Source organism: Chroicocephalus ridibundus, chromosome 7 (genome assembly GCF_963924245.1).
Source record: "Chroicocephalus ridibundus chromosome 7, bChrRid1.1, whole genome shotgun sequence".
NCBI classification, from domain to species: domain Eukaryota; kingdom Metazoa; phylum Chordata; class Aves; order Charadriiformes; family Laridae; genus Chroicocephalus; species Chroicocephalus ridibundus.
Window position 1 is genome coordinate 53,458,767 of NC_086290.1, and position 562,410 is coordinate 54,021,176.

General features: G+C 47.6%; 27 protein-coding genes across 59 annotated transcripts; 9 read left to right on the forward strand and 18 right to left on the reverse strand.

Annotated features, from left to right (window-relative positions):
* Positions 1–1,267: 1,267 nt before the first annotated feature.
* Positions 1,268–41,376, reverse strand: DOC2B (double C2 domain beta). The gene is made up of 11 exons (XM_063341527.1): positions 40,878–41,376; positions 39,366–39,465; positions 35,345–35,887; positions 23,984–24,063; positions 17,511–17,585; positions 14,695–14,804; positions 6,023–6,149; positions 5,690–5,847; positions 3,448–3,529; positions 3,112–3,208; positions 1,268–2,439 (listed from the first exon to the last, which is right to left on the reverse strand). The coding sequence occupies exons 3-11, from the start codon at positions 35,673–35,675 to the stop codon at positions 2,303–2,305; spliced, it is 1,197 nt and encodes a 398-aa protein (XP_063197597.1). The 5' UTR covers positions 35,676–35,887; positions 39,366–39,465; positions 40,878–41,376; the 3' UTR covers positions 1,268–2,302.
* A 9,868-nt stretch (positions 41,377–51,244) lies between these two features.
* Positions 51,245–96,014, reverse strand: RPH3AL (rabphilin 3A like (without C2 domains)). 5 transcript variants are annotated; one of them, XM_063341529.1, is made up of 11 exons: positions 95,956–96,014; positions 95,553–95,704; positions 90,606–90,764; positions 85,896–86,007; positions 84,376–84,519; positions 82,250–82,379; positions 78,121–78,207; positions 68,651–68,825; positions 61,743–61,856; positions 61,091–61,294; positions 51,245–54,564 (listed from the first exon to the last, which is right to left on the reverse strand). In XM_063341529.1, exons 4-11 carry the CDS (start codon positions 85,970–85,972, stop codon positions 54,530–54,532), a joined length of 966 nt encoding a protein of 321 aa, XP_063197599.1. In that variant the 5' UTR covers positions 85,973–86,007; positions 90,606–90,764; positions 95,553–95,704; positions 95,956–96,014; the 3' UTR covers positions 51,245–54,529. The 5 variants fall into 5 exon arrangements, with proteins under 5 accessions (XP_063197599.1, XP_063197601.1, XP_063197598.1 ...); XM_063341531.1 differs by lacking the exons at positions 95,553–95,704; positions 95,956–96,014 and adding an exon at positions 93,861–94,029 and having other exon boundaries at positions 61,091–61,267; XM_063341528.1 differs by lacking the exons at positions 95,553–95,704; positions 95,956–96,014 and adding an exon at positions 93,861–94,029.
* A 3,338-nt stretch (positions 96,015–99,352) lies between these two features.
* LIAT1 (ligand of ATE1) lies at positions 99,353–101,860 on the forward strand. The gene is made up of 3 exons (XM_063341374.1): positions 99,353–99,395; positions 100,073–100,252; positions 101,397–101,860. Exons 1-3 carry the CDS (start codon positions 99,353–99,355, stop codon positions 101,837–101,839), a joined length of 666 nt encoding a protein of 221 aa, XP_063197444.1. The 3' UTR covers positions 101,840–101,860.
* Positions 101,861–103,619: 1,759 nt separating this feature from the next.
* Positions 103,620–109,844, reverse strand: RFLNB (refilin B). Its single transcript, XM_063341259.1, has 3 exons — positions 109,567–109,844; positions 107,801–107,910; positions 103,620–106,495 (listed from the first exon to the last, which is right to left on the reverse strand). The coding sequence occupies exons 1-3, from the start codon at positions 109,774–109,776 to the stop codon at positions 106,165–106,167; spliced, it is 651 nt and encodes a 216-aa protein (XP_063197329.1). The 5' UTR covers positions 109,777–109,844; the 3' UTR covers positions 103,620–106,164.
* On the forward strand, positions 109,615–276,625 carry LOC134518437 (multidrug and toxin extrusion protein 2-like). 3 transcript variants are annotated; one of them, XM_063341246.1, is made up of 18 exons: positions 109,615–109,622; positions 266,462–266,577; positions 268,491–268,592; positions 269,140–269,208; positions 269,584–269,732; positions 269,891–269,933; positions 270,660–270,704; positions 271,108–271,205; positions 271,454–271,551; positions 271,882–271,995; positions 272,250–272,317; positions 272,601–272,709; positions 272,796–272,871; positions 273,212–273,281; positions 273,926–274,058; positions 274,469–274,563; positions 274,772–274,853; positions 275,262–276,625. In XM_063341246.1, the coding sequence occupies exons 2-18, from the start codon at positions 266,467–266,469 to the stop codon at positions 275,495–275,497; spliced, it is 1,698 nt and encodes a 565-aa protein (XP_063197316.1). In that variant the 5' UTR covers positions 109,615–109,622; positions 266,462–266,466; the 3' UTR covers positions 275,498–276,625. The 3 variants fall into 3 exon arrangements, with proteins under 3 accessions (XP_063197316.1, XP_063197317.1, XP_063197314.1); XM_063341247.1 differs by lacking the exon at positions 109,615–109,622 and adding an exon at positions 187,774–187,777; XM_063341244.1 differs by lacking the exon at positions 109,615–109,622 and having other exon boundaries at positions 266,426–266,577.
* Positions 113,754–187,516, reverse strand: VPS53 (VPS53 subunit of GARP complex). The gene is made up of 22 exons (XM_063340603.1): positions 187,385–187,516; positions 184,524–184,604; positions 183,364–183,413; positions 182,506–182,572; positions 166,600–166,686; positions 166,204–166,319; positions 164,937–165,056; positions 159,220–159,298; positions 157,854–157,997; positions 156,554–156,696; positions 155,288–155,429; positions 153,613–153,714; positions 150,052–150,146; positions 144,437–144,679; positions 142,814–142,961; positions 141,810–141,892; positions 138,192–138,270; positions 132,821–132,969; positions 124,205–124,274; positions 120,192–120,329; positions 117,167–117,271; positions 113,754–116,778 (listed from the first exon to the last, which is right to left on the reverse strand). The coding sequence occupies exons 1-22, from the start codon at positions 187,466–187,468 to the stop codon at positions 116,608–116,610; spliced, it is 2,496 nt and encodes an 831-aa protein (XP_063196673.1). The 5' UTR covers positions 187,469–187,516; the 3' UTR covers positions 113,754–116,607.
* Positions 187,578–193,390, forward strand: TLCD3A (TLC domain containing 3A). Its single transcript, XM_063341258.1, has 5 exons — positions 187,578–187,926; positions 188,519–188,602; positions 190,666–190,879; positions 191,064–191,159; positions 191,644–193,390. The coding sequence occupies exons 1-5, from the start codon at positions 187,805–187,807 to the stop codon at positions 191,911–191,913; spliced, it is 786 nt and encodes a 261-aa protein (XP_063197328.1). The 5' UTR covers positions 187,578–187,804; the 3' UTR covers positions 191,914–193,390.
* GEMIN4 (gem nuclear organelle associated protein 4) lies at positions 193,822–197,291 on the reverse strand. Its single transcript, XM_063342223.1, has 2 exons — positions 197,223–197,291; positions 193,822–197,131 (listed from the first exon to the last, which is right to left on the reverse strand). Exons 1-2 carry the CDS (start codon positions 197,230–197,232, stop codon positions 193,929–193,931), a joined length of 3,213 nt encoding a protein of 1,070 aa, XP_063198293.1. The 5' UTR covers positions 197,233–197,291; the 3' UTR covers positions 193,822–193,928.
* On the reverse strand, positions 197,893–202,923 carry GLOD4 (glyoxalase domain containing 4). Its single transcript, XM_063341822.1, has 9 exons — positions 202,774–202,923; positions 202,461–202,510; positions 201,594–201,714; positions 200,643–200,787; positions 200,309–200,445; positions 199,886–199,972; positions 199,534–199,647; positions 199,360–199,446; positions 197,893–198,758 (listed from the first exon to the last, which is right to left on the reverse strand). Exons 1-9 carry the CDS (start codon positions 202,861–202,863, stop codon positions 198,693–198,695), a joined length of 897 nt encoding a protein of 298 aa, XP_063197892.1. The 5' UTR covers positions 202,864–202,923; the 3' UTR covers positions 197,893–198,692.
* MRM3 (mitochondrial rRNA methyltransferase 3) lies at positions 202,902–205,165 on the forward strand. The gene is made up of 4 exons (XM_063341821.1): positions 202,902–203,199; positions 203,493–203,737; positions 204,149–204,316; positions 204,520–205,165. Exons 1-4 carry the CDS (start codon positions 202,943–202,945, stop codon positions 205,080–205,082), a joined length of 1,233 nt encoding a protein of 410 aa, XP_063197891.1. The 5' UTR covers positions 202,902–202,942; the 3' UTR covers positions 205,083–205,165.
* NXN (nucleoredoxin) lies at positions 206,787–260,123 on the reverse strand. Its single transcript, XM_063341958.1, has 8 exons — positions 259,775–260,123; positions 222,192–222,309; positions 220,755–220,888; positions 220,308–220,408; positions 219,641–219,747; positions 213,268–213,447; positions 210,459–210,583; positions 206,787–207,979 (listed from the first exon to the last, which is right to left on the reverse strand). Exons 1-8 carry the CDS (start codon positions 260,090–260,092, stop codon positions 207,797–207,799), a joined length of 1,266 nt encoding a protein of 421 aa, XP_063198028.1. The 5' UTR covers positions 260,093–260,123; the 3' UTR covers positions 206,787–207,796.
* Positions 276,626–276,939: 314 nt separating the features above from the next.
* Positions 276,940–284,239, forward strand: LOC134518436 (multidrug and toxin extrusion protein 1-like). Of its 2 annotated transcripts, none has more exons than XM_063341242.1 (18): positions 276,940–277,334; positions 277,610–277,789; positions 277,881–277,982; positions 278,163–278,231; positions 278,518–278,666; positions 278,756–278,798; positions 278,928–278,972; positions 279,346–279,443; positions 279,642–279,793; positions 280,701–280,814; positions 280,937–281,004; positions 281,252–281,360; positions 281,542–281,617; positions 281,696–281,765; positions 282,100–282,232; positions 282,605–282,699; positions 283,181–283,328; positions 283,706–284,239. In XM_063341242.1, exons 1-18 carry the CDS (start codon positions 277,068–277,070, stop codon positions 283,915–283,917), a joined length of 2,130 nt encoding a protein of 709 aa, XP_063197312.1. In that variant the 5' UTR covers positions 276,940–277,067; the 3' UTR covers positions 283,918–284,239. The 2 variants fall into 2 exon arrangements, with proteins under 2 accessions (XP_063197312.1, XP_063197313.1); XM_063341243.1 differs by having other exon boundaries at positions 279,642–279,739; positions 283,706–284,237.
* Positions 284,240–284,462: 223 nt separating this feature from the next.
* LOC134518439 (aldehyde dehydrogenase family 3 member A2-like) lies at positions 284,463–290,285 on the reverse strand. Of its 3 annotated transcripts, none has more exons than XR_010071965.1 (11): positions 289,783–290,285; positions 288,898–289,068; positions 288,445–288,676; positions 288,259–288,344; positions 287,962–288,170; positions 287,723–287,840; positions 287,446–287,587; positions 287,104–287,270; positions 286,392–286,491; positions 284,936–285,648; positions 284,463–284,696 (listed from the first exon to the last, which is right to left on the reverse strand). XR_010071965.1 is itself a non-coding variant. In XM_063341257.1 (11 exons), exons 2-11 carry the CDS (start codon positions 289,057–289,059, stop codon positions 285,114–285,116), a joined length of 1,380 nt encoding a protein of 459 aa, XP_063197327.1. In that variant the 5' UTR covers positions 289,060–289,068; positions 289,783–290,285; the 3' UTR covers positions 284,463–285,113. The 3 variants fall into 3 exon arrangements, 2 of the variants coding, with proteins under 2 accessions (XP_063197327.1, XP_063197326.1); XM_063341257.1 differs by having other exon boundaries at positions 284,463–285,143; positions 285,515–285,648; XM_063341256.1 differs by having other exon boundaries at positions 284,463–285,648.
* A 224-nt stretch (positions 290,286–290,509) lies between these two features.
* On the reverse strand, positions 290,510–300,321 carry LOC134518438 (aldehyde dehydrogenase family 3 member A2-like). 7 transcript variants are annotated; one of them, XM_063341251.1, is made up of 12 exons: positions 300,116–300,321; positions 297,891–298,061; positions 297,246–297,477; positions 297,060–297,145; positions 295,977–296,185; positions 295,738–295,855; positions 295,461–295,602; positions 295,119–295,285; positions 294,512–294,611; positions 293,640–293,875; positions 292,503–292,626; positions 290,510–292,187 (listed from the first exon to the last, which is right to left on the reverse strand). In XM_063341251.1, the coding sequence occupies exons 2-11, from the start codon at positions 298,050–298,052 to the stop codon at positions 292,546–292,548; spliced, it is 1,533 nt and encodes a 510-aa protein (XP_063197321.1). In that variant the 5' UTR covers positions 298,053–298,061; positions 300,116–300,321; the 3' UTR covers positions 290,510–292,187; positions 292,503–292,545. The 7 variants fall into 7 exon arrangements, with proteins under 7 accessions (XP_063197321.1, XP_063197323.1, XP_063197322.1 ...); XM_063341253.1 differs by lacking the exon at positions 300,116–300,321 and adding an exon at positions 299,599–299,620; XM_063341252.1 differs by lacking the exon at positions 300,116–300,321 and adding an exon at positions 298,525–298,556.
* Positions 300,322–303,364: 3,043 nt separating this feature from the next.
* Positions 303,365–345,912, reverse strand: ULK2 (unc-51 like autophagy activating kinase 2). 2 transcript variants are annotated; one of them, XM_063340558.1, is made up of 28 exons: positions 345,181–345,908; positions 343,843–343,935; positions 342,536–342,577; positions 331,685–331,717; positions 331,270–331,306; positions 329,598–329,771; positions 328,385–328,458; positions 327,249–327,350; positions 326,838–326,896; positions 326,461–326,543; positions 322,960–323,010; positions 322,505–322,593; positions 321,665–321,836; positions 320,665–320,725; positions 320,324–320,416; positions 317,042–317,179; positions 315,815–315,960; positions 315,498–315,578; positions 312,340–312,626; positions 312,024–312,217; positions 311,396–311,505; positions 310,425–310,577; positions 309,457–309,665; positions 307,976–308,154; positions 306,924–307,042; positions 306,369–306,526; positions 305,420–305,555; positions 303,365–305,214 (listed from the first exon to the last, which is right to left on the reverse strand). In XM_063340558.1, exons 1-28 carry the CDS (start codon positions 345,271–345,273, stop codon positions 305,147–305,149), a joined length of 3,234 nt encoding a protein of 1,077 aa, XP_063196628.1. In that variant the 5' UTR covers positions 345,274–345,908; the 3' UTR covers positions 303,365–305,146. The 2 variants fall into 2 exon arrangements, with proteins under 2 accessions (XP_063196628.1, XP_063196629.1); XM_063340559.1 differs by lacking the exons at positions 303,365–305,214; positions 305,420–305,555; positions 309,457–309,665 and having other exon boundaries at positions 306,390–306,526; positions 345,181–345,912.
* A 6,546-nt stretch (positions 345,913–352,458) lies between these two features.
* On the reverse strand, positions 352,459–360,247 carry NLE1 (notchless homolog 1). 2 transcript variants are annotated; one of them, XM_063341883.1, is made up of 13 exons: positions 360,210–360,247; positions 359,779–359,922; positions 359,480–359,697; positions 359,316–359,395; positions 358,942–359,018; positions 357,474–357,571; positions 355,862–356,054; positions 355,255–355,390; positions 354,820–354,866; positions 354,450–354,652; positions 353,356–353,515; positions 353,195–353,265; positions 352,459–352,717 (listed from the first exon to the last, which is right to left on the reverse strand). In XM_063341883.1, exons 1-13 carry the CDS (start codon positions 360,216–360,218, stop codon positions 352,705–352,707), a joined length of 1,449 nt encoding a protein of 482 aa, XP_063197953.1. In that variant the 5' UTR covers positions 360,219–360,247; the 3' UTR covers positions 352,459–352,704. The 2 variants fall into 2 exon arrangements, with proteins under 2 accessions (XP_063197953.1, XP_063197954.1); XM_063341884.1 differs by lacking the exons at positions 359,316–359,395; positions 359,480–359,697; positions 359,779–359,922; positions 360,210–360,247 and having other exon boundaries at positions 355,862–355,894; positions 355,980–356,054; positions 358,942–359,012.
* A 1,127-nt stretch (positions 360,248–361,374) lies between these two features.
* Positions 361,375–381,726, reverse strand: AKAP10 (A-kinase anchoring protein 10). Of its 3 annotated transcripts, none has more exons than XM_063340857.1 (15): positions 381,499–381,726; positions 377,529–377,576; positions 375,036–375,218; positions 374,177–374,731; positions 372,637–372,735; positions 372,100–372,184; positions 371,611–371,734; positions 370,619–370,755; positions 369,367–369,511; positions 368,437–368,610; positions 366,149–366,258; positions 365,179–365,261; positions 364,592–364,644; positions 363,863–363,958; positions 361,376–362,802 (listed from the first exon to the last, which is right to left on the reverse strand). In XM_063340857.1, exons 1-15 carry the CDS (start codon positions 381,518–381,520, stop codon positions 362,797–362,799), a joined length of 1,920 nt encoding a protein of 639 aa, XP_063196927.1. In that variant the 5' UTR covers positions 381,521–381,726; the 3' UTR covers positions 361,376–362,796. The 3 variants fall into 3 exon arrangements, with proteins under 3 accessions (XP_063196926.1, XP_063196927.1, XP_063196925.1); XM_063340855.1 differs by having other exon boundaries at positions 381,343–381,726; XM_063340856.1 differs by lacking the exon at positions 377,529–377,576 and having other exon boundaries at positions 361,375–362,802; positions 381,343–381,726.
* Positions 381,727–387,570: 5,844 nt separating this feature from the next.
* LHFPL7 (LHFPL tetraspan subfamily member 7) lies at positions 387,571–454,927 on the forward strand. The gene is made up of 3 exons (XM_063341774.1): positions 387,571–387,893; positions 399,173–399,311; positions 450,796–454,927. Exons 1-3 carry the CDS (start codon positions 387,606–387,608, stop codon positions 451,020–451,022), a joined length of 654 nt encoding a protein of 217 aa, XP_063197844.1. The 5' UTR covers positions 387,571–387,605; the 3' UTR covers positions 451,023–454,927.
* A 66-nt stretch (positions 454,928–454,993) lies between these two features.
* Positions 454,994–459,873, reverse strand: SPATA22 (spermatogenesis associated 22). Its single transcript, XM_063341773.1, has 8 exons — positions 459,811–459,873; positions 459,283–459,411; positions 458,610–458,664; positions 458,378–458,473; positions 456,983–457,337; positions 456,525–456,654; positions 455,590–455,687; positions 454,994–455,256 (listed from the first exon to the last, which is right to left on the reverse strand). The coding sequence occupies exons 1-8, from the start codon at positions 459,851–459,853 to the stop codon at positions 455,065–455,067; spliced, it is 1,098 nt and encodes a 365-aa protein (XP_063197843.1). The 5' UTR covers positions 459,854–459,873; the 3' UTR covers positions 454,994–455,064.
* A 2,016-nt stretch (positions 459,874–461,889) lies between these two features.
* ASPA (aspartoacylase) lies at positions 461,890–471,990 on the forward strand. Of its 3 annotated transcripts, none has more exons than XM_063340439.1 (7): positions 461,890–461,907; positions 463,876–464,138; positions 466,577–466,772; positions 467,978–468,071; positions 468,835–468,942; positions 469,784–469,893; positions 470,440–471,990. In XM_063340439.1, exons 2-7 carry the CDS (start codon positions 463,900–463,902, stop codon positions 470,650–470,652), a joined length of 960 nt encoding a protein of 319 aa, XP_063196509.1. In that variant the 5' UTR covers positions 461,890–461,907; positions 463,876–463,899; the 3' UTR covers positions 470,653–471,990. The 3 variants fall into 3 exon arrangements, with proteins under 3 accessions (XP_063196509.1, XP_063196507.1, XP_063196508.1); XM_063340437.1 differs by lacking the exon at positions 461,890–461,907 and adding an exon at positions 462,056–462,183; XM_063340438.1 differs by lacking the exon at positions 461,890–461,907 and adding an exon at positions 462,056–462,183 and having other exon boundaries at positions 466,580–466,772.
* Positions 471,991–473,461: 1,471 nt separating this feature from the next.
* TRPV3 (transient receptor potential cation channel subfamily V member 3) lies at positions 473,462–495,713 on the reverse strand. The gene is made up of 19 exons (XM_063340426.1): positions 495,651–495,713; positions 494,645–494,753; positions 490,363–490,517; positions 486,933–487,037; positions 485,191–485,277; positions 484,025–484,182; positions 483,207–483,383; positions 482,859–482,999; positions 482,126–482,406; positions 481,232–481,408; positions 480,308–480,466; positions 479,740–479,841; positions 479,096–479,169; positions 477,971–478,136; positions 477,381–477,447; positions 476,735–477,006; positions 475,788–475,900; positions 475,102–475,172; positions 473,462–474,193 (listed from the first exon to the last, which is right to left on the reverse strand). The coding sequence occupies exons 3-19, from the start codon at positions 490,479–490,481 to the stop codon at positions 474,099–474,101; spliced, it is 2,364 nt and encodes a 787-aa protein (XP_063196496.1). The 5' UTR covers positions 490,482–490,517; positions 494,645–494,753; positions 495,651–495,713; the 3' UTR covers positions 473,462–474,098.
* An 11,339-nt stretch (positions 495,714–507,052) lies between these two features.
* Positions 507,053–520,526, reverse strand: TRPV1 (transient receptor potential cation channel subfamily V member 1). Of its 3 annotated transcripts, none has more exons than XM_063340425.1 (18): positions 519,738–520,526; positions 518,627–518,821; positions 517,902–517,932; positions 516,241–516,556; positions 515,534–515,700; positions 515,072–515,224; positions 514,535–514,675; positions 513,751–514,049; positions 512,946–513,122; positions 512,568–512,732; positions 512,192–512,287; positions 511,506–511,576; positions 510,657–510,822; positions 509,865–509,931; positions 509,127–509,443; positions 508,416–508,543; positions 508,044–508,159; positions 507,053–507,480 (listed from the first exon to the last, which is right to left on the reverse strand). In XM_063340425.1, the coding sequence occupies exons 4-18, from the start codon at positions 516,540–516,542 to the stop codon at positions 507,314–507,316; spliced, it is 2,532 nt and encodes an 843-aa protein (XP_063196495.1). In that variant the 5' UTR covers positions 516,543–516,556; positions 517,902–517,932; positions 518,627–518,821; positions 519,738–520,526; the 3' UTR covers positions 507,053–507,313. The 3 variants fall into 3 exon arrangements, 2 of the variants coding, with proteins under 2 accessions (XP_063196495.1, XP_063196494.1); XM_063340424.1 differs by having other exon boundaries at positions 514,529–514,675; XR_010071880.1 differs by lacking the exon at positions 507,053–507,480 and having other exon boundaries at positions 508,141–508,159; positions 508,416–509,443; positions 514,529–514,675.
* An 824-nt stretch (positions 520,527–521,350) lies between these two features.
* Positions 521,351–530,771, reverse strand: SHPK (sedoheptulokinase). The gene is made up of 7 exons (XM_063340427.1): positions 530,226–530,771; positions 528,826–528,967; positions 525,819–526,002; positions 524,973–525,125; positions 523,684–523,859; positions 523,369–523,569; positions 521,351–522,483 (listed from the first exon to the last, which is right to left on the reverse strand). The coding sequence occupies exons 1-7, from the start codon at positions 530,385–530,387 to the stop codon at positions 522,089–522,091; spliced, it is 1,413 nt and encodes a 470-aa protein (XP_063196497.1). The 5' UTR covers positions 530,388–530,771; the 3' UTR covers positions 521,351–522,088.
* Positions 530,729–538,730, forward strand: CTNS (cystinosin, lysosomal cystine transporter). 4 transcript variants are annotated; one of them, XM_063340436.1, is made up of 11 exons: positions 530,729–530,979; positions 531,418–531,491; positions 532,585–532,663; positions 533,199–533,283; positions 533,376–533,479; positions 534,462–534,593; positions 535,341–535,440; positions 535,529–535,648; positions 536,692–536,862; positions 537,069–537,186; positions 537,564–538,730. In XM_063340436.1, the coding sequence occupies exons 2-11, from the start codon at positions 531,428–531,430 to the stop codon at positions 537,692–537,694; spliced, it is 1,104 nt and encodes a 367-aa protein (XP_063196506.1). In that variant the 5' UTR covers positions 530,729–530,979; positions 531,418–531,427; the 3' UTR covers positions 537,695–538,730. The 4 variants fall into 4 exon arrangements, with proteins under 4 accessions (XP_063196506.1, XP_063196505.1, XP_063196504.1 ...); XM_063340435.1 differs by having other exon boundaries at positions 530,813–530,951; XM_063340434.1 differs by having other exon boundaries at positions 530,814–530,946.
* A 116-nt stretch (positions 538,731–538,846) lies between these two features.
* Positions 538,847–542,471, reverse strand: TAX1BP3 (Tax1 binding protein 3). Its single transcript, XM_063340441.1, has 4 exons — positions 542,356–542,471; positions 541,087–541,206; positions 540,674–540,751; positions 538,847–540,445 (listed from the first exon to the last, which is right to left on the reverse strand). The coding sequence occupies exons 1-4, from the start codon at positions 542,392–542,394 to the stop codon at positions 540,308–540,310; spliced, it is 375 nt and encodes a 124-aa protein (XP_063196511.1). The 5' UTR covers positions 542,395–542,471; the 3' UTR covers positions 538,847–540,307.
* Positions 542,472–542,498: 27 nt separating this feature from the next.
* EMC6 (ER membrane protein complex subunit 6) lies at positions 542,499–543,550 on the forward strand. Of its 4 annotated transcripts, none has more exons than XM_063340442.1 (3): positions 542,499–542,589; positions 542,686–542,752; positions 542,979–543,550. In XM_063340442.1, the coding sequence occupies exon 3, from the start codon at positions 543,021–543,023 to the stop codon at positions 543,351–543,353; it is 333 nt and encodes a 110-aa protein (XP_063196512.1). In that variant the 5' UTR covers positions 542,499–542,589; positions 542,686–542,752; positions 542,979–543,020; the 3' UTR covers positions 543,354–543,550. The 4 variants fall into 4 exon arrangements, with proteins under 4 accessions (XP_063196512.1, XP_063196515.1, XP_063196513.1 ...); XM_063340443.1 differs by having other exon boundaries at positions 542,508–542,568; XM_063340445.1 differs by lacking the exon at positions 542,686–542,752 and having other exon boundaries at positions 542,507–542,568.
* A 551-nt stretch (positions 543,551–544,101) lies between these two features.
* Positions 544,102–561,852, reverse strand: P2RX5 (purinergic receptor P2X 5). 4 transcript variants are annotated; one of them, XM_063340432.1, is made up of 12 exons: positions 561,696–561,852; positions 554,649–554,799; positions 552,624–552,743; positions 551,545–551,620; positions 551,122–551,218; positions 550,656–550,736; positions 549,707–549,845; positions 548,727–548,863; positions 548,357–548,450; positions 547,778–547,843; positions 547,385–547,467; positions 544,102–546,978 (listed from the first exon to the last, which is right to left on the reverse strand). In XM_063340432.1, the coding sequence occupies exons 1-12, from the start codon at positions 561,740–561,742 to the stop codon at positions 546,903–546,905; spliced, it is 1,167 nt and encodes a 388-aa protein (XP_063196502.1). In that variant the 5' UTR covers positions 561,743–561,852; the 3' UTR covers positions 544,102–546,902. The 4 variants fall into 4 exon arrangements, with proteins under 4 accessions (XP_063196502.1, XP_063196501.1, XP_063196498.1 ...); XM_063340431.1 differs by lacking the exon at positions 561,696–561,852 and adding an exon at positions 558,459–558,789; XM_063340428.1 differs by lacking the exon at positions 561,696–561,852 and adding an exon at positions 556,875–557,346.
* Positions 561,853–562,410: the final 558 nt, after the last annotated feature.

Sequence of the window (562,410 nt, forward strand, 5' to 3'; positions counted from 1 at the left end):
AACCTCCGACAACACCCGTCCAATCAATCCAGAACTAGATTGAAAACTAGACTGGAGCAGCCGCGGGGGCGGCGGCACCTCAGCTCCCTCCCACCCAGGGGGGTGTCTTTGCCCCTTTGCCCCCGAGAGGGCCATCACAGCGGCCGAAAGGGCAAAAATCCGTGTCGCAAACACCTTTCTGCTACTGATGAGCACCTCAAGTGACGTGAAGTTAATGGAAACTTCAGAGATTTTTATTATTTTTTTTTTGAACCCCCTCTTGACTAATCTCCTTCTCGCCCTCCAGCGCTCACGGCCCGTGCACCCTCTCAGCACGCTGGGGCGGTGGAGCCGGGTCCCCGGTGAGAGCGGGGTACGCCCAGGCCATGCTGTTACAAGGGGTTTTTTTGGTGGGTTTTTTGGTTTTTGTTTTTGTTTTCAGCAGCAAGAGACGGGTGAGGGGAGCCCAGGGCCACGCAGCACCCAACGCTCTGGTTTGAAACCACCTCGCGCTCCCCGAGCCCTCGCCGGGCCCCAGCTCTTCATCTGACATCTCTGGGTGCTCCACCGAGACGTGCTGCGATGCGCCCAGCTCCTGGGCCCACGGGCCCAACCTGGGGAGACTCAAAAGCTGCACCACCAGCATCCACTTCTTTCTTTTTTCTTTTTTTTCTTTTTTCCCCCTCTTTTTATTTCAGGTTCTCGTTATAAATATTAACAAATCTGACAAAAAGTACACAGATAGGTAATACCGAAATACAAAAAAATCTTTCAGGATGCAGGTAAGGACAGGTTCTGCAGCCTTCACATGGTAGCAAAACATCGGTATCAAACATTTCACGAGGCCTGGCATGACGACCACCACTCTGCATGCAGCTGGGACGGGCAGACGGACCGTCCGCTTAGAAAAGACGGGGGGATACAAAGTGAAGGGACCCACGCACGCACACACACACACGCGCACACACCGCGTCCTACTCCACCTCCGGCATAAACCAGCTCCGCGGCAAGCCGGGCTGAAAGAAATGACGGAGCGAAAAAGAACTTTGCAAGAAAAAAAAAGGGGGAGGCACAGCCGACCCAGCGCGCGCAGACCCAAACCAGGTTTTAAGGGGCTGGACCAGTATCAGAGAGAGAGGATTACTGGGGACATCCCACTTGACGCGCTGCTGGCATTCCAATAAAAATCCACGTGTAGCCGTAGAACGCATTACAAATATTAAGTTATTGAAAAAAGCCCCCATGAACGTTGGTTTGTTGGTTTAGGGTGGGTTTTTTTCCCTCTTCCCCCCCCCCCCCGCCCCCATATCAAACGAGGTGTTAACACGATTGCAGTGTAAAGCACCTTGGTTGGGTTTTAGGGTAACGGCATGAATTGGAAAAGAAGGAATAAAGGAAAAGTGATAGAAAAATTTAACGGGAATGCCGGAAAAATAGCCTGGGCTGGGTGGTTCCGGGTGGGAAGGCATGGTTTCATTAGGAGAGCGGCTGCTGCGAGGGCAGCGTGAGGTTTCGCTGCCAGTCCCGGGAAGCAGGAATAGCCGGTGGCTTCGCTTCGCTTTTTGATTTTGCCCCCTCGATTCCGCAAAGGTGAAGCCACCCGCTCCTGGGGACAGGGAGAGGGAAGCCGTGGTCCGCACATCGCTTTCAGCTTGCTGGCCAACTTCACGCAGGTTATCGGAGAAGGACGAGCACAACATTTCTGGAAGAAAAGCAAAGAGTCTTCCTAGGTTACCGGGGGACACAATCATTCCAATGGAGGAGCTTTAAATGCATAAAAGACTGTTTAGGCCCAAACCACAGAGACTGACAAACCACCAGAAATATGGCACAATCGCCTCGAGAAAATAGTCCCAGGTTTTAGTGACGCCTTTTGCTCATATTAGATACACGGACGGAGACGACTGATGCATTCATTTTTGCCACTGAATTGCAAGGCAGGGAGAAGGTAATTCAGTATAGCAAAGAGTTAGGAGAGGAGTCGGAACCGCAGTGCATGCAGGCGTGTGGTGCCCGTGTGCGTGCGTGCGCACACGCGTGTGTGTGTGTCTGTGCATGCCCGTGAGTGTGTGTGAGAGTGTGTCAGGGTGCAAAGAGGCATTTTGGACAAGCCTTTAGGGGACGGGACCTGCTGAGCAGAGCAAACCGCCGCTGCCGTCTTCCCTGGGCAGGGTTTCCCTGCAGCCAGGCCGTGGCGCGGGGTGTCCCGCTCTCCCGACTGCCCCGGTACCACGATCCCCCGGATCCAAAGCCGTAAACGAGAGAAGTCCAAAGGCGGTGGGCGGCAGAGCTGTGCCCGCCCGGGGAGCGGCTCCCGTGGCGCTCAATCGCTGAGGACGGCCCCCGGCAGCTCGTTCGTTAGCGTGTGCCAGCGCTCGATTTTCTTGTCCTTGTTTTTCAAGCAGTCGAACCAGTGCTTCAGCCGCTCGCCTTTGGCATTGATTCCTAACACGACTCCACCTTGAGAGAGAGACAGCGAGAGGGAGAGGTGGAGGTGAGCATCAGCCCTGCGAGGGACGCCGAGGGATGCCAGGGGACAGGGGACAGAGTCAGGTCATGCAGCTGCTCTCACGGCATCCGATGCCACAACCTGGCGTGACACAGGGGCAATCACAGCCCGGCTTCCCCGGCCCCTCACGGCTGCGGTCTGGGACCTGCCCCGGGCAGCTCGCTCGTGTGCCAAGGGCCGGATGCTCACTGCAGTTGCAGCGGCTGTCACAGATACCGGGCACTCGTTAGTAATCAATCAGTGACCAGTAACAAAATCACAAGAAGCCTAGAGAGCCAACAGAGATAAATGAAACCTCCCCGTTAAACCTGTTTTTTATTCAGAAGAAAAGATCTGAAAGCCGAAGGGGAGAGGGAGACGGGTCTTCTCCCTGCTTGGGTGCTCCTTGCGTGGGGGATGTCTTGAATGGAGGAGCAGCGGGGCGGCTGCGGGAGAGGAGCCTCAGGGGCAGGAGAGGGATAAAAGCAGAACAGAAACCCAGCAAGGAGGAATGTGGGGATGGAGAACAAACCCGGAGGCTGCAGAAGTGCAGAAGAGCAGCAGAGGAAAAAAAGAAGAGGCACAGAAGGTGAAGATAAAAAAAAAAAAGAGACCAAGGAGACCTTCCGGAGTGCCCCACTCACCTATGAAATCGTTTGATTTCCCAATATCGTAGTCCCACACTGTGACTTCCAAGGTCTTTTTCGCCAGGTCGCCATGCTTTATCTCGTAGCAAAACTCCTGTTGGGGAACAGAGACGAGAGTCAGGACAAACCTGTGCTGGGTTCAGTGCAGGACCCCTGGGCCAGGGCTGGGGCTGTCCATCCTCCTCCCCGGGCAATTGCCCTTTGCCACCCACAGGGAACTTAACCTCAGTCCCTCACCTAATGACTAAGGTTGGGAGGGTTGGTTTTTTTGCCTTTTAAGTCCAAGGACTGAGTAAAGCCCCCAGGAGAGAACCACAATCGGTGAAAACCCACCTCATGGAACTCGGGGTTCAGCGTCTTCTTCTTCACTGCCGTCTTATGCTTTGATTTCTTGTCCTCATCTGGTTTCAAGTAACTGCAATGAAACCGATGCAGCACGGTCACACGGAGCAAGGAAGGCAGGTCAGGCTGCCCAGCTCCCCTCCTGCAGCCTGGGCATGGGTGGGGGCACCCACGGGACCAGCTCCTGAGCAGAGGCAGGGCGAGATGGGTGGCTGAGCCCCCTACTCCCCTCCCCTGCCAAAACGCCAGAGGTGGCTGGAAGGCAGCAGCGTTTCCCCACCTTAGCACAGGAGGAGTCGCTGGCTGTCATCAGGGAGCAGGATTATCCCATCTCCAGTCCCTAGGGGACACTGGCACCGCACACATGCTCCCAGCTCCCGAAATCAAACGCTCTCAGCCCAGAACCAGTCCAGAGTTGGGACCGTGCGAGCGGTCCGCTCACCCAGAGCCTCGCAGGACGCAGCACGCACACGCGGGTGTGTAACGGGGAGCAGGAGCAAGCGCAGCGGCTGCAGCTTTGTGCACCACTGTTTCCTCCAGATATTTTGCAGTGTGGCTGCAGGGCCAGAGAGCAACCGAGATGAATCTGGGCCAGGCCAAAGTCAGTCCGCTGTCATTTCGTGTTGGTGCTGCTCCTTTAAATATCGGTTCTGCTTCCTCGTTACACTTTCCAGAGCTTGCTCATAATTAAAAAATTAGGCCTTGTACCGAGAAGCATCACTTGTCTATCTGCTCTGATTCGAGCCCTGCAGATACAATCTACTGCAGATAGCACCGGGGGCACCTACAAACTGACTGCGTACAACAACACGAATTATGTTACTTCAGGGACTAAGCCTCTGATGAGCATTTAAAAAAACAAGAGAGGATTTTTATGCAAACACCTCCACTCCTGAAGAACGATTAAATAGGAAGGCGAAACTGTGCTGCCAGTAAACGCCATCACTGTCCCCCCCCGGCAGGATTTATCCTGGTGGCTCTGCCTTAACAAGTACCATCCCTGCAAGTGCCAAAGTTTGGGTCAGCACACTGGGGACAGGGAGGCGGGATGGGCACAGGGGGGGCTGCTGCCCCTTCCTGACCACGTCCCCTGCTTTGCAGAGAGCGAGTTTGAAAAATGCCATCCACCCAAAAATGGGCTGTGGCGATGCAGGGCCCTGCGCCAGCCCGGCTCTGCGTCAGCAAACCACCGCTTTCCTCAGCGTCCTTTAATAGCCCCCGGATGACACCAGCTTCCCTGAATCACTTGGGTGAGGCCAAGTCGAGCAGCCCATTACAGTCATTTTAACGGCTTTTCATTATTTTTTTTTAATACTGCTGCTATTTTTCAAAAGGAAGGCACTCCCAGTCATTTACGTTGGAAAGGGTCAGCGGGACCTGTAAATGTGCCCTCGGCTCTGTTAACCAGGCCCCGGAGCCACGGGCTGAGATTAAAGTGCTGTCTGACCTAATTACACTCACATTGTAATTAGAGCTTTTCTAAAGCGCGGGGTGGTGGCCCCACTGATGGGCTGGGAACCTCCTCTCCCTGGGGGACCGGGGAAGAGGGCGATTAATTGCCCATCCCTGGGTGAGGGGGATGCCTGCGCCCCAATGGCACAGTCCAGGGCGCCAGACCTGTCCCAGCAGCCAGCCCCATCCCGGCAGAGATGGGGCAGGCTCCCAGAGTGAAAAGGCTGAGGCTGTCACTGGGAAAGAAAGCAAAGGCGCCCACAGAGGCTGAGCAGGGACCAGGAGCATCGGGCACAGGCACTGTCCTGCTTGGGAATGCCCATTATCCCCTGCCCCACCACCCGCCGGGCTGGGGCCATGCCATCAGCAAAACCCAGCCGTGCCTGTCTGCTTTGGGTCACCAATTCTGTCCCCAGGGCCGTATCCCTGCCACAGACCCTCTCCCAGGCAAGGGCAGTGCCAGCAGGCAGCACCAAGCCTGCCAGCGGGGCACCACGGCCACCCAGCTGCTGCGGTACCGATGGGGACAATGTGCTGCCCCGGAGCAGAGTGGGCACGGCCACACGCCATGGGACAGATCCCACACCCATGTTACTTTAAAGGGCTGTGAAATAATTGCCGGGGAATAATGCGCTCCAGGTGAATGCAAGCTGCTGCCCTCATTTGCATCGCCTAATGAGATCAATTAATTCCCACTGCAGGGACAGGCAAGAAGGGACAGCACGGCTTCACGGAGGGCTGGCAGCGGCAGCGTCTCGCCCGGCCATGGAGCAGCACTCACGTTTTGACGTAGGGGTCGGAGTAGCCGTTGGCGTCCATGGCGGCCAGGTGGGCGCAGCGGATGATGCCCACAAGCAGCCCCTGCTTCTGCGAGCTGTACTTGAGGGAGATGAGGATCCGGCCGCGCTCCTCCAGCGACTTGTCCTCTGTTTTATCTATCTGGGGGAGGGAAAGCACGCAGTCCAGGGGCTGCTCCAGGACACAGCCGTGGCGGACACCCGCCTCCTCATCCCCAATCACGTTTGAGGAGTCAAAGTACCCCACGTGCCACAGGGAGAAACTGCTGTATCTGCAGGCCCAGGGTGGGAGACGCCGCTCTGAACCCCCCACTCACCGGCAGCTGCTTCTCCAGGCAGATGTTGAAGTTTTTGGTCTGGTTGGGCTTCAGTTTCTTCAGCGGGATCCGCGTCTCCCCAATGAACTCGTTGTGGCGGAACTTGTCCTCATCACAGACCGAGATCCTGCAATGAGCACGGGGTGAGTGAGGCCATCGGGGAGAGGGGAGGCGATGGCAGGAGAGAAAGGGCTGCCCCATCGCACTGCAGGTGTCCCCAGCGAGGGGATGACTTTGAGGCCACCGGTCCCCAGGCCAGAGACCAGGCACCTCCTTTGCAGGCAGCCGGAGGCCATCAATCTGCTGCTACAGCCCAGCAAGGACAGTTCATGATGCCTAAATCTGACACCCGGTATCTTGGTCTGCTTTACCTCTGCAGCCGAGACTGGAGGCTGCTGGGATGGAGGATGGTCCAGGTCTGGGGAAGCAGAGGGATGCAGGAAGAGGAGGCTGTGCTACACCACGTCTCCCAGCTCCATCACACAGCTGCCCACATGGAGCTACCTGCATGCCCTGGCTGGCCCCCACAGCCACCACGGCCATCCCTCCTGCTCAGACCCCCTCCTGCCCGGGGCTCCTGCACCCCTCGGGACGGCTGTCACCCTGCTGGGGACTGGGCTCCCTCCAGGGAGATGCTCATGAACCCTGAACATCACAACCCTGTGGCGCCACAGTCGCCGTGTCTAAACACATGCCCCAGCCCAGGAAAGGTTGGAAAAGCAACCTGGGGCCTCAAGCACCCTGACGGTGCTTCCATTAAAACATCAAAGTTGTCGGTGACTAAAGCAAAGCTATTCTGAGCTGCCGCCAGCCCAGCTGCATCCTGCCCGGCCGAGGCGGCCCTTCCTAAACCTGCTCTCGGACAGCATGGCCGGGAGAAGTGTGCCGCCCCGCAGGGCTCCCTGCCTCCCCATCCAAGGAGCTTGGGCACTTTTCCGAGTGTGGCAGCTCTCAGGGTGTCCCCTGGTGCTGCGGACATGGTTACCCAGTCTGGGACACGGAGGAGGTCCTCCACCTCCTCTCCCACCACGCAGATGAGACCAGGAGGGATTTGCAGACACAGCCTGCAAAAAGCATCACACCTCGGCCAAGCGAAGCTCGCCCAGCCCCCTGGGGGTCCTGTGCAGAGTCCGGTCCTGGGACGCACCCCGTGACGACAGCCTGCGTCCGAGGGCAGTGACGGGGATGCTGAGCGAAGGCTGTTTTCCGTGCGAAAGCTATAAATGCCTTTCCCTGAGCTGGCAGCTAATGAGTCATTTCTCTGCTGCTTCCCAGCCCGCTCTGGGCGTCAGGAGAGACGACAGAAGAGCAAAGTTAGCGCTTGCAGGGAACCTCCGCTCGCAGCTCCCGAAATCCCAGAGAGGGGCCCATGAGGGTGGTGGCTGCCTCGAGAGGGACCAGCTGTCCCCCAACAGCGCTGCCTGGCGCTAGAGACAGGGAAAGCCGGACTGTCCCCCTCCAAAAGGAGCATCCTGCATCCCGCACCCCAACCAGAGCCACGCAGGGACCGGTTGGGCTCCTCATCCATAAAGGAAAGGTGTTTCCCTTACATTCCCTTCTCTCCTTTCTACCCTTTTTTAAAATTTTCCTACAGTGTCATCTTGTTCTTTTGCTGACTGATTTTTTCTCTCTTTCGCCCACTCCTGTTAGTGCCCATTTCTCACAGGTGACACCTCTGCCTCCAGAACCCCGCTCCGCCTTGCCTGGTTTTGACAAACAGGACCTCTTCAGGAGGGGGTAAAAGTAGTTAAATAGTGCCCTGTGAACCTGCACCAGAGTAACTAATTGCACACCACACCTCTGGCCTGGACGGTTTATCCGTGGATGGTTTATCAGTTGACAGTTTATCTGTGGATAGTTTATCCATGGATGGTTTGACGACCCTCATGCTCACAAGTGAACAACAAGGCAGTGAGGGAGCCACGGGGACGGCTCAGTGGCACAGCGCAGGGACCGCCAGGGCCGGGGAGCAGCTGAGGAAGGGAGTTTGGAAAAAAATCATACAAGCTGGAAGACGGGGAACGCTGCTCTCCAGAAAACCATAGCTGGATGCGGCGTTACTATAGATACCCATGGAAAAAAACACCCCACCACAACAGTAAAATCCTCAAAGAGAATCTCAAATGCAAGCAAAATATTTCCTATTTCCTTTCCTCCTCTCGCCTCTCTTTTAAAGAACAAAACCAAAAAAGGAGCAGCAGCAGCAGCTCCAGACAAGAAGCGGCACTTGCCAGGCGTGCACAACCCCACACCCAGCTGGCCAAAGCTCTGGGGAGGGAAAGCGAGCGCAGAGCGGGGAAAGCTGGGCTGAGGAGGAGCGGAGCGGGGCCCTCAGGAGGAGCTGACAGCCAGGGGTCTATTTTTACACCTGGCAATTGCAGAGCGGTGCCGTCTCCTGCACGCGCGGGGGAAGGCAGGGTTTAGTGACGGTTTTACCTCTTAAGAACACGAGTAACAAGATCTTCCCCTGACAACATCTAGATGTGCCCCAGAAGCTCAACAACATACTGGATGCAACGTCCCACTTGCTGTGAAGCCCCAGAGCCATCTGGGACAGACGGAAGCCCCGGAAGGAAACGGCTGGAAAACTTCCATGGTGGCGGTGGGGCTGCCCGGGATGCCCCAGCGTGGCACTGCCACCGGGTCCACAAGCCCCAGCCTGCCGCAGTATGCATGTCCCCTTTGTCCCATGGGACCGACAGTGCCCCGGGCAGACCCGCAGGTGCTGCGTGATGGAGGCAGCACAGCCTGGCACAGTGCTGGAGCCATGGCCATCCTTGTCCCCGACGACGTCCCAGGCTAATTAAAATGTTTATACAGAACCCGGTGCCCTGGGAGGCAGTTTTTGGCACATCTGCGAGACCTGGGAACTGCTGCTGTCTCTGAGCAGCACGATGGAGCTGGGGACACCTCCACGTCTCTCCCAGCCCCACTTTCCCTCTGGCACCTCTGACCGCCTCTCAAGTGGGTCCCCACATTTTGTGCCCATCTGTGTGTGATGACCAGAGGTGGTTCAGGCGCAGAGTTTGTGTCAGCCCTCCCAGTCCCTTGGACTCAGCCCCCGACTCCCAGTCCCTCTGGCTGGCTGTGGTTCATCTTCACTGGGATGGTATTTTTAACTCGGGCAGGCTGGCAGTGCACCAGCCCCATAAGTGAAGGCAGCGAGCGTGAGTCAGATGAGCAGGCAGCTCCGGCCCCAGCCCTCCCCTTGGAAACAGGCGTAATGCAATTACACCAGCTCGAATTTTATTATGAGAAATCGATGTGATGGAATTTTTATGCCTTGGGTTAGAATATCAGCTCCATGACAAACAGCAAGAGCCGCCTCTGGCGGCCACGTTCACCTGCCACCCCGAGCCCTTTACTCCAGCAACATCCCTCCCTCGTCTCTCTTTATTAAACCCAATCGCTCGAGCTCAGCTTTTGATTTGACAACTTCCACTGAGGGGTCCTGATCTTTAAGTTAAGGGCTGTGAAAACCACCTTGGAAGAAAACGAAGCAGCAAGTGAACAATCACTGCTCATTAAACTTATTCTCCCTCCTACTCAGCCCGGGCTCCTGGGTTACAGTCCTGACTCACCGCACAGCTCAAGCAACCCCGCTCCGCTGACTCACGACTTCTGCTCGCACACACGTTCCTCTGGCCTCTTCCCCATCATGGAAAGGAGAGAACGGGGGTCAACGAGGACCCTTTTCCACAACGCGCATGCACGTAATAGGCAGCGGAGCTTGAAGACGCATCTCCTGTATCTAAGATCCCTCATGGTCCCTAAAGCAACTTGGGAGGCTCTCGATGGAGGAGCAGACACGCAGGTGATGCCTGCTCGGCTTAAGGACACGCAATGCCTGGCAAGGAGAGAAAACAGAAAAAGGCGGCGTCTGCGACTGTCCAGCTCTCCTAAAACCAAAAGGAGGATTCAGTGCTCAGCTCCATCTCCAAATGCCTCAAAGTCTGAGCATGGAAAACACAGTAAAAGTTAGATGAAATTATGAGTGTGCCTGCAGGGCCAGAGCAACCTCATTCGACGCTTCTGGAGTAAACCAATTTGGGACCCCAAATCTCTAAGTGCCTGCAGTACGCCTATTAGACCTGATCAAATACTATTTTCTGAATAATATATTTAATGAGTCATGATGTTTGTCAAACACATGATTAAACAAAGAATTCCTGGCATTCGTGGGCTAGCTGAGTATCATATGAATAATGCATCACTTCGCCAATATATCTGGATATGAATAATTGTATTCAATATCTGGCTGGCTCTGATATTTATTATGAATACAATCTATTTATTGCATATTACATGTATTATTTAAATGTAGGCGATTGTATTCTGCTTATTCCAATTTCCCCTGCAGCATTTCTCTGCCTCCCCCCATCATGTCCTCTGGCTTCCCACCGCCGGAGACGGCGGCCGAGCTGCTGTGGCACAGCCACGCTCAGCCTGCAGATGGGGAGCAGCGGTGCCTGCGGACGGGGACTGGGAGCAGGGACTGCAGGGTGGGATTTACCCCTGGTGCTGGCAGGGAACCTGTCCCCAAGCCCAGCAGCTTTCGGGTGGCTCTGAATCTGCCTTCTCTCAGGATGGTGGGTGGTTTCATCGCTATTAAGCCTTGGGCTAGACTCAAGGATATTTAATTCAATGAATGGATGAGACCTTTCAAGATCCTCCCACCTGCTGCGTTTCATGAAATCTGAAGTATCTGGTGTTTTTTGAGGGGGTTGATTCATTAACAAAATCCTTCTTGCCAGCGCAATTAGCTGGGCTGCCTTCACCTCTCCTTCTCCCTTGGGGCTGGCCCTGCTTGGGGATGTGAAAACACCAACGGCTCCTAGGGCTCGGGTCCATGACAGCAAAGTCACTCGACCAGCTTGGACAAGGCCACATGGGGATGAGGAGCCGCCTGTCGGGGCACAGTGTGGGGCTGGGGAGCTTGGACAAGAGGGGGTCCATTACTCCGCCCTCCAGGAAGCAGAGGATGCCCCTAGTCCAGACCCTGCAACGACACAAATGCCACTTGTCTCCCCAGGAGGGCTGCAGGCACCAGTAGAGCGCTCTGTGCCAACACCAACCCACCATGCTGGACACGTCCCACCTGGAGCCCAGGTGGGCAGGGAAGATTTTTGTGTGCTTTTCCAGCTTTTCCGCTGCATCACACGCTCTCCAGGCAGCAGGGAGGCGAAGGCTGGCAGCAGCTTTGATCTCTGCCGTTATTTTTACATTAAAGAGACTTTGCAATCGTGTTCCCTGTCCCTCCGTGGATCTCAGCACCAAGGAGGCACCCGGGGAACGATCACCTCCCAGACCGAGGGGAGCATCACTCATGCTCTTTCAACTGCCAACAGCTGCCTTGCAAGAGCCTCGCCTGATTAGCGCAAGGAAAGCCGCGTCCCCGTGGCTTTGATGTCGCTTTTTCCTGGCGGAGAAGGAGGTATTTTGCAGAGATGATGGGCGAGCAAAGTGAAGCACTGAAGCCAGGACAGTACATGGCACAGGAGATGCTTCCTGTGAGAAGTGGCACTGGGAGGGTGAAGGGCCATTGCCACTGGAGTTACGGAGAGGCTCATAGAGGAGAAACAGCTCAACCCACACCAAAATAAAAAATCCTCGTTGAGCCCCCACAGCCAGAGACCCCAGCCCATCCATCCCTTCTCATATAAACCAAAGATCCCTCCCCAGCTGGTCAGTGAGGACACAATTCAATGGGTATCTAAATGGAGAGGTGCAACACTTCCCAGCCTTGCATCCTTCTATTTGATTAAATAGTGTTTGAAAAGAAGAAAATCTAAGCACGGAATTAAAATAAAAGATGGATTTTTCTACCTTATGGTTGCTTTGCAAGACCGTCTCATCTTATCATCTCATCTAAACCTGCCTCAGGATAAATAAAGTCTCCTTTGCCAATATCTTTATCTGCGAAGACGGAGAAGAGAAAAAAGGGGGCCTGGGAATTTCTCTTAAGGAAAATGAAGAGCACTTGAATTTTAGGCTCTGACTCCTCCATGCAAGATAAGAAATGGAGCGAAAGTGCTCAGAAGCTTTGTTTTAGCAGAGAAATTCCCTGGGCCATAGGCAAGAGTTTGAGTTCCCACCTGAAATTCTGCCAAAGCCCTTGAGCAGAGCAGCTGAGCAGCACCCGAGGGCAGGCCAGGCCCTGCCGCTGCCGTGACCATTTCCAGGCTGAAGCTTGTCATGAGAAATAGCACCCCAAGCAGGAAAAGGTTTGTCCTGCCCGCCAGCACCCAGGGACGGGTGCTGATGAGGTGCCCAAACCTCGCGCCTCATTAGTGGCGGTGGGGCTGGGGGCTCCGGCACTGCCATGCTGTGCTAAAGCCCGCAGGACAGAGCCTGCTCCATCTGGATGCAGTGCCAGCCCCCAGCACTATGCTTGGAGGTGAGGTGGGGATTTGTGTCTCCCCCACGGCGCTCCCAGACATCGGCCACCCTCATGGCAATGTCACTGTGGGGCTCACCATCTCCCTGGGGACAGGCTCCAGCAAACCCCATCAGCTAGCTGCAAGCGCCGAGTCAGAATTGTGCTTGGATATTCCTCTCCGTACGGAGATCCTTAATTATCACCTAATTCACTGGGGCTGGCTGCTGGCAAAGAGACCTCAGCTGCGAAGTGCAGTGCTCCTGCAGAGCGCTGGAGAGCCTGGCGTGCCCCAGCCTGGGAACCCCCCTGCAAAGAGGCAGCTCCGATGGGCACGAAGGTGTGAGATGGATGGCTCTGATGGCACGAGGAGATGCCAAACCCCAGGGATGCTGCCCCTGCATGAGCAGAGGAGGCTTTGCAAGGAGTTTCAGCCCCTGCAGAGACCCGGCTGGGAACTCACACAGGGTAACCTCTCCGTAGGTGAGCCGGAGGCTTCCCTTGCCTCCCTGGAAAGGCGCCCTTTGAAGCTACTTTGCATAATTGGCCATTAACCGACCTTGCCAGCAATCTCCTGAGCTCCCCGTGGAGCTCCCAAGACAGAAATGCTGTCTCCGTTCAGCTGCATCCCCTCACAGAGCGAGGGGTCCCTGTGCATCACCCCAGGTACGGGGTCTGTGCAGGGTGTTTAGTTTTGGAGGGGGCACGAGGAGCCCCATGTGCTGAGCCCTGCGGGAGCCCGTGGCCACACGCGGCTCCCCGCGAAGCACCTGCAGCCCCCCGGGCTGGTGGGCAGGAGCGGCGACATGCCAATGAGGGATTTCTGCAGGGAGAAGAGTAAATCCAGCCCAGCCCACGTACACGTTTCTGCATGTCCCCCCTGCCATCGAGCATCCCTGCTGCCTCCTGGAGTGGGGGAGCGCAGCCCTTCCCTGGGGAGAGGCAGCTACCAGGGCCCCAAAAATGTCGGGGTCAAGCCCTTCTGCTCCCTGGTGCATTTCAGCAAACAACTCAGCTGAACGTCACTCTACAAACTGATTTCCATGCTTGAAGAGGCTGAAAACTTCAAAGCCTGGAGTGAAAAAATAAAAAAAAAATACCCAGCAATAATAATAATAATAAACCAGAGGCTTTCTAGCCCGACAAGCCTGCAGCAATTTCAGCATGACTAATATTTTCCATGTGAAATAATAATCCACGGTGCTAAATTTCTCATCTCTATGCACATTGCAGACAACAGGTGGGCTCTGCCCAAATTCACCTCTGAGCAGGACCTTTTATAAGGCAGCTTTGCTCTCTCGTCATGGAGAAAGTAATAAACTCCCAGGGTACCCGCAAATAAGGAAGGTCAGATTCCAGCCACGGAGCTCACAAAGCCCCGAGTCCTCGGAGTAGGATGCAAAAACCCTCCTTTGTTTGACAGCAGATGTTACAGCAAATCCTCCCGCGCATCAGTCCCAGATCAGAGCAGTGATGGAGTGGCCGAGGCTGCCCAGCACCCTGCCCGGGAAGGATCTGTCTGTGGGCTCTGGGTTAGCCCCTGCCCTCACCCAGGCGGGATGATGACGAAGACATGAAAACCTTTGTATTTGCAGGGGTCTGACCCCACACAGCAGCACTTCCAAACCTGCGCAGCCCCACAATGCTGCCCCTGCCCACCTCCAGCCCCACACAGCATCTCCCAGCCCCTGGGAGATGCTGCCAGGAGATGCTGAATACACAGAGACTGAACCAAACCAAACCAAGAGAATAGAATAAATACATACAAACGCTCTTCATTTAGTTTAACAATAATTCACAGATGCCTCCAGCTTTCTTCCAAAAATCTCAGCCTTGAAAGGCACCCAGGGCTTTCCTGGTGAGATTTTCTCAGCAAGACATGACCGCAAAGCCTTAACAGATGCCCATGAGAGCTGGACATGAAGAAGTTAAACCCAAATAACAGCATCTCTGCAGGCAGGAGCCCAGCGAGTGAGTTATGAAGTTAATGACAAAGCAGGACCACGCTCCTCACTGGCTATTCCAGCCCAGGCTCCCTGTAAATCAAGCATCAGTCACCGCGGGGGTGATGGATGTGTGCAGGGCACACACGCACATTATAGGTTTTGGTGGGTAATAACTCTGCTCTGAGCCGCCACCAGGACCGTCCTGTGGGGCTGGGTCCCTGTGAGCCCCCTGGGGAAACATCACTGGGATGGGGAGAGATGCCTGGGGTGGCCCTGAAGGGATGGGAAGGGACGCGCGTCCCCCACCCCGATGGCGGGCTCAGCACCCTGTTCCTCTCCTGGGGTCCTACCGGAGGGTCTTGCGGATCATGTCCTCGTCGGTGATGCCGTAGTAGGTGAGTGTCTCATTCCAGGTGGGGTTCAGCGTGTTGCGCAGCGTTTTGGTTCTCAGCTTATTCGCCTGAAAAAGCAAAGGAGGCGGCGGTCAGTGGGACCCAGCCCCAGGCGATCGTTTAGGCACCGATGGGCAGAGAGGGGAGAGAAAAGGAAGCCCAGTTTGGAGATGAAGGGGCAATGGATGCTGTCGCCCTTCTGCCCCAGCACCGTAACCCGGCCGGTCCTCGATGGGGTCGCCCAAATCCACCCTGGCCACAGTGATAACCAGAGGGGCAGAGACACGGCGACTCACTGGCTCATTTGCAAAGCAATCCAACCCTGCATCCCGCATCCTGGAAACAGCCAGCAAAATGGGAACCTTGGCAGAGCGCAGCGAGAGGACGGGGGTTTCATTTATGCAGCAGGAGAGCGAGAGAGAAAGAGAGGGAAAAAATGTCTTTTCAGGTTCATTAAAAGATACCAATTTGCTGTTCTGGCGCTTTATTTGCATTCCCGCTCCCAGCACAGCTCCCGTTCCTGCCTGACTCAAAATAACTTCCTTGATACGCATTTTGTTAGCACTGGCAACTCTTTCCAGAGCCACAGCTCTGCAGAGCAGGACAGGGACAGCAGGGCTGTCATTGCCGCTTCTGTCCCCTGCATGGATGGGGCATCCTGGCACACACCCACCCCCCGGGTCAGGGGACATTAACCTTCTCACCCGTTTCGGTTGGGGACAGGAGAGCAGAAGCAAAGGGCTGCAGGCTTCAGAGGGGGCTTCTCCATCAACCCCCCAGCCCAGGATAGCCTGACAGAGCAGCAATTTTCCCTCTAATTAGGTGTAAAGTCAGAAAGTTTAACCCCTGCCACAGCCACCACTAGGTGTAAGGAACTCTCAGGAAATCAATACATCAAAGTTGTCTCATGCGTCTTTATGGGAAGCTGCTACCTTCCCCATCTTTGGTTCACCAGCCCTGAGCTAGAGGCGAGCGGGATGTGAAGCATGGGATGAAGAAAAGAGCTTATGCTTGCAGATAAGAGAGGGTCACCTTGTGGGCACGTCCTTTCCCCACTAAACAACCCCAAACACGCAACCTCTTCCAGATCGACTAGACATGGCCACTGGCCGGAGGAGCTGCTGGTGCAGCGGAGCCATCAAGGGACCACGGCGCAGCATCTCACTCCCAACGCTTTCTGCAAAGCAGCTGCTTGCTCTGGGTGTGATCGCTTGGAGATAGAGAAAGCCTCTGTATTTTGTGCTGTGTTATCATTTAGCTTCCCAAAGCCATTTCTGCCTCTGAAATGAACCCGGGCCCCGTGCAGTGCTGCAGAGGCTGGGCAAGGAGCTGCGAAATGCTGAGCGCCAGGTTAGCAGGAGGATACCCCTGGAGCAAGGCGTGATGCTCCAGGAGCTGACCGGGATGCAGGGGCAGGGACTCAATTAAGCATCAGCATCTAAAGCCCTGCAACACCAATCGTTTTCCATGTCACTCAGGCAGGAGTTTGTTTGCAGCGCAGGAAAAGGCGCCAGGTGGGCTGTGCAGGGGCAGCCAGCGCTGCGGCTCCCAGGCACCGGCCTCGCCGAGTTGATCCCTTCTCCCATTTGGAACGACTTAGCAGTGAGTAACCAGCTCACGTGGAGATCTCTGCATGAGGCAAATGAATCCCAGCCTGCCTCCCATGGCTCTGACACAGGTGTCTGAGAGCCAAGACTGGGGCAGAAACACCCGAGGGACTTGGGGATCGTCCTGCTGTTGGAACAATCGTGCAGAAACACCCAGCCCAGGACACATCCGCGATCCCCCTACCTCTGCTCACCCCTCCCAGAGCAGATTCGTGCAGTGCCATTTGGAAACAAGGCACGGAGACAGAGCAACCGCAGAGGCAGAGGGACGCGGGGACAAGGAGAGGGTCCCCCGCGGTGGCTCCTGCCTTGTGCAGTCTGCAGCTCCTGCGCTACCCTCGGCTCAGAGCTTCCCTCCCGCCTCTCTAGTCTCCATCACCTCCAGCAGAAATGCTAATCAATGCATTTGCAAAACATGGAAATGACAGATAATATCGCTGATGAAAGCGCTCCTGGCTCTCCTATTTCCAGCAGAACTTGAAATGTGGTTAAAAACTCCCTCTACCGCCCTGAACATTATGAATTAATTCAACTGAACCGTAACAAGTAAATATACCTCCCCCAAAAAGGTCTTCCCTTTAGTGTAAAATAAGAGTGCAATTAATATTCATAACACATACATTTAGCATTTAAATTCAACATCCCCATCAGTTACAGTAAGCTCTCACTACACATCAATATCTTTAATTACTCTTCTCTCCAGCAAGCGCTGAACCTAAGTAGATGGAAGTATTTCCCTTACGATTTATACTCTGCTTTGTTATGATCCGAGGGGTTTTAAATGCAAAAGAAAAAGGGGAAAAAAAAAAAAAAAAAAAAAAGCTGATTTGTTTATAGCTCCAAATCGTTTCACCCGGTGGTTCCCAGGGGTTTCTGGAGTGCAGTGTTCGCACCCCCTGCTCCCAGTCAGGGCTGGCACCTGGCTCCCAGGCAGTGGTTTATCGGAAAGGCACTTGCTACCGTTGCAAGGATGTTTTTAGCCCCAATACCTACCTCCTGCTGCCACTCCGTCCTGCTCACCTGAGTGAAAGCCGGGCAGGAGACTCAAGGTCTGGCTGGAGCAACCAGCAGCCCCTGGTGAAGAGCTGTTCCCGGGGAACCTCCCGGGCCTGGTTTCAAAGGGAAAGGTGCAGCCCCAGGAAGGGAAGAAGCAAAAAGGTGTCTCACCTTACTGGCTCCGGGAAGCAAGTGCAATTTGACATATGGATCAGCCAAACCATTATGGTCCATCGGCTTCAGGCCCTGGAGAGGAAACAGCAAAAAGCAGGAGTTAGGACGACGAGACGCTGGGAAGCAGGGTGGCTTCACTGAGCCCATCTACTGATGCCCGTTTCCCTGGGATGTTGTCGGTCCATGGATTAATTGCACAGTTTCCCCAGGACTGGGGAAGGAGGAGAGTATGGTCGGTGCAGGATCCGGGATGTGCAGCAAAAGCTGAGCGCGCTCAGTGTTCAAACGCCGTCTGCAGCTTGTGCCGAAGAGGAGCTGCGGGACGGCTTCTCAGCCGCACTTGGCATCGGCCGCAAAGCACCTCTCTGCTCTTCCAGCAGCTGACTCTGACACCCTGATCACAATTAATTTGGGGGTTAAGTAAATCAGCGCAGTGATTTTCAAGGTTTAAAATTACAGGGTTTTGTCATTTAATAATTGCTTATGAGCAAACATACACCTCTGCTGTTGTGGTGTTACTTTTAAGCGCTCCCAGAGGGTGTGATAGCACCAACCTACTCTTGGTTCTTAAGGCACAGCTGAAGGAAGAACAGCTTTCAGGCCAGCGGGAGGCTGTCGCCAGCCGACTCCCATCATGTTTGCAGGGAAATTGGGGGGTACTGGACCACGAACGCAAGGAAACACTTGCTGCAGCCATTCCTGATGGATTTTCTACGAGACCCACACAGCTCTTAAAGGATGATATGGATCATGTTTGTTATAGCGATGCTCTGGAGTTGATCCTGCTTCAGGCAGAGGGAGGAGACAAACCTGCTCTTCTTCTAAACAACCAGCGGGCTGAAAGTTATCCAAGGGTGATGCACAAACCCAGCCCAAAGCCATAACTGCACAGACTGCATGGAAACAAACTCCACGGGGTAGGCAAGCAGCACAGGAGCACGAAAAATAGAGCCTAATTTTTACCAGTCCTAAGTGGAAATGATAATGGCTACAGCACGAAAGTCCTTGGATGATTTCCAGCCTGGCTGAGGGATCCCTGCAGGAGTTATTTCTAGGCTGTCTGAAGGCAATCCTCCGCCTGGATCCGAGGAGGGTTTCTCTGCAGAGGTACCCATCAAACCCCAGCTCCAACCCAGGCATGGAAACCAGACTGGGTGATGCTAAAGACTCATCATGCCCTTTGTGTGACGAGCAGAGTATCCAGTGCCCGGGATTAATGAGCGTGTGCAGCTGCCAGGGATCCACCTGGCAGGAAAGCACTCCTACGGGCTGCTGGTGGAAAGGCTGCGTGCAATGAAAAAATGTAACGATCGAGGCCTGGATTTGGGCAAATCAAATAGGCAAATGCTGGGGTAAATCGCTTCCATACTTTACGTGTATGAAATAACGCACCCAGCACCAAGGCAGCCCCTCGGGATGCCCCCGTCCCACCCCTCCCTGATTTGCACCACTCGGTCAAGGGTCTGAGCTGCTCCTGACCTTGGTGAGGGCTCTGCTTTGGAGACGAGCGTGCGGCCCTGGGGCAAAGGAGACCAAATGGTGCCCGGCAAAGAGGATTTTTCTTCTAAATCAGAGCCAATAGGATAAAAATATCAGCAGTGAATGCAGGCTAAACGGCTCTGCTTTAACTGCAGTGCCTCGCGGGTGATGTCCCTGGCCCAACAGAAGAGGAAGGCAGCAGATAGGGAGGATGGGAGGAAGGTGGTGGTATTGGCTGCGGCTCTGTAGGCAAAAAGGACAGCAAGGGGCTGGGTTGGTCCCCAGGCTCCAGAGGGGACCCGGCCAGGCACACAAACTGCTCTCAGCTCAGCAAAGCGAAGGCTCCCCACAGCCTCCATGGCAGAGGTGACCCACCTGCCTGATGCTGCGCGGCAAATGAGATCAGAAGCAAGCAAGCAAATTCCCATGAAAATGGATGGAGAAAGACAGGCAGCTCTGTAATTCACCCATCAATTCAGTTCGATTAAATTACCTTCTGAGGAGGCTATTAAAAGCTTTTTTAATAGATGTGCTATGGAAGATGGAGTGACAGGAGCCTGGAAAATGGCTCCTAATGTCATGTCTACCTCCCTCCCATGTCACTCGATATGAGTTTGGCTGAAGGCTGAATTTAACATGAGAGCAGCCCCAATGACTCTGCCCCACAAAGGTGCTCCCGCGGGAGCTCACTCCTCCCAGGGATCCGCAGGGTGACCGGTGCTTCCCCTACACAGAGGGACCTCCAGCCTAAAGCTGAGCCAAGACACAGAGGACGATGGCAGGGTCTCCCATTGGTTTCACCCAGTGCAGCCCTGGCTCCAACCAGTCCTCCTGCCGGGACCAATTTACGGTGCTGTGCATCACAGCATGGGCGATGGAGCTGAGACTGAGTTTCATCTTTTCCCTTCCTCTACCCGACACCAACATCCCTGCTGCAATCCTACGGAGACTGGCAGCACCGCTGCATCCCAGCCACTGCCAGCTGCTCTCCGTGCCAGTGACATTTAGCTAATCAATAGGATTTAATTACGAGTCGGGCTAATCGGGCTGCCGATTAACGCCACGCTAGAGGCATACAGAAATCACAGGAGACAGATTCGTTCCATCATTCGCCCGACGATGAGCTGCCTGCCCGGTGAGGAGGCTCCCTGCTTTCCAAAAACCAGCCTGGACACCTCTTCCCAGGCCAAGGCACCCCCTTCCAAAATGAGGCAAACTCTGTGCTTCCACCCTGCCGGCCCAGAGGAGACACACAGCTTCAAGATGGGAATTTCCCTGCAGTGATAAATGTTTTATGAGTAAATCCATAAGTAATGCTGAGTGCAGACCTGCAGCACTCAGCTTCAGTTGGAAGCAGGGGGAGCATCCAAATGCTCAGCGGGGTGTAAACTCCTGGGTGTTTTCTAGCTGCAGCTGCAGCCAGCGGTGCAGGGAGAGCAGCCCCGGTATGCTCGCATGGGCAACGTCTGCCCTGCGTGGCCCGCCTGGGGCCAGGGAGCTGTTGCCTGCACCGCTGCCTGCACCACCACCTGAGGCCCTCTCCCTCCCGAAAGCAGAAGAGAGAGCTACAGCACAGCTCCACAGCACCTGCACTGCCTGCACGCCTATAGATCCCTCTATGGCAGATTATTATCTTGCTCCATGCAGCAGCTTGGGCTCTGTAGGACTGAGCAGAAAATGAGACCCTCACCCAAGCCATGACACGGCATCCCAGGACACAGACCCTGGCACCTGCACGTTAATCGTATCCTTTTCTATGACATTTTATAGGAGAGGGTGATGCCCAGCACAGCCCGGCTGTCTCCCACACACGAGAGTACAGATCAACATAGCCCCGGGAGAGCGCCCGGTGCTCGTGCATGGCAGCAGGCAGCAAGGGGAAAGCCCTCCTGCCAGCCTGCCATGCTCCCGCAGTCCAGAAACGGGCTCCCACACCTCCCTGATTTATTTTCCCATCGATCTGAGCCGAGCTGCAACGTGCCTGAATTCAGCCGCGCCTGAAGCGTGAAAGGCAGGGTACGGGCAGGGCTGCTGCCAAGACTGAAAGCCATTAACACGACGCGGCCGCTGGCAGCCTGCCCACTCCTGCCTGCACAGGGCACTGAGCTTTCTGCCGGCCAGGGAGAGGTGGCAGGAACGCTGGGCACACCACCACAGCCCGGCTCCAGACGGGGAGCGATAGGGTTTCTTGGTCCTTACCTCCCTGGTGCCAGCGTAACAGGAGTGACAACCCGCTGCCAGCACTCGGCGTCTGTCCCACTGGCTGAGACCGTACCCCAGTTGCATCAGCTAAAAGCAATGCGAGAGTGTAGGACTGTCCTAACAGGCTAAGGCTGGAGATGGATGCTCCCTGAGCGTGCTGTGGTCTTCCCTTGCCCTGCAGAATCAGGGCATGCTTCACAATCCAGATGTGGACCAAAAGCAGTCCCGCACTCCTCCAGGAGGAACCAGGACTCTCACTTCCCTGGCCAGAGCCTGCAGAGATGCCAGGCGCTTGCTGCCTTCCAAAATCAGCTTCCAGGTATCCATCTGTTGGCATGAAATGCCTGATGGCAGGGCAGATCTGTGGGGAATCTATTAGGGAAATTGAGGCACCAAGTACCTCGCTCCTGGTGTAACCACACAGCCTGGGGATAGCCCTGCGGCTACCAGCTTCCACACCCGTACCTCCCACAACAAGGCAAGACTCCTTTCATTCCCTATTCCACTTCCATCCAAACTTTGGATATAGGCTGTCACGAGAGTTTGGAAACACCCAGCACCTCACAGATCCTGCTGTGAATGTACACCGAGAAACACCTCAGATGTCCCCAGGCAGCCGGCACCAGGGCAAACTCGCGGAGCGGTTATCCCAACGTCCTGCACAATACAGCAGCTGATAGCTGCAGAGCAGAAAATTGGTGGCGGAGCACGACTGATTGGATTTACGCTTCTACCGGTGCCTCCAAGAGCCCACTAACCCCCTTCCCATTCCCCAGGAGCCGATAATGGGACTCATGAGGGACATCACCATGAAATTGCTGGAGGTTAAAATAAACAGAGAGAAGGAAAAAGACCATAAGTGAGAGAGAGGGTTGTCTGGGAGGGCTGTCAAAGGGAGAAAGAAAAACACTTATCGCAGGGCTGAAATAGTCCAGGTTTTAACAGCTGCTGGCAGTGACTGAGGCTCCAGGAGCTGCTGGGGGTGGGACATGACCCACGGGCACCTTCCTTGGGGGCCTGAGACATTGCCCCCAAGGCACTGCCAAAGCAGCCCCAGCTCAGGTCCAAGGGCAATACACGTCCCAGCACTGCGCTGTGGCTCATGTGTGTGGCCCCGGCGGTCCCTGGCCACCATGTCACATCCTCTACAGCACTACTTCTATCGTCTACACAGCCAACGCCGGCTCCCACCAATGGCAGCCGGGGTCCTGGCCCTTACCTTTTTGTAGTCAAGTTTTGGCAGCTTTCCCCAGGCGAGAGATGAAATGAGAGCGAGCAGATGGCAATGTAAATAAAAGAGAAAAATGGGAGAATGAGAGAAGAATGGAAATGAACAGGACTCGAACGCTTGAATGTCACAGCGGCGAAGGGGGGTCCTGCTCACCCCGCAAGCAAGGGCGATGCCGGCACCGCATGGTGGCACCAGTCCCATGGGATGGGATCAGCAACAGGATCGTTCCTGTACAGCCGGGTGAACACAGTGGGGACCAGGACTCCCCTTCGTCAGCCCTGCCTTTGCTCTCGCTGCTGTTAGATCTATCACTTGCCACTTGCGGGTCTCCTTCCTCCCTGTCTTCCACCCACTGCAAACCCAATTAGAAATCTCCTCCTTGGCACTGCTCCCGAGCGCACCAAGGGAAGCCTGACCCAGAGGCTGCCGGTGAATTCACTGGCAACAGGCAGGGGGGTGCCAGGGAAGGAAGCAAAACCCACCGGCTGCCTCATCCCTGCCCAGGGAGCCACGGAAGCTGCACTTGTCCCCTGGCCAGGAGCAGCTCCAGGTCTGCTGGGGCAAATGCCTCCATGCTCACCCCCAAAGCCAAGCTTTCATGCCCGAGGTCCTATTCCAGATAGGGAGAACCCTGGGGTGGGGATGTGCATGCTCAGCACCCAGCTCAGCACCCGGTACCCAGCACAGCGGGCTCCAGGGTGGAGGCTACAAATAAGCCAGTTGCAGCTGGAGGGGAGAGGAGCATCCTCTGAAGGCAAATGGCATGGGCTGATCCTCTGGGGGGCTCAAATCACAGCCTGTTCTCCTGCAGTTTCTCCCATCTTCTGTAAAAGCTCTACCCCTTCCCAAGATCTACAGGGACTTAGGTCTTCTTCCACTAACCCACCACTGTCAGGGCCATGCTGTGTTGACCTGGAGTCCTCGCTGCTCTGGACCTCATGCCGGGTGAAGCAGAGAGGAGCTGAGTAGTGCCCAGAAGCACTTTCCACAGGCCGAGAGGCAGAATCAGGACCTCAGTTATCTGTTTCTGCTCCAAAATGTGCAAAAAACCCCTAATTGCTTCCATCATGCAGACAGCAAAGGCGCTGAGGCAGAGCACTTTGTGGCAATGATTAGCAGCGTTTAAAAGAGCCATTTATAAACTGACAGCCGGTCACAGCGTCAAGTAAATAACAACATTGGGTTGGGTGCTCTTCTAAAAAGCATCAATAGCTGCAACCATCTCGTCATGGGGATGAGCAGCCATCTCTGTCCTGCTGGAAAAGCTGGAAAGGCAGGGATGGAGAGGAAGGAGAGGGCAGAAGCGGCGGGTGTTGGGATGGAAGTGGAACTGTCAAAGGGATGGCTGCGGTTGGGGGACAGCAGAGCCCCCAGTGCAGCCCCGAGATGGAGGTTCACCCGTCTGTCTCCACACACTGCCCTCACTCTGCACTGGCTTGGCACAGCCACGGCGCCCGGGTGGCCTCGTGGTTTTGGCAGGGCTCTGGTGGCCCCATAATGCAGGACAAAGGTGGCCAGCTCCAGGCATGTTTGGTCCTCACCTGGCGCTGACACATACCTTGGCTTTATTGATCGTGCAGTGGAGTGCGTTGTTTTCTTGATCGTAGAGCAAGCTGAAATCCAGCGTCCCCAGCGTGGCTGCAAAAGAGAAAAGATGTTATTAACCTGTGAGGCCCAGCAAACACTGCCTGTTTTCCCTCTAAGCGCAAGAAAAGTGGATGAAGATGCTACAGAAATGGCTGCAGACATTATAAAACATACAGCATCCTCCTGTGAGCCTTGTTATGAAACATGGCTTCATGCTGGGAGACTGGTGGCCATCCCCCACGTTTGGCCGGCGGGGCTGGCACAGTCCTGGGAGAAGAGCGAGAGGGATGAATGGCTGCGGCTCTCCCAGGCACGGCGGCTAGAGCACAGGATTTGCTTTTGTGGGCTATCTCACGGGTTGCTCCCATGTATCACCAGCCCCACTGCAGCCAGCCTCCCATCCCCCAGGAGCTGAAGGCTCTTCTCCGGGAAGATCCGGGCGCAGCTGGGATACAGCCGAGACCCACTGCTGGCACATCTCCCCCCCTCCAGCGCCACTGGCATTCCCAGAATGCGTATTTGTATACTGACACCTTCAAACAAATGAGCCACCAATGGGATCCCTTCCCATCTCAAATTTGGCTGCAAACTGTAAATTAAACCCAGTGAGAATTGAAATACTTTTATGGTTAAAATGAAAAACAACAACAGCTTTTAATCAGTGCAGTGTTCCCTTACGGCATCCACAACCCAGGAATGGCAGCAATGGGGCAGCTCCTGGGATGGGACCACAGGGAAAGGGCACGAGACGAGAACAAACCAAAAGAGCCTCAGCAGCAGAAGTACATTTGATTTGAGAAATTCTTTCCCTTTGGACAATCTGAGCAAGTCGTGTTAATCCAAAGCAGAAGAAAAGACTTAAAAAGACATGCTTTCCAAAAACATGATTTAACCTTCTCCCGATTTGCACACCAAAGCCCAGAGGCAGAGCAGCATCTCCCCTAGCACAGCTTCACCTGCCACCAGCCTTGAACTTCCAGACCCCAAAACCCCACACTTTTCTGTGCCCACCATCCCAAAAGGGGTCTGCCCGAGCGCTGCCCTGCCGCCGCGCAGCATCCCACCGCTGTTTCCAAGGTAACTGCACCTTCCCACCGCGCACGCAGGTTCAGAGCAGGGGGAAAAAAAAAAAACTCCCACATAAAAACCAGAACAATTTTGCTTAATATCAAAAGCAGGGTTTGCTGGCTGGGAGGTAAGTTAGACGAACTTTAGGGCAGGAAATAAGGTGCTTTTTTCCACTGTAAACAGCCTCTGCAGCAAGGCGCCCCGGGAGGCGGTGGATATTCAGGGGACTGAAACCTTCCTGCTGCAATTTCACAGCGATCTTCCAGCCCAAACGCAAGTGAGCTACAGGTTTTCCTGCTAGCAAATAAAAAATCATTGCTTCAGAGCAAATACCTCGCCTTCAAAGCACAGAAAATATTCAGAGAGATTTCTGCCAGAATAATGTAACCTCCACCACCACCCCCTTGTTCTGGAGTAATTTCATGGCACATTAGCTATCGGTTTAGGTAAGTCATAAATCAGTGGGGTTTACCTGCCAGGGAAGATGGAAGTGATACAAGGTGAGGCCAAACCTCTACCACCCTGTGCGTCATCTCTGGGTTTGGCCCAAAAGGGCATTTCCCAAGCAATTACCAGCCAAACTCGCTCCACATCACACAAGGAAGAGGAAAGGACGGCTGCGTCCCAGCGCACCGGTGGCCAGCTGTCCCCTGCCCACGCTCGGCAAGGGGGAGCTCATGGCCACACACGGCAGTGTCAGAGCACCAGCCTGGGCTACCAGCACAGCTCGCCGCACCAGGGCGAGGGGGGGTGTAGCAGGAGGCTCCACGGCACACGGGTGAAAGCCAAGTTAGCAAAACTCAGCAAATCTGCATTTTTCGCTCGAGAGCGGAAGATGAAGCCTCCGGTTTCGGAGCCTCATCATTTCCACCTGCCCTTTAATCAGCCGCTTCCTGCCAGCCCCACCGCTCGGCCCTCCCAAGTTCAAGCTGTTATTTTATTTTTATCACAGAAGGGGGCCTGCGGCTTAGCCTGCTGGATTTGGCAATTTATAAAACAAATTAAAAGCTTGGCGTGAAAACAGACTTCGGCCAGGAAATACTGACAAAGCCTCCTGTCCCCTCAGCGCCACAACCTGCCGAGGGGCGAGGGCAGCGGGGAGTCCTGCTCCGGCAAGACAGGCAAAACCCGAAAGCATTGTCACACAGCAGCAGATGCTTGTTTTGCAGCTGGGGACTAAGGTCCTGCTCCCCAGCACTAGCGGTTCATGAGCAAACCTTGAGCAGTTCCCATTCATCTTGGAGCTGCAAGCAGGCAGGAGGGCATGGACAAGGATGCGCGGCTCCCCCCCAGCCCTGCCAGGCTCTGTCCCCAGCTCTGCTCCAGCCCTGGAGGGGCTTTCCTCTATGCAGGGATTTTTTTCACTGATGGTGAGATTCCCAAGGAAGGGTCTGCCTTCAGCAGAGGGATGCGGAAACATCAGCAGAACACGTTGTGCTAATTGCTTAAAAATGCGGCCGTATGGAGATGACAAAAGGGATCAGGCTAACTTGGGGTTTGGCAGCGAAGGTGCCACTACGGAGCTGAGGGCGAGCGCTGCCGCCAGAGCCAGGAGGAGCCAGCAGGGCGGCAGATGCTGGGGACACATCTCCCGCAGGAACAGAGCACCTGAGTGACCAGCATGGTCACGGCCCCGCTGGCTCTGTTACCTCCTGGGCGATGGATCCAGCAGAGCGACGAAGGAAGGCAGAGACAAGGCTCAAGCTGCCTGGATCCCTGGCTGGCTGCTCCCAGGCAGACTGGCCCCAGGGTTGCTTGGGGGCCTGAGGAGATGGCAGGAGACCTCCAGCTGAAGCCAAGGGTGGGAGCCACCCTGCAACCCACAACAGCTCCATGTGCGCCCCCACGGGACCACAGCCCAGCTGGAGAGCCAGCCCTGGGCTCCTGGAGCGAGGAGCATGCCGAGTGAGCGGCCAGGCAAGCCAACACCAAAACACCAACACCGGTCTCACTACTCTCGCCCCTCCTGCAAAACCGCCGGCAGCACACCCAGCCCTGGCTGTGGGAGACCCGCCATCTCCAGCCAGCAGGATCGGGCCCAAAGCCTCCGGGCTGCAGCAGCCACCCAGGGATGCACCTGGCTCCAAACAGGACTCTCCACGAAGTGGCCGAATCGCCCTTCTTTGATTGCTTTCCTCCTCTCACCCACCCTCACAGCTGAGATGCAACTCAATTGTGCTCTTAATTAGGGGAGCGACTGCCTAAAAAAGAAAAGGGCAGCAATTAGACTCGAAGCACTGTTAGTAGATGTATTTAACTCGACTGGGCTATTCTAAACGCTGCCCTCTAATCACACAGGCTGCAAATAAAAAATATAAATAAATGTCTTTGTCAGGCATTACAAAGGCAGCTTTGCGCTCTCCAGACAGCAGGCAGGATGTATCATTATTATTACAATTATTCTGCTCCAATGATAAAATAACCATTAGGAGAGCTGAACTCATTAGCAGGTTCTGACCCTCTTTCCTCTCCATGAATTGGGAGAGATTGATGGGAAGGTGCCAGCCAGGGTCTGGCGTTTAACACAGGCTCTAAAAGGGAAAATAAATCTGACTTGCACAAGAATGCGGCCTCTTCTCCCACTGACCTTTGGGGGTTTTGATTAATTCAGTGGGCCACAAAATTATTAGAGGCCAGCATAACCGGCAGATGCATCTCCAGGCTTAGCCGTGGGATACGGCGAGCGCGCCTGGAGCCCGCGGGCAGCGCGGCGTCCTGGCACAGCGCCGCTACCGCCCTTGTTGGTGGAGTCGGCAGAAATTGTTTATTGCTGACATTTCCCACCAGCGCCCAGGGTGACGGGGCGGCTGAAGTTGCTTCTATTTATACCTGCGGGATGAAAGGCAAAACGCAGTGATAAATCTATGCTCTGCTCCCTTATCCAGCCCCTGTCCTTGCAGGCTACGTGCCCTTGCCTGGCCCACGCAGGGTGGCAGATCCACCCCTTCGGTGGCCTGGGACACCCCAGGGAGAAGAGTTTCTCAGCCCACGAAATGCTCAAGACATGGAAGAGGCACCAACACTTGCAGCACAGACCCACGAGTTTCGGCACAGCCTGCAGAGGAGAGAACCGCTGACTGAGTGGGCTGCTTACCTTCCAAAGTCAGGGAAGCTTTTCGCATCGCGACTGCCCTTAGAAAGCACAGCAAGGCTCTACGCTGGGAGAAATTGAGGTGTGCACAAAAAACCCCACTACAGAACTAATTAAAAAGAAGTCCAAAAGCCTTAAGTCCCTCTGCTTATCAGCATTGCTGCTCCCAAGATAATCTGCTCATGGATTTTGTGCCAGGGAGATCAGAGCAGAGCAGTAAAAAGACTGCTGGGGATTGTCTGGATTAGCTCTCCCTTACAGAAAGCACAGGTTCAGTAACCTTCAGACTGGGTATTTTTTAATGCACTATAAAAGATAGGTCCCTATTCTTCCATTGCTTTAATTTTCCTCTGCAATGGAGATAATTTTAAAGGTCCTGAAAGGCAGCAAGTAATTCTGTGCACTTACAGCCCCATGTAAAATGTCGGTAAATGACTCCTCAGGAGGAACAGAAATTATTTCTTGCCATTTCCAAGCAAGGCTGCTGAAGATCGCTTTGGCAGGTTGCTGCCTGCGCTCCTGCCTCCCTGGGTGCGGCAGTGCCTTGTCCAGGTCCAGTGGCACACGGTGGAGCAGCTCAAGGACCAGAACACAGGGGAGAGCCCTGGAAAGGCCCCAGGGTTAACCCTGCAAAACAGCACCATCAGTCCCTGCAGCTTCCCACAGCCAGGGCTGAGCTTGCCCAGCACCCACCGCGCTCACGGTCCGCGCGCAGACCTGCTTGGGCTGCTGCTGGCGACTCGTGTGCCTCCGCGGGGAGAGGGTGCATGGCCTGTCAGGGATGGATCCAACAAGGTGCTGAGACCCTGACAGCTGCAAGTCCCCAGGTCTGATGGTAACACTGACCTCTGGCACGAACCTACAGCCACAGGCATCGCAGCAGGTTTCAGCATCAGCCGGGGAAGGCAATGAAGGCAAGTGGGACACTTTGGAAGGTCAGCATCACCATGAGCTACTCCATGACAAAGGTGTCCTGTAGAAGGTTTTGGGACACATCCCAGGGGCAGCACACCACGCTGGGACACAGACATTCCCACTAGCACCTGGGCCACGTGGTGCCAGTTGGCAGGATCACGGGACTCTGGTTCATTGCTGCAGGCAGGGAAGGACGTTCCCAGTCCTACGCAAAAACCCAGCAGGGACCGGAGCCAGCACACAGGCAGGAGATCTTCCTTCCTCGGGAACTCCACAGATGTGGTTGAGTTCAACAAGACTAGGAGTAAGGAACAAGCACAACTTTTCTTTCTTGCAACTGGTCCCTGCTTCATCATGGTTTTTTTTCACCTAAAATCTACAGCAATTAATATTTCTTCATTTTGGAGACACAGCGCCAGCCCCTGGCAAGCTCCGGAGCAGGGAGCTGCTTCTTCACGAGGCTGGCTGATGGATGCTCATCAGCTCTTCTGTCTTCTCCAGGAGGAGTGTTCAGAGGAACACTTATCTGCTCAGAACAGTTCAGAGATGCAATTATGTTTTACAGCACTAAATGGTCCCTGATGTCAGCAGCAATTAGACTTTCAGCAATTTCAATTTAGAGATGGCCTTCAAATATCTCCCTCTCTCTCCCTTTAATGAAATACAGTATTGCAATTAACAACCCCCCAAAATTGCCTTCAGTGTTAAATACAAAGAGGAAAGATCTGGGAACCCCTTGGGTTTGAGCGCGTTGGAGCGAGGGGTGTCGGTGAAGGGATGAGGATGGCAGAGCCGCCGCGGGGCAGGGAGGCTGCCTCCTCCAGCTGGGCATCATCTCTCCTCCTGCACGCTGGGACCAGGGGAAGGTGAAGGGCTGGGCAGGCTGCTGGGGAGAGAGGGAGCCAGGCAGACGGAAGGTTGCTCGTTAACCAGCAGCCGCGCGGTTCCTTCATTAACAGAGATGCTGGAGGCCACAGCCCATATGCTCCCTCCATCGCTGCTGGCGGAGGGATGCCTGGGCAGACCCTGCTCACCATCATGGACTGGCCTCACCAGGTGCCCCACATTTGTCTCCAGGATTTCAGGGTGTCCCTGGGAACGAGCATCTCCAGGGGCTGAGGGCTCCTCGACTCTGAGGAGGGCCAGAAGCACCCGATGCGTGGCCTCCACCCGGACCACTGACAGGGCGGCCAGCAGAAGAGGGCGAGAGCTCCCTGCAAGCCAGCACCTTTCCGATACCCAGGTATCCTGCAGGACAGGAGCTAATCCAAAGTCACCTTGGTTAACACCTCGTGTCTCCTTTGGGAGGGCTGCAAGCTCCCCAGTGCCCTTAAACCTTGGGTCCGACACTGCCCGGTACCTATACACATTTCTTTGGCGTAGGCAGCTTGGGTTGTGGTGTGGTTGGCAAAACCATGCTCCGGGCTCTGCCGACATCAGCTGTGGTTTGTTTAGTTTCCTGAGTGAAAAATACTTCTTTTGGCCTTATCTGGATTGAAAAGACGATTCAAAGGTTATAAATAGCAGTGGCAGCATATGCTAAGGAGCTGCGTTTCAGAAGTAAATATCCTCATCATTTCAATGCACATTTCCCCTTGCCGTCTCTCCCGCCTCCTCCTGTCTGGCCAAAAGCATTGCCAGGTGACTTGCAAACCCTGCACCCCTTAAGACCTTCATTCTTCTTTACGCCTTTAAGCAGCCAGTAATTAATATCTGCATGACGGCTTTGCCTGCCTAATTATCTTCTTTGCTCAAAATAAGAGTCTTCCTAAATAACTTCTGTGGCGTTGCTTGCAGCAGGCGTCACGAGCAGCCGTTCACCAGGACAGGCCTCTCAGCTGTAGTTTGAAGAAGTTGTTTTTATGCTGCTGCAGCTTGGGAGCTCATGAGCCTGCTCCTCCCATGAATAAAGCTGGGAATACTATGAAACTGGGTGGGTTTGTACATACATAAACAGCCCTGGAGCACTGGCAGGAACAGTATGGGGCAGCTCTTCCAGGAACGCCAGCTCCCACTGCAACCCTCTGCTTTCGGGCTGCCTCCCCACGCGAAAACCCAGAGCCAAACCCGTACAGAGGAGGGAGGAAATTCCAGCGCCAGCCGCTGCCTCGCTCCAAAGCCAAACAGCAGCTCAGGGGAACGGAGCATTTCTTCAAGGGCTAGAAACTTGCTTGCACATTACAGAAGAGGATGACCGCTCCCTCCAGTGCTGTCCCCTGGCGAGAGCAGCCACAGCAGCGCTCCTTCAGAGGGACCATGTTTTTCTACCTCTGTGATGCTTGTGCAGAGATTTCAGAGACCTCAGAGACCTTTAAAAATCTGTCAGGTACAAATTCACGCTGGTGCTGTGGAGGGGAAAGCGCAGCCACTCGAGGGGCATCGATATGCTTAGAATCAGGGGAGATGGAAGGCAAGACCTAGCTCCTCGCAGGTGGCACATTGCCACCTAGCTGGCATTTGCTTATTTTTCTTGCAAACCAAGCTCCCTTGGCAGCGTGCCGCAGGACTGGGTGGGAAGCATCCCTGGTGGCTGGGGACCCCTGGGGCCTGGGCACTGCTGCTGTCACCGGGCACCAGCCAGGGGAACCAAAGATGAGGTGAGAACCGGGCGTCTGGAGGCAGTAGGGGTGAATATCCTCCTTCTCAGCCCCAAATCACAGCAGATGCTAGCGCTGGTCCAACACCACCAAACCACCCTTCTGCAGGGTTTGCACCAAACACGCATTTCCCCACCTCTCTCACCTCATTCCCCCTCCTCAGCAGCTCCATTGGAGACAAACCCACTGCGGGAAGAGTTCCACTCTGTACGGCCTAGGCTCCTGTCCCAGAGTGTCCCTGCAGGGTGAGGACAGAGGAGGCATAGGGCAGTGACGAGTCTCCCTCCTAAGGGCCTCCCAAAAGCCCTAGGATGGCAAAGGGTGCTGACCACGACCCTGTAAATTCTCACAGCAGCGCTGCGGGTGGGTCTGATGGGAAAGGCTGGCTCTGTGCGATTCCCAGTGCTCCCAGGGTCAGCCCTGACATCTCCTCCATTATCTGCTCTGTCAGCTCCCCGGCCCTGCCTGCTCCCTGCTACTCGCTGCATTCAACAGGCTGCTTACAGCTGCCCTGCAGGGACCACGCTTGTTTTCCTTGGCGCCTCCACAGCTCCCCTGAGCACTGCGCTCCCTGGCTCCGCAGGGCTGCAGTGCGGTACCCTGAACCACTGGCCTCAGCCCCGTGTGCCCCAGACACATCAACTCAAGCCTCTGCATCAGCCTCGCAGGGACCGGTGCCATCTGCCTGTGGCAGTGGGTCCCCTCCCACCCTACTGCAGCTCAGCCGGGTCCCTGCCCATCTCTGGAGGGATCACACCTGCCTCTTGCAGCCCTGGGATTCTTGGTTTTCCGAAGCACCAAATACATCCATGCGCCCGCGCGCGCACACACACACACATCCCCCTGCTCCCTGTGGATGCCAAACCGCTGGATCAGGCCACCCTGCTTGGATGGGAGCAGACGCTGATGCTTTTCCCAGGGCTGCCCTGCTCTGGGGCTGCCCACATCCCAGGGAGAAGCCGTCTGGAGGAGAGGAGCTCCTGCCAGCTCCACAGGCACCTCCCAGGATTGCTGGTGGGGTCAGGAACACCACTCAGCAAAGGATTAAGAATTACGGTGCAGGGAGCCAGCCCAGGCGAGCTGCAGCAGGGTAGCTCCGGTCCAGCCCCTGCCCCATGACACCCTGCCGTGCTGTGGTGGCTGAGGAACGTGGCCCCATCACTCATCAGCCTGGTGCCACTGGAAACCCAAAAACACCAGGCTGGAGAAGTAGCCCTGGGCAGGAACGAGTGTAGGGGAAACCCAGCCAAATGCTGCATTTCCCCAGGCAGGGGCAGCTCTGCTCCTCTCACCCGGCCAGCCAGCACCATCACTTCAGTGTTGGAGGAGGGAAACCCACAGGCAGGTGGGACAAATGGGAAGGAGCCGTCCTCTCCTCCTCCTCCCGACAAATCCTGCCATTGCAAAAATCCCTCTCCCTGCACCTCTCCAGGGACTGTGCTGGGAGCATCTTTGGGGAGCAAGGCAAAACGTGCTTCTGCCCAGCAAGTCCTTGATTTGTAGGTTCTGCACCCAGATTCCACCACCACTGTCCTGAGAGACCTTAGTGAACTCCCTGAACCCCCTGTGTCACCAGAGGGAAGTGACACCACCTAACCCCCGATGCTGCGCTGCCATACAGACTAAGGTTCCCCAGGGGAAATTTAGTGCAGGTGACTAATGCAGCAGCCCTGAATCACCCACCAGGGACGTGGGGGAGCTGAAAGACACTCCCCAGCGTAGCCAATGGCTCAAGTCAGGCTGCACAAATCCTCTCCCAGCTCCTTGCCTGGGAAATGGGGCCAGCAAGCCCTCATGTGGCTTTGCGACCTGGCTGCTAAACATGGAGGAGTGACAGTCTCATCCTGCACATTTATGCCAACCACTGCCCTGAGAGCGGCTGGGGCCATCCCGTCCTGTCCCCAGAGGTGTGACAGCAGCAGTCCCACCTCCCTGCTCTGCTCCTGACACTGCTGTGCCTTTGCCAGCAGAGAACCCACCACATCTGGCAAAACAGCCTCAGCAGTTTGCCTGACACCTGTTACTCTGCAAGGAACACTCTTCCTAACACCAGCCGGGGAGAGACAAACACCCGCTGGCCCCCGGCACCAAGCTGAGCCGCTTCCAGCATCACTGCCGGGGCTAAATGGAGAAGGCAGAGCCCCGGGCAATTTCCCCACGAGTCACCTGGTGAAAGCACCGTGCCCCACAGCCCCAAGCACTTCAGCTCCCACACACACCTCTGCCCCTGAAGCCCAGTTGCTCCCATTTCTATTGTTGGGATGAGCAAAGATGATCTAATAATTAGAGCAGCAAATAACCCAAATCCAGTTAAAGTCACTGTTAACTGCCCAGCTGGGACAAACACAGCTTAGCGGAGATGTTCTCCCCGGGAGCGCAGCAGCTCTCATTTCCTCCAAAGAGTGTGACCCCAACACCGGGACGGGAAGGGAGGGAGCACCAATTTGGGGGTTGCATGCAGAGCCCCAGCCTCTCCCTGCGCTGTAGCTGGTGGTCAGCAGGCGGAGGGGGGCACAGGGTTGGCCGTGCTTCTTTGCAGCAAGCACAGCCCTTCAGGGAGCTCTCCCTGGGGTCACACTCCAGAGTCTGGCATAGCTGGCAGCATCCCAGGCCAGCCCAGCGCCCCGCAGCGAGGGAGCGATGCTGAGGCAGGGCTGTGACATTTTGCACAGGGAAAGCCACCGCCTGCCCGGCGCTGGGCCGTAAACAGCTCAGCGTTGTGGGAGCTCAGCCTCCCCCTTCCCCCAGGATGAGCACGCAGCACCACTCCGCAGCACTGACTCCCTTCCTTGGCATCTACCGCCTTCAAACTTTGTGCTCAGCCCCTCGCAGGATCTGGCCCCTAAAGGCTGGGCTGAATCGAGACCTTGGGTTTTAACCGACCTCAAGGAAAGCAACCTTATCCCAGCCACTGTGGCTGGTAGAGCCAGACAGCAGCTGCTTTGCAGCCTGCAAGCTCCACTGAGCTGGGTGGGAAGGACGTTTTGGGTGAGGAGGGGTTAAACCTCACTGCAAACACCTGCATCTACCAGATCAGCCTTCTGTTCAGAAGCCCCCCACTCCTGGTCTCAGCCTCATACCTCGTAAGGGGCTTTGTCTGCAGCTGGAGGGTGAGGAATGACAAGCCAGAGTTTGCCAAGGGAGAAGGCAGAGATTTCCCGGGCGGATGTCATTCTGAACAAATCTCCCCGATGTGGAGCTGGGCGATGCTGGAGCGTATCGCCAGCTAATCAGCAGGGTGGCTGGAGCAGGCTGCACCACCGAGACGGATTAACCGAAGGGTCTGAGCCCAGCTGGCAGCCTTCGGAGGCAAGGAGCCGAGCAGGGAGGAGGTAGAGAAGTGTATTAACTGCAATGGCAAAGCACAGCAACTGGTGGCTCTTGGGAGACTTCCCTAGTTTGGGTTCAGCAGCCAGCCTGGCTGCAGCAGGGACACTCCCAGGGCCTCCCTCCACCCAGGGGCAGCGCCGGAGCGGTGCTGTGACAGCCTCCCCGGCTAGAGCCGAGGGCTTGTCACTGCTGCAATGTAATCCCAGGGATGGACAGCATGTCCGGCAGCCGGGAAGGGCACACAGCTTGAGCAGCAAGATGGGGGACCAGTCCCAAGACCCACCCTTGCCCTCAGCACCCGTCAAACTCCCACAGAAACTTAGGAACTCACTGCAGTCGTCGGACTCGTAGCCCTCAGGGTCCACCACCTCCTCAGGTGCTTGGCACTTGGCTGGCTGCTCAGTGGGTGTCGTGCCATACGCCCCGAAAAGCTGGTCCACGTCCTCATCCTCTTCACGGGGGGCCTCGGCAGGGCTGACGGAGGGCTGGCTGACGGCAGAGCGCAGGGTGCTGCTGCGGCCGACGGCGGCGGGGAGCCCACGGGGGAAGCGGGGGAAGTAGTCGGAGATCTGCTTGATGGGTTTGATGGGGCCAGGGCAGACGTCAATAGCCATGTGCTCCTGGATACTTATGGTCATTTTCTCTCCTTTTCGGAGTGTCATGCATGCGGCTGTCGGTGCCAAGCCCCCCCGGAGAAGCCTGGACCGTGCGTGAGGGAGCCGTGAAGTTTCTGCCGGGGGAAGCTGAGACAGGCGAGGTGGGAGGCTCCGGCGGGCACCTTATGTGGTTCTCGCGCCCTGAGCCTCAGACGCCGCACGCATGCTGCTGCCGCCAGCTCTGGCTCTCGCACAGCCCCTGATCCTGCCAGCGCTGCCTGTGAATAAGTGAGCGAGACGGAGAGACGGATAAGAGGCAGGGGGTGGGCTCTCGGGTGATGTCACCAGCTAGCAACAAAGCAGTACCCAGCAGCGGAGGAATGAGGGCTGTGGCCGCCCTGGCCACACGGCCACCAGCGTGGGCAGCCAGCCCCCCACCCCTTCCCCAGCAAAGCCCTGCCATGCCCGGGGGGAGCAAAGCAGAAGTTGGGTCAAAGCCCACCTCCCCGCACCCGTTCACCCCATCTCCCTGCCAAAGCGGGCTGAGTCCCCGCCAGACCCCTCCGGAGGGGGGAAGGTCACTGCACGGGGTCAGGAGCCACTGTCCTGTTGTGTCGCATCCTCTGAGAGCTGCAGAGAGGGAAGCAGGGCTGCCCCAGCCCCCGGGCACAGCGGCAGCCCCCATGCCCTCCCGGCTCGCTGCGGGGCCGTGCCAGGGATGTGCTCTGCTGCATACTGAGCAGGGGCACAGGTGGCACGCTGCCTGATCCCAGCTCCAGCCACACCACTGCTTGCAGGGGCAGCCCAGATTGGGTGCCCTGCTGCCGTAGCTGGCCCCAGCCCGCAGCAATGCCCCCTCCGGAGCTCAGCACCAGCCGGGCAGGCTGGGCGAGCTGCCCGCAGCCTCTGGCACGGGGAAGGCACCAGGGACTGAAGCAACACATGGCACTTGCTCGCAGCCCGGCCAGCACAGCCTCTCCCAGCCGGCTTGTGGCTGCTGGCACAGAGCATCACAGAGGAGCGAGCAATGGGCTGGGGCAGGGCCCACAGCCAGCATGGCCATGCTCAGCACTCCGCCAGCAACCTTTCTGGGCAGGGACGGGGCCCTGTCACCAGCTGGGAAGGGGACAGGCTCCCTGCAGCCTGACACGGGGTCCCTGGTAAGTTTTGAGCTGTGGTTCGCTCATGGACTTGGTCCCAAACTGGTGTTTTTACCTAATCCCCTCCTGTGTTAACATCAATAACTCTGTGGTGTCACAAGCTACTGGAAGTGGACTTTTGAGGAAGGAGTGTCAGAAGACAAGTACTGTGAGAACATGATACAAAATGCTGCAGAGAAACACCCTGCCCAGGAAAACGTGTCTGAAATATTTTGTAAGGGCAACTACCCCAGGGCAGACTTTCTGCTGGCTCAGGTATGGTGGGTCCGGCATGAAGCTGGGACACACTGTGTGCACTGGTCACCCACCACCATGTCAAGCCCATCACTGCCAGTACCACCAGGTAACCTGACAACACACAGATCCCGTGCACAGATCCTGCAGGCTGGCACGCAGATGTCTATTAAAAATAAAGCTCTATTCTTTGGAGAATTTTCCCCAAACCCAGCAATATGACACACAACCTTTTTGTCTAACAAAGAATTCAGTTTTCATTCAGATTTTGGTAAATGTTAATGAACGACCCTGACTCATAACAGACTGACACTAGGCAAACTACCCTAATTTACTCCTTGCCGGGAAGCAAACATTTCTCTCCTGAAGCATCCAAACTTGTCATCGCTCTGTACCTAGATGTGATGCACACGGATGCTCTAATGACCTGGGAGAAGAAGAGACCGCGCAGCCGCTCCTTCCTCCCTCTGTTGTTTTTTCGCTTCGAAGTGGCTCCCGCCTATCGCGCAGGGGTGATCCGTGCTGCTCTGCCAGGAGACAAACTGCTCTCTCCCAGCAAAGTCCAACAGCAGATCCAGCCTAAGACACTTTAACCCCCTTCCCACATGCAAGGACTCCTAGCATTTTAATTCAGATGGAGATGCCACCTGCTTCGCATTCGTGTGGTTGAAGCTGAAAACTTCGCGGGTGGCAAGACAAGGGTGGGAATGTCATGGGAGGCATAAAGAGCTGCCTCCGGCTTTGGAGCAGCCTGGATGTGCTCATCCACACAGGCTCCATCTTTGGGTGCAGCATCCAGGATGCAGTGTGGACTCAGACAGAACGAAGCAAAAATTGGGCCTGATGCCCAGAAAATAGCAGCAATTCCCTCTAAGAAAGGGCAAATAAATAAATAAATAAAATTAAGTTACGTATGAGAGCCTAATGTCATTATTGCCATTACAAAAGCATGATTATTTCAAACGTTTCCTCAAAAAGCATAAGAGCCAAATAGACAAGGATTATTTCACAGGTCAGAAAATCAAGGCTCTGGGAATTAAGGTGAGCCCCCTGAGCTTTGCATCCTCCCCAAAAGCTGCCCCACATCGCTGACATCCCACAGCCGGGATCAAGGCCCAGCAGGACCGACGGGAGATGCCAACAGGAGATGCTCAGCTTACCCAGGGATGCAGAGTGCAACTGATGACACAAGCAAGGGTGCACCGGGGGACCAGATTAATGGAACAGCAGAAACAGAGCTGAAGCAGGCACACCTCCCTGCTGTCAGGGCAGGACTGGCCCCCAAGGGAGGAGACCCTGTCCCTAAACCTTACAGAATGAAAGAAACAAAAACAAGACTTACTGCTAATAGCCCAGATGGGACTTTCTAGTCTCTGACCGATCCCAAGCCTGCTGAAAGCAGCTGGAGCCTTTCCTTAGCTTTTAATGAGTCCCAAAGCAGCTTGGTTCTGAAAAATCACACTTTTCCTACCATCTTACACTGCCTGAATGTTTCCTCCTAGGCTGCACAGCCCAATATTTACCGAGGATTCCCGAACGTGGCTGGGGCTGGTTGCACAACCAGGCACCAAGTACTGGCATACATGACACACAACACGAAAGGTAAAAGGGACAAAAATAGAGAGTTGGGCTGGGAGACAAAAGCAGGGCTTGGAGATACAAAGCCAGTTTCCAGGTAAAGCTTTTAATTCCCACCGTCTGTCTAATGCCCTGGAATGTGACTTGATTTGATCCCTCGCTCTGCCGGGGTGATTCAGAGCTACTGCAGTGCCCACGCACGTGGCCTTCATTTCCCTGAAAGGGGGAACGCTGGCTTCCTCGCCAGCCCGGCAAGAGGGGTGACAGTTTAAACATCACATGGCTGCTTTCAGCAGCGGGACCAACAGCTCTGCCTGGCAGGTAGCAGAGCCGCTCTGTAGGGGGATACTCCATCCCTGGAGGAACGGAGGACATACTCTAAGAGAAGGTGAAGATGGCCGTCACAAAGTCAACATCAAAGCAGGAATGGGATGATGGAGAAGAGCACATTGCCCCTGTCAACAGCTGTGTTTCCTCTCCCTGGTGCATGCAAGTTGTGACAACATCCTGAGCTCAGCACACGTGACACTGCACTTCAGCAGCTTGTTCTGAGGTGCAACAGAGTGGTTCAGCTGCTCATATCAGATGAGGGCGTGGGCTAGTGTGCCAAAAGCATCCCATAATGAGAGCGGTGATGTAGAATGCAAGAGCCATCACACCAACTCGTCCGGGCTCAGAAAAGGATCCTGTCCCGGGACAGCTTAGACTTTAAATGTTGTCCTGAAGAAGGGGCGTGAGCAGAGACTTAAGCACATCCCCAACAAAGCCCATGCCACTAACTCACCCCATGCCCTGAGCAGAGCCTTGCAGAAGCCCAGCTGCCTTATGTGACCGGGGAGCCATCCTGCCAGTGCCGCGCAAACAGGCGAACAGAAGGAGCATTCCTACAGCAAACAAAAGAGTAGCAAGTAGATTAAACATGCATCCAAACATACAGGCTGTACTCAGGACACACTTCAACCAAATTTATTTCAAATGCTAAGCATCAAATTGTGGTGTCAGTTACTCCAGGTTTAAATCAAGAAGAACCAGGGCTGATTCCAGTTTAATCAATTCCTGTCCATATGAAAAGTACAGCAGCAGGATTGCACACCCCCATCTCTTACCAGAGATTCAATGACTGACCCACTGGTTCTTTATTTAATACTTTGTCATCTCAAACCCAAATGATTTCACAGAAACCCTCTGCTCTGCTGGGGCTGCTGGAGAAGACATGAGCCTGAAGAGTGCATGAAGGGCCGAAGCCAAATTAAAGCCTGTTTGGAGGAATCACCTCTACATCTCATGTACCCTTGAACTCAGGGGGACCCACTGCAGTTTGGGAGCAGGGAGGTTTGACGGTCACCCAGGGAGGTGACACAAGGCAGCACTAGCCTGCACAGCCCTAGCTTTCTTTTTGCTTTTTCCCAGCCGTTGTTAAGCCTGTGTTAAGCCACAGCAAGCGCCCACAGCCTCAGGCATGAGAGGGTGCCAGAAGGTAACGCCAGCTCAACCTGGCTGCAGGGGCAGGAACAGGGGAAGCCCACGCTGCCAGCCCAGCTCCCCCAACGCTGCTGGAAGAGACCCTTCCATCCCTTTGGGGTGACTCGGGACCTACATTGCCTTCAGTCCACCCTGATGGTAGGTATGAAACATATTTCTTTCTTTGTCAAATGAGCTTAGCTCCAGCATGGCTGTGCGCATGGGAAGGGGGTTAATTGAAAAGCAACATGTGCCTTGCTCCTTGGCTCACACAAGGCACTGTCTTCTGGCTGATGCACGGCTACCGGCAATGAGGCTGCTTCCCCTCAAAGACCTCAGCCCTCGATTGCTGGGTAGGCTTGGCTAAGCCCCTCGAGTGCCTTGCGGACCCTACCTGGTTAAACACCCTTTGCATTTGCTAAATAAAGCAATAATAATAATGATAACTAGGAAACTTGGCTAAATAATCCTAAGAGGCTTACTCCAGGCTGTGCCGATTAAGGCTCCCCAGCAATGCTGATATCCCAGAGCACCCTGGTCCCCACTGCTCCTCTGTGCGAATAATATCTGAGGTTATCTGTGCTCAAACAGGCCTTGCTAACAACCATCATTTGACCAGATTTAACCACCAATTACTAGCTGTGAACAAAATCACTGTGGTAAAATACAGCCCACACTCTATTACAAAGCAGACACAAACAAACCCTTTCAGAAAGCCAGGCAAAGGGCAAATGCCAGCAAGAGAGAGCCCTCTCCCCTCAAAATATTGCTTAAGGTTCCCAGACACCTTATGAAACACCCAACCTATGGCAAGGGGGGATGGCATCTTTCTTACCAGCACTTTGGTACCCACAGATGGACCTGCAAGGGAGCTTCCAAGAGGACGGGAGGAGGTAGGGAGGCATCTGCTCTGTGCATCTTCAGCACCATTCAGGATGGACCCAGAATAGCTAAACTTTCGGTAGCGGCTGATGTTTAATGTGTAGCATATGTTGCCATTTCGATGTGAATCCCAAAATAGTTGGTGTTTTGTTTTGTAATTTTAATGCATTGGGTTTTGAAGTCCTGTGAAATGTCTACCCTCCTGTTCGGGGAGGGAACATGCTGTGCGCGTGCACCCTGACATACCATTTCCAACACATGATGCACCTGCAAATCAACCAGAGTGGATAACCAGTTGCTGTAAATATTAGCTATAGGGAGCACATATTAAATACACACGAATTCACCAGCGGTGGATCTGTGTGCAGTGAGAAGGGGACGCTGCAGGAAAAGCCGACTGAATGGTGCACAAGGAGAAGGTGTGCTGTCCCTGAGCTTTAATGGCCCGCACGTGTCTCAACATGGAAGCTAAAGCCACGGGGCTGGGGAGCAGCTGGGCAGCCCTGCAGCGGTGCAAACATGGTCCTGCCCAAATCCAGGGTGAGAGCAAAGGCACCCCCAACCCACGCACCCATCTAACCTGTGCAGGCAATCCTGCATCCCCAGGAGCTGCTTTTGGGAGTCTTCCAATGGCAGAAGGGGAAGCACCGTGAATTCCCTGCATTGGCAGGCGGCAGCACCCAGCTCGCTCTGCTGGGTTAGAAACTTGGGATGACCTGGGTTCAGCCCTCAGAAGAAATGCAAGCCACGTTCTCCACTTTGGTACCGCCACTGCACCGCCCTGTCTTGCAGTCAGCATCTACCAGAGAAAGCAAAAACTGCAGGTGAGAGGGGCCAGGGCAGCCCTGGGCAAAGCAGGACCCCAAGCGCCGGCTGCCCTGAAACGTCCTCCTGCACAAACCCTTCCCCTAAATGCCTTTGCCCTGCTTCACCCTTGCTGACATCCCACGTCAGGGCACAGTGCTGTCCCGGGACAGTCCTCAGGGATGTTTTCTTAGGAATGAGCCTTTTTTGACTTTTTCTTCTTACTTCCCTCATGGTCCTTGGGTTCGCCCTAACTCCAGAACCTCAGCAGGGGTTTGCCATCACAATGCCAGGCAAAGCCACCTTTTTGTTATGCGCCTGTGAGCCAAATGCAGACCCAATCCCTTGCATTGAAGAGAGCGGAGAGTTCTGTGTAGCATCAACTCTTATTAGGCTAATTTTATCTGCTCTGAGTGTCTTTCCGAGCTGGAGTCAATGTCCTCTGAGATTATCCAGCTGACTTGTCTTAGTAGTTTTACCCTGCTTTTACCTCTTCCCTTCCTGAGTGCCTCCCAGCTGCAGGAGGATGACAACATCACTTCTCAAGACTTTCCAGGCAGCCTGGAGCAAAGCCTGATGTTTATTCTGCAGCAGCACCTCACCCTTACAGTGGCTGGGACATGCAGTGAGTGTTGGCCTGGGGAGCTGCACCTGGGCTGGGCACTACTGCCTCCGGCACACCCAGCCCTTCAGGCTCCACAAATGTCCAGCAGCAGAGTTAACATCAGCATTTAGGGCCTGGCCCCGTTGCCATGGAAATTGATAGACTTTCTGCTCACATTTTGGTGGGAGGAGGCATTTCAGGAGTCACCACTAGCTTCCAGAGTTAACACACACAAAGCCAAGCGAGGGCGGAAAGCAGCCAAGCTTCAGGGAGGACTGGTCCCACCCCACGCTCCGAGAACTTGGAGCTGGATGCAAGCAAAGGGAAAAGGCCACCGATAACCGGCAGCATCAAGACACTCCACAGCGAGCTCTGGGGATTCATGAAATAACATCTTGGTTTTGCAGAATTAAAGAGCAATTTGGCTGCATTAAGGGAGCATTATAGCTGCTCCTCTCCCACATACACATCAGGCTAACGACATCCTGTCAAAAGCAATCTAACCAAAGCCCCCGTTCGGTGCTGATACTTAGCGCAGTAAATGTACCTGTCACAGCCCTGCAATGGCTGGTGGAGCTCTGTCCTGGCTGCTGCTCCTCCCAGCTGCTGCCGGCTTGGCTGGGAGTTGTCCTACCTATCCCTGGATCATGAGGTTCAACCAGTCTCAGTGAGCTGCGAGGGAATTGGCCGCCGCGGCTGCCAGGGAATTTTCCTGGCCCCATCCACAAATCCCAATATCATACCAACATTGCAACAAGCAACACTAATGAAAAAGCAAAATAAAAGGCCCTGGAGTCACGCAAGAAGGACAAATCTGTATCTACTCTGGCGTCAGGCTGCTGGAGGGAGCAAACAGCCCCAGATTCCCTGACCCGGGCAGGGCTGCTCGTGTTTGCACCACAAAGACAAACCTGCTCTTTTTGGGACTGCAAAAAACCCCGTGGATGTACGCGCAGGAGGTACCTGAGAGAGCAATCCTGCCGGCTGGGGAGGCAGCGGGGTGACGTGCTGAGCTCTTCCCTGGGGCAGGCAGCTCTGAGCTCTTCGTGGCTGCCAGCCGGCACGAAGCTGCAGGAGCAGCCGGCGACGAGGAAGCCCCGCAGTGCCCCGGCAAGCGGCTACACCGGCACCTGCGGGTTAGCAGCGAAGAAATTGAGGCCACAGCCGAGAGAAGCAGACTCCTGCCCAGAGAGCAGCTTTACTGATGGCATTGAGGAAGGCCAGCCAGCCTGCAGGATCCCTCTCCTCTCCGATCTACAGGCTATTTAGCTGTCTGACCTTATGTCACCCAACCCAAGGCGACACAGGACAAATTTCCATTCCACCGTGGGGAAGCCCAAACATTTTCCAGCTCTGTAGTGAACCAGGGAAAACAAAACTGCAAGGCAAGGGATAACCACCAGCCAAAAAGAGGGGAGATGGAGGGAGAGGCGGACAGCTTACAGGGTCATGGTTCAAAATACAAACATTAAAATTATAACCATCTAAGGGGGGGCACCTCCCAGGTCATTAAGCAGCCAGAGGAGTCACTAGATGGCCCTGCTAGTCCTGTTCATCTGATCACAGCGATGGATATTAAGAAATGCTAGTTTAGCTACTCTCCAGGCTTCTGGGGACTGTGAAATGTGCTCCGAGTCTCCTTCTGGGAGGAAGAGCCTCCCGAGGAGAACGTGGCAGGCGGGTGGTACCATGGCCAGGCACGTGGCAGGGACTCCCCAGGACACCCGGCACCTCTGGGCCTCACCAGACAGACAAACAGTCCTTCCTGGTCCCACCAAGACCTGGGTGTCCCTTTCTCTCCCTGTGACCGGCTCCACTTGCCAGAGACACTGCAAGTCTCTGCCTCAGCGTAATCGTGTTGACAGTGACGGGTGTAAGAGCCAGGGAACCATATTAATGAACATCGTGTTGCTGGATAATCATGACATTAGCATTATTGGATTAGAACATTTGCATAATTTGGGCACGAGCCGCTACCTGCACCAAGACATATGTTTACATGAATTTACATGCATTTGCATCCCAATGAAGCTCGTCCAACTGCATCCTCAGCAGGTTTCTGGGTGACCAGTCACGGCCATTGGCAGCTCAACCCCAGGGACCATCCCTTGCTGTCAGGCATAATCCCAGGCCACTCAGATGCCAACAAAACAGCAACATTTTTCCTCCTCAGGGTCTTACTCGCACAGGTTACACCTCAGCTGGGATAGGCATGCCCCTTGCAGGGGTCAGGAGAAACGCTCCCAGCCTCAGCATCAGGGTCACCCAGGCTAAAACGGTCCCCGTCCCCATAAACTCTTGCTGTCTCTCAAGAGCCCAGGTCCTGGGTCCCAGAATAACAGGCAGTTAAGTCCATCCTACTCACAGCTGTGAAAAGAGCTCAATAAAACACTCCCAGCAGGCTGCAAAGCTTGGAATTTAAGAGGCCAATAAAGGGAACCCAAAATGAACTCTTTACTCTGTCTTTTTTTTTTTTTTTAAATCACATGATCTTTGATTCAATTACTTGATTTTACAGGAAGGGGGAGAGAGATTCAATTACTTGATTTCTGATTTCTTAACATAGAAATATGGACTTTGTAACCGTGGCCCACAGAAAGGCAAAAAACCCTTCAAAGCCGCATTGCAACAATTTGGTGGCAACATCAGATTTATACGGCTGTAAGAAATAAGCAGCTTCCCCTCCTGGCCTGCTCGGCACAACCTGCTCCAGCATTAAAGTAGTGCAGTAATATCTGAGCATAGAGTCCTGCAGCCCACCCACAAAATTACAGGGCGCGAGGTGTTGAGCGGGCAGCGGAGCAGCTGCCTGACTAAACACCCGTAAGTGCTTTTCTAATGTAGAGCTGCACAGGGAGTTACCGAGTCCCTTCATAGGCCCAGAAATTACACGTCGGGAGGGACCAGGAGGTGCACGCTCACTCCCCCAGCATCTCCAGCCCCAGAAATTGCTGCTGTGCTCCTTCTAAACGCTGACATGAAAACAGACAAAAGGATTGGCCCAACGGTGTCCAAACCATTTCCATCAGGACTTGGAGTAACTACAAGCCTTGCCACCACTGAAAGCTTTGCAAATTACGGTGACTTATCTCCAAGTGCTGGCCTGTAAGACGCAGAGCTAAACCCTGAAGTGCCCCTGGGATTAAACATGCCTGAACCAATCAACAGCAACGAGTGCAAATCCTGCAAGAAGCTCAGTAGGAAGTTTGCTGGGATGCGGTGAGCTGGAGCTGCCCCCTCCCCTTAGCTGGTGCAGGTGACAATGCTGCCATGTAAATAAAAGCACTGCTCAGACAAGATCATCTGGTATTTTGGGGGTCTGTTCACCCAGAACGACCCACATCTGCTTGGTTTCTAGCCACTTTTGCAGCTGAAGAAACTGGAAAGAAAAGAAGCAGGATTAAACCACTGCTCACCTGGGGGAATGCCCCATCCCTGGAGGTGTTCAAGGCCAGGTTGGATGCGACTTTGAGTACCCTGGTCTGGTGGGAGGTGTCCCTGCCCAGGGCAGGGGGTTGGAACTAGATGATCTTTAATGTCCCTTCCAACCCAAACCATTCTGATTCTATGAATCTGACCCCAGGGGACCCCACTCTCAGCCTCACTGTGCCCAGACGAGCCCCCGTCCTGCTCTGCAGCCAGATCAGCCCTGCGCTTCAAGCCGGGCTGCACAACATCTCCCCAGCAAAGCAGTGACCAGCCCCATCACTGCAGCATGCAGGAAGATAAGGAAGGTGGCCTGTCCCTGCCCTGCACAGCTCCTACCCGCCACCCGCCTCGCAGAGCTTCAAAGCCACGCATTTAGCATATCTCTGCTTTAACCACCCAAACTATTAAATGGGGACATTTTAAGACTTTTAAAAACCACGTCAAGACCCTTGGCTGAAGGCAGATGAGAAGCTCCCAGTAGCTTTGGTAAACTTTTATCCTTTAAGTAGTGTGCACTGTATTTCACTCCAAAGAGGTACCTTGGTTCCCTTATCTGGAACCTTTTGGACTCGCAAAGCATGTGAGAAATAGAAACAAAACCTGGCAGAGGGGTCAGAGGGACTCCACATCAATGGGAGGGAGAGAAACAGAATTTCTGGCTGAAAAAATCCTCCTTGGAGAAAGAACACGTTTGCACACGATTATGTCATTAGGCGCCGGTGCCAACTGCTAATGCCTAATGACTCCGTGTCACAAGCAATGAAGGCTGGAGCCCAACATCATGGCAACAGGAGGAGGGAACGTGCTGGCGCGCTGCTGCCAGGGTATGGGCTCAGGCAGGGGCTGAGCACTTACATTATTTATGACCACGTAGATGGGACGCTGAATCAAGGCTGCTCGAGTGTTTGATCAGTCCTGGGCTGTCACTGTGGCTCACAGCTGGAGACACCAGATAACAGGAGAAAATTAAACCCCTTTTCCTCCCCCCGCCCCACCTCTGTAGTGGGCCCCTCTCAGAAAAGAGAAAGGAGGGAGAAAAGAAAGCCCAATAAATTAGGTCTACTGGTGTACAACCTCTAGCCCAGCACCTCCTCCTGCCATTGCAGGGGATGTCAGGCAGAGCCTGGGGGATGCAGAGACGAAGGTTCAGGGATGCAGCCCCTGGCACAGGAAGGGAAAGAACCCAGGGAGCAAGGCAGCTGCGATTTCCAACCAGGGAGGAGCAAGCACAGCTCAGCTCAGCTCCAACTTTTGCCCTGATATTCCCAGCCAAGCCCTGTGCAGAGCCGAAGCAAGGCAGCACCGCGAGAGCAGAGCCAACGCTGGAAGCAGGCAGCTGTGCTCTCATGGCTGCTGCCCAGGCGGAGGAGCAGGACCAGCCCCATGCACAGCTCTGGCTGTCCTTGCATGGTGGTTTGCAGACCCTGACCAAGGTGGGGCTGAGCTTCCTTGGGCACCCCTGTCCTGCTGCAGGGTGGCTGTGCTTCCATGGGCTGCCCCCCCATCGAACAAAACCCCTTTCTCTGCCTTCTCCACAGGCTGGCGTCTCACCCACTTACCAAATACATCAGTGTGGGACACAGCCCATGCTGCAAAAATCTGATTCCTGTACGCCTCCCTCTCCACAGAGGCAATGAAACGGGCTGCATCTGATTTCTTCCCTCCCTTTCCAGTCCTTTCACGCTCCTTTCCCTATCTTCGAGGAACAGATGCACCCATTCATAACCATGCAAAAGAAAGTGCGTATTTGCCTTTCCGACTGCAGTGCAGCTGGTAAAGCACAGGAGGGAAAATTATGTTTTGTATGAATACACAAATTATCTGCACTGATCTTATTACACTTGAATAGCAAACCGACAGAAAAAGAAAACATGAAAGAGAAAGGCATTGTTTGGGCTGCACCGATGTAGCATCATTATTGTTTATCCTCTCCAACCACTCCATCATCCTAATCCCACCGTCTCCCACAGTGACAGGTCAGCAACAGTGATCTGCTAAATGGCATGAAACACAGGCTGCCAGAATGAATACAGGCAGGATGCAAACCCAGCGAGGCAATGCCTGGGAGACGGCAGCACCTCTGGATGTCTCGCCTGCAATTCCCAGGCATGTCCAGGCCAAGCATCCAATAACTCACAAGCATTATCAGTGTTAAAAAGATTCATGTTACAGAGGTACCAATTAGCATCAGAGCGCTGGAATACACAGGGGCGATATATAAACAAAGGCTCAGTAACTCCCTAACCCAAATCCTCGCAGAGATATTCTTACTCATCACACGAATAAATCTCCAAAGCCCATAGCAGAGCTGTGCAAGAGGGTACACAAACCAGAAGGCTCCTCCATGCCCTGAGGACCCTCCTTTACATAGGACCAATACGTATGGCTCTGTGGAAGCTCAGCACCTCATGCTGGGGGTCCTGGCTCACCGAGGCAGCGCTGGAAGCAGTGCAGGGAAGCGTTCTGCAGCTCACTGCAACCCGACGTGAGGCAGCCCTCGCGTTCAGCCCCTTGGAGAGGGACTGGGTTTGTGTCCTGGCCATGTGGCCCAGTCCTCTGTGGGGAACGGAGCTTGTCCTCCCTCCCCAGTCTTCCTCCAACACTGCAGGGAGGAGAGCCCTTCTTTTAAAATTGCCATGTGGTGAGTGACCTCTGCGCTCTGGGAGGACAGGAACCAAAAAACATGATTAAATACATGAACTGCACCACACAATACTTTGTTTAAATAGCTTTGCAATCCCTTAGGCCTTAAATCAAAGACATCCATAACCACACAGGGCTCAGGCAGGATGGTGCGGGCAGCTCCTCCCCAGTGCAGTAGCATCTGATTAGCCTAGGTGACAGCAGCTAATTCCTCATGCTACAGACAACACAACAACTCTGACAAGTACAGGAAAACAATCACAAGGTGGAAATTCAAACAGAACACGAGTCACCTGCTATCAAAACAAGGAAAATTTGGCAAGTTTCCTACTTAGCACTTACTACATCAAGGCTGCTCAATGACGCTAATTAAACAGGTACCTCCCAGACATAGCCAGAAAGATTTATATCCCTAATTTGTGTTTCTCAGTTTATTTTTCTGTCCTCCAAGGCACCATTTTAATGGCCATGGTGTGATTGCTTGGAGGAGTTCAATTTTGCATGAGTGTCATTTGAAGATGAAGGTCTGTCCCATCAGCGGCTTGATGATTGCTCACCCAGGGCCCAGATCCTGCTCCCTGCTCTCCCGCAGCGGGGCTCAGCTGTTCACCGAGATTTTCTTGGTCTCTTGAACTTGGCTTCACCAGCACAAAAATAAATAACACTGGGCTCAGCCGCTCTCAGTGATCCAGCTCCTGTGTCCCCATCCAGGGGCTGGGTAGGTATCAGTCTGGGGACTCTTTGGGGGGGTGAATGAACCTCAGAAATACCCAGCGCAGAACCAGTGCTGAGCTGGGGGACACTGTGCAGAGCTGTCACTACAAAGCAGCACAGCCTCAGAAAGCAAGGACCAGTCTTGGAGATGTGACCTCTCCACCCAGCTCCCAAATCTAGCCCTAAAAACTGAGCCCCAGGGCAGCTCCCACACTTGTGGGGTTGCTCCGATGGGATGTGATGGCATAGGACAGCCGGAGCGGAGGTGTACAATTGCAAAAAAATAAAAGCATCCACAGTGCTGCGATAATTAGTCAGAGCTACCTCTGAAAGCAGAAGTCAGTCATGCTCAGGAGGGGGAAGGTGTCTCTTGCCAGCACCCCTTGCCCAGATGGCCCTGATAAGGTCCTGATTAGCAGTAAATCTCCAGCCCCAGATAATAACTGCTTGCAGTGATTAGGCTGTTAGGAGACTTGATGAGAAAGGGAGGCAGTGACGCCTGTTTGCTGCATGTGGTCAACTACAGAGTAACAGGCAAGCACCTGGGAGAAAATGGCATATAGCTTGGGGCTGAGAGAGAGCTCAGAGCATAACAGTTGCTGTTAAACTGATACAGTCCACAACAAAAATACTTTAAAACCACAATCCATCCTTCCTGGCAAAATATGAATGCATCATGCAGAGCCACTCATTCCAGAGAGGGAAAACAAGAGCAATAATCCCTCCAAAATTTTACAAACACCTTCCAGTGCCAGACAGAAATCAGTGGAAGAAAAAAGAAACAAAACGTATGCCTTCAAACAAACCCACAGAACCTCTGCGAAGCATGCAGGTGAATGTGTACAGTCCTCCGCCTCAAGGGGATTTGAATTTGTCCCTCAAAGGTACAGTTCCCAGGCACCGATCAGAGCAGCACCCTTGGGTGCTGCACAGGCGTCTTCACGGACTGCTCGGCAGTGGGGCACAGACCAGCAGCAGTGTGCTACACTAGCTATGGGGCTGGCCTGGCTCCTTTCATGTCTTGCAATGAAGATAATGAGAGGAAACACTTCTGCAGGGAGAGAAGCGCAGGGCAAGGGTGCACGAGGATGTGCGTGGCTGCCTGCGCGTGCTGCCACACGTCACTGGCAGGCAGCACACATCGCATTCCCGTCTCTGCACTGCCATGGAGCTACACAGTAAGATCCTCATCTCTTGCCTCTCAAGCGTTGCTGGCATTTCTAGCGCTACCTGAATATACTGCTAATAAGAGGCAATGGTCAGGAAGGAATCTGAATGAGCAGCTCAAGATAAAAGTTTTCCATGAAATGCTTACCCGTCAACTGTCATCTTTGCACCTGCTGAAAGTCTCATTATTTGATTGCGGCATCAGCCCTTCAAAAAAACTTCCCTCAACTCTCCTTCAAATCACACCCACCTGAGGAAACAAGGCGTTATGATCAGAAGAGCAGTCTCCATTGCAGAGAGGAACAAAGCAATGGGAGCGGTGGCAGGAAGAAATGGGAGAGGTGGGCTGGCGAGACATCGCTACCACCAGCCCTCTCCCATGGAAGGAAACATCTTCTGGGGTGGATGGGGAGGAGCAGAGAAGAGCAACTGCTGCTAACTTTTATTTTAAAAATGAACTTCAGCCATCTGCAGAAATTATCTGCCATTTTGCATCACTGCCCAAGCACTCCAGCTGATAGTCCAGGGCATTCCCTGTCTGATTCAGTAATGGCCAGAAACACATTGTCTAAACACCAGCTAGTAGTCCATTTGCTTCAGCAGCGTTGAACTACTATGCATGGTTCCCACAGGGAAAGCATCCGCTTTCCCCTCGAACTATAACTGTAAAAAGCAAACACGGAAACTTGGCAATTCATGGCCAGTGTTTCTGATTCAGAGATCCCGCAGTTGACTTTCCCATATATTGGTTGTTGTCATAGCAAGCGCAGGGGGGAAGGAACAACGTAAGAGGTGGTTAGTCCTTGACACGCTCCATCCTTGGACTAATGGCAGCTCCCCAGCAAAACAATCCCAACAGCAATTATCAAGGCACTTTTAAAATGGGAAAAGCAAAAACAGATTAAAAAGCCATTTGAAACCTTGAAGCTGAATGCCGAGTGGAAGGGAACGCAGAGCAGCCAGGGCTGCACATGCTCGGCGAACAATGCGGAGATGCTTCTCTGTAGGCAAAGCGGAACGGACCCTGATTGTTAAACCGGAGCAAGTGACAAGCCTTGGGAGGCCATGGGGACACACTTGACAGAATGACAAGCAGTGCTGCTTTATGCTTAGTGGTTACAACATGGAAAACCTTCCACATAGGGGCTGAGGAGCAGACCCATGCCTCCTGCCATTGCCAGCGTGAGGCACCAAAGAGGGGCAAGACAAAAGATGAGTTTCAAGTGCAGAATTCAATTATGCTCCAGCCATGTGAATCAGCATTCCACTGGCTGGATTATTTTCTTTCCTCGCTGAACCCAGACCAAGGATTTGGAGAGTATCTGCAACCTGGGAATGGAAAAAAACTTTTTACTGTTTCAAGAACGGCAAGCATTTGTTACTGAGCCAAAGTTTTATTGTTTCCAGTAGTAAAACACTACATAAAAGTTGTAAGGGATGGAGATGAGAACAACAAAATAATAAAAGACAGACAAACGACCAGAGCAGACTGAGCACTATTCACTGAGCCCTTCTTGCCCACCTTAAGCCAACGGAAAAGGCAGTCAACTGGTACAGGCTTCAGCTAATATTCCAACCAAAGCTACAAAACACAACCAAGAGAGATGCAACAAAGAGAAACGTGGTCTTTAACAGAAAATATGCGCACAGAGTTGTGGATTTTCCTCTATCACATTCATATGTGGGAGTTCACATTCTCCTGGGCTAGATCCTTCCCTCGACCCAAGAGGAGTCTCTCCATAGACAACTGAAGGGTTCTAGTTCAAACTCAGGTGGAATTACTCCATGGAGGTAAAATATAGAGGTAAGAAAGAATGGTTTCCAGTCTCACTGGTACAAGAGCAGTCCCAGATCTCTGAGAGTGTTTTATAAAACCTAGTCTCTGTTAAAAATCAAAACCATGCCTCAAAGCAGCACAGTAAACCAGCAAGGACTACCAGGTTCCTGTGCAGAGGTGGCAACCCAGTGTGGTAAATGGCCCTAAGAAGCGAGGGCTGGGGTGAAAACACAACTGACCTGCCTGCACTGCCCAGGAATGAAGCACAGGAAACACAAGAAGAGTTAGAAACGACACACTCAATTTTAAAAACTCTTTCCGGCTCAGTGTAGAGGTTTTGATGAGAAAGTAACAGGTTTAAAGAAAATGGAGCCAATTTTTAAGTGTCTTTTTCCTTCTCCTCCTTCTATAGAATGAATTTAGGCTGGCAGGCCAAGCTGAGGCACTGCGGTAATGAGAGCGCGACCCAGACGGCCTCAGTAGGACTGTCAAAAGCTCCAAGGCAAACCAGGACTTTTTTTGGTGGCAAAATGCTTCTGAAATTGAAGACCCTACAGTCCCTCAGAAGAAACATCATGACTTCAGCTCTGAAATCATACCAGCATTTTGGCAAAAGCTGACTTTTGGATTTACTTTTTCATAAACAGCTAGTAATTTTGGCATTACCCCTTTCAGAGATGCAGGTGGTTGAGTCTCAGTGGCCAGGTTTAAACAACACAGACCACAACATAAAGCATCCCTCAGTGGAGAACAACCTCATCCCTCGTTCTCTTCAACACCGATGTTGTGAAGCCCACATTCAGTGGTTTCTCTTTACGCCATCTCAAAGGGCCCGCATCATGAAAAGGTTTTATTTTTCTTTTTAAAAGGGCAGAAACAGATCACGGAGGAAGAGCTGGAAGGATTTTCCCAGCAACATGCCACAGTGCATTGGCTGGAACAGCAGTAAGGGAACAGTCCTCTGTTGGACCATGTTCATTTAGAAAGAAAGTCAAGGATTGATTTCCGATCTCCTGTTAGAGTGTTCCAGCACCCAATCTCATTTATCTTCATACTGCAGCCATTTGTAAAAACATATACTACATGCGCACAAAGCACTCAGCAGCAAAGGAGAACAGAACGAAAGAGTAATAACCAAGGGAAAAGGCTGACATTAACAGGCACAAATTGCCTTTAAATCCATTATTTCAGAGGGAGCTTTTTGGAATACTTTGTTTCTTCAGCAAAAGACGGGTCAGATCCAAAGCATTTACTAAAAATCCACGGACTCTTACTTGCCTAGTGTGGGTTTTGTTCAGGCCTTCAAAGACCTAATTGCTCTAGTGATCTCAGGTAATTTGATTTTTCTCATCTGTCAGGCCTTGGAGGGAAATTGTCCATCCCAGAGAATAAGCAGGAGTGGGGCACTCAGCTTTCTACTGCCTGACTCATGATGACACCATCACAGTCAGCCAGATGCTCGAGACTTGGAGGAAAAAGGTAAAACAAAGGCCTCTGTTCATGCAAGAGCTGACAAGGTGTGCATGTGGGAGAAGAATCTGCAGAGCTTAACAAGATAAAGTAGTATGAAAGCTTTTATCCAGTTTGGGTACACAAAGGCAGTCAGCTGGGCCGGGGGGTGGTGGGCACTCTCCCACCAGGAGCTGCAGCACACACACACACCCCATGACCCCACTGCCAAAGCATCACCCTCACCACAAGACACACACGCCAGCGCACGGCCAGGAGGACTGAAAAATTCATAGCAAACTACTTCGAGTGTTTCTTAACTAACTAAAGCGTCTCCCAGAGCAGACAGCCCTATCATCGAGAGAGACCTCAGTGGAAGTGAACGGGAGCACAACTTCACCAGCTGATTCAGGATGCCCCGCACCAAACATCATTGTTCAAACCAGAACAATGATGACAAGAAACACAAAGGGTGACAACCTGGGCCCACAGGAGTCAAGTGCAAATGGGAGCCCCAGTCTCACCCTTGGGGTTCACAGAGGGAAATCCACCCCTGGGCTGCAGTAGAAGGGCTGCAGTCTCCTCACACCCCATTTCAGGGACACAGGGGTGAACTTCCCTTTCTCCTGAAGGCTGCAAAGTCAGGAGCTGAATGCTGGGTTCAGCAGGCCAGGAACAGTGGAGGCAGCACACATTTCTTCAGCTCCAGTGAGCACTTTTTGTGCACCGTCCAACAAACACAGGTCTGGACCCGCACAGCACAGCTCCCTTCTCCGAGCAACAGCCTAAAGTGTGTGTCCATCAGCAGAAGGGGAAACCAGACCAAACCATAAACCAGGTCAGTGAGGCAGGGAGGAGAGGCAGGTGCTTTCCCAGGTGCCATTGTGTTGCTAATGCCTGTGCAAGAGCTGGCATCTAAAGTCACCAGTGGCAGCAGTTGTTGTCTGGAGTGAGGTCTACAGGTATGGACAAGGGATGAGTGATGGATCCAGGCAAAGCAGCTCCATCTTCACCTCTGTCAGCATCGCGTTTTGGTGTGGACGCACCGTTTGCCTTCAAAATATATAAAGACAAAAGTTTTGTTTAGAAAAGAATGAAGGGGAGAGACTTAACAAAGTTATTTTACAGTGCTTTTACATGCTCAGTGCCATTTTAAGAGGTTACTAAAAATAATAATGAAGAGAACGTCTGTGCATCATTACTCCACACTCTGTCAGCAGTCAGGGCCCATTAAACTTTATTAAAGGAAGAAAAGACAGGGGAAAGAAACAGAGAAAGAAGGAGTTGTACTGCTAGAACTGGTCCTCTGGTAGATGCGTCCCTTAAAGGGCCAAGTCAGACAAAAAGCCCAGCTTCAGCTCACAGAGGTTTCCAAACCAGGTGACAGCATCCACATGCCACAGAGCAGGTCCTCCACGTGACCCTCCTGCCTTCCATGTGCCGGGGCTGTGGACAGGAGCCATGGCAGAACATAGCCCTTGCCCATGGCTGGGGACGGGCGCAGGACAACAATGCTCTGCTGCAGAAGGCACTCTGGCTCACGTCGACTAAACGAACCTGAACTAATCACTTCAGCAGCCCCTGGCAGAACTCAAGGTCTGCTGGGACACGCTGGTTCCAGCGCACAGGGTGAAACACGGGGCTTGCAATGTGGAGAGCTCTAAGGCAGTGGCGGGTCAATACTAACTTCTTTCCCCCTTCTCTGAACTAAAAGAGGCATAAATTATGTTGACTCCTGGAGAAAGGACAGGGGATATTTCCAGTCATTGCCGTTCAAGACACAAGGGGTCCTGCAAATTCCTCCTACCAGCTACTGACCAACATCCCAGTTGAAAGATAGCCTCCCAAGCCGTAAAACCTCTCAATATGTTTACAAAGACTCCAAAATCCAGACTTTTAACTTCTAAATTACTGACTTCCCTTGCTCTTTCCTTTATGCTTTGTTTTGAAAGATTACATCAACTATTGCCCTCAGTGCTTTGCGCAAAATGCTGAATAGAAAGTTGGAAGCGCGAGGAGTAAACGTATTGCAAAGGGCAAAGAATAAGTCTAAGGACGTGGGGGCAGGAGGCCAGACAGGCTGTTTGATCAAAGACCAAAGCGCAGACCTCTGCAATGTGAAAGAAGGCACAAAAATAGGAGTTCCATCTTCAGCAGCAGACTTGTTTCCAGATATATTGAGTGAAAGGGGGAAGAGAATGAGTCTTTGTCATTCCTCTATTTTCATGGAAAAATTCTTCAATTTAAAACTCCATAAAGAATTACAGAAATAGTGAAAGTAATTTATTCTTTAGGTACTCGAGCCTTTATTCCCTTAACTTCAAGGCAGACTCAAAAGAGCTGAAAATGTTTTGGTTCTATCACTTGAGGATGAAAACACTTTAATTCCTTAAAACATGGAAGGGGCATATGCTTCTTCTGAGGTTCACACTTACAAATGCATTGTATATAGAATGCAAATCTTGAATCATTTCCTAATGGTGTCACTACCCGAAGACATGTTTTATTTATAAATATGGCAGGACCATTCAGTGCTCTGCAGTACCAATACGAGCAGGCAGAGACGGCTCAAAGCTTCTCAGCCATGAAGGCACAATCCAGTTTTTTCTCTTTGCGGAAGACAGACAACTCGTCCTCCTCAGAAGCAGGAAAACTCAATCCCGTGGCAGTGGCAGCAAGCTTTGAACAAAGCAGGGCAAGCAGCCAGTGCAGGGGGCAGAGGCTCAGAGGAGAGAGGCTGGGTGCGGGTGAGGGTCTCTCCTCCACATCTGAGCCCCCTTTCCTTCCTATGCTGTGCCCGCAGTGCAGGCAGGGGCTGAAGGCAGAGGTAGGAAGAGCAGCGGATGCAAGCACAGCTCCCTCATGTGGTTGCCCACTTATTTTGCCCCACTGCAACAGCAGCCCTGGAAGACTACACCGATTTGGCTGTAGCTCACACAGGGACAAGGGAAAGAACAGTCAGAAAACATTTAAGCAACTTTCTCACCAAGCGCAGGAAAACAAAAGGCACCTCCCCAAAGACTGCCATGAAGAAAGTCATTAAAGAAATTACTATCCCATTTGGAGCCTAATTACTGTTAGGACAATTTTTTTTCCTACATGGAACGGAGTAGTTAGACCCACTGAAGCAAAATGTTACCTCCTCATTGTCCCTGCGGGAGCAAAAGAGACATCTGAGAAACAGAAGGGAAGAAAAAAAAAAAAAGAAGATGTTAATGCTTTAACTTCAAAGATGGCCTGAGAATTTCCTGCCACGAAAATAATGCAGAATGGCTCTGCCTGTCTCATGTATTAACAGCTTGCATATTTATGAGCAAAAGTTGATGTCTACCCCAGCCAGGGAGGCACTGAGCCACGGAGAGCGCGACACCACCTCATTTCTAAATCCAGTCAATTCCTGAAAGACAGGGCATAAATCTCCCCAAATTAGGAGAGCTGGAAGCAGCATTTCCTGCCCATCTCTCTCAGCTCCAGGCCCTTTTCTCAGCTCTGCTCAACCTCTCCCAGCATGACAGCTACAAAGCAAGCAGCCAAAAGGGAGGTAATCCAGAACCTACAGCTTCAGCACCCTGGGAGAAGGGCTCAGGTCGGACCTGCTGACCTCTGGAGGTCCTTCCAGCCGGTCTCACCCTACGATTGCAAGCCACAACATTTCTTATACCCCATCAGGCACTGCCATCATCGCCTCAGCTCCGAGACTCGGCAACACCACTTTTTAACGTGGCTCTGTTTAACTGCCAGCTGCTGTACTGCTCTTTAAGTATTAATGATCTAAACAACACATTGGCAACCAAACAGAGATGGGGAGACTGTGATTTGCACTCAGACGTATGCCACTCATTCATTAGCTTATCTTGTGGCTGTTTCCTCAAACCTCCTCTTTTAAGCACAAATTAGAGTCTTCTCCAGCCCCACAGCCCACGCCAAGCTCACTCACCGTTCCCTACCAGCCAGCTGTCTGGATGACCCACAGAATATCAAACAAGACTGACCTGTTCCTCAGACAAGGTCCTCAGAAGACATGGAGGACTCCAATAACTTGAGCCCATCAAAGTAGGACTTGCTACTGATCTGAGGGGAAACGCCTCTTCCTCTTAATGTACCCCCTGCAGCAGCCAGGTCCAAGCTCAAAGATGTTATCTCTGTTAAAAGCTCTCCATGGGCTAATGAAAACCACTGTAAAATATTGATGATTTCTTTGTTTAATTCTGTTTAATATTCCCTTTCTTTAATAAAAATGTTGTAATTAACAATAGTGAGGATTTTGCTCTTTTTTAACTGAGGCACCTCTTAATATATCAGCTGCACAGCCAGAACAAGGTGAGTCACCTCCCTGCCTGGGGGCAAGTAAAGGGAAAAAGAAAAACTGGGCTTCTTTCCTGTATGAAAATTTCATTCTCTTTAGGATAAAACATTCTCCAGGAAAACCAGCGTATGACCTTCCTCTTAACAGCTATCACGTCAGAGTGTGCACCTCCAGTAGCTGGAGCTTCAGAAGAAGAAGAAACACCAGACCCTCAGAAAATGATGCTTTTGAAAGGGTTTGAAAGCAGGTGGTATAAAAAAAGTAAAATTGGCAGCCTCTCAACTCACCACTCTCTTCCAGAACTTTGGCTCATGGGCTGAGGTTGCCTAAATCCCAACACAGCTCTGACAATGAGTCATTTTATGACAAACCCCAGGCTTCATTATCTGCCTCACCAAACCCCAGCCGGAGCCACACACTGCAAACCTGCAAACTCTTCTTAATAGCTCCTTGTTTTCCCTTGGCCGCACGACCATGCTGTTGTCCTGGCTTTCAGGCTTAAAGAGCTACGGACTATGAGAGCAGCTGCATTTGCAGTACCACTCCCTAACTCCCTGTTCTGGCCACGGCCTGCAATTTAAGAATGCTAAAGTGTTCTGCAAAGTTGCACTTGAGACCAGAATTAGAGCAGAGGTGAGAAAAAGAAGCGAAAAGAAAGTCACCGGTAGAACAACACCTGAGGTGCTAATATGAAGCAAAAATTGCTCCCAACACAGTGGTGTAAAGTTGCAGAGCCTTTCAGAAAAGCTACAGCAAAATCTCCCTTTAATTCCGCAGCTGAGAATCAGCAGTTTAAATGAGAAAGGATCTCTGCCCCTTGCTCTGCTTTTGGGTCAGAGCAGAGCACAGGGACTGTCCCACAGGCAGGGAGACGCAGTGAAGAGTTTTCCTAGTTTTGACATACAGCACCCATCACCTCCACCACTCTTTAGAGAGATGAACAGCAAGAGCAGCCTCTGCTTTTTGGCAAACAGTGGCATCCAGAGGGACCCATCGTGAAAAGCCCCTCACAGACAGACAAAGCTCTGATCTAAAGATGGGGCAGAGGCACTGTCACTGCCCCGAGGCTGCCCGCATTTGCACACCCCAGACCTCCAGCGTCCCAGAGCACGTAAACTCCTGGAGCAAGACCACATCCCAAACACATCAGAGGGAAAACAAACTCACTTTCCCTCTCTCCTCCCAAGCCTGAAGTGCTGAAAGTGACCCACACTGTGGGACAGAGCATACAGCTGTGGCAAACACCACACAGGCCCATCATGTGCCTCCCACAACATGCTCGGGTTCCAGCTTCACCTCCTTGCAGAGACCTTTGGTAGTCTCAAACGCTGCCACACCAGCCCTCACCTTGCAGAAAGGAGCGTGAGGTCTAATGCTGGCACAGGACAGGCTTGGAGACAGGCCACCTCCTCTGTAGCCTGTCCTGCCACCTCCTGCGGTCGCAGAGCCATAGCTGTAGTGCCACCTAACCCCCTGTGAGCCCACAGCAGCTCCCTGGCCCAGAAGGATGCTCACCTGGTGGCTGGTTCCCTGACGTGACGCATCATGGAGAACACTGCTTGCTACCACCCTTCACCAGCTCCCAAGCCTGTGCCTGCCGACTAAAACAACTAACAGCTTCATTCCCCCGCCAGAGCACACATAAGCAGAAATACTCGCTGCCGTCTCACTGCCTCCCTCCCCGAGCTGTGGGGGCCACGGAACCCTCCTACCAAGGCACTCGCTGCTGCAAGCACCACGTCTGAACAAAGCAGCCCCTTCTGCGGGAAGACTGGGAAATAAATGACCCCAGACATAATAAAGATCTCCACAGATATTCTCTAGTCAGCCAACCTGGCTTAACCTTTTCCTTAGCAGAATCCTCTCTACGTCTGAGGGACTATTTTAACTGGGCTCATGAGATTGCTATAGTTTTCATTTTTTAAATATATGTCCATGCTGCCTGTCATTTTTAACTCTCCCTCGCCTAGCAAGGAGAGATCCCACTGGAAAGCGTTGACCCTTTGTGCCAAGATTTGCATATGAGGTTTTTGGGAGGAAAAAGGCATTTTCTGCCTGTGAGATATTGTTTGCACTGTCATAGCCTTGCAGCAGTTAGTTCGAACAGCTGGCAGGAAAGCTCCACTCCAAAGTGCTAAGCACTGTACAAACACACTGTCCAGGTGTGCATCCATCCAGACTTCAGCACGGCCTTGTAGCACCAGCAGGAAAAGCACCCAAGGGGTCACTATCCACCGCCACCCGCTTCAAATCCCGCAGAACAACCTGCTGCTCCGCTCTGCAAGCTGCAGAGCCAACACACAACAGGAATCAGCTGTCTCTAATGCCACAGCCAACAGGGGCTTAAAATAAACCCAGTCTGGGGCAGCACTATAATCAGAGAGAGGACAGACAGAGCAGAAGTATCACTCATCTGATTCGCTTTGTGAAAACTAAAATTAAAGAAAACTGCAAATCTCTGAAACTTGGGGAGGGAGGGAAGAGCAGAGAAACAATTTTATGCTGGCTATTTCTAGCGGGAAGCGTGGGGAGAGGGACTATGACTCTATGTTGCACTAAAGGATAAACCTGCTCGCTCTAATCCAATTTACGCCTCAGCATGCACAGCACAAAACAGGCTCAGGAACAAAAGGAGTGGCAGTTCACAGGGCGGCAGGAACGCTCTGGAGGGTGCGGTGCTAAACGATAACTTAAGGGGTTATTGAATAGATTAGTGGGAACCGCAGAGAGAACACATTTGCATCTCTTTCAGCTGCTCCACATCAGATGCAATAGCAGCCTCTGCTCACAGTCACTTAATTGTTCCAAGGTTGTTGAGAGGGAAAAAGTGTCTTTTTTTTGTACTGCAGAATTCTGGGAAGAGCCATGCTTGGCTTTAAGAGCCATCTAACATTAGGAAAATTTTTATTCAGTCTCATAAACCTGCTGGACTTTGCTTTGCTTCAGTAAAAGCTCAGTCTGTTCTGCTGCCTCTGCAGGGCAGGTAGGAGCTCCAGGCCTTTGCAGGGGGACAGACCAGGCTACGGCTGCTCATGGAGGTGGGTGTAGGCAGCTCCCACCCCAGACGATTACTCATGTTGCAGAATAGATTCTGCACATGGGGAAGAGGGAAGGAGTGAGTTGTAATGCTGTGACAGCATCTGCCATGAGAAAAGCAGCAGGGAAAGGTGATTCCGGGTCACAGCTTTGCCAGGTGTGCCTCTCAGAAAGCTGTGCATCAAGGGAAGTCAGCCCTAAAAGCATGGATCTGCCCAGGGAGGAGGTTCAGCTTACCATGGACTCTGCTGCCAACATCACTGTCGCGCCCATCCGCTGGCTGGTCGCTCTGGCAGCTCTCCGTGGCGCTGAGGGCAGCCCCCTGCTCGCTGCCCAGGCTGCTGTGGCTCCCTGAGAGGGCAGGAGAGTGGGTTCTCCCCAGCGCCATGGCCTGGCTGGGTTCCCCAATGGGTGCTGCAGGGACACAACAGAGTGATGCTGCTGTGGGAGGAAGAAGTGGATGCAGATGCTGGCCTAGGCCCTGAGAGAGCAACAGCCACCCCGCTCCCAGCCAGGAACCCTCAGGAGCACGGTCAAAACCCAGTTCCCATGCTCAGCTCCTAAAACGGTACCAGCAATTCCCATGTTATAAAGTCAGGAGTGAGGAGCTGGCTGGAGACGTGCTGCCGGGCAGCCAGAAGCAGCTCCCAACTGCAAGGGCAGACCCTAAAAGGCTGCAAGCCAGCAGAGCAACCCACCACCAATATGACCACTGATACTATTCCAGTGAGAAAGGACCAGATCCTCACCTGGCACAGCTAAAGCCAGTGGGCTGCACCTGCATACGGCAGGCAAGCAGCTGAGCCAAAACCCACAGTACCCACAGAGCCAAACATTCAAGCACTTTACACTTCTCTCCCTCCAGCCACAAGGAATAGCAACTCCTCACCCAGTCCTGCGCGGTGCTTTCTGCCTTGTGAGCCTTTTGACCCCGCAGGTAAAGGTTTGTCATCCAGGCTAGAGGAACTGAACTCCGAGTCGCTCTCACTGTCGCTAGAAACCACTGCAGAAAAGATCGGGGGGAGGAGAGGAGAGAGACAGTTATTCACAATGTTCATAACACTTACCAAAGAGGGTGCCAGATGGATCCAAATAAAACATGAACAAATGCTGACTCGCTGATCACGTTCTCCCTCTCCAAAAGGAGCCCTACCTGCAGTTCCCCCACAGCTGTTCACTCTTCCTCTCAAACATGATGTGCTTTTACTTTTTACAAATGATTTATAACTCTGCTGCACATACTCCAGCGGTGCCAGCACCTGAAGCAGATGCACACACCACCAGTGCTTCTCCTAAACTTCACTGAGACCTCACTGCAGGACCATGCATCGCCCCTGCACCGTGCTTTGCTGCCCAGAGCTTCCTGCTGCAAAGCCAAGAGACCTGCGGTGTGGCTGGTCTGGGAGCTGGGCTGTGCTCCCACTGACCCCTGTGCCAGCACACCAGCAAGCCGCCTCCTCATGCCATTTGCCGTCTACCCATGTGGGGCTGACACGCTAAGGGCTGGGCTGCTCAGTTGCAGGGTCCCCTCTCCACCATAAAGCATCCACATTTGAGTAATGTGGGGAGAAGGGCCGGCCTCCTCCAAGCCACATTTCAAGTGCAGCAGGGCCTCTGTGGAGGCTCTAGGATCTATGAGGAAAACACCAGATAAGTACTGAGTACATCAAATATAAAACTCTGCAGTGATTACACCAAGAACCAGCCTTATTAGCTCATTGTCCATTCAGCAGACACTCATCCCTATCAGCTCACTGCCCAGAACTAAATTACTCCTATGCCCCCGAGGCTTAAAAGGCAAGAGTGGCTACTCTTCCGCAAGGAGACTGTTCCCTCATTTCAAGGCCACTTTTTTTTTCTTCTTCCTACCCCCCGAATTCTGGACCTAATCCTGCTGCTTTTCACCCTTCGTAGCTTCCACAAGAGCTGAATGAGCCTCATTTTGCCAGACACAACTTCCCACATTAGCAGGTTGTTTCCACTTTACCATGCAATTATGCAAGCACCTCTCTTGCTTATACCAGTGTAAAAGACAACTCGACTGCCAGCTGCTCTTGGTAAAATGAGAAAGGTGTTTTTCCAGCTCCTGGATTTTTGTATTGGCCTGATCTTAGAACAGAAATGATGGGGCTGAGGAGGAAGATAACGGAAAAACAGCTGTCTTTTTTTTGAGGGACTGCACCTACAGCATTTTTCTGCCTGACCAAGGCAGATACCAGCTCTCCTGGCAGATCTGAAGCCATTTCAAACAGTGGGTCACAATTCCTGGTAGAAAGTACAATATTGACTCATGCGGGATATAGAGTAGGCAACACTGCAACCTACAGCCTCTACCGTAGAAAAGGATGCCCCAACTATTTCTTTGTATTCATCAATATGTATTTATAAGCCCACATTCACATGAGAACCGAGTTCCCCGTTCAGCTACTGAACAAACCACCTTGCCCCCTGAGCTGTGTTACTTGTAGTGCCCAACCTCATGGTGTTGCTGGGTGCAGGAGGAACGTGGGTGCTGTCATACAAGGCAATGAACACGGGGTAGCAAAGGGAGCTGTCAGTTCATCTCTGTATCAGCCCCAAAATTCACTACATGCACTTCTCATAGCTACAAACCTTTTAACACTTCCCAGGGCAGGAGGACGGGCATCCCTCCCCTTGCACAGGCAAGTACAAGCTGTCAAACGTTTCTGCCAAGGACCTCGGCAGACGTTCCTGTATTCAGGCAGCGATCTGTACTACACAAAATATTTTATTAAAAAAAAAAATTAATACCTAAAATAGCGCTTTTCTGGAGTTAACATCTCTGAGGATATTAAAGCTGGCTGCCAGTGTTATTGCAAAGCGTTATTGAAGTTGCCCTGGCGGGCAGCTCCCCACACACACCACACTGCTGAGAAGTGTTGCGCAGGGGTTAGGCTGCCCAGACCCCTCCTCGCTGCCCACACAGCCTTTCCCTGGGCTCCCACTCCTCCTGCATCCGCAGCTTTCCCCTCCCAGCACCATCAAATTGGAACCTCTCCCCTGCAGGGAAATGGGCTGTGGGGCTGAGGTGGGAAGAACGCGAAGCCCCGTTACAAGCAGGGGTCTGCACTTCTGGCTAAGAGCTCTCAAAGCAAAGGTTTGGCTTTGGGCTTTGCTGTCTTAAATACAGCTTCACTACTTCCCCAAAGTGCCCTGGGAGAGGTGGGGATACATATAAATACTGTTAATAACAACCCATACATACCAGGCTCTTTGCTACAAAATCCAAATCGCAGCTCTGAAAATCATTCTGACCATCCCATTGCCCAATTCCCTCAGCAAATGCACTCCTGTCCCACTTGGTCATCATCCTTTTTTGGCCTCCTGGATTCATAAATTCCATCGCTTTAGAACAGCTCCTTCCTTCATGAATCCTTTAAAAATGCTGGAAGTCAGGAATCAGTGGAGGTGACTTTAGCTGCCTTCCCTTCTGCCATTCAGCAGTTCAGAGAGGACCAGCACAAGAGGAGGCAAATATTAATGACACGAAGGCACTCACACTGCAGGAGCAGCCCTGTCTGCTCTCATTTCCTCTGCTGCCAATAAGAGTGTATTTTACCCACTGCACCAATGTATCCCTTTAAGGTAATTTTTCTCCCAAAGCTCCCAGACCTTCTGCTGGCACTTTCCAGAGCCCAGAAGTCATAAATCTGGTGTTCCAGCAGTTGCTGATATATCAATAAGAGCCGTTGGACAGCTGTACTTTCAGAGAACGTAACAGATTTATCCCTCTCCATCTCCAGCTGACTGAAAAAAAGCTCATAAGAAAAATTATGCCAAAATAAAACTTGCAAGAAAAGCAGCATTCCCACAAGGAATGGGTCACTTATCGAGGGCCTGAACCCCTGCCGCTGCTGACAGAGCCCACGATCCCTCCAACACATGGTTCAACCTCCAAGCCAGAGGTACTGGAGCCTTGTGCCACAGAGAGCCACAGGGAACGGTAGAGAGCTGCCAGGCTGCACTTAACCCCAGCAGCAGAGGATGTGAGGAGGCAGTACCGAGGCCAAAGGAGCACTTGGCTGGGATTGAGGTCTAATACTAAATGCATTTGGCACAGGCACACCCACAATGGGAAGAACCAGCCATGCTCCCTCCCACTGCCCATCGCAGGGCAGAGCTCAGTCCCTGCACACACAAAGCTTGGCACTTCTTGCGGCTGCCAAAAATACAGAAAAAGCACGTGGGGACGCATGGGCACCCTGCAGCAACAGCTCTGGACAGCTGCACATGCTCAGATGTGCAGCCAAGATGCACTGGATGAGCAGGCTGAGTACGAGCCCTCAAGCACGCCGCTCCCCTGCAGCACCCGTATCATCAGCCTTTGCAAACACAGCCTCTGGGGAGTAGGGACACCGATAACTTCTGGACACTGCAGGTGGGAGGGTCGGAGATAAAGAGTTTTATTACAACCCAAGTGTCTCACTGACTGCAGCCAGATCACACCCAGGGTTGCCTGCAGTTGCAGGGACATCTCCAAGCAGGAGGAGGGGACTGGATCCAACTGCTCTCACTTTCAGAAGTAGTACACGCGCAGCTTCAGCAGTGCACAAACTTGTGGAGAAGCTGGACGACCCCCTTGGTGGCCTGCAAAGTGCTTGACATGCCCCAGCGTCTCCTCTCTGCTCCGTCACTGAGGGATTTGGCCTCAAGCACACAGACACCGGACAAACCCGCTGCATGCCCCTGCCCAGCTCGCTGCTCCTGTGCCTCTGACAGCACCGAGCCCAGCACGTCGCATTGCTTGGCAACAGGACTAGAACACATTGCAACAGGAGAAACCACCGGAGACTAAGCAGAGCAGCAGGCAACCCTCATGCCAAACAGTGCAACAGCTCAGGGATCTCACTTCTTTTTTCCACCCAGATGCTTTGCATTTTTTTCAGCAGAACTCAGAGTTCGGAAGAAGGAAAGCCCTGCTGCTTATTGCTCCCCACCCCCTGATGGCCTCGTCCCACCTGACCCAGTGCAGAAACCCACCCACATTCCACCACATGGAGCAGAGCTGCTCCCCAGCACAAGAAATATTACTGCTATTCTCCCCATGACAATACATTTGTGCCTTAACTAATAGCAGGGTTCCCATGGCAACTGCTTGTTTATTACAGAAAAACTAAAGGCAACGGCAAATCCCAGTGTCAGTCAGCGCAAGAGAAATAATGCGTGTGTAAAAATAAAACTTCTTCCTGGTGGGTTTGGCTTTTCTTCCAAGAGGCACGTTCCTGCAGTCCTTCGGTCCCGCTGCCTTCCCACCCTCCTGCAGCAGCAGCGGCCACCACCCAGGGCCTGGCACTGATCCCTTCCTTTTGAGGGGGGAAAAAGGGACACGAGGTTTGTCCCATCCCTGCTGAAAGGCAGCTCCTGGCATGGAGGATGTCAAAAGGACAACCAGGGCTCTTCTCTCCCAGGCTCTCCAGTGGCTGTACTGGGACATTGCTCTGCCTGTGCTGGTCCCACCTCACTTGAATCCCCTAATAGCTGAGAGACAGCTCCTTCAGCACCTCAGGAGGCAAGTGGTGGGGTTAGACACGGCTGGCCAAGATAACAGAATCCCCACCAAGAGCAGCCTATCAGAGTCACACACGTTAAGTGCCAGAGCTCGTTCCTGAGAACATCCTGCCAAACAAGCAACAGGACTTTCTCTACTCAGTGCTGAAAGGACATGTTCAGATGAGGGTGTACGAGATGTGAGCTGACAAATGCTATCAGCCAGGCAGCGGTAAGGCAGGCTGCCCTGTCAGCCACAGCCTCGTAAAGCTCAGTCCAGGTCCAGTCACATATTCATGCTGGCTATATCACAGCTACATCATCTCCACAGGGGAAGGCGGCTGCCCTGCACATTGCAGAGGTTTCGGATGACAAAACAGCAGAAGTCCCAGTACTGGCAGGTGAAAAAGAGTTAAACACAGGGGCAAGATGTACAAGCTCCCAGCTCCAGAGATGAATTACAGCCCGCAGTGCCCATTGAAAGCTGTCCAGAGGACAGGCAGCCTAACAGAAAAGGGCAACAAGGAAAGAAAGCACCAGAAAATAAAACCATAAATTAATTCTATCCAACCCATAAAATAGCAGCCAGCCAAAAATCAGAGCAGAGGGAGAAAGGCAGCTCACCACCCACATCAAAGCTTACCAAAGGCCACTTTGCTGTCCTCCACCTGCTCCTTTGCTGCTCCTGATGGTATTTAGGGGGAGGCTTTCTCCCAAAACAAAATTCAATTAAAAAGCTGAACTAAAAAGCTGGCCAGGTCTGGGCCTGCTACATTTGACTCGTAATGCTTTCTGTATCATGTGAACAGAAAATACCTCATAAATCAGTTCATTTGCTAAGACAACTCCTTCCAAGCATCTCCTAGAGGGAAGCACAACCCATCTACTGTTGATCTAATTTGTCTTTAATTACAAAAGTTACAGTAGGGCTGGGAGTACTTTCCTAGCTGGGGCCTGAAGAGAAGGTTTCTAAACCCGACTCTCCTGAGTCCTCTTTATTAAAAGGTTATTTCCCCCTACACTACTGATAAGATTTATCTTGATGTGGAAGAGTGTATGCTGCTGGTACGCTGAAGAGGTCTCCTCCAATTGAGGGGATCTAATAGCAAAAGACAGAAGGGGAGAGAGGCCAGACAGTTCTGCTAATCCACACCAGAAAAAAAATAACAGAAATCAAAGCAGACTGGCAACAGCTTTAATTCTGTAGCATCCATCCACTGCTGTGCTAATGACCCTGAGCGCTCAGCTCCTCAATGCCGGGCTGCTGTTTCCCCCCAGCTGGCTCTAGGCACAGCTCTGGAGTGGGCATACGAACAACAACAGGGTAGGCAGATGGAAGAGGGGGGGAAAAAAGCCCTACAAGGCAGCACTGTGAATGGGATCTGACATGGCAGCAATCCAAGATGCCACATGTGATACAAAGGTCTACTTCAATCAAGGTCTACCTCAAAGACCAGGGATGTGAGTGTTGAAGCTAATAAATCTTGAGGCTTGTCAGTGCTCTGGCCCCAGCCCTGCAGAGGGCTGAGTTAATCAACAGCTTCTCTGAGACACATTTAAAGAGCAACTCAGCCTTGAGCTTTCCATACTCCTCCCCAAGGCCTGGGAAAGAAGCTTCACCCTCTTCCAGTCTCACCTGCAGAGGGGAGGCAGGCACAAAAGGACAGAGCATCAGCTTGCTCCTGCCCACTGACTGTAGAAGAGTATCTCTGCTCAATTGCTCCAGGAAGATCCCAGGGAGATGCTGGCAGTGTAATTTCTAACCCTGCTCAAAGCAACTTGAGGTATCTGCCCAATGGTGCTCTGTAGAGCAGCAGAAGCAAGAAGCAAGCAGCCCCAAGGAGGGAGGGAATGAGACCAGCCTTTTGTCAGCCTTGGCTGCACAGCTATGTCCATCAGTGGCACCATGCTATGTAGTTCAGCAGGAGGAGTTCTTTGAGCTGTGACCGCAGCCAGGTGTCTGCTTCACAGCTTGCCCTTCTCTTGGCAGTCCTAACAAGATAGTGGAGGCTGCAGGGAATGGAGGAAAGTAAGGGTGTACTGAAGGACAGGGAGTCCAGGAGGACTAGGGCTAGTCTAGGCCACCAATGTGAACATAAATAACAGTGAAACATGAAAAACATACCATAGCATAAAAAATCCAACACTTCCCACATGGGAAACACACATCTTCTGGGCTATCCCTTACCTCTAACAGAGAGCCTTCCCTATAAGGTGAATCCTACTAGAAACAGTAGAAGCCAGGTCCTTCTCCCCACCTGCTTCCTGCGTATGGAGCAGACAACCAACCTTTTCCCCTGGCCCAGGTGAAGGATCGGCTGGTCCCAATGCTCTCTGCCTCCGGCATGGCTGGCTCGCTTAGCCAAGGTTGCGAGTGCAGCTCACTGGATTTGCTGCTGCTCTTCAAAGGTGTGATGTACTTGGGCAGCCCTTTGTAGAACCACGCACCAGACCTCTTCCAAACCTGTTCGAGACAGAGACACAACACCTTAAGCCAAGGGTTTCTACAGCAAGAGAGCACAGCCAGCACCAAACAAGCTCCCCACCAAGCTCGGCCCAGCCACTCCCTCTGAGCTACCTGACCCCACTCAAAGATGGGGAGAGTCAAGCCTTTCAGCTCACTGAGCCCAACGGTTTGCCCGTGCTCTGCAACTACCACAGCACCCTAAATTCCTCCCCACACACTGTCATCTCAGCTTCACCTCGGTCCTTCTTCCACCACTAAAAAAATCACAAATTTGAATGTGCAACAGGCACAGATTGAAGAGGGAGCAGAGTGACTGTGCAAACCACGAAGCTTCTTACATTCTCTGGGTGAAGACTAGATGTTTCTCTGACGCTGTGCTTCAGTCAAACACATGTTCCCAGGCTTACTACAAGGATATCGGGATATGAAGTTCCCTAGCCTGCACTAAGCAGCAGGCAGATCAGATTCTGCATCTGTTGCCTTCCCATTGGGAATGCCCACAAAGCAAAGCTTCCTGGAGAGAGCAGGCACGTGCCATGGGTGGCAATAGCCCCAAGCACATGCTTTGCTGAAGAGTAAAACAAGTCTTGCACTGGCTGGAGGGGCAGCAAGGCTTGACAAGGCTCTCCTGTTGCACCAGGTCCCTCACCTGGGGACTTCTGAGAGAGCCAAAGACCAGCAGCAGCTGAGGGATGTGGGTGGCAATGCCAGGACAGCAGAAATGCAGTCTCCTGCGGTACCGAATGGCACAATCTCAGTGTTCATTTCACAGAGCAATTCAGGCTAAGCCAGATCATTTAACAAGTGTGCTTGAAAACCCCGGAAAGAGAACACCACTCAAATAACCTGAACCTGCAGCAGGAAACGGACTGGGAGCGCTAAACTGTAATATCTCCTGTAAGAACGCCCTCTACTCTCCAATTTAGTTTTAATGCAGCTTATGATGAAGGAGGTCTATTAAGTATATTTAATATAAAGCCCGCTGTGAGCCAGAGGAAGGCAAAAGGATGGCAGCTCAGACAAGGAGAAACAGCCTCTAAAAGACTAATTCTTTTGTGCCTTCCAGCAGTCTAATAATGAGCTAATGAGACAGCCATGGCAAAAATAATTTAATATAGTAAAAATACCATTTTCTATTTCATGCAAGGGGGTAGAAACCTTGTAATTCTACTCAGAGTGAAGGAGATCATCAGCGTTTCTACTCCAAGTTCCCAAAGCATTTGATTAGTATCATCGTGATGGAAATGGGTGCAAATGCAGATATCCCTAATTACAGCAATAAATTTGCAATTTGCATTTAGGGCTTAATCAAAGCTGAGGGCAGTGACAACACCTGGCACTCACGAGAAGTTCTTCTCATGCAGGCACAAAACGCAGGACACCGCCGTCACCATTTCACTGATGGGAGGGGATTGCTCAGCAGGTTGCCTGGTTCCTAGTCCAGAGCCATCAACACAGAGAGCTAAAATCTCTGTGTCTGAGGTCTTGAAAGCCAAGTGAAGGCAATCAGAATTCTGAGGGCAACTTGGGAGTACGCTTTTTAAAAGAAGAACACCCAGCAGAAGGAAGCAGAGTATTGCTGTGACCCAGCACACGTTGGTTACTGTAAGAGTGCAAGAGAGATGCTTGTATGCACCACAGCAGGATCTAGAAACCAGGAAGTGAGAGCACCCTGCAATTACAGCAACATTTTCCTGCTGGGTAACAGCCCAGCGGGATGCTGAGTCTGCCATCCAAGCGAAAAGCTGGGAAGCCAGTTCCCCAAAGAAGAGAAGCCTGCAAGTTCTTCTTCTACAGAGGGGGCCTTGGCAGGCAGGACACTTCACCGGCTCCTTCACCAGCATGTGAACAGCCAAGACAGTGACCCAGCCAGTCAAGGCACAAGCTGACACAGCTCCTTCTGTCCTCTCTGCTAGCACATAGGGACTGCACAGCATTTGGTACAGCTTGTACAACAGCACTCGTCAGTTCAGCACAGAGACTCTGCTCTGCTATCCCTGCAAAACTAAGAATCAGGAAATGCAACATGTTTTTTAAATCTGGGACAGGCGTCTCTACATGGAGCTTAGCCCACTGCAACTCAGGAAAACATACAGGATGCAGGAGCTGCTTGCTGGGCAAGCCCTGGTCACCCTTGTCTCAGGAAGGCAGGAGGCCTCGGGCACAGCTGCACGTGCAGGACACAGCGGGCAGAACAGGGACTGCTGCAGCCATGGGGTTTGCACCCCGATGAGCACCATGCCTTGAGGAGGGCAGATTGTCCATCCCCTGCTGCACATCAGGTAGCTGGGGCAGATATAGCCTCCCTGCACAAACTGCTGGGGAGGAAGCAAGCCTTTCTTACAGTCATTCTCTGAACAGACCTTGCAACATCTGTAATTTAATTTGAAGCACTGAAGAGACCTATTATCTTCAGGCGAACTACAATTTAGGCGCACCATAAAACCAATCATACACAGCAAGGATTGCTGTAAGAAAAGGCTGGTCACCCCCAGGTTTCTCACTACCCCACAGCAAGTCCAGTTATAGAAAGAGTTAATGCTATAACACACCCAGCTCTGATGCAGTAATACTAGTATAAAATTGATTCAATGCATATATATATGCACTTTAAATTGGTGCTTCTAATAGAGTTTGGTCTCATTACAGCAGTATTGAAATTGTTTTGAGATCAGACCTAAAATAGCTGCAGCAAGATGCTCTCCCCTGTATTAATTCAGTACCTCTGCTCCCCCCAGGTTAGCAGCGTGCCCCATCTGAAACGATCACAGCTCACGTTCTGTCCTGCACATGGGCACACAGGTTAGTTTTAGCGTCCATGCATCAAAACAAATCCACATTGCCGACTGCTATTGATGGTAGTATCATTGATCACAAGAGTGGTCTGACATCAGAGTTCTTGTTCGATTTTAAATTAATAAATCTGTAACAGTGATTTGAGAATAAAACTCCTGTTTATTAGCAGGAGTTTGCTCCTTCCAAGGAGAACAGAGTTTTGCTCCCACAAGTCCTGTTGGCACATAAGGCGAAATCCTGCCGCCATGGCAGCCTGAAACTGGGTGGAGCTGGAATTTCATCAGCAAGAGGGACAGCCAGCCACTGCCAGTCTCTTGCAGCAACCCAATTTTAAGTAACATGGATCATCTCTTGCTCTGAGTGCTTGACAGAGGGGTGTAAAGATCTTTATCTGCATTATCCCAGATGAGGATGGGGTAGCACAGCGTGTGGCTCAGGACAGAGCAGTCACACCACCTGTCCCACTGCACTCAAACTGGACCAGCCAAACCAAAATCCATGCTAAATATTGACTTTCTTCAGGCTCCTGTCCTTCTGCCTCCCCTGAGACCTAAACTACCCTAAAGCAATGTGGGGGAGGGCACGGGGGAGATGACCTACTTTAGTAACAGACTCCTTTTTTTATTACTTCAAACCAATTTAATGGCCATGGCCTTGACAAGTCCAGACAGCTCAATACCTTTTATAAGCCTGATAATATTCCTATTAAACTTGCATCAAGCCATCATTACAGCTACAGGATAAGGCAGTCAGAAGCAGATGCATATTTTTATTTAGCACATTCAAACGCAGCCTGTAAATGGGACCTAAAGGAGTATCACTAGGCCCTGGTGAAAGGCACGTTACTGCTTAAACTTCTCCCTCCTCTTTCTCCTTCTCTGAATATGCAAGAGCTAAAACAAGCTCCTAAACAGAGAAAACATTAGGCCTTGATGATGAGTGGATGGGATCACAGCTGAAGTAATCATAAAAAACAATTGCAGCCCCCCTAGAGTTCGCTTCACCAAGCCACAAGCCCCCCATACAGAGACGCTTAGAAAGGATCTTTGCTGCAAAGCCAGATCTTGCTCTACCACCTACCGCTTGCCATGCAGTAGCTGTTCTCATTCTGCAGCCCCCTTCCTTCACAGCAGCCCGGGCTGGGCTGTGCGAAAGGAAAACAGCTACCTTTAGCTTCCCATGCTGACACCGGCGTTATTGGCTCAATCCCCCAGCAGTCAAAAGGCGGGGGAACAGGTTCTCGTGGGCTACAATGCTTAATGAAGAGAAAGGCACCTGCAAATGCAACCGCCCTGGGAGGACTTCGTTGCCATTGCCCTCACGCAGCACATGCCCACACGCTCACTTTGTCCCAGCTCTCCACCACGGCTCTGGCACGCTGCAAACCACTGGCAAGGAGAAAGAGCAAGCGCTCTTCAGCTTCGTTATTTGCATTCATCTGCTTTTCCATAACACAGAGATTTCCAATTACATTATTTACAGCAATCTGTTGTCAACTCCCACATTCAGCACTTGAGGATGAAGAAAATTAAAAGGCAGTGAAATTGCTATTCGGAGCTTTGTTTCCGGAATAGCAAAATCTACTGCACCTCTGACCCCAACGTTTCTCAAGCTGCAATGGCTGCCAGCCTTCAACGATTTATCATTCCCCTCTCAATCAGGCCTCTTTTTTCCCCGTAGCTCTATTCTAGAGGACACTATTTTGAGTCTAACCACTTGCTACCACCCCCCAAAATAATATGGCCGGCTATTGATGAGTTCTTTGAATTGCAAACAGGTGCACATCACTTCAATTCAATCCAGAGTCACCCAAAATAAACACTCCCCTCCATCAGTATGGTATTTTGCCAAGAAATCATCATGCTAGGCAGGAATAACCCTGGGCTATGTTGGTTTATAATGCTCAAAATGGTATGAATGTGTATATGAAAAGGGAAGCCCTAGGGGCAAAAGGGGAGGAGACAACTCCGTTCCTCCAGCGCAGTAATCTTCTTCCTCTGCATGGTTTATTGTGATAAACCAAGAAATGCAGCCAGCCATGAAAATGCCGTTTACCGAGGGAGAAGAAATTAAAGGGAAAGTGAAGCAGAGAGGGCAAATTAAAACTTTAACAGGTCCCTGATAGCTTTTTTTAAACCCCATCGAATATGAGAGTGTCAGCTATCTCCCCCCACCCTACTTGAACTGTTTTCATTATCGCTACAATTTTGGATGTGTCAATTCAAATGTAAATGTGCACGAACGTTTCCAAGAGGATTTTAATTACGATGATAGCATCGCTAATTATGGATATTAAAAAAATATATATAAAGTGGTAGTTCAGGAAGGTGCTTTGCAGAACCTGGTGGTATCAGTCAAAACAAGGCTGTGCAGGGAGTTAAATGGCTGGGCAGGGATTTGACAAAACCCAGCAGGTCCCATTTCCCCTTCAGGCCAGAGGTGACAGGCAGACTTCAGCCACGCGCGACTAATCCAACATGGGCATTGCTGCCCAAGCTGTTATTAAGCTCACGTGCTCTGCCAGAGGCCTAGCAGCAGAGAATCATTCCAAGTGGTGCACATGCCCACTGCAGCTCCTCCCAGGCAGTTTTGCTTCTCTGATGGCCGCTGCAATAAGCCTGTTTTGCTGGAGGACTTGCCCCCTTCCTGCCCAGTGCTCTCATTCCCGTGGGTGCATCACTGCTAAGGTAGCTCACTGCAAACCTGTGGTCAATGTTTGCTGCAATGAGGGATCAGCGTCAGGACTTCATACGCACAGAGAAACAGGACTGTCCCAAGGAGGATCAGCCTCCACACTCAGTCTCCAGAAAGGCAATGCAAGATGCAAAGCCAAGAAAGGCAATGCAGCACATGGAAGAGGGAAGAAGGAAGGGAGATTCTTGGCTTTAAAAGTGAATGTGAGCTTGACTGAATTTGCTTGCAGGAACAATAAAACATGATCCACACCTGCTTTAATTCCACCACCCTCAGAAGACATTGGAAAAGAAAACATCCACAGAATCCTGAAAGAACAAAAAGGGGTTTTCAGTAGATGCTTGTATACAAACAGCTAGGACAAGTGGTATTTCCAACAGGACAGTTCTGGCATAAAGCAGATGAGGTCTACCTTATTTTAGAAAGAAGAGATGCTCTTATGACCCGGGGGTGTCTGCTGGTCCTTGGGGATGTTCTCTTTGCCAGTAGGAACATCCAGGCTCTGTCAGATCCCAGCCATATTAGAACACAGCACTTTCCTCCCAGAACCTCTCTGGCAGCTTGGAGACCCTCACCCTGCATGTACACATCATGCTCAGCAGCTCGAGTGCTGCCGAACACGCTGTTTTGCTTCTGGATGATTGGGACGCAAGCAGCAGGCAGAATCCATTAATCACCTCCACTCTCCAGAAATAAGACAGTGTCAGAGCAACTTGTTCCTCATTGCTATGCAGCACAGCCTTCCCAGAGGAGGTTTTCAAGGAAACAGAAAGCAGCAAAGAACACTTCTGAATGGCTGAGGCTGGGATTCCCAAAGGGATCTATGGGCATCAAACACTCAACTCCAACTGAAAGACTGATGTAAACAATAGATTGTTACTTTGGTCTTCATTTTGACCCAGGCATACCAATGATTTAATCATACCTGAAGCCAGTGCAGACTATGTCCACACAGCAAAAGGGGGAAGACGACTACCACATGTCACTAAACTTACACTAGCTTAGATAAAGCCTATAGGGATAAATAATATCAAGGAAGATGGAGGGATGAAAGCTCTAGCATGTATGAGCAATGCTGCACACTTCAGCCGTTACCTGGTACATGTGAACATCCAACTCCACCATCCTGGCTTCACGGCCTGGTGAGCCACAAGACTCAGTGCGTGGTAGAGGCTAAAGGGGACAATTATAGTCCTAGACTTTTCTTCCAGCCAGATGACACCTATTAACTCCAGCCAACATAATTTAGTCCATCCAGGTTTCCGAATGACCTCCCTTTCTCACTTCAGTGCCTGACAGTCTCTCACTAACAGAGCTGAGAGCTTCATAAATATCATGCCCAAATAGCTCGAGCGGTGGTTCAGAAAATTACAGACGGCGATCAAAGCGCTGATGTGGAGGGAATCACCTAGCTTGGAAACACCACATCTCATCATACGCGCTGGGGGGACGGACTCTGGACCAGCATCAAACACTCACCCACTAAAGCTGGCCAAGTTTAGGGACCTGAGCATGGCTTGACAAACTGGGAGGTGTTGCCAGAGCTCCATGGCCTGGGACAAGCCTACTTTAAGCATGTGCTTCATTGGCATGGGCTAAAGAACCACCTTGCTCATTCACGCTGTGCACTGAGAAGGGAGGAGAAAGGTGGTAGGGTGATACTGGCTTGTTATTGCATCACACAACTCGAAGTGCTTTGGTGGGTTCCTGAAGCTCCCTGCCTGGATCCCAGTAAATAAAATGGGGCCGATACCTACTCACTATGCAGATGAGAGAGAAATGAGAATATCTGATCCCAAAGAGCAGACATCCATCTGCACTCATTGATAGCAAATATAACCTTCAGCAAAGAGCATGGCCAAATGGGTTTGGTCCAGAGCAGATGGCAATACAAGACAGATCCAGATCAGAGAAACAGATGGCAATAAGGAACTGGTTATGAACACAAACCCTTATAAGAAAACTGGTAATTTAGTGCATGCCCTGTCATATCATGACACCCGAACCAGCTTCAGGAACTGCACTAGTACCAGCCATCACCCTGAGGCCTAACAGCCTCATCTCTTCCTCACACAGACTCTTAGGGAGAACCTGATCAAAGCCACTTTCCAGACATTTATTCTGATATTGCCTTAACTTCCTTGCCCTGGTTGACATGCCTCAAGGCTTCTGCTAAATTTTCAATGCTTCCTTGTCTTCCCCCAACACAAAAGCAGAGCATATGGGAAGAAAGAGGGGATGTATGACTTGATGCACACTGTGACCATTCCAACCTTCTCCTGGTCAGGGCACCAGCTTCACTGCAAACAAGAAAGGAGACAGACATAAACTGACCTTAAAGAGAATAAAAAAAAATAAAGATGAAGCTTAGGGCTGGGAGGTAAGAAGATGAGGCTATTTTTTAGTTAGTCTAAGAGGGAAAGTTCCATCCATTTTCATTAGGGAAGCACTTTGGCCATATCTCAGGTTTCACAGAGAGAGCAAGCTCTGAAGGTTACCGTACCCCCTTGCACTGGCCACGCATAACACTTACTGGACAGGTTAATATTATTCTCTGTCCAGTGACCACAGCTCCTCATTATTTTTATAAGAAATAAAAAAAAAAAGACCAATTATACAGTGTGGGATGAGAAAAAAATACAGAAAGAACAGATTAAAAGAAAGTCAATTTTAGTCCCATAGCCATCTCCCTGCAGAACACAGAAAATATCTTGACCTGCCTCACTCTCCATTTTGGGACCTCTGTCTGTAATTCAAAACATCTGGATGGTTCAGTATCTTAAATTATTAGCAATATTGAAGGACCTAGAATGCTCTCTGCCAGCCCTACCCACACCCACACTGTTGCTTAAAAGTTAAAGGCCAGCAGCATCCATGTACCCCTCATCTTACCTGAACATGAACTTTGCAAGTCCTCCCACACAGACAATCCCCTCCTATGTAAAACCTAAGCAATGCTAAGTTTCCACAACTAGTATAAAAAAATTTCAGTATCTCAAACACCTGCACAAATGCTCTCACAACACTTCAAAAATTGATTTAGCAGAGCACCCAGGTTTCACAGTTGGTTCCAGTGGTCAGAAATAGCTGCACTGGATTGATTTTCAAGGACCGCAAGCAAAAGCCCAAAATAAATTGATGGGAACAAATGAAAATCCTTCTGTAATCACAGAATAAATTCACTGACTTCACTTCACTGTAGAGCAGCAAGCCCTGATGTTGCTGGATGCTGGCTGGCAGACAAGAATTGAGGCAGGCCATTACTTTTTTGCAGTGTAAAGTCAAGGATGAAGGATATAAAAATTTAGAGACCTACATTAGAAATCTCACACACTGGCAAGTTATGGGATTCTGCAGGCAGGGAGGAAAACAGACTTAAAAGCTGCAATCCTAGTTATTTTTAGAGGGACAAATACTGCAGCTATGCTCTAGATCTCTCCAGCTGTATCAAAGAACCAGCGTTAGGCAAGTTTATTTGCCACAGATCTAGGAGACAGAGTGCAGCAGCAAAAGGTAACAGTCTCTTCATGACCATAGCTAGAAAAATTCCACAAAGACATACAGGCTGCAGGTGCTGGTGTGTTTGTGTGGTTTTTTTCCCTCCACCTCCTCATAAACCAAAGTTGTCACCACTGTGTGTATTCACTGAGCCTGCCTGGCCTCCAGCCAAGCCTCCCAAACTCCATCCCAAGCTCCCCTCCCAGTGCCCAGGCACAGGGAAGAGCCCATGTACACTCAAGCACAGACTCAGGGCAGGTAGGTGCACACTGCTGAGCCCCAACTCCCATCAGTTGTATTTTACCTCTCTCTGTTCACTGCAGATCTTGCACAACCAAAGAGGACGTTTCTGGGCTCCAAAGGTTTCTATTCCACACTTGGTGCAAACTTTCTGAAGCAAGGAGAAAAAAGAAAAAAAAAAATAGGTGACGTTAGCAGCTCCTCACAGTCATACAGCCCTTGTGAGAGAGAAGGTTGAGAAGCATCTACCCAACAGTTCTGTTTTGCTTTCCTTAAAAACCAAAACATGGCACAATTTTCTTGTTTATCCTGGGGAACCACTGATCACAGGAAGCTGTTTCAGGCCTATATGGACATGAGACAAAGGCAAATCTACAGCACAGTTCTTGACTCCAGGGCGATAAGAGAACTGGACAGGACAAATCAAACCCCAGGACCTACAGGCATATTTTCAGAGCAGTTTTTTGATTCCTCTAAATCCTAAAACCTAATCACTGTTGCATGAAAAACAGCTGTAACCAAGTACAAAACAAAGGCGAGTTTGTGCAAGACTGGCAATTCTCTCCTCCCTTCCCTCACACACGTACTCTTAAACCCCACGGCTTCCCCTCCATTTCAGCACGCACTCAGCAGCTATTGATTTGTGGCTGCTTAGGAAGCGGGCATGACCATGCCTACATGCACACTTCCTGAGCAGAATGCCTGACAGCGCTGCACGGCCTCTATTGCTGCACAAGGGAACTTTCATGTCTCTGCTGGCATTACAAGCCATTTACAACCTGAATCACCTAATATTATATAATGAAGCTGATGTGTATCAGGCTTGGCTTACAGCTTGAATGAGAAATTGGATGAATTCTTTGATCCTCACAAAGCAAAAGCCACTCACAAGAGGGCCCTGGAGAGCAAAACCTTGCTTAGAGAGACATATGAATTTAATCTCCCCAGCTAAGGTTTTACACATCCCCCTAACCAGGCTGCTCCTCCTCTGAGCCAGGAGGTCTGCGCCCAGGGACAAAAGGCTCAGTGGCTTACTTAGCCCTCAGAGCCCACGCCTGGAGAAGGAGAGTGGCAGATCGATGGTACCTGACGCAATGGCTTCACTGCATGAATAAATGCACCCAACTATTTTGCTCAGCGTAGTCCAGAGGCAGGTCTGTCCCTGACTCACGCTGCACAGAAAGCAGGAGGCCGCACCAGCGGGTCCACAGAGATTGGTGCTCTTCTCCATCTCTCTGTTCCTGTCCTCACCCATATCCTCCCAGAAAAAATAAGGAGCAACCCATTCAGTCTAGTGCATCAACGCTCAACATGGTGCTACCCAAGCCAAGGAGGATTGCAGATGCAATTAGCAGACACCACCAGAACTACCCAAAATTCTCCCTCCCTCAACACAAAATCTGAGGGAGCAATTCAGTCTTAAATACCCTCAAAGATCCCAATCCCCATATGTATAGCACATTCAAACGCTCCCTCTAGTGGAAGTTTCCAAGCAATTTTATTCCTAGCTATAAATTTTGAAAGTTCCAATATAAAACAGGGCTTTCCTCCTCCCGTTCTCTGCAGACTAGCTGGAAAATTGAGCATCGCTCACAACCCCACAGAAGAAGACATAAAAATCAAGGACATTGAATGCAGCCCCATTCCTCATTAAATACAAGATAAAGCACCTTCTTCTCCTGCTTATACTTCACCTGTTATACATGATACTGATACCCTCTGCCTGGTAAATGACACATCATGCTTTGTCTAGCTACTGCTATTGTTAACACATCTGGATTTGCATACATCTTTGTCTTGACATAATGCATTTATTTCTAAGATAATAAAAATTAATATTAAACACATTTTTCATAAAACAGAAAGCGGCACTTAGAAAATCTATCACGCTACAAGAAATATGGAACCTCTATTCAAGCAGAAGGGCCTTGCTGAAGTTCTTCGCTACGTTTCAGATGCATCATTACAACAATTCCTGTTATTGAATTAAACGGGCTGCAATGAGATGGTAACAGAGCAATGGTAGCAAGAAAAATATGAACTTTAAAAATCCATAATTCCCTGACAAGTCATTGCTTATTGCATACAGCACTGCACAAGTGATGGATATCCCTGAACTAGAGGGAACAAGCTTAAAGTAACAGTCCACTCTGTGTGCTCCGCTGAAGGGCTGACTGTTCCCTGAGTTCACTCCACAACATTAAAAAGCAGAAAGCGGAGAAGCCCAGGGCACCCAGTCAGCATTGCCCTGAGCTTGCACACAGCTGAAAAGTGCAGCCAAGCTGAAAGCAGCTGCAAAATGCACACTGGAAAAGTAGGGTCTCACTTTAAATCAACCTGGATGTGGATGCTCCTGAACTGTCCAACAGGCTCCAGTCAAAAAGGGAATAACCATAAAAAAAAAACTAAACAGCCCCTCCCTAGGGTTTTCTGGGCACAGCCCTCCCAGAGCCTCACTAGCTGGGGGGTTACTACCTGCAGCTACAAACGAACAGGGCATGCAAGTGTCTGAATCAGCTTTTGCCTCCTCATTAGTGTACGGGGCTCACAGGAAGGAGGTTAGAGAGCACTGTGGCAATGTGACCTAGCTGGCTTTGGACAAGGCGAGAGCACAATCACCAGGGGAAGAAGGCAAGAATACAGCACATCCTGTTATTCTGCATGCTAGAAATGCAGGAAACAGCCAGCCGTCTCCTGTCTGCAATCCAACCCTTTATTCTCCACAGACACGTGTGTGCAGAGCCCATGCTCTTCTCCAAGAGAGCTGCCCTGTAGCTCCCATTCAAACCATTTAGAGCAATACCTTACTTCTGCTTCCTTCAACACTCCTTACTAAAAAAAAAAACACTTTCTCGCTGGCTTAGGACCCAGAGATTCAAAGGTTTGCGTTTACTTTCCCAGTCACTGCCTTACAAGCGATCTTCTGCATAACCCGTGCCCCAGTCAAGCTACTTCTGCAAATTGGATCCAGTGGAGAAACTCACTTGACAGCAAAGGCAACACAGCTCACAGCAGCTCCCTGCCCAGTGAGTACGTACGGAGAGATGCTGGGACCTCAGTTCTGACTGCAGGAGCCACCTACCTCCTTTCTCTTTCTTCCAAGAGCTCTAAGCCCAGCAGTGCCGCAGCCAGCTGTGGACCAGTGCAGGCCCAGCCTGGCAGCCCGCTTTGCATGAGAACTGCATCTCACAAACTCCAGCAGTGCCAGCATGAAAGGCTCTCCCTCGTGGCCTTCACGGCTGCTTAACCACAGAGGTGCCAACATGCACCACTCCATGGTAAAGGAGCAGGTTTCACTCAGTGCTGTTCCGTGGGCTCCACTGGACATCTCAGTGGCAGGGTGGGTGACCTTAGCAAGTGTCTCCTTGGCTCTGGTACCCACCAGGCACAGAGTCAGCACAGGTTGCTCCCTTCCACCCTACCACCAGGAAGTCAGAAACACTCCTGCACCCAGCAGGTACCCTCACCTCTCCCCAGGCAACACGCTGAGGCAATGTCACTTACGGAGGTGTCTCCCCAGGGAAAGACGGGCTTCTAGTGCAGGAAAAACAGCCTCCCAGCAGAGGGAGGATAAGGTGGTTGCCTTGGAGATCATCATCTCCACAGCAATACAGATTAACCCCTTGGCTGCAGAGTCTAGACAAGCAACAGTCATCCCCCAGGGCACTGGCAGAACAGCAGTCTCCCTGAAAACTGATGCTGCCTTTCGAACAGCACCCGTGCAGTCCCACCAACAACGTACACAAATGCACGGGCTAATTTATGCATCAGTGTTGGAAACCTTACACTGGTTTGGAACTTGAAGATGGACCTGAGTCCTCTGAGGAGAGGTGTTACTGGAAGGTCTAAGGGCATACCTTGCAGGAAATAACAGCGAAGCAGAGAGTCTATTATAAAAGAGTTGCCTCTGATGTCCGTACATTTCTGCCCCTTCTCCCACTCTGCAAACCCAGAGTGGGAGACGCAGAGGGGGCTGATGCACCCCATCTCAACACTAAGGGCAGTTTAGGATCCTGAAAAATAAGACAACCAGGGTGCAAGAGAAAACCTGATGGTCTGACAGCACCTAACTAGACAAATGGGGGTAAGGTAAGTTAACTCCGCAGAGCTATCTAGCTTCCAAGAGGACTGGTGGCCTTTCCTAGACAGATCTGCTACCAGGACCAGGCAGGAAACTGTGTGACCAAACCCACCTTTTTGCAATCTTGACAGAAGACCGACGTGCTACCCAGCAGCCCAAGCAGTTCACCGCAGAGCAGACACTGTGAAAGGCCATTCCCCATTGTGTTCTTTCTCATGTTCTCCAGCCGCTCCACCAGGCGCCTGCAGGGGAAGAGGTAGAGCAGAGGTTACAGCACTCACTTTGGTAATTGAATACCATGGTACTGAGGCATGCGGAAAACCTACAGACACGTGCTCCAGATTCAGCCTACCTTTGCTTCTTCTGTGCAGTTTCGGGGCCCTGTGGGACCATATGTACTTTCACTTCAGTCTGCACTCAGTGTTTCCTATCATCTGGCTCTTGGTCTTCAGGGGATACAAACCCCTCTAAGTTCATCTACCAAGGCTCACCAAGCCCAGAATAATCAAAACTATGAATACGACCGAGAAGCCTTACTCGGCTAGTGGGCACAGGGCAGACAGCTCACAAGAAGGGCTTGATCCTACAGCCTTCAGAAGCTCAGTGTCACTGGGGCACATAGCCTCAGCGCAATGATTCCCTGCCTGTAGAGCAGGAAAGCCTTTAGTGCTCAGATCAGGGCAAGTCAGAAAGCACTAGGAAAGGGCAGGGGAGTTAGACCTGGCAAACCCTGCTCCGTTTTTACATATACTCCCTGAAAGCAGCACTGCAGGCACATGATTTGCCCCCATTAGAAGCAGGAAGGCCAGACTGAAGCCATCAGACCAGAATGAGCCCGGCTGCCGTACAGGAATGCCAGTAACTGCTCCTTGCTTCATTCCACAGCCCGCTTGGAAGACAGGAAGCACATATGCATGCACAATGTCCGTAGCAGCAGGACTACGAAAGGGAAGGAAGGCGGGATACGCAATTAGGATGCAGGATGTGGAGAGCATGCAGAGCAAGGCTGCTGCCATGAGATCACTGCTTGGCAATTCTCAGGCATCCATTTGTAGATGGGGATGATAACAGCCAGGCCATTTATCAGAAGAGGCGACCAGCCGCAGCCATGCGCGTGCATGCTGCTCAGGGAGGAAACACGATCCTGCTATCCATGCAACCTCATTCTCATTAGTGCTAATGTCACATCAACCAAGTCCCAAACTGAAAGGAAGGCAAAGTCTGTTTGAAAGAGGTACTGCCTCTGGTGATGAGGTCAGACAGCACGGCCAGGCTGAGCCATCATTACTGGATTTATGATCCTTGACTTCAGCACTCCCAGGAGTTAACAAAGGCATTTCAGAGAACACTTCAGCATGGGAACAGCAAAGCTCTTGCTTTCTGCAGCAACCACACAGGAACAGTCGGCCCCTCAGAGTCGCTGGCCGCTTCTGGGGCTGCTGGGGTCTCCTATATATCATGCAAACATCACTGTTAGTTCTCATTAGCACTCACTAATGTGAACCGCACAGTGACAGAACAAAGCACAGGGGCAGGAGACTGGGCCTGCTGGACACGGGCTGGGAGTCACTGGGGCTTCCTGTCTCACAAACACGAAACGCTGCTGGGAAATGCAGCAGGACTGACGAACTTCCCAGCTTTAAAGGCAGTCAGTGTAGGCTAGGACAACCACAGACCTCCATCAGGACTGAAAGCAAGTGGAAATCTGCAGCAGCGAAACGATGCCCATAAATTAAATAATTCAAGCCAGCAAACCCCTTCCAGAGGGCTCAGCCAACTAGAACATAAACTCATTCACTGCTCCAGGCAAAATCCCAGGGGGCTGCCGCAGACAAGGGAAAACCTAACTTTGATGCCAGCAGCAGTTTCTGAGCCTGCTGCCCACTAGCAGTGGGTGCAGCTGCGCAACTCGGCATCTTCGCCACCCTCTTCCAGAGCCACCGGGGCAGCTGCCTTAGCACAGGCTGCATTTCCCAGGGACTGTGTCAGTGGCTGCAACCACAGCATGCCCCAGGGCTCAAAGAAGGCACAAGAAAGGCTTGAGAGACAGAGAGAAGGAAAACATCTCATCTTTCCCAATGTTCATCACCTCCAGACAAGCAACATGGGAGGGTAAAATAACTGACCTAAGGGATGCTCTGACTGATGGAGGCTGAGCTCAGGCAGCCGGGAGAGCCACTCCTCTGTCTGCACTGACCTTTCCTTCTGAGGGAAGGGGACAAATGAACGTGACTGTACCCGATGCGCTGCTGCTCGATGATGTCCAATTTCTCCGCCTTGCGGATGACTTCCAGAATGACCTCAAGTTCCTGCGGGCTCAGAGCCTGCATCTTCCTCTGCTTCTCAGTCTGGAACGTGTGCACCGACCAGCCCGTCTGGAGCCTGTGGGAGGGGGTGGAGGGCAGAATTAAATTGTGAAAGTAAAGCACAAAACCCCTGCCCTACCCCGCAGGCCAAACCTGCCAGGCACACAGAGCCTGCGTCAGCCTTCCACCAGAGAAGTCCATTACCTGGCTAACACCCAAAGCAGGAGTCTCTTCTCGCTGACCAGATCACCATGTCACTCCTCCAGCAGCACCGAGTGCTGCGCTGTCTCTCCCTGTCCTCTCATTTCCCTTTCTGCTCCAGTTTGTATTTTACCACTCCGTGTCCTCACTCCTATTTGGCTCTGCCCACAAAGAAAACTAGTGCACCGAGGCCTGGTTATCTTGGGGGTACCCTTGCAGAAATGGATGTCAATGCCAGGCACCAAAAATGCCAACAGCAGACTGACAAACAAAGGAATTACCTGCAACCTCCTGACTCCAGATCACACGTTTCTAAGGTCCTCAGTTCAAACACACTAATCACCAGGCACGCTTGGAAATATAAATTTGACAACTTCCTCCCTTTATCTAACGTAGGCCTGCACGAGAACTTTAGCAAGCCACTTGCCTCTGTGCCTCACATACAGCAGCTGACATTTCTCCTTAGCTCACTTGGGGACAGGCGGGAGCTTTCACAGCTCAATTAATTACCATTCAGTAGGGGTTTAGAGGTCACTGGATAAAGTCACGGCTGCTAGCAGAATACAGGGCACTATCAGACACAGCTGTCTTAATGATGCTTTCAGGTGAAGGTTGGAGAAGTGGCAGTGGTGTGCACCGTTCACACTCAGGCAGTCCCCTCAGACACAGGGTGACCTCCTATTTTCTAACGCTTTGCAGCAGGCTGACCCCAGAGGTTCAGACAAAAGCAGAGGTGGCAGTGGCAGGGTACCAGCCACCAGAGAAGGAAAGCATCCAAGAAACAAATGCAAGCCTAGTGCTTGACTCACCTCCACCCCTTTTGTCTTCAGGTTATGCAGAAATTTAACTTCAGGGGAAAATGAGATCAAATGACAAGTTCCTAAAACAAGAGTGCTGGCAGCTGGGGGCTGCTATCAATTATATTTAGCGTGCTGCAGAGATAAGAGCTTGCCTCCAAACCCTTCCTTTCACCCAGGGGAAGGATGGTGCGATGGACTCCCAATCACATACCAGCCATGCTGCAAACTGCCCTGCTCCGAGCATCAGCCAAGCACCGAGCCCCATCTTAGCAGGCTCCTGTCCCACCCAAGCAGCACTCGTCCAGGGTACAAAAGGGTCTGGTGACAGGCAAACTCCTGCCTCCCAGACAGGCTGTGGATAAGGCCGGTGGGCCAGGGCTCCACAGAGATCCCAGGAAACCATTCAAGCCACAGTTGAGGCTGGAGAGAGGAGGGGGTGGCAAGGACTCACTTGGCACGCAGTGCCAGCTGCCGGTCGTTGGGGCACACCCACTGGCCCGTCCCGCTGCCAAAAATCGTGTCAGCCATGGCACCAGGCTGGGGAGGAGAGGCAAGGATCACACCTGTAAGAAGCAAACACCAGCACTGAGCACAGCTGCCACCCCACCCACAAGAAAGCACAGGGCAGCGCTTGGCACAGCCTTATTAATCATCCCAAAGGGCCACTCTTCTGGCAAGCAAAACAAAGGTGATCTGCTGGCATCACACACAGTGGAAGTAGGTAGACTCTCACCCACAGACAGTGACAAAAAACATACCATCATCCTCGTAAAATATAAGCCAATAAATACCTTCAAACACCTTGAAGACAAGGCTGAAACAAGGAAGTTTGGATTTTATGGTACTCTGATAAAAGCCAGACTCTTTGTCAGTTCTGATCTTTCATTTCAAACTAGAGAAAAGTGTTGTTTGTAAGCATAATCTCTGCCCCATCACCTCTAGAGTCCCAACGCTGCAGTACTGACAGAGAAAGCCACTCTAAAGGACACAAAGAGCTACAGTTGCTTTTTTTTTAACCTCTTAATGGGGTAACAAACAAAAACCCACGCAACAATCAGCATGAATAGTGGCAAGTCATTTCGTTCATTAAAACTGCCTCCATAATAGCCTGATATTTATAACTACAGCCTACAATAGAAGCTTGTTTGCATTCTCTGATGTTTAAGACAGCACCTCTTGCAGCAGATCTGCTGCAGCTCCTGTAACCATCATGGTCACACCAGGGATGCCTTGTGTTCAATGACAATTTCACCATGAACTGATAGGTAAAGACAGCAAGAGCCAAATTCCACACACTCACGGGAGAAACATATTCCCAAAAGAGACTTTGCAGTTAAGCAGTTCTGAGTCCTACCAGCAGCTCAGATGAATGGAAAGCACCAAGAGACAGACACAGACAAAAAATTTCAGTGGCGGCAAAACTAGTCTTGCTGTAATGAGCTTTTCTCCAGATGGATTTGCTCTCCAGCAGAGCAAGTATCTCATGAGCCCTAATGCACAAGTTTCCAGGCATTAATACTTACCTTTCCCAGAACAGACACTTGCCAGCTTTGAAAATACCATACCTGCCAGGCAGAGATAACGTGTTTAATGCTGGTTGGCAAACACAAATCAGATACAACGGTAGGCAAGGTATAGCACCTGCCAACCGTGCAGTAGTTCCCAAGAAAACACATGTTCCACTCTCAATCCACAGCACACTTACCCCAGCAGTGCCCGTGGTTCAGCGTGCTGCACCTACGCTTGCTGTCTACTGCTGACACACAGAGCTTTCTGCTCCTGTGCCAGGCATGGAGGCATCACAGGCAGCACGGCCTTGGCCCTCTTACACAGGCAGGCATGCAGCTTATGCAAATCAATCTCTTTCCCTACACTGAGCTCACATGTGGCACACACACCACACTCACCCCCCGGCACGGAAACAGTAACCCGTGTTAGGGAACTGACAGCTATCTCCTGCCAAAGCCCACATCAGCCTTGAGAGACAGAACGGTTACAAGCAATGAACCGTTCCCTCCTCTGACCATCCAGTTTATGGAGAGAGTCTGAGAACTCATCACTTACAACAGGCAGGAGAAAAGAGGAGGAATTCCACACAAAGCACAGATTGCTTACCCCCTGGTGCAGGGGCATAGATGTATAAAAAAGGTGGAGGCTCCAATTCAGCATAATGCTCAGCAGCACAGTCCGACTGTACAGCAAAGTGAGGACCGGAGGAGATGGGAGGCTGCAAGAAAGCCCTGCAGAGAAGGAGGGCTGAGACAGGCAGGACAGTCAGAAGTGTCGCGCTCAATTTTTTAAACCTTTACTACATTAGTTAAGGTGATCACTTTTGAAAGGAATCACCCCTAGAAGAAATACGTGAACCCTGGCATCTTCAATTTACCAACTACTTTCCCTGCTCTGCTCAGTGCTACACAAGCTGTGGGTTTGCATTTCTATTTTGCCCCAGAACACCTCCTGCTCTTTTCGTTGTCTTCACGATCTCAAGTGAGGAAAGAACACAGTCCCCACACACGTCCCACAGCAGCTCACACACAGGGGAGCAATCAAGCATTAACAGCAAAAGAATACAGAGGCTCCCGCCTCCAGGCCAGGGTTAGAAGCGGAGAGAAGATACAATTTCACACAGAATGGCTGACCTGGGATTTTCCAGAGATTTTTCCAAGCCTGTGATGTGCTGCTACAGGATACACACATGTAGCCCCCCACACAGATGCATATATTAAATTACTCTTCAATTATACCACATATTTTTCCCTCCCACTCACACACACCTGAAGAATAGCACAGCCCACGCACTCGATGTCCACTGGCAAGGCTGAATGCACACAACCACATTGACGTGACCAGTGCCTGGCAGCTGTAGGATGTTTAGCATAAAAGCCAGAGCTGGAGATGAGCCCCATACCATGGTCAGGGCAGAGGAGTTTGCTTTGCCAGCAGCTGTGCTTCAGAGTGGAAAGCAGTGCTGAATACATCTGCCCCTCCTCTGCAGAGCTTTATCTGCTCTAACAGAGCTGAAGGCAAGTCAGAATAGAGCACATCAGCTAAGCATTTTTCTCAGGAGAGACCTAAACACATTCTCCAGCCTCATACCACAGTGCGCTTTTCTCAGCATGACTGAACAAAAACAAGCAATGTCATGCTCTTTTGCCTCTTGTTACTCAGCATACGCTTTCTGTTCTCCACCATTCCCTGAGCAGCATCTGCAAAGAGAGACGGAAAACAAAACACAGCCTAGAGATCCATCATATCCCAAAACAGTCTTCAGATAGATTATTCCCTAAAATATTTACAGGAGCATTTTCTTTTGGCAGCATTGGGTATCTGCTGCTCCTTCTGATGTAAACTGGCATTGCAGGTGGCTTTGCACCTTTGCCTCTGAAAAGAGCCTGGTGTGGTTTGACACAACCACCTCGGAGAAGGAAACATGAATGACATGGGACTGCAGGCCACAGTCTGCTAGGGCAGAAACAGGAGCGCTAGCAGGACTGGAGGGAAAGGAATACCTTGCATGGCCACAGGAACAATGCCTGAGAAATGGCACCAGTATCTGCAAAGGATGAAACATTCTCCCTCTTATCGCTGTACAGGACAAGAAGTACGGTAGAATCAGCCTAATCAGAAACACTAAGATAGCAAAACCACGCCAGCCAGGGGAGTAATTTCTATGGGCTGTGGTGAAACACCCGTCTCTTGCAGTCAGCCTCTACTGCATTCTCTCTCAAAAATACTCCAGTTCGCACCTACCTCACTGAGCCAACCCCTTCCCGTTCTCCGCTCCTCTCAACAAGCTAACAAAGGGCAGAGGCAGACAGTCTCTTGCAGTGAGAGAGCAAGAGAAATTCACAGCTCTTGGCCCTGCTGCAAGTACACTGCATACAGAATAAAGAGAAAGCACAAGTACTTAGTGTTACAGAAGGAAAACTTACCACTCCAAGATTCTGCTTTTTACTTGAATTAAGAATTAAAAGGGAGCTCTTATCGATACTCTACGACCTGCTTTAAAAACCCTCCACCTGTTTGTTCCTTTCCTATGATGGAGGAAGTCATGTGAAACAAAACCTCATTAAATCTGAGTCCACCTGGCTGCCCTTGGCACAGAAGCTAAGGGGCGCGCTGCAAGGAAGGAGCGTGGCTCTGCAGCAAGCCAACCCTTTGCATGGGGCCAGGAGCATTTTGGAGGATGCATAACTGAACACATCTCTGCCTCCAGCTCTGTTGTGGCACTGCTTCTGCTGTCTCTACAATAAGACTTGGACTCTGCAGCCAGAGAACAAGGCACCTGAAAACATGACTTCAGTTTATGAGGGAGACATCTTCCAGTGGGCTCTGAGACAAGGGAACAGCAGCACGGTCACGCTGCTGACTTGGCCCCACATCCCTGCAGAGTGACCACAAGACAGCAAAGTGAGCAGGACAGTCCCCACTTGGCCTGGAGGATGAAGGTGGGCTGCAGCTGGCTGGGCTGCAGCATGTTCCCCAGGCACAGGCTGGGTAGAGGTGAGCACCCTTCCCTGCCACCCCACCAAGCCACACAGCTGCAGATCCTGCGGCAGGCACACCTTTCCCAAAGCAGCAGCTGAACAGCAGTGGGAGGCATTTCTAGGTGTACTCCTGGATCCATGTTCCAACAACCAGCACATTCGGTACCAACTACAACTGGTGGCCGGGATGGCAGAAGGTTGCCATGTCAGCGTGTCCCAGAGCTAGCCCTGGCTGACAACTGTACACAGCCACAGCCCTTTAACACGACACGCTTCAAAGAATTTCAGGCTCTTCTGTCAAAGAAGGTCAGTTTTCTCAGCAAAATAACACGAACATCACGTATCTGTACCTTAATAACAGAGCACAGTCATGGCAGGTCATACCAAAGGTCCAATGAGCACAGTAGCTGCTATCTGACCAGCCCCAAGAGCAGATGCTTAAAGAGTAAAAAAACAGAGCACAACACGGCAATACTTTTCCAGAATACCCTCCCAGCCTCCAGAGATCATGCACTCCCTGAGCCTGACTGTAGCTCTGTATTAAACACCCTTAACATTTTTCTGTCCCAAATTTAACAGCTTGCTTTTTCAGCTCATGTACTCTTTCAGCATCATCTCTCTACATCATATCCCTTCCCCACTCCTCCACCTCAAAGACATTTTGACTTTACCTTGACTATGTCAAAGTTAAAACTGAAGGGTCTTGTTGACATTGAGGTAGTCACTGCAGCAGAAAACACCTCCTCATGGCAGCGAAAGCACAGCCTGCACGCGCCCTCCTGCAGCTGGGCTGATTACAGGTGCCCATGAAGCATGAATTCCTCGGAGCCCTGCAAATACAAAAATGTCCTATACAGGCCCGTAAGGAGCTCTCCAGTCAGCTTTCATTTGCCTGGTTATTTCAGTCAAGCAGCTCGTGTCTATATTAATTTGTTTTTATAGGAAATTAATTAGGCAATTTTTTTTTTAAATACTTCATTTAAAAAATAAAAATTAAACAGTTGGCCAGAGACGAGTTCCCAATTCCCAAGCCGAGCTGTGCCGGTGTAATTAACTCGCCTGCTTTGAGGGCGTCACCTCCCCCAGGACTCCCAGCTTGCACCAGGTACCGTGCTGGCCTGTTTTTCCTTTTAGCTGTTGCTCCCTCAAAGAGGCAGTGTAATTACTCTCTGCTCAGCACACCAGACCCCATTATCCCTGGGAAACCTTAGCAACTAAGTGAGTGTTTGCTCTTGTTGCTATGACAGAGGATAAATGACTAGCGGAGACAGATAAGGTTAACCCAGCCTCTGCCTCCCTCCCACCACAGGCCAGTCTCTTTTCCTCCCAGGTACTAGTCCTGCAGCAGGGAGACAAGTGTGAGCAGGCAGGGAAAGACCATTTAGTCCAGACACAAGTCTTCCCCTCATGTTTTAAAGATCCTACTGCCACAGTTGCACTTCAAAGCACACAACTGTTTTAAGGTGACAGAATAACCCTTGGGGCGGTGGAAGCATGGCAGAAGACACACACTTGACTTTGAAGATATGGCCAAGTCTCAAAGCATGGGAAGGGGAATAACTGCCAGTACAAGTGCTGGCCTGAATCAGGGCTTTATAAAAGTTTTTCTCACACACAAACCACTTTGAACCGCCCCTTCACACCTACATCTAGCAGTTTCTCAGCCCCTCCAGTGGTAAAGGAGCCTGCTGTAAGCATTACATTCTATAGGGCTAAGCAGGCAGGAAGCACAAGCACAGTGGAGCCAAGTGATCCTCATCACCTTCCTGCTCCTTGCTCTCAGGAAGGGAGAGGGCTGTGCTGGCGCACAGGGGCACGGCTGAGAAATGGCCTTTTGCAATTTCTTACTGCGACAAATCCCCACAACAGCGCAAACCCTTAGCAGCAGATGGAGAGTCAAGCGACACAAGGAATCCAATATGATCAGACTTGACTTGCATCGCTGCAGCTTGGGCCAACAGGGACAAGGAAAACACAACATCCAAATAAACACCATAAAGCCTTGGCAAGCTTTGGGACAACAACTTAAGAACCCAATCAGACGGACTTTCTCCAGTCTGTCTCACCATGAAAACTCAATCTAAGCAGTAGCAGTCCCAGCAAAATAGGGAAATCCTCATTCAGAGACATGTATTTGGATTTGGTTGGCCCAGCTCAAAGTAAATACAACCCGGACACAGCAAGTAAGAGGTGTCATTATCACATAAAGGCAAGTCGGAAAAGGAGCAAGTGAGGGTGACATTTGGGGGGAAAACAAAGAAGGTTCCCAGGCACCAGAGCTGCTTCCCAATCCTAGCAGCAGTAGCAAGAAGCCTAACTGCGATTAAGATGGAGCTTGTTAAAGAGCTTATAAAATACAATGCCCTGGCGGTCCATGCCAGCCCTACAAGTGGGAAGATAAAATCAGCTCTACAGGAAAACCAACATACGGTACCAACAATCCTATATTAATGAGAGACGGTTATTAGCGTGGCCACTTGATACATGGTAAGCTGTAATAACCAGTTTTTGCCCAAGCAAAGCAGTCTTCCAGCTCCCCAGCACCCTACGATGCTGGCAAGGAAAGCCAGCACTGTTCCACCTGCCAAGGTGTATCTTTATTTATCAGACTTTGGCCCTATTTCCTTCTGATCCCCAGCCAGGCAGGTGCGTTGTGCAAAGTGAATAATTCATGAAGACAGCAGGCTCTTTTCTGACTCACATTCTGGGGCAGGTTGATCTGGCATAGGCCTAGGAGAAGCAAATTAGCATCTAAATGGCCAATTAGAGAGACTCATTTTACTATTCTGATATGCTAAAAAGCTCAGGAGGCCTTCTGTGGCTGGAGGTTGGCAGGGTGGAATCAGCACCTCCCAGCCCTCCAGAGAATCATCAAGTTTCTTAGAAAGAATTGGACTTAGCAGGGAAGTACTGAGCACAGGCCAGGGTTTGTCAAGGAATCCCTTGCAGAAGAACCTCATGCCAGCCTATTCCGTAGGTAACCTCAAGTGAACCAGGAAAAGCACGGTTCACAGCCAGTGCAGGAATTCTGCTGAGCAGCCTGACTCCAGGCCTTGCTAAAAATTAGCTAGCCAGCACAGCTCTGAGCCATAGGCCTGCCATCACATCTAGAAGATGAAATACCCTTTCTCAGCATCCTTAAGCTACAGCATTGGTTTTAGGCATTCTAGGAAGCCTCTGAACAACACACAAGCACGGCTAGCAGTAACTCCAAGCCCTTTATCACTCTGAACGTTGTTGGTACGTGCAAAAAGAAAGCCAGGGACTTTAACCAGTTCCTGGGGAGTACCTGACCCAAGCTGCAGCAGACTAAAAAACCTGGGGGTGGGCACAGCATGTCATTCTTACTTGCATATACAATAGCACCCATCACCCCGTGTCAGAGTGCCCAAAAGAACCACAACAACCTCTGTAAGATGCACATGGCAGCTCCCACCACACAATATGCACAAGCCCAACAGCTCTAAGAAGCACACCTGGGCTGATAATTTTTTTGATGGAGCACATCACTTTCAACCTCCCACTTCTCACTTGTTTCCCCCCACACCTCTGTCACCTGCACTCAGTTACCTTCAGGAGGCTGAATTCCACCTAAATTCATCCACCTGCAGTTCACCTCGCTGTGTTTCTGGCCTGCTTTCAGCAGCATTTTAGATAAGACTCTTCCACCAGTGCAGCTCCGGCTCTGAGTGCCCCAGGCCCCCCCAAAAGCTGTTCCCCTGTCCCAGCTCTCCAGGGGAAGGGGCCGCACCCCATGGGCCCGGGACTCAGCCGTTTCCCTGCAGGTGCACGGGCAGCCAGCACGTACCAACACCTAAAGCCCTGCTTGAGACTCCGCACGAAGCGCCCGTGCGCCCTCCCGGCAGAGCGCTGCGGGCTGACGACGGCCCGCTCCCCCCGGCGCGGCGTCCCCCCCGCGCACCCACCTGTCCTCCGGCCCGGCCCCGCTCTCGCACCCGGCACAACTCTCGGCCGCCTCCGCCACGGGCCACGCTGGGACGAGCCGCCTCCCGCCCCGGGACAACGCGGAAACGGAGCGCACCTGCGCCGCCACCGCCGCCTCCTCCAGCCCCGGCGGCGCCGCCCGCGCCCCGCTCCGCGCCCTCCGCCCCACCGGCGCCCCCCGCGGGGCCGGGCACCCCCTGGCGGCGCCGCGCCGCACCCGCCCCGCCGGCCGCCACCAAGGCGCGTCCCGGAGCGCAGGGGCGCGGCCGCCCGGTAGGGCCGGGACCGGCCGGCCGCGCCTGGGAACCCCACGGCAGAATAAAAACACAGTGAAAAAAATCCAAAACTAGAAACCAGGAAAGCCGGTAGCGAAAAAAAAAAACCCACCACCACACAAAAAAAACCAAACCAAAACAAAAAAACCGCAAAACTTCAAAACAAAAAGACCCCAAAATAAACCAAACCAAAACACAAACCCACCCAAACAAAATAAACCCCCTAAAAACAAAAAAAAAAACCAAGAAAACCCAACCAAACCAAAACACAAACCAATGCTAAAACACAAACCGACCAAACACCTCTTCAAAAAAAAAAAACAAAGCCCAAAGCAACAAAAACCCCCAAACTCAAAACCCTGAAGCAAAAAAAACAACCTCAAGAAACAACAACAAAAATATCACAGCATAAACCAACCCCACCACAAAAAAGAATTTTGCAGGGAAAAAATAAAGTTGAGAACAAGAGCACCCCATGGCAAAGCAAGGTGACCTGCTGGGCCTGGGACAACCGCGGGGAGCTCGAAACTTTGAAAAATTAGGGGCCCAAACCTGCAGAGCAATCCCAATAACAGACACCAGCTCCAGAAGGTTGCCTGGGATCAGCAGAAAATATTTGGTATTGCTTTTTTTACAGTAAAGCTATTCTTGCCATGGGACTGCTGTGGACAGTCCTGTAAATGGTCTCCCCACGTCAGTAGAAGCTTAGTCTGCAGGAAGCATTCCAAAGCAGGTACCACTTGAACCCAACATGGACCCAACGTGTCTTGCTCTGCATTTTGCAGAGCCGGACAAATGCTAATTACTGTCCCATGCAGCAGAAGGAGGGTGGGGAGGGGGAGCAAAGCACTTTCTGAAGCGAGAGCCTGGGATCGTACCGCAAGTCAAGAGTAAAATCACAGGAAAACAATAATTCTTTTGCACTAAGAAATTAGGGCTCATTACTGTCTAAACGTCCAGTGGATGCAGTGAGTAAATTTGCCATGTGACAGGAAGGGAGGGAGAGAAACAGAAAGAAGGAAAAGAGCAAGTAAGAGAAAATAAACTCTCGGTCTGTGCTTTTACTGCCTCTTCAGAGCCTGCGCTTGAGAAACCGTGCGGCCCTGCAAGCCCCATCATTTCCATACATCCACAAGACCTCACAGGATAAGCTTAGGGACCCTAAGCCACCTTTTACCTAAATCGAGTTAAGTCTGAGTATATATTTTGCTTTTTGGTTTAGGCAAGCGTTGAAAAATACATCAGAGGAAGCAGTGTTTGCATTAATACAGAGCCTGTATTTCTGTGGAAGAAAGCACTTGAAGATGACATTTCGCACCAGGGTAGCCCTCCACACAGTCAATAATATAAATAAATTAAACACGCGGTTTAGCCAACTTCAGGAAAAAGATAAATTACCTTATTTAACCAGCTGTGCTGGCAGGAGCAATAGGCACAGTAAACGACACGTATCTCAGAGCCTGTATCCACTCTGCTGTTGATTTGCTTGTTGGGTTCCCCACAGAACTACAGACGCTTTGGAATCCGACTGCAAGGCAAGGCCTTGGTAGCTGGAAGTCACAGAGAATAAATATGACATAACATTAAAAATTTAAAAAGGCTAAATATGAGTTTTATCTTGATAGCATGAAGTCAATTTTTAATACACTCGTTTCTCAGAAAGCAGGCACTTCCAATTCCACCCAAAGAACCCTTCAAAATCTCTCTTTTATCGATGATGGGTTTCACTGAATTATTCACCAGATCACAGCTGCCAGAGATTTTAAATATACACATGACAAGGACTGTAACGGATAGCAACCTTCTCCTGCAGGCCCATCAGCGATGCTGACAGTTGCTCCGCAGATGCCCCGAGCTGATCCAGTCTCTTCCAGCTCAGCACATAATTGCACGCCGGGGAGCAGCCTTTCCGTGTCACCCTCGGACAGGCAGGTTTCTCAAGAAATGGAAAATAAAGGCCACCATTTTCGGAGAGATGTTAAACTCGTGGGCAGGAAGGTATCCTCCAGAAGAACTACAGCTGCTTAAAAGCAGCCCTATCGTACAGCAAAACAATCCTCATTGTAATAATCCTGGAGTGCTACAGGAAATGATTCCCAGTTTGGACGCTGGACCGGTAAAGGAGGGGTCTGGGCTCCAGTGCTCAGCCGCGTCCTGCCAGGCAATCAGAGCCGAGGCGTTGCACTGCTGGTCGGCTTTCCACACTTTGGCTGTCGTTTCTGGTTAGATCACAGGTTCCTGCAGGTAAGGATTCTCATCATCTGGCCATTCAGCATTTGACACAAGAATTCGAGGTGGGAAATTTGTGTTTTAATACACAAATAATAATAAGAGTATTAATTATGAGCAATTTTAATCACATAGAATAACCAAAGTTCAAACTGGCTGGCTGCCTATCTCAGAAAGACCATTTCCCAGGGACACAGGCTGACGACTGGCAAGGAGCTGCCACAGCCAGAGATGTTTGGCGCTCCCTTCCCATTGCCCTGACCACTCCAGCTCGGTCCAGCCGCTTTACAATTCACAGCAAGAAAGCCAGGATTTTTCTCCAAGCTGTTACTCTGATTGCAATCCTCTGCTATTTGCTCCTCAGTAATTCCATTTGTGTTTGTCCCTGTAATTATTATTCCTCAATGAAAAGGTCAATGATTCAGTTCCTAATCTGAACAAAAAAAATCTTGCCTACAGAGAACACCTAATCAAGAATATATAAGACCAAGGAAACATTTAAAGAATACTAATGCTTCAAGCAAATTAAGCTGCTTTTTTCACCTGTTTTAAAGACAAACTCCCCATTCTGATCCCCCACTCTTTTTGCTCACACGAACAAGTCTCAGGTCTAATTCTGTTTTCCTTGCTCCAGGTAAGCCTGCAGCATCAACTATAACATTTCACAAGAAGACTTCCTTAGTACCCCAGTGCAGTAGGTCTATACGCAGTTTTCAGTGTATCTATGGAACCAGGAAATGATGCACATTTTGGACTAAGCTGGTTCCACAGGGAAATCCAGAGAAATTTCTCAGTGTAGTTGCATTTAAAGTCAAAAGTGCACCAAGAACCTCCCCCCAGCCAAATACAAGCCATTTGAGTTAGAACCCAGCAGCCGTGGGTTATATATTTAAGGTCTGGGCATTTCTTTGATGTCCTAATAAAAATACACATATACGCTACAACTGTGAAGATCCACTTTCTGACACCAGCTTAGGCTGGACTTTGAATTTAAGGCTTGCAAGTTTCCTCCCTCGTATCACCAGATTTATATAATTGCTTATAGAAGTACTCATTTTTCCAATCAGGATACAAAGCACATTCACAAATCTCCTCTCAGATGCACCTGCCTGTTGCATTACCGGATTTTAATACTGAATGTGTGGTCATCATAACACCCCTGTCTCACCAAAACAAACAAGTACAGCGGTACCTTTACTTCATTTTAGACTCAAGCTAAAATTAAAGAGGACAGTAGGAATATTCAAGCAAATTGAAAGACAAATCTAACAGCCCTTACACATATAGATTAGATCTACTGCTTGAACGCAATTACCCTTCCTGGCAAAGGTTTACAAATTGGACTTCTATTTTCTGAAATCATGATATGTTTATTTTAAAAATATATATGCCTCTAAGACACAGTAAAACCTTCGGAGGATTGTGGAAAGTTTGCTCTTAGTATTTTTACTGTGAAGTGCGCGTAGAACACCCACTAAGCCTGGCTGCACTGGGCACAGCAGATTTTGAGACTTTCAGTACAAAAAGGAAAGGGGAACAAAGAGAAAAGTGACAGAAAGCAGTAAGAGGGCAAGGGATTTGCCTGGGGACGATGTAGAAAATTACCCACTGCTGGGGAGCACCCCAGCACCCAGCATCCTCCTGGCCAACTGCAGCAGCAGAAGGGGCAGGTTAACCAGGCGAATGTTGGTCCTACCCAACCTGGTACTCCAGGAAGGAGCTGTCAGAAGATGATTTTATTTGTATATAGCTCAAGCCAGCCACTATCACTGGGCTCTAATTTTGGCTAGCAAGTCAGGTTTTATCATAATAAAATTAACTACAACCACCACTAGCTACAAGTAATCCCCTTCCTTCAGCTGTTCTCCCAAAATATTATACTCACTTTCCAGTCTGGATGAATTATTTACATCCCATCACTGCTGTGCCTGTTTTCCTTGCCTTTTTGCCCTGTGTCACCATCCCTTTCATCCACACGCAGGCTTTGGAGACCTGCTGGCTGCTGTACAGCATTAGTAATAACCATCACTGCGAAACCCCTGCTGTTGACACTTTGAAATCAGACCATTAGCGGCAGTCGGAGAAGTGCTGCCTGCAGCCCCAGGATCCGTCGTGGGAGCAGCCTCCCGGGAGCCTGATTTCATCACAACCTGTCTGAATGCAACCATGAGCGTCTGCCAAATTTCACATCTAAATAGATCAGAAAGAGAGGAGGAAAGAGGCAGGCAGGGAGGGGGAGAAAGCAACGAAACCGGGATTAAACCTCCACTTTATTTGCAGGGAGAGAAGGACAAATAAGCAGAGCCTTGCTTCAGCGACTGTTGCTAGAGTTCCCACAAACGCTTTGTGTCCAGGCTCACCTCCAAATGAGATCTACTCGTCTCCCTCATGTGTGGGGCTGTTACAACGCTCACCACGACGACGCAGCAGCAAGGGCAGGAGATCTGAGCATTGCCCTGGCCCAAAAACACTCAGGAGAGCTATTGCTACCTCAGAAGCTGTTTTCATGTGTACCTTCGCTGATCTGATGTGGGAGAGGGTGGAGGGAAGGGAAGGGAGAAGGGAGTTTCCTTCAACACCTTCATTTACAGAGCTGAGGTACGGAGAAGGGGTGAGAAGGACCCCGATAGCTGGTCTCCCTGCGATGGGTTCGGGTTTGATTTTCCCCTCTGCAGCAGCACTGTGCTGCAAACCCCACAGCCCTGCAATACCTCACCTGCTGCCAGGGCTGTCCTGCCTCGGACAAGCCAATACTTTGTGGTGTGGCCATATTACCTTGGGCAAGCCCCAGTACTTACACGTGGAGAGGGAGGAAACCTGTGCTGGACGGGGCTGTTCACACAGAGCAATGGCCCTGGGCCCCTGGCCAAGCAGGCAGGCTCAGGCTTGTCCCTGCGCCGTGGCTGCCCTGGAGACCTCGCTGATGGGCGGTCGCTGAGGGGAAAAGGAAGGGGAAAGGCAGTGGTGTGATGGAAGGGAAGGTGCTGAGGGGAAGGGAGGTGAAGGGGGAAGGTGAGGTGGAAGAGAAGGTGCTGAGGGGAAATGGGGGGCGGAGGGGGAAGAACTGGGGGGAGGAGAGACTAAGGGCGAGACCTGAGGCGAGATGGAGGGGGAAAGCCCTGAAGGGAAGAGATATGAAGGGCAAAACCTGAGGGGAGATGGAACGGGAAGGAGCTGAGGGGAGTGGGGATGGAGGGGGAAGGCGCTAAGGGGTAGAGCCGAGGGGAAATGGAGGGGGAAGGCGCTGAGGGGAGCGGAGGTGGAGGGGGAAGGTGCTGAGGGGTAGAGCCAAGGGGAGATGGAGGGGGAAGACACTGAGGGGAAGAGCCAAGGGGAGATGGAGGGGGAAGGCGCTGAGGGGAGCAGAGATGGAGGGGGAAGGCGCTGAGGGGAAGAGCCGAGGGGAGATGGAGAGGGAAGGCACTGAGGGGAAAAGCCGAGGGGAGATGGAGGGAGAAGGTGCTGAGGGGAAGAGCCGAGGGGAGATGGAGGGAGAAGGTGCTGAGGGGAGCTGGAAGTGCAAAACCTTGAGGAGAGCTGGAAGGGGAAGGTGTTGAGGGGAAATGAGGTGCTGAGGAAAGGAGAGATGGAGGGGGAAAGCATTGAGGGGAGTGAAGATGGAGAGGGGTCACAGACAAGGAGGGAGGCTGGGCCAGGGCTTCTCCTCACCTTCCCTTGCTCCCTGACAGGGTCGAAGGTGGCTGTGGGGGGCCATGCCAGGCCCCGCAGGCAGGAGAGCGGCACGGGCAGGCGGCGAGGGGCGAGGAGCTGCCTGCGCCCCCCTCCACCACAGGCCCCTGGCACGAAGATACCAGTGAGAAAGAAGCAGCAGCTGCCACACCAGAGTGCCACCACCACTGTGCGGGCAGGTGAGCTGGGCTGACCACCACAGCGGGTGTGGGCAAAGGCCACCATCCCCCATGAAGCCACCATGCTCCCCACAGCTGTCCCTAAGACACCCCATGCAGGGCCCGGGGGAAGGAAAGGGACATGGCTGGTAGGTGACCAGGGCTCAACATCACACGTTTGTGCAATTGACGCTGCACAGACGCGAAGGGATGCCCAGGTGGAGCCTGTGTACCAGCAGGAAGGCAGCTCGGATTCACCTGTCAATGTCAGCCAGAGGACGCGGTGCTCGGCTCTCCCTCCATCCTGCCATGGAGAGGAAAAAAAACAACCTTCTCTAGGAAATCATCCATGGCACTTTAGAACCTTTCACTGAACCTGTAGCCTGTTTATATATATCGTTTCATATATAGCTACAAATCTATCCAAAAAAAGAAAACGATTGAGTACATGTAACTACACAGCACAAGCAGTAGGAGGCATAAGACATCTGTCAAGAAGTAGGACATTTCATAAACTGCCTAAGATTTGGGATGTTGTAAATATTTAGTGGTTTTCTTTTGGTGAGCTACACTATAGTAGTTTAAATATTCGCCGTTCCATGGGAATGAGTCACGGCACTGATCTAACTTCCCATCAGTGGGGTTGAGCTGCTGTTACAGCTACGGAAAGGGGAGGTTAATTTCAAAAAAATCTTCCATGTAAAGGAATAGCTGTTCACTTCCAGTATCTTAGTACAAAAGGTGCCTGAATGTTTCCAGAAATTGTACTATTAAAAAAAAAAAGTAATCACATTGATTGCTGTATTAATGGATAACAGCTAAAAAAAAAAAAATCCCCAACAACTAAGAATCAATTTCCTGCCTAAATTGAGTTATGCAAGCACAGTGAACTTAATGCCAGTGTAGAAGTGCTATTAATGCATTAACAGCCTCAATAAATACATTTTACAGGTGTGAGAATTGTTATGTTAGCCAGTCAGATATATATTTCCCACTTACAAATAAGATTTTTAGGCCATTAATATTTTCTTCTAGATTTGTTTTCTTATTAATGAGCGCATAAGGCACAACAAATGCTTGTCTCATCATCCTCTTTGCGAAATAAACAAGAAAGCTCCAGAGGCAACGTATGCATTTTTGCTAACAGCATTTATAATTTTAACAGATAAACACCACCACAAAACCAGAGAGCAGCAGGGCCGCTCCCCTCCATCACTTGAAATCCCAAGTCCTGGGAGGAACCCTGACTCAGCCCAATACAAAACAGAAGGGAATCAGAAGGATACAGAAATAAACAAGGTTGTGGTATCAACTTCCATAATTTTGGAATCTAGTCAAACAGATCGAGGTCTTTCTGCTCTGCTTAACGAAAGCCTTCGATGGGATGGGATTCTTGAAGATCCTGCAGCAGAGGAAGAAAGGCTGCGTATCTATAAGATGAACAGAAGGAAACGTTACGAATTGTATATCCAGCAACATTTGCCTGCTGAGCCATGCCCAACTGTCAGGCATTCCCCATTACTCCATCACAGGGCGCCATGCACCAGCAGCGATCACACAGTACGTAAAGGAGATTGCTGCAGTTGTTTTCCGGAGGAGCAAGCGTGAACCAGTCCCAAATGCTGAATGAGCGAGCACAGTCTCTGAGCTGCAACCAGTGGTGACACCCAAAATCTCTCCACAAGTTCTGTAGCTTAGTACGTGTTACTCACTGTCATATCTGTGTGGAGAACAGGACATTTTTATTTTAAAAACAAACCAACATGCTAGTTAAAATGTGGATGCAACTCAGACTGCTTCAGCAATTAAAAGCGCTCCTTTCCATACTGACTGTTTGTCCTGGAATATCCCTAGTTATTGCTATTAGTTTATTTCAAAGTAATACTCACTGAATTACACCTGAGCTTTTCAGGTGTTCACATTGTGAATTGCTGGTCCTGAAACAAGCAAGAGCAACCCTTGCGGCAGATGGGGAAACTGAATGTGGGCAGATGAATGACTGGATGCCTTCTTTGGAGGCTAAAATGATTTGCAGGCACACAAACTTACCTCGTACTTGGAACTGAGTGAGCTACAAAATCGGGATTGGAATCCAGCCCTCATCTCCTGGCTTGTGATCTTATTGTTAGGTAGGGTATTTTATTTTGTTATAAATATTCGTTATGTCAGACCCTCAGATTTGCCATTCTGGAGAAGCACAGCATATCTACAAGCAATAAGGAGCACATCTATAACAACGGGGATATCCTTGTCATGGTATGTACTAACTAGAAGCCCATTTGGCCAATATGAATTAAAAATCACGTCAAGCAGTACTTGTACTGCTTGTACTCCCCCACTTCACCTTCTCATAGTAAAGGAACATCTTTCACACAGAGTGTTACTACAATATTAAAGGAAAACAGCCCAGGCCACACTGAAGAAGTATTTGGAAGTTAGACGGCACATCTGAAAGTTAAGTTTTTCCTGAAGCCCTCCTGAAAGATACTGTTCTGATTTTTAAAGCTTTTTCTTCGTGGCTTTTCAAATGGATTGTCTTTTATACAACAATTGATGCTTATATATGGCTTTTCTCCTGTTTTAAGGAGAAAACTCTAAACACTGCATGATATTCAAACACTTGCGCAAACTTTTGCAGGAGCAGCGGCATGCTTTAGAATAGCTTCAGAGCTCCCTAGATTCCAATAATGTCATTACATGCAAATCTAGAGCTTTTGCAAGCAGATAACCAGATGAACAATAAAAAGTAAGCAAAAAATCCCATTACGAATTAATTAACTGATGTTCAATTGCATCCATTACTACTCTGCCAGAGATACTAACAAAATCAGCACGCCTGCAAATTCGGAAAGGTTTGAAGAACAGATTAAGCATCTAGAAAAACACTATAGTATTTCTCTCAAAACAATAGTTTTTATAAAGTTTAATGCATAGCACGTTCTAGTCTTATTTTATGCCGTATTTACTAAAGCAGCATTTGAGCATCTACATTTTTAACAAAAATTTAAAAGAAAATCCTGTCTGGTTAAATACTTGTGATATTTGAAAAGCGTTAAGTGCTTCACTTGCAGGATATCCTGAAATCCATACCAGAAACCTTCTGTAAAAGTAAAACTATACCACATGAAAGACTAAAATACATACAGGAGAGGATTTTCAGCTGTCTTCAAGGCACTTTGTTGAGTGTCTTACAAAACTGATAAACCCACAAGATTTGGTGTTTGTTTTTTTTTTTAAATACACAGTATTATATAGAGAACGCCTTCCTAGAATATGTAAACAACAGCAACACATGGTATAACAGAAAGAAGAGGGGAGCTAGGATTGGCAGGATATATTATGAATTTATTACTAAGTAAATACCATAATAAACACTGAAAAGCTTTGAGTGAAAAATAAAGAGTCTTTCCTATATGATGGTTTTCTGATCCTTTATTACCAATAAAGTAAAATACAAACTGAAAATTAGAAGGGGGATGGGAAACGTCACAGACATCAGAACACTTGCACAGAGCTAATCAGAGCTTTGCAAATGTTGGAACATAAATAATTTAAAAGGTATCTCTACCAATTAAAATATTTTTAAGAGGTACATAATTAAGTTTGTTTGCTTTATAAAAATCAAGTGCTTTATCCTAAAACCATAGTGTAAGGGTCGTTTCATTTCTAAGCAGGGACAATTAATGATTACAACTTAAAATAATCTTCTTTTAGATCTCCTGCAAATGAATTCATTGGAAGAGCATTGTCGGAGCAATCCAGGGTCCGTGTTCTTCCAGCGTCCTGTGTCCAACAGTGGCCAGCACCAGATGTTTCAGGAGCAAGGTACATAAAACTGTGAAGCGAGCAATGACACAATGGCTTTCCCAAGGAAGAGTTCTGTCCATTTGAAACCCCACACACTTAGGGGCCGAGTTGCATCTTCTGTCACACAAGTATATCTTGGGGCAACGTTTAGGGGAGAATCGCAACATGTTTTTAAGACACATCTCCTGAATACTGTAGTCTGAAACCAGCATGTTTAATGAAAAGACCGCACCGCTCTTAACTCTGGAGCAAAGCCTACCTGACTGGCATCCCCTGTCACCCTGGGACTGTTTTAGGATCTGACTTTCCGAGGCAACTACCAAAGATTAAGGATGTTCTGTTTTGAGCTAATAAATACGTAAAAAAACAAAACAACAAAAAACCCCAACCACACAAACTCAGGCCTTCCTTCCCGCTGCATTTTTAGTCTCCCAAATCATTTCAGTTCACACTAGAGTACACTCTCACACCGTTCCTCACACTTGCACAAACACGCCTAAGTACAGCTCAAGAACTGGCTCCCAGTTTCTAACTCACCACTGACAAAATTCACCCTTGGGGCTATGTGAAGTCCTCTTTAAAAGCGGGTTCGGGGCTGATGTTGCACCAGGAGGTGATCCACACCTCAGAGGAGTTTTGGAATACATGGAAAAGCCGTGTCCAGCTAAGTCAAGTTTACCAAGCGTTTCTGAGTTGCTACACCACACTAGCCACCAACGTAAGCCACGGTCCTAAAAGCAGATGCTCCCCACACTACACTGCTCTCTGTCAATATTAAAAAAACCAAACCATTTGGGTAAAGCAAGAAACCTCTCCATCTTATTTTCATCAAAGCGCCTGATAAACTAATGCATGTACCATCCAGATGGACTTCCATAGTATCCGAAGTTATTCCCTTTGGTCCACAAACTCATCATGCACTTGGGACGGGAGGGGTTATTCATCAGCCTACAGACAGGCCAATGCTACCCCATCGCAGTGACATCCTGAATACCAAAGTCCAGAGACCTTTGCAATGAGAAGCTCAATGGGGAAGCGGAGCTACAGCTGTGGATTTTGCCATGCAATAGAAATTTGCCCATCCTTTGCTACCATCCACCTCTTCACACACACCCCCCCAGCAGCATCTCACACCCGAACTCAGCATTTCCTTCTCCATTCTAGGTCCCTGCATACGTGGCTCATTTTCTGAAACTTTCCTAGTTACAACTCCCTTAGTGCAGACAGTACATCGGTAAAAACTAGGCACTGGTGTTTTTCCACCACCACACTGTCAAGACCTGACTTTCCAACAATACATGGATAATTTTGGCCTGATACTCTCCATACAAGTCCTACTACATGCACAGAAATGCTAGTGTGTGTTACACAGACTATAGCGCTGCAGAAGTCATTATAAGTACAGAAGATGCATCGCGCCGTTCATCTAGAAAACTTGAATTACCTGAGCCTTTCTCTACTGCTTGGAGCTGCAAAAACAGTTAATCTCCTGCTCTACTCAGAATTCCTCTTCTTTCCAACTTACACCTTCAAACTAGACATGAATGCCATAGGACAACATTTTTGTGTTCTGCTAAATGCAGAATTCCAATTTTTTCCTCTCTTAGCTTTTTCCAGCAATTTCCAGGAGATGGTTCTTCTAGAGAAAACAGTCTTGAGGTCTAAACTGAAACGAACGACAGCTCTGGCTATCTGTAACCAAAAGGCCTGGTAGATTCTCTGCAAGAGAGAAAACTGCCCTTATTTTTGCACATCACCCCAAAGCATCAAATGGATTTCCACCTGCCAGGTGCTATTCTGCATTCTTTCTTACCTGCCAATTTTTTCTCTGGGAAAATACTTCCCTTATTTTCATCTGATTACTGCACTGCAGGGAAGGGGAAGGAACTCATGAATTTAAAAGGCAAAGAAACAAGTTCCTTACTGTTACGTTCCCACAGAAAACTGCATTCAGGCCATTCTGATGCTTAAAGCAGGAATTAAGAGCTGAGAAAGAGGTGGCGACAGGTAAGGTTCCCTTAACCTGACCCGAAAGTTAGGGTCTGTACCCACTTTAGCTAGTGGAGAGTTAGCACAGTACGTTAGATGGGACTGGGATGGATCAGAGCAAGAGAGACAGCCGTCAGTCAGCAACCATCCAGGACACAGTCATTCCCAAGGTACTCCGACGTTTCCAGCTCTATGCTGGAGAGGAACCGCCGCACGGTTTTACGACAGTTGTAATCCAGCGTGGTGGTGTACACAGTCTTGGCGTGCTTCGGGTAGACGATGGTGGTGCTGGTGAAACGCTGGGGCTTGTTGCGGGGCTCTAAGTGGACCTCTGATTTGTAATTGCGCCACGTGCAGTTTGGGACACAGATGACCGTCTGACTGCAAGAGGAAACGCTTAAACCCACTGGCATATAGATGTCGTCGATGAAGTGCTTCTCCGAGTCATATTTAACTGAGGACGTGTACCTGAAATACAGGAGAGACACGCGTGAGCTCTGCTCTGGAATAGCAGGCTGCATTTTCTGCAAAGCAGAGCCGTCGGGTACCGGGGTGGCTCCTCAGCCCTGCACCTGCCACCTCAACACAGCAACTGCCACATCACACAAACACTGTCTGCTGGCGTCTTACCCACTCATTTATGGGAAGAGGAAAATCCTTACATTAGCAGCACACCCGGCACTGCCACGGTTTTGTCCAGCTGCCAGCACTACCAAACATCTTCTCAATCTTCCAGTCCATTGTTTTAAGCCTGTCCTCCGTGAACGTAAGAACCTCCTTCAAACACCAGTGCCTAAACCCAGGGGCCTAGATCTACATTTAGGCTTTGCACATAAGCATCCTAATTCCTCAGAGTGCCAAGTCCATGGAAGCACGCGTTACTTTCTCAGTTCTCCTCTGCCAAGAGTCACACGGGAGTCCTCTGCTATCGCTCCCAGCACGGGGCACTCCCTGAAGGCAAACTTCTGAAGAGTCAACTGGCAGGAAAACACTACAATTTGCACATCAAACGCTGCTGGCAAGAAAATCCTCCGTGTCTGGTTTGCGAAAGTTTTCATCTCCTTCACATTGCAACAACTCCGTGTTATCTTTTCCGTGGTTCTAACGGCCTTCAATTCCAGCCACAGCGCAGGCTCCTTCCCCATACCAGGCCATCAACTCTTTCTACCCTCCCCTGCGTTAGGCTTCCGTTTGATTTTATCGGTCTACTTCTGCTTGCACAGTAATCAGCTGGGAGCCTTCGTTTCCCATTACTGCAAATCCTGATGTTCAGAGCAGTAATTCACAGGCTGCGAAGTGATGCAGCCCATTAAAAGAAAATAATTATGTACTCTCTGAATACTAACTTTTCTTTTAGTTCACACAACCAGCCACAGCTGATAAGATAGAAAGTGCTTCTTATAAAACCATGAAGTTACGAGAGCAAAATTTCTTTCCCCTAATAAAAGTCCTAGAAAGATGGTGGCTTTGAAGATCTTCCCTCACGATTACCTTCTGGTTAATCAGCTGGAAGTCAACATTTTGCAGCACTGCAATGCAGTAAAAGCAGGAGAGTAAAATACAGGAAAGTCTTCCTGGAAAAAAACCATATGGGATTAAAAGAGGCTGAACACTCCTTCAAGCCTGTACTAATGTCCAGGTCCAGGAATGTACAGCTGCGTGGAACAATAGCTCTGCAAATAAATTAACTTGACTCACAGGCACTGATAAGGCCTAACTACTCCTTTACATGCTAACTCTTTCAAAACTAGATGACTGTAACACAATATTTACCTTATTTCCTTCGGTGGTAAAGGGTCGAACTCAACTCCTTCACCAAAGGATAAAGGACACAATCTTGGAGGGCAGCTGGAGAGAACAGGGCTGGGGGAGAACACAGAATTCTGAAAAAAATGCAAAAATAATCCTTTTTATGTTACAATTCAGTATATTCTCAAGAAAACACGTTTATTTAGCCCTTGGTACAGAGCTGTCGAGATTCACATTTACGTGCAAGAGGATCTGTTAGTCCAAGACATGCCTATGGGTGCAACCTGCAGGTCTGACTTGACGCTGGTCTACAGCATCCAAGATGAGGCGAGATGTACTTTTTGAAGACAAAGTCCTAACTCCGGGAGCTTACTTCAGAGGAGCCACTGTGGGAAACGAGATAAATTACAGCCCCTGGGTGCAGCGCAGCTTTCTGCAGCGTGAACTAGAGTCCCTTTGCTGTTTGAGCTCACATCCAATTATGGCTAACGCTGTGTGAGTGTATGGGAGTGTTCTCCTTGCTGGAGTCATCAGAAATGCCTGCGGGCAGATCACAGCAGGAAATTATTGCAGGGCATCTCACCATGAGCAACCTCCTTGTTCCACAGCTACGCAGTGGCTACTATTTGAAGGCTTTAAATCCAGCCTGGCTAATTCATGAGCGACCTATTGGGAAGGATTATCTCACTCCCACTGAGCGGCGATCCACAGAGTATCCCCGTGCTCCTCTCCTGCATGGGCAGCGCCATGAGCCGACACCAGCCCGGCAACATCCCACAGCCAGAAGGAAACCAAAGTGGCCCAGAAGGGAAGAAACCCACTTGTGTTTGTGAAGCCACCTCTGCACATGTGCTTCACAACCCAGGGGCGAGGGGGCTGGGAGCATCTCTCCTGTTCAACACATGGTTCTCCTATGGTCTTTTCCAATTTCACGGCATCCCTATAGAAAAGGGATCTTTCCTCCAGATCTGCAGTTTCCAAAGTATTTGTGCCAACAGCTCAGCGCCAACATTCAAAAATCATTTTGTGAAAAACTAGCGTATCTCTACCTGATACTACTGAAACCATAGTTTAATATACAAACTTCCTACTCTTGGTCACTCTCCGGAATAACAACAGTTCATTTTCCACGTGGATTTTCAAAGACACGCTGCAATGCCATCCCAACCCCTACCTGGGGCAGGAGAGACAGGGGCTTCCCTTGCCTCAGCAAGAGCTGATCCCAAAGCCGAAGGCTATTTAAAAGCACCGCCGGCTCCCCTGACCCAACATGGCCCTGGCTGCAGACATCCCGGTTCCCCAGTGGGCTCCCTCCCGGTGTGGGCACGTTAGGGGATACGACAGCAGCAGCAGAGCTCGGTGGAAGGCAGGGAAACGGGAGTCAGCCGTTTCCAGCCTGTCCCCACGCCGGCTGCCCCGGTGCCAGCCCCCCCAATAACCCCAGCGCCACCGGGCCGGTTTTCCACCCTCCCTTCCTCAAAGGATGCTGCGGGGCCTGGAGGGCGGCCGGGGCGGAAAGCCTAAGGAGAAGCAGCCCCCCGGCCGTCCCCGGGCGAAACATCACGGCAGGGTCCGAAGGGCAGCGGCTTCTCCGCTCCGGGGCGCGGGGCCCAGCCCCCGCCGCAGCGGGACCGAGCCCGGGAGCAGCGGCAGAGCGGCGGCGGGTGCCCGGGGCTGCCGCTCCCGCGCCCCTCCCCAGCCCCGGGCGGAGGGTCCCGCCGGTCCCGCCGCGCTGCGGGGCAGCGACGCCGCAGGAGGGGGTGGCAGGGGCGGCCGGTGCCGGTACTCACCGCGGCGGCGGGCGCGGACGGGTCGGACTCCGGCAGCCCGTTGGCGGCGGCGGCGGCGCGGTCGGGGCTGCCGGAGGCGAGGAGCCAGGGCGGGGGGGCGGGCCCGGGGCTGGGGGGCAGCCCGGAGTCGGGGCTGTCGAGCCCCGCGTCGCCCCGCTTCCTCATGTCCGGGAGGTCGGGCACCTCCCGCAGGCTGAGCCGACCCACCATGGCGGAGCCGCCCTGCCCCGGACCCGCCGCCGCTCCGCGCCCTGCGCCGCCTGCGACCGGGCGGCGGCGGGAGGGGCGGGGCCGCAGGGGCGAGGCCATGGCAGGGGGCGGGGGCTGCTCCGCGACGCTCGCGGGGCCCCATCCCGTATCCCACCGGTGCTCCCGTCGTCCCGGTGCAGCCCGGCCTCTCGGTGTCGCATCCCCGTAGCCCTGGGCCGAGTCCCTGCCCGGCCGCTGCGCCCTCGCTCCGTCCCCAGCCAAACCAGGACCCAACAGGTTGCCCCAAACGTGGCCCTAGTCCAACCTACAGGCTGCGCACCATCCTAATGCGCTCCCTGCTCCCATGCCAGGCATGGGAATGTTTTGGGGTTGGATGTTTTTCATAGAATCATAAAATGGTTTGGGTTGGAAGCGACCTTAAAGATCATCTAGATCCAACCCCCTGCCCTGGGCAGGAACACCTCCCACCAGACCAGGTTGCTCCAAGTCCATCCAGCCTGGCCTTGGACACCTCCAGGGATGGGGCACCCACAGCTTCTCTTTTGCTGAGGCCAGGCCTGACCCCGCTGTCTGACCAGGCACTGCTGGTGGGCGAGGGACGGTTTAGGGCTGGGACAGGCTGCGGTGGTTCATGCCATCACAGGTACAGGGCAGCTGTGACCAGAGCAGGGCAGCATGGTGCTCGCTGGACCACTGGGGCAGGACTGGGACAAGAGCGGGGACCTAATTCCACTGGGAAACTGGGGAGGACAGAGGGGGATGCTGTTCCTTTCGTGTTTCAGCCACCCTCTCCCATTGCTCAGTCTCAGCAGCTGCTGCCCCGCTTTCTCTGAGGGCAGCTCACAGCCAAAACAGGGGCCTCATTTAGGCTGCAAAGCAGGAGCTCCTACACACAGGTTTCACTCACCCCCGGGAACCTAACGGCACCCTTCAAAACTCACGGTTTTCCCCCCAGGCTGCTCTTTCTCAACTCCCTCCCCCAAGGATTTGGACTCAGGCAGCAGCGCTGCCACCCTTAATTGCATCTTTTCAAGCAAAGCTGCCAAAGCCGAAACAAGAAATCAGAGGGAAAAGGTCTTTCTAGCACTATAGGAGACCGAGGGAACGTTTTTTGGAAAATCCTAATGAAATAATTGCGCCGTGTCATCAGATTCAGTGGGGGAATACTCTTGTGGAGGGAAAGCAACTGCCTGCAGCCGGCCAAAGTCAACACTCCCCTGTGCAGTAACAAGCAGTCTGGCCTGACGGGCCCAGCACAAGTGAACCCAAACCCCTGAAAAGAATTCCTTCCCTGCCCCAAAATTAAAAGCAGAGCAGAGCTTTCAGCCGTAGGCGTCTGTGGTTTGCAGCTATGCGGTGCTGGGAACTCCGGAGACTTCCTCAAGGAATTTACATTCCTTTGAAGAAATACTATGAGGCTGTTTGTCTTTGCTGAAAAATGCAGATGGAAAGAAAAAGAACATTAAAAATTTTGATTGAAATCTTTGGGGTCTGAGGAAATGTGCTGGACAGGTGTTTTCTTCCTTTTGATTTAAATGCATCCCAAAAAAAAGAGATTCTGGTCTCTGCAAGCAATGGGAAAGCTGATCGCTCCTTGCTCCAAAATCTCCCATAAAAGCCCTTTATGAAATTAGACGCCTCAGAAGGCGCTGGAGCAGTTTCCAGATGAACGTGATCATTATTTCAGAGCTGCCGTGCAGCTCCTGGGCTAAAAACCATGCTGCCAACAATCGAGTTAGTGCAATTTAGAAGGTGGGGACCTGTGGCACCTCCCAGCAGCCACCTCCGAGGGCTGCGGGTGTCCCCACGGCCGCTCCCGTGGGGATCGGGATCTGAGTGCGAGGGATCTCAGTGCCTGGGGATCCCTGCAGAGCTGCAGCCGCCTGTGCCTGGATTGGGCTGCACGGGCTTCTGGAAATCTTGCTGCTCTTTCTGTACTAGCAAAAAATCTCCCACACTGACCTGGCTTGACACAAATGGCAATATTTTTGTGCCCTTCCAGGTTCTTGTTTCTGGGCTTGGCAGGTGAAATGGAAGTGTCTGAGCAGCCGAGGGGGCTCCGCAGCCTGCCCTGCCCTGCACCGGGCTCAGACCCCAGGATCTCCCGCAGTGCCAACATCCAGAGCTGCAAAGGACAAAAGGGAAGTGTTTAACCAGAATTTTAACGACTTGATAATGAAAATACTATTGATACCCGCTGTAGACAGGGGATCTTTTAGGCATGTGTCCTGCTTTTAAGGCATGTGTCCTCTTGGAAAGCCTGTTTCTTTTTAAGCCTCTCAATCTGTGCAATCCCTGATGGCACTGGAAATCTTTGCTCCTGCCTGTACATCACAGCCTGTTTGTCCATGTTATTTACTTTTTAACTGCCCGTGCACAGCCGAGACAGAGCAGATACGAGTATCTTATCAAGGTCCTCCTTCCATAAAGGACTTTCCACTGGGGCTGGGTGTGCTCGGCTTAATCAGCAACCGAACAATAGTCACATTGACGCGGTGCGGGGGGCTGTCGCTGTGCACAGGGGGAAGCAAATCAGAAGGATCCCGTGTTATTTGATAACAATGGAAAATTATTTCCAAATGGTGGGAAATGCCAGGCTGCTCCGCACGGTGCAGACGACAAGCCCGCTGGGCACCGGGGTTGCGCTCACAGTGACACTTCCAAGAGGTGGGATTGACGGGACCCCTGAGAGTGGTTTGAGCAGCTCGGCTGCAGGGATGAATGCCAACGGCACACCGCTGAAGTTGCTGATCGACTTTTACAGCCCTGCTGCTGTGGCCCTCACAAACTGCCGACCCACAAGCCAAGGTTTTCCCAGGGCTTCAGGAAGCTCCATGTGCTGCAAGCAGCAAAGGCTGATTTTCTTCTCCCTGTGGGACACAGACCCTGATGGCAGCCCCGTGGGCTCCCTGTGTCCTGCTGGGAACGGGAGGGCACCACCACAACCCAGAGGTCTGAGCCAGGGAAACTGCAGTACTTTGGTCCTGGTGACCCCATGTCCAAGCGAGGCGAGGGCCCAGGGAGCCACCCCCTGTCCCACTCGCAGCAGGGACCCCCAGCACCCCAAGCAGTGCTGGCTCCAGATCCCCACCACCCCAGACGTCCCCTCAACAGCAAGGCTGACAACATACTCGAGCCCATGTGCTCCCATCCGGACTCCAGCTCAGGACCAGTGGAGCTGCTCTGGCTGAGAGAAGGGAATTAGCACAGGCTTTAACCTAGAAATTTTGGGTGACGGCAGCACTAGCTGGCGTAACTGGCCCCAGCAGAGCAGGCGTGCAGAGGAACGCCTTTTCTGCCAAAGCTTTTTCTGACACAGCCCAAAGACAAATGTTTCAGCTCAATTTTCCTAAGTGCAGCAGAGCTGCGGCTTGATGCTGCCCAACAGCATCCGCGTCTGCCACCCGCCCAGCTGCGGCCAAGAAAAGGCTTGTGGAGACTTGGACGTCGTCACTCGGATGCTCGAAGTCACAGCTGTAAATCTGGTGCAAGAAATAAACACCCGCGTTGCCCGTCACAGGCTGCTCCTGCCCAAGGGTGGAGGGGGCAGGACCGGCAAAGCAGTAGGAGAAAAGCAAATGAGTCATTAATTCTCTCCAAGCAAAAGAAACTCCCCCAACGTCACGCACCATGCAGAAAAAAAAGGCGCTACCTCTTAATTTCAAAGGAAAAATTAGTATCTCTCAGAAATCTCTCCAGCAGTTAAAGGCATCAGAAATGATCCAATTATTTAGGGCCACAAGGTCAGCTCTGCCGAACTGCCTGCACGGCGCGGGGAGCTGCTGCGAATGCAGATGCTGCTGGTGGAGAGCTGCTTGCCGGAGCAGCAGAAGGTGGAGAAGCCAGAAAAGAGGGAAACTGCAGGAGAGAGCAACGGAGAGGGACAGCAGAAAGCCCCGGGTCCAGCGCGTTTTGGGTGAGGTCCATCCCACCCCAGGGGTTTGCTGCGTGGCAGCTGCACAGAAAACACCCACAGATGAACATCAGTAACCATTTAATTCATTTTAGTGTCATACCCCGACATACAGCCAGAATTACACCTCAGCCAGAAAACGTAAAAAGTGGCATTTTATACAGAAAAAAAATTATCCTTTATTCCCCAGAGATGTAAACCCCAAACAGCTAATGTACACATACAGACATGCCAAATCTGATAAATACCCAAGAGTCAAGGGGAAAATACCCTTACGCCGAAAGTAGAAAAATGTGGACTTGCTCTCTAAAAGTGGAACTCCAAACACCCAGACCCATAGCATTCTTCATAGATTGAAACTAAAATTGATTTTTCCTTTTATTTCCTCTTATCTCCAGAATGAAATGGGGGAAGCCTTCGGGGAAAGACACGTGATGATAACTTGAACATCGCCTTCAGCTATTCATAATTTAGTTAGAGAGTCATCCATAGAGAGAGCAAAGAAAAATTAATCTAAAATAAATTATCCATCCCCCCCATGGGAATAATGAATCTCTGCAAACCCGTGTTCCCTCCTCCCTGGCTATTGCATTCGATAACGTGTGAACATCCCGCACATGCACCTTCAGATAATCTGTCTTTGGGCAACGGCAGTTTACAATCCTGATGTGCTTTCAACCACCGTTCCTTCTTTCGTCACCTGATGTGAAATCAGCAGAGGAAATAAACGAAGCAGCAGCGGACTCAGGAAGATTTGTAAAACTGGAGTGACGAGAAACTGCTGTCCCTCCCCACAAGTGTTGTCACTGCTGCTCTTCGATGGAGATCACCACTGTGGCTCTCTGCAGCTGAGCGTCCACTCGCCAGGGCCCAAGCCTGGGGACCCCTGAAAATACATCCTGAAGAGTTGGTGTTAGCGTACCTGTTAGCGCACACCTTGCTTCAGTGGCAGGTCCGCCTGAGCAGCGTTAGAAAACCTGACCAGTGAGGATTAATTCTGCAGATTTATTCTTTCTGCTCAAATCTTGTGATCAACTCCTGCCTGTTCAAGCGCAGGCTCGCCTGCCAGCTGTGCAAAGGAAAGACGGGATTTTACCAACCAGGCACAAAATTTGCCCTCCCACAGCCATGGGGATGAGGAGAGGGAAGGGGAAGCAGCCTGCACCCAAGAGGGGTCAGTGCTGAAGCACGAACAGGCAGACACAGCATAAGCCCAGTTTCTGCCTCACTCGGAGATTTCTCATTTCATCTCTTCCCTCCCTGGTCCCAGTGAAGCTCTGAGTTCGGGTGGACAGAGCTCATTTTCCCAGAGCATGTCTAATTTCCTCCCTCCCAGGTGTGCAGCAGTGAGTACTACAACCCCTGGTGAGCACAGCCCCTAATCAATATACTCCTAAGGCCCAAACTGACCTGGTGGGGAGCATGACCCTCCCAAGAAGGCATCTGACAGCATGATTGCTCCTCACCTGCCCAACTGGTACAGGACTTCTTTTTCCTGCACGTGCAAGTGAAGCTTGAGTGAAAATAAAGCAGGCACAACTGGTTGATCTGCCCCTAAACCCATATGGGATTCGATCGTTCATTCTTGGGCACATGCCTTCTAAGTCCCCCAAAAAGGGTACAGAGGAGTTTGGGAAGAAACCCAGCGTTGCCACCAACGAGGCGATTCTCCCTGCATTGAGGCTCCTTGGGGAAGCTCACATGGGCATGGCGCTGACGTCTACCAACCCCAACCCTGCTCCATGCTGGCTTTGTGGCTAGGTGTCAGCAGGAACCGGCCCCCAGGGAAGGGGGGCCTGGGTTATCCGTAATATTTCACCTCTGGTTCTCCTCCTCTGCACTGGTGCAAGCTGAAGCTCAGAGGAGAAGGAGGGGAAGGCCCTCAAAGTTTGAGGCTGGTGTTAGCGTCCCGTCCTGGGAAGAGGCCCAGGCTCCCTGTTAAAGCCAACATTTCCAGCATCTCTCCTTGCAGGGCAGCGAAGGTGCCAAAGGGGCACACCCCTGCTCGGGACGTGCCGTCTGGCGCGAGAACGAGGGGCTGGTGCTGTTCGACACTTGCTCCATGAACGGCCCTTTGTGGAAAGAGGGCGAGATGCGGTACGGGAACTCCCATCGGGGACAGCGGGCGAGTCCAGCACACGCAAGAGAAATAACAAGCAGCTGGAGATGGGCTCCGCAGATGCCTAGGGTTTGGCCTTTAAGCTGTAACAGCGACAGAGGCTGCCGGCTTGTTGGCAGGAGGTTTGCCAAGGTGCAGAAGGCATTAATTCAGCCCTTTCTTCCTGTTCTGAAAAGGAGTTGCCTTGCTGTTTTACTGGTGGTTTACACAAGCCTGTCTTGGGAGCAGGGCATTTGCTTTGGGATTCTCTCCTGGGCATCTCATTAAATCAGTGGAACTGCAGACGCCTGGATCCCAGCTGTTAAAGGGCTGGGGTTTTTTGGTGGTGGTGAGGGTTTTGGGCTGGTCGTCCTCCCCCAATAAATAATGAAACAGAGGAACAGCTCTGCAACAGGGAGCGAGCAGTAACACTGAACTGTCAGGCAAAATTCTCAGCGCTGCAGCAGGAGCTCAGCCAGGCTGAAGGCTGGGGCACCAAGTGAATCACAGCCAGATATTCTCTGAGTTCACCTAAACCGTTTTTGTAGCTGCTGATTTCCAGATACCTCTGTTTTCTCCACCACGGGGACCCAGTAATGTCCTGGATTCACTCCTGCTGAGCTGTCTAAAGGCAAACACCCTGGTCAGATCCTCCCTCGGTCTGAATGGAGTGCTGCGGTCTATGATGGTTAAGAGATCACAGGGCATGGGAGTGATGGGACACGGATTTTTCAGCAGCATACTGTAAATCGTAAGTCTGACGAGCTTTGCTCCCCGTCACTGCAGCTAGTCCTGAGCAACAGAGTTTCCTTCTGTTCACTTAGAGTCTTTTTTTGATGAGTTTCTCCAGTTTCCGTATCCGAGAGGACTCCTGCTCGGGCGTAGGAGCACTCAGTGAGAGGGAGCCGGCGTTCTCCACTCCGGAGGGGGGAGCCGGGAGGCGCTGGCGGAAGAGGTCCAGCATGCTGCTTTGCTCGCTCCTCTTCAGGCCCTGTGGGAGCAAAAGACCAGTGAAGCAAGCTGGTTAGACTTCATTGATCTGGGAGCGGGTGTGCATGAGACTAGCTGCAGGAGAGCTCATTTCAAACCCCAGCCTTTTGTTCAGCCACCAAGAGCTGTAGGCAGACCTCTGGATGATCCAGAGACAACGAAGCTCAGCCCCAGGAGCCAGGGCAGCTGTGAGCATACTGAGCGAACTGAAAAGCTATTCTTCAATAGCAACTCTGCATGCTTTCAGAGTACAGAGGGTTGCCTTACAGTGCTTTTCCCACTCCCAAACTGAGTCTGGGAGAAACTGTATGTTTCTACTGAAAATAGTCACCAACAATCTCTAAGCAGTGCTAGCGGATGAGCAGAAACCCTGTGGGACAGGCTCTAACCTTCATGTCTAGTATCTTCTGGAAAGTGTCTGTACTGCAGTCAGCAAGGAGCTTGATGTAATTGTCGACAAACACAACCGGGGGCTCGTGTGGAGCCATAACCACCTGCCGAGACAAGAAAAAAAGAGATCAGACAAATTCTATGAGTTAAAGCCAGTGCTCAGTCAACTCAGGCACACAAGCGACAGCAGGCCTGGCTTCTCCTGAAATAAAATGCTTAAGGAACAAGAAATGTGGCTGTACATGCTGCTAGTAACTGAGAGGTAAAATGAGTGAAGAGAGGTAAAGGAAGGAGCAGGGAGAAGGATGGGGTCTCTTCCTGCAGAGCAGGTGCTTGGATCTAAGGGGCTGTGTATCCCATTTCAAAGAGCAGCAGGGCTTTGTCTGTACACCTGTGGGCTTGCAGGCACTGGCGTACTGGCAAAGACAATGATTTTATCTTGTTGTACGCCTCCGTCCCTGGGACAGCGTGGGTGAGAGCGATCTGCTGTGCACTCCCCTCCTGCTTCTGACATGTAACCTGGTGGGTGAGCGGTGCCACACACAACCGCTCTGTCCTTTGGGTGCAGATCCTCTTGTATGCAACTCTAGAGAGGCGGGGATGCAGCATGTGAAAACCCTGCTGACATCTGCCCTGGAGCTCACACCCTCTTCGGCCCAGCAATGGTCAAGTCAGGAAAAAAATTAAAATAGCCTTGAAGCTGGAAAGATGATTACTCATTGTTATATTTTCCTTACATAAGCAGCGAGCTCCACAGAGAACACATTTTGATAATGCTGGGCAGCCAAAACCATCTTTCTGGGGAAGTGTGTGTGTGAATGTGTGCGCACACGCAGGGCAGAAACAGTGCAGGACCAGACTCTTCCCTGTCTCTGAAAACATTTCCATATGTTTCCATTGACCCAGCTCACCCCACACTGTATTCCGTCACTGAGACATTTCTTTCTTCCCCTGCACTTCAGACCAATGAAACATCATAGCCATGTATACACTTATAAATCCTTAATTTACAGCCCTTGTAAAAATCTTCTGCCAAGATGAAAAGCTGGAACTTCAGACAGTGTAGCCAGAGGAGAAAGGAAACAGCTCTGCGGGACGTGCGCACCCTGATGCCCTCCTCCCCGCTTGCATCTGTGCTTTGTAGGGCTTAGCTGAATGAATTTGTTCGTGCCATCTACGGGCTCAATGATGCTCCTACTGAATTAGCTACACTGGTATAAGCCCGGGCACACTTCTGTACGGCGGTACTGTTGCATGCAACAGAGGCATCGCTTCTGAGCCACCTTGGTACTAGGTAGGAGAGCCCTGAAAACACCAAGGAGGCGTTGCTTCTGATGGGGTGAAACAGTTCTCAGAGAAAAGATTCTTAATGTACAATTTGGAAAAAGCAGAGAGTCTGAGCACTGATAAAAAGAGGCAACCCACAAGGCAAACGGGATGTCCAGAAATGACCAGTCAGCACTGGGCTCCTGCAAGGAAAGCTTCTTACAGAGATGCTGGTGGTCCAGCGGGAGCAGGCACTTCCAAGAGCCTTTTTTTTCTCTCCCAAACCCAGGAGATGGGTGCTGACACCAGCCCCAAATGCTGTGTGTGGGTTACTTAGGCTTGGGGTGATCTATTCAGTCACTACAATTAACAAACCTGCCCCAGCCAACGATTCGGCCCCATCGCCCGGCGATTACACGGGGCATTATTTTGTAAAACACCTCTGCGGAGCGCTAAATGCCATGAGCGTATCGCTGTTTAATTACTAGTTACACGGACACAGAGCGCTCACTTGGGGCTGGCAGAAGTGCTTCACGCAGCAGCGGGGCAACCACGGGACTCTGAAAAAGCCGTCACGCTGCTACTGCACAGCCTGCGGACCAGCAGCACCCCGCGGCCTGCACTGCCTGCCCGAGGCACTGCCTATACTGCTTTCATCTCAATCCCGATAAAGCCAATGTGATGTCAAGGGCAGACAAATTAACTCCATTACTTTTCTGATTCACATATAAACTCCAAGGAAAGATCTGTTTTTGTACGCAACAGGCACCAACCTTCCCTGCTCCTCTGTCAGCAGTACCAGACTGTTCTTCTTCAGGTCATTTCTAAGAAAATTTAGACTTGCTTTAAGGTATCTACTGACATCTCAGTCACCTCACAATAAAAGCATGGAATCGCAGAACTAATTTCTGAATTCAGAATGCAAACTCAGCTGTGACATTACCTTGGGCACAGGAGCAAAGCCACGCTGGGCAGCTCGGGCTCCGCACACCCTCCTTGCCTTGGCTGCACTTACAGGAGGCTGTGGCTGGCAGCTGCCTGTCCTGCCCGACCCCGGGTCCCTCTGACTCACTCACAGGAACATCTCCACGGCATTGCTGGTGAGCAGGGGACAATCCCATCGCCCAGGAAGGCACAACCACACAGCTCCCTTGGCTTCTCCTGGGATCAAACCAGCAAGGCAATGGGGGAGAAGGGGAGGTTTCTTTGCTTGTTACTTTTTATGAAGACAACACACTGCTTTTGGGTCATTTTCCAGGCACCAGGTCTGGAAAATGAAAAAGGACTCTGGTGAATACAGTAACCCAGACATGTTTGCACTGGCTGTTACACTAGACAGTAAACAGGTGACTCAAGCACAGCTTGGCTCCCCTGCGTGATGGAGTCTGCACAAAGGCCCGGAGTAACCTGAACTGGAGGGTTTGCCCTGCGGCAGACACTGACGGATGCTAGCTCTGATTTTCACAAGCTCCTGAGGGAATCTGGTGTCCCAGCTCTCCTAGTAAGCAGAACTTGAGCCCTCAGTTCCCTTGAAAAATGAGGATAAACACTCAAATGCGATGCTAAAAGAAAGTGGGGGCAAAACCAAGGCGACTAAGCCAGTTCTGTAGAACAGCTGGCAGCGCACCCGGACAAGCTCGCATACGTTCATGTGCGATTGCAGATTGCTGCGTTCAAAGGAAGGGCCCCCTGGAATTTGTTCGCTCCGATTCCCAGTCCAGCAGTCTGGCTGGCAGGTTATCAAAAGTCTTGAGTTACCTTCAGGATCATTTCAGCCCGAGTCATGCCTTTCACCACTATCTTTGTGTAGCTGGCAGGAGCCTTCCTCACCACTTGGGACCCAATGGAGGGCAGATCCAGGAGAACCATCTTCAGAGAGTGAGTGTCCAGCAGCAGCTGCAATAGAGTTAATCGCACCCTGTTATTCAGGTCCCTTTTACCAAGCTCCATTAGCTGCTATAATCCAACATCCTTAAAAAGTTTAACACTTCCCACATTGGAACAAGACCTAGTAATTGGACTGCAGGAACAGGAGGGACTGACCCACATAACGACACTTGAAGGAGACACAATCACCCGGGGCTATGTATCGTCACCGTTCGTTGATTTTAAGAGAGCACTGCTCTGCTGACTTGAAATGACTTATGGCAGCTCAACATCTGGCACGTAAGGCGTGGGTTTCCAGTCCTCTTCCTCTCGACAGTATAAAGTGAAACAATCTCGACTACCTGTAGCTGTAGCATTATTTAGACACTGAGGTCAAATGAATTAACACCATGCTTCCTCCGGCGCCCAACCACCCATCGTGCGGTTTTCTGCGTTTACTCAACCACTTGTTGATTTAGTTATTTTTTCTTTGAAAAGAAAACTGCAACACAATCCAGCTAGATTGAGAACTGCTCGATACCCTGTGCTCAGTGGCACACAAACTCACAGTCTGTACTTTGGTTTTTACTGGGCCGGTGGCTAAATAAGCAGCAAGGAGCAGTCACGAAATTCAGCCCAGACAAGCACTGTCTGATGACAAAATGCTGTGGGTTAGGGTTTCTTCGAGCAAAATTACCCCAAATACCACACTCTTCTGATTGCACAGTATGTTTAAAGAGGTGAGGCAAGACTGGTGAAGAACAGAAATCTGAAATCAAACTAGATGAAGAAAAGCACAATTTATTTAGGCAGCAGAGAGCGTGAAAACCCACCGGGCTATCGGCACAGCTGCTGCATTTCCTGCAAAAGGGCTCTTTGGAGCTGGTGGAACCTCGTTCTTCTGAACACACAACGTTACGGGCACTGCAGAACCCGCCAACAGTCACCGCGAACAATATGAATGTTTATGGTATGGCTTTCAGCACACGTGGGAACTCCGTTCAAATACAAAGGACTGAGCCGAGGAGGGGCGGAGGGTCACACCAGCTCAAATCTGGCCCCTGTTATCTGCAGCAGCGTATCATCGCACTGTGCTGCCTGTTTCATGGTTTGCACGAGATGAACCGATGCCATCAATCTCACCCTGGGAAGCCAGGAAACCACAGCACAAACGAGCAGCTCTGTGCACCCCGGAGCTGCTGGAGCCTGGTGTCGGCTCAGGCTGTCGTAGCTGGATTCCTGTGTGTCTACGAGGGATCCCATGGATGGAAGATTTTTCCATGGTTGGGGAATTTGTGTCTTTCCCACGTAAACTCTCCCATGTCTCACAGGAGTTTTGTGCACTCTGCAGCCTTTCCCACAGACGCAGCACTCGCAGGATCTCTCCCCTCACCCTCTTTCCCCCCGTTTTCCATTCCAGGCCCCTGGCATTGCTAACTCACTGCCAAAGCTTGCCGAGACGGAGAACTGTTAATACAGAGACACAAACACAGAAAGTGAAACCCCACAGGTGCTGTTCCACACGCTGAACAACTCCGTAAATAACACCCTAGTGTCCAGGTTTCAAAGATGATTATTACCAAACAGCAGGAAAAGCTGTGTTTAGGACCGGGAAGACCAAGAAAGCATATTCCACCACATTTGCACCAGGGGAGAGAAAACCGTGCAGAAAGATGGCAGTGGGTGACCGGGGGGGGTGTTCAAAAGGTGCAAAGGCAATTGAGGACCGACACGGTGCAGAGACAGAGGAGACCAGCTTCCGAAGACCTCTGTACATCTAACCCCAGGAAGGTATGTGCCGTTATAATGAGATATACTCACTGTGAATCAGGCTAATAAAAACCTCCCAGTCTGCTTTAAAGAACCAAATTAGGCCTGTTATTCCAATACGGTAATATAAAAACCTTTTAACATTAGACGCAAGCCCACTGCTGGCAACCGGTTCATCGCTTTAGATGCTTACTTAAAAAAAAAAAAAAAAAGTCTTCATTTAATCACTCTCAGGTTATTGCTCATTGCACAAGACAAGCAGGAACCGTGCTTCACTCATTTGCTTCCCATTAAGAAAAAGGAAGGTTTTGATGTAAAGCTCCTGTTTCATTTTGCAGACACACGCTGCTCAGAACCCATCTTTGATGCCTAAAACCCAAGCAGCTTTTAAGGCACTGATTTGAAGTTCCCAGCAATCCCATTAAGGATGATTCTGCTGGTGTTTTTTGTTTTTTTTTTTTCCCAAACAGCCCACAGGGGAGCAGCTGTATGTGCAGGGGACAGCTGAAAGCCTGCCTCATCCACACCTCATCCTCGCAGAGCAGCGGGGTCCCAGCCCACGGGCAGGGGTGGGAGATGGAGGGTCCCAGCCCTGCAGCTGCACCCACCGTCTCAAGGTGGTAAATGCCCTGCGCTGCCCACCCACGCGCAGCTCGGGGACAGGGGCTCCTGGCAAGGAGCTTTTCAACAGAAACGCGTACCTAATTCAGGGGGCAATAATTCAACACCCTTCCTTCCTTGACATTGTGTCTCGCCATCCTGGGGTAGCTACAGTTCTCCGACCGCACCACAGGGACGCAGGTTCCTGGGTGAAAGCTGGGGAGTCCTGAGCCCCAGATGTCAGACTGTCACTTCCCTGGTCTCAGTTATGGAGTGGCAGAGGTGGAGACGGCTCCTCCCCGCCACGCACGCAGCAGTGTGTTGATGTGTGTTTGCAACGCCTGAGGAAGCGAGGCCCAGAAGGCATTTATGCAGGAAAGAAACTGTCCTGTCTTCAGGCACTGCAGCATCTCTCACACCAAGCCCAGGGCCCCCGTTTAGCAATCTGGGGGACAGAACACGCCTCCACAGCCCCATCCTCCCGGCACGGCTCTGAGGAGAGGAAGACAGCAGCCATCCATAACTAGCAGGCAAACCAGAGGAGATAAAAAAATCTACTTACACTCAGTGGAACTCAGCCAGGACACAGGCTCCAGCAAAACTGCCATCAGGCTGCCGAGGAGCCCCTGGGCTCCCACAGCTTCACTTCCTCGCAGAGGAAAGAGCCAGCACCTGGGAGCAGCACACACAGTTCCCGGGAGGATCCGGCGTTGCTCTGCGTGAGAGCTGGCACGCTGCCACCGCGGGCACGTGGCACTGAGCACCGCTGTCACTGGGCCCGCCTGGGGAGTGCATAGGAACCAACCTGCTCTTGGCACACACGCCGTCACGTGAGAGCAAGCACTGTGGGTGTTTTATGTTCGAAGCTTACCAAAAAAAGGCTTGGTGTTTAAACTACCTGAGCTGAGAAACTGCGTGGACACCTGGGGCTTTGAGTTGGGTTTTAGTTTTTTGGGTTTTGTTTTTTAGAAAGTTTTTGTGTTGTCAACTACAGATTGACCATGTCCCAGCTCTTCCGAGCACAGAAGCAATAGGCTTGAGTTTAACCCTGGGAGAAGGCACGGTAGCAGCAGAAGGAGATTGAGTGACGTCCTATTTTGCAAAAGCATGGGACAGAACAACAAGTCCTTCCCAGGAGGACACAGGAGCTTCTTGCATTACGTTCTGCCACGAGCAACTTACTTTCCTTTGTGTGAGCACAGTGAAGACAATCTCATCATGACACCTTAGAGAAGTGCGTAAGAGGTTTGTCGTCCCCGTGCTACTGTTGCTTTGACTGGCAAAGCGAGAGCTCCCCTGCTTGGGAAGATGCCTGGGACCCCTCTCCCAGCACAGGTTCAACTGCGGCAGGATCACTATAAACCTCCTTCCACTCTGCCCTGTACCAGAGTGTATTCCTGTTTTCCCGGCTGCACCAGAGCTCAGGACACATTCACTCCCGATAAACTCTCTGCCCTGTTTTAACAAAACCTGCCTTGACTTCTTGAACATCAAAGTGATGAAATATTACAGCCGATGCAATTACTTTTCCTTACCTGTTCTGCGCCCACCATGCTAATAGGTTTGCACTTGAAGAGATGGTTAATGAACTTGGGAATGAAGGAGCTGCAGAAAAGAAACAGAAAATGACACAATTACATGCGAGTATTTGGAGTCAAACGGTCTTCTGTGGTAACAAAGCATGCAAAACCAAACCAGGACGGCTTTCCAAAAAGACACTGTAAGTGCCTGGTTCTCAAGCTGACTCCAGCCACATGAAGTATACTACATAACAAACTAACCAACCCTAGGTACAATTCGTTAATCCACACCGATCTCTAAATTAATTGAGAAGTTGCCCACATACTCTGTGTAAATAAATTGCTATAAGCTATATATGAAGTATTACAGTACAAGGTCAAGAACAAGCAAACAAACTATTGTACATCATAAAACCAGCAACATGCCAGGATTAGTATAGCTGTTCACGGAGTGGAAGTATCTTGATCGTATACAGAACCTACATTTTACTCCATACTAGTAATTCCATAACATGCATATTACACACTGAACTTGAGGTCCAGCCAAGGCTGGAGGTCTGCTGGGCCCTGGACATTCACACAGAAAGGCACTCTTCCAGAAAGCTTCTGGCCAACACAATCAAGACAAGAAAAAGTTTCGTGAAAAGGAAAACACCATTACACCGTTTTACTAACGTGGACTTCAGACTCAGAAAAATGACTAAGGTACATTTACTCAACCGGGGAGAATCTGGAAAGGGTGGAAGCCCAATATTCATCACCTTAGACAACGTACTCCAGAGCATCCGCTTTGCTTTTAGCTTTTTGCTTCTTGATTTTAGACTTTGCGGTAGTTTCATTCTTCAGCAGAGAAGCAGATGCTCCCTTCTCGCAGAAGCGCTGGCTGAGCACCTGCAAGACAAGCTCCTGCCCCACTGACCCTACCGAGCTGCAGCACCAGGACAACCCAGGAGCTGGACGCGAGGAGAGGGGCCAGCGTGAGCTACTCAGACGCCGTCTGTCAGGACCACCCCACTCGTACTCTTGTCTTTCTTTTGCTGCCTCTTTTTTAATGTGCTCTGCTTCTTTCACACGGCCGCCTTTGGCTGAACGCCTACAGAGCTCACGTTTCCAGGACCTTGTCCATGACCTGGTGGCAGGTCTTAGATTTTAATGGCTCTGTCCTAAATTCATATAAGTCAGTCTGTTTTCTGTCCTTTCGAATGAGGTGCCGTTTATGGTGATGATCTAAATTCAGTATGGTTTCCCCCTTGCATCTGTCAAGCTATTTGTTTCCTTCCCACGGAGCAAGGAGCATGGACAGCATCTTGTTTGTCCTGCCACCTGTTTTCCAAGCCAGGACATTTATTTTTCGCCCGTTCTCATGGAAGAATGACAAAAGCGTAACTCACGCACAGAGCGTGCCAAGCTGCTGAGCAAATTGAAAGCAATGGTTCAAGGAAGAGTCCCTTCCAAGCGAAGGCTCCTTCCCTTCCCCTTCCCTCAGACACAGCCACGACCTCTCTCACTGAATCATCTTTCCCTGGAGAGGCGTCAAGGAGAACAATTTCAAACTGCTATTGAGAATCAGCTACCGGGCTGCCCCAAACAGCTTTGAGTTTGGCCACCAGAGAAACAACCTTGGCAACAAAATATAAATAAGAGGGAAACAAGCCCTGTCTCCTTCTTGCACGAAAGCATTACAGCGGAGATGTAACTTAACTGTTTTAGAAGTCCACTTCTCAGGTGTGTAACTAATTCCCAGAGGGCAATTGGAGAGTGCCAAGCACAGCTGGAGCTTAGGTGAGCCTATAAAATGATCAATCAGTGGCAGCTCTGGATGCAGCCGCTTGCTACAAGCGGAAGAGTGCAAGAGATTAATTGTACCTTTGATCTTGCACGTAGGTCCAACTCTCCCTCCCGCTGTAAGGTCAGGCACGGAGCTAACGCTCACGCTGCGTGTGAGAAACAGGGCGAGCCTTTCTTTCTGCAGGGTGGCAGACCGGCAGCCAAAGGACCCCCTCCCCTCTTTTTTTTTTTTTTAATCTTCTTTTCTATATAACCACATGGTCTCCCATAGACAGCATTCTGCCTTGCATGCAACAATTCCCAGGCCCCTTAGGATGGCCACCCACAATCAATGCAGAAGGGTAAAGCGACCTTCCATCCCCACATGCCTGTTATTTCACGCTGCCTTATTGGAAACAGCTTCTCAACTCCAGCAGGACAGACAAGACAAACCATAAGGTCCAAGGGCTGCTCTGGTATTTTTTTCTTTCTTTTCTTTCTTTCTTTCTTTTATTTTTTTATTTGGACTAACAGAGACCATCAAGAGCAGTTGCTCGGAACTGAAAAATTCACTTGAGTCCCTTGCCTAGGCTGGACTCAACGCTTGGCTCCCTGAGCATACAGCAGGCAATCCTGATGTGAACAGTACGTGCGTGTGCAACGGTAATGCTCGGCACGAGGTTTTGTACTCTGAATGCCTTTACTCCCTGCACATCCACAGAGCTAGACTGGATGCCAGAATTCATTTACAGTTTCGGCTATAAAACTGAATCCAGCAAACCCTCCATAGAAGCAGACAAACCCCCAGTGTAACAATAAAGCAGTGCAAGGCAGATTGGGAACCTAAAGCACAGAAACCACAGCATCTGAGAGGCTCCCATCCAACGGGAGCGGCTCTGCCAAAGCCTGTGTTTTCCCAGTCCCCTGCACTGACGATGCACCAAAGACAATGCCTTGCGAAGGAAGGCAGAGAGAGATGCAACCCCAGCCTGTCTGTCCGATGGGAGATGAGCTACTACAGGACATCATTCAAAGCATCCTGGTGTCACTGAGTCACTACTGGGAGCTGAGAAGGGTTTTGCTCTACGCCACCCTCCGAGGCGGTGACCAGCCCTTGGCAGGCTTGCCCAGGCTTAGCTCAGCCTGCTGCTTCGAAACCTCCAGCAGCCTCCTCATCCCGATCTTCTTCCGCCTAACTCCTCTCACTAAAAGCACAACGCAAAGGCCACAGCAGCTGGGAGGACGCCTGCTGCAGTTACCCACCACGCTCGGCTGTTCGTGATGGACGAGGCGCTTTCCTGGCAAGGAGGAGAGCTGTTTGTTTTTCCCGTCTCTCGGTTCTAATCTCTTCCTCATTGAGGTCAGGTCACAGACTTCCCAAACACATCCCAGCCTAGCAGCCACGGCTTCACCACTGCGGTTTTTGATTTCAAAGGATAAGGACGGAGGCGCAGTGAGAACAGAGCCCCTCACCCTGCCTGCCAGTGCCTCCTGGAAAGCCGTCTGCTTCTCACTATTTCACGAGAGTGAGGGTTGCATGTTGGTCAAAACAAAGCAGAAATGACAAATTAGGGTAGAGGACTGATGCAATTTCTGATGGCCATTTTTCTTCTTCCAGACTTGGCACAGATCCCCCAGTTTTAAATTTAGTGACTTTAGATGCCTTCTCCCCTGTGGTCCTGTAACTCAACACTAGCGCTTTATACAATCCATTAGAGCTGAGAAGTGGCTGGCAGTTCACAAAGATACAGGCATTAACATACGGGAAGCACAACGCCTGTCAAAAGGACTTTCAGTGTGTGGAGCACACAAAAGGCCAGGTATTTATATTGGGCAGGCCAGCATATTCCATAAGAATTCACAGAATCATAGAACTGTCAGGGTTGGAAGGGACCTTAAAGATCATCTAGTTCCAATCCCCCTGCCCATGGGCAGGGACACCTCCCACCAGATCAGGTTGCTCAGAGCCCCGTCCAGCCTGGCCCTAAAGACTTCCAGGGATGGGGCTTCCGCCACCTCTCTGGGCAACCTGGGCCAGGGTCTCACCACCCTCATGGTGAAGAACTTCTTCCCAACGTCCAGTCTGAATCAACCCATCTCTAGTTTTAATCCGTTCCCTCTAGTCCTACCTTTACCTGACATCCTAAAAAGTCCCTCCCCAGCTTTCTTGTAGGCCCCCTTACGATACTGGCAGGCCACAATAAGGTCTCCTCAGAGCCTTCTTTTCTCCAGACTGAACAACCCCAACTCTCTCAGTCTGTCCTCATAGGAGAGGTGCTCCAGCCCTCTGATCTTCCTCGTGGCCCTTCTCTGGACACGTTCCAGCAAGTCCACATCTCTCTTGTAGGAGGGGCTCCAGAACTGGACGCAGTACTACAGGTGGGGTCTCACAAGAGTGGAGTAGAGGGGGAGAATCACCTCCCTCGACGTGCTGGCCACCCTTCTCCTGATGCAGCCCAGGATACGATTGGCTTTCTGGGCTGCAAGTGCACACTGACGGCTCATGTTGAGCCTCTCGTCCACCACCATCCCCAAGTCCTTTTCTTCAGGGCTGCTCTCAAGCCAGTCGCTGCCCAGCCTGTATCGGTGCTTGGGATTGCCTCGACCCAGATGGAGGACCTTGCACTTGGTCTTGTTGAACTTCATGAGGTGGGCATGGGCCCACCTCTCCAGCCTGTCAAGGTCCCTCTGGATGGCATCCCTTCCCTCCAGCATGTCAGCTGCCCTACACAGCTTGGGGTCATCGGCAAACTTGCTGAGGGTGCACTCTATGCCACTGTCCATGTCACTGACGAAGATGTTAAACAAGACCGGTCCCAGTACTGATCCTTGAGGGACTCCACTTGTCATTGGCCTCCACTTGGACATGGACCCATTGACAGCCACTCTTTGGGTGCAGCCATCAAGCCAGTTCTTTATCCACTGAATTGTCCATCCATCAAACCCTTATTTTATCAGCTTGGAGACCAGGATGTCACGTGGGACAGTGTCAAAGGCTTTGCTCAGGTCCAGGTAAGTGACATCAGTTGCTCTCCCCTTGTCTATTGATGTTCTGACCTTCTCATAGAAGGCCACCAGGTTTGTCAGGCACGATTTGCCCTTGGGTGAAGCCATGTTGATTGTACCCAATCACCTCTTTGTTATTCTTCTGCCTCAGCAGTGCCTCCAGGAGGATCTGCTCCATAATCTTACCAGGCACGGAGGTGAGACTGACTGGCCTATAGTTCCCTGGTTTATCCTTCTTTCCCTTTTTGAAAATGGGGATTATGTTTCCCCTTTTCCCATCAGCGGAGACTTCACCAGACTGCCATGACTTTTGGAATATAATAGAGAGCGGTTTAGCAACCTCATCTGCCAGTTCCTTCAGTACCCATGGGTGTACCCCATCGCGTCCCATGGACTTGTGCACTTTCAGGTTCATCAGATGGTCACAAACCTGATCTTCACTTACGATGGGCAGTTCTTTCCAAGCCCTGCCATTGTCTTCTGTGACTCCGGGAGTGTGGCTGGAGCCCTTGCCAGTGAAGACTGAGGAAAAGAAGTCGTTGAGAACCTTGGCCTTCTCCATATCACTTGTCACCAGTTCTCCCGTTTCCTTTCTGAGGAGGCCCACGCCTTCCCTAGTCGTCTTCTTACCATTTACATACCTATAGAAATTTTTACTGTTTCCCTTGATCTCCCTGGCTAGATTTAATTCTAACTGAGATAAATAATTCTAGAATTTCTAACTAGAATTAATAATTTCTATTCTATTTCAGAATAATTTCTAAAATAATTTCTAACTAGAAATAATTCTAACTTAGCTTTTCTAACCAGGTCTCTTGCTGCTCAGACAGCTTCCTTACATGCCCCCCATTCTAGCTGTCCTTTCTTCCACTCCTTGTAAAGATTCTTTTTGTGTGACAGTGTGTCCAGGAGCTCCTTGTTGATCCAGGCAGGTCTCCTAGCATTCTTCCCTGCCTTCCTCTTTGTTGGTATACTTTACTCCTGGACGTGGAGAAGGTGATCCTTGAATACTGACCAGCTGTCCTGGGCCCCCCTTCCCTCTAGGGCTTTGTCCTGTGGCACTTTGGCCAGCAGATCCCTGAAGCGATCAAAGTCTGCATGCCCAAAGTCCAGGGTCGTAAGCTTGGAATACATCTTCCTAGTTGCCCTGACATCTTAAATTCTATTGCTTCGTGGTCACTGCGGCCAAGGTTATCCCTGAGCCTCATGTTGGTCACCAGCCCTTCCCTGTTGGTGAGAACAAGGTCCAGCATAGCACCTTTTCTTGTTGGTTCCTCTACCATTTGGAGGAGGAAGTTGTCATCAATGCATTCCAGGAACATCCTGGATTGCTGGTGCCTTGATACATTGTCCCTCCAGCAGATGTCAGGGTGGCTGAAATCCCCCACGAGGACCAGGGCCTGTGAACACGAAGACACTTCTATCTGCCTATGGAGGGCCTCATCTGCTTGCCTCTGCTGGTCAGGTGGCCTGTAGCAGACCCCTGCTGTAACATCACCTTCCCCTGTCTTCCCTTTAATCTTAACGCATACGCTCTCAACCAGCTCATCGTCCTTCCCCATATAGAGCTCCATCGATTCTAGCTGGACACTGATGTAGAGGGCAACACCTCCTCCCCTCCTACCCTGCCTGTCCTTCCTAAAGAGCTTGTATCCATCTATCCCTACATTCCAGTCGTGGGAATCATCCCACCAAGTTTCAGTAATAGTCACTATGTCATGGCGTTCCAGCAGCACAGTGGCCCTTGACTCATCCTGTTTATTGCCCAAGCTGTGTGTGTTCGCGTAGAGGCACTTCAGCTGGGCTGGCCGTGTCACCCTCTTGCGCGAATCCCCCTTGATTCCCTTGCGGTGTCCCGGTGCATTGTCGTCCCCGGCTTGCCTCAGGGCAACAAGTTGAGAGCCCTTACTAGGACTCCATCCCTCTGCCCCGATGTCCTGCCCCACTGTTTGTCACAGGCAAGCACAGAATTATTGACCCCTTCCCCCTTCAAATCTAGTTTAAAGCCCTACCAATGAGCCCTGCCAACTCCTTCCCCAGAATCCTTTTCCCCCTCTGGGACAAGTGCATTCAGAGCAATTCAGTGCTCCAAAAATATAAATGTTTGTATGCATTAAAATGTCATGAGCATTTTAAGCAGATCAGAGCACCGTTACCACTGGGCTAATTCTCCTTAAAACCAAGCTGTACAGAAGGACTCTAAATACGATCTGGCAAAAACAGTCTTCAGGAACCAAATTTTCACTTCTACACTTGATCCGTGGCGCAATGAATTCAGGACCGTGCCTTAATGTTAATGTGCTGGAGACCAGAGCTGTAGTTGTATTAAAAAGCTGTATTAAACCTGCAGTTTTGCGGGTCTCTGTGCTCTTCTGTGGAACAAGCTGCGATGAAGGCGCTCAGCCTAGATGGGAACTTTTCTCAAATGGGAGAGCTGGGTATTTTATCCGGAGTTTACTTGGTATGTGCTTAGCAATAAAGTTAAAAGGGAGGCAACTAAGCTGAGGTATTAAGAGTATGCTGTGAACAGCTGAGTAAATGGAGTTTTTTATTTATCACCGTGTTAGCGATATAAAATTCAAGCGTAACCACATAGAAGGCTTAAGTGCAATAAATTTTCACTGAGACAGCATTTCAAACAGTGATTATGGGCAACGTCATAACATGATTTATCAGTAACTGCTCCTTAATGCAAACTAATGAGTACCCTGAGATAGAAAGGGGGAACGAAACTCTGAGGCCAGCCTCCCTGCTGCGAAAGCTAACGGTTCTCAGGAGAGCCTGCTGCATCCTTCCCTGCTGAAGCTCCACTCTCAAACCCACACAGTAACTGCCAGGCCATACGGTTTATTTCAGGATGATTAGCTTATTACAGATGAATGAAACGTTAAGGTATTTCAGAGTGACACATGATACTGCTCCCAACTCTACCAGCACAGTCACATGCAACACCAAAAGCAGCAGCTACGATTGGCAGAGTCCTCCCGAGGGTTTTTCTTGGGCCGCTGGCATGCAAAGCTCAGCTGGCCACAGGCAACCAGGGAAGAGTTCAAAGTATCTTCCCAAAGAACTGAATTTTTGTTTCAGGCACATGGCTTCAAAGTTTGGATCTCCAAGAGACACTGGAGAGCTGCACCCTCAACCCTGAACCCAGAGGCAAGGGGCATTTCTGTCTCATCTTCCCATTCTTTCACGCTGCTCAACTTTAAGTGACTCGCCAGGAAGACGCTCGTAATATCCCCCAAAATCTGAACATATATTTCCCCTCCTTACTGAACTATTGCACAGAAAAGCGCCTTTTAGACTGTGAAGGTAGAATATACTCATCCCACATGCCCTCCTTAGAGTACTATAGCTACTATGAAAGTTATTTTGAGGCAAACGATGCACCAAATTTCTCAGTATCTGGAAGCATTGCAGCCTCTTATCGCTGGAAGGAAAAGTAGTTTCCCATAGCAAGAATCACGTCTACATTCAAAACCTTTTAAAGATGCCCAACCCTAAATGTTCTGTACTTGGCAGAGAGTAGACAGTGATCATCACAATATTTTACGGGATGGTTTAGGCACGTAAGGAGGAACCAATCAATACAAATATCTGAGAAAAGAGATATTCCTGCCTCAGCAGGACACTTGGGACAAGAAATGTAAGTATTACTTAACCTTGCCAGCAGCTGCTGGCGTTTGCTGCCCTACCCCACCTCCCTCTGTGGTCTCCCTGGATGGAGAGGGTCTTCACCCAGACTTCACCCACACGGCCACTGATGCCGCGCGCTGGAAAGCAAATAGATTGTCACGTACGAAGAGACTAGCGAGAACCAGAGACCCCGATAAACTCTGTGCCATGTTGGTAACTTACTTTGCAAATTTAATACAGAACTGAGTGAAATACTTTCTCGTGGAGGCCAGGTTGTCGCGGATGATGGGGACGTTCTGTTTAATGTGGAGAATGACTGAGGTGACATAAGGACTCTGGTCACCAACGTGTTCCACGTTCTGCCACTGCATCTGCAGAAAGGGGAAAAAACAACCAAAGAGACTGCTTAATTCATTAAGTTTCAAGCAACAGGTAAGGAAAACTGTACAAACTTCCTGCAAAAGATCTCTAAGGAATCATCAAGAGACTGCCTCTGCAATTCACCACCAAGGTCAAGTTCTTCGTCACTGTACTGACTGAGCAAAAACTCTTCCACAACAAGATACAAAGAAAACCCAGAATGGCCCTTTTTGCACCAAAGAGATTGCGACCAGTAACCCACACAAACAGGGACCGCCAGGATTATAAGGGCTTTTGAAGCACGCCAGACTGCCTTAATATTTAACAGTTTCCAGTTTGCCGGGATGAAGTGCCCATATAAATCCTTATTATAGGCATTTGAGAAAATATCTGCAAGCTTGCAAAGTCTAGATTCCTGTACGGCAGCCAAGACTTTAATACTGGTGAGACTGATGACAGATAGATGGAAGAGGCAGAAATAGTCTTAAAGTCCAAAGCACTCTGCACCAGCGTAGCGCACACTGAAAACACTTCTAGCGTACAAAGCCAGGATGCCAACTCCAGCTCATCCCAAATACACATTAAAAAAAACACAAAACACGAAGAGTTACTCAACCTCCCATTTTGTTTTCATTTACCGTCAGCAGAAATGCAACAGAATAGCCCCTGTGAGCCAGATGTGCGACTGCCTTGACTGCCTCTGAGCCTTATTTGCAGCACGCAGGGAGTACACACTACAATTCATGTGGAAAAAAAAAAAAAAAAAAAAAAAGAAGAGGTAATTGGGTAAGGCCTGGCCAAGTGTCCGTGTATATAAAAAAGCCTCAATGAGGAACACGAGCATCCAGAAACGTGCTTTTAGCTCTGCTACTGTTCAGAGACTACGCGCCCTGCCACGCGCTCCAGCTAACTGTTTGGAGATGCGGTTCCTCACGCTGGAGACGGAACAGGAGGAAAACGGGTATGAAATCAGGACAGGAAACTGGGCACATGCGGAAGATGGGCTTTTTCTTTTGAGGGGGTGTTCGTCCTCAAACTTGTTTTCTCAAGTTCTGGATTTTGCATGTAAAGTTTTTTATTCCCGGTTTTAATTTAATTACGGCTGCTTTGTCCCCTGCAACCCAGGCGATTCAATTCCATCCAAACACCATGCAGCCTAAGTGACTGAATGGGCAAGAGAAGCCAAATTCTATCCAAAACCACAGTGTCTGAGAGAGTCTACACGTGTCCTACCAAAGCTGTCCTCATCGAAGCCAACCAAACAAAACCCCAACCCACTCATCTCGCACCACCCAGGCGGCTAGGAGGGAAATCTGTCTCATCACCTGCTCTACAGGTTTTCATTCCATCTTACTTCCATTTGGAAGATTGCTTAAGAGACAACTGCTTCTCTGCTCCTCATGGTACTCGTCATATCTGAAGAAAATCCTTGATATGCCGGTCTCCCTGACGGACTCGCGCCTTCCCAGCGCTGGCCCTTCTTGACAGCCAGCGATCCTCAACCAACAGACCATCCCCACACAGCGGGAACAGCCAGAAAGTGGGAAGGGACCGCTGAGTTGAATTATTACAACCACAATAAAACAGTGGCTTTTTCATTTTGCTGGTCTTCATTCCAACAGCAATACTTTACAACCAAACTTTTAAAGCACGAACAGTAAAAATAGCCCTTTGTGTGTGTATGTGGGCGTGTTTCACCCGAAAAAAAAAACCCAGTAGCTGCAATGAAAGACATAGTACACATACTGAAAAGTCATCAAAAGAAACATGAGCCCAACTCTTCTGGTAAAGCTTTGTTCCTGTCATTTTAAATTTATTCCTCTTTTTCCCTCGTCCTATGTTTTTCTTGGGATATCCACATAGTTTACATATACAAGCTGAAAATGAGCCCAAAGAACAGGAGTGGCGAGGCCTCGCGCTCGCCGGCCAAAGGGAGAAGCCCAGCGCACGGGGCGCCCCGGCAGCAGCCGAAATGCACCTGCACGCCGTGAGGACACAGGGCGACGGGCCCAAACTGGAACACGGGAAACTCTGGCTTAACATGAGGAAAAACTTCTTTTCTTTGGGGGTGCCAGAGCCCTGGCACAGGCTGCCCAGAGAGGTGGTGGAGTCTCCGTCTCTGGAGATACCCAACACCCGCCTGGACGCGTTCCTGTCCAACCTACTCTAGGTGAGCCTGATCTGGCAGGGGGCTGGACTAGATGATCTCCAGAGGTCCCTTCCAACCCCTAACCACTGCGTGATTCTGTGATGCAGCCACCTGCGAGGGCAGGACCTGGGACTGAAGACCTGGCGCTACTTTCAAAACTGGTTTTCACAACAAAAACACTGGACCGTCATGACTTGAGGGCGCTTTCTTAAAAAGGGAAGGAGAAGAGAGAAACCCTGAGTCAAACAGGGGTGGTTTGGCACATAACAAGAGCTGCACTACCTTCTGGGCATCGCGGGGGCTCAAGAGAGCTCTTGGGTCTGCCTGGCTGTGGGTCCCCCTGTCCCCACATGTCCCTGTGTCCCCAGAGAGCCGGGACTGGGGTGGCAGAGCCCAACCGGGAGCCGCCAGGTCCTCCCTCCATGTCCGGCACTGACATGGGTCTCCAGCAAAAGGAGTTGCTTCATGATTTAAAGGAGGATGCATCAGTCCCCAAGTCTCCCCGGGCTCAGTAGCATCCCGCTGCCAGTTTATCGTTACAGGCTCCAGACTGGGCACGGGGAGCATCTGTCAGCGCCAGACCAGCACCTTCTCCCTTGACCTCGCGTGGCGCCTGCAGGAAGAGGCGGGAGGGAAAGGAAAGCTGGTGGGTGCCGCAGGCAGCAGACGTTTCTGCCTTTGAAACTGCCCCCGCCGCCTTCTGACACGGGTTTCGGTTTGCGCTGCTGCGTGCTGCACCTTGTGTGACGGCTAAAACGCACTCATGCTGACTTTTAATTAGCAGCTGGCAGCTCTGATTGCTCCACTCTTGGGGCTTTCCTTGTATGTATTGGAGAGATTATTAGAGCTCCGTGTTTAAGCGCTTGCTGTTGTCCACTCAGTTGTATGGAAGTAGGAAATTGCAGCTGTGCCAAAAGGTTTTAGCAAAATATAAAAAAAACCAGCAAGCGATCGACATGAGTCACTAAAATGTCCCCCGGCCCCACTTACCAGCACAGTTTTACATATAAATCGATGCTTAATTCAGCAAGTAAATCAAACCCTATCCAGAGCAATCCGTAAACTTAATTGGGGCAAAAATATCCCATGTAGGTTAGCAGCTCCCTCATCCCAACAATTAAAAATAAAGCACTCCAGGCCTGCTACAGATCACTGCAACACATTCGCAGTACTTTGTTATCCAGAATATAACAACACGGGGTTTAGGGCAAATTCCTCCCCCATCCCACATCCCAGCTCCCCGTCCTACAGCCGTGTTTAATCATCCTACACCTGCTGTAAAGTTTGAGTAAAGATCATCACCTACCAATTTGGTAATATAGGGCCTTCTCATCATTTACCATTTCTTCCAGAACACACAAAGTAAAGAATCAGGGAAACTGAGCACGATTCCCAGCTGAAAGCAATATTCATGATGGAGTTTTCTGCGTTAAATCTCTCAAAGTGGCCTGCAGCCAAAGTGGATTTAGGGTTTAAGTATTTCTTAATTTACCTCTATAGTTACTGAATATTTTTGCAAGGGGAAAAAAAAAAAAAAGTCAGACTCCAACACAGGATCGGGAATGTCGAATCTTGAAGGACACCAGAGTGAAGTAAATGCAGAGAAGCTAAACAAAGGAAGAGCCCTAATGGAGTAGGGGTCTTGAGTCAGACATGCCTTCCCAGTACAGGAAAACTGGAATGGATCAGGCACGCAGTCTCTACTCCTTTAATAAAGACTGAAATTTCTCATGTCCAGATACTAACTCTGCATTTAAATAACTATATGCACTTCTTATTCAGCTGTCAGAGTAATAACCCAGCCCTGAAGGAAAGGGAGGAGGAGGGTGATGGAAAAAAAAAAAAAAAATCTCTTTCACCAAACCCAGGTCTAGTAAAAATCACATAAAAGCGACTCTGCCTGATGCAAATAGGGGAATGTGTGCACAAGTGACAAGTATTTATTTAGCTAATTTCATAACACTTAACTTGTTTATATATCATCAGTCCCATCACATGTGCTGCATTTTACCAGTGTTCCAAAGACAAAAATAAATGGCCTACCAGCTGCTGCTTTCTCAAGGTTGTGGTTTACTTGGGTATAAACAGCCAGAGCTAAGTGATTCAAACACTACTACGCTACGTACGTTCGGCGGATCTAAGGAACATGGCACACACACAACACCTGAAGTCCCAAGCCCTCCTAATGGTGTTATTTTACTGGGGAGGAAAAAAAATAAAAAAAAAAATCCTCTTTTCATTTGGAACATGTACAAGCTCTATTACCAGCTGCCTTCCACTTCAAATATTAGCTGGGGGTGGCGGGGCTAGTTACAGCTGGAATACATCATAAAGCAGAAAGCTATTAAAATTCATGGCAGCGAGACAGTGTGTTGATCCTACAAAAATGGAGCTCTATGTTTAATATTGCTAATTAAAAAAAAAATAGTTCAATCCACTTTTGTTGTCTTCACCTCTGTCTAAAGCAGTCTGGGTTTTCACAATACTTTGGCAAGAAAACACAGCTCTGCATTTCAAACGTATAAAAGCCAGCCGCGTAACTGCAACAGAATCCTGAAGCACTAATCACATGGGCCTCTCTAGGAATGGCTCCATATGTCCTTGAGAGGATCACAGAAGCAACAGGGCTCAATCTCAGTTCCATATTACCCTTCGAGCACCTCCATTTAACGGCCACAAACGAGCAGGCTAGTAAAACTTGTCGAAGATCACAAGGAGGACAGCAAATGAGCAGGCGTATTCGAAATTTCATGCTAACAAAAGTTTTCCCAATTTTAAAGGCTCTCACTGGCATTAGGAGGGGAAAGAGAAAGCCTTAGATACTTACAGAAAGTCTTTTATTATCCCCGTGTTTTAATGTGCTGCAAAAGAATGAAAGCTCTAATCTGAACAATAGAAGTTTTTGGAGTTAAGGATATATTCATAACTACAGCAATCGCTGCTCTAAGAAACAAGAAGAAATCAATACATGGCTAAGTCTCAAGGCAGCGTAAAAGGATATGTCAATAGTCAAACCAAGCAATTAAAGCAAACAAGAACTCCACAAGGCCACCTCTTTCCGAAACAGGTCCATCCCCTCCCTACCTTGCTCATAGCGGTCAGAGCAGGGTCACAGGCTGCGTCCAGGTCCTGCACTAACAGCTGGATGCTGTTGGAGATCACACTGCAAAAAACCAAAAAATAAATCAAGCCTGAGTTTTAGAACAGCACTCAGCAACACAGTGCCAGAACTGGCTTATTTGACTGTGAAAGGAGGAAAATCATCTACGAGCTGACAGTAGGATTATGCTGCGAATACACACGGGTAAAAACTTGTACTGAAAAGAAGCCGGGAAGTTCTACATGCTGTTCATCGGGGAGCTGCACAATGGGCTTTAGCGTAGAGAGGACATTTTTATAGTTGACCTTTTTGTTCTGACACATAGAAGGGGCTGGAGATCAAAGGTGTCAGATGGGGAACCCCCCCGCCCACGCATCAGGAAGAGCAGAAACCCCCGAGTACCGAGCCCAGACTGGGATTCGGCTTCAAATTTAATCCAGTCTGCGTAAACCCAACATTTTATCTCTCCACTTATTCATGGTCAATACTCCGCTACTCACAGAAACTTGAAAAGACGGTTTTAAAAAAACACATCTGTATGAGTTCTGAATGTGTCTCCCACTTGAGAAGATCAAGGCAGATGTCTTATTTACACTATGTCTAGGATTGCCGCCATCCATTGTTTGAGTTTCTCACAGACATATACCAGACTGAAGCACTCATTAGTCAAACACATTTCCCTCCCTCCCTTTTTTTTTTTTTTCTTCTAAACAGCACAATATTGCTTAGAGACATATTTGATGCCACCATATTCTGATGGGCATAAAGGTGCAACTGATCCTAAAACAACAGCTGACAAACAGTGTCTGCGACAACTCGGACCACCCTCAGGGGCACAGGACCCAGTGCTTGTATTACAGACAATAGTAGGTGACTGTTTCACTACCTAAGTACAGTTTTTAAAAACAGCGTAAACTTTAAATCTGCCACAGATGCCTGCGTACAACTTTGGGATTATACATGTAAGAACTGGATTTTCCTTTTGCTCTTTCTCATGATGGGAATTGCAGATCTGTAAGAAATCTGACCAGCGCTTCCTCAAACCATCTTTTCTTCCCCTTGTTTTCTTTGTGAAGTTCTGGGTACTACTCTGGAGTTTGCCGTTCAAAATATTTTTAAGCATCCACCTCCCCATCGAGATACGGTATCACCCACTCGTAATTCTGCTGCTGGGATCTGGGTGCTGTTCTTCACCGCAGCCCACAGAGGTTGTCCCTTCCCTTTCCTAAAGAGCCTAAAGGCTCTACCACAAAGACTGGAACAGGATGCCAAGGAAAAGACTGCTCCTTCAGAGCAATTAATTTGTTTGTAAAGGCAACCTCATCCAAAATCAGTTGGAAAAATCAGCATGGGAGATGAAGTGACTACTGGCTTCAAGTTACATGATCTGAAACTTGCATTGGGATAAAAAAAGCCTGTGACCGTTTCTGCTGGTGCCTCTGCTGGGCACTATGGGATTCACTCCCTTGGGGGATTCCACCAGCTCAAGCAACGCCAAGGGAACCGGACTGAAATAACTGTCTCTTGGGCACAGCTGACTCCTGCAGGGCACCTGCCGGCAGCAACTCGCAGGGAAGAGTTGTGGTTTAGCACCGAAACGAAACGCAGCTCTCTCGGTGGAAGGAGAGCGACTGCATCACTGGTCCCCACACGCCAGGAGTCTGGAGCTGGGCCACCGGGTACAGGCTCTCGCCTGAAAACCACAAGACTGCAAATAGGGAGAGAAACCTACTTGTCTACGTTTCAAAACAAACACACCTGCTGTAGAGGGGTAACGGTGCAGCGAGAAGCGTGTTGCAAACACAAAGCACCATGGCACACCAAGAGGGTTTGGATGCTGGTTCTGCCAGAAGCCACTGCAAACCTCCGCCCCGGGCGGCACGTAACAGTACTCGAGTGGCAGTTACCGAAGCCCCACAGAAGCTGACAGACAGGGAAGCCAAGGCCATAAATGAGCAGTGTGGCTCTACGAGAGCCCGGGAAGCTCCGCGCTTCAGGCCTTCAAAGGGATCTCTGACCGCTGCCCACAGTCTCACAACACATCAATAGGGCAGGGGGGTGGGAAATCTTGGATTTCTGGATTTCCACCATAATTTTCCTTCTGTTGAGCTTCAAGAAGAGCTCATTACCTTTCCCATATTTCCTAAAGAAAACGCTTAGCCACCCCAGGGGTAAAACCCCCCGAGTCAATCGCTTTATACACAATTTGGGGCGGTTCTGCGCCATCCTTTCTGCGAAGGAAGAACCACTTTCCAAGGTGTGTAAGCAGCAATGTTTTATCACTTTCCTTATGACCGTGCCTAACAAGACATCAAATCCCAGAAAAAACAACTTGTTTGATGTTGAACGAGCAAACGCCAGGGAGAGGTCTATAGCTATGACTTACACTGACAGAAGACTGGACAAAGAGCTACGCTGGAACAGATTGAAAGTCAATTAAAAAGCGTTTGTTACGAGATAGATCAGGTCTGTCAGTTTAACTTCAAAGCTGTTCAAAACAGCAAATGTGAACTATACGTTTAAACAGTTTCCACAACACGTATTGTCTGCCTACGACCAGCCACCTCATGAGGCAGCGACTCGAGGTAGCTGGCTCCTGCCGGGCAGGTCCCGAGAACACGCAAAACTCACCCTCGACTCGTCCGTGTTCAGAAAATCCCCCCACATGGCATATTTTTTCTACTCCCCAGCTACCCTGTTTGCTTTGGCTTAGCGGACACAGCAACCCTAGCTCTCGGTCAGGGATTCACTCTTCAAAAGATCTGAGAAATATCGAAAGGGAAGGGAGTCTCTGCAGCCTGGAGCGGAGCCCGGGACCACGTGAAATACCTGGATGGAGATTCAGTGGGATCCTGCCCACTGGAGCAAGGGAGGAGGAATCACAGGAAGGAAGTCTTCTGAAAAAATCTCACTGCTATCTGGGCTGCCTCTTAGTTTTAGGGAGAAGGAGAGCTGGTGATAGGGATTATTTTCCCAGCTTTGCCAAGGTTTTCTTTTGCCTGATGTGAAGCAAAACAATTATTTTTTTGCCTCGATTTCCTTCTCTCAAAAAATATCCAATCTGTTTGTCGGTGGTGGAGAGGAAAGGATGTTAGAGGGGAGTATTTTTAGCATCGTTACGTGAAAAGTTATTTTAATGAACGATAATCTTCTCTCAATTATAAGATTGGATCAGTCTTTTATGTCATCTGAAATGGGGTTTGATCATACTGACAAGGCTGCTGATTAACAGTGGGAAGTTAAAGCAGGAAGGAATGTACTGAAATAGCTTCCTTTCTTGAAATGTAACAGCCACCTCGCAGAGCTGCCAAGATGCAAATGATGTTTCAAATGGAAACTCACTATTTCCTTTCCCCTTTCCAGTGCTCTTGCTCCTTTGGCTGGGATGACGGGGAAGAACTACATCTGAAGTCTGTGCTATTGCTGCTCTTGGGCTAGCCAAAGGATGACCATTCCTTCACCAGGGAAATGCCTATGCCCGGGCTGCGTATCTGGGTGGGTCCTACGGCACTGGGATGTTGGGCTCGTATTACTCCAGCACCATCTGGCTGACAAACTAGGATGTTTGATATGTTCTGGGAGGATGCATCTGCTGAACATACATGCTGAAAGTGTCCATCTCTCCCGTCAGGTTGATTCTCTCCACTAGACTTGCATCCACTTTTTCTTTGAGTTTCTCTTCCAACTGTTAGGAAAGAAAAGAAGCAACAGAAAGATCAGATTTCTTACTGGAAATGACCATTCTTGAAAACTTATGTCCTGGAAAAGTCAACTTCTTAAAACCTAATCTGTGCCCAGACTATATCCAAAACTCAGCCAGCAAGCGATGGAAATCTCTCCTTGTTGGACACCCTAGAGATATTGCCAGGATGGCCTATGGTGGCACTGTGTCCTCAAAGAAGTAACCTCCAAGGTCATATATGCAATTCTAGCTAATGGACCAGCTTAACACCATGGCACCTGTCCTGCGAATAAAGATGTTTTTCAACACCCTGTCTGTGCCCAAACTGCAGAGTTCCAGTGGTGGAGAGGCCTTCTTATGGCCAAACATCACAGCTCATCTACTAACCTAAGGCATTTTGAAAGCACCTGAATGTAAGGAGCACTGTGGCTGCAAAGCGTATCAGCATAAATACCTTCTCTCCTCACTCCACCTTGCCCCAGTATTTCATGCAAGCATTTTCCCAAACCTATTCTGAATTACGGTTTTTCTTGTTTTTATAAAAAGGAGATCATGAACCATGAGAAGAGTTTGGTTTTTTTTTTTTAAATTTGGTTCGCAATCCAAAATAAATTATGTAACCAGTATAAAAGGATAGCATCCAAAAGTGATGCTGCAAAGCAGGATCACAAGCAAACGACTTTTCTCAGACAGAAACGGCAAAATCCATACCTTCCTTTCTTCGAAATACAGATTTCATAACGTAGAGCTCAATAATCAACGGGCTGCCACGTGGAGCAGATGCTACTAGGGATATTTTAGTACTTCTGACTCTTCCCGTCTCCGCAGCAGCCTACCCCTGCGGAGGGAGCAGCGCAGCCTCTCCTGACAGAAGAGGGGCTGCTGCCGGGGGCCAGCTCCGAGGTGCCGTAGAGCGAAGCTCACCTGCTGGGTGGTGGCCAAGCAGTACTCCGCAGTGCTAAGGATGCTGCAAATGAGGCAGAGTTCTTCTAAAGTAAACTTCGCCACCTCAGAGCCTTCCTTTTCTTTCAGCAAACTGGTGATGGTGAGCCCCCCACTGCTGCTAGTTGTCCTGGAAATAAAAAATAAAGACAAAAGTTGTAAGGCTTTCAAGCGTACAGACACACACGTTGCAAAATTACTACTAGATTTCAACGCCATAAAAAGCCCTTGTGACCACAAAGTCCAAGGCCCTGTGCATCACAGGGCAGTGTCATTCTACATGGAACCCACAACTGCTATTTTAGTTAAGGAGTATCTTTTAGAAAGACAAACGGAACTTGATATGAAGTCTTCAGGCAAAGGACAATTCACTCATTCGCAACATGGCAGATGAAGATGCAAGTGGCACGCAGCTTTCCCCAGCTAACTCCACCTTCCCTGCCAGCCACTCAAAATCTAATTAAAGATTACAGAAAAATCTCGGTAAATATCAGGCAGCTTGTCATATTTATCTTCTCAGTACTAAACAGATGTCAACATGCATTTGAAACTTTGGTAACCTGCTTTAAAAACTGATGATATCAACACAGTAAATTATAGAAGATGTGGCTCTTTTCCACCATCTTCCAGTGATTAATGGCTGTGTATCAACAAAGAAAGACTCCGAACAGTTTAAAGTCAGGAAATTCCCTACCTCTCAACTCTTTATAATCCAAATCCATTAAAAAAATAGGACAGTGATATTTATCTTGGACGGCAAAAATGGAGCACACAAAAAAAATGTGTATAAAGAATGCAACTGAGGTCTGATGGAGAATGCACATTAAATTTATCTTTCCACTTGTCTGGATGTAATCCTCTCCCCTTCCATCTGTAAAAGATTTTACTGGTTTCAGAAATTCATTCTGCTGCTCCCGGGTTTACAAGGGAAACAAACTGAAGATGGCAGATAGCACACAAAATTATCTGGAGTTAAGGCTGGTGATACCTCAAGGAGCTCCTTCAGCCTGGACACTTACCCGTACCACTGCAAACCCGGTAACCATTTCCTTTATTTTCACTGGATTTGCACCTACATATTTTATTCATACATATATAAAACGTCACAGAGCTGAGGCAGTTACAGGTAAGCGCTGTAGCATCACACAGATAAACCGCCTCCATTATAAATTATTGTCTGTATAATGTTGAGCTAAGACAGCTGAGAATCACGGTATGACTTTGTTACGGAAGCGGCAGGGTAAGTGCAATTCGGAAAGCCAGACCTCTCTGAAGAGGCTTGGGCTGGCATTTCAAAAGGAACTTCAAGAAACTGTAAATCTGACTGCTCATCAAAGCCAGATACGAAGCTCTCCTCTAGGGGCCCTTAAAACAGAAACAATGGCGTGACTGTCCATTTTGTCTCTTGCTGTTTCTTAGTGCAACACACCGAATTTTTGAGAAAGTCATGAAGTAAATGTAGTCACGTTGCTGTTATGTGGCTTCTTTGACAGTGAAACATAAGTGTTCATGAGTATGTATTTATTAATTATCTTTACAGAGCATCTGCTCCTCACTGGAACGTCTCACCAGACGGTGCTGCGGCATTTGGGAAGCGAAACTCACTTGGGCAGGTTTCCAGACAGAATTTTCCAGGCGTATTCCCGGAGGTACTTCTGGAATATGGTGGTCAGGGCTATCATGGGCTCGCCGGTGCTGAGCTGGGAGCACTGCACCATGCACTTCTTGTAGTACACAAAGAGGTCGGCACAGCTGGGCAGGACGGCTCCTCCTTCATCCACGTTGGGCTTGGGGGGACCTTGAGCTTTGAAGTCGGCCACAAACCTGTCAATCAGTTCGCCGAGATTTCTGATGCAGGGGAACAATAGGAAGATATTTTAGTACGTTGGGGGAGGAAACGGAGGGAAGAGAGAGAATAACGCTTAAAACCAGATGCCCCATCTTGTGACACCAGCAAACACATTCAGATCTCAGCAGTCGGGCATTCCGGCCCTTTCCTACCTCCGCCCTCGCAGCACAAAGCTCATACAATAACGAGGACCGGGCCGATGAGTAACGACCTTTTGTACTCAAGAGTTTTAGTGGCAGCTTCAATCTGTTCTCCAGTCACATATAAAAGCTCGTGAGTCTGCCAGGACTGGGTTCAGCACACTTGATGCAAGTGCATAAAGCTTATGCTCAAGTTTCATTCCTGGCACCAGCAAAAGTAACAGTCGGGCTTCCCGTATCAGCGGCCTCCAGAGCAGACCTTGGGGAACACAGCTTTTAAAGGGATGTGCTCAAAATGGCGTGCCATTTGCCATTTCTCGGTCCCATTTGGATACCACCTGGTTTTGCACAACTTCACACATCCTTTAAAGAAGTTTTATTTAGCACGAGCGCAAAGTGCACTTCCTACTTCAACTCTTTTTAAAAGCACAAAAAGCCCTCCTATTGTCTCCAGTGATTCATTATAACCTGGTCCTTACTCAAATATTTTGGTTTTTATGCAACAACAAACTTCACCCCACCGTTTCATCACGACAAAAAGGCTTTTTAGCATGGCAGAGGGCCAGAACCATCAATACAGGACCACAAAAGTCTTCTGATCTTGGGGAGTTCCTCTGGTCCAACTCCTCCAGAGAAAGCACATCCGTGGCAGGAACCCAGAGCAGCTCTCCGGACAGCGGAGCTCAGCGAAGGGCAGTAACCTTTGCCAGATGAACTCAATTACCGCAATCAACCTCCTTCCCCAGACACACAAATGCACGCACCCCTCCGCAAGGAAGTTTGGCTTTTGAGGAATATATAGACGTTTGGGATCACAGAATGTCATTCCGCTGACCGAAAGGAGTTGGGGAGTTCCTGTATTTTATATTCCTGTTTCCACTATGGTCTTGGCTCCACGTCACCCAGCTCTCCCCCTCCCACAGCACAGCCTTCACCCCTCACTGCGCGGGCTGTACCGGCTGTACCGTGCCTTCACAGAATGGTGGGGGTTGGAAGGGACCTCTGGAGATCACCCGGTCCAGCCCCCTGCCACAGCAGGGTCACCCAGAGCAGGCGGCACAGGAACGCGACCAGGAGGGTTTGGAATGTCTCCAGAGACGGAGACTCCACCACCTCTCTGGGCAGCCTGTGCCAGGGCTCTGCCACCCTCAATGTAAAGAAGTTCCTCCTCACGTTGAGATGGAACTTCCTGTGGTCAAGTTTGTGCCTGTTTGTGCCACGATCCAGGGTACTTAAGTAGAAAGCCAAATCCTCAGAAGGAGAATGGGAAAAGGAAGAACCTGAAACGTAACTCCCGCAAGAAACTGAGCTATAGTTTAAAAAAAAAAAAAAAAAGGCATTACTTTATAGTTAATATGTTATCATCGTTTTTCAGCAACACGCTTACTTGACAGAATTGCAATGCTGTCCATAGAAATGAAAACTCTTCTTTAAAAGCCTGCCCAAGAGTTTCAACTTAAAATGTTCTCCTAATCTTCGGCCAGCCCCCAGGGCACCCAGCACACCACGGGAGTCATGCAAAGAGACTGCGTTAGGGTCTCCCGGATGGGTACGGCCTCCTCGCTGCCAGCACCACGGCTGCGGCTCTTTAGCATGTTCTCACCTACCTCTGCCAATCAAAGGGGAAAAAACCCGCCAACGATGAAAACGTTTCCCCAGTTTCTGTCCTTTCTTTCTTTTAGTCTTGTGAAAGAGAAAGACCCCTCCGATGCCAGTTTACCAAAGAATTCAAAACGCTGCACAAGCAGAGAAGGTGACCTCGCTCTTCCCTGATGAACTTACAGATTGCTGCAGCAAATCGGACGAGCTCCTACCGTGGATGATCCGCTGGGCCACCACGCTAATCTACAGAATGTGCTTGCAATAGCAGGGTTTTAAATCACGAAGCCAGGCTCTTTGGCTTAAGCCAGGCTCAGAGGCTATTGCAAAGACAAGTAGCCCCTTTTATCATGCTTATTGCTTGCTGCTTTGAGTACTTTACACAGCTCTGATTCCACATACACGCACAGTTCCTCGGCTTTGTTACAAGAACTGTAAAAACATCAGGCTGCTCAACTGATGTGATAAATCTCTACACTGGCACGAGCAATCGAACGCTGAACCAAAGCATTGATTGCATTCGACCACAGCGAAGCAAAATATACCTTCCCCCCCCCAGCCTCGTCGCTGTAGGGGAGCCAAACAGATGGCTGCTGCAGGAGGGCTCACACGTGCTACCAGCTGCAGCATTCCTTCAGGTTCTCAAGTAAAGCGGACGTGGTTTGCTCCTTGTCAAAAGCCCCACTAAATTAAACAGCTGCATTTCCACCTCTGCATCTGCGCTTTGCTCCATCTGGGCAACAAAGTGGAGCTTTCTTAGCGTCCACCAGCCACTTTGGGTTTTTTTTCCTTGTTCTCTCAGTCTCAAGACGCAGTGAGGAATGTCAATGGCTTTTGTTTCTTTATGCTTACTCCACATGTTCTCCTCTTATCCGAGGCAAAGTGAAATGTAGCTCCATTTTCCTGATCCCCCAGGGTCTTGTCAACTGGGGCGCAGGAGCAAACGCAGCTGTCCAGAAGAGCTGGGAGAGCAGCGCTAGAGCTTCATCCTTGTTCTGATCCAACCTGGACAAACCGCCCGTCCAAGGCAGGCTCTGAGGACTGCTCTTATTTCAGCATACAAGCAAAACATGGAGATATTGCGCACAAAGGGAACTACTATATTATTAACGCACACCTCGGTTGATGTCCATCAAGCTTTCACATTAGTCTCAGTTGGCCCCAGTACAACACGAAGGCTAACAACCCCTGTGCGGTACGACGGGAGCACAAAGAATTTGGCAGAAAAAAACTACTGGGAGATGAAACATGAAGAACGCAGGAGAGCTACAGAAAATGAACATTTGCTGTACGTAGACTCTGCAAAAAGACTCAAAGCAAATTCTCTGGTAGCACAGATGTGGTATTTCCTTAACAGTAGCATATTTATTAGGAGCAAGAACTCTCCAAATCTAACCAAGAGAAAACATGAAATCTTACAAAGAGAATTTTACTTTGGTTCTTAAATCCTTTCATTCCCATATTCCTCTTCCTTTTTTCTTTCACTCAACCTATTCAGTGATTTTTCAGCATCTCTGGCAATGACGAGAGGAAGCAGGCAGCTGCCCAGCAGCACGAGAGAAGAACGCGGTGCTCAGTACGTCAGTCTGCTCAGCGATGTCAACAGCTGGTGTCTGTTGGGCACCGGGGAAGGGCAATGGCACTGAGACACCTGGACCATGTGTAGGACAGTTTCCGTGGACTGGGGGTTTTGGAAGCCCCTTTGCTCATGAGGCTGCAAACACACACCACAAAGTGCCAGTGCCAGTTTTCTGAACAACCTGAACACAAATGTGCATTTTAGCACACTTAACCACGGCCCTGCAGACTCTCAACACTGCAGTGCTGACAGAGCTCTTCCTTTACTCCCTCCGAGCGGCTTCGCTCACACATGTGCACTCCTGTTGCTCCGACAGACCACAAAGACGAGCAGAAGACACGTGTCCCGAAGGGGCAGAAATGAAATCTGCTTCGCTGTTAAGAAATCTGGTATTTACACTGCAGCTAAGGTGGACAGCAGCATCTTTAAAGTCTTTCTTTCCGATGTCTCCTCTTAAACTGCTATAGATCTTGGCACTGTGTTTCTTTAAATGGGTATGGAAACAATTTTTCAGGAGAAAAGGTCCAGGCTGCTTTCTGCCATAGACTTAAGGCAATGACGAAGAACTGTCACACTACTCTTACTATTCAGAGCCCAAACACACAATTAATTATCTAAGCAACTCCTCATTTTCAGACATCAGCAACAGATTCCTCCCAAGTTCAATCAAAGGGGGAAGAAGAGAGAAAAATCATAGAGGAAAGCAATTTTTGGCAGACAGGGGCAGCATGGGGAATACTGTGGCAGTTTTTCTTTGAACTCCTCGCAGCCTGTGGCTATAAAGCTAATATAAAACATCTCAGGATTGTAAAGGAAAAGGGGAAAAAAAAAAACAACTGAAAGGGCTAAGAGCGCAGTGGGGTAGAATTACCAAAACGGGGATTAAAATGGCCCCCAGTGAGAAGGGAAGAAATATTCAAACAAGTTAGTGCTCAGTTTGCCGAGGGCAAGGGGGGGGGCGGAAATATCTGTTTCCCTTTGTTATACTGCAGAGCGGAACCTGAACCCAGCATGACAAACCACTGTGCGAGGTTTTGTTATGTCTTTTTGAGCATAAAAGGTTGATGGGACATCAAGATGGACATGAGAAGCCTTTTTCAAGATGGCTATTTTGGAGTTTGGACAAAATCGGGCCACCGCGACCCTCGAGTTACGGACTCTCTCATGCGTAAGTCCTTGGAAGACAGAAGGGCACAGAGAGAGGAGTTCCACGAGGCAGGTGCCCCTTCTTCTTTCCAGCCACTAACCTGCTCTAAAAGACTGTACCGAACCTTTTCCAACTATCTCCTCTCCCAGTTGGCACTGCAGTTGTTACAGAGATGTTATTTAAACCCTGGTGTGAATCAAGGTGCACAAGGAAAGCATGGCGAGAGCTCGAAAAACTTCTCAGAGCTCTAAGCTGAAAGCTCCTTTCATTGAAGTTATTTTGCTGCAAGTCAGAGGAAGACAAAGAAGGGTTCCAGGGATTAAAGCCCCTAACAAAGTCCCAACCTGTGAGCGATGATAACGCTATCTTACAGCCAGCTCATCTACAGCAGCTTTCATCTAAGGATCTCAAATAACTTATTTCTATAAAGCAAATCTTGAAATTCCTCTGCCATGAAGCCACATGAGTATTTTACAGAAAAAGCAAACCTACTATTTGTGGAAGACACGAGATGAAAGAAAGGCCTATGTCTGCAGTGGGATTGCAGAGGCAACAGAAGCAATTTCCGAGACTCTAAGCCTCTTCCACAGAAAGGCAGCGGGCATCGTTCCTGCAAGCCTTTGCAATTACAGATGAAACCAACACCCACAGCCCTCCGAACGCTCATTTTTGCCCAAGCAAAGGCCCTACTCATTCTAACTTTGCCCTCAAAGGCACTCATTCTCACTTTCTAACAGAGGCTACTCATACTAACTTTCTCGAACCACAAATACTGCTCCTTATAAAATCAGAAAGCAGACTTTCAAGAAATTAGTTTTCTGCAGCTTGAGTGCAGAACCGAGAACAACCCAACTGAAATACACATTCAAAAGCAAACAAACCCAAACGAGCGTGCCGGTTACTCACTTGTCCTGGGACTCGATATACACGTAAAGGTGAGGCTCAAAGCACTTGGAAACAATGCCATGAAAAGGATTGTCAGGGACCTTCGGCTTCTTTGGCTGCAAGAAAACATTTAGAGTGTTGGTTTCAAACCTGCCCTGTAAGACCTAGAAGAAACAGTAATGCAACAGCAGAGAAGGATCTAAGTCTTTAGAAATATTACAGCACACAAATTTACTGTCAAATAATCAAAGGCATGAAATCAACAGTATGTAAAGCCTCAGTGTGTGCAAGTCTTCCCTTGCTATTACACAGCTGTTGGTATTCCAAGGAATTATCTGTTCACTGTGAAATATTCTTACCCTTAAAGAGAAGACTGCTGCATGCTAACGGATTTCAGCAGAAGAATCTTAATGCAGTTTGTAAATAAAACCTTGCTGCACCCTTCGAACAGTAACAAGACTCCACTAGTCACCTCAGAAATGAAATGCAGCGGTTATTTGGAAGCAACGCTGAAAAATCCCTACGTTTTAGAACATTAAGGTTCGTAACTCAGAGTTACAGACTTCATCTGGATGAATTTTATTTAGATATACAGAATGTAATTACTGGAGGAGCTGGAATTATGCAGGCACCGTTACAGGGCTGCTTTCACTGTGAAACATGTTTCTGGGGATGCAAAGGCTTCTATTTTAAAATCACATTTAGAGCATTAAGCACATACGCCATTTGGGAGTCATCTGCTTTACTCTCGGTTTAGTTTAGTACTCACTCCACACAGGGGCCAAGCACATCCCACTGAACCCGCTGGGACCGCTCATATGCTTAAATTTGCGCATGTTTAAGTACCAGGCTGGGCAGGGTGCATTTTTTGCCCCACAGCCAGATTTTTTTTTTTTTTTTTTTTTTTTTTTTTAACTAGTAGACAACTTTTCTTCTAGCTTCCCGGCAAGCTGACAATTTTTCACTGCCTGCAAAGAGTGCAGGAATGGAATTCTTGCCTCTCTCCGCAAAAAGCCAGGATCAGCTCCCAGCCAATGAAGATAGGAATTTTTCCAGCTGAAATATTTTTTTTTTTTTAGCATAAGAAAAGCAAAACAAGAGAGCCTAAAGGACATATTCACCTAGATGACAGAGGAGGTGGCACTAAGTCATTTGCAGAAATAGCAGAGAACGACAAGGCAAGCATTTCTCAGGAATAATTAAGACTCAAAGACACAATGAATACTAACATATGGCTGCAAACCTCAAGCGAGCGAACGGCTTTATGGAGACCAGACCACCTTTAGGAGACTGGCTTCATTAACCTTCTCACTAAGAGCACGGCTGGAGAATGTAAGTTTTTACAGCTTTGGGAGAGCGCCACTACACAGAATTCTCCATCCCAGCCCCTTTGCCAGTGTCTGCCCGTTCCTGCCGGATGCACACGCTCATCGGAGCCGGGAGGGAAACAATAGGTGGCAATTACAGAAACCTTCCAGTCGCCAAGTCTCCAGGACGGCAGCGCCAACACAAGGTTGCAGATTCCTGATGTTTACGATTTACCAGGCTGGAAGAGCCAAATCCTAACGCAGGGCTGGTTTTCTGTGTGTGCGCGTTTGTCCCTGCGTCACGCTGCTCCCAGCAAGTCTGGTGGAGAGAATCCTAAATCTTTTAACAGTAGCAGTGAAGCTGTATTTCTGAGCGTGCAATCCTGTCCAAAAGCTGCAGATGTTTAAGCTATTTCCTCCTTGAGTTTGATGGAAATAATAAAAGGTTACTGTTGTCACAGTAAGGAGGTCTGCAGCTGGCCCAGTTTCCTTTCATTACTATCCAAAGTAAACAGATTAAATCGAACTGCTAGATCACTAAAAGAGGTTCTTTTTTAACATGGATTTCCCCCCCCCGCCCCCAAACTCTTGGGCTCCCTCTTACACTCCCAAGTGTCTTGAATTCTCAGGACTAGCATTTTGGAAGAGCTCTACCACTCAAAACTCTTCATCTTCAACTCTTCCTGTCCCTTCTCTTCTTCAGCTAGTGACAGCAGAAGATGAGACCTCTGACATGAACTCCCCAAGCACTAACCACCAGCTGCTGGAGCTTTGAAATTGAAATATTGGAGGCTACAGGGCTCCCATTTGGCAGACAGGTGCCTGCAGGGCAGCTGCCCTTGCAGAAGAGTCCAGCACCACATTGTGAGCATTAACACAGGGCGTACCCAGAAAGAGAGGGCAACCTCGCCGCAAACGGGGATAGCGCAACGGATGGCTTCGTACCAGCCTCCCCACCCAGAGGGAGCAGAGCTCTTCCTTTCTCAGAAGCCCCTGAACTGCTTCTGGCCAGGGCAGTGCATTCTACTGGTCACTAAAATCAGCCCTAAACAACCTAAAAAAGCTTTGCAATTTATCTCTTCACTTGCCTTCTATCGCTACTGACTTCTCCAAGGATGTCCTCTCAGCCCAGCACTGCACATCAGAGCCAATCTGCCCCCAGCCCTTACAGACAGTGGAAAGCAAGCTCTTCACAAACGAGACACCACCCAGGTGCCTCCCCAAGCTCCCAATCTCTGTCTCACAGATCACTGAGAAAGGCTGGCCAATACCAACTGTCCAAGTTGTTTTGTAAAGGAAAGAGCAACACTTTGGTTAATCATCCTATTTCAGGACTTCTGCTGTGGGTGGAAGGCAGAAGGCTGTCCTGCTCGTGTGAAAGTCTGGAGGGGACGCAGTGCACCAAACCGTGCTGGCAGAGAGCTACCGCCCCACAAACTCCCTGGGGCACGGATCTGAGTAGGTCCTAGGGTGATCCATCGGGATACCACCTGGAAATGTCCCGTTTGCAGGGCTGTAAACTCACCGAACAAAGAGAGGGTAGTACCTTCCCCAAGCAACTTACAATTGAACACTTAGAAAACTCTGGTGAGGGAAAAAAAACAGGGCTCACAGGCTTTGATACTGGTGCCAATTAAAACAATTGCATTTACTATTCACTCCTCTAATGTTTGCAGAGGGCTTTGGAAACCCAGTGCTTTTACAAGTGGCTAGGTGTTGCCTGCTTTGCAGAGGTAATGGATGAAAGGCACTACAGAGATAAAAATCCCGCAAGTAATATATTTGGAGTGAAAAAATCTAAAACGGACACTTGAAAGTTCAATGAGTTGACCGGTGACTCCAGACGTAGTTTGCTTGGCTGACAAGGCAAAACACGAATTGCCGCTGTTTGTAGTGGGAGCTTCTTCTGGGATCTGAAAACCCAGATCTGGGTTCTTCTGGGATCTGAGACCCATCTTGCTATGACGGGAATCCTGGAGTTACATTTGAGCTGCTGCTGTATGGGCCAGAACAGAATCCAACTCACTCTCACGTGGCACGATGGTCTCCGCACTATTAACTGAAATAAAGATTGCTTTGGTTTCAGTGAAGTCAGCCGGAGCAAACCATGGTCGAACTGGGAGCCTGTGCGCTGCACAGAGGATCAAAACTGCGCTAAATTAATTGCTGTGAAAACAAACCTTTCAAATCAATGTGATGGGAAAAGCTTAGGCACCACTAGAGATTTTGACAGAGAGGCGGCCTCACTGGCAAGTGGAGAACTTCAAAGACTTACTTTGTCCGTATCACTTTTCTCGATCACAATCTCATCTGTCTCTGTCCCAGTTTCATCCTCCAGAAATGGGTTGGTGGAGGGAGGTGGCACTTCTGGCTTCTTCTGTTAAAAAAAGAGGAAGCTCCTTTGAGACCAGTCTGTTTTGTCCCCTCTGGCACACAGCTGCATCCATGTTGTGCTTTACTAAGCCCTTCAAAGCACTGTACAGCAGTTTTGTCTTCCCCGAGCAGAGAGGTGACTGCCGAGTGCCAGCCGGTGCCTCTCCATCACGGTTAGAGCCCAATCCCTCCCGCTGCAAGGCTAGAGGCTGGTTCCCTCTCCATCGCTCCACCAGCAGGCTTCATCTTCAGCACCCTCTTACAGCCCGCTCTTCCTGCGCCCACGCTCACCTGCTCTGCCTGAATCGTCCCCGAATCGCACCAAATTTCCACCCTCTCAAACCGCACACTCCAAAGCACGTGGTCTCCTCCGGCAGGACCCACGACAGCAAGTCCCAAAACTCTGTCGCCGCAGTAAATCCTGCCTGCCTGCTCCCACCAGACCGTCCCCATTGTGCACTCACCAGATAGCACTTTTATAACTATGGCCTTCATTTTGTGTATAAAACAGGTCAGATGATGACAGCCAGCGTGTCATGGCCTCTAGGCAGCTCAGAAAGGGGGACAGAGAGGATTTTCTTTTATTTCAAGCCACACCCTCCCCTTCTGTTTCTGTTATATCAGCTTCTGTGCCTATCGTCTCCAAACGGATAACAACCCAGCGAAGCCAATGTAATTAAGGCTGCAAATTTTGTATGAAATTTGTCAGAAAAATAAAGCCATATTCTTGAGAGATCTAAATTCAGCCAGGAGGAAAGCCTTACAGGACTTCCCTTTTTAATTAGCGGCACCTACTGATCCACAGCAAATTGTAAGCGGGTCCAGCAGGCGTGCCTGGTAGGCTGAATTATCACATCCAAGTAGGCTTCAAGACACCAGCTGGACAGAGACGCCAACCTCAAACCAGTGGCTCCTGAGCCACACGTGGACTTTGTGCTCCCAGGGCGTTTGGCTGGCAGAGCTCTTGGCTGAGATTTCAGGCAGAAAAAAAAGCAGAGAGATGACCCCAGAGATATTCACCGAGCTGTTTCTCTTGGCTCTGCCCGTGCAATCTACCGAATGAGACACTGGAAAGTAGAAGCTACCAACGTCCCTGCAAGTAAATCTAACCCAACCGACAATGAGGGACTGAAAGTTGGTACCATGCGGTGAACGTGTGGTGACGAGAAATGAAGAGAAGAAGGGACTTTTAGTCGTAATGTGTCATCGACACGCAGAGAACAAACATTATAATGCAGTCACTACACCATAATTACTTTGTGGTTCTCCACAGCAATGTGGCTCCAGTTGCAAACAGCATAGGGGCCAGGAGAACCAAAAAAGTACACAATTAGCCTACTTTCCTCCTTCTGAGCCCTGTGCCATCCTCTCTACCACACTCTGCAAGACCAAGGATCACCTTCCCAATTACAAGCCACTAAGCGCAGTCACACTAAACACTCTACCCTGCCAGCGCAACAGGAGGCTGCAGGTGACACTTTTTGCAGTCTCCCATCACCATAGCTATGTGTGAGGGGGAGCTTTTTTCTCCCAAAGAAGCTGCGGACTACAGGGTTGCTCTTTAGAAATCCCCTTACCACTGTCCCATCAGCTAGAGTGCAACCTGAGAAGCGTTTGGCCAGGAGTCCTTCAAAGTTGGTTGTCCTCTGAATTGCGAACAAAAGCAATTTCACCTCAATCTCCTTTGCTCTTGTGCGCATTATCTTCGCAAGCTCTGTCCTGAAAGAGAGAGGGTGAAAACAGAAAGAAACAAATGTGGCTTTCTATAAAGAAAAATATCTGAGACCTAAGATTGTAATTCTGTCTATTCCCTAGAGACACCTTCATCACAAAACTCAAGCTAATTCCTAAGATGCCCTCTAACATAAAACCGCTTTACGGATCACATTTCGAACATACCCACAGTTGTTTAGAGCTCTGTGGGTAACAGGACCCCATCTCCCAACACCCCAGCGCACCACTGCAGCCAGGAAAGCCCACAGTATCAAACCTTGGGAAGCGCAGTGTTCTCTGCCGGGGGTCCCAGAACAAAGGCAATGGTGCTACTGGGGCTCCAGCTGGCACTTGCCTCTGGTGCCACAACTCTGACTGGCAAAGAGCACGGTCGGAGGCAGTCACACCACAGTCAGCTCACACTACGTCACCTGGCCTCTAAATATCACTGATCTATACCTCTGTTACGTGGAAAATTGATTTCCACATCATGTCGCTCTCTCAACAGTACATGCAGTTTTAGAGACACTTCTCAGGGTTTTCACTCTTCACTTGCTTTTAATGATGGGCAATTCTACACAGACATTTGAAAACTGCCTTTAAAGTCCTACGGATATATGATCAATTGGGCAAAAGACAAGCCAGCCTTTTGTTTTAGGGAAGGTGACTCTGCTGGGAGGGACTGGGCTGAGGGACCTGGGACTGACAGGCTGAGAGAGTTGGGGTTGTTCAGCCTGGAGGAGAGAAGGCTCCAGGGAGACCTTACAGCAGCCTTCCAGTGCCTGAAGGGGGCCTACAGGAAGGATGGGGAGGGACTCTGGATCAGGGAGTGTAATGACAGGACAAGGGGTAACGGTTTCAAACTGAAGGAGGGTAGATTTAGATTGGATATGAGGAAGGAATTCTTTACTGTAAGGGTGGTGAGGCACTGGAACAGGTTGCCCAGGGAGGTCATGGCTGCCCCATCCCTGGAGATGTTCAAGGCCAGGCTGGATGGGGCTTTGAGCAACCTGGTCTTGTGGGAGGTGTCCCTGCCCAGGGCAGGGAGGTTGGAACTAGATGATCTTTAAGGTCCCTTCCAACGTGAACCATTCTATGATTCTATGACCGTGATCTCCCCAGACACTCACCTCGTGACATGGCAGAACTCCACCGCGATGCGCTCCGTCATGCACCACTCCTGGGGAAACATGCGCCCGTACTTCTCCTCGTAGTCCACCAGCTGCCGCTTTATCCAGGCGTAGCGCCTGTCAATCTTATCCAGCCAGGCCACCTGAAGAAGATGGAGAACATCATTTTTAACAGCAGCAGCTGCTAATATTCAGCCCGACTGCTTAACTGCGCCGCTGTAGTTTCGCAGAGCAGCTTGGGCTATCGATCAAAGCTAACTTGACCGCTATTAATAATACTGTGAATGCTAACAGTCATTCTTCAAAGCGCTTAAACACATGCCAGACTGAAAACCCTATCTTGTGCCAATTAAGAGAGCAAGTTCTGTTGAAAACGAGGATAACAGTACTCCTATAACATGTAGGTGCTACTGAAAACTCAATCCAATAATAATTCATTTGATCCCACCCTCTTTGTTTCACAGGCAGAGAAATTAAAGTCAACAGTGGGATAAGAACACAGGAATTCCTGGATTCTCACGTTCAGCTGGTTTTCACACTCTGGGGTCTGCGGACCCACAAACTTCTACAAGAATTCTTACAACTTGAGCAGGATGGGTCTTTTCCCCCCCCAGTATTAGTGCTTTCTGGTCAAAAAGTAGAAAGATTGATCCCAAAAATTTAGATGGAAAAATGTTATTTAAAATAAAGCCTCTTAGCCTTTTTCTCCTCTTTGTCACAACCCGCCAAAATTTCAAAATTGTTAAAATACATTTTGATCCAAAGCTGGTGTTGGTTGGTTGGGTTTTTTTTTCAAATCCAAGATGATTAGAGTAATTTTTTAAAAAGCTGTTAGCATCAGGATAGAAAGTTTAAAAATTAGCCACGAAGATTAGTCCAATTCCTGGAAATCCTCCCCCTCCCTTTTTGGGCATTTTGGGGGTTTTTTTTGTTTGTTTGTTTGGGACAAAGTGTTGTTGTTTTTTAAAGTTTTGGGGTTTGCAATTTTCAGAGTCTAACTTCTCAACTCTTAATGGGGCAGAAAGTATATCTAAATTGAATTTATTTCTTTACTATAGGAAGGGAAAACATTTCCAGAGCTGATCTACAAAACTGAGGCCTAAGATGGGAGGAATTCATCCTGGCAGAGACGACGTTGCCTCCAAACCCATCAGCCAGCCCATATCACGCCCGCAAGTTGTCGCTTCCGAGCCCTCGTGTGAAAAACACTTCACCAACCAAACCTGTGGAAACATGAACTTTGTGAACGCCATCAGAGCAAAATGCAAAATCCAAATGTAGCTTCCTAAGCTTCCCTTACATCTTGGTTTTCCTGGAAAAGGACCAGATACTCCGAGAGGTGTTGTTTAATGAATTTCTTGATGATTTCCTGTTTGATCCTGGGATCCAGGACATTGGCGACTAGACATGCATCACGTAGGACATTGCTGGGCCCACCAGGCCTCTATCAAAATAAACAGGAACAAATGATTTAAGGTTAAATAGCTGAATGGGTGATTGTAAATTGCACTGCCTCCAGGTTATCTTGTTTTTATCCTTTCCCATTATTACTCTCCTTCTGATGCTTCTGTTGCTACTCTTTATTATCGCTTAGGCATCTTACTTCTGTTGGATGAAAACGGAGCTCTTTCCATTTCACTGGCCGTAAAGTTGTTCTGTAGCTCAACAGCCAGGAATGTCCCTACCGCAGAAGAGAGGCCAGCTCCATCTACACAAAGAAGAGTTGTCCCATCACTTCTGCAAAGCCTTGCATCGGTCTAGATGGTTCTGAGGAACAGCTAAGAGAAGTGGCTGACAAGTGGGACGAGCAAAACTGCAAGGCCAAATTAATGGGGGAATTAATGAGCCCTTTTCTGCAAAATGGAAGGCCAAATTAACAGGGGGGAAAAAAGCAGTCTAGAGATGATCACCTTGCAACGCTTAAAGTAGCATCTGCTAGTCTGTATTGGCCAAAATATACTGCTTTGAAGCTGTCACGTGGACAGAGATTTGCCCTTCATCAAGGATCTGTTCCAAATAATTTTCTCATTTCTGTACTTGCTAGTTTTATGAAGAAACCATCAGAGCTGGTGTCCTGGAAGACGGAATTAGTGTTTTCTTTGAAATAAATTCAAATTGACACCTACCCGCCTGCTCTCCCCCCCTGCCCCGCCATTGTTTGCAAACATTTGGATGCTTAATTTTGGGGAAGCACATTTGGTGCCTTAGCCCTAGCCCAGATTTGTATCTGTGCTGTCTGAGTAAACCAGAGACAAAGTTGGTGGCAGCATGTGTCAACAGACAGCCTGTGCTTGGCCTTCCCGAAACGCAACAGGAACCTTTTGTGTCCAGCAAATAACCAGTGACCTGGGTGAGATGGCGAGGGAACCCCACTCTGCCCTACAGGGCCAGGCATGAATTGCTTGGGCAACTCCTCGACTGGCTCGCAGACCTCGCTGCATTAGATGTGCGCAGCGTGGCAGAGGAAGGGTGGCATTTCTCTCCCACATTCACTCGATGGAAACAGTGAGAAATACACCTGGCACCCTACAGCTTTCTAAAATTACTCCTGAAACAGAGAGAGATCAAATCTAGATGTAAAATGAGATTAAAACCAATGACAATTACGTTGAATCGTTTCCAGCAACACTTCTGAATGGGAGGAGGAGGGGAAGCGAGAACTTTACCTTTGTACCTTGAGAAGGAAAGGCTTCCTCGAAGTCGGCCAGGATCTGCTGTCCCAGCTCATTCTGCGCCGCCTTCACCCTGAGGAGGACAGAGGAAACGTGGGCTTTGGTGGTGGTACAACAACTTTTTTGTTTCGCTGTCTGCAAACATTACTGCCAAGTGGACTGAAACGCTAACAGCTACACAAAGGTTTTTAAGGGACAAAAAAAGCATGCCAAAGAAAACCATCCACATTAAGAAAGCCTGTACGTCAAAACTGGGAGAGCATTTGCTTCCTGAATGACATCGGGATGACAACTCCAGCTCTACAGCATCGACCCCCGAGCTGTAGCAGGACACGTCCTAGATGCTCTTGCCCTGCTGCGATTTAGTATTTTAATAAGGGCCAGTTAATCAGCTGAGAAATCAGCAGGGCTCCTTTAACGCCAATGTGATCAATTTATCTTTACATTCACGTATGTTGATCACATTTCAACAAACGTATGTTTCTAACACATAAAAAGCTTCACAATGTCTCAGTCTTCATCGTGAACCTCTCACAGTTCCAGGTGCGCTGACCTACTTTTAAATGCGTCCATGTGAATGCTGTTGGCTGCGGTTTTATCCTATAAATCCTCCATGGCTTAAGAAGCATAAAAGAGCAAAGGTATGAAATGAGTGAAAGAGTTCTGAACAAACCACAATCTCACTCTTTATTTAGCTGAGGGGATAAAGCTTCCAATTTCCAGAAATAAAAGTCAATACGGCTTAATTGATACTTCTAGGGAAATGGAAATGCCTACACATACCAGAAGGAGCCAAAACAAACAGTCAGGCACTTCTGTCCCTCTGCAGCCCTTGAATTCTTCCATCACTTTTTATTATACTGGAAACGCTTTAAGGTCTGAGCTGATCATTCAAAGCAGTGGATTTTTCCACTGAGATTGATCTGTTAGAAAGAGTGGCTACATTAACTTTTGTGAAGATGTTTGTTCAGGCCGTGGGGGAGAAGACTTTGGATTTTTTTTGTTGTTGTTTAAGCCTCCTCAACCTTATCCAGGAATGATCCGCTGCTTTCATCTTCCCGTTTGAGGTCCATTAGTAGCGGAACACTACAAGATGACCTGGACGCGCTGGAGAACAGGCTGGATTCTTTCATGGTGCCAAATGCAGAGAATTCTAGTCCTTTAAAAGTGATGGCTGAAATACAACTTTATATCTGTGATTTAACTGTATGTAACCTGCCTTATCCAGGATTTATTTATGGGGATTTTGCTGGAAAAGCTTCCTGCCTGTCGTGTCAAACAGAATTCTCACTTAAGCTCTCTGCTTCACAGGAACGTTTAGAAACTCCTCTATTCGTCCAGGTATAGATCCCCAGCCAACACCTTCACAGCCGTGAAACAAAAAGGATTCAACTAATATGTTGAAATAGGAGGAGTGGGAAATTTAAGCATTAAGGAGGAGCCCAGCCCAGCAGCCACAACTCCAGGTATAATCCTGCTAAAATTGCACAAGGAAGCACTAGTAATTCCTGTGAGAAAGCATCACAGAACCAAACCCTTTGATCCTTAAGAAAAATGAGGGGAAAAAAAAAAAGCAGAAAAAGGACAGTAAACATGGATTGAAAAATTTTATCTTTTAAATACTTGAGAAACAAGAAGGGTTTAGTACTAGGGGTCACAGAAATGAATGAGTTTGTGCAAACAACTGGAAATATTAGCTGTGGTACTTCTCTGCTTATGATGGGCTACAGGGACCCTACCGTGCGACAGCGGCGGCGGTACAAGCTCAGTGGAGGCACCGAGAAGAGCAGCAGCCAGATTCCTAAAGACTCAACAAATTTAAAAGAGGCACTGTCAAGCTGTTAAAAGCCCTGTCCGCCGGCTTTGTTGTTTTAGGCTCTGATTCAGAAAAGTACTTAAGGATAGCCTTAACGGGGATTCTCGTATCCTTAAAGTAAGAAACTTGCAGGAATGCCTTGCTGAACTGGGCTATTAAAAACGTATTTTAAAAAAAAAAAACAACCATCCTGCTTAAAAATCTCTCAAAAACAAACACGGAAAATGAGTTTCAGCCTTTTTTTTTTTTTTTCTCTTTATATTTTGTAAGGCAGGGATAGGGCAGAGACATCCAAGTAGCCAAAGGTTTAGGTATGTGTGAGCAATGACGGGAAGCCTCACTGCCCTCCCAGTAACTATCGCTCTTTATGTAACCACACACACACACAATCATGTTTTTCCATGAGCGTGCACCCCGAAACATGAAAACCTTTATCCCTTCTCTTTACAGAGCGATTGCTTTAGGCAGAGAACACAGGAAGGCACTTGCGTTAGCCACTAGAGATTATTGTTCCCCACGGAAAGCGTGAGCCTTTCAATAATTCAGAATAATACTAATGCGATGGAAACTGCAGCGGTAGAAGCCTCGGCCCCACAGCTGGCTTCACCTGCATTCACCGCTGAAGGACCGTTTCTGCACGTGTATAAGAGCTGATAACAGATTTAGGATCTCTTCTCAGGTCCGTTTGATAAGGAAATCTTTCCCTGACGAGATTCCCCCCAGCCCCAGCTCACTGCAGCAGGGAATTGCCTTTTCCTGGGGCCGCTCGTGTCTGCCAAAACCTTTGGTTATGAGAGTATTAGTGATTTTTGTTTCTCTAACTTTTGTTTTATTATTAGTGGCTTTTGTTCCCTGTTTCCCCCGCCTTTAAAAAGATAAAAACAAGAAAACCCACTGTTATGTTTCAAATGACATTAAATTACTAGAAACCGCAATTCCTTTAGCCAAAGCTACCAGAAATCTTAAACTACGCCTGGCAGCTTGCTGAGATCAAAAGGGGCTGAGCTAGCCTGTTTTTCTATGGCAAACTTGTAATCATCTTTCTCCTAAATACTTTCCAGGCTTTTTTCCACTATCTGCTAGGCTTTCTCGACCACTTTCATGGGTGGGTTTGTGACCACTAATTGTCCGCTCCCTCCACAGAGAGAAAACAGAAGAGGATTGAGAGATAACAAAATACTGCTATTTACTACAACAAACAACTTCCAACGCACCATATAAGAAGTTGTTTTAGGAACACGATTAGGAAAATATTTACATCTGGATGTGAGTTGTGACATTTTTATATCAACACTCAACAGGATCGGCACAAGAAGCCAGTTAATTGAGAGTTCAGCCAGGTTTCCAATGAATGCTTACAGTGGGATTTTGTTTGGCTGTTTTCAAAGGGACAGAACAGGTGGAAAACAACATTAAAACCACATCAAGTTTGCACAGCATCTAGAAGCAGGAACCTAAATTGAACACCCCATGACAAAGAGCACATCCCACACCACCAAGCAGGCACTTTCCCTTCCCATGGTTTCCCATTCATATTTGGCTTCACGCCATTCACACTAAGAAAGAGAGGCTCTCTATTAAAGAAAGGAACAGAATCATCTCGTTTAGCAGTGTATATAATAGACTTATTGTATAGAACAGACTTCGGTTACTGTCACAGGTCTGCGCCAGCATTTACTAAAGCATTTCTTGCCTTCGCAAACATCCAAGAGGCTTCGCTTGTACCATTAAACGAAATTCATGAGATATCAAACCCCAGCGATTTCACAGCCTAAAAATAGCACTGCGAGAAGCCAGGCAAACTTCCTTTGATGTTTCATGAATCACGAAGGTATTTCCAAGCGAAGAGAAAGAAAAGTCAACTCTAAATTGGACCCTAATTCATACACATGTAGTCAAACGCCAAAGCAGCTATTACCGTGCCGGAGACCTCCCTGCAGTAATTTGCTGCCTGGATGTCAAAGCAGCAAAGAGATGGCAGCGGCACCCTGGATGCAACTCTCCTTTCGCCCCACAAGCAGCCGCTTCTATCGCTACCAGATGGTGCAACTCTCCCTGTGTAAACACTGGAAGGAAAACCCTGCCGAGGCAATTCTAAAAATAGGATGACCAGACTTTCTTGAGCTTTTCAGATCCTTATCTTGAAGGGAGAATAAAACAAAAGTAGTTTTCCTCCGTGTTCTTGCCAGTCTCTCTGGCGTGACCCGAAACCACTGTGCCTTTTAGCAGCAGCATGGATTTTTTTCTATAATTATCAGCAACGACAAAAGTATTAAATAATCATCCATCAGAAAGGGAAAACCAGCCAGAATTCTGGACCGAGGCTTAAATTATCTTTGGCCTTAAAATGGGCAATGACAGCAGGTTTCTGCCCAAGGGCACTACCACTCTGGAAGAATATGAAGCAAGCTAACTTTCTGAGCACGAGGTTGGAATAGACAATTGCCTACATTCAGAAAAGCACTGACATATGTTTATATTTCCTTGACATTCACGTTCATTTAAGCAAATGCTTATGGTCAAATGCTTTGTTAAAACAAGGCCACATCTCTCTCTCTCTCTCGATTTAGGGTGGATTTTAATTTTGCTCCATCTCATGGATTCCATCTGGATTTTCTGGAAGAGGTATCTATACCATAAAGGAAGTTCAACAGATTTACATGAAAATATTACAAACAAATCGCTCAAACACTGTTTCCATCACTAAACAGCACAAGCAGCCAGCTGCTGTCTTAGCAGAGGGATTCACCAAAAAAATTAATTGGTGTGCCTGGAAGGCTCCTTCCAGTGCCTCTGTAACGAGTAAAGTCATCTCAGGCAACAAGGGGATGGTGCTGATAGATTTGCAATTTTCACACTGAAAAGAAATGCTGTCAGGTACGGTTGTATCGTTAAGAAGGTTCATCCCTAACGATAATAGGCTGCTTTCACCTCTGAGCTGCGCTCAGCACTACTACACACAAACACCATGTGTGTGATGCAAGAGAAATAAAGCCTGCTGGAAAGCTGAAAAAGTAGGTTTTGGCCAGGGACAGCAATGGCCCCTGGAACGGGCAGGGCCGTGCTCCCTTGACACCCGGCTGTCACGTCCCAAACAAAGCCAAGACCCTACGAGATCTGGTGGCTCGGTCACCACCAAGCCTTCACCTCCTGCTGCTGGGAATGGTGGGCCCTTGCTGCTGGAGCTGCACCAAAACTCATGAAATCTAAATGCGTAACTCCACATTAGAAAATCAAGACTATACAAACTCAGCATAAATGTTCAGAGCGGTCAGGTGTTCTGCGTGCGATTTTAGGAAGATCTGCTCTAAGCCTCAAATCTCAGCAGAACTGGTCAATGGGAGCAGGTTTTGGCAGAAGAAACTCAAAGTGCTCAAAATAACTGAGTTTGGGAAATGCACAAAAAGAAATCCTACCTAAACCCTTGGGCAACTACGCAGTTTGACAGCAGTATGGCACGTGACTGGGCCCCAAGCACCACTATGTTAATACATGTATTTCTGCTTCCTGCCAGGCTGCTGACCTGTATCACCGAGGTTAAGAAAGCAGGAGAAAGCATCACCTCAGGGTTCACCACAAACACTCGCACACGAAGATCACATAAACCAATTTGCATTTCCATAGATTACTTCAGGTAAGTTAAATGAAATGCCAGTTAATGAGAAGGACACATAATTCATGAATTACATCTGTACTGATTAACTATTATTTAACAGAATAGGCTGTTCAAGATTTGAGCAAACTGTGTCCAATTTTAACCTGTTTGTTTTGGCTGGAAAGAAGCTCAAAGGACCATGTCCAGCCTTTACATCCTTGAGAAACTGATTCTGCCTAATGCATTTTCTAACCTTGCTTCCCAGCAGGCATGCAAGTGCTCAGGGTCCGATCATTTTACCTTTCAGAAAGCTGTCGAATCTGAGGAATCCCCATGTATTTGTTGAAGTGCTCTAACACATTCACAACACCTTGGAGAAGGTTGGCAACTTCCCCGTATTGTCTCCTCCTAGTCATGGCCCTGCAGAGGAAATTAAAGATTTACAAGGACAGGTTCAATGAAAATCCTGGGTGGTAATTCCACAGGTTACCTCATCCCCACTGGGTCATGCCGGTCCCCATTGACATTTATTTTTCTAAAGTACACAACTCTTCATTAACATTCCAATGCAGCATTAAAATTTCACTTAACTGATGCTAAAATAAACCATTCTGGCACACATCTAACAATGCTTCAAAAAATATAAATGTCAAAAGCAACACTTGGCAAAGAACATGTAAACTACTGAATGCATCCGCTTCCCAGTATGGGTCCGGAGGCAGTAAATGTTATTTCACTGTAATGACCTGAGTTAAGCCATTCGTCATCACACACAAAGTGTGAGTTAAAGCTTCACAGGGAGGAGAATCATTATGCTGAAAAGCTATTAGCCTTGACTTTTCTGTTAATAACTTTCACAGGGAACTGACAGAAAAAAAAAAAATCAAATTTATTTATCTTTATTTCATCTTGTATTTCATCCTGGAGACAGCAGCCTAAGTAGAATTTAATTCTGAACGTTTAACAACCCAGTGTTCGTGCAGAATTTGCTACAACCCAAGAACAGGCTGTGCCTGGGTCTTGCAATTTCACAGATGCAATATGTAAAAAAACCTGGATTTCCCTAGTCTGCGTGTTCCTCAAGCACATCAAAAAACCCACAAAGGATTATTAGAAACATCTAACCCCACTTCATACACAGCACAAGCTTCTTTGAACTCATTCTCAGAACTAGAGCAGGCCTTTCCGAAAAAGAGATCTCACTCCAGTTTACGACACGGAACTGATAAAAATCCCCCCAAATCCCTGAAGGGCACGTGCCTAACGAGGATATCTAACTGCACAGACTGTCTTACTCTTCAATGAAGCCAGACTCATTCCTTATCACCCAGGATCAACACAGCAATTCAAATAATCGATGTTGCAAACCCTTAAATACAGCAACACAGGTTGCAGGTCGCTCAGAGCAGCGCAGAAAGGATCTGCCAGCAAAAATCAAGACGGCGACCTATTAAGCAAACTTCCCTCCAGAAAAACAAGCAGCTGTTACAGATGGATTCAGAGCACCGCACCGAACCTGAGCACTCGGCAGTGGTGTCAAAGCACCGCTACAAATTCCCACACTTACTCCAGCGAATCCACGCCCCCCGCCAGCATGTGCAGGTGATTGAGGGTGGTGATGGAGGTGGTCAGATGACGCTTGGCATGATCTAGCTGCTTGATATCCCGTGTGATTTCTTTAACCTAGCGAATATAAAAACAAGAGTCCCATTAAATATCAAGCCACAGCAACAAAATTTCAAGGAGATAAGAAGGGCTTTCTCCTCCCTTCAGGACTACAAGCACGTTAGCTTTACAGCCACCTCAACGCAAGGACAAGGGTACACGTTCAACACACGGCTGACAGCAAACTACCAACCAGTCAGCAGGACGAAAGACAAAAATGTCCTCTTCTTAACGAGAACTGGAAGCAAAAGCCAGTGTCCCCCCCCCTTTCAAAGGCTAGAAACAAACTGCCGCTCACCATTTGTTCAGATTTTTCAGCCTTGTCTTTAATATCCTTAATTTTACCAAAGAGCTGTTGAATGGCTTTCTGGGCTTCTTCCAGGGCCTGGAAAAGAAACAAGGTCAGAGTGGAAATAAAACCTGCATTCAGTTTTCACCTTCTAAGAAATACCCAGCTGTTGCCTCCAGCCCCTGGGCTGGGGCAGTGGAGGGGAGCTGCTTTCTTATAAAGAAAATATCGCCAGGACATCAAAAGTCAATGTACCACCTTAGGATTTTTAACCTGAGCGGACCAGGGTTTCAGTATCCATTTTACAATGATCATAGAATCATAGAATCGCTGAGGTTGGAAGGGACCTTTAAGATCATCAAGTCCAACCTTTAACCTACCCTGACAAAAGCCACTTCTAAACCATGTCCCTGAGTGCCCCATCTACCCCTTTTTTTAAACACCTCCAGGGATGGTGAATCCACCACGTCCCTGGGCAGCCTATTCCAATGTTTAATAACCCTTTCAGTGAAAAAATGTTCCCTAATATCCAATCTAAACCTCCCCTGACATAACTTGAACCCGTTTCCTCTCGTCCTATCACTTGTCACCAGGGAGAAGAGGACAGCCCATGATGCTCTGGGAAAATCTGATTGAGATATTCTATGAAAGCACCTCTGTAATATGAACTACGAATAGGTTTAAGGTTCCTGCAATAAACTTCGACGTACTAAAAGCGGAAGAATATGTAGAACTTCTGATCAATACATATTTAGAGCAGGAACATGAAACCTCCACAAAACTTCTATGCTCATCATTAATTCCAAATAAAAAAAATACACAATGTTATATATGGGACACTGAGTGCTTGCCTAAACCCCTCACTGAATTTGGAAGATATCATCCTGTTGGAAAACACGATGTGTATTTTGCTGATTCCTTTGGGGTGGGCAGCTCAGCTTTCCCCCCACCTGCAGGAGGAGGGATGCTCTCTCCAGGCGCAGAGGAGAGGGCGCAGGTTTAGCAGGTAAAGAGGGTCCAGTGTGGGAAATGAACCTCACCTGGATTGTTGTGTTATCTTACTGCAAGCTTCTTGGGGCATCTGGTGCCCTTTATACTACCACGGTGCACCCTGACCTCACACAACCAGCGTCAGCTACACGTGGATTCAATGAGCGAAGCCACATGTCCAAAATCACATGTCCAAAATCTGACTTCTGAAGTAATTCAACATGTTTTGCCGTCCCGGTCTGATAACATTTCCAGCTCCAGCTCCGCTTTGTTTCCCGCTGCTGAGCGGGCTTCTATCCCTCTGTTTTTATATCCAGTCCCATGACCAAGGTTACAGCGCAAGCTACAAGCTCCTTCAGCAAATAAATTTAACACATCTTCATTTGGAAATGGACGAGCAAACTATCTGCCAGGAGCTTTTGGTGGAACATAGCTGCATTATAATAAAAGTATAAAAGTTGGAAACGTTTTATAATTCATTTTCCAGAGGGGGGGGGAAAAAAGTCTCCTCTGAAATATCTTCTGAATCATGTGAAAGTTAACACTTTATCTATTAGTGTCACACAGCTAACGTACAGCGTGTTCAATCCGGGAAACGAAGACACAAACGTGCTGCAGGGACGACTAGATCAGAACGGAACACCACCACCTACCTCTGCACCGGGTCCAGCCTAGCCACCTTCCACAACAAAGTTTTCTTGCCTCTTCCATTTAAAGGCACGTGGATTCGGTGCAAGCCAAAGAACTAAAGAATGCTCCTTTCAACATATTTAGCTCTAGTCTCTGTACTCAGACCCAGACCACGGCTGCAGCACGCTGCTCAAGTGGGCTATTAAGCAGCAACTGTCCTGCATATTCTGAGATTTGGATAGGTCTGTGAAAAAAAAAAAATCAACCTGAAATTCCTCACAGATGCCAACTGGTACGTTTCCCTTTGCTTCAGCATTAACGTTAAACGCGAATTTCTCTGCACAATCCTAGGGAAGTCCAAGCTGATGAATTTTCCAGAAGAGATGAGGATTTAGCCAGCCAACAAAAAGATTCTCCGAAAAGAGATGTTATCCTCCTTTGTATCCAAAGCCAAGGCAATCTCACAAAACTTACTCAATCTGGTGATCATCTCAAACCAATTTAGGACGCAGGACCACTGGAAGGCGAAGTACGGACGATCGGCCGTAAGGAGGTGGGATGTCCCACACACCACACAACACAACACAGCAATGGGGACACGCAGCAGGACCACCCCAAATTCCCAACTAGCCCTTACGCTTTTTAGACACATCTCTGAGCCCATTCCCCTCTCCCAGGGCTAATTTTTCAGATGCAGGCTCAGACAAGAGCCACGGCAGCTCTGCTTGGCGTGAGTGCCGAGGGGAACGCTGAGACCTCCAGCCATCCACCGCAATCCCTTCCCCTGGGGGTGGCATCTCTAACCTGCTCTCCAAGAAGGGAGCACTGCAGTTCCTATTTTAAGCACCAAAACACAGCTCAAAGCCATTTGTTCTTGGTAGCCTTCAGCAACCAAGTTCAGAGCGAACAATATCGCGAGTGAGAATTTCCATCTCAGGTCTTACAGGTTTTACATTAAAATCCCTACCCACAAAGGGAAAACTGTCTTATCTGTTTTCCTCGTGAGATAGAATACCAGCTACTTGAACACAGGGACCTTTTCCAAAGTTACTGCCCATAATTTATCTTCAAATAACGGCCCAACCAAGGATTTCTAGCTGCCCCCATACCAGCAGTTTCTCTTTTCCTCACTGTTAAAAGACCACACTCAATTTCTCTAACAGGTCACGGTGCTATTTAATCGTATTGTGACAAAACCCAGCAGAGACTGTTTACAGGAAACTGGTTTACACCTGAAGACCGTGGTCCTGCTGCTCATTGCTCTGCCCTCGGTGGAAACCGGCACACACAGCAGCGGGTAAATTCTCCCCCTAAAAACTGCCCCTGGAACACCGACCAAAGTGAAATGGCATTTTTTTCTTGTACACTTAAAACTGACGAAAATAAGGCGAACCGGTGTCATCACCCGGTCCTGACACTTCCAGCTTTTACCTCCTTACAGGCTCTGGAAAAACACAAAGGAGACAACATGTGCTTTGCCCCTGTCTGATGAATTGAAGAACTGTGGTCTCCCGCTGCTGTGAAAAATAACATGGCTGGGACGTGGGGGAGAGACCGAGCAGCAGCTGCCATTCTGCTCACGTTCTGTACCGCGGCTCTCAGAGAAGGGGATACATTTCCTTAACTGTTAAAAAAAAAAAAAAAACCAAACAAAACCACACAGAGAACTCAAAAGCAACCTTAACAGACTCGGGTAAATCAGAAGGGATCACAAACACTCGTTTCATTTCTTAAAACTTGCTTACAAATATTTGCTTAGCCGTTAAAACATAAACCTTTAGCTACTCTCCTAAAAAAGAGCTGCATATTCCTTATTTGAGTCGGAACACACTAATTCATCAACATACTTTTTTGTATAATTTACATTTTGAGACGAAAACATTTCTTCAAACATACACGAGATTTGCTGAAAGTAACACAGCGTGAAAATCTATTTCTTTAAGTCGGGGGCACTGTCAGGTAGGTCTGATGGGAAGTTCAGAACCGAATTAGAAGTGTTACTTCTTGCACAAAGCCTAAAATTAAACTCTCTTATAGTTCTTTTTAAAGATACCAATGAAACCTTTTTGGCTGAAAGTAAAATACTGTGCGCAGAGGAAGGAAATAAAGAAAATTAACCAAATATGGAGAAAAACCTTCATCTTCCCAGTCACCGTAAAGCCACCGTAAAGCAAAGAGCAAAACTAAGGAAACACAAACTTCAATTTTAAGCAAACACCTCATTTTTGATAAATGGTGTCCATTATTAAGGGATAACAAACCAATATCTAGGGTATGAAAGAAGCTCCTGGCAGACAGTTTGCGTGTACGTTTCCAAACGAAAATGTGTTGTTTATTTGCTGAAGGAGCTGATTGTTCAAGGCGTAATATAGAAGTTTATTAATATATCTAATGATTATTCTTTTACCTGCAAAAGAGGAGAGGGGAAACCACTGCCACATTAAAGGCTACATACAGCGTATACTGGAGAGAATGCACTGCCCTTCACACTCTGCTCCCATTAAGACCGCGAGCCATTAATTTTAAAAGCATTTTCTTACTGCTTTTGTTGTTGTTTTATTAACAGATGGCTTATTTTGGACAGAAATTCTAAACCCAAAACAGTATCAAGAGAATAGGAATTGTTCCTATTCCAGCATAACTGGTTTACATGATGAGCGACATCAGTAAATCCCCTCTCTGCGGCTCGACACAGGGCTCACCTGGCATTACTAATTTATTGGTTTCCTTGCCAGTGCAACTGGGAAACATGTAAATGTCCGCACCCCCAAACGGGGCACAAAAGTCAAGTTATTGTGTTTCCTTTCCTACAAGAGCAGTTCATTTCAGGGGCGGAGGATCACGAATAAATAAAGAGGCCGGATACATAATCTGTTGCGGTTATAGGAAACAAGGATGTTGAAATTAAGGTTGCGACGTACTGGAAAAACACCATATGACTCCAATCAACAACTGAGCCTGCAAGCTACAATTAACCCATCAGCATTATTTATTAAACTTTATGCAACCTCTGAGGTCCCCGAATGCCGGGCACCAGCTGAGAAATATGGCGTGGAGAGGGCTCCGCTGCCTGAGACAGGCAGAGCCATCGGTCAGCAGCGTCTGAACCGCGGCCGCCGCTACGGAGAGGCTTTTTCCGTAGTGTTTGTCCCCGGGGTACCCCAGCTGCTCTGACAACAATAAATTTAGCAGAGAGGGCAGGACCAGCAACGAGAGTGAGAGACTAAACGGAGCGCTCGATACAAGGCGGGATTTGGCCGCCTATCACTTTCCTCCTTCTCCGGTGTAGTGTGTCCGATCCTCTGCCCCGGCACGGGGTCAGGAGCACATCCCGGCTGCAGGAGGGGAGCGGGTGATGGTAGGGTGCGATGGCAGGGTGCCTTTCCGGGGCACTGCCCAGCTCCACGCGCAGCACCGGGGGAGGTACAGCCCCGGCGCCCGCAGAAGCCGGGACCCAAAACAGAGTTCTTGGCAGGGAACACACCAAGGGATCTTCCAGTTTAAGCCGCTGATGTATTTTTAGCCATCCCTGTTTCTCAGCCAGCCTGTGTTTATGCCGTGGAAGCTCCCTTGCTCATGTGTTAACAGCAGAGACGAAATGTAGGAGACGGAGAAGCCACACGCGGGAGTTGGAAGACCCAACTCTGTAGCGCATGGCCAGACCCCAGGTAAGCTGGGCAGACACTGAGCTACACGGGTTTTCATCAAACTCTCCAAAGCCGGAGGGAAAAACGTAGCACATGAATCAGCTACAGCTCTTCAACCTTCTTCACCTTGAGACGCAACAGGAAAAGGGTCCAAGCGCACCAGTATAAAACAATAGGGAGCTGAGTTAAACCGTGAATCGCTGAGAAAAAAACTGCCTAAAAAATAGCTTTACTTGGCATTATCCCAAGCAACTTCTAAGGTCAGCCTGCACATCATCACTTGTGTCACCTTGTTACGCGAGATCTTCCAAGCAGCGAAAGGAGGAAAGAAAACAACTCAAGTGAGAGGCGGGACAAGACCACATCTAATTCATTACATTTTGAAGTGATGCATCCTTTAATAGGTTATGTTCCAGCGATTGATGGTACCAGATTGACATAACGCACACGAAAACAGCACTAGTAACAATACTCAAACCAAAAAAACACCCCCAATTCAGTGAATTAGAGCCCGTCTCTCTGCATCCCCCCAGTCCAGGTACGGAGCTGCCACACCGCCCCGGCCGGCGGCGGAGCCTCATCAGTGGGTGTGCTGATTTCTAAACACCTCTTTATTCCTCCCATCAGGAATCTTGTGCAAGCAAATAGTGAAATACGGGGAAATATACAACCAGAGGAGCTGAGAGGTGCCCGTGTGTCACTCCAAAATGTCATTGAACTGGGAGAAAAAAAAGCAAATTTTCAGAGGAAGCCTGAGCTCGGGGACTAAGTGAATTAACACTGCTCTATCCCCGGTAACGGTTAAAATACCTCGATAGTTTCCATATGCTCACCGGTGTTGCACTAGAAACGTGTGAGTTTTATTTGATTCTAGCCAATATATATTTCAATTGGCTGTTACTACTCACATCAAAAAGCTGCCCTCTACTAAGTATTTTATAGACACTTGACACATCTGCCAAATTCACAGCATCCAAATGTATTTTTAATGTTACAAATTGGGCTGTGGTCAGGATGCTGAGAATTTAATGCTCCTGGATCACTCCCCGCTCTTGAATACGGAGCGTTAACGCTTCCTTCATTTGCTGCCATACTTACAACCCAGATCAATGAAAATCTAGACCAGGACTAAAAATAAGTTCCCATCCCCAACTCTCCAAGGAGTCGCAGCTGCAGAGATTTCAAAGAAATCCTTCCACGCGGTGACCAGCCTAACAATTTCTGCCGCTAAAACCTGATACAAATGAGTCCCTCCAGATTGAGAAAGGGTAGAAATACACTTTGAGAAAATTCTTAAGTTTTACAGCAAGGGATAAATCACTGCAGCTGAAGCCGCGGGCTCGTCTGTCAGAGCTGGGCGACATCGCGCCGCAGCCATGCCAGCTCCTTTCGACAAACCTGAAGGGCTCATCACACTTGGTTTTGATTTTAGGAGATTTCTGCCCTAGGAGTTCATCAAATACTACAGAACTACTACAATTGTCACTAAAGAATAGAGTTTTCTCTCATCAGCTCCAGTCCTAACCACTAAGGCCGCACAGGACACTTTAAATCAACAAAGCAAAGATTCTACAGACCTTAGAGCCCCTTCCAGTCCCTAAAGGGGCTCCAGGAGAGATGGGGAGGGACTCTGGATCAGGGAGGGGAGCCATAGGATGAGGGGTAACAGTTTTAAACTGAAAGAGGGGAGATTTAGATTAGATATTAGGAAGAAATTCTTTACTCTGAGGGTGGTGGTCCAAAGAAGCTGTGGCTGCCCCATCCCTGGAGGTGTTCAAGGCCAGGCTGGATGGGGCTTGGAGCAACCTGGTCTGGTGGGAGGTGTCCCTGCCCAGGGCAGGGGGGGGTGGAATGAGATGATCTTCAAGGTCCCTTCCTACCCAAACCATTCTATGATTCTGTGATATCCAACACTGCATCAAGCTCAAATCGCTGCTATTGCCCCTTCACTTAACTCCCCAAATCATGCTTAGAAATCAAACCCCACATTACAAATAGCTGCACAAACACTGACAGACGCAGAGAGTGAAGTGAGAGGCGATTTCCCTGGTTGAAACCTTGCAGTTTAACTCTTGAACAGCACTCCTGTGCTAGTCCAACACCCTTCTGAGCTGTCATTTTTCCCCGCATCGCCCAGCCCTGCACACCGGTGCCTGCACCATGGGGAAAGCTGGAGATGTGCCATAGGCGCCAGGTTTAGTGGTCTGGCTCCGGTGAGTAAGTTTTACAGTCATGCATGTAATTTGTACCAGAGCGGTGTGGCCATTTAAACATTAATTGTGTGAGTTGCACAACCCTCTAGCAAAGCCTTGAGCTTCACCATGCTTGGACCTCACGGCGGGGGGGGGGGGGGGGTTGCTACAGCTTCGTCGCGTTGGCAGGCAAATGGCCACAGCCTTCCCCCACACCCTGCCCTGCTCACCAGTTGAACATTGTTATCACACGGGAAAAACACCCCCGTGCAGACACTTATTATCTCCCTTATCACTCTTCTTTATTTCAGAACAGTAAAGCTGTGAGGCTCTGCCCTTCGCACCATTTGTGTTTACACCCTGACGGCAGCTGCTGCCTGCACCTCCCAGCGCCCAGGGCACACCTCGGCTCCCAGGGCTCTCCTCCAGCGCCAGCGCCCGACAACCCCTGCCCTTGGCTGATGGAGCCACTGACCCACACCTGCTCCAGCACCCAGCCGCCTGGGTTAGTTTCCTTGGGAGTGCTGCGTGCTAAATTTGCCTAGAAAATCTGTAAATGACTGCAGGATTCCGGTCAATTTGTCTACTGACGAGTTTGCATACTGCAGGCAGCGTTTTGGTCATATTTACATTATCAGAGCCACACTTGACTTCCGTGGGGGTCAAGTTTAGCAACCACTCGAGTTGTATCAGATTTTGCAAGACGAATTCACGTTCAGGTTGAGACCTTAGAGGAAAAGCATAGCTGGGGGGAATGGACAACCATACCACGAACCCTAAAAGTAGGGTTTTCCAAGTGAAAATGCTGACAGTTCACCTGCCATAAGCACGGAAATAGCACAGCTGGAATAAACATTACCACACACCAAAAATGTGAGACAACAAAAAAAGAGAGAGGGGGAAAAAAAAAAAAAAAAAAGAGATCCACAGTAAGAAAAAAATCTCCTGCCTGTTGTCAGGATTTCTGTTTTCAGGCTGGGCTTCTTGCTTTGCTGGCATCAAAACCAAACAGCACTGGCTGTGGAACAGCCAGGTCTTACTTCGCAGCTTGCGCTGCCTTCAATGCCACCGGCAAGCAAACGTGCCTCTTGCCAGCACAAAACACCGGCCGCTTCCCAGCCCCAGGCTGCAGGACAGCAAGAGGAGCATCCTCCGCCTCTGCATCCAGAAGCACAAGGCAAGGTCAAGCTCGGACTTCGCTCCTGCCTTGAACCAGGCTTTGCAGCAGATGGCAAAAGTTACGCCTGACCTCTTCATCCAGTTGCAGATGCCAGTTTTCATGGCCAGTAGCCAGAAGGATAATAAACAGCACTATTTCTTCTTGGCGTGCCGTTCACCTGAAACCCTTCTCAATAAACATGTTCTAGGCTAGAAAAAACTCGCTGCGTCTATTAGATGGGAAGGACATTGTCCAACTGCCATAACTCACTAGGGAAATGACTCTAAATGAAACCCACTTGTGATTTATTTTGGCAGCTCAACTTCTGTTTATTATTCATTGGTTACAAAAGAATATTATGGGACTTTAATCACACGACTGGAGTCTTACAGAAACTGTGGCATGACCTTTTTTTTTTTTAAAATATATAAAATTACACAGCTTAAGACACAATATTTAACCCTCATCCATTCACCATCTTAAAACGTACTGAAGCCTAACACTAGTCTGTCCATATTTCAGAATAATGACCCATTCATCAAAACAACAGGAGATAAAGCTCAGCCATGCAGGAGCAAATGAATATAACTGAAAATCCCTACAACATCAGGGATGGTGACACAAAAAAAGCCCCCAAATATTTTACAGATTTAGGCTTAATTTGCTATTAAGAGCTTATGGTGGTTTGCTCTTAAGGCTCAGCAAAGGCAGTCGAGGCTGTCCTGGCAGCAGAGGCACATCAACACCAACCACGTGAGCCAAACCTGAGCACTGCGGCCAGGGAAGCCATGTGCAATTTGATGTCTGGAGGCAAACATATATTTAAATAAATTAAAAAAATGAAATAAGAGTGCCTACAGTAGGAGATCTGAAAGCACTGACTACGTTAGTTTAGCGTGAAACACAACCTGCGGTCAAAAAAGCCATCTCCATACAAATGGGTTGAGGCAAGAAGAGTGGCTGAAGCAACAGTGCGGCTTATTAAGCATGTTTACGCAAAGAGTGCATAAAATCACCTCCCTGCCTGCCAGGCGGACACTGCAAGCTAGCACTCGCAGAGCAGAGGAGGGGACAAGCCACTGACTCCAGTGACACCAGCTGCCCGCAGCTCGGGTCAGCTAAACGGGCACTCGATAGCCGGGATGACCCCATCAGCAGGGGAGTGCAGTACTCCCCCCTGCTCTCTGCCACGTGCAGCACCTGCATCACTCTCTTCTTCTGCTCACCATCCATCTTCATCTCTTTCTTCCTCCCTATATTGATTCTGCAAAGTGTTTCCTGATCTCCATTTAAAGAGGAAAAAAAAAAAGTCGTTCACATAGTTCCATCTATGACCTTGTCAAACCCAATAACCTGTGGGCATTTCTCTATGCCAGACACATCCTTCTCCTTTTCTCCTTCCACAGGCTTAAACACTGCCAGACGCTGCAGCACCCGCGCAGGGCAGGGCAGGGCAGGCAGCCTGAGCCTCCCCGCAGCTGACAGCCGAGACCTTTATTTCCACATGCAACCAGAACGGACTGCACCGGTCACCAAAGGATGGGACGGCTAATTGAACTGTCTGCTGCCGTGCTGGGTTCAGGCTGGGCAGCACGAATATATTGGTATTCTTTAACCACAGCAGCTGCCATCTCTTTTCTTGCACTGCTGTAGTTATGGAAAAATAAATAAATAAAAAAAAAATTTACTGTTCTCACAGAGCAAAGAAACAGGAGCCAAGCAAAGCAACCCAAGTTATCAACCAGTATCTTTAGCAATGAGAAACATGCGAGGCTTTTCCCAGCCCAGAAAACATCCCTTTTGTCTTCTCGTTAACACTTAACTTTGTTCTAGCACTAATTGAGCCAGATCCTAATACAGGAAATACTAAATGACACATCGATCTTTTCTTTAAAATACAGTCTTTACTCATTCAATCGCAGTCATTTACTTTATGGATGTGTGTGCACAGGACAGGAAGGGAAAGATGGACCAGAGATAACAGGAAGGAATATTTTTTTTTAGATTCAAGCTATTAAGCCACTAAATCTTGGTATTCCTCTTAATTTTTGATTCCTTTGGAAACAGATTTTGTACAAAGCTGCCTCACCTTTACTGACTCGGGCTCCCAGGTCCAGGTTGCACAGATGCTGTCAAGGGTTAAACTCGATTGCAAACGCAGAGGCTGCTTTATTACAAGGACAAAAGCCTGATAGGTGAAACAGCTTCAGCCAAACAACCACTAAAGGCATGTCAGCAACTGTCAAAAAAATTACAGCCAGTTCATGCAGGAGGTTTAGCAATAAACACAACCAAAGAGTGACAAATAAAAGCGAACGGAGTGTGTTAAACGCTCAGTGGAAAAAAAATCTATGGGAACTTTTTATACTACACCCTAGGGCAGAGAGGAAATTATGCCACAACTGGACGGCAGCTCTTAGCAAGGTCAGCCCAGACTCCAGTTCAGCAGCAGCTCTGAGAAAAACCCTACAGAGGAAAAAATCGGATAGCACTGGCTCCCCAGAAGCTGCCGGCACAGCTTGAACTGCCTATTGTTACAGCCGAACCACAGCAGCTCCTGCATTCCCAGCCTCTCCCAAGGCATCCGAAATAGCCCAAGTCTGGGACTCCCAAGGAAAATTTTGTTACGCCCTGCACAGGAATGTTCCACCCACGACTGTTGTTTCCTTCCATAAAAGGATCATTAGTGAGATAATTTCTGAAGTTCATGGTATTGTCTACAGATTTTACTGAAATATCGCACCAGGAAAGGGAAGCCAAATGAGCCAGACTATTTTAAGGTTTTTGCATTTGGAGGAAATTCTAGGGCAAAATTTCAAAAAGGCAGATGCTTTGAACTGGGAAACGTTACCCTCTGTGGAGAAGGGAGCATTCCTGTCTTTAGAGCTGCTTAAATAACTCTTTTGGGGCCACATCTATTTGATCGACTTTATTTTTAGATTTAGAATCTGCTTTTTCAGACACCTAAATACTATTTTATATGAACATGTGTATGTGATCAAGGCTATTTGGGAAATAGCTTGAAAAGTTAACGACTGACTATATAAAAAGCTACTCTTACATCCTTCTCATACCTACAACGCACCTCGAAGACCTGCTCAATCATCTCGGCACCCAGGTGGAGCACAGAAGTGTTATCCCCATCATGACCGCTGCCACACGACCAGCCAGATGGCACAGGAGACAGGCTCACAGGCAGCACAGGGGCTGGATCCGCAATGAGGATCTTGAACTTGCTATCCCTAAGGTCTCCTTTTCCTTAAGGAGTACGGAGAGCACATTCCCATAGCCGCATACCGCATATTCCCTCCTGGGTCTGACTGGGATCTGCATTGCTCTAACTGGGAGAATAACACACAGCGCTATTCAGACTTGTCTCCGCTGGCCGCGCTCCCTCACCGTCAGTGATCAGTAAAACGTTACCCTGGTCTCAAAACCAAGGCTGGGCTCCCCTCTCCTGGACGGCTGCAAAGGTGCAGCTCTCAACAAGGCTCAGTAAAGTACCGCTCCTCCACAGCAGAGGGAAAGCTGCTTTGCTCACTTGGTAAATGACCCCTTTCCCAAAGAGAAAGCAACCTGTTAAAGGTTAAATACTCTTTGTTTGTCTTCTAGGAACCTGCCTGGTATCACTGGTCTCCAAAGATACTACCAAAAAAAAGAGATTACAGGTTGATGGTAGGTCCAAGGCCCCAGTGATTTGGGCAGCACCTGAACCAACAGCCTACGTGAGATTCCCAACTCTGTGTTTGGCAGTTAAGGCTGACAGGAGATGGAAGAGCCAAAGATGAGCTTCCTCAATTAGCTTCTGGGTGCTCCCTCACTTATGACGGCAGCAGGGAAGGCGAGCGCTCGTGTGTGCAGCTCTGCCTCCCCACGCAAACCCGAGGCAGGCAGGGCACCGCTCACACGGACAACCGAGAGCAGGGGCTCAGCAGGGAACCCCTTCCTGGCTTGCTTTGACTTAAAAAAAAAAAAAAAAACACAACTTTTTTTTCTTTTTTCCTTCTACAACTGCATCTGAGGTTTACGTTTCCTTTGGAAGGAAGTCAGAGATTGAAAGGATGTTTATGAAAACTATTATTTACTCTCCAGACAAGAATGGCTCCTCTAGCTCTGATACCACGCAGTCACGGCAATTCCAGCAAACACTGATTAGAGTTTGTATAGTTCTTAGGAGAGAATGTGACTGAAGAAAATGAGCTTTTGTAAAACACCTTCCAGATCCAATCTTGCCATAAATACACAAGATCCTGAGCTCCCACCGAAATTTTAGCAGCTGCAACATGAGAGTTCATATACATTTTTATTTACAGCACGCACTTTCAAGGACACGATGGATTGCATCGCGCCTCTCAGTGTGTCAAGGGATGGAAATATGTCAAAAGACAGGAATTACTTTTTAAAAAAACTAGTTTGCTGCAAGTACTGTGTACTACCGGCTACAGACATCTCATATGTTACAAATGGGAAAAGGTATCTGAAGATTAAACTTTTTGCTCTGGCTGGTTTTAAGCTTTGTTTCAAACCTATTGCAAAAGCTGGGTGCCAACTGTTTCTTTATTCAGCCAAGGGTGGTTTGCAGTTGTGGTTACTACGATAAAACGCAATAACGAACTTCATCCTGGGCTTCCTAAGGAAGAGGTTCACAGAATGACACCATCTATCCATGTGTATGCTTCAATCAAATTTTGCAGGGAAATATTGGTCTTGAGGATACAAATTTCCTCCAAATTTAATAAGAATATAAGATCAGCAGAAAAACCTAGTTTTATTGTGGGACCAAACTACAAACTACCACCAGAAAAGGTAAACAAGGAAAAAAAGCCCCTTTCAGTAGCACTGACTCCCTTCCTAGCAGAGCGCTGACTTCTCCTAAAGGCACCTTGCTTTCGGTTGTTTCAAAACAATTTCTTACCACACATTGGAACATTAAACCCTTCCTCTCCAAGTGGGAGAAGCCAAGCCTCCTCTCTATAAAAACTCAACACTTCTGAGCGTCCTTGATTCCACTGAGAATATGCTGGTAAAACAAAGGCACTCTTCAGCAGAGGAACAGGCGGCTGAAGCTGAAAACCAAGGTTTTCGCCCCCGCAGTCGGTTATCAACAGCGGTGGTTATGTGACAAAGGCCCAAACCTCGACACTCACTCCCCCTGCTAGCACACAGGACGCGCTACTCAGAGGAAGCGGTGCAGGGGGGTGACAGGAACAGCAAATGCTTCTTCTAGGTTTCCTCTGGTTCCGGGGAGACAAATATAAAATTTCATCTCAAACTGAAATGCAATTCAAGCATTCCCCAGCACTGTAAGATGACCTCTGCTGCTGTGGGTCCCTCCAGCCTGCAAGGCCTGAGCTTGCTGACGCTCCTTTACTGCTTTAAACTTCAAGACCCAGCCAATTCCTGCCATTCTGACAGTCTGGTTCCAGCAATTCACATATGAAAAGCACATACAAGTGTGAAATGGGGGACCCAGATTAGAAATGCAGAAAGAAAAAGCTCACAGCATTTCAGATTCAAACATTTTTCTTACCAGAGAACTAACGCTCTCAGTAATTGAATGGTTTCAGCGTTTGTCAGGATCTCTTGAAGTAAAAAACAACTATTACACTTGTGGGAGATCATCCAGCCCTAGCCCATGCAACCGCAAGCTCCAGCATCACTCTTAAAGTCTGCTTCTACCTTGCAAAGCAGCAAAGTGCAGGAAAACAGGAAAATTCACAGCTAAATACAGGAATATTTGTGATTAACTGCAGCTCCAGGCCACTTGAAAGATGCCCTGCACAGACATGCCACATACACATGCACGTTTGAAGGTTTTTACTTGGACAGAAGTTTAATTGGTTCCTTTACAGCCAAACTAAACGAAGGGCTGCACAGACAGATCTGCCTCCCCGGTACTTCAGAGCAGGATACTGTCCAAGTCCGTCTGTACATGCTTTGGAGAACTTCAAAGGGATTAAAGAGTGAGAAAGCACAGACATAAGGCAAAGCTCTAAACAAAGCTTGCCGAATCGCCACAGCACAGAGACTCTTTTGTTATCCCGCAACCACAGCTGACCGCGGCGCGGCTTTTGTTCATCACTCACCACATTCATCCTTGGGACCTGCAAGTCCTGTGGTGCTCTGGGCAATTCTGCACCACAGCTCTTCTTGATCCAGCTTTTTTGTAGTCTTCTCTGAATTTGTCACCCCGAATGGGCCCAAAAGGCTACAACAGCACCAGCTTTCCAATCATACCCAAACTCTTCAAGTACTGCACTAGTTTTATTCCCTCCTCTATTTCTGTAATTGCCTCCCCACTTGATTTCTTGTCTCACCCCTGAACCAAGATTCCAGGCTGCACCACTCCGAGGTATCCCAAGCCCATCCCCAGTTTAACAGCAGTAGTCAGGGAAACATGCAAACACAAAACTAGTTCTGCTAGGAGAGGGGTAAGCATCTCACTTTTTTTTTTTTTGGAGCAATATGAAGGCATAGAGAAGTTAAATAATCCACTCAGGGCCACAGACTCTGTGGCAGAGGTAGGATTAGCAATATACACCAATGGCTGCCGCAGCAAGAAGTGGAAAATACAGCCAGCCATGCTGGTGAGGGAATGACATCCCATCCCAGCAACCTCATTTTAAATCTGGTATTAAAAAGATGAGTCAATGTTGACAATGAGGAAAGCAGCATGATTGATGATTCAAGACGTTAATGTTCCCGGTCTAAACCAGAACAGTCACAGGAAATACAGCAGCACTGGGTGATACCTCAAAATCAGATAACACGTGGACCAAGCTCAGTGCTCACAAACACTGCAGCCATGGCCGTGCTGTTCAATACTGTACTCCGAGCAAACACATCTGTCAAGCAAAAGACAAGTGAGAAACATAGCTAAATAGGACACGCAAGATGAACTGGCAGTCAGTCATCAGGCTTAGTCACTAGCAACTCAGGACACTTAGCAAACAACCTAGTTAAAAGGCTAAATAGCCTTTTATTGATCCTTACTCAGTAGCAAATGTGCTTGTACCTATTTAATCCCATTCATTTTATCATTAGCTTCAGAGTGGCACAACCGCAAGCCTTCTGATTTTGATTTTTAAATCAATTTCTTGATCACTTCCCTTTGGAGGGTGACCAGAAAGCAGGCTAGAGCAGCTGTTCAGTGAGCAACTCCTGACGCCACTAGTGTAAGAGAGAGCAGAAACACCTCCCCAACAATGAGAGCAGGTTTCTGCCTGCCAGAGCCATTCCTCGATTTAGCATCACAAGATGAGAACCCTTGGCATGGCTGGAGAGGAGACGCACGTACCTGCCTGCCATCCTGTCCCACGTTGGTCTGTCCTCTCACTACAGTTCGAATGTTGTCATCCAGCCTCCTGGAGAAAAGAATCCATAACGTCAAACTCATTCTCTATGTGCCTGAGCTGAACAATTGCAACAACCTTGAGAGCTACAGAACAGATTTAAAACAAAAAAGCTGGTGCTACCAATGCTAAACTATTTTTTTTTCCCCCCTCTCTGTAGGACATCACTGTCTTACCTAATTTAATAGTCCTGATGCAAAAATAAAATTCATTTCCTAATTTAATCAGGGATTCTTGCATTTCTCTTCCCTTAAGCAATATTGTCGGTTTTCACTTCCACTTTCCACATATTAAAGTGCTGTCTCAATCATCTCAGGTTGGCAATGCCACACTGCACAGAAAATTTAAGTATTTCCTGCACACTTATATTTATTTTGTACTTTTAGTACCAATAATGACAACAAAAAAAAAAATACATGAGAGTCTTTTTACATTGCTACTTTGACCTCACAAAGAGAACAAATTCTCAGCAACCCACCCTTCTGGGTAGTTTGTTCTCTCAGCCTTCAAACTCTACTAAAAGTTGGTACTTGGTGATTCTTAGTTCATCATTTTTTCAAAGCTCTACTTTGCAACCCACCAGCTAAAATAACCTGAAAGGCATGTATTATACAACAGGGGCAAAGTATAATTATAATTACAGGGAGTCGTTTTTGTCTCTCACTATTAGGCTTGAGACTGATCCTATCCATGCCTTTAAAGCAAATTAATTCCTATCAGCTGTAGTGCAAAGGCTGTGTGAAGCCTCGGTGACAACCAGACTACTCGCCACCAGAGATGCAAGGAAATGGAGAAATATTTACCTTATTTTCAATCTGATTTTGTTCACAACTTCATCGATGTTTGCCAAAGACTACAACATGAAAAAAAACAATGAGAAGTGAAATGGGGAACCTTTTACTGCGATACACATCGGCTGTGATACCTAACACTTTCTCATGCCTGGCACTTTACACAGAGGAGAGCCATGACTTTGTTTTACAGATGGAGGAACCGAGACACACTTAGCAACTCCGCTGCTCCTCCGGTCACATAATGAAGAGCAGCAGAAGACAGGGCAGGCCAGCGTGCAGCCCTGCAGGTCCCGAAGGCTCCCCGCTTCCCACCCAGCCCTGACCAAGCAGGGTGCCCTGAGCCCTGCCTCATCAGCAGAGCTGCTCCCGAAACGCCGTGGTGACAGTGACCTCCAGTGGGCAATGGGGACAGAGCCCTCGTCTTCCCAGCCAGAGACCCTCCTGCAGAGCCTGGGCATCCAGCACAAGGGTGGAGGAGGCCTGGCTGCTGCAGGAGCTGCAGTGGGGGTATTGCAGGGGAAACACCTCTCCACCACTGGCAAAGGGAAAAACGCCAAGCCAGCACCACCAGCAAACTGACTAGAAACAGCTGAAAGCCAAAAAAGCCAGTGCTGCAGAGGATCTGGAATACAGTACGTGCTGGAGCTGCCTCCCAACCCAGTGCTCAGCTGCAGAAACACCTCCTTTTTTCCAATAGCTTAGTCCAAAACTGCCCCTGGGGCTGATTTGGGGAAGACAAAGTACGGATATGAGCCCAGGGCGATCTCATTCATTACATCTCAAAAGAAACAATAGGTTTCAAAAATGGATGACTCTCTAGTGACATTTCACAGGCAACACCTGCCTTATTTGGCTAAAACCCCTGAGGATTTACCAATGATTAATACATGGCAAGTTATGAAATTTACTACAAGAGAAACCTCTATATAGAGAACTAATTTATTTCTACAGATCAGAGCAGGAGACTTTTAACGCAGCGAGCACTTTGGGTGGAAAGAAACTACATAATGACAGTGAGCCTCGTGAGATGCGAGTTTAAGATGTGATTATTGTTATAGTCATACTACCTGTGCTACTCTTTAAAAGAAAAGGCTCGTTTAAACACGCCTTCAGTCACTTATTATCAGGTTATCCCTCACACTGAGGGCTGTATTGTGAGCACTACTTACTTGCTCAGTGGGAAAGAGAGTATTAATGTACTCCACAGCGTTGAAATCTGCTCTGTCCAGTGGATCTTGGCTGGGAAATACCTGAAGAGAGGGAAGAAAACAAATGCATTCAACAACACATCGCCGTTCATTTCTGTAACTTTACTCAATATCCACTACTTTTAATTAATTACTTCAGCACCCACTTCCGATGGTGTTTCACAGCATTGTTCCAACAAGCGTGCACAGAGAGCGGTCAGGCCTCTGCCCAGGAGTAAAGCAGCTACGTAAAATTCCTGTGGATATCAGCCTGGATAAACACAGATAATATACACGCATGCTTCCATGTACGACCCCAGCACAATCGATGACGGGCAAGGAATTCTGGAGACACGCAAGCCATTAATTATGCACCCCAAATCATGCTGACACTTTTGCTGTTAATCTGGAAAGGAAACCCCCTGCTGAGGCATCGCCCTTATCTTTGTCTGGGCTTTGCAAGGCCCTGTGGTGAGAGATGGAGGATTTGCTTTTCGCAGCCACGTAATAGGAAACACGATGAATTAAGAAACGGTTGTACAAGTTCTCTGGACACTTGGGTTTCCCACTTTCACTTGAAAAAGAGGGAGAGAAACAGAATCTGCTGAATGATTCTTCCTACCCACAGGAAAGGGAAAAGAGCAGCTGTGGTGCAAACAGATCTTATCTCTCCTCAGAAGTAGCTTACACGATGCAAACGCAGCTGCCAGGCTTTGCTTTTTGTCCTCACAGACTAAAATATGCTGCGTTCCCTTCTCTTCTACCATGTTCATTCCATATTTATACAGTTCTGCACTCCATGACCAAACCCCTGCCTAGCTCGCGCCGCAGCATCCCCTCTGCATGTCAGCCTGGTCACATGCAGCATTTACACCGTTTTACACATTTTGCAGCGTAAAAGCAGTGGTTTTGTGAGAAGATTTGAACAAGAGCAACTTCTCCCTAAAATAGGCCTCTTAAGCTGCTTTCCCAAAGCTACTCCTACAGCCAAGAAGCAGGTGGCAGTTAAATACCCATGCCCAGGTGAGGAAGGAGCTCTGACGTTAGCCCATTAGCACAATTGCAGCATCACAACCAGCCCATCCTGCTCTGGGCTCATAATTCCTGCAGGTTCAATTAAACACAAATCTCCACAAGCGTTAAGAGCAGCTGAAGCAAGGGGCGGGATGGAAGATAAAGGCTAGTCAGGAACTCCACTCTCAAACTGCAGATAGAGATCAATGCTGCAGGCAGCTGTACCAGCTGAAGTTGCTACTCCTAGCTCTTTGCCACAGCCCATTAATCACAAATGACTACCCCACTTTTGGTGGGGCACCAGTCTGCGCGTACTCCCTACCGTGCTTCGGGCAGAAGTCAGCTGAGCCAGTTCTGCTCATTTAACCAGAACCTGACTAAGGAACACTCACAGGAACAACAGGATGATTGGGCTGGTAAATGCTAGTGAGGAAGTGATGAAAGACAGCAGGCAATGTCATCCTCAACATCTCCTCTTGTTCAGGATACGGGTATCTGCTTGCAGCCTTATTACCTGTTAAAATAACTCAGCCAGGGATACGGTGGATTCTCCATTGCTCGAAACCTCAAGTCTGTCTCTAAAAGACGTGTTTTACCTCAAAGAGACATTTTGTGCCTGATGAAAATATTGTTAGGTAACTGTCTTTGGTTGTACAATGTTAGAAATCATACCAGGCTTCTCTGGCTTCCAAACATACAGGCTCTAGAAAATGCAGAGGATTCTTCTTCTGGACAAGGTCCAGGTCTCCTTTAGAAGCAGGCATTTAATTCAGCAAGTCTCAATATTTCAGCAAAAATTGCCCAATGGTTTACTGCCAGGTGTGCCAACCCCATGCAAAGATAAGAGTCTGTGGGGCATCCCTTTCTTTAGAGCAATAATATTCCAAAGCTGGCACAGCACCCACAGAGAAACAGTGCTGCCTTCCTCACCTTTTGGCTCTGGGATCACTTGAGATGCTGCACTAGCTACCACGGGTCTGCCCTGGTTCTTTGAGGAGAGCCCCCAAAAGCGATCTGCAAGTGCTCTCAACACTCAAGAAAGTGAGAAAGCTTTTTTGAGTGATACTTTGAGAGGCAGCTCCTGTTGCTGTCTGTGGACTTCTACTACAAGAGCGAGCTCTTTGGACAGAAGGGCTAGCTGAAGTCAGTGCAAGCTCAGCCAGACTCCAACAGAAACGTGACTTCACCCTGGTTTCTCATGGACTTTTGCCAGGCTCCAAGCACCACAAAGGGTTTCAGGGAACACTGAAGGACTCGCGATGGAATGTAATATTGATCACAACAGTCAAGCCAAGACTTATCCTAACTCCAAGTCACAGGCCATTTGGCTCCATTAAGATGCTTTATATACCAACTAACAAGGATTCAATTAGAAGACAGAGAAGAGGCATGCCCCGGGTTGCTCAGCGATGGCGAAGCCATCAGATGAGATATGCTCGGCTGCGGCCAGCCGCAGGATCAGTCCTCGCACCGCGGCAGACGGTGACAACCCCCCAGCACTCGGGGGACCCGAGCCGGCGGCCAGCCCAGCCCGGGGACACCGGCAGAGCCCGTCCTCCCCGGGGGCTGAAGGGGCTCTCCCCCCACGCCAGGCACCCCACCCCCAGCCGCAACCAAGCACGGCCACCGCGGGGCTCTGCGGGGCCCAGCAGCGGAAGGCCCGGAGCCCCCTGAGGGACCTCAGCGCCCGGCAGAGCCCGCCGGGGCCCTCACAGAGCGGGCACTGGGCCGCGCCCACACACACCCGGCCCCTCACCGGGCGGGCCCTGCCGCACCCCACGGCCCGGCCGGCCCCCGCCTCGGCCCCGCGGCAGGCCGCCCCGGCGCACCTGCTCGATGGCGGCCTGCACGGCGGGGGCCAGCTCCAGCGCCGCCTCCAGCCCGGCCGCCAGCTCCGGCTCGTCCTCCTCCATGGCGGCGCCCCGCTTCCGGGCCGCGGGGCACGCCGGGATGCGGGAGGACACGCCCCTCCTCGTGTGGGCGGGGCCTGTGGAGGAGAGGCGGAGCTTGATCGGGCGGGGTCGGGCTGGTGGGCGGGGCTTGCAGCGGCGGAGGCGGGGCCTGCCGCCCGGTGGAGCGGGGCGCGTCCCGGCGGCGGGAGCGGCGGGATCGGTGCGAGCCGCTGCCGGTCCGAGCCCAGCCCAGCCGAGCCGAGCCATTGCCGGTCCGTGCCGAGCCGGACCCCCCCTGCCGCCCGGCCTGCTGTTGACAAGCGGCGGCGGGAGGCAGCGCGGCGGCCGGTCGTCCCCATGTGGCGGACGCTGGCCCTCGCCTCCGCCTTCTTCCCGGGGCTCTTCGCCCTCTGCATCCGGTTGCTGCGCTGGGCAGCCCCGGGATGGAGCCTCAAGGACCGCATCCTCCTCAGCGGCAGGTATGGGTGGGATGGTCGGGATGCGACCGGGACCGCGGCGGGCCGGCAGCGGGAGCGATCCGGATGGGCCAAGAGCCCCGAGCCCCGGCGGCTGGGAGCTGCAACCGGGGAGTGCCCCGACCCCCGGCGGTCCCGATCCCAGACCCCGCGGGGGGAGCAGGGGCCGCGGGGAGACGCAGCCCCCCAGCCGTGGGAAGCCCTGCCCGGCCGTACCCCGCCGCCGTGGCAGGTCCTCGGAGCGGGGGTGCTCCGGTGCAGCTCTCCCTCTGCCCGCGGGGAGCCGGGCAGCATCGCCGCTCATCCACGGGGTTGGAAGGGATGAGACCTGGAAACAACCCCCCACCCCACCCCACTTCTGCCGTGTCCCCGGGTGGCAGCGCCTGTCACAGCCACCCCCTCCCCGTCCTACGCCACCGGGGCGCGGGGGCAGAGCTCCTCCTCGCCACGGCAAGTCTTTCGGGGTGTGCACGGAGTAGGCGTCGAAGTGGTAACAGCTGTCCTGGTGCAACCAGGGTGCCAAGGCCACCACCCCTCTCCTCGGCCCTTCTGGGGCAGCGTTTGGCGTGACCTGTTTCTCTTCTCTCTGTTTCAGGTTGGTGTCAACAGTCCAAGCCACGATGGCAACGGTGTCGGGGATCACGGTTGTCCTTAACTGCAAGAACGTGGTGTACGACAGGTAACGCCATCCGAGAGCCTTGCTGTCCCACAAGGAGCCCGCCAAGGCTGTGCCCGGCCAGCTCACAGCTGGAGTATTTTATGCCAAAGGCTTGCACGTACAAAGGGGAGAGGAAAACCAGTTTCGTGTTCCTCTTTCCTCCACTTCGGGTGAAGGGTTGGGCAATGTTCTGGACGGACAGCCCCTGAAAGGTGCTGGATTCTTCAGCCTGCTCAGACCTGGGGCTGCTCTGCCACCACGGAGGGGCTCAGCCCTGCGGATGGGCTGTAACATGGGCCCATAGATGAGCAAATAATAGACATCATCGTGTCTAAAGGGGTAGGGAGTCCCCTCCCTGGCAGGTGAAATTGCTAAGAAGTCAAGCAGACCTAGTAAGAACGGATTTTAGAGGTGCATCGCCTTCTTGGTGCCAAAAGGATTCTGAAGGAGTCCAGAAATGAGAAAATCAGTATGGAGTTTGCTCCAAAGGAAAAAAATCACACTGCCTTGTCCTCAATGTTCCGAGATAAACTGCCCCAGAAGTGCCTCTCGGCAGGAGTGATAGTGCAATCTGGGTCAGAAGACTTAAAAACAGAGCTATTATCCAGAATAGCAGAGAAAATTGTAGGAGGGAGGAACATAATTACACTGAGCTGGAATTTGACCGTCACACAGCGAATTTTAGGGTGATTTTTAGGGAGGGCTGCCCTCTCGGTCATTGCAGACTTACCTTTAATACACAGATGTGCAGTGTCCTGCCTTGCTCTAGATGGTGAGATCGATCCAAATTGCTCAGTCCTGCTTAACCCAGGCGGTCTAATGAGTTACATTTTTGCTCTAAAATCAAATACCTGCTCCATAGATAGGGCAGCTGATAAACCCCAGACTGAGACAGATGGAAGGCGCTGCTGGCAGCCCTTCTCTGTGGAGCTGTGTGCTTGCCCGGGTGCTCTCAAGGCCAACGGCTCGACGCAAACACTTTGTGGTCAGAGACCTAGATTTTCGTTGGATCTGGAGGAAATAGAGCCCAGCGCTCAGCAGGGAAGGCCTCGGAGAATGACAGCGAGACAGGGAGCCAGGAAGCATCACAAAGGTTGCAGTAAAATTCGCCAATTTATTTACACAGGCAGACAATCATTATAGTGCTGGCACTGTAATTGCCCTCCAAAGCCCTGGGCAAGTTTTGCAAACACAATAGCTGGTCACTTCCCCTCCCTGCTTTACATCACTCACGTTGTTTTATCTGGAATAGGAACGCGTGCAACAAATTTTTTCTTGAGATGGCAGGAGGGGAAAAGCAGATTTATCTGGGCCTCAAGCTACATTTCTTTAAGCAGCAGTGTAGGGTGTTTTGTTTTTTTTTTTTTTTTATCAGTGTGATTTCACTCAGGACTTTTTAAGGAGCCGGGTGTCCCTGCGGAGCGGGGCTTGCCGCTGCCCAGATTGTGCAACTGGGATTCCGACATGCTTTGGGAACAGGCAGCTGCCTGCAATTATTTCCCAACAGACAAATGTCTCGCGGGGGTTTATTGCCTATATGAGATATTTTGCGCTTCAGTCTCTGAAGTCCAGGCCAGGCAACTCCGAGCTCTCCGGGTGCTTTCCAAACCCTCCCCGGGTTAGGCAGCCTGGCCAAGCCTTGTGGCAAGCAGAAAGGACGCGGTCTTGGAGCTTTTTTCCTGCCCAGCATCAGCTCTGGGTGTCCTGGGGCTGCTGCAAAGGTGTGGGATTAGTGCCGGATCCCGAGGGGTGCAGTGCCCCTGGCCCGAACGGCAAACACCCGGCTGCAGGGCTAATCAAGATCCTCCCATTAGCGCCGTGTTTGTGCTTGGCTGGGCCGAGCTCGGTGCCTGGCACGGCCAGGCGTGAAGCGGGGGCAGCACCGAGGAGGCGTCCTCCACGCGTACCAGGTACCTTTTCTCTGCTGGGACAAATCAGGTTAAGTTTCGACACCTCTCAGCTTACCATCAGCTTCAACATCCGCTGCTTCCATTTCAGACCTAAAGACTCTCTCCCACCTTTCAGAGTGCCGCGAGGTGCTCAGAGCGGTCGCGATGCCCCTGTGTGTGCTGCTCCTCCCCTAGGCACTGGCTGGCCGTAGAGTACATCTGGGTCCTCGTTCCCTACATGACCTACGACATTTACGTCATGTACCTCTGTCACTGGCACAAGAGCCAGGACAGGGGAGTCGTGGAGAAGAAGCACTCGCTGGCCAGCGTGCGGAGCTTCCTCCTGCAGGAGCGGCTGATGGTGACCCACCACCTCTTCATCCTCATCGTGCTCACCCCCATCACCCAGGTAAGGGCTGAAACCCAGTCCACGAGGAGTCCTGCGTGGCCGCAAGGGCTTGCCATCGAGGCTGCGTGAGGCACAGCATCTCTGCTGCCAGTCAGGAGCCCGGGACCCCCTGGAGATGCTGGGTGTTAGCTCCCGGCCCCCTCTCCAGGAGGGCCCCCGTGCTCACCGCTGGCTTTATTTGCAGCACTTCAGGGGAGAGCTGGGGGACTTCTTCGTGGGCTGCATCTTCATAGCGGAGCTGAGCACGCCTTTCGTGTCGCTGGGCAAAATCCTCATGCAGGTAGGCGAGGAGGGACGGGGCTGGGAACCCCACAGCAGCTCACACCCCTTCCGCACCCAAGGGTGCCCTTCTCTATCAGCCCCTGTGGCTGGGCTGGCGGTCCCAGGGGCTGCGGGGGTCTTGGAGGGGGGCAGCCCCGAGCTCCCCCACAGTGCTGCCTTCCTCCAGCCTCCTCTTAAGTTCCCATCCCTTTCCCCAGTAAGCGGCATGTCCAGTGGCATCCCCAGACTGGGAGCTGCGCTGTGTCCTGGTGCTGCCCCCTCCTGTCTGTAGCTCCCGCCTCCACCACGCTCCCTCCTGCCCCAGCCCTCTGCCCCCCAACACCTCCCTCCCTCCTCCATCCCTTCCCACCCTGCTTTCCTGCTCCCTCCATCCATGCCTGCTGGGTGCTCGGCTCCATGCTCCCAGCACAGCCAGTGCCCGAGGAGCGATGGGGGGCTGCTCACCCAGCGCTCACCCCACGTTGGCCTTCTTCCTTCCCCAGCTCAAAATGCAGGACACGCTCCTGCACAAGGTGAACGGGATCCTCATCCTGGTGACCTTCTTCCTCTGCCGTATTCTCCTCTTCCCCTTCATGTACGCCGCCTACGCCAGGCAGGTGGGAATCCCCATTTACATGGTGCCTTTCCGCATCCCCCTGCACTGCAACATAGCCAACGCCTCCCTCATCGCCCCCCAGCTCTACTGGTTCAGGCTCATCTGCCGCAAAGCCGCCCGCCTCTACAGCAGCTCGCCCGCCGATAAAAGCAGATAACGGTCGGCAGCGGCAGCCCAGCGCGGGGGCTGGAAAAGGGTCAGGCCCCCCTCCCCCCCCCCCCAGCTCTTCCACCTTCAATGCCAGCACTGTGGGGGACCATCATGGAAGCAGAGCTGCGGAAGCAGTGATATCGCCGGGCTTTTTTAGCTGGAAGCAGCCTCGCCGTCTCCACCGCCGTCCCAGGCAGTGCCAGCCTGGGCTAGGAAGGCTTTCTTCCCACGCCGCTCCAGTGCCTTGTGTCCTCCCACCCGTGGGAGCCAGGGCAGGAGCCAGCGAGGAGGAGGAGGTCTGCCCATAAGCACGACGTTCCTTCTGGGAGTCAACACTGCGGCACCGAACTAACGGTTACACGAGAGGGGTTTGTTACAGACGCCCCCCTCGCGTCTGTCAGGGCTGACACCAGACACCGGCACTGAGCACGGCGTCAAGGAGCCTGTACCCGGAGGTGATGCTGCAGCCTGCCCAGCCCCACGCAGCAGCACCGGGGACTCGGGGAGCCGTGTGCTGGACCTGCCGCAGCCCCAACTCACTCCTCCGGCTGTGGTTTACGTCCTCCAGCTGAGAGCAGAGCCAGGCCCCGGGGCTGTGGCACGGCTCTGCACAGCGTGTTCCTGGCCGTCACCCACTTGGCCTCTACACTCAGCCTCTCACCTCCCACTGCTGCTGGGCTCAAACTCATTTAAGACTCCACTTAACCCAAAGGTGCTTTTCACTACAACTGTCTGGTGTCTGTGGCTGACAGTCCTGGGCTAGGGGGGGCTCTGGTGGCCCCAGCAGGCTGGAGGGCGGAGAAGCTCACACCAGGACAGAGGAAGGGTTGCGCTGTCTCAGAGCAATGCTGGCAGAGCAGAGCACCCATGGCTGAAGGGCAGGATGAGGACAGGAGACTGCTGAGTCCCCATCTCTGGGTACTATGCAGAGCCCTTTGTTGGCAGGGGATGCAACTTTCAACCCTTTTCCCTAACTGCAGTTGATTTTAGTTAGCCCAAGCCAGGGCAGCCACCTCCTCCCTGCAGCCTCCCGTGCTCACCTGGGGTCCCCCTGCTCCAGGGCAGGGACTGCACCAACACGGCTCCAGCAGCCCCTCTACAGCCACCCGTACCCAGAGACCTGGGGACACTCTGTGCCTTTCATTCTGTCTAAAACCGGTCCGGAAGGGCCGAGGACCCAGTTCTTTTGGGTATCAGATCTTGTCCCAGCCACAGCTGTATTCTGGAAAGGCTAAAATAAAAAGGCCTCTTCCAACATGCAGCCAGTTATTGCAGGAACACTACTGTCACTTTAACCATCGAGACCAGCTGATGTTATAAACCGCTCGCAACCCATTACAGATGTTTGTATCTCGCTGTTTTCATCGCAAATAATGTGCCTTATGTAAGGACAAAAAAAAAAAAAAAAAGCCAATGAGGCATCTCAGTTTGCACTAACACTGCCCTATTTACTACTGCACCTATCAGGAGACCAATAAAGATTTCCTCTCTGAGTCACACCACTGGATGTCTCTCCCACGTGCCGTTCATTTCTGGGTGGGGGGTGTTAACACACGGGGTTATCGCTGCACCCCCACCTCCGGGCAGGAGCAACACACGTATTTCCAAAGGCACCTGCCTGTCCTGAACTCACCCGACTCGCCTCCACGTGGTGAACCCAACAACCCGCCCAGGACTAGGAGAGGGCTGGCAGCAGGGAAGCCGGAGGGAATTGGTTTCCCTGATGCCGGAGGCTGCCAGGCGCGCTCTATAAATCCAGCCAGCCAGCAGGCAAGGCTGGAGCCACGGCACCAGCAGCTGGGCTCAGAAGAGCTGTTTGCACAGCTATTCCCGCTGGAATATCAGAGTGGCTGTTCCTACCCGTCTTTACACGGCCCCGACAGGCTGGAAGAAAACACAGCAGGGGAGAAATAAGTTCAAGAAAGAAAAACAGACAGGGTTTATTACAGATCTTACAGCTTTCCACGCAAGGGGTCCCCTGAGGCAGGGTCAGTGCTCTCCTCCATTGCCCTCTCCAGCTCCTCAAGCCGGCTCCCCGGCTGATCGGGCTCCCAGCTTGCTGAGCTTCTGCAGGAGGGTGCCACGCAGCGCCTCGTCACCGACATTGTCCGTGATGGACTCCAGGAAGTGCCTCTCGTTGGCTCTCCGCAGTGTGTTGCTGGGGGACGTATCGGCGCTGCTGAACGTCTCGTACTGCGATAGGATCTCCAAAGCTACCACCACCAGCGGCTCGCCGCACTCTTTGTTCGGCAGCATGGCGGCGACATGCAGCAGGTGGCAGAACATCTGGATGCAGATGAAGGACACCTCCTGCGTGGAGGTCCTGTCCTCTGCAGCGTGCGAGGGGGGCCCCGCGGTGTTCTTGATGGAGCCCAGCAGGTCTGTCATGGTGCTGCAGTACAGCTGGACCACGTGGAGCCAAGCCTCTGCCGGCAGCCAGCTGGAACAGCTGGAGCTGCAGAGGAGCTGGAAGCCCCGCAGGAAGAGCACGGAGAACTGGAGGTAGCAGGCAAACGGCCGGAGGTTCAACAAAGGCATGTACTGCACGTACTCCAGCGTGTACGGCACGTGCAAGATTTGCCTCTGCAGCAGGTTTTCGACCACGTGTGTGAGCCTCTTCCATTCGCTGTGGCTGCACCAAGGGAAGACCTGTATAAGGGCCACCAGGAACCCTTTGCTGAAGAGATTTACTTCTTCAGGGTTGTCCACATTGACTGTGAGGAGCGTCAGCATCGTCTCCCTGAGCGCTGTGGACACGCAGCAGCACTCCATCCATGCCAAGAGCCCGCTGCCCAGTCCATAAGCTGGCAAAGGCTGTGATGTCCACTCATCCTCAGGAAGTGTGCAGATCTCAAACAGAGTTGCTGGGACCTCATTCTTGAAGTGGTCTCCATAAAGCTTCTTCAGCCGGAGACCGATGGTCCAATCCAGCAACGCCACCTTCCTGTGAAGCCAAGCCAGTGACTGGACCCACAGCTCAGGAGAGGGAACAGTTTCTGGTCTTACCACCTCACAGAGTTGGCAGAGGATGTTCTGCAGCAGGTCTTTGGTCTCCAGCGAAGGGAAGAGCTGGTCCCTGGGCTGATGCCAGTACTTCGTGTAACCATCTAGAAGCTTGCAGAGGCTGAGGAGAAGTGGGAATGGGTGACAGGACTTGATCCAGTGCTCTTCTGAACAGGACTGTACCCCCAAAACCTTACTGAGGATCTGCAGGCTCAGCTCAATTTGAGCAGAGTCTGATTTCAAATAGGGAAGGACAAAGGCTTTGGTCACCTCTGCAGGTGACACAAGTGGGGCAGCTGAGCTTGGCTGCATGAGGAAGGCCAGGAACTCAAGGAACTGCTCCTCTTCCCTCACAGTAGAAAGCCTCCCCCATACTGCCTCCTCCAGACACCTCACGACCAGGCTGCATGGCCTGCTTGGATCATTGTGGGTCTCCAGGAAGCTCAGCGCTGGGAAGGAGCAGAGGATTTGTGCGAGGAACTGGTGCGCTCCTAGGTTGACTACAGCAAGATTACAAACCTGCTTCACCGTGGCCTCAGGGTACAGCAGCATGAGCCTGGCGACAGAAGCCACAGCCCTAGTCAGGCCTTGATCAGACACACTCTTCGTGATCTGGTTGAAAGTCACATTCAGATCCTCCTGGAACCCCTCCATGACAACCTGCAAATTCAGGGACAGACCTGGCCCGCCCCACGACACCAGGACACCCGAGATCACTTTGTTTTTGTCAGTTAATGAAAGCTCAGTGTAACACTCCACGATGGCTTTGGTCACTTGCATCTGCAGCTCTCGGGCCTCCTTGTCTTGGCGGGACATAGCAAAGTTCACCAGTGTCTTCAACAATTTCAAAACTAACTCTGGTTTCTGGAAGAGAGCTTTGTTTTTCACAAGGCAGTCAACCCAGTCCTTTGAAAAGGCCCAGGTCTTTTCAGAAGCAAATATGGAGCACATCTCCACGTGCCTGTCCAGCTTTTGCTCAATGATTGTCATGGCAACTGAAGACACGAGGCTGGCATCCAAATCCTTGCCCTTCAGGCTGACACTGATCTCCTTGAGAAAGCTTTTGGTGATCTGTGTCAGCTCTAACACTACATATGTCTCATCCTCACCCAGGTCTCTACTCTCCGAGAAGCAAACCAGGTTCTTCCCAAAAGCAGTAAGAGTGTCCAGGAGCCGGTATGTCTCATAGCAGAGCTCCTCAGAGCTGTTCAGGGTGCCCTGCAGCTCCTCTTCCCAGGCATGCAACAAGCTGCAGAGAAAGCCCAAGCCAACAAAGAGCTCTTCACAAGAGAGCTTGACCATGGACAAGAGGTTCAGGCTTCTCTCTGCTTCCTTCACCTTCTCGTCCAGCCCCCTGTGGTGGAACTGGCTTTCGGTGTCCCTGGTCCAGAGGCTGACCACAGAGCTGATCTTGTCCAGGTACTCTGTGACAGGCAGGGGGCTGTCCTCTGGCTCTAGGTCGGTGAACACGGACAGCAGCTCCACCAGGTTGGCCAAGGCATAGCATTTCATGCGGGGCAGGGTGATGCTCCGGTAGGTTTGCTTTAACCCCTCTATCAGGACCATGAGCAGGCTGGTGGCAGCAGGGGTGTCATTCAGAGAGCCAGGGTCACCCTTGAACCTCTTTGGGGGCTGGAGACCATCATCCAGAGAGGTCTCACACCCATGCTGACGTATGAGAGTGCTGAACGTAGATACTGTTGAGTCTTCCTGTCCCTCCTTGTGTTTCATCACCTCCCACCACACGTCCAAGAAGAATCTGATGTCTGATGGGGACGTCTCACTGGCGATGTACTCCACCAAGTGCTCCAGCTCGCTCCGGCACACATCTCGGGGCAGCGCCAGCAGCAGTTGCACGAAGAGCCGGGGCGCACCGAGGGCTTTGACCAGCTCGAAGAGGACGGTGCGGTTAAGGTCGGGGATCATCCTGCCCACGGAGAAGAAGTCATCCTGCTCCCATCCCTGGTCCAGCGAGGCGGCCGGTGGGGCCGGCAGTAGCACTTTAGCCCAGACGATGGCCACGGCCTCCTTCTTCCAGAGGCTGTGCTGCAGCGGCGACGGGCAGCGGGCCCCGATCTCCCCCAGGGCGTCGGTGATGGGGGGTCCCACGCGTGGCCAGTCGGCTTTGCGCAGCTCCCGCAGCGGCCGCGGCTGGGTGAGCCGGGCGGCCAGCAGGAACCCGCCGTGCAGGATGGCCGCCTCCTCGCACACGCCCCACGGCCCTGCGCGGAGACACCGTTACCTCGGCCCGGTCCCGACGGCCCCCCCCGCCCCGCCCCGCCCCGGCCCCGCTCCCCCCGCTCCCGCACCCACCGGGCTCCATGGCGGCGGCGTGGCCGACGCGCGCCTTGGCGCGCTCTGACGTTGGCGCGGGCAGCCCCGCCCCGCCCCGCAGCGCCCCCTGGCGGCCCGGCGGTGGCGCCGCCTGCCCCGGCCCTTCCCGTGATTAATTTTTACGCAGGAAAATCGAGAACCTGATGAAAAAGGGAGAGGAACTTCGGTGCAGCGCGATGCCGCGCAGCTGGAAAAAAGGGACTCAAACCGTCCTCCCGAATCGCCTTTATTCGTTTAAGGGCGACACTGGCAAGGGGCAGCGCCGGTTTCGGGGGTGCAGCTTACGCATGACATTTCTAATTCGATCGGTACGCGACTGAAAATCATCACGGAACTGGAATACACAAGCCTCAAGCAACAAAAATCACAGAGAGGCATTTTTCCTGTTTGAACTCAAAATATTCACTGCAAGCCCCGACGTGCCTCGGCGACTGCTAATGATGCTGATTTTGCCGGCTTTTCTCTGTGACGCTTATTTAAGGTTTTCATCAAGAACGATTACAAACCAGGCAGCGTGCCTGATGTGGACAATGCTGGTAATTACTCCCTGCATTCCCAGCCCTTATCCCACTAACAAAAGCAGAGCGACTTCATTCCAACAGAATAAACCATAAACTGTTACTTCCAAAGGCAATTTCTCATCAAAAGCTAACTGCAAAACCAGAATAGATTTATTTCAAATAGCCTCCCGGCACCCCGGGGACAGCGCAGCTGCTACATGCCCTGAAGCACGGCTCGGCTCCCGCCTGGAATGTGGAAGGCTCTGTATGCTGCCATCAGGAGACGGATACGCAGGAGCTTAGTATGAGGTGGAAACCACCGCATCGATGACGTGGCCCCAGTGAGAAACGCACCATGGGCTTCTCAAACAAAGATTTCACCTCCAAAGCTGGAAAAACATCTTGGAATGAAAATAGGGTTTGTTCCAGACCAGGATATTCACGTGCTTTAGCAAAATAATTGTTCTCTTCCCAATAAACAGGCATGCACTACCATAGCTGAACTCCGATACTTCGTCACAGAAGCGGAGTGCCTGTGATATAGCTGCAGCTACCTGAAAATCTCTTCTCCAAGCCGCAAATCCAGGATGGCTAAAGTCGATTAGTTAGAGAATTGGATATTCTAATAAATCTAACAACATTTTTTTCCAAGTATAACAACAACAGAGAAATGTTAAGTTTTTCCTCTTAACTGATGGCCCCTGTTTTTGAAGGCACGTGCTCAGCCTGCTCCTCACTGCACAGCCTAATTTTTTTTGAAGAACATGCCATTTGCTTGAAAGGGGAAGAGTCGCAGTAAGAGACATAAGCTTAAATCAAACAAACCGACCAGCATGGGACATTACGGCACCCTCTTACTGGAAGGGGTAATGCAACACGTTACATAGGATTGGCATTTCCCTCAGATGAGAACCGAGGCACAAACGAGACGTCCAGTCCTTTTCTCCAGCTAAGCAGAAACCTTCTTCATTTTTCGCGCAGCAAACCATTGGTCACTGTTGTCCGCCGCCATGGCCTGCACAAAGAGAAGCATTATCGTGTCACCAGAGGCCCGGCTGCTCACACTCACCAGGCTCTCCCACAAGCCCAGATGGATCACAAGGACACTTTCTAATTTGGAGGAAATCTATTCTAACAGGTAAGTTATTCTTTTATGTAGTAGTAAGGAATACAGACACTGAAAACCAATGTTCTCTGCTGCAGCAAATAAAGAGATGATCTTTACAATACAAGAGCAAACCAGGATAGTTCAAACACAGCCTTCCCACAGAGCGCACGCTCCACACCAGAGCCCCTCTGCCTCGGGAGGATGCCCAGCTGCACTGACGTTACTGCAGCTCACAAATCATTTTCTGTAGCAACTTACACCAAAGCGTTGTTGATGTGTCCGGCAAGACACACACTACCACCCGGCTGCCCAGAGAGCAAGGCCGGAAAACTCCAGCCAGGACGCTAAGTGAACTTTAAAAACAGATTTCTTTTTCTTAGCAAGAAAGCAACCTGAGCTAAGAGACTACAGGACTTGCTTCTCGGAAAAACTCCACGTGGAACAACAATTAGATTATATGGGTGTCTATAATCAGGAAGAAAACGAATGTGCAGACAGCATCACTTACATCATCTAACAATTTGTCACCATTAGGGTCCACCTTGGACAGATCTCTGAATGCTTCATCTCCCACAAAACAGATTTCATGGCCATCCTAAACCAAGTTTAACAGCAGGCAAGTTAGATAAATTGCAGAGAGAAATTTAAATCAAATTGAATCACTATTTCCAATACTACTTACAGGATCAGCCAAAATAATCACTTGCACTGTGGCTTTGCCAGGTGTGTCCAAGCTAACCAGAGGCGTTAAAATTTTCTGATTCTCCTTTTTCATCAGTGCTTCGATGTTTGGCAACTGAAACAGAAAACAAAAAATCAACCCCAGTCAGATGAAGATCAGACACACTGAGGTCACTCTCATTTACAGTTCCCTCTTACCCCAACTCCATTGCATTCCCACTGCGAGAAATATAAACAAAGTACATGCTCAGTATTATTTTGTTCACATCTGAGATATTTTGCTAATACTAGAAATTAACCTCCCACTAGTCAGCTCTGGGTAATGAAAGGGGTAAGGGAAATGTCATCATCACCTCTTCCTTTGCGCAGGAGAAGGCAATTCGCCCAAACGCTGTCCCATGATCCACTGCTCCTCCAACAGTCTTCAACTCCAACTTACACTGAAAGAGGAAAAAAGCAAGCCTGACTCACAAGGACGCTGTTCTCAGTGCTACATTCACTCTAGCTTTTCACTGATGTGGACAATTTCATAATCACTCATACACGTATTTCCCAACAAGCCAGGATTACCAGAGCAAACCACAGCTTTTTTTTTTTTTTTTAAAAGTGCAGGTAAGTGTACACAAGCTTTAATTTAAATGCCCAGAATTAAGTCCACAGTTGCTTTAATTAAGAGCTTTTTTCCCCTTTAAGATTTTGTTCTCACGAAATTAGAGGTTTCTATGATGAAACGCAACTCTTAAAGATCAGAACTGGAAAGTTTTCTAAGGACTAACCTGGTTATCCGCATAGCCTAGCAATACCCTTTGCTTTTTCTCATCCTTCTCATATATTTTCATCCCGAGCAAATCAGACCAGTAGTTAACAGACTTCTGCAGGTCGGAGACACCCAAGGTTACCTTTAGCACAGGATCTGTAACATTACAATAATTTGAAATTAGTTTACAAATAATTATAGTTTTAAAGGCACAGTTTTACATTCTTGAGAAGTAACAAAGAAATAACAAAAACATGCTCTGTTTCATAAAACACCAAGACAAACGCACAGCCCATTCTAATACCCCACTTGTAAACCCCTCTTGAACACCAGTAGGAGCGAGTGTGTGTCACCTTGCTTGAGCTGTTCCTTGTCTTCCAAGTAAAACTTGTATCCCCCCGGGGCTTCAGTTTCAAAAAGACCAGCCGTGACTTCTTTGAGGGGCCACCCCATCTTCTTAGCATTGCTCACAGCCTGGCTGGACACAAGTGTTATGCCCTAGTGAGAAGAGAACAGGCAGACACAAAATTCATAGAGTGGATGCTGCCTAAGTCCTACCTTTGAATAGCCTGCCTCTGCAAATGACTAGAAACAAACCAGATTACTTTTTATAAGAGACGGACCATACGACCTCCTGAGAACCGGGTATCTTGCTCCTATGAAATAAGCGAAATTGTACTGCACATCCCACATATATTTGGAATGCATTAATCTACCCTTGTTTCACACCAAAGGGAAATGAAAAGCAAAAGAATTTAAAACTCTGATTTGACGCATTGTACAGAAGTGGAAAACTCATTTCCTCACTCTTCTACCAGGTTAGGTAGACATCTGTGGCTCCAAGCGGCTGTTTCTTGAGTCCCCACAAACTGGCGAAAGAATGAGCAAACACATTACACGTATTCATAGAAGAAATAAGAGATCTTCGCTGGCTGTCAGCTAGTAAATAACAAAGAAATAAGCAGTAACAAATAAAAGAGCGTTTTCCTACAGCAAGATCTTTCTTAGCTAACCATTCCACATCGGATCAGCCAGCAAATACCAACTCTCCTACACATACAGCAACTGAGCTGGAAGACGTTCAAGGAAGTATTTTCCTGGATCCTAACTGAGCACAAAGCTGCTCTAGTTTCCGCTCTTCCAACATGGAGACAACTACAAAAGCAAGAATCAAAAGTGTTTAAGGGGCCAAACAGCATTTAAAACCCAACTGGTACAACCTATACGCCGAACAGACTCCTAATCATAAAAATAAAAAAGCTTATCTTAAGAAGAAAGATTTTGCCGCTAAGCGTGGTACCTACCAGAAAGTCATTGCCCAGGCGATATTCTCCAATACCGTAATTGTATGTCAATTCTGCAACAAAGTGATTGTCTTCCGGCCCGTAGCCCACCATTGTTTTGCTCCATTTTCCATCATAAGGGCTGGAATATCCATATTTTATTGTAATGAGTATTAGAAATCAACATCAAGAACTGCAACTATTAGTGTTCCAAGGAAGAAACACATCTCTCGAGTAAACAAATGGCACAGGTAATCCAGTAATCTCCCATCAAATAGGAGCTGATATCTGTGAAGGGTTCTTATGGCAGCTCAGCACACAGGCACCTCCCTTGCCCTGTCAATAGTTTTGACCTTGGGCTGCCATCCACAAACACATGATAAAAAAAAAATCTACCTCTTTCTTAACAGCTCAGATTTAAAGTTCATTAGCTGCTCATTAGCTGTAATTATATGAGCACTTCCTTATTGCAAAGTAGGAAAAGTAAGCGGTTAGGCACCAGATTGTAAGGTTCGTGAATAAAGACAAAAGTCTTTGGGGCTACCAGGGGGGATTTTTAACCCAAGACCCTACATAGCCCCTTTTTAACTTACATAGCCCCATACCTACAAAAACCCTATTTAATTGAATGTAATTCCAGGAAAGCTTAGAAATAGTTTTATAAAGTTTAGCATCAGTCTATAGCGAAACACAGCAACACTTATGTTTCAATGTAAACATCTTACCTACTCAAAAAGGGTAACTGTTGATTCCGAGGGAAGCACTCAAAAAAACCCAAACCAAACCACCCCCTATTTTACCTATAAAATAGGGAGATGTGCCTGGTCGTGACCGCCAGGTGTTTTACGAGAAACAACGGCCTGGGGAGGGCAGCCAGGCCCTACTCACCCGTTGCAGCTGGCTTTGCAGCCCTCCTCGAACTCCTCGTGCCTCAGCACCTGACGGCAGAGAGCCGAGAAGGAGGTCAGCGCAGAGAAGACGCCATCCATCCCCCTTCCCCTCAGCAGACCCTGCCAGGCCTAACGCGGCGCCGGCCGTCCCGGGCGGGGGTGAAAGCCGGAGGAGGCGGCCCAGCGGACACAGAGGAGGGGAGAAGCCCCCGTCCTCCGGCGGGGCCGGGCCGGGGGAGCCCCGGGGCGACCTCAGCTGCGGGGGGCGCCCACCGTCCCGCCCTTCCCCTCAGGCCCCGCCGCGAGCTCACCCTCATGCCCAGCAGCTCGCGGTAGAAGCGCGCGCTGCGCCCGCGGTCGCCCACTTTGAAGACGAAGTGCAGCGCGCGGCGGGCCGCCATGGCGCGGCGCTGACGTCATCCGAGCGCGACGCGCCCCCTTCACGCCGCCTCGCCGTCGCCGGGACGGTGACGGCACAAGATGGCGGCGCTGAGGAGGCTGGGCCGCTCGCTGCTGCCGCCCGGCCCCGCGGCGGCGCCGGGGGGGCGGCGAGGGGTGCGGGTTCTGCGGCGGAGCCCCGTGCGGGTGCTGCCGCCTCAGAGGGAGCGGAGGGCGGCGGCCGAAGAGCGGCAGAGCCCCCGGGAGCCCCCCCCGCCCCCGCTACCGGCGGTGGAGCGGAGCTCGGCCGGGCTGGGGCTGTGGTACGAGAAGGCGGCGGCCGGTGACAGGAGGCTGGGGTGAGGCGCGGGTGGCACCGCGGAGGGAGGGACATGGGCCCCGGGCGCGCTTTGGGGCCGCAGGGAGCTCCGAGCCCCCGGTGGAACCCAGCGACGGCTGCTCGGTGTCACGTCTGCAGAATTTGGGGCAAATTCCGACACTTGGGGGTTCTGGACAGAGACTGATACTATAATGCCATTACAGCCGGTCTAAACATACCCGGCGGCCTTCTGAGTTCCCAGTAGCTGGCAAACCTCAGACTGAGGGTGGTGTTAACCATCACAGCCATTTTCTCTGATTAACTTCTCTGTAGAAAAGTGGTGACTATTGCCAAGTCGAAGAAATTTCGGGATCACCACGGGAAGGTTCTGCTGGAAGGTCACAGACTGATCAAGGATGCCCTGGAGGCAGGAGCCGTGCTGCAGACTCTCTTCTTCAGCACGGTGGGGCACCTGAAGGAGCTGCCCGAGGCTCAGCTAAAACGAGCCAACTTAGTTAAGGTGAAATTTGAAGACATTAAGAGCTGGTCTGACCTCGTGACTCCTCAGGGGCTTATAGGTAAGTTACCATGGAAACAGCCACAACACTGCTCAAAAGGAAACTTACTTCACAATAAGTGGATAATGACTATCTCTTCATAACCTTCCCCTAGACGTTCGGGCAGTGTGTCAAGAGTGGTATAATCTGAGAGAATTCCTTTTTTCTTTGGCCTACTGTGGTAAATGTGAAAGTAGCTTTTAGAGCGTACCGAAGGTTCTAATGCTCATTTTTAATAATGTGCTGCTTAAGCTTTGCTGGGAAAAAGTTATCCTTGTGAAGTGACAAACTCTTCTCAAACTTCTCTTAAGCAGTGCTTTTCCTAATGCTTTCTCCAGAACCAATTTAGTAAGATTTGGGCCAACTAAGTGAGAGACAGCTCTCTCTTTGGGGTGTGTTAGTCATAAGCCTGTCAGCACTTTCTCTCCTCAGGGATCTTTTCCAAGCCCGACCATGCCAAGTTGTCGTACCCTACTGCTCAGCTAACCAGCTCCTTGCCACTGCTCCTCATCTGTGACAATATCCGAGATCCGGGAAACTTGGGGACTATTCTGAGATCTGCAGCAGGAGCAGGCTGTGAGAAAGTGCTGCTCACCAAAGGTAAGAGCTTTTCCCTGGGGAAAAAAAGTTCAGTTTGAGTAATTTGGAGGGTAAGGCAGAGAATAAGTGGTGCTTGAAGATGTTGTTCCCAAGAATTTGTAAGCAGTGCCTGGCACTGACACGATTTGCTGTGAGCAGCAGCTGCTGAATCCATCTTTTTTGGAGCTGCTGCACTGTTGCTGTTTTCTCCCCTTCCCTCTCAGGCTGTGTGGATCCGTGGGAGCCAAAGGTGCTCCGTGCAGGCATGGGGGCTCACTTCCGTCTGCCCATTGTCGCCAACCTGGACTGGGAATCTGTTCCCAGCAACCTTCCTGCCAGCATCCAGGTCTGTGTGGCCGACAACAAAGACGGAGGTGCTCAGGCTGAGACTGTGCCTGTGCTGAGGAGAGCCAGCGGGGCTGGCTCTGCTCCTGGCAACCTGAAACCTCCTGTGAAATCCAAACCCAAGGCTGCTCCTGAGCGCGAGGATGAGGAGGGAGTGACGAGTGCCTGCGTCCCAGAGCTGGCTGGGCAGTATTACTATGAAAACTGGACACAGACTCCAGTGGCAGTGGTGATCGGTGGAGAGACCCATGGTCTGAGTCCAGACGCGCTTCACCTCGCAGCCAGCACAGGGGGGAAGAGACTGATCATTCCTGTGGTGCCAGGCGTGGACAGCTTGAACTCTGCTATTGCTGCTGGCATTGTGCTGTTTGAGGGGAAGAGGCAGTTGCTGCGGAGGCACAAGCAGGAGGACGAAAGGCAGAAGTTCCCTATAGTGGGCTAAACTGCTGAAGTTTGGGTGCTGAAGAAGCATCTTTTCCCTTTGGCATGCTGTAGAGTTAATAAAAGAGCAGCTTGGGCTGTTTGGTTTGTAGTAAATGGGTATTAAAGAGCTCTGTCGTTGGCAGAGCTGTGCCTGGGTCAGTGCGTGGCTCCTGGCCGAGCCTGCGGGCATTGCGGCCGCACGGTGATGCTAGTGAGAAGGGAAAGGGCGGCGGGTGGGGGCTCTCGCCTTGTGGGTAGCCAGCTCCCTGGCTTTTCTCCCTCAGATCTGGGGAAGCCTCGGATCCCTCCCTGCAGGGTCAGGGGGCAGCTGCCACAGCTGCGTTTGTTTTCTGTCTCTGTTGTCCTGTTACCACACTGAAATCATGTATATAGTCTACTTGAGAAATACTCAGAGATGGAGATTCAGCCTTCTCCATGCCCCGGCACCTGTATCCGAGCAGCACGCTGCGCTGCCTGGGCTGGGTGTGCAGTGTGCTGTCAGACAGCAGCATTACCTTGAGCCTGGAACTGCTCCAGTTGAACAATTCCATCTCCAGAGGCCCATTCCACCCCAGTCTCATCTAACTGACCCAAAATGACTCGATTCTCAGGCAGAATATTGTTGCTTTGCTCCAGTTCCTACCAAGTGGCTGTTGCAGTGCTGAGCTCACTGCCAGCCTGAACTACAACATTTGGAGGGGAATATGGGTTCTCCCTCCGAAAAAAGAACCAGCTGCTGCTGCGTGACTAAATGCGACAGACCCTGTGGTCTTTCATACCACAAACCTGTTGCAATTGTTCTCGAACCAGCAGGCAGCCACTGAGCACAGGCAGTGTGTGCCGTGGGTGGTGGGGGGGGCCTGGAGGCGCCGCTGCTGCTCAGCTGCTTCCACACAGCTTGAGTCCAGCCCCACACAGCCCTTAACCCTGCAGTGGGTTAACTCACTGAAAAAGCTATTTCTCCAAAAATCTCCCGTAAACGCGATACGAGCTCATTAGGGTCAATTTAGGGTGGGCTGCTCCCAGCAGCTCCCAGCGCTGTTGTGCTCCTGCCCTCTCTGGCTCAGGGACTGGGGAGCCAGGCAGTGTGGCTGCTCCTCCAACAGCTCACCGGTCAGTTAGTCACCACCGAACACGAGAGCTTCTGAAACATGCAACACACAGGGTGGATTTATACAGTTCCTGCCTCGCTGAGCTGGCGGCTTTTCCCTGCTCCTGCCAGCGTGGGCTGCTGTGATCGAAGGGGAGAGGCTGTACCACCGCCATTGCTGACTAACAAGCTGAAAGGGAGAAGCGGTGGCTTGCACAACACCCGTTATTCAGCACACCACCACACACGCCTCCGGGACACCACCCTCCTGGGGATGCCGGCGGAAACCATCACAGCTGCTGCTGTGTCCAGTAAGGGCCAAAGGGGACTCTCGGCTCTGGGGGGAGCTGTGAGTAGAGGCCATGGGGTGGGTGGGCGCAGTGCGGGGAAGCGAGGCCGCGTTCCTCCCTCCATGGTGTCTCCCAACAGCTCACAGGAGTCACCATCCCTGAGTGAGGTGCAGCAAATAGCCATGGGGGGGGGCGGAACACATGATCCCAGCTCAGCCGCGACAGCACCGGGAGCTGCCGGCACCGACACCTACCCCATGGGGTCTGGCTGGGGAGGCTCCTCTTCCCACACAGGTCTCAGGCGGGCTCCCTTCTCCCTGACGGCAGGACACGGCAATCGGCACCTCCGGGGACGAGGTTATTATAACGGTTTTATTACAAAGTTCCAATCACCATGTACAGTTTTTACAATGTCACTTTTCGGGGGCTCGGCTGTGCTGCTTGGATTAGGGAGGGATCTTTTTTTTTTTGTTGGGTTTTTTTGGTTATTTTTTTTTTTAAAGAACAGCACCATTAATGTTGGGTTTGGGACACACCTACGAAAAAACATCTCAATCAACTAACATAGAGGGGAGAGGACAATTCATACCAGAGAGAGGGGCGAGAGGGGAAGGGGAGAGCACAAGGGAGAGACGGAGAGGTGAGGGCAGCCTGATGGTGGTCCTCCTCCTGGCTCAAGAGAGGGAGGGAGGGAACATCCACCCGTCGCAGGTGGGTGACCCCCCTGAGAGGCACAGCCAGCAGCACCTAAGGCTGTCGGTGCTTGGGGTGGGAGGTGGGAAACCCACATGGAAAGGTCTCACCCCCAGGAGGCAGAGCCTGGCTGCGCCGTGGTCTTTCAGAGGTTGTCAGCAGTTAAGACTTTGTCTCGGCCTCGTCAGGGCACTCGCATGGGAAAGCTGGACGGGCCAGGGGCGAAGGGGACAGTTTCCTTATTGCTTCCTTAAAGTCATTTAGTCAGCAGGGGTGGTAGGAAAGGAAAGAAGAGGGAGAAGGAGAAGAAAAGAGCCCCGAGAACCCCATCCACTGCCTGATGCATACGTTGGGAAGAACACCATGCAAAAAGATTTGCCTGCTAGCTAGTGCCGTGTATAAAGTAACGATACGGTAACAGTTCTGGCCTGGTTATTAGAGAATATATCACCATGAAGCACAAGCGAAGTCTCCAAACGCCAACGACTCCCTGCTGAAAGTGCATCTCAAGGAGTTTGCTTAGGAGAAGGATTCACTGCGTAAAACAAGGCACCACAAGAAGGTTGGATACTGGGTCGGGCGTGAGGACACGCTGGAGAATCCACGAGCGGCGGAAGAGAGACCTAGTTTTAAATAATGTCTGTTGGTGCAGAAGCCCCCTTAGATGGGCTCGGGTTTTAGCTTGTCTGCTAGAAAGTCGCTGACAAAGGCTTCCACGATCTCGGGCGTGATCTCCTCCACATCCATCACGTACTTGGCGCGGGCGGACATGTCCAGGATGGTGAGCAGGGGCGCAGCCTCGGGCAGGTTGGTGTAATCCCGCAGGGAGTCAGTCATGTCGTCCTGGAGGCCCAAACGAGAAGGAGAGAGAAGCCATCAGCACAACTAGGGCAACCAGAAGCAGTTTGTTGCTTCCACACCATAGTCCAGCCCACCAAGTATCTCCCGAGTGCTTGGGCCTTGCACCAGCATTTGGCAGGACGACGAGCGCAGCAGGCAACACCCGCCTTTCTGCCTGCTCTGCATCAAAACCAAACCGGGCTGATTTATCCCCAGCTGGGATGGAACCACACACTCCTGCAACCCTTTCCACACAGGGCACAGCTCCCAGCACCCCCAGACTGACCCACCACCCTGGACCACCCCAGAGCCTCTGGGAAAGGAGCACGTGTCAGCATCTGCAGCTCAGGAGCTGGGAACAACTGGATATCGGGACTCGCCCGCCCTCTGCCAGCACAGCCATGGCCTTGCTGCTCACTGGGGCGGATGCCGAAGGGACCCGGAGCAAACTACAAAATGGGAATGGGACGAAGGCCCGTGCTTTGAGCCAACACTGAAACCCCACCGGCAGGTCCAGGTACAAACGCTGCAGGGCTCCCTCGCAGCGAGCTGCTCACCGGGGAGAGGGCTGCCTTCCCTTTGGCCCGGCACTGGGCAAAGGGGAAAAACCACTCTGTCTCTGCTGGGAATGCACAATGCAAAAGCTGCTGCCAGGGCGATTCACCTCCCGCTCCTGGCCAGGCCCACTATGTGCGGCATCCGAAACGGGGAGTGTGCCTCCGAGCCCCTTCCCAAGGGCAGTAATAGAAATCCATCAATCCGGTTAGCGGCTGGTGGCTCTGCGGCGCGTGGCCGCGGCCGGCTGGGTAACTCCTGTCGCGCCTCCCCTTCCATTGCAGGGGTTTCTGGCGCAGCTGGACCACGTGGCAGGGAAGGGTGAGCGGGGCTGGGGCGCTTGGCAGCCCCCCACCCTTCTCGCCTCCCAGCCCAGGTGTCGCGATGCCTCATCCTTTATCCCATAGCCGCAAAGGAACCAAAAAACGTTTTTAATCAATGCAAAACCAGCCCAGACGGTGCTGGGAGAGGAATGGGAGGTGCCTGCTCCAGCCATGGCTGAGCTGCTTTGTGCATGGGGGCCAGCGGAGACCTGGGGCCAGCGCTCCCGGCTATTGAGGTGACGGATGAATGGGACGTGCTGGACGCTCCCCATTCTTCGGCCCGGCCGCTGCAGGGACGTCGGGAGCTGGATGAATAGCAGCAATGTTTCAGGGAGGAAAACGCTTCACAGGCTCTGGGGGAGGTGGGCAGGTCCTGGACCCTCCCAAACCAGCCTTTCCAACAAGGGGCTTATTCAGGGGCGCGGGGCCGAGGTGGGATGCTCGGAGACCCATTAAGGCGGTGGGAGTGCGAACGCCTGCCTGGAAGGGGCCAAATGGGCTGTGGGAGGTGGTGGTGGGGGATTGCCTAGCAGGGGGGGCCAGGGTGCGGCGGTGGGGACCCGTTTGTGCGCAGGGCGGCTCCAGAGGGCCCTGCTTGCAGCACACTGCGGCTGTGACGTGAGCATGGAAGGATGGAGCAGGCGCACGGACACGCAGCTGCTGCCACCTGCCCAGGCAGCGCCTCGGGAGGGGAACCGCAGGTCTTGGGGGGGGGGGCCTGGGAGCTTTTTCAACCCTCACACAAAACCTTTCTCATTTTCAAGCCTGCCGCAGGGCAAAGTGTCTGCATGGGGGGAAAGGGAGGCCAGAAGCCCCATTTTCTCATTTCCCATTTTCTCCAGCAGATCCCCAGCTCCAAGCACTGCAGCCCGCATGCGCCCCCCAACACCATCACAGCCAACAACATCATGGTCAGCTCAGGAAACAGTCCTGATTTCACAGGGGGACAGGCGAGTGACGTGCCCAGCCGAGCCCCGGGGCAGGGCAGAGCGGAGCTGGGCCGGCAGTGGGAGCGCAGCCACATGCCGCAGCCTCTGCCCACTCCCAGGGGCGGTTTTGTCCGGCATCACCCGCCTGGCACAGAAACGGGCCCGGCCCCTGGGATTAGGGATGCCTCCTGCAGGCACCTCTTAGGGAAGAGGCTGGAGCGCGGGTCCCTGTCCTCCTCCCGGGGTGGGAAGGAAGGCAGCAGCACCTCAGCGAGGAGGGCAGAACCGGCTGGGCTGAAACCCAAACCCCGCTCTTCTCCCCCTGCCCAGGCACGTTTCCTTCCTGTACAGCCTCAGGGTTCGAGGGGGCAGCTGGCAGCTCCCTCCCACCTCCCCCAGCCCCCCTCTGCCCAGCCCCAGCAGTTCCCTTGCCCGCAGGCTTTTCCACCTCTGAGCAAACGCAGCTGGGACCCCTTTGCCACAAGTAATATCCAGCAATAAGCACAGGGGACTGAGGCAGGACTCAGGGCTGGTTTTGCCCCACGGTCCCCGACTAGCCACAGTAGCCGTGCCTCAGTTTACCCACCTGAACAATGGCGACAGCCGTACCCAACCCAGCTCAGTCCTTGTAGAAAGACACAGCAGAATACAGCCCCATGCCCTCCTCCCGCTTACCTCGCCTGCCACAAAGAAGAGCAACGGTGCCTCCTCCTCTTTGGCTTTGTACTTGGCGATGATTTTTTCAGCTATGGGCTGAATCAGTTGTTTTGCTGCCTCCGACTCTCCATCATCCTCTGAATCTGCAGGGCACAGAGGTGGGGAGACAAAACAAAAGAGGCAAGGCAAAAGGGAGGTTAGGATCAAACAGATGCAAACCGGCCGGGCGCAGGCAGCTCTATCCCACAGCACCACCGCGGAGGAAACCAGAGCCCGGATGCACAGCACAAACTTCAAAGCCACATGGCTCTGTAGCAATTAGGGAGCAGCTGAAACGCGCCTTTCATGTGAGACAGAAACACGTAACAGAAGAGCAGCTCCTGCTCCCCAAATACTTCACCGCTCACTCCCCTGGTGCCGCTGCTGAAGCGCAGGGACAAACAGGCACAAAAAAGCCGCTTTGCAGTTTGAGAAGTGTCGGCATGTTTTGAAGACCAAACGAACGCGCTGATCTGAGGCTGCCTGCCACCCCTGCCCGCCACCCACCATCCCTCCGCCTCAGGACGGCTGCTCGACAGCTTTTCTGCTCGAGTCTCCGCAGCAGCAGCACTGTGAAGGCAGCTTTGATTTGACAGAGGTAGAGTAGAAAGAGATGGCAACATCAATCAAACGCCAGCCACCACTGAAGTTCAAATACTGAGCTGGAAAGAGGAAAGACTGCGTCCTTGAGCAGCATCGAGATGAAACGATTTCAATTCGGGGACAACTTTTAGCATTAAAAATAAAAAAAAGTAAGAAGGCAGAAGAGAGGCCCCATGTCTCCTGGTCACCTGCAGCCCCTGCAGCTCTCGTGGTCTCTGCTGTAACCACCCGACACGACCGGTCCAGCCCTGGGCTGGGACAGGCACTGCCCACGCCCAAAACGCTCTCTGCCCTTGCTCTGCACTTCCCTGCTCTCCTCTCTGGCTTCTCCAAGCAAAGCAGGGGATGCCAGAGATGCTGCATTTTGGGGTCTGCCCTGCATGTGCGACAGTGATAAATACGTAGAGTTGTGGCGTACCTGCAGGGATTGATTTTTCTACAAACAAGCGCTGCTGGCGGCACTCCAGGCAGCCCTGCACACTCTGGCTAACCCAGCTCTAAACTCTCCGGGGGCGGATGTAGAGCGGTCAGGATTTATTCGCAACAAGCTCTTGCTAAACCTGCCTTCTCCTGCCACTGCCTTCTTCTGGGGGTGCTGCTGCTCGTGCAGCAAAGGCACCAGTCTGATGGGGGGGTCTCCCAGCAGGACACGGTCCAACGAGGAGCCCCCATCCCCGACACCTGCCTCAGTGCAGCACCAGCTTTTGTCTCAGCCCCAGCACACCGCTGGCACATTTCACCGAGGCCAGGCATCCCCTCAAGCGCCGAGCAAGAGCCCCAGCCGCTGGCCGGAGAGCGCTCTCCTGACGAGCTGTTTGCAACAAGGTGATAGAAAAACTTTGCTCAGAGCAAGATAAAAATAACTCTTTCCAGAGGCCTGCCGCGCCGGCCCCAGTCAATCACGCTCGGCGTGGCCAGCTGGTCCTCCCCGCGCGAGGAGAGTATTTTTGGCTCTGCACTCACGTCCCCTGCTGGGCTATGCTGAATAAATAATCAGGGTCAAAAGGAAATCTGGAAGGGAAGAAAGGAAAGAGCGAGAGCCGTGTTATCAGTGCTGCAGAGAAGGGTGTGCTGCTCACAAAGGGCGTGCGAGGAAGCGGGACACAAGCCCTGCCCTGGGCCAGCCCCTGCACAATCCCGGCACGCTCGGGCCAAGGGGGGCTTCTTCAGCAAACCCCCACCGAAGCTCTGAGAGGGCGCAAGGGACAGCCACCCTCCCCCAAGAGCACAGGACCCCTCGGCTCAGTCCCTGGGATGCTGTGGACCCCTCTGCTGCACCCCCGCCCCCCCCGGGGCTCAGCCTGTAGCACAGCTCATCCCAGGCATAGTCCTTGCCTGATTTAACTGTCTGTTGCTGGCAGGGAAGGGATGAGGAACGAGCCAGCTCTGCTTCAGATGAGCTCTAGGGCTGTTTCCAACCACGGCAGAGCTTCATGTGTGGGTTAGCAGTAGAAGAGGGACAGGGGCTTTGGGGAAAAGCTTGTCCTGTCCTGCAGCCAGCACCCCACAGCGGGAATACCCAAGGACCAACACAGCACAAAAGAGGCTCCTCGTGTCTGTCACAGCCCCGCTCAGCCCAGGGATTCAAGCCCTGAGCTGTGATTTCCAGCACAGAGCTGTAATCCCTCCCAGAGACGCTTCCTCTGCCTTCTCTGGAACGTCACATGTGCATGAAGTCCCTGCTCCAGAAAGGCCTTTCCCATCTCCACCACCACCGGCCATAACAGCCTATTTCTCATACTCCCCAACACCTCATCAGCATTCCTCTCCACAGCCGCCACTAAAGCACCTTTGATATGACAGCTCCTCTCCACAGCAAATCGCTACTCCATCGCATCCCTCAGGTCGCTGGGCTGGAGCTGCAGGAGACCCGCAGGCAGGGGCAGGCTCTGGCAAAGCTGTGAGCGGCGGCTGCCCCTTTCTCTGGTATGGGGCAAGGCTCCAGGTCTGCCAGCCCCCTTGAATCCCTCGAGGGGACTCCATGGGGAACTAGCTCTCCCCATGGAGACACGTGAGCACATAGCCCTGCTCTCGGTGATGGAAACGGGTTGATGTCCCTTCCTATGGACACTGTCACCACTGGAGGCAGGTTCTCAGCCCGGTGGCCAGCTCTAGCTGAGCTGGCAGGTAGCCCAGCCCCCTTCCCGAGCACAGGCTCTGCTTTCAAAGCAGCGATGCTCCATACCTACAAAGAGAACGAGGCAGGGGCCCTCATTCAGCTGCACAGCGTTGGAGTCCGTCAGCTCCAGCACGGGCTTGGGGTGCCAGGGGAACTCGCGGCATTCGATGTCGTTCAGCACCTCCACCCGCCCCTGCCGCGTGATCACATCCCCCTTGGGGTCCAGGACGATGAGCGTCGGGATGCCTGCAACGGAAGAAAAACAGGAGGGATCAGCCAAAATGCGAACCGGCCAGCGACAGGGCGTGGGGAGAAAGGCCTTTTCCTATCGCCTCCGGCTCTGGCAGGAGCCCAGCGAGCATGCTGCCTCTCCACAGCTCATACATGGAGTGGGAATCATGGTCCCTGGATCCTGTTTCCGTCCCAGCAGAGTGCTGTAATTCAGCAGCCGGAGCAGGAAGCTGGGAGACAGGCTCTGGCATTGCCTGCCCTTTCCCTGCCCGAGCGCAAGCAGGGATCACCACCATCTGGTGCTCCTGGATGCAAACCCCACCGTAGCACGCCGGGACCCTCCTTGCAACCTCCCCCTTGCAAAGTGTCAGACAGACGTGCCTCCTGCGCAGGAGGCAGAGCAGCGCTGCCACGCAGGCACCACCGCCACAGCACCGAGACGTGGCTGCCACTGAAAAAGCCCGGTCCCTGGTTCGCAGGAACACACGCAAACCTTTTTGCAGAGCGGACCGCAGGCAACGGCGGCCAGGAAGCAGGGTGTGTTCCTTCCCAGAAGGAACGCCATATATTTTAGCAGCCACAAAATCCTCCATGAACCCCCACGCCCCTCCAGCACTAAGCGCTAATTGCCCAGCCATTTCTAGAGGACAGGGACGTGTCTAACAAGTCATGAACATTATTACCTGGTTCAGACACTGTTTCACACCACCCGAGCCCAGCAAGCCCTTGGCAGAGCAAGCCCTGGGCCACCCCGGGATATACCCTCAGGAGCCCAGCAGACTGCCATGCCGAGAGGCTGGGATGGACGCGGGTCTGGGTCTGTCGGAGAATGGTTATGTGGGGAAGAGGAGACTCCTTTGCACGCTGGTGCCGGATCGTGGATCTCAAGCACAAAACCAGCTTCTTTTCCCCAGCTGGGGCCTGGAGCTGCTCGTTACTGAGGGCAACACACCTCTGCCAGCCCTGGCACAGCACCGAGCAGGCGCCCTCCTGCCCCCAGGATGGAGGTCCCGGGTTATTCCTTTCTGCAGTTTGGAGTCTTGGGAAAGGGAGGAACGCATCCACTTTGCTCATTAGGGGAAAAAAAACCCAAGAAGTACATCAGTTCAGTATGTCCCTCTATACGAAGAGGGACAGTACAGAACTGCCATAACACATCCCTCCCGAGACTAACGAAGCTGTGCAGGAACATCCAGGATCTACTGGATCATGGCACTGGACAGGATGGGGCTTGGGGGACATCTGATGAGATTCTGACCTTTGGGACACAGCAGCGTTTTGCCTCGAGCTATGGATCTGCAAAGCCCTGTCCTAAAGGAGAAGCCTTTATAAGGGAGGCGAACACACTTGCAACAGAGATTTGGTGCAAGTCACTTATTCACATGTGGCCGGGCTGGCAGTGGGGCAGAGTGGACACCAGCTGGTGACCGTCTCATCTGATAAGACACCGACAAGGCTTTCCGGCCACGGGCGAGTCAATAGGACTGGCTCATGTCGGTGACTCCATCTGGAAAGCACACCATTCCTCTCTCATCAATGAGACAAAGAAACATCCCAAAGGAAGAGGGGCGAGTTTGGGAGCAGGCCCCAGCAGAGGAGTGAAGTGACCAGTGTTAGTGCCAGGCGCTGCTCTCTGCTTCTCATCACCCAGGCTTCCATCCGCTCGCCATCCGGCATCTCTTCCTTCTCCCAGCAACAAGCCCCAAACCACAACCGGCAAACCGAGGCAACTCAAATCCTCCTGCCCTCATCCAAAGGTTCATTTTAAGCTCATCTGTTAGAAATACGCTGCAGAGCCATTCTCTGAGCAGGGGGGACCCAGCGTGCTTGCCTCCTGGCAATGAGCTCCCATGTTTGTACAACAGTGGGTTACTCACAAGCCCTCTGAATTCTAGGCATTTCTCTAGGAAATACATGGACGTCTGTCTGTCCCACGCCTGCCTGCAGGTTCGGGCGAGCGGCCACATTCCCCTCATTCCAGCCCGGCAGCGCCGTTCACATTCCTGCCCCTGAGCAGGGGCTGCGAGCACCAGGCTGGTGCAAGAGCAGCAGCAGAGGAACGCCCCAATGGCTGGCCTTGCAAATCCTAAGGGCATGCCAAGAAAACCATTTTGTATCACAAAAAGGCTTATTCATTACCTGCTGGTATTCAAAATAGCTCTAGGGCAGGGATGGGTTAAACGGGCTGGAAGGAATTGGGAAATCTCACTCTGGCCCTACCCTGCAAGACACAAACTACTACTGAAGCCAGGAGAAGCACACAGGGATCAGCATCCCAAATGATTCGGATCTTTATCCATTTATGATTCCCAACCGTGTCCCAAATGGCTGCTTTTCCATCCTCTCCAGACCTGCATTACACATGAAGGACAGGCTAGAAATGTGGGTTCAGCTCGGTACCCCGCCAGTCCGCCTGAACAACGCAGCATGCCAAGGCAGAGATTTCAAACGAGCTTTGCTGATCTGGGAATATTAAGGGCCCAATTTAGTCACAGATCGTTGTGTGATCCCACAACTATCCGGGATTTCATCCACTATTCAAAGCATTTCGACTCTACCCAATTTGCGTGTGCGGAGGCACACCCCGAAGCACCCAGCCACTAACACCTCCAACTGCAAATACAAAACTGACTCAGAAAACAGAGAGTCTTTAAGATAATTCATCCCGGGTTTAGCATGCTTGGAAAATAGAAGCAACACATCAGAAAACGTGGGGCTGGGTTTCCAGTCTGTTAGGAAGTGCGTGACATGCGCTGGGTCAATCCCCGTGCCTTTTACCCAGCATCAGAGGTTTCTCACCAGCCATGAAGCTCTGGTTTCCTTTCCGGACCTGCCTGGTGAGGGCTGAGGCTACCGCGACCCATCTGCTCCCGGTCCCGAGCATCGCTGCCCTGTCTCCTCACCCCCTTCCTGCGCACCCCTGGCCGGGTCCCTGGAGCGAGGACACAGCCTTACCAGGCTCATGGTGGCATCCCATAGGATCACCTTGTCTTCCCAGGTGAACCCTGTTACTGCTCCCCTGGCAAACACGTCCTCTTTGCACGGGACACAGACCAGCAGGACCAGGGGAACCGTCCTTAACCTTATTCACACCCACTAACCCCGATATTTCCCCCTCCCAGTCCCTCCCTCCCTACTCATCCCAGCCACTATTTGTTATTTTAGTGCCTTTCGGGGGCTTTGGTAATTGCCATGAGTCATAACACCAGAATTTACTTATCAAGAAGAATCACAGATCAGACACTCTGCAATGAATATTGTATAAGCTTGGATAAGAATTAGCATAGACGGGCTCAGTTTGATTTTATGCATTAGAAAATGGATTCAGTCCCCACGGGGCCAGCTTTTTATGCAAACACAGGGGCCAAATGATTTGCTACCGAACCTGACAATACATTTACTTACTTATATATTAGAACACATACCAGACGCAGAAATCTCACCTGCATTAAGTCTGCTGGGTGAGTAATCAAAATTGCCATGAAGCAAACACTCAGAATACACAAACCACAGGACAGGTGGTGGGGTTTATTGCTGCTTTTTCACCTTTTCAGAAGAAAGTTCCAGAAATCTGGTACGAGAAACCTCCCATGACAGTGACTCCCAGGCTGCTCCCACCAGCCAGGCTGCAAGAGCGACCTATGGGTGTCTGGGCTAAAGCATGGGGCAGGGGCGAACAACAGTTTTTGGAAGTTCCCCCAAGGGGCTGCAAATCTCGAAGAGACGCCACGGAGGGAATATTCAGGAACATAAAGTCTCTCGTAAGATGCACAACAACAGGGGACAATTCTCATCTGAGCATAACATTTATCACCCCTCCCCATCCCATCGCTAACGTGAGAGGATTTTAGGGAAGGCCAGACCCCGCAGACCAGGAGCTGCACACACAATGGAGAATTATTTCTAAGCAGCCAGAACACAAGGCACGACTCTCTCCCAGGATAGTGCTGCACCCAGAAGCAATTTAATATAGGTGGGTACGGTACAGCCCACTGACTGCGCATGGGTTATGAATAGAGACATTCAAGTAAACCCAAATAAAGGCCAATAACTCAACTTATATTTTACACTGAGTTTTTGAATGCTGTAGGGGCCAACACAGGACTAAAACAACAGGAGATCTGACTCTCTTGCTGCTTCCTACTACTCAGGGAACTTAGAGTGGCTGGGGAAGACAAGCTCTTCTGTTGTTTCAGCTCCCAGCCTTACAAAAACCAGTGGAAAAACCACCCCACGTGCATGCCGTGCTCACAACCAGGATGGCAACCTGGACACTGAACGGGCTACAAGCTCTCGCTGGTGCATAGGGTGCAGCTCCAAGGGGGGGCTTCGAAGAGGCTTGGCAGCATCAGAGCCACGCAGCTGGGAAAAGGCAGGTCAGATTGCCTGGATCAAATTTTTCATTTAGGTGGAATAACCACCAGTGGTGATGAGCTGAGCTCTGTTGGCAGAAAGCTTTTGCTACAGCTGCTGGGGCAAGCTGCTGCAGAAGCCTGACTGCCAACGGACGGGCAATCCCAATGCTGTCAGGGAGGATCCCGCGTCGCTGCCTGTGCAGCGGTCAAGGACAACCCGGAGTCCGTGGGGACCAGCACAAGGGTTTCCCTCCAGCCCTCTCCCTTGTCTCCCAGCACCCTCCCTGCAGCACCCTGCTCTACCCAGGGCCATGGTGAGTAAACAGAGCCCAGCCCAGCCTTGCAAAGCCTGCGCAGTGCCCGCGCGGGAAGAGAGGTGGAATGCTTACCGCGCAGGGTGCAAACTACCCTGTCTCCACATTTCAATGCGACTTCGCAGGATCACAGTTCATCCTCACGGAAAGGTTCCCACTTTACAGGAAGACCAGAAGCAGAAGGGTCTGCACTCAAACATGCCCAAATCCCAGGCTCAGCATCCCTGGGCGGGCAGCTGAAATGCAGGGGTAATATGGGAGCTTCCCTGGCAGAGGAAGGGATCAGGGTGCAGGGGAACAGCAAATATTTACATTTTCAGATCAGCACACAATGAAAAGAGATATTTAAGGAACCAGCGGCTGGAGTTAGAGGGAAAGCTGTTGTCACTGTTTCCTTGGCTACAGCATGCCTGGTGCTCAAGTATCCATGTCTGGACACCTTATTTACAGAAAGTCCCAGTGAAACTGGCAGCCATCCTGCAGTGCTCAACTGAAACTGGCACTGGAGAGGTTTGTGAGCGGGCTGGGGAAAAGACGGATGAATTTGGAAAGGTCTTGCCTCATGGGAAGGTAATTAAGCAGCAAACTGATGGCTATTTAAAGCAGGTGAATCTTTATTCTTGGTTTAAGGTCCGGGAACAGAGCTGAGTGACAACACCTGAGGTCACCCCAGAAGGCGTGTTTGGAGAGGACCCCAGGGAGGGATTATTTCTCCTGTCCCTCTCCCCAGGCCCTTGACCACCTTCAGCAACACTCCTCCTCCCCTGCAGACTGCATTAACCCTCTGCCAGCCTGTGCCCACCCCACTGATGCCGCATGGAAATGGCTAAGAAACAGGCATGTTGCAGCAAGACCCTTTAACCACAGGGAGAAACTCTATGTACGCGCAGAAGACCTCCTTGCGAGCTATTCACCTTGTACGTCCCTATGCTGAAGTTTGTCCCCTGCAGGAACAAGGTGCCAGTCCCCAGGAGGGCTGCTGTGAGCTTTTATCGTCTTCGGGACGCTTTGAAGCCACCCAGACAGACAGAGCCTCTCCCCTGCCCCTCCGAGCAGCCGGGGCTGCTGGAATTCTGGCACTGGCACGTACAGTAAAGGCGAAGCCATGGTTTACATCAAACACACACTCTTCTGTAATTCATGTCACTAACATAAACCAGATGCCATCTTCCTCAGTCTCCGCAGAGAATGATGGCCTGCCTTTGCGTTACATAAAACAGCAAGAAAATGAAATTTAAACCTTCAAGAAAAAGCAAAATAAATAAATCCGTAATTAGGCAAAAAACATCCAAGCCAAAAACAGCTTCCAAGTTTCCAGGAAGAATTAGGTTGTTTATGGAAGTCCTGTTTCAACTAACAGCCTGCCTGGCAGGTGGTAGGAATGTGAGTTTGTGGAGAGCAGAAACATGAAGCGGCTCTGCCTGGGGCACTATGCTTTGCTTTGCCATTTTCTTGTTTTAGTTAAACAAGAGGAGACATTACAAATATTCAACAAAAGGAGCAGAAAGGAGAGCTGTGCATCAGTGCGGCCTTTCCTACCTTGTATGCCATAGAGTCGATTCAGGCGCGACCGTCTGGCCTCGTCGGCGTACGGCACAGCTACCCAGGGCATCTCGCTGAAATACTGCTTGAAGGAGTCCTCTGACCTGCGCAAGGGGAACAGGGTATGGGATCCAGGGTGCAGCTCCTCCGCCTGCAAGCCTCTTTCCTCTGCTCCTCATTACAAACCTGGCCTGCGAAGCCCTTTGTCCCTTCCATCAAAGCCCACCAGCAAGGGCTGCTGGCAGACACAACCCGGGGAGAGCGAGACCGGATATAAATCCCCCAGTCGCTCAGGAAGGGGCCCATGGTGCATTTTTTTCCCCATAAAATATTTCAAATTCTCTAGTGCATCTGAATGTCAGCCCATGGTGACAGCAGCAGCAGCTCAAGCATCCTTCAGACCTCAGACCCATGAGCCACAAAGCAAAATACAGAGCTGCTCCACAGACGGAGCCAGCTCTCAGCCCCCCGCTGCCCTCGCTGACCCCGCTTTGTACTTCGCTGCTGGGCAGAGGGCAAAGGACTCGGGCAGCCTTTCTGATGCCAGCTCCAACCTGCTCTATCCCAAATCCAATTTCCTCCTCCAATCAAACCGGCAATGCTCACAGCCTCCCAGCTTGGGGGCAGCCAGCTCTGCCCGCACAGGCTGCTAGCGCTTCCTTACCTGTCTGCACTAACGAAGAGGATCTCAAACTTCTGGCCCGCCTCCTTGATTTTCCGGTAGGACTCCACCAGGACCCTTGTGAGGCTTCGGCACGGCGGGCACTGCAAAACGCAAGACAGGCATAAGGACATCGTCTCCTCCACAGGGCCAGACCCACACCCAGCAGACCCAGATGACCTAGTGGCCACAAAAAGATAGACGTGACCTCATCTCCGCTAGAGTGCTGGGCAGCAGCCCTCAACGTCACTGAGGTTTATGGCCCGTAAGTTGCCAACAAAACCTCTTCCGTTTTTAAAATCTGACCACTCTTCCCCTTCTGAAGGGGCAGCTGAGGATGACAGGCCACTGCAATGCTGTGGCTTATTCCAGAATGGCCGGAGCGTCTTCACTGGTTCAACACCAGCCAGCCAGCGGTCCACACAGCTCTGCAAAGCACCTACTACTCACCCAGTGCGCGGAGAAATAGACCCCAACGTGCGAGCCCTCCAGGGCGGTGCTGTCTAGCGTCTGGCCGTTGTTCCTTAGCAGAGGCCCAGCAACAACTTCACTGAAGGGTTTTGGCCCCCAGGGGAACTCCAGACCTGGACAGGGATTGGGATGAGGGTGGAAAGAAGACACAAAACTTCAAGATGCTCATGCAGCATTTACAGATTCAAGACATTCCACCAAAAAAACCATCCCACCTTCTGAAAAGATACGAGGGAGCCAGGAAAGCCAAGCTGTGCACCAGAACCAGGGCCACCTCTTTCTCGCAGGTGGGCTGCACCCTCACTCAAGTCGCAGCACCTCTGGCTTGACAAAGCCTGCTGGGATTTTGTGCCCAGTGAGGCCTCTTTTCCTTATCTATAGCGTTTGTTTTAACAACAGAGGGCAAGGTGGTACGTGCTCAGGAATGCAATCAGACTATCATCTGCCTTATACTGATACTAACCATATATTTTCTATATACACACACATACTTATTTATTTATAAAACCTTATATATGTGTAAATGTTGGTTTACATATATGTATATATATAAAATACTATATATAAACTAAACTTAGACTAACCCTCTGCACCCCAAAGCAAGCATGTGTGCGTACACACAAACACACGCTCTGAATCATCTGCTGCCAGCTCCCAGAGCAATCAATCCACGTACTGAGCCAGCGAGGAGGAAACATCACAGATGGCTCAGGTCACAACGTCTACTTGCTGCACAGTTCCTGCCACCTGAATTAAAGACTCAGTCACCGTGCTCTGTATCTACTGCATGAAGAAACGAACGGTCGGTAATGCGCGTGCATGGACAGCCTAGCAATTGGATGATGGGTCTGAAGAATCTACGAGGAAGGAACACATTTTGCTCGTTTTGGTTTTTTTTGCAAATTAGAAGAAGATGGATTTAACATCAACTCCCAGTACAGTAAACCTCAGAAGCGGAGAACAGTAGCATTTTTCTGTTGCATTTGTAAATAATAGGGAATTCATTTATCCTAAAAGAGCGTGATGTCAGTGATAAAGTCCCACTCAGTATTTTGGAAGGATTCTGCTCCCAAGGTATGGTCAGTCTGGGCCCTTGGTCTGTGTGCCTCCATCAGGGAAAAATCCAAATGCAATGTTTCAGTTAGTCTAACTTTTTCCTCATTAGCACTTCAGACAAAAATCCTGGAGGGGAAATCTTTGTTCTTTTCAACAAGTAAAACCAAAACACAAGATCTGGCAGGAACGATGCAGAAAATTTTATGCTGAAAATAATACAGTGCCTTGATTAGTTAAGTATGACAACAGTTGTTTGTTTCCTTTTTTTTTTTTCCCCCTCCAAGGCAATTAAAAATGAACTGAAATGAAAAGGCAGCCGTGTGGCCGTGTTTCTATGGCACACAGGACTCCAGGTCTCACCTTCTGGGTCATCTCGGATTACCAGGAGGCCGTTCCTGCAAACCACCTTCCCAGTGGAGGCATCGATAAATATCAGGGAAGGAATGTTGGAGACTCTGTACTTGTTCCACAGCTTCAGCTGCAAAAGAGATTGGGAGGGGAGAGGAGAAAGGTAAACTTATCAGTGTGAAGAGGCAGATCTTTTCACACCAGAGGTCAGGGCTAAGCACAGAAACAGAGCTGGTACTTCAGTAATGCGTATGAAGGCATGTCAGGGCATCTCTCCAGAGCGGCTGGACCGACCTGGACCTCCAGCGCCCACAGAGACACAATGTGCCAACACCATCCCCTGGGTACCGTGGGCGAGACCAGCGTTTGTCTCATGCCTGTTGCAGGCTTGCCCGCGAGCGCAGGTAAAGCTTCTCCTCCTCCTGCGTTTGCCTCTTTGCAAGTAAAATGTGGGTAATATTTACCATACTTTGAGGTCTTTGTTTAGAAGACATGGTAAGCACAAATACTTTTAATGCCACTGCTCTGAAGCAATTTGTAATACTTCCCTGGCTGCTTCCTCCCCTCCCATTTCAGTGTTCATTAAACAAACCAGCAAGCCCTGCCAAGACACAGCCACGCTGAAAACAAGGCCAACACACAGAAACACAATTCCTCTGCGAATGGGGCTTCCCGGGTTTGTTCCCAGGAGCTGATTAATGGGTTTGACATCAGCCTGGTGGCCGCGTAGCCCAGCTCATCTATCCCGCACTGCCAGCCTCGCAGAGGTCCCCGCCGGCTATGGGCAGAAGCCATGCAGGCTGCAATGGCCACATTTTGGGTGTCCTGGTCTAGGTGTTGCTGTCTGATGGTCTTCACATTTTGCAGCGAGCTCAGCTCCACACAGCACCGGTGACAGAGTGCTTTGGGTGTCACACAGCCCTGGGATGACATTTCTCAGCATACACTTCTGCCACAGGGTAATTTTGAGCTTAACCCAAGCTCACAGGGACGGGGAGGAATGAGACGACGACAGCGGCTGACACAGCCACAGCCAGCCTATACCTGCAGGCTGGAGGAGCCGGTCTCCCCGCCCTGCTGCAATCCCTGCATTTACTTACGTTTTACATTTCTCCAAGCATTTCAACCTAAACAGCCCAGCGGTGAATTATCAAACTCTTAAACAAAAGCCAAACTATAGCCGAGAGCCAGAGGGGAAGGAAATGAATCACCGCCTTTCCCCTAACGTCAAGCACCGCTCTGCGAAGCCTCTTGGGCTCCGGGTGTTTACAACTTGCTTGGGTTTGGAGAATAAAACCCAGCCAAGGGAGAAGGACAGGAGGGGACCACTGAGAATCCCACCCAGCGCCAACATGAGGGTTTAAGCACAAGACACGGAGAAACCCTCACGCGACATGCTGCTGCTTCCACCAGTAGCCGACGTTGAAACTGGACCCACGTGCTTTCCCAGAGAAAGGCCACATCCCTGATTTCCGAACAGAGACAACCCCATTTCCCAAGATGGGAATGATCTGGGGAACCAGGCAAATGAGGGCAGGACTGGGATGCAACGTGCAGACAGAGCAAACCGCATCCCTTGGTTTGCTCACCAGAGATTGCACTGAGGGGAAAATCACATCCACATTCAGGTTTTAATGGCACTGTATTAAATACTCCCTCCAACACCTTTTTATAAAAGATATACCTGGATGAGTGATACGAGCCAGCCTGCTTGCAAAGGGGGTGTTAGCAAAACTCTCTTGGGTCTGAAGGAAAGTGTTAATACTGCTCTAGGAAGACTATTAACCTCCATCTGCTAGGACACAGAAAAAGGCAACACTCTGTGTCCTGCCCACCAGCCTTCGATTTCCAATAGACATATTTCTTGGGACGAGACGACTTATTCACAATGCCGATTCACAGACCAAATGGCCTTGGGCATGAAAAAGAGGGGGAAAAAAAAATAAATCATACTAAATGCAAACCAGCCCCCTCACAATGAGTGCCTTCAAACCACCGAAGGTAAAATCCACTTCTGTGAAGTTTAAAGGGTAGGGAAAAGCTCTTTATAAGGATCACAGGCATTTAAGAGGGTGTTGCAAACAATGAGGAAATTACAACTAGCAATTGGATCGTTCTCTTTAAATAGCTGCTTACATTTCACTTCATTTTGCGAAGTCCTTTGTATACAGCCAGCAGCTCCCCTGGGGCACCACGGCGGGTCCCAGCAGTTTTGCTTGGCTGGGGAAGCGGCAGGGTCTGTGCTTCAGAGCCGAGAGGCTGCATGGACTGGCCGTGCTCAGAAGGACAGGGCTGGGACGCCCCAGATAAGGGGATAAGACCAAGCCAAACCCACTCTCGCTGGAAGCACTGGCAGCCTACGGGGTCCAACAGACCCGTCAGCTCTCGCCAACAACTGGCCCTGGGTATTCTCAGGACACGCATGTCATCGAGCCCCACAGGGCTCAAACTGCCTTTGCTGAGACTAGTCTTGGCTGCCCAGACATCTACGGTACAGGTAATCCACAATCCAGATGTTCTGTCCCCATGAAATGGAGAGTTGCCACTTCTAACTTGTCATTGAGTGTCCACAGGAGAATGCCTCAAGCAAACTTGAAGCTACTTGTGTGCTGAAAGGGTCAAAAAGCATCAAAAAAGGTCAACAGGACATCTGCTGCTGCTGCTGGAGGAGTGCGTTCATCACTGTGCTCTGAGATTTGAACCCAATGAACATCATGTCACGCTCTTGGGTGAACGAGAAAAAACAACCAAAACAGCCAGGTTTTACCTCGCGCCTTTGCAAAAGCTGCAAGCACCACACAGCTCCCAGCCACCACCACCCAGCCAGCCCCGGGTCACCCCACACCTTCCAGAGCTTCACGCGTGCTCAGCAGTGCTTACTACGCGCAACCCGAGTTATCACTGAAACCCATCACACAACAGCAATGAACAAACACAAAAATTGTACGTAGGATGACTGGAACTGGGTTGCCATTTTAAGGCTTGAATATAAAAGGCTTGAATTGCAAATTCGTGGTCTCGACACACTAACCGTATTAATTTTGCTGTCTGTATCGGGAAGTACATGAATGTGCTGTTTGAAGTGGGAGCAGTTTGGTTTCATGATCCTCCTGTGCGCTAGGAAAGCTGACGGGGAATGAGAAACGCGTGCGCTGCAGGACAAGTGCCAGGATCTACCACCATTCCCATCGCCCGGGCCCTCTTCAGCCAGACTCTGCTTTCCAAAGCCCGTCAGACACTTCTGTCCCGGTTTCCTGAAGGAAGCCTGATGGCTCCTTTTACTGCAGGTCTGACCTGAAAGAGCAGAACCTTGAGAGGAGATTAGGACTGGCTCATTTTAACTGGGCTTTTTGGATAGATAGCTCATCTATGGGATTCCCACATCACTATTTTGCAGCTGAATTGCAGCTTTGAGCAAAGACATCCCATCTCCACCTAAAGCCTCTGAACACCAGGATGATCTAATCTGTCTTGTACCAAACTATTGCACCGGTTAGTTTTTCTCAGGGTAAAACGCTGCGGGTCTGCAAAGGAGACGAGGTCCTCCTCGGTCCCGCTCGGCGTGCGCCCACTGGTTGTGGTCCAGGCGGGAAGGGGAGCCCAGGAGAAAAAAGGCATCCCTTGTACGAGTACCTGCACAACCGTGCACCCCGCAACAGATCCTGTGTCGGGCTCGGCGTGGCATGCGGAAAGCAAATTATGACTTGCTCTGAAACCGCAGGATGATGGGATGATAGCTCAGGCAGCAGGGCAGAGTGCTGCCTCAGCAACTTTTAAAAGCTGTTTTTCCTGCCGGGAAGAGGATGACATAGAAATAACATACTCCACACTCCGAGGATTTGATCATCCATTTAAAGAGGGGATCTCTGCTCCGCTTCCCAACAGCTGTTGCAAATCTGTGGGATCAAGCCAAAGCTAACACAGATGTGGAAATAATCTACGGACTATTCAGCCCGAAAGCAGCTGATCCTCTCGGAGCGCCCTTCACTCCTGGTTCGGGCTGCATGCCTGCTAAACTCAATACTCACTCCAGAACGGCCGCTGGAGCAGGAGCGAGGAAATACACCCCCTCGCAAGACGCCGTACAGGATTGATCAGCTTTACAGAAAGCTCTCTGGCTCCTGTGCAGGTGGTGAAGTACAGCAGTCCAGTGGAAAAACCAGACTCACCAGATTCCTACAGTAACCTTATCCCTACACAAAGCATCACCACAAAGTCCTGGAGGACCTGGAAACCGCAGCCCTTGGCTCCCTCTGCAACTCCATCCACGACCGGCCGCAAGAGGCTTTAAAACGATCGCTTATTATTTGAGGTCTGAGGCGATCCCAAGACGTCAGGCCACGCAGCAGCACACAGCATCGGCCGCAAAGCTGCTCTCCGCACCGGCTGCTGGCTCGGTTACTTCCCCCACCCTGGTGACTGGGAAATGCCTGGCCGAAAGGCACGTTTGGAGAGAAGTTTGCAGACAGACGCAGTAATTTTTCCAGATAAAGGTGTCAGACAAGAGGTCTCCCCAGCAGCCCACGTCTGTTTCTGCGCAGGGCTGGCATCCGTCCGGGGCGGATGAAACCCCCTCCTGCTCTGCGCGTACTGGTGGGGAAGGGATCCCCGGCTCCCAACAGCTGCCGGACTCTATTTTTGGTTGTGCTGATTGATTTATCAGCCCTTGGTCGCATTCACTTACTAACATAAATCCTGAGCTGCAGTGGTTAACGCTGGCAAAGATAAAGCACAACTGCTTGCAGTGAAATGAGCCCTGGCCAGTGGGAAAGTGCTCCTCCAGCCCTCGCTGGGGGCTGCATTTTTCTGCAGTTGTGTGAACCTGGACCGTAGAAGTTACCGTGCATCCATCCGTCCGTCCGTCCATCCATCCATCCTTCTTCCAGAGGATATGGAGACGCGGTGGTTTGAGAGGCACCTGCCCATACCAGCAGCAGGGCAGACACTGCCTCTGCTCATCCATGCTTCCACCCTGACCAGCGCCGGCCAGATAAAGCTCATTTAAGAACACAAAAGCGATCCCTCAGCAATTATGAGCATGTTCCCAATGTGGATGGTTGCTGTTTTCTGCTAAGATGAAACGCAAAGCCACTTTTCTTCTAAAAATCCAGCCTTGGAGGGAACACCCCCAGGGTCTGGGCAATTCCTCCGGTGAGGCATTGGAAAGACCCCGTTTTCCAGCAGCCCCATGAGTGCTCATGCAAGAGGGCAGCGGGGTTTCCATTCCATGGAAAGAGCCGACACGAGCTCAGCTCTTGCTGGTCTCTGGTTCCACCACCATAGGTTGAAACATGAAGTCTGTCTGAGGAACTCACAAGCAGCACTTGGGTGGAAAAGTGCCCTTGGTCCAGGGCTGTGGGGATCGGCACAGCCCATATCCCAGCTCTGCTTCCAGCTCCGCCGCACAGACAGGCTCCATGCTGGCGAGACAGCCACGGTCGTCCCCACCACTTTGCTCCCACAGCCCTGCGCTGTGGGGGACTTTTCTGTCCTCGCTCGCACGCAATGTTAAATTGCGGCTTTTACATCGTGCCTTAAAGGGTTTACAAGCACCAGGGGCCACCCAGGCTCCGCAGACAGCAGGCACAGGGCTGCAGAACAGGCTGCTCCCTCGCCCTGTCGATTTAAATCCAGGTCACGCCTGTCCCTGCGATTCATGCTCAGCTCGAGCGAAGGCTCCTCTTCCAGGCCTCCCTCCCTGCTCCTTTGCCTTCAGGCATAAGGGAACCCCCTTAAATGAAAGGGGCTGCAGTGCGGGAACGGCACGCAGCCGAAGAACGGGGAAGGCGTCGAGGGCAGATGGTGCACACCAAGGTCTGACCTTGCGACACAGAGGAGACCAAGCAAGGCTCGGGATAAATTAATGTCTATTGTGCTGCTGTTTTCTCTCTGAAAGCAAATCAAAATCTAATTAAAAAATACAATGGTGAGAGAGATGTCTGCTCTGAGAACATTAATGAGCTGAGGAGGGAGGATTTGGAATTGCAATAAACAAGATTGATGCGAATGGCTGAGACTGACAGCGCAGGGCACCGGGGCTGCTGGTACACACGCACCAGCGGGCAGCCAGGCTACCGTGTTATCATTCCCCTCCACCCCCACGCTGCCTACGGTCAGAGAAAGCCCAGTTTAAACCAACCTTAGGACCCATTTCCCCCAGCTCCCGGCCCGGCAGCGCCTGCTGTGGATGCTCCCCTTGCCAGTCATTCCATTTCAGCAATATGACTTGGTGCGAGTGAAAAATAAACAAATCAAATCAAAAGTCCTGCTTGTCACCTCCACCCTCTCCTTGCTGTGGCTCCGTGGCAGGAGCCTGGCACAGCACGGTCCGGCTTGTGGCCGCCCACATTGCCCCACAGCCGGCTGGGGACAGGGGAGACCCTGGCAGGAGCCAGTTCGCAACCCCGAGCTTTTGTTCTTCCCGGCTGCAAAACACAACGGCAAAAGCTTTGGAGCCAAAGAGGAAGGAAATCTCTCTGCGGGGTTTTCTGACAAGGCGGCTGCCAGCGGAGGGCTGCTCTTTGTTCCCCCGAGGAACTCCGCAGCCAAAGCCCCAGGGGTGAGGGACCTGGGCCAGCCCAACCTTGCATTCCCGGACCCTTCGCTTCTTCCCGTTTTCTTCCTCTTACCGCGCTGGTCGCCCAGCACCAGCACCGTTGCTCTTCGCAATTTCCCGAGCTAAGCCGTCCAACCGACTGCGAGCTGAGCATTTTATTTGAGGGCAAAGCAGCATATGGCTGGCACACACAGCCGGCTCGGAGCACAAGCTGCCTCTTCTCCTCCTGACGCACATGCAGGCTGACAGGCTGTATCCTCCGCAGCCCACATCTGATAGGAAAACATTTAATTTGAGCAGAACTGAAGAGCGGTTAACATGATCTATGGAGAGCAAAGCCCCAGGGCCCACAGCTGACACCGGAGGTGGCCTGGTTATTTTATATGTGCAAGTTTCAAAGAGGCACTGGGCTGGCAGCCTGGTTTGATCCCAGGATCAGGGCAAAGTAGCATTTGTCTAAACATACAGATAACAACGCAGGCAGCAAATCGTGCAGAGAGGATGCTAAAGACAAGACTGGTCTATCAGCATATGAGGAATAACTTTTATCAACCTCCTTTTTCCAGGTGTCCATCAAATTGTAATCAACAGCCTGAAGACAATGCAGAACTTAAGGATACAGTGTTGTACCCAGGATCAGGAAATACATCTCCCAAGAAAACTCCTTTTTTTTTCCTCCACGTGCATGCCTTCCTTTACCTCTTAGAAGGAGGCCTGCGTATGAGCATCTCAAGATATTTCATAAACAATTTTTCTCCCTGCAGTTCCGCTTTGAGCCAAGCACTCCCGCTTTACCCCCAGGAGAATGGGGGCACAGGGCTTACACAAAGAGGGGTGCGGAGCTCAGAGGGTCCACCAGAATCTTCCACCCAGCCTCTGGTACCTGCTTTCCAACTGGCATTTTTTCATGCTTTCCTGGTAGGTAAAAACAGCAAGCCAAACACATAAAAAGCAGCGAGGACAGAGGGAGTTAAAGTGTTTGTGGGAAAAACTTAAGACACATGTAGAAGTGTATCATATGTGGCCCCTATAAATTACGCCCCCAAATGACTAGCACTGAGTAAGAAACAGCTATGTAAACACAAAGGTAATAAGAAAAAATAATAATTTCTCCCTCTCTATGGGGAAGGGATATTTTCCCATCTGTTTATAGGAAAGGCGAGGGGTGGGGTGGCAGTCTGGGACGTTGAAAAGAAGTTCAGGGTCTCTCTTGGTCCCCGGTCTCATCCGTCATTGGAAGTGGGACGGCTGCCAGAGCCGCCTCACGGTACAGCCTGGGTTTCCTACCCGCGCCTTTGCTTTTGCCGCTACTGTTCCCTCGAAGGCAGCCGGCATGGAGCACTGATAGTAATCTCGAGGTCAAACGCCTTGCAATCCCCGATCATTAAGAAACAAACACTTCTGAAAAGTCCAGAGTTTAGGCAGAGTTCCCACCATACACAAAAGCCTTTCAAATCTGCAGGGAAATGGGGATATTTTTTTTTTTTGTTTAACGCACACAATGAGGTATTAGGGTTATTTCTGTTTTGTTTTCAGCAGTTAATCCGAAAGGGAACCTTACACAATCAGAACAAAAAAAAAAAAAAAAAAAAAAGATAGAACACAAACCAGTATTTGTTAGCATTGTAACGCAGCCAGGGGAGCGAGGGCTTCAGGATGCCGCAGCCCCGGGAGCCTCCTGAGCAGTGACCTCCCCAGGACACGCCAGCACCAGGACATCCCCCAGACCAGCAAGATGGGAGACCCTTGTAAAACCACCACAACATCTGCAAGCACCTTCCTGTGCCCACTGCTGCGGATACACCCCCTGGATGGCAAACCTGGTCATTACGCATCTTTTGGAATGCAATAGCTCACCCAGAGCATCACCGCTGACACTTCATTACAAAAACCTCCCCACAACACAGCGCTTGCACCGCTGCAAACTCTCAGACTATTTAAAAGCAACTGCTTTCCTCCAGTTGATCTCGGGAGAGGCTGCAGTGGTTGGTCTGGCCCTCCCTACAGCCGCATCCATCTCGGCGTCTCAGAGCCGACGGCACTGAATCGCAGTCTGGCAGCGCGCCTGGTCTGCAACCCAAGGAGAATTTTCATGCAAAGGTTACACAGCTGCAGGGCTAGAAAGGCAATAACCACAGCCCCGGCCCCCGCTCACGGCCCGCGCCGCCATGGCGGCGCTGGGTTTCGCATGTGAGACAGGCAACAGGCTCTGCTTGGAGGGACGGCACAGCTCTAGGGATTCACTCCGTAACCGCACTCCGGTCAAAACACACCGAGAGTTAACCAGACTCAGGTGCTCCCAAGCTCCAGCTGGGAAAAGCAATCCCCACCAGCAACAGCTCGGAGTTATGCTGCTCCTCCTCAGCTCTTGGGGTGGAAAAGGGTCCCACAGCCTGTGCTGACCCAGCACAGCCACAGTGTTCGCAGGAGATTTCTCCTCTGGAGCCATTAAAGCCCATCCTACGCAAACATGCCACCACCGAAACTGCTCTGGGCTAAACCACCGATGATGACGTGCTCCCAGGGCCCCCGTGTTCTCTTAACACACTGCACAAGCACAGCTGAGCCCCACAGCCGGCGCCGGGTGCCCTGTGGGGAAGGCCATCAGACCAACCCGTGATGCGGGCAGGACGGATGTAACGGGTCGGGCTGCCCGGAAAACACTCTCTGCCAAGCACTACTTCCCTTCCTCCCGCTCCCCAGACCGACACTCGGCCCCCTCAGCAGAAAGCCTGCAGGCTGCGAACACAAACCTGCCCGATGCGGAGCCACTGACGCCTACACAGGAAAACGGCACTGTGGGTCCCGCATCTGCCATTTATCACCTGTACACATTAAAAACCGGAGCAGAACAAAGCTGACCATAGTTCAGATACGCTGGCACCACAACAGCAGGAGAAGCCGGCAGGCGGGAGGTTGGAGAAGCCGTTTTTCCCACCCAACTGCTCCTTTGCAGAGGGGCTTTCCCATCCAGCGGTGTTCCAGCAGAGCTGGCAGCATTCCCTGCGAGGAGAAGGCAGAGGGACAGGGAAAGAGGAAGGCAGGGAAGGAGCAGAAATGTGGTTCTGCCTGGGGAGTGATAACCAGCGCTGGGTGAGCCCAGAGGGGGAGGGCAGACGGGGCTGAACACACACACACGGTGGGCCAGGTGCAGGACAACCGAGGGAACCCGATCCATCCTGTGAAACCCAGCACCGAGACGCAAGAGGCCCCCGGCTCCAGAGCCATCGACCGGGGAGGAACGAGACAGCAGGCTGGGGCTGCCTCTTCTTTAAGAACAGCATGTCTTGCAACTGCCGAACCAATTAAAAAGACGAACGGGGACAGTGATAAATCACTAGTAAGGTCAAAAGCTCCATCTACATCCCGACTTGACTGACGGAAGTCACAGAAGATACAGTTTCACGGAGGGGCAAGAGCCTGTGAGTCAGCACACGGATGAAATACGGCACCGGGAGGGCAGGACCGACCCCTGGTGCGAGCGAGTCTTGGGCACGGCGTCCCTCCCTCCGCCCCGAGCACGGCACGAAGGCAGAAATGAGAGGCTGCTGCCAGGAACTGATGACAACGCAAATCCCACGGGGGCGTTCAAAATGTCAGATAAGACGCGGCGTATTAATTCCCTCCGCTGACAGCCAGCCCCAGCTGGAGGGGGAGGCTGGGACATCGCAAGCTTCAGCGAGGCGAGGACGCCCGGCGCCCGCTCTGCCACCGCGGCTTCGAGTCGAACCAAGAGGCGACACAGAGGACTGGACGGCAGGAGTGCTACCTCGTCTTTTTGGTGGGCATAAAGGAGGTTCTGTGCAAAAGGAAGAGCCAATCGAGTGTTCTTTTATAAAACGCCGAAGCGTTTGCTGGCAGCAACCTTCCTCAGATGTGGCTGTATTTCAGCTGTTACTATATTCTGAGTTTGTAAAATGCTCAGGGATGATAAAAATCACTCCAGAAACAGTTATTAAAACTGTTTCCAGGAAATCGATCCACGAAGATGGAGAAAGTCCGGTCTTTTTACAAGAGCTTCAACTAGAGAAAGACCAAAGTTAAGGAGGAAGTTTTTCTTCCCTGTCTTTTTGGCAATAAAAAGGAGCTGCATCAGGGGTTTATTTGATTCTGCGACACACCAACCAACCATCAGTTGTTTCCTCAGAGGGGAGCCTGACCTGAGACGGGCAGAAAATAACCCTCAGGAGTCACCTGGAGTTGAAGGCTTTCTGCATTAGTCAAGCTCTGGGTTTGTATGTTTATGTTCTTGTTTTATCCTGTTTCTTTCCGTGATTACTGACCGTCCAGAAGAAGATCCCACGCTAACAAAACTGCTGCTGGAACCAAGATTTTATCCAGGAAAAGAGCACAAAGCACCGTGGGAGCACAGCCTGCCTTCCCGTCCCCGCTCCAGCCTCAATGCTAGGAAGCAACGCGTTTGGAGCTGGATGAGCCACAAGAAACGCAAGCAAATCATCCGCTTGCATCCAAGCAGCATTTTCCAAGGATCTGCCACAAAGTTTCAGGCTCGGTCACCCTTTCCCCCACCCCTGGGTCAGGACTGATTAAATGCAGCCACCGAGTCAAACTCCAACATACTCATCTCGTTTGGCAGCTCCGTGGTTCGGCTGCGAGCTCCAAGCTTTTTCCCCCCTCTCCCTCCTTCTTGTTCAATTATCTTGCTTCATCTTTATTCCGTTTCCAGGAACACTTAGCAACAGGCTCTTGCAATCAGCCACCGGCAGGCAAGGATCTGAGGAGAAGACTCTGCAGTTACGATGACCTTTTACTACACTCATGCAAATTTTAAACAAAGTATGTGAACAATTTGCCTTTTAAGTATCCTCCAGTTACATTCTTCAGGAGTTAATTCCCCTTCTCTCCTTAGAGACATCAGAAACACCAGATTTTATGATTTTACACTAATGAGAACAAAACCTGTAGCTTAATTCCAGTATGCTTTGTGGAACTTTGTTCTGTATCTCATGCAGTGTGCAGACCCCAGACAGGCAAAAATTAACCTGCGACATCTACCCTGGCCAAGACCGTGGGTCTGCTCAGATGCCACACGCTCACACCGCCAAAAGCCAAGTGTGGACTTTGGGGTCCATCCCAGCAGTCAGCCAAACTATTCCCGAGGTGGCCAAGATACTGTTGCTTCTCTTGGTGAGCAGCTTTTATGGACCGTCATCAGAAACTCTCATTCCAGGACAGCCAAAGGGTATTCCAGGAGCTAAACATAGCTGTCACATCCCAAGGAAAATGCAGCAGTTCTGATCTCGGTAATAATTAAAGCTCATCAGCCAAGGCAGCAGGTAAGAGCTGGCACGGTGGTTAAGGACTCTCATTCCCATGGGACTCACCGTGGCGACACTGGGAAAGTTCCAGGCAAATCCAAGGATTTTGGCAAGTGACAGCCGTCTCTCCCAGGGCCTCTCCACCTTCAAAACAACACACTGAACACCACAAGGTCTCGGAGGCGGGCAGCATTGACACCCCTATAGATGGTGAACAGGTAAATAACCAGCCTGGTTTTGGCAAACCACAGAAGCAAACTCACAGCGGCCGTTCTTGATGGGTGCTGGCAGCTGACAAGCCGACCAGGCAGCGGCCTTGCATTTTCATCAGATTTAAATGAAATCCCCAAAGCTTTCCAGTATTTTCCCTGTCGCTCAGTAATTTTCCCACATCCACAAACAAGTTTGGAGCCGCCAGAAAGCGCACACCAGGACAGCCTGCGCAGCTTGCAGGGCACAAGGGCATTACTGTATTTAAGTCCTTTCTCCTTGAAACGAATGCTTTGTGTTTGGAATAAGAAAAAAATCCTGTATTTCTTGCAGTGGCTAGAAGGTGGAGGGAGGGAATGGGTGAATACCAAGGCACCAAGGCAGGCAGCTCTGCTTTCTGAGTGGTGTTCATAAATAGGGAAATAATTTGCAGTGCCCTACTCTGGGATAAAAAAAAAAAAAAAAAAAAAGCTCACAGATCCTTGATACTTCAGATGATCTTAAAAAGTATAATCTATTCTTTTCTTTTTTTCCCTTTAAAAAATGAAAAGTCTGAATAAGCATGTCATTGATCCGATGGCTGGGAACAGCATCTGGAACATCAATCTCTGCCTGCGACTGCAGGAGAGCTCAAAGCAGCCAAGGCTGCTCTTGAACCAGATGCCGCTCGCTCTTACAGAAACGCCTGTGGATCTGTGTGAAAATGATTAAGCAAAATTGCTCCCTCTTTTTTCAACTTTATAACTCAAATCTGTTTTCTCTTAGAGGGCAGATGCTCGTTCCCCACGCCGCAGCACATCAAAGGGCAGGAAAGGCAGGAAGGCAGCCGCCCTGCCATGCACCGGAGGGCTCGTTGCCCGGCGTCCTGCCCGACCCGCCGGCACCCACCAGCTCCTCCTCACCCCAGAGCTTGCGGCTCGGGTAAACAGCCGAAAGAGTAAAAACGCCTCTTCAAGCTTCCGTCCCCTCTTAGCGACACTATGAAGGACGCCAGCCAGGGCTATTCCAGCAGTAATGGTTTTTTTGTAGGGAATTGTCTTGGTGCTTCAAAACTCAAGTCCGGCTATTGCAGCACCCCAGGGAGCCCCATACATTGGGTGTAAAGCTGAGCATTTCTCTCATGCTCCTTCCCCATCAGTGCCTGAGCGTGCAAAGCAGAACACAAGGGACCGGCAATCCCCACCCGCACCCAGATCCAGCCAGCATCTTCTTCAGACGCTCATTAGCAAAATGACAACATTAAGAGAGCATTGCGCAAGGACACAGGAGCCAGGAGCCTCTCGAGCATCCACAAGAGGCTGACAAGAGGCAGGAGATGGAGGACTTGCCAAGACAGGGCTGCTGTGGGGCAGAGCAGAGCCAGCCCCACTCCCGCTCTGCCCCAGCACCGCGGCTTCGCATCTGCCACGTAAAGCGAGTCCTAATCACACCATGCAGGGGTGCCACCCTACCTCAAACAGGGCTTTTTTCTCATGAACAGGGCAAAACATCGGGGCTCCAACACAACCATTTCCCCTACCCAAGAGTCTCGCATTTGCAAGCCCGCAGGCACTTTTGGTGACGAACTGACTCCGCTTCTACAAACAGTATTCACTGAATACCTGAAGCGCGATGCTGCTGCGGTACGCCCCCCACCACGAGTGCAGTGCCCTTGCTCCCACAGACGCCAGCCCGAAAATTCCACTTCCCAGCGGTACACCCCTCCTGTGCCCTCCCAAAACAGGATGAATATTGTCCAAAGTTTCCTGGAAACCTCTTCCTGCAGATTTCAATCTGGGATGCAGATGAGACAAGACACATTCCCGTTCTGTGAAAACCAGCAGAAAGAATGGCAAACAAAGACCCTGAAATCCCAGAGGCTGCACCCAAACACCATGCTGCCTCTTACCCAAAGCCTCCTTCATCTTTTTTTTACTCTTAAACTCTATGGGACAATGCTCAGATCGAAAACTCTTGGGTTCTCAGATCTGCGCCCGCTACGGCAGACTCCCAGCAGGCTCAGGCAGGCTTGGCAGGACGTGACCTAAGGGCCACCAAACCCCATGCATTTAATGCCACACCTGATGCAAACCCCTGCCCTGGGAGGTGAAAGGTGAGCAACTGATGAGAGGCCTCATCCCCAGAGCCCTTCTCTTTTAGTCTAGTTCAAAGAGCTCAGAAAACTCAAGGCAATCCCTCACCAGCTCAGATATTTAAGGAGGAGCGTGGGGAAGGGCGCCTGGGAAGCAGGAAGCCAACTTCATCCAAGATGTAAGAGAGGGGCTACACAGACGGGCTTTTACTTAACAGCTTCTTCCAGGCAGCCCACTGCCTCATCCATCTTAATCTTTTGACCACCAAGAGATTAAAACAATTTATCCTCATTCCCTGCTCTTACTGAGAAGTTACAAGGAATAAAAGTAAAACTAAAACAAAGATCAATGTTATAGCCCTTCTCAGACAATCTCCAGCTGACCTGGACTTTCTCAGCATCTCTTTTATCTAGCGGAGTGTTTTGGCTAAAGCTTTGCAGAGGAAAGCCATGTGAGCAAGCTAGTTAAAAACCTGGTACTTTCATGTTTATACAGCCAGCTAAGCAGCACACTACAAAGCCTTTTATTCCAAGTCTCTGCTGCCAAGCTAGCATTGATGAATTACAGAAATCGCCCAGGAATTACAAAGGCACAGGGGGAAAAAAAACCCCAAACAATTCCCTAAGTGGGAAATATCGGCTCAAAAACCTAGGACTCGAGGAAAAGTCTGCACAAAAACCATCCTGAGATTAGGGGGCAATTTGTACTAAAAGAGGAGAGCAAAAACAGCTGAAGATGCAGACAGACTCCCTCCCCATGGTTTCCAAGAATTCACCAGGTCCAGAGGTGACGATAGAGATAACTCAAAGGTATCTCTTCTTCCAAATGCCCCTATTTTCAGAAAAAGCAATGTGAAATGAGCCCCTGCATATCAGTGGGCAGCGCAAGTGGCCGCAAGCGTGAGAAGAGACATGCTTCCCGGTCACAGAGCTGCAACACAGACACCAAGCAATGAATTGACGTCAGTGGGGGACACTGAAGAACAGCCCGAGTCCCCAGGTCACAGCAGGCTTCACGCTCTGACCGTGTAACTGCACCGTGTTGGTTTACATACTGTGCGTGCAAGAGCCAGGGAAAATCCATCTTCTTTGTCATAACAAACCCCAAGGTAAACAGCAAGGCAAGGCAACGCATATTATCCAAGTAAATAGGCACATAAAGGAGAAAGCAAGCACTGGCCACCCGCTTGCTCCTGATTTTTGCTGTTTCTCAGCAAGCACAGACAAAAATGGGCTGCGTTAAGCCCTGCACGAAGGGGATGTGGGCAGCAAGGTGTGCTCCCCCCGCCAAGAACAAATCTGCTGCTACTGAATAAAATGCAAGAGAGCTTTGTAAGAGAAACTGGCATTTCACAGTCTTTGCGTTGCTCTCCCCCACCATGGAGCAGGCAACGAGCACGCCCTGGCCCCTTGCAGATGCTCACCCCAGAGGATGCTTGGGGCTGGGCAGCTGGAAAAAACACTCAAACCCAGGAAATTCCCAAGCCCGGACAAACCAAACCGGAGCCAGCTGGTCTGTAGAGCTGCACCACTCCACAAACACTCTGCTTGCCTTCAATTTATGAAGTTCATGGTGTTCGATCTGCATGTTATAGACTACACATGCAGTTTTGCAAGGTGGTGGGCAAACAAAGGGTGCCTGAGGGTCCAGGTGCCTGGTTCTCGGTAGTACTGCTCAGCAGGACACAGCTGGGGGAAGAGATCCACCTGCACAGACCCTTCTGCAGGGCCTCAATCAATATACAGCGGTGTAAAACTCGTCACAGCTGGACTCTGTCTTCTGTGTTTTCTCCAGGAGGGTTGAGGACCTCCTCGCTCCACCGGGCACAGATTGAGACCGAAAGGTTAAACCCTGTGCACAAATACGCAGCACTCTGGATTATCAACAATTTCAACAAGAGGAGAAGAGCATCTCTCGGGTAAGTTCTGGCTGCTCACTTCGCTGAAGGGTGTCGGGACTATCTGAGCCAGCAGCTCCGCTGAACGCTTCCAGACCCGCTCTGTCAGGCTGGCACCCAGCCCGCTGGCTCCACTCCTGTGCCAGCAGGGACACGCAGGACCTGAGGTTGTACAGACAGTTACAAAGCGGGAGGGAAAAACTTAGCAACTTCTATAGAAAGGCGCTTCTCCACATAGTACAAAACAATTAATGCTTTCCAAGTCTGCACTTGCTTACAAAAGGAGAGATTTAAAGCTCAAAACCCAGCCCATTTCTGAAAAAAATCAGCACGTGTCCCAGATTCTGTTCTGAACCCCAAGGAATCAGGAGGTGGCATTAAAGCCCGAACCACGTTATTTTAGATCTGCAAACCAAAATATCTCACCACATCCCCCCTACCCCTCTGCAGGTCTACAGGAGGGCCATAGGGAAGATTTAGCACGTGCAGTATTGGGTTGTTGTGGTTACCTTTTAGTCAATTAAAAGAATACTACAATGCATTCCCCAAGGGAGTCCATAAATAGCAAAGGATTCTGCTTTAATCCCCTATCTATTCCTATCTGGATAATAGGGCATTTGGACAAGCACTGCCAAAATGCAGATTTATGGCAAAGCTGAGAGTTTGCATGGCCAACACGTGCTCTCCAAACTCCAGATTCCAAGGAATAAATAAAAGCCTCTTCTAGGATATAGATGGCTCTTCAGTTTTGGAAACTTCATGCAAATACAAACCTGTTTTCAAGATTTCTGCCTCCCTCTCCCATCCCAGGCCAAAGGCATGTTTGTACTGACCCTCCTCAACGCTAAAGTCAACTGCTTTCACTGGGTGTTCCTGCTGGTACCACCACCACATGGTCTTCTGCTCGCTTTTCATTTCTTTATTAATATTTTATATTATCTACCAGATACTACCTACCAGATCAGCTTCAAACGTCTTTGGTGACAGTCACCAACATCAAAGGGAAAAGAACTATAAAACCTGCTGACCGAAGGGAAAAGGACCATAAGCAGTACAGCTGACGAGCGCTACAGTCGTCACTGCCGCACTGGTGACACCGGGGAGTTGCGTGTTCTTAAAAGCTCCTTAGAGAACCCTGTATTTAAAAAAAACACAACCACCCAAACAACAGCAAATTTGCAAACAACTTAGCGCTGCTGAAACTAGTTTTCATAATGGAAATGCTGAGAAGCAGCCGAACAAGAGAGTCACTGTAACACACACGTGTGGCTGTGAGGGGCTGACACAGCCTGCCGCCCGCCCCGGCAAAGCTCTTTTTTCCTGGGAAAACAGTCCTCCTGGATCCCAGCCGCTCCTGGGCAAGCCAGGGCAGTTTGGAGAGGCTGTGCTCGGTGTTTCGTGGAAGGGAGGGATGCCAGCGCCTGTGGGACAGGCCTCAACGGCAGAGCAGTGCGCAGAGATGCTCACCTTCCTGCCAGAGACCTGCGCTGGCAGGTCGGTGAGGGAGAGCGGCAGCAGAGGAAGCGCTATGAGGTTGTATTACAAAAGACGTCCTCGAAAGGAAACGAAGGGAAGGTTGCGATCAAAAGGACAGCGCTGCATCCTGAAAAATTACTTTCTGCTTCGGGAGCCACATCTTAAAACCTGGTAGAAAGGTGAAAAGGGAGCTGGTGGAGGCAGAAAATTCAGCGCAAGTGCATGCTAATACATTTTGCCCAGCTGAAAAGTCAACACTGTGAAGACACATCCATTCCCAGCGGCACCAGGGAGGATTGTTTCCTACTGTGTATTCCCCAGGTGTAATTTTAAATTACTCCCTGATGGGGCTGCCACACACCTCCCCTGGGAGCCTGCACCACGGCCTCATGCGAAGGCACGATCCTGCCTGCTGCAGTGGATCCCAGCAGCCAGGCACAGCAGCAGGGTCGGGGACGTGCACGTTAGGTTAGAAAAAGAAGTATAAAGTCATTTTTGACAAAGAGGAAATGCTACGTCCCTGCCGAATCGCTGTTGTTGGCTACACACCCTTTGGATACTCGCTACGTGCAGGCAAAACGTAAAGCCAAGGATATTTGTTTAAAACCCGCGGGCGGACACTGATTCTATTAAAAAAATACAACTGGCATTAATTCTAAAAACTTCCCACCACTGGGACTGGGATTCAAAACCAGCACTGGGCAGCGAGGCCAAAACACACTCAGAGCAGACGCCTGCAAGAGATTCCAAGGGAAATTAGTTATGTGGGTTTTATAACAAAAATAAAATAAAATCCAACGTTTATAAAGGAAAAAAAAAAAAAAAAAAAAAGGCAGCTTCCCTAGGAGACAGTGTTGTGAACACCCTTTGCTGATAATTCAAGACCTGTCCGGATCTGAGGCTTTCTTGGTTCCCTGGGCTGGTCGGTGTGTGCAGCGAGGTGGAAGGCAAGTGTGAACCCCAGGCTGCAGCAGCCTCCCCCCACCCTCAGGGCCAGCGGGGAAGGGGTACTCCATCCACCCCCTGCCACGCCACCCGCTTCAGAGAGCTGCAGGCAGGCAGAGCCCCTGGGCTTTCACCGCTCCGCTTCTCTCCGGACAAGGACACGGCGGGCTAAAGCCGGATGACCAACTGGATTTACAGAAAGCCCCAGCTTCCCTTCTTCTTGTGTGCTAAAGTCTGCCTTATATCATAAAGTTATTTTTTTTTCCTAAGTAGTTTTTTTTGTAGCTGACTCACACGGAGCTTCTGCCAGGAATTTTTATAATTAGTGAATTAGAGCAAGGTTTTGCCTGTGCATGCCTGACAACATCTGCTGATTTAAGCGAGCTGTGTTCAAAACCTTGCAGAGCCCTGGAAGAGGGCGGTTGAGCACAGCCCCCCCTCCCAACGGCACGGCTGACGCGGCTCTTGCCAGGCTGGTACCAAACATGCTGCTCCTCCTGCAGAGAGCTTTGCAGCTCCTAATCCATGTTTTGAGGGGAAGGAGATAAGCTGGAATGAAGTCCAAAGGACACTGGAGAAGGGAGAGGGAAGCTAGCTGCCTCTTGACTTGGCAAACCTCTTGCAGGAGCATCCCTGTGACAGCACCCGCAGCTATGCGCCTCTCCGTCGAGCTGCATAGTTGCAAAGCCATCGTGCGTCACATCTTCCTTAGAGACAGACGATGGTATAGAGTTCCATAAAACCACAGAAAAAATAACTTCCTCGACCTCTTTCTTCGATGGACACAGGAGCTATTTTGCAAGCGAGGCTCCAACACACAACAGTGGTCCAACCTAAAGATCAAACGCAACCCACGTTCAGATAAGCCAAAAGCAGACATCTGGCGTTAGCAGCCCAAACTGCACACAAGGTCCTTCCCTGGATGATCCAAAAACCTCCCACTTTCTGCTACAGGTCAGAAAAGCAAACAAATGACCACCTTCAGGATCGAGCTGTTTGACATCCTCCCTGTAAGATATGCCACAGAGCGATGCTTGTACCCTCTGCACACAAATCCTTACTCACCCAGTCCTGTAATTCATACCATATTACATCTGAGGGGCTGCATTATGAAAATATTACAGTTGCCAAGCCCTGAAAAGCTAGGATGTGCTGGAAATAAGTTTTCTCTGTAGCTTTAATCTGGTCCGCTTGCGTACGGCCTTTACAGCATGGCCACATACCACGTGTGCATACAGTCCTGACGCAGTTAGTACCGAGAATAGAAGATGCTCAACAAGTGAGAAATTATTGAGTTTTGGTTTTTGACTGGTTGCTCATGCGCAGCATGCAGCCCTCTTCACTTCACACTTTTCGTGTGCTGCTCCAAGGCAAAAATGAAGGCATCTTGCCACTGCAGACTGGGATACTTCTCAAACGATCATGAATTTATTTCCATAAAATCCTAAAGAACTACATTCATAACACCTCTGGTTTACAGCTGAAGAAAAAAGGCACAGAGAAGCTCTGGGCTTCCGGTTCCAGAATGAGCCTACAGCTCCCTTTTTAAAAAATAAATAGCACCGAGCGGCATTTTAAATGTTTGACTTACAACTTCCCAAGAGATCATGTGCAGCAGGAGCACCCGGCACTTTGCAGCTCAACCCTCAGCCTGGGGACCCAGGAAATCGAGTCCCTGGTTGTGCATGAAAAACAATTTACCTGGCGCCATACACGAGCCCTGCGGCAGGAGCAGAGCAGGAATCCCGTCTCCTTCACCGTCACTTTACTCCCTCTATTTTTCCATGACCTGCCTCGCTCCCTTCTCTCCAAACCCTGCACCACGCAGGCCCGAGGTCCTACACACGCAACCCCATCCTTCGCTGGGCTGCCTCCACTGCCCCTGAGCTGCGAGGGCAGGGGTGCCATGGAAAAAACCAATACGCGATCCCGTAATTAGAAACCGCATCGTAATGCATACAGGGGGCTGAATTAAGGTTGCAGAGGAATACTGTAAATTGGATGCACATTTCTTGTTCCATTTTACTGCCTTTTTTTTTTTTTGCCCTCCCCCTTATTTGGCTTTGGCTGCACTTAAGATTAAGCTCCTAATAAGGGCTGGAGTTGGACGAGATTTTTCAGCCCATCAGATTGCAGCTTTCCAAGCCATTGAAATGAGATGCGAGCTCAACTTGAATTTTCAATAGTTTGGCCCAAAGGCAAGGGTGTTAACAACAGGCCCGCCAACACCTTCTCTATGAGAAATGTCTGAAAACATGTCTGCACATCAAATACTGCTCAGGCTCTGGTAGACAAAAGCCACAAAGCTAACATCTCAAATCCACCACTAACTCGCTCAGCCAGTTCTCCCGTCAGTAAAGCTCATCTTCTCTGAAAATCCAGAGAACCTCTACATTCTCTCTAGGAAAACTGGTTTCCCCCCCCCCACAACCCTAAAACCTGTTGTGGTTTCATTATGACAAGGCAAGGCCAGGGATAAGGAGAGACCAGGTAAATCAGGCGGACATATAGGAAGCAGACACACGCCAGTTCACCCAACATAGGCTACCTAAATGATGCACATCACTAAGATATCACTCTGACACGCGGCTTTCTTTTCCTTCTTGCACATTTCTTTCTTTTTTTTTTTAAGTTCTAACAAGCTATTTTTTTTAATCTGCACACTACGATCATGTTAAAGGGTTAGCCCAAATCCTAAAAGCAAGGAAGATATGATAAAATTGAAACGCATCCCCAGTACCAGAGGAAGCAGACAGCGGCGGGCATGGCTGCATGATGCAGGAGGGTGGGTTTCCTCTCCCGTCTTGCCCCCCCTTGGTAACCACATCCCACATCCCACCCAGCAGACCACAAAGGCCGGCAAAGGCAGGACCTGCCACGGGCTCCAGCCTGGGCAGACCCCAAACCACCCCAATTTGGAAGCTGCCCTTGCTCAAAGATTTTTTTAACTAAAACCTCTGACTTTAGCAGTCTTTACCAAAATAAAAACGTCATGCTACAATTCTCTCAGAATCATAGAATGGTTTAAGTCCTTAGGCCACTCCTGCCTAACTGTACAAGCCTAACGCACATCACAAAGATGAGCTTTTCACCTTCACATCGCTGCACTCGTGGAGGAGGGCTTTAACCAAGACCTCTGCCGGTTCCCTGAACACATTTTTGTTTTTGAAATGTTGAAGTATATCTTCTCGAGGACACGAATACTTTGGCTTCCCTGCCACCAAAATCTTTCCTAATTCACATTTCTAGCGTGGTGGGTCTGAAGAGCAGCCATGGCCACCTGCTCCTGCCAGCACTGGAGGGAGCAGGGCAGTGCAGGGACGGCGCTCCCCTCCTTTTGATGACAAACGATAGAGAAAAGGAACGATGGTTTCTTGAACTGCATCCAAGGGAATGTAACCCTGCTAGAGTGCCTGGCAGGGCATCAACAGCAATGGAAATTTCAGCTTTCAAAGAACAGAAATAAGACTCAAGAAGGGGGTGGGGAGATCCTGCAGGAGCAGAGGTGCCACTAATCCGACAGATTGTTTTACAAACTCACGCTTCTCTCCAATGAAATTATATCCTCTGCAGAAAAATCATCTGGCTCCAACCTCTTTTGCTAAGTGGAGTATAAACAGAACAGAAAAGAGCTCATACCTGAGCAGAAGTTGGTCTTGGATGGGCTGCGTCAGGCAGGAGAGTGGAGGGATCGCAGCCAAACCACTGGGATTTTGCTCTTTTCTTCAGACGGCTCTTGCAGGATCACTGAACCCCACCGAGCAAACAAGACTTGTCCAACACAACAGGAGAGCGCTGGCCAAGCCGACGCAGTGCCCTCTGCTCGCTGCAAGGCGAAGAAGAGCACAGCGCGGGGCGGAGAAGAGCACGGTGATTCCTGCAAAAAGGTCTGGACTTGATTACACTTACGTTCTTTAGTTAAGCAAGAGGGGGGGAAACCCTGTAGTGTTCTTTGGAGGCTCTTAACAGGGAAGCTGGAGTGAAACTGTTCGTTCACCCAATTAGCTGAACAACTGGCTCTGCGCAGGCGCTGCTCCCATCCATACCCATTTCTCAGTCGGTAGATGCTTTCACCAGCAGAAACAAGAAACACTGAAAACACGTGAGTAAATGGCAGTTCCCGGCTTTCAAACCCGAAGGTCTCTGGCAGCTCCGTGTCAGTGTGACATACCCTCCAGCGGAATTACACACGGATTCGTACAGCTTGAAGCTCTAAATGAAGCGAATGCTGTTAGTAATGGTGCAGAAAAACAGAACAAAATTGCAAGACAAGTGATTGCCCAAGCTCACATAAGGCAGGGGTTTTCCTCTTCTACCTCTGTGGCACAATGTCCAATTTGCTCAGCTATGGAAAGAGTTTCATTTATTTTTACAGGGTTCATGTTCTTGACATCTCTCTGGCAATGAGCCCACTGCACCAACACCCCACACATCACCGGTGGGCTCTGCCCGGTCTTCAACTATTGTGAGGCTGGTTATAATTATTTAAAAAGAGGAGGAAAACAGCAGGCACAGCGTGCCTTTGCCCCCCATTTGTATGCCACTAAGTGGCTGTAAGGGCAAAGCACCATCCAGCGCATGAGTTGCTCAGAGCCAGGCACCGTCTCACCAGCTGCAGAGGTTCAGAGCAAACATCCACACGGATGATGATTCACATACACACACACCGATGCCTCTTCTGTGCCAGCATGCACTTCTGCACAAGCCTGGTTCATCCTCAGGGCCAGCAAATGCCGTGCGAGAAGCGCTCCCAGAACAGCAAAGGCAAATGTGTAACTGCGCTAATTGCTGGAGTAATTAAAAAGTAAAAGATCAAACTAAATACCAGAAGTCTGAGCATCAGCAAAGAACCACTTTCCTTCTCAGGAGCTGCCTCTCAAATGTATGTCCTCACCAAGAACCTCCTGTGCTGAGACACCTCCCCAGGCCTGAACAACTGTTTGAGCAGATGACAAAAAAAAGTCAGTAATTTTTCTTTCCAATACATTTCACCTTATTTCCTCTTCAGTGTGGCAGCATGAAAAGAGATTTCTATTAAGCAATTGAGTTTTCCCCACAACAGACACGAACTGGCACGTTCTGAGCGTTTGGTATTTCAATCCCAATTAAGTAAAATATTAATTGCTGCACCTAAGGCTTTCTCAGCTCCCTAAGAAGAAACAAGTTATACATACACAGATTTTCCTAGCTTTACCACCACATACTTAAGACGTGGATTGAGGGATGAATCACAACTTCAAATTCTTCATTACTAAGCCTGGCAATCAACACTGCCACTTTCTGGCAGAGAAACCCTAAAAATCCCTGATCTTCACCCATGATGTCATCTGCAAACAGTGACGTGATTTATGTCCCGTGGGGTGCTCCTGTCCTATGACTCCTTCGCTGCTGGGGGCGCTGGGGTGAGGAGGGGTTCATCCCTGTGCCCGGCAGGTCTTCGCCACAGAAGCAGCTGGGTAACAGGATTTGTTCTGGATAATCCCCACTCCGGCTCTCAGGAGCCGAGTGGAGGAAGCAGCCAGAGACGCGCTCGGCCAGAGATGGCAGCTACCGTAGTAACCAGCTTTTATACAACTTATTCTCCCCCAGCCGCGCCAGGTGTAAATCACGTCTCCAGTTTCAAGCCCCAAGAAGAAAAGGCAGCATCATGAAGACAGAAAGGAGGCATGTGAACTCTTGCACACTGACATCAGGGTGACGGGCATCCCTATAACTGGGCAGGCAGATGCCCAGCCCCAAGCTTTCGGCACGTTATATCGCAGGTTTAACATCCAACCCAGTCAGTTGGTTTGGGACAGTGACCGAATCCAAGTGACAAACTCCTGCCCATCTGCTTTGGTCCTCTCTCCTATGAGCAGTCTACCAAATACCGGCTGCACGAGCCTGGCTGGAATAAACGCTTTTGCATAAAGAAGGTGATGTTCCCAAATCTTGGCCTGAAGGCCAGCAGCACACCTTCACGTCGCCTGGACAGACCTCTGGCTGCAGCAGCAAAGAGATGGGCAACTGTGGCGACTGTGTACAAGTCAAACATGGCCAGGGCTCCTGCCAAGCTACCGGGCAGAAGCAGCCATAAGGATGAAACTAAGCACCAGCCGCTGGCAGGGAAGAGCTCTGCAAGCTCGTGGCCAGGCAAAGTGCGTCACCTCACAGCGGGCACAGCCATGGAAGAGGTCTCTGCTTGCCTTCCCATTCCAGATCCCAAACCTCCGTGCCTACAAGGCTGGAGGCATCTCCTCCAGCCTGGTCTGTCACTAACCGTGGGTACCCACCCTCTCCCCACAGGGTGAGGGGAACGTCTCTTTAGATAACCAACTGTATGGCAAAGACCATCTTCTTCTCGTGCAGCTGTTTGAACAAGGCCCAGCATTACAGACCCTGAGCCGCCAGTGGAGCAGTAAGCTATGCATAGGGTTATTATTTTAATAATTAGAGGGATGGCCACAGACAGAGGTGGTATTCGGTGGCCTCTTAACCTTAGAGAGTTACTGGGTTTTATGCAGACGACTCCACTTTTTCAGCTGTGAAGACTGCAGCAAATCCTCATGGAGAAAAACATCAAAAAGAGGACGCTGGATGCGGCCCAATGCAGGGCTGCTGCTAGGCCAGCCCAAGCCAAAAAGCAACATAAAACATGCAGGGCTCACAGGGCGTTTCATTTTTAAAATGGAGTAAAATCTGGAGCCTTCCCGCGATTCAAAGCCAGTCTGCCTGGAGCAAAGTGACGTTCCAGGCAAGGAACCGCTCTGCTCCCCTCTCCAGCCTGGTCCTCGCACCTCTCCATCCATCCATCCACCCATCCCTCCCTCCCTCTGCTCTCCCACGCTCACTGTCCCTCTGCCGAGACGGCTCTTCCCAACATAGGCGGCACTCCCCAACCTACCACATCACCATCCTTCCACCTCGGGAGCCACTGGCCCCACGCAGCCGGCAGGGACATGCCCGCAGGGAAAGGCAGGGACAGCCACCTACCCTTCTGCTTCACAACGTGGCGATTAACCGGCTTGAAAACTGCCTCTCTAGGCAAAAACCTGTCCTGGGAGCAACTGGGGCGGCAGACATCTACTTTGCGCGCCACCTCAGAGATAAACACCTTCTGCCGAGTGGGGCCCTGGATGCTCCTGTCACACACAATAATTAAACCATCAGTCAAAGACACAGCGCATTAACACAGACGGAGGTGGATAAGGGAATCAAATCGTTCTACTTGAATCTCTGCAGCTAAACGAAACCTAAAGCAGGTCACATCTAAGGAGGAAAAAAGTGAGAGACTTATAAAGAATCGAGAAATCTCATTTAACAGTCGGCTTTCCCAGTGTTTGCCAAGAAAGCAAGAAAACCAAAGAGACAGTGCCTAAGCGTGTCTGGATCGGGCCAGCAAGAGGACAGAAAGGCACGGAGGGCCTTGACCGTCAAGAAGCATTGCAACAGAGGTGGCCAGCAGGTCTTTGAAGACAAGGGGGAGGCAAAATTGCTGGCACAGCAGCCCATAGCTTTTTCCATTCCTTTAAAAAGGGAAGGAGTCAAAGCTGTGCCATACTTTAGCACTTCAGTAGTCCCTGCCCTCAGTTTCCCACCATCTGTACTACTCTCTGAAAGTCCCCATCTCATTTAATTTATTGCTGTGTGTCTTCGCCAGAATCAAGGACCTAAATATCAGGAATCGTGGTGGGAGGCATCCAGCTGCTATGACCCATTATAGGAATAAAACGTATTTGCACAAACTTGCATTGAGAAAGCCGGGCAGCAAATCTTCCTACGAAGAACTTGCCATGCTTCCAGATTAGCAGATCAAGCTGCAGGCATTAAGACCTTTTCCCCTTCTATATCTGTGAAATCCAGTGCTTAGGACACAAAAATGGGTCTTTTCTAACCCTGGAACGAACTGATTTTGGAAGCACGACGGCGGCAGCAGCAGGGGGCAATGGCTGTGGCGACGGCAGGCAGGGAAGCTGAGCACGACCAGGGGCTGAGGTTCACTCGCTGCGTGGGGCTGGTGAGATGGGGCTGTTCCTGGGGGACTGGGACCAGTAAATCCCAGCATTGTTGGCTGCAGATCCCCATTCTCGTCACTCATCCAGCCCCCAGACCCCTCTCGCATCAGTGTTCCTGCCCGTCGGAGGAAGACAGCAGGACTTCCCTATAATGCATGCGGCCATTTGCAAAGCTCCCGAGCACAGATTACAGGGAAGAGCTCGTTAGAAGCAGCCTGTAATGCAACAGCGATGCGGCCTCTGCCTTACAGCCACAAACCAGGATTTAAAAGGCAGCACCCTGAAAAATAAGCTTGTAGAATCACCAACCTCTCAGAAGGAAATAAGCACAGCTCCCTGCCCTCTCAAAACACCAGCTATCAGTTGATAAAAGAAGAGCGTTCCTGCAAGCTAAACGCCCAGGCAGTACTTGCAAGGCAGGATTTGTAGACTGCTGCCCTTGGATTTGCTCGGAGAGCGACAGAACAGCAGCCAGAAAAACTTGGAGGGGGTGAAGAACATTTCTAACACCGTGGTGATCTGTCTGATGCTCAGAGCCCATCAGACCCAAGTACCTGTGCAAGGATCACAGTGCTGCTGTTGCCCAGGCCGCGGGCTGCGTTTGGAGGGGCAAACGGAGGGGTGGGGGGGTCTGTTGGTGAGGCTGGAGGCATCTGCAGGCTCTTGGACTCTCTCACTTCTCAGGGTCGGAAACAGTCACGCAAGGGCAGTTTCATCTGCTTCACAGCTCCGACAGCAAACCTGGAAATTGTCTTCTCCTTCCCACACCGCTTTACCCTTGCTGTCCTCCTCCCGGCTCAGTTTAAGTTGTCTTATTCCTCCACCCAACAGCAGCAGCCAAGCAAGGAGAGGACAACACGGGATTCACCCGGGACCTCCAGCGAGGGCTGGGCAAGTGGATGCTGAACTGCAAACGAACCAGCGCAGCCCACAACTGAAACTCTCCGTGCCCACCTCCAGCCCAGCATGCAAACCTTTTAACTAGCAGTGAGCAGGAGGGAACGGAGCTGAGATCCCTGGCAACGCTAATAAAATCACTGTTTCTCCTTTACTGGGGAGAGGAAGAATAATCCTTTTGAACTATCAAAGTGGGGGAGAACCAACATCTGTTCAGATTCAACTGCTTGGGTCTCGCTGTTTTAGCTCCAACTCTTTCCCGACGGGTGGGAAAGGTCTCTAAGCTTTTATTCAAAGGCTTTGCCCTTAAACAGGGCCTTTCAGCAGAGGATCGCAGAGCACCTTATAGGCATTTAATTAAAACTTACAACCCGCCCTGGCGAGGGAGGGATTAAGAACAGGCCCCCGGCTCAAACAGCAGCTCACCAGCACATGCATCTCTCTCTCCCATACGACTGATGCGTTCGGCTCAGTTGCAAGGTCCCAGTCTCACCAAGTTACTAAATACACCCCACACAGCACAGAGCCTCCGGAGAGCCGTCAGAGTGGAAGGGAGAGGCCAGGAACACATTACAACGCGATGGGATGGGTGGGCAGGAGCTCCTCTCCACCGACCAAGCCACAGCAAGGAGATGGGTTCAGCTTGTGCTGGAGACACAAAACGGTGGTTTGTAACCCCTCTGCAATTTAAATACTATACATTTCCAAAGCACGGCATTACTGGGGACCAATTCATCCACCTAACAGCCCTGGGAAGTCGATAAAATGGAAAACCACTTTTTTTTTTTTTTTTTACCCCCCTTGGTTACCTATAGGGTGAGACTTTTGCTGGTTGAATTAAATCTATTTAAACAAAAGTAAGTTCAGACATCTGCCTTTGCACAGTGTCAGCTGCGAGAAATGAGCTAACATCCAGATGCAGTGGCATGTCAGGATTAGCCCAGGCTGGGGCAGGAATGCTTCCATGTATGGAAAAATATTGGAGCAGTGAAACCATAAGCTTGGAGCAGAGCAAAGTGAGAGGCCCTGTCAATGAAGCTGCGGGCTCAGGTTTAGAGGATTTAGCGGCTCAGATCCGCCGTAAGATCCTCAGCACATATTACAATAAATTTCACACTTTTTCCAAAAGGGACTCCCACAGCAACGCTGCGAGTGGCGAGGGTGAGATCCTACACCCGTCTGTTTGCTCTGGAAGTGGGGCTCGGACCGTTGGGTACCATTAACGCTCCCCGCACTGGGCACGGGCTGGGGCGTTGATGGAGAGGTTCTGGCGAGTACAAGGCTGCTGCTGCTCGCACTCGCCTGCCTGCCCATCCCTTGGCAGCAGCCTTCTGCACAGCAGGATTTCTAAAAGCCAGCTCGGAGCTGGCACGCTGGACGAAGCGGTGGCAGTTGAAAAGAAAAGGCTGAGCTGAATCAGCGTGGCTGGGGAGCTGGGATGTGCTTCTGCCAATGCCACGGCAAGGGCAGCCACTGCTGAGGCACGGGGAGAGAGCCGGGGCAGTATTCTCTTCAACTGGCCCGGCACAAATCAAGAGGGCTCATTTGTCAGCATCCTGAGTTAACGCTAATGAAGTAATGGCTATGACTTCATCTCTCCAGTGGGAATCTCTTGGGAACGAGGGAGAACTAGAATTTCTCTCTCCGGCTCGCTCACGCAGTTGCAATTCATTTCAGTTGCCTTCTACTCTCTTCTGCAAACATTACCTAATTCTCACCCAGATTCTTAAATCCGTGCATTGAAACATAAAACAACTCTCCCTTCTCGGCTGTCAAAGCCCAGCCCCGCAGAGATCCCTCCTGGCGGCTTCTGACCCCCTGTGCCAGCTGCCACCCCCTCCCGGGGGCCGGCCACACCGAGCCCCTCTCGTATCCGAGGATGCCACCAGCTATTTTTTATGCCTCAGGCACGAAATAAAAATCTTGGCAAATTCATTTTAAATAGGGACCTTTGCATCTTTTCTCCATTAAAATATTTTAACTTCAGGTTGGATTTAGCCACGGTTGTAAAGACAGACAAAATGTTGCCGGAGGACGCTGGAGTTTCTCTCCTTGGCCAGGCAGGATAGCTTCAACTGGTGCAGACCTTCACGGGTGCAAAATACACACAGCAACATGTCACACCACCCTGCTGCTATGGCGCCGAGTCTGCCCGAAGAGACTGTCGAGCCTTGTCCCCCAGCAGCACCAGGTAGCCCCACTGCCTTCCACACTACAAGCCTTTGGCTTCCCAGTTTGCTCTGCCCTGGGTTTGCTTCCCAGAAGATGCTCTCCCCTCCCCGTGCACCATTCCTGGGCTCCACAGTTGCGATGCCACCGATCATCTGAAGCACATCCTTTACGGAGTGGATTCTCCCCAGCATCCAGGCTCGCTGCCCAGCGCTCACCTCCCCGCTCGGGCTGGGAGCCAGCAACCCCCCCGGCTCCCCCGTGCCTCCTCAGGGGCTCCCGTCGCTTTGTTTTGAGGCCAGAGGGGCTTGCTGGGCTCCAGGCAGGGGGTTGATCAGATTGCAAAAGCTCCCTGACGCAACCGAAGCAGTCAGTCACTCACACTAAATAAAGACCGCAAATTCTTTACATATTAATTGTTGGTTGCAATTTTTCATGGTGTTGAAAGACAGACGTGAGAGTATGCAGAAACCATTCCTGCATCTTTTTAGTTCCACCCTTCCATTAATTGTGTGTACTCTAAGCCAAATCAATAAGACAGCACATTTTCTTTGGAAAACCGAGATGATGAAAAGGCGATCAGCTATCATACAAGACGCTCACGTTGTAATCTGAAATACTTGTATAATTCACTTTCCCATGAGAGAATTTCATACATCTATTTGCTTACTTGTCAACTCATCCCGCTCCCAGCTGCTCCACTGGCCACCTCTTTACCTCGCGACCCACAGATTTAACTCTAATTGCGTTTTTCACCTACAGAGCATCCAGAGAAGCAGCAGACCCAGCCAGCACAGAGGAAGCTGCCCTGCAGAGGTACATCAAGGCAGTGCTGGGGGAAAGCCCTCTCCCCAGCTCAACAACACCCCCGGCCCCCAGCCGGGGCTCCTACCCCGGGAACCGAGGGGAATTAACCTGCACAAAGCCCAAGTCGTAATGAATCCAAACACCCTCCGCACGCTGGCATTACTCCCCCTTTCTTAATCGTTATTATCTGGAGATGGCACGAGCACAAAGTGATCTGTCTAGAAAAATGTTTCAAATCTATCGTGCCTTACACTGTGACGTGCTATGGAACCAGTTTAGAGAATACACACTGCTATAAAGTCGTGATTATTCAGTATTCAACCCAGCCTGAAAGCTCAGGAGTCAGCTTGTTATTTGCTGAAAGCAGGGGGCCCGAAATTATCCGTGAATAGTTCAAAGCTGCAGTTAATTCAACATCTCTACTTTCAAAAGCACAAAAATCACAGATTCCTGGAGTGTGTAAGCTTTTTAAAAATGACAAACTACTAACTGTCAAATCAAAGCAGCAAAGAGAAATCCACATGGCTGATAAGACAAATAGTTGCATTTTAAAGAGTAATTAAATATCACTTTGGAATATTTTGCTTGGAACTTGTTTCCCTGATAAAAAATGGGGAGGGGAAGGAGGAGGAGGAGGAGGAAGCAATCCGCACGCACCAACGAGCTTCTCACCAAGCAAATGCTCAGGCAAGCACTGCTCAAACTTGTTTCCTTGAATTCAGAGTTCAGCCTGCTGCATCACAGCCTCCCGTACCCTCTCAGTTTCCCTATATCCCTACATTTCACATCAAAACTCTAGCAATGAGGAGCAGACGACCAATACGTTGAATCTGGCTTGCTGGGGAGGAGGGTGCGTGGGGCTGGGGCAAGAATCCCCCTGGTCTGATCACCAAGAAGTGCAATATCTTCTGACTCGACTTAGATTAAAACCATACCCCCAACTTCCACGCTGGGAGCGTTTGCTGAAAAAAACAGGAATGCAAAACAGAGCGCTCTACTCAGATGCAATTCAGGAGAAGAGAAACCCTACCCGGGCTGCGTGAGCTAACCCTACCGTACGCCGCTTTGAAACATTAAAAGTATGTCCACGAGAAAGGATCAAAAAACTCCCAACTTTAAAACCCCCTGGACTCCCTGAAAACCCGTACCAGCTAACAATGAACTTGCAATGAATTTCACACAAGCTTTCTCAGTACTAAAAAATACCTACAGGCAACGGTACAAAAGGACCGTTTCATGTATTAAACAAGGAGACAGCTTACTGCATTTCAAACCAAAACGTTACCAAACCCCTTGAAGAAGCCACCATCTGAAAGCAACGCAAACCTGATGTCAATTTTGGGGACAGGACTTGCAGGGCCCAGCTCAGAGGACCCAACCGTGTGTGATCAGGAAAAGCTCCTGCTGCTTCTCCCCACCGTGGAGCCAGGAGGATTTGATGATGGAAAGATGTCCAAGGACTTTCAGAGCTGGCCCTCACACATGGGCAATTACCGACTGAAGGACGCAATAAACAACACGGCAGATGACACATCAGCAAGACATTTAAAATACTAATTCTCCCCCAGGGAAAGCGCTCAGGCAGGCCACAGTTTGGATATATGGGGAAATCCAACCTCCAAGGACGTCTGTGATGTTTTCACAACTAGTGCAGGACCTGGATTTTATACACAGCCCCCAGACTTGCTGTCTGCTGAAGGCAGTGAATGCTTACGGGGATTTCACTGAAGGATTAGTGTTTTGGCATGAGAGAAGACTGCTAGTTGTATGGAGGGTCACTGCAAAGCTGTATAAAATATACTTAGAAATAATTTGGAAAAGCGGCACCACCAACAAAAATTAGAGAATGTTTTGGCTTCCATGTCGTCCTCACAATGTGGAAATACCGAATAGCTTATTCTGCAGTCATAACTGAAGTTCACTGTTGTACTTCTCCAAAATCGCACAGAAAAACGCTCCATTATTTTCTACCTTCTTTTGTAAAGCTGTTACATGTTCAGCGCCTAAAAGAATGCATTTTTGGAGAACTGTGCACTGATTACTTTAAAAAGCAAAGTTGCTTTGCTTAGTTCTGCAACCTGAGAGTAACAAGCGAAAATGTCAACCATGCATTTTTAAATAACGTTTTCATTTCAACATCTGGATTAAGATGCCACAATGAAAACCAGCACACAGGCTTCTCTCTGCTGCTTTCATAGATCTCCCGTTCTTATGTTTCAGAACCAGCGAGTTTCAAAGCAAACAGAGAATCGGTTGGTGCTGCTAATGCCTTGCTTCTTGCTCAATAGCCTTATGTCATGAAAAGACCATATTTTTCAAATCTACATCTCCGTGAGCCAAAGATTTCATATACATTCCCACCCCAGAAATACAAAGTCAGGAACACAGCTGAAAGTGATTACCTAGATATTTTTATATGATGAAACTCAAAAGCTGCGTCAAGTGATTTACAAAATTCTCTGTTAGACAAATCCCACATCTGTGCTGACCACTTGCCTCCCAGATCTCAGCAGATGGCGATTTCAAAATGAAAAGTTATGAATCCCTGAAAATTGGGGTGTACCTTAAGCTATAATCAAGGGTATGCGGTTGGTATTTCCCCCCCCCCCAAAAAAAATTGTGTACAGTCTAATTTAATAACATTTCTACCTCCTCCCCACCACTTCTTGCACAAGCTCTACCTACAAAAGTAGTACCCAGTGTCTTATTAGGAGAGGCTCCTACAGTAGATGATCTTTGTAAGCAGAGCGAAAGAAAAGGCCCTTTTCTTGGGAAGGTGGGAAGGGAATATAGGAAGTAAAAAATACTAATAATTAAAAAAAAGACCTCACAAAGAGATATCTGCAAACAAGCAAGAGGTTGGTCACTTTCACCTATGGACCTTAAGACCACCATTTTATTTGCGGTGCTGAGGAAGACGGACTCCCAGCACAGAAGGGGTGTTCTATTCGTGCCCAACTCGGATCACCTACCAGAGTAGTCAGGCCACTAAAATAATAAAATCCAAAGCTACCAACTTGCTCTTTTCCGCCTCCTTAGGGCGAGACAGAACAAACATCTCCTTTACATGCGGAGAAAGATCACATGCCTCTGACACACAATTCGGCAAAAGACAAATTTCATGTGAACATGGCAGAAAATAAATAGGGCAGGGTATATAAATCCAGCTTTTAAGATAAAAACGCTCTGTCCCAACTGAAGTGTATTTACCAGCGTGAGCAAAGAGAGCTCCTCAAACTGTTTTCAGATACTTGACTGAATAATCACAGAAGCATAATCAACATGTTTTGCATTTATTTAAAACCAGAGCAGAACTATTCCAGCTCCAGTGGAAGTGGGTTTGCCTTCCCAAGAAGAATCTGGGCAACGCTCAAGCAGATGCGTAAATACAGTGGAAAGCAAACACAAAACAAGAGGCGAAGAGCAGACCCTACACCACCGCGGCGCTGTGTGGATGCACCAAATAAGCGTAATTAGAAAAGTCCAGATTGGAAAGAATGAGGAAGACAACTGGGCCAAGTAAGTAACAAGTAAAAACAAAAGCAAGGGCAAATAAACAACAGCAAAAGATAAGCTGCTTCCCTCCCAGCGCAGACCCACACACAGCCTTTTCTCCTCCGGCACCATGACCCTCCGTTCTCCCACTCCTATGTGGACCCGAGTGAAAGGACCTACTCAACAGAGAATGTGCCCAATTTATTTTTTTTTTAGCAGAAATGACCGAGGTGTCCCACAGCAACACAGCGCAGCAGGACAGCATGCTCCTGCCGTCCTCCCAAAGCCTGCATGCCCTAAGCCCTCGAAGGGCACCCGAATTCCCTCCGAGGGTAGGTGGACTCTGCAGCAGAGATGGTCCGGAGCTCACCAGAAGTCTGGGGTCCTCCCGACAACGGGGAGGGCGCTGCCCCGTCACGGGCGCCGGTGGACATCAGGGCACGTAGACAGATGGGGGCTGTTTACATTACCGAGGTTCTCAGTAGCAATCAGGAATTAAAGCTGTTATTAAACCAACCCTCCAGAACTTGAGCAGCTGTTCATGCAAACAGATAACAACAGGGTGATGTTAAACCAAAACCCCAAATGAAACAAAGACACGGAGCAACATCTCTCCCCCGTGCTCTGCTCAGCAACGCCAGGCATTATCAGAAGACAAATCAATTAACAACAGCTGTGTATAGCTACCCGAATCCGGGGCTGAACAGCTTAATTGAGGGATGTGTATCATGAGTCAAAGGCCTCCAATCTCATTTGGAGCGTTACGGTTTTGCTCTTGAAAGAAACCCCAGTAATACGGCTGGCTGTGGCTCAGACAGAGGCATTATGCCATCCTCCTCATTAATCAAAGGCTTTCCCCACATCCAGATGTTTGCTGACTTGTACTGCTTGCTTTTATTACTGGTTTGGAGACAGAAATTGCTATATGCTAAAGTTACCCAAATTCAACTGGTTGTTGCAAGACGCACAGGCTGTTATGCCCTGGGTAACTGCACCCCGGCATTATTGAGTTACTGGGGCATTCAACGAAGAGTGGCTGTTTTCTTTGACAACCCATACTACTTTCACCAATAACCATGAGAATAAGATGCTATTTTACTTTTAGGACTGTGGGAATCTTTCTGTAAGCCCAGAAAGGAGCCTGGTTTTTTAAGACCTATCGAAGTCCAATGTTTGGAAGAGGGAAAAACGTTAAAAAAAACACAGAGTACACCAAAGAAAGACAAGGCACACGCTGATAAATGTTTCAGGAGGAAACCAAGACCATAGTAGCTGTATTATTCAATAATTCTGAGCAACAAAAACGATGCTACAGCCAATATGGGATAGGAAGTCATCTCTCCCCAAAGCTTTCACGACCTCAGTAGATAAATTAACCAACTCTCAGCAGGAAGCACTGGCTGTAAGGGACCTCTGGAGGTCTTTGAGCCTGCAGTCACCAACACAAGACCCCTTCGGCCACGGCTTCACCCAGCCAAACGCTGCAACCTCCAAGGACGGGGGCTCCACAGCGTCTCCGGGGGCTGAGGCTGAGAGCTCGGGGATAGAGTTCAGCTCCCAGCCCGACATTCCCACCTCTCTCTCTGTTATCTCTATTCTGCATCTATAAGATCCCTTTCTTCCCATAAATCTATATAATTCTCTGGGGCTTGTCTCACATCGGGTTTAGGAGTAGCCTTTAGTGCAAAGGAACCATAACTCAAAAGGTCTGCCTACATTTTTCTAATGCTTTTTGTTTTTAAACAAATTAAGCCGGCGAGGTACCGAACATATGCTAGACATCCCCGGCTCCTGCTGGCATGTTTTTGAAAAATAGAAAGTTTGTGCTTTTCTGGAGAGTCAGGTCATTAACCTGACTATTTAAAAATCAGCCTATTATACAAGGAAACTTCTAACTGCCTGAACTACAGGTTATAAATCTCCTGTTTAGAAATCTGATATCCCGACATAATTGCCCTTTATAACTTACAAATAGGTTCTCTGTTATCCATAGATTAAGCTTCCTCCAAAGCCACATCACATCTGCTTAGTTTTGAAAATATACAGCACGAGCTTCAATTACTTTACGCGCCGCACAAAAATAATCCTGAATTTAACTCAGGGCTTCTTGGAATAAGAGTTTAAGACCCCATAATCTTTTTATTTCATGTTTTCTTGCAATCTAATAGATGGAAGTATTGGCCGGCATGTAAAATTAATGCCACTTTCCACTTCTACAATTTCCCAACCATTTAACTGTGTTGCAGTGGAATTTTTAAAGCAAATATGGCAAGCAAAAAGTCCCACCAGCTAAATAATCTGAAATGTTCTGTAGGGAAATGGCCAGCTACTAATTGAAACCACAATCTTTTCATGTCCCTGTAGGAAGAGGGTTTGGTTTTAAAGACACCGGAATTAAACTGTAATTTCTCTGAAGGATGAAGCTTCTGTTACAACTCCCCTTGTTAATGAAACCGGTCTCAGACCCTGAGCTGTGACCATGCCTGCAAGCTCCCAGTTAGAGGCACCTGGACTTCAAAGGGGCAAACTGGGGGCCTTCAGCATCATCATCCAGGTGCACGGCGTTAAACACACCAGTTTTCACAGAACCAGGGGCTTAGCGACAAAAACCTGCAGCAAACCAGCCAAAAAGCAGAACCTGGGTTTCAAAATAGCTACACAACTTCTCAGCAGAGGGGACATCCCACAGCGCAGCCAGATGGGCAGCCAACTTCTCCTTAAATGACTCCTTTGCCTAACGAACGGTGCAAAGTGCCGGCAGAGGAAGGTTCAGAGACCCGTCCAGGAAGAAGTGGTCCCTCTTGCCCCACCACAGCCTCACAGAGCCCGGACACGGGGGATGCCCGAGGGCGTTCGCAGGTACCGGAGTGACCCCAGTCCCGGGTGAAGCGGAGAACGCACCTCGCCGAGAGCCAAGCCAAGGCTGCTTCCAGACCAGCAGCCGCGATCACTCGCCGGAAAGATGCTTAGAAATGGCACAGTGGGGCACCATCTTTTTAATTCTTACTCAATAGCTTCCAGAGATTAGGTTTGTAAAGGCTTTTTTTTTTTTTTTTTTTTTTTTTTTTCAAATAACATCTACCAATGTTGCGAGCTCGCTGGGATCTGGAAGCCCAGCCTTCCCCGTCTGCCTCTCACAGAGCGCTTTTTGTCTGATATCTGTCTTTCCAATTAAACTCTTTGGATGAGGGGCTCTAACTTATATAGAGTATCGACCACACCAGCTGCTAAATGAAGACGGATAACGAACACCATCGCACCAACTTGCCCGGCAGCTTCCAAGCCGGGCTCCAAACTCGCTCCTCGACCACCAAACGCCCTCCCAGGGGCTAGTGGAGGCCGTGGCTCCCCTTCTGTACCCAAACCCGGGGGGCCTGTCCACGGCCCGCACCGAGGCCTGCTCCCCTCAGCCCGGGCGGAGCCAGGGGTCCCGGGTCTGGGCTCGGAGCGGCGGCTACCGACACGCCTCGCCCGCTCGCCCCGCTCCTCTGAGGGACCCGCCGCCGCCCAGGGCCCGGCTCCCCCCAACCCGTGGAAGGGGAACGGAGCCTGCGGGCTCTCCCCGCCCGGAGGAGCCGGGCGAGGCGGCGTCGCCCCGCGGGACGGCAGCCGACCCCCTCCCCTCCTTCCCCCCGGTTCCTCCCGGGAACTTTCTGGAAGGCGCCCACCCCGCACCCCGCGGGACCCGCCCCGGCAGGGCCGGGGTGGGGGGGGACCCGGCCGAGCCCCGCCGCCCCCAGACAAAGCCCGGGGCGCGCCACCTCCCCCCCCCTTTCCCCGCCGGCCCCCCGGTCTCACCTTGCGGTGCTTGTCGGCGAAGGGCAGCGCCAGCCAGGGCATGGCCCGCACGGCCTCCTGCCACTGCTGCTGCTCCTGCTCCGCCGACACGAAGACGATCTCCAGGCGCTGCCCGCCGGCCGCCGCCGCCTCCCCCCTGAAGCGCCCGTAGAAGGCGGCCAGGCTGGCGCCGAGCTGGGCGCAGGAGCCGCCGAGGCTGCAGCCGAAGTAAAGCCCCACCAACGAGACCCCGCGGGCGGCCAAGGCCGACACGGCCACCTCCTCCCCGTCCGCCGACACCAGCACCTCGCCCAGCACCTCCGACAGGGCGCCCGCCATCCCGCCCCGCTCCGCTCCCCGCTCCGCCGCCGCAGCCCCGCGCCGGCCCCGCCCCGCCAGGGGGCGCTGCCGCGCGGCGCCCGCCTCCCGCACGGCCCGGCCCGGCCCGGCCCGGCCCCCTCCGCCCCGCTCCGCGCCCCGCCGCCTCCCGTGTCCCCTCCCCGCGCGTGGCGTGGGACAGCCCGCCGTGGGTACAGCCTCCCCCCGGGCCTCAGCTTCACTCCCCGCCCGGGGCCCGGCTGCCCCGGGGAGAGGAGGGAGGGATGGCCGGTGCCCGCCGCACAGGCGCTGGCCTTGTCCCCACCGCACTGTCCCCGCTGCCAGGAGGCGGTGGCTGCTGGGGACCAGCTCGTCCTCGCCACGAGTTGCCCGTCCTGCAAAACGCCCGTCCTCAGCTCCCCATGCGATACCCGCATCCAGCTGGGACACCCGAGGGACACCCGTGGGACACCCGAGGGACACCCAAGGGACACCCGAGGGACACCCATCCCTTAAATCCCTGCCCAGAGAAGGGCAGCTTCCAGCTAGCTGGCCCCCCCGGGTCGGGGCAGAGCAAGGCTCCACAAAGGCTGCAGGACAAGAGCCCGCCTCGTCTTTGTTTTCCAAATCTAATGTAAATATGTGTTTACCCTTATCAATGGCGAGCGGAAAAACCCGAAAACCAATCCAGAAGTGTAAACACAAGGAAATTTCGGCTGCGTTGAATTACACCGCCTGGCTGGCTGGAATACAGAAAGGAAATAAAGCATAAACAGTGACATGCAAACCAGGCTTTAAAATGCATTTGCTCTTTGTAATCACGGTCTGTAATCTGCAAGCCCGCAGAATTCACCGCAGCGTGAATCCTCAGCCCCTCCAGACTGACGTCTGTCTGTCTGTCCCTGCCACAGAGGCCAACCCGCCTGCCCGCGCCGGCACACAAACATGCACCCTCCACTCCCATAAAGAGAAATAAACGTGTGAGCGTGTGCGAGGCTGAGTCCAGAGGATGGGTTGGGGGGGCTGAAGTTTGAGGATTTTGGTTTGGAGCATCCGCACACATTCCCAGAGACACAGCGCTGCACCGGTGCTGCGACAACAGAGTGTGCACCCAGGCTGGACACCTCCACTTTGTGAAACAGCCCCAAACCAGCCCTCTAAAATCTTGCTAGCTACTGTAAAATACACCTTTGTTTTTACAACATTTCCTTATTTGGATTCTCATTTGGTGTCTTACTGTTGATGCTTTCAATTGTATTTAAAATCGTTGTATAGCATCCAGAGCCATTAGGGGATGCTTTATAAATACAATTAATTATCATTATTATTATTACAGCTTTACAATCTCTCTCTTCTTTTGCCAAGACCTGCTCCCTAGAGGTGGTTCAAAGCAAGAGGAGTTTTGTCTTGTTTTTATTTGTCCTGCCTTATCTGCCTTAATTAAGTATTTGGACTCTTCAGGTCAGGGAAGCTGTTTTTTAAGTCTGCGGCCCTGAACTCGACCAACCCATGTGGCGATATAAATATTCCACTGTAAAAATAATATTTATGGCTGCAGTTAATTTGTCTGGCCCCGTTTTTAGCGAACGAAGCAGAAGCAAGATGCTCTGTAAGGACAAGTTAAAAGCCTTTCTCTCTCTCTCAAAGAACAATGAAATTCAGTGAGGAAACGGCTGTTCTCACGGAACAACATCGCCAGGTGAGGTGTGACTAACCGGAGGTTAAACCATGGGAACGTTCGCGGGGTTCCCGCTGTGGGTGGGTGGGTGGCTGGGTGTCTGGCCCTGCGCGGGCTCCGCTGCACAACCGTGGACTCGGGGTGCGCCTTTGAGAACCGACTTGTGACGGCGGGATTAAAAAGCCAGGACGACACCACGGGGCTTTTAACAAGCAGTTTGTTGTCTCTACAAAGCTAGCGCCAATCTGCGTTCCCCTAACTCCTATTCGGTTTTGGTTTTTTTTTTTTTTAGGCACCGTTTTCCACACGTTGGCGAGCGGATATTGTATTTGTCGGGGTTTAGCGACGGGCCCGCGGGGCTCCAGCGCCACCTCCCGGGGACCGGGGCTGGCGGCGGGGGGGGCGGCGGCACCCCCAGCCCTCGCCAGGGAACCGGCAGGGAAAACTCCTGGGCAAACAGCAGAGAGAAACAGCCTGGTTGGTCTCTGTCTTTGGGAAGGCAGCTTTCCGGGGCACAAAAGGAGCCCCCGTTAGCTGCCAGCAGGCGCTGCGCTGCGGCGGACGGGCAGTGACGCAGAGGCACCGAGGCCGTGGGATGTTACATTTCTCGTTGCCTTTTTTTGTTTGTTTTTTTTTTTTTAAAAACAGGCAACTGCCTTTTGGACACATTCCATCCACTATAAACATCAGTTTCAAGCTTCGTTATAACCCTTCTTACAGAGGTATGTCTGCACTAGCAAGCTGGGACAAATAATGGTGTGAACAGTCCTGTTTATGTGACTGCCCATGCCAAAAAATAGCAGTTACGGGCAATAAGGACACCCAGGGCGATTAGAGACCACGGAGAGTTGCCCGCTCCCAAGTTCAAACTTTCTGGCAGCCGTGTAACTGCAGGCTCTGTAACCGCTTCAGTGCAGCAGCTGGATCACCGGCCAGCAGCACTTACAACATTATTAGACATTATTGAACATTACTCATACCTTGGAGACACGGGAAGCAGTGGAAGACCGATTCTCCTGGGTATCCAGGAGAGGAAGCCACGTCAATCAGCAGGATGCACTTGAGAACACTCAGGTGGGGTTAAACAGAAAAACCATCCCTGTGCACCCAGTAGAGAGGCTGCCCTGCAGCAAGGGTCACCATACTCTAAGATCATTAGCATGTTCTGCTAACCACTTACTATTTCCAAAATACAGTAACTTTCTTCACAGTCAGATTATCACGCAAGGGGAGCGATCTGAAGATGGCTATTCTAGTTTGTTCTCCCCGTGGACAAGACCCAGATCTGCGTGCCGTATCCACTGACGGCTCTGATGATCTGATCCTATGCTGCGGTGCTCAAATAAAGACTAATTTGACTGCAAAAGGCTCTTTAGTTTTTAATTTAGCTGTATTCTGAAGTCCACCTTGCGAAGAGGCGAGTGAATTTTCCATGGTATCTGGCCATCAGCCAGCAGCAAGGACTCATAAAAGAAAGGGACACTCTTCAAACACTCAAGTGTTTGACATAAATCCATTGTGTTCTGACATTTTTCCTATTTGGTAGCTCTTAATCGCAATGGTTACAGACACGGTACATTTGTGGGGTTTATTTTAGTACCGGGATGTTGGCTGCGTTTCAGAATATGGACATACATATCTAGAGAAAGCCCTGGGTAGTCATCCTGCTGGAAATCTGCAGGAAAAAAGGCCTAATTCTGCTCTACAGATGATGCAAGCAACTGCAATCCTTCTCCCCTCAGCTGCTTTCCTCTGGATTCACATCAGCGTCGTTGAGAACCACACAGGGCAGGCCATCTGTCCGCTCCAGATGGTTTGTAGCTGGTCACACATTAACTCCTTTAAACAGGTCCGTGTTAAGGTATCAGCCTTCCAAAACGCTGCTCCAAATTCGCTGGAGGTCTAAAACGACCGAGTTCAACGATGTTATGCTCAAAAGGAATTTGACCCCTCAAATTCTTCTGAGCGGTGTTGCAATACCGTTAATTTCCGGATTGCTGAAGGCAGCTTGGTGCGAGGCTAGCGGTACCTTTGACCCTCCCCATCTGTCGGGGGGCTCCGGCAGATGAGCCCTGCCAAATCTTGCCGGGCAGCTGGCAAGGTCCTCATCTGTCATGCCAGTGACCAGGGGAGATGTCGGGGCACCCCTGCTCATCGGACCAGGTCCTGGGGTGCCCGTGCTGCTTCCCAGCAAGACCGGGATCCACATGTGATCACAGAAATAGAAAACGGCTCTTCTGAAAGCAAATACAGTTGATTTCAAACAGCGGCAGCAAAACACAAGGAGAAGGTGTCAGTCACAGACCATCTCTGTGTGTTTGGTTCTCTATGGGCTAGTCCAGTCCCTGGCTCCTGGGAACCATTTCTCCCCTAAGCCTTTGTAAAGTTCCTCCTATTCTTTTCAAAGCCCTTTTCCCCAGGTTTCTGCCTGATTCTCTGCCACCTCTTTGCCAGCCCAGGGCATTGATCTCAGCAGGGTCACAAGTAAACTTCAAAGGGACTCACACTTGTGCTGCTTGTTGAGGACCCCGAATGGCACCATCTGAGCCTTGTCATTTCCCCCCCTGCCTCCACGTGAGATAAGGACACCACGGGAACCCCTTGGCCATCACATAGCCGGGCTGGCGACAGCAGTCACACCACCAGCCAGGACATGTGTTGTTTGCTGCTGACTACTTCTGTTTCTCCATAGCTGCCACTAAAGCCCTGTCCCACGGGCAGCGCAGGCCCCGGCACACGCGCCCAACCACCTGCTGCTCTGCTGGCCCCAGGGGGGGGAAGGATCACGGGGAGAAGCAGCAGCCCCAGCTCGCCAAGCCCTGCGCAAAGCCATGCCGTTCACAGACCATGCCAGCACGAAACTGGAGCGACACTTTCTCTTTCATTTCTTCATCCCATTTTCCACCCTCAGAAGATGTGGCAGCGGTTTGCACGCTGGCTGTCTTAACAAGGGTACGAAAATCCCTATTTAGCCTCTTTTCAGCGGTGTTGAGCAGTCCTATCGCAGCGGAGCGCGTTGGATGGTGAGAGCGCTGAGCACCCAGGGCAAGAAAGTCCTCAAGTCTCTGAAACGTTCATGTGAGAGTCTGACTTGAAGTGTCTGCGTCTGAAAACATTGGCCCAGGACATTTCCATTCTGAAAGGCAGTTTGTTCCTCTGCTTTCCCCCACTGGAGAGGAGCAAAGGGTTTACCTGAGCCCAGCCTGTGCCCACTGCGAAGGACATCGGGGCGGTCCGAACCACTCACGTTGAGCCACGGTGATGTGAACACCACTGAAGGAAGAAGAAACTGTTCCAAAGTTAAAATATGCACCCAAACTTTACATTGAACTTCACATTGTTCTTTCCTCGTTTGTGAAAAGGTTTTGGTGATCTGTGAATAAAATCCTCTGGCTACACTGAAACGCGCGGTTCTTGAAGAAACAGCTTCAGGTAAATTTTGCAAGTTGCTCTTTCCCCCTTGACTACTACCAAAATGAGGAGGAACTCAAGACCAGGCTGCAGCAGCAGCAGGCGCTCTTTTGTCCTGAAATACCCTGATTTCATCATGGCACATAAAATCAGGGTGGCTGTGACTTACCACTGCTACTACACGATTTTTCATGATGTCACATTACACCTGAAGGGGCAAAGGGGCAAGTGAAACATTAATGAGACTTTACATTTCTGAGTGGTGACATCACAGCTATAAGGCACTGAGGCAGCATTTAAACAGCTGTAAAACCAAGCCCCACTTTCCACCGCAATTTTCCATGCATTAGAAATAGATTTGGTTACAGCTACTTGGTTACAAGCACCTGCACTTAGGTAGAATTTCACTCCTGTAACAACCCAGGCTTCCACCCAAACCAAAGCTCCTTCTTGCTAGGTGCCTGGTAAACATGGCCATGGTCACCCCAGCCAAATGTGGGGTCCAGCAGCCCCCCCTTCAAACCTTCGCACCCTGGCAGCTGGGCTCCAGCCTGTGGGGTGGGAATGGCTGGTTTGGGGGCGATCCCCAGGTCACCCTGTTCATGAGGTGCTGGTGGGTGGATGGAGGAGAGGGGGAGGCTGTCCAGAGCCAGCTGCCCCCCACTGTTATCTTAATGCTGGTGGCAGAGGGGACGTCCCTTTGGTCCTGGAGGATGTGCTGAGACACCCCTGCCTTTGACAGGTCCCTGTGGTAGGGGGTTCCAGCCTGCAGCCAGATCATGGGGGGCCCCAAGCCATTGTCACACGAGGGGACCCCCAGTCCATAGCCACCACCTGGGGTGGGGGTTCTCTCGACCACTGGTGAACCCTGGTCAATGTGTGTGGGATCCCCAGGGGGTCTCCATCCCACAGCCAACGTGTAGAAGGGCTCTAGATGTTGGTTAACAAATAGCGGGGCCCCAGGTCCCTCAGCAGCACATGTAGGGGGGTCCTCAGCCCCCCAAAAGCCCACGGTGGGCGCTCTCCAAAATGGGGGGGGGGGGGGGGAAGACACGGGACGGTCCCCAGCTCCTGCCCCCCCCCGGAGGGGTCCCCGACCCACGGCCGGAGCGCGGAGGTTGGGGTGGGCGGAGGGTCCCCAGCCCTAAGCCGGTGCACGGAGGGGACCCTGCCCTCCGGTGCAGTACCGGCCCGCACCGCCCACAGCCGGCAGCCCCGCGGCCCCGGGGGCGGGGAGGCGGCCCCGGCCGTCCCCATAAGGCGTGCGGGCGGCGGCGGTCGGAGCGGCGGCGGCGCGGCCCGGCCCATGGCGGCGGCGGCGGGAGCGGTAGCGCGGTGCCTGCGGGGCGCCCGCCGCCTCCTGCCCGCGGGGACACGGCGGGAGAGCTGCGAGCTGGCCCGGCTGGCGGGGCCCGTGGTGAGAGACGGGGACACAGGGGACGGTAATGAAGAAGGGGGGGGGGGGGTAAGGCCGCGGCGTTAGCGAGGGGTCGGGGATGGTCCCGAGGATCGGGCGACCGGAGCCTGGCAGCGTGTCGCGGCCACCCCGGGCTGCGGAGGAGCCCTCGGACCCCTGCCGGCAGCGGCTCCGCGGCGGGCTGAGCCCTGCCCGGCCCTGCCGCCGCTTCGTCCCGGGGCTTCCCCTCCCCTCCTGCCCCCGTGCCCGCTGAAGGCACAGCTAGAATTGAACCGCCACCCTTCCTTCCTTCATCGTCACCCACGTGCTTGTTCTCTGCCACCGCAATCCCTGGTGCTGCCCAGGCCGGTCCGTGCCCCCTCCTCCATCAGAGCCTGGCAGCAGGGCATTAAAAGAAGACCTTGGGGGGCGGCGGCGGGGGGGATAAGCTGTTGAATTGTGCTGGGAAACCAGCCTGCAGGTCCAGCACCGCCGCTTCGGCAAAGGGGAGCCCTCGTCACAGCCCTGGTCTAGATCCATTGCGCGTGAAGTTCTGTGCTTTGAATCTTCTGCTCTATCCGGTAAATAAGTAGCGACTTACTATGGAACAGGTTGCCCAGAGAAGCTGTGGCTGCCCCATCCCTGGGGCTGTTCAAGGCCAGGTTGGATGGGGCTTGGAGCAGCCTGGTCTGGTGGGAGGTGTCCCTGCCCAGGGCAGGGGGTTGGGACAACATGATCTTTAAGGTCCCTTCCAACCTAAACCACTCTATGATTCTATAACTGATGAACTTCTCAGAGACGCCCTCCCTGACATCAAAGCACTGACCTGCTGTGATCCAGCAGCGGAGGAAGTATAGACAGGTTTCGGTTTCTGTGACTGAATACATCAGCCCTCGCTCAGTCCCCTCAACCATTCCACCTGCGGCATAGCCCGCTTCTCTGTACGCAGATAACCTCAAAACCAAACCTGTAGCTGCCACTAGTTAATTCTCATTGCATGTCAAACCCTGCACTGGAACAATCGTGGAGGTACGGACCCCTCCTGCCAGGATTACTCACAGCAGGTCGAACATGCCCGGGCCTGGCAGGAGGACTGCATCTGCAGGCAGCGGTGGGAGGTCTGGAGAGGAGAAGGTTTTGTTCTGTTCTTCCTCTGACCCCACAGGAGCTGGTTCTCCAGCAGCGCTGGGCTCTTGGCTTGCCAACTGCTGGGTGGAAAGGAGTATGAGCAGGTCCTGGGCACAGTCCCCAGCCATGCCCACCCATCAGCGGGTATAAACGTCTCTAACTCCTACCATCTGGTTCTGGCTGTGCCACGACCCCCTGCCTCGGACGCCTGTGGAGGGGCTGTCCTCTTGCCAAGGGAAAATGAGGTCTGGAGCGCAATCTCTGCGACAGCATCCTTAAGCCTTGCTGTAGCCCCTGGCAAGGAACAAGCAGGCTGGACTTGGCGTCTCTCCAGGAGGAGACGACACTGTTGTTTGGGAGGAGACTTTTCCCCAGATGCAAAAAAAGTGTGGGAAAAGCACTGGGATTTTTTATTTTTTTTTTTTATTTTTTTTCCCCCCGCTCTCTATGCATCTTGGAAACAGGAAAGGAAAATCCTGGAAAAGAGGATTTCTAGGGAAGCCATTAAGCCACACATAAACAAGGTCATCTGCCAGATTGGCTGCATAATACCAAAATACCACAGGGCAGGTAGAGACAAAGCAACCGAGAGCCCGTGCGAGTCCTAGAGCTGGCTCCTCTGCCCCCACAGTGCTGGTGAGCTGGGACGGGTTCCCAGGACAGCAGAGCCCTGGCCTTGAGGCAAGGAGCTGCATTGACAGCAGGAAACCTGACTGTTTGTAGTCGGACTCCTGGGGGAAGGGTGGTGTTCCTCAAGTCCTAATAGTTCCTCATCTCACTGTCTCCTCCTCCTCCTCTCATCCTAGTTTGTCGCCCAGCTGCTGGGGTTCCTGATCAGCGTAGTCAGCTCCATCTTCTGTGGTCACCTGGGGAAAGCCGAGTTGGATGCTGTGACGCTGGCCGTCTCTGTATGTATTACTCTGATTCTGCTGTGATTTAAAACATACAAAGTATGTGTCGCTAAAAGAAGAAAAAAAAACCCCAAACCTGTAGGAACGTTTAAGTGAGGACCCTGCTTGTAAGCACAGCCTGATGCAACGCAAGCATCGCATCCACCAAACCGTTCTTTCTTTTGCCCTGAGCACAGGCAGGGGATGGGAACTGAGCAGGCAGTGGCTGTGCCGGTGCAAGGCCAGCGCCTGGGCAGGGAGCTGGAGCCTGTGACCAGCCCTCTGGACCCACCAGACCTGGGGCTGTGCATGTGGCTAGGAGCAGCATTGTTTGTGGTCCTTTACATATTCACCCCTTGCTAGAAGATCCTTTTCCCCACCAGAGGAGAGAAGAGGCTAGTTAGGTATCAAGAATATGTTATTCTGAGAAACAGAGAAGGGCTGGAGACCTCCCAAAAAACTTGTAGCAGAACTGTCTCCCCACCCAGCTGGGAGGGACACAGTGCTCTGAGCCAGGTCCCCTGTCACCCTCCCTTGCAATCCAAGTCCCTTGTCTCTCTTCCAGGTTATCAATGTGACGGGCATCTCCATCGGTTCTGGTTTAGCCTCAGCATGTGACACGCTGATGTCCCAGGTGAGTAGCAGCTCCCCCTTCCTTGTCCCTGGCAGGGTTTGATTGGTGGCATCTCACCTCCTGTGCAGTGTGATCTGGGCACAAAGAGTGGGAGGATGGCAGCTTCCAGCAGCACAGGGCTACAGATGCACTGGCTGGAGCCTGCTCCCTCCCTGCAGCTCCCCCAGGGAGCCCTGGGTCACGCCTGGGTAGCAAAGGGATGTGCAATCCGCCTGAGAACCAGTTAAACTCAACTAGCCTGGACACTAGCCACAGTAGCCACTGCAGGGTGTGGGAAATGCATTTAATCAGCCCGTTGCTGCCCTGGGACCTGAGCATTTGCCCAGACCCGTTGGTTCCCTGTAACGCTCACCTCGGTCCTCTCCCCTGACTCAGACGTATGGCGGCAAGAACCTGAAGCAGGTGGGCACCATCCTGCAGCGGGGGATCCTCATCCTGCTGCTGTGCTGCTTCCCTTGCTGGGCGCTCTTCATCAACACCGAGCGGATCCTCCTGCTCATCCGACAGGACCCCGAGGTCTCCAGGTCAGGGGCGGGATTGAGCCCTTCTGGATCAGGCATTTAGCTGTGGCTGGGTTGCCATGTAGTGTTGAAATCAAGGCTCCGTGGAGCTTGAGTGCAACGCTGTTTGGCTTGGCTCTCTCTTTGCTGTTTCATTAATTGGGAAACAACTCTCATTCCAGGTTAACTCAGGTCTACGTGATGATCTTTATTCCAGCGCTTCCTGTAAGTTGCTGCTAAAGCTGTTAGAAGCTCTATATTCCTCAGTAACATTCGGGGAAAGGAGGGAGGGTCTTTGCTCTGTGGATCACGGGGCAGCAAGGTTTAGGGTTTTACAACGTGCCCCTTGATCTTGGGCTTTAACAGATGCGTATTGGCCAGCAGCTGCTGGACCAGCAAACATCCATCGTACTGTGCAAAGGCTTTTACTGCAGGCCACGTCTCTGCACAACGCGTAACTGGTGATGGACATTGGAACCGGGGGCTCCAGGGCTCACTCTTCGCTCTGAGATAAAGGCTGCAGCTTGCCGTTCACACGCACCCGTAGCTGCTGGGCTCTTGGCTAGTTACGCCGTCTCTCTGGAGAGGCTCCTCTAAGACACCCGGGGAATTAGTGTCTGTAGGTTAATTCTTTCTTCCAAGGTTTCCAGGCTCTCTTGTGCTGATGAGGAAGCGCAGGAGATTTCCCATTTGGAGATAGATCTCTCTTCCCAGTGGGAATGGGAGGTGCCTTCTCTTATTCTTGGCTTGGGGTGCAGCCAGTGCTGGCAGACGCCACGCTTCGCCCAGACCACAGGAGCAGGGTGTCGGGCTGCGTGCCTGGCTGGGGCACCCCGAGAAGGCAGTGCGGGGAGCTGAGGGAAGGACCTGTCTGTGGGTGTTAAATAAATGGGGGCTGGCTGTTGAACCATCGTGCGGCAGTGCTGACGAAATGAATCCCGATTCTTGCAGGCGGCGTTTCTGTACCAGCTGCAGACAAGATATTTACTAAGTCAGGTATTGTATAACTAGCCAGGTTCTGGGCCATAAATTGAAGGTATTCCTAGAAACATGGATAAAGTCAGGGATCTAAGTTCATCCTGCCCTGGGGAAAGCTGGGCTGAGGAACGCATGAGGCACAGCCCTCAGCCGGACCTGCAGGGCAGGAAGAGCTCATGGGAGCCATACTTAGTTTGCTCCGTTTCCCCATTGCTACCTCCCAGCTCTGCACTGATTGCACCAGCTCTCGAGCCCTGCACGCTGCCTTCTGCATGTCTACCATAATCTGGCTTTATCTGAAATACGAGCTGCCTTTTTGGCTTTCTTCTTGGGCACTGATGAAGGTTTCCCCTGTGTTTGCTGGATGGGGGCTTGGGCAGTGCTGGGGAAGCAAACTCCAAAGTCTTTCCTTGGTTTCCAGGCGATCATTTTGCCTCAGGTGTTGACGGGGATTGCAGCCAACATCCTCAATGTGGCCATGAACGCCTTCTTCCTCTATGCGCTGAAGCTGGGCATGGTGTAAGTGTGAGCAGAGGAGGTGACAGCCTCTCCCTGGGTGCAGAGGTTGGTTTGGGGCTGTGGTGGTGTCCTGGGTGCCCAGTTCTGCCGCCCTCTGCCCCTAGCTAACCATCCTGGAAAGATAAGGACGGAGGCGTCTGCCTGTATCTGCAGCAAGGCTTGTGTGGGTGCCACCAGGTCTCTCCTGCTGTTGCTGAGGAGGTGGTGGAGGAGGATGTTGTTTGTAATCTGCCTATCTCTCTCCCCAGGGGCTCTGCCTGGGCTAACACCGTTTCTCAGTACACCCAAGCCATTCTCCTCTTCCTTTACGTGTGGTGGAAGAAGATCCATGTGGAGACCTGGGCAGGTACTGTTCATAGCTTAATCCTTCAAAATAGTAGTGTCTGGCCCTGGAGATTTGACCCGGTCACCAGCACCCATGATGTAGGTCTGACAAGGGGATTACCATCCCCTCATGGCGAGTAGATGCTGTAAGCCATGACCCCAAGGCCCCTACTGTAGCACCAAGTACGTTCTTGCTGATCACCCTGGCTCAGGAGTGCACCATGGTACAGTAACACTAGCCTGATGTCCTGTGAGCTGTGGCTTATGGTTGTCGTCCAGAAGAGCATATGGCTCCCTGGCAGGGGAGGAGAGGAAGAATGTGCATTCATTCTGTTTCACCTCCTCATTGAAGGTTGGACCAGGGACTGCCTCCTGGACTGGGGCTCCTTTATCCGGCTGGCGGTACCCGGCATGCTCATGATGTGTATTGAGTGGTGGACCTTTGAGATCGGGAGCTTCTTAGCAGGCGAGTCCAAATCCTCTTTTTCCTCTGGTTCAGTAGGTCATCTTCCAGCCACGCCTGCTCTGGTGGCTGCCTCTTGAGTGTGTCCCCAGAGCACCTCCTGCTAGCAGCCTCCTCGCCTGCAGGGTTTGTTCTGCAGGATGCTGCGTCTGTTAGATGGGAACCTTGTAGTCACTGCTTCTTTATCAGCAAAGGAGAATTTTTAATTCTGACCTAATGAAGGAAGCGATGAATAGGAAGTGATGAATCTTTTCCAGGGCTGCTGAGTGTGGTGGAGCTGGGTGCACAGTCTGTCATCTATGAGCTCTCCTCTGCAGCGTACATGGTAAGGGCCGGGCATATTAAACCAAGATCAGCCTGGGAGGAACCCCCCACACAATGGCCCTGCAAATCAAGGCTGGGGAGGGAAGCCGGGGTGGGAAGCAGGAGTCGGTACCAGGCGGGTGATGACTCTCAGATCTGCTGTGCAGCTGCGCATCCAGGGGTCTGCTGCAGGTGGAAAATCCCTTTACTGAAACAGTGCCAATTTGTCCCAAATTCCCTCCTGGGGAAGAAGAAAATTGCTGCAGTCTCTATTGTCCCTCACCTCCTCCTTGTCTCCTACTCAGGTGCCTCTGGGCTTCAGCGTGGCTGCGAGTGTCAGAGTGGGCAATGCCTTGGGATCGGGGGATGTGGTGCAAGCCAAGACCTCCTGCATCACCGCGCTGCTGTGCGCAGGTCAGCCCAGGCCCTGCAGAGGGGAATAAAGGAGCGGGACTTGCTGCCCTTGAGGCAAGCAATTGGACTATTTCTTTTTCTTTCAGGAGTTTTTGCTGTAGTGGTTGCAACATTACTGGGAACCCTAAAGGACGTGGTGGGATACATCTTCACCAATGACAAGTGGGTTAACAGCTTTCTTTTGGGTATTGTCACCTTCTTGGAGGGTGTGATTTATATCGCAGGAGCTGCTCAGAAGCTGCTTACGGATAGAGTTGATAAACTTCCATCTAGCAACCCTGTTCCCCAAAGGTTCCTCCCCACTGCCCAGTGTCACTGGACAGCGTGGATGCTGCTGACACTGGGATGCTACCATGGTGGTACCCAAGCTGCACGTGTCCCCTCAAGTGTCGTGGGCTGGGATCAGGCTCTGCAGCTGGCTGAGGGAGATGTGTCAGAACCAGAGCCCCTTGGAACCGGGCCGTGCTGCTTTCCCTGACCAGTACGTACGTCTTCCCAACAGGGAGATCGTTATCTTGGTGTCCAAAGTGATGAACATCTTTGCTCCGTTCCACTTGTTTGATGCAGCAGCAGTGAGTATTCCAGCATGCGGAGCGATTCCTCTCTGCAGGTTGGGGTGCAATGGAGAGGGCAAAGTTGCCTCTATCTCGCTCTCGATCTGTTAAAATGATACAGAGAAGCAAAGCGGTAAATTGTCAAAGCAGCTGTTTGCATTACCTGTGGCACCCCAACGTCCCCTGTGCTTGTGGTCGCCCACTGGCATTGCTGCAGAACAACACGCTTCTCCTCCTCCTTCTCCCTGGCAAGGCTTCAGCTTTTCACTGTCTTGTCAGGGCAGCACAAGTGAGCAGCTGAATCTCCAGAGATGTCAGGTACTCACAGCATAGTGGCAGTGCTCATACAACTTGTCAGATAGTAAATCCAGCCTGTTTCCTCCTGTCCCGTCCCAGGCAGTGTCGCCCTGGGGCACCGTCCCTCTGCTGGCCAGCCTCTGTGTGTCTGCTGACACCTCCACGTTCTGCACCTGGGTCGGCAGCAGGAACGAGGGGAGCCCTGTGCCACGTGCTGTGATGTGGCTGTGGTCCCTCTTGGCTCTGTGGGACAGTGCCGTGGGTTCCCCAGGCACAGGGCCCTGCCATTCCCCAGAGTTCCTGTGGTGGTACCTTCCATAGCACGTGCCGTCCCATATGTCGATCCCTCTGCCTGCTTTTCTTAGGCGACCTGCGGTGGCGTGCTGCGGGGCACAGGGAAGCAGAAGATGGGTGCTATCGCCAATGCCATCGGCTATTATGCCATCGGCCTTCCCATCGGCATCTCACTGATGTTTGCGGCCAAGATGGGGGTGTTAGGTACGTGTGTCCTCCGTTTGGCTTTGTATGAGCTGCCAGCACTGCTGCTGCGGGGCCAAGCCCTGTGCCTTGAGCAAAGGCTCAGCCCTGGAGTCTGTGCTCAGATCTTCCTTTGTATCCATGGGGCTGGATTGCACACCGAAGTGTTGCGCTGAGGCAGGCTCTGAGCAGCCCCCATCAAACGGGGGCTGAGATGTCCCAGTAAATCCGAGCTCACTCCCAGCATAGGACGCCCCCCAGGAGCTGTTTCGTCTTGAAACTCCTCAGGACAGCTCTCCCATTAAGACTGGGTTAGACACGGGGCGATAAGTGGACCCCACTGAAGTCCTTGGGCATTTTGGCGGTGGCTGGCAAACGCAGACTTTTCCTCAAGCCCTCCCTGAAGTAACTCTCCATCTCCATGGCTGCAGGTCTGTGGGTGGGGATGATCATTTGCATCTCTCTGCAAGCCCTTTCCTTCTCGGCTTTTGTCATGCGCATGGATTGGAAAAAAGCTGCAGAAGAGGTAAGACTTGTGCTTCTACTAACTGGCGAGTTCCTGCGCCAGTACGATGCCACAGCCTTCTGCGGGGAGGCAAGAGTGAAAAGGATCTGTCCTCGAGGCAGCAATTTGGTGCTGAGCGTGCTTGCTTTGGGAGGGTGGAGGCTCAGGTTTGCTTGGCTGGGCAGGACACCCTTGCTTTGAGAAGACCAATTCTTCTGTGTGTTTTCAGGCTCAAGTCCGAGCTGGACGGCAAAAGCAACTGGAAGATGTGAACTCCAATGGCACAGCTGCTAACAAAACATCAGCTGTGGGTACGTAGCCAGGCCCGACACAGGGAGGGAGCCCAAATTCTCCACCCATCCCCTCCTTTCCTTCACAGTCATGGCAGCCGTGTCTGTCCTCAGGCCCAAATGGCTAGAAAGAACCCAGTGTCTCGTGCTGGTCCCAGGCCAGTGGCACTTCTCCTGTACTTAGTAATGGGGTACAAGGTACCCCGTTACTGCTGTCACTGCCCTGCCTGCTCCAGGAAAGAGCCTGGACTGCCACCCAGTGCCTGCCTTACCTGGGAACACCTGCCACTCTGCTGCGGCACGTCCCGGTGTCCCTGAGCTGTGGGAAAGGACCCTCAGGACCGTCACTAGTGCTTGCACAGCATCAGACTGGCATCCCCTGACTCTGCAGCTGGGCTTCCCTGCAGCACTCGCCTCTCTCTTGCACAGATTACATCTCCGTTGACACGGACACCGTGGACACTGTGGTCCTGCCCACGAGCGTGGCAGGAGGCGAGAGGCAGCCTGACCACCAGCTCATCGCACAGGAGGAGCCTGCGGTCGTCCCCCCTCCTCCCGCTGTGGTGTGGAGGGCCCTGATCATCCGCCGCGTGCTGGCTGCTGCCGCCGCCGTCGCTGTCCTGCTGGTGGGCATACTGGTCCGGCTCCTGACTGGCAATGGCTAGGACCAGTGACACCAGGGAGCTGTGCACAGAGCAGGAGGGCATGTGGTCATGTCCCAGGAGGATGGCGTGGGGGAAGGAGTTCCCCCTCAGTTCCTTGTAAAGAGTCACTTTGCTCAGTTTCTGATTAACTCACACTGTTTTATCCCACACGCAGAGTTCTTAAAGGGGGGTAAGGGTGCGACACCTGGGAAGAAAGTGCTTGAGAGAGCTGGTCCCTCTCCTGCACCACACCGGGATGTCACTCGTGATGGGCAGAAGTGTGTCCTGGGGCTGGCCTGGGAAGGAGACGGGGACCTTGTCCTGCTTCCAACTCCCTGGGGGCATTTGTCTATGTCATTTACAAATGGCAGAGGCTCTTGCTGCCCACACTGCCTTTCCTCACGCACCGGCCTGTGCCATCATCTCGGCATGGCAGAGCCCACTCGCTACCTCCGCAGCAGCGCAGAGCAGGGCCCATTTTGTGAGAAGATGGCTGACTCCTCTGCCTGCTGCCGGGGCGTTGGGCGCTGGCTGCTAGCCCCACTCTCCCTGCTGTGTGGCGGGCACGGGGCCTAAAGCAACTCTTCTTTGCACTTTTGTAAAGTGGGATTTTTGATACAATAAAGTTTTCTGAGTAAACGTTGGGCTGTTAATGTGGTGTGAGCATGACCCGGGTCGTTGGCACAAGGGGAGATGTGAGCCCGGTTCGTGCGGCGCGGCGGGTGGGCGCAGCCTCAGCCTCCTGGCCTGGCGCTCTGGGGCTGGCTCTGGGTGCAGCGGCAGCCGGGGGCTTGTTTTAGCTGGGCTCAGGGAGGTACGAGCAGGGTTTGTGCGCCTCGATTGCTCCTGCGGCATTGCAGAGGGCGGTGTGGTGCACAACCCGAGAGATCCACTAGGGTAGATCTGGAATAGGCTGCCCAGGCAGGTGGTGGACTCACCATCCCTGAATGTGTTTAAGAGTCGTTTAGATGGGGTGTTGGGGGATATGGTGTAGGGGAGAACGTTGTAGAGTGGGGCTGATGGTTGGACTCGATGATCCCAAGGGTCTTTTCCAACCTAAATGATTCTATGACACTAAGGAACTGCCATATATCTCAATGCCAACGGCCCCAGCACTGCCTGCCCACCCCCGCCCTCAGCACTGAGCCCCTCGGGACCGATCCCAGGCTCTTACCTGCAGCTGTGTGACAGCAGTGAGGCCACTGCCTCAGCCGTGTGGCACGTCCTCGGCCATTGGGGGTGAATACCACATACAGCTGGTGACCAGCCCCTTCCGCCACCCCACAACTCTCCTGGCACATGGCGCTGGCTGCCTGTGGGCTGGGAATGAACAGATGTGACATCAAGGAGCTTAAAACAGCCCCCAACCCCGGCCTCTGCCCAGATGTGGGGGGGAGGTGGCAGGCTCTGCCCTGCTCAGGGTCCCACTAGATCTGGGACAAGACCCTGGGGAGAGGAGGAAGCCTTCCTCGCTTAGCCCCATGGGCTACCCCATCCCACTGGCGCCCACCTCCCGCTCTGCGCAGGCGAGGGGCTGCGCCGCGGCGGCAGCTCCCCTCCGCTCCCCTGCCCAGCGCTGGGCCAAGGCAGGATGCTATATTTGGCCTGGCGGAGTGGTGCTGGTGAAACCCGACGCTGCCGCGCTGTGCGAGGCCGACAGCTGGAGCCAATGGGGCCGGCTTGTCTTGGCCGTCGCTGTGCTGTGATGAGAGGGGCCGAGACCGGCAGCGGCCCCGCCACTGCCGGCAGCAGCGCACGGCAGACCGCACACAGACCCATGGATCCTCCATCGCTGGTGGAAGAGGCAGACAACCCTCCAGCCCACCATCCGGCGGAGCCACGGCGAAGCAGGAGAGAGGTATGAGGGCTCACAGGAGTGATTTGGGAAGACTCAGTCCCTTGCACCTTGCGCTGCACGTCCGGGCTCCTCTGCGCTGCCCGCCGCGGTGCACAGGACCCTCGCTGCCCTGTCCTGCCCCGCTGCCTGCACTTCCCATCGCCGCCCCGGCAGCACGCGGTCCAGCTCGCCCGGCTCCGGCTGAAGTTCACCCCGCCGTGGTTACACATTGCTCACCCTGAGGGGGTGGTTTTAACCGAGCGCAGAGGAAGAGGGTTCTTTCACTCCCCTGGCAGAGCGGCAGCATGAAGCAGGTGAACCTCCCCGAGGAGAACGGCCTCAGCGAGGCGATGGCCACTGGCCAGCACGATCTCACACCCGGCAGCTGCGGGAAGAAACGCCGCTGGCTTCGGCGCCTGGTCCCGGACAACTTCTGGGAGGACGCAAAGAAGCTGCTGGTGCTGGCGGGGCCGCTGGTAAGGACCCCGGGCGGAGAGCGCTCCCCCCGGCACGGCCACCCCTGCTCACCTCCGTCTCCTCTTCGCCTTTCCTCCTTCCCACACTTAGATCCTGATCCAGCTGCTGATCTTCCTGATACACCTCGTCAGCTCCATATTCTGCGGCCACCTGGGCAAGGTTGAGCTGGCTTCCGTCACGCTGGCCATCGCTGTAAGCATTTGCGGGGGCTGCCCTGGCACTGGGCACCAGCTCCCACCGCTGACACTGGGACGGGATACTGACAAGGACAGAGGAGATTTCAGACTCCCACTTTTCCTTTTAGCCCCTCTCCCTACCTAAAAATCTTAACTACTCACATTTACGCTTTGTTTTTTTAACTCCTGTTTCCAGGTTATAAATGTTACTGCCATCTCTGTAGGTTATGGTTTGTCTTCAGCATGTGACACCTTGATATCGCAGGTGGGTAAGAGATGTTGGCACTTGTCCTGGAGACGTGGGGTTTTCCAGCACCGGCTGATGCTGCCCAGGCACTGCATGGAGCCCTGGCTGCACCTGCGAGCTGGGGAAGCTTCTCCCCAAGCAGCAATCCCATAACAGGGAGCTCCGTGTTCCCCTTGAAACACCAAATTCTTCCCGGGTGGTCTCCAGGGTGGTCAGGGCTGCTCCATGCCCCGCAGTGTCCCCGTCACCCCAGCCCCGGTGTGCTGACAGCGCAAACAGAGCTCACCATCCTCTCGCCTTGCAGACCTACGGCAGCAAGAACCTGCTGCGCGTGGGGGTGATCCTGCAGCGTGCCACCCTCATCCTCCTGCTCTGCTGCTTCCCCTGCTGCGCCGTCCTCATCAATATCGAGCAGCTCCTGCTCCTCATCCGCCAGGACCCCGAGGTCTCCAGGTCAGACACCACTGCCTCATCCCTCCCTGGCATGCTGGGGCTGCGAGGACCACGGCCCCTCACTAACCACTCCTCTCCTGTCCCCCTAGGTTAACCCAGCGCTACGTGATGGCTTTTGTCCCTGCTCTCCCGGTGAGTCCCTGTGGGTACCCTGGATGCTGGCCACGCACAGGGACCGCCCGTCCTTCCCCTGTTTTCCACCACAGCAGCAGAGCCCCTGCTCAACGCTGGCCTCATCTCGTCCACCAATTTCCTTTTCAGGCGGTTTTTATGTATAGCCTGGAGACAAAATACCTGCAGAACCAGGTAGGTCCCACAGAAGGTCAGTCCCGGCTCAGGGCTCCTTTCAACCACGCATCCGGGGTTTTCATGCTTGCTGTTCCCGGTGGCAAGGCGGTGTGTGTCCCCACCACTGCCCAGGTGCCCTGGAACAGCTCTGACCCCGGAGATCAGCCCATCCCATGGCCAGTTGTATCCATCTGCCTGACGGACCTTCTTTCATACTTCCCTACATCAGGGATTTCCCTCCAACACACTCATTTTCCGAGCAGGCAACATCGTCAGAAGTTTCTTGTTTTGGCTGGGAAAGCTGCTGAGCGCGGGGTTGGCAGGGACCTGCCCACCTCTCCCCCGAAGCTTTGGTAAAGGCACTGCAACCCCCATCTCCTCCTCTTTGCAGATGATCATGTGGCCGCTGGTGCTGAGCGGGATCATCGGCAACGTCGTCAACGTGATCGCAAACTGCATCTTCCTCTACGTGTTCCACTTGGGCATCACGTGAGTAGTGCCTGCACCCCACGGAGGGGAAAAACACAACACCTGGCAATGGCAAGGGACTTTTCCAGGATGTCGGCACCACCAGGCATGGCTGAGCATGTGGTGCTCGCAGGGGCCCGGCGGGACGTTATGCTGTGGCACCCTGAGGTCAGGGAGGCGTGAGCAGGATGCCAACGACCTTTCTCATTTCCTTTGCAGGGGCTCTGCCTGGGCCAACACTGTTGCTCAGTATTCGCAAGCCATTTTCCTGTTCCTGTATATCGCAGGCAAGAAACTCCACGTGAAGACCTGGGGAGGTAAGAGCATCTTACCTCCCCAGGTAGCGTGTCCAGAGAAGGACTACAAAGCTGGTGAGGGGTCTGGAGGACAAACCTTATGAGGAACGACTGAGGGAGCTGGGGTTGTTTAGCCTGGAGAAGAGGAGGCTGAGGGGAGACCTTATCACCCTCTACAACTACCTGAAAGGAGGTTGTAGAGAGATGGGGGCTGACCTCTTCTCCCTGGTGACAAGTGATAGGACAAGAGGAAACGGGTTCAAGTTACGTCAGGGGAGGTTTAGATTGGATATTAGGGAACATTTTTTCACTGAAAGGGTTATTAAACATTGGAATAGGCTGCCCAGGGAGGTGGTGGATTCACCATCCCTGGAGGTGTTTAAAAAAGGGGTAGATATGGTACCTAGGGACATGGTTTAGAAGTGGTTTTTGTCAGGGTAGGTTAATGGTTGGACTTGATGATCTTAAAGGTCCCTTCCAACCTCAGCGATTCTATGATTCTATCTCCTCAGATCCCTCTGGGTTCTGCCTTACGCAAGTATTTGTGAATCTTCCACCGCTTCTATCAAGTGAATTCTGTTAGTCCTGAGGGTGAAATATTAACCTCAGCCTGGTCCGCCCCAGGAATGCGGTGCTGCTTCGGTGGGTGCACATCATGTACGAGGGTTGGCAGAGCACCGTGCTGGGCAGTAAACATTAATTCTGGAGAAATGAAACTTCCTGCTGAGGCTTTGTAGGGTTCAGGCCCGAAGCCGGATGAGCACAGACGTAAGCACGAGGTTGTCCTCAGACGCTCTGCTCCGGGAGGGATGAGCACCTGCAGAGCTTGTACATGCATGCTCTGCTGCTGTAGGTCCTATGGCGCTGAGGAGCATTTCCCTGGTGGCTCTGCAAACAGGAACAGTACCTCCACCTGCCGCAGGTGCCCTCGACATAGTGGCCAGTCTGGTCATCCATCAGGTGACATTTCTCCTCTCTGCAGGCTGGTCCAGCGAGTGCCTGCTGGAGTGGGACAGCTTCACCTCCCTGGCTGTCCCCAGCATGCTCATGATATGCATCGAGTGGTGGACCTACGAAATCGGGAGCTTCTTGATAGGTCAGCGGAGAGGGGGGAGCTGCAAGGATGTGGGCAGGATGTGACCCAGAGCGGTGTCTGCGGCAGTCGCAGGCGCCAGGAGTGGCTCTCACACCCAGTGCTGACCCTCTCCTCTCCCCCAGGCCTGCTGAGCGTCATAGAGCTCTCCGCCCAGTCCATCATCTACGAGGTGTCCGTTGTCGCTTTCATGGTAAGGGCTGGGGGTTATTCTTTCGGACCAGGGCACCCTAAGGACAGTCCTGGGACAGACACCCAGCAAAAATCAGCTTCAGCAAATCTCGGTCTTCCCCCTCTGCACTTATGCCTCTCCCTCCTGTGGAGATATTTTAAATTAAATCCTGAACTCCATCCCCGTCTCTGCTGGGTGGTTATTCTGCTGTCGCTGAGATGTCCCCGTGACCTGGATGCACAGTCGACCCTCAGGCCTGTGGTTACAGATCCCCCTGGGGCTCGGCACAGCCGCCAGTGTGCAGGTGGGGAACGCGCTGGGCGCCGGCGACGTCGAGACGGCCAAGAGATCCTCCTCCACCAGCCTGCTCTGCACAGGTCAGGCCGCCGGCATGGTGGGAAGCCTTCGCCCGGGCTTCTTCCAGGCATGGCATGACCAGGGAGTGTCTGAAGTCCCCTGCCCGTGGCGCACACTGCTGTCCCCTGCTCTCTCCCTTCGGCTGCTCCCGAGCTCCCCGTCATGGCCAGGCTGAGCTCAGCGCTTTGCTCTGCTTTTCAGGGGGGTTTTGCATAGCCATGGGGGCCATTTTAGTCGCCACGAAGGACATGCTGGGATACATCTTCACCCCTGACAAGTGAGTGCCACCGGCTCCCAGCCTTGGTGCGCAGAGGTCGGTTCCCAAAAGCAACTGTTGGCTCTTCTCTGTCCCCAGGGAGATTGTTGACTTGGTGGCCTGGGTCATGCCTGTCTACGTTGTCTTCCACTTGTTTGAAGCCATGTGTGTAAGTCCCTTGGGATGCTGCTGCTTTTGGTACAGGACCTCGGTGCTGAGTGGCAGCACCGCAGGTCGGTCGAGGGTCCCTCAGGCTGCGGGTGAGCACCGACACCGGGACCCTGCAGAGCTCCTGGGGTCACTCCTTAGAAAACACCAAGTGCACAAAGAGTTGCCAACCCACAGGACCAGGAAGGGATGCAGAAATAACAGGGTGGAGGCGGGGAGCTGGTTCATCACCAGGCTGGTCCACCAGCCCCCCCGCAAGGCAGCGGCAGAGCCCCGAATTTGGCCAAGGCGGCGCTCCCGACCCTGGCCCCAGCCCCTGTCTCTCTCCCCGGCAGGGCGCCTGCAGCGGGGTGCTCAGAGGCATAGGCAAGCAGAAATTCGGTGCCATCCTCAACGCCGTGAGCTACTATGGTGTGGGTCTGCCCCTGGGAGCTGTGCTGCTCTTCGTGGCCAGGATCGGCGTCATAGGTACCGACTCCCGGGCACACAGCTCTGCATGTCCCCAGATCCCCCGCAGGGATGCAGCTCCCCCCAGCTCCACCAATGGCTCACCATGGCCCTCCCGCCTGGATCTGCCCTCCTACCTGGCTGGGGACTGGGCAGACTGGGGTGGACTGGGATGACCCCTGCAACTACTGAGAGCTTTTAATTGTACTGGGAAAAAGCAACCTCTGCCAGGTCTGCCAGGCAGCCCTGCAGCAAGAGCCCACGGCCACCCCATCCCCGTATCCCTGCTGACCTCGGTGACATCCCCTTTCGTGACTCGCTGTCCCGAGATGCCGTCTCGGTTGGGTTTGGTCCAGCTGTGGTGCCTGAATGACGCTGGCGTGCTCTCCGCAGGCCTGTGGCTCAGCATGCTTGTCTCTGTCTTCATCCTCTGCACCTGCTTCATCGCCTACATCTACCGCATGGACTGGAGGATGGCGGCCGAAGAGGTAACCTGTGCACCCACAGCGTCGCACCCTGCCAGCAGGAGGGTCCCTGGCAGCTTGGCTGGGATCACAAGATGAGACAGCATCACAGGCTCGATCCCTCCAGTGCCCCCTGCAAAAGCCAGCGCTCCCATGTTTGGAACTGTGGCCGTGTCCCTGTATTCAGCTCCCTCCCACCCACACACTCAATGGCCTCAAGGTTTCCCTCTGCACCTTGTGCCACTCTTGGCTGCGGACATGAAGCACAAAGCAGATGGGACGACCAAGGCATACCTCAACCCTACAGTCCTGAGCATTGCCTTGCGCCCCAACAGCTCTGGGGTTCCCACCAGCCAGCATCGCTTGGGCATTTTGGGCATCTTTCAGCTGCGAGGTGCCATTTTCAGCCAGACGAACCCCGCGAGAGGCAACACATTGGCTTTGCTCCGTGGGGATTTCCTGCAGCACGTGCCACTGGCTAAACCCATCGCATTCCCTCCCTCAGGCTCAGCGCCGTGCAGGAGTGACCCAGCCACCACCAGAGGAGCCGAACCCGGACCCCGATCCCTCCTGCAAGGCGCTTCCCTCTGGTGTGGGGCCAGTCCCACTGCCCCATACATACCCCCCTGCCAGGACAGTGAGGGCGTGCGTAGGTACGGCCAGGAGCTGGGCGCTGCATGCCGTGGTGCGTTTGGATCCAGGAAGGGTCCCCAAGGGTTCACATAAGCCAGGAACGAGCCCACAAAATGGGAGTGCAGTGTAGTGCTGGGGATGCCCGCAGTAACAATAATTACGAGGGTGGGCTCAGGAGGGTGACGGAGGCTGGCGGGGGGATGACCTGGAGGGATGGGGCACCATGGGTAGTTCTCACCTTGCAGACACTGGGTCCCACCGAAGCTCCACTAAGGGCTGGAGATCTCCACGCTCTGGGCTGCTTGTAAAGTGCTTTCAGACCTCAGACAAAACCCTTCCCAAGAAACCTCTCAATCCCCCCAAAAGCCCTGACGATCCTGCCCCGTTCTCCTTGCAGCGGGAGTGGATGCACAGAAGGGCGTTGTGCTCACGGGCATCACCAGGATGGAGGGACCAACGTACCAGCTGGAGTCCCAGGAAGCCACGTCCCCTCCAGCCACCACCACAGTCACCAAGGAGCTGATCATCCGGCGTGGGCTGGCAGCGGCCGCAGCCATCGCAGTGCTCGCGCTGGGCGTCGTCATAAAGCTGATGACCAGCAAACACTGACTCGTGCCAGGGACCGTGGGGACTTTGCTTTGGGGACAAAAGCCCCTCTTGACGGATGGACATACAAAGCACAGACTGGCCAGCGAGAGAACCCAGCACACACCTCTCCCATGGGAGCCAAACGGCCCCCAGCAGCATTTGGTGGCATCTGCTCAGCCACTTCTTGGGAACGGGCCCTGCGGCTGCTCTGACGCCCAAAACGCTGTTTGGGGCTGCCTGATGCACCCCGAGTGTGCGGGTACCCCCCTCCTGCCCGCTATCACCCACCATCCGGAGCCGAGCACAGCCTGGCTCACACCGCTGCTCTGTGACAAGCGCCGAATAAAGAATAAACCTGGCTGGACGCGGGCTGGCTCCTTTGGGTGGGGGCTGAGGGCAGGGGAACATCTGACGCTGGGGGCTGCAGCGAGCCCGGGGGCGCTTGTGGGTCTTGCCCTGGCCCCAAGCGGCCTTCGCAGTAAAACAAAGGTTTTATTCAGCGAGGCAGCTTCCAGTTACAAGCTTGGAGGTAAAAGACTCCCCGTAAACCAATAAAAGGTGGAAATTCAATTAGGCAGGAGATGGCTGGCTGCTCAAGCTGAGGCCAAGGCCTTCCCCAGCCCTGGGACGCCGGTGGCAGCGACGCTGCTGTCAGCGCACAGCCCCAGACGCAGTGCACCAGCGGTGTGATGGTCCCCGGTGCTCCTCGAGTCCTCGGACAGTGTGGGCACAGCTCAGAAAGCCTCCGCTGTCACCTCAGGTAGCCTTTGCACACCTTGGAGGGCTAAAGATGGTTTCCCCTGCAATGAGATATCACCCGTTTGGTCATGAGCCCGTTCGAGGATGGATGGTGCAGGTTCTTGGAAGGCCTTTCCCTCTGCTCTGGGCAGGCTGCTGGGGACAACCAGCCTGGACTGTACCCATCAGTAAAACCCACATTTTGTTAGGCTTATTGCTGGTATGAGACAGCTTTCTATGGGGATCACGCGATGTGTTCTGTAGATAACAGGCTCAGTGACAACTCGCTTTGTTTTGATACCCTTGCGACAAACGATTCCTCCCTTCCCGAGAGCTTTTAGATGGGCTCCTGATTGCAAAGCAGGGCAGATGCTGCCTCCTTCCATCTGGCACCACTCGTTGCTGAGGTCTGAACCGATTCCTGTGTTTGAGCAGGAGCTGGAGCCTCCAACTCAGGGCTTCTCTGCTTTAGGTGGCTTTCATTTGCTTCTACCTCTTGAGGGCATTGGCTGACTTGAAAGAAAAGAAATGGCAGCAAAAAAAGAGTTCAGCATGAAGACTGCAGGGAGTGAGCGGCTGGTTACTGGTCTGGAGCGTTGCCAACTGCTGACCACCTGCCTCGTCCAGAGGACACCATCTGGAGAGGCAGAGAAACAAGGCTGAGGCCAACAGGGAGGGGGCAGAGCCTGAGGCAATGGGGCAACGGAGGCTGAGAGCAGGCCGGGGCTCCGGGGTCGGGAACACGCGCTCATGCAGACAGCAGAGAGCCAAAGCTCACTGTTGCCACCACCGCTGCCACAATCCCCAGCAGGGCCAAGATGGCCAGACCCACTCGGCCCTTGTTAAACTGCTTCAAGAGGAAGAACTTGGCCCAATCCACCTTCTTCTGGCTGCCAGGCGGGTACCGGAGTTTGTGCACAACCTCCATCTTCAGGTCCTTGATCAAGCAGGCGCGGCGGTGGGAGAAGGTCTCAAAGCTGTACTTGCCGTGGTAGGCGCCCATCCCGCTGTTACCTGAGGGACACAACCCAGGCAGGTCACACCATGCACAGGGACAGCTGTATTTCTTAAATTCTGTTTGGCAGCCCTCAGGACACAGGGAAAGCTTGGTCGTGGTGCTTCTCACACCTGGAGCAGCTGCTCTGCTCCTCAAGGGCAGAGAAGCAAAGAGCAGCTTTAATAACTACCCAGAAATAAATGAGGACCTGCTCACTGCCTTCAACTGGGGCTCAGGCTGGTTGTGTGCACCCAGCCTTGGAATGTTAATGGCACCAGCCCTCTCTTCTCCAGGGCCAGTCCTGCTTCTCCCACATAATTTACACTGGGGCGGGGGACAGGAGGAACAAGCAGTGGGACGTAAGGAGGACATTCAGCAACCTGCCATCAGAAACACCCAAAACCTCAGCCCTCTACCTACAGACCAGTTGTCTCTGCTACAAAACCATGGGCCTGACAGTGACCGTGGAAACTCAACCATCTGCTTGGCCACAGGCAACTTCACCCCATACCCCGGCACCGGAGAACCAGACCTGCAGACAGATGTGCCAGAGGGTTTTCCTCTCCCACTGGCACCAACACTGCTCCAACCACTAATGAGCCTTTTTACAAAGGAAACCACCAGTGAAAATAATATGGGAAAATGCAGCTGAAAATGCAGCTGAAAGTTCCTGAATTGCCAAATGTGAATGATGGCACCTGGGTCAGAGGTTGCTGCTGGGAGACTGAAACCAGGCCTATGGGCTGGAACAGGGACGTACCCACACCGCCGAAGGGCAGATCTGGAACCAAAGCGTGCATGAAGACGTCATTGGCTGTCACGCCGCCGCTGGAGGTCTCCGATATCACCCGTCTGATCAGCTACCCAGAACAAGAGATGGCACAGAAGAGAGGGAAATCAAGACGGGCCACAAACGCCACAGTGTTTACCAGAGCAGGTGGGTACCAAGGTTTGCTTCTCCCTTTGTGGAGGGTACCAGGCTGTGCCTTGTTCCTTCAGAGAGGCCGGGTTTGCAATACTTTAGCACAGGATCTGCCCAGCTGGAACAGCCACGAAATGAAAAGGCTCCAACCCAGTGGGACAGGTCAGAGCCTGGGGTGCTCCTCAGCCCTCCCACCCAAACCGCCCGGGGCTGTTGTTCCAGGGCAAAGCCCTGACCTAAATTCCTGAGCTGGCACAACAGAGCCTGGAGCAGGGGCAGGAGACGTGGAAGGAACTAGCATCCATGAGCATGGGCCGGCTGGCTGAGGCATGTGGAGAGCTATGCAAACCCAGAGTCCTTTAGCAGGAGAATGGGAGGCTCCAGCAGCTCTGGGGACACTTGTGGCTTTGTGGCCCCTGTGAGCCAAACGCTGCGATTCACAAGCAAAGAGGAGCCAACTTGGACCCTGCGGGGAGCCGTGCCTGGGACTGGCCACATTCAGGATCAAACTGCGCAGTCACCTCTGCAGGGGAGCACAGCCCAGACCCACCTTCTTGTCGTTCGAGAAGACGTACAGGGCAAGGGGCTTCTCCCGACGATTGATGAACTCAATGGCTTCGTCCACGCTCTTCACGGTCAGAATGGGGAGGACCGGTCCAAAGATCTCCTCCTGCATCACCTTTGACTCCGGAGAAACGTCGGTGAGGATAGTTGGTGCTGAGGCAAACAGGAAGGCAAGAGATGGCGTGAGCAGCACAGAAGATGGGCTCCATCGCAGGACCTCGTCCTGGGCACGGCCTGCGTTCAACACACACCAAGCGAGCCACAGACACGCACGGCCCCCAAAAGGCACCCACCAACACCTCTCCTCCCCAACAGCTGCCACAAGCACCTATGAAGCAGGAGGCCTCATCAGTCTCTCCCCCGTGAGCAATCTTCTGCCCTTCCAGCAGGCCCACGATCCTCCTGAAGTGACGCTTGTTTATGATCCTTTCGTAATCCGGAGACGACTTCACGTCTTCTCCATAGAATTCCTGCCAAAGGGCACAGCACAACCAAAGCGCTCAACACACCTTCACAACAGCCACAGCTCCAGGGCTGCAGCCACAAAACTCACACCTGAGCTGCAACGGGGACAACTCCCACAGCACGAGGAACTCCACCCGCACCTGCAGAGTTGCCTTGATGTTCTCCACCACTTTGCTCTGGATGGATGGGTCGCAGAGGATGTAGTCCGGGGCGATGCAGGTTTGCCCACAGTTCATGTACTTCCCCCACGTTATCCGCCTACGAGAGAACGCGAGATGCTTTCTCCACAGTCAGTCCCCTCCACACCCCACACAACACCACCTCAGCGACACCCACAGTCCAGGGACAATGGCCCACCCAGGGCTTGCAACTGCCTGACCTGCAGGCGACGGCCAGGTCACAGTCCTTGTCGATGTAGCAGGGGCTCTTCCCGCCCAGCTCCAGGGTGACGGGCGTCAGGTGCTTGGCGGCCGCTGCCATCACGATTTTGCCCACTGTGGAGTTGCCGGTGTAAAGGATGTGATCGAACCTCTGGGTCAGCAGGGCTGTTGTCTCAGCTGCACCCCCAGTGACCACAGGGTACAGCTCCTGCAGGGGGAGAGTGTTGGGGTCACCTCAACCCAGCGCATCCCCATGGTGCAAAGAAACCCAGGGAGGGACACCAGGCAACACTCACCTGGTCAAGGTACTGGGGGAGGAGATCTGCCACCAGCTGAGCCGTGTTCTCGCTGATCTCCGATGGCTTCACCACCACGGCATTGCCTACAACACAAATGCAGCACGGACACTGAGCCCTCATCCTGCTCTCCTGCAGCACCCACCCATGGCCCCAGGAAAGATAGGGGCTGTGACGCATCCCCACCTGCTGCGATGGCCCCGATCAAAGGCTGCATGACCAGGACAAAGGGGTAGTTCCAGGCCCCGATGACCAGCACCACCCCCAGTGGCTCAGGGCAGATGTAGACCTCATCCCGCATTGTCAGCAGGTTCTTCTTCACAGGCTGAGGGGCTGCCCAGGATGGCAGCTTGTCCATAGCCAGGGCCAGCTCCCCCAGCACGCCCAGGATCTCGTGGTTGTACGCGTTGGGCCCACACTGCAACGACAGAGAGCTTGGGGAGGGGATGGCAAAGGCAACCACCTCCCACACCCACTACAGCAGCCCGAGGAGGCAGGGCAAAGTCATGCAGGATGATGGGGGACATCAGTAAAAATAATCTGGTGGGGCACAGGCAGTCCTTGGGGTTGCTGCTTCCCTCAGAGTTGACCACCATCTGTGCATGGCTGATGGGAGAAACGAAACCCCCTGACCCAGACCTTGTGCAGATCCGCCTTGATGGCTGCCAGGATCTCCTTCTCCTTCTCCTGCACCATCCGCTCCAGCGCCTTCAGCTGCTGCAGCCTGAACTCCAGTGAGCAGCACCGGCCCGAGTTGAAGGCGGCTCTCGCCCGCCCAACGACCTGCTGCATCCTCTCCATGGCTCAGTGCTGTGGGAAGAGAGCAGCAGGACACAGCTCACTACGGGGCCATTGAGGGCTGCTCAGGCCAGGGAACACTTGACATGGGGTATCAAGACCATCAAGAAATGTTCCACCCAGAGCAAGGTTAGGAGATGTTCTCCTCCTTGCATCACCTTCTGGTCCCAACGTGACTGCTCAGGGCTCCCACGTTCTGATGCCCCATCCTACCTGCGTAGGGTCCACCAACGGGCAGCTCTCATGACAACCCAGCGTCTCTGGGGATGGTAGATAGATCCTGTTCTGCGGGTGCTTTCTCCTTGCTCAGAGATACCCTTAAACCCACCAGTCATCCCACCTTCTGCTCACAGGGATGCTCCCATGCTCCCAAGGAGCCAAAACACAGAGATGACCATGGCCTTGGTGGACAGGCAGCTGGAAGCAGAGCTGCGTGCCTGGAGCCAGCCTGTGCCCATCTTCCCTGTTACGACAAGGCATTGCAGAAACAGGAGGAAAGGCGGCAGAGGTTTCATCCAGCTTCCCAGGAGCAGCCTTTCTCTCTTTAGTCAGGACAAGACATCTGCCGGCAGTCCCTGTCTAGCCGAAGGAGGCACCAAGGTTCCCTTGCAACCGTTAAAATCTGCCCTTCCCTGTCCGCTGCCACAGCTGCGTGACGCAGCCCCAATCCTGACCAAGAAAGCAGATGACTCATTAAAAAAAAAAAGAAGGAAAAAAGAAAGTTACCTTCAGAGCAGCTTCTCTCTCCACCAGTCTCCCGCAGCAAGTGGAAGCAGGCGGCAAGCCCTTCCCCTGACACAGCTTGGAGCGATGTCTCCTCCTCCCAGGAGATGAGAGCTGGCCCGGGCCCAGGGCTCTCGCTAGATACAAGATGCCCTTTACCCAGATATGTCCTCAGCCTGCGAATACGCAGCCGGGGCAGTGACTCAGCCGCCCGTGCCGGGTTGCGAGAGACCACGTGGCTTTGCCCACGTTGGGCACACGAGGCCGGGGGAGCGCTTTCACGTGCCGTGGCAGCCAAGGAACGCAGCCCCCGCTATCGCCCGGATCTGAACAAACCCCGACCGGGCAGCGCCCGCAGGTGGGAGGCGATTAGGGGCACGGATTCGCACAGGACAGGAGGAGAAACAGTCCAGCTCCCCCACAGCTCCCGGCACTGCCTTGCCCCACGCCCCGCCTGCCTCCTCTTCTCCGACAGAGCTCTGGGGTGTCCGTCCCCACAAGCAGAGAGGCCACGGCGCTGGGGACCCGCGGTCCTGCGCTGTGGCAGAGGCACCTCACAACACACGTGTGACATTCAGCCAAGCTGCGGCCAGAGCTGGGAGCGGGAGAGGACGGTCAGGATTCCAGGAGACTGCAGGGACTTACCACGCTCAGTTTATTATTGAAACTCTCAGTGTTTATTTAGTACTTGCAAAATATATCATTAAAAAAGGCTTAGGCACACGGATTTTCACCAGACATGAAGAAATCCCACCTATTGCACAGTAAATATAATTTTCTACTCTATAGTGAATAATTGCATTTAACTATAATTTTTTAAATTTGCCTTTTTTAAACATTAATATTTCTGAGGTCCTTTCACCTTAGATTTCTCAAGCATCCTCTCCCCAAGCTAGAACAAGCCCCATATTATCTCCCAGTGCAAGATTAGAGCAGACCCAGAAGCTCGAACACAAAGGAGTACACACTCTTTTCAGTAACTGTTTTCCCTCGGAGGAATCTGACCAGGAACAGGTTTGTACTGGTTTTGGCTGGGATGGAGTTAATTTTCATCATAGTTGCTAAGTTTCTTCATAGCAGGATGGTGCAGTGTTTTGGATTTATGACCAAAACAGTGCTGGTAACGCATCCATGGTTTAAGCTGTGCCAAACAATGCTCGCGTGGTGTCAAGGTCTCTCTTTGTCACTGCCCCGCTAGCGCTTAGGCTGGGGTTGGCAAGAAGCTGTGAGGGGACACAGCTGGGAAAGGTGACCCCAACTGATGAAAGGGATATTCCAGACTATAAGACATTGTTCTCAGCGATAAAAGCTATGGGGAAAGAAGAAGAAAGGGGAGGACATTGGGAGCTACGGCATCTGTCTTCCTAAGTCACTGTTACATGTGATGGTGCCTTGCCTTCCTGGGGATGGCTGAACATCTGCCTGCCAAGGGGAAGCAGTGAATTAATTCCTTAATTTTCCTGCTCGCACACCCAAATTTCACTTTACCTATGAAACTTTATCTCAACCTTCAAGTTTTCTCTTTTACCCTTCTGATTTTCTTCCTCTTCCCACGGGGGGGAGCGAGTGAGTAGCTGCGTAGGGCTTGGGTGCCCACCTAGGTTAACCCACAACAGGGTACTTTGCGACTCCCTCTTCTCTAAACAGGCCTGAAGCTTCTTTTGTATGACCACAACATGCTCTTATCAGCAAGATACAGGCATGGCAGGGATCATCTGTATAAATTTCTAACTGCCAAATAATTCTTACAGGCACACTATGAAACCCAGAGCCCCAAAAAAGGGAGTCAGCCCGCACCTCCTGACCAACTGTGAACTATTCTGGCTCATAGGGATCCACGAGTATTTCACCTCCGTTAAACTGCAAAGGGACCTCACTAGGTTTATTCATAACCACCACTGTTAGTAAAAACCATCAGCCAGCACTGCCTGTCTCAGACTCGTCACCAAGAGAGGCTGGTTGTTGGAAGCGCAACAGAAGACAGACCATCCTGGAAACTGCAGGGAAAACACTGTCAACCCCATCACAGCTGAAACGTCAGCTCCTGTTTGCCGCAGAAGGAAGGTAAGCAGTTTGGTACAAGACACAGTGTGCGTGTCTCTGGAAGCAGCGCTCTGCAGGGCATGGGGCGGAGGTAGGGACTGGTATTTCTTGCTCTGCAGTCCTCCTTTTGAGAGCTTGTACCCACTGGTCCCTCTGTTTCGGCATGACTTTTTTAGTAAACAGGAATCCAAGCCTTCTCTTGGTTAGTGCTTCTCTAAGGCTACTCTGTGTGTGTGACAGCTCACTGAAATAACCCAGTAGAAAAGAAAAAAAATGACTTCTCAGCTTAAGGAAACAGACACAAAGCGAGCACTCAGAGTATGACTTGCACATGGCGCCTTCTCCTTTCTTCAGTAGTAAACCATCTGTGAAAGCAAAACACAACACCAACGTCCTGTGAAGGATTTGCTGAAATAAAAACCAACTCCCCTTCTAGAACAGCCTGAAGCAAAGCCCCTTCGCTCAGGTGACTTCCCCAGAGCGCAGCTCGCCTGCCTCCTGCCCCTCAGCATGCACTGACTGGTTATCTTGGATGCTGTATGAGCTCTGAGCGCTGCCAGGGAAAGCATCGCACTTTGGCTCCAGGGGGAACCTTCTGCAAGCCCCACATTCACTACTCTAACGAGGCTTTGCCCGATCTCAAATCAGGACTACACACAGGAGAAGAAAAAAGCTCCTACCTCACTGTGACAGCCACAGCAGTGCTCTGAAACCTGCTCCTCCTTACCACACACTGAGCCAGCCCAGCCTCTGAACAGCCAGCACAATCAAGAGGGCTTTTCTCTTCAGCACAGACTGGTGATTCTGAGAAAACCCAAATGATTTCAAGATGCCGTGAGTTTCCCCCTCTTCGCTGAGAAGGCATTCACCTAGATGGGGCCTGCCTCCCTGGCTGATGCTTCAGGACCTGAGCCAGTCGTTGGCTCTTACACCTCCTCCTGGACTCAGATAAGCAGTTGGGTTATCTCCCCGGTCTTGCTGGGCTCCTGCACATCTCCTTGCAGCAGTAACAACACAGAGCAGACTGAAGTGTAGAGCCTGATCCTCCCTGCCTTCTCCTGTGCCCTCAGCGGCTGCTTCCTTAAGCCTACTAAACCCCAGGATGCACAGCTGAGCTTTGCAAGGAGCAGACGGTGCAGGCACACATGCTGCCTGGTCCACCAGCCATGGAGAACCATCAGTGATCATATTTGGAGCTTTAGATCTTTCCCCTCCACCTCAGGAGGCATCTCGAGTCCTCCAGCAAGCACTAGCAGGCTTCTGCCTCCTGCAGAGAAGGGAGGACATCCCACCCTTCCGTACTACCCAGCCAGAAACAGGGGAGGGAAATGAAAATAATTGAGCTAAGGTCAGATGGGGGCTGCAACTGGCCGAGGAACAAGAGCTCATTGTAGCCCTAGGCTTTAGGACATAGCCTCCCTTCCCCAGGGCCCCGTGGCACAAAACCGCAGCCAGCTGGGCTAGGCTGTGGAGCAGCTCACAACGCTGATGGAGAAAGCCAAGGAATCAAAATTGCTCCAGAGATCTGTCCAAAACATACCGACCTCTGCCTCTGGAGGGAGCTTCTCATGGGTGCCACCCACCAAGGCAGAGCAACAAATAGGGCCGCAGCCTAGGAGACTTCTCTGAGGGCATTTCTATTCTAAATAGCAATTGCAAGAGTGAGAAGCACATCTTGGTAATTTCTCTCATAAGTCTCAAGACAGAAAAAAACAGGCCAGGCTCTAAGAAAGGACTGCAGTCGCAAAGAGGGAACTTGGAGAAAATCAGAGGAATTGCACATGCACTCATGCAGATGGCAAAGAGCTAAAGCTCACCTTTATCACCACCGCTGCTACAATCCCCAGCAGGGCCAAGATGGCCAGACCCACTCGGCCCTTGTTAAATCGTTTCAAGAGGAAGAACTTGGCCCAATCCAGCTTCTTCTGGCTGCTAGGTGGGTACCGGAGTTTGTTTGTACCCTCCATCTTCAGGTCCTTGATCAAGCAGGCGCGGCGGTGGGAGAAGGTCTCAAAGCTGTGCTTGCCGTGGTAGGCACCCATCCCGCTGTTACCTGAGGGACACAACCCAGGCAGGTCACACCACGGGCTCAGACAGTCAAACCTTTGGCCACTTGAGGCCACCAGGAGGGTAAGAAGCAGCACAGGAAAATTCTAGTTGTTTGCCAGCTGCAGTGCGTACTACCTACCCTGTGCTGCCTTGCTGCAGTTTAAAAGCACAACTTCTCCTCTATATTCCTTCAGAAAGGACAACTGTTCCTTCCTCTCTGCAGCCCTTTTCAGTCTCTAAGATGTCCCTCTGTACTCCATCCCTCTTGTTCCCCATCCCGTTTTCACTACATACTCTCCAGTACTTCACTGGGTCCCTGCATATGCTGTTCCCTGTGCCTCTGAGCCGTCTCCAGCTCTTCCCTGGATTGAGCTTCCTCTCTAAGCACCGTGCCAAGGCTCTGAGATCCAAGCAGTGCTGTGTGAGAAGGGTTACCTGAGTTTCCAACTCCAGGACAGCGTGTGCTGTTCACAGCAGCAGAACACTGCTGGTTCACAGCCAGCTCGTGAGCACTCTAACACCCAAACCCTCTTCTGCAAAACTCCCGTAGGCTGTTCCAATTCTCCCCATACTGAAGTCCTACACTTCCTCCTGCAATTACTGCTAATCACACCAAGCTTAAGGAGCTCCAGTAACTTACCGACACCACCAAAGGGTAAGGTTGAGAGGAAGAAATGCATGATGACATCATTTCCAGTAACACCTCCACTGGAGGTTTGGGAGATTACTCTTTTGATTAACTGACAAAAGAAAAAAACCAAACAGAACATTACAAAGGCCCAGAAGAGACCAGACCATATAACTGACACAGACTGCAAGGGGAGCTATGAGCAAACAGGCCATTGTATACTTTCCTCTGGCTGATAACTCAGATGAGCCCTCTCCCTGCAATGTTAACTCAAATAAAGTGGGAAAGTTCAGAGAAGGGATGTGACAGCTGGAAATTTGGGAGCTTGCCTCCCTAGCAATATATTAAAGGTAACTAAGTTAATCATGAAAGACTACAAGGCACCAAAGAGGAAATTCAGCCTTTTATCCTTCTATTTCACAAAGTTATGCAAACACCAAACACTTCAGCAGGAGACTGGGAGGCTCCAGCAACTCTGGGGACACTCGTGGTCAGGCAAACACTGTGATTTGCAAGTGATTCCCCAACATGGACCCTGTGGGGAGCCGTGCCTGGAACTGGCCACATTCAGGATCAAACTGCGCAGTCACCTCTGCAGGGGAGCACAGCCCAGACCCACCTTCTTGTCGTTCGAGAAGACGTACAGGGCAAGGGGCTTCTCCCGACGATTGATGAACTCAATGGCTTCGTCCACGCTCTTCACGGTCAGAATGGGGAGGACCGGTCCAAAGATCTCCTCCTCCATCACCTTTGACTCCGGAGAAACGTCGGTGAGGATAGTTGGTGCTGAGGCAAACAGGAAGGCAAGAGATGGCGTGAGCAGCACAGAAGACGGGCTCCATCGCAGGACCTCGTCCTGGGCACGGCCTGCGTTCAACACGCACCAAGCGAGCCACAGACACGCACGGCCCCCAGAAGGCACCCACCAACACCTCTCCTCCCCAACAGCTGCCACAAGCACCTATGAAGCAGGAGGCCTCATCAGTCTCTCCCCCGTGAGCAATCTTCTGCCCTTCCAGCAGGCCCACGATCCTCTTGAAGTGACGCTTGTTTATGATCCTTTCGTAATCCGGAGACGACTTCACGTCTTCTCCATAGAATTCCTGCCAAAGGGCACAGCACAACCAAAGCGCTCAACACACCTTCACAACAGCCACAGCTCCAGGGCTGCAGCCACAAAACTCACACCTGAGCTGCAACGGGGACAACTCCCACAGCACGAGGAACTCCACCCGCACCTGCAGAGTTGCCTTGATGTTCTCCACCACTTTGCTCTGGATGGATGGGTCGCAGAGGATGTAGTCCGGGGCGATGCAGGTTTGCCCACAGTTCATGTACTTCCCCCACGTTATCCGCCTACGAGAGACCGCGAGATGCTTTCTCCACAGTCAGTCCCCTCCACACCCCACACAACAACACCTCAGCGACACCCGCAGTCCAGGGACAATGGCCCACCCAGGGCTTGCAACTGCCTGACCTGCAGGCGACGGCCAGGTCACAGTCCTTGTCGATGTAGCAGGGGCTCTTCCCGCCCAGCTCCAGGGTGACGGGCGTCAGGTGCTTGGCGGCCGCTGCCATCACGATTTTGCCCACTGTGGAGTTGCCGGTGTAAAGGATGTGATCGAACCTCTGGGTCAGCAGGGCTGTTGTCTCAGGTACTCCTCCAGTGACCACAGGGTACAGCTCCTGCAGGGCAAATGAGAGCCTTATACTTACCTCAATTGAAAGCAAATATATCAAGGCAGCAGCTCTACGTGAGCAGACTCGCTTGTAAGCTACATTAGCATCTGGAGAAAGAATAGCAATAACAGAGACAAGCTCTACTCCTTACCCCGAAATGAAGTTTAATTTGCTGTATTGTGCCACATGAACTAAAAGAAATGGAAGCTGATCCAGGGCTTTCTCAGGCTATGGACCTACTCCCACATCTTAAGACCAAGGGCGCATACAACCGCCAGGCTCTCCTAGGGACTCTCTCTTTCCTCAACTCTCACCCCTTGCTTAGAGAAAGCGTTAACTCTCCAAAGGAAACTGCTCAATGGGGCCTTGCTGTCAGAGCAACAGCCTCAGCAACACAGCACAAGGGATGTCAGAACTGCGAGACAAGTGGAGGAGAAACAACAACTCCTGCTACGAGTGTGGTTCGGAAGGACATGAAAACCCGGGACATATGGCTACTGAGCAAATGGCACCCAATTCCCAGGAAGAGCCAGGCACAGCCAGCATCCAACGCAAACTTGTGCTTACCTAGAGGCAACCCCAGCACGGCGTCCAAGAGAGTAATTATTGCAGTAACAATTACATACGCACCTCTTTACAAGGTCATAAATGTCAAAAAGGTTGTGAAGTTGCAACAATGTTATGTAGGCACATTAGGTTACACAAACTCAAGATTACATTGACATGTCTCTCTACGAGTAATTCAACCCTTTCTGTATCTCCTGCTTGCGCTCCTTGGGACAGAGCAGGCAACTGATTTGACTCTAATCTGCAGGAGCCGTTCGAAAGCATAACAGGCATCTACTCAAGACAATCATATCAGGCATGGGGCCACACTCACCTGGTCAAGGTACTGGGGGAGGAGATCTGCCACCAGCTGAGCTGTGTTCTCGCTGATCTCCGATGGCTTCACCACCACGGCATTGCCTACAACACAAATGCAGCACGGACACTGAGCCCTCATCCTGCTCTCCTGCAGCACCCACCCATGGCCCCAGGAAAGACAGGGGCTGCGATGGGTCCCCACCTGCTGCGATGGCCCCGATCAAAGGCTGCATGACCAGGACAAAGGGGTAGTTCCAGGCCCCGATGACCAGCACCACCCCCAGTGGCTCAGGGCAGATGTAGGCCTCGTCCCGCATTGTCAGCAGGTTCTTCTTCACAGGCTGAGGGGCTGCCCAGGATGGCAGCTTGTCCATGGCCAGGGCCAGCTCCCCCAGCACGCCCAGGATCTCATGGCTGTACGCGTTGTGCCCACACTGCAATGACAGAGAGCTTGGGGAGGGGATGGCAAAGGCAACCACCTCCCACACCCACCATGGCAGCCCAGGGAAGGAAGGTAAATTCTGCTGGCTTAAAGTGCCTGCCAGCGTAGTTACTGATAGTGCTTCCTCAAAGGATCCTTGCTGTTAGTTTGGGTATGTGGGGCTCAGCGCGCAGCAGAAGCCAAAACCTGACAGCCAGGACCTGCCTTTGCAGTCCTGCCTCAGACTAGCTCCTTCTTAGAAATAGTGGCAGCAAAGCTTGGCAAGCCACAGTGAGAACCAGGACCATGGAGAACATTAGCAAGAGCCATCTGGCGGGGCAAAGCCAGCCCTTGACCTTCCCACTTTCCCTTCTGGGTTGACCACCATCTGCGCATGGCTGATGGGAGAAACACCCCAACCCAGACCTTGTGCAGATCCGCCTTGATGGCTGCCAGGATCTCCTTCTCCTTCTCCTGCACCATCCGCTCCAGCGCCTTCAGCTGCTGCAGCCTGAACTCCAGTGAGCGGCACCGGCCCGAGTTGAAGGCGGCTCTCGCCCTCCCAACGACCTGCTGCATCCTCTCCATGGCTCAGCACTGCAGGGAGAGAGCAGCAGGACACAGCTCACTACAGGGCCTCCCTCCTACAGCTGGAAACCGACTTTTCCCGCAGATATCGAGGCACAGTCTCAGCCACCAGCCGCAATCCCACCACCCCACCTTGAGGGCTGATAGGCTCTATGCCTCTAATGCTCTAATTATGCCGTGACCTTCTGAAATCTTGTAAGTAATTCATGATTTAGAGAAGACTGAACACGAGCACCGGGAGCAAACGCCCCTACAACAGCACGGGAGTCACGCAGGGGAGGAAGAGCGGGGACGGGGGTGAGGGAAGGCCGCCTTTCCCCGCAGCCCGGCACCCACCACCACCCAGCAAGGCCACGGCGAGGACGGGGAGCCTCTCCGAGGAACCCCAGCGACCCCCGAGCGCCGACCGTGCTGAAGTGCCGCCTCCCCGACCGCGGGCCTCCCCTCGGGTCCCGCCGCGGCCCCCGCTCGCCTCAGCCGCTTCCGCCTTCCGCTCACGTGACGGCACCGCCCTGTCCGTCCGTCCCCCCCACGGCGGAATGGGACAGGCCGCGGGGCCGCCGCCCCCTCCCCGGGCGGGAGCAGAATGGAAGCGGCCGGCCCGGGGCGGCGGCGGCTCCGGTGGGAGCGGGGGGTTCGTGAAGAGGAGACGGAGGGAAGAGAGAAAGAGCAGAGCGGGGTGAAGAACGCGAGGCGGGCAGGGACCCCGGGGAGCGGCGGTACCGTGATTCCCGCCGTCGGGAATGGCGGCTTCCCTCCTCCCGCCGCCGGAACGGGCTGCCGGTCCCGCTGCGGCCTCCCCCGGGAGCTGCCTGGGTCTGGCACCCAGAGGAGCCCGGCCGGTTGTGAAACGGTGGCAGGGAGAGGCGTCGGGTGAGAGCTCGGGGAGGGGTGGCGGGGTAAAGTCCCGCCCGGGGCTCCTTATCGAAGTAGGGCAAATGCCACCGGTAGCGTGGCCCCTCCGTTTTCCCCGGTACGAACGCACCCAGCGCCTCGTCCTTTGGCCGGTGAAGGGGATGGCGGTGCCCGGCCGGCAGCCTCCCGCGGCACTGGGAGGGAGAGACTGGGAAAACTGGGCAGCAAGGGCCGAAAATGCAGGTGGTGATTTGTAGGAGGCGAGGGAACGGCTGGGAAGAGCCGGGCAGGGACAGCGGAGTTACCCGCGATACAGCCCTCGCGTGGGAAACTGGCCAAAAAAAAAGCAAGGAAAGGAGCTGGGACAGGGCTGGGCTCGTTCCCGTTAAAAACGGTCCTGCCCCGACTTGTTCTAAGAAATGGCAAAGGGAGTTATTTGAAAATTACTCCCGTTTGTGACACACGCTTACAGGGGCTGTACGTTTACTGCTAACGCTCTTCAGCCAAAACGGTGCCCAACTACACCACCCCCCCCCCACGCACCTTTGCGACGCGCAGGGCCAGCAGCGGGGCACTCGTGCCCAGGAGACGGGGCTACCACGGAGCCCACATCCCCCCCCCCCAAATTTCATGACATTTTCCCAGACCAGCATGGCAGCACTTGAGCCCCCTTCCCCCCCAAACACAAAACCTGGTTTTCGTGAAGTCCATTGGCCTCGCTGACAACTCACAGGCTGCGGCGGAGCCAGCACAAGAACATTTCACAAGCTATTGCACAAATCTCAGCAGTAAACAGTCTGCTGTGGACACGAATGACAAGAGCAATTGCCAATACTTGCGTGCAGGAGACAACACGTGAAAGAAACACAGGCTGGGCGTGACAGGGCCCTTGCACCATCGCACATGAAAAGGAATCAGGTTTGCGTTCAAGTAGACGCGTGTAGCACAAGTGGTAACTTTCCTGGCAAGAGGATTGCTTGATGCAAAGACGCATCACTGTGGGCAGGGCAGGCTGGAGCTCCGTCCAGGCGCTGCGCTGTCTGAAGGCCCAAGGAAAATTAGATAAGGAGTTAATGCTACGGCAATCAAAGTCTTTGAGCTTTTAGCATGGAGCACTGCATTGTGCCTGGGGAAACTGCTGCAAGGCATCCTCTGCAGGCAGCGCGCCCACTAAGGGATGTCTGCAGGAGGAGGGAAATGTTATTTACCTGCATTTTCCAGAGTGGCCATTCTCCAGAGTTTGTAGAATTCTCAACCCTTTAGCCCGAGGGTCTTCATGCCACAGCAGTGCTGCTTGTGCTTGGCATCACACACAGGAGGCAAACGTCCCAGTTCATCCCAGTGGCCAGCAGGCTGGTACTGTGTGTGCCACGCTTTCGCAGAAACCTGGTCTTAAGGCTCCTCGGTATTTACAGAAATGAGACAGCGGCAGTGGGCTGCATCCTGGGAGACAGTCTCTTGTCAGGGACATCTTTTAGCCAATTATGGAGAGGAAGCAAGGCTGAGGGCGTTTTAAGCATTGCAAAATATCACTTGAGTCTCCTTGGAGCGGCTGGGCAAGACACGTGGATTTCAGGGAAGCGTGGGATCTCGAGTGAGATGGAAGAATACCCCAGGCGGCGCCCAGTGAAACACATGGTCTGCAGCACACTCCCCCCGCCTAGGAGCTGACAGTATTTTCTATTTTTATTCAGTCACTAAGAAACAATAAAGGGAACTATTTATGGGAAAGTAACTGAGCTCCAGAGGAATGGGGAGGTAAGCAGTGCTGGGGGTGCTTTAATCCCCAGGGCTAGTCTTACAGCAGCAAGAGACATTTTACAGAGGAGCTGAGCTTGAGACTCCCCTCTCCCCTCCGTTCCTCGCGGCCCCTTGCTCTCATTCCCCTCTTGCAGTCAATTATAGCAAGGTGCCAGTGAGCCAGGCCCCTGCCCCGCACTGGGCCTGGGGAACGTGCCTTTGTGCTGTTCCTTGCCCTGCTCACAAAAGCATCCAGCAGAGCCTGGGGAAGGAGGACTTTGCTTTAGAAGATAAGCTGTGCAGTATTTGGTTTCAAGAGTCCACCAAATAACACAGCTAATCAATAAATGTTTCTTTATCTCACAGAATTTCCAAGGTTTTAGCTAGGTGGCAATCATCAATTTCTGCTTAAATGTCTGCCTAGTCTCAAATTCCAACTGTTTTCTAAAAGTCACAGAATCCAGCCCGTGGCACAAGATGGGCAGATACAAAAGCTCAAAAAGCACTCAATCATAAAACCGGGTACAGAAGATTAACAGCAAGGAGAGATTTTAAAAAAAAACCTACAAGAATAAATGCAGCTCAGTTCATTTATGGCATCACTTGTTTTGAAAGCTGTGGCTGATCTCACATTTACAAGAACAAGATACTGCGTAGCACAGAGCCGCGGCCTGTGGGCTGCATTGTAGACATAGCTGGGACCATGGAAAATGTGAAAGCGACACAAAGAGACAATGAAAATGATTGGCACAAAGACCACAACAAGACTCAACAGCACCACTGGCATTTAGTTTGCTTTCAGCTCAAGAGGAGGGGGGAGCCTGCCACATACAAAAGCCTATTGAAAAGGTGTTTGTCCGAAGAAGCAGTGCCAAGACTTAGACTGGGCTCCAGCTGACTTAAAGACCTTAAAAGAGAGGTTACTGAGCTATACTTCACTCATCTGCAGGGAGGAGGAGCCGTGCGGCCACGGCCAGGGCTATGGCTCAGGTTGGACAGGGAAGTTCAGAATCAAAGATTTGCTTAAAGGCATCCTGGACAGACAAAAAACTGGCAAGCAGAGATCAGAGCAGACAAAAAAGCCAAAGGATCAAAATAAGAAAAAAAATATAGGAGAGGAAGCAGGAGTCGAAAAGGAGGCAGGTCACAAGCCAGCATCTCTGAATTTCAAAGCCTCGACAAGCTTTGAAAGCAGCAGTATCCAGCTTTACTTGCTCTAGACGAAAAAAAGCAAGCTTCCCCTTTCGGCGCAGCCAGGCTGTGCACTGCACAGAGCTGTGACACCAGTAGAGCACAACAGCCTCCGAACCCAGAGGTGACAACAGTAATACCTTGACATTGCCATATGAGAAAGCAGCAAGAACTATGCAGAACTTCGCGAGTCCCAGGAACAACTCACACCTCTCAACTGAAAAACGCCTCTCAAAATAATTCGTAGTATCTTAGTTGCAAGTTAATTTAACTAGCTTTCATCCTCTGTATCAGAGGAAGGGCTCAGAGTTCAACGTCTTACTTAGAAGCAGCAGCAAATGTCAGAATCAAAATATGTTTTAGATTCGTCAGTCAACATGACACACTGTGGAGAAAGTAGAACAAGTACAGAACACGGTGCTCTTGGGGAGATGCTAGAGAGCCGGACTAGAAAAGCAGCACATCAAATATCTCCTCTCAAGTTCTATCTTTCAAAAGGCGGGGGGCCGGGGGGAAGTATTTAGTAGAAACAAGCACCTGCTGCTGAGTGCAGAGAGCTGAAGACAGAGGACAGCTTCAGGATCTTCGTGGAATAAGTTTATGCAGAAAGACAGGCCATGAACATTGGTCTCCTCCTCCCGAAAACAGCGAACAAGAATAGCCCTTTTCTTCTCCTCCTGTTTGTGCAGCTGTAGTCTTGCTGGCAAGAGTGGAAGGAGAATGAGCTTGAAGCCTGAGGAAAAAAAGAAAACCAACAAAAAACCAGTGAGTTCCTGGGAAAAGCAGCCTATCGCCTAAGACTTGTGCGTTAAGGCTTTTGCTTTGTTCCTAGATTCATGTTCAGGCATATCATTAGCATTCCCTGCTCACTCCTTCCTCATCCTCTTCTATTGTTATGTACCAGTCACAAGCACAGGAGTTTCTTTTAAAGAATAAATTGGGAAAAAATTGATAATACAACTAAGAATTACAGCAGCTGCGTACCAGCCACCGCAGCACACCTCTGCTGGGGAGGGGATATTACCTACAAGGTGGACAAAACCTGTTTTTCCGTAAAGTTTGGGTAGGAATTGTAACTCGCTGCCAATTTTTGTCAATTAGCTCTGTATATGCTGTTTTGGCAACGCAGACAGCTCCTCTTTGCTAGAGGCAACAAATAAGCACCTTGTTGGAAGAACATACAGCTGTTACCCAGGAACCTACTTAGCATATTTGTTTTCAAATCCAAGTTTAAAAAATAAAAAAAAAGGCAACACAAAAACACAAACAGAAAACAAAGCAGGGTAAATTGTTTTCCTAGAGCAAGTGAAAACAAACTTGGGGACGCTTTGTGCCAGAGCTATCCAGAGATAACCAACTCAATCGAGTCGCCCCATCCTGCCCTGGTGGCACATCCAACTGCTGAGGTGAGCATCGCTTGAGACCCACGTACGGAACATTCAGCAACTGGTTTCACCAGCCAAGTACACCCCGTTTCTTTGCAGTTAACACCGTTGGCCTTTGGTTACAGAGACACAGAAACCCCGTTTTACCATAGAAACACTTCTAGTGTCAGTATTTATTTTTACCTTAATATACATTTATACAGGCCATAATAAAAAGGCTATTACGCAACAGTTCAGTGAGTTATTACCTAGTTTCAAGAATAATGCATGCAATTACAAAGGAGAGGTAGAAACACCGTATTAAAGACCTAAAAATACAAACATTATATAAACAAACACTTTCAAATTAACTGTTGGAAGTCCATACAGATAAATAAGGTAAAAAGTACATTACTCTGTCAAAGTAAAGGAAACACATGGTTATCCGAACACTGAAACAATATTTCGATGTGTAAGCCCTGTACAACTTTGTCAAATAGTTCAGACCACTGTGTTTAAGAGGATTAAAATGATTTTGTCCTGGAGAATGGTTTATTCAAGTATTCAAGCAGTTGAGTAACAAAAAAAAGTCCCAAAAATAAAGTGTAGGAACCATTTCCAGAGAAGCTGATCTGCCTAAATACTTTGCAAATCGGTGTCCTGATGATGATCTCATGGGATGCTTGAAATGATAATGCCTATAAGGCTAAATGAAGCTTCCCACCTCTCCCCCTAAATGCACACAAAATAATCCCGATTTTTCACACACTGTATGTAGATATTCTACATCAGTTTATCAGCATCTCAAACCCCAACATTATTTTCTGGTTTTGCATGGTTCCTTGCAGAACCTTTCAGTTTACAGTATTTATTGTAATACTGCCCAAGAAACAAACTACACAGAACTGTCATTACACCCCTAGAGACTGCAGGCATTTAATGCACGTATCGCATGCACAACAAAAGATGCAACCAAATCTATATAAAAAGCAAACAACCAGCAACTCAACATTGCTATTACTGAGAAAGTCCAGAGCAGTAGTTACTCAAGTATTAGACAAATAGGTATAAAATGGAAAGGTTCACATGAATACAAGTTTTTACAGTTTGTTTGAAAGTCTTCTAGAAGCTACATTTGAAATTCTGAAAAGAATTTTATGTACACTGAAATGAAATTCAGCCAAGTCCATTGTGCCTTCTTTCTCTATTTTTTTTTTTCAATATAGTTCTTCAAAAATGAATACACAGTTGCTTTAGTAAATTAGTGCAAAACAAAATATTTTGGAAGAAGATCATCAAATTGTATCCACATCAGCTGAAAACCCACTGGGCATTTTGCACAGATGGAGCGCAATTTCTTCCATTACCATCTCTCCCCCGTGTAAGAGAGCGCTTTCTCGCCATCCCTTCATATAACAAGCTGAGCCATGTTTACAACACGTGAGCTCCGATACAAGCCAGCTTAGTCCTGAAAGCTTCAAACAGCACTTGCACATGGTTAGGGTTTCCCAAATTCACTCTGCCACATTTTACTGACAACTTAAAAAAGATTTTTCACAAACTTTTGAGGGAATCTTCTGAGGGAAATGTGTTTTTGTACCTGATGCAGAAGGCTCCACTCTCTATAAACCTCATGAGGAAAAAACCCCACCCTGTTCATTCAAGTCAAAGCACACGTACAAGGATCAGTTTGAAATGTGAAGAGAGATTCTTTTAAATTCTGTTGCTAGGAAGAAAAAGGAGCTGCTGGATCTGTAAGGCAAGTGTACTTTTGGAATTTCTCCTCTTTGAATATGCTGCTGTTTCTTTGGTAGTCACCACAGAAATGTAAGAATCATCTTCCACGTGGGGCAGAACAAGGACAACAATTAAGCCGTAGTGAAAAAAGTGCAGTATCACTGATGTGGTCCCTTATGTTCACACCATCTGGTCCTCAGGATATTCCTACTGCTCATATACAGCCACTGTGCTATAGCACAATGCAGAAAGCCTTCGCTCAATGCTAGATTTATCTGAAAACAGAGAGAGGTAAAATAGGTGAGGACTTCAGTATTATTTTATAATGCATTCATCACAGAATCATAGAATAGTTTGGGTTGGAAGGCACCTCAAAGATCACCTTGTTCCAACCCCCCTGCCATGGGCAGGGACACTACCCACCAGGCCAGGTTAATTCCATGTAATTTTCAGTATTTTCATTATTCAACATAAACTTACACTTGTGTACATTTTCTATATCTGCAGGGTCTTGGAGGATTTTAGTCAGTCCTTCCAGCAGCAAGGCTGCTTTGTGGTATCGATATGTAATATCTTCAGTTTGCTGAAACATCTCATCCAGAGCTGCCGACTGAACCTGGAATCATTCAGGAGATTCAGTTACATGAACTGCATTAGGCAAGTAATGAAATGAAAAATCCCAAATTAATGATGTAAAAGTGTCATTAAGAAACTATTTTTTACCTTAATTTAGTTGATCTGTTTTTATAACGGTAAGACAACAAAGGGAAGTCTGAGAGAATATAGTGCCTGTGCTGTATTAACTGAGAATATTCTGCACATATGAACTACAAAAGCACTTTTTGATCTTTTGTGCACGACTACACCTTTATCAGGGTTAAGCACAATATTTGCCAGCATTTTTTGTGTGACACCTACATTAAAGAGACTTCCCTCTCATCAAAAAAGCAATTAAGTTTCCCGTATGGTTACTGCATCTGCTCCATGGCAGATTAGAAAGTTTATCAATTACATGAAAAAGCTTCCACACGTTTGCTACCATTTTTGCTTTGTATGAACAGGCTGATGTTCCTCAAATTGACATGGTAAATTGATGAAGCTACTTCTGTTGCTTCTATGTAAGCCTTACTGGATGAGACTTCAGTGCACAGGGCTGTGTGCCTTAGGAGTTCATTTCCTCCTGTTTATGTACCAAATGTGCTGATGTAGGGGAAACGTCCCCGAGGAACAGTATTTGCCAGGAACTTTAGCCACAGTTAAGGCAGGGCAGGAAAGAGAGTGAAAGACTAACAAAAATTACCATGAACAGAATTCTGGAAACATACATTCTATTTTCTGGTTATGTAGAAGAGATAGGAAATCAATTCCTTCAAGAGAAGGAAGCGATTCATCTCAATGTCCTATCGTTTAGGTAAAAGGAGTGACTTACCATTTCTACAGCACAGCTGTAGATGAGTTTCTCTGCAGTTACACTGTTGATTTCATCAATGAACCTTTGCTTGTCCGAAAAGAAACGATTCAACTTTTCCGTCAATTTCTTGCACATGCCAATACAGAATTTGTATCTCTCATTGAGGCTTTTCACAACTAGAAGAAAGGTAAGAAGATATTTAAAAAACTAAAAAAACAAACAACCCCCCCCAACCAATCAACAAAAAAACCCCCACACAACCAAACAACAACATAGCTGAAGTTCAGCTATTCCCACCATTAGCGAAGTCAATCTGTTTAAACTTGTGCTTTTAATGTTTATTTACTCTGCCACTTCTGTGAATTAAGTATATATCAAACAATTTCCATTTCAAGTTAATAACTGCCCATTTCTTAACAGTTTCTATCTGTATCTTTGTTTACTATCAGGATTGCACAATCGTACATGCCTACAATTCTCTTGTACAGAAGAAAACAAACAAATGTTGCAACTTAAGCTTTTTGAGTGATGTATCAGCAAAGAAAATTCACAAGCAAAGCAAAGTTCCTCTACCTTGCTTAACAGCAGTGGATGGGTTCAGTTTCCCCGATTTGACCTGTGCTTTGGCAAGATGCAGAGAAGATGCTAGTAACTGGGCGGCTTTCATGTACAACACCAGCTGCTCTACTTGTCTAGGAAGGAAGGGGAAAAAAAAAAAGAGTAGTTATGTATCAAAACACCTTTCTTGAACACATTCAAGCCATGGGCAGGCACCACTTTTTAATCACAAGCCTACACAGGACCCAGCAGCAGCAGAAAAGGAAGACAGATGTTTAAAATGCGACTCCACCCCTCCCTTCCCTTCACAAACACTCTGTCACGGGTTGAGAGGACATCTGCTCGTAGTCGCTGCAGCAGCAAATACAAACTGCTTTAATGTAGACATTTTGAAAAGGAACATTTATTTGTGGGGACTAACTGCCCGAGGTCAACGTCTTACCACAAGCGACTGGGTGTACTTTTCTCTCAGCGTCATTTCCCATGGCCCTGGAATTCTCCGTTGTGAAAAGCAAACGCTTTGATGGGTATTTTTTTAATTGGGTTTTTTTTGTTGTTTTTTTCAGGAAGAAGGCAGGAAGTAGAACTGCCCTTTCCCACCACTCTGAATTTCTCGTATTTCTCCTTGCTTTTGATTTTGTATTAGGGCTGATTGGTTCCACTGAAAAAAGGCCAAATTTGGACACTCCTTACCCTTTTCCAACCTCCACCTCGGTGCTACTGCTTCAGCCTGGCCCACAGAAATAGATGAGGGCTCAGATCTGACAGAAGCTGGTACACTCATTTCCAAGCTTAGAAATGCACTGCTGCACCTCAAGCCTGAACTCCTCACCACTTTGTCCAACTTAGGTGGCAGGCCAGAAAACACTGTCCTTTTATTTGTCTGCCAGGAAATGTCTCTCTGTCCTTTGCTCTTTCTGATCTGTCTTCAGTTGTTAAAAACTTATTCCTATAAAAGACTCTATACAGTAAAACAATCACTCCCAACAAAACCAGCATAGTTTGAATACATTTTTGTGTATTCAATATTCACTAATTCTCTTGATACTATTTGACCGCATACTTACCCCCATTCTTTGCTTAGCTGGCTGATCTGATCGACAACTATGCTCTCTTGGATTTGGTACAGCGACACTGCAGAAGTACACAGGTCTGGGTTTCCTCCTCGTACTGCTGTCAGATCCAGAACGCATTCTGTAAATGTCAGCATCATGTTTAGATGACGCAGTGTGTCTGTATGTTCTCTCTGTCAGAGGGAAAGACGACAACAATTTAACCATTATAAGCCATACGGCAAACAAGTACACTTAAAACTCTTGCTAATCATTTAAGGATTTCTTGGTATGTCAATTCTATGCAGAAATCACATTGTAGTAGAGTGAGCACTAGGGACTACAGAACCGAACGGGTGCAAACACATCAACAGGTACTAACTTGTTCTCTATTCGTTAATGATTTCAAGATACACTAGCTTATACTTCAGTGTTTTTCAACAAAGCCAATGGAATTGGGACACAGAGTTCTATGTTTGTTGAAACCTGAGCAACTAAAGGAATCACGAGTGGGACATATTACTTGTTATTATGTTATCAGCAACCCAAAAGTATGCTCGGCACTTGTATGAGAAGCCAGGAGGAACATTTGGCTTTTATTATATAACAGACTTGATACCTACAAGAGAACACATCTAAAGCTTCACACTTGCACGCTTCACTCTGATTTACACTTAGATCTAGAATTATTTTGTGTTAAAAGGTGGCTGTTGCCAAAGTCTACCATTTAAACTAAACAACTTCAATTGGAGCTAACAACTCACTGCTGCTTGGTGACTAAAACAGACGCTACATGCATAGTCTCTGCTCAAAAAAAAAAAGTTAGCCTTCAAAACTAATCAAACATATCTCAGCAATATTTATAATCTTTTCATTAGTAATGCAGGTCTAAATACATTTTAAACTCTATCTGTGGGAAGAATGCAGCGTACTGTCAAACATTCATGTTCTAACATATAGATTCAATAGGGATCCAAACACCTTCCAGCAAGATGTGAATGAGAAAACAGAACAGCAATCTGGCTTGAGAAATTTACAGTCCAAGGATAGCATTCTGGTGAAAGACCACCCCAATTTGTGTTTTTGAAGTGTCACTCCTCCACATATTTAAAAAAAAATAAAATAGGACACTCTTCCCACAAGTAGGATTTAACGTCACCCACTGACTGCGAAGAAGCAGTTAAAAACAATGCCCAGAGGGACATTGCTACTGTCAGCACCCACGTCCAGAGACTTGGCATTAAAACAGAGGCCTCTTTGGAAGGCTCTGGTGAACAAAGCAGTCATGTTTCCTTTGGTTACCTATTCAAATACATGAAATGCCAGGAATAGCTACCAAAGCCACAATTGACACAGGAATATTTTCAAGATCTTAGAAAGGAATATGTGAGATAGTGAAGAGGAAACCATGAAGTGCACTGAGCAGTCCTGTTTTTACCATGTCTCTGTTTTAGCAGCATTATACATTATAAAAGATTAAATTATTTTTTCTATACCTCCATTAAAGTTTCCTCAGGCAATTCGGGAGCTTCAAAAGTGATAAAGCCCTCTAAGCTGGGAGGCGAAGTACCATAAGGCATGTACTTCAGACTCGGAGCTGCCTCGGCTCCCGGAGGAGAAGAACCCATATAAATACCAGGAGGAGAGCCCATATATACACGGCCACTAGTAGAGCAGAGAGACCCTCCAGAACTGTTTGATCCAACTACAAGAAAAATAACACACACATTCAGTCTAATCGGTTGTTCCATCTCGCAGCGCTGGGTCTGCGGATGATAGCAAATGACAAATCAGTAGTCATCACAGATTCACTCTCGGGAGGCTCTCCTCATTGTTCCTTGCATCGCTCTGTAGAGAATGCAAAGGCTACACCGTAATGAACAGTGACGATTCACAACACAGATTCTGGGAAATGGATGACAAGGATTCCAAGGCAGAGAGTCCAACAGTACGGACCAAAGGCTGTGCTATAGTTCACAAAAGCACACTGCTGCAGACTTCTGCTCATCCTGAGCGGATGAAGGCCTTTACCTTGACATCTTTGATATTTGGCAACACAGCCGATGCACGCTGAAATGCAGTCAGCTCACACCCCTTGTGTGTTGCGTCTGGTACAACGCACAGCAGCAGGCAAAAAATGCAGAATCAGAAATCTAGCTTTTCCTCTCCACCTTTGACACAGAGATCTACTATACCCCCTGTGGTGGAGTAAAGCTGTGTTACCCAGGAGGTTACACACGGCTGCATTGTAAATCTGTGCCTCTGGCTCTCTCTTTAAGAGAGAAAAGGCAGAAGTCATCTGATATTAATCTCTACTTTACAGTGCACTTTTACTGTATGGCCTAGAGAATCTATTGTGCAAGGCAGTAATCAGGTTACTAGCCCAAAAAGTGCAAGGGCAAGGCCTAGGGCAAACCTAAATACTGCATTTGAGAACAGTCCACAGTTGTCAGGTAAGTCTTACCTGAGGTGGTTCTTGTTCTGAGGACCATATGGGTGCAGGTAGGAGGGGTGGCACTGCTTGGAGGGGACCCAACAGTAAACATGACAGCCCGAGAACTTGCCCCGCTTCCCATGGAAGGAGGTGCCATCGCAACTCCGTAGGCCCCTGCTGGAGCTGGAAGAGAAAATTTCAGCAAGTTAGCCCCTATTACGTATAATCATACCAATAAATAATTACATGCAGCAAATTGGAGCACTGCAACACAACATGCTTTGATGTAGATCCAAGACCTGAACTAGTTAGAGGTTCTGTCAGCCAATAAAACAAGCTGAGTGGACAGCCTTGGCAATACACAGAGAGTCAAGACACAGCCTTTGTAGATCTTTTTATTTTCAATCTCTCTCTGCTCTACCCTCACCTAGAAAAGAGCAACAGAGGCTCTCCAAAAGCCTGAGAACAACACCAGTCCCGCAGAAAAAGATACAACAGAGAAGTTCTAAAGGCAGACCATGACAGGTCTGGAGGACGAAGACCAGCCCTGTCTGCAGAACTCCTCCCATCTGCTCAAAAGCAAGGTGAGAACTCCTGGTGGCCATCTGTGGCAAGGGACAAGCCGGGGGAGGGAGGAGGAGAAAAATGACCCAGAATTACATAAACGCTTTCATATGAAAGCAAGGTGGAATTAGGAAATGAAACAGCCACAAATGTTGTATTAAAAATAAAACCAAACAAAAAAAAAAACCAAACCGCTCTAGCCAGTATAGGCAGTTGAGATATTTCTCTTTAGCACAGAAATAGATATTTTCCTGTCTCAGTTATTTTTAAAGCTATGCTAAAGAAATGGAACATATCCCCTTCAAAGATTAAAAAAAGCCTTCTGTACTGAGGCTAAAAATTGTCAGAACCAATTATCAAAGTTGGAAGCAGAACTGTATCTAGTTGGCACTCCATAAAAAAACCTAGCACATAAAGACAGCTTGGATGTTCCTTACCTGTATCCATCGGTCGCTCTGTATTGAGGCTGTCTGTACTGCCTTGATACAACTGGCCACCAAGGGTAGTCTTTACCTGTTGATCTGATAGCTTCCCAGTACTGACAGACCTAGGCAGAAAAACGTATGAACTCACAATAAAGTTCTTCAGCAAGATCTTCCTATCTAACTTGCAACTAAGGATGACTTTCAGGCTCTTGGTATTTATTACAGAGAATTCTTCAACAAAAGTACAGAAAGTCTTGAAATCCCACTGTTCATCATGGACCTACTGAAATAGAGCTAACCATAAAAATAAAGAGATCTTTTTGTCTTAAAAATTTATATTGCAAATTTTGTCATATAGATTTTCAAGCAAAAACTGAACAGGCTTCACAGAGGCAATGAAATTCCATATTCAGATAATCAAAACAAAAGGGAACTAGATAGCAACACAAAGCACTCCAGGAAGTCCATGCTATATTTATACACAGCACAAAATGTTCTCGATATATACACTAAACCTCAGCATCTCCTCACAGCTCACTTTTTGCATGCTCTTCCCCTCCAAGTCACTGTGTGTGATGTACATTCTTCTGCCAAGTTACCTACCCAACTTTACAGGTTATAAATACTACAAAATGCCTACCTGCCAAATGTAGTTTTACTGTGCTGTTCCCCTGCCTGCTTTTCACCTCCTTGCGTCGAGTGGAAGTGCGTGAAATCCCTTGGGTCAGCGATGTCTTTAGGCTGCAACGGCGTATCCACCGAGCCCTGGCGGTTAGCCAGGGCCAGCAAGTTTGAGGACGCTTGAGTTTTAGGTATTTTGAAAGGAGCTGTTGCCTTTAAGAATCAAGACCAAGAACACAGAAAAACCAAAATTAGAACCCGAAAATATTCCTGGGAATGGTTTCAGGCAGTGTGTTGCCACTTAAATTGTACTGACAGTGTCAAACTTAACAAACCTTAGTAGGAGAGCCAATGATCGTTGGTAATGGAGTTTTGAACAGCCAGTCTGAGCTTCTAGGTGACGATCCCATATGTTTGGTAGGTGACGTTCCCAGGCTACCTGGCCTACTTGGTTGTGGAGAATGACCATATCCATACCCAGCATAGGATGGGCATACTGGGTCTGAATGCTGCTTTCTGAGCTTCTGCTTGTTTTGGTAAATGTCTGTGAGAGTAGGGGCACTCTGCAACCTCGCTCCCATCAAAAGTGACTGTGGAGACTGAGATGGTGGTATCGGAGAACCTGTGGGGATGAAAAACAATGACGTAAAGTTCTACTTGCAGTGTTTGGAAAACCTATCAATGACACCCAAAATGCCAGAGATCAACATTAAGCTGAAAGAAGATGGGACTGCAAATATCATAAGACGTGTTTGATCATCAACTCACTAGATGGCAAGGAGAATGGATTTAGCCTGTCGGCTATTTGGACTAAGGCTACATTACACTGATGAGACGTTCAAGCTGCCAAATAGGCAAGATTTCAGGGTGACAGCTGTACTGGCAGCTGCAGTACCTCTGGCAACCTGCACCAAGACAAATAAAGTGGTTGGATTCATCAGGAATGGCATAACCAATGCTGAAGTTTCAAGCGCAGCCGCCAAGACTGTAGGTTGAATAGACGTTCTCAAGTACTGGAATTATATTCTTGCAAACAAGTGCATGAATGTGACATTGCATGATAATGACTTGTTTTGTACATGACGACTTCATTTGCAGACATAAGAGGCAGCTCATCGTTCCTACAAGAAAACCAGGTACTAAAAAGAACCAAAGTATTCAGAGGGAACAGTTTGCGATCATTACTTTAGGTAGTCATTTATTTTTCAGTCTGTCAGACTGAAAGTTTTCCTAAAGCTTACTATGTACAGAGGAAGTCCACACTTAAGTATGAAGGAGGAGTTTCTCCTACAGCAAATGGAAATGGAAGAGCTATAAGCAGTCATTTAAACAGAGGGCTTTGGGGAAATGTCTCTTATGAACATCTCACCTACTCAAAGGTGCCCTTCCTCTTTCAAAATAAGGAACATGAAATTTGATGAAGTGTTCTCTTCCTTGCGGTATTTTTGTGTCTCATGATGAGGAACTGTGCAAAGTTACAAATAGTACATAAGACTTCAACTTTATGGCCACAGCTTCCCAGATAAAATGCCTATCTTTGTAACCTCAAAGAACTGACACTGAAGTGACAATTTCACTCACGGTTTGTTGTGGGGTTTTTTTTGTTTGGTTGGTTGGTTTTTGTTTTTTTAAAAAAAAGGCAAAACTGAAAACGAACCATACTAGCTAGATAAGATTTTTAAGAGATGGCCAAGACAATCTTCTGAGAAAGGCTCCGTTTCACAAATGGATGCTCAGAAAAACATCACAAACTTCTTGCAGTTTGCCCAGTGAAGGGCCCAGCTGTTAAGATACGTCTTTCAACCTTCTTAAGCCTATGCTTTTGCTAGTTAGATTTTGAATATGAGCTACTTCATCTTGATTTCATTCCTCTCCACTAAACAGTATGTTTTAGAAAAGCCTTTCTGCCTGCAGCTCCAACAGAGGGATCAAGTCTATTTCTCACTAACTTCCCAGCCAAGAATGCGCTTGTTTGAAATCCCTCTACTTGTCTGTCTCGTAGCATTGAAAGTCCTCACCTGCCGTTTCAGAAACCAGTCTTAAATCTCACTGGTTACTGTTCTAGTGTCATTGCCACCACAGGAAAGGCTTCTGAATTAGAAGTTTGTCCCCTGCTGCCACTGGCAGCAAGAGCAGCTCAATTAGTTCAGAAGCTACATTGCGACAGACGTCTTCAGTCTTTAGAAAATCTCAGTACAGATGACCTCACTTCACCCAGAAGCGAAAGCCAGCTTCCCATACCCATTTAAATGCTCAGAAATAGACTTGCTGCAATTTGTGGTATTTTACAAATAGAAATACCACTGCATTCATTTGAAATTAAGAAATAAAGTCAAGTAGGAAAAGAATGCAGGAAACAGATGAAGAAATGAAACATTAAAAACCCTTACAGCCATAAACACAGTGCTGTGTGTTACAAATCAGTTTGACACTGGCAAAAGACGCTAAACCAACAGCCCTACAAAATTCTATCCAAAGAAGATGCCACAAGACAAGCATACACACTGCTTCATATCCTCTTCACACACACATCCTTTTTTTTTTTTTTTAAGAGAAGAGACTATTTCAAACCTGAGGATTCATTCCTTGTCTTTTGTTGAGACTGTCAATGGCATAGCAATTATGAAGGGAATTTTTAAGACATGTCATAGAACTTATTTCATATGGATGAAACCATTCCCAGATATTTGAAATATGACTACTCCAAGAAATACGGAGGCTCTGTCATCTCCAGATTATCTTGGTAAGTGTTTAAATGGGGGGAAAACCCACAATGCAGTTTCAACACCACCTCTTAGAAAGTCAAAATAAAGAACATAACTAGTATTTTAGATAAAAAAGAAACTCCACCCAAAATGTGCATAGAGCAAAAGAACACGCTGCTGAATTGCATATTCTTAGGCCCAATCCTTCTGGCGTTACAGTGCGATTCCACCTTTAACAGTCTCAGAACATCTTCAAGTTCTACTTCTCCCTGATCTTCTTTTTTTTTTTCTGCTGGCATGTCATAATAATTTATGACTTGCAAAGCTTACTGAATGCTTAGCAACACTAGCATCAGATTCCAGTCAATTTCCTGAGGGAATGACGAAAACGTGCTGCACGCTGTACACTGGCAGTTCTTCCTCCCTTCTCTGAGGGCTGGCATGACAGAGCTGGTCTATCAAAACCAGATTTTGAAAAGCATGTTACTACCATTCATAATAATCCATTCACTTCCATCCCTGTTTAAAGATGGGCATTACCAGAGTTGTTTTTTCATCTTGAGGAAAAGAAACTTTAGTCACTCTCTGATTGTGTAGGGAATTAGTTATGGGGAAAGGTGTCTTGATGCAGCCACAACCAGGTGAAGTTTCTAGAAACATAGTGCACCACTTTACCCAGTGTCACCTATTAACCCATACTTATGTAGCGTTGGCTCTCCTCCCCCTTCACAAAACGCTGTAGAAGCTCTATCAAACTAGCACCGGTTGCATTGTCTAAAGTCACTCACCTGAGAAGTTTCTACTCCTTGCTTCATGTCCTTGAAGCTGTCCGCAACAACAGTGTCCAAGCTGCTCAGGTATGGTTCCAACTATGCAAACAAAAATAAAAATGTGAATTTACACTTTATACTTCACCTACAAATGAAGGTAAAGCAAAAAAAAAACCTAGCTAGTTTACTTCTGTGAGTCATTTAACAGAAATGATTTCCGCAAATGTGACCTAGTTGGGCAGATTTTGGTTTAAGATAATTTCAAGCAAGAACTACTGTCCTGAATTACTGTTCCAGATAAACCTTTACTAATTGCTAAGAATTTATCGGCTTACCTAGTGGTGAAGGAGAATACGGTCTAGAAGATCCTGTGGATAACCTGCGCCCAACACCTTGTGCAGTGTCCGCTGGTACTGGAGAACAGGAGCCCATCTTCATGAAGCCCATTGGGCTGGTATTTGAGCGTCTCACAACTCCAGCTCTAACAAGATGAAAAGAATGGTTACACACGCTACAGTAACTGTGGTTTCTTGAGATAAGCTTCAGAATTCCCTAAAGAGTATAATGATCAGTTAAAGACAATACTGATATTTAAAGAGAAAGCTATGATGTGGAAGCTTATTAAGTTAATAACTTAAGCTAAGCTTCCCATACTGAAAACAAGCATAAGCTTCCCATACTGAAAACAAACAAGATTTAATTCCCTTTGTTCACATTGACTTTTTAACTTTCAATGCCATAATAGTCTGTTGACTGGAGAAAATTAAAACGGATATCCCTTAGTACATGGATTCCTAATCTTCAAACAACTTGATCATCAAATTTTGAATATTAAATGTATTGCTGCAAATGCCCATTTTTATGTCAATAAAGATTATGACAAAGTTTTCATATTGGGTCTGCTACAGAGGTCAGATAACTGAAAACAGGTTATTTAAGGGAAAAGTACTTCCCCAGTTGTAGCACCTAGTATAAAACCAGAGATCATGAAAAAAACCTAAAAAATGCAAGGAACCATGGATTTTGTTTTTGTAAAGAACTCAAGGGTTCCCAGTAGTCCGTTTCTGAGTCTTTGACCTTCACCATGTTGCTCCTGTAGACCACAAGACAGAGAATAAGTCTGGCACACTAGAGCTTTGTAAAAAGACAAGCTGGTAGCTAGCATGCCAAAAATTGTTTCCTTGATATTCTACAGAACAATGTGTTCATTTCATCACTACATGCGTGAAAACAAAACATAACTTATTACTGACTTTCTAGTTTATGATGTAATGCCATATAATATACAAAGAGGAATAAAAAAAGCAAGACTTCACCTTTTTACCTTCTTGGGTTGCATTTGAGTGAAAGAACAAGCTCATTTTGTTTTCGTGAAAGATTTCAAGTGCCCATCCAACAATCTCGAGATTGTGAAGGACTGTTATTTGTTATCATTAAAATGTGTCTTTAATATGTTTTTGTGCAGAAAAAAAAATTACATCAGCAAGAAAGCACGAACATCTGTCAGGGTACAAACACAAACCAGAACCAAGAAAAGGAGTTAAAAAACCCAACCAACTCACCTTGGTGATCCGTGGGGGTTTGACACGGGGCTGGCGGTAGAGGAGAGGTTCTGTTCTATGCGCTGGTAATTCCGTAGCTGAGTGGGAACTGGGATAGGTGCTGTTTCGCTGCGGGGGGATACCGAAGGCTGACAATGCCTGAAGTTGGAAGGTGTGGAGACAGGAGATGAATATAGGCAGATAGGTCCGTCTCTGAATTGTACCATTGTTGAAATTTCAAGAAAATCTAGGAAACAGGCAAATAAGCTGCTTCTGCACTCCCTGCATGCAATGTGATCTTAGCTTGTCCTAATCTAGCTCTAACACTTCACGGAGGATGAGCAGGAGCTGTTTGCTACTAACTACCTTTCTTACACTGACTAGTATCAGATCAAGCTGAGAGCACAGTACAAGCTGAAGCCCTTCGTCACGCATCACAGCAATCTACAGGTCCCTCCAACTTCCTGCCAATCAACCCACTCTGTTTACCACGCTTCAAAATAGCGTTCTAGGAAAACCCATTGCGCTAAGAACAGGAAGTTCAGCAGCAGGGCTGGAATGTGTACAAAAGCCACTAAAGCACAGTCAGAGATATCCCAAGAGACACCGTGAACTCGCAAAAGGAAAACAGGTTATGTAAGCAACCCCCAACAAAATGACCAAAACCACACACCTGAACATTAATCCACAGACTCCAACTGCAGATTAGCATTGCCCGAGTTCAGCTGAAGTGTCAGTGACCTGACTTACCTCGGTGTACTATCTGATAAGGGAATCAAACCACTGCAACGTAATCAGTTACCAACGCTTTTAAAAGACAACAGAATTCAATGGAAAGAATTTCAAACTAATGGGCTTTTTGGAAGATAATCAGTTTAGTATCTGTCCTTTACTGACCACCTTTTCAGAGAAAGGTTAAAAATTCTTAGAGGAAATCTGAAAAAAGTTCTACCATGAGCTCTGAAAACAAGCAGTTACAGCACTCACTGCAAGGCTGCAGCTGAACAGAAATCTGGGTTTCTGACTGTATGTATCCTATTTTCTTTGCTGCCTCTGAGAATGAAATATTACTTCCTAACATGCACAGAGCTTCCTTAGCAAAAGAAAAGAAGTTTGTCCTTCTTATGGCCACCCAATTTTTAGATACTACCAAGTAATTTGGAAGTCAGCTGTGAGCACAGAGTCAGTGGAAGACCTGAAAGATTCCACGCGAGAAGGTCTCAAAAGTGGGAAGCAGATGAAGGCAGTGGGCAGCCTGCTAGGACTAACACAACAGGCTGAGGTAGCGCAGGGAAGATTCCCTGTGTCTGACCTCCGGGAGAGGGGAAGCAGATGTTATTTGAACTGTGGCAGTGACAATGAAGAGGCCACGAAGGCACTTCAACTTTTAGAGTATTCAGCATGCAAAATGCCTTCCCTTGCTGTCACGCACCCTTGCAGGTAGGGCCAAGCAAGCTCTGCGAGCCGCGGGCTAGCTGGAGGCAGCAATGCTGTGTTAGCGTGGTGGAGAGGCACGGCACCGTGCTTGGCCTTCCATCCTGGCTCCCCAGCTCAGGCCCAAAGCTAAGCTCTGCTTAGGCATCCTCGAGTCTGATGTGGTTTGTTACTAGTTCAAGAAAGTGCAATACAGATGTGTGCAGAGTTGCATGCAAATCTTGTTTCTCTGAGATCCAAAGAATAAAATTAGCAATTAACCACAGGAGAGTGAACCATCTCTACCTATTCTGCCTACTCTGGCTGGAGCCTGAGAAGTGTTACAGCCTCTTCTTCTTGACATAAAGCAGCATAACTATCGGTACGATTCATTCAGTTTGATTAGCTAATCAGAAAAATTAATATGGCATAACCTTTTGTAAAAAAAAAATTAAAAAAAAATTACACACTGTGAAAAAACCTCTCTCAGGAAATAAAAAACCAAAACCAAAGCCCAAAAGCAGCATCTTGCAGAGTACCAGAGACACACTCTGCTTTCTTCAGACCATGCCCCAAGCAGTCAGTTAGTTACCAAATTTACTCAACCAATAATTAAAGCAAACTATTATAGTACAGACACTGAAAGTGTGAACAGTAGGCACCTGTTTCTAATCACACGACCGTTTAGCTCTTAACTTAGTAATGTACAGATAACATAACTGGCATATTTTCACAAAACCTCTAACTCTAAAAACTGTGATGCCTGACACAATTTAAAATAGGAAATTACAATGTATTTATAATACACTGTACATGGACAATCCAGAGCAAATGGATCTTTACAGACAAACCATCCCCATTAGCTGACCTTAAACACAAAATGTAAGACCAAAGCTGTATTGATAGCCCATGTCAGCAGATTTTACAAACTGCACAAAGATCAGCACAAAGTAGCAAACTTTTCTTGTGACAAGCGTTTCTAAACAAATAATGCTGACTCGCAGCCCTGCAGTATTAGCATAAGCCAAAAATACACCCAACATAATAGCTTTATTCCCCATTTAGCTACTCATCCTCTTTCTGTTTGTACTGAAAACGTTGTGAAATTCATTACTTGGTCAAATGACAAATCTAACTCTTCTGTTTACATATTACAGGAGTAGTTAAACAGCATGATTAAGCTTTACATTTTCCAATATACTACAGGAAAGGTTTCAGGCAGCACTGATGAATATCAGTGCTATTTCAAACTAGCAGAAATCAGTGCTATTTCAAACTAGCAGAAGCTTCATCAACAACCACGTGGAAGAAAGAGGACTTATTAACAGTCCTGCTGATGGAAAAGCTGCAATACATGTTTACCTCTTTCATGTGACTTCTTTGGTATCTTGTGAGGCACAAACACGAAATTCACAGTAATTGCTTGCACAGAAGCCACACCCAGTCACCAGACACAACACAATCCAGCCACAAGACACAAATCCATAGCAATCTGGGTTTTGCAAATTCCTCTTCTCTCACAACTACTTCTTAAAATGTATACTGCGTTCAACATCTTGACTCACTAAATGAAGACTGTGCTGTGCTCCATTAACACCAAAAAGGACAAGTCAGTTATGTCTCTAAGTTTCTGCTTTCAACCAGTTCAAAATTTAAACAGACCAAAGCATGCTCTCTTTCCTTAAGGAAATGTTTTGGGGATGCACCAGAGACAGAAATTAGCTACACAACTGTCAGCCTTTAGAATCATTAACTGCAGAGAGCTTGGAAAAAACAGGTATAGTTTCTAGTTCAATTCAGTTTCCAGTAGCCACCCACAAAATAAAAAAAAATATATAGCAGCAGAGAACCTTTTTAAAAGGGAGGAAATGCTAAGCCTACATCACACACCTGTTTGGTGTACCAGAAGCAGTACTTCGAGAAGAGGCTGAGGATGGTTTCTGTACAGTTCCTGAGCTTCCAGAAATAGTTAATGGTGACTGCCTGTGAAAACAAAAACCATTGTCAAAAGACAGGTCTTCACATCAGAGAAACTACCTACTTTGCATCAAAACTTGCTGAACTCAAGCCGTTTGCAATATTCTTATTAAATTCAACTTGGCATATTCATCTTTAAGTCCACACACAGCTATGTAAACCCATCACTGCCAAAACCCCAGCAACTCCTTCTACAGCTGCAGTGTCAATTTTAGAACATGAGATGACTTTTGGATAAAGCTCAGCACACCTACCCTCCACACATCAAGAACTCGCTCGAAGCCCGCCTGCCAGCTGCTCCCAATGGCATATCATCTACAGTAAGCAGAAGAACACATTGAAAATCCGCATCATGAAGCAGAATCTTAAAAAAACACCACCACATCTCCAATACTGCTGTTACAGAAATAATCTCTTCTGACAAATTTCTAAGAATGTGTAAATTTTCCACAAACTGCTTTGTGTATGAAAACACCTCAAATGTGACCACCAACAAAAATGTAACTGGGGAAGACAGTTCTTTAACAATCTTTTTTGTGTTTGTTTTTGTTGGCGTTGGTTTTGGGTATACTAATTGTAATAATTTTGAAATAAAATCCATTGTTTAAGAGTACAAAGTACAAGCATCAGGAAATTTATAATAACAAATGACAGGAACCCTTCAGAAATCAAGCCACTAATTTGGTCAAATATTTAACATGAGTTGGTGGCATTGTACAGAAATCAGCTGACTAGCTTCCCAGTGGCAGTTCAGGTTTGGAAGATGTCATAAAGTGGCAATGTGCTACATCCAAGTCTTTCTGCTGGATAAGCCCAGTCTGATGCCTTACCCTTTATGTTAGATGTTTTTGATGTATTTACCTACACTTGTTTATTATCTAAAGCTCTACAGCATGGTCTATAAACATTCAGTTAGTCTGGAGGTAACAATGTGCCTGCCTCCACTAAGAGAATCCTTGGGCTTCTTATCCGTGGTTGTTTACAACCAACTCTTTTCTTCTACTGCCAAATCCCAGTATTTTCCATGACTTTAAATCACCCTTCTATCCTTGGCATATCTGGCTACTCAACTGAAAGTGAAAATGTCCCAGTGGACATGTAGGTATATCAAAGAGTCTCCCTTCAAACTAATGAAATGAGTTCCAATGTGAACTGAGCCACATTTAGAGAAAAGATAGCCAAAAAATAACAGGACATAAAGGTACGTTACAAGCGGACATTGTTTTGAAATGTAAAAATAAGGAAAGTCCTTACATGAGTGGTCTGAAGAGATGTTGTGTGGGACAAGAACGAAGTCATCTGTGTCACAAGAGGAGTTCTTGCTACTGGTACTGGCAGAGTCTTTAGAGACTTGAAGGTAGTTAGGAGGACCCAACGGAGGGGAAGACAAATTTTCTTCTTGAATATGCTGCATGTCTGGCAGAGACTGGAGGGGCAGTGCAAAAAGGGAAGTAAAAAACCCCACTGTAAATACAGTGATTCAGAATGCAGAATTGCTCTTTTAACTATGAAGCTTCTAAAGTAAGAATCATCACTAGCTTCGACCACAAAAAAAGATAAATCTTGGGCCGTTTTTTGCTTCTTAAGTATTCAGAAATATAAAATGTATTTGAATTTGGAAATGTCAAATACTGGATAACCCTGTAGTGTCAATTTAGACAATTCTATATTAAATAGGCTGTGAATTTAAACAATTGCAAATTATTCAATCATTCCTGATAATACAGATGCACCTCTTCAAAATATCACATAAAATTGAAGTCATCAGTTTGTATCAGAATAAGGGGCCTTAGCCAATGCTGTGATTTAACCCCAGCCGGCAATGAGGAGCTCACAGCTACTCTAGGATTTGACATGTTGGGTTTTTTTAACAAAAAAGAACAATAGAAAACCCACAAAGTACAACACAAAGAGCAAGAAAGAACCAAAATGTTAATGCCATTCTTCTTGCAAAAGACAGGGGTATTCCTTGCTCTGTGCTCTTAAACACAAGTTTACACTTTCATGAATTGAAAGATCTAAAATTCAGTAACTCTTGGCTAAACATTATAGAAAATATTTTCTGGAGATTGTTCTGTAAAACAGAGAACTTACTGGAGGAGAAGCAAAACGGCATGAAGGAGAGCTACCACAGGAACTGCCAGAGACTGAGCCTGCATACGTGGGCACTGGTACAGGACAAGCTAGAAGAGGAAAACCCAAGGGAAAAAAAAACGGGACTCAGATTTCAAAAGGCTGAATTTCAAACAAACTCATTTCCTCACTGCTTTTCATTCATAAACCCTTATACAACTTACAAGCACAGCACATCCTTAAACACACAAGGGTATTTAAGTTCAGTTGAAATGTCAAAGGAACTAGTAAATAAGTATCACATTTTGTCTAGCATAATACAAAAAAGGATTCAACACTTAGCCTCACGATAGAGCACAAGTCAGACTCAGCAAAATGCCTCATAAACACTTGGTGTGATATTTGGCACATCTTTCTGTGTTCCAGCCCCAACATTCACCATTTACACAAATAAGTGGAAAACCAAAACTACTTACACTTTTTGACTGTTGAAATCTGATCCAGGAAAGGGTGGTTGAAAAATGCTTCTATAGAACAAGAAACAACAACCATGGTGAGGAAATGTACAAATGACAGAATTTACAGACTATATTGCAGATAGTGATAAATTGTTGCGTTCCCAGAATCAATATTTCAGGGCCAGAGGGTGAAGAGCTTATAAAAGATTAAAGCCTTCTACGCAATATGTTGCTATAGCATTTGGAAAGGAAACCAAAATCAATTTAAAAACTTCAAACAACAGCCAGCAAGGCAAATCAGACTGAACTACTGAAGGACATTTTATAACTACACTTAAGGATCATGTACACAAGAAGCCTTCCCATACTCATCATGAAATTTTGTTCTCTACGTTCAATGTGGTACTAACTCAGTTTTAATTTCTCTTCTAAATGATGAGCATCTCTCACATCAAATACTGAAAGTATTTTCACTTCTACCTCTCCCAAGGAGCTTCTTTTTGAACCCATTAATGCTACTCCTTAGGTGGCCAAAAATCCCAACAGAGCTGCAGCCGTCCTCCTTCCCACTTCCCAACAGCAGAACGTGACCTGGACAACCAGCTCACAGTTCAAACCAGAATTAAACACAGTTTCTTTAACAATTTCCTCAGTTAACTTGCTACTGTTACAATAGAAACATTTCGGTTTCGTTGTAAATGGCCATGCTGAGATGCACTTAATTGACTTAGCGTAACAACCTGGCTAGAAGTTCACAGGGAAAGTTTTATTCTACAAGAAGTGACCCTCAGCTAGTTAAGGCAAATTGAGGGTTGGTAGAAGCTAGCTGCTGAGCTTTTTGAACTTTAACGTTCTAACAGTTGAGGAAAAACAATGCTGTTCATCAGACCTAAGTAAATAACAAGCTAAAAAAAAAAAAGAAAGAATCTGAGGCCTGCAGTATCTCCTCTTCCTTCAACAACACTTTCTTCCACAACCCGATAAGGACGGGAGGCTAGCTGTAACGCAAGAACAATGTAATGATTAACTTTAACACGAGGATCAGGTGTTCTTCAGCTTTTGTACAACACCTGCTGTTCTACTTTATATTGCTGGAAGATCAACAAGATTTCCAATGCTATTTTTACTTTAACAACAGGCAACTGGGCTGAGTTATACACTCTCCCTTTCACTCCCTTTGCTAAGCACATTCCAGAGCAGCCCCTTTGAGGCCCTTTAAGTGGCTCAGCCAAGGAAAACACGACTTTCATCACTACCATTCTGCTTTCTATTTTTCTTTCTAAGCACAAATGCATTCTCCCACTACCACACATAACTGAATTTCCCATGTTTGAAGAAACTGTAGGGATCATAACACCCTGAGGGCAAAGTGGGATCAATTACTAAAAGTCCATGTTCGTGATGTATTAATTCTTCTACACATACAGATTTATGTATCACCCTCTGAATATTGTCATTACCATTTGGGACATTTTACACAGTTATCATGAGTTTTATCTGGATCTGACTTCTATTTAAGTTTTTATGTACAGCAGTTAAATTGAGTTATGTCAGTCACACCTACACACAAAACCCCATGCCTGGTTTTCAGAAGAGCAGCACCTTAATTATGCTAGTATTGATGTTTTAAATTCCAAATTACTAAAAAAAAAAAAAAAAAAGAAAAGTTTGCTATTTCTTGGAGCAAAACATAGCAGGCATTGAAAAGGAAAAAGAAACAGGTAGCTAGCAGAGTCTTGAGCTTCAAGTGAAGAACTAAAACACCTTTTGAGTCCTCTCTCCACAGCCTAACAAATACAGCCTTCTTATCACAAGTACAGAAGGACCACATGTGATGAATGAGTCAATTTGTGTATTTCAGTACTGCATCAAACCCAAGCTTGCCTGCGTAACTAAAGAGCAATGGTGAAGTTCCAGAAGCAGAAACAAAAACTGAGCATGTCTGACTTTTGGGTGCAACTCACCCAGGGATCTCAGCATCAAAAGAGCGAATAGCTTACGGTAAGGAAGAACTGGGTCTTGCCTACAAAGAGCCTGGAGAGACTTTAAGGTTTAGGCTCTTTCTCACCATTGCATAGATCAAACTGGATGGGTCACCTGTCTTGTCGCTTAAACACATCTCAGTATAAAGCATGTTGCTATTGATATAAAATAAAAGTAACTAAAAAGATAATGGTATTTAGATAAGTTAGGTTTAATTAATTAAAGGGTTAAGATTTACATTTCCTATGGCAGCTACGATAAAACTGCAATAACAAATAGTGCTATGTAGTTTAAAGAACTAATAAAAATTTAACTTTTCAGTGGTCATCTTTTAAAAATGCTTCCTGAGTTTGCATTAATAAAAAGAAAAAAAAGCATTACTACTTTTGCAGTAATAGGTAACAAAAACCCCAGCAATAAAAAGGCTTTTGGAGACTGAAGCGAGTAACAGACAATCCAGCCAGTGCAAAGCACACACAAATCTAAACTCTACTCCTGACTAATTTTGAAGAGGCAGCAGTTGTAGCTGTTCTGAATGATTCAATAGTACTGATCTGAGGCCTTGAAATCTTGAGGCCTTGAAATCTTAAGAAGTTAGAACAATGTTCTGCAACCAAAGATCTCCAGCTAAAGAGAAAAAGCCAAAGACAGCAGCAAACCGGAGCCAAACAAGTTCCCTTTTGTTAAGGCAGTATCCATTTAGTTTCTACTAGGCTTAACTTCCCAACCAATTCAAAATGCAGTCCTAAACAGACATTGGGTAATCTAACAGTATGAAAACTTCAGTCACTGCACAGTTTAAAAATTTTAAAATTTTAGGACTTAACAAAAATCCAGCACAACTGCTGTTTCTACTACTTTTTGGCCAAAAAACCCCCAACATTGAAAATATTTCACTAAAATACAGAAGTCTCTACAACTAGCAATACGTAAGCACAATACTGATAATTCACCTTTGCAAACATAAACAATTTTGATGTAACATCACATGTCTCATTGCCCTTAGATATACATATCTAAAGCTTTCAAGGTCAAATCAAATTTACACAATTTGTACCCTCATCAATACAGTTACGATATTTGCATTTTGCGAGAGAAAATATCAGGGAGGAATCATTTAAAGCAACTTTGTTTCAGAAGTGGGTTTTTCCAGTACTTGTTACATTTCTGCAGCCTGCATGCCGCTCCCAGTCTGAAGCCAAAACAGCACTTAAAGTAACAGAAAAATGACTGTGACATCAAATGTAAGGTATATCAGTTAACAATGTGGGGAAAAAAAGGCCACAATTGAAAGAATTAAACTAACTTATATTTCACTACTCAACTACAAAGTCGTAACTTATGCACATCACTTAATACTGACAGTGGTTTCACAATGATTTATTTTGGCTATTCTGCCTCCTTTATGAGAGCCGAGAAGAAAAAAACACGTCACTTTTCATGTAATGGGCTGTAGGCAAGGTCCAGACAGTTATTCCGGTCACATGAATACAACTGACAAGGAAAGTCAAGAGATCCAAAGGAAAAGTTACCTACCAAAGTCCATTCTATCTTTTTGGTTTCTCTGAAGCAAACCCAACAGCAGGTCAGCCAGATAAGCTGATGTTTCCCTAGGAATACTGCACACAAGAGGAAGTAAAACATGCATTAAATAACGCATAACACACTACATTTCAGGAAGCCAGCGTTCTACCATAAGTCTTCACTATACATGCCCTATAGCCTTAGTACAGGATACTTTTAACTCAGCAAGGTACCCAATGAATGCAAGATGCAACATGAGTCACTGGTATCATACTACATCCGTGTAAAGATAGCAATATGAAACATTTTTATGAATCCCAGGCATTCCCAAAGATGAAAAAGTGTTCAATCAACAACTATAAGTGACAGGAAAGGCCATGGTGACATACCTAGGAATCAAATTCCTGTTCTTTTCATAAAACATTCTCAAATCTTGAGGACTATTGGCCTGTCAAATAAAAACGTACATTAATTAAAGCTCAGTTTCACGGAGAAAACAGCTTTTGTACCTATGCACACATACACAAAAAGGAGGCTTTTCCATATGGACATTAAAAGAGAAAACCCCAAGCACAGCTGTGACTTCAGTACTGAGTATCCTTATGTGTTTCCTCTGGAATGAACACACTGATCTCATAGACTAAGTATGAGCAACTTCTCCCTTGGTATCCTCAAGCGATCTGGCCTTTGAAGCGTCGACACTACGCTCAGACATGACCGCTTCTCTTTTCATGACTGGAAGGAAAAGCTCTAGGAATTTCCATAAGACTAAAAAGAGGGAAAAGGAACTAAAGTGTTACCTGAAAAGGTGGTTTTCCAACAAGACACTGATAAATCACAGTTCCTATGCTCCACAGGTCTGCTTTAGCATCATAGTGTTGAGACATAATCACTTCAGGGGCCTGGAAAGAACAGCAAGATCTCAGAAGGGAAAACAAAAAAAGCAAAGCCACAGCAATATGAATTCTACAGTTCTGTCAGACCAGCATTAACAGAGACTCTTTATTGTAAAGAGTAAATATTTACTCTTTAGTAAGTAACTTTAAGAGTAATTTAAGACAAAATTAACATTTTAATGCATCATATGGTTTGAAAGGTAATAGTTCTATCTAAAATGAAAGCTATGTTTCAAAAAACACAGAAAACTAGAAATGTTGATGTTCTAAAGAAAGCGTCTAACCATTGGCATGTATGAGAGTAAGAGGTAAGCATTATTTATTTGGTTTATTCAGTCCTCCTTGTGGATAAATAACCAAGCATTTCACAAGGAATACCATTGTCACTATTTTACATGTACAAAAACAAGACAAAGGAAAGCAAAATAATTTCCCCATGACCATAGAGTACAGAAGTGATAGAGCTAAAGTCAGACAGTTCAGTGATCAACTGACTGCCACACTACTTAGTAAAAATTAATGGCAATTAACTCCAAATTGTTGTTTTTTTTTAAAAAAGCAAACAAACCAAACCCAAGTGAGAGAATACATTAAATAACTACAATGAAAACATGAAGTAGCTTTTTAAACTAAAAGCGTAAAGCTCTTCTGGCCTGTATTCAATCACTTTTTATTTTCTTAGAAACTGGGAAGGACATAATACCCTATTTCAGGGGGGAAAAAAAAAAAAGTATGTAAGCGGGAATGAAACTACTTTGCCAAAACATTAATGCTAAGATGTATTGTCTTTTAATTCTCTAAGATTTTTCCTTCCCACAGTGCTAAGAAACATTTAATGTCTCTCTGATTTTAACAATCATGATCTCCAAATCACAAGAAAAAAAGGAGCTAGTAAAACCACAGAAAGGTGAACTGCGTGCTGCCCCTGATACTGCTGAAGCAACATTAGCCATTTGCCAATCTGCAAGCAGTAAATTATTTTGTTCTTGTAGGAGAATGTCTGAGATAAGCAACACAATCTGAACTACACTGTCACTTACCATATACATAGGGGAACCACACAGAGTTGCAGCCATCATGTTGCTATGCAGATAACGAGCAAAACCAAAGTCAGCTATGTAAAGAAACACATTCGTTAATGAAAAGAAAGATAATTTTCAAATTTTTAAAGTCTAGAAATTACCTGTCTTGTATTGAAATCTGCTACAATCACCAGTTAACGAGAAAAAGACAGGTATAACATACAGCCAACTGCATGGATAGTAAAATCTATGTTACACTGAAAGAATAATGTATTATTTTCCAAATCGCAGGCCAAGAAACAGCAGTGGCATCATTTGCATAAACTGCTGCTCAGCCATCTCCCCAGCTGCAGAGCATGCTGTCTGGCGTCAGCAGGAAAGGATTAAAGTCAGTGGCTAAATATAAATGGTTCATTAAGAGTGATGAATATACAATCTGCTTCAGTGAAATCACATCAGGTAGAAGTTTAAGAACTCAAGTTTCAGACGCCTGCATTTTCCATGTTGACAAAAGCATCTGAAACTACCTAGTGAGGACAGCAAGAGAAGAAGTTTTGTCTCCTCTGTGCTGTTTAGAAGATGGAGTGAGTCGGGACAGATCTCAGATTTTGGTTGAGCAAAAGCATAGAAAAGAAAATTGTTAAAACCAAGGTATTTTTAAAGGGACACTTAACAGACAACAATAAGAGATTAATACTCTTGAAGTGTCCTCTGAAGAGGAGTTTGGTAGTATCCTGAACAGTCAACATCCCTCCCCGGTTACAATGTCAAACCTCCTTCTGCCAAAAATAGGTCATAACCTACATTACTAAACTTCTCAAATAACCCTTAGGAGGGTCTACCACAAAAAAAAAAAGCCAACCTAGCTGGAACTCCGACTGGAGTCTCGCATGCACATAGTTTTGAAATGGGCTAAAGGCTATTTGAAGTTTCAAAGGTTACAGATCTACGTCTAATTAAAGTAGTTTAATACTAAAAAAAAAATCAGCTGAATAGGTTTCTTTTTCCTGCAGATTTAATCAAAAAGGTCTTTATGACTCAAGCTTTTTTATACTGAGAATCTGCATTACAGCATAAACCTCATCGTTCTAGAGTTACTGTCTGATTTGCATCAATTTAATACACTCCATATTCAGTACACCCTCCGCACATTAACTATAAAGACACTTCTGAGTAGGGAAACAATCCAACAGTGAGGATTTACCTTTAGAGCAGAGAAAAGCATATTTACCTATTTTGATGCGTATGCCACTGACACTTGACTTTCTACGACTGGCGTAAGATAACAAAATATTCTGTGGTTTAAGATCCCTATGAATGATTCCTTTACTGTGCAGAATACGCATAGCTGCTGCAATCTGCTGGAGGAACACTCGGATGGTATCTTCACTAAGAGTTCCTTTAGCTGAAAATAACATTAAGCAGTGGAGAAAATAAATGTAATTATCTTTGGGCAAAAAGCAATAAAGTTCACAGTCATCAACTGTGAAAACAATGAACACAATAAAATCATAGTGAATTACACTCAAAACAATCCAATCTCCAATATTTTTCTACAAACGTATATATTCTCAACAACATATGCACCTCCATAGTTTTACAGTAGCTACAGTACTCTGAATTATCTGTTTTTACAGTAGTTTATTCAACTTGGTAGCATAATAATTGTAAAACTTCTCAACTGCCATTAAACCTTAATTCACTAAAAGGGCAAAGGAGTCAAGAAAATAGAACTCTACTTCAGAACATTACATGTTCCATTTAACATTACATTCTACAATCATGTTGCAACCTGAACCTGTAAAACTATTATTTCTTTAAACAAATGATCATGGGGATGCAGATAACCACCCCGCTCAAAAAACGTCATCCATGATAAAATTTGTTTTGAAGGGGAAAATTAAGATGTACTTTTGCAAGTCTCTTCAGAAGGTATTATCTCATTCTGCAGTCTGAAAAAGCACTGAACGAAGGAGCTGGATTATACTGTATGAGTCTTTCCAAGGATTTTAATGGGAAGTGAATTAGGTTTTTAATATACAGTTACCATAACAATAGCTGTTCATAAAAAGATTCCTTCAACATACTGCAGGTATAAAGGCAAGTAGAAGAATATTTTCCATGAGGAAAACATGAAGATTAACATCTCTGCTCAAAATTTTGTTTGTAATAAGAATGCATCTGTCATGATTCTGTAACTTCTGTCTTCACTTTGGGCAGAGCCACGTTGAAGGGTAAACTCTCTCCCAAGCCAGAAATGCCTCTTTGTAGAAAGCATTGCTATACAAGTAATTCAGTATTTTTAAGTTCACACCTTGGAAAAGAAAGCCGGTGGAATCAAAACACTGGGAGCAGCCCCCAAAATATGGCTTTAGAAATAGAAAACCACCACTTTTTTCAGCATGCTGCTTATAGTTACTTAGATGTTCTTTCTCATTTACAAATAAGGGAATGTTACATTCAACTGTTTTGAAAGCAGTGGCAAAAAGCATTTTCTGTCTGTGCATTATTTTATTCACCTTCATTGCTAGTTTGTGGGGTTTATTTTTAACGATGAGTGACATACTGGGAAATATTTTAAACAAATGCAAAACCTTATGTCTTCCTGCAGCTACAAAGTTTAGTTTTCAATTTCCCAGGGCAGCAGACAAACAGACAGCACTCTGCTGCTGATCTTGACTGGAGACAGAATACAACAGTAAACGGATCCTTGGTGAATTCAATTACTCTAAGAGGCTACTCTAAAATCACACCAGGATGAACAAGCATTGTGGTATTAAAGACATTCCACGAACAGGAAAATATTTAAGCCACAAGCAAAAAATCTCAGAGAAACACCAACAGATTACAGGAATAGAGAATATAAACATGTAATGCAATAGGGAAATACAGTAATCAATTACCTTGTAAGTAATCCGCCAAATCCCCACCATTGCAGTACTGTTAAAAAGAAAGGTTTTCATTCAAAACACAAGCACTGAGATACTTGCTACCTAAGTTTTACATTGCAATCTTTTGACTAAAATTAGAAGATCCTTTTAAGCTGTTTGCCTCAAAATTGTTTTGTCAATTATTTGTAATTAATAATTTGAGGTGTCACGCTTCATCAATACTTACAAGTATCATAAAATGAAACTGAATAATTTATGGAACAAAGACTGCTGATAAATTTAGTAGTGCACACAAAATTAATAATCTAGTTTTCAGAATTACTTGTTTTAACAAGTCATGGTTATTTTGCAGCTGTGCAAAGAAGTAGTTCTGTCTAAAAGTCATCTTTAAAATCAGCCAGAAAGAAACAGGTAAGTTAATACATACCTCCATTACCAAAAAGACAGAATTGGGCATTTCCTAAAAGAGAAAGAAAACAAATCCCATTTAAGAATGCGACAAGACAAAGCCTTCAGTACCTGCATTAATGAAGTGTAACCTGAGATTTTTCAATCGAGACACCTTATGTTAAAGTCACTGTCATAGAGGGTAGCAAATATGTACATTCCCCACCATTAAATATTTCACATTTTAAAAAGCATTAGTATATATAAAAGAAATCACCAGGCGACATCCTGAAGACTAAAGCTATCATTTGAGAGAGCATCGTACAGTAAGTAACATCACTTTCCACTGTATGTCTCTCCCTTAGCTTTCAACTGCCTTGCACTGCTCTGTCAACACACCCTTTATATTGAGTCCTTACAAAGAAATAAACTCTCGCTATCAGACATCACTGAAATCAGTCACTAACAGAACAGTAATATTTAGTCGCAAATACACTGGACAGAATTGCAAACTGTAAGCAAGACAATTTGGCTATGACAACCAGTTTTCTACGGAGGAATTCCAAAGTTATGTTCCCTGCTCCCGGGTAAAACAAGCTTTGGTTCTGCCACCTAACAAGCCAAAGGTCAGTCAGAAATCACAGAGCAGTCAACTGTCTGGAATAAGCTGATTCCCAAACGCTATTGTTTAATTTGGGAATCATGCATCCTTGTGTAAAATACCTTCTTCAGAGAGTCACTGGCAGAAGCACGTCCCTGCCACAGACCCAAACACCTCATGGCAAAGGTGTGATTTGTCATGGCAGCCCTTGTGAGATTTCCCAAAGCACTAACCTCCTTTGACCTACTGCAACTTGAATTCCCTCTCTTCTAGCTGGCAAGAGTTACTGAAAGACAGATTAGCCAGCTTCTACTGTAAATTATCTAGGCACTCCACAAAAATGAAGTAAAAATGTCTGTGCTTAAACCCGACTTTAACAAGAACATTCATCTTTTTTACAAATATTTATTTTGTGTGAGGGAAGAAAGAGCCTACCCGCCTATGCCAATAATCGACATTGTTATCCACAAAGTCTCCTGCATAAAGTAGTTTTATTGTGTCTACAAAGTTGAAAACACTCAGAGATCTTTTACAAGGTAAAAGCATTTTTCCCTCTCTGAGCTGATTGAGTAAGACCGACAGGAAAGAACACAAAGAGAACTAGAAGGAAATGTAAGGCAAGTATACACTAAACAGGACGATATTTTTAGTTACACAGTATGTTACCTCCCTTTCAGTTTAAAAATAAACTTAAACAAAGGTTGACAGTTTGTGGGAAAATATGTTTTTAAGACAGTTGAAGGAATGGTGAGATGGCATGCCAGACAAGGCCAGGCGTATGCCCCAGTTGGAAGTGGAACTGCAGACACTCTGACTGTACCCTGCTAACTAGTATCAAAAAAAGTCAAAAGGGACATTGCATGGCAAAACAAAAGCTTGAACTTAGACACCTTTCTCAGTGCTTGTATTAAAACTTCAGCACGTGTTCAGTTTGACCATACTGGCAAGAACTACCACAAGCATGCCATTTGCAGGTTGACAGATCAGGCTAGGAAGCTTTAAAAGAAAAAAAAAAAAAAAACCAAACAAAAAACAGGGCCCAGACAAGGGAAACCAACTACCCTAAATATCAAACACAGCTCAGGGCACACGGATGGCACAACCCATTAAAGCTGATTTCTACCAATCCATCACAGATAAAGATACTCAGCAAATTTTCAAGTTATTAACAACACATATTTAAATCAACACTAAGTAAGGCCAGTTTTATCAGGCAAAACTAGACAAAAACAAGAAACAAGCACTAAGAGAGGGTCAGAGCTCAATGGCTTCACAGTAAAAAATTCTCCTTCCTGAAAGGGAGTCTCAGACTCAAAATCTCCTGAAATTTCAAGTGATGGTATTTTATAAAACCGAGAAATTAATGTTTACAAAAGCTTCGAACATTAACTTCTAAGCTGCTGTCAAACATCACTGCTATTCACCAGATCTTTATTAAGACAACACCTAATGCATGCACAACTGCAAGAGGAAATACAGTTCAAGATGAACCAGATGTTTTAAGGTTAATTCAAGACTGTGTCAAGGCTGCTTCACTTTCTGGAAGCATTTAGTTTAGCCACTCTCGTCTGCGTTACAGAAATGCATCTGAGGTTCTTTCCAGCTCAGAACACCAAGCACATTACAGATTTGTTTACATTTGGAATTAGCTTCAAAGAAACCAAGTTTCTAGGAACATTAGTCAAATCTGTTGGGAATGAAAGGCAAACCCCAACCAATATAGAATATTAAAGCAGGAGTAGATCACATTTCAGGAAGTCCCAATTGTCCAATGTTTCTGTAACAGCTGTGGCCAACATGAACCATAATTTGCAATCCTATGAATGCCTCAAAACCTAAGTGCATACATTAAAGCAAAAAAAAAAGATAATTACTTGCTCTATAAATTTCTGAAAATACATAATGGTAAGCGTTGTTTCTTTCTATGTTGTTCCTTTGCAACAACACCTTCCAAGACAGAAACTCCCTTCCTTTCAGAACCCCAAGGATGCCAAGCAGCAACTCTGAGATCCCAATTTATCAAACTGAAAAAATCTGCCAACTGCGGATCGCTTCACTTAAAGGACAACTATGAAGTGTGAAAGAATAACACAGCTAAGAAGCATGGAAACTGCCCATTCTCCAGTGACAAGAAAGAAGCTCAGCTAGTGGATTTCCACCCGAACATAGCAATCCCATGAATCAGAAATAGATGTTCCACAGCGTCACTGCCTCCACTGCACAACACACTCTGTACAAAACCGGCCGCTTATGGCAGTATGTAATGCTCAGCTCGGGACAGACATTTATTCATCACAGAACTAAGAGAATGTGTTTTCTGGATTCCCTTGGAAACAAAGTCCTTTCAAATGAAACTGCTCCCTTCAGGAACATGGAGCTGATGATTTGTCCTGTTGTACAAGCCCTCACCTGTTTAAAGAAAGTAATTCCTATAGACTACACTAGATTTCCCTCAAGTAGCATTACCCATCTTTTTTTGACTGATATTCTTGATTAAAAATAACCAAAGAAGTCACTGGGTAAAAGTCACAGTAAGCAGCAGAGCGTGTTTCCTTAGATAATCCTTTTTTATTAAATCAGCAGAGCAGATTAGAGGTTTCAAAACCAGATTTTCCTGGACTGGTCAAAAGTCCTGTCTAATTCGTATTGCAGTAGTATTTTGCACAGTATTAGTACCAAGCTTCCCAGCCGCATCTTGTCCCAACTTTAACTCATAGCCAAACACTTCTCAATATCCCACCAATGCAAGCTTTAGTTCAAAACAGCTGAAGTTGTTCATCCCTTCACAGTTGCTCATATTTTGCATTACAGTTCTTGGCCAGCCTGCCTGGGAATGCGATCTCCATTTTGGGGATACAATCAGAAAACACAAGTCAATTCTGTAGACACATTTTTCCCATCTAAATAATTTTGCTGAAAAATAAAGCTATCCCTATCATCATTCTCTAGCCTTGTGATTTCTGTTGACTTGCTAAGCAGAGCAAAGTGCTCAAAAAGGAAAAGATTAGTAAACCAGCATGTTTCAGATCTAACATTCAGGAATAAAGCTGACCTAGCAAGCTATTTTAAACTGCTTCTTGAAACAGATAACAAAGCTTTCAAAAAATTTACATTGACATACAGATCATAAAATTACTGCAGCTGGAGCTGTTCTGGCCTACACTTCTACCTAGAAAAATAATCATGCAAAACAAATGGATTTTGTGTTGCAACAATTATGGAACAGTTTTGCCCAGCATGCCTTGCTTTGTTGCTTAAAGTTTTCTTGACAAAAACCTACTTTTGCTCCTTCTTATTCTGAATCTAGGTTTTACTTGCAAGTTGAAGAAAAAGACAGCAAAGGTTAATAGGAAACCATTTTACAGTTCTGAAAGCTAACAGATAAACCTGCTAGAAAGAGATTAAGAGGAAGCGTATTTGCCAAAACTTGCTGTGTTTTAATCCCAGACTTCCAACAGTTGTCTCAGGGGATGTGAAGTTCCAACCCAAATCACAGGCTCAGCACAGTAGTTCCATTTAAAAGACATTAATTGAAAAAGAAGTCAAAACATCCATGGTTACCTCTGACAGCTGTTGCTAGAACTCTAGTGTATTGGCAGAAACATACCCTAGATTTCATTTTGGTTAGGAAGTCCTCCTTTAGAACAAGCTGAAAGTCTGCAAGGAGCTCTTACTGAGCTGCCAAAGCAGAAACTGTGGCAAATAAATAGTTACTACGTTCTTGCTCCAAGTCTGTAGATTCTGTTTAAGTGCAGTTTATGATTGGACTTCCTGGACCGCGAGAGTTAACCTGACAGCTTGTGCGCTGCTATTATCTGATTAATTTTCTGATATGTTAATTTGTGCTATATTTGCTTTAGGTTTGGGGTTTTTTTGGCCAGCAGTACGTGCCTCATTTTTTTGGAGCATTCAATACATTTGGCAAAAGTTCTAATGATTTAGTGAAAAGGGACCGATCTGGATCTTTGTAAGGCTATTTCTCACTGTACTACAGATACTGCTGTTTTGCTTTGCAAGTGCAACCACCACAGCAGCTTCTAACCTCTTCAGCTCCTGTCATGTCTAAAGGACCGAACATTTTGTTAGTTCTGACTAAATGTTAAGTCTTAGACTAAATGTCAATTGACATGTGCCTGGAGGATTCAAATAGCATGCACCCTGCCAATTATCCACATAAAGGAGCAATCAGCCATGGAGAGATGTACCACAATAGCCGCATCACTCATTTTCTGTTACATGAAATGCTGTTCCTAACTGATAAATACGGGAGGTAGAGAAAGAGACTGGTCTCTGCACAACACAAAGGAAAGGCAAAACTGTTCACAGCACACCAAACAACACACTCGCATACTTGAAGATCTTTTGAAACAGTTTTGAAAGACAAATTATAGCATCTAGGCACAGCAGCTGAGCTAAGGACTATGTAGTAACTCCAACTCTTTGGTTCTGTGGGCCAAAACAAATTCTAACTGGTTGTCCCTAACCTTTAACGCCTACATTGGCGTCATTCCTTGCAGTTTGATGTTGTCATAACCAACCCTGCAGTTAGCATCAGCTACCAGGTAGTATTTCAAAACCTTTACAATTTCTACAGAGCAGGATTTTTCTTTTTATCGGAAAACTTGCGCGGATGGCATGTTTTCATATGACTATTTCCACACACAGTGAGGACGGATACTGACAAACACAAAGGCCTTAATCAAGGAGCTGAAGGAAAAAAATAAAGATATTGAGACCTCCTCATTCAAATTACAACAGTTCAGAAACAGCTATGATAAGAGTATGGAGGCAATCAAAGCTGTGAGACGCCAAGATCAACAGCACACACCACAATGCTTGAAGCAAACGCCTCAAGAAATATATGCTACACTACCAGACCAACTGGAGTCTTTGGGTAAACCAAACAGCAATATTTAATTCCCACTGGTAAAACAACAGGCACAGACAAACATGGCTCCTTCCATAAGCATCCCTAGTAAGAACTCATGGGCACTTGTGTGTAAGTAAAGGCTGAGGTGTAAGTACCAGAAGGACCGGTGGAGTTGTCCCCACCAGCTTTCACTGCTTTCAAGGACAGCAGAAGCAGCTGCAGTTATTTTGTCTGCTATGTACCAACAAGCTAAGACAAGAAACAATTTCTCTTCAGATACTGCTTCTCCAATAACACACTAGAAATTAGTTCTCCCTAAACTACTGTTCAAATAGCAAACTTCAGACTCCATGCAGTGAAAACATTAATTCACTCTTCTAAAACGCTATCTCCAAGATACATTACAGACTTTCATTCTGATGGCTGACATTCTAAAGAGGTTTTGAATTAAATTATTTGCTAAAACAGGCACTGTCTGGCACTCTGTAAGAGATTAGTTCTACTCAGCACACACTTGGGATCATGAAGTGCACAAAACTGTAAATTCATGTCCTAAATATAGCACATACCAAATAACTTACTGATACCTTCATACTTGAGTATAATACTTTATCCAAGGATCTGGTGAGTTAGAGGTTATTTTAGACTCCTTTTACTTTTGAGAAGCAGTGGCCTTCACTTCCCCAATTAACAGGACCAAGACTGATCTACTTTTGCAGGATGAATGACATCCCATAACACCATCATGGGAAAAGAGCTGCATTCTTATACCATTCAGGATTTTTTTTTAACTCTTGAAAGACTACCAAACTCTTGCCCAAGAATTTAAGTAAAAAATGTCTCAACAAGTTACATTTTGCTATCCACCTATCATATTCCGTGGTTTTTTTAAGCATTTAACTTCATGAAAAAAATAAATTTCACATTTAGAGGTAAGCTGCATATGTTTATTTTTCAGAGCCCTACTACCACAAAACATTTGCCTCTCACATATGGAGAGCTGATATTTAAGTATCTCCACAAATGCCTTCAGTCTTAGAACCACTGGGCTCCACATCCTGGTGCGTGCAGATCCCCAGCCTTCTGAGATGCTCCACTTACATAAAATGCTTAACTGCAGATCAAACCTGCCAGTGCTGCATGTAACCACCTTATGGAAATCAAGGGCAATTATCGTGCTGGCACCAGAACAAAAGATTTTCATGCCGACCCAGGCACATACAACATTACCGGCACACCAATTCCTTCGGGCGTGTCTCCAGATGAATGGGCATTTCTAGTAATTTAACTCAGTGGACCCTATAGACACTAAGTAACATATCAAAATGCTGTTCACAGGAGCTGAAGCAACCGCAATGTAGGTTTTAAAATATTCATATAGTACCAGCAGAATGGCTCACAAGTTCTCCTTGGATCTAATTAAAACCTTAATGGTGTATGCATCTTTATTACACTGACTTGTGCGACTGGTCACAGATCACGCAGCAGGAACGCAACCGTAAGTGAACAGAGATGAAAGAGAAGGAATTTACCTACCTCCCATGAAAACAATTCCAAATTAATCCTTTTGCAATATGCAAAATAATAACTACACTTTCATTCTCAAACTTAGAAGATATATTCCAAATTGCTATACAGGGATACAGTTTTAATCTCAAAGTACTGCCATTAAGTACAAATAATTGAATTTATATTATGAGATGTAAAAATATTTATTCTTCATTGCAATTAATTTACACTTTTTTCACTCAGTTTTGCCACTTACACTGCATACCATTTTTTCTATCTGAAAATTCAGTACAACAATCAGTTCTTGGATTATTCGGCTAAATGGTCTGCCAAACAGTGCATCTGAAACATGAGCATTTTCTTATTTCAAACTGTCTAAGGTTAAGAAAAACTTCAGACCAAAAGAACTATAAAAATAAAACAGACTCCCAGTCACACTGAGAACTTCCTACTGTGACACAGACTCCACTGGCTCCAGCATTGAGAAGAAAAAAAAAAAAAGCTTCTGTAACTTAAGAATTGCTTGAAAACCTTAAGGCTTATCTGCTGTACTGTATCACTATGTTCAAAATACTATGGCAAACAAAAAGGGCAGTACATGCTAGAACATGAAATGCTAAAGAAAATTAGTAGGTGTAACAGACTAATAGACATGTGAATGCCTTGCATAGTGTTCGTTCTTGCTGGGTTATAAATTAATGTAATCATACAAGTTAATGATGTATAATATTTCACAAACATAGTCCAGAGCAGAAAGGGAAAAGCTTATTTGTGCAAGTGTCACATTCTTTAGACCATATTTTGCAAAGCAATTTTTTCTATAGAAGTAGCATCATACTGCCAAGCTTTATGTTTGCCATGAATGTATTTGAAATATATCCAAGGCATGACACACAGGTTTTCCCATTCTCTTTGCTTTAACTGTTCATTTTATTTAAACGCAACAGTCAGTGACAAGCAGCAACATCCCCTTCCCAAATGGAGAGTACAGGATGGATCATTCAAGAAGTCCTGTCACTCTAAGGGCACCCTCTCCTGTGGCAGAACAGAAAAGCATTAAGGTTATGTTTTATAAATAACCTTTAGGTACAGAAACCACAGACAAGTGTGTGGCTCTGTTCTCTCTTCTCTTGTGGATTTCTGTGCAGAAATCAAAACAAGTGTGAGCCTGCCAAAGGCTTAGAAGATACACAATGTTAAATCATCAAAATACCTATCTAGTCAACTACCCCCAGGTTGAGCCGCAAAGCTTAGTAAGTAATCTTCACATACAAAAAACTGTAAATGATAAGTATGAAATTCAGCTGCTTACTCACATGCCAATGCCCTCAGTCAACAATTCCAGGTTCTTTTAAGATGTCTGTGTATACTAAATTTAGGATGCTGAGAAATTATTTCCACTTAGCAATACTCAGAAAAACCTGGTGTCTTCAAGAAGCACAATAGGCTATACTTTCCCTCTCAGAGCAGCTAATATCATTTTCTCATGGAAAAACTGGCTGCTCATGGCCTGGATGAGCATATGATCTGCTGGATCAAGCGCTGGCTGGATGGACGGTCCCAAAAAGTGATGGTCAATGGAGTTAAATCCAGCTGTCGGCCGATCACAAGTGGTGTTCCTCAGAGCTCAGTGTTGGGCCCATTTCTGTTTAACACCTTTATTGATGACCTTGATAAGGACATAGAGTGTATCATCAGTAAGTTTGCAGATGACACCAAGTTAAGCGGGAATGTTGATCTGCATGAGGATAGGGAGGCTCTACAGAGAGACTTGGATAGATTGGATCGATGGGCCAACGATAATGGTATGAGTTTCGACAAGGCCAAGTGCCAGGTCCTGCACTTGGGCCACAACAACCCCATGCATCGCTACAGGCTTGGGGAAGTGTGGCTGGAGAGCTGCCTGGCAGAAAAGGACCTGGGTGTTCTGACAAGCGGCTGAATATGAGCCAGCAGTGTGCCCAGGTGGCCAAGAAAGCCAATGGCATTGTGGCTTGTATTAGAAATAATGTGACTAGCAGAAGTAGGGAGGTGATTGTCCCCCTGTACTCAACACTGGTGAGGCCACACCTCGAGCATTGTGTCCAGTCTTGGGCACCTCAATACGAGAGAGATATCAAGGTGCTGGAGCGAGTGCAGAGGAGGGCAACGAAGCTGTTGAAGGGCCTGGAGAATAAATCTTATGAGGAACGATTGAAGGAGCTGGGACTGTTTAGTCTGAGGAAGAGGAGGCTGAGGGGAGACCTCACCACTCTCTACAACTACTTGAAAAGACATTGTCGAGAGGTTGGTGCTGGTCTCTTCTCACAGGTAATTAGCGATAGAACAAGAGGGAATGGCTTCAAGCCGCAACAGGGTAGGTTTAGGCTGGACATTAGGAAAAAATTCTTCACAGAAAGAGTGGTCAGACACTGGAATAGGCTGCCCAGGGAGGTGGTGGACTCACCATCCCTGAATGTGTTTAAGAGTTTTTTAGATGTGGTGTTGGGGGATATGGTGTAGGGGAGAACTTTGTAGAGTGGGGTTGATGGTTGGACTCGATGATCCCAAGGGTCTTTTCCAACCTGAATGATTCTATGATCATTCTAAATGCAGAGTCCTGAAGTGAAGACCCAGGAGGGGAAAGAGTCTACGCATCCAAATGGGAAGTTTTGATGCACAGTCTGTTACTACACAAACACCATTGCTTTGTACCAAAAGTCAACAGAAGTTAGTGCATGGCCTGTAGCACTACACACAATAAAACCTGAGCCTGCCTAGTGTATACCCTGTGAACACAGATTTCTACAGAGCTACAGATACGCATCTACACGTAAGCGGAAAACTTTTTAGGATGCAAAGGTGTAAAGACAGAAAACATTGGAGAATCTCAAAATGTCTATTTTGCGTTGCTTTAACTATGCAACGGCCCATGGGTGGTTCTTAATAATTTTTTCACAAATGTAACTCTGTATTTAATATTAGAATTGAGCCCAGGAGATAAATGTATAGCTCTTCTTCAAGCAGAACAAATGGCTGCATAACCTACATCACCTCCTATTTAGCTTTACTCAACACTTGAAGGCCTTAAGATACAAAAAATGTAGAATACACTACCCTAGATAGGCTAGAAGACTAACTCCTTCACCTCTTCAGGCAGAATCCTGGGAATAACTTATTTCTCCTACTTGAAAAGATACAAACGTCTGCTTGGCTTTTATATTTTATCCTCTCCTTCTGAACACAGACAACAGCCATATATACATGTGTAATCATGGTCTTCTACTTCCTTTAGTTCTTCCTCACTATAACACAGGGCTATAACAATACATTTCTTTGTTACAGAGATCTCAAAGATGCTGCTTCTTTTCTACAACAGAGTATTTTAAGTTATGTTGACTCCTTAAAGGCACTTGCTTCATCCATTCAGATCAACTCCCACTAGTACATCTTCCTTCAGGTGTATTCAGTTGTTATCCTCAAACACCCACTTTCCAATTAAATTATAGGGCCAAGGAAACAAGGCTAATTCAGGAGAATAGTTATTGCCACCGACAGAGCTCCCAGCGCAGCCAGCTGATGCTTTTTCTCTGGAGACAAGACCAAACTACACAAACAGCCTCTGCAGAGATTTTCAGGCTGCCGCTTGCCGCTGCTGCCTGGAAGTAAACCGTATTCCTCATGGTTTTCAATCCCAACTGTGCCTCCTGCTTATTAGAAAGAGCCAATACAAATAAGTGCATGGTGTGTTGAAGATGAGAGAACTCCCCTGCCACTGCTAGGGATCTGGATCTCTTTTTCTAAATACCAAACTGATTAGAGCAACAAAATATATGGCCATTCAAAATTTTCTACTCCGAATACATATATATACACACTATATTTTCATAAATAAATTTTAATGAAGAAAAAGGCATCAAAATATATTTTACCTGGACATCATAGAGAGCTACAATATTCTCATGCTGAAGTTCCTGTAAAACAAAATATTTGTATTATGGAAATAGCCTGTTATTATTATTATTTTAATATGCGAGGTGATAATCAAAGAGAACAAAATTTTACAAAGAAGGGTTGCTTTTTTTTTTAGACCATCTGACGGAATTTGGAGGAAATCCCAACTATTTAAGACAATATTTACAAGAATAGGAAATTAGGCAATATCTTCAGAGGTCATAAAAACATTTGGTTCCAGAAGTTATTTTCTATGTCTTGTTACAGAAAGTACTACAGCACAAGATCCTTTAATGAGTAATGAAAACCGACTAAATTTAATTTTAGTCTCATACGATTTCTTGCTTAGCAGAGCAACCAACTACGCTATGTTCAAGTCAACTTTACCATTTTACAATAAAAAGGAAATCAAACAAAATAACACCAAAAAAACCTCATGGGACAGCTTATGCAATTATTTGTACCTGCTCAAAAAAACACCTGTGTTTGCTAAGTACTTGCAGCACACTAATATACCCAACACTACAATTTCTGGTATATAATAAATATACTAGAATATACTGTCTATGTATTAGTATATAAAATAGCGACATATCTCAAGAAGCTCGGAATCACAGAAAGAAAGCAGCAGTAATTACTGCAAAGCTATATAAAATGAGATGTGGTGAAGTTCAGAGAGTGGAGAACACAAAGAGACCATCCAAGCAGACGTTTCCATAAAACAGCATTGAAAAATTAAATGATGCTCTGTTTTATTTCCTTCATTAGAGCCACACTACACATTTTAAGTCAATTAACACAAAACTCGGAAGTGAGAACATTGCTTCAGGAATCAAATTCAGCATGCTGATTTTAGCTTTCAAGGCATCTCTGAGCAAAGATGATGAAGAAAGATCAAAGACTGATGTTCTACCCTCAGCTATGACTTTCACTGTATGTGCTGCTTGGGAAAGGTGCTCCATTAGCCATCCTGAAGGACAAAGTTTTCTCCACGTACAATAACCAAAGCATAGGCACAGAGAGTTCTTCAGCAATTTTCCACTTCTACTGACAAAAGCATGCCCATAACCTGCTCTGAGACCATTTCCAGAACTAAAAAAGTATGTTTTTCTTTTTTTTTTTTCCTTGGTCTTTTTAGTTCTGGATTTCTCCTGGAACTAACAAAGAAACAAAAGGCAGAATAGCAATTACTGTGATACTACCCATGACCCGGAATGAACTAGGTCAAAAGTCTTTTTTCCTTTTCAAGTAAAGCAGCTTTAAAAATCACTGCAAATTAACATACCTTTAAGATTTTTATTTCTTTTCCAAGTAGGATTTGTGACTTTGACAAGTTCTTTTTGTTAATACTCTTTATGGCTACTTCCCAATCAGTTTTCTGCAAGCAAACAAACACAGAAGTATTGTCAGTTTTATATTTTTTTAACTAACAACTAGCTAGTAAAGCACGGGAGAAAAGTTGCGAGATCACCCCTACTCTACCCACCAGTGATTACTACATCACATGACACCATCAAGAACTATTTCACCCCACAATAGCTTAGACAGCTATTAAAATCCAGCTGCAGCTACACTGCGTTTTCATGGATTCAAAAGCATATAAAAACCAAAAGAAGTAAGTAATCGTATTGCATTTATTTCTTGGTAGTGGTGGTACGCATCTGCTTTTTAGTCCTCTCTAAATGATTGAGTTACTTTTAGTCTCCTTTAAGGACTTCCCATTTTCAGCCTCCTTATGCTCTACAGCTGAAAATTGCACAAGAAGACATCTGGGTTTTTAAGTTATATATTGTCTATTTATATATTACCTAAAAATAAATTGCCTATTTATTTGTAAGGTGGGAGCACCTCCACTAGCCTTTAAAATGTCTATTTTCCTTTCTCTCTCTTTTTTTTTTTTTAACGTAAAAATCATTGCACTGTGCTTCTCCAAGTTGTGAGTACTGCCCTAATGCTCCAAAAGGATAAATCTGGAGTCGTTTTCTGGAAAGCAGAGCGCTTTAGGCACCAACACCAGAATAAACTCTCACAGCATCAAGAAACCATAACGCAACTATGAATATCCGGGATGATTAGCAAGCCACGCCAGGAAACCAGACACCTCTGAATTTAAGAAATCTTCAGCCAATCCCACAGGAGGCAATTTTCCATTAGATCCCTCGTTATCCAGCGAGATAAACATGACCCTCCTGACAAACAAAGGGCTCAACCTCTCATACAGCTGCAACTCTCCACTCCCCGTTATGTTAGGCAGCTACCGAACTGCAGGGAGAGGTGGGAACGCAGATAGGCTGTTGGCTTTTTTTTTTTTTTTAGGGGAGGGAAAAGAAAAAAAAAAAGAAAGGGTTTCTGGAGGCCGGGAGCCGGCCGCTGGGCTCCCGCGCCGCCGCGGGCTGCACAGCGGCAGGCCCCGGGCCCGCCGCCCCCGCCCGGTCCCTCAGCCCACCCCGCACCTTTCCGTCTTTCTTTTTTTTTCTCCCCAAACCCCACAAAATCACGACAAAACTCCCCAAAGGACACCCCCGCCCAGCTGTCACCCAGCGGAAGGGGCTCCTGAAGGACCCCGGCCGGGGTTGTGTAACCGGCCCCGCTCCGGCCGCGGGCGAAGCCCGTCGCTGTTTACCTTGCGGTGGCGACCTTTGAAGACCACAGCAAAGGCTCCGTGTCCTATCAGGTCCTTCTTGCTGTACTCAAAGTCCCCCACCACCTCCATCATCCCTCAGGGGGGCATGAAGCCCCGGGAAGGAAGGAAAACAAAGGGGCTCTTCCTCCAGCCGAGGCAGCTACAGCCGCCTCAGGGCAGCCGGCGGCGGGGTGGGAGCCTGCTCCTCTCCTGGCTGCCCCCGGCGGCGGGGGCAGCTCCTCTCATACCGCTGGGGCAGCCGCAGACCCCGGGGCCGGCGGGGCTGCTGCAGGGCGTCTCCGAGGCGAGGGGTTCCGTCTGGCATGGGGAGGGCAAGGCGGGGAAAGGGGGGGGGGGGAGAGGAAGGCTCTCAGGGGCCGGGGGTGAGGGGACAGCGCGGCATCGGCGCCGGGACAAGGGGCCTCCTCAGCGGGGAAGGGGGCTCCGCGCCCTGCCGCTGCCCGCCCCCATGGCCCCGCGGCCCCCCTCAGGGACCGAACCCCAGAGCATCCAGCAGGGTAGGGAGAGGCGCGGCCCGCGGCTCCGGGGGTGGCTGTCGCTGTCTCCGCCGCACCCCCAGCAGGAGGGGAGGAAGGGCTCAGGGTGCAGATGGGGGTCTCTCAAGCCGCCACGGTCTCCTGGGGCTCCCACCGCTCCGCTACCGCCACGCCTCCTATACGCACGCAGCCAGCCCCGGCTCCGACTGCCCAGACCTCCGCGCCACCCCACGCATTTTATAGGCCGAATCGCGCAAGCCCCAGCGCCCGGCTGCTTCCGCCGGCGGCCAAAGAGTGCCTCACCCCGTTTAACCCGGCGGCGGCGCGAGGCGGGGTCCCTCCGCCGCCATCTCGTCGGAAGCGCGGCCTGTCCCGGCCCTGGCGCCACCGCCCCTCAGCCGGGCCTAGGCCCCCCCCGGCTCTGTACACCCCCCCCCCTCCATGGCTCCTGAGGGGCCCCCCCTTCACCCCTCAGGAGGCACGCCCAGGGCCACCCCATGTCCTCGCCCCAGCGCCAGGGCAGAGACGCCAAACTCGAGTTCAGCCCCCCACACCTGGCTCTCGCTTTTAACGCTTGCTGTATTTCACTTGAGCCATTTCCTTGGCGGCCTCAGGCCCACCTGCTGGTGAGGACAAAGCTGGGGGGGCCACCAGGAGAGGAGGGAGAGCCGGAGGCGCCGCACAAGCCAGCTGCCCACAGCACGGAGCGAGGCAGGGCGAGGGCCGGGATGGCCACGCAGCAGCCAGAGGCGGGAAGGCAGGTATTTGATCGTCTGCTTTGCTGCCAGGACGGCGATAGCGCTTACCCAGCACCTCCAGGCTCGCATGGTCTCAACGCTGTCCCTGCTCCATTAGTAAGCAAGACTCTATGGTAGACCTAATACAACGAATGGAGCAGCAATGGAGGAACAAGCAGGCAAAATGCCCTAAGCCAAAGACACTTCAAGTTGCTCGTGCTCTCTATAAGGAGAATAACCTCTTTAATTTACAGCCTCTGCCTCCCAGCACTTTTAGATCAGCCTGGGGCTGTTTACAGCAACGTGTACAAACATTAGAAAAAACAACCAGCCACCACACACCAGTCACATGGAGCCTTTGACCTTCACCTCCAGATCTACATAATTAGCTCCTTTCCTTTGCTTTCCATTCCTTACTGCTCTCTTCCCCTTCTCGCTGTCCCTGTTCTCCACCACGCCACCTCAGCATCCCTGGGCTGTTTCAGGCCTCCCCGATACCACTGTCTGTCCCAGATGGGCAGGGCCACCCCCCTGGCACTGACACTGCAGCAGCAGGAATTAACCGTCCACTGAAGTTACAGTTGACACAAGGTGTTGGGATCACCCAGGGCAGAGCTTGGACCTGACATAGCTGTGCTGCACCTTCTCTCACATGAGATACAGGGTCTGCTTTCATCGCCGCTAGACCAAAATAGAGACTGAGCAGAGAGTTACACGGTTGGTCCTCTCCCTAGTCTTCCTTTATCTCCCTTTGCTTTCTGTCACTCAAAACCAAGCACTACTGGAGCTGTGTGCATGTCAAAACCTCCACAGCTAGAGACTTCTCCAAATGCAACACACCTGGATAAAAAAAACCAAACTATCCAGCAAGTGATACTTAAGGGACCTTTGACAGCTTTATAAAGGAAGCTGTAAGCTCCAGACATTACATGGAGGCATCAGAAGAATCCTAGGACATCTGTTTTGTGCCAAAGAGAACCAAAGGGCTTAAACCCCCTCAAGACTGAATCCTCTCTTTATTTTCTGAAGATCTGAGCCCCCATCCAAAATCCGTTCATGTCACTAACCTAACAAACAAACCAGAGAAAGAGAAGCTGACCAAGTAATTTCAGCAGCTCAGAACACCCCCATGGAAGGAATAAATGAGATGTAAAAATATTCCAAGTTAATCATAAATTAAGGTGTTGGTAGTAACACAGACGCTTTCTAGTACGCATTCACAGTGCCCCTTTAAAACCAGGAAAAAGCCCACAAGTCTCAATGTGTTAAATATTCTGATTCAGAAAATAATTTCCCTGAGAATTGGCTGTTTATTGCCATCCACTGATTCTCACATTCACTATTAATCCTCTCAGCATCAGCGCATATCCTCACCCCAAAGTCAATGTCACAAGCTGCATTTTAGAGAAGCTAAAAAAAAAAAAATGCAGAAAGATGCCTTTTGAACACAGAAAGCCACTTCAGGAATTTCTAAGCCACCCATTCTGCATTACACTTCAAAAACGAGACACATTTCACAGCATGTCTGGTGTCCTTTTGTCCCCATAATGGGGCTGGAGCCCTCGAGCAGGTTTGTTTCAGCACAGCAAGGACAAAACAGCCAGGAGCGGCAGGGAGGTTTGACCAGAATAACTAAACACGCTGCCGTCGCACTGGGATTCGAACGGGATCGGAAGGGCCAAGGTCTGAAAAACCGCTCGACGAAGGACTGCGGGATTTGCATGCAGGTCACTCATTTGAGCTGGGTCCTTGATTAGCATCTGGGAGAGCTTCTAGGTGTCAATATTCCCAGCACTGGCAGACTACAATAAACCTATTTACAAACAGCACCTTTGCTTGATTTTGCTGCTGAAAGAGGTCAGAGGCAGAACGGACTGAATTCACTCGCCTTTCCCAAAGGGAGCCTCGTTACTAGAGATGTTGGGAGAGTGATGCAGGGTAACTCCACGGGGCTCATGCTGCTCCTCCCTCGCCCAAGGAATACGGACAGATATTCACCATTTAGTGCTGGCAGGCAGCGGCAGCCCTGCAGCACTCGGAGGGATGCACTGCTCTGCTCTGACAAGCCACGCGGCAGGACAATAAAATACTCAGCACGCTCAAAAAGCACGGCTGGGCTGTGGGCACCAGTACCCTGTGTAACTGATCACAGTGATTCTTCAAAAGCACAGAGTACTGTGTCCCGAGTTTGTTTATTTTTAACATCATACTGTGCAAGAACTGCAGCCCACTGACAGAGACCACCACCGACCTACAGCTCAGCAAGGACCACCAATTTACAGGATCAGAGTGACAAAAACACAGAATAACTGCACTGGAGATGGATTTGTGGCTCTTTCCAGCTGCGCTACATTGCTTCAGCCAAATTAGTCCCTCAGATGTGAGCCAGGACTCATGATCACAAAAGCAACAGATCTAGGAATGAATTAGCACCTTCCAGGTTGCTTGTCTGAATACACAGAAGTACACTTTCATCTGGTAGCAGCTCCACAGACATCACTGTTCTGAGTTTCCCTAATACCTTTCATCCTCAAAAGCACTAATGGTCTTCACAGTAAGCCCTTTTCTGCCATACCACCAAAATGCAGCCCTTTCTGAGGTAGAAACACATAGAATCATAGAATGGTTTGGGTTGGAAGGGACCTTAAAGATCATCTTGATCCAAGCCCCTGCCACGGGCAGGGACATCTCCCACTAAACTGGGTTGTTCCCGATGTTCATACAGAACAACAAATGATTATTTTCTTCCTGTTCATCACAAGATTTTTCTTGTATCTCTCTCCAGGCTATAAACATGCACGTGGAAGTTAGATTACTGATCTGGGAAAAAGATCAGGAGATCAGCTGAGTGGCGCAGAACATGAACGTGTGGCTCCAAGGACCCAAGACGAAGGGAACACAACATGTACACCACTTGGCCTGCCCTCCTGCATGGGTAAGCAGAAGACACAGCCCCAAGAACAGTTTTGTAAGCATGCTAAGGCCTCACTTCTCTAAATCAGCCCGAAAAGACAGGAGTCTGGCACCATCCTGCTCATCTCAGTGCTATCCAAAGATTTACTTCCCTCTAGGTGTGCTTACCATTTTCTTCTCTCCTTCCATCTCTCCCTCCACCATACCCAGGAATTTATGAGACAGGTAAACCTCTCTCAGAGGACTGGCATGCTTCCCAGTCCTTATCGGCACTGTCCTCCCATTGAGGATTTGTAACAAAATTAATGGTGGCATCGGCTGAGCTATCACACCTTTTAAAGGAGTCAGTGGGCTCCACGGGACAAACAGTTTCCGGATATGCTTAAAATTATTCCTATATTACCAGTGAAAACTAATGCCCTTGTGGTAGGCACACCTGTGTGGTACACTTGAGTAACTCGGCAGAAACTGGACTGAAACACAGGAGCAGATACTGAGATTCCTATCGCACAGCACTGGAAAAGTTCATGTGTTTCAGCGGGTATTTTGTAAGGTTAGCGATGCGGTTCCCAGAAAAGCAATCAGAAAGCTCCAGCCTACCTTCTAGATTTATCCTTTAACAAAAAGTAACGTCTTCCCCATTATCACCAACGACCCAAATCTGCAACTGCAATTCTAAAAATTAGCTAATTAAAGCTCACATTACCATTGCCGGCAGAGTGAGGAAGCTTGCACGTTTGCTTCGCCTCCTGCCAAAAAGAAGCCAGCCCCGAAGCAAAGGGCAGCAGCTCTTCCCCAGCGCATGAGAGCAGGCAGGAGACTGCAGAGCGAGGCCCGGGAAGTGCCGCACTCAAATAAAACTGGGAGGAGTGTTACAGGATTGCTGAGGAATACAGCTGGAACAGGGCCAGCACTTAGTATGCATGAAGGCTGGTACTGTATGAATGATTAAAATAGTAACAACTCCTTAGATAGGAAAATATGATTTGGTCTATGTGCAAACCCATCACATAGCGTAGTTCAAAATCCACCCACTATCAGGTCACAGAAAGATTAAGGCCGAGATAAGCTTATTTTGGTGTAAACTTAGTTGCAAGGCCCTCTCTCTCTTCAAAAGGTCTCACTTTGCTTTGGAAAAGCTTTCTGCTCCAGCATTAGGGAGGTGGGTTTTCATTGAACTCCATTCAGTGCTTAATACCCCAGAAGCAGAGTCTGAAGGAATGGCAGGAGCTAGCCTAGGTTAGGAGCACAGCCAGAGGGCACAGTGATTGCTTTGGTTTGGAAATCAGTGGAGAAGGAAGTGACCTTTAGGTACACGTACACACACACACGGCCAAGCCAGTCCCCGCAGTCAGGATCACTTCCCCTGGCTCTGATACACCCCCACTTCTAACACAAAACGCACCCTAGATTAACAGGGCACAGTGACTCCGTTCAGCCCTTTGGGAGAAGAAGCAGAGAACGATGCTTCTTCCCTCAGAAAGAGCCACATAAAACCAGGAGCTGCTGAAGCTGCTGCTTTCAGCAAGTCAAACCCAGAGACACGGAGCTGAACTCCCAAGGGCGGATCGTTTCCTTTAGCACAGGCAGCCCAAAAAACCTTGCAAAACGGGCAGGCTTCTCGCCTCTTAACCAGAGATCTGTCAGCTGCACATGTGCTCCTCTCCTTCCCAAGGCCACGGCAGTCTGGGGAGGCAGAATTATCAGCCACAGTTTTCAATCACTCTCTGTCCCACTACATTTACCTTAGCTAATTACGAAAGATTTTGTTTATGCAGATGGATGCAACATGGCCTTCACCGTCAGCAAGAACCAGCTGGAGGAAGCACGTTAATGAAAGAGCAGGTATAGGATATTGAGCTCTTCCCAAAAGATCCCATGAAGATAGAGCCTGCTGACTTGGCTGGCAGAGATACTAACAACAGGAACCACTATTTCTTCTCAGTCATGTTAAAGATTTAACCCTTTATTCCAGTCTTTTGCTCACCTGAACACTTGCAGACAAGCAAATGGCCATTACTGCACTATTAACTCTCCAAAGCAATCCTGCCAACAGGAATAAAGTCCTAAAATGCATCTTCTGCAGCTGAGAAGCATCTGAGACCCAAACTCCTGTTCTGAATTGCAGTAATCACTGGGTGGCTACTGCAGTATGAGGGCTATTGAGAACGTTTTGGCCTTCACGCTAGCTTGCTGCAACTAAATCAGACAATATAATCTCCGTTCCTTATTAATCACACCTTGATTTTCACCGTTTCGTAAGCATCCTGGAAATAAACACTAAATCCAGGTCTATTGACCTCATGATTGTTGGAAACCTGAATTGACTTATAAAAAGGCTCATAAGCAAGCTTGCAAATATATAACTGACAGTGTGAATCCCTCTCACCCACTGGGCAAGTAAATGCACTTGAGAAATTCCAGAAGGAGCCAACTCTGTGTAATGGAAGATTTGCCATGTACTGTGACAGTCCCAGCTCTGCTGTCAGCACGTATCCAGGGCAAGGGACAAACACCACCCAAAATGCCTGCTCCATTCCTCTTCCCCACCCCTTCCTTTCTTCCTTCCTTCCTTCCTTCCTTCCCCCCGAGCTGGCAGTGGATGGGAAACAGGCATTCCCTCCTGTCCAGAGGCAGAAGTGCCTAATTTCCCCATTTCTAAGAACCACTGAGACCTGAAAACTCAGCACAGCTCTAGCAGTTGTTTGAAGTCCATGCCTGTTGCACCCTGAATGGACGAGTGAGTTATCTGCTGTGGATGCGGAGGATCACTAACAGATAATGCTCAGCACAGCCCCCAGGGAAATGGGCTGAGTGGAAAGGCAAAACCTTACTGGAATAAGGAGAAGCCCCGAGACCTTATTCTCAGCAGATCTTTGTCCCAGGCATGCAGCCGAGCACAATTCTGCAATGTAATGATGTGCTGAATTTTCCCCTCCCTCCCACCCTCCCTCTCTGAAGGTCACACAAGGACAACCCTTTCTGTTCCCGCTAAAAGCCTCTTCCCTGCAGGATTCTTCACACAGCCAGAAAGGGCATGAGCTGTCCCCCACCCTTCGCTTGCCCCTTTCAAGGGGACAGGCTACTGTTAAGGCTGAAATCTCAATAAAGAGCCAGTTGAGATGGAGGCAGATGAGATATCCCTCCTGTAATGTTCAGAGTAAATCATCCTGCAAAGCACAGCTCTTAATAAGAACTAGAATTAAAATTTCCTTAAATAAATGTAAGGAAAAAGTCCATGAGGGAGAGCAGCCAACAGGAATAAGGAGTCGTGCTTGGGTCAGTCTCCGTTGTCCATCACCTCGCAGATCTCCCGGGCAGATTGTGCCAAGGGCAGGCCAGCTTAGGACAGGACAAGCGGCTTCGTGCCACTGCTCCTATCGACGCCATCTGCAAATGGAAAGAGCCGTTATGTCCCTGTGGTCCAGCCCAGCAGGTACCGTACAAGAGCAGTGCAGCAGGGGCCTGGGGACCGGGTTCCTTCATCAGCCATAGTCAAATGGCAACCAGCTCACAGGAATTTGTCTGTCTGCATAACTGGGAGACGGAGGAAGGTGAGAAAAGAAGGGTCTGACCGACTGGTGCAACTGTTCCTTCCCCTCTCCAGGAGCCAAAATGTCTGAGTCAAATTTCACTACTGACTGCTCAGTTGGAGGGACTCTGCTTTCTAGACATCTCCCAAGGGACAGCAGCAGTTCCTGCCCTGAGGGAGGTCAGGTCTACAAGCTGGAATTTGGCCCAGTGCTGTGCTCTCTGCAAGGAGAGATGAGGCCCTAACCGTGCAGGTCTCTGCAAGGAGACAGCAGCTCCTGAAGGACATGTGAGGTAGCCGCAACATCCTCTATGGACAGACAACGGGTTACTTACATCCGCAAACATTTATCCTTCCCTCCACTCGCTACCCGCTGTCCGTCCGGGCTCCAATCTGTTGCATACACCTAGTATTAGGGAAAGACACAGTTATCTCTGCTGGGAGGAGCAGTTGTTCCTGCTTCTCTCAAACATCTCGACTCGACCAGACACCTCACCTCATCTGCATGGCCAGGCAGATCGATGGCCAGTTTCTTCATCTTGGCATCCCAGACCTTCAGTGTGCTGTCACTGCTCCCGCTCACCAGCAAGCGGCTGTCGGCTGACCAGGCGATCTGATACACAGCTGAGACGTGCCCTCTCAGTGACGTCAGGTACCTGGTGCGGAGGAGGCATGAAGACGCTGTTAGAGGAACGGGCAGCTGGGTCTGTTCCAAACCTGCCCTTGCCCAGCCTTTGTGTTTCTTCTCTACCTATGAGCAAACAAGCACAGTCATGGGATGCTCAGCACACCCCAAACCAGCACACACAAGGCAGTCAATTGCTATACAGAGTCCAAAGTCCACGTCTAAAAATCCTCCCAGATGGGCTCAGAGCCTTCTAGAGGACAGAGGGCTCTTCATCTCAGCTCCTCTGCCAAGAAACCCTTATCCAGCAGGCAACCCTACAGCCTCACCATGCAGACGTGTCCTCCTCTCTGGCTGAGCAGCCTGGCTTTAACTGATATGAACCCAAGCTCATCAGTACAAAGGCAAAACCAGGGAAGGACCACTGCCCCAGCGAGCTCACCAACACTCTAGCAGAAGGTTAAAAGCTGGACTACAGGAGCATCCAAACACCAATAGCATCATCTGTAATTACAAGAATTTGCATCGTCCAGAACAAGCTGTTCTCTGGCACAGGAACCACTTAAACTGGGTCAGTCTACAGCGTGCAACACACACGTCTTCAGGAGGGCAGCCGAGTGGAACGTCCCACCCCACCACGGCTGCGCCTGCCCTGGAGAACTGACCCTGCAGCAGGCAGAACGTGCCGCACGGGTGCCAGGCAGTGCTGTGGCTGGGTTACAGCGTGGTTGCACACACCCGGCCAAGCACAGACCCCATAACACAAGAAGTGCTGGAGAAGGGACTTCCCAAGGGCAGGGAGAGATAGAGGCAGCAGAATTACTTTGCATGAGTTCAGGCTACGGAGATGCTGAACACACCAGGGAGTTGCTGGCAATGACACTGGAGCCCATCTCTGCGTAACCTGTGCATTACACGCAGACGCCATACAAGCACCACCTCTGTAACACAACAAACCAACTCACTTTCCTGTCCTACCATCCCAGAGCTTTATGGACTTGTCAAAGGAAGCACTGGCTATTAGCCGGGTGTCTGGCGAGAACAGCACTTGGTTAATCAATGCTTGGTGGCCTGTCATTCTCTCCAGTGGCTTCTTGTCTTCTGCTGGTCTCCAAAGGAAGAGCGTGAAATCATCTGAGCCCGAGACAAGCCTCTCCGGTTCCTGGCCCTGAGAAAGTGATGAAAGAACCCAAGTCTCGTACAAGCCAGGTGTGGAGAACTCGGAAGCACACCAGTGTTGGCGTCAACAGCCAACTGTTGTTTACTGTACAAGTCCGTGTTTACTGCTTCCACCAGTAATAGTCTTAGAAATGACAGCAGGGACAAGAGACTTACCCTGACTTGGTCATACCTCTGCCGTGCCTTGTCCTTCAGTTCTGCCACTGAGAGAGGGAAAGGGAGAGGGGAAGATTGAGAGATTTGCAATCCTTAGGTGAAAGGAAACTTTATAACCCTGTGATGCCAATTCCAACCCTGGCTCCATGGGCCAGACAGACACATTTACGACTGCTCAGCCACTTCCTCTTTGCCAAGGGCGATACTGGGAGCAAAAGCTCTTGAAAACAGGGTGGCCTTGCTATCCCCAAGACTGCTTGACTCTGTGCGTGGACAAGGAAGATCATGGCTTCCAGCACAACCAACACCAGCAGAAGACCTGCTTCCAGCTCTCAAGATTGCTTTGGCTCATGGCAACATTAAGAAGAGACATCAGGTCTCCTCACTATCCTCCCCACCGCCTCCCCCAGCCTACAACACGGGTGCTGCACTTACAGGAGCCGCTCACATCCTGTGGGTTGATGGTGGCTTCAGCAGGTTCAAAGGCACCAGTGCGGAGAACATAGTCGGTGCTAAGGGCCATGGTGTTCACCCAGTGAGCGTGGCCCTGCAAGGTGCGGCACAGGACCCCCTGGAAAGAAAAACACCCCCTTGGAGAGGAACGGGCAGGACAGAGCCAGACTGCGTAGGACCCACCATGCTGCAGGGACCAACCTTAGACTTTCAAAACCATCTTGCCCAAGAGGAAGGCAAGACTGTAGCCAGGCTTAGAGCCAGGCTTAGCAGGGAAGAAATGACACTGCTGAGCTTTAGGGACTGCTTTCCTGCAGGTCCCTGCAAGGAACCCACCAGCACAGGTCGCTCCAGGGATGTTTCCAGCTTCTAGTCACATTTTATGCTTTTAGGGATGAAAACATTGCACAACAGCTATCTCTTCCAAACAGTGCTAAGCAACAGGCTCTGCTGGGTCAAGAGGACACAGCGCCCACACTGCACCTCCATCTTCCAAGGCACAAGCTGTCCCAGAAGAGCACACAAAGCTCCAACACAGCGCGTCCAGCCCCCTTTGCCAGCAGCCCCCAGGGCTGTACGCCTCACTCACGTCCTGGGTCCTCCAGACTTTGATGGTCCTGTCCTGGGAGGAGGAATAGAGCAAGCCATCGCCTCCCCACTTCACACACGTCACCGACTGCGTGTGGCTTGTGAGGATTTTGTCGCACCTGCCCATCAGTGTGTCCCAGATGCGGATGCTGCCATCCTTGGAGGCACTCGCCAGGTAGCGGCACTCTGGGTTTCTGGGCAAAAAGAAGATCAAATCCATTTGCACAGTGCACAGAGCTCCTCCACCAAGCTCCTTCCCCATCAGCCCCAGACAATTCAAGGGCCCAGAAGTTGATAAAAAACAACTTTCTCTTTTGGCTTAAGACGAGAGAGCCTGGGCAGGGGCAGAGCGCTGACCTATGGAGAACAAGATCCCACAAGGTATGGGAGAGGCAGACAGATGCTTCCTTTCAAACGGACTCCCGTGCTGCACGCTGGAGGCATCAATCCAGGGTAAACCTGGCACCTGAGCGCTTGGCAATGACCTTGTTTTCACAGGAGGCAGCTTCAACCTGCTGGCTAATGAGGAGACCACAAACCAGCACCTTCCCCGGGAAATGGGGAGAACCCTGGGCAGGGGGTCAGTCTGCCTTACCCAGGCAGCAGAGACCAGCAGCAACCGGAACGCATCAAATGCTCCCCCCTGCCTGTGCCGCGCTTTGTCTCCAGCAGGAAACATGCCAGCCCGCGGACACAGAGTGCAACGTCCACCCACGCGGCTCAGCAGGCAAATTTAACACATCTGTAAGCAGCTGCCCTCTGTCCTTTGCACAACATCTTTATCACTCAGCACAGTTTTAACATCAAAGCAAGTGGTCCCCGGCAGCCGTAGCAGTGAGGAAGAGCATGGCCTCTCCTGTTGTGCAGGAACTGAGCGGGGAGTGCAGCTGGATGGAGACAGAGCAGCAGAGCCCTGGCAGGGTCATCTCCCTCCTCTCCCATTTCCTCATCCTCCTTTATAATCAGTTTTTGCTAATCTAGGTAATTGTTTGCAAATAGATGGAGTTTCTTACTGGCAAATTCAATTTGCAGGGCTCTGCTCTGAAGGGCCCTTTTTCTTTCTTTTTATTTATTTATTTCTCTAATGTCTTGGATTATTGGCTACAACTGTCCCCCTCCACCCATCTCTCCCAGACAGAGCTTTAGCTGATCGAGGGGATAAGGGGACTGCACAGTTCATCAGCCCTCATGATAAATCAACAGGACGAGAAGGCAACCAGGACGCAGGAGAGCGGAACGGGAGTGCTCTGCAGAGGCTGCGCTGGGGCACCGCGCGGGCAGGCTTTCCTGCTCCCAGCTCAGCACGCCGGGGAGCAGCACATCAAATGTTCCTCCAGCATCATGAGGACACTGTATGTCTTTTATACAGGGGAAAAGAGGCACAGCCTGGCAGTGGTATGCCCAGCACCCTCACAGGGACCGTGAGCAGTGGCTGGGACTCCTGGCTCCGAGCTGGATGCGTTTTTCCCGCCCCACCTTGGAGGCCATTCTCCTGCACGCAACCCCTCTGCGCACTGTAACAGGAGAAAGGCAAACAGGAGCAGTGCCCTTCAGGTCAGACTGCTCTTTTCCATCCGAGTAAAGGCAAAGGGCTGGGCTGGCCCTTCACTTACATGTGGAGCGGCTCCCAGCACAGACACGTGATCCATTTGGAGTGGCCGGAGAGCACCCGGCCAATCTGATTGCCAGTGGCTGGGTCCCAGAGAAATATCTGCCCAAGAGAGAAAGCAAGAGGGTCGCGTCAGGCCACACACATCATGTGAATCCCAGAAACGTTCAGGCTCTGTTTAGAAAGGATAGGTGTCCTTGGGGTCGCATTTACATTGGCAGAAGCAGGGAGCAGAAAGGGAGGGGGACAGGAGGGTTGGATGCCTTTCCCGATCCCTGCAGCCATCAGCTGACATCGCAAAGCATGAGACCCAATTGCCCTCCTCTCCGCCTAAAACGCTGCTGCTACAAAAATATCTGCCTCAACGCAAAACCAATCCAGGTCCCCAAAAAGCCAGCCTGAGCCTCTGACATCCTGTGCCAGAGAGTTAGTGACTGTTTGCAGAGCGCCATGAAAGCCAGAGCGCGCTAAATGCTACTTATTATCGGATTCTGTGGGTGGGACACATGCTGGTTTTCTCTTGTTTTTTCACTCTCTACATAAATGTTCATCCAAAGAGCCAAGGCATTAGTCATCCGCTACTTAAGAACCTGGGAGAAACAGGGAAACGGAGGATAAGCAGCTCCCTGGGTTAGATTAAAGCCAGAATGGCACCAAACCAGGGCAGAGCCACCCTGGCCTGGCCCATGTCCCCGTGGCTGGTATCAAAGCAGCCCAAAGGAGCGGCCACTCAGAAACAGAGCACGGGACAGCAGCGCTCGGCAGCTCCGTGGCCACTCTCATTGCTCACAGACTGCTCAAAGGTCATATCAAGCGACTGTCCCTCTGCACGTCCGTGTTACTGACTCACTTCTAATCACCCAAAAGTGCTCCCGCTTCCCCGGGCGTTTCTGTGCACGCCTTAAGTGCGCACATTTTGCCCCACAGCCGGGGCAGGGCCTACTTCGCATTCCTGTAAGAGGGAATTTGGCTGCGTCTGAGCGGGAGCACTGCGAAACAGGCTGCTGCTGCACGGCTGGGTCATGCGAACAGCAGCCCTGGCTTGGCCGGGCGATACCCCTTCTCGCTCCAGACACCTCCCTCGTCATGGAGCCGTCTGCCAAGGACCACAGCCAAAGCCTGGACTCTTTCCTGCACGGAGGGAAAAGCATCTGCCACAGGACAGCAGGGCTCAGTGGCACGAGGTCTGCGAAGGCGACAAAGCCAGAGCCCTGCCCAGCACAGAGTTCAGAGACGCCCCTTGCAACTACTGCGACGCATCCACACGCACAGCAGCTCTGGGGAACAGGAATCCTGCTCTCAACAACTGGATACACTCCTCACATCCCAGAAAAAACAAGTTTTTGCCCCTAATGCCCCGAAGCTCCTTTATCAGGTTTCATTTTCGTTCAGAACAGGGCTGCAGAGGGTCTCTGTGCTCCCACAGACATCCCCAGCGCAGCCGGACAAGGGAGCTGGGAGCTAACACGTACCTGGCTGTTCTTGCAGCCCGAAGCCAGCTTCTTGCCGTCGGGCGACCAGGCGATGCTGAGCACCCAGTGCCGGTGACCTGGCAGAGAGAGCACGAGCAGGCGTGAGCAGAGAGCCACGAGTGTCCCCAGTGTCCCAGCACGCAGCCACCCTGAGACAGGACTGGAGGTGGGGGGACCCCTCTGTGTTCCTCCTGGCCAGACCCTCTTACTCCACACTGTTAGTGAAAGAGGGTCACTCCCTCCCGGAGCCACAGTCCCAGCCTGTATGGCTCAGACTGCAGCCAGGCTCTGCTCTGTTGGTCCCCCGGAGCAGACAGGGGGTCCCTGAGGGAGGAGGGTCAGGAGCTGCCCTCCTGGGACACCCCTGCACCCACCTTTGGCCGTGAACTGCGGCGTCTCCGTGCTGAGGTCCCAGAAGCGGACAGTGGTGTCTCCAGAGCCGCTCGCCAGGTACCTGGGAGAGGAGGAAGAGCCCAGCTGAGCGTGGGGGCCACAAGAGCAGCCACTGAGCCCCCCACCTGCAGCCAGACCCTCGTACTTTCCCGTGGGGCTAAAGGCCACGGAGATGACGGCCTCGGTGTGTCCCTCCAGGGAGCTGGTGCAGCGGGTCACGGCCCGCACCCTGAACACCGCCTGGGGCTGGTAGATGATGTCCAGGACCTTCTCCGTCTCCACGCTCTGCCCCGCCAGGGTCTTCTCCAGCGACGCCACGATCTCGGCATCGTGGACGAAGAAGGCCAGAGGCACCGGCTCATCCTGGGGGTTGAAAAGGCAGGAGGGGTAGCGAGGGGAGGGCTCGGGGGATGCCGGGGGAGCTCGGGGCGGGGGGTGTCTCACCTTCTGCAGGAGGGCATTGCAGACCAGCTGCAGCTTGTCCGGGGTGATGGTGACCGGGACGTCGAAGGGGGAGCCCAGGGACTCCCCCGCCTCGTCCCGGAACTGGATCAGGAGCCGCTGCACGTCCTCGTCCGGCGACATGGTCTGCGGGACAGCGGGCTCAGGGCGGGGACCGCACCGGGGACAGGGGAGCAGCCCCGCAGCCCCCACCCGCCCGGGGTGGAAGGAGCCGCTACGGGGGAACGCGGCGCGGATCCCGTGGGAGGGAGAAACACCCAGCCGGGTCCCACGCGGGATGGGGACAGGAGGAGCCCCACAGGGGAACGCCGGGGGACGGCAGGGGGCCCCGGAGCGCCCCGGCTCCCCCACACCCGCCCCTCGCGGTCGCGGTCCCCGTCCCGCTCCCCTCCATCGGCCCCGGCCCCGCTCACCGCCTCCATGTGCGCGCGCGGCCCACGTGCGCCGGAAGCGGCCCCTCGCGGCGGGAGGCGCTCAGCGCCGCGCTGCTGCCCCCTAGCGGCCGGCGGTGGGGACGGCGCCGCGCCCGGGGGCAGGCGGGTTCGAGCCCCCGGTGGGCGCGTTCCGTCCCGGGGGTTGGGGGGGCAGCGGGCGCCGGGTCCGATCCAGGGCATTTCCTATGGTGACCACGCCACTGACTTTTACCGTTGAGAAGCAGCAAAACCAGGTCAAATTACCCCAAATATCCCTTCCAATAAAAAACTAAGCCAGTGCTGCAGCCAGCCCAGTTGCGGGGTGCATAAACCCTTCAGGGTGAAGGGAGAAGGGCAGGGGCTGCAATGAAACATGGTTTATTCACCATATTCACCGGCTCCTGGGGCTGGCCAGGAGCGAGGGAGATCTTGCACTGAGCCTCGAATCTGCCACCGAAACCATAACACAACAAGAAAGTAAACGTCACCCATCCCATCCAGCACAAACCAGTAAGAACCACAGCGACCATCAGGCACCCACAACCCCAGAGATCAACACCCCATCGAATCTAAACACTGCTTTTTCCCCTCAGAGAGGGGGCAGAGGCCCCGTGAACAAGGTGAAGCCCTGGCAGGGACTTCTCCCTTCTTCTATTGACAGACGTTTTTCTTACCAGTCTCCAGGAGCTGCAGCACTTCAGGTCTTTGTGACTGATCGAGACCAGCTGAAGGAAACAGCCCTGAGCAACACTTGTGCCCAAACCTGCCGCCTGTCACCCCAAAATAGACTCAGACCAGACCCTGCCAAGGTGGTGAAACAAGCATCGGATGCAGAATGGGTGAGGGTTTAGCTTTCACACACAGAAAAGGATTCCAGTGTCTGTGCGCAGCTCAACGCTGTGCTACAGGACCAAGCCCTGCCCCTTCTACGTGTTTCCTACCCCCCAAACACCACATTATCTAGTATTTAGGTAGAAATTATTCTTATTTCACCACACTGCCACTAATATCATCCATTAAAAGATTAAGCAGCATGTGCAAATGTACCAAAGGCAAACTGTTCAGGGCTTTGTTTCTTCTATAAACCCCCAAGACTCACACTTTACACAGACATGTAAAGTCAAATCCCATCAAAACAGAAAATTGACACAAATTTTAATATTTATATATTTTAAATCAAAACACAATTAAATAGAGTATGTTTTAAGTACATGAATACTTGGGCATGAGAGAAATAAGAGGTGGTACATAGTACCAAAAACCTATACACAGCCTTTTTTGCTTTTTTATAGACAATACAGTGTGTCTCTACACAATCGAATATTGCAACAGAATAACACTTGCTAGTCAATCAAGATATTCTGAACATTGGAGATGATTTGAGTTCTTTGCAAAGTGATTTTTTTTTTGCACAAGTTTGAGGAAAAAAGCAATCATAAGAGTAAAGTAAAAAACCCAAACCAGAAGTGTTGTATACTAAAAATGCAGCGATAACATAATGGTGAGACACTGAATACTTTTGATACCCTGCAAAAATCAATTCACTGGAGGGGGGGGAAAAAAAAAAAAAAAAAGAGGCATTGTGGAACACGGTGCTTTTTTTTACTTAAAGGTTTTGCAAAGTTGCAAGTGTTGACAGTGTCAGGGAAAAGGCCAGAGGTCATTAAAAATTGTTTTTTTTCTTTGTAAACCAAACATCTGGAATTAGATACTATGTTGACTGGAGGACAACAAGCTATGGAGAATGGCAGCAATTACTTTTTTTCCTTGCTCATGGGATGGAGAGGGAAGAAAATGGAGCGAGCGGTCTACGGGGTACAATCTCCTCAAACCGGGGGCTGCATTCGGAGCCGGGCTCGGGAGCAGGGGGTGGCAGGAGGCTTTCGAGCCTGCTCTGTGCTGGAAGCAGGGATTTGTGTGTGCAGGTTACCAGCTCCACAAGGAAGAGTTACACTGTCCAGGCGTCGCTCCTGATCATTCTACGCTGCCTTCAAAGTTAATGTAGTTATGAAGTAAAATACATTTATCTTACAGTTGAATACGCATCTATTTCAAGTAAGGAAAAATAAAACTTAGAACTTTTTAGGTCATTCACCGCCAATGAATTCACCATTTCAGGTTCACTTCTTCAATGGCCAATGTCGGGACATGCCCCATGGCCTTTCCAATTACGTGTTTAAAAATGACAAATAGTAGAACTAGAAACTACAACAAAACCTTCCCCTCTTTGTTGTGGCTTGTGTCCCATTCCAGATATTTTGCTTAAAAGTCTTTTTGAGATAGGGTCAAGTATTTGTGAAATTGCTCACAGTTTCTCAGTGACACATTCGTAAAACTGCGTCTTCATCTCTTTAAAAACCATCATTGTTGTGAATGCCACAGACAACAGGAAAAAGTGTTTCTTCACGCTCTACAGTGGAGGTACAGGATTGCTTCTTTTTCATTCTTCCTTATAGTTGAGGGAGATTTCGGCTGCTGGAGTAACAGTGCTTTGTTTTTATTGGCTGTGTTAAAGAATCCACCAAAAGGGAAAGTTCACTCATTCTTGAGGCGGAAAACCAGATTTCCTGTTCTGGTGTTTCTAAAGTCATAGCTGGAAAAGGAAAAACAGGGTTAGAGTTCATTTTACCCTAAAACATACAAGGCAAATGCTCAATAGAAAGACATTTTGTGTTTAAAAATGCAGAAGCCCAGTAATGCTTATGAGTTGGGGAGAGGAAAAAAAACCAAAACACCAAACCACGCTCAACCTTCTGACTACTGCAACCATACTTGGTTAATTGAATCCGCAGCATCTGCAGCCACTTGATAGTTCTAAACACTGTGCTGAGTGACCTTTTCATCTAGCCAGACTGGAACTGTATCATTTGCAGCCAAGCAATTAAGGGAAATCATTATACAAGTGATTTAAATATAACTGCTCGAGAAAAAAAAAGGAAACAGTCACATAGTGAAACTACTGATCCATCCGTCTGGGCCTAATCACTGAGCACGTGTTTACCTTCAATAATTCAAAAAAAGTGCAAAGTCAGATGCCTAAAGCCAGAAGTACCAGAGATTACCTTCGTAAACTGCTGTCTTCATTATTTCACAAAATCTCTTGCATCAGAACTGTTTTTTTAACCAGAGAACGTGTGGACTCATACAACAAAGTCACTGAACAACAATATAACCCGCCAGCCTATCGACACAGCCACTGTGTCTTTTTTTTAAACGGTGTAAACACAGCACTGTGTAAATTAGTGCACCCAACAAGACAACTTCCCAGCTGTTGAGTTTTATTGACACTTAAGGCAAATGTACCAGCGTTCGTTAACACGAAACAGCAACTGTGAACTCAAATAAGGAATCACAGTATTGATTCCGCAACACAAATCACCCTTTTAACTAACAGGGCAGTTTATAAAGACTTGAAACAAACGAAGACAATTTTAATGCTTGCATAGGAGAACAGCTACAGGTATCTGTTAAGAAATTCCTACAACACCATACGTAGGCTGAAACACTTCCAACCTTTGTTTCTTCATATCGTGCTACACTAGTTTGAACATTTACCGGCGTGGGTTTCAGATGCACTGGGAAGGCAAGAGCTCTGCTCCTCCCACAGTTTGGCTCGACTCAGATAAAGACACCCTGCCTTTCCACCCCCTCACCTTCGTAACCTTCTCCGAAGGCTGTTCACATTGCGCCTGCTGCATAACGTCATTGACTATCATCTTCGCTATCCTCCAAGCCATCTCTTCTTGAGCCTGCATAGAAAAAACATCCCAAAATACAGATAGCTTCAAGTTCTTAAAAATAAAAATACAGTCCTCTCAGCATAATTCACCTGCTCAACCTTGGAGACATGATTAACCTTCACAACTCAGTGACCTGTAGAAAACATATCCTCCTTTGATGGAAATGCAACTGGTTTCCAACCACACCATTAACTTAAATTATCGTGAATATTTATGGCTTGATGCAATTTCCAAGAAAGTTAGTGAAGATTTTAGACTTATCTCTTGGGGACTGGTCCAAGCCCCTCCAAGGGGGAAAAATGCAGCCTGTAATCCACGAACAGTGGTCACTTCATAGTAAAAAACAAAGACCAACAGCACCTTCACTCCTAATTGTGGATATATAACACCGTAATAAGAAAAACCTTGACTGCAAGCACACAGTTAACCATTATATTACATAAGCCATCAAGCAGTGGCAAAAATCAAACTAGTTTCACACATGCATGCAACTAAATTATATTTAGCACACAGAGTCTGACAGTTCTGTTGGTGCATCAGTTAGATACTCAGAGAAACAGCCAGGATTAGGAACTTCAGTACTTCATTTCCCTAACCTACACTGTAAAGTCAGTCACAAGGGCAATATAAAAGAGGACACACCTCATCAGTGTTTCCTTGAACCCATTTCTTCATTGCTTGTGAAAACATGGACCCTGGTTGAGACAAAAAACAGCACTTAAGGTATATCAGCAAACTCTGTGGCACACCTCTATAAAAGCTAATTCCTTACATCCTTCTGAAGGGTTTGCACTGCTGGCATTAGAGAACACAGGACTGTGGCATGAAAGACTAGGGATTATGTGGAGCCACGGTTCATTAGACGCTGAGCCTGAACCACTCCTCTTTATCAGAGCCGAAAAGCAGCATTAACAGCAGATTCCAAACTGAGTGGGAAGCACGTGGAGAGCTGAAGTTCCTTTTCATCTCAAGACCAAATCTCTGAAGGTTTGATCATCAGCTCAGCTGCTAGTGGCTTTCATCCCTGCCAGGTTCCATCGGCAGCTTCAACTCCCACAGGCAGCTCATACTCCCAGGAGTCCAGCTGGACCAGAAAAGCAGAATTTGGCTAGGAAACTGGGCCAGAGATTGGCTTTGCCTCAGTACTTGAGATACGTATCTTGACTGCAGTAAGGAAAAGAGCAGCGCTGCAGATGTTTACAGAAATGGAGAGAAAGATGAAAACCAACCTTTCGATTTTTTGACATCAGGCTCTGGTTCAGATTCTCTGATAAACTGTCCCAGGTCACTGACTCGTCCAAATGTCATCTTCCTGAAGAGAGAAGGAGTAAAAGAACCACACAGGTTACCAAGAGAACTCTGGCATTATGGAAAGCTGCCGGTCAGGAAAACAAAAAAGCCACCACAGTAAAGACTCTAGTGTTTCAATAAAGACTGGCATTTTACCAGTTACCACTTTTTCCACCTGAAATTGATACATTGGGAAAATTCTCCCATTCTTCTACCATATCTGAATTCGAAGTGTATCTTAAAAATTCTTCCAGAAACCAGAAGTAGGCAAAGGCTTCAACGACTCAATCAGATAATAACAACAGGCAGTGCTAGCAAGTGCTCTACCCTATCATGAAAACAAGTCACTAGGGAGAAAAGAGTTTACAGTACCTAACAGGACAGAAGACTGGTATGCAATAGAAAAGCAAGGTAGCCACAGAAACAAAGAATTTCTGTATGAGATCCACAGAGCAGAAGAGCTTTATGGCAAAGATCAACTCAGGAAACAGAAGAATAGCTCTGCAATCTGCTGAAGACATGAAGTATAAGCCCTTCTCTGCCATGGGAGTAGAAAGAAATCAGAGTTGCACATTACAACATCAAAGGTGCCTGAGATTCTTTTCTGTTCCAACCCCGCATAGGAACTACTTAGCTGTACTTTGGGGTCAGAGCAACAATAACTAGGAGAAAGAGGAAAAACTAATTGGAAATATTTTTCTGGCTGCCATTCTGGTCAGAGAAACATTCACTATGACATCAGTGTTAAATCACATTACCGAAATACATTTGCTTTCAAATATTAAGACATACACTAAGATTGCAACATCTTGCATTTATGCGTACTCTCAATGCAGGAGGACACAGCAAAAATGAAACAGGGGTGAAATACATAACTAGAAAGAATGAGATACACTGAATGAACCTTACCCTGCATATGTTCGTTGATACAAAGATTCTGGATCCAGACTTGCAGCATCTACAATTATTGCTTCATCAAAATTTTTCAGGATTTTAACATTAGCCTTTTTGACATTGGACTACAAATAAAAATTTTAAGTATTAGTGCCCAATGCAGATAACTAGTAGCTTCTTAACAAAACTGCTACTTTAGTGCTTTTACACTTAGATAAACCCCCATAAAGTCTCTAAGCAAGCATAAAAGAATTAGACAGCATCTGCACAGCCATGAATTCCTAATTCAGTATGACATTGTTTTTAAACAGAGGATGATAAAGTTACACAAACAGAGCCAAAGACACAACGTACAGGTCAGCATACATATGTGTGACGACTGCTGTCTAAGCATTATCAACTGCACAGATCTGTGCGCACACGCAATTTATTTGTTTGTAAGTACATAACACTGACTACCTCAAAAGCTGCAGCAGCTTCGCTCATCCCTCTCAGGCACTTGGTAAGCAATTCCCAAACACCCTGTGCTTTCCCCATACACAGAGAACAAACATTTATCTTTTGGCCTAGAGTATTTATGTAAGATTACGAAAAAAAAAAAATCAAGCAAACATTAGAGCCACAGCAGGGAGAGCACAAATGCACAGCAATCTATTACCACCTTAAAACAGAACAGAAACATTTATGGCGGCTGCCCTGCAAACTCCTTTCCTGCTGCGCTGCGTAAATGCTGCTCTTTATGCAAAAATATGCAGAGACCCAGAGATTCTCTTATTCAGATAAGCAGGAATGCAAACCACAAAATGCAGCAATTCATTCCTAAACTGTCCAAGCCAGCCAATTACCAGCAGCTCCTCCTGCTCAGACTATCAGGCAGCAAGATATTTCAGGATTGTCGGAACACAGATTTTATTCCTCATTTTGCAACTAGGTGGGAATATTCCCTCCTTGCTGAGTAGGAGGTTTAACGACATCACAAGCAACTAATACAGCTTCCTAGTTGCTTGAAACACAGTACATCAATAATGCTGTTCTAGATACCGGATTCAAAACCCATGGTAGCACTGCAGCGTTCAATAAAAGCAATTCAGCAAGAGCAGTTCTAGCTTAGCTTTTCTGCTCTCAGCTGGGCTTGCAGTTTGCAAGCTGACCTGGTTGCAGATAAACCAGAATCTGCTCATCCTCTCTTCCTTCACACCTGAAAGAAGCAAAGCTAGAATTTTTGGCACAGACAGCTCTTGGTTAGTAACACATCTCTGACGTTATTGGGATGGTTTCGGTGTGTAACGAGCTGCACTGCCCATTTCTGAGGCCAGGCCCACCCGGGAACACAGCTCTCAAAGTGGCACCACAAAAAGAAAATAAAAAAATAAAGATGCTGGCCCACAACCAGGGCACCGTGCAAAGCTAACACACAGTGGACGTTTCTCAATGCCTTTGGAAGGGTAACAGAGCCGAAGGAGCCCAGCCACATTCTTGTTTCTACACAGTACAGCAAAGAAGCATCCACACAGCTCTAATCATGCTTAACGAAGGATTAGAATGCCTTACCCAGCAATGGACTTTTTTTTTTTTTATGCCCAGCTTTACATCAAACTATATACATGCAAACAAAATGAAGGTATCGCCCCCCAGCTCAGAGCATCTCAGTGGTAACGTAGTACAGCATCAGAGCTCTCTTTTGGAAAGGTCAGGAGTCTGGCCATTTCCTACCGGACCAGCACGACCAGCTCACTTGAGGACAACAGAAGGGAAAAGTCTGCTGAGACAAACTAGCGAACACCACCTGGTCAGATACTAACTGTCTTTGCTCTAGGCATCAGCGGAGAGGTGCCTTAAACCCTAGAACTGAGTGGACTCTTCAGGACAGAAAATCTGGCACTTGAATAGAAATGAGCACACAAAACTGGCATATTTATATTGAAATTCTATAGCATATTCACAAGTGTCAATTTTTTTCCTAAAGTTATAACTATGGTATTGACAAAAAAATTATTTCTAGTAAAAAGCATTCTGAAGTGTTATGGCACTATGAAAACAATCTGCGGTGAATATTAGCAGCTTCATAAAACCATAATTTTGACACAAAGAACTAAAAGTAGTAGAAGACTTTGGTTACTTCCATGCCAATACCATTTGCTTGAACTTAGCAGCAGGTAGACTAAATGTGTCCTAACATGTCATAGGCTTTAACGTTAAAGTGGAATGAGAAGCTTCAAATTACAAGATGTTTCCTTACAGCATAGGAACTTTGATGCTGATACAGAAAAGTGACTGCAGCATTTCCTGTAACAGAATCATACCTGGGAGGCAGAGCCATCCGGGCCCCCTATGGAATCGTTATCAGGAGAGCTACTGGGGCCATGAATACTCAGTGCAATATTCCCTCCTGGAAATTCATCTCCTCGTACTGAATGGATGAGATCATTCAAGTATTTGTAGTAGAGGTTGCTGGACAAGAAACCAGGTAAAAAAACCTGAGAGACAGAAGAAGGAATCCTCTTTAATCAAGGCTGGTCTGCACAATTACTGGAGATCACTTGCAGAACAGAAGGGACACACAAACATCTCAGTCCTTGTGCAGATGGTACACAAGTAGAAGTGTCCACACATGGAATTATTCCAGATTAGCAATTGCATTGCTTTAAATTTGAATCCTACTGCAAAATGAACAAAAATAACTGCTTGTTAACCAAATCCTCCAAGTAACTGTAACTGAAGTTCAGATTTTTTCTTCCTCTAGAAAAGCCTGACAATGCAATATGCTTACAGTCGTTTTGCTCTGCTGTTCAAAAATCACCTGCAACCCCACAATCAAATCATTCATCTCCAGCATCCAGGTACCCCAGAGTTACACTATGAGCCACACCACTGGTATTAGACTTGCAAACAAGTGCAACTAGCAGGAAGGAAGATTTTCTAAAGACGTATAATAAGCTGTTGACAGCAATTCACATGGGAGAAAATTCTGTTACTTCCATTGAAATGCAATAATCACCCAAGACAAACATTTCACAGAGAATTAACAGAAGCCAGTGGGTGGTATCTTTTCAAATCAACCTGCGGAACATAGTCTAGCAAATTTTACTAAAGCTGTTATATTAAGCAGGTAAACAGGCAGTCAGTAAAAGAACAGTCCAAATCAGAGACACAGAAGGGGACCCTTGACATGCTGCAGAATCTCCACATCATCTTTACTAACTGTCAAAACCGTTCTGAAGAAGGTATCTCACCGTCTCCATGGTAGTCCACGCCTGTCGTAAGGGAGTAGTGAAACAGTTTGGGAGAGGACCACCTTCCCTGCAGATGTTGGATTCAATCTCTAACCTCACCGAGTCATCAAACCCAAGAGGGTGCGTGGCTTGAAGGGAGAAGTACCTGCAGCAGCGGACAGGGGAAGGAGACAACACAAAAGGATTTGCAAAACTTGGCAGGCGGTTAGTACCCACCCTTCCCACCAAACATTAGTCACGCTGCAGCCACTAGATGGTGCTGGCTTCAAAAACGTACATAAAACTGATCCACACTCGCTACAGGAGAATAAAATCCCCAATTCACAGAAACATTTTTGGTAAAGCCTTGCCCTGAAGATACACATAAAAGAAACAGAGCATCATCTGACTACAGAGCATCATCCTCTACTGGTGAGCAGAATCTTACACACGCAGCTTTGCAGCAGGGAAGCAGGAATGAAGCAGAAAACACCCAGAACTCTGAAGCAGCATTTGCTCTGCTAATCGCATCGCTGAGAACTGAGATCATGGATGGAGTGGAGGGACGACTAATGAAAGAGTGAATTGTTTACTTCCTCTCCAATTATTTCCTACTAGGGTATAACTCAACAAACTTGTGGCAATGAATCTCACGCTTCAGCTTAAGAGCAAACTTTTTCTGGAAGCAGTTTTGATGGCTGTCTTACAGTTGCGTTATTGCTAAGGTGAAGCATAAAGGAAAAATGTCACGCTACTGACAATGAAAGTCTGATATTAAAATGGATCCGGTAATTTCCTTAAAAAAAGGAAAATATTTTGAAATACTAAGAACAAGCACTATTTGGCTTTTACTATGTGTGAGACCAGCTCCTACAGCCTACTTTAAATGGACAACAGTATCTGAACCTTCAGGTTTCTCTACAGTGAGGCATCTTCTATTAGGTTTATATCTTTCACGTTTTCAAGTGGCAACCAATTGGCTTTGATATCTCATGACCAAACAGTAACTCAAGCAATTAAGTCCTGAAAATTCTGAATCGTGTTCAAGAACGGAGTCCTTATAAGGATTTTCTCCTTGTGTATATAGAAAATTTTTAAAAGTTTTTGTGTGCGTACGCATCAAAGGCCACCTTAATAAAACGCATTTCAGCAAAACAGTGCAAGACTGCACAGTTATGGTTTGGAAATGAGAAGTTCCTTTTGCACAGTGCAACACAAATCCACAAGCACAAAATTAGAGTTTTAAAAACAAGTAATTGTTGAACTCCCTCACTTGTCATATAAAATCATGGCATCATTCTGTGCTTCTTGCCCATCATACTGGCCTTTTTTGGCAGCAAGTTGAGACTGGAAGTTATCTGCTGCCAACCAGAACTGCAATACGTTCACTGCCTCTTCCTTCTCCATGTACTGGAAGGGAAATTAAAACAAGAGAAGAAATTAAGGAAGTTTTAGCAAGAAACTTTGAATAAGTGTAGACAAACCTGCTCCTTACCGTTTAAAACAAGAAACGCAGTCCATATATTAGTGATGCAAAATTGTCACCAGGGCATATAAATATTCTGAATTTTCAGGTACAGTTTTGTAGACAGATTTAGTTTGTTTACAAAAAAACCAAACCAAAAAAAAAACCCTGTGACATTTATTCTCTGTACTGATTTTCACTTTAGTTTCCAACAACTATTTACTAAAGACAGAGGAAACACTATTTTCATGCTATGCTTAGCTTACATCGAACTCAGCATATTATCTCAGCTTCCCAGCTTGCTGTTTCAAACTTCATTGGCTTGTCAGACTACCAGGACAAGTATTTTACCACTAACAGATGATTCCCTAAAGGTACAGGACCCACAACTGCAAAATGATGCATTTAACCTACCACGTTCCAATCTGGTATCCTCTCTAAGTAAAGCTAGTGAATTATTTGTAAGAATGCTTAAGGCTTCCAAAGACACTACTCTATTTGGCAAGATTAAGACAACTGTCAAAGCTTCTACAAAGCAAAAAGACACTCAGAAGCACTCATTAACTCGAAAAGACACACATGAATACTCATTCTACAATACAGCGTACAGGTTAGAACATTTGAAATAGTTCTCCACGCAGGCAGGAAACAGTTTAATTCATTTTCTCCCAGAAAAAGATACACCTCACCTTTTTTATTATATTTGAGGTGTCTTTATTAGAGTCATCAGGGCACGAGTATTTTTTTTTTCCATTTGATAGAAATGAATTAAAAAAGCAAAGCCAAAACCTAACACTCACCTCAGAGAAATAGAACAGGGCTGATTCACAGAAAAGTATGTCAGCCAGATAAACAGTCCCGCTAGTCAGCACCTCAATCTGATATTTACAGAAATGATGACTTCGCAAAAATTCACTAAAGTGCCTGCACACAGATAGAATAATAATTAGTTATTAAGGGTCAACAGCATTCAAGGCAGCCCATGAACCAGTTAGTTCTTGCCCCAGAAGTCTTATACTTTTAGTTAGATAAAAGCAAAAACAAGCAAGAAATGGTGTGGGTTTACAAATGACGCAAGAAAGATAGAAAGAATGCGGTAACAGCATGCACATACAACTTCGGCAAGCGATCACAAGAATGGATTTGGAGGAAGAGATCTGAGCAGTTTCAGATACAGAAGACTGCACAAAAGAGTGATTATACAGTTATGCCTCCACAAGCATTTTTAACAAAACCACCTTTTGCAAAAGGACAATAGGCACGAGAAGCCAAACATTCAGTCAACTTACTCTTGTTCCATTGCATTAAACACTATTGACTGTGCTGTAACAAAACAGTTAGGATCCACTTGTCCATCTTCCCCACAAATCTTTGCTGCAAAGAAAGACCAGGTTAATTTTAACATGCATTTGGCTGATTGAGCTGAAAGACACGAGTGATGACTAGTTAATGAAAAACTGCAGTTCAAATCCACTAGAATCAGCTGGTTCTGACTGCGCAAAAAGAGCTTTTAAAGCACTGCAGATAGCTGACTGATAATATTACAGCTAAAATGTTCGATTGAGGCTCAAACCTGGATTCCCTCCGTAACCACTTGGAATTCTTTCACTAACTTCAGTAAAGCCTCTGAAAGCTCTTCTGGGGATACAGCACAGCACTACTGAAACGTCAGATCCACTGATACTTGTGATGTGATCTACTGCCTTTTTACAACTGACTTTAAAATTCATAAAAACGAAAAAAAGTACGAGTGCGTGTGTTACTAAAGATACATTTTTATGTGGAAGGAGGAAGCTCTGAAATGAGTAGGCAGTATACATTCTTACCAACTATGTCATTTCTCATTGCTTCTGTAATAGGTATTGGTTTAGCAGCATCTGGAGAAATATATTTGGTAAAAGTACTAACTGCATCCCGTTCTATACCTACAAGGAAGAAATACAGAATCAAACTTTGAATTCCTCGGCATAGGTCTAAAACGAGGAGTGAATAACAAATGTCAGAAAAGCAAGTATCTAGTTATCAGCAACAAGTTTCCTTCCCATGAAGCTTTCAGTCCACCACTGCACACTTTGCTACTGACAAGCTACAGTGACTGTTATCTCTAGCCAGGTCACAATGAGCCCAGCATGGACTGACCAGTGAGATGGAATAAAGCAACACAGCTCTGAATTTCCTACCACCAGACAAGACAGCACCCTCTTCCTCAGCTGCACACCTTAGTCCCAGAAGTAACGCCTTTCTGGCAAGAACTGCAGTGAAGTTCCCATCACAGAGAATGTAAAGCACTTGCATTATAACAGAATTAAAAGGAAAAAAAAAATCTTTAAATGGAATGCCTCAGAACAAGATGTACACTTTACATGTCACCTTTTGAGAGTTGGGACACTGCTCTGGAAGAGAGAAAAAAAGTTATATTCCAGACTTATCAGATTTCTCAAAAAGGACCAAGTCCTTTCAAATTCTTTATAGACATCAGAAAGCAGGGGTGCTTTTCATGACTAAAGTATCACGTTTGTTTAAGCTACTTTGGGGCTGAGGTTATGTATTGTGGAGGTACTTCATAAATAACTATATGAGAATAACAAACAGCAAGAGAAAGGGATGCAATGCAAGGAAACAGTTGGGCAAACAAAAGGAACTGACATGAAGAAAGGAGTGTTTCCTTTTTGTCTGTACGCTTGCACAAATGGGGGAGGACTGAGTACATGCGAAGTAGAGTAACAGGTTACTGTGCATGTCGTTTACTACCAAAAGTAAGTATTTTAATTTCATTCTCTGAAGAGGAGGATTCCAAATGAGAACAAGTCAATGACAAGGGGAGAAACTCTATCAAATAAATCCATGAACAAAAACAGTACATTCCACACAAAAATCTCTACGAGTCTCTTGTAACCATTACTTATGTCTTCTTACGTGATACAGGATATTTACCTTCTGTGGAAAGTTAATTATCAATTCTCAGCCCCATCATCCAAATTTGCTGCAATTCTTTTAAGCTGGGGGTGGGATGGGTGAGGGAGGAACGGGACATTGCAATGCTCATCTTCATTTCTTAAGATTACACATGTAAGAACAGAAGTAACCTAAGCTTATTAGGGTACATAATTATTTTGAAGTCACTTCAGCAGCATATTTATTTTTTAAACAACCAGACAGCCAAATAATACAGAGGTCAAACTGACCATTGGCTCATACAGCAAGTTAACTTTACTGATATACAAAATTATTTTCCTTCTCACAACACCATATCATACCTCCTAAGAACACAGGAGAGCCGAGACAGCTCACCGTACAAAGCAAGCAGCAGCCATTCTGCTCCCCATCTCCCCACCTTTTTAAAGAAAGGGATCACATGGCACTTACTTTTCATTAGTTTTCCTGACAAGTCTTTTAGTGCAGAGGAGGGGCTGTTTCTATTTGATACTGTAAGCTTGGAAGATTCTTGCTGATCAACTGGAACAGAATCGGTCCCTGTCTCAGATTTTCTTAGACAAAGAACACTGATATTGTCACCCTCCTGACCCGAGAGCACGTAGTTCTGGCTGTTGTTAGTTCTGTCATTCTTGTCCGAAGCCACTGGCTTGGTCCTGAGCAGATGGACTGTGCCAGAGTCCTCCAGTCTCTCCTCAAGCAATCCAGTTGGAGAAGACGACGCAATTTCCTGCTGTTTCGAGGGTGACACCGGCTCTGCCAACGAACTCTGCTTAACTGTGTTCAGGCTATGTGCTCTAATACGGGACCACGTTGTGGAGTGGAAGCTTTCAGCCTCTAACCAAAACTTAACCAAGTGTTCCATTCTCCGTAGTTCCATAAACTGGATAAAATAAGGGAGGGCTACATTGTCCTGCAGAACTTGTTCAAGGGTCTTTGAAAGGCTTGATTTGGTCTCTTCAGCCTGATAATTCAGACACGATCTGCCTAAAAAAAATAAATATCAAGGGAATGACTCCGTATTCGATACAAAAATGCCCTGCAATGCAACTGGTGAAGAGATGATTCCAACATAGTGATGGTATACAAAGCAAAGGAACCTGTTTTAACAAATAATGTACAGTCTCCATTCAAAACCCTTCAAAGGTAACATCGATGCTACTGTAACACCAGTCAAATTTTTTAATTACCTAATCTACTTGCCCGAAAACCAAAGCATGGTGAGCATACCAGTAATATACATAGACTAAAAAGAAACGTTGACATTATTACAGAGATGATGAAGCCTTACCTAAGTCTCCAAAATGAGCAGCTTCCATGTGACTTGGCTGCTTCTTAAGGGCAGCTGTCCGACTGCTTGAAAAAGAGTCCATGTTGGCAGAGATGGCATTAATTGCCACATGGCTTGGTCCTGCAGCCTCCAGCAAGGCATGATTTCTAGTGCTTCTTTGAGGGGAATGTACTGCTATTGGAGCTGGAATCAAGACAGGAATGATTAAGAGGTAAGGATCCCAAGACCTCTACTAAGCAGTATCCAATGCTAAGTGTCCCCAAGACACGCCAGAGAGTTTGCAAGAGTCAATCTTGTTAAAAACCTCATTGTGTGTCATCTTCGATCAAGGGTCTGATGAGAGCAAGACCACAGAAAAAGTTTTATTACACCAAGAATAAAATCACTTCTGACCGATCAGTGGTACCCACCCACCTACATTTTCCTTATTCAGTAGCTAATCAAAAGACGCCAAGTCTAAGTTCACACATGAAATATTATTCCTTGGTCTTCCTGCTTCCTTGATAACTGCTATCGTAACAGCTTAATACTTTGTCAACAATTTAGTTTAACTGCAATGTTCTTGCCAACCCACTTCCATACCTTTTCAAAGGCTAAAACGGGTCACACAATCCTGAACTACAACAAAGCTATCTGTGAGTTTTAACAAGAATACTTTCCAAAAATATTTTCTTTGCCTCTATTTGGTTTTAAGAGAAAAAAGCAATAAGGAAATACCTCGGATGAAACCCAGGTTATAAACCTTAACCTCCTCTAGCTGTTTTAGAACACAGCTGGCTATTTGAACCCAGAGAGAACAAAGAAGAACTTCCTCACACAAAACTCTGCCATGAAAGACCATCAACTAATTGTTAATTGATGACAAAGCTGAAAAAAACAAAACACACTCATAGCAGTTTCAAAAGCTCTCAGGAAATTGCATTTGACTAGGATGTCATGCAAGGACATCTTACACCTCTGAGCCTTCAAGCCAGTCAGATGACACACTATCTCAGCACACCACTTCCTAACGCGTTTCATCGAGGTGTCAAGCGACTCAGTTTTGATGACTTTCATGCTGCATAACTTTATTTTTATTCACAATTTTATGACACACGATGACAGAAGTTGACAGTTTCACACTCGCACGTCACAGTAACAGACACCTTAGGAGCAATGGTGCAGGAGAGTTAAAGTGTTTAAGCTACCGCAAAGTGTTTCTCTGGGTGCAGTGCTTGGTACCAAGACGCTGCTTGCCGCCTCTCACAAAGCCATTGCTACTTAATACCAGCAATAACGGAGAAAACACAGTTTTTCCCAGCCAATGGAAGGCAGCCAGTTGCTTGGCTGACGACAGGATCTGAGGAAAACTTGCTGGAGGCTACTCATGTAGAAGCAGAGCCACACTCCTCATAACGGTTTAGGCTCTTGTGAATTAGCTTCAAATTTAATTTTATATTATGAACATCCGAGGCAAAATTGTTCTACTTCACCTAAGGATGAAACACCTGTTCCAAAACCTCCAGGTAGCACTACATTGCTAACCGAACATCACACAGACCGTGGAGTAGCTGCTTGCCAAACTGGAAAGATGCTCTCTGCTTGCAGCAGCTCACAATGGGTAAGACAATACATTTTCAAATTTATTTTTCTTTACAGGGTCATCATACTGTAGCCATTTACTGCTAAACTCTTTCAGCTAGTCATCGGAAATTGTAGTTGCACTGAAATCTCAGGGTGTGCTATTAAATGGATGCAACTTACTGTTTCCTACATTTGATTTGAAAGACCACGAAGGTGAAAAAAAGCCTTTAATTTTCTCTTGATATCCAGATAACACATTAACAAGTACAAAACCAGGATTTTTTTCTGACGATATAAAAGTAACAGAACAGATTCACACAAATTACCTCGCCCCCTTTCAGTATCACAATAAAACCTGACAGGATAATCAATCTTATTTTCCCACCATTTATAAACTTCCTTCCCATCAGTATTTTTTTTCTCTCCTAATAGATTCAGCAGCGAGATTTCAGTATCACATGGAGCAGCATCTGAGCAGCTACTCATCTGACCAAGATTCAGATCTTCGGTCTCACAAGCCGCATCAGTCCAAGTTAAATCAGATGCCGGCAGCCTCTTTTGCAAATTAGACACAGTTAAGCTGCATTTTCAAAACTGGAAAATACGCTACATGTAAGCAAGAAACTTCAGAAGCAATTTGTTGTAGATAAGGAATAGCCACTATTTGCAAGGTGACTGAAATGCATGATCACTTTGAATTAAAGCTCCTGTCTGACATAATTTAATAACCTTCTGTACTTACAGCTTCAGCAAGATGACTAGGAAAGATTAGTTACTATAAATACTCAGAAACAGAATTAAGTTTTGGGTTTGTTTTGGCATAGGTCACATCTGCGCTCAGTCATAAGGAAATTATCCCACTGGTTAAAATAAAAATGGCAGATGATATTAGATATCTAAATTTATAGACAAAATAAATATTGATCTTACTTTTAATTGCTTTCACATCTGTGGTCTTTTCTTGTTCTTTGCCTTTCACTGTAAAATACAAAGGAAAACATTAATGCTATTTTGGGTGACTAACGGCATTTACCAGCGAATGGACATGCAATTCCCATTTCAGCAAGCATCAGGGGCAGATGTAAACTATCATTTTGTTAATACTGGTCTCTCTGCACATCTAGTAACTGACAGAGGCTTTCAAAGCTTTTGTGTTGGTTTATTCTCAAAAGCAAAACCTTATCATCTGTGAACTAAGCTTAATGAAATACAGTATGTTAAAACTGAGAAAGAGGCTTGCTGTCTCTGATTAAAGCAAGGCCACATTTAAGGTTATTTTAATAAATACCATTAACTGGAAAGACTGGGATAGATGTGTCTTAAGCACAGGGCACCGGCAGATACTCTCTATGAACCAGAAATGACACAGTATCTCCCTCGTATTACAGGAGGAGCAGTGCGACACACACAGACCAAGAGACCCACAAAGCCAGAGCCAGCCCACGACTCCTCAGTCACGATGGATACCACAGAAATGTTCTGGAAACACACTGCAAATAGTTAATTCTCTCACAAATAATATTGCTTAACTATCATCAAACCTATGGCAAGCAACTGATGAGAAGTTTAAAAGAGTTGTGATGGAAAAGTGATTTTCTTTAACTATTATTTTTTAAAGGAAGCTCCTAAAGGAAGTGAATGAGGAGATCTGTTTAAAACAAAAATAAAGCAACTGAAGGAGTACATAAACAGGATGGCATGAGAAACAAATTAAGTGGTGATATTGAAGAACATGAAGAAGTAAAACCTCCTCCGGCTGCTCCGGGCTGGGTTATTACTACAAATAGGTCAGCTTTGAACACCGATTGTGGAGCCCTCCCAAACCTAACCACAAATCATAACCCAGCACAATCAAACATTTACATCACAAAACACGAGCAGATTTAAAAATAACCTCTTCCTATCCTGACCTAGGTATTTTAAATATATTTTAAAGGGAAACGTCAATCTCTGCTTACATAAGCGTCCTGCCCGGCGGTGGCTGCGGCACTGCCGTGCTGCCAGCCGGCCCTGCGAGAAGCAGAAACGTTGCAGGTCTGTGAATTGGCAACTCAGCATTTACAGATTTAAGCTAGCACAGTCTCTCTCCGATAGAGAGGTTTAAGCCTCCGTTAAAAGAGCTGCGTTCTTTCAAAACTGAACTCTTGCAGCTGCGAGCAGTGAGAATAACCAGCTTTTACATAACTGAGGGCGTGCTGACATGCGGGACTGAAGAAAACCTGCATGTCTGAAGTAACCCTGAGGTACAACGGGACCAAAGTAACCCCTATACAGTATTATGAACCTTCACCTTTCCAAAATTATTCCAATAGTTGATTCATCAAGCCGACTCCTAACTACTGGCAATGATTCCCGAGTTTCAACACAAGAGTCCCTCCATAAGCCTATTTTCAGTTTAAATACATCTGTTCCTTCTTACCAACTACTCAGTTCCTGTCTAATTACCTACTGATTACTGGTAATGCAAACTCCCGGTTCATGTTCCCAACCCCCTTGTACACAGGCTGCTTTTGTCCCCATCAGCTTCAAGCAGAACAAAATGAAGGCGTTAACAGCAGAGGACAAGAGAAAACTCCCATATGTGACAAGAGTAAAGTTCTCACTGAAGAAATTTACTTTCACTTTCCTCAAAAAAACGGATGTCACTTGGTGTCTGCGTGAAGCCAGCGAGGTAACTGTGGTACGTGACAGCCAAGCACTAAGAGTTTGTGAGAACTTCCAGTAGCAAACCCCATTCACAAAGGAGTAATGCATCAAACCCACACCGTGCGACCACATGAGATTTGAGATACAGAAGAATAAATAAACCTAAACTGTTCACAAATGTACGTGCACAAAAAACACTATATAACTTCAGAGGTCAGCCAACTAGTAGGACTGTGTACGTTATTTCCACGATCTCCCTACAGAATGGGCACGCAGTCTGTCTGTTTTCATTGATAACAATTTCACAATCTGCCTTCAAGCACCTGGCTGCAAGTTCAACGACTATAATTTAATTTTTCAACCTATTATCCACCCTCAGCTCCCTAGACTTTTATTTTAAGGCCTATGCTAAAAAACCGAACATTCCACTACTGGTTTTGATTTTTCTATATGTTAGTAGTTCTACGATCCTTGTGATGACTTCATTTTTTAAAATGGTTTTTATTTCTAACCAATGCAATAACCGCTTAAACAACAAGAGTTCAACCCAAGAACACTGATGCTTTTATATGGTTTGGGACTGCATGTGTCTAGGCTACAGAGTTTTTATCATAAGCCTTAATTTGTTGCTTTTCTCCCAGCTGCAGTTTAAGACCTTCTCTAGAAGCCAGTATGTAAAATGGAGATTATACGAAACAATATTATTTTATGTACAACCCAGATGAAAGCCTACTTCTCTCCTCTCCTTAACAGCGCCTCTCTTGGGCATTTAGTTCTGAGTGCGCTTCTCTGACCAAAGATCCTTTAATCAAAGTAACACAAACAGATACTCAATTAGATGTTTCATTACTTTCTCCCTGAGAAAATTTTTGCCAAAGCCTACATCGTTCCTACAATTATGCATCAGGATGGAACATCAGCTCCACAATTCTCTTCACCAACGAAGCAGCAGAAGATGGTTTTGAGCAGTTTATAAGCTGTATGAAAGTTGTATTCTGCAGCTCAACATTAGCATGTAAATACCCCAAAAAAGATCATGGCACTTGCAAAACCTTCAGTGGACTTCCAGAATCTTCAGAATTACTGATATGAACGGAAGTTTAAACTCATTTCTTCCAGGATTACTGCACTAACGGCCACAAAGAATGAAATTTTTGTTGCTGCTACTTTGTCTGAGCAAGCTTACAACAGGATGTGTCAGTCAGGAGCAAAAGCATCATCTCAGATACTATGTTCTTTCCTCCTAACTTACAGCCTTGTCTCCCAAGACGTACATTTTGGGCTTTAGTAACTGAGAAATGCTTTAGGTGCGTGTTGTCGCAGTCACTGCTGGAAGAGCAATGGTCGGACTGGTTGAAGTACAGCGTTACGAGATAACAGAATTATTTTCCCAAGAGGCCCTTCCTAAAAGGTGCCACTTTCAACAAAAACCACTCAAACCACATATCGTGCAGATTGAAAGTGCACTCCACCACATTTCATCACACGCTCTAGCACAAGTGCCTTCAAAATGTTTCACTCCCCAAAAACGTTTTGATTATATCCATTTGCGCTACAGGAATATTATAAATATTTCAGGAGTCCTGAATTTCAAATCTTAGCTTGTGCTCCAGAACATCAACAAACACATTACAAAAAAACCCTATCAATGATTCCTTTGACTTTTATGAAGAACTCAAGCGTGATGAGGGCCTTTTTTCAATTAGGGTCTTTAGCTACCGCCGTAACATACTTAGCTTATTATATTTTTATAAAACCATTGCATTGCGAAAAAAATATTCTGTAGACAGTTAAAGAGGCTCAAAAATTGCACGAGGTGCGAGGCATTTTACCCCAGCCCACCGAACTGCACGCCTCCCCCGTTTCAGCGCTGTGAGGCTCCGCTCCGCCGTGCAGAAGGGCAAAGCCGCTGCGGCCGGAGCCGCTCCCGAGGCGGGAGGGGGCTGCCCCGGGCCGCTTGCCAGAGGCCCGCAGGCGGGCAGACCGCGGCCGACACCCCGAAACCCCGCCGCGGCCGTTCCCGCACAGCCCCGGCCCCCCTCGACCTCCTCCCCGAACCCCGAGGGAGCAAAAGGGCCCGGGAGGTGCCGGGACTGACCGTGGTTTGCGGGCAGCTCGCTCCTCAGGGGTCGAGCTTCCTCTCGGGGCCCGGTCGCCGTCCCCGGAGGGGCAGGGCCGGGGCCCAGCAGCCGTGCGGGGGACGAAGGCGGCAGCCGCCCCTCAGCCCCGGGCCTCCCGCCCGCCGCCCCCCTACCTTTCCGCCTGAAGAAGGACATGGTGCCGGGGAGGGGGCGAGGCGGCCGCTGGGGAGGGGGGGGAAAGGGGAAGGAGGGGGCGAGGGCAGCGAGCCGGGCTCCCTATGAATGAGACTCCTTCCTCCGCCCGCCGCCGCCTCTCCCTCCGCCTCTTCCTCCCGCGGAGGCGCCAGCGGCCGCCATGTTGTCAACAACCGCCCCGCTCCCTCTTCCGGGCGGCCGGCGGCCCGCCGAGCATGACGGGATGCGGCCGCGGCCCCCGCCTCACTCAACATGGCCGCCCGGGCAGACCAGCCAATCCGCGCGTGGGGGCGGCCATCTTGGATGAGGGCAAGAAGCTCTCGGGGGTACACGGCGGGGGCGGCCATCTTTGATCAGGGCTAGCGTCGCCGGCGGAGCGAGGGGCGGTCGGCCATCTTGGGTGAGGGCAGGAGGGCCTGGAGGTGGCGTTTTGGGCACGCTCCGCGGCGATTTGGGCACGTCGCGTGGGCGAAGGGTGACACCCTGTCCTAAGGGGCAGGGGGGAGCGGCGTGGCAGGGCCGGCGAGAGCCAAGGTGCCGTGCAAAGCCTCCCTGGAGAACTCGGAGACGTGGGCCCAGAATGTCCCCTTTGGCCACAGGGGCTGGGACGGAGGAGACATGACAGCCTGACTGACCCCACAGCTGTCTAAGCACCGGCATGGGGTGTGTGGACTTTGCAGTCCCAATGGAGGCAGCCACAAGCTGCGGGTCACTGTCCCTGCAGGCAAAAGCCGCCCCCCCAGCGCGTGGGGTACATGGTGGCACCGGTGGGTGCATTCGTGCGGTGCCAGAGACGTGGCGGGGATTCCCGCAGCTCCGTCATTCCATCGCAAACTACCCGGTCATTGGCGCGGTGTAACCAGAAAACCCTGCCAGGCAGCGTGGCGCCGGTCAGGAGGTGGGGACGCTGCGCGGGTGCTGGAAGGCCGACTGTCTGATAAGTCAGTTCCATCTGCGTCCCCAGTCCTGCCACAACAATCCTCTTAATTATCCTCCTGAGGCAAATCTTCTCTTTTCTCAGCTACAAAGGGCGTTTGTAGTTATAACGCAGTGCTTACACTGATCTCTGAAGAGCAGTATATGATACAAATGCTTTACAAACGCTTTATAAAGACTATTATTATAAATTCTGGTTCATGTGTGAGGCAACTGAGGCACGGCGCCAGAAAGCAGCTCTCCCAAAATCACACAGCCGCACCTGATCCGTGCAGAAAACCGTACAACCTCATGCCGCGAATGCTGGAGAGCCAGCCGAGAGCAATGAGCGCCAGCGACGGTGAGCATGGAAGAAACACAAACCACGTCCGCTTTCCTGTGGGCTTTGGCACGCCATCCTGGACAGGAATTTGCTTTCCAACTACATCACTCTCAGCCCAATTCCTCTTCAAGCTCTTTTATGCTACGATATTTCTGGGCTTGATCCCCAGGACCTTGTGCCATGGGGCCCAGTTTGCAAAACACCATGAGAGTCCTGAAACAAACCCCGCAGGAGGTGCAGGGACGGCAGGAGGCAGCTGCAGCTCTTCCTCTGACATCCCCGTGTCATGATGGATTGACGCGGTGTCATCCCTCTGCGATGTAACTGTTCCTGACATTGGTGCTTGAGCCATGTGAAAATTATGTAATTAATAATCATTACATACATTTCTGCAACATCTTTCATCCAACCAAGTGTTCCGAAGCTCTTTACACACACTCATTAATTAAGACTCGTAAATTGTAAATGGCATAAAAGGTATGTGGGGATGTTTTCGGGGCTGTGACGAAGCCATCTCTTGGGCAGGATGTTGCAGCTGATCAACACCTTATAGCAACTGCATTTTCTCTTTTGATATTATTTTTGTTAACCGATGCTCTTTGATACATTTTTGTACACATGCCCAGAGGCTGGTTTGAGAATAATGAACTATTATATATGGCTTTTGCATAATGAATGGAATTATTTAATTGGCACATAATCTAAGAAACTGGTAATAGACTAAAATATTCAAAAGGTGAGCAAATTTGAAAGATGGGGATGACTCAGGGAACACTAAATTAACATCTTCTGTCAAAAAAGTTTGCACTCAGTCCTCTACAGACATGCGTAATATCTGGCAGTATAAAGACAGCCCTAATCCAACCAGTCTGATTCTCCAGTATGCGGCACACGGATTTCTCTTTATTTCCATGGAGCTGTGTGTGGTTGAAGTGTCTGTTTTGCAGATCAAGCTTTAGGTTCTAATTTTTATGTTGGGGTTGAAGCAGGACGCAGTGTATTACCGAGTCCTGGTCTGCCAGCCTCTCTAAGTCGCAGTTTGTGGTACAATTCCCAAGGGAGTCCGTATTCTGGACCCTCTTTCTGACCTTACACGCTGGTCTTTTCTCTACCACCAAGCCCAGACATCCCGACTGATCTGCCCCTCTGGCTGAGCAGTGGCAGAAGCAGGAATGTTTTCTAACAGGTTTATTTAGCTATGCTTATCTGCTTCAAGCAGAGTGGACCCTTTCATGCTGGGACACTCAGTCTCCCAAGGCCGTGCTACCAGCTGCAAAGTGACAATTGCTACCATCAATAAGGCGAGGCCGTCAGAAACCTGGCCAGCTGGCAACGTGATTTTGGGGTGGGTAAATTGTAGGCATCCCTCCCCTGTCACACTCGATGAGGAAGACCTTCTGTGTTGCAATTAATTTTCAAACAGCAGCTCCTTTTCCAAAAACCTCATCCAACCTGTCAACGTCATTGGGATAATTCAATTACCTTTGCATCAGATTCTAGATAACTGATGAAGCCTCAAGCTACAAGTATGTTTGGCATGAATTATATTTCCTGGACTCAAATTTTGTCCCCTGCTGGGGAATGTGCAGAAGGGCTGACGCTCCGATCCGCAGTTAGTCACTCAGCCTCGGACCCTGGAGATCTGAACTGGAAGCGTGAGTAACGTCAGGGTCTGGAGTTTTTAACAGAACGTGACAGATTAATTATCTGAGCAATCAGTTGAAATATGACTTCGGGACATAGATTGGCCAACATCAGAGAAGCTGGGGGACACCTCCCTAAATTAAAATATTCAAAGCCTCTCTGCCTGGTGATTTTTCCCTCTCCAGAAAAATAAACAAACTTTAATATTTGAAAAGATCTAAATGGGATGCTCTTGTTTGGACAGAATTAATAAAGCAGAACAAGACCTCGTTGATAGCTTGGCGTCTTTGACTCAGATAATTAATCACAGGGAAATGCTCCACTCAATTACAGCATTCAGAAAAACACAAATGTAACAAATCATGTTACAGGCCATTGCCATTTCTCACATCTTTGGGACAGTCTATTCATTTATTTACATGTATTTACATGATGTTGGGATTCTATCTCATTTATAGATTTCTCGCTACTTTGGGAATACCAATAATAAAAACTATATGACTGTGGGCTTTAACAGCCCAGATCTTACTCTGGAATCAATAAAAGTGTCCAAAATATATAAGGAGTCAAAGATGCCTTTGTACAGAAACACACTACAAGCTTAAAAATCATGTATTCTAAACGTTGCCATTAGCATTGTTAAAAAATCATAGAATATTGTTCCAAATAAATAATTAGACGTCTTAGACAAACTTGCAAAATAAGCAATACAAGTACTAATCACTAAGAGTCCCAGAATTAATGGTGGGGGAGAGTGGGGCAGATGCAGCACATACATGTAACGGTGCACAACAGGGTGCTGGGGACGCTGCAAAATTGAGAAGACGGAACCGATACCGTTCCAGTAGGGGTGCTCCAAAACTGCAATCGCAGCAGTTTCAATTACAGGCTTGTATTTTTCTCCTTTTTTTAAAATGTGAAAACAAGTGGCTGCATGCACACATAAAATTCATCGCAAATTTGGATGTGGCTGACCTCAGTCCATTAGCTTTAATGGGAACAGGAGGGTTGGTACTGGCTGCTCAACAGGGCTGAGGATTTCAAAGAAGGGAATTATCCCACGTCCCAGCCTGGCAAAAAAATTAACTGATTTTATTAAAACATTGCATTGCAATCCCTCCTTGTCTCCTTCCACTGAGCACACGCCCAGGGAGGAAGGTTTGTTCCTCTGTGCCTGGTGGTTGGGCGAGGGGTTTCTGTCTGACTCTCAGTGGGTAAAACCCTGAACCTTGAAGTGTGTTACAGAACAAGATGGTAAAAAAACGAAACCACAAAACAAACCTCACTCCCAGCAGAAAGAGCTGCATCGGTGACCTGCTGCTGACAGTCTCTGGGCGTCTGAGCTCTGGGGAAGGAGCGCTGAGCGGAAGCACAGACATGGGAAACAGAAAAGCCCTCACAGTGGTTTCCGCAGCTTTTCCCAGCCCAACCCTGCCGCAGGCTGCTTCTCACAGCCTTTTCTGCGGAGCGTTCGGGCCACTCTGGAATTATTCCGGTTTACTGGCAACAAACCGGATCATCCCTACCTTGTCTATCCATGTGGTATCGCCAGCATTGTGTGGGACTCACCTCAGATGACCCTTCTCCAGTTCACAGTGTTTTTCCCAAATTCGTGGCCATTTCTGGTGTCGTAAATACTTGAATAAAAACCAAGTTAAAAAAAAATAATATTCTGGTTTAAAACCACTACCTCTGTTTCTCCCTTTATGCTTTTTTTCCCTTTTGTTTTTCTGAATGCCTCAAAGAGTACGAGAAGAGATGCAGCACATGACAGTCAGGTATTTCTGCAACCCAGCGATACTGCAAAAAACAAGTCTGAGTGTGATTTTGTCCCTTCAGAACTTTCCTGGAAGTTACAGGACAACAACCACGTGCAATATTTTTAAATGCAAGAAAAAGACACACACACACACACACCCCCGCGAGACTCAAACGCTGCCCCCGGACAGAACGGCAGCATTTCATCCCGAATTCAGCTGCAAAGCGCAAATTATTTGCCCACGGCTTTCCCCTCGGGGCAGCCCCGCGGAGCTCGGCAGCCCAAGGCGGCAGTCTGGGCGCACACCAGGAGGGGGTGCCAAGCCCCCGGCTTCTGAGCCGCCAGCCTCTGCGCGGAGCGCACCAGGCGAGCCCCGCTCCCGCAGCCCCCGAGCCAGCCGCCTGCCGGGGCTGCGCTCAAAACACCCACCGACGCGCCCCTGATCTGACGGGAAAGCTCTTTTTCTTCACCAAAAGCTGCCCAACACCTTTAACTCTGTTGGTGCGGCGCCAGTAAGTGCCTGAAACCCGCCTGAGGACATTAGGGCAGGATAAATATACTTTTTGGCTGTATTTAAAGAAGGATCTGCCTCTGTGGGCTTGCCGTTGGCGGACGCGGGTACCGCTCGGGGGGGTACGAGCTCCTGGAGACGGACGAAACCCCGTCAGATCTGCGAGGCAAGAGCGTAAAATATCAATCGATGCTGCAAAGCGACCGGGAGGTTTAACAGGAATAAAACCCGGCTGAATCCATGAAGTTTCAGAATGACTGTTATAAAAATTCATCTGCACTGGGAGGCGCAGCTTTTAGACCTGAAGTATAAACCCAAATTCCCGGGCAGCCGCTCTGCCCGGCTCTCCACCCTGCCTTTAACGCTCTTTGCAGAAATTAAAGGATTAAAGGATAAAATTAATATTGCTCGAGCGAGCAGACCCCGAGTAAGACATCTCCCAGAGAGGGGCCGTGGACCCCGGGGCTCCTCGTGCCTTTTAAACCCCCCTCCCCGCGGTGACACCCGGGCTGCGAGAAATACCCCGCAAACCCGCAGCCCCCGCGCGTGTCCCTGCCCGGGAAATCCGCAGCCGCGGAGCCGCATCATCGCCGGCTGCGGGCACCTGGGGCGGAGTGGGGGGATTAAAAATAATAACGATATTTAATCGCTCCGCAGCCTCCAGCCGGGCAGGGAAAACGGCGCAAAAGACCCCAAAACGTGTGCGCAGGTGAGCTCCCCCCCTCCCCGCCCGCCGCGGGTGTCGCAACCGCGCCCGGCCTCAGCCGCGCCCCGCGGGGGAAGGGGGGGGGCGGCGCGCAGGCAGCGCGCAGGCAGCGCGCAGGGGGCGCGGGCAGCGCTGCCGGCCCCGCGCCCGGCCCCGCCGGCCGCCCCGCGCCGCGGCGGCTGCGCGGCCGCGCTGCGGGCGCCGCCGATGCTGTCGGTGCCGGTGCCGGTGGCGGGCGCGGGGGCGGCGCGGGGCGCGGGCTCCCTGCCCCGCCGGCCCACCATGTGCAGCGGCGTCGGTTGCTTCTGGGCGCTGCTCTCCGCCGGCCTCTTGGCCGCCTGCGCCGCCGCTTTCCTCTCGCCGGCCTGGCTGCTGCCGCCCGGCCGAGCCGCCGCCGGTTTCGGCTTGCTCTGGCGCTGCGCCGGGCCGCCCCGCGGCTGCCACGGCTCCGCCGGCCCCGGCGGCTTCGGAGACATCCCCTCCGGCTCCTGGCAGGTGAGCGCCTCCCCCCCGCGACGCCCCCCACCAGCCTCCCCCGGGCTCCCCGGCATCCCCTCGACATGCCCCAAGTTCCCCGGCATCCCCCATCACCTGCCCGGCATCACCCCTGCCCTTCCCCGGGCTCCCCGGCATCCCCCATCACCTCCCCTGCATCCCCCCGCCCTTCCCCGGGCTGTCCGGTGTTCCCCCATAACCTTCCCGGCATCTCCCCTGCCTGCCTTGGGCTCCCCGGGGTCCCCTATCACCTCCCCGGCATCCCTCCGACGTGCCCTGGGCTCCCCGGCAACCCCTCCATCATCCCTCCCACATCGACCCAGACCTCCCCCAGGCTGTCGGTATCTCTGTCCTCCTCACCTCCTGTCATTACCCCAGCATCTCCTGTTCTGACCCAGGCTCCCCAGCATTCCCTCATCCTATGCCCCAGCATCCCTCTCCTGCCCTGAGCATCCCGGGCATCCCCGGCATCCCCCATGCTGTCCCCGAGCATCCTCTGCATCCCCCCATGCTGCTCTCAACCATCCCTTTCATGCCCTGCATCCCCCCATGTCCTGCTCCTGAGCATCCCCTCAGCACCCCCTGGGTGTACCGTGGTCCCCGTGGGGACACATCCCTCTTTGGGAAGCTTGACCGCGCGTGGGTGCTGCATGGAAACCTCCCAGGCGCCTTCGTGCCGGTGTGGGGGGTCAGTGCAGCCCAAGCGTGGCCGCGGCAAATGTCCCGGCCGTGGCCCTGGCAGTGCTGCAGGTCTGACACGGTCACCCTGTCACCTCAAACCCCTCTGACCCGCCTGAGTGAGCTCCTGCCTGGGCATGCAGGAGGGAGTTGGGGAAGAAGCAGGAGAGGTTTGGGGCTCCCCGGCGGGACATTGAGCATCGCTTGCCGGCTGTTTGCTAAGCAGGAGAGGAGCAGGGAGGTGGCTGACACTGCTGTCCCTGGGACACGCGGATCCCTGGGTGTGGGGACTGTGGCCGTTCCCCTGCCTGGCCAGCCTGGGGTGATGCCCTTGCCAGGTTTTGGGAGGAAGGAGGCCAAGGCCTCCCCAGTTGCCCTGTGGGGCCTGGGGTTGCTGCCATGTCCTGAGGTGACAAAGAGCTGCCCATCCCCACTGGGTGTGTGCGGGGATCACACAAAGCCTGGCCCCAGCATCCCGCAGACCGCTTGCCCCTGCCCTTTATTCCTCCTCTCCCTTCCTTTCCTTTTATTCTGAGCTTCTTACCCTGAGGTTGCGAGTGTGATTTCACGACAACTGCTCAAAACACATGAGCTGTGACTTGCTCCGGGCTGCTATGTTGCAGAAATCTTCAATACGAGGGCTAAATCCCCGCGAGGTCGTGGCTGTGCCCACCACAATGGGTGTCAGTAGTTGAATTTCTCAGCCTGCCGTGAAGCTGCGCTGTTATCTCTCTGCGGATGCCAGGTCTGCGTGTGATTGCTTAAATCCCATCACGGTCCTTAAAATTGTCATTAAAGACAAATATTGTGAACTGCAGAGAAAAGAACCGGCTGTATAAAATCCTTCCTATTTATATGAAAACGTGCAAAAATGCGGTCGTTTCCGTAAGTTGGCCTTTGTTCAGCTGTTTTTGCAAACGTAGTTCAGATAAACACTTCCAAATAATAACAAACTTTAGAGATAAGAATGAAGCTCAGCAGTGACTCATTTGAACAAGCTTCAGCTACGCACAACCTCAGCTGTCTAATAGCCTCTGAAAGCGCTTTAGATCCAGAATATAACCTAACACGAAGCCTCTGAGCTCCTGAGCTTGGGCTGTGGGAGGGATGAATAATATCACGGTACCGAGTGGAGTTTACAGGGGATTTCGGAGACACATCCTTGTCTCCTTTAGTAATGCCACCCAAATAATTAATGAACAACAAACAGTGCAGTCTCTTTCAGGGGAAAGCGCTCCTCTACCAGCTTTCTGCCGCGATGAGGATGAGAATACCTGTTGTGATGGTTATTTGATGGGGTGGAATATAATAAAATATCCCTGACAGCTTTGCTCGGGCAGGGAACAGCTTTGGCTTTCTTGCATGAGCAGCGCTCCGAACCCGCACGCCTCAGTGCTCAGGACGGGGGGAGCTGAGCGCCGTGTGCCCTGGACGCAAGTTCAAGCAGGAGATTCTCGTTTTTGGAGAGATGGGGAAACTGTGGCTCTTTTTTCGTTTCTTTCAGAACTTGTGACATTCATTTCCAATCTTTCAAGCCATCTTGCGGGCGGCTCCTTCTTTAAATGAAAGAGACTAACGTGGACGTCAATCTAGGAGCTTTGGAAAACAGCCACCAGCTTTGTGCTGAAGTGGGGGAGGCTGGCGAGAAGGGTGTGAAGCTGTGGCGATGGGGGCAAAGGAAGCAAAAGCCAACATCTGGGGGGATGCTGAGAGCACATCTGGGCAGGATACTGACTGCATACCCAAGGAGGATGCTGAGGGCACACCTGGGGAGGATGCTGAGGGCACACTTAGGGAGGATGCCCACCCGCAGTGCACAGGGGGTGGGAGCAGCCGGGATGTCCATCCCCGAGGAACGTTGTTCTTTTTGTTTCCTGAAACGTGCACGCTTACTGCGTTTCAAATGTTTCCCCGTTCAAATGTGCCGATTTGATGAAGGGGTGGGGGAGCGTTCAGCCCTGCAAATGATCGTTAATGCCAGTTGTGTGTTTGCACTTGGGGGATTATGTTAATCATGCTACAAATGATGCTTTGAATCATGTCTAGAGGTTAATTAACATGCCTTTCTTCTCTTAAGAGGGCCTTCATGTCTGCTTAGAGTTGCTGGCTTTTTTCTGCTTCCTTTCATAATTACTTTGCAGCTCTCTAATATCACAGGTACCTTTAATTTAACCCTGTCGGTGCTCAGGCTGCTGGGGCTTTGCACCATGCTCAGCATCACGATGGCGATTTGCTGGGGTGGAATATAATAAAATATCCCTGGCTCCTGGAGATGGTGTGGCCAGGCTGGGACCCTGCAGGTCTCGTGCAGGCTGAGACCTTGCAGGAGTGGATGGAAACTGGAGAGGGTCTGGCTGGAGCCAGGTGAGGAGAGAGGATGATGATGGTGATATTGCCCACGGGCTACAGCCAATTTATGAGCGGGGCCCTTACATGGACAATTAATGGAAAGGAGGATCCATTGTGGGAGGACCTGAAGCTGTCAGGGCTGGAGAGAGACATCCCGAGGGGTGCAGACACCGTGGGGAGAGGGGATTGCTCTTGGGAGGCCAACTGGTAGAGCTGGGAAAAACAGGAGAGCTTTTCAGCTCTCAGCTGCATCATCGCATCTCACTACTTTTCTTTTTTTGGTGCCAGATCCCTGTGTGGGTATCTGTGCGTGCAAAATAGTGCTTTATCCTGAGATCATTTATTTTCTTTTTCAGTGGGAGCATTTGGCTCATGGGTTCCTGTCTCAATGCTGCACTTCAGAAGCTAGTGCTGCTTCATTTCAAATTTCTATTTTTATTTTTCCAGATAGTCTCCAATTATTTTCAGGCTTTGCCAAGCATGTAATCTAAAATAACAAAGAAGCTGATCAGCCCACGGTATCCAGGTTAAAACCACATGGACCATTTGCCTATGAAGCCAGCAATGCCCCGCTGGAGCAGAACACCAAATAACCCGCTCAGAACAGGGGGAAGGCTTTGCCCGGCCCCAGGTTTTCCCTAAGTGGGTATTTTCCTGGGGTTTTTTACCCATAGCAGGACTTGAAAAGATTCAGCCTAGTGAAAATGCACAGGAAACCTGCTTACCCTTTTATTAGAAAACGCTGAAAGGTTTCATAAACTCTCATTGCTGGTTGCTCACTGTGTCAGTTCAGCACGGGGTTGCCAATGTCATCTGAGGTTTGCCCTTTGGGGTCAGATTTGCAGAGCTACGAGCAGCCCCCTTCCCAGTGAAAAACCACATGGGATGCTCACGCAGGTGGGAAGATATTTGGAAAATCCATCACTCTTCTTCTAGCCCAGGCTCTGGCACAAGGGAGAGCTCAGAGTTTTGGGAGCTCCCAGTTTGCGACGTGACTCAAGCAGGGAGCCATGTGCGAGACTGGCTCTTGGGCAAAGTCTGCTCTACCTCAGGGGGCTGTGTATCAGGCCAGCACGTTAATTTGGGATTAACGGGAAATCAAATTTTAGCTCCTCATCCTAAGAACTTCCCAAAAGACCAGATCCTTCCCGTCTTACTCTGTCTACCAGTTAGTTTGATTTTTAATTGCACTTACATGACCTTGGCAAGAGGTGGAAGTGCTCAGCAATTCTCGAAATCACCGTCTTCTCCTTTATGCATATTACTTTGCAGTAGACTTTATCTCCTCTCATTAGCCACCCAGAGTTTTTTGACCTAGATTAGTAGAACGGAAAATACCTGGTGTTGGGGAAACCTATAATTCCTGGGCTCTGGCCACATGCTTCAATGCCCGAGTAGCAAACCATAACCAGGACTCGCTGACCAGTGAACTGCTCACCACTAAACTGGGCTGAAATGGGTGCTGAGACAGGGCCAGCTTATGGGGGTGCCGTGGAAGGTCAAGTTGGTTGAAATACAGATAGGCTGCTCCTGGGATTATTTCTATCGACTCCACTCTCAACAGGAGAAGGAAGCTGCTTTGCTTAAACAAAGGCGTGGAGAGGTGGGTATTATCTGTGGTGTCACTGCTTGGCCTGAGGGGCCAGGGGCCGGGCAGCAGCCAGGGCTTAGCTGAGATGTGGCCGCTCGTGACAGTGATGACCAGTTCACGCAGGGTGACCTGCCCACAAGCCTGCTCGACAGAGTGAGTCCTGAACCCTGCACCTTGGGAAGGGCATTGCCTGGGTGCGTCAGGGACATTTTGAGCTGAACATTGCGTTTCCCCTTGGTGGGGCCCAGAGCAGAGTCTGGCTCAGGGTGCTGGGGGCACGTCAGGGACGTTTTCATGGTGGGACATTTCCTCCATCCTTTTGAGGCTGGAAGTCCCACTCCCTTTGGGCTCCTCTCCACTGGCTTTGTAAGGAAAAGCCAGATGGGAGAGCTTTGTGACCTGCGGGGCGTTCCCCAGCCCAGGATGATGAGCCCAGCTTTGCTGCCAGCGCCAGGAAAGGGCTTATCCCAAGGCAGGATAATAACAGCATGTGGGTAAGAAGGTCTGATCTGGTACCCAGCGACAGCACACTGCTTGCTGCCTAATTAAAATTTCATTAAGTTGGTTCGCATCCCTTGATGGAGGTCACAGGCACACCATTGATGTGCTAATGTCTTACTTTTTCCCTTTTTTTTCCTCTTTCACCGCTATCCATCATCCTCTTAGATAAAGCAGTGCCATTAGGAACTGCTTTCCAGTGTCCCCAGATGCAATGGCACTGGAAGAAAGACAGCCATAATTCATCAGACATATTATCTGTCTCTTATTTTCTCCCTAATTAAAAAAATGCATTTTATTTTCTTGAATCAGTTTGAGCATTAACCCCTCTGGTGTTTGTGTTGAATACACTGATTAGCTTGAAAGTGGGAAAGTTACCTGGAAGTCAAGGACTGGCCAAGCTGTGTCGGGGTGGGGAAAGGGGGTTTGCTGAATTTTGTGCATTAGCAGCTAAATATGGGCTTGGGGGAAGTACCCCCCTGTGTGTGCTGTGGCACGGGCAGGTCCCCATCAACCAAGTCCTTCATTTGAAGGAGAAGAAATGGGGACTGGAGCCTCATTGCCTCCTCTGCATCCCTTTGCCCCAGCCCAAACCATCCTGGCTCAGGGGACTCTTAGACATCAGCCACCTCCTCAGCGGCGTCATGCCTGGGGCTCTGCATTGCTACCAGGCTGGTTTGGGGAGGTTGGACCCGCTCCCACCATTCCCATCGGATAACACCGGGCACTTCCCAGCGCTGCTGGGCAGGGGATAGCATCTGCATGGGAGCAGGATGGAGAGGGAAGATCAAATAGGAAGGAGAAAGCTCTCAGATGGCGCCGAAAGGAAGGTAATTGCTGGGGCGGAGAAGATGAGGACGTGTGGGATCCTCTTCCTGGCCGTCGCTTTAATGCCGACCAGATGGCGGATGTTTGTTTCTGTGACTTGTGTGGGGGAAATATGAACAAGCTGCGAGGCTCGATCCACCCACCCCTGTGCACGCAGCGTCTCCTGCAGAGGCAGGCGCCTCTCTCGTGTGCCCAGGTGGATATTTCTGGCTTTTACCAAGATCTCCTCTTGCGCCTTTGCCCAAGAAGGCACTGCTGTTTTGGGTGCAGGGCAGCCTCACCCAGCACGGTGTGGATGAAAGCAGGGGTTTTAGGGTCTGGTGCAAAACTCACAGGAAAGTTTGGGAGGAGCAGAGGACCTGGTGGCCACGTGGTGCTGGTGGCAACGACTCATGGGCACAGGGGCACGCAGAGTCCCTGTCGGGCGCTGGGGTAGAGAGGAGGCAGCTTTGCTGCTCCAGCGCCACTGCTGCTGCCCTGCAAATAGATACCAGTCTGAGTATTTGCACTGATCCTTTCCAGCCCTCTTTATTTGCCCTCCAACAGGTGGTGGCAACGGCTCCTCCCCTACCAGGAGCATCTCGAGCCATGCAACCGCCAACATCTGCATCCACTTCCCAGCATCAGCCCCTGGTGTGGCCTCCCTCGTCCTTGCCAGCACTGCTGCAAATCCCAAACCCTGGGGTCCCCACTCAGCACCTCCACCCAGCACTGATTTATTTTAAGAAGGTTAAAACCTCTGGTGTCCATTCGGTTTCTGCCTCTCCAGGCACAGCGCTATCCAGATTAACCCCAAAACATCTTCCCTAAATGAATATTTAATCACACAGAGCTCTGATGGGAAGGGACTGCATGTAAAGAAAGAAAATGGTTTGATTAGTTTTGCCCCCTCTTCTCTTGCAGTTGCTTTTACAGACAGTTTTCCCCAGTTTGTTTGGGGTTTCTCAGACTTTTTCTGCCTCAACACACACCCCCAGAAAGCCAGATGCGCTGTGACCTTCACTCTTTCGTTATCTCACTTAGCCTGTGACTTTATTTCCTAATTATTTAGGGTTTTTATTTTCCGCCCCCATTTGCAAAGATGCTTAAGCATTTGAGCAGGGCTGAAACACCCAAGCAGTGTGCAACCTTGCCTTCAGCCTGCTGCTCCAGGTTCCATCCAGGATGGCAGCTTTCAGGGGTGGTCAAGTTGCAATTACTAAGTTGCATTAATAAACTAAAGAAGTGTGGTGTGACCCAGTGCACAGGACGCGATAGCAGGAGCTTTGTCAAGTTGGTTTATCTCTGCAAAGCCAAACACCGGGTACCATTTCTCAGCACCAGCTCATTGGACTGGACAATATTTTTTTCTCCCTTTGCCCTTTTCTCTTTAAATTGTGAAGATCATGGATGCTGGTTTCAGAAGATGGCTTAACTATTTTTTTTAAATTTTCATTAGGGATATTAAGTGATTCTTCCCAGGACGGTCATTGTGTGACATTTTACTTTTGGGGTTTTTTGGTGAATGAAACAGCATCTTCAGCAGATTTATTGCTTAGTGAATGGCATGGTCATGGCGTGTGTCAGACCTGTAAAATATTAAAATAATGGGTAGGGGATTGTTGTTAATCGGAATTTATTACGCTACATAAAGGCATATTTACAGTCCCACCAGGGGACTATTAATTTGTTTGGGGATAAACAATTAATCTCCCTGGGAGTGGGAGCAGAAAATCTGACATGCTTTTATGCCTTTTCCCAGCGCGGCGGAGGGAGGACAGCTCACAGCCCCGGGCTGCTGGGCTGCCAGAGGGGTCTCCCCTGGCACAGAGACGGGTCTGCGATGCCTGGGGAGAGGCAGCCTGCTGGTCAGTGAGGTCTCGCTTCTCCCTGGCTGCTTTTGCACAGTGGGAGCTGCGCTCTCTGCTGTGATGAATGGGCTTTTTCCTGCCTTTGCCTGAGCTGAGCTCTCACAGACGGCCTCGACGCATCCCGTTTGTTTTCCCCCCATCTATTTTTGGGTTTTAGCCGTTGCATCCTGTTTCCTGCATCCTCTCCTTTCCGCTCAAGATGCAACAGGCACAAACAGGGAGGAGAGAGGGAGGTCCTGTGCAGTTGGAAGGAGAGGCGTTTTAGCTGCTACTGTTTGGTACCTTTGCTCCATGGACGTCTTCAAACTTAAGGCTCATTATTCTTCTTTGGAAGAGGCTGTTTGATCTGCAGGTGTGACTCCAGTACAGGGCAGGAGCGCTTGGAATAATTCCCAGCCAAGGCCCTGGGAAACAAAAACAAAATTTCTGGTTTACAAGAGCATATCCAGTGTTTTGGCAGGTAATGTCAACACATTAGGGAAATGAGTTGTGTTCAAGCAGCTCTGGCCATGGTGTACCAGCATAATGCAGGAGCCAGACTAAGACCTCCAGCTTGCAGCAGGGTCTCTTGTGATCTGCCCTGAAGTGCCCCGTGCCTTTCCCTGTTGCCATCTCTTTTGGGGCAGCTATGCCATCCCTTGGGCCCCATGGCAAAACCACTCATCCTTTCTTCCCCCAGAGCTGCCCAGCATTCCTCGCCCATGTGGCAAAAACCAAGCCTCACCATTTACCTACGCCTCTTGCCCGCATGAATTTTGACACATTTCTTCAAAATGAGACCTTAGTTGCCTTTGCCAAGGCCTGGTTGGATTTGGTCTTTTTTTGGCCATGCATGTGCACATCAGGGTGCTGCCAGCCCCGTGACCCCGCAGTCTTGCTGCCTCCTGTATGAACCCTGATGGCAGGACCTGAACCAGACCCAGCTCTTCCTTCAGCGTAACACTCACCTGCACCCATCCTGTTTGTGCCTTTTTTCTTGGTGCTATGTCCTGAAAAACATCTTTACACCTTTCCGCAGGGATTAGCGGTCTGAGTGGCTCATAGGTTGTTTCCAGCAGGAGCTGTGAGTTTTTAGGGGATTTGCGCTACCATAATTAAGAACAACCTAGATCATTAAAAATAATATGCTTCACACAAGAGAGGAACAAGCCTGCTCCACAAGACCCCTTTCTGCTGAAAAATTCATCGCTCTAAATAATTAATGGTCCTCGCAAAGGAGGACGGTTTTGCATGTTGCTGGGTGGAAGGTGAAATTCAGACATTGGGCAGAGCAATCCTTTTTTTTAACGTGTCCGTATTTCCTTGCCGCGCTGCTGCCCTGGGAGCAGTGGGGAGCAGGGCTGCGGCTGCTCTCCTCGCAGGGCCCTACGTCGGGAGGGTGTCTGGACAATGGGGTCCCTCATCCCACACCAAATATCACAGATGTCTCCTGGGGTATGGATGGCACAAGGGACTGGTCCCCCCGGGGGTGTCCCAACCTCCTCTCTTTCGCCCTGAAGCAGCACTTGTCTCTTTGGGTCTCGGTGCCTTGGAAGGCGAGAGGACAAGATAGCCCTGCTGCCACAGACCCTGCCAAAACAGCCTCTCCATTTCTCTCGGTAGCTGTTTGCACGGCTGTGCCTATTGCATGTCAGGAATTCATTTATTGCTGGCACAGCATTTGCATTGCTTGTGTGGTGTATAAATAGGCTATAAATAAGATGCTGATTTCTAACCACTGCACAGCACCAGGTGAAGTGCTCACACTGGGGTGTCGGGGTGCTGCCTGTGCTTCCCTGGCCCATCCCTCCCCAGCACTGCATGTCCCTTTTTGGAGGGGTGGCAGCTTCCCAGCAGGACCCTGCAGGCAGCGTCTCTGCCACCACGGCACCGGCCGGTCCAGCAGCTAAAAAACAGCTCAGCAGTAAATAAGGCAGGTAGATGTGGGGCAGTGTCGAACCCATGGGGCAGCACCACTCATGACGGAGAGTTTTTTTAGCTACTGGGACCCCCCATAGCCATCACAGGGTAAACCCAATTCCTTTTCCCCCGCTCAGCCTGCCTGTGGTTCCTGCAGCATAACTTGCATTTAGCAGATTATTTACTCCCGATTTGTAACTCTTTGGTGAGGGGGAGCAAATGGAAACACATATTGGGTTTGTTCCTATAGTAACCATGGTTTCCCAAAAGCTCAAACATAGGGGGAAAAGTAAAAAAAGGAAAATTGTGCATTTCTAACCAGCAGGGCGAGAGGGCTGGACAAGGGCGGGTGGAGATGGGACCTGAGCTCCTTAAGGCAGTTCCCGCACAGGTTATTGGGAAAATGGGGCCGAGACCTGTCTTCCAGCTGTACTGCTTTAGGGAGCCAAGTCGCTGACGTTACTGCAGGGTGACTCACCAAAGTCAGGAGCGTTTTGCAGAATTTGCCGTGAAATGCTGTGAAATGACAGGACCCGCCATGGCTGCTGCAATACTGGGACCGAGGTGCCTTCGCGCTGTTTGAAGGCTGCCGCGAGGTGGGTGCTGGAGGAAGAGGCATCCGTCATGGGTCCCCTGACCACTCGTGGCCACACCGTGCCCCTGGCTGGGCTCGTACATGTCCCTGCTGGTACAGGCAGCACCACGCTGCCAGTGCCATCCCGTTGGCAGAGGTGGAAATGCTACCTGCAACAGGGACAGAAACAACAACGATGCAGCACTCGAGTGTGCATGCCCAAGGGTGAGCTGTTTTGCCACAAAATAGCGCTGTTCTCAGTTTTAGCAGCTGATGCAGTTTGCATCTTACAGCCAGAATATTAAATAGCAAAACTGCTTCCACCCCAGACAGGTGATGGCAGGGGGGTCAGGCTGGTCCCCTTTCACTGCCCCTCCGCATTGTGCCAGCCCCTGGGAAAAACGCTCCCCACCGGCTACTCCCGTAGCCACCAGCATCCCAAAGCATCATCCCACAGCATGAGCTGGGTTTGAGTAACAGCCCCAGACAACTCAGTTTTGTTGCAAAAGAGGCTAAATCAAAGACGTTGCTGCTGCAGGGAAAGGCCAGTGGGGCTGCTGGAGGTGAGCTGGGCGAGGGAGTGGCTGCAATAAAACCTTTGCAGCAGTGGGTTCCCCGCTGGGGAGCATCATTGGCAAAATACCTTATAATTGCCAGGCTTGGAAGGGTGGACGCCGTCATGAGATACGATTCAGCTCTCAGTGGAGGCACTGACACACATTATAGGCTTCTAATAGCACTTGTATTGGTGACGTAGCCCTTCATGCATGTAATACATTTGCTATTATCGCCGTAGCCCGAATTCTAATAACCGCTGGGACCAGGTGACAGGTGAACCGTGGGGTTGAGACTTAATGGTGAATTTAAGCAGCAGAAGGTGGAAGGGAAGGGGAGGGAGAAGCTGCCCATGACGGGGCCCCACTTCTCACTTTAAGAGGGGGAATTCTTGGGGAGGTGTCGCGGGGACGGTGGTGGGAGACCACTTCGCTGACAGCCCTGTGTGTACTTTCAGACGAGTGCCGTGCTGTGTGCAGGCGGCTGTGTCCTGCTGGCCCTCAGCTCACTGCTGGCCATCGTTGCTGTCCTGCTACCTGGCGGAGCCTGCGAGAGGCGAGTCTGCACCCTGGCTGGCTACATGCAGACAGCGGCAGGCAAGTGACGGGGACTTTGCTCTTTGGGGTGGAAAAAAGGGGTTTCTCTGGGGTGCTGCCCAGCCATTCACAGCATCCTGTGTCTCAGCAGCAAGAGGAGCTTGCAAACGCTAACCAGCACTGGGAGAAAAGCAAGTGACCCTTCACTTTAGCAATGGCCTCCTGCATCCATCCTTAGAAAATCTATTGAAAATCCCCTCTGCCCAAGTACACAGGTCTGTGGCAGAGAGCCTGGGCTGCAGGTCCCGCTCGCTGCGCCCTGCTCAGGTCTTGCACAGGGCAGGGGGCTGTGGTGAGTGGTGGAGACCAGGCTGCCTTCCGGAAGGGTGCTGCCTCATCTCCTGGGGTCTAGTAGATGCCTCCTGTGAAGTCTGCATTCCCATTTGGGCCATCTTTGCGGTTAAGCCTCTGTAGGGATTTCCCTCTCTGAGCTTTACACCCGAGACAGGCTGTTGCATCTCCCCCGGCCTTCCCGGGCAGCCCTCTTGATGCTGCATTCGCTTATATTTCCATTGCAATTGCTTATACTTCTGCTAATGCAGAGGGAAGAAGGCAGGCAGCTGGGGAAGGTCCATCCCTGTCCTGCACTCCCTGTGGAGGGACAAACCCCACCTGCAACCGGTCTCTGCTGTGGGGAGCCACATCTCTGGGAGCTGAAGTTTTGGACTAAACAACCCCAACTGGACATGAGCCACGACAAGAGATTAAACCGCCCATTTGTGTGTGTGCCCAAGAATAAACTCCTTTCCTTGGAGAAATCCTCAGGGCCAGCCAGGCTTCGGTATCTGCCCAGCAGCATTCAAGCGGCTTTTGGGGGAAATCCTGTTACATGCTCTCCTTGACAGGGCTCATCCCGTGGGAGCCGATTTGGGAACAGATGGAGGGACCTGGCCCATTAGCCATGGCTGCTCCAGCTCAGCCAGGCTGTGGGTCCACAGAGGCAGCTGCTCATGTCTGTGCCCCATTGCTAGTGACCAATGAATCCCTTGGATGCCACAGTTTGGGAATTCCCATCACCCCTCTGTGTTGGCTGGTGGCTGCAGCCAATGGGTCCCCTGGGTGCAGGACAGAGGATCCCTGTGCCAGCCTGTCTCAGCCCCAGCCCAGGGATGGCATGTGTCACTGGAGGTGAGACCCACAGGGTGGTCTCCCATGCAGGAGAGAAGTGGGATGCAAAGGGGTAACCCTGCATTACCTTTGCTCAAGGGGGTGGCACATCCCCATGGTGTCTGGCTCTGCAACAAGAGACAAGCGGGTGCAAAGCAAGGGATTAGGAAGAGTCCCTGGAAAGGAAGCGGGCTCTGGCTGATGATAAATACAAATGAGGCGCTCTGAGGGGTTTTGGTAATATTGAACAGGCTGTAAATAAACTGTAGGCTCTAAGCATTATTGACAAATGAAAATTTACCGTGTACGTTTGAGCAAGCTAATGGGTTGCTTTAAACCCTGGTGATGCCTTGCTAAGCATTTTGTATTGCGCTTTTTAATTTTGGTTCACTGTGGATTAATTCCTATTCAGAGCCAGGCAGCCCTGAGTCAACAGAATTAAATGGCTTAATGTATTTGGATTCAGAAATGCTGCTCCCCCCCCACCCCCTAATTTTTCTCCCCCTCGCCCCGCCTCACCAGGAGGAAGCTCTTCATTAGAAATCAGCTGCAGCCCAGCAAGCAGCTGGGTGACAGCAAAACTCCTCCCCAAAAATCACATTATCTCTGAGAAAAGCAAGGGCTTTGGGGTAAATGAATTTATATGGAAGGGAAGCTGAGCAAGCCCAGGAGGTTTGGTAGAGCAGCTTTTTTGGAGGGGGGGGGCGGGGGCAGCTCTGCCAGGTAAACACCTATAAAACCACCATGAGATGCTCGCAAAGCAGCAGGAGGGGGCCACAATTCTCCCAAAGCCCAGGCTTCCCTGAAGCACAGCAGGTCCCACGGGCACCTTCCCTCTACCTGTCATGACATTTTTCCCCCGAAATCCAAATTTTGCTCCCATTTTCTTTTCCCACAAAAAAACCTCGAGGTATTTTTCAGAGCATCAAAGGCATGAGTGAATAAGCTTAATACTCTAAAACACTGAATCAGGCAATGTAATTTCCCAATAAAGGGCCAGGTGCATGAAGCACACCATAAAGTGCATGAGCAAAGGTACTGGCAGAGCCAGGATCAGCTCCCACAGGCTCTGCGCCATATCAGACAGATGCCCTGAGCCACAGTCACATAAATTGAGGTGCAGAGGCCAAGCCGAACCAAACAAGACCCAATCCTGAGAGCAGCCCCACAGCAAGGGGCAGTCAGGCTCAAGCTATGTCTTTAACACTTTCCTGCTATTTTTTCGAGATCGAAGTTCTGCCTTTTCCACAGGAAAAATAGAAACCTCACACAGATAGAGCAGAGCGTTAATTGCAGATGCAGACATGCTCTCAGGGTTCAGAGCTGGGCTAATTGCCACCATACGTTGAACACATGAATCCTGATGCCTGGCATCCACCCCTTAGAAAAAAAACCAAACCAGACATATCCACACAAATGACAAGAGGATGATCCCTAATGAAAGAATAAATGAGCAGCAGAGCAACTGGGAGAGGGGGAAGCATAAAACACAGAACATTTGCTCAGCTCTCATACCTGACAAGCAAAGTCAAAGCTGCCCCTGAGAGATTAGAAATGGGGCTCACTCCCTAAGCATGGTGCCAGCTCACTAAAACTAAATTTCTGCTATGATACCTCCTCCCAAACCAGCACAGCAGCACCTCCAGAGAGACTAGGGTAGCTGAGCTGGCCCCATTTATGTGTGGGTCAGCGGGGTGGCTCCCCCCAGCCCCCAGCTGCAGCCCATCACTGCTGATGGAGAGGGGCCCTGGGGCTAATCCCAGGGACACGGAGTGCAAGTGGGCGCACAACTGAAATCCTGCCACGGTTGTTTTTCAGCAAAAGTCTTTTTGCTGGCATTTTAAAAATAGGAGTTAATCCCAGGGAGAAATGTCTCCTGCCCTACAGGGCTGTAAGGGAAGGGCAGGGGATGTTCTCCAGGGCTGGTTGTGCCTGTACAACCTCTCTGGTGGCTTCCTGCTGTGCCACGGAGGCTTGAGGTTTATAGCTGGACATTACAGTTTGTCTCTCCAAAGTTCTCAGACAAGTTTTCAAGTGATTGCCAGTGGCGAAGCTGCTGGAAGGAGCATGGGGCCACTGCAGCGTCTCAGGCACTGGCTTCACCCATGGGCACGCATTGGTGATGCCCCAGGGAGCCCCAAGGCCCCGCTGCCACACTCACCCCACACAGTCCCCACAGTGTCACTGCATTAGGGGAGTGTCCTGAAGGCCTGGGTGTGCCAGGAGTCAAAGCACCCTCTGCCGGATTTCCAGCATGGACCACGCTGGCTGCCCGGCCCAGGAGCATCGGTGCTCCCACCAGAATGGCCTTTCCAGGGGAGTGAGGCTCGCTGCTGGTGGAAACTGAGATTTGAGCCGAGGCTGAGTAAAGCCCATCAAACAGCAAATCCGGGCAGCTTTCTGCTTTTGGGACTTGTGGGACTAAGGGAAGGATTATCTATCTGCTGTTCGACTAAGCTGCTGGCAACCAGGCTCTGTCACCAAAGCAGATTGCATCTGCTGCTTAGGAAGAGCAACAAGTCTTTTTAGGTGGGCAGCAGGGACCCGCAGCCTCCCTCCATAGCTCCTTCAGCTACCCTAAAAGCCTCAGTAAAAAACAGGATTGTGTTGCTTTATGGAAGCTTTTTGCCGTGCGCTTTTCAGGCAGAGGGCTCTTGCTTTGCTGGCCAGTGCCGGCCAATCCATCAGTGGCCGTACCCCAAGCCACCCCACGGCTGCTGATCCTTTCCCTGGTCCCCAAGATGTGCCTGCGAAGCGGCCTGACAGCAGGAGGCTACAGAGCTTTGCACCTCGGCGCAGGCACAGGCACAGTCGAGCGTGAGCAAAGCCTTTGGGGAGAGTTTTGCTTTCACCCCACGCTGCTCTCTGTCTGATCCTACCACCATCAACTCGCTGCTCAAGACAAACCCAGTGCTGAGGGCAAATGATCCTGACCTGCCTGTGCCTTTCTAAGGCTCTTTTGGTTTCAAAGAGCAATTTCCCAGCATCACTAAGACAGAATCAGAACAGTCATAAGACTCCATCAAGACAGGCAGAAACACCCCGTTACACAATTCCCTTACTTAGCCGCACTTTAATCCCATTTCATGGTAGTCCCAAGAGCTTCTTCCTGCAAAATTTGATTGCATTCTACAGCCGAGATCCCTCTTGCTGGCTGAAGCATGGCGGCATTACATAGATGGCCTCAGCTTTTGGTTAGTTAAGCAGCAAAGCAAAATGCAGGAGACCCTGTGCTTTTTGAAGTAGCCTGTGATTACTTAAGACACCGATCATCAGGTAAGAACACATAAAGAGGGAGAAATTTTCATTTTCAGATCGGTGGAAATCTTTTAAATGAATCGCGTCCCAAGGACTAAAAATCAACCCAGATTAAAATGGACTGTGCCGTTCCCAAGGGAGTGCTGCAGGTCAGGTGGGAGGTTTGCCCCAGACTTGGGATGCAGGCACGTGCTGGAGGTAGCACGGATGTGGCTGGTCCCTGGCCAGGAGGCTGTCCCAGTGCCTGTGTCACAGTGTTATTTAGAAAGGCAGCACGCAGTCACTGCCCCTGTTGTGCCTCCCATCCCGCCCTGCCTCTCAGCCCACCTTTGGGATCGATGGTGTCCTGTTTTTCCCAGCTTTGCAGGCTCTGAATGGCAAACAGCACCGTCATCCACGTCCGTATTGATTCCTCAGACTAATATCGATCAGCCTGGTGACATATAGGTAATGTGTAATTAGTAACCTCGACAAAAACAGCACCAAAGGGGTGTACAACCAAGCTGCCTGAGTACTCCAACCTTTGCTAGTATCTCCATGGTGGCAGCAAATAGAGGGGTCGTGGCTGCCTGGTAATTGCTGACCTGCTATTAAAAACACCGTGAAAGTCTCCCCTTCCCTGCTGCCATCACTATCATGCAAGGCGGTTTTGGAGTGCTGTCTGACAGGGTCTCTGATGACTGGGCACCATTGGAGCTGTTGCCATGACTCAGGAAAGAGCCATTCCTCTTGCATCCCCGTGTTTTGCTCTGTAGCTCAAGTGCTGCCTTTAGGGCCAAAAGATGCTGTGAGCTGACAGAGCTTCACATCTGTCACTGCACATGGCCAGTCTGCACCCGCAGTAGTTGACTGTGAAGTCTCGGATCCCTCCCGTCTTACCCCTCACCAAGAAATCACAGTTGAAATAATGGCCTAGGGAAGGCACTCTGCCAAGTTATCACCTTCCAATGCACTAACGGACTTGTGGCACCAGCAGCTGTTGGGGATGCTGGAGAGCAATGTCCGAGGGCCGTTGCAGGGGGCACCGGACAGTGGGGACATGCCCACTGCTCCCAGGGTGCATGCAGTGTCACAGCACAGCCCCTGCAGCACCTCTTTGAGGAGACATATATCTGCCCAAGGCAGGGGACAGTTTGGGGCTGGGTGGCCAACGCTGTGACCGACACTGAAAATCTTCAGGGCTGGCCGAGGAGACGAGGGTCTGAGCTGGTCCCAGACCATGCAGCCTTTCCCACCCCCTCCCACACAGCTGGTTTCCTGATGGGCGTTTTCGTGGCCACAGTGGCCGGGAGCCCCATCCTGTTGACGCCAAGGGTTGTTTGTCAGAAGACAGCCTTGTGATTTGGAAGAGGAACTTGGCAGCAGAGGCAAGGGGGAGCAGCACCCTATTGTCCAGGCACTGATTTGATTTAAAATCACCCAAAGCTTCCCCCATCCCTGTTTTAAAAATAGCATCTTGGCTTTTATCGCAGAGCCCATGTGCACCCTCTTCTTGTGGGGCTTGAAAAATGTGCTCAGACCTGATGCAGTGACATCGGTGATTGTGTTCGATCACCAGAGCAGCATTGAAAAAATGTTGCCATAAAGCTGTTTCCAGCCATTGACAAAAGGTCCCCCAAAAGTGCAAGATTTGGCTAAGCAAGAGGAGAAGTGCTAAAAATAAAGCTAAGTCCAGCCTTGATGCAAGGTGCTTGGGCATGAAAGTAAAAAAAACAGTAGCATAAAACCTGAACCCGAAGATGGGTCCAGCTCCTGAGTCACAAGGGCAGTTCTTCTGTTTTCCCCTTGTCTTTCTCTGGGAACACCAACGCTCTCATCACAGCTGGGAGTAATTGCATGACCCTCATCACTGCTCAGCTCCTCATGGCCATCTTCACCCTCTCCCCTCCTCATTTTGCATCTCGTCCTTGCAATAGAGACAGCGACCAACAATGTTGGAAGCCCTGGTTCCTTCCCCGGTGCAAAGCTTTTTCCCCCTGCTTTCTTTAATTACATTAGAAAAGTTGAAAAACTGCCTTTGGCACGTTATTACTCAGTCAGTGAACCCTCACTAATTCCTGACACAACTAATAAATATCTGATGGTAGGAGACCGCTGCCGGGGTGCTGGAGAGGGGAGTCTGTCACAGCCCAGCCCGAGAGGTGCTTTGCTCCAGCGCCAATATTGCTCACGCCTCACTTTTTTTCATTTTTTTCTCTTGCGCTGATGCAAATCCTCTTTTGCTGCATTTGTTGTCAATTTGCTCCAGAATTCATCTCAGTAAAAGCTATCACCATCCAGGGCTTTGGGCTGGTGTGCCCTGGACCAGGGACCCTGCAGAGATGCTGGGCAGAAGCGCCAGCGGCCAGATGATGTTATTCCATCAGTCTCTGCATGTTTAAGAAGTTGATTAATTTGCATGTTAAAATCATGGGACTTTTTTCCCATCTACCTTCCAACTGGGAGGTGTCACCTAGGAGGATGCTGCGGGGAAGCAATATGAACTTGCCAGATCCGCAGATCGACGGGCATGAAAGTGGAACCACAAACATCGACTCAACTTCAGCCTTTCACCAGAGGAAATTTTTACTTCTGCTGAAACAGTAATTTCTCTGTGCTCACTTCAGTGCGTACGTTCGAGTGACAGATCATCTTGGTTCGAGAGCCATTTCATGATTTTACTTTCAAAACCTAAAATCTTCAGACCATTAAACTTAGCAATAAAAAGGACAGGGGCTGGCTGCTTTCCTAACGGCCAGGCTCCCTGCCACAGGTTAAGTGTAGATCAGCCTTCCCCAGGGTTTAAGCTCATCTCATACAAGGTGCAGAGCTGGAGAAGGAGAAGCGGCCAGATCCTGGCTGCACTGTACAGCAGCTGAGCCCCACTTCACCCTCAGCGAGAGAAGTTAGGGATTCATTTCCATCTGACATTTGGAGAGTTTTCTTTCTTCTGCTTAGTTCTCAAACCATGGTTTGACTTTCTCCAGGTGCAGTTTTGCCATTTGGCACAAACCGGCTGACTTGGTGCCTTTGCCCTCCCTTCAGGCCAGGGACATGGCAGTAGCAGCGTGCCTGGGCTAATGCCGGGAGCAGTGTATTTCTCAGTTGCCTCATTTAGAGAATAAACCAGCCATGTCCTTTCATTGGTTTCTTAGAGAGGGGCAATACATTTCAGTGGCATCAGTGACAGAAGCAATATCCTTTCATTGCTATCATTGGAAAAGAGCAGTTTTATACTGCGAGGAAAGAGCTAGTTCACTTGTACAAAACATTTTTTCTATTCCCTTAAACCTGGGGAAATCCTTGTCATATTAATATGTGGCTGAATTGCTTCTCTTTCAACAGTTCTCCTAGGGATTTGAGTTTAGACCAGTTATTGTACTTGGACGCAGTAATAGTCCATAAAAAGTGTATTTTGTAAATATTAACAGTGCTTTGTAATAAATGGGAACAACAAATAACAAGTGCCTCTGGGCCTCCAAAGCTGCTGCCCCTGAGGAAATACCAGCCAGCCCCAAGGACCCCAGCACCGTGCCTGAGACATGTATTTCAGGTGGGAAAACCTACACTTCACTTTTAGAGGGAATTTGCATCCCATTGCCTGTGACTCTCCGTTCAGTTTACAGACAGTTGTTCCTTCTTCTACAATGCAGGATGTTTACTCTCATTCCAACATTTTCAAGGTACCAATGTGGAGCTCAGCAGTGCTATCGGAGGGCTTTTTGAGCCATACCTTCCCAAGCAGTTTCCCTCACATGCATTTCTGGGGAGGGTCTGCTTTGATTACAGTTCACCTTTTGTGGAGCTTAGCTGTGCTTGCTGGTTGTTGCAGGAGAAAAGAGAACCACTGCATGAGAGGGTCCTTCTTCCCTTGCAAGGTCAGATGGCTGACAGGACAGCTAGGACATCATAAACTGGATCCTGCAAAGCTTCAGATCATCTATCATTTAATAGCTATCGTTAGTAGCGCGCATCCTGCTGGTTGCATGCCCACAGTGCTGAGAAGAACCATGTCTCCTTATCTCCTTGCTGTGATTATTGCTTTGGCTGATATTTCTCTTCATAAACAGTTTGACTTTTCCCTTTCTTCCCCTCTGGCTTGGCTCATGTTTGTATCTGCTGCTGTTGGGAGGATGGAGACAGACCCTTGCAAACACCCTTCAGGGCCACCTGAATCATAGAATCATAGAATGGTTAGAGTTGGAAGGGACCTTAAAGATCATGTAGTTCCAAGCCCCTGCCCTGGGCAGGGACACCTCCCACCAGACCAGGTTGCTCCAAGCCCCGTCCAACCTGGCCTTGAACACCTCCAGGGATGGGGCAGCCACAGCTTCTCTGGGCAACCTGTTCCAGTGTCTCACCTTCCTCAGAGTAAAGAATTTCTTCCTAATATCTAATCTACATCTCCCCTCTTTCAGTTTAAAACTGTTATCCCTCGTCTTACCGCTACACTCCCTGATAAAGAGTCCCTCCCCATCTTTCCTGTAGGCCCCCTTATCTACTGGAAGGGGCTATAAGGTCTCCCTGGAGCCTTCTCTTCTCCAGGCTGAACAATCCCAACTGTCTCAGCCCATCCTCATCCGAGAGGATATTCACAGGAATATCCTCCCTTGCTGTGGGGAACGGAGCTCCTAACTGAATTTCATACATCCTGAAGCAATTGTGTAGAGGTCGCATCATCCTTATTGACTCATCCATCTGGACGGAGTGTATACTGCAAAGCAGAGGGGACAAACCCTCCCTGGAGCTCAGGACTGTCATGGGTAGTTTGCAGTTCGGTCTGCTCAAGAGAAGGCTGGCTGCACTTCAGGGAGCTTTGGTCAACCCCGGTGTCCAGCCCTCTCTGTCTGTCAATGTTGGAAGTTTTTGGCCTGTTACAATGTGCTAAACCAATATTAGCAGTACAGAAGACAGCCTTGGTGTCAGACAGAAATGTTTGCTGGGCTGGTTGGATCCCAGCTGTAATTTAACGGCCATCTGAAAGTGGGGATGAGGACCTGTCAGGATATGGAGCAGGGCAGTACATATAGCTATGGGAGCAGCACATACACCCGTCTGCCAGCAGCAACATGCTGCCCGGAAACGTAAAGGTTGATATCAGTTTGGGGTGAAGCAGTGAGCCCCCAAATGCCTCAAAATCTGTTTTCCCGAGATTAGATAAAGCTCACACTATCTGTAGGATCCACCTGGGAAATCATTAGGGGGCCTTGCTGTTGCTGTACAGCAGAAATGTGTTGGCCTAGCCTTGGTGAGCAAGGTGATAAATCTGGGCTGCATCTGCTGACTGTCCTTTGTGTCACAAATTGCCCAGGCAGTTAAAATCAGCTGCCTGCATCAGCCAGTCCTGCTTCAAGAGAAGGCATGCACAGAGATAGGATTTCCCTGAGAACGGAGCTATGAAGGTCTGACAGGGTGGGTCTTTCCAACACCTTGGGGGTAGCATCCCGGCTGCCTGGGTCAGACCCTTTGGTGGGATGTGGGATGTTTCAGTCCTGCTTTGCTTGCTCTCGATGAGCGTTTGGCTTCAGTATCCTGAATAACTGGCAGGCGGTGCTGGGCGAGCTGGGGAGCCAGCCCTGAGAGCAGACGTGTGAGTGGTGGCTCCAGGCCAGGTCCCGCTTCCTTTTTGCACAGTCTGATAATGCAGGTAGTCTGGCAGAGGTCTCTGTCCTTGTGTGGGCACGTAGCACAGCTCCCAAGTGAGCCCTGCGTCGGAAATGTTTTGCTCTGCCTTCCCGTCTCAATCTATGCTGAGTCGTATTTCTTTGCTGGTAAGGAACAGATCTGCTAGGAGGAGAAATTTACCCCGTACTGAGTGTAAACACAGATGGAAACATGGTGAAGCCCTTTTCAAAGTGAAGGGAATAAATCTGTTTAAAAGACTGAACATCTGGGGCAGCAAAAGAGCAGGTGGAGAATTAACCTGGGAAAGGACAGTGGTGCTAGGGAATAGCTGCCTGGGGAAAGGGCACAAACTGTAGCGTAATGGAAGTGTCTAAAGCAGGGAAATTACCCCAAAGAGGAAGAGAAGGCTCCATAAAGGTTTCCTTTTTGAATCTTATTTAAAGACTCCTTTATTTTTTTGAGTCCTGTGAGTTGCATCCTAGGCACTTTAGATGGAGCAAGTCGATAGGCTTTTCCCCTGAACTAATCTCATCTGACCTTTCTAAGGCAGCACGCAAGGGATGCCACCCCGTGTCTCCTCCAGCTGCTGGGATAAGCAGGATTTTGCTCCCTGGTTAGGCAGCAATCGCTGTGCTGCAGAAGCTGCTCTGTGCATTGCCCTGGAAGGGCAGACCTGGCATGTTCACACCAGTGGGAATCAGCTTCATGCTGATGGTTTGGTCAGCTCTTCTGGTCCAAACCAGAGCATTTTCTATGCTCCACAATATAAGCACTCCTGGACAGGGGCACTTGTCCTGCAGGGCTTTAATCACTTGCCTAACCAAAAAGCTAGAGACATGGATAAGCTTTGGATGTCTGGAGGAAATGTTAAATTGTGTTCCCCTCCCAGCCGTAACCTTGGCAGAAGCCCGGCTCTGGCTGCTGAAGCCCATAAAATGAACAGCCCCTGTTGCTCCTGATAGGGGTATAAAAATATAATTACTTGAAGAGTGACTTACGATTCAGTGAAACAAGGATCTTCTCCATTTTGATTGAATTACGCATCAGTATTCCTAGAAGACTGGAAGCAGATGGTGAGCTCTGGCCAGGCGTTTAACAGCCTGAGTTACTGCGTGGAGGGGATGGAGCCAAGCAAGGCTGCAACATGCTGCTCCTGCCTTTCTGCTTGCCTTGGTTCACCGTCACAGTGTATTCCCTGGGAAAGGAGAGGCTGGAGGAAGTGGCAGGATGATTTGCAGCAATGGATGGAGATGCTGACATGTCTAGTAGCAGAGGGCTTGTTGTGCAGCAGTGGCATGCAGCTCAGGTGGCAGCAAAGAAAGGCAAAAACTTTGTTTCTGCAAACCCAGTGCTGCTTTGGTCCCAGGTAGGCACATTGTGAGAGCAGTCTCAGTGTGTGTTGTGTCAGGACCCTGTGGACATGGGAGGTGGCAATTGCCCTCCTGTCATGCAGAAGAGGTCCCCATACCTCTGAGCCCAGGAGGACGAAGGCAGATGGTCCCCTGGGCTGGGGTGGAACAAATGTCGCTGTGTAATTTCTGCCTCGCTGCTCCTCCTGCCCCCATATATCTTGAGCACATCAATAAAATCAAACAGACTATTAGCAGCATGTCCTGTTATCAGCCGTGGATGTGTGTGTTGTGCATTATGCGGCCATGCAGCCTGCATTTTATGAAGCGAGCTGCTCACACTGCTGCTGGGGTTGCAGTGATTATCACATCCCCTCACAGCTGGGCAATACTATGGCTTTTATGAGCTACCCTAAATCAAAGGCCCTTTCTTTTTAAAGATAAATTAACAATTCTCTGCCTTTCTTCATTTTTAATGGCATAACAGCCAGCTGATTACTAGGTGAGCCACAAATCTTGTTGCTGAGTTGCGCCTACTGCATTGTCTTTCTGATTATTTTTATCGAATAAGCAAATGTTCTTTTGGAGCTCTGAAGTCCTTACGAGGGAGACTCATTTTCTGCTACCGTGATCTCTTTGTCGCGGGTGGGTGATGTATGAAAAGGAATTGCAAATAGCTGTTTACAGCAAGCAAAGTCACGGAACAGCCCACTTTAATTTCTGCTATCTGTCGGAGGCTGTTGTTGGTGATGGTCAAAATTAATTAAGCAGGAAGGAAGAGAGCAGGGAGGCAGTCTGCATCCAGTTCTGACACTGAAATATTAATGGTGAGCTAATCAAGAAAGAGTATCTATGAATATCTAATCAGCTTACAGTTTGCATTTTTACTGATGCGGTGAACTTCTGGGCAACAGCCCTTTGCAGGAGGTGTCAGGAGCGGAGGTGGGCTGCCGGCTGCCTGATTGCTCTATCTGGGAATAAACAAAGAGCTCGTGCCTGTGTCAGGGGCTGAGGCACATTTGCCTTTTACATCTCACAGCCCTGCTGCCACTGGATGCTGCTGCGTCCTTCCTGCTGTTGCCTACAGCAGCTGGGTCAGAGGGTCCAGCCCACAGCATCCCCGGTGCTGTGTTCTTTCGTCCCCAATGCTAGAGGGCACTTGGAGAGCTCAGCTCCTCCAGGATGGAGCTGCAGCATCTGTCCACATCCAGACCTCGGGCAAAAGCTCAAAACAGCGTAGCACGGAAGGCAGGACCTTGCTCACTCGCTCCATGCCCGGTGCAGGACACCCCATGGGAGGCAGCAGACTGTGTTCCTCTCTCTCCTGCCAGTGCGGGTCTGGTGTTTCCAAGTCAAGTTTCCAAGCTGCTTTGGGGGAAACAGAAGGTGATGGTTGTGACACAGGGCCAGGGTGCACTGCAGACCCCCCATGCCCAGCACCTGCTCTGGGCACCCTGGCTGCAGCAGGGGATCAGCCACTTTCGCTGACCCACCACACAAACAGGGGAAAAGAGGAAGAAAACAATCCCATGGCAAAGCTGGGCTGATTCTCATCAAAGTCACAAAAGTAAATGTCACCTTTGAGTGCCAGGAGGAGTCAAGCAGCATTTCTGTCATCAGCGTAATGAGGGCTGTGGCTTTGGAGATTTGTATTGCTGTGTTTCTGCAAACAGTTCCCTCCTCTAACCTCTTGGAAATTGGATTTTGCGGGGCTGAGCAGTTTGTGCACAGCAGATAGCAGCGGGACTGATAAGCAGAAACCTGTTTACACACTCAGTCGTATCTAATGCTACAATTGGGCAGGGGACTGCCTGGATTTCTTATTTTTTTTTTAACACTTTCAAATGTAATCCTTGTGGCTGAATGTCTTGTTGATGCTTAACAGGGAGAAATCTGAACTGGGCAGTTTTAATGGGTAACAACTGTGAGAATAACTTCATGTGAGGCAAAAGGATAGAGGTAGTAAGTAAATCTTAAATGAAAATAAGGAAGAATTGAGTAGCGATCAGTAAGGAATAGCGTACCTACATTCTCCTGTGTGAGGTGGTATTTCACATATTGCCAAGTGAGTAGGAACTGGACACAACCCCAAACGCAGAAAAGAGAGAGTCCTGGCATGTCACTCTGATGGCAATGGGGACTTTCTGGGAAAGGAAAATGAAAGCAGATGGTATCAGTTAAGAACAGCAGGAGGGTATCAGGGATGTCCCGGAAGGTGCTGGAGCCCAATGGCTGCATCTGCCCTCTGCGGTCTGCGGGAGTGAGAAACCCTCTTGCTGCGGGTGCGTGGGCACTGCAACGCCCAGCTCCAGTTCCTGGTGGGCTGGCGGTGGAGTGAGCAGCAGGGATTTCTCCAGGAGGAGCACTCTGAAACGTGCTTCTCTCTTTTGCTCCAATATAACCCAAATCTGTCAGCCTTTAGGGCTTGCTGGGAAGGTCATCTGTGAGCAAGGCTAATTATTTCAAGCAAAGCAGCAGGCTAATGCCACTAACCTGCTCCCAGGAACTGAGCTCTGCCCTGTGCCTTGGCTGTGTGGCTGCATGCAAGCTGCAGGGAATTACAGATGCACGGGAGTATATGTTAAGCCCACAGATATAAGTAGATCCTAATGGCATGTACCTTGAGCACAGAGAAGGAAACACACATTTTTCATAGCTGATTCATTCAGTTGTCATGAAAAGTGCCGTTCAAGCCAAAAGGTAGTATCTCTTCTTTCAGCCGTTTAATTTTCTTTAATCTGCTCTTGACATTTATTGAAAAAAGTGTTTTACGCACATCAAAGCCAAAGATTTCAAAACATCACATGAAAAAAAATTTAAGGTCAGTCCAAGGGAGGATATGGTAGCAAACATGAGATGAAAGACTCCACTTTCTACAAGGAAAGTCTGTGCAAAATGGGAGGTCACGCTGATCTGTGGTCAAAGGGCACTTCATTTGCACCTCTGACAGTAGCTGCAAGTGGTGAGCTCTGTATGTTGTGACACCTTCAGCAACTTAAGCAACACTGTCCTTAATACAAACAGGTTTAAAAGTAAAAGATGCCTTGATAACACGACTTTACAGGAGCCTCTTCACATGGGTGAAGAGTTTCCCATGGCTCTGCCCAATGTTGGCCCAACTTGCATTGCCTGCGGCAGCGCTCACAGGGCTACAGGCAGAGCTGAGCTATCCTTTGCATTCACTCTCCATTAAGTGCACGTTGCTGCTTCTCACATGATTAAATGAGCCAAAGCACTTGACAAACTGAACAAGCTGCTGAAAGTGAATCCAGTGGAGGGGCCAGCCCTGCAAGATGCCTCTGGATACGCTGAGCATCCCGAATGCCAAAACTGAAGAAGGAGAAATGTAAAAGATCCCCCCACAACTTCTGCTTTGAGTTCATTTTACATGGGTAGAGGTAACAAGCTGACACAGGTTAATTTATAGCTCAGTTGTATGCTGATTGCAAAGTACACATTTCCAGCCAGCAATCATTAGTAAATCACTTTCCCACCGATTCTCTTGGCATATAGAAGAAATTTCTCCCTTCCTGACATTTAAAAAAAATCCTAATAAGTTATACACTCCATGACTTTATAGCATTTTTAATATTTAAAAGGCAGCTAGAATCTATAACCTCAACCTTTAACAAATGTACAGTAACGCGATAACAAATTTGCCTCGAACAGCTGCTATCTTGGTACCAACTGGCATGAAGAGGAGGGAAGTAATTGGCTTGTTTTCAGATAATTACCATAATTGTAGTGACACCATTTGGATCACATCTAACTGCGTTCCTGCTGCAAGTTGGATAATTTAATAATTGGTAGAATTTAGACTGACAGTAAAGGTAAAGTCAGCGTATGGTGAGGAAATCAGCAGGCACCTCCCTGTGCTGCTGGTGCAGGCTCTTCTGCTCTTGCTGTGAAGTTTAGCAAAATCGTTATATTTTGCTGCTTTTCTTAAGCCCTGCGACTGGTTCACATCTTTGCTCTTTTCCTGACACTTGACCTGATGAGACTACGTTCTGCACCTTTTGAACCTTTTGATTTGAGATAAATCCCTTCAGTTCAGTCCTACCCGAATTACTACTTTTTTTGTGCACTGAGTATTTTTAGCTGGCCTAGTTCTGCTGGGGGCTTGTCAGAGCTCTGCACTGAAAGTGGATTAAACCGCAGTCAGGTGCTTACAGGCAGCAGCCAAATGCCTTTGCCGGAGGTTGAACCCAGATGCTCCGGAGCAGGGCTTGTTCCCCTGGCTGAGCCCTGCCCATCTGCAGGGGCAGTGGGGAGCAGAGCACGTCAGACGATGCACTGGAGAGAACTCGTCCCCTTTTTGTCTTCTTGTGCTTGCTGCTTGTGGCCAGCGTGAAGGGGACTTAGCATCTCCTGTGTCTTCAGTCCTGACAGCTGCCCGGCCAGAGTCCCAGGAGCAGGGGGGCTGCAAGGTAAGGCAGGCTGCACGGGCAAAGACAAGAAGGTTTTATCAGATCAGCTGCGCATTTTTGCCAGGGAGCTGCAAAATGGAGCAGAGCGCTGAGCTGGTGCCTCGCAGGGTTGGTACAAATACCAAGAGCTTTCCTACAGTGCCTGTCCATGGCCTTGCTCTGCCTCCATTTCTGCTTTGCAGTGCAGAGGTGAAGACACCTGACAGCAACCTTGACAGCGCCCAAGGAGAGGGGTCCACTGGAGCTTTTCCAGTCTCCAAATGAGAGAGACTCTTAGGGCACATTTGCTTATTTTGCTTCATGCCCCTGCTGTTCCCTGTAGCAATTCTGCTTTCCCCAGGCTGAGCCCAGACACCTCTGTCAGGCTGTGCCAGACCTGCAGGGCGAGCAGAGTTAATGCCCACTGGGGCAAAGCACAGCGCTTCCCACCTCTAGCAGTTACAGCAGAGCTGAACCAGCCCCTCCATCCCACATGTATTTTCGACGGGTCACAATGGGTGAGGCGACAGCTGATAGGGGTCTGGGGGCTGCCCAGCTCATCCCGCACTGAGGAGGACTTTGTCACAAAGCAGGCAAAGCGCTCATGTCTGTAATAAACCTGTCTGTCAAGCTGGGGTTGACAGCTCCATCCCAGCCTCCGTTACCTGGGCACACATGAAACACTGGCACTGGAGAGAAGGGAAGGCGGATGACTGAAAAGCTAATCCCATCTCTGTGTCCCTGGGCTCTGGTCTGTGGTGTAGTGGTGGGAAGGAGTGGGAGCGTGTTTGCCCCAGGTTTGCCATGCTGGGGCTACATGCCTGGGAGTGGCTGGCTGATCCCCACACGTCCTATCTCCCTGCCGTGCCCACAGAAAGTGCAGGCTAACCGTTCCCTTGCAGCATTCCCTCCCCCTCTGTGATTTATTGCTGCCAGGAGGCTGTGCATGTGGAGGTGGCATAAATCTCACCCAAAAGAGAGAGAAGGAGGAAATTTGCATTCACTCCCTCGCTGGCATATTGAATGCAGCTTCCCAGTTCAGTGCTGAAACCCTGAGCGGGTCCCAGGCAGAAGGCTGAGGCTTTTCCCTCAGTATAAAACAGGGCCAGCACTGTGGGCTTCCATCCCTACCAGAGCAGGCTCCCACAGTCAGCAAGGAGGAGATCCCCCAGTCAGCCCCATTATCCCTATATTAATTTCAACCCACTCCTATTTATACTCCATGGTATCAACCTACATAATTCTGTAGTGTTTGCAGGCTTCAAGCATTCACTGTCCTCCCCTCTGCTGATTTGTCAGCAACCACAAACCCTCTTAGTAGCTTTTTCTCATTCAGACCTTCCAGTCCTCCTAGTCATTTCTGCTGTGTCTCACCCACTTCCCTCCAAGTTGCTTCCATCCTCCTCCTCCTGTGTAATGCCTCCAAAGCACTCCCTGGGCTGACAGTCAGCGTGCTGGAGTTAAAATCTTGCAGGCTGCTTCTGGAAAGGAGACTACAGAAAGCAATTAGGGAGATTACAGTCAGACCATGGTTATGCTGCTGCAATGGGTCTGGCTGTCCTGTCACGAGCAGCCAGCCTGGACTAAGAGGCTTTCAAACGAGCAAAGAGAAAAGCCTGGCAATTTTTATCTCTGAGATTACATTTTAACTGGAAGGCCACCAGCATTTTCATATGTCGACAGTAAACTGGATACAAAGCAAAACAATAAATTCAACAGAACAAGGAGAAAGAAGGATGGATACAACACATTAATCAGAGGCAAAAGTTGGCGGCAGTCTGCAAACCTCTGCTTCTGCACGGGCTGACAGCTGTAAATAGCATATTGAAGCAATGGAGGAAGTAAAGAATTAATTACAGTTCTGAGACCCAATCCCACCTCCAGCCACAGGCAGCATTTATTAAGATCTCACTGAGGCGGGAAAGATTGAACAAGGGACTCAGGGGACTACGAAGGGGAAAAGAATTAATCAGTTTGTCTCAGGAGACTGGAGAAGTCAGATTAAATAAAAACTGGAAGTGAAATGACGGACGAACAAGGTGGTTGGAAACCTGGACCTATTTGAAGGAGAAATCCTGGAGTGATGGCTGGGAGGAATCCCAGGGGCTCTAGTCCCCCACTACAGAAGCTGGGGAGCTCTGGGGAGGAAGGCTGGAAATTTGCTTTGAATTCTTACATAGGTTTAGAAATGTCACATTTAGGCCCCTTGCTTCCTTTGCCCAGCTGAAGGAGGCCACACAAGTTACCCCCAGCTCTCCCACCTCTGATCCTTGCTACAGTGCATCACTGAAGTGCCCAGGTCCCCCGTGCCCCCATGCCATTCCCCAGCCTGCCTGAAATTTCCTGGTAGCCAAGGAGGGGCAGGAAGGGAAGCTGCTCAGCTGAATGAATAGATGTCCAAATCCTACATGTCCCCCAGCCAACACTCTAACAGGAAAATCTTTGTCCCTGCCAGTTGTCAGCCCAGTGTTTTCCATCACAATAACATTCAATTATTTCTCTTCTAAAGTGTACAACATTTTCTTCCCTCTTTTGTGTCGCTGCTTTTCTGCCTGTCCCTCTGGGAAAGGTCACTGGGCTTCCACATTCCTGATGTGTAATGAGCTGTGACAAACGCTGCCGATGGTGACCAGCGCTGGGGTCAAAGAGTTTTAGTGGGCATTGAACACCAATGTCACGGGGAGGGAGCGTGTTCCCAGCTTGTGAATGGGTGTCCCATTGCCAAGCTCCTTCCCGTCCAAGCAGCTCAGTGGCAGAAACTTCAGGGAAGCCAGATTAGAGGCTTTTGTCTTATTCTTCCCCTTCGAAAATCCCAAGCCTGATATACAGCCATAAATAAAAACTTCTCACACAATCAAAGTAAACAGTGAATGGGGGAACCCACACTTTCTCCTCCTTAATAAATTAGAATCATAGAATCATTTAGGTTGGAAACGACCTCTATGATCAAGTCCAACCATTAAATGGTCACCCTCAGTAGAAGTTTTTGTCTTCAGGAAACAGGAAAGCATTCCTATTTTTCTGGCATATATAGAAATAGGGTGTTTTGAGAAAGTCCTTAATGAAACACAAAGTGCATATCCCAGAGGAGTCTTCAAACCCCAACAGCATTGATTCAGAAGAGACACACCAAAGCCCTCCTTGTTGCTGCCTGCAACAGAAACATTTTCCAGTAAAACTGCTATTTAGAAAGTTCCTGACTTTATCATACCTGTCTCTTTCGTGGAAGTACAGCTCTGTGCCTATTTTTTTAGCAAGCTTCCAAGTTACTGGAAATTACCGGTTATATTAAAGCACAGAAAACAGCAGAGGTTGCAAAGAAAGGAGGGTACGTTAACAGCTGTGTTGGGTAATAACTCTTAGGATATCAGAAAGCTTCATAGCAGGATAGGGTTTTTTTCCCGTATTATGCCAAAGAACAGTCAAAAAAAAAAAGGTATGTTCTGCTGATTCTGTAGTGGTATTTCCTAGCAAAACCACTAAATACTTTTTGGTATGTTAGCTAGAGTTTAATACACATAAACAATGGTAGGGAGGGATGTGCACTGCAAATTTCCATCCTGGACCTTCAAAACCAGAAGTATCTATAAGGATGTATCTCATTCCTTTGCCAGTGAAATACTGCTTTTCAGCAATTTTTTGGTGTATTTATTTGTCCAGTCCAGTTTTAAATATATCAGTGTACCAAAGGACAAAGTGTTTTTCACAAACGGAGGCTTATACGGCATGACCACCATCCTAAACACCACATAAAATGTGGAGCACTAAAGACTCTCTCAGGGATAACCCAATAAACTGCTGCATTATGATTTGCATCATGAGAATCCCTGCAAATAATAAATCATATTGTGCTTCTCACATTTTGGGTATTTCAAGCAAGAAAAATAAGGAAAAGCAGCCGTCAATTAAGAAAATGAGATTGCCTTCTCTGTAGGATCTGTAACAACTTTAACAAATTGTTGAAGGTCACTAACTCATCTCCTGGATGCAAAATAATGAAAGCATCCAAAAGATGGTTTCACAAGATGTGAATCGCTATATTATAGATAATGGGTTTTGGAACCTGGCACTTGAAAGCTCTATGTGCATGGAATGCATCTCTGCCATCTGAACGCCCTGATGCCCAGCAGTGGTACAGCAGGGACTAACCCGGCTGCCCTGACCCTGCGCAACAGCACCTGGCTGAGTGGTGTCAGCCCCTTCCCTTCAAGGCAGAACTGACCTCAGATTTAAGGTGAACGAACCACCAAGCCACAGCTGCAGGCAAGACTTCAAGAAAAAAAAGAAAAAGAAAAAAAAAAGAAAGTATGTTTCCCAATACATGAATTATTTTTCAAACAGAAACCAGCCAAAGAACTGAATGTGAAACTGGCACAGAAATATATTCTTCCTCACAAAACAAACGAAAAGGATGTTCGCTTGGGGGTACAGATAAGACAGGAAATTATTAAATTCTACTTTCTTTAGGACTAGGTTGGAGGTAGAACCTGAATGGTGGAGGTGGAAGAGCCTCCCTGAACCACTTCTGCCTCTGAGAGTCCCGCGAGGCCCAAATTTCAGTCTTTGGGGTGTACAGACCTGATTGCACCCATCTGCTTTCTTTGGAGTTGGTGCTGCCCAGTGATAACCTCGCACGTACACTGAGATGACCATTAACAAAACAAGAAAAGACAAAGTCTTCCTGTCACTTTCCAGTCAGGCTTTTCAAACATAGTGGTGAAAGATTTGATGCATCTCACTTTAATGCCCCTAGGGTTTATTGATGGATCCCAAAATTAGATCAGCAGACCCCAGCAGGCTTAGTAGCCTAGCTGGGCTTGCTACTTTAATGAAACGCTAATTGCTGCTTCTGCAGTCTAAAAAAGTGCCTTTGGTCCTGCAGCAGCTTCAGTTAAGCAGTGTTAATTGCCAAAGCTAATTATGTTGCTGTTGCTCCTAGATACCGGTTCAGGTTAGGTCTATAAACAATAAAAACAGCAGCCAAACCGCTGTAGCTTAGCTGGTGTGAGCTGTGCGAGGCTGTGGCTCTGCTGAAGGCACTGCCCTGCTCTCGATGCTTTCTGTGCACAGCAAGGCACAGGCCAGGTGCCCTGCAGGGGACCGGGGCTACATCCGGAGCTGGTGCCACCTGCTCTGCACAGGACAGGACCAGGGAGGTGACAATTTCTAGACAAGAGACCTGGAAGCAAATCTTCTTGCTAAAATTTTTATGATTTCAGTTTTGAGAGAAAATACTGATAAAAAGCTTGCCTTTCCTCAGTTCCATAGGTGCTGCTTTTATTCATCTCTTTAAACAACTATCCTCAAAAGGTCTGAAATTTTTTATGTGTTGCAATTAGTGAAAGCAAGAAGCAAACACAAGATTTGGGGTTCCCCTTCCCCAAAGTAAAAAACCCTCCCAACACCTCTGTGGTTTTACATCGTACATCTGTTTCATGGATGGAATTCCCAGCTGAAAAGGTGTAGTACACCAATTAAGCCACCAGAACTTTCTAAGATGTTTCTGAAAAACAAGCTTACTGTTAGGATAAAATATTTGCTGGTTAGAACAGCCCCAACAGCCTTGTATAATTGCTCCAAAGGGGTTACGCTTTGCCAGGCCCCTTGGAAACCACTGCTTTGGGACTGAAAGCAGAAGCAGCCCGGTGTTGGCAGCTCTGATGCAGTTGCAAAAACCAGCGTGAATCTTCACCAGGACGCTGGTGGCCAAACAGGAGCAGCCTGGGACAGCCACGAGGAAGATTTCTCTCGAGCTTGGCTGCGCTGCCTTACTGCTCTCCTCCTTGGTTCCAGAGAGGAACAAAACAAAGAGTGCAACGCTCTAGGTTATTATTCTGGAGAGGACTTTACAGAATCCTGCTTAGGGAACATGAGGTAAAATAGATTTTTATCTGAGATCCAATTAACAGCTGAGTTACGGGACTCAAGTGAAATAAAGGGCAGTGAATCTCTGAGACTCTATTTACATGATTTATTAGAACACGGCTGTCTGCAGGAGCAGGCGGCAGCCGTTATGTTTAATTTATGAGGACACGAGGGGGAAAGGGCTCAGCAACCAAGCTGCTGGGGGGTTCCAACCCCAGCAGTGCAAAAATTCTCCTACAACAAAGGCACCAACAGCCCCCCTCATACCAGTATTGCTGGCTGCTGACGGGACTAAACGGCATGTTAGCCACAGCTTGCCAGCTGGGCTTGGCAGAAGTGCTGGTGGAAAAGCACTGTTCATTTCCTCTGACTGGTTTCAAGGTTTATGCAGAGGGAAGAGCCAAAGCTTAGACATCCAGGGGGGAAAAAATAGATAAATTCCCAGCCTTGCAGCTGAACTACCAACAAGGGGCAATGCACATAGTAGGAGTTTTTGCAGCAAGCATGAAGAAGGTGAAACATGAGTCCTCTCATCTCTGTTTCTGAAACTTCCCATTTTAAGCATCTTCCAGGCCAGAAAAGGATATTTGAGCTGACAGCCTTGGAAGAGCTCCACCATTTGATGTTTGTGTGTTTGTAGAGGAAGCACAGAAGGATTTTCAGTGACAGATGAAATCTGCAGTCCTTCTAACACACCAGTTAAAGTGATTTTGCCTCTTGAAAGCCAAACTATAAGGTTTCTATCAAAGAGATGTTTGATATCAGGAAACTAAGTATTGTGAGAAAAATAGTGTCCATAGTTTTCTCACATTGCAATCAGTATTCGTAGAAAATAGCAGCTTTCCCTGTCTTGCATAGCAATGCACAGTAGTCAGACCAGATGCTGTTTAATTTTATTTATTTATTTATTTATTTCAGAACTGGCTGATGTACAGTGGTAGGAAAATACAACCACAAATAACGTGACTGTCTATAACTGGCTGTTCTCAAGAAAAGTGTTTTTGAACACTTCAATGGTGTTCTGAATATCTGTTAAGAAGAGAGGCTCTGATGCCCTGTTGTATCACTATCACAAAATTGGGTGCTCCAGAGGGAAGGAGTCTAATTAGGTTTATTATTTATTGCTAGATTAGCCTTAGATTTGGCAAATCCCCTCCCAGCAAGACTGTGTTCAGTTCCAGCATATGTTGTTTGGATCCATAATTTGAACTTAAAAGCTAGAAGTACTTTTTTCTAATGGGTAGATGTAAGCTTTCTTCCAAATCTCTACAGGAGGTGGAAGGCTCTCCCGGGGGGGTTGCCTTTTTCAGTTAAGTGTTTCTCTAATGGGTTCAGTGAGAAGCAGTACTGACACGTAGCAGAAGGATCAGAAATCAGCCTTACAGTTGCAATTTAAAGCTTCTGTTCCCAACCACCTTCTCAGCTTCACCTTATTCACTCAATCTGTTCTCTCATAAGAAAACCAGAGATCTCTTGCTTGTTTCCAAAAGCTGACTTAAATAACATTTTTTTAATGCTCATAAATACAGTTAAAATATAATTTGCAGAGTAGGAGCCATCCATTAGAATCAGGTTGCTACATTTAGTTTTCTACTGTCAGGTAGAAAGCCAGCAATGCTGACAGACTGCTTGTAAGGTGAACTTCAAATGGGACCAAGTTTCAACAGTCATTTGTGTATCGTACTACCTCAGATGCAGCCACACGAGTATCTCCAAGCTTTGGTATTCCTGACTGACCACTAACACAACTCTCAGAGGCACCTGAAACAAGACCCAATAAGACAACTGAGCCATATGGAGAGTTCTAGGCAATTGCTCTCACTGTCAAAGAAGTTGTGATCTCTCATGTCCCAATTTAGGGAGCACAAGAGAAATAGCAAAAAACACGTTTTTAAATGAAAGGCAAGAAAAATGTTAGATAAATGCATCATTAGTTAAGTCTCTGCAGCAGAAAGCTGCTGTGCTGTTTTTTTCAACAATATTTCATCCAGTTCCTAGGTTTCAGACAATAAACCCTACAGTTCATAACGTGCATACTCATTTTATTAAAAGATCTGTCTTCCTCAGTAGTGCTGAGGAAGACCATAGACCATATTTATGGAATATGGACCATATTTATGGAATATAGACCATATTTACAATTCCACTGTCCTGAAGTAGCACATGCTTATTTTTTGCTTTTGAGAAGACAGCAGATACCCCAAGGATAGAGCAGAGATGGGTATGGTCTCCTCTTGCCGGAGTGGTAATGCTTGAGTTTCACTAGAAATCAGAAGAGAGAATTCAGCCTCTCAGGAACATAAGGCTGTACTAAGAATTAAAACCAGGTCTCCCGAGCCACAAACAATGCTAAGCCAGGCATCCCTTCTTATTAGAAAGGGTCATTTTTCCTCATTTCCCTCATCCAGACTCACAACGGCGATGATGCTTGCAAATTTAGCTAAAAGCTTTCAACCACATTCCCACAAGCACCAGTGCAATGGCTGTTGCACACAGGTGTCAAAAAAAGCATTATTTGAAATACGGATGATTTTCAGGGTACAGGACAGAAAGTGATTTGTTTTAATTCCTTCCTCAGCTCCCTTCCCCTTGCTAGCCCTTTCAGTAGGGTTCACGTAGGTTTTGTTGGAGCCAGATGAGATGCTAGTCTCCACACATGACTCCCTGGGGTGCAGGTAAGAAGCACTGTTGCTGCAGAGTAAGGGCTCAGCAAGGAGCTCCCCTTCCATCCTACCTGACCCAGGGAAGCATTAGGGGCAAAATGGTTCCTCTGGCTCCTTTTCAAGAACCTGAATTGGACACAGAGCCCATTTTATCATATTACTTTAGGAGGAAGTCAGTAGTCAACTCAGACCAAGTTCTAGAAAAGTCAGTACAACATTTCAGGGTTTCAGTTTTATCAAGTTATTCAAAGTTTGGCAGCCAAGTAGTGACTGTTAACAAACAGCCATTAGCACTGTTGTTATTATTATTATTTACTGTCCTCAAGCATCCGGTACTGCATGGTGCACAGCAGAGGAGAGGAATAGGAGACACATGCTCCCAGAAACCTACAGCTTAGATTTAGCCATCTCCTCATCTCCCCCCGGTCCCCCATCAAAGTCACTGTGAATTCTTAGTTTAAGGACAGTGTTGTTACTGACAGTAATTAAAACCATAACAAGAGGCACAGCCAGGGTCTTTGCTAGGCACTGGAGTGCCGTCCACAAGGCAGCAGAGAACCTGGCCCAGCCCCTCCTTTCAGCTTACACTACCATGTGCTTTGCATCACAGCAGGTCTGGCTAGTACATACATGGGGCAGTTACCGTGGCTCAGATGACAAGTTATACTGTGAGCTGAGACGGCTTGCGATCACTACTCCATACTGCAATGGTCACGTACAGCTTTGATAACAAGCCATTGCTTGACTCAGCTTCTCTCCTCTTCCCCACTCAGCCCCAGGCACCCGCAGCCTGCTCCAGAGTATTCCACACCCCACAGTAAACCACCCTGCAAAGCCTGCAGCTCTTATTCTCCATCAAGTTTCCCCCCCTCCCCTACTGACAAACTCATCTTTAAAAACTCTGTCAGCTGCGAGGATGCAGATGGTCACATTTGCATCAAACAACTTTTAAATTATCATTCAAATTAAATTAAATTGAAAATGCAATGAGCTGTTCCTGTAGATCTAGGCGCACAAAGACGAGTTAATGAAGGTCACATTTGTAACCAATGAAGAACATTTAAACTGTATCATGCCTAGCATGGTATGCCATTAGAATAACATGCCTTTCTAAATAAGGATAAATTACTCTTAAAGGCCTTGTGCCGGATTACTCCCTGCTCCCAGGAAAGGCGTGTCTTTGGGACCTTTGTAGTTCAAATAGGGAGGAGTTGCACTAGGTCCAGCAGAGCACCAGCAAAACTTGTTGGCCATGCAGCATGAGGCCTCGGGCATCAGTCTGGGTCCTGCCTGCTCTCCTTGTCTGAATGCAAAGCCAGGCAAGCCTGGAAAGCCCTGCGTCACTCAGCTGAGAAGCACGTCTTCAGACAAGGGAGCTATAGTTTTACAAATGTGCAGTCTGCATGCGTCTGGTTGTAATTGCCTCATTTACACACACAAAACTGTGTGCCTTTTGCCTTGCACTGTGTTTGCAGTCATCTTTGAAAAAGTACCCTGTAATGGCTTTTGTGACATCTGTCATCTTCATGGCTCTGTGTTGTCACAACGATGTCATACAAATTAACCATACCTATTTCCATCTGCTGAGATGAAAAATGTAACTGGTTTGGCTTGCAAGTGGCAGAGGACAGGCTGCCTCCTCACGTGGCATCCCACGGACCAGCTCTGACACCAGGCTGGGCTCTGGCAAACACCAGGCGAGTGCAGGAACCGGGCACTTGGCCGAGTGACCCGAGTCCAGGCAACCAGACAGTAACAGCCTGAGCAAGGCCATGTGAAGCAGAAATTTGTCATTACTGTTCTTTCTCTCTCCTTTGCGTGATGTTGCACCTTATCTACAATTGCTGCAGGCCACATCACATGCTTCATCCTGAGAAATGAACTATCATTCAATATAGGGAAATAAATAGCAAAAATACATACCAAATGCTCCTTAGCAACAAAGCTCTTGTTTTCTCACGTTCTCTGTTCCACGCTCAGGTGTGAAGTCAGATGCTGAGAGATCAGAGGAACCTGTGAAATGGAGAGTAATAACTGGTGAGATTTTTGGCATCTGAAGATAGTTTTTGCAAGAACAGGCTTAAGAGCTGGTGGTTTGCTTCAGTAGTAGCCTGCTCTCTCACAGAAAAGAGCTAACACCTGCCATCAAAAGGGGACTAATGCGCTTGCTTTAATTAGCCACTGAGGTTTTAGTTGCTTGAAAGTGACTGAGTGCATCCAAAATCTTCGAAAGCAAATTTTATAAAATCCACCCATCCACGTTTCTGACATATTCTAACAAAAGCAGTCAAGGCACAGCTGAATGCATTTAATAATTCCTTGCAACAAGAATCACCAGGTTCAGTTACTGAGCTGAGGACACTACATAAGGGGGTTCACCCCATCTGCAAAATATGCTGCTGGGAGGCAGTGATGTGCCTTTGCTTACTGTGAGAAGAGAATTGCTCGGATTTTTTCCTAAATGCTCATAGCGGTTGTAAAACTGAGGAAAGCCCTTTTGATCTCGGTGGATGATGGTCTAATTTGTATCAGCACAACTGAGAACAAAATCTGGACCTGAGTGTTCTACTCCAAGCAAGCTTTTGTGTGATGGCATCTGAGAAATTGCAACAACTGGAATTAAACTATTTTACATAATCCATTCATAAGATACAGCTCATAAATAATAGCAGGAAAACAAAATGTCAAGCCAAACTGATTAAAAAACAAGCTTGAAAGCTGCTTTACAAATGAGAGGCACAATAGTAGCTCAGCAGTGAATGGTGATTTACTTTCTGGTTTGTAAACCAATTTATTTATCAATAGTTGAAGTTAAAAGATTATGCAAAAATAACAAAGTCAAGGATATGTGACTAGGAGGAATGTGTTACCAATGCTGCCCATCTGGATTCAACAAAGGAGTTTCAGGCATTGTCTTCCTTTTGATAACTGCAGAACAACTCCCCATCCAAAACCATGCCTCCCTCTGGGCATGGGAGCAGAATTCCGGCCCCAGTTTCTGCGCATCCTCTTCACCGGCTCTGGGGACTTGAGTTAAATGGCCCTGATCAAGGAGGTCTCAGGCTTCATGGGGTTTACTGATGCCTTTTGGCACTATTGACTGCTGAGGAAGGTGACAAAGCCTATGGCACGGCCCCAGCTCAGTTACTATCCACTGCAAACTCAATGACTTCTCAGAAGAGACAAAGACTTTGAGTCTTGCCATTGAGTTTTCTTGCACAGCATCAAAGCGTTGCAAATAGGAGTCTGCACTGTCAGTTCACATTCTCCTAGGAATCTCTAGGGGAAGGAAATTTTTCCTCTTTAGATGTTCCATTAGAAACTGCTGATGCAGAATCCATCAAATCCATTAAAAGTCCATCAAGTCTGTAAGGCTGCTGTTTGTTTTCCTGTGTTGTCTGAAGAATCTGGAAGGCCACAAGCTGTATGTTGCCTGTGGCAGATTATCCTGTGCTGGCTGGACGTGTCTTCTGGCTGCAATATCCTATATGCAATATGGATATGTGGGTTTGGAAGATGGGAGGATACAAAACACTTAATATGTCTGGATGGCTAGGTCAGTGCCTTTGAATTATGCTATACAAAAATGACAGCAGTGGAAGACAGACAACGAATGAAGGCCAAGAAGTTTGGCCCAAAATACACCATGCCATTTTACATCAGAACACTCCTGAGTCTGAGACATTTGCTCTTTAGTCAGTTGTGAATTGTTCCTTCTTCCCTAATAACTACATCAACAAATGACACTTAAATTATAACTAGATATATATTAAAATAAGTTGAAGTTGAACATCAGTGGTACCGAGTATGACAACTACCTTGTATGTTGGCCTGAAAGAAAAATAACATAGGGTTCATGTCCCAGAGCATTTTACAAACTTGTATTAACACATCAATTTTAACATATATGCAAAGGATAATTTCAGGTTAACACCATGAAATAGCTATTTGTAAGATAAAACAAGGCACAATGCACACATAGAATTATGCAACCTAGAATGACCGGGGGGTTTAGGAAGAACAGACTGGCTACGACACAGAATTAATCTTTGTAAACTAGTGTCAAGCCAAGTGGAGGGTCTAAGCCAAGGTTGTCCCAACAAGCAACATGCAGTGATGATATTTTGATGAAACCTCACAACACCCTGTTGTGCATTGGTTATGTTGTATAAAGATGCAGCATCTCGGACCCTTGCAAGCAGCAGGCAGATACACCTGGTGCAGTGCAGAGGTCAGACAGCGAGCGTGTGAGACGCTTGTCTGGTTTGTTACAGCCTCCTGGGAAATTTGTTTGGGTTTGGTTAACTTGACTTTTAAATGCAGGCATCCTACAGAAGGAAACTTCCCTGAATGACAAGTCTGATGTAGTTAAACAAAACCATTTTTGAAATGCAGAAATCCAAACGTGATTAAAATGCAGGTTTTCCAATGTATATTTCATCAAGGCTAACCATGAGCAATCCTTTTAAAATATTTCCTTTGATGGCTGGCTGTTTATTTGGATTCAGTGAATGCAGGTTTGGTGAAAGAGGGTGTCAAACAGGTCAAGAGGCGAGACGGACACTGTGCCCTGGAAATTCAAGCCTTTATTATCTGGTCTCCATGGGATTTCCTTTCCTACATGGAAAAATGTGTGGTAATGCCATAGCAACAATAAAGGAAGAAACATAGCAGGACATGTCTCTGCTGTTTAAGGCTTAGTAGGCTGGATTTTGTAAATGACTGCATTTCCAGAACAGTTATTTTGCTTAGCGTAGTATAAACAATGAGAAGCTAAACTAAAGGCACAAGAAATAAGGATGAGCAGCTTTCCATTTTCTCTTTGAGGATTTGTCTGTAAGGCAAAAGGAGCCTTATAAATATTAAGGACAAGTTGAAAAATCCCCATTTTAATTTTAAACTGACTCCTCTCCCTCGTCTCATACCAAACTTATAAAAGAAGCATCCTTAAGCCCCACGATAAACCCCTCACCCTGTGTGGGGTGGAACAGCCGTCTGCAACTGCATGTGTTCCCTGTGAGCCAGTTCCCACAGGCAAAGTCTACTGCCTGTTTGTTAGGCAAAGGGACTTTGATTAAGGATTTCAGGGTCTAAATGGCCTTTAGGGCACCTGGAATATCTATGGAGATTCGCAAAACTGGAAGTCTCCCTTGAGTGCTGCACTTTAAGGTTGGGCAGCTCCCCGGGGGAAGGTCCTGCTCTCTGGTGGCACAGGCCAGCTACCGTGCAGTATGTACGCTAGCAGGACATATGGGAAGGCATAGGCTGCTTTTTTTTCCCTATGGATTTGATCTAGTATTTCATGGCAACACGACTCACCAACAGTGCTCTTAAAGCCTTTTGCAAACAGTAGATCAACATGATTTATCAAAATCAGGTTATAATCATGACACTGATCTGTCAGTCAGCAGCCCCAGAGGGAAGTGTTTGCAGCCCTCCTATAACCCTTAAGATCCTTGACACGAAATGCAAGGCTTCCTGAGCTGCTCCATGACCTTATTTGTAACCTTCCTTTCACAAGCCATTATTCTTCACACAGTGAGCCCAGATTGCAGAGCCCATCAGTGCCTCTCACGGAAGAGGTCTCGGCTTAAAACTCAACAGTCTAGCTGTCATATTTCAAACCAGTGCTTTATCAGAGGAGATCAAAGTCACGCCAAGAAAAGACGTAAGGGGAGGTGTGTGCAAGAAGGAAAAAACCTCTCCAGTTTTCAGGAAAAATGGCTAACTATAACTACATTTCATAGAGTTACACAATTTTTGCTGGAATACATCTAAAAGACTAGATTCAGTGCCTTAATTTGCAAACTTATTCTACATACCCATCACAGGCTCTGCAAAACAGTACCTCTGACCTCAACCTCTGCCCACTCCTCCCGGTCTGCCCAGGAACCTCAATTAGTCATCGGGTATAATGTTGTGATAACTGCTTTGTAGTTTAACTGTTTCACTCAGATCACCTCTCAAGGGAGGGTGCCCAGCCTCAGAAATTCCCTGCCCTTGTGCAGAGGGAACAAGTGCTCCGTGTCTTCCCTTCAATCAAGACCAAACCCTTCAGTGGTCTGCTTTGAAGCCTAAATCTCAATTTATTCAGGCTCTCATCACAGGAGAATGCCAACATTTAATTTATAAGTTATCTAGTATTATACTGCCTCTGTATGTTTCTTTGAAAAGAGTAGCCAAAGTTGGGCAGTAACCAGAGCCCATCAAAAAAGCTACTGGCAAGAGGTCCTAGTGTGCCTTGATAATTAACGTGAGCACATGACTGACAAACTCACAGGGTTTCATTCAAAAGGCTTCTTCATAAAGAATAATAACTGCACTAATTATATGAATTCTCTAATAGAGATAAACACATGTTGAAATAATTTCACTAGGCATAAAAAGAAGTATCATGACATTAACACTTAACAGATTGAAAACATCTGGGTTTAGAAAATGGATTGGTTAGACAGCCAGCTTTTGCAGGGCTTTGCAGGGTTATTTCCCCCTTCGGATTAATCTACTCGACTACAGAATAAGTATTTTTCTGACCTGCCAGCAGAGACAATATTAATAGTTTCTAATTCTTTAGTCAGCAGAACAATAAGGCGAATGCATGCTTGGGATTGGGTAAAGGGGAGTCTTTATGATCCTCTAGCATCCCTTTAAATTCTCCTTCTGTCACTTGCAACAAAACAGGCACTTTTTGGTATGGGAAACACATAGAAAGAACACAAAGAAAAAGGAAAAATAAGCCTGCCACCTTTAAGTGTAGAACTGCACTGAGATTTATGGGGTTATGGCTAAGGAACGGAATAATAGCTGATACCTTTTTATGGCTGATTGGGAAAAAGTAAATGTATTTCATATACTATGTACTATAATACAATGGTTAGTGATCTCAAAGAGATAATAGATTGACTTTTTTTTTCATTAAAATGCCACTAACGAATGGAATAGGTGGGAGGAGCCACTGACTTGATGGTGGTAAACGACCTGATCACAGGTGAATAATAATAATTGTGCATCGGCAACGATCAGTGCCAACTTGACAGATAGCTCAGATTTGACCTGTAATATTTGGCATCAAACCTCATTTCTATGCATCCAGCTTCATGCCTTCTATCTTTATTACCCAGTGCATTTTCTTTTCTGAGAGCAGTCTGATTGCTACTAATCTTCTAGCCTGTAACCTAATGCTCTCTCTTTAAATGAAGTCCCCATATTGTTGATAAAGAGTCATTGTGTTCGCTTATCTCCCTCCTCTCCAGAAGTGATAGCAGGAAATCTGACTTCTCAATTAACCTGTGCTGAATTAGAATCTTTATGATCGAATTGGTCAATGTGGGTTGGTTTTTTTTTTTAATCTGGACTGCTTGAAACTCAGAATTGGGTTTGTGAATCTCACCAGAGCCTCTTTCTGTACGTCAGATTGCTGTGGTGTACACAAATGAGAAGCCATTTTCTTGTCATTCTTACAAATTGCTTCTCTTTCTGAAATTTTCGAAGGAGGAATGAACATGGCACTGTGTTGCAGGGAAAGCAACAGAAATGAGATCATTTACACCATGGAAAAATAATGGTTGTTTCACAGATGTTGCAAACAAAGGCGAGTATGGCATAGATCTGTTTGTAAGACAGAGGCCAGACCCTCCACAAATTAATTAAAATTATTATTTAAAATGCTTTTTTTTTCTGGGATGCAATATTATACATCAGCATGTGAGAATGAAGACATTCAAAATCCAGTATACTTGTGTCTTCTGCATGTTTTCCATAACGTTCTTTTCATATTAAAGTAATCTATGGCTCACAAATGCCATATCCCATATGGGAATCTCATCAAAGGTTGGGGGAAAAAGTAAATGAATAAATAGTCAAAAGAGATGCAAGAGTTTCCAACCGAGTCAGGCCAAGAGCCATGAGGGCTGCTGGGCTGGGAGCGTGTCCAACCCACTGGCCTTGACATGGCACAAATGGCATGGGCTTTCCTTTGCTCTGCTCCACGCGGGCTCTCTGGTATCTATGGGACATCCTTCTGCCCCCATGACTGCTGTGTAAAACCTGGTGTTAGACACTGTCTTCCCTGCATGTCTTTGAGGTAAAGTAGGGCTTAACCTGGAGCAATAAGGCTTGTTCTAATTCCTCGGCATTTTACATAGATAAACCAAGAAGTTTAATTATAGAATGTTTCATCAGAGACTGTATTTAAGATCATCAAAATGTCTCCTATATTAAAAAGCATACAAATTTCATTAAAATATGGATACCTAAGAAAAAAATATTTAGAGGCTAAATGGAAGCCCTGCCATTACCACTTCATTTCCTTGTTGCTGTTTGAGTTTTGACAGGAAGGGCACTGGCAGCAGCTCCTACTCTGATTAATACATTTCCGTTTAAGATTCCACCTGTAATTATCCACTGTAGGAACATGAAGACCTGGCCAGGTTTAAACCAGCATGCCCCGGATATCTCCTTTATTCACCAGATAGGTACTTCAAATATTTTTCGTGTTCAAACAGGGATGCATAGCTATAGTTCATGGAGGGCTCACCTAGGCTATGTTTATCTGGCAGGAGAAAGCCTGCATTAACACACACAGAGGTTGGTACAAATCAAATTTTCCATCTCTCCACTACAGATTAAAGCACAAGCTAAAACTAATGCCATAAAATAAAAAAAAATGGACACAGCACAGAAGTTTAGTCTGTGTTTTACAAAAAAGTGAGGATGTCATTGAAATGTGATGGAAAGTATGGAAGGAGTTTGATGTGCCAGTAGAAATCAGAGATAATTCTGGGTAAGTCATAGGATAGCAGCAAGTATAAAACTGAGAGCAGAGAGGAAACACATGAAACTCAGGGAGAAGGAAAACTTTGGAGTGAGATGGGATAGGTGAAAGATTAAATTATAGACAGGGTTATGTAAAGCTCTGAAGAGGACTAGATATCAATACAGGTTTTTTGACATTCTCTTCGAAAACAGACACTGCCTGGAAAAACTAACTCTCGCTTTATGAATATTATGGGTGAATAACAGAATTGCTTTGTAATGTTGGTTTTTTAGGTAGTTTTGCTGGTAGGAGAAAATTCTTACTAATCTTTACACTTTGTATATAAATCTCTCCATCAGGAATTTCTGTCAGAGTACACACTTGCACTGACTCAAATGTGCAAGATACGCTGTAAAACTCCATCTCAGAAGTGCATACTTTTCATAAAAATATGCCTTTGCTGAAGATTTCAGCAAATTTCAACAAATGCTTTCTCTTCCATCAGATATTTATGTTTTCGTTGTTAGATTCTGTTTAAATGCACATTACTTCAGTACCATCTTGTAATGTTTGCACAGTATTTCAAAGCAACTCCCAGTAAAAAGACATTAAGGTAATCTATGATGCTATAAATATGAGGCTTTTTTAAGAAAGTCCTTGAGTCATTTTGCTGTAATGACAGCAGGCCTCATTAAACAGCTGCATATACAGCACAGATTGGGGACGTTTGCAGTGCTAGCGAGCCTGCATTTTATAACAACCCCAAACGTGACCCCTGGGAACACAGCGGTAACAGAGACGTGGGACTTAAATTGGATTGCAAAAGGAGCAGGAGTGTCAAAGTTGGCCTCTCCCTGTGATGGGGGAGCAGTCTGGGCAATGGCCAGGTGCTGCCTCCCCTCACCTCTGCTGAACGCTTCGTTACTCAGTTCCTGCCAACCCGCTGAGCTCAGCAGGGTGACATTGTCCTGTGCGTGACAGCCACACGCACAGCCCATATTTTCCTAAGGGAAATCCCGTAGCTGTTTTGTCCAGAGTCTCCCAAGTGCTGTCTGTGTGTGTCAGCACCTTTCACACGGGCTCACTTAGCTCTGTGCGAGGTGGCTGAGCCGCCTGTGTTTCAGTCGTGCTGTTTTTGTGAAATATACCATGACTCCTGCAGAGAGTGGGCCACAGTCCCCACCTGTAAAGATGCACTCCATGTCTGCCTTCGCTGTGTCTGTGTCATGAACTGCCTGGTTCACCGAGTTATTAGGACTAGGAAGGTCATACTTGCTCTGAAGGGCATTTTCCTCCTGCTATGGATGCTCATGGCATGTCCCACCTCTGTCCTGGCTTCTACCTCTCTGGTCAAGGTGTGCGAGCTGGGCTGTCACCTCTCTGGCTTGTCCCACGCTCACCAGTGTGTCTGAGCCAGTCTTGTGCCAATGAACTCAGGGCACATCGTGCTTTGACTGGTGCTACTCTCTAAATGTCCTGAGACTTTGTAGATACAGATACAGAACTGTGAGAAAGGATCTGATCTTTCCTGAAATTGGTGAAATTATACATACATTTCTCCTTGACAGCCTCTTTCAGTCTTTAGAAACCCAGGGCTGTGTTAGGCTAACCGTGCCAGCCTTACACATCTGTACTCAGTGCAGTAACACCTCCACAGTGTTTTATAAACCATTTTGAAGAACATAAACAAATACCTGGAAAATCAAATCACCACTGCTACAGAAACTCCTTTATAAAACCAGCTGTCTTTCTTGCACACCAAATCTGACCTGCTCTCAGCATGCAGGCTGTCCTCGACCTGGCCCTAGAGCTGCTCATATTGTAGGTCACTGAAATAGGCAGAATCCCCTGGAAAACGGGCTTGTGCCAATGCTGATAAGGGAAACAGCGCAAGGAGCAGTCGAAGGAGGTCAGAATTTAATCCCCTAAATCCTACTGATTTTAGTCTGGAGAGAGGAAGCTAATTTTTCTGACTGGGTGGCAGATTGAGGCTTTCATGAGGATGAGGATGCCAAATAGATCTGGAGCTGTGGCAGACCCTCAGCTTGTGGCACACAAGCCTGTGGCATAGGAGCCTTCTGCTTCACCCATATCTCATGGCCATGGGAGAGCCTCAGAGGTTTGTGTGCTCGGTCATCCTGCTCTGAAGTTGCCCAAAAAGCAGGAAGAGCAATTCAGGTGCTGGTGGTGAATTCACTGATAATTGTTCATCTATTTCAGGTACTTCATCATCCTTCAGCAAAATAACTCTGTTAGGAAAAAAGCTGTAAAAATGTAAGAACAGGAAACAATTTTGAAATGCAGCTTGTTGTTGAGCAAGATGACATATGAGCAAGAAATCAAGTTTGAGAGGATCTTATAAAAGGCTGAGAGAACACAGCTGACCATTTGTTCAATTAAGCTGCTGAAAGTTCAACTCTTTATTGAACAGAAACAAAACATTAAAGTCAAGACATGCAGGCACACAGAGGCTTAACTAGGACTTTGTAATTTGCCACTGGACAATCTGGCTATGAATTTGTCTGCAAGTCATTTCATGAGGTCTGAGGGGTTATATCCTCCATGGGTCACTGAACACAGGTGAGCATTTTATAAAATATTGTTCTTTCAGCCCCTCACTAAGTGTGTACAGAATACCAGGCTTCCAGACTCCTGAATTAAAGCTGTAAATTTGAACTGTCAAAGCCAAAAGATGTTGGACTAGGCAGCAGGTACCTTTATGACATTTTCTTATTACATGTGCTGAGATGCAATTGCTCATAGAGGGCATTAAATCAAATTGTGGATGGAAGCTGCAACACCCTGGCTTCCCACCTTACCGCAGGCGCTGGCAAAAGACTTGCCATTAACCTGCATGGCTGGGGAGCTGGAAAGTGGAGACACTTCCCTTTCACATGGGTTTTGCCATCCCAAATTTAACTGTGCACCTGTGACTCTGACCAGCCACAATTATCTTAATGAACTTCAGCCTATGGAGCAACTATTCCATCCCACTTGCAGGATAACATCTGCTCCGCTGCTCAGTGGGGCACGTGGTCCTCCCAAAATGTGATCAGCCATGGAGGAGCAACCACCTTGGGTGGCTGCTGCCCATGTCCAGAAACACAGGAGAAAGAATGATTTGACAAAATTAACGATGCTAGAAGACTAGTACTGTGCCGAATTGGTTATATGGTTATTGGTTTGCATCTTACACAACCCACAGTAGCTCAGCAGATAGCTGGACACTGTTGTGGACAGAAGTTTAACTGTTTGCATTGAGTTACAGTTTTGGTGTGGACACATCTCTCGGAACAGTAGAGGTAGACACTGCACTGTCAGCATCATTCAGTGAGGCCATGGGCTCCCCATCAGAGGAGTTTACTTGGCCTTTGTTGTTAATTGCTCCACTCATTGCTTCTTTGTAGTCAATCAAATTTAATTCTGTCTGTGGATCCAGTAATTACATGTTCTTGTTTTTATGCAGGGCTAATAGACCACCTAAGGCTTTGTGTAAATTAGTTAATGTTTTCTCCTGCAAAGCTGGCATTTTTCCTGTATTGTGGTGGCAGGTGCAAAATGTTCCTTTGCAAAAGCATATGGCAAATTGCTGAAGTACAGCAAATGCTTATGGGTTTTTGAAGGACAGGGTTGAAGGAGCATGTTCTTTATGATATATTAGAGCACAGTGTTAATTTTATAGTTCTTCAGTAGACTGAAATGCCTTAAAGTTGCTGCTGAGAAAGCAGATGGAAAAAAATTCTTATAAGGAACATGGAGGCAACATAATTTCAGAAGGTGCTTAAGTCAAGCGGGAATGGCTATATAGGGCAAACGGTTAAAAAGGAGCACGAGTCGGTATCTGTCTTGCACTGAAATGCAAACTTGTGGAGCAAAGTTTTTAGACCAGCTGCATAAAAATGAAGGATTCTGTAGGGAAAGATAAACTGGTACTATTGAATAGTAATCTGCTAGATATACTACAAGAGAATTGTGGTCCTTTGTAGATATCTGGGGGCAAAACCTGGCCTAAAGGGGTCAGTGGCAACATTTCTGTTGACTCAGTACGGGCAGGATTTCATTCTAATTCTTTAACTGTTTTTATTTCCTGTAAATAATCCCTGCTAGAGTTGAAGAACATTTTTAAGTGAAGGTTTATTCCTGAGTGCATAACTATAATGCATTAATAAATCAGTAGCCAAACTAAATAACTACTGTTTTCCAAATATGTTTCAGTTTTCCAATTTATTTGTTTTTCCTCTTTCTCGTATTGAAAACAACCCAAAAATCCACATTTTCTGGCAATTTTGGGATGCCCATAAGAGGGGTAACGTATTCCTTTCTCTACCAAACGATCCCTGCCATGTGTTCAGCAGTGGCGGAGCCAAAAGCGGAGCATTAGTTCAGCTTTGGTTCCCTTTGCTTTCTGCTGATCCCATGAAATTGAAAAAGCAAGTGGAAAAAACCTGAAAGATCCCATCACATTTTCTCCAATTTACAGTACTAACTATCATGTTATGCAAAAGCCTGAGGTAAGCCTCAAAGTTGGATCACTTACACGGCAATTTCCTTGAAGAGATGTTGGATCACATTTTTGTATCGGTTTCTTCTACATAAAAGTATTTTATTGCATATATTTATTCCAGTGACCTGGAATTCATTTATCTGACAAAGAGATTTCCATGACTGAGCTTCCAAACCTACAGAGAAAAGTATGACACATCTGCTTTTAGTTTGTCCTTTCTGTGGCTAATTTGAAAATGAACACTAGCGAAATATGTCTACAGTGCAGAGGTTGTACAGAGTTACTAGAAAAACCCAGGTTGCAAACTTCTAGGTGGCAACAACTGTGCCAAACTGCAAAATTAATATGACTATGATGGAGTGTAGGAAGGACTGCAATCAGTGGGCATGCAGTGTTTCTTGGGTACTAAAAACCCAGGGATTTAGATCAGCTGCTGAGAAATCCTTTAAATCTTCTAACTTGTTCCCAAGTCCCTCGCACAGTAATCATATACTGCAGCTGAGACCTTACGTCCTCCCCCGAACAGCCTATCAAAGCAAGCAGCAGGGATGTCTTCGTCTGGAAGCTGACTCTTACACATTTACAGTCTCTAAAATGAATGTGGGGCCTCTTTATGCCTTTGTCAGATGACACCCTAAAAGAATCAGGATGCAGAACAAGTGCCGTTATGTCCTGATGCTGTGCTGAAACGTATTCTTCTATTAGAAGAAAAATTAGTTAAATGAATGGAAACTTTTGGCCCGTGATGGCTGCTGTATGCAGTTAGGGTTCATCGTTTGCCCTGCCTAGATGCACATCACTTCTGCCAGAACAAATGAGCATTTCCCTGATTAATCAGTAGCCCTCAGGGAACTGCTCTTTCTGCACATATATTATGATCATTAAGAAGCCTTACTATCCTGTGCTTGTTGCAGGATATGGAAAATGCAAAGTAAATTGTCCAAAATATACTATGTTTATTAGACACATTTCTCTGTATCTCTTTCAGTAATGGTGTAATTTTGGCAGCCTGAGATGACAAATGAGGTATTTAAGGTCATTTTTCTGTGCTGCCCTATAAATGTTATTAACTCAAACATTTAAATGCAGGAAGATGGAAATGCTGTGGGGTTATTGTTGTCATCCCTGAAGGGGGCTGACCAGCCCTAACGCAGCGCTTGCCTGGGGTGTTTCTCAGAGCTCTGATGTGGGGCTGGCAGTCCCACTGCTGGTGCCTGCGACAAAGCGGAGGTCCCAGGTCTCTGCAGGGCGGTGGGGAGCTGGGTAGACACAGCTGCGCAGGGGTGCCTGGGGCTGGGCTCTGCTCACCCGCTGGAGTCAGAGAAACCCAGCTGCGTGGCTGGCGTTCCTCCCCACAGCATCCTTACACCCCCATTGACATACACTGGTCCACTGGGCCGCTGTAACCTGCCCAACCAGTGTAGGTTCGACGGAGGGTTTGCTCTCCTGGCTCAGCCAACCCTACCCACTCCTGACATCTCACACGGAACAGTTGTGCTGGGCAGCACCCTTGGCAGGACCAGCATCGCTTGGACCCAGCAGTGCCACAGGAGCAGGACAGAGGATAGAGTCCTTTACTATATTTGAAAGCGCAGCTTTCACTCTGCAAGCAAATTACTGGTGAAATCACATTTGACAGATTCCAGAGTAATTGCTGTGTGAGCAGCGCTTGAGTTTAGGAGGCAGGCGTGACTGCGTGTTCACCTGACAATTAGGTGCCTCATCCCATCCAGGCAAGCGTCTCACCATTGTATGATATTGGACACCTAATTAAACATCAAATTAAAATGAATAGGTCCCCCTTCCACTAGCATAACCACCTAATTCTGGTACTGCACAAAGCTTGTCCTGTTGCAAGATAAATTATTTACTTTCGGGCAACAGGGCATATCTCCTTCCTGCCAGGCACTTTGCCAGTTCTGAAGAGGGGCCATCGTGCCACAGAGGGCATGGACCATGTCTCTTCTTTGCTTTCCCCCATCTTCAGGCTCTGGTTTCCATGGCAAAGACGCTCAGGCCTGCAGGGTGGATCAGGACAACCGATGTGGAGGCTGTCTTCTGTGTCCTGGACTGAGACAGATGGAGAGAGAGGGGGCACAGGGCTGGCTGGTGGCAGAGCCTATTGCTTTGCTCTATCTAAAACACCAGGTCCCGCTGCCAACAGTTATTGCTCATAGAGACAGAGCTGAGAGGCGGCTGCAGGGGAAAGCAGCCGTTAAATACTGCTTGAGTCCCCTCTGCCATCACTGGGCTGAGTGGCCCTGCCGCCCTGAGCTCTGTGTGGTGCTTGGAGCCAGAACCAAACCCACTGACTGGGAGAAACTTCCACAAATTTCAGCTTGTGGAAGTCTTTCCACTAATGCTTTTCTCACATGAAAGAGAATTTGGCTGTCTGATATTGTCCCCTGATGGGCCTATATTGATTTCTTTTTTAAAGATGAAAATATATGATGCAGTGCTCTTGAAAAATTAGAAAAACAAATCAGCCTGGAGCTCAATATGATATGTAATGTTTAAAATGCTAGCTAAAGACTACATGAAAGGGAAGAGAAATATGCATTTTTAATTACAAGATCTGAGTTTAGAAACTGGCTTCACTTCCCTGACCCCTGGACTGGAGGGCACAGCTTTTCTGGCACTCTCACATGTTAACAAGGTCATCTGCACTCCCAGGAGAAACTCAGAATTTATAACTGGAGTTTCAGCAGATAAAAAAGAGAAGAAAGAGAGACTGATTTGCAGTTTCTTTGCATAAAAATATACTGAGAGAAATTTCCAAAGCACGTGCCTCTCCCGGTGGTGGGGTCTTAAGTAGTTTCTTTCTTAAGAAAGAACAATGTATATTTTATTTAAGCACTTCAGCTCCCCTTAAAAAAAAAATCTAGAAAATAAATAAAGTTCAGCATCAAAAGATCCACAGCAGTGCTATTCTCTGTATTAATAAAACAAAGGGAATAATACCGATGTCCTTGAGAGTAACTGTTTCTTACAGAGATAAGATGGTGATTAATGGGAAATTTGTTCTTGCCAGAGGTGGCTATCAAGTATAAGTAAATAAATGGTATGGTTCCATTCTTGCAGTCTACCTACCATAAATATTATTACTCTGGTAATAGGAAGCTGTAATACTGCTGGCCATTGAAAGGTTAAGATTCTGAAAACACCCTTGCCCCTAAGGTTATTCTGTTGATGATGTCATTTACTATGATGCCACAGGAAAAACAAATGGCATGGCAACCAATTCAATTTAGTTTTAAAATAATTTCCAGAATACAATGTTATTTTCTGATGGTGTCACTGCACCTTGTCAAAATTAGCCAAAGATCTTCACCTCAAGAAATGGAACAGCCTTTATGAAGCTGGATTTTAAACCTGATAAAGTGCTGGAACAAATAAATACGGGTGTTGTCCCTTCTGATGTATTTTAAGAGATCTCCCTATAGGCAGTGGTACATGTCCTGCAGCAGCTTGCCTCCTTCCTAAGCGCTCGGTGGGAAGCGGAACATTGCTAGGAGGCACCAACCTCCTGCAGTTCTCCTTAGCGCTTGCCTGAGGTGACTCGCACAAGAGACAGAGGATTTCCAATGCTACCTTAGGCAGAGATAGAAAAATACCCTCCCCCACAAAGACATTCAATTGTCCCCATAGTTTATTTATGGATTTTGTATTTCACAGTCCAAATATATTAACTAAGTTATTCTGTCAAGAAATATAAATGATGATCATTTGTTAGCTGCACCACTTGAATAATTGTATCAAAGTGTAATAAAGTTATTGAATGGATTTATTAACCTGATGAAGTAACTCATTAAATCCTTCAAATGCATTAATGAAGGAGGAAGTGTGGTCCCTTTCAGTATAATTGGAGATGGGAAATTGTGCAGCTGGGCCAACCTGATAAAAATGATCAGATATCCCGAATCACTTCTATTTAGCTAGTAATTTTGGGCATTTCTAGCACTACTCTGGATTTCTACATTATTTTTCTAACCTAAGTAGCTCTGCCTCAGAACTCAATGACTTCTTTAGTTTCACTATGGCCTGAAGTTACATTTGTATGCTTACAAGTCGGGAGCTGAAGCACACATCAGTCAATGATGAGTTTCTTGCCCCATGCAGCAGAGAAGGGCCACGAGCCAGAACTGGCCTTTTGAAGAACACTAGAATGGCTAACTGTTGGAGTTGAGAGGGGCCATTGCAAGCAATGACTTGCTTAGGCACTCGTCAGTGGTGCTGGAAGTGGGAGGTGAGGAGCAGATCTGGTCTGTCCCACTGGCAGGCTGAGGTGTGCTCAGCAATATGACGTCTAGGAAGTTTCGTCTCTTTTCTTCCAGCAGCCTTGGACTAAATCAGCTTTTGTGTGAGACATGGCTGGTGGTTCTTTAAAGCAGACCTGTCCACTGCTAATTGGGTATGTGGCTTGACCAGCAAGACCAGCCTGGTGCTGTTTTGACCATGTGCTTTAACAGGAACACATTCCTGACCGTTGCTGTGTAAGACTCGGCTGAGGAATATAGGGGTCAAACATGGCTGAAGTCAAACGTTAGCTGTGCTGCACTAATTCATTTGCACAGACAGCAATCAGAACGAGCAACCTCTGCTCAGGAAACCAAACAAGCTGGATGGTAGGAAGAGGGTGCACTGAGCAAGGGAGTCAGACTTGTTTGAGGATCAGCCCTGGGATCCCCTGCATCACCTCCAGGCAGCTTACAGTGAATTAGCAGTTGCTCTCCCATTTCCTATCTGCAGAGCATTTAATTTAAGCCAGAGCTGATTCCTTTTTTAATGTTTTTAAAGGTTAGGAACACCACAGTATGAGTACAAGCTGCACATTTCCAGCTGGCAGCATTAAAAAGCTTCCAAGTACTCAGGTAGTATTTACTGTTGGAGGTGCTACTATAACCCACTTCAGCAGGACGTAGCCTACCATATGGCTACAGCTGTGTGGCACCTGGGCTGTAAAAAGAGGGGAGCTCGGGAACAGACAATTATTTCCAACATTACTTGTGGTGTTGCTGATTTATGGTGGGCTGGAATCAGCAGCGTGAAATGAGGGTTGTTACAGAACTGTTTTTTATGGTCAGGTGGCAGCATGTGTGCTTCTGCTGAGTGATGACATTCACAGGACTAGGACATCTGAGAAATAGAAAACTCCGGTTTCAACCCCCTGTCAAGGAGTTTTTATTAGGAGATATGAAAACATGCAATTTGTGTCTTCCTGGTAGTTCCTGTGCCCTGGGAAAACTGAAGCTAGTCTTTGTAGCTTAAATCAATTAGGAGAAGGATGTAGGATGCCTTTTTTGTTTTAGGCACGTATTTTTCATGGTTGCATTCCAGATAAAATGCTGTTCTGTCAGAGATTCTAATCACCTTTCAGCCATTTATGTAAAATACACGTCTCTGAAAGAGGTAATGAATGCGATATCCCTGAGGCTTGAAGACTGCTGGGATGTGAAGTGCAACTGTAACGAAGCGAGACATGGGCATTATTCTCAGGCATCAGGCCTCCCGCTACCACAGCCTCGGCTGCCCCATCGTGAGTCTCTGCAACGCAGGAGACAGGGTACAGAATGCGCAAAGTCAAAATAAATTCACTATACAGCGCTTTACAGTAAGGTCACCTCTGATGTAAGGCTAGTATTTAATGGCCACCAGCTTCATTATAAATCTGTTTCCATAAGCGTCTGCTCTGCCTAAATTGTGAGTCTTGGGAGAGGTGAAAAGATTGATTTAAAACAGACCTGTGAGGTGAGCACATGGGGAAGAGAAGGGAGCAAATGTGTCATGTCAAATCATGACATGTCAGGTGATCTACACATCCTGCCCGTCTTTTGGACCTCAGCCCCTGCTCTAAATAGCTCTTTAAGAACTTGGAACTGACAGCCAGAGCAGGAGCCAAGACCTGCTGTAGGCTGGGCAGCATCTCCCCTTCCCAGGCGAGCGGCTCCAAAGGAGAGAAAATATGCTGCAAGGAAACAGGTCCACTCCCTCACTGCATCCTCCTGCTTATGGACCCAGGCCGGTACGGTTCCTTGCTAGGGAATGCATCAGATGGTGAGTTGAAGCTGCACTTGTTCTTAGCCAAAAGATCACAAGAAGAAGTATTAATTTAAGTTTTCAGTCATCAATTTCATTCCTTGCTTGTGCTGGAGAACATACTCATTTTGGCATGGATAGTTAAGAAGACAAGCAAAGTGTTTGCCACCTTTATTTCTATTTGTAGAAATGAAGTTGAGCAGTTGACCAGCGTGCATTGCTTAGAAAATGTATACCATATTATGTTTACCTAAAATAGAACAACTGAAATAGGCACTTCTTAACTATTAGCACTCCTTAACTCTTGAATAAAAAGTAACACAGAGATAAGGGAATACAGGCATATTACAGGCACAATACATTCTGAACATGCTGCTCTCATCTAAAGAATCCAACACTTAAATATGTCAATATTATATTATTAATCTGCTTCTGTGTTTGCTGTTATGAAAGAGGTGAAGTGAGCATGACTGAAATAATTTCCAAAAAATTAAACAGAAAATATATATAATTATTGAAGCAATACAAAAAAGGAAAATTGCGATGGCTTCCAAATTAGAGTGCATCTGACAGTCCCCATTTCTTAGCTCTCCGAGTCTTGTAAAATTTTGTGTAACAGTCTCCTGTTTTGAGAAACATTAGCTCTTCTCTCTCCCTTTTACAGTCTGCTAAATAGGCTGTATATCTTCTAACCTTGCAGATGACAAAATGCACTCTTTCACCATAGTCCACACAGTGCTAGATCATTTCAGCCTTTTTGAGTAAATGACACGCAACTCTATAACTGCATGATTAGGCCCATAGATTACCAGATTACATCCATAAATCTTCACCATAGCTACCACTCACTTGGCAGAAATAGTGAAGTTTCATCATTTGTTCTCATGTAGAAAACATGCTGTGAAATGCAACCTCAAAGGTCACTGGGATGGCATTTCCTTTTGTGGCCCTTAATAAACCTGCAGCTAATGCAGCAATTAGCAAGCCCAATTACCTCTATGCTGGCTTCAGAGAATTTCTTTTCCAAAGTCTGGATAGTTAGATTCCACTCCCTTCAGTTAAAAAGTGAGGTAGACTCAGCTATTCGTACAATTGTTACACATCTCTGAAATAGGTGACTTGTGCTATAAGGGCCATCTGAATGAGGAAGTTGTGCCAACAGAACTTCAATGGGATATTTCAGTGGTACTAAAAAAGATGTGTGCAAAAAAGGTGCATGCATCTTTATTTCAGTGCTAGTTTTATTTAAAATAACCCGTTCCTATTCCACCTCAGCTAAATCCAAATAAACTGAAATGGAAAACACTGTCCAGCTTTTTACGTACATATATTTCCCAGTAGTTTTGCATATATATAGATATATAAAAATACAAGTTACTATATCTGATGCAGTTCCTTAGCTTGTAAGTTGTAGTCACATACTTGGCATTTATTTAAAAATAGAGTTTGGAGACATTGTTCAAACTAACACATTTCCTTTGTTAGCTAACAAAGGAGTTTGAGAAGCTACATAGCTTTTGTTAGAACCACATTTATATTACAGCTGCTAAGTGCTAACTTGTGAGTTGCACCATTTAGAAAAGCTAGAAAAGGAACTGGTATAATCTACTTATTTGGCAACAGTCCAGCACTGATACATGCTCTCCAAATCACAACATCTTTGACTGAAATGAAGCCAATGGGATAATTCTTTACGAAAGAGAAGAGCCTAACTGTAATATGTTAGAATTGGTTGTATCATTATTATGAGTTCCAGCTCTTTGTTCAGTTACAAAGGAAGATAGCTACATTTTGATAGCAAGTATATGGGTGTTATTATCCTTTTTCCCTGCTCTCCGTTTTGCTTTCCTTGGAAGGAATAATTGCTGGGGCTGCTTTCAAGAGTTTGAACTATAGGTGCCTGACATGCACCTGCAGGAGCTCAGCAGAGCAGAATGGCATTTAATAGTGGTCCCTGTTTGCCCTCTGCCTCCAAAGTTTTGTTTCCATAACACTAGGATTTTGTCTGGTTTGTTTTATCTTTGACAGGTCAGTTTCCTCTTTATTTTATTTATACTTCATTGCCATTTAAAATGATGCCTACTGATTTTAGGTGCATTTCAGCTCTCACCAAAATTACTGTAGGTAATGCCTCCTTTTCTGAAGTAGCCAAAAGGAAATCACTGATTTGTGGAAGCCCAAAATTCCATCTTGTTTCTGTTTGTACGCTCATGCACAGCTATTACCAATAGTAACTGTGACCTTGGATCTTATTTAGCATTGTCTTTAGGTTTCCAGTCGTTGGAAGAGACATACAGCTATCTCCTTTTTGTATAGGTATCTCCTTTTTGCACCACCTATGTCCAAAATATCCTAAATATAGTGACCCTTCAGGCATGCTAGAAAAATATTTGTTTGGGAAGAGTGCAGGAAGGTACTGAGTGCAGGTTAGTCAGTGCAGCAGGACAAGAGATGACGTTTTTGAAGATGTCTGGCTGTGTTAGTGGTTGAAAGGTTTTCTCATTGCTGCACAGATGTTAGCTGTATTTCTGGCTTTGTGTTAGGGTGTCTGAGGCTTTGGATCAGCATTTGCTTTCCCATTTAAAATGATGTAAGTAAAATCACATTAACATAAAGGATAGCTTAAGAGGCGCGAATAAAATTATCAGATTAATAAAATATATAAGCCTGAGAGGAAGTGTGTTATTCAAAGGCAACTGCTTGTGCATAAGAAGAATTGCCAGTTTTAGGAAGGGAGGTAACGGATTATATGTGAGAAGAAACTTTTTGATGAGATGAGTGAAAACTGCTTTGGTAGATCAAGCTCTGTCAATAAAAATGGTCCAAGAAGCGATAAGACTGTGATAATCTGTAATAGGGTTGGAATAATACTCTTGCTGGCCTACGATTCAGCCCTAATTCTAATGATTGTCTGATATGTCCCACAATCTTGCAATTAATCTTTCATTGTCACAAGTATCAGGAATATAATATACTCCTAAAATAAGCAAATTAAACTTCTAAAACAAACTAATCTTTTTACAGCATGTAATTTCAGGAAGATAATTCATGCACACAACATATTTTACGACTGGTGATCAGTACTGCTACTACACATCATCTAAATGTGGTAACAAATACAATAAAATAAAATAGCTTTTTCCAATCTCTATAATATTTGCGTTCCACCTCTGGATTTCCACCCAGTTCAACATTAGTATGGAAGGATACACATAAGCTTAGCCAAGTTTTCACATTCCTGCTTCACAATACAGAAAACTATTCAATTATTCTGTTTCATACTTTGAAAACTCCATCAGTCTTGCCAAAAGAAGTGGAAATGGAAATAGCCATTTTTTGCCCATGGTATTTAAGAGTGTTGTACATTGGTGCCCTCTACACACACTCTAGAGAACTGCATTACATTGGTTTGCCTGGTTTAAAATAAACTTGTAAATGGTATGTGATAAATTTAAATAATTAAACAGTACTTCAGAAGCTTAATGAAATGAATGAACCATTGCAATGACAAAGAGTTATAGTTTATTAGATTTTAAAACAGCAGAAAATGTATTTTCCCAGAGTAGAAGCGTCATTGATTCAGTATTATCACCAACAATTTGCAACTTTTTCTACAAAATGCCCCGTTTTCCCTAAAAAGAAGTGTCCTCCTTTCTAATAATGTCTTATACCTATTAATTAAAGTTATTTTATTTAGAAATCTACAAAATCAGGAATCTAGTTTTTTTAAAAAAAATAGGCAAGACATATTTTTTAAGCTTTGGGCCTGCCCAAGGAGCAAGAGCATAGCGCAGAGGTCCTGCCTTGGCAAGCAAACCCTTCAGAGGGAAACCGCCATTTACCCTCTGGTTGTAGGACACCAGTGAAGTGAAGAGGGTGTGAGAGGATGAGGGTGAGACTGTAGGTGTTTAGGAGGACAGAAGATTATAAAGTAGAAATAAAAAGTGACTTACAGTTGAAGCAATGCATGCAGACTTGACTTTAGATTGCCTTGCAGTCAGCAGTGGCTGTGACTTACTGGTGAGAACTCAGGGGATGAGGAGTTGGCACTAACAAACACCCTGTGTCAGATTAAAACAAAAAAATGCATGGTTTTAACATGACTGATGAGAAATGAATCAAATGATCAGACAAGCCATGTTTAAAAAAAGAACTCCAGCTATCCACTTTATCAGCAAGTCCCCTCTACACTGCATATGCTTCATGCTACAGAACAGACCCAAATGTGTTGTCCAGGCTTCTCATCATCTTGTATGACAGCGGGATTACAGTACACATAATGGTAAGATGCGCTCACTACTGTATTCTGACACCTTTTAAAGTGATGTTTGCTGTTGGAAAGCCATGCAGAGGCATAAGTGTTATATGAGGAGCCTAAATGGAGCCCCACTGGTTCTTTGTGTGCTCTCCAGCTAACGGCACTGCTGACAGACAGCACTATTAAGCAGTCATTAGCACCGTGTCTGAAAGCTTGGCTTCTGCTGATAATAACAGGCTATTCAATATTTTGAGCCTTTGTAAGAAAGAGGGCGCGTAAATGAGAATAATGAGGTCATTCTATGACATGCCCGAGGATATGAAACCACGGGTAACTTTTTAGCCCGTTTGATATGTGAACACATTACATTCAACTGTGACAGATTATTTCTAGCCTTCAAAAAAAAAGCTTCTTCCATCAAATCACACCATACAATATCAGCACCAAAGTGGTAATCAAAACACTAGTGTCACTGTAAAGCATAACCTTCAAAATAATTCTGTGTAACCCAATCAAAAAGAAAACATATATATGGACTGACATGTGAAGTAGAGCAAGGAATTGAGATAGTGTCAGAAAGCCAGAAAATTTTAACAGTTAGCAAAGTTCAAAAGGATTTTATGATAAAACGATTGCTTCCAATTCTGCATAATGTTTTCTTTTGCGGAATGAGATGCATGGACTATTTCGGCTTTGAAAAGATGAGCAAACTGAAATTTTTAATTTTAGACCTGCTTCTTGCTTAGAGCAGTTGCTGTTTCTCTTAGAACTGGCTCGCTTTCCTTTGCAAATGGGCCCCACATTTTACAGAAGGTTTTGCACCACGGGGCTATTTCAATATTCTTCGTGCACTCGAGCAGCCTGGGTTTTGCGTGGGGCCATGCTGTGTATCCACATCACACCACAGTCTCTTAGGCAGCACGTTGTTCCGTTTCCAGCTGTATTACCCACGAGTGAATGCTACAACCTATGCAGGTCTATGGATTAACAGGGTTTATTTTGTTGCTCGGCTTTGCAGTTTAACACTCTCAAACTTCACAACAGCAGCAGAATCTCCCTTCTTTCTGGTTGTTCTCCAAGGCTGCTTCCCATGCTGCTTTCTACAGAGGTGGAGCTCAGGGAATTTCCCTGGGCGTGCGAGAGTGTCACACAACTGCCAGGCTGTGCCACTGAACAAAGGACGCACGCTAGCCCTTAGCTCTTTTTCTTCTTTTGGGAAAGCTCAGTCACCTTTGCTAGACCAGTTGTTTGTGTGTGCGTCTACTTTAGCTTCATTTTAATTGTATTTTCATTTTGCATTGTTTTTAGTGGTGTCATACATGTGTAATTAAGGGAGATCTGCATAATACAGCTTACTTCTTTGTATTTAGCTTCAGCTTCTGTATGTTTATTTGATGTTAGAGCCTAAATGCACAAGCACAGCTGCTAGGAACTCAGTGCCGAACTTTGTGAGCTCCCTCCTGCCCTGGCTGCCCACAGCAGGGGCAGCTGGTTGAGTATCGGGGAGAGTGACATGCACACAAGACATTGCCTGCGCTGGGGAGGACCTTTCCCTTAACTGGCTCCTTCACACACCTCGTTCCGGGAAAGAGAGGACCACCACAGCCTCCTTTCCTTGGGAACCACTGGAAACTTATTGCTCATAAAGGCTTAAAGGAGAAGAGAGTGGTTGTGGGAGCAAGGGCAGGTAAAAGCACCTTGCTCTCAGAGAGCTCCACTTACTGGCAGGCAGTTTCTCTTTGTACCCATACATGAGTTCCCCTAGAGGGAAAAAGACTTGGAATTTGGCTTCTGTTGCACTTTCTCTCCTTTTAATTTCATTTTTCTTGGACTTACTGTTTTTTTACAAGGGATTAACTCAGCGGTTCCATTTAGACTAGAAGGAAAGGTTTTATTCAAATTATTCAGGGACTTTACAGGCTGAGTGTGTTAAACTTTTTGACTTCATCTAGCCCTCAAACTTATTAAAGGATTTTTCATTAAAAAAGATTAATGAGTGATTGCCCTTTTTTAGTGGATACTTTTAAGATTAAGCCGCTCCAATGTTATAATTGGAGTAATATGTACATGCCCTACCTGAAAGGCAATTACAAATACAGAGAACAGCATGGAGTGTTTGTTTTATAATCCTAATGTTTCATTAGATGTTTGCTGGTTATGAATTATCTATCAGCTCAAACATAACAGTTAATTCTGATTATCACTATCCTTGAATCACTAACAATCCACCCGGAATTTGAACAAAACACTACCCTGGAAGAATGGGAAGGTAGGAAAAGGGACTTCTTCGTGGTGTCTTTCCGGTACATGAAATAAAGCCTTCTAAAAGAGACTACAGATTTTAAATACAGTGATTATTCATTAGCAGAAAGACTAGAAAAGAAAAAATGGTTTCTGAGTGTTCTCTCAAACAAGGGGTATCCACACCAGCTGGGGTGGCATAACCCTTCACATCAGCCTTGCTCAGCCCCTCTTGACTTCCAAGGTGGGCAAAAACAGGCTCTTAGAACTGCACCGGGAGTATTTTAATGCGTCTTCATCATAGTCATGGTTTATACCTTGGGCAGTCTTGTTTTCAAAGCTGGAAAAGAGGCTCTGCTGTTCATTAAATTAATTGCATAAGCCATGATCTTTAAATGTAATGTGTATTCATTAAAGACTGTAAAATCTGTGAAGTTCTATTAAAAGCTAACAGATAATACAGACAGTGTAATCGCAGGAGGCAAGTCTGGCTTTCCAACATCAAGAGGTGGCTTAAACTTTGTTTGTATTTTAGACATACTTCTTCATTATGCACTGGATTAATCTGTTAGTGTCTTTGGCTAGAAGGAATAAAAGACAGCTCACTGACAGAGATTTCCTGCAACTTCAACTCTGTGCCTTTAATTTCTGAACCTTTAGATTTCTACACCCGTGTCCTGGTATATTTATTGTGTGTTTTTAGAGCCCAAGCTGCCAAAATTAGGCAATATGGGAACTTTAGGTCTTAATAATTTAAGTCTCAACTTTAGGTCAAAAATTTTTCTAATCTTCAAGTTTACAGAGAAAATTCCAATAAAGTATACTGAAAGACTCTAATCCTAAAAGCCAAATAAAAAGACGACAGATTGTATTGGTTTTCATCTCACAATCTTTGGTCAAATGCAGGATTTTTTAAGCATTTTGAGTCTGTAATACTGAGAATATTGAGAAAGTGCTTATGTTATCAGAACCGAATCAGCAGAATCTGGAAAACTACGTTTAAACTCTTTCATTTAAAGTTTTTATTTGGCAGAACAAAGTAATTGTTTGTCTCAAGTACAAAAGTGCTGTTGAGAAGAAAATCAAGCTGGTTTGGAATCGGCAAACTTAGGAATTCTTCTCCTGCGGATTCCACTGTATTTGAATCATCTTACTTTTTAAATGGCTACATAATTTGGATTACAACGTTTCTGAAGTGATGTAATGGGCAAGAGTTCTCATGAAAAAAATTCCAATGCCAACTTGCTACCATGTTATGACACTGCTGTCCATAAGAGGTAATTATGAAAAGGAAGATAATATGACAATCGTAAGTTTTAAGCTATGACTTTTTCCATTGACTTTAATATAACATATATTTGCTTTTCTAAAAGGATTTTTTTTCAAAGGAATTAAGTGTTCAATAATAATTGTTGTGTTTTTTTTTTCTCTTCTCTAGTGTTCATAATGGCTTCTGGGCTTTTGGTTTACCCTTTTGGTTTCAACTCTGCTACTGTGAAGAGATTCTGTGAGAATTCAGACATCTACTATGCAGGAGACTGCCAGATTGGCTGGGGGTATATGCTGGCAATTGTTGGGGTCATGTTGTCTGTCTTTTTACCATTCTTTGCAAAATATGCACCAAAAGAGCACATATCTCCAACTCCAATACCTACTATTTTATAGTATTTTGTTACTGTTTAAGAACAGAACATTCCTGTCTACGGGCAATGGGCAGAAATTATTATAGCACTTCCATTTAGCTGTATTGCTAAAGAGCAAAGAGGAGATGGGGAAGAGAAGGTCAGATTCACAAAGACCAAAAGTGCATTGATAGTCTTCCGTACGTATGAGCAGCGAACACTCTGGAATTGAAATAAGATGAGTCAGCAGCCTTTATACTGCTCTAAACATATAGTGGCATAATGCCTTAGACAAAAAAAAAAATCAGTTTATCCTCAAAACATCTGTCTACCTCCCAGTTTCTTTTGTGTCTCAAAGTTGTAAGTCTTTTAAAAGCTTCAATTCACTTTTTATATATTATTAAACGTCAAAACTTTTATGAACCCAATAACTTTAAAATCAATAATGATATTTTGTTAAAATTGTTTTGATTAGTGACAAAAGCACCTACTAGTAGCCACGGCCTAAAATTAAGTTTGGTGCCTAAAATGAATTGTATACAAGAAAAGTTTCTTTTTAATCTATATGTATTAGTAGTACCTGCATATTGTAAGTTGTTGGCACATTTTTTAATACTGATCTAATCTTCAAGAATTAGAGTAATCTTCATGAAGACTTGCATAACATTTAGATAATACTTCTTTTCAGAGAAAGAGAGATCTAACTACTTCCAAAGGCTTCATGATGATTTAATAATTTAACAACAGGAAAAAAATGCCAGAGAATTTTTTTTAGTATTTCTAAAATTATAGTTTTAGCTGGACTTTTACAAAATTATTTGAACGATTAGAACTGCAGATTTTATTGTTTGATTTTTAAGGCCAAAAAGAAAAATTTGTTTAAAAAAAAGTATGTTCCGAATGGCCCTTATATGTAGGGATAATACAAGCCAGAATGAACTAGATTCTAATATTTCCATTACTATTAAGAGCCCATTACTGTAAAAAAAAAAAAAAGTGAAGTGAAATGCTACTGATCACAACTAATAAGAATCTGATGCCATATCAGAACTAGCAAATGGCCATATTTCATGAGTTTGTATGTGAAATTTGTGAAGTCTGATTTCCGCAATAGCACTGAATTCATTACTATCAAGCATTGAAATAAGTGCACTTGATTGCCTTAAGCAAAAGAAACATTGGGTTCTAATCTCACTCCACCGTTACGTTTTTCATTTAAAATAAAAACTGAATTCTAATTCTGTTCTCATCTTTTATTTTCTATTATTTATTTAAAAATTAATAATCACATAGATTATATTTAATTCAGAGCTGTACTTCTTAGGTTTGTATTTTGGCAAAAACCAAGTGATCAAATTTATTATTCTTCACTTAGCTGAGTCCAACTGATTCCTGATTTTTTTTAAATATTTTTTTAATGGAAAGCGTACATGAAGGGACAAACAGAGACATATTGAGGATGTATAAGAAAATGCAAACAGATAGAACAATCACTGTGTTGTTTTAATAAATGTCAGAAACTTCTGCAGTCTTGTTTACATTCCTCACCCCCCTAAACTTCAATGGAACGTTGCATTGTTTTCCAAAATTATTGTCTGTTGTTACATTGTCATGCACTCTAAAAACAAATTCTGAACATAAACTTAGCAAGTTCCATTACTAATCTTTGAAAATACAGATTTCAATGTAGAATTAAGTACACTGAGAGACTGCGTGCTATGCGTTTTTGCTCACAGTGACTAATGAATTCAATCTTCCAAATATTTAACAAAATAACTTGAAGGAATACCTCTAAGGTAAGAAGAATAAATTTCAGTCACTTCTGTATCGTAATGTACTTTTCAATAATGTCTTACACTTTTTTTAATTAATGTCTGAAATTGATCATTTTCATATGAGAGTCAGAAAAGTGAGGAATAACAACAACATGTAAGAAGAAAATCATCACCGCGAAGTAGAGAGACAGAGATGCAGGCTTTTCTTTCCTAACCAACCTGTGCCTTTACACTAGAACCATTATACAAGACAGGATCAATATGGTTAAAAAAAACAAACAAACAAAACCCAACAACTGAAAAACGTTGAGCAATGTGTATAAACTGTATTACATAGGGTTTTTTCTGTTTTGTGTAATGTTTATGACTGTTCACTTAATGTTTCACTAGAAAAAGTGATTTGTTAGTGTAAAGTAGAAAACATTTTTGCAAAGATCTAAACACTTACTGAAAGTAAAGTTATTTTAGATTTTTATTAACAGCCATAACATACCTACTAGACACAAATGACCTATTCCTGTCATTACTTATTAATGTAATTTCCACATGTGCAGAACTGGAACCATCAATCATTCAACTGAAATCAGTAGGACTACAAGATTTGCGTGATGTTGATGACACACACAGATGCTTGCAGGCCTGGTCCCATAGTTCAAACTTCCTTTGTAGTTTTAAATTACTGTTACAGTGGAGTCTTACAATTTGCAACACTGATGTACTTACTTCTTAAAACTCAACTACTTCTATTGTGAAGATCATCAAGCTCCACATCCTGTAATATTCTGCACGTTTTATAAGTTAAGCTAATGCTTCCATTTGGAAGCATTACCTCTACAACTGGATAGACGAAACTCTCCTTGAAACACCCACACTCAGAATCAGCTTAGCACAGAAGGTAGAGATGATAATGCAAGTGATTCTTACAACAGTTAGTAAAGCATATACTTTAGATCCTCAACTGGAACATTAAGGGAGGGTGTTGCCAACAATATATGTACTAACACTGACAGATCACTTTTTTAAATAAAGACTGTCTGCGCGTTAAACTGTAAAAGCGTTTTCCTGTTACAAGTCAAATGATTTACTGGACCAGGTTCAAGTTTTATTCTAAATATATAATTTTTTAAGTGTAACTAAAAGCTGTATTTTCCATTAATGTGTTTCTGCGTTGACTAGCTGGCTCCTTTTTAGAATATTAACTGTTTTCTGTATTTGACTTGTTGGATACAATATTTCAATTATTTTAAATGTGAAATTTCCAATTGCCAACACTGTATAATAAAATTTAAAAAAAAATAATCACACTGTTCACTGTTTTCTTGACAATTCTTTTGTGTTGTGTTACAATTCCCAACAGATCTGATACAAAGCTACTGAAATAGGGGAACTAGCTAAGAGGAAAAGGAAATAGAAACAACAGGAATAATCTATGGAAGTTAACGTTTGAAGGCAAAGACACATAAACATGTACATGGTCCATCCCTCATGAAAGATGTTTCTATGGCAAAGGCAAGGAAGTTCTGCGTTCAAATAATTATTTCTCTCCAACTTCCTCTGTGTCCTTGAGCAATCTTCCTACAGCTTCAGAGTGTGTTGATTTTTTTATACGGGTGTTATAGTTATTATTTATTTTTTAAAAGAAACATGAATCAGATAACATATCAACGGGAACCATATGAATATGTAATATGTACAGCTGCATCCTGTGAAATCTTTCTATAGTTTCCATTATGTTCATTTCTAGAAAGGCTTTTACAGGTGTTCTTGTAAGCCAGCAAAGAAAAAGGAACCTGTTAGTTGGAACTGAAGTGAAATAAAGATGCCTCCTTACTTTCTACCAAAGAGCAGTTTTAATGCAACACGCAGAGTCAACAAGAACTTTGTTGATGTTTGTTTGCTATTAACTCCTCAAAAGAAGTACATACTCAACATTTTGAAACAGATATTGAAAGAATTTGTAAGAACTAAAGATAATGAAAAGCAACAGCAATCTGAATTTGTATTGATGATCTTTTTCTAAAACACTTGCACTACTGCAAAACTTCAATGTTTTAATTCAGATTTTCTCCAGTAAAATCTAATCTACTATGTAACAAAACCCTGTTAAATATAACTAGGAAAGATAAGCTGTGAAAAGTAATAATGGAAACAAAACATTGGTACTAACTGTTGTTGGATAACACACCATAGTAATATTTTCAATTATTTAATCAGATTTTCTGTATTATTTTTGGAAAAATGCTTTAGGATGTTCAACCTTTATGGGTAATGAGTGAAAAAAATCCATTTCAGACAACCATTTTGACCGTTTTAAGTTTCATTCATTTTTTTTACATATGTTGTCATCTCAATATCTGCAATTTTAACAAAATCTTGGAAAGTGTTTTGTTCTTGAACAGTTGCTGGTCTTACAGAGACGCACTTGAAAATGTTCCTTTTTGCCTCATAGTTTCCCATGCACCTGTGCACTCGACCTCTAATTAGCCTTGGAAGCTCCCGGTCCTTCATCAAAAGCATAATAAACAAATAAAAAAATTATCTCATCTAACATAAAAGCTTTCAAAATGTCTGGTTTCTGAAGATTAAACGCAAAGGGAATTTACGTCAGCTTTTTTGCTATTACCAACTCCTTAGAAAGTCACACCTTTTTTGCTGAAACAAAAAGTCTGGGACATGATTATTGCTCTAGACCAGTTTGGGAACAATATGGTATAAGCATCCAGCTTTCACTTTACACAGTAATTTTCTATTTTATCAGAACAAAATATTATTAACTTCAGAAAAGGTATTATAGCTAGTGCTGTCTGTGTTATGTACAGACATAGGCATACTTACAATTTCGTAAAATACACAAGGCAGAATCTCCTTTCCATCCCTCAGAAGAAAATTCTTTGCCCCATATGGTCCAGGTGTGACTGCAGAATCAAGAGTGCCTATACCATTTAGCAAGAATAAATCATGATGTAACATCAGAGTAGCACTAAGTATGATATACAAACATACCATGACGATGTTTACTACACAAAAGCACTAAGATATGTCAGTTCAGCATCAGCTTTCGGTGAGAACTTGTGCTGCCAGCACTGGAAGTTCCAATACAAATGATGGGCTTTACCTAGTCTTTGAACAGCAAAATTGTATATGATATCTCTCTAAACTGAATGACCATCACTGTAAACAGGTTATTCCCTTGTTAAGCAGAGCCCAACACAATTCTTGTTTTGTTGATCTTTGTATGCAAATCAACTTTAAATATTTGCAGCCTTTTCAAAATAAGTTTTTTGAGATGCCATTACATTGTATTCTTATTCACCTTGCTTTAAAGTTTAGTCATTTCAGTCTTTTGCCATGTTCTTTTCTCAGATAATGCTAATCAATTCACAAAACGCGACACACTGTCATCTGTGTTTAGAAGTACTCCAGACTTGAACTTATTCCTAGATTAACTGTATTAAAAATTACTGTAAAACTGTACCTCTCTGTTCCTATTAAATAGGAAAATTTATTGTAACACATCCTAAAAACAAGAAAAGAAAGTAAATAGGGTAGAAAGAGTTTAAATGTTAGAGGATGACTGTATTATTAATTTTGTACCTATTTTAGTCACCTTTGATAGCTGCATGGATCTCCCAGCAGGAACATTAGCTGGTGCTCATGCCAGTATTTTGTGGCTTTAATTATTTCAGCTATTGTTCCTACACTTAATAACACTTTCTCTTGGCTGTTGTCCTACCATTTTTATCAGTTATAGCACAACCTACCACGCTTACCTAAAACTTCAAATAATAGTGGAGTTTTATCAGCATATTGACTCCAGTGCCTCATGCTTTCAATGACTGCAGATAAGATCCGCAAAGAATTCTTTTTTTCTTTCATTTTTAATTGAGATGATGAAAATTCCTTTCAGTGGAAGATGAAAACTCAAGTTAGAGATACACATTCACACAATTTTAAAAGGCACATAATTTATATATTATGTTAAATATCCAATATTTACATTAAAATTAAAGTATTTGTTCAGACTAGACAAACAACTCCCTGCCAATTTATATGATCATGCTGAGGATTGTAGGTTATCATACTATGAAAATCTCAGTTCTAAATTTTAGAAACTTAAAGGTTTACTACAGCAGCTAGGACTGATAAAAGCCTTATATTTCCTCAATTTTCGTTTTCTTTACTGTTTTCTTCATTGCATCTTCCTATTAACTCTCTCCCATAAGTTTACCTGACTTTTGTCTTCTGGAACACAATTAGATTGTTTTTCATTCATTTTATTTTGCTGAATATTGTGGTTAAATTTATATGCCAGACTATGATCCTGTAGACTTCTTGAAACAGTGTTAGGTTTCACTGGCCATTGTCCTTTAGATGTGTATGTTTGGCTGGTTTCTGTTGTTTTGACATGCTGAGATGAACTACAGTTATCAGAGTGTTTTTGTTGCTGAACAGTTTTCAAACTATTTGAAAGGCTCTGAAACTTTTGAATAATTCCACTATGAGGTCTTAAATCTGTTGTGTTACTTAAAGGTCTATACTCATTTCTGTTCCAATCCTTAGTACTAGGAGCCTTCTCTTCTGCCCTGCAGTACAACATAAGACATAGTTCAGTATCACAGTATCTATTCTGACTACTCAGATAGGTAATAAAAGCAATCTATGTCTTCTTGTTTTAGCTTTAAAAACATCTGTTAAATATTCAGACTCAAAGCACTTGAGTATCCACTTAAATTTATCCATATACAGGGCAGTGATCCCACCTGTGCTTAAATCCAGCTGAATTCAATAGGTCATAAAAAGCTTGCTCAATTATTGTCCTGCCCTGAATAAGGGATCTTTCCTGACCCAAGATTCACATTTTTTCCATAACTCTAAAATAAAAGAAGCAAAGCTTCTTCTGAGAGTGACATTTTCAAATTCTTCTACCACCATCACTGAAGAAGTTATTTTACAACAAACTCTAGTGCTGACCTCATTATTTCTAACACCCTTCATTTTATAAAGGCATCTCAGAAATTCCTTCCACCCCCATTCCATTTTGCCTTTGAAGGCACTTGTTCGAAACATTTGCTCTCTTTTTGCCATTGGAAAGGAACAAAAGAGGGGAGAGAAAAAGGACAGCTATAACATTGTTGAAAGTTTTCCTGCCAGCTCTATGCATCTGAATCTGTAAGCTTTTCCTTGGTTTATAAAAGCACAGAGTTCACAATTATATTCAGTTTTGAGTAATAATTTTGATATATAACCACCCTTAGCTACACTTATAGAAGCTTATTTGAGTGTATTGATAAATTTAACTTCAAGTAAAGGAAAATCTCAAAAGCTTGCATCAAAGACAGGCAAAAATCAATTAACTTTTATGGCAAGACTGAATTTTAGGCCTGATAATAAGGCTAGATATTAGGTGTAATTAATAGGCCTCATTAGGTACACTGGAAAGATACTTCATTTCAGTGGCATTTGGCTCATAAGCATAATGGAATTATTCAGGACTACAGTGATGATCTGAGAATCAAGTGTGTCTCTCTGAATGCTACAAGAATATGAAATAATGTAAGATATATTTTCACGTGAGAATAATTTTGGTTAAGGAAGGATAATAAAAATTAAAGACTTCACCAACCTGCAGGCATACAAGTTTTTTCCAGCATTTGCTAAATTAGACTTTGATGCATTTGATGGTTTCATAAGGGAAGGAACCACCTGATGTTCTGTTCGGCTTTCAAAGATAAGTTTAAAGTGTCAGTCACATAGCCGCAGCTTTATTGTAAGACAGACACATGGATCATAGTTTGTGAAACAATTAGTACCCAAATAAAAAATCAATAAGCAACAAATAATCGGCTTTTACATACCCATTGTTTGCTGCTTTCTGTAGTTCAGCCAATTCTGGGTTTGCAGTTCCCCAGCCTAATTCTCAAAAGACAAAGGGTTGAATATGGATACAAACTCAAAAGCTTGAAAGGTAATACATCTACTTAGGGCTCCTACGCTTTTATCAGCTTAAGTTACAGACATTAGACTTACTAGCACAGTAAGACTTTATTACAAGCAAACTTTTTTACTTTATTATAAGTAAAACATAACAAAAGCACTAAAGGCAGAATTCTGCATCATTCTTTCCAAGTAGAATTTGAAAAACAGAAGTTCTTTTCTGAATTACAAGAAAGACATCTTATAAATGTTTCTTCTTGTAACACAGGACTTGAATGTTGATTGAAATCAACTGAAAACAAAAGGTCAGAGTTTCAAGAGACTCTATTTAAATGCCAGTGCTACTTCATTCTCTAACACACACAGAGTCAAACTCCCTCTAGGCACAAAGTATAAAAAGCTCAATTGTATAGAGGAGAAAGAAATTTCCTGGAGGACATTTTTTTTACATAATGAACTTTTCAGAAATAAATGTAAAGGATACATACAGTTCCTGATAAAGACAATGTCTAATTTAATAAAATACAATCATAAAGTTAAGATTTATTTGGAACTAGAGCCATTAAAAAAAATACATATATATATCTTATTTACCGAATGATGTGGGAGAAAAGTTGTAATTACGAGTCCCTGAACTGGTACCCGGATCATTTTCCAGTGGATTTGATGTGAGGGGCTGTCTATTTCTTTTTTTCTGATTGAACAGAGGTACAGGCAGACAACCTAAAATTGAATTTCAAATAATACTACTTTTCCAATAGCAAAAGGATACAGAATCTACACTTGAAATATGTAAATAAATTTACTTAACAATTATTTTACATCACCAATAGGAATTACATTTCGTAAACACATAACAGACCAGCCATTGCCCTCACAGAATTTATATTGCCAGCTCTCTGTCCATCCCATGAAAGAAACATTTCCCTTTGTGACCAGTCCTGACTCTATTCAAAATCTTGCCCTGTACTGCAATAAAACAGATAACACATGCAAGTCCACTCAGGAAATGGGGGTCCAGCACTGAATACAGTATGAATACCGCTCGTGTGTTGATAGATATATATATAAAAAAAAGCATAATAAGGTATGAATTGTAAAGCACAAATAAATGGATGGTACCTGCTGTGCTGCGAGTTGATGTGTCAGCCAAGCTCCGTTTCATTTCTTTGCTGTATCTTAATAGGCAACACCGTATTGATTACTCCAAATTTCCTATATGGAAGTTAGATAAGCAGACAAAGCAAACTAATTCATGTTGTAAACGCATCTAAATTTTATGTGATTTTATGGTGTTTTCTCTTAACTCTATATCCAGTGTCACACATCCCTTCAGACACAAGCCCAACACATTGTACTGAGCAGTTATACTGAGTTTAGAAGATCCACAGGTACACAAGTAACAAGCAATTGCTCTTTGCAGCGTAAGGGCCCACATGATTACATTCTTGAAGTAAATGTTACATTATCTACTTTTTCAAAGTGGTTTAAGAATACTGATTTCACTTCTGAATTTAAAAGCACCCATACATTCAAATGCCAAATATAAATTCATTTTTTTTTAATTCCTGAAAATATAATACTAATAGAAAATGCATACTTATACATTGCTCGAAAGTGTGATGGCAAGCTACATGGCTTTGAGTAAAAATACAATTTAACTATTCTGTAAAAAATAGTGTCACGCTTCAGAAAATAAACTTCTTTTCTGTACTTTATGGTAGAGACCTAAAACCTTTAGCCAATTTCCTCATATATAAAATACTTCACAAGTCAAGAACACATTATTATCAGCCAAATATTATGAACAGAAAAAGTATATATTAACATATTAGGTACAGGTAGTTTGTCATATTTGTTTTCTGATTACTTGTATAGTGAATGTCTATGCATTACTCTATACATCGAGGACACTACACAGACTGCTGTGTTGCATTAGTTGCTATTCTATCAAAGTTAGCTGCTGGTGCATATTGCCTTTAGTGGCATGTGAATAATACTGCATGCTTGTGTGTATAAATAATGTAAGACGTTACCTATACATTTGTATAGGCATTTTGATCTGGCAGTTAACTGCAGGCAGCTATTAAAGATGTTGATAAGAATGAAGCACAAGTACCTACCACAGCTAGACTAATAGATCAATTCGCGCTTTATTTCTGTGAGATACGTCGATTACATGTCAATTACAGCAACTTCTAGTTAATTGCTGTTACACAATTTAACCGGGCACTATGAAGCCTAATGGCCATAAGTGATTTGTAAAATAAAACCCTCTGAACTTGACATTTCAGTTTATGAAGCCAGTTTTGGTGTTGCACAGCATTTTAGACTGCACTGCTTTGCTTTCTGTCCTCTCTTGAAGATATGCAACCAAATCCCAGAGCTAACCTGTAGGAAAAAAAAAAAGTAAGCTAAGGATGGATAACTGGCGATACCTGTGTAAGCCTCCGCTGTACTTCACACAGCAGCAGCACCAGACACGGGCTAAAGGAGCCTGAAGCCCTTACCGGAGGCTGAGGGAGAGGACTGAGGCGAAGCCCGCCAAAAAAAAACGGCCCACGAAAGAACGCCCTCGCGCCTAAGGGAGCGGGAAAAGGGCGGGAAGGGGCTGCCCACGCGCTCCCGGCTGAGGCGCGGCTGGCGCAGGCGCAGCTGGCGGTGGGCGGCTCTGAGGGAGGGGACGGCACCGGCCCGGCGGCGGGCGGGGCGCGGTTAAATGGGTGCTGTGTAGGATTTAACTAATTACCTCCGCACCCGTGGAACTGGCCCGCGTGGTGGTATGTTCAGCACTTAGAGAACCCGGGGCAGGAGCTGAATTGCCACAAATGTGTGAACGCAAACATAGATATAAATAAAAGTATCTGCACTCTTAATCCTGTTCTCTTTAACCCCTCTTCTGGGTTTTACACACTGATGTTCCCAGCTGTGTAACCCCTGACTGGTTCCTGTGTAAAATCTTCGCGCTCGGCAGGATCGGAGCCCACCCTTTTTTTGTAATCCTTTCACTTCAGCTTTGGAAGGCTTTGGTGAGCCACGTTACACTTGTATATACGCCTTCGTGGCTTTGATAGCTAGACTTCAATTACATTTCATTATTGCATATGTTTTTCAGCTCGTGTCACACATTCAAAGCACTACCAGATATTTGCACGTAGTACGTAACAACAATCTGAATTCTTAATGAACTAAAGACGATCCTACACAATTTTTCCAAGTGTAAGTACTGGCAAAGCACAGGAATAAGGGATTGTTCCCGGTGTTTAATTCAAAAGAGTGAAAGCTTTTCAAGTGTCTGCATTTTATGCCACAAATTTGTGGGTGCTTGTAATGTCCTGGGAGACCGGGAGTTAAAAGCTGTTTGGAAGTAAAGTTGGTCTAAGGGTATAAAAGAAGCCTCCGGGGCTTTAGTTTCTAAACTCATGTTTGGAAATGCACTGTATCTGTCCTAAGAAAGCTCTTCTTAGGAGACGAACTTCTCGCATGTTAAATGAGGTAAGTGCACAAACGATCTCTGTGTTTCGTTCAGTATTTCGCAAGGAATGATAAGCGCTACGGTACCACCAGCAATAAAAGACAGACTATACCTTCTGGCACTGCATGTTTGCATTTTGCCATTCGCTCTTCAGACTGCTGCGGCGTTTAAATTCAGCAAACCAAGATTGAGAGCGTGAGTGTTTTTTTTCAGGCAGGGTGAAAATCGCCGTTCTGGCACCGCCGCTGAAGAGACGGGGGTCAAAGGACAGTACAGACTGCCCAGCGCTGTAAAATACAACTTTACTGCCTTGTTTAATAAATTACTTACTATGATTAAATACCTGACAGCTTCCAAGTACAGCAGTAATACAGCTGAGCGTTTAAGTAAACAGTCTCTATTAACTCGCTGTAAGGTTCAGCAAACCTGTATGCACAAGCTGAAACAGAGAGAGCAACTTTTATAGGAAATACAATCCTGGCAGAACTCGTCTCAGTAAATCCTATGTTTAGCTTTCTTTTCCTAGACCTACAGTCTATCAGCCTGGGCTATAAAGCCTCTCCCAGGCACTAGCCAAATACTCTCTCAGTCACTGGAGTACAATCTTAATGAAAAGGAATTGTTCGATAAACATTCTTTATTCCCTTGCAATATAACATTTTTTTTATATTTATGCCATGTGTCAGATACTAATTACAAATACTTCTGTCATTTACAGCAGTTATTATTGCAGTTTCTGCTATTAAGACCTTCTATTCTAAATGTTGTGATCCTCATGGTGGAAGTTATGGCTGCTCTTTGCCTTAAGTTTCAGAAGCCTATCTGAATGCTTTTGGCAATGGAGAAAATCAAGTTGTTGGCTAAGGATTTTTTGGGGGGAGAACGCAACTATTGTCCCATTGTGGTCTGTATCTGTTTCCTTTTTAATAGGAGATTGCAGAAGTTAGAAGGGCCGTCACTGACAAAGTTGTTTAACGTGTTAGAGGTCTGTGTTAGCAGATCCCAAGGCAGAACTAGCGCCAGGAATACTAGGTAAGTCAGTCATGGATAAATTGCAATTTAATTTCAGCTAGTGTGTTCCTTCTAATCACTGTTCTTCAGATACTAGAAAACAAAAAAGGTCATACAAGCAACAACATGCTTTGAGGGACTCAGCTGTTCTTAGTTTTTTTTAGATGAAAGTACTTGATGTTTCAGCATTATGTGTTGATCTACAGCCAAGATATGATTCATATTTTACTGGTTTTGCTTGCTTTAAATCATTCTGCTCTTGTATACTGTAATGTTTATGTAATATAAAACATACATGAGCATACTTGTTACACCTAGTTTGCAATGCAAAAATATCACAGATTTTTAAATGCGTTATTAAAGTTTACATTTAAAAAGTCATTTCATACTGTCATTAATGCAATATCTACCTATACATCATATATTAATAGAGATTGCCTAGAGAAGTTAACTTTTGAACTGTGTAACAGTACCATTAACAGACTTGGAGATATTACTAAATATGGTAAATGAAGGGGAGGGTTCTCGAGAGGGAGGAGTGTCAGGTTAGCAACTCCCCGCCTCACAACGGGAGTCTAAAACTGTTAGAGAAATGTTTATTTTATACAGGCTTAAAGAGTTTCCTATTAAAAAGAGTAAAGAGAAATATTTTTTTTGAGACAAAAGTTTTACTTTATCATTATTTTCTGTTTTGCTTTCAGCAATTCTTAGAGCTGCTGAAAAGCATGACTTCCTCTTCTGTTGTTGATAAACCTCCGGTAAGACGGGTTGCTATCTTCGGGGGAACTCATGGCAATGAGTTATCAGGGGTATTTTTGGTCAAGTACTGGCAAGAGAATGGAGCTGAGATCCAAAGAACAGGAATGGACGTGAAACCATTTCTTACCAACCCAAGAGCCGTGAAGAAGTGTACTAGATACATTGACTGTGATCTGAACCGTGTTTTTGACACTGATAATCTTGGGTAAGAATAGTTGTACTTTCTGTTGTTTTACTTTTCTGCTTTTTAAAATTGTAAGGAGCTTCCTTCCCAGATTAAAATGTTAACACAGTTCCACTACTCTTTTAACTGTGCAGTCACATAACTGAAATTATTGACCTTTAGCCCAAAAAGAACAAATGGCTTGAGTGTTAACAGATTCATTTTAAAACTACTGCTAGTAGAATGAGTCTCAAACCAACAGATGTTAAAAACAGCACTTTAAATTAGTATTAGATTAGCTGTATTTGTGTAAACTTAAGTATTGCTGTTCTGAGTTACAAAGTCATTATTTTTCACGTCTTCCTGTGCAATTCATGTTTGGAGCTCTTCTGAATACAATTATACTTGCAGGAAGATAGCAGATAAAAGCATTTAAAGGTAGACGTTTGAGTATCTATGTGAAAGAATTGCATACAAATCAGGGAAGTGCATTTGATTTCAGTTATATACAGTAAAACATACAAAACTTGAAATGAGCTAAGTTAAAAATAACGTATTCTATGGCAAAATGATAGACAAAAAGTCTCAGTAATTTAACTGAGTCATCATTTTAGAACAAATACAATCTGTAATTACTGTAAAATAGTATTTGATTATACGTTTTTAATAGGATTTCACGTTTCTCTGCTTTTGAGACATCTATTCCAGAGGTGTACTCTACAAACATTCTTATGCTTGGTATAGTTGCATGCTAAACAGGTAATTATGTGTCAGAAAGGTCTTAATAGTAAAGGTGAATATCACTGAAATAAATATCTATCGTGTATTTTGTAAGCATGGTTATTCTTACCCTGCACATCTTTTCATCTGCCTTTTCCTCTTAGAATTTTGTTGTTTATTATTATATATAAGATAAACAGAGTTTTTAACACATATGTGTTGAGGCCATTGTTTTAATTACTTACTTAGGGCAAACATCTGGGAAAAAAAAAAAGTGGTTTTGTTTGTTTTCGGATGCTTTGAACATAAAACACTTGTCAAAATAGCAGATTAGGACACCTGCAAGTTGTCTTCATTTTTAAAACTAATATTCCTCAGTAAATCCTATTAAATCACCCATTCCTATTACAACACTACTGAATGTTTGGAATACCTTCATCTGATCCCTTTAAGTGTAAACCCTTCAAGATTATAAATGATTTTACAAAATAAGAAAAAGGAGAGTGAAACATTGACATTACTGAAAGTAATGGTTGAAGTCCCATTGGCTTCAATAAGAAGTATTTGAGTCTTACATGAAGAAACCTTGAATTTCAAAGACAACTAAAGAATACAAAGGTAGATTACGTGATATACAGAATCAGAAGAAGAGAAAAAGGAGCCTGAGGGGCTCATATAAAAATTCTAATCCCTCTCACATCCCACCAGTACATCAACCGTGACGTAGACATTCCCAACAGATTATGTCTTGCTATTTCTTATACTTTGGCAGTGGTGATCCCATAATTTTCTTCATCAGCCTCTTCTGATCCTTAAATATCCATGCAGTTATTAATTATTTAAAAAAACTTTATTTATGCAACTTAATACAAGTATTTCTTAGAACATTAAAATATCACCAAACTTGAGCTGTATTGAGAAAAAACCACTGAATTCCTGAATTTATCACAGAAGATATTAGGTGTTTGTATATTGTGCTTGGGTAGTATCCCAAAGCCTGTTGTCAAAACCAGATTTGCTGTCTGTGTGGAACAAGCCTGGACCTACAGCAGTTTTATATACTTTTAATACAGAAGATATCTTTGTGTCATACATCAGTTTCCTATAGAGCCCTTATTCCGACAGGAAGCAGATCTCAGACCTTTCCTTAGGCTAAGACCATTTTTTTCTAAGCATGGCACAGACATAGCCATCTGAGATTACAAGTACTAAAACTCTGAAGGAACAGAGTTGAGGTAGCAAAAGCTTTTATGAGCTTTGAGGATCAGGAGGGCTCAAAGCAAGAGACTGTAAAAGTCTGATCAGAATATGAGAAGACAAGAAATAAAGCAAGTTACAAAAGACCTTGTGACTGATGTCCAAGGTAAAAGGGCACGGACCGAGATCCAAATGCCGTCTTCAGTAGGAGGTGGATCCAGTGTTGTAAGTGGTTTAAGCTGTTGATAAATTTTGAGTTATTCTTCTGCATAGGGGTAAATTTGGGGATGTAAAGAAATAAGAGAATTAAATAGCATCCATCTAAACTCAGATAAAAACCCTCCCACTACCCTTCTGCGCAAGATATATAATAGTAAGACCTGGTTAACAATCATGCTTTTTTCAAGGACAAATTCATCAAATTTTAACAGTTTGGTAATTAAATAGGTGATTTCAACTCCAGTCAATTATGGAATTAAAGTAAAAAGAAAAGGGTATACGTATTTTGTTGATTGTAAAGCCATGGAATGAGTTTACTAATTTCTTTGTACTGATATTAACAGCAGCACAGTGGTGGAAGATATTCCATATGAAGTGAGAAGGGCTCAGGAAATCAATCATATATTTGGTCCAAAAGGTAGTGATGATGCGTATGACCTTATTTTTGACCTTCACAACACCACTTCTAACATGGGTGGTTCCCTTATTCTTGAAAACTCCAGGGATGACTTTACAATTCAAATGTTTCATTATATCAAGGTAAAACCAATTTAAATGAACTATTAAAATAGATTATTAATCGTAATGTTGTATTACTATATATCATTTTGTAGTTTCTTTAAATATACTAATTTTTATTCTGCAAAACTGTTTAGAATATTTAATCATTCGTAGGATGGTTTTCTTTAATCAGAGATAATTAATAATTTGATTATAATACCAGGCAATTCAGATTTGAACTCATTGTAATCTTCATGTATTAAAATGAGTGTTAGTAAGACTAATGGGCAAAGAGGAATGCTTAGAATAACATCTATGGAAATGAATGTAATTTAATCTGCTTTCACACTGATCTGTCAGGAACTTGGATAAATTTGGTCACACACGCTAAATAGTTAAACATTAATTTTATGAAATAAAGACGCGGAAAAAATAATGGAACTAGGTAATGACAAATGTTCCCTTCATCAGTATTTATAGGAATAGCGATATGTCTTTAGAAGCTGTTTGATTCTGCCGTTCCTGAAGCAGATAAGTATTGGTAGAGCGAGGTTTGCAGAAGTGCTGGCTTAAGCGTACCCTGGTTGAAGTACTAGTGACCTAGACAATGACTGATGAAATTCGAGGTTAGGGCAAAGGTGTGGAATTTTAATTTATTTCTTTTTCCCTTAGAAACAAGGTATATTTTAACGTGATTTTTTTCTTATTGTATGTATCACATTTAAATGTTTATAAAATACTTGAAGCTATAGAAAGCTTATAACTAAAGTTATGTGAAGAGCAATGGTAGGCAGTCATCAAGAAAGAGACCTGAAATAGGTTTCTACATTAAAAAGAAAAAAAGAGATTAAAGTAAGGCTTAATTCACAATCTATGTCCCCATAGGAGAATCTAAGTCTAGTGCAAAAAATTCTTGAAGTCCGCTTTACGGTATTTAGATTCTAAGTTTTGGAACACTGATGAGTAGATTTTTCTTCCTGTTAGCAATTTAAGACTAGAACTGTGTTCTGTTATACGCAGAGACAGCAAGGTTCAGTGGAGCATGCCTGGCTTGAGTTAATGGAAAGGAGACCAACAAATACAGCTTTGTGTGTTTTCTAAAGATGTCCTACTTCTTTGAGAGCCATGAAATAAAGGCAACATATTGAAGACATTGTGTAAATCACTTCTGCATCAGTAATCTTTTGTGGCACAACATTTTAAAGTATTTGCATAACAAAGACATTTTTAAACAATTTCCACAGAACGCTTTGGCTCCAGAACGATGTCCTGTTTTGCTGATTGAACATCCTAGTTTGAAATATGCAACAACTCGATCTGTAGCAAAACATCCTGTTGGTAAATATGAAAAATAAAGACTATTTTAACCCACCATAAATTATTTAAAAATATGCCTGTTTCCAGATCTGTTTATTTCATTGCATTATACAGAGTGCTCTGATCACCAGCAGCTATTTGACAATATATTTACTGAATCAAATGTATGTGATTATCTTTTCTTCTGGAGTTCTGATTTATACTCGGCTTACAAAATACAGAAGCCAGATGCAAATTCTTAAACTCAGTTAACCCACTGGTTGCAGAAAATATTTATAATATATGAGGATAAGGAAGCTAACAGCTTCAGAAAAGAAATGTTTACTTCCTCTAAATAAGCCTCGGCTGAAATGCTGGTGGTTAGCCAAGAGGAGGAAAAGAGAAGATGTGATAAAGGAAAGGGAAATGATGTTCTGCATGGACGTGGCTAACTTTTTCATTTAGGGAATCAAAACCATAACCATAGAAAAAGTTATTAGTTTGCTTTACATGTTAAGCAATGAGTTCTCTAAAGGCATCATGGAAAAATAGGATGAGGAAAAAAATAAGAGAAACGAACCCTTTCTCTTACTCTAGTAGCACAGTCAAAAATGTACGTATGGTTCTTTAAACTGATCCAGACTGGTAAGCTAAATTTTCTGCTTGCCTTTCAAAATCACATAACTCTGTACTTTAAATTCCCTTTAAACATAAAACATAGACCAAATCAGACATCTGTATCTGCTGTGTAATCTAGACACGATGTATTATGGCTATATTAATAATCTCCCTCGTCTGCAAACAGGTGTGGAGGTGGGTCCCCAGCCACAAGGTGTTGTTAGAGCTGATATTTTGGACAAAATGAGGAAGATTGTCAAACATGGCCTTGATTTTGTGCAACTTTTTAATGAAGGTAGAGTAAGTAGTGAGAGAATATAGCCCTCTGTCATGTCAGTGGACTGTTTCAGGAGAATATGTTTTTTTTTAAATTAGGTTGGGCTCCAACATTTTACAGTTACATGGGTATAAGGGGGAGTGGGGTATTCTCTAGACCACCTAAGGGTGGCATCAGAAAGGCAGAATTCCTGTCTAGCTCCTTTGGGTAGCTTTAAGGATATTTCCTCTTTCTGAGGATTCAGTAAGTATACTTGATCTTAATCTTACGGTTGCTTTGAGAATCTGAAATACTAGCTAACAGCATTTCTATAGTAGTAGGTACACGGAGAACATACATAAATTAATGTGTCTTCTGTGCATTGCTATCTAAAATATATACCAACAAAAATAGGTGTTTGAATTTCTTTTTGTCAGTGGGCTTTTTTTGGAAGTAGAAGGAAAACAATATAGTTGTGCACATCAGAATCTCCATTATTGTGCTGGAATAGTAAAGATTAAATAGTAGCGATACTATTCTGTATTGTGCAGCACTGTCAAACACAGGCCTTTCAATGATTTCTTCATCTAGAAAATACATCTTTTTAAGTATACAGTGAAAAGTCACATTTCAGCACCAAATTTAGATCTGGTCTTCCTATGCTACCATACGTGACTGGACCATCTTTCTGCAACTTAGCTTCGAGGGGACAAAAAATCTGGAGCCAGATATTTTTATGCTATATGAGCTAATCACTAGTGTGTAAACTCTTGACGAGGTACCAAATGATTTAAGCCATTCTGAAAAGAATAAATAATGCATTGTTCTTTTTAACAGGCAGTTGCTCATTTTGACATTAAATTACATTTATTCTTTCTAGGAAAGGAATTTCCACCATGTACAATTGAGGTTTTTAAAATAATGGAGAAAGTAGATTATCCCAGGAATAAGAATGATGAAGTTATTGCTATTATTCACCCTAAACTGCAGGTAAATTCTAAAATAGTTTCCATTTATGACCTTTTATAAGTATTCCTGTGTTGCTTCTGCTACATTGTAGTATATTTTAGTAGTAAATATTTAAAATGATGGTATTGCCAATGGGTTTATTGAATACTTTAAGACCTTCCCTATGGTAAATTCTATCACTAAGGTCATACAGTATTTCAGTAACTTACTTGGGAATCGTTGAATCTAAAAATCACTTTTGAACCTAAAACTAAAAAGAAAAAGACAATAGGATATCTCATATTCTAAAACATAAATCTAATTTTGAATTCTAAAATGAAGGTCTGTTTTTAATCAGTTATGAGCACATGCAGTTTCCTTTTAGTTCACCTTTACCAGTGAATTCTGTACAAGCCTGAAAACGAGGGCCAGAAAGCTGAAATTATGTGCTGAAGATTAAAAGGAATTCTTTTTAAAGTTTTTGCCATAAACTGCAGAGAATACAATTATTGAGCATAAATTCAGAAATCACGTGAAATATATAAAAACCAGAAAGTAAATATATTTTATTTATTTTCTTTCTCTAAGGATCAAGACTGGCAGCCACTGAACAATGGTGATCCTCTATTTTTGACTCTTGATGGAGAAGTAATTGCATATAAAGGGGACTGTACAGTCTATCCAACATTTATTAACGAAGCTGCATATTATGAAAAGAAACAAGCTTTTGTAAAAACAGTAAAAGTGAAACTCACTGCAAAACACATCAGATCCTCAGTCTTAGACCAGAACACTTCTTAAAGGCTTATTATAGGTTTTCTATACAAAAGTGGATTTCTCTTCTGTGAAATCCAGTATCATTCATGGAATAAATTAATGCAGAATCTAATTTTAAATTGCAATTTAATTAACACTGCTGAGCACTTTTAAGATGACACATACTGTCATAATGCTAGTTATGACTACTGTTTACTTGTTCTAATAGATTACTATAGATGCAAAGAATAAATATTATTTTTATGAAATTTGTTAGTTCACACTATATAAAATGATTAAATGATGTACCACATATGGGTTAGAGGCTATAAAAAGTATATCCAGCGTCATATAGAAAGATGTTCATCCACAGAACCAAATTATATAAAAAATTACAGCATTTCTACTTTATAACCCAGACCTCCAATAACCGTCACTTTTTAAAATGGGGTGATCCTTGAAACTAATTCCTCAGATAAACATACAAAATATGAAACAAAGGAAAAGCTAGGGAGAGAGAAACAGAGTGAGGATACATATATATTAAAATTCTTTTATATTATCTGCATACATGACTAACCCCTACTGCGCTGAAGTGGAAGCCTTAGGGTTTGTTTTGGTTTTATACTTAGGAAGATATAAAATAAGCTAAAAACATCTGATTTCTGAGAAAAATACACTAAAATTAAATATAAAGCTTTTAAAATTTAAAATATTACAAGATTAATTCAAGCTGTTTCTGATTTAACATGAATTTGAAGATAAAATGGGTTGAATTTAGGAAGTATCTAGTAGTTGGAAACACACTGGAGCAATATTCAAATTCAGGAAAAAGATGCACTTATGCCACGGAAACTAGCTTTATAACTTTCTGGAGGTATCCACCTACTGCTTATAGCATTTTCCAAATAACATTTTAATCAACTGTTGTACCTTAAAAGTTTTCAGTGAAGGAGGCAAGATCAGGTAATTACTCAGGTTTTGGTTGAAAAGCAATGCACAAATCATACTTGAGTATTTCAGAACGGAAATTAAGAAGAATTCCATATGGGGAGACTTCTCAGAATTTTAAGACTGACTTGTTCTGAATTTGTAGAAAGCAAGCCTGTCATAGTAGCTGAAAAAGAAAAGAAAACAAGGATTTAATTAATTTTCTGAAGTTGTTTTTAACATATTTGACAATAATTGGGGACAGAGAAAACATTAAGAACTTTGCATAAGAGTACAATAATTAGCTATTTACAGAAAGATTACTTGTCTAGATAACCCCCAAATTCTGTCCTTCGAAAATTGGTATCTTCCTTATTTACTACTAAGCCAAAATCCTTTTTTTCCTTGCTTTGTGTAATTCCTCTGGCAATAAAATAAAAACACAAGACAGAATGTTTATTGAATTACAAGTTTTATTTCTTTAATTTAAATAAAGATCATATAAAAAGTACAGAATTATCTGATCTAGTCATTAGTCATAGTGTTCTTGATAAGACTCTTGAGACAGGAGACATGATGTGTGATCTGGCAGGGCTCCGTGGCCACAAAAAGAGGGTATTTTCTCAGCGAAGAACTTTTAGAAACAAAGTCGCAGCTTCTTCCTCAGTTTTATCATACAGTTTTGTACCTGGACATTGGCACGGCACATTCCTTATGGTTTTTGTCCCTTCCATGTTTTATGGCTACACCTACAGTGTGACCCCAGTACAGCAAAGAGATACCTGAACTTATTTTCAGCAACACGTCTATCCACAGCAACAGGGAGCACAGCACAGGCTAGTTTATTCTCGTTCCTGAGTATATGTGAAGAGGTATTTAGTGGGTTTTTTTGTACAAAAACTGGCACTCAAAAGAATCCAAATGGAACTGCACAGTCCTGAGGCAATATTCTTTGTTGGCAGTTTCAATGCAAAATTAACCAGCAAAGATGAAAGATTCCAAGACCACAGGAATTTTTCTTCTCATACTCACACATCCTATGAAGGCAGCCATACAACGCTCAGATATTACATTGGTCTATTGATACGCATAAATGTCCTTCCCCTCAAATTCCTGTGCCCTAATGACATAACTGAATTGAAGATTTCAGTTTGATCCCATCCATCCAGGCCATACATGGTAGGACACACAGGATACGGCATCTAGAGAAGACCGGTTGGGCAGCGAGAACCGCGTTCACCATCCCTGCAAATAGCGTTGCGCTATCCTTTCTGCTGGAGCGTCCCCTCACGCTCTCTTCTGTGTTAAGAAAGTCTTTTGGATCATTTTGCCCACAGCAGGCTTAGCTGTAAGAATCCAACGCAATTCATATTATCATTCAAATGCAGAACAGAATTCACCTGAGTCTTTCCTAAATAGCACCTTTAAAACAGGCACTAAATGAATATGATGAAAACCCATGACACTGAAGACACATAATGCATTAACTGACATTTAAAAGTACATAGAACAAATATTTCTTTTTATACATACACACATAAAATAGAAAACTAAAAATATAATTCATTGTACTAGGTCATCACAGGTAGTGAAATAAAAGGTGCTACAGAAATGCATTACATAGTCCTCAATAAAATATAATAATTAAAAAACCACTTTAAAAGTCTGCAGTTGCATTGCATTTAAGTTATTTTGTTCACTTTGGGAAGAAATACTGACTTCTTATTTTCACGAAGTGGTTGAATACAGAAATTGATTTACTTTTAAATTGGAAGAACTTCCAATGTGACAACTTATTTTATGCAGCAAGATGCAACAGCATGGAAAAGCTGAGTAGGAACAGTAAAGACCTTGTGACTGGAAGAAACTCAGAAATATTCTCCAGTATTCTCCGTATTTCTGCCCTATTATTTTATGGGAAAGCATATACACATAGTAATAAATAAAAAGCAGTAAACACCACGTTATACCCTGGGGGTTACACACAGGAAAACAGATCAGGCAAAGCTAATGAGACCTGAAGCGGCTTTTCTCCAGCTCGTGGGATCAAGCCTCCAATAACACTGACAGACAATACAAAAGCTTCAAATGTATCCAGAACATTGTTATTTCAAAATAACATACTTCATTTAGTAGTCTTCACAATTGAAATGCCTTTCTTTTCTCCACGACAAGAACTTAACTTTTTTCAGTGTACAAAATGTTTCTCATGAGCTAGAGATTCCAAAACAAAAGACAGCAGACTGGGATCACGATGTTAATTTTCCACAAAAGGAAGAAATATCTCACATTTGACCTTTGTTATCCAGTAAAAAGTCTAGAGCCAAGTTTGACCAAACTTGGACAGCAGTGGTTTGCAAGAGGCTCAAAACTGAACCAGTGAAATAGTCCATTTTATTTTAGCTTAGCTGCCCTGATTAAATGGGTTAAAGTCATCAGACCGTGTCGCTGAAAGTTTGTGTTCCAGCTGGTTACAGCTGTCCAAAATATCACCAAAGCTTCCAGCGTCCACTGCTGATGCTTTTAACCTTCAGAACGACCACATGTCAGATGCAGCAAAACTAAACAGAAGTTTCAGGCAAATCATCCATTTCTTCAAACGTATTCAGGGTGTTTTTGCTATTAGTTCTTGAATTATCTTGAACTTTGCTTGGATCTGCAAAAAAATGCATTATAAACAAAACAGGATATGGTAGAAACTGTATATGCAAGATCAAAGTTTTGCACGTCTATTTTTTGTTAAAAAAATGCATTTATTTAAATGAGTAAGTTGTCAGTTTACTACCATATCTTATACAGAAATTTTTCTGTCTGCCCCTTTTCATTATGACTGAAATCATTCTGCTAAGCAATATAAATGCTAATTGACTAATTAACTTCAGAACAAGTCTCCCAGATCCTCATATGCCCCCATCGTAAACTCTGACGCCTGCTGCCAGAAGGACATCGGACACCTCAAAGTTAGGTCATTGCTCTGTCACACTGCCCAACACTGGCAGCAGATGCCTATCTTGAATTTCCTGGTCAGCATTCGGTTTGTCATCTAATATATAGCGCAAAACATAAACACGACCTAGAACATCTAGGGTTAAAAACAGCAGACGGTATCTGGATACAGTATTGTCAGGCAGAATCAGTTTGATTTCTTACCAATTTTGCAATGCTATACTTAACTATTTAAGGACTAAGTGTACTTTATGACAACTATTTCAAAATAGTATTTTCTGTCTATTGGAAGGTTCTCTGGCTTTATACCATTCAGATGCCATAAGAGAATGTAAAACTCAGATGAAGCATAACTGCTTAGAGAAAATAAAGAAAAGGTAAAGCCACCATGTTTTGGCGCCAAGATGTAAGTAATGAGAGTCTGTAACCAACCCTCTCTCCAAATCTTTAAAAATAACTAACACCCCTACCATATTAGCCATGAGTTTCCCTAGCAGTAAAGTGTGATTGAATATCTAGATTATGAGACTTTATATTTTTAAGGATATAAAACTATATCAAAGTATTTCTAAGAAAAGAACAATTTCACAAATATGGTGTCGTAAAATTCTGCAGTACCTGTTGGCCCTGGATCTTCATTAATAAATGAAACATGTGTTTTCCACTCGGTCCATTTCACTTCATTAATCCTGTTTACATTGTACATAAGTTGTGTTATTAGCATGCATTATCTCCCACCTGCAGAGCTCCACTTCCCCTTTTACTTTTTTTTTTATTCCTTTTTGATATTGTAATACTTTACCATCAACACCTGCTTTGCTAGTACTAAAAGGCTGAACGTCTTTTGCAGCATCATCCACTATATAAGGATGAGAGTAATACTAAGACAACTTTGATTTCACATATTATGATTATAGTCTTGAAACTCACCTTAAATATTTTTTTCATAAAACAGCATAGTAGTATATTCTTTAATATGGCAATCAAGTTAAATATAATTACTCCTTTGAATATTATGACAAAGTGTCATTTACTGCAAGCAGACTCGATACTTGTACATTAAAAACATAAGAAGTTGAAAATCTTTTATTACCAAAAAGTTGTCTACATAAAAAGCCTGTGCATTTTCCTTTTTTTTTTTTTTTTAAACCATTGGTCACAACTAAAAAAAAAAGAAGGCTTTTTGTACACCTAATATAATTTGTAGAGATGTGGAAATATTTTAAAGAGGCTTTTGAGGAGAAATAACCTTGAAGAAACATACAGAGCAGAATTGATAACACAGTATTCTAGCTTTGCTTTACCTTAAACACACCCTGGTGTCATTCTCAGCCACTTTACACCGTTCTCCCAGTTGGAATTTTTTCCTCAAACATTTTGGTAAGAATTTTTCAAATTCCAAAATAGTTCTGGCTCTCTATTAACAATAAATAGTAACAGGACTATGGTTAACCATATTCAAAATAGTCTGATTTCACAGCATATACAGTTTGCAGGCTCCTTGGTTCATTATAACATGTTAGGCCTCCATCCACAACCAACACTGACTCCAACAATGGCCAGTAATATGGCATCCCACTTATTATTTGGCTTCTGCAAATAGGTTGTCCACAGCTTTCTCTAGTTCGCCCCACCGCAGAAGACATACTGAGAGAAGAATCAAGAAATCTGACACTAGACTCAGTGTTTCGGGTTTAATACTAAGACCTTCATGCAACGCCGTGCCACAGGGATATATATAACCTGCAGGGGGATGCTGCCCACCGCAGAAAGCAACACCAATCCTAATTATGACTGTGTTCTCGATGACAGCTTGGGGCTCGGAGCTGTCTAGACTTGGTAAAAGACCAGGCTTGGATGAAGTATGAGGAATTGGAATGAACTCATGCATTGCTCAGACTGGAGGATGGAACAGCAGAGCAGGCTGTGCTACAGATTTCTGTGCAGATAATGAAACACACCTTCCTGGTGACATATCAAGGGGGATGAAAGTCATAAAGGTACGTGACACTGCATGAGGTTAAAAATACAAGCCATAACATTACCTTTAGCATACTCGTTAATTCCGAAATTATTATGATACCCTAATACTAAAATTACTTATTTCCATTATTTGTACACGTACACAAATGGGGGTTATCATTGTTAATACCTAACCTGTGCCATCAGCATGATGTTACCATAGGTACAGCTCAAAAGATTTTAGCCAAGGCATCTATACTTCACGAAGCAAATGACCTCCCAAACAAACCTGGAGTTTCCAGATGTGCTCACTCTCTTTAGAAATATCTTCCACTGTTTCTCCCATTAATGCAATCAGCATGTTCAAGAGAAGAACAAAAGTCAACACAACGTAAGTTATGAGGAGCAGAAGAAATAGTACAGGATACTTTGAGTTTTGCTGGATCTCCAGATCACCCAGTCCGAGGGTGAGCTTAAAAAGATCCATGAGAACAGGTCCCAGACTGCTGTTGGAGTGGCATTCATTGCCATCTTGGCAAGTGTCAATCAGTGCAGCAAGAGCTGAGAAGAAAGCATGAGAAGATTTTAATCACAATAACGCTTTATATATACATGGCATTTTATCCTAAATAATTCAAAATGCGCTACATCATAAAGAGCTAGAGCTGCCCAGCAACATACACAGCAGCAGGTAGGTGACACATTACCAGGAAGCAGAAAGAGCCCACGTCCAAGTGAAATTGCAGGCAATTAAGAAAGAGCCAAATTACTTATCTGTTCAGACAGTCTCTAGACAGTTTAAATCTCAAAACATGGGGTTTTAATATCCAGAAGAAACCCCAACATGAGCTCTCATCATGACAACAGGGTTCTTATAATAATGCTAAAATTTTTACTCACACAGAGCATCAGTGCTTTTCTCCAGTAATATTTACCTACGCCAAATCCCAGCAAAAACACGATATAGACAACTAAAAATTTTATCACATCTTGCAGGATGACCTAAAAATTAAATTATAAATATTTATCAGCAATGAAAATTGAGAACTAGTTTTACGCTTACGAATTCTGCAGGGATACAGGTGTGCTACGCGCTAAAGTATCAGATTACTTTCATGAAGCAAACTGTTGTAGTCCCAGTGAGAAACCCAGAGAAGATTTAGGTCTGATTTATCATCTCATGACTGAGAGCCTGGGGTGTTGGGTACTTGCAAGGGTGACTAATTCTGTACAGTATAGGCATTACAGCAGATGATGCAATTAAACAGAACTACATTAGCTGCAAAAAACACACAAATTACTTACATATTTAATATAATAAAATGTTAATTTTGAGATATAAACTAGTTTTTGCCATTGAAGTGATATAGTGTATTCTGCTGAAATAATACGTATAAACTGAAAATAAGAAATTTCAAGATGAACTATAAAATACATTTGAATCGCTGAATACGCTTGATTGAGATTGTATCATAATAAGCAAGCATCATAACAAGGCAGGTAAAACAAAACAAACCAAACTTGCCTTTTGAATCATAACACTGTAAATGCCCATGGACTGGAAGCCTCTGGTGAAATAGAGCATATTGGCCCATCCCAGGGCCATTGCCAAAACAAGACACACGAGGTGTTCTTTGTAGGAAAACAAGTACAAAAAGACAGAGAAGATCACAAGCAAAGCTTGTATAAAACTGTTAAAAAACAAACACATGTACGTAAAAGGGAAATTACTAGCACAAAACTAACAACATAATTGAAAAATATGAAAACGAGACTTCTCTGCTTCTTATGCTTCAATTCTAATTTCATACTGCATTTGCTTCTCCCCTATGAGCACTACCATTATAGTTTAACAATAAGACAGATAAGTACAGGTAGTATATTAACATATTAGGATACATTTATTAAAGCTTACTTTAAGTGAACTACTCTCCCCAAAATAGCTGGTCAATGCAGACTTCACTGACAAAGACATTAAGCATTCTTAATAGTATCTTTGAAGCCATTCACTTCAAGCTTTAGCTTAAAGAATTGTTAGAATCGTTACAGATTTTCCATGAACAAGGGAGACTGTGGTAGAAAGTGTGATGTGCTGCGATAGGATGTAGACCAGATTCTCAGCAGCACAAGATTGGTATCAGTGTGGTTGTAGGAGGAGGAAGAAAGGTACAGTTAAGCCACATCTCTTTTTAATGATCCTACAATCACATGCTAGAAATGAGGGGGAATCATCTATGCTTTATCTGGTACAGCTGATGGGATATTCCCATCAGCCACCTGAACCCACTTTATGCTACTTTTCCTTCCTGAAGGAGTCGAAAGGAGTGCGAAACTCTGGGTTATTAACCAGGCTTCTTAAACACATTTCTTTATATACAGCTCCAAAGAGACAGAGCATCAGGAGAAGCTCAGGACACTACTGTACTTTGGAAAAAAATCCAGTCCATACACATCAACCCCCAGGATTGTTACTGACCCGTGCAACCATTAGTGTGTGCTACAAAGAGCTGCATGTAAGATTACATCCATCCCTCTAAACACTGATAACCTGGAGAGAAAGTGAGCATCTGCTACAGGAGTACTTTCGCTGTGACCATGAGATCGATAAGCATTTTATATATAGTATAAAATAAATGCATGACAGACTTACAATGCAAAGTGGAACCACGCATCAGAGAGAATTGAATGCAGGTCTGAGGGCCTAAGCAGAAAGATGGCTACACTCTGTGTAGACAGATATATAAAAATACAGAAATGGGAGTAAGACAAAGCAAGCCTCAACACTGGTTTTTCAAAATAATTTACTCGAAGTTGGTCTTCTACAAAAATGAGTCTGCTTATAAGATTTATCGAATTAAAAACCTTTTTATAGTGCTGTAACTTCAAAGTTTAAATTCTTGTCATCTCTGGCAAAATTTAACAATTAGTTACTCTTTTTAATTACTTATAGGATATGGTAAAAATTATACCCTGTGTTTTTTTCCGTTACGAGTTCTAATTCAGCTGTGTCCTTAAAGCCAGTAATTTGTCAACATCGATGTTATACAAATATCAAATCTCTGTTTGATAATTTGAAAGGAAAAAACCTCATATTTGTTTCACAGAGCAATAAAGTTATATTCAAACATATGTCCAGGGTCATTCTGAATAAATGAGGTATTGTGCCAAAGACTTTTAGACATTACACATATCATAAATATATTCCAAACATATTGCCAAGATCATCGTCATATTCATAACACTAGAGAAGTTCTTTATCTGTTTTGTTATGTATTTGTTATTAAAAAGCCTTACCTCTTTTATGGCTAAAAATATTGCTCCTAACATAACCATCACCTGTCCCGATAACTGCAGCCATCCCACACCACGCGTCAGTGCTAGTGGATAAGGTGGAGCCTGTAAGACAGGTCCATAACGAAAGACTGAGTTCCACACCTGAAGGGTAAAAGGTAAAGCAACAGGAAGCCTCATGTGTGCAGCAATCTGGGTACCCAATTGCTTCCCTTTCCCGGAGAGTTTTCTTTACGGTGGATTAGCAGAATCGGCTCCCTGACGTGTATTTGCAATGCCAGAAGTTTCCTTCTTAAAAGAAAACCAGAAAGCTCTCCCCACACTTTTAGAAACTTAACAACCTGTCTCTGTATTATGTATTTGTACTTTGGGTCACTTTCACAAAATGCAAATTTCCTCTATTATTGCCACTCTTCCTTCCAGATACAAAGACCTGATGTGGGAGAATCTAGTCTCTCTACAGCCACATATTCTGATAGTTGGTTTTGGTTTAGCGTTTTAAATACAATTCAAGAAATACCATTGCATTTTAAAGCAGTAAAATTAGCTGAGTTGAAGTTGCTGTACTCACTTCATTTTCATTAGGCCTGTGGTAGGAAACTAACGTTAGTGTTACGTTGTATAGGAAATAAAAACAACATGACATAAAAAACATGTGTCGTGCAAACTTCTTCCATTTCATTCGCAGGAGTGAATTCAGAGGCTCCAAAGTCAGCATTTCATGACGATTCTATGGAAAAAAAAAATACAATTAAGATTTCAACTCTCTGCCTGTAAGGAAATGGAGATAATTTCAGGCATGTATTTCATTCAGTATCTCACCTTGCTGATCTAGAAACATCTATGCTCAAAGATAGGAGTCAGACCCTAACCTGACAGGATACAATGGGACAACTCTGACCCATGCTGGGATAACTCGCTGTACTCTGATAAAGTGCGACTGAGCTAAAACTGTAATGTCAACTTCTGGCCTTGCTTCCTATGGAAGTTTCATGGCAGTATTTGAATTTAGCAAGTGTAAAATTCTGGCTTTGGAAAGCTAGCATTCTGTGATAAGGTCCTTCCTAAACGCCTGAAATACATACCTGTTAAATAAAGTTTATAACTTTAGGCAGAGCATTCTCATCAAGTATTTCTGTTTGCTTGCCCTGTTCTCGTGCACTATCTTAGGCAGCTGCTAGTGGCCACTCCACAGAGACAATACACTAGTTTTGGTCTGACCCACTGGGCCGTATTTGTGTTCCTATGCAAGGCAAATCAAAGCTTCAAATGTAGAAAAAACAGTCCCAAAAAGCCTATCCAGCATTTCGGGAGCTAAATGCATATTCACTTACAGTTGACAACCTACAAAATATAAAATTCAGGTTGCTCCTGATAAAAAACTGAGAACAGAAATTACTGTTTAACAAGTAATTCAGTCAAATGTATAGGCTAACACATCTGAAATGATTGTACTGCTAGAAAAAATATATGTATTTTAAAATAAGTAACTTACACCAATATTTGTATTATAGACAATTATTTCCAAAACTGAATTGTCTGCGGTAGTATCTAGTTCCGTCAGATCGTAAAGAGAAGATTGAACAGGACCATAAGCCCAGTCTGTGAATTTTCTTGACAGGCTCCTGTTAGGCTTATCTCTTATCTCTCTGCTCAGGATGTATTTCAGAATCTAAAACAGTAACAGAGTCATTTGTAAGCAGATGTGTTCTTCATGCGAGAGGAGAAAGCATTCATATATACTTGCCAAACCCCCTACCTTTTAACTATCACGTTTGCTACAGTAGTGCAAGTCAATGTATTTGTTAGTAAGCAGTGTTAGAGATGACAGACATCTAGGAAATAAATACAGTATTTTTAATGCCTCCGGATTTTCTGTCAGAGACATTTTTCTAAATGATGAAAGCACAATTTTCCATGTGTTCACATTATAACTTCCTTTAAGTTAATCAATTACTGTCTAAATTATCCCATTGTCAATTCTTTACCACAATACAAGCAGTTGATTCATGAGAGCCAAATTCTACAGTGTCGTAACAGAGCAGTTCTAGTGAGCCTTCTGAAATTATTCAAAGATTATATATTGTATGAGTGTAGTATTGTAATAAACGCAGAATTTCTGAGTTTCTGTACGACAGAAGGGTTTGCAAGGCTGTTTTTAAATAGGATGTGGATTTTGTACAGAGAGGATTGGAAGGGCAGAAGCAACATTGCAAGAGAAATACAAAGCATTTTGAACAAAATTATCTTACCAAATGCTATTGACGCATAGTACAGCATCACCAGCATGGAAAACTACACATCAGAGCACTAACGTCTCAGTACATAGTTGGCCTTGACTCTTTCTCCATATTTCACTTCTCTTAGGTGATAATGAAATAATACCCACCTCTAATTTCCCAGTTTTTGCAGCTAATTGTAGTGGTGTCAAACCCTCCTTATTCTTTGTTGTTTCCAAATTTCTGTCTTTACTTTTCAACAAAATCATGTCATACATTCTGACTACAAAGTCATTCTGCGTTTTGAAGTCTTCTGCCACAGTAACTAACGCATGGAGGATGTTGTTTCCTCTGGAATCCTGAGAAGTAATATTAGTCCTGGTATTGTCCATTAACAGTTGAGTTATGTCTGGCTGATTGGTACACGCAGCTAACGCCAGGGCAGTTTCACCTACAAAATTATAAAACGTAACTTGTGCTCATGTTTTATTACAAGAGTTCAAATCATATAAAAGAGTGATTGTGTTAAGCATCTTAATATATGAAAGCACATTTACATATTGACTGTATTGAATTTAGCTCTTGTTTTATAAAACCTTTAACTTGAATGAAAACATTATTTGGAGAAAATCTTCAAAGTCAAATTTGTTACATTTTGCCTGCCCTTCAGCATTTACAATTTTTTTGTAAATGTTTTACAATTATTTCTGAGTGTTTATAACACATTGCACTCCAGCAAGTTACTTTAACAAAAGGTACTATGCCATTTTTATATCTTGCACTGTGAGTTTCCTAATCTAGGTTTAGCTACAGTAATGATTCACACTTGTCTGTCTTCCATACTGTCTCAATTGTTGGGGTATTCCTTCCTAACTTTTCCAGAGAGATCACATTTCCACTTACCAAAATAAAAGCCTTCATGCTTATGCTTGGGATTAAAGAAAACACCCTGGGCATGAGCATTGACATCAGCTCCTTTTTCTATAAGGCTCTGAGTTATTTCATATTGTCTTCTTTCAATGGCAATATTTAGAGCTGTCTGGCCTGAAAAAAACAGAGACACATATTTAGCACTGAATCTCTTAAGCACATTATGAAATATTAATGACGTTTCACAATGGATAGCACCAGTGATAACAAATAAAAGTTGTTTTAGGAATTTAAACCATCATTAGAATGTTTGAAGCAAACATTACTTTTATGGATGGCATATTTAACCATATACCTGAAATTGGTATCAGATGGCAATACCTTTATATGCCTCTTCTGTATATGCTGCATTGATAAATCTCTCCAAAATACCATTTTCTTCTGCAAAGGATAGTAGCATATTCACTATCTCATTTGTGTTTTGGTTGATGTTCAGCAGAGCTTTCATCAGACAAGTTTTGCCAGTATCTGAAGCTGTGAATTTTTTCATCAGATAATCTACAAGAGTGAATTTTGAGATTAGATCATTATTATTTATTCAAGTGGATGGAAAATAATTCTAATCTTTTGCATATTAGGAGTGGAACCTGAGGGATATATATGAACATAAATTATTTGCCAAACAATTACTCCACCCTATTAACTTTGTATTTGAGCCATGTATAGTTGGTGAGACAATGTGTTCAGAGATGTGGTACTAATTAATAAGGTAGCCAATGCACTTGCTTTTTCTTTCAGCCATCCCACACCATGGTAACTCCAGACAGACCCAGAACTCTTCCCTGACTTCCCTGCATGCGCTACCCCCCGGCACCATCACACAGATGCATAGAGACAGCAGCTTTGAGTCTCCGGCTGCAGAAGGGTAGCGTAGGTATGGCGATGGGAATGCAGTGCAGATGGACTCTCCGCGTATCATAAATAGGAAACAAATACTCTCCAGTGTTGCCTGGAGGCAGCAAGGAGGTGGCTTATTGAGTACCTATTTAGAAATAGGAAATGTGGCATACATTAAATTGCAAACAAGCGATTGCAAATTCACAGGCAAGTACCTGCCGCACAGAGATATTTCCCAGTTTTAGACTACACGCTCTGCCAGAAGAGCTAACAATCTTCCTTCAGGTAACTCCACAACTTACCCGGCACAGTCATGTTTGTACATGCATTTGATCTTTCCTTCAGCTCTGCGAGTAGACACTGCAGTTCTTCTATGTTCCCCTCAGATACTGCCCGAAATATGTATCTTTTCAGCTTTTTCCTGGCACTGGTCTGCTCGGGTCCTTGTGATATATTAGCACTGAATTATAAGGAATAATAATGAAATTGCTGATTCAGTTTACGCTGTTTTATTTTATTTTGTATGTAAGAGGAAAAAGAAATGCAGTTACTTGCCCCATATTACGTATAACTTGCCCCGCTTTCATGTATCTTGGCATCGATCTCTCAAAATGTTTCTGCAGGTTGCTTATTTGCAGATAAGTGGCTATTAAAAAGGGGTTTATAAGAGAAATGTACATTTTTCCAAGTATTTTGGTTTTGCATTTTTCTCCAGTTCATCCGTTCTTCCAAAACAAAGGCTAAGAAATACTTCTCTGCTTCTCCGATCTGTCCACAACTTGCTGACTTCAGTGTGTGTGTTCCCTGACGCTGCACTCCGGCTGCACCCATCCCACTCACAGCAGAAGATAACTTACAACTTCTTACACAACTTTCCTGATCATACGTTATTCTGGAATAAGAATGATTTAATACTTCCCCCCCGTCAGAAATACTCCTAACTTCCTTTGGAAGCCTCTCCATCATACTTCAGCTATCTATCTCCCTTTCCTTCCCTACGAAATCAACTACCAGGACTACTAGTCCTCAGAAGCGTTAAGCAAATACATTTTGTTGATTCCACCAAGCTAACAGATATTTTGGATTGAAACAGAGGGCAATACTTCACCTCTACAATAAATATTTTCTGTCTTACAAGAGTTTGCTATTGAAGGAAGAACGCATTGTATTGTTGCTAACAACATTGATTTTTGAGAATTTGCTCCTGGTTAGTTGCACTTGGTGCTTAGGTCCCATGTTGTCATCTAGGAAATAGACATTATATATGAAGAATCCCCACATTAAAAATGAGATCTGAGAAAAGCAGAGGTAAGAGCTGTTTATTTCAAAATTTAATTATTGAAGAATCAGAAATGCATGCACACATATGACCTTATTTCTGAAACATGCCAGGCAAAACAGGTAATATCCACCCTATCATAGACTTAACCCATTGAAAGCTTAAGAGATGCTTCATGTCTCCACTCACCAACAACTGTCTACATTAGGGCTATATTCAGTCGCATCATCCTGAAGAGACTGTGGGGAATCCATATCTTCCCCATTCCCAGATGCACTGTAGAAAACAGAAGCAGCACAAATGCTAAGTCAGAAAGATACTGGATGACATTTTAGCAAGCTGCAGGAAGAATCAGTCAATACTAGGAAACAGTATCTACAGTAGAGCTGGAATTAGTCTAATCTGACATTGTGCTTTTTAATCTAATCATTTTATCTCCCCTGTGAATTTTAAGGTGAGTGGTAAAAACAGAGACACCCACAGGATTTTATTATAGTTAAATAACCATTAGGAAAGCAACCTATTTTGTGTTTTGCTATGTTATTTCATTACAGATCCTGAAACCGTGGGAAGTTTTTTTTTCATTTTTTAACGTTCGCTGCTTTTTATGCGGAATGCTGGAAGCTTTACATTCTTCCTTTTCACATGCTTACTTTGTCATCTGCCACAAAGCAAGTGCTAAATCAGTAACCGAGTAACTGTGCAGAGGTTGCAAGCACACCATGAAAGTGATTTACCTTAAGATTTACTACACAGTACACTGTAGGCAACTCAAGAATATTTTGTAGCTGACTTGAATGGAAGCTTCAGCTAAAAGAAATTGAGGACTGGGCCCTAAATACACATTTTAGGTAATAGATTTAAAGGATTTCAATGACGTTGGTGTTTGGATGCTGTACATCATCTCCAGACATTCCCAAAGGCAGATCTGACTTAAAAATTAATTTATTATAATTTTTCTTACTTGTATTCTTGTTTTCTGTGAGGTTTAGGTTTGACGAACTACCTCAAGTTAATAACTTCGGAAGCCTGAACTATTAGTTATTGACAAAAGAGATGCATGGACAGTAATGCAAAGATTCAGTAATGCAAGGATTCAGCATGGCTCTGCAGATATTCCCTTCCCTTTGAAATACAGCTGATAGCTCAGAGTCCATTCTTATTCAGTCCATCACTTCGCTGCAGAAAACCATGAGGAATCCGGTGACAAAGCATGTGTGTGTCTTGTGCAGGTCTGTCCCTGAACGAGGGAGAAATTCGGATACCTCACCTCTGAAACCAAAATAAGACTCTCAGCTAATTCCAGAAAGCTGACCAGAGAGCCATCAGACACAAAAACAGTTGGTCGTTCTGGGCTTTTGCTAGATTTGATACATATTTCCCATATTCATAATTATTGGCTGTTAGTACCCCACATATTTTTAAAAATTAAGTGCATTCTTCCTGGTCATAATTTTTCTGTATTCATTCAGCATAAATGGCTGCCTTGAAATATTTCAGACTCAGCTTCTTCATGTTATTTGATTGTTAATGAGCAATCGAGGGAGGATGTCGGCACACAGCTGGGAATAGGGTTTGCTAAATTAAGCTGTGGTCTTTGCACGGTAGAAAATACATAAATGGGTGTGTGGAGTTTGTCCTAATGTATCATAATTAAAAGGCTAAGATTAAAAAAATAAAAGTACTGATTTTAAATTTCTCAAATCTGAGGCCTGATTTATTCAGTGTAAGTGACAACAGTAGATAAACTCGAAGATAAGTCATCTAGCAACAACTGACCTCCAATGGAGTTATGTCTTTGAAGTGACCAAAAGCTAAGAAGAGCCATGTAAAATTTTAGCTCTGAAGTCTAAGGAGAAATAAGGAATAGCTGCTGAAAAGAAAATAGATATAATTGCAGTATGACTATTGCATATGCATCTATAACTTACCATGGACGAATATTTGAATCCATTGGTTTTGAAAACACAGGAGGAGACGTATTATTTGGAGTTGCATTGCTTTCAAAACCATCAATCTCCAGAAAAAAGTGTGAACTGTTGAACACAGTGCATTTTAAAATATTAGTAAAAAAAGCAAGCTCAACCATAAAATAAGCAAAACACTTCACGTACGTGCCTAGAACAAGGTTGACAATTTATATTTTCTGGCATTATACCTAACAGGATGCTGGAACAGAGGCTTATCTACTTTCCCCCGGGGGATCCCAACCTCCAACACTGTGCCCAGCACTTTCTTGCTGGCAGATGGGCAAAAGATCTCAAGATATTTTTAGGACACGCGGCATCAGATCCCGACATGTCTAAGCAGCTACTCCAGCAGCCTAAAAACAGCCTTGCACCCAACTTCTGTGCAAATAGCTAAATGCAGCACCAGGCATTTATGGAACAGCCACACATGTATGCCTACAAGCACACATGCATGTGCTTCTTCATCTACCGCATTCTATTCCCTATTTCTCCAGCCAGGAGCTGTCAGGACGGATCATTTCAAACCCATCAGCAGTGATAATCATTAAGTCACAAAGTTTGAAAGGTCACATGTTAAATGACATCAGGCATTTCCACCATCCAGCACTGAATGTGCAATCTTGCCAGTCAGTGCATGACATTTAACTATTTCTTTTCCCTCTAAATAATTATTTATATTATTATAATAAATAATTATTTCTAAGGAAAATACACGAAATTTGAAACAATACAGAAAAGGGAACACAAGAAGAATAGGAAGATTTCATCCTTTAAAAGCCTGCAGAGTTGAGAGGCAAAATCAATGGCTTGGTATTACTAGATCTGATTAAAACATTGCTGCATTTCACCAGAGGAGTTTCAGCAGTGGATGTAGTGACTCCCACACAGCCTTTTGTTCAAAATCTGTCTTACACCTCTAAAATGTTCCAGTAGTCCCCTGGAAAGTGTTTCCAATTCACCTAATACTTATGGTTTAGTCCATAGGATGCTGCTTTTTTTTTTTTTTTTAATTGCATCTTCCCCAAAGAATCCTGTTGAATTAAAATACACATACTGATGCTAAAATGCAGTATGTTATTCGGAAACTACTGAACAACCATCTGGTTGTAATCTACTGAACAACTATCTGGTAAAAGTATCATGATCTAATGGCCCTAGTTCATCTCATTTTCCAACGGTTTGGTGATCCAAGTGTTAATTCACTTGGATGTTAATTCACAATATGTATACTTGTTTAAACTTAAGTGACCTTTTAACATTTGAGATGTGCCCGTGAATGTATTCTAAGCAGGCAGCAAGTAAAATGCCACTCCTTTTTAGCCAGACTGTGTCCCTGAAATCACTCAGGGCGTACTCTTCAGAGTACAGTAAAAAAATAGACAGAAACAGGACCATCACTTGTGCCACACTCTCCAGACTCACAGCTGCCATAAATCAGTGTTGTTTCACTGGGGTGTGAACTTGGCAGAGAAAAAACATGGGTTCATCCTGCTTTTTTCCCACTCCCTGACCATAATGTGCAGGAATTGTCCCAACAGGCATACAGCTGTTGGAGGCCACAGTGAACCTCCAGAAAGCCAGAAATGCTCTAGGCTTTGCTGGACCATATCACCTGCCCTTGTCTCAGCAACAGTGTGTTCATGCTGAAGATTTTGGCATCCAATAGATGCACAGCAGCTATGAAGTGGGCCCTGTGTTGGAGGTTGACATACCTAACTATCCTGGCACATGGGTTATTTGGGGATACCATGGAGGAAAAAAAAAAAACCACCACCAACCAAAAGTCACCATGCAAAACAGGTGGACAATTGCCAACAAATGCCCAAGTGCTTACGTGGCCACGATGCACACTCTCAGGACACTGCCCACAAGCATAATTGGTCTCTGACAACGTTGGCAGCACTCCTCCCAGCCTGCCTGTCGGTTTTCCTGTTCCTAATTATATACTGTTAGTCCACCCAAATACCAGGACCTTCGCAAAGGGGAAGTCACTGTCTTTTCAGAAAGCCTGTATTGCCAATACATTTTGTCAAGTGAGAAATGCCACCCATGGGGGTGCACTCGCTGCTTCACGGCAAAGTAGAAGGAAGCATTTTGAAGCCCAAAAGTACAGCAGCATAGAAACATATAATTAATAGAACATGTTAAACCTCTACATTAAAATTCACGTGATCTTCGTTCTTTATATTACAGGAATGTTGTCGGCCACACCCTGAGCTCTTGGTTGAGAGGTGGGAAAAACCCCAAGGTTACTGTTACTGATGCCACAAAACTGAATGGGAGATACGAGCTCAGGTAATTGAGGGGTGGTGTTTGCCAGTATTTGTTATAACTACACAATCTTTCATGGAATTGCCCCTTTTTGAAGTAGTAGGTGTGTTGTGAGCTGTTCAGACACCTCATCTCCCCCTTATACAACCAAAGAGCTTCTCTTTTTGAATTTAATGACAGGAAGACAAATTGGGCCACCCAGGCAGTGGGTTTCAAATAGCTAATGACACCATCTCTGTGGAAAGTGACTCCCCTGATTATTAAGAATTATAAATGTCAGAACAGCCACAATTGCTTAGGCCTTCAGAGTTTCAAAAATTGCCGTAATAGCTAGTAATTAGCCACAGAGTGAAAAGTTTATGAATGAAAATTCATCCCCACTCTACAGTAACTTAGTTAACTTCAATAGCATAGTATCAGGGATGAAGTACTACTTATATTTCCCCATTTATATTAAATACAAACCCTTCATCCTTGTATTAATTCTGTAGCATAAATAATGAATTAAAGTGAATATTGTATAACATGAAATAATGAAGAAGTCTTCTTAGTCAGAATAATGAAAAATAGAGTGAATTCAGGTTTCTGTTTGTGATGGGATTTTTCGAGCCTCCTGCTCTCACAACCCTCAGTTTTTAATTCACCTCTGTAATCTGTCACATTCCCATATGAGGGCAAGTTTGAAATGCTCCCTTTTTTACAGGCCGGCATCTCTTACAGAAAACCTGCTGTACCCTGCTGTACCTCTTTTTAAAGAGATTGCTCTACCTTCTCCTATTGAAACTCTGACCAGCATTAGAACACATTCTTGTAAGCTTATACAGCTAATATAGAGTGGAGGCAGAAAGCCCAGGCACAAAAGACTGGTGCATGAGTGTGATGTCTCTAGGACCGGGGTTAAATTTGTCCCATTAGGGTAAACAAGTCCTATGTGTTTACCAGGATACTCTTCAACTTCTAAACATAAACACGTATTTTTTGAAGGCTCCTTGAAGTCATCAGGTCTCTCTAATTCACACATGCAGCACGAATAAAGATGTTAGTGATATTTCAATGCAAATATCTACTAAAGGAGATAAACCAGGGATTTTTAGTGTTCTAGACTGAGCTAAAGTCCTACCTTTTCTTTGTGGGAGTGCTTTCAGTCGGCTTTTTCTCTTGCTGGTTTGAAGGAGGAATACCAGACGGATTTGTTTTCTTGCCCATTAGTGGAATAATTTCGTTGTTATCTTTAATCATGTTTCTGCAGCAGGCAGATTCACAGTTACTTAGCTCCTGTTCATTTGAAGAAAAGCACAGTGACCAAATTGCCTGTTTACAGTCTCTTCACATGTAGGCACACAAATCTTGATATTTCTTTAAAGTTTTAAATTTTTCAGTTATTAGGCACATACGCGTAGTTTTATATGTCAAGGCTGGAGGGTTATTTAAATTGGTTAAATTACATCCTAAGAAAAGTGCCATTAAAAGCGATACCATAAATCCAGGAGAACCATAAATTCAAGCATGTGCCTAAATTAAACTGAAGGGAATCTGTCAATCACAATGACAGTATGTGTTATACAGAGAAACAAAAAGAGCACAGTGACTTTTGCAAGTAGCCCTAAAGTTTGTGCATATTTACAGTTAGTCTAAGTAGCAGTTATCTTATCCAAGATAACTTCAGAAAAGCAGTAAATTCCAGGAAGATCTGGGCAACAGATACATACAACGTATGAGGGAAGGTTTCAGATGCGAAGGGTAGTGAACACAGAAAAAGCCCTGAAACTTCTCACTGCATTAGAATAGCAGAAGCAAGACAGGCAGACTCTGAATACGATGCCCAGGCTGAGCTCATCAAGAACTTTTGTGTCCTGGTAACACTTCTCAACATTTCTTCAGGGAAAAAGAAAAAAATCATGCCTCTGCTGGATGGGAACTATCACCACCACATGACACCAAAGGATCTTAATGCATGTTATCTGCTTATAAACACCCACAACGTGAATTCTGTAAGTAATGATGAATAACTATCTTCCTATTTCTCAATATAACACTCAAGGGCATCATTTTAAATCAGCAAGGATAACTTGAATGCGAGAAGGTGACTTCACAATACTTTAAAATTCACTGCATGTAAAAATAGTAAGTTTTACGAGGTCATGGACCCATTCCCAAAGAAATCAGGGGAATGCCCTCCGTACACAGGGACAAATGATAAAAATCACTTGCCTGCAAATTTAAACAAAATGAACTATGTGTTTTTCCTCTCCTACCCCGACTTTCCCTAGTGTGACAAATGTACAGACAAACTTTCTACTCCTGTCACAGTATTGATAATGTGCCTTTGTACTAGAATTTCTTCATTATGGGAATATCAAGATATAGAAAGCAGATTGTGAAGCATGTTTGAAAAGACATGACAACTGGTATGAGAGAGAAGACGGGCATATCAAATACATTGATATTTGAATGATAACCTATTAATGCATAAATGGAAAATTTTTAAGTATGGGAAATTTTCAATCCCAAGTACAGACAACTGAGAATTTGCAAGGCCCAAACACATGTAAGTGCAGCTGTAATTTCGTATCACTAAATGAAATAGAGAAGAAATCTGAAATATTGGAAAGTACTCCTTACCTTGAAAAGGTTGGCTTAAAACACAGGCCTGAAAATAAATTTTTATTGCATTTTCTAACATTTGTAGACATTTTCACACTAGTGCAACTCAAAAATATGCCTAGTTTGGATACATTTCCTAAGAATTCATATCACAACTTTCACAGAAATAATTTATAAAGGGCAAGTATGATTTACTTAGTACCCTTGCATACAGAGTACACTGTAGCTTTCACTGCAGTAAGCACACAAAAGAACTGAGCTTGGATATCACATATTCGAAGTAGGTAAAAGGTTTTGTCTGTGTCTTTGAAAATGCAATTCATGTAGTCTGCAGACACATGTATCAGTGAATACTCTGATAAACATTTAATCTTAACACAGCTAAAACAAATGTCTTGATTAGTTCATAAATAATTCTGCTATTTACTTCTTACCAAGTGCTTTAAGAATAGGCAGCAGTTTATGAGCAAAGACATTTCCCATCCAGAGGAAGAGGCAAATATGATACTTGACATAAATCAAATATAAGAGGACTAGAATAAGATGGAGATGGGCATTAAATAGCATCACAAAATACGTGACTTTAAAGGAAGAGAATACTTGGAAACAGATTACTAGGTCAAAAAGTGTGCCATCAAAAAGGAGTTGCCAGGTTGAGAGAGGTGCAGCTGGTAGGTGTGTGAAGTTGGAGGGGTCAGAGACAGTGGTAGGAAGAGCTGGCGAAATAAAGACCAAGATTAAAATCTCTAAAGCACACAATGGACACAGGGAAGAGCCTCTCATTTGTGTGCAACGCTGAAGCTGCTCAGATAGGGCAACACATTTCTGCATGGGCCATCTGCCCAGGAGGAAGTTAAAGCCCCATCTGCAGCTAATTTTCACCACAGAGATTTTAGCAATGACTTGAGAGCAGGCTGCATCGTTTAGGAGAGGAGAAAACAGTCAAAGAGAGCCCTGAAGTTGTATTGGATGATGAAGGTCTACTGAACCATTAGTGCTTCAAGGAAACAATTTGGGAAGGAAAAAGTGGAAGGATTCACTTTTGTATACATGGACTATGTGCTCTCAAAAGCACACAGGAAATTTGACTGTGTAGTTTCAGCTACAAAGACTATTTTAAATGAGATCTCAGAGTCTGCACAAGTAAATACCTGCAGGCACAATGGTAGAAGTACCTTGCTACAGTGCTGAGGTAGCGTCTGTTTCTCGTTTTTAATCACGATTAATTGCATGCTTAGATGAAAACTAAGCTAGGGCTGTTGACAATATGGCCTACGGAGCTCACTTCTTGTTTTAACTATATCCATGCAAATCTCATAGGACTTAATGGAGCTTTTTTTATGCTTATCAGCTTCTTTCCTTACTCTGTCTTGTTAGTTTAATGACCAACTGCTTTCATCATCATCTTCCTGTGCACTGTTTTCTGTAATCTATGACATATAAAGAAAAACAGTGCAACAGTCTGAAGAATGTCAGATCATAAGTAGTGCAGCTTACATGACCTGATATGGAGTGTCTTCTTTTGTTGTAACTATTTTCTACTCCCATTATCTAGTTAATTGTTACTTACAGGCCACTAGAGAAGTGGCTTATTTGAAGTGGGCAGTGAGACAAAAATACTGTGTTAATATATAGTATTAAGAATTACTTTGCAGGGGATTCTGAGGACATCAAGAACTTAGTATCTCACCTCTAGCGTGCTGGGGATAAGAAAAGGGCATTTATCTGTAAGGGTGAATGGGACTCTGCCACTCCCACAGTAAGCGGCACTTTACACACTATCACAGACTCACCTCATGCTTATCTGAGAACAAGAAAAATCATACATACCTATATATCTATAGCTCAATAACAGTATAAACAAAGTGGCTAAAGAGAGAATCCTACATATCAAAAGAAACACTCAGCTGAGATATCATGGGACAGAAGTCTTCTTCTTCCTCAGGGGCAGAGGAGTGGAAGTGACCACCAATAGCTGTTTCATTCACAGGGTCCTTCGAACATCCACGGCACAGACCATGACACTTTCCAGCGCCTACAACCTAATTCTTACTAGCTCACAAAAAAAGAAGTCCCCTCCCCAAGGGGAACGATAATAAAAGTTCATTTTGACTTTTGTGCTTTATTTATGGTATATGAATCTCATCAGCAGAAAGTTACACTTGATAGAAAGAGTTTCATCTTTCTGTAAGATTTTAAAACTTTTGAGGGACATTAGTAGACATCAAGTGCTATCAAAAAGTCTTTTTCTTCTTGGTGAGAAATTTGTTCTTTCCTATGAAGGTTTTCCCTAACAGAAAATTTTAAAAGATCCTGAAAAGCAATGTTTTTCCATGAGGAAAATACTTTAAGATTATTTACCTGCCTATCTCTGAATTAAATAGAATAAGTTTTATGGACTTGAAATAAAAACTATTCTCCTAGGCTAAGTATTTTACTTTCAACAGTCACTACAGTAGCTTAAAATTTCAGTGGAAGATGAATATATTAAGTTTAGCTTGTATGATAGTATATTTTGGATCCCCTTGGCACAGAAATTAGGAAGTGTAACAGTGTATCAGGCTGACAAACACAAATGAAATTAGGTCTATCTTTCTTCACTTCTGAATACCCAAGGAGTCATCACGGCATGGCTTAGGAGAAAGACAGATTTATAAACGAGAAAAACAGAAACAAGCACAACAGAAAAGCATTCTCCAGTTGGAAGACAGGTTTATTCTTTGTCTCTGGAAGATTTCACTCTCTACAAAAGCATCACACCTACACCAAACACCCACAGAAGCGCTCAGAGAACTTACCCTGCTTATGAAACTTCCATCTTGGTATAGACAAGGCGCCTCAGAACTGTACGAATGAAGTTCAAAGTAGGGGCCTGCTGGCGCTGCGACAACATCCAAAGAAGCTTATCTGCCAAATGAGTAAAACTATATTCAAGCTGAAAACTATCCTAAAAACGCAAAACCACCCTTCTTCAGTCATCCGGTTTGCTCAGCTGTTGGAAAGCGCAGATAAGTGCAGTGCCGGAGTACTGCAGCCTTACAGGGTTTGCTACATCTGAAATTAGGGAGCAGAGAGAAACTTGCTAGACAACAAACTCTTTACTTCATAGCTGCCAAAGTGGGATGACACACACACACGCAATAATTATATACTGAAATATTACTAAAGCTGAGTCGCTCACGGATGACTTAATGGCAGCAGTAGAATATCTAAAACGATCGCTGCTCTGCAGTTTACATACTGTTTTCAGAAGAAAATGGTTATGAACATGCATTTGGGTTGTAAATGACATCCCTTTATGCCGTGCTTAGTTTATTATACGTTATGGAACTATTCAGAAAGCCCAACGCAAAAATGAGAAAATGATCGTGCTAAGTACTCCAGAAAGCAAAAATTTTTGCTATTACTTTGAAAAGGTAGAAATGGCCTTAGAAAAATCTTACACTTTCACAGAGATAATGTCAGTGAAAACATGGTGGGTGTGTTTAGATTGTTTAGATCTTTCCCTATCTATAATAGTTTTTGATGAATGCGTATCCTTAGGGTCTGTAAGAATACAGTCATGTTTCACATAAACAGTACTGGTGTTACTTCTTGCCATGCCAACTACAGGGAATGGCATTTTTCAGCTTTGCTGGGTTTGAGCTGTTGAGCAATGGTTAATGCAGACTTCTCTTTTGGGACATGCCTGAAGAGTGACCCTAAGATCTTCTGCTCTCCTTTTAGAGTCTTTCTACTATCACCAGAAATAATACGTTTAAAACTTGTATGTCTTTGCAAGTGAGGCCTCAGAGATGTACTTACAGTTGCTGGTCTTTCCTTTACTTGATTGACAGATGGGAGTTTAAGGGGAACTTTGCAGGCCAGCAAAAGGGGAAACTTTCTCCAGCTGTACACAAAGGAAGAAAGAGTCAAGTTTGGGTGGGGTTTTTTTGATAGGAGGTAGATAGAAAATTTGGAAATAAAACCATGAAATATGTTAGAATACTAAAACCTAGAACCAGACATTTTAACCTGAAGAATACGGCTTTAAAACATATCTAGAAACTGCAGGTAAACTCCTCCTGTTCGTCAAGTAGGTATCTTTAAGAACAGGACTGCCGACTATTACATTGACTTTGAATCTACTGTGCAAAATACCAGGAGCACTGCACTGGCTTTGGTAATGAATCAGCTTCCCACAAGCAGCATAGCGAAACGGACCGTGCCTAGGCCAGTTTGATTTGGCATTAGGAGACCTTTGCTTGGATGTGCTGAGCACACATCCAGCTTTGCCCAACACAAGCTTATGATGATATATTCCAAACCCTGTACCAGGAAAAGTTGTTCACAGCTTGTTAAATGACCGTGCCTAAGGTAATATGCCACAATCTAGAGTCAGCTGCTTTGATGGTCTCTTAGCTGTTGGTCTAACTACCTGGAGTAAGGACTGAATACTGGCATTTAATCTTGCCTGGGAAAACATCAGCTTAGTTCTCAATACAAACTGAGAGAGACTGTTCAATTGAAGTCACTGCGAGGATTGAAATGTGAGAACAGGCAAAGTTCAATTCAATCTGGGTGAAGGTGCATTTGAGGACTCTTGCTTTAACTCTCATACAAACCACAGCAAAAGACCACTTAAAGTCTTTTGCTAAGGAAAGAAAATGAGTTTGGCAGCAAGCAGTACTTTGAACTCAGAAAGCAGCTAAATCTGAAAGTTCCCAGATCTGTGTGGTGTAGCAGAATATAGGACCTAGCAGTGTGGTCTATTTATAATGTAGTGGCAGTTATCCAAAAAGAAAAACTGGGACAAGCTACAGCAGGAGACTCGGAGCCCTGTTTCAAACCTGCCTCTGAAAAGGTGTAGAAGATTGCAGGAGCTGTAACAGTTCACAGGCACAAGAATTACACTTCACCCTGCCTGTTCTGTGTTAACAGCTTCTTATTCCATTATGAAGACAGCCTTGACTTGCTAAAGCTGAGTGCGGCCTTTTCTGTGCAATTGTCAGATTTAGGAAACATGAGCCCAGACTGTTTCCAGCTAATCTTCCTGAAAACAGATAAGAATGTCATGTGCTACACATAGGTGTTATGAGCCTGAGCTGAGCTATTTTTAAGGGCAGACTTAAGAGTCAGGAAATGAGAGGCAGAACTACAGTAAGTCACATCTGTGCAAACATTTTCTTATAGTTTTAATCATTAACCTGCTTAACCTTTATGTTCCGAGACCTGCTCCGCCCTGAGATTTCTGACAACGCTAGCATTTTTCAGAAGCCGTGGAGGGTTTTGCAATAGGGTCTATCGTGGCTGTGCAGAACATTTTAGAGTTTACAACAGTTACCAGCTGCTTCAGTTACTAACAGAGATGCCATAAAGGTCAAGAACATTAATAACTATGCATCTCCTCTGAAAAATTACTTGTAAACATTAGCATTGTATAGTCTGCACAGTACGAATAAGCATCAGAAGCCCTATTTGGCATTCATTATTTTGTTTTTCTAGCAAGTGCTAGACTCACTAGAAACTAAAATGAACAAGATGAAGGAAACCCCAGATGGGAGGGATTGAGCATTTGGAGATTTGCCATCTGACATCAGCGAGTCAGAGCTGCATTTTCTGTTCCGCTGATACGTGACATGATCCCAGTCAAACTTGCATTAAAAGTTATTCAGGTTTTATATTTAATTCTGTGATTTTCAGTACCCCAACAGGGAGTCACTAAGTCTAAAAAGCATTTTTAACATTAACACGTAGCAGCAAGGATAATTGCAAATTACTTATTGTCAGCATTCCGTTCCCCAAGCTCCTTAAAAATAATCCACAGCTTCAGCATTAAAGCATGGGCATGCCAACTACCAGTAGCAGCCCAGTTCCCCTGAGCATAGTGTTTAATTGATTCACAAGAGTCTTCCATGATTTTTCACTGTGAAAAAAGTGCATTTAAACTCCCTTTATTTCTGTGGAAAAGGATTCAGAGTTGTTGATCTGTAGTGGGAAGAAGATATCCCCTAGAGACTACAGTTTAAAAATAATGTGCATGCATTTAATGCTAGTAGTGTACTTTATGTGGAAAAGCCACATGAAGATGTACTTCTGTAAGGTATGATAAAATGGCTAAGATACTATAATTTTCCAATAGTTTTTCCAGCTAACTTTTAGCCGGATAGAGAGAAGGAAGGAAGTAGGAGAGAATAGCAAAGTCACAACAGTATGGTCACAGTGCTGCCCCAACTAGAGCTCAGAAGGTGCTTTGCTGCCAGTCTGGTATTTTCAGAGAGCGTAAATGCTGCAGCTGTTCTGCAGGGGGTGATGCTGTAGGAAGGCAAAGCTCTCCTGATCTTACTGTCTTGCTTGCTAATATTGAACTCTTGATTTTAGCAGTCAGATTTTCTTGGTCAATATTCAGTCCCCAGCATTGAGAGGTTTCACGTTACTGATTTCTCTTCAGGCAGTTACGATAAGCAGTTGTCTCCATTGCAACTGATCTTTTTTATATTCCCAGAAAATACTGTAGCAGCAAAAAGATATGTCATCCCATCTTAAATTGTCAGCTTGACCTTAATCCTTAGCACTTGCCTTCACGGGGCATTTTACACAAAATTTATATGGGAAAAATAGTGCAACAACTAGTGCTTAATAGATCAGTGTTACTGCCTCTCATTCTCCCCTACAAAAGAATGGAAGTCTGTAATCACATATAATTCTACCTGAATTCAGAGATGCACATTGCTTTTTAAAGGTTGCTTTTCTGTTTTCACAATATTTCAATACAAGTATCATCCCAGATGAAAAAGCTTCTTTTAATATGCATGCTAGCATTTCCCCATTTTAGAGATATGGGTACATTTAGTCAGTTCTGTAAGTGATTTAGGCTGTTTCTAATAATTATACTTGACTTTTCACCAAATCATTCCTTGTTTTATAGATTATGTTGAAAAAACATTTTCTGTTTCTCACTAGTTATTTAGCTATTCTTACTCTGAGAGGTGAAAAATAACGGACTTTGAAGATCAGCAAAAGTCTGTACTGAGTTTGTTTTTACCATGCTAACACTTTTGGACATACACACTGTGCTATACCCAAGTAATTAGTAACAAACATAATCAGATTCAGAGACTGCAGCTTGCAGAATTAAAGTAGCCTACTCCTGCCTGCTCTTTAAGAGCATAGCTTCAGCAGCTTTCTCTCTGATATAATGCTCTCCTCATCCCTCCACTCAAAGTTAAACTTGTTCTAGGATCACATCTCTGTGCTGCTACATACACATACAAAAAGATTTTCACACCGCTCCAGACAACTGAATAGCACTTGCAAGTATTTAAATACTATGCTCATAATCTGTGAGATAAGAGATTGTTTTTTGCAGCTGAGCAGCAGAGAAATGAGGTAGCCTATAAGTGTGACTATCACCTAACAGGAGACAGCCTTCTGGAAAATCATTCCAGGAAAACACTGGGATATCACTTACCAGTCGGTACAGTCCAGACTGCAGGGACAAGTCAGCCTCTTTAGCAATATTGTTATGCACATTTGCATAACATACATGCCTGGAGATTTTATTACTCAGAAATTCCTGACATAAAAGAACAGCCCCATTCACAAAAGGATAGAGAAGAGTAACTGGAGCCCCCATCACACAGATATTCCCTGCAACTATGTCACTATGCAGCTTATTCTTTTGCTCAGAAAAAAAAAAAAAAAAACAAAGGGAGATGAGCCTGGTATGCTGAAGGAACAGCATTATTGTTGGGACTGTCAAAATGACCTAATAGGCAGGCACCCTAATTCTTTCTTTTCCTCCAAACTACATTTTCTGGACCCAATTCAAGCAGCTTTCTCCAGCTTCAGTGCTGATGCCCTGAGACTCCTGACTATCACAATGCTTAACACTGCTCGTGACACTCTTTCTATAGCTAACCTTAGGAACACAGACCTTTATACTCTGTATTTGAGTAGCACCTACCATAGCAGGGCCCTGCCAAACCATGGCTAGAGCTCAGAGAGGCTACTCTAATCTATGTCCTAAGAGAAAAAAAAAAGAACAGAGATGAGCCCAATCCTTTCTCAGCTTCTATCCACACCTGCCTTGCCAAAAAAACAAAGCAACCTCCCTTCTTCCCTTATTATACTGTTTCTCACCTGATAATGCACTCACTTCCACCTGAATCTCTCTAATTCCTGCACCTGTGGCCACTTCCCTGTGCAGGGGCGGCCTCAGTCTTGAACGAGCTGAAATCAGTGCAGTAAAAATCAACTTCATGTAAGTGGCATCAGTATTTGACTTCAGGTTATAGTTCTCTTTTCCCTTGGCAAAGTTCCAGGGAACTGCATAAGCACAAGATATTAATAAGAGATGGGAAGAATGACTGTCACTCTTTTCCTGTGTCTTTTCCTCCATCTGTACTACTGTTAGTGTCCCCTGCCACTCCTAAGGCAAAAAGTAACAGTGCAAACCTACAAAGGCCTTTGCCACTCATCACTCCATCGATGTGTGGGCTGTTGGGTACTTCTTGTCCCTGTCCTGAGTGTTTATGCTGTCTGCTGATGCTGTAGGTCACAGGCTACGCACGGTCCGTGGGGGAGGCTCACATGGGTATGCAACCTTTTGAGGCTTCAGTTTTAAGGAAAATATAAAACCAGTTTTAAGACCACAAGATAGGCACTTTTTACTTCTATTGGTTCTCACTTCAGAGGCACCAGAAGGGTGCCCTGTCTCCTGCGTGAAACATGTAACACTTCATCGAGGTCTTTCAAAGCACAAACTTCGCTTGGCAGTTCTGAGCCTCACAGTCCCAACTAGGTCAGGGTTGTTCTCCAACTATTCTGGCGTGAGTTTGTACCCTCGGTAAATCTTCAGTTGTGGTGCATAGTTTCTGGTAACGCTTAGCAGCACAGGAGAATTAAGCAATACGAACATGCCTGAAGGAATACACCATGAAGAAAGCGTGCCCCACCTTTTTCTCAAGTCTGTACTGTCACTGTTTGACTCAAGTAGTCTTTGGAGGGTGATCACCAAAACCAGTGAGGAACCTTAATGCTATAGCAATTTCAGGTTGAACTAATAGTTCAGCCATCTGATTTCAAGAACATCAAACCTCCCTTTTTATAAGGAAAATATTTTTATCTGTTTTATCCATCTAAATTGCAGGAATATTTTTTTCCCCTTCCCCCTTCAAACATCTGGTTAGACCTGTAAAAAATATGAGGGGAACAAAAATTCACCCACTATCAGGTCTCACACTGAGAAATAAACTTTGCATCAACTGTAGCAGCATATGAGACATTCACTAACTATAACAAAATAAAGTCCCTGCAGGCCTCTTCCACTTTTTGTCAAGCTCTTTCTGGGAAATAAGTGAAGCAGAATTGAAGGTGAAACATATACCAGTTGAAATAAACCCTCAGATACTTTGGTTCTCCAAAATAAGACAGCTAAAACCTGCAGATCCCATGTTGCTGCAGTCAGGATGGCACTGGATATATTTGCTTACGTGGGCTGAATGAATCTTCCAGTGTTTCCAAAGGCAGTTCTTTGGGCATCATATGTGCCCCACAGAGAGATCTTTTCAGGGTGTGGTTTTTCCATCTCAATTTCAACTCATTATTCTCATTAAAACCCCTTTTATTATGCAAATCATCTCCTCTGTCAATGCTTCGATTTTCTGTTATTCAGTGCTTAGCTAAGATATAGCTGTTTCCATTTGTTCTCGCAAATCAGTCTCTTGAGAACGCTCTACCTATTTCCAGTTCTAAACTCCACTTTTCTATATCTTTCTGGTAATGAGGGGCATTGTCTCATTGTCATCTTTGTGTCTTCCTCTGTGCCAATTAAACACTCTTGGCTTTTCCCCCCTGACTAGCAGGAACTGAGGACATGGTCCCTTTTCTCTACGTGGTTTATTATCCGCATCCTCCTTTGGAATAAGAGAAACTCTCTGGGCTAAACCTACTATGTCTGCTTGGAAACAAATTACTTTGACTTAGTGACGTGGCTTAAAACTGCTCTTACTGTCTGAGTGAGTAGGACACTTCCTTCCAGTTCCTGTAGTTGGGAGTTGCTCTCCTGGCTGTGGAGAAGCCAGCTGACATGGCAATTCCAGGCGACATGAGTTTTCATATCAACATTCGCGTGACTAAATTGTTGATTTTAGGCGCTGATTATAACAATGACCGAGAAGTAGTGTTGTGGATGATGATGAAGTCTGAAAACCTTGGTGATTCTGTAAATGTTCACGTCCCCTTATGCCCACTCATTGCCTGCATATTGAAACAGGAAATGTTACTAATAGTGATGTAGCTCTGCCACAGTATCACAAACACACCACAAAGAGTGAAGTCCAATGAGGTCATTTGGTTGATTTCTCCTCCTTCCCAGAGGGGATTTTCCACCATATATTTTGAAGTGCTTTGTACAGTTTAACATCTGATGTAGGAGAAATTGGGTCCATATTTTCTCTGTGGAAACTATTCCAGAGTCAGAATTAATCCCAGTCTTCATGGTGTGGGTGATGGAAAGCACTTCAGAGCCCTATAACCACATCAAGAAGACCCAGGATGTCTAGCCTGCATCTGGCAGCACCAATTAAGACCTCTTCCTCCCAGGCCCTAGTAAATCCATGCCTGTTGCCTAATGGGGCAAGAAAGACTTGTAAGAAGTATCCTTCACTGCAAGAGGATTCTCTCCAATGCACCCAAACATAGAAGCTGGTGTTAAATGTCCAAGACACAGGCTGACAGTGGGTTGCTCTGAACATCAGCTTATCTGGGATTTTTAATGTACGTGGATTTTTTCGAGTTTGGAAGATTTACCGCAACAGTTTCTTCAAAAACATTGTACAAAACTTCTGTTGACGGGGTTCTGAAAACTTCAAACATCAGAATCTGAGACCACTGGCTTTATCCCTTAAGGCTATGGGGTTGGCAGGATCCCCAGTGTTTTGTAGCGCAGCAGCACTTACTGGGTATACACCTTGCGGATTTTTGAGTACTGAGGACTCCAGCGAAGATGTAGGACTGAGTAATGTGCTAGTGCGATATAGATGCCACAGAAGAGTGACAAGATTAGCTGGCATTTGGCGAAGATAAATACGATTCTGCATAATGAATTTGATCAGAGGCAGCGAAGCAGGGCAGTGGCATCTGAGAGAGAGGGGCTTTCCTGGGGCGAGTCAGTTACAGGGTACCCCAGAGGGAGGAGGCAGCATCCCTGCACATGGCGTGGGAGCCCTCTTGTGGGCCCTGGTGTCTTCCGTGGACCCCACGAAAAACTACTAATGTGCTGCCTGAGAAGAGATTAGCATTAATGTTTAATTAGGACAAGGGCTATTCAGACTCCAGTGCCAGCTGTTGCAAGGGGCACAATCAGTGCACACAAATAACATGCTGTGTGGCTCCAAGTTTTTCAGGTAGGATGTATGTTTTTCTCACCTAATTCAGAAATTATTGGAGTTTGAAAGACACAACAGTTCAGTTTGTATGGCTGACTAGAAAAGTTGCATCTTGGGTATGGCAACTCTGTAAAATACCGAGATAGCATTTTTGCTTTTCCACATGTTCATCAGCCTGTTTTCAACTCCCAGTGAAGTATAGCCCAACTCACCTTCGTCCAGCTCGCCTCTTCTTGCTACCTCCTATCCCACACACATTTGCAGTCATTGATAATTACAGTTGTCACCCACAGAGAGGAGATGAGCACATCAACACCCTTCATTTCTTTTGCTTTTGAGCTAGTGAGGTTATTGGGAGCTGGTGGATATATACAGTTGTTGAACCTGATCATCTCATATTAAGCACTTAGTGTGGACACAAATTAATGCGAGTGGACAGATTTTTACAACCTGCAAGCCTCAAGGAATAGCATGGGAACCACATACTGTTTCTAACCATGTTCAGTTTGAAATAATTATGCAAACTTCAAACTAAAAAACTCACCAAGTGCCCAAGACCCGGATTCTGCAAGACCATGCAAAGTATGTCTGCCAAGGTGAGCAGAACCTCTACAAAACAACCCAAGTAAAGACAATTTATTGCAAAGCCGTGTTCCTCCTCAGCCTGTGGAGATGTCTAGCAGCAGCAATAGAAAGGTGTTGGTCCTAGCAAAGGACAAACACTTCCTGACAAGCCACCTCTCTTCCCTGGGGGTTAGTTGCAGCCCTCCGATGTGACAGTGAGTATTTGTACTCTCTGTCCATTCAGAACAAGTATGTCCCTCGTAGGCATCCCACCCAGTCTGCCTGAACAGAGACACACCTTGATTTCCAAGGGCAATTCTATGCACCGAGGTGGAATGAAGGTGAAGGAAGTAAACTGTGGCAACCAGAGCCCTGGCCAGCTGAGTCTGAAAAAATGTGCACGACAGCGGGTTGGAGTCACTGCCAAGCTATACCTCACCAGATGCGGGAAAAAAATTTCTGCCCATTGCAGTAACTCAGTGATGATATAGCTGGAAATTCCGAGGGGTTTGTAATAACTTACTCTAGAAAAGTGGGATAAGTTTGTTTGCTTCCCAGAGAAGACTAGGGGATTTTAAAAATGCAACCAAAAAACCCACCAGCACCACCCTATCCCACAAATATCGGGCATTTACATTTCTAACCACAGCATTATACTGATGTATGTTTTCACTCTGAATTATAGCATTTCAGTTTTTTATTAAGTCATCCCCTGCAGTCTTTGTAATCTCGTTGGAGCAGAAAGGGACAGGAAGGCAGAGGTCCATGTTCTGTTCAGGTTACGCAGGGCACCTGATCACTCCTTCTGGATAGGCACTTGATGTAAATCAAGGTGTAATTTAAGCAATGGATTAGGTCTCCAGACAGGCTTATAATTATGAGAAATAGATCCCTCACAGGGAATACAGAAATTTCATGAATGCTTTCCAGCTACATCATGATCCTGGTGTGCTTTCAAGCATAAATTTGCCCTGGCACACAAAGGCATGGAGACAATCAACTATGCTTTTCTGGTCAGCCCCTTTCTACATTTATTCTTAATAGTTTTAATAATAAGTTATTTCACTGTCTCAGCCTGTCTTGCCTACCTAGCTGTACTTGTTTTACATATGGACTGTCTCTTGCCATGTTCAGTGTGAAGCATAATGAAGTCTTGAGTGGAACGTACGGCTTAGAGACTTCTACCAAGTGTTTAGAGATACACCTTTGTAATGGTATGAAATTGAACATGCCTACTTTAAACATCTTTTGTGGTTTCCCTGGGCACCAGAGACAGAGCTTGTTTGGTTTAAATTCTGATCTTTTTTTACAATCAATTCTTTCAAATCATTGGGCAAGTTTCCCTGGTTATACCCTACAAATGCTATAAACATAAAATTATGTTTGTTCTGAACGATGTTAACAAAAGAAACAAGAATTATTACTCCTCTAGATGGTGCTACTATTTCAAATAAAGCAGCTGGATGCTTGAAGATTTTGTTGAAATATATTGCTGTAGTACCCGATGAGAAATCCTGACCCCAGTTAAAGTAGTGATGTCAGACAACCCAAAACTTCATCTAACAGTGTTAGCAGTGAAGGGCAGTCTGCATGTAAATATATTAACTGCTTCTCTTTAAGAATAGTGAATGTTTCAGTATCTTACTAAATGCAGAAAAATTACAGGATGTATTAATGAAAATTATCTTTCAAAGGCTGGCTCAATTTTCTATGTCTTTGATTTCCAATTTTCCCAATAATTTGCTACTGACGCCTCCAGCGTACCACTTTTCAACTTCAATGACTCCTGTGAATGTTTTCTGACCACAGCCTTTGGATGCATCACAGGCCAAGCACGACGGGCTTTCCCTGGCAAAGGCTGTGCACTCTGGCGCAGTTTCACAGCAGCACTTTAGCACAACTGTACTTCAAACGCATCCACAGAAACAGTGCAAGTGCTCAAACTGAAACGCATGGTTAAAAACCTTGTTGGCTTAAGGATACTTGTATATGCACACTGTACTTGTGCTGTAAAGGCTGTTAAGTCTAAGTGCTTTAGTGATACGTAACAAGAAAAGGAGGTAAAGCAATTTACCTTTTCTAGCCCAGCACAGCTGCACAGCTCCAGCACTTGAAATATTGGGCCGCTGTCTATAAGACAAATTTTCTTATCTTTAGTTCCTTTCTGTCCAGCCACTTTTCAAGAGGATGCCAAAGTTCCTCCTATTCTTTCCTCTCTCTCCAGGGCTCCTATCTGTAGTTTGGTAACATCTGCCTATTTTCTCTCCAGATATTTTTCCTGATATTCTCTTTGTAAATCCAGCCAGATGGATTTGCAGCAATAGATTTCTTTCCTCCTGTTGTTGCTGTCAAAGTCAAGAACAAAAACTTTCTGATTTCCAGATTATTATTGTTATACATTATTATACACTTGACCTTTGAAACATATATTCTTTATAACCACTATCTCTTACTTTGTGCAAAGTTCATCTGTTATCTAAATAAATGTCAAATTGGGGATCTTGTTAAGCCTTTAGCCTCGGTAACAATAACTGTGAATTCTGGAGTTTACTCAGACAGTGTAAGAGAAACATTTATTTCATTGATTTTGACTATTCAACCTTTAAAATTTCACAGAGTATATTTGTTCTTGTGTTATGAGAAAAGAATAACAACATCTCTAGATCATTCATTATTTTCTATTCTTTCACTGTGTCCCCATTTATTTATCTCCTTTCCAAGAAACTTTCTTCACAGGAACATATCTCTGGGCTCTTGGTGACTTTTAGTGCTCTCTTATGAGTCCTTCTCCAGTTTCGTAATAGTTTGGTTTGTTAGTTTTTGAGGCTGCGAAGCCACAAAACCAGGGCCTGCTTACAGCTGCTTACAAAAATACTTTTTAAAAGAAAAAGAATCTAAAAGCAGACAGAAGGTATGAAATCCGTTACATTCAGGTTGTAGAGTGATACAATTTTTTGATAGGTGCTTTTGTTATTTTCCTATTAACAACAGAATATCCATCATCACTGGCCTCTTGCACCAACCTGCAAAACTTAGTGAAGCTCTTGTTAGCTAATAATGAAGATGTCAGCTCGAATCTCTGAAATGCATGAGAGCACTTTCAAAGAGTAAAACAAACGGATGAAGACTGGGAAAAAATCTCCACTAAAAAATGACTAGCTTACAGACAGCTCTGAAGTGTGGGAAATTCTCAATGTGTTTATTTGTAAAACAAAACAAAAAAAGAAATGCAACTATGGGAACTGTTTCTAACACTTTATGAGACCGCCTAGATGCAAATATCTAACCAATATAAACAAAGTAGTATAGACAGTTTCTTGCAGATTTATATTAAAAATAACCATGAAAACATGAACTTAAATAACAAGTAGTTTATTTAGCATACTTAATGAATCCTTGCACACAGTAATTGCCTAAGTCCTCTGACCTTTTCCATAAATCCCTGTCTTTTTGAATGAAGTGCTCTAATTGTCCTGCTTGTGAGGACCAACATAGGCACTTAGAATTAACCTTCTTCTTAAAAATAAAATTAGATTAGACTGACTTTGGAAGTGACTCTTTCAACGTCTCAGAATCTTCTGGCTCATAATAAGGTTCCAAAATAGGTTTTAATTTTACTTCTTCTGGCAGTTTATGAGTCTCTTCTCTCCTGCTTCCATCTCTTAAAAGTGGAACCAATGTTTTCCAGTTTTTCCCTGAAACTAAAAAGGAAAAGAATGGTTAATTTTCCCCCCTCCATAGAAACAGAAGAAAATATACAAGTGGTTTAAATAGGAAGCTGATGAAAGCAGAAGAAAAACGCAGGAAGAAAGGGCTTTGTGGTTTTCTTCCCCATATTGTTCCATGAGTTTTCCATATTTCCGCTGGCAAGTACAGCAGAGATTGATCATACAGTTAAATACTTCTGTGCTGGATAATGAGCTCCCAAACTATAGGGTTTGGGGCGTCCAAAGCAGCTTCTTGGCGACTTGGCTGCCATCATACACTGTTCCAACTTCTCAGGATTTACACATATTATCTGCCCCGTAAAATCTATAATCAGGATGATGAATCTATGGGGCTTCTATTCCAGAGAGTAAAACTGCTATGTGAATAATGAGCCTACTTAATCCTTTACATTTTGTGCTGATTGAAAATGCCATTAACTTAGCTACTGCCATTATCATTAAGTGCATAAAACTGGCTGTCCTCTAACAATTAATCGATGCTGCTTCTATCACCAGTGTGTAGCCCAGACTAGGATTTAGGTCCCTGAAACCCTCACCTCTGCCAGGCTTAATAGAATAACTGGGATTTCGTTTGAGGTCCCCAGAGTACCCAGGGTCTTCGTTGATTATGCCCAGATTAGTATTCCACGTGGACCAGTTCACTTCATCAACCCTAAGGAGAGAACAACAGAACCAATAGCTAGTCTAAGGATCAACCAAACAACTCCAGGATGAGTTTATATCACAAACTGCCACCTCTCAAGCCTCAGATCTGACCCAGAAAACAGATTAAACTGACTACTGTAAACAGCCTTAGGGCACTACTTTTCAGAGGAGTGCTCCAGGGGTAAAGTTCTGCTTCCCATTACCAGATACCTGAATGTTGTTTGTCTATAAAAGATTGTTCATTTGACATACAAACAGCTTACCTAAAGCACCATCTGTAATCATCTTGGCCGTCAGGTGTGATCCCCACCAAGACTCGCTTCCCAGACCGGAAGGAGCGCCTCACACAGTTCAAGTAGCTGTTTTCAATATCCAAGGTTGTGATGGCTCTCTATTAGGTAAAAGAAAGCAGGCCACTGAGAGGCTGCTGTTTCAAAGTCACACAGACCCCAGATTCTCCCTTTGTTTTAAAAACCTTGAGCTTTCATTGTCACCATCTTAGAGCAGGCATCATAACCATCTCTGAAACATCGCCCTCTGTTAATATGTCATTAAAAATGCCAAATTACTGCCCTGTGATTAGAACTATGAAGTTCCTCTTCTTACCTCAAACAAAAACTGACGTGCCTTTGAGATTCTGGTAAAGATTGTTTTCCCCTTTCCATAATCCCTGTCTTCATAGTCTGATCAGGATTTTCCATCATCAAAAGCCCAAATAATTCTGTCTAATTAGAAAAGTACTTATTTTCTTAAATTCTGAACATCTGTGGAACACTGGGAACATCTGCTCAGGCAAAACATCAAATATGCAAAGAAAAGGAACTAATATACTTTTTTTAGGAACTGTTCAGGGGAATCAGAAAGAAGCAGTGACCTGTTATTTAGAAACATGTCAGTTCCTAAAGATTCTCTCCGAAATTTCTTATGATTCCCCACACCCTTTCTTGGGTAGCGGCCTCACAGAACCAATGTACCTGGAGTTTCCAGATGCTCTTGCTCTCCTGCGCAATTTTGCTCACAGTTTCCCCCATCAGTGCAATAAGCATGTTGAGCAGGAGGATGTATGTAAGGATGACATAGAGAACCAAAAGGATGACGAACACAGACTTGAACCTGTAGTTCTCTGTGAACTCCAGGTCCCCCATCCCAATAGTGAACTTGAAAAGCTCCAAGCAGGTATAATACAGACTATTGTAGGACGTGCGGCCTCGTTTCATATGGCAGCATCGGGAATATTCTGAGCTATTTGTGTCTTGCCCCTCATTGTCATCTTCAATTAAAGTCACCACAGCTGTTGCAAAAGAGGAATCACATATGCAGGATGAAAATACAATTTGAGATCATAATGCCATTGCAAGCAATGAAAACGAGCATAAAGACAAGACATGTTGTCTTCATGGTGCATTGTCCCCAGCGAAATTGCTCCATAAAATATTCCCCATAACTGACACCTTCTCAGAAGGTGTTGTCTCAGTTTTATCTATATAGAACAAGATGACTGTTTTTACATTCGGCTTTGCAAAGCCGTTTGAGACCCAGGGATGAAAAGATGTATGAAATTACTATACATAATTGTTATTCTGAAGAGATTTTTTTGTAATTAGGTTAATTTGTTAGTTTATAGTTGGAAACAAAAAGTCTAAGTCACTTGAAAAATGAAATTTTCTGACATTCTTTAAGATAATAAAAAGTAACTCCAAAGATGGTATTACCTGTAGAAAATCCCAAGAGGAATACTAGATAGACAAACATGAAGCGACATAAATCTCTAAGGATCATCTGTAACATGGAAACAAAATATTTTTATATTGCTAAAATTTGAATATAAAATGCAATAAAAATTGGTAGAAAATACTGCTTCAGCTCAAGAAGGCATGTGCTATGAACTGGCTGTTCATGCATTAAACTGTTATCCTGCTGAGATAATAAACTTTAATACAGAAAACATTTTTCTCTGTTATTCATGCAACAGTTTACACACATATGAAAGACATATGCATGCCAAATAGTTTCATCTTGGTGAGTATAAACCACATTAAGACAGTTTCATCTTTCTTCCCCTCTTCAGCTAGCTGGCTAAATCATATATAGAGGTTTATTAGCCAGCTACTGCCTCCTAGCTAATTGCTCAGTTTGGTAACGTTTAAACTGTACCTAAAGAATTTTCCAGCTGGTAGAAAGCTGTGCCATTTCACACCAGTCTGCGCTGTTCTCAGTCTACTTTCATCCATGCCTATACAACTGTAGTTATTTTGAAGCGTGGCAGGTAATAATAATATCAAAACTGCTATAAAATGTATGGATGAGGAGCAGGTTTTTCTACATAACTTAAATTGTATTACGTCACTCAGAAAATAATGGCCAAGTATAGTAGAGTGATATAATATTTCCCAGTGGCATCATGGAGGTAGATATGTCGACTTCTCTCCTGGAAATGGGGCTGTCAGCAGCAGTGCCCTGATCTGAGCACTCTACTGCCCTCATCACCTACTCACTGGACTGACCTTGGCAATCATGACAGAGTAAATGCCCATCTGCTGGAAGCCACGGGTGTAGTACAGCATGTTAGCCCAGCCCAGCGCCAAGGAGAAGACCATGGAAGCCACGTACAGTTCCTGGCCGCAGAAGTACAGCACCACAGAGCTCAGGAGGAGCAAGGAGTGAACAAAGCTGAAAGACAAGCATGGTCTGAATGCAGAGAGCCGAGTTGGCCACAGGTGGTGGGAACAGAGGAGCCCCACAAAGTATACAGCAGAATGAGGGATTCTCTAAAACACAAAGGAGCCTTGGCAGACACTTCCTCTCTTCCCTTCATTCTTTCCCTTCTCAAATCCTACAGTTCCTCTTGCAAACTCCTCAGTTTCACAACATACAAACTTCTGTAGCCTATTCCTGCTCTTCCTTGTGACTAGAGGGAAGAAGAGTCCTTGAAAACACTCATTTCTTCAGCACTCCCTCTCTTTCCACAGACCCATGAAATTGCCCTGTTTATCTGCACTCCAGCTGGGAAGAGAAAAGGCCCAAATTATGGAGAGGCCAAGCTCCCTTTAGGAAAGGGAGGATTTCTCCACCTCCAATGCATACACACTCAATTGCAAGCCCAACTCAGAGATCTATTTCTAACTCTGCTGCTTGACACAGTCACCAAACTTCTAGACACTTCATTTGCTTTACCTCCAAAGGAGGTTACTGATCCAGACCGAAGTGCTATGATAGCCACTGGCAAGTATTTTGTCAAGACCCCGGAAATTATAGCAAAGCAACTACTTATTATAAGTGGCTTCAGCCAAAGCTACAGATCTCACACACTCATCTGTTTCATGCTGAATGCAATCAAAGACATTGGGGCTTACAAAAGAACCTCACTGTAGCTGTCAACTATCAGCGTCTTGAACGATGGGCGCCTCTGCACGAAATACTGTATCTGAAAAAAATGGGAACAAAGACCAGATTTGCATCAAAGGATTAAGTATCGCATGTGAATGCATCAACTAAGCACTGATACCTGTACGAGGGGACTGGTACCTATAAAGCATCTCACAAGAACAGCTCAAAACCAACACTGGCACAAGATCTAGGGAGGACTCTTCCAGTAACACTAGACTTCTCTTACATCTGATGTCTTTTGAAGACAACCACCTATTCGGTCTCTGTGGATTCACTGGACCTGTGATTCACTGTACACTCTCCACTGGCTGCCAAGAGGAAGCAGGGGGGACTTTAAGCTAAAACAGGCAATCTTTAATAGAAGCCTGGCTATTTGCAATACCTCATTCTTAAACTTTGGCCAGGCTAATTGCTGAGAAGCACACTGACTTCTAGGGGTAGTCTTTTTTTTATACAATAGATAAAACTGTATCTTAGCCTGTGGGCTCATTAGTAACCTAAGAACTCCTAATCAGGCCAAGGAAAAAGATCTGTACCTCTTGACTAAAACATGGATTATCTTGGCAGCCAATGCTAATGAATAGGAAAGACATGCTGGATTCTCTCCCACACCTACCCAAACAGCAAGAAGGAAAAGTTTCAAATATCTTACCCCTCTGAAAAAAAAATAGAGACCTCCCAGTACACTCAGGATCTCTCCAGTCACTCGAAAATATTCCCCAGTGCTGTGACCAAATGTGAAGGGAGGCTGTGTAAGACAGGAACATAGATGTGTTCAGCAGAACTGGGAATAGGAAAGACCTGGCCTTGCCAGCAGCTGAAAGCAACTACATTTCTAGGGGAATGGGTTAAGTTTCTGAATGTGTTGCAGCAAGGGGGCATGACTGGGAAGCAAGCAGTATCAAATCTCCCTCCTGCCTTCAGAAAAGAGGAAAATCCTAATGGTAGGAGCACACATTCAAATGGGATGCAGATCTAGGATATCATGCGCTGGGTGGTTCCCTTGATATATGACAGGAGTAACATACCTTTTCCTCCTTCTCTACAGGTCTGTAGTAAGCAGCTGCAGTGAGGATGATGATATGCATGGTATAGACAAAGAAGTTGAAGTAAAACAAGTGTTTGACAAACCGGTCCCACTTGTCTTGCAGCAGCCTGTTAAGGGGTTCCACCAGCAGCATTTCATGACGGTTCTGAGCAAAAGGAGAAAGAAGAGAATCTTGACAGGACCAGTATGTACTGGGCTTTGAAAACAGCAAATGATACTCATCTTCATAGTACCCTTAAACTCAGGAAGGGAGGTTGTTTTATAGAAATGAGGAAAAAAATGCACTGGGTGGAACACAGAGCTCTTCCCCAGCAGTGCCCCAGCCTGTAAATAAAATGCCAAGGAGGTGCATACTTACTGGTGTTTCACTACTGTAGGCAATAATCTCAAGCACTGAATTTTTCTCACATGTGTCTATACAGGACAGATCATAAAGAGATGAGTGGACAGGTCCATAAGCCCATTCAGTGAACTTCCTAGACAAGTGTCTGCACTCAGGATCTTTGATCTCTCGTCTGAGGATGTAAGCGAAAATCTAATTGAAAAAAAACAATACAACCAACATTTCAGCACTAATGGACTTCTAGTTCCTCAGTGTCTCCACAAACCAGGATGGCTAATTTCTCCCTAGTTTAACTGTGCTGAAGTCAAACCACTGGAGCACTACAGAGATCAAAGTCTGAAGTAAACACAATTAATTTTCTCACTAGATGCTGGGAGATAAGAGATACAGATACCGCTTACAACTTGCCACTATCTGTTTCAAAATTGCAAGAGAAAAGCAGAGATGTATGTTACACATCTCTGAGCATACAGTCATTTTGAATGGGGACTGCCAGAAGATGAGTTATATCAGCCAGTCAAAAGTACAAGGCCTCTAGTGGTTCAGATGATAGCAGAGACCCACTTTCTGTTTCCACTTGGGCTGCCCTGCATACCAGTGGTTTATGAATAATAATAATGCCAGCTGGACACAGACATGCACGCACTTTGTAACTTTTAAGGACTATGCAGTTTTGCATGTTGAACTGCAGCACCAGATCCTCTTAACTAAAAGGCCCCAACAACAAGCAGTGATAAAATCTGGCCTTCATCAACATTTTACATGTACCCCGTATAACTTGATACAGTAATGGGACAGTTAAACACATTTGCTCACCTACCCCTATCTTCCCTGTTTTGGCTGCCAGAGTTAATGGAGTCAGCCCTTTCTTGTTGGTGAGTTCTTCTAGCTTCAGGATTGGATTAATTTTGGCACCAAGGATCAATATGTTATTGTACATCTTGGTAACAAACTTGGTATTATCCTTAGTATTGTCTGCAATCTCCACCAGTGTATGCAGGACCGTATTGCCCATGGAGTCCTCAGCAGTGATGTTGGCTGGCTGGTAGGGGTTCTCAAGGAGGAATTTCACAATGCAGAGCTGGTTGGTGCAGGCAGCCAGGGACAAAGGCAGCTCCCCTATGGGCAAGCAACAGGAATCAGTAGTCAGAAAGCCCGTTACGACACATGCATAAACAGAAAGAAGATCATGTTGCTTTCATCTTTCATCATGAGAAGAGGTGAATTTCTCTATCTGATATAGCACCAAATCCTGTGATAGCTGTTAGAATCACATTTTCTTTTGTTTAACTGCATCACAGAAACACAGTGCTTAAGAAAGCACTGAAAGGACAGCTAACAGAAGGTAACAACCTTTTAAAGGATACAGTGCCCAGAAAACAAAGGGATGCAGACATCAAGCTCGCACAGAACATCATCGACTACCAACTGTGTTTCTTTATAATCTCAGCCTTTGGGAGTAAATATTTGGACTAAGTGGTAGGACAGCCCGTCTGGTACTTCTGAGCCTCCAGTCCCACATACACAGGATTATTTAACAGCTTGTACTTTGGATAATGCTAGGATAACTCAATCAATAAAGCCCATACTGTGCTCACCCCTACCAAAATAAAAGCCAGGTTTCCCTTTGATTTTCCTGAAGAACTCCCCACAGGCTCTTGCATGAACATCTGCTCCATTCTGGACCAAGAGCTTCACCAGGTACATGTTCCTTCTTTCAATGGCGATGTGAAGTGCAGTCTGGCCTACGGAGACACTCATCAGACAGAAATCTTCAACGGTTAATACAGACCGAGAGCTTTCAGGTACCACAATTCATCCAGGTCCATTAAAGATGGTAGAACTAAGAGCTTTTCAGACTAAAAAGCTCTAGAATTGAACAAAAAAAAGATGGCACAGATAGCAAGTGCAAGTGCCCTGAGCTTGCTATTAAATCACTGTATATCAAAAATGGTAGAATATTGCACCTAACAAAGCACTGCCCTAGCATGAATGCCCTGGTGGGTAATCCCACACTGGAACTTTGGGGTGCTGCATCCTCATGCATAAGGCTTCATGCAGAAAACTATTTGAGAGCCTTGCCTAACCTTGTCTTCAGCCTTAGCACCAAGAGTATTCACTGTAGCAGCTGTTTCTCTTACCCTTGTAGTAGTTGTCGGTATACTCTGCATTAACAAACTCTTTCAGAGTTCCCGTTTTCCTTGCAATATCCAGCAGCAAGGGAATGGTATCATTTTTCCCATCATGTAGATTCAGCATGGCTTTCAGTAAGCAGGTTTTCCCAGTTTCTGGCTCTATAACACAAAAAGATTGCAGCTATATAGAAGTGATTACAAACCTACCAGCTCCTCCCAGGCAGGCAGGAATTAATGAGGTTCTTTTCAAGAGAGAAGAAAACTCATCCAGGGGTTCACAGAAAATTTCGACTTTTCTGAATTTTTCTTTAACCTTACAATCAATGGGTTGCCCAATCATTAGGGAAGTAGTGGCTATTAGAGCACGTCCTGCAGACACTTAACAGAATTATGTTTTTTTGTTTTCATCTCAGGAGCACTACTGGAAGAAAACGAGGGAAACTTAAGGTATGTGACACTAAAGGGTACCTTTGAACTCATCATCTGTGAGATGCTTCAAGGTTCTGTTAAGATAGAGTAGCAGATCATCCAGGTCCCTTGTGTTGCCTTGGGCTACAGCATCAAAGATCCTTCTGCGGTCATAAAATTTGAAAGCTTTTTCTGAACAGCCTGTGATGGAATCTGTAGATAGGAGCCTAACAAGGGTAAATTTCAGTTACTTAAAGTCAGACATTTAGCAGACTTTTTATAAACTACCAGAATAATATTTTTTATTTGCTATGCGAAGTAGTAAGCACTACAGAGTAGTATAGATGGATCTGCAAAATCTACAAGATCAAGAAAGTCTGCAAGCAACTGTCCTGATAAAATTATGTGTCTGTTGCTGAAAAGTTGAGAACAAGGCTTAAAAGAGACACTGAAGCATGACACTTCAACTGCAGGCTTGGGAACCAGGCAATCCCATGTTCTCATTCTGAGTGATGTCCATTCACTGAACAAGTCTCAGGCAAGTGAATTAAGGCCTACCACTAATTTTGTGTGAGATATCCGTGGACTCAATTTTCAAGAGATGCCAAGAGGCAACAGCTATTGTCACCGTCAGATGCAACACTCCTTATTTTGGCATAGAAAACAGTGAAACAGAAAAAAATGGTCACACTCATGTGGAGAGAATAAATGCTGCTCTGCAGCTGTCAAACTGTTGACTACAACGAAATCTTACAAGGCAAACTTACTTGTGAAGTTTCCCCCTCTCCAAATTGGCATGAAATTTGATGACAGAAGGTGCCATCAGGTGATCCATCTGGTAAAAGGAGTCCATGGGAGCCATGTCCTTGTCACTATCCCCCATCACAAACCGCCCACGTCTTGCAAAGATGTTGCTTTTGGGTGGCTGCACCTTGTTGCTGGGTGTACCCTGGAGGCTGTCAGGCGTTTCCAGCGTGGAATCCTCCCCATCCGTGTGTTCATCTGTCACTTCAGATTCCTCCATGTCAGAACTGCCAAATTTCTTCATCTTCCCAAGAATAGAAGACATGATAAGCAGGTAGTCTGTGAGGAACGACACAAACACCTCAAGTCAGCACTTTACGGGGCCAACCAACAGGGAATGGATTGGTTGCTCTCATCCCAGAAGCAAGACAGATAGACAGATATTCACTACGCCCAGAGTTGGGACAGTTTAGTAGGTCATTACCTCCGTGGTGTTTGTTACTGTCCCCACTGCCCTTGCCCATTTCAGAATGGAGAAAGCAAGCCAGAGTGTCCCAGAGCTTGCCAGCCACCTCACTGCAGAGCTGACCATTTCTGCTTAGAACTAGTGCCTCATCCTCCTCCAATCCTTGTTAAAGCCTGAACAATCTCAAACCCTGAACTCTCTCTGGCTTTCTTCTCTACTTTCTAACTGTTTTGTGCCACAATATATTCTCAGAATTTTATCAGGCATGTGCAAAAAGCCTGCTTGTGCCATAACCGTATCTCAACGATGCTGAGCACAGAGGGCTTCCTGCACATAGGAAAAATACCACTTAATGGCTTTACAGAGTTACAGCAGTGCTAGATGTAAACTGGGGCATGTGATTCTTGGGAGATGAGTGTCACCTCAAACGTGAGACACGGAAACAGAAAGGGAAAGGTTACCACAGATAAGAGATGACTGTAAGACCACATGTCTGATCTTGTCTGATTCGCAACCACAAAGAATTTGACAGAAGTTAACAAATATATTATACTGAAAGTAGAGCAGGCTTTGGTTTGGTTTTGGTTTTGCTTTCTTATCAAATTTTTTAAATCAGAATAACGTTGTTCTTCATGCCCCTGAATGCAAAATATTCTGGAACTGCAGCAGTGGAGACCGGACTGCATCATATTTGAACTGCTGCATAGCTGGCTTTTAGAGAGAGCTGAACAGCTTTAGAAACATACTTCAAAATCCTAGATTGCTTGGAATTCTTATGGCTTTGAGCACAGGAGTATTATATAATCTTTAAAAGGTCTTCAACTGTAAACTGAATTACAGTGGTCAGTAATATTCTCTGTACATTCAGTGTGAAAACAACATCATAAACACACTTCAAGGTTGCTTCTCTTCACAAAAATATTCTGAGGGGCTGCCTGCAAACGTACATTGTATATCAAAGCTAGATTTTCAGTTCTATGGAACTAGTTAATATTCACATTAAGAGCCACTTACATTTTCCTGTGCAAGAAGGACACAAAAGAAACTTTTGTCAGGCATTTGCATTTTCTATAATTTTTCTATAATTTCTACCACATAAATGTAAAGAAAGATTCAATTTGGAAACTTGCACATTTAGGGTTACTGGAAGCAAAACAGCGTATTATAAATGAAATACTAATGACTGCAGTTCAACTCACTTATGGCCTCTGAGCTCACCTTTCAAGTTCTTTGTGTCCTTAGAATCACTCTGAAAGAATAACATAATATGTTATTAACGTAATTGTTCTATAAATAGAAAATTATATATAGAATATGAAATTGGAATATTCATTTGGAATATGAAACTAAAAAATACAGAAAAACAGTTACATCAGTGAAAAAGTTATGAAAATAGTTTTATAAAAAATGGAAAAAAATACACTGAGAATACAGTCATGTAAAATTTTAATTTTTTGTCTTATTTAAATAAATGTGGATTGAGCCAAAAACACCAGAGAGATGGCTATGCAAAATGGAATCACTTTTTTTCCACAGAATAGGTGCAATAATAAAATCCACAGAATAGATTCAATCCTGTCTCCCTGGCAATTTGCTCAAACTTGGTTTAGTCATTATGCGTGCTTTCATTTCTAAACCCTGTTGATAATGTTGATATCTTTGATAATGAAGACAAAGCCGCATTTCCTCATGAGCATGAATTTGCAAGGGAAATAACCTTTGAAATTCTGTGGAAGGATTCTTTAAAAAAAAAAATTGTCCTAAAAAATGCGTGACCAACTTGAACTCTTTGAATCCTATGTACATTGAAGTTCGATACAATAAATGAGATACGGAAATATTTTTGACAGAATGTCTAACCACATCACAACTTATAATAAATACTAAAGAGAGTTTACAAATAACTAACAACCATGCTATTCAAATATACATGCAGAACTTACAAACACTGTAAAAAATCCCGTCTTCCACAAAATAGTCCAGTCTCAGTAAAAACCCTCTGATCTATAGGAATTTGGTGCCAGATATTCCTCCTCCAAGGTGCCTGGACTGAAAAGCACTCAGAGTTTGCTTCTCCACTTCATTTGTCTGCAAAAGTGTCCATATGTCTGATGATTTTTAGAATCAAGGGAAGTTCACTAGAAGAACAGAGAATAGAATAAGATCATTAAGAACCATTCTGGAACCAGAAGCATCAGTTGCTTCTATTCCCAGGAGTTCAGCAAAGCTCTTTACAAGAATTGCAGTAAGTTGCTGTTGTTTTTCTCTCCCCTTTAATTGCATTTAGTAATGGATACTCTTCTCCAAATTTCCTCTTTGTAAATACACTCAAGCTTGCAAAAAAACCCCGAAACCACCAGACAACAATTGTTTCTGTGGGTCACAGTTTCATTTCAATTTACAAAACTTTGTAAAATATGCCAGAAGGTCTTCTCTGAGATCAGTTATCTTTCTGGACATCTTTCTTGGGTGGCTGCTGTAAAGCCTTACCAAGTATTTTGTATATAAGTCGATTCTGAACAGAGTTGAGGGAGAACCAATAACAGAAAGTCCTAAGCCCATTCTATTGTTGAATGTTCCTATTATGCTTTATTTAATTAATTTATATATGTAACAGTCAAATTTTAAATGTTAAAGTCATTAGAAAAAAAAAATTCTTATCTAATCCAGGATGGATCTAAACCCCTTAAAAATTAAGAACTGTGTCATATATTGTTAAATATGTCATTTACATAAGATCTTTCTGCAAAAAACTAATCTAGAGAAACAGCTTTTCCAGCAGGCTGAGCATCCAGGCTGTGGCTGTTAGGCTAGAAGCAACCTCCAAACCTCTAGAGCTCCTGAGGTTTCAAGTTAGATCATTAAATTATTCAATGAAATTATCTCCTTTCTGTTTTGCAAAAGGTAACTATATTTCTAGTCTTGCCATCTATCCATAAAAGAATAATATATTTGCCTATTTAATAGCAAACTAATTAACTACTTAAAACACTCGATGGCACTGTACTCAACAGAGACAAAATGCCTATTTATTAATGCATAGATATAGATTACCAATAAGCCAGGTCCTTAGCTGGTGCTCCTGGAGCTTTGCTGAGCAGAGTATTTCCTTCGACATTAATTCCTTCACCATTTCCAAAGCAGACACTGTGTAAGAAAACTATATGGATCAGTGGAGCATCTCCCTTATCCCATCTCTAGCTTCTTGCTTGTCCCTTTGGCTAAATTCTCCTACTCTTCTCTTCTTTCATTCCAGGCATCAGCTCCTTTCAGTCTTGCTGTGCTCTGATGTACACACTTCAGGAGCTTTCTGCTGTTTTCTGAGTTTGACGCCTCCTTCATCAGCCTCCTTGACCTGTGTTTCTTGTGAAGATGTTATTTCCTTCTTACCAGCAGCACTCCATTGCTTTTTGCAACAGCTGTTGGACGTATCATATTCCATCTCAGCAAGGACCTGGTTTAAAGGTGTAAGCTTATAAGGAAATGAGAATACTTATCAAAATAAGCCAGTAATAAACAAGAAAGAATTTATTCCTTTTTCTTGGGCCTGCATCCAACATGCTGCACAGGCTTTGTGCAACTTCTGTGCCTGAGAGTGATTTTACCGACTAAAAGCCCTCTCCACCACTGCAAATGGAAAAAACATCAGCAGATGTGCTAGAGATCTAAAAGATGTATGCAAAGCTGGCCTCCAGGTCAGAGATTGTTTTACCTTTGCTAATGGAACCTAAAACCAGGCCACAATTTTACCAGCTTCTGGAAACAAATACCACTTGATTTCATGGTTAACAGTGTGCTGGAATATTATTATCAGCTCTTTCCGGTTAGTCAATAAAAATGAAAGCAGACCTGTTGATTGAAAAATATTTTATAATAACATAAAAGGGAAAAATAACATAACAAATTCAGGTTTTTTCAAGACTTTTACTCTAGTCCATGCTTTCTCTGTAATTCCTAGATATTCCAATAGTTCCCTAAACACAGCATGGAATAGATGCACGGAGGGAAATAGAAATTAATCCATCTCTGTAATTAAGATCTCAGAACAGCTTTCTCACTACAAAAATGAGTCAGCCCTGATATTGCTGATGTGCAAGATAGAAATACACTTCCATATTTCAGTTGAAATACAGGCTTCTAAGTAATGAAATTGTATCTAGATAACATTAAACTATCTTACTTGCTTCCCAATCTCATTTGAGCGAAAAAGGTGCACTTCCATTTTGTTTTAGACAGATAAAGTATAAATGTTTTCACCTTAAAATAAAGAGTAGGACAAGAAATAAATTTTAAAAGCATAACACAGGGGACAAAAACTTGGAAATTTTAAGAGAATTCACATGAACAATACTTAACATTAAAAACAGATTAAATTCTAGCCTAGCAGATGCCATATTAAAACTTAATTTGACACAATACATGAAGGGCAGAATCAGAAACACCTTTGGTTCAAATACACTAAAATAGCTATGCACTGTATTACAAGAACAAATTATTTTGTGGACTATCTCTCAAAATGCTAATTGTGTTTCAGCTTAAAAGTGAAATCAAAGCTGAAATAAATGAGAACTGGGCTTTTGTAACTCTGAGTTTGCCAGCTCCTCCAGTTTATCACAAATTCTGACCATTTCAGAGGTTCTGATCCACTCTACCACCCAAAACCCAAATGTAAAATAATCATGTATGCCAAATAAGGAAAATAGTCACCTCCCACCCTATAAATTTATTTTCCACTTGGATATAAGCACTGCATTCCAGACATCTCCAAACATGGTATTGGCTTAGCAATGACTTTGATCTTAGTCCATGGCACCTGACCTTGGTAGCCACAGAAAAATTTCTCCGTGTTTTATTTTGATTGTTTTGTTGACGTTCAAGCCAAGGTTGTACTCCGTCTTTTACAGAGACAGCATGCAACATGTGAAAACTGGCATTCATTCTGTGCGAGAGCCACCGAACTCCCCAAACAAGGTTGACATCCTGGTCTGCTGCCTATATGTATGTATATTGTGAGACAGCTTAAGGACAAGAAGCCTCTAATGCAAGCATCAGACTAAGTTACAGACAGCTACTCATCTCTCCTAGTCCTTCCTAGCAGGAAAATGAGCCTCGCATGAAGTATCATTTTATGCAGAAAGTTAATGGATCTTTCCTAGTCACTCAGTCAAATTTAATGTGATAATTACTTCTCATTTCACAAATGGAAAAGACAGAGCAATGAAATGTGTACACCCAGAAGCAGAATTGGACATTAAATGCAAGCTTTTATTTTCCACTGTAATGAGTGAGATGGCATGTTGAATACAAGTCCAGAAAAAGTGAAGGAGGTGAAAGGAAAAAATGTACAGCCAGAAAAAAAAAAAGAAAAAAAGGAGCTCCATCTCAGGCCATTCCAAACAATGACTTTATTTTCTGTGGAACATCACCATGGCAGCCCCCACAGCAGCATCAACATCCTTCCCATAAACCACAGGGAATGGAAAAATCCTTTCCACTTCCTGCCTCAGCACCTCATTCCTGGCAAGGGCACTCCCGCTCCCCAGAATCCTCCTCACTCCCGTCTCCATCAGGCGCTGCACAGGTAACATGGAACAGAGATTTTCAACGATGCCACGGCACAGAGCTCTGGTTACGTGACCCAGGGAGAGGTCAGAGACAGCAATATTGCTCACTGACGCCAACTGCTCGGGAATGTGTCTCTCTCCAAATATGGTTGGGTGGACTGAGAGTTTGCTGTCGTTTTGGGCCAAGGCTGCTTTGATTATCTTTGTATAGATGGCAGACTCCTGAACCTGAAGTCCTGCGGATGGGAAATACCATGTTACTAATCTGAAGGGGTCTGGTGTATCTTACGCGTGGAGACTTAAAATGGAAGCTCATCCACCTGTTCAGCAAAATATTCTATCTTTTTTCCTGTCCCAAAGGGAATTGCTTTTCCAGGATTATGAAACATAGTTCTCCCATCCAATTGTATCTAGTATCTGTGATACTAGAAATCTTTTTCTGGTTACAGAAACCACCTTTTCTGACAATACTGCTATTCCTCTTTGCTTATACTGTGCTAAGTTACACCAACCAGCATCTTTAAAGGCACTAATGGCATGGCAGACTTCAGCTTCAGTGGTTGGACTGTGTGTGAATACAGACTTCACCTCAAGTACTCACTGAAAGAACAATTTCAGAGCTTACTTCTGGATTGCAAAACCCAAGAGATCATTAAAAAAACCTGTGAAGACCATGTTTAAAGCACTTAGAAGATATTACATGAGTTTGAGTCTTAAAATCCATTAGAGTGCTGCAAAATATGCAGCAAAAGGCAACTGATCTAATCAAGGGACTCTTTTGGACTGCAGTCATACAAAATTAGAGGCTATCCTCAAATTTGCTGACCTTTCCTTTTGAAAAACAACTTGCAAAAAAATAATTCTCTTGTGTTCTTGAAACAAAAGAAAACCCAAAACCTAGAGGCAATGTGAACGTGGAGTCCAAGCATGACTGTCTCAGCATGTTCATAGGCTTCTGCAGGAAATTCCAGAGATCTAGGAAGCGTGACCCAAGAGCTACATCCTTGTTCTTTATACGGCATGACAAAACAGGTCTAGACTTGTTCCTTTGCCTTTACTTCCTTTCACCTTGATGATCCAACCTCAATTTTAAGCTTTTAACTATCCTTGAAATATCTTACCTAGCTCTTCTGTCCACCGTGCCACCATGTCCACAAATGTTGCTAGCACATTGCCTCCATTAAGTGATGCTGCCACTGCCAAGTAGTCACCATTGAAGTAGGGAAAATAAGTAACAGCTGAGGAAGGATCTGGTGTCTCTGGAGGCTGGAAACCCGGGGGCATTGAGATAGTCAGCTGAGCAGAGGTACTGATATTAAGAACTAGAATACAAAAGAAAAAAAATTAAAAAAGAAAAACAAAAAAATCAGGGTTTTTCTAGGCGACCCTGAGGGAGGACAATGAGAAAACCAAAAAAGATACCAAAATGATCATACCTGCATCAGTCCTCTCAGTCAGACAGGAATAAACAGAGCACTGGAAATCTCCCAGAGCAACTCCTACTATTGCTCCTTTGGGTATGCCATGCCATGCACAGATTGTCCTGCCTGCAGTACTGCCAGGGTCTCCCACCTCTGGAAGCAAGTGAACAGGAAAGCCGGATTTTTTCAATCTGCAATTAGAGCAATATTATTGCAGGAAAGCAGTATGAGAGTGTGCAGCATGACTACAAAGACCCTGTGAAGTCACAGATGAACCTGGCCATACATTCATGGCTGATGGATTTATGGATGCTTTCACCTATTTAGAAAGCTTTGTCTTGGACAGGGGCAGCATTCCAGTTCAACAGGGTGGGTAAACTAGAATATTCTAGAAGAATAAATAGCTTTCCCTTACACGCAATCTGATTACCCAAGATTATACAGCAGTACATGTTCAGCAAGTTTAACCTACTGATATCATATCGACAAGCAGTTCCAGGGTAAAGGGACAAAAACCAGCAAAAAAATGCAACTTCTAAGTGTCAAAAAACTTTAAGCTGTCATGCAGTTAGTGGTTCAAACCAAATCACAAAGAGCTAAGTCCAACAAACTCCTTACACAATCAAACTGCAAGATACATGACATTCCTACAGCAACAACACAGATTAGTAAAAGTTCCATAGGCTAAATGCAAGTTTCTGACACTCTTTCATACCTTCACAAGCAGATCTTTTCACCTTGGAGTCCTGGCCTAACCTAAGCCCTGAAATATGTAAGGCCTTAGCACTCAGTCCTGAAAGAGCAAATCATTAAAATAAATAAGTAAATAAATAAACAAACTGATTCCCTATAAGATTTCCTGTAGCCTAATAACTCTTACATATTATCACAAGTAAGGCTTAGTAGTTATGAAGGAGCTCAGCTGAAACAACTTGAGAGTAATAACTGTCTTTTACCATCACAGAGGTAACACTTTGGCTACAGCACGCACTTGTCCATCCCATCTCACCACAGAAAGCGAGAGAACAGTTTGGTATACGAGGCCTCAGTGATGAGTCTCTCAGCTCTGCTGTCTTAGGTATTTCTAAAAATACTGTGCCAGATTGTATATAATTTAAACATATATACCTTACAAACTAGAGTGAACTCTCAATAGCTCTTCAGTACAGGCCACACCACAACACATTAGGAGTAACTTTCTATCACTTTTTATCCGTAGCAAATTCATACTTGGAGCCCAAGAGGTGTTCACACTGCCTGACACAAGCAATGCACAAAACCCACTGAATGACCTTAGCACTTACATGTCAGTGTTCCAGCTTTTGTTCCTGGAATTAAAATATCCCCAGCTGGCAGCATTCTGGACGGACATGAGAGGCTTCTTCAGGTCACACAACATGGCAACCACATAGTCATGGATAGTGCCAGCTGCATCATAAGACTTCAGAAAATCTGGACTTTTAAACAAAACATATTAAAAACAAAAAGAGTAAATCGAGAGCTGATAAGTTTTTCCCCATTTATTGAACCTGAACTCATTGCAGAAGACGACATCAGCTCTTTGACAAACATAGCACACTGCAAGTGAAACTGAAGAGCAAATCTTGTTGATGCCAAATCATAAGTGAAAAATTATACGCTCTGCAAACATGCCACAACAAAGCAGACAATTCGTAACACTTCATAAGGATCTCAGTGTCTAAGGAAGGAAGGAACTGAAATTAATTTAGGGACTATTTGTTTTAGCATCTGGCAGCAAGCAGATGCTTATACTTTTCAAAATCTGCACTAGACAAATATAGCGTTCAAACTGCATTAGCAGAGCTCCTCTGAGTGACAGGATAGACTAAACTTATTCTATGATACTTTAAGACTTCTGTTACTATATGGTCAAAAGCCTTTCTTTTTATTAAAGTATTTTTATGAGATCAGAGACACTTGTGTGCTCAGTTGCATACAGCTTATATTGAATACTGCCATTTTAAATATTCTTTGACTACTTAATTAATATTAGGATTACAGATGAACACAGCCCCTCAGCCTGTAGTGGTATTCACATGTTACAGGAATACAAATTGTCACATAAACTCAAGATGAGAAACTACCAGTGAAACAGCCTGATACAGACACCCTTTTGAGAAACAATATACCTCTTCTTTAAATACCAGTAGACTGTGGCACATCCAAATCCTGTAGCCAAGCTTATATGTGACTGTGGCAAAGGAAGAGAAGAGAGGAAGGTGGGACTGCAGCGGCCGTCTTGCCAAGTAATCAGATGACTGACCTCCTCCGGCTCAAAGGCAGGGCCTGTACCACACTCTGTCCACTTGCAACCTGAAACACACAGTATCTGAGAAGTCCAGTGATTCCCTGTAGTGTAGTCTGCCTGGCATTCTTCATTTCTGGACACTCTTGATAATTTGTCAAATATATTGGAAAAAGAGCAGAAACAGAGCCGGTAGCGATTGTAATCGAATTAATTAGTCATATTTTTCTGCTCCAGATAACGTCATAGTGCCAGTCATCCTTTGCTAAAACAGAGAATGGTATCCAATGCCTTCCTTCTCTGTAAGCGCTCCTAGTGCCTAGAGGAACAAGCAACTCGCACCTTGAGATATTAATGATACAACTTAAATAACAGGTGACCCACAAAAAAAAAAAAAAAAAAATCACAGTAGTTCTATGGGAGGTAATAAGCTGATATGACAGCTCTCACATATAAACTTTAACTAGGATCTACCACATCATGACCTAGAGCATGCTGTATTAGTAATGAACTGCCCATGATGGATAGCACATAGTTTATTCACCTTTTGAGCCAAAGCAACAAGAAACTTGGATCTGCATGTGTCAAGCAAGGGACTGCAAAGGACTAAAGAGTATCCCTCCCCCGTGCTACACAACAAAGCTTCACCAAAGGTAAAATAGGGTTTAACTCAGTTTTCAGTTTAACCAGTCGAGCACGTTCCTTTTGAACACAGAACACTCTATCTTTGATGACACCTTCACATTCTTTCAGCTGAAAGTGAAGGCCTCAGCTAAATTACAGCAGCTTCTTAGAGCTGCAGGGAGCCCTCTCAGCAATGTCTGCTATTGCTCCAGTCCAGTACGCTGCTTCCTGCCCTGACACGCTGCCCACAAGCAGTCCTGCAAAGGCAGCACACGGCCCTGTCGGAGCAGCAGACTAAGCAGGGGCTGAGCTCAAGCACTGGCACGTGATGTTTGCTAGCACGCTCCACGGCACAGCTTCGGCCTCTGGCAGCTATTGCTCGGCTAGGCAACGCCTGGCCACGACACGGGGATGCACACTGTCTCCAGCTGGCTCTGTAACTGAGGCAACCTTTTGGTTTTTGGCTGGGGATAGGAGCAGAGTTTCATGCTGTGCTGTGCCACTTGTCCTACAGGTCAGAGAAGAGACCCAGCTGCCCAACTGACCAGCACAAATATGGATAAAAGAATCTTTCTTGCACTGGATACAGGGATTTGAAGTTGCACTCGCACCATAAAAAGCAGCCGTGAAAGCTAGGAAGTACTATGTGAAACATGCAAAGTAAATACATACTTTCTTGTTCCCTTAATTCCCTGTTCTATCAAGTCTGTTTGAGCTGAATTTCCAATTGGTTTGCTTTTCTAGTTTTAAATGGATTCTAAGAAATATTATTAACCATAAATCTAACCCTAAAGGATGCTATTAAAAATGTAATTTGTGTCCCAAAGTGCACAGATTCACTTAGTCTACTCAAAACAAATGAGAGCAAACACACTCTTTCACTTGATAGAAATGAAACAAAAGTGGCATGTGGCTTTACGAAATAAAATATTAACCAATATGACATAAGAATCTATGTCTACCGTGAACTCATGAGGCTTTGTTATGCAGCCCTTGGGACATCTGCAAAGCAAGCAACAGCTCCTTCAGTCCATCAGCCTTTGGATTTCTTTCTTTCTAATCATTTTAGTATTTAATGTAAAATTACAGACAGTTATGAATAGCATAGTGTCTCTTAAAGCAATTAAGATCCTGACAACTTTTGACAGGCAGTGACCATCACTTTTGGGAAATCTGTTCTGTGGTTTACAATAAATCTTTGCCTAATCTGCATAACCCCTATTATTATAAGGCTTGTATAATTGCTCAGATGTGCACATCATAAGGTAAAGACGACATGGAACCATATTCTGAAATCTGAGCCTCGGACTTCAGCAGATTTACAGGAAGTTAGCCAAGAAGATAATCCATCCCTATCTCACTGAGCTGGCAACCCAAGGTCTGAATTTTTCAAATATCCTCACTGTCACAAAGATTATTTGAGTGTTTGTACAACCAAGCCCCATGTGACTACCTCACTGTGGTTGATTTTGTTTCTGAGGTCTTGGCCCTTTAGTCTACAAGCAGATGAGTATTCAGAATCATGACCATAATTCTTTTTCAGCTCCTAACGGAAGCATAAGCAGCAAGATGAATGCAACATAACAGTCTATGGCTGGAAAAAAAAAAGCCTTGAGATTTTTTTGGAGAGGGAAAAAAACCACAAAGACTGAAAACATCATTTACTGAACTTCAATTTTTCTCCTGTACTTTCAAACAGCGTTTCAAAATAGCATACTGATATTCACTGTTAGATAACTACTGCTATGCGCATTTTCACATAAAGATCAAGCATAGTTTATTTTTCAAGGCATACACAGAACTGCTAATACTGCTACTGTAGAATCATTAGAAGGTATCTAGATACAGGGCAAGAGCTAGTTAAGTGTTCTATGAGGTGAATACTAGCCCCCCTCCCAAAAAAAAAAAAAAAGTCATTCACATGGTGTAGTAGTTCTTTCAACTGTCAGCAGATAGCATGTGATGGACAAACAATTAACAAGCCACAATATGTTATTCCTCCTTCATACTAATAACTGTGCTGTCTCTGCAGGGATCTCGTAAGACTAAATCCTTTGACTAATCTGTGTAAACAACACGGTTAAATATAGTCAGCAGCTGAAATTCCTGTAAATAAAGCAAAATTCCCACAGAAAATCTTCTGTTAATTCTGTTTTACAGAAGACCAAAGGGAACATGCAGCAGCCTCCTACAGATCACTTCAGTGTTAAAAATTTATTTTCTGCATCATAATACTCTGAACAGGCATGCCAAAGAATTGATATTACCTTTATCTTTTTTCCAAAATACAATCCCGTGCATTTGTCCTGAAATGCCAATGTGACTGACTCTCTGAAGCTGCTGCTGAGGTAGAGCAGCAAGGCATTCATTCAATGCTCTTATTATTCTTCGGACATTCTGCTCCATTCCCTGCAATCATAAAGCATTATTCTGAGCATGAAACCATTAGGATTCACTCAGTTTATTTATTAAACAAGGCTTCTCTAGTCAGAAGTGAAGAACAGAATTCATTTAGCTTAATAGCATGTATTAAAATAACATCCAGTACTAAATAGAAAAAAAAATGCAAAAAACCCACAAAACCACCAAAACTAAAAACCAGTACTATCATGTTGAGAATAAGATAACAGCCTCTTAAACTGAAGGCCAAATAATTCTTAATTTCCTAAGTTACCATACTTAAATATACCTTTTTAAAAAAATAATCCATTAACGCTCACTACATGCTTTCATTAGTTCACCTTATATATTGCTCTTCTTTTTCCTGACAAAAGAGGACTATCTGCACATTCTGACTGGCATGCAGTCTCCCTTAGACCTTCCTAAAGCCCCTCTGTATCTACTCACTGTTGATTTTAATGATGCTGATACCTCATTTCTGGATATTCTGTTCCTAGAACTACCCAGCAAACTGATCTGCTCAGCAAATTGACCAAACTGTGCCACAAGAGAACCTGTATTCCAGCTTTCACCCTTGAAGATTCAGAATACTTTGTGACAGATCAGTATGAAGTTTACAAGCACAAGTATTCAAATGTAGTCTACATGTAGACGCGAACTGTTCTGTGCATACATACTTTTGGCTGCATAAACATGACTGTAGGGAGGAGGGCTGGCCTGTTTGGTATCTTTGCTCAGAAATTAGCGCCCGGACTCACTACAATACTAGGCCAGAGGAATGCTGATACATATTTTTTTATTATTCTGATTCATCCTTTCTTAGTCTGACCAACACAATGAATGTAAAGATCTTTAACAGGAGTACATGTTCCTGGTTATTTCCACAGGGAATTTCCAGTGATGATTCCATTGCACATTAAAGTGCAAAATACCCTTCCAGTTGGCAAGTGGCTGCTGTTTCCTGACTGGAAGTGTCAAAAACAAGGTGATGGTTCATGAGAGAAGAGTTTTAGATCGTCTTATGCAACTTTCCAAAAGCTGTGTCTTCCTTAAAACAAACAGCTTTACTTGAGTTTCTTGAACCGTAAACTGAGGACATTTTAATTGTACTTTCCAGAACACATCCAGAAACACACAGCAATCATCTCCATCATTCTAGGCACGAAAACAACCCAGGAGCTCCACATAATGTAGCAACAGAACCTGGCCGCGACAAAGCACGGCCGGTATCCTCAAATTGCCAGCAGTGCTATCTGCCACCCCTTACCTGTGGTCCAGCTTCCAGGCTACTGGTGTGCGCCTGCGTCTCCCTGGAGCAGCTCTCTGCCACCACCTGCCCTTGCCCTGCCCCTACTAGCAGGGCTGCCTTAACCGATGTCGTGCCCAGGTCTATGCCCAGCACGCAGGCAGGAGTAGGCCTGCCCGCCATGTTCACAGGGAGAAGGGGGCACTTTTACCTTCCCCACCACACACGAGTCTCTCTATGTGGTGGCTGGACCCACTCCCACCATGCTGAGCCCCACACTGCTCCTTACTGCCTCTGAGGGGGCACCTGACCCAAGAGCCTAAGGTGCTGAGGGCACAAGCCTGTGGGCTCCCACCCCAGCAGCGCGCGGGGACAAGCCCGGGAAAGCGGCCTGGACTTTGCCCTCTGGCTGAAGATGTCTCCCCTCAGCAGTGCCTGGCCACTATCCCTCCATCTTGAGTGTGACAAACCTTCCCTTCCCCCAGCCCTGCGCGGCTTTAAACGAAACTTCAACAAACAACCAAAAGCGAGGAGCCCTCCCTCCGCTCGCGGCTCTCCCTCCTCACAGACCGGCCGGCACCGGCCCAGCGCCCAACCCGCTCTGCCGCACCCAAGATGGCACCCGAGGGCGGCCGCACCGCGACGGGCGCTGGGCGGGGAGGCGGGAGGCGGCCGCCTCACGTGAGAAGCTGAAAAGGGAAGAGCCGGGGCTGTGCGGGACGGAGCGGCGGCGCTGGAAAGAGTTAGGTGGCTTCTCCTCGGCACTGCGTCCTCGGTATTAGCGTGTCCTAAAGGGTGGGATGGCCCCGCTCCGCCGGGCCGCCTGAGGGGAGGGCGGCGGGGACTACAACTCCCAGCGTGCACCGCAGCGCGCTGCCGGGGGCGGGGGGGGGGGGGGCTGGTGGAGGCGCGGAGGCTGCTGAGATTTGTAGTCCCGGGGGAGTGGGGGGGGATATACCTCAGGAGTGGTAGCTCTGTGCGGCGGGAACGGGATCAGTTATGAGGTAAAGATGTCCCCGGGCGAGTCTGGGCAGACAGAGGGACCGAAAGATGCTCCCTCGGGGATGCTGAGGGTCCCTTAGCCGGGCCGGGCTGGGGGTCATGGTGCTGGGGAGGGAGACATTTGTAGGGAGCTGCCCGCTGAGGAGATGGGCTGGTGTCCCCTGAAAACTTGTGGGTCCTGAGCAAAGGCTTCTCCCTACTTTTCCTGTAGTTCTTCCACCATGAGGATGCCATACCTGCTCCCCACTCTGCTGTACCTCTCGCTTGTGCTGCTGGGGCCTGGTGGTGAGTGTTTGGCCATCCCGGCTTGGGCCCAGAGGGCCCCCCAGGCAGGGTCCAGGTCTGAACTGGTAAGAGGTGGAAGAGGGCTGCTCCGCAATATCCATGTTGCGACTCTCTGGGGGGACCTGTGCCGTGGTTCCCCTTGGCTCTTCTTTCACATGTTACCGTTGGTTTTGCGTGCTCATCTGCAGGTGGTGCTACACTGAGGCACTGACATGATGGAGCATTCGCCTTGTGCTCCAAACTCAATCTCTGCAGAAGCAGGTTAAATACTGTCTATGGTGCAGTCAGTGATGAACTGGGGAGCTCTCCTGCACTTAAATAACTTCTTAAGAACATTGTGTAATATGTGGCAACAAGAGAAAAAAAAGTGTGCAGGGCAACCTGTTTGTCTCTCCATTTCTGGTCGTATTTTTACATAGTTCTTTCTACTTTCTCTTGTGCCCTTTAAGCATACAGTGAATAGAATAGACTTGGATTCCAAATGTCAAAATTGTTGGCGCGTGACCAGCTTATGGTTTTGATATCAGTTGTGTTGGCACTTGGGAGTCTTGGCCTCCCTTAAAGCATGATGTGGTACAACATAGCTGGATTGTTGTAAAGTGTACCCCTGAGCACTATAGTAAGGTCCTTGTGATTCCTGAAGTGCTAAGATGGTAAATGTACGTTCTCTTGAATATCTGGGTTCCCGGTTTGAATTTATGACCCAAGAAGCAATTTTGAACTAAATTTTGGGCATTTATGACTCCTAAGTTACTAGGATCATGTCAAGAAAAAGTGTGGGTTTGAAGTATCCCAGAGCCTTCTCTCAGCATGAACTTTTGTTGCACTTCAAACATTTAAATTGCTTCCTTGTAACATGCTCAAGTGACAGTTATTTACTTCTCCTTTTAAGTTGTTTGGTCGCCTTGAAATAAGCTGTACTCCCTTTGCTGTTTATCACGTGTATTAATTTAATTAATCTGACACTGGAGGTTCCAATGGGCAAAATGCCTATATCGCAAAAGAAAGTAGGTGGCTCTTCTGAAGCAGCTATTAATCATTCATAGTAATTGAGATTTGTGTGGGGTTTTTTGGTTGTTTTTTTTCCTCCCAGGTGGAGTCATTGTACTGTCTGTCCCTGAAGTGGTTTCATTAGAAAGTGGAAGTTCAGCAAACGTCACTATCTCGCTGAGGTAAAATCATGATTGCATCTTTACTTTCTCTTTGGAACGAGGGACAAGCAAGTGGGTAGGACTTGGCTATGTACTTAAGATTTTCCTGCAGACTCTGTTAACTGTTCATACAGAGCAAATCTCATTGATGTTACTGGACACTTGTAGACTATTACATCGCTAAGTACCAGTATGGACCAAGATAGTGCAGCACCCTCACAAACAGCCTTGTATGGTTGGCTTCTGACAATATCTCATGCCATTTGTATGGGAAGTTGAGCAGGAAAAAATGTTTTATACTGTCTGGCCTATATTAGCTTACTGAACTGTCGTCCATGAGTGAACATACAGTTCCTCCATTTCTAAAAACTGATGCTTAAGAGAAACTTCCATTTCCTGGAGTGATCACCAAGAAAAACTTTACTAAGCAAACAGAACTCACTATTTCTAGCAAAGAAGTGCAGCTACTCTAGAGTGGGGGCTGGTGCACTTTAGTCTCATTATTTAATACAGTGAACTCAGGCACCGGTCTAACTTGCTTGTTCTGCATTCACAGGGCTCCATTAAATGAGACACTGGTGATAACTCTTAATATTACACACTCATCAAAACGCAGCACTATTGTTGAACTGCCTGATGAAGTAAGTGACAGAACAGACTTCTGACCTTATGCAAAAGCCTGCTGCTAGTATGGTGCAACTCTCGTCTTTCTTCCCTCCGCTTTGCCTTGCAGGTACAATTGCCTGCAGGTCACACTAAAGCAGACTTCCAAGTGAAAGCAGATGATGTTGGACAAGTAACAGTTTATCTTTATACCATTAATTCCAACTTAACTGGGTGAGAAACTGGTTTTAGTTATCCTTACTATCCTACAGCTTCCTAAACTTTGGGGTAACTATTCTCTTCTTATAGTTAAATAGTTAATGGGACATGGTTGGTGTGTTGTTGGGAAGATGTGGTGACCCTCCAGCAATCCCCAGGGTATTCAGATAAATACAGGGTATGGACATAGAGCGATAGTCTTGGTATTTTAGATTTCATTACTAGATGACTGTAAGGTCTGATGGCTCCTTAGTCTAGTTTTAATAACCCCTCACAAAAGTATCAAAACTACATGTCAGATTTTCTGATCCAGGGAGCGTTTGGTTGTAAGTGTCCAGTGGGATACTATTTTTATTGTGCAGAACTTGTTTTGGAGGGCCAATAGCCTGATGCGCCTGTGTGCTCGTGTCGCTACAATGAGATATAGGTGCTTTGCTTTCTAGTTAGGGGAGCCCTCTTTTCACAGCTGCCAGTCCTCCCTAATAGCAAAACAGTTGAGCAAGATAGAGAAAGCTGGATTGTATTTGCTTGTTGCCCAGATTCTACTGAGCAACAGGATACTCCTGTTTTACTTCCTTGTTTCTCTTCTGCTTTTAAGACTCAAAGCAAATGCAGAGGTAAGCCCACGAAATGCTCAACAGGACAGGCGTGATCATGAGGGTTTGCTGGCAGACCGTGAAAAGTGAAACTGCTCTTGCATAACAAACATTGTGCTGAGAGAGTGGAAGCCATAGTCACAAGAGGACCTTTTTGAAGATTTCTATGGTAAAAGAATGGAAAGGAAAGGGTAGGTTGAGGGTAGGAGTGGGAAATGTCTTAAACATAACAAGGACACTAAAGAAAAGGGGAGTAACTCATCTTGAAACCAACTCTGAATCTTTATTGTCTTGTCTCAACACCTGAACTCTCTTTTTTCTCTCAAAGCAGAACAAGGCAAAATCTGCTGGAAAAAGTGTGAACAGACAAATTAACTAATTCTGTTTGCATTAACCATCAGACCTAGGATTCAATTTCACGTGATTCATAGCATCATAGTGAGATACGCTGATGAGGTGATTGGCTGGATCTACTTCCTCGCCTGGTCTGTCTCCTTTTATCCTCAACTCTTTGAGAACTGGCGACGGAAAAGGTAAAGAGACTTAAGATGTGTTTGCAAGTCACTTAACCACTTCTGCAAATCATATGCCTAGCTTCAGTTACATCTGTCTTGGTTATGGTGAATTATGCATGGAAAGACTGGGGGGGAAAAAAGCAAGGCAAAGACAGGGCCTGAATAAATGCAGCCCCCGTGAGCTTTTATGCATGCAGGTCAGAGGAAACTTAAGTGTATCCTATTGACACCTAATCCTATGGTTTGGTATCCAATACTAATTTGTGCTAGAGGAGACCTCCCCATTCCCTTTGGTGCCATATTATAAACAATCTGGCTGATGACCACCTTCCAAGATTACTTACCTGGTAAGCTGTTTATCAGACAGCTCCTTGCAATATTGTCGTTAGGCCAGCTTCCTTTAAGCTAAGCGGCTGTAAGTAGAAACATAAGTATATATGAAAACTAAAGTATTTGTTTTGACAAAGATGCACTACTGCTGCTTCTGTGGATTCAGGCTGGAATGGTTTTATCAGACTAGCTGAGCTTGTGGGGCAGGGACGCAACCTTGTCAGTGAGAGCTGTTGTGAGTACCGGTGCATGGCATATGAGGGATACTTCACCTTGCTTCCTGATGAACTCACAGCACCATGTTGTCACAATGCCAGCAGCTTTGGCTTACATCAAAAAATTGCCTATAAATCAGTACATTCTAGGGTCAAGTTGTCTCTGGAACTACCTGTAATGCTCTGATATTTCTCCTATTTTTTTTTCTCCCTTCTGTAGTGTTGTTGGACTAAGTTTTGACTTTATAGCACTAAACCTTACTGGCTTTATAGCATACAGTGTGTTTAATGTTGGACTCTTCTGGATTCCCTTGATTAAGGTAAGCATGATTATCTCTTAATATTTGCCAGGGAGTGGATATCTACAGAAGGTAGCATTTGGCTGGTTTTGATTTCTCTTACATTTAGGAGGAATTCTTAGTCAGTTATCCCAGTGGGGTGAACCCTGTGGCTATCAATGATGTTTTCTTCAGTCTCCACGCGGTAGCTCTAACTCTCCTCACCGTAATTCAGTGCTGCATCTACGAGGTAAGTCTCGATGCTGGGCTGACCTGTCAGCTCAGGCAGAGCTCCCTCTGCCGGGCACCTCACCACTCCTTTTGGGCTCCAAAGTCCTCTTCATGGCACTTCCACTGGCCTTTCTAGAAGTCAGGCTTCACAGTGCAGCTGCCTGTATCTTTCCTGAGCTTGTAGCAGCTCCAGTAGGCTTGGCTATTTCAGCCTCACGGATGTCCTGAGCTTACAAGTAAACTGCTTAGGGAGTCAAAATAACTAAGGCAAACAGCCAAGTTCATAAAGTTCCTAAACAGATCTCTAGACAGCACATAGCTTACAGCTCTGCACAGTACAAATACTAGTATGAGCTTTGCTGTTTCCTCACTACTTTGAGGATTCCTCAAGGATTCCCTGCAATCAAAACTTCCAGCTTTATTCAGCCTCTTCTAAAACAGCTGCAAAGGCCCTTTTGTAATTCTCACCACCTTTTCAGGTGAGACCGATTGTTATAATCAGGCAGTTCTTTATGTAATTCCCGTTGTAAAAGCCTCTGATCTGAACAGCCAATTTTCTCTAGATGGTAGCTGTTTCTCTCTTGGCGGGGTGGGGTGGGGTGGGGGGGCTTCCTTTGGTGATGCTGAACTTAAAGCTGGAACAGCCCATTTGTCACCACTGCCAGGTGCAATAGTCTTCTAGTGAAGAATTAGAAGGCAACCATGAATCTTTTACCATTATGGCATTAGCAGCCTTTTGCATATACGGGAACTCTTGATATCATCAGACTGAACTTGGATTTGTTACAAATGTGACACTGATAATAGGCATTGTATTCAAGAACACTGCTACAATATTGTTTCCTGCTTGTTCATGGAAAATAGTGTTTCAAATGATTGATGCTGATATCGCACATCAGCTGGTTGCTGTAGCACTTGTTTAATCTTAAAACTCCCTTGTGGTATGAGCCTAACTGGTACAACAACAGGTTTGGACTGTAACCTTGCATAGTCCTGAGCACATGCTGTATCTTCCAGTGTGTCACCTAGATGGGTCTGAGTGTATCTGCATTTCCATTCCAGAGAGCCGGTCAGAAAGTATCCAAAGTTGTAGTTGGACTACTGGCACTTGCGTGGATCTTCACATTTACAACACTGTTTCTTGCTGCAGCTGAGGAAATGACATGGCTACAGTTCTTATTCTGCTTCTCTTACATTAAGTTAGCAGTCACACTGATAAAATATTTTCCACAGGTAAATCTGAACTTTTCTGCTTTTATACTATATTCCTGTCACCCTAACCTGTAGTGTACGCTCTTGAAAGTCTGACTAGACTAAACCAGCCATAATCATTTATGAAGTCTTTGAGTGGCAAAAACAGTATAGTTATACAGAAGGCTTCTTAAATCTGAATCACATAAATGTTTGTACATGACATGACAAACTTTTTACACTCTCAGGCATACATGAATTTCCGTCGGAAGAGTACTGAGGGATGGAGTATTGGAAATGTGTTACTAGACTTCACTGGTGGAAGCTTCAGCCTTCTCCAGATGTTTTTGCAGTCGTACAACAATGGTAAGGCTGGAATTGAGGTAGTGCAGCCTTTCGTAATGGGGTGGGAGAATCCTGCTACAAAGCAGATATGAACCGGTAGGTTACCTTGGGAGAATGACACTTGTGCTATAGTATGGGTAGCTGTTCTTAAACTAAGAATAAAGAATCTGCTCATAGTCCTTCAAGACAGAAAATGAAGTAACTGTTCCTGTAGCTTCTTAAGAATAGCTATTAATTAGCTTTGCATAAGATGTCCATTAGAGTCAGACTTCAGGTGTGTCTAAGCAGTCCAGGTAATAACCATGACCTTCTCTAATACGTATGGCATGACCTTGTAGTCTTAAGACAAGACTACACTTGAGGAGTTAGTCTTAACTCTCTAATCTTGTGTTTGACAGATCAGTGGAAGTTAATCTTTGGAGATCCAACCAAGTTTGGCCTGGGTGTCTTCTCCATCATCTTTGATATTGTTTTTATGGTCCAGCACTACTGCCTTTATAGGAGACAAGGCTATGAACCTTGTGAATAACATCACTTGTGAAGACAAAAACTTTAAATTGAACTTCCCCTATCCTGGCTGAGGGCTTTCAAGATGCCTACTGCAGTTACCAGAAATACTGATTACAATCTCTGTTTATATTTTGATCCTCTCTGGTATGGAACACAAGCTGTTGCCTTATCAAATCCTGATTGCCAGGTGCCTTAAAGGACAGCAGGCTCTCTAGCCCCCACTTGCAAATGGAAGACTCACGCCCACTGAAGCTGCAAAGACAGCTTAGTGTGAGCTGGCCAAGCAACATGGGCCTTTCTTTCCATTAACACCAGGAAAGAGAAAGACTAGAGTGGTGTCTTTCTGATTGGAAGTGAAGCACAAAGAGTAGAGTTCTGGCTTCCAAAAATCCAAGATTATGTTTAAGCAACCACTTAATGTAATGACTGAGGAGAGACTGTGGATCAAAGTGCTGCTGCTGGCTCATCACAGACAGATCACAGTGGAACACCACTCAGGTTGGCTGTTAACAGCTGTAGTGGTACATGAAAGAATAACGAGGTTGGTAGCAAATACAGGAACCTGAATTCTTTCTTACAAAAAAAAAAAAATACTGAGAAGAAATAGAAACTCTATTCTTATTTCACTGAAAGCTCTTTCAAAGGTGCAAGACAAGTGCTCAGACTTATCTGAATACTTACAGTGCACTAACTTCACTTTGCTCGGTTCTACTGACATGCCTTGGTTACTAAACTGTGGATGGTAAAGATTAAAGATTTATCAGATTTTTAAGTGGATCATGTTAACAGCCTGATGATTACAGTTTAAGCATACGGTTTTGTTCCTGGGCTACCTGTGGTGTGTTCTAGGAAGAGATCAATGTCTTGAGTTACTTGAAAATAAGCATTATACCCTTTAAAAGAAACAGAAGGGAATTCATACATTTGTACTTGAACAGTACATGTATGCTCAAAAGCAACCTAAGGAAAAGTAGAACCCCTTCTCCCCCTGCTACAGAGCCGGTGAGGTTTGACAGCTCACTAACACTGCACATACCCACCACTGAAACCAGAACTCACTAACCACTAAACATTGCATCGATGTAGCCCACAATCCAGTTCAAACCAGAAAAGAGGTATCAGCTGGAGGCATTCGAGTGAGGTGGCATTCTTAAATGTAAGGAGGAACAGCTCAGGAAATCCAACTTTGTTTTATTGTGTGTAAAATCAAGTGAAATAGCAGTACAAATAGCAGTGTATCTTTATAGTAACAAAAATAACTTCAACTTGAAAGCCTTAAAATTTACCACTGAATTCTTAAGTTACAAAAGTCAAAAGCAGTATTGTAGTAATTCCGTAGATATAAAAATGGTAAATAGGCATCCACTGGTGCGTACAGAACAGTCTGAGATGCATTAATCACAACATACGTACATGGCACAGCAGTAACGTACTGAATAAGTTAGTCTGCCACCTCCTCATGTTCTATTTACAACAGCTTACCTGAAGACTGTTTAAGGAAAGTATAGATATGTATAAATCAACTGAAGGGGATTAAGAACTCCAGGTTTTTTGGATAATTGTAAAGCTAGCTGGTTAACAAGCCACTAGGATGCTAGATAATTAACTTAGTGTTGCAGCAAGAATCTTAAGTCCCATGGCATGTTGATTTAAACAACGTAGTATCTTACCAGAAGTTTATATTTGGTCAAGAGGCACTTTTGGAAATTACTGGCATATTCATCCATCCAATAAATTGGTGATTTAAGCAAAGTCTTCTAGAAGACAGACCAAAATCCACCCCTCCCATTTCAAGTCTGATAGAAGTGGAATGAAGAACTGAAGACTCTACAGATACGAGCAGCTCTTTTGGTAAGTTCAGCAACAGTGTTTTCTTTCCTGCTCCACATTCCTTTCATTTAAATATGATTCACTTGATGTTAGAAATTACTTGGGAACAAGGAGAATTAAGGTCTTACTCTGATAGTGAAATTTAACTGCAGTGTCTATGAACTCTGCAGGTATTGATCTACTTAGTTGTTAATTGGTTGTTTCTTATTTTGCCTCTTGTCTGAAGAGACTGCTTTGCACAGGGAATCTTTGCAGTAAACCGTAATGCCCCAAACCCTTCAGCATACTCTGTGTAGCTAGCGCACAACGTGGGATTAGTACAGTGCTCCTCCCCACAGCAGCAAGCAACTCTTATTTCTGGTACTTTAATTTGACAGCATGGGAGGACAGACAGTTCTCTTCTAAAAGGTTAAGCACAGCAAAGCCTCTTATCTTCCATAGCAGAAACAACATTTCCTCTTAAAATGGGAAGCTTTTGTGCTACAAAAGAATCCTGTCAAAGTTAAGGCTTTGCCAGTTGCTTCCTTAGATAACTAGGATTTGTCCTGTCCTCCTGAAAGCTGTGACTATAATAAAGTCTTACCATGTACCTGCAGGGAAGACTTTAGAGAAGCCCTCTGCTGAGGGGACTAGAGTTTTACTACTGCCAGTTACACCACGGAAAGGAAAGAAAAAAAAAAAGTGTTTACCACAGTTAGGAACATGCACTCCTTCCAGACAACCTGCTCAGGTCTAGCATTTGCTTCCTTACTTGATATCAGTTTATGTATCCCCCCCAGCCCTTCTCCAACTTGATGATTGATTAGGACATCATGGACTGTTGCACAGCCTTCTGCAGAGATTGCCTGGTCACCAGCAGCCGCACCACTTCTTCGTTCCTTTTTGTCAGCCTCTTCCTAGCTTGGTCATGGGTCACCATTGTCATATCCCAGCCATTCACCTAGGGGAAAAAAACATAAAATGAGGCAAATGCACGGACTCACAGCTGTCCTGTAACAGTTCTGTCAGAACTAGGTAGTAGATATGCTTATGACGCAGCTCATGTTTTGTTTATAAGCCCCCCAAGCTGTCCTGGAAAGTACCCAGAAGACAGTATTTTCCCCAGCAGAACCTTCTCTGTAGTGTACACCTAGTACTGTGTTAGTAATTGTCTTATATTGGTGTTTACCTGCATGATCTTATCTCCAATCTGAAGTCCTGCAACTTCTGCTGGGCCTCCTTCTGTCACCCTTGTTACATAGATACCCTGGGGAGAAAAGTTAAGTCTTCATTTACTAAATAAGGGAGCATTAAATACACATGGGCTATCCTACTGACAGAGCAAAAATAACTTGTAGTATACTACAGGATTCTAGTTAAAGACAGGTTTATGCATGTTAGAAAATAGAAAAGGGGGAGAGCTAACTTAAAGCAAGCTTAGTAACATGGTACTAATGGTAATAGTGAACAGTAACATGGACACTGAGTAACTTTGGTAGCCAACTCTGTGAGAGGACAGAATGCAGACGGGAGTGAGCGGAGCTTGCTGGGCGGGCTCAGCTTTTTGCAGGGACTCGCTATAGAAAACAAAGGGCGTCTGACCTTGTCGGTCTTGTCTTCAGAGAAAGGATTCTGAGCAGGATCCTGATCAATGCCACCTCCAATGCTGAATCCCAGAATCAGATTGTCACCTTGCCGAAGCTTATGTATTTCAATTCTTTGCTGAAAAGAGAAAAAGATAAAATAGCTGAGTATTGGTATCGTTGGAAGAAGTCCCAAGTGCGTCCCAGTTAGATTGTCTCTCAGGGAAGCTTTAAGTCTGCTGGAGGAGGCTGCATCCCAGCCTGGGCAGAGCAAGAGCCATCTATCACCCCTGCGCAGATTGCAGGTAGAGCTCTACACCCCACGGCAGCACACAGCTATCATGTGGTGCTGGCTGTTGGTGACACACAGCCGTGGTGTTAACAATCGGCTGTGACCTGATCCAGCCCTGCCACAAGACCGCAGGACAGGAAACCATCTGTGAGCTCACCCATGGTACAGCCAAGCTCCTTAATTACTCAGTGCTTTACCACTGCCTAGAGATACAAGGAGAAACCAGGGAAAACAGAGCAGGTCTCTTTAAACATGAGTCATGTCTTGATAAGGAGCAGTCACTCCGAACAACTCATCTTGCTCTGCATCCACATGCCTGGGTTCCTGCCTAGCCCTGTCAGGGGAAAGAACAGCCTATTATTAGGCCAGTTCTTTAAGATAAGTTATCAACGCACTCTTGTAATCCAGAGGCAGGTTCCTTACTGTCTGATGAGCACAGATGTCTAATGAGCTTTACGCATTATCTAAGTACGGTACAAATGCCACTCTTGAGCCAAGACAAATAGGCACAGCCTTAACCGAGGCAGCAATCGCTGAAAACGTCCTTCAGCCTCACCTGGTGTTAGGTGTCCCTGCTCATCGAGGGGCCTGGGCTGGATGGCCTTTAGAGGTCCCTCACACCCCAAACCATTCTGTGATTCGTCTCGAACACCCTGTCAGACCCTGAGTTCCCCCACGCCGCCGGACAGCCCGCCCGCGGCCGGGTCAACGCTCCCACTGCCCGAAACACGGCTAAATTCAGTGCTATAACCAGCGGCACAAACGGCCGCGACCCCTGCGTGCGCTCTCTGTTGATCAAAGCAATTAAAAGCCCTACTAAGCAGGTACTTAACCCGCCCGTGTCCCTCGGCTGCGCCTGTTCCTTCAGACCGGCGGAGCCTCCCCCCGGCTGCAGGCCGAGCCCGCCGCAGGCACTGACAGCCCCCGTGACAGAGCCCCTCCGCCCGCCGACAGCCTGCGGCGGCCCCAGCCCAGCCGTCCCCGTCCCCGTCTCACCACCACGGCGGTAACCGGCTGTCCCGGCACGTACGCCATGGCCCCGCCGCCGCCGCCGCCCGAACAAAAGCCCCTCGTCCGGACCCGCCCACCCGCCGCCGCCAGCCAATCGGGAGCCGCCCCGCCCGTAGCGGATGAGCGTGCGCCGGAAGTCAGGTCGCTCTCCCGGCGGCCCCTGCGCCAAGATGCCTGACAGGAGCTTCCGGCGGGGTGGTGAGAGGCTCTGGGGTGGCGGTAGGTTGGGCCCGGTGGGGCGGCGCGGCGGGCCCGGCTGTGGCGGGCGGCCGGCCGGCGGTGACGGGCGGGGTGTGGTGTGGTGTCCCTTGGCAGGGTGTGAGGCGTGACGGTCGGGCCCGGCAGAGGGTCCCGCGGAGCAGCGCGCCGCCGTGGATGAGAGGTAGGGGCCGGGGCAAGGCGGGAGGGCCCCGCGGTGCTGGGAGGGGCCTCCACGCCGCCGCCGAGGGCCGTTGAGCTCCTGCCGCGCTCCGGAAGGGCACACCTGAGGGCGGCCTGAGGCCGGCGGGTCGGTGCGGCGGGCCCGGTTCCCCGCGGGAGGCGCCGCCTCGGCCGCGCCGGGCCAGTCCGCCCGCCGGCCCGTATAGCCTGTGTCTCCTTTACCTCAGTCTCGTTGGGAGAGAGGAGGTCCCCGAACCCGGCTGGGAGCCATGGCCGCGGTGGTGGCCAAGCGCGAGGGGCCGCAGTTCATCAGCGAAGCGGCGGTGCGGGGGAACGCCGCCATCCTGGACTATTGCCGGACGTCGGTCTCGGCCCTGTCGGGCGCCACGGCGGGGATCCTCGGCCTGACCGGCCTGCACGGCTTCATCTTCTACTTCCTGGCTTCCGTCCTCCTCTCCGTGCTCTTGGTGTTAAAAGCCGGACGGCGATGGAATAAGTACTTTAAATCCCGAAGGCCGCTTTTCACGGGGGGGCTTATAGGAGGGCTCTTCACATATGTCCTGTTCTGGACTTTCCTGTACGGCATGGTTCATGTCTACTAAACCAACTAGGAGCCACGTTAGCTGCTGTGGTTTTTAATGAAGCGGGAGGACTGTTGCCAAAAGTCATCTACACAACTAGGCCAGCTTACCTTTTAAACCGTTGTTCATCGCTTGTATTGTTAATACTGTCAGTAAATTATGTCCAAGTACAAATGAATCAGTAGTACTGTTCTAATTAAACTGAATGTGAAACACCACTTGGATGCTTTCGATGAATATTTGTCTGGTGGTTAAGGAATAACTTCTGTGCCTAATTGCAGGCACAACGGTGGGTTTTGGTTAATGTAGTTACTTGTATCCTTTGCGTTTTGGATAAGACGCACCACTTACAGTCCCTTCTAGATTTGCTGCCTGTCCTTACGCACAAATACTGATGAAAGCAGCACTTTTAAAAAAATAATCCACTGACACAAGGATATACTGCACAGTAGCATGTAATTAAGTGTATGTAAAGGTTTGGTACAGAAATGTAATTGAGTTGCTAGTGCAAACATTACTTCCACGATTGCTATATATACACGCTATCAATAAACAGCATTGTCACGGGTACTTGTCACTGGCATACACAGAGTAATAAATAATTGTATTTAATGATGCTCTCGCATGTCACACACTGTGCTCCTTTTTAGTACCGTCGTGTCCTGTGAAACACAACCAACCAACCAAGTGCAGGGTCTGTACTGAACACACCTGTAAGCCCCTTGGCATTGTCTGTAACCGAACAGTGCGTTGCTGTGGTTCCGTGTGTCTCTGGCAGGAGCAGAAAGGAAAATGATCGCCCACCGTCCAGGCGGTATCTGTGCTCTTGACCTGCTTGTGCAAACGTAGCATTTGTAGACTCATTTGAACGTAGTAATTGAACTCTTGTACAACAACTGGGTTTTGTATTTTCTTCTACAAACACACACTGCTCCATCCGGGTAACTCTGTTCTTTGAATCAGTCATTGCTTCACCAGAACGCTGTAAGATATTCCCTTTTTCTGTTGTACAAAGATTTTACAACATCATGTTCTGTATTTAAAAGTATTTTACAGAAAAATCAATTTCTGGTGAAATGCAGTGTTATAAAAAAGGTGGATTTGCTACTATAAACATTGCCTCAGTGATGTTTCCTTTTGGGGGAAGACGACGATCAAGGTTTGAATTGCCTCAGTACTGTACGCTTTGACGGATTCACCCCATCAGAAGACAACTGGCAGTTGTTAACCCATTAATGGCTATGTTTTATACACCTGTACTGTTCACATACTTTCTAAACACTTAATTGACTTGTTTAGCGTAAGCATGTGTCACAAAGAGAAAGCAGCAGGTGCAACCTAAAGAACACACCTTACAGAAGAGACTTGGAGAACACTGCCCTAAAGGGACAAATTTTATTGCTGTACGTTAAATAGAAGGAAAAAGAAAGGTCAAAGAAACAAGCTCCTGAGATGGAATCTGATTTTGTTTTATTAACAGCAATGGTTGTGGGAAGCATGTTAAACAGAAGGGAAATTTTCTAGGGATTTTGGGGGCCTGAAGCCCCTGAAGACTTAAATTCAGGAAGTTGCTTTGGTCATCCAAAAAGAGGATGTTGTTTTGTCAAGTGGAATACTCCGTCTCCATGAGTTGTGCCTTAGCCTGATGCCACCTGTGGGGTTCACCACGTGTTTCACCATCTAGAAATTACTCAAGTAGAATTAAGCTCTGGCAGGCAGAAGCCTGGGCTGTTTTATTGGCGTGGCGGTTCTACACACGTTAACTCACGTTTGCAAGAGGAGAGACTTCGGGCATGAAGAGATGAGGCTCTGGGTGCAATTACAGCAAAGGTACACAGCTTACCCTAAATAAGTTCACTAACAAAGGTGAGTTTTAATTTAGAATCAATCTGTACCTCAGAGTAACCACCTTAGAGGAGTTAAGGCGGAGTGAGTGCAGTTTGCCTGGTCCCGCTGTGTGTGACACTCGAGCAGAGCCGCCCTCTGTCACACCACCCTCCCTACAGCTCTCCTGGCAGTACGTAAGGACGCTGCAGCAGGAATCCTTTAAATCTCGATATTCAGGGAGTGCACAGAAACACTCAATGTTTGTCACGATGGCTGCTGATCCACGGCGACCTGGCGGCATGTGCAGAACACTCTGATCAGTCTGTACCAAGCCATGGGGTGGAAGCCTTAAATGAAAGGACTAATATTTCAAAAATACTCAAATATTCCTGTCAGCTCAAGCAAACGCAAACCTTAAAAGTAAACAATGATATTCTAGAAGCGCTTTTCTGAGATTAGTTACATCCCCATATGAACATAAATTCACAAAATGGGCAGCAACGAGACTCATTTCTCTATTGAGAAACAAAGAAGCACTTGTAGTTCTTGGAAGTTACCAGAGTGCTGAAGTAGTGGACAACCATCTAACTTCTCCTCCTGTTGGTGTATGTGGAAGAACCTGGCAAAATCTGTTTTACCTGTTGGAGCTCCCCTTTTCAGTCTCTGCAGGCTGGGCACCCTACAGCTCAGGGCACTGCAAAAAACAGCAGAGGCGTTAAGTTCCCCGTCCAGATCTCCCCACCGCGAGCAATCGGTGAGTGATGCAAAAAGGACAATGCTGGGCAAACGAAACCAGGCGCTGAACAAAGGAGGGAGAACTAAGACCATCCCTGTGCCGATTCCTCCCACTGCCACGTTGCTTTCCAGTGCGCTGACCCCCTTTTCCCCCCACGCTCAACCACAAACACCCCTCTCCCTGCCTGCTGCGACCTGCTCCGTGCTCTGCAGTCTCGGTTCTCCGGGCCACCTGCACATGGAGACGGTGGGCAGCGGGTGACGTACCGGGGACCCAACCGTGGCTGAACGGATCCTCCATTCATCGCTGCAGCAGGACCTTCTCCTGCCATTCCTGAGAGGAGCAGAGCACCTTGTCGCAGCTGCTGCGAAGGCTTTTCCCGGAGGAGCAGCATTTCTAGCCCTAACGGTGACACGCAGCGCAGTAAGAGTAACCGCCCCCACTGTGATGGGCGTTGTAGGACAATAATCCCCTTTCCCCGCACTCAGAGCTGCTGAAATGCTGCGTCTCCTTGCACTTCCCGACAAGAGCATCCCGCTGCTTTACAGCTGATCCTGCAGGTAACACGAGCGAGGGCTGGAAGCGGTGGCCACAAGCCAGTGGAGCAGGAGACAGCTGAGCCTCAGCCCTCCTCAAGGTGCCAGTGGCGTTTCACAGCACGGCTCTTCACACGTGGAAGCGAAGCACAGCCCCGGGATAACGCTGGCTATGGATGTAGGTACAGATCTATCTATCAATAGATATAAAAACATTCATTCGGTGCCTTCTTTTTCCTTTTATAAAATCCTTTTATAAATCCATAGTGCTGGCACACTGTTGCAAGCTCAGGATACCAGAGAACATTTCAGGGAAAGAAGGGTGGTCTTTAAGGGACTTTTTTCCCTCTGGGAATCCCGATGACAGCCAGTAGATCTGATCTGGGGTATCTCCACCACCCAGTCCTGGTGTGACTCCACACCTGCGTCGTTTCCTGGCCCACGAGTCCAGCTGGAGACCCATCGCTGTGCCTAGAGTGCACCGAGCTGGTCGGGGCTCTGGTTCCCGTTCAGTGTGGGGCTGGATAACGATTTCCTGGAACTGGACCTGAGGAAACAAGCAAAGGTGACAGACGAGGCTGTTTCTCTTGCAGGAGCAACGTGGGCAAGAGGTTCCCAGCAGGACTGTCACAAAGGCCGCCACCCTCCGTACAGCTGAAGCCCCAGCTCCCAGCTTCAGGAGGCTCTGGAGCTGCCCCAATTCCACCCCGGTCATTACGGGCCAACAGTGCGAGGCCAGTTATAGCTCCCCCATGGCACAGCAGGTCCCTTTGCTCCCCAGCAACTGCAGCAATGAATTACGGAGAGAGGGGGGAACTTGGCTAAACTCCTTTGGAGTTGGCCTTTGTTTGTTGTTTGCCATTAATGTTTACTGTGTTCCCATATTCTCCCTCTATTTCTGTCAGTCCTAACTAAAGCCATTACATTTAAACACCAAAGCCAAGCCCACTTACTTTACTTCCTCGTACTTTTTGCCTCGATAAAAGTTACTCTTTTTAATCAGATACAGCAACACCAGGTCACAAAAGAAAGCTCCCTGCAAACAGAAAGAACTTGGGGTTGATCTTTAGAGAAGAAGAGGAAGTTTTCTGCTCCCGTTAGCAATGAGCATTAATTAAGAATAAGTTGTAGAAGCTGCATTTCCCTTCATGCTCCATGTAGTCTTAGGGGTATTTAGACTACACGGTACATAAATAAATGGCTTTAAGACAGGAGACAGGCACACCCCCGATGAGCAGAGTAGCAAAAACTCTACTGCAGAACCAAGCGTCCCATTTTATCCTCGTAACAGCTGAACGAGGGACCTGGGCCCCAACACGTCCCTTCAAGAAAATCCACTCACTCACCGCTCCCATGAGAGCAAGCCCCGAACCGATATTGATAATGGTGGGAGTGATGTTAAATTTCCCTGCCTAAAAGAAAAAAGAACTTGGTGAAAGAACAACCTGAGAAACAAACCGAAGGGTGTGGGTGTACGCGGGGGAAGCTCCCGGTGCCTGTGGGTGTGTTGCGTTAGCAACAAACAGGCGCAACCACAGGAGATTTGCAGTGACCGATCTTGGAGGCTAAAGGTCTGCGTGTGTCTTGGATCCAACTGTCCGTGGCTGCATTTCTGAGCTTGCGTCATCCCTGGATTAGGTTTCTTTTTTCTGCAGAGCATACACATGGAAAACAAGGCTCTGGGGCATATTTACTTCTGTTGGACTCTACACGAGCCTGGTTTTAGGTAGAAAGGCTGCGGACTCCTCTGCACGCAAGGTCATCTCCCTTCTTACATAGGGTCAGCTCCACCGGGATGAACAGCAGGAGCCCTTTCCTACCACAAGCCAGAGAGGCTGTTCTCGTCCCAGAGGCTCCTTCCACTGAGAAACGTCCCCCACCTCTTTTCTCTCCAGGCTCTGAAATACTCTGCCCTGGCACCTCACCTTGCCATTCACCATCACATCGAAGCGGATCCCATACGCTTTAATGAGCGTCCGGTAGTCGACCCCCTCAGCGTCCCGGTAATATTTGGCAAACCTGGAATACAACAATGCCGATTTTAACTCCATCATCTGCCCCCCACACAAGAACCCACCTGAATTCACCTCTCTCTCTTCAAACAGATCCGTTCCCCGACCACAAACAGCTCTAGTTTGACAGGCGTGTGGCTCCCCCCCCCCACTGAAGCCCCGTGCCTGGCTGGGGCAGCGCCGGGCACGGTCTGGTGCTACTTCACCCCCGACCTCCAGCATCTGCGAGTCAAACCAGCTCAGCCCGACTGCGGTACTGCATCGTATTCTCCTCTTCACTCACCTGAAGTTGTACCCAGAAGAGACGGACTTTTCTGAAAACTTGTTATCCAGCCGGCTAAAAGAATAGTGAGGATTACATTCAGAAGGGGCTTTATCAAGATCACAGTTCCATTCAATCTGAATTCCTATCACACCACCCTTAACGAAAGAGAGAGACAGTGTGAGTTTTTTAAGCTTAAATCAATTAATTTGTCTTCAAGTTTGTCAGATGCTTGGGCAAGTTTTCCCCGGGGACAAGAACAGCTGCATTTCTGGTCGCAGACAGGAGCACACACATTCTGGATGGGCTGAGTTCAGTTTGTATTCGTCACTTTATTCTACACACAACCCTAGCTGTCCCTGTGCCGAGGAGGAGGTTTGTCCAGCCAGGACACTGACTGCATTAATTTAAGTGGCTGTAACGCACTTCAATGGGGAAGATGCTCTTTTATGCAGGGATGAGGGTCACAGGTGCAGAAGCCAGCGTGAAGCCTGCGCTCTTCTCACCCCGCGCTTCCCGGGATGCCTCGACTGGCTCCATCTCCCCGCCCTGGGCAACGCACACCGGGTCGCAGCCTGTTTGGGGCTGCAGCCCCAGGCCTCCGTGCAGAAATGTGTCTGCTCCCCGCAGGGGAAGCCTCCCGGGGTGTTGTCTGAGCAGAGGAGCCCCACCGGCCTTCCAGAGTTCTGTGTTTAAATTGATGGTGTAATAATGGTGAAATTAAACAAAGAAACCCCTCTGGCAGAACAGCCGTTTGGGCAGCCCTGAAAAACAGATGACTGACCTGAGATAATCACCTCTTCCAGAGGGCCTACATGGCCCTGCCTCCCATTCCCTGGGGACAGGATAAAAGGGACCAGTGCGACTTTAAGCACCAGCATCCCTCCACTGCTCCCTGGACAGGAGGCAGATCCCCGGGCAGTCACCAGTGCCTCTCCTCACGGCCACCCAGCAAGCGGTACGGCCAGCTGGGAAGCCACACGAGCCCGAGGGGCTCCTACCTCCAAGGCCATTTCCTGGAAGTCGCTCCCAGCCCACCGGACGATGTTTCCCAGGAGGAAGATGGGGCAGTAGGGATGCTCCGTGCTGTAGCGGCAGCTCTTCAGGTAGGACTCGTTGTTGGTTGCCAGCACGTTCATCCTGCATGTCGGGAAGAGGAAGATCCACCTTGTCTCCCTCTCTGCCTGCCCGCACAGCCTGTGCCACCAAGACTGCAGAGACAAGAGCCTTCTCCAACACCCCTCACACGCAACAGAAATGGCACCTTGCCACCAGCCTTGTCACCCTGCGAGCCTCTCCACTGCTGGCCCAGGGAAAGCAGCCTGCCACACAAAAATGACCTCCAGGCCAGACGGGCACCAGGCCACCTGAATCCGGGCTCAAGAAAAGACTCACACGCAGCAGGTGGCCAGGGTGCTCCAGGGCCACCTGGCTCTCTCAAGGAAAGAGAACAAAGATGCCAGCAATGCCTAGCTGAGCTGGAGAATAGCAAGAGCATGCTCCTGTCCACATTTCTTTATTTTGTTCATATTGTAGCAGCAAATGCAAACAAATATTTTTAAATTTGCGTTTTCCCAGCCTTGTCCAGGCACCTTCATTTTTATGGAAGAGGAGGAATATCTGGGAGCAGAAGCAGCTTGGGAACCTGCCTATGCACTACCTGGTGGCCAGATCCATCTGCCTTAGAAGCCCTGGCGCACCCCACGCTGTAGGAGCCATCACAGACCTCATTTGGTGAAGGACAGTTTTATCCCAGTTGTGCTCTGAGAAGCTCCAAGTCCTCATTATCTCTTTGCTTCCTTGAAGCTAAAGGCCTCTCCCTGCGCCACAGAAGAGGGAATATCCACCTCCCCGCCCCAACCCTCGGGCAGGAGGAGGACAGTGGAGCAAACCGAGGTTATTGGCTCTGTGACGGAGAGGACAGGGGGATCTCCGAGCACCTGCACTTACTTGGAGAACTTAAACTTGGGGAAGCGGATTGAGTTCTTGATGTAAACAGTGAAGTTTTCTGCGCTGGCAAGAAGTGGTTTCCTGGAAGAGAAGGGTTTGTTATCTGTTTTAAATCTGTACCCTGCCCACATGTTTAAACTGGACTTGCCATTTTAGAAACAGCTAGGTTTCACCCCATGGCACTAGGCCAGCCGTGCCACCTTCCCCACACTGCCAGCGAGGAGCTGGTGAGGAGCACGCGGGCTGAGGGAAGCCCTGGGAGCTGGGAACAGCCCTGGGGCAGCCAGCGAGCCGAGCAGGGGGGAGCAGAGGGACAGTCCTGCCAGGGGGCCGTGCGGAGCTCCCTCCTGCGCTGGAACAGCCAACATTCAAGCGAGGGTGCAAGCAGAGGGAACCCAGAAACCGTCCCGAGTGACACACAAGCCAAGCAACTCAAGCTTGGAAACAGCACAGGACGGCCACGTACTTGGGCTTGGATCTTTTCTCCACTGGGCACCAGGCCAGCACCTCACAAGTCCCTCTGACGCTGTCCCTGTCTTTCAAACAACGGCCAGTCTTAACCCCTGCAGCACAGACATCACAGAAAAGGTCACACGGAGCAGCCACCTCCTCTCCTTGCCTACAGGGCACACGAAAATCAGATGCTTTTCACTGCCACCTCCTCCCTGCTGTGAAAGGGCCTCCCAGTGGGAACAACCACTCTCTTGTTGCGTCTCTGAGCAGCCCGGGGTGCTCTGGCCCAGCCACCGCAGAGCTGTAAGCAAGGCGGCAATCTTAATAAAGGATGGAAAAGAAAAGAAAGTCCCTTCCACCCTCTGTAATCAGAGATCTCTGGGGTTGTAACCTGCCTCTACCAGACACAGAGCAGGAGGAAGGACCTTTCCCTTACCATTGCCGGCCACCACTGCTTCTCCTGCCGGGCAGTCCTCGTCCTTGTAACACAGGGCATCAGGAATGCTGGCACTCTGCAAAGCAGAAGAGGACAGAAGTGAGACCCGCGACAGGACACGAGACTCAGAGGGGTAAGAAAGTGTCGCGGATGGGGGGGTGAGTCCTCCACAGGATGGTGAGCACTGAAAAGGCGCAGCTGAAGTGGTCACTGCAGGTCGCGTGCAAACAGCTCAACAGTATCACGCCACCAGCAACACCACGGTTCAGCCACGATGTCCTGCTTTTGGGCTCTGCTCAGTCTGGAGAGGGACAGGCTGTGGAAAAACCCAGACATCACCTACCACTCACCAAGGCCAAGCAGGAGGCCACAGTGCTTCACCTTAAGAGATAACCCTACCTTTGATTTAAGCTACAAGCTCTCTGAGATCAAAATTACCCTTCCCTTGGCTGCACACTGGGTTCATGCAGCCACTAGAGGACAGCCGCGTCCTGAGCAAGCAAGCTGCGCTCTCGGCCTGGGCCACCCCTCTGCTTGTGGCATGGAAGATGAATCACTGCTACATGGAGACCACACTCCCCGGATGGCCGGTGTCCTCCTCCCCCGGGCTCCAGCCCACTCTGAACCACATCTCCACAGAGGACATTTCAATATGACATGGAAAGACCTCATGCCTTTGGCCCGTAAGGCACGTTCTGGAAGGCAGTAAGCACCCTCCCATGTCCTGAAGGTAATGAAGGCTGGAATGTTCAGCCCTTCCCAGGATGGGGCTCTTAGAAAGTCTCCTCTACCCATAACTAGGCTGAGTCACCCCAAAGTTGTTTCCCGTGGCCTTTTCTGACCCTGAGCAATCACTGTTCTGGTCTGATCTCCATCTGGGCAGATGTCCAACACCTTCAACTAAAGTCAGCAAGACTCTACATGATCAGTGCCTCTGGGAATTAAGACAGCTGAACCTCCCAGGTTTGCAGCAACCAGTCCGATTTTCCCAACTGAGATATTGCACTACAGAGAAAAACCGTTCGCCTTCCATCCTTCCTGCGTTCGTTGCTCCCCAGGTGTCCTCTGTCAGTTCTTACCCCCAGTTTTGTAGGGGTCGGGGGGCCAAGGGGCTCAGTTCTTCCTACCTCAGGACACGTGGCTTGCCTCTGGTTTGGGGTCACGATCAGATTCGTCATGACAAAGAAGACGCTTTCACCCTAGGATAAATAAAGTAAGCAGGAAGGGTTAGAAAACCAGTTTTACTCTTAAAGTACCTGTTACAAGGAGGATGCAGCTCTCTGCAGGCCAGTACCACCTCCCTCTCTCCTGATGCTTTTCAGGTTGAGATACAACAGTGCCCTTTGGGTGGATGTTTGTTTGGAGGAGGCTGGTGGGTCTCTGTGGTTTTAAGGGTTCTGCTTCAGAGACTGTGTTAAATGGGCGAGCAGGACTGCCGAGCCTTGCCCCGCTGGCTGCTCCACAAGCGCTTGTCGGCTTTTTCCATAAGGACACGGTGCCCGGTCAGGGATGAAAGGCCCCGTCCCGTGCAGAGCCGTGGGCGTTTGTTCTCAGCCAGGGTCAGGCTGTTAGGAGCCCGTGCTCACGGAGCAAGGCAGCAGGGCACAGCGCAGGAGCAGATTTAGCACAACACCGTGGACATGCGACAAAACAACACAGAGTAAGAGAGAGAACACACATCCCTCTGTTGAGCCATTGGGATGACTGTCTGAGACATGCAAGGAGAGACCTGACTGCATCTTCACCCCTAAACCCCTTATTTCTGGCAGTGTAGTGTTTCCTCTGTATTTAGGCAAAGCCCCAATACGCCTGGCTGACTCCTCTCCTGGAGCCTCTTTGCACACTTCCAGCTTCTATTTGGTCCCTTCCCCACATTCAGCAAAAAGTTAAAATAGTTAACGTTTGCCCTGAATGTTTTCCCTTTAACAACCACCCCCCAGGGGCCTAACGCCACGGCGGTTGCTGGAGGCTGATGCACCGGGGCGCGGGGGGGCAGGCTGCAGCCGTGCGGGGTTCAGTGTTGTAGCCTCGTGGCCCAGCCACGTTTGGCTTCGTGATGCCACAGCCCAGACACCTGCACTGCAGCGCGCACCAGCCCAGAGGCAGAGCTGGATTCTTTACTCACACTACAAGCCTCCCAATAAGCCACCTGGCAGCAAGAAGACCACTGAGTCACAGGAGAAACATCCGACAAGTTAAAATCCCAGTCAGCGTCACCATTTCCTTGCTGGGTCTGCGCACCAGCCACCCGCTAAGTGTCCTGGGGCCTCCACACAGCTTGAGCAAGAGGCGTTGCAGACACGCTGCCCGGCCTTCCTGCTGCACAGCACGCGGCCGTCTGAGACCCACAGCTCGCACCGAGGCTTGGACTTAAAATTGGTGGAGACGCAGAGCACAGACACGCAGGTCTGAGCAAACACAGGCTGCAGCAGGAGGAAGGTGAACCCTTATTCTTATGTACAGACAAGTGAATTGTTCAATTTACCGCTTTCTGCCCCTTGCCAGCACAAGACCCTGATTTTCCCCTCACGCCTTCCCATGCACATGTGGTGGACACCAGCAAGGGCAAGCACAAACAGCCCCTGGCAAGCACAGCTGGGCAATTCCAACCTGGTGCTGAGTCACATCTGCTGCCACCTCTTCCCCTTCGGCATCAGCTACGCATCTCGCTTTGGCCGAGCCAAGGAAGCAGCAAGGCAGGTTTAGCCAGACACATTTCAAGCAACCCATTACTCAAATCGCACCACATTTTCTTCCCACCTCCCACCCGCCCTGGGCTGCCCCGTGCACGCCTGCTCTAGCCCAGGGATGGAGGCAAGCGGACACTTTGCTCAGCTGAGCAGTCCCACTGAAATCCACAGGACTCCTGCCGCAAAGGTTCTGCTTGCCAAGTGGCACGGGCCTTTGCGAGAGAGACGAGACTGCTTTGATATTTGCTGGAAAGACCTAAGAGAAGGCACAGCATTGCTTTCTTGTAGCCCACCTCCTGCTTATTCATAGAAAAACACCTGGATACATCACTTCAGCCTTTCCCCCAGCAACCGTGCGCGAAGATGGCCGTTCTGGCTGAACGGCAGAGACAGCAGCAGTGGGGTGATGCCAACCTGTGGAGGGATGACGTAGTCTGCAACATCCCACAGCCTTTCGCCCAGCTCCGAGGTGTTGGTGAAGGCTACCCCTTTCAGCTTGGTGATGACAGAGCTCTGGAGGGATGTGTCTGTGTCCTGATAGCCTTTCTTGACAACAAACACCCACCTGCAAAGACACAGCAGGCAGCGGCGTTAGCAAGCGGGGTCAGGGAACAAGTAAGCCAGGGAAGATTTGCACCAAGGCCAAACACAGTTCAAGGGCAAATCAAAACAGGCCAATGACACCAAACCCTCTGCAACTGCTACTACAAATTTAGAACAAGCTCTTTGACACAAGTTGCAGGTATCTACAGCACTGGAGAAAGAGTCGGGACCAGGACCACACACAGGGAAAGGTGCAATAACTGGTCACGGGGTAAAAAAACCAAACTTTCCACCTCCCTGCCCTGTGCTGTGCTCGGCAACCTCGATGGAAAGAGCGGGGGGCAGGGCTCTGTGCTCCTCATGATGAAAAATAATATAAGCTTTTGCAAGTTGCAGTGAAGAGTGTAGTTGGTTTCGCCAACACATGACTCACTCCCATTTTAGCAGCCTGCCGTTAGGCTACCAGCCCAGCCGCAGACCGTGGCTGGGGAGACGCAGGTGAACTGAATATCACCAACAGGAATCTGTAGGGAATATTCTCAGCTGGATACAGCGTGACGGTAACAACCTGAAGAAGCTGAGGGTGGCAGGGCAGTTTTGGGGGAGGGATGGAGGCTGGAGTGCACTACTGCAGGCGGGGGGGAGAGCAGCCACCTCGGGCTGAGCAGCACCGACAGACGCTGCCCTTCACCTGCTACTTGTGACAAACCTGATTAACAACATTCCCCATCCCTGCGAAGTTTCCTACTTTCCTCTTTTCCCAAGAACAACATTTTTCTCTCCCAGGAGGGCTCAAAAGCAGACCCTTACCTTTGCCGTGGTGAATCCGGGAGGAAATGGTGGCTATGTACAAGAAACAATCTGGAGGGGTTCGATGCCCAGAACCCCCGAGGCAGCCTCTGAACAGGTGTGGGTACGTAATCAAGCAGTCAGACATCAGACTAACACTAACGACCTCTGCGACACCCTGTGAGCCCCCAGCCACAGAGGAGTCACCGCAGGACCACTGGTGACAGGGACAAAGGGCTGCAGAAGGCAGCAGATGCCTAGGGAGGAAAACCGCCCGTATGGCCCAGGCAGTCTCTGAACGCTCACGGTCACTGGCCGTGCTGTACCCCTCTTGGACGGAGGATGTGTCCCCAGCAGCGTTATCGACAGGATTCTGCCTGTAGCAGCTAATACATGCCAGACTGCTGAGACTTCGTCTCTGCCCTGCTAACTAAAGCGGGCTCTGGAACTGTACACCCCTCTATAAATAAACCCAGCGCGTAAAAATGACTCTGCTATATTTAATCAGTGAAAACACGAGGTGCGAGAAAGGTGAAGGGACTCAGAAGCACAGGCAGTGAGGGAAAGATTTACAAATCACATTCTGCAAAGCCTCAGAAACTCAGGAAGGAATGGCACAGGCATCACATAGGCGGGATAATTCCAGGTTTGAGCCTGCAAGGAGCACTGCTGTGTTTGTTACGTGTCAGTGTGAGCAGCTTCTTGCAGAACTGGGCCTTTTCTCAGAGGTGCTCCAGCTATCTCCACGCCAACCCTCCCTGCTCTGAAATAAATGCAAGGCATCCGACTTTCACGCCGCCTCAACCTCCACAATCCTGGCTGCTGCAGCCCACTCCGGCAAAGAAATCTGCCACTTTGTGCTCGGTTCCCTCCCGTTTAGACTCGAGCGTGTCATGCAGACGTGCAGATGAGACAGGTTTGTCCCAGGGCTCAGCAACCGTGGCCATAAATGCTATTGTTTCTAATGTGTTACCCTTAGGTGTTAAGGATTGGCACCATTCCCACCAAATACAGACATAAAGGCGTAAATAATGCAGTACAAAGCCATAGTGCTATCTGATCTATTTTTAACCCTACATTAATCTGGAAGGTAGAGCTGAATCTAGCAATCCCTAGCAGGTGAAAAATCCGATATAAGTCTATTAGACATTACAAAACCCAGCTCTATAAACAAACATAATGATCTGCATTAAAATCCTAAGGCATAGCAAGCTGTCGCCGTGTGCGGAGTATCCTGCATTAATTTTCATCACAAGGCAGCAAGCAAACGCAACCGAGGCAGTACGCGAAACGCAGGGTGATTCTTACCCCACCAGGTAAGCCAGAATGGAGAGCTGCACCACTCGATAGAGAATCCCCACCTTCTTGTTCTTCGCGATGACGTATTTCTCCGTTTTATAATCAAAAAGCGACAGAAATAAACCCTTCCAAGCCACCTGCCCCATGCTCCCGGCTCACTCGGCAGCGGTGGCTGGAGCAGGCGGCAGCGCCCGCAGCTCGCATTATCCACACGTGCCCCGCATGGAAACCCGACACACCAACCCCTTCGCAGCCAGAGCCTGGTCTCCTCCTCCCGGCAGCCGCGCTCGGGACAGAAACCGGCAGCTGCGCTAACACGAGGTCCTCCCGTAGCTGCTGCCCAGCTAATTCATCCTCTGGGGAAGCCCCCGCGCCTCAGCCTTGCTCCCGAGCTTCATTCTCTCCCCTACGGTCACAAGCTGTTTATAGTGAAACACGCTCTAGCATGAAGCCGTGTTGCAGCATCCCAGGTGACCGCGCTATAGTCTCTCACTATTAAGTATTAATAATTTTCTTCAGCCTTTACGTGATGGCAAAGCACCTGGTTAAATTTCTAATTTCTTAAGCGTTTGCAGGAGCAATGAGAACTTGGGTCCTTACCAGACACCCAAAATACCTGCCTGGTTACTACATCTTCCCACCAAAAAAGCCCCAACAACTTAAGAAACTAAAAAATGAATTTGTGTGGGGTTAAGGGATCAATCGCCACCACGTCTCACCCAAATGCAGAGCGAGTGCTGAGCTAGGCACATACAGATACAGAACACCGAAACACCAAAGGGAGAGGAACAGTTTAACCCTGACGGAGGGGAGAGGTGTTTGCTAGGCAGTGGCGCAAGAGATGACCCCAGTCTCACAGCGGCATTTGCGTGTGCGAGGACATGAAACGATCGTTACTTAAACCAGGAAAGGTGGACACTGTCTCCTGGCTAAGGAGGGAACAGAATGAGCTCCGAGGTGGAAAATGAAGTAAGCCAGGACCTTCCAGCAGCCTGGCTGAAAGAGTTAACCTACCTCAGCAAGGGGAGATCCAGCAGCAAGCTGGGATCCCAACTGGAGTGTGCCCGTTCCAGGGGGATCCCTCACTGTGCAGGAGATGTCTCCCAGGGGGTTCTTCTGGGATGGGACTGCTCGTAGGCTGACTCTATTAGAGTCCATCAGAGACATGAGGGGGTGTATCAGGCATAAAGCACAGGGTTTACTGCGCTCACGCATGAGCACCTCATTAGTTCACACCTGGGCACCTAATTAACTCACGGGGCTTTGTCAGGACCGGAAGGCTCTTGGGATTACACAGTATGGAAGTGTGACACACGCTCGAGCACAGGTCGGGAGAGCGGGTCACGCTATGGAGGCGGCAGGCAGTGCAGCGAGGTGATCTGCTCCAGACACACACCTCTGCCCTACGCAACTCAGAGAATCGTTCTCAAGAACTCAGGTTTTATGAAAATTTTATCCTTCATCCTCTTTAAATTCCATATAAAATTTAAACAGATGGATCAGATTTTTTAATGAGTATGTGACAAGGCTGCTCCAAATCACAAGAGAATCACAAACAGTGTAATAACGAACAAAACGCTATCCTCAAAATACCTCATTTTGTCCCTCATCCTACAGCCATCCCTAGAGTTTCCTTCTGTAGAGCGAAGCAAACCTTTCTCCAGCAACTGCAAAACCGGAGCAGAAACATGCCCGTGGCCTCCTTTTAACCCGGCGGCTGCTGCGCTCCCTGGCTCCGGCCCCGCGGCCGGCGACGGCTTCAGCGTGTGGCCCTTTCACGAGGGGCTCCTGGGCGACGGGCAGGCTGCCCCCCGCTCCTGCACGCCCCCCGGTCGCTCCTCTGGCTGAGGGGTAGCCCCAGTCCTTCTCCCAGACTCTCAGCACAAGCGAAGGGCTGGTCTTGCTCACCTCTCCCACTCCTCACGTCCCCCCCTTTCCCTATCTGCACACCGCACACGGGCAACCCCACTTTATCTCCCAAAACACGCTGGCTGCTCCCCAACACCCCCCTGGAGCCCTGTTTCTCACTCAAACAACTGGAGCTCATGGTTTCCCTTTTCCTCAAACGATATCTGGGCATCGTATCCACTCCTCCTTACCAGATGCCTACAGAACAGACGGTCACTACTTCCAGCCTTAAAGATCCCGTGTGAAAGCCCGAAGCACAAATGAAAAGTCTTAAGACATATAATAACCAAAGGAGACAAAACCCTCCAAGCGAACAACTTCTGGAAGGAGAAAGGAGACCACAGTGGCCCATGAGGCCAGAACTGTGTAAGGAAGAAAGGCAGGCTCAGCATATCTTCCCTTGCTGTTGTCCCTAAATGTCCCTTTTAACTTTGTTTTTAAGGCATCATCCCCATCGCCCGGACCCCAGAGCCAAGCTGGGGCTGGGCAGAGGGAGACTCACCCAGCTCCAGGAACGGGAGCTGTATGGAGACAGGAGCATCCTAAAGGAGCCACCACCTGATCGTCTGCCCAGTCTGCTCCTAGACGCGACACTTTGCGAGCGCAAGCCGCTGGGTGACAGCCAAGCACCATTTCTGACCATGGGTCTGGGTCCCACAAGAACCAGGACACCATCTGCTTGTCCTGGCCCTGCTGGAACTGCTCCAGGGACAGGAGTAAACAGCGAGTATATCCCTTGTCTGAGGACCACCTCCACCATCGCTCCTGCTGCACTAACACCACCCAAAGCCACGGACAAACAAAGTATTAGTGCAAACAAGTTGGCCCTTGGTGGTGTCTATAGACACCCCCCTCTCCATCCCCATCTTATCTGTCTGGGTGACAGATAAGAATAAAATCAGACCGAGAAACCTGCTAACAGTTAAGCAGTGTGTTGCCTCCTGGCCTGGTTTTACAGGCACAGGTCTGCTAGGAGTTTTTGTAATTATTTTCCAGGTCAATTAATGTGAGAAATGATTTACACAGGTTAGAGAAAAGGTTCCTTAGAGTGAGAAGTGTTCCTGCTATAGGTGTGACCTGAAGATGTCAACCAGGTTTGATCACTGAAAAGAAAAAAAAAAAAAAAAAAAAAAAAGAGGACATAAGGACATAAAACTGATACTTATCTTGGTTTTTTAGAGCCATCAAGTAGAAGCACAGTTGCAATAGCTGTTTTTGAATAAACAGCTACAATTTGTACCAAACGTACCCCAGAATACTCTGACAGGCTGACAGTGCTGTTGCTGGCATGCTCTTAGAGATATTCTTCTTATCACCTTCTAGTTTTCACAACCCAATTTTTTTTCTTGCCTGGAAATCAAGATTGCTGGTGTGTTTCTCAAAGTATCTGTGGGTTGTTCAAACAGAGGCAGTTTCATTCCCCGGGGGGAGTAAATAACCTAACAAAATCTAATCATCAAAGGCAAAAAACAGTCTTTTCTCTTAGTCCTTCTCAAGGGACAGAGGCTGGATCTCTTCTGCAAGATATCTCCCTCCTTGAGTCCAATATTTTTAATTTCCCATGGAAAAAAAACCAGTTCTGCTCCTTTCCCGTGAGGGCTATTTGCTCAGTCTGGGAATTCTCCCAGGGAGGATTTCTCCTCTGGTACCGAAACTCTCCCTTCCTCTCTCTCTGTTTTTATCCCTGACATGTTACACCTATACGTGCCTCCTCATGCTGCTGGCAGTAATTGCTCTCTCATTATTCACACGTAGTCACAGGACGCACGTCCCTGTCTGCCCAGGCAGCTCCTCATCGACATTTCCCCCCACCTGCCAGTAGCTCTTTGGTGCGAAGCTGCCCCAGAGCGGAACTCAGCCCAGTCACGAGCCCTTAATTGCCACGTAAAGCAACTGTGGAAACTAAACTTGAGACCCCTGCCCTTACATGGTGGCATTTGAAACACCGCGAGGTCACATCTGTCTCTCTACGGTACTGCAGCACAGAAACATTTCAAGATCAGCCCAATAATATCTTTAAATCGGGCCCAAAGGAGACGGCGTGCTTTCCCGGCACTGGCAGACAGCCCTGGCCAGTACAGGCGTGATTCAAGAGAGACTGATGGAGGTGTCTGTTTCAGGCACTTGTCTTGCTCGCTTCCAGTTCCAAACGAACCCCCTCTCGAGACATTAATCTCCCCGTGACCCCCACGCCGCCCTTTACTGAGCTATCCAGTGCAAGAGAAAACACGGGCTCCCACCCGCAGGCCGGCTGACTCATCAGATGCCGAGACATCTCTGAAGCACTGGAAACGCTCCTGCAGCAAATGCCTGAGTGATGCAGATGCATCATCCTTCAGAAATAGGCGCCAGACCAGTTACTGAAATAGAAAGGAGATGAGGAGCAGAGGATGTAAATAGGAGATAAACTATTTTGGCAAGGAAACGAACAGTGGAAAAGGCAGAGGTCAGCACTCTCCATTAGTGGTTTTTTCTCATAGTATCATACTTGTAGGTCAACACCTAAAAAAAAATAATGAGCGGAAGAGTTGAACAGGTTGAAGTTGCTTTTAAACCACAGCTCATGCACATGGAAATCAGTAACATCAAACATAAGCTGCTTTCTGAAGCGGACGGGTTTGGCCGCAAGAACAAAGAAACGTGTGAGCAGCCTGCAGAGAAAAACGCTCCATTCAGCTTCTGTTTTAATCCTCACTGTGACTCTGCAGTGTAAATAAGAAGCAGGCTGCCACTTGACAATGAAAAATTGACAAAAATCAGCCTTTTCTCCTCCTAACTAGCACTGCTGCACACCCAGATGCAATGGAAAAGGAAATCTTTCTTTCAGAAGCTATTAGAAAAACATTCTGAATTTTTTTTTTTGCCTAGAAAGGGAACCTGCGGAAAGAGCCTTTCTGTCATTATCCACAGAAGCACCCATACCTGTCTGTAGGAGTGAGAAATGGAAGTGTGCTGAAGTTCCAGAACATATTCTCTCTTTGATCCAGCTCATCATTTCCAGGAGAGCCATTTTCAGCCTCTGAATGTGTTACAGGTTGCTTCCCCCAGTCTTCAATCTCCTGTACAGCGTACAGGAGGTCTCGTGATCATCAGCTGGAGCGTTTATCCACGCCTCTCCCCTAACCCAAAAGGCTAAAGAGAGGGAAAACAAATATCGCACATCTAATGAAACTAATCCATCATGCCCTGTTCTGTGAGAGAGCTGGCACTGAATCAGATAACAGAAATTAAATGAAAATGCACAGAAGACATCATTAGGTTAAGTGCAGAGATAGCTGGAACAGCAGCATTGTGCAGTGCTGTATTGCAGTGGTTTCACCTTCTAAAGTCAGCCCATAAAAGCGTCGCTGGGGAGTAAGAGGAGAATGTTAAACCAAAGGCCTGAAAGCTGAACAGTTTTAATAAAACGTGTATTCACGTTAACCACTGACTTAAAGGTGAAACCCTGCTCTTGAATATACCTGACAGATCAGTTTTTTACTTCTTTGCCAACACGTATCAATCCTGACCTGGAGGGATATGAAACTGGTCCTGGCTTGACAGCTCTATCAGAGCTTACCTTGCTGCGAGTGCTGAGGAGATACCTTCATCCCCCTCCTTCACCTTCAGCGCACAAACAGCTGCAACATCCACGCTG

What these genes read in the sequence shown, in the direction of transcription:
- VPS53 (XM_063340603.1), bottom strand. Translation starts at nt 187,468, where the DNA reads ATGGAGGAGGACGAGCCGGAGCTGGCGGCCGGGCTGGAGGCGGCGCTG. An exon ending in CTCTAGCTGATGGGACAGTG is followed by an intron (nt 153,715 to 155,287) that starts GTAAGGGGATTT and finishes TTTTTTTAACAG; the next exon opens with AAGAAGCCAGAAGTGCCACC. An exon ending in GGGCTGAAATGATCCTGAAG is followed by an intron (nt 117,272 to 120,191) that starts GTAACTCAAGAC and finishes TTGTCTCGGCAG; the next exon opens with GTGGTTATGGCTCCACACGA.
- LOC134518436 (XM_063341242.1), top strand. Translation starts at nt 277,068, where the DNA reads ATGCTATATTTGGCCTGGCGGAGTGGTGCTGGTGAAACCCGACGCTGC. An exon ending in CACGGCGAAGCAGGAGAGAG is followed by an intron (nt 277,335 to 277,609) that starts GTATGAGGGCTC and finishes CTCCCCTGGCAG; the next exon opens with AGCGGCAGCATGAAGCAGGT. An exon ending in TGGTGCTGGCGGGGCCGCTG is followed by an intron (nt 277,790 to 277,880) that starts GTAAGGACCCCG and finishes TCCCACACTTAG; the next exon opens with ATCCTGATCCAGCTGCTGAT.
- CTNS (XM_063340433.1), top strand. An exon ending in TTGTTGAACTGCCTGATGAA is followed by an intron (nt 533,284 to 533,375) that starts GTAAGTGACAGA and finishes TTTGCCTTGCAG; the next exon opens with GTACAATTGCCTGCAGGTCA. An exon ending in GAGAACTGGCGACGGAAAAG is followed by an intron (nt 534,594 to 535,340) that starts GTAAAGAGACTT and finishes TCCCTTCTGTAG; the next exon opens with TGTTGTTGGACTAAGTTTTG.
- SHPK (XM_063340427.1), bottom strand. Translation starts at nt 530,387, where the DNA reads ATGGCGGGCAGGCCTACTCCTGCCTGCGTGCTGGGCATAGACCTGGGC. An exon ending in TACTGGTATTTAAAGAAGAG is followed by an intron (nt 525,126 to 525,818) that starts GTATATTGTTTC and finishes TTTGTTTAAAAG; the next exon opens with TCCAGATTTTCTGAAGTCTT. An exon ending in ACGGTGGACAGAAGAGCTAG is followed by an intron (nt 522,484 to 523,368) that starts GTAAGATATTTC and finishes TCCCATCCGCAG; the next exon opens with GACTTCAGGTTCAGGAGTCT.
- TAX1BP3 (XM_063340441.1), bottom strand. Translation starts at nt 542,394, where the DNA reads ATGGCGTACGTGCCGGGACAGCCGGTTACCGCCGTGGTG. An exon ending in AGCCGGTTACCGCCGTGGTG is followed by an intron (nt 541,207 to 542,355) that starts GTGAGACGGGGA and finishes TTCTCTTTTCAG; the next exon opens with CAAAGAATTGAAATACATAA. An exon ending in CTGAAGACAAGACCGACAAG is followed by an intron (nt 540,752 to 541,086) that starts GTCAGACGCCCT and finishes TTTTCTCCCCAG; the next exon opens with GGTATCTATGTAACAAGGGT.
- LOC134518439 (XM_063341256.1), bottom strand. Translation starts at nt 289,059, where the DNA reads ATGGAGAGGATGCAGCAGGTCGTTGGGCGGGCGAGAGCCGCCTTCAAC. An exon ending in GATCGGGGCCATCGCAGCAG is followed by an intron (nt 288,345 to 288,444) that starts GTGGGGATGCGT and finishes TTTGTGTTGTAG; the next exon opens with GCAATGCCGTGGTGGTGAAG. An exon ending in TGAGGCCTCCTGCTTCATAG is followed by an intron (nt 287,271 to 287,445) that starts GTGCTTGTGGCA and finishes TGTTTGCCTCAG; the next exon opens with CACCAACTATCCTCACCGAC.
- EMC6 (XM_063340442.1), top strand. Translation starts at nt 543,021, where the DNA reads ATGGCCGCGGTGGTGGCCAAGCGCGAGGGGCCGCAGTTCATCAGCGAA.
- ASPA (XM_063340437.1), top strand. Translation starts at nt 462,121, where the DNA reads ATGCACTGTATCTGTCCTAAGAAAGCTCTTCTTAGGAGACGAACTTCT. An exon ending in TTTGACACTGATAATCTTGG is followed by an intron (nt 464,139 to 466,576) that starts GTAAGAATAGTT and finishes TGATATTAACAG; the next exon opens with CAGCACAGTGGTGGAAGATA. An exon ending in TGTAGCAAAACATCCTGTTG is followed by an intron (nt 468,072 to 468,834) that starts GTAAATATGAAA and finishes GTCTGCAAACAG; the next exon opens with GTGTGGAGGTGGGTCCCCAG.
- LIAT1 (XM_063341374.1), top strand. Translation starts at nt 99,353, where the DNA reads ATGGAAGGGAAGGTGCTGAGGGGAAGGGAGGTGAAGGGGGAAG. An exon ending in AAGGGAGGTGAAGGGGGAAG is followed by an intron (nt 99,396 to 100,072) that starts GTGAGGTGGAAG and finishes GCTCCCTGACAG; the next exon opens with GGTCGAAGGTGGCTGTGGGG. An exon ending in CACCACCACTGTGCGGGCAG is followed by an intron (nt 100,253 to 101,396) that starts GTGAGCTGGGCT and finishes TAATTTTAACAG; the next exon opens with ATAAACACCACCACAAAACC.
- SPATA22 (XM_063341773.1), bottom strand. Translation starts at nt 459,853, where the DNA reads ATGAAACGGAGCTTGGCTGACACATCAACTCGCAGCACAGCAG. An exon ending in CAGAAAGCAGCAAACAATGG is followed by an intron (nt 458,474 to 458,609) that starts GTATGTAAAAGC and finishes TATCTTTGAAAG; the next exon opens with CCGAACAGAACATCAGGTGG. An exon ending in TTCCAGAAGACAAAAGTCAG is followed by an intron (nt 456,655 to 456,982) that starts GTAAACTTATGG and finishes TTCCACTGAAAG; the next exon opens with GAATTTTCATCATCTCAATT.
- AKAP10 (XM_063340855.1), bottom strand. Translation starts at nt 381,520, where the DNA reads ATGTCCTTCTTCAGGCGGAAAGGTAGGGGGGCGGCGGGCGGGAGGCCC. An exon ending in GCCATGATTTTATATGACAA is followed by an intron (nt 369,512 to 370,618) that starts GTGAGGGAGTTC and finishes CCGCTGCTGCAG; the next exon opens with GTACTTCTCCCTTCAAGCCA. An exon ending in TGATGTCAAAAAATCGAAAG is followed by an intron (nt 364,645 to 365,178) that starts GTTGGTTTTCAT and finishes TGTCTCAACCAG; the next exon opens with GGTCCATGTTTTCACAAGCA.
- RFLNB (XM_063341259.1), bottom strand. Translation starts at nt 109,776, where the DNA reads ATGGTGGGTCGGCTCAGCCTGCGGGAGGTGCCCGACCTCCCGGACATG. An exon ending in CGTCCGCGCCCGCCGCCGCG is followed by an intron (nt 107,911 to 109,566) that starts GTGAGTACCGGC and finishes CATTTTTTTCAG; the next exon opens with AATTCTGTGTTCTCCCCCAG. An exon ending in TTACCACCGAAGGAAATAAG is followed by an intron (nt 106,496 to 107,800) that starts GTAAATATTGTG and finishes CCTGTATTTCAG; the next exon opens with GTACACGTCCTCAGTTAAAT.
- MRM3 (XM_063341821.1), top strand. Translation starts at nt 202,943, where the DNA reads ATGGCGGCGCTGAGGAGGCTGGGCCGCTCGCTGCTGCCGCCCGGCCCC. An exon ending in GACTCCTCAGGGGCTTATAG is followed by an intron (nt 203,738 to 204,148) that starts GTAAGTTACCAT and finishes TTCTCTCCTCAG; the next exon opens with GGATCTTTTCCAAGCCCGAC. An exon ending in GAAAGTGCTGCTCACCAAAG is followed by an intron (nt 204,317 to 204,519) that starts GTAAGAGCTTTT and finishes CTTCCCTCTCAG; the next exon opens with GCTGTGTGGATCCGTGGGAG.
- P2RX5 (XM_063340428.1), bottom strand. Translation starts at nt 557,011, where the DNA reads ATGGGGCAGGTGGCTTGGAAGGGTTTATTTCTGTCGCTTTTTGATTAT. An exon ending in ACTACGTCATCCCTCCACAG is followed by an intron (nt 552,744 to 554,648) that starts GTTGGCATCACC and finishes TATTTATCCTAG; the next exon opens with GGTGAAAGCGTCTTCTTTGT. An exon ending in GGCTTGCTCTCATGGGAGCG is followed by an intron (nt 547,468 to 547,777) that starts GTGAGTGAGTGG and finishes TTCTGTTTGCAG; the next exon opens with GGAGCTTTCTTTTGTGACCT.
- DOC2B (XM_063341527.1), bottom strand. Translation starts at nt 35,675, where the DNA reads ATGACACTCCGAAAAGGAGAGAAAATGACCATAAGTATCCAGGAGCAC. An exon ending in TGCTTCCCGGAGCCAGTAAG is followed by an intron (nt 14,805 to 17,510) that starts GTGAGACACCTT and finishes TTGCTTTTTCAG; the next exon opens with GCGAATAAGCTGAGAACCAA. An exon ending in GAAATCAAACGATTTCATAG is followed by an intron (nt 2,440 to 3,111) that starts GTGAGTGGGGCA and finishes CTCTCTCTCAAG; the next exon opens with GTGGAGTCGTGTTAGGAATC.
- LHFPL7 (XM_063341774.1), top strand. Translation starts at nt 387,606, where the DNA reads ATGCTGTCGGTGCCGGTGCCGGTGGCGGGCGCGGGGGCGGCGCGGGGC. An exon ending in TCCCCTCCGGCTCCTGGCAG is followed by an intron (nt 387,894 to 399,172) that starts GTGAGCGCCTCC and finishes GTGTACTTTCAG; the next exon opens with ACGAGTGCCGTGCTGTGTGC. An exon ending in CTACATGCAGACAGCGGCAG is followed by an intron (nt 399,312 to 450,795) that starts GCAAGTGACGGG and finishes TCTCTTCTCTAG; the next exon opens with TGTTCATAATGGCTTCTGGG.
- NXN (XM_063341958.1), bottom strand. Translation starts at nt 260,092, where the DNA reads ATGGCGGGCGCCCTGTCGGAGGTGCTGGGCGAGGTGCTGGTGTCGGCG. An exon ending in CTCTTCGTTAGTGCAGACAG is followed by an intron (nt 219,748 to 220,307) that starts GTAAGGAAGCGC and finishes CCCCTTGCGCAG; the next exon opens with GTCAGAGGACTCCTTCAAGC. An exon ending in TCTTCTTTGTGGCAGGCGAG is followed by an intron (nt 207,980 to 210,458) that starts GTAAGCGGGAGG and finishes TTGGGCCTCCAG; the next exon opens with GACGACATGACTGACTCCCT.
- NLE1 (XM_063341883.1), bottom strand. An exon ending in TGCTGGGAGCCGCTCCACAT is followed by an intron (nt 356,055 to 357,473) that starts GTAAGTGAAGGG and finishes CTTTTTGCCCAG; the next exon opens with AAACCCAGAGTGCCGCTACC. An exon ending in AGAGGTATGACCAAGTCAGG is followed by an intron (nt 354,653 to 354,819) that starts GTAAGTCTCTTG and finishes TCACTTTCTCAG; the next exon opens with GGCCAGGAACCGGAGAGGCT.
- TLCD3A (XM_063341258.1), top strand. Translation starts at nt 187,805, where the DNA reads ATGTGGCGGACGCTGGCCCTCGCCTCCGCCTTCTTCCCGGGGCTCTTC. An exon ending in AAGAACGTGGTGTACGACAG is followed by an intron (nt 188,603 to 190,665) that starts GTAACGCCATCC and finishes CTCCTCCCCTAG; the next exon opens with GCACTGGCTGGCCGTAGAGT. An exon ending in TGGGCAAAATCCTCATGCAG is followed by an intron (nt 191,160 to 191,643) that starts GTAGGCGAGGAG and finishes TTCCTTCCCCAG; the next exon opens with CTCAAAATGCAGGACACGCT.
- TRPV3 (XM_063340426.1), bottom strand. Translation starts at nt 490,481, where the DNA reads ATGATTAAAGATAACAACGAAATTATTCCACTAATGGGCAAGAAAACA. An exon ending in CCTAATGTAGACAGTTGTTG is followed by an intron (nt 484,183 to 485,190) that starts GTGAGTGGAGAC and finishes CTTATAATTCAG; the next exon opens with TGCTAATATATCACAAGGAC. An exon ending in GCATGAAGGCTTTTATTTTG is followed by an intron (nt 482,407 to 482,858) that starts GTAAGTGGAAAT and finishes ATAATTTTGTAG; the next exon opens with GTGAAACTGCCCTGGCGTTA.
- TRPV1 (XM_063340424.1), bottom strand. Translation starts at nt 516,542, where the DNA reads ATGTCTTCTATTCTTGGGAAGATGAAGAAATTTGGCAGTTCTGACATG. An exon ending in TACCGACAACTACTACAAGG is followed by an intron (nt 514,676 to 515,071) that starts GTAAGAGAAACA and finishes GTGTCTCCGTAG; the next exon opens with GCCAGACTGCACTTCACATC. An exon ending in CCTCTTGGGATTTTCTACAG is followed by an intron (nt 509,444 to 509,864) that starts GTAATACCATCT and finishes CTTTTGCAACAG; the next exon opens with CTGTGGTGACTTTAATTGAA.
- LOC134518437 (XM_063341246.1), top strand. Translation starts at nt 266,467, where the DNA reads ATGGCGGCGGCGGCGGGAGCGGTAGCGCGGTGCCTGCGGGGCGCCCGC. An exon ending in TCTTTATTCCAGCGCTTCCT is followed by an intron (nt 269,934 to 270,659) that starts GTAAGTTGCTGC and finishes CGATTCTTGCAG; the next exon opens with GCGGCGTTTCTGTACCAGCT. An exon ending in CAAGATATTTACTAAGTCAG is followed by an intron (nt 270,705 to 271,107) that starts GTATTGTATAAC and finishes CTTGGTTTCCAG; the next exon opens with GCGATCATTTTGCCTCAGGT.
- RPH3AL (XM_063341529.1), bottom strand. Translation starts at nt 85,972, where the DNA reads ATGGCTGACACGATTTTTGGCAGCGGGACGGGCCAGTGGGTGTGCCCC. An exon ending in ATCGAGCAGCAGCGCATCGG is followed by an intron (nt 82,380 to 84,375) that starts GTACAGTCACGT and finishes CTTCCCCTGCAG; the next exon opens with GCGCCTGGTGGAGCGGCTGG. An exon ending in CACCTGGGCCAGGGGAAAAG is followed by an intron (nt 61,857 to 68,650) that starts GTTGGTTGTCTG and finishes TCTTTTCTGCAG; the next exon opens with TGGTTTCTAGCGACAGTGAG.
- GLOD4 (XM_063341822.1), bottom strand. Translation starts at nt 202,863, where the DNA reads ATGGCGGCCCGCCGCGCGCTGCACTTCGTCTTCAAAGTGGGCGACCGC. An exon ending in CAAGGAACAGCTCAAGCAAG is followed by an intron (nt 200,446 to 200,642) that starts GTGACACACACT and finishes GTAATGTTACAG; the next exon opens with ATCCTGTGCTAAAGGTAACC. An exon ending in TCTCCTGCGCAAAGGAAGAG is followed by an intron (nt 199,648 to 199,885) that starts GTGATGATGACA and finishes TTTCTGTTTCAG; the next exon opens with TTGCCAAACATCGAAGCACT.
- ULK2 (XM_063340558.1), bottom strand. Translation starts at nt 345,273, where the DNA reads ATGATGGAGGTGGTGGGGGACTTTGAGTACAGCAAGAAGGACCTGATA. An exon ending in TAGCTCTCTATGATGTCCAG is followed by an intron (nt 331,718 to 342,535) that starts GTAAAATATATT and finishes TTTCTCTTTTAG; the next exon opens with GAAATGCCCAATTCTGTCTT. An exon ending in TTTGGCGGATTACTTACAAG is followed by an intron (nt 329,772 to 331,269) that starts GTAATTGATTAC and finishes TGTTATTTTCAG; the next exon opens with CTAAAGGAACTCTTAGTGAA.
- LOC134518438 (XM_063341251.1), bottom strand. Translation starts at nt 298,052, where the DNA reads ATGGAGAGGATGCAGCAGGTCGTTGGGAGGGCGAGAGCCGCCTTCAAC. An exon ending in GATCGGGGCCATCGCAGCAG is followed by an intron (nt 297,146 to 297,245) that starts GTGGGGACCCAT and finishes TTTGTGTTGTAG; the next exon opens with GCAATGCCGTGGTGGTGAAG. An exon ending in CTTACCCTTTGGTGGTGTCG is followed by an intron (nt 293,876 to 294,511) that starts GTAAGTTACTGG and finishes TGTGTCCCTCAG; the next exon opens with GTAACAGCGGGATGGGTGCC.